Below are 576716 nucleotides of genomic sequence, written 5' to 3' on the forward strand. Positions count from 1 at the left end.
GAAACGGTTGTGGATGTAAAATTTTCCTACAAATTAACCTAATAATAATGTTTGTTTTAGTAAACAAGCATTTTGTCTTCCATGTCCCATTAAAGACAGATACTAGTAGAAAAGAATGTATAAAAAAGTTAAGAGAATAAACAGATTTTTTAATTAAATAACAAATAATCATGGCAGTGTTCTTTGTCCTATGATGCTATTGTCTACTTTTACTACATTTGTTTGTTACTTCAATAACATTTCTTCAAATTGCATGAAATGCTAGTGTCTCTTCTCCTTGTGAGAAAATAAATTCAGCCAAATGTTAATATTTTGATTTGCTGTTATATTTTTATCAAGGTCTCAGTAATTGGGCTTGTTGGTAGCAATGTTATGTGATAATTTCAAGTTAGAGAGTTTTCCATTAAAAATCCTTTAAAAATTAAAAGTTTGGGATTTTGCTTCGATCAGCAGTAAGTCAAGTTTACAAGAGTCATTTTCCATCTTGCAGAAATACCACTTCATATCACTTCATGCTCCTTAGGTAGGGCCTCTGTTTTCATCAGGTTCTTTTGTTTATCACATTTATGCCCATGTATACAGTGGCCCATTAGTTTTCAGAATCATGAAATATATTGGATAACATCATAATCCAAAGTGTTATACTTCAGTGAAACTAGTTTTGAAGTACCATTATAATTTGAAACGCTTCAGATTTTTTTACTGTATTTTACAAAAGTTATAAATTTAATGAGCAAGTTCAAACTCCAGTTTTACTTGGCTGGGTTTTTTGTTTGTTTGTTTGTTTTTGTTTTTTCTTTGTTTTTTTTTTGTAGGGATCTCTGTTTACCAACACTGTTGTTTCTGTTAGAAATAAGCATTTGCTAATTGAATTTTATTGTGACTTGAAGTAATGTCAAACATTCAGGTGCAATCAATTAATTTTTATAGCCACATCAAATCTGATCAAATAGCTTTGGAAAAATAGCATATAAAATTTGTTTCACTACAATATCTTTTCTTCATTTTCATTTTAATGCATTTGTATGTTCATATTTGAGAAGAATGTATTTCTTGTCCTATATTTTGAAAATAAAATTGTAATAACCCAATGATGTGTTTTATTTCATTAGATATGGTGATAACAGTTTTGTAGGCACACATTTATTTAACTTTGTATTATAATGTAACCTAGAAAGTAATTCTTCAAAATTAAAAAAAAAGACTAGGGAGTTGCTGAAATGCTCATCATGATATCATTAATATAACTAAAGATGAGCATAGCTTTATTTAACAGTGCAGGCTATAAAGTTTAAAGGATGTTTTATTACTTAAGAACCCTCCATTGAGAGCAAAATGCCAAGACTTGCATTTGTGCTCTCTATTGAAAATGCAGATGGATGAGGGCAGTCTAGCTTGTTTTAGTATAGAACACCAGCACGGTTTTATGTATTCTGCAGTTTTATTAAGATTTGCCTAACAACAGATGGCATAAAATTTAATTTTTTCCAATACAAAATACTCAGTAGCTTGGGAAACATGTTCACTGTTGCTATGCTGCTATTTTCTCTAATCCATTATAGAAGTATGGCCTTTCATGTCTGCGAGATCAAGTGTGCATTAGAAACTGTCAATGTATTTCACATCAAAATCCTTCTGTCTTTTCACCTCTCTTTCCAAGAAGCAGATGATGCAATGCTGCTTTACAAATATCCTTTAAACAATTAAGAAAAGAGCATAGTGTCCCTCATTTTTTTGGGTGGTATAACCAATTTAGGGAAACTAGCATTATTTATAACTGATGTGTGCTGAGAGACAGAACACACAACAAAACAAAAGAGCAACAGCAATAAACCTTTGCTTAGCTTATAAATATATTTTGTCTCATTTAGAGCTGTGGGATTAGCTATCCCTGTATACTTTCAAACTTATTTATGACTATTTATACTGTGGCTCATTCTAAATTCCTTTCCATGTAACTTTCAACATGCATTACCCTGAATACTTATCTCCTGAATCTACTTGCACGTTGTAATAGGGCTGCTAGTGAGTTTCTGGCCGCTTAGACCCAAAATAATCACACAGAAACCAAATTATTTAAATCACTGCTTGTTCTATTAACTCTAGCTTCTTATTGGATAACTCTTACATATTAACTTAACCTGTTTCTGTTAAAATGTGTATCGTCACGTGGCTGTGGCTTAACAGCTAAAGTTTCAATATTCTGTCTCCAGCAGCAGCTCCATGGCTTCTCTCTGACTCTGTCTCCTTTCTCCCAGCATTCAGTTTAGTTTTCCCCACCTAAGTTTTGCTCTGCTATAGGTCCAAAGCAGTTTATTTATTCATTAATGATAATCATAGCATACAGAGGGGAATCCCACATCAGTTGCATGTGATTTTTATTCTGCCTTTAAAATAATATAACTTATTGGCCTTCAATTATGGTCCTAATCTATATCAAGCTGACATTGTTACTTTAGTGAGTCTCATTTTCATAATCTAAAACTTTTCAAAAAGAGTCATAGTATTAAAGCATAATTTTATTATGAATATTATTGAGGTAAAAGCATGGTGTGTATATATTCAAATGAATAGTGTGTGCATGGCATGTGTGTATGCGTGTCTGTATATGTATTTGACTGAGTGTGTATGTTTCTATTAAATCAGTGCCAGGATTACAAATACACACAACCACCTCTGATTTATAAAAATTATTATTATTATTATTATTATTAATGCCATTTCTTGGAACCAAACTCAAATCTGCTTGCAAAAAAAAAACCACAGCTGCACACAATGTGTAGGTCAATGGATCTTAGAATTCTTGCTTCAATGGACACAATTAAAACATTGCTCCAGCATATATGAATAGTAGGCAATAGAAAAGAGGGGCCAAAAAGACTCTAAGAGTCAGAAAAATGTGAATTCTTTTAAGAAAACATTTTCTCATAGAAATGGCTATGTAAAGAAGGGTTGAGCAACGGCAATATTGATAGACATGCTAATGAAGAAGTAAAAAGCTCTCCAGGACTCATTTTTCTGGACAAAGAACTATAGTCTCCTTATTCAATATGTAGCTCTCAGCTTTAACTGCTTATACACACAAACAACAATAACAGACTTAGTGGGTTGTATTTGTATGTTATATACATACATACATTATAGATGTGACAATGATAATTTGGGAATAAAAATCTGTCAATTTTGGGGGAATATTAAAAGATTTAGAGGAAAAGAGACTTGGGAAGGGCTAGAGGAATAAAAAGAAAAAGGAAAGTGATCTAAATATATTTTAATTATAGAAAACATTACTAATAATAAATAGATAAGAATCAATAATTATATACATATAAGCATTCAACAAAACATGATGTGTGTAAGACAAATGGGGCCTGCTTGTTGAGGTTTCTGTCCTGCCTGGTACCCGACAGCCAGCAAGCCCCAAAGAAAATCACACAGAGATCTCTATAAGTTATAAAGCTGATTGGCCCATTAGCACAGGCTACTTATTAGCTCTTGTAGCTTATATTAACCCATTATTCTGATTTTTTTGTCACATGACTTGGTACGTTTTTCATCTGTCAGGTCACATCCTGCTTTCTCTGTGGTCTATTCAGGACTGGCAGGAATCAACTTCCTCTTTCCCAGAATTCTCTAACATGGTCTGCTTTTATTAGAGAAACACATTTCACAGAAAGAAAACAATTATGAGTAAGTTTATGTTGTGCAATAGTTTATGTCTCTTAATGAACTTATAAATATCAATATTAAGTTTTCAATGAAATCATTCAAACTATATAAGAATACTAATAATTTCTAGATCAGGGAATTGTCATAATATTCATAAAGGCAAAGTATTCATAAAAGAATATACACACACAACTTACTATGATATAAGAATAGATGATTTATTATATTCCCAACCCTGTTGTATGTACTTTGTTCAGCAGGAAATAAATGGAAATTGCTTCAGAAATCTTTCACTTCTAGTGTGAACCTTAGATACAGAACAGCCATTTCCTCTAGCAGAAGGTGGACAAAATACTGTTCAAATATATTTGATTTTGAATGTTCTAGTTTGACTTGTCTGGGCACAAACTGACAATCCAATATTGACTGTTTTGCTTCCTGAAAATATGTAATATTATTCCAAGGCTTTAATTTAGCTAAATACATTTGTTTTTCCTTCTGGATGAAAATATTATCTATTGAGATAAAGATAAACATTTTTTCCTAAACATTTTCATTATACAAAATTATATTAAAATGGAAGTAGAAATGTATTGTTTTGTAGATATATATCCTGAGATTGTTGCAATGCACAGAAAGCAGTAGATAAATACTAAAATATCTTTTAATTAATCAAAATGTCTGTATTATTAGTTGTACTGCTATTTTTAGATCAAAACAAAATAGAAAATAAACAAGCAAATACATTTGAAAATTGTTTAAGTGATTCATTGAAAGCCTAAGGAAAATATTTCTACAGAGTAAAATTATTTTGTATATAATGAAACCACTTCAAACAACATGGTAAAATATAGAGTAATAGAATCACTTAATTACATCTTTATCCACCCAAATAAGTGATAAATCAGAACTTGTAAAATTCTTGAAATAATCACCAACTAGCAGGCTAAACCAAAATTCTGAAAGTATACAGAATTCTGTTCATAAACAAAAGGCGGCCTATAGATATATTCATTTTTCTCAAAGTTACTACTATATACATGGTAACAAAATCACATAATTAAAATGTAATAATATTTACAAAGAACTAAAAATTTTATAAATTATCATCCAAAAAGAGCAAGCTATTTTACAAGAGAATTCCAAGCTTTCTTGCATGCTTTGTTGAAGTAAGAGTAATTTCAACCAAAATAATGTGTAAAAAAGAACAGGGCCAAACGATACTACAGATCAAAGAAAATAAGCTTCATAGAACCCGGTAACAGGAAGTTAATGCAATTTCCCTCATCTATCATATTAACCAGAGCACAAGATGGTATATACTCTGAAAGAAACATTCTACTTTACAGCTTCAAAGTAAAGAGATTGCAGAGATCCAGATTTCAGTACACTGTCAGTTGTGCACAGTTTACATGTCAAAGTTCACTATTCTTTAAAATATGATTATTTCTCCCCTGCCAAGTATCAACATAGCAGTGAATGCATGGATACATATAACTCACTTGAAATTCATATAAATACAAAGAAACACATTATAAAGAATGATTTATATGTGTTTTTTCTTTAAAATATTCTTTTAATTGACTTTTGCAGGCAGAAAGTACATCCTAGCATAAAAATAATAGCCTCTTTATTCTAAAAAGATAAGCATATCCAAGAAAATATTAATTGCACAAAGTGGTAATTATACAAGATATATGTATGCAACAACAAGATTTCAAGAAATTAGGTTCTTACCCATTACGCTGTTTCCAACATTTATTAGTTTATTAAATAACATTATGTCACAGTAAAATTTCTTTTATTAGCCTAAAGGAGGATTGAGGGTCTTAGCAATTTGTTATGAACTGATTCAATTTAAAAAAACTGTAGCTGTTAATGCAATTATGCAAAAGTAGCTATAAAATGAATCAAGTGTTTAAAATATAAATGTAAAAGACTCTTATCAATGGAAAGAAAGTTAGCATTCACAATTAACCTCCACTGAAAACACAGTAACACTCAGAAGGATGTGATTACTTCTCTAGAATAATAATGTTCTTTCACTTCATATTCTACAAATTCCAAAGATGACTTTTTTTCTATATTGCTTTCAAATACTCATGTTTACTTTATAGGCAAAAGCCCTAATCAGTGACTCCTCTATCTTTCCCATCAAGCTAAGTAAATAAAAGATATCTAAAGAATTTTTTCATTATTTTAGTACTTTAAAAAAATACCAATCTATGCCGGGTAGTGATGGCACATGCCTTTAATCCCAGCACTCGGGAGTCAAAGGCAGGCAGATCTCTGTGAGTTCGGGGCCAGCCTGGTCTACAAGTGCTAGTGCCAGAAGAGGCTCCAAAAGATACAGAGAAACCCTGTCTCGAAAATAAAAAAAAAAAAAAAAAATCCAAATTCCGACTCCCACACTACTCCCACCTACCCCACCCTCTCCAATCCCAAAAGAGGACAAGGAAGGCACCTTGTCCTGTGGAAAGCCCAATGTCCTTCCTACTACATCTAGGTTGAGCAAGTATTACATCTAAAGAAAATAGGATCCCAAAAAGCCAGTCCACGCAGTAGAGAAGAATCCCAGTGCCACTGTCATTGGCCCCTCAATCTGCCCCAAATGTCAACACATAAGAGGGACTAGCTTGATCCCATGCTCCTTCACTCCCATTCCAGTTGGAGTTGGTGAGCTATTAGCTCAGGCATACTGTCTCAGGCAACCCTCCCCCATGGTCTTGTCCTCCTTACTCATATTCTCACTCTTTCCAATCTTTAACTGGACCTTATGAGTTCAGCCCAGTGCTCTAATGATGTGCTCTGCCTCTGTATCCATCTGTTGTTGGACAAAGGTTCTATGATGATATTTAAGATATTCATCAGTCTGACTACAGGGCAAGGCAAATTCGGGCACCGTCTCCTATGTTGCTTAGGGTCTTAGTTGGGGTCATCCTTCTGGATTATTGGGGATTTTTCTAGTGCCAAGTTTCTTGCCAACCTCATAACGGCCCCCTCAATCAAGATATCTCTTTCCTTGCTCTCATCTCTGTCCTTCCTCCATATTGACTATCCCATTCCCTCAAGTTCTCCTCAGCTCTTCCCTTCTCCTCTTCCTTCTACCGCTTGCCCTCATGCTCGCAATTTTGTCAGGCAATCTTGTCTGTTTCCAATTTTCAGGTGGGTCTATATATGTTTTTCTTTGGGTTCACTTTATTACTTAGATAATCTAGGATCATGAACTATAGGCTCAATGTCTTTTTCTTATGGCTAGTATCCACTTATGAGTGAATACATACCATATTCACTTTTTTGGGTCTGGATTACCTCACTCAGGATACTGTTTTCAAATTCCAGCCATTTGCATGCAAAATTCAAGATGTCATTGTATTTTTACCATTGAGTATTACACTAGCATATAAATGTGTCACACTTTCTTTATCCATTCTTCAGTTGATTGAGCATCTAAGTTGTTTCCATGTTCTGGATATTACAAATAATGCTGCTATGACTATAGTTGAACAAATGCCTTTGTAATATGGTTGAGCAACTTTTGGGTATCATGAGTGTTATTGGTGGATCCTGAGGTAGGTTGATTCCCAATTTTCTGAGAAACTGCCACACTTATTTTCAAAGTGGTTGCCTAAGTTTGTATTCCCATCAACAATGGATGAGTCTTCCCCTATTCCACATCCTCTCCAGCATAAGATATCAATGGTGTTTTTCATCTTTTGATCTTAGCCATTCTGACAGGTGTAAGATGGTATCACAAAGTTGTTTTGATTTGCATTTCCCTGTTAGCTAAGGAAGTTGAACATATCCTTAAGTACCTTTTGGCCATTTGAAATTCTTCTGTGGGAAATTTTTTGTTTAGTTCAGTACACCATTTTTTAATTGGGTTATTTAAAATTTTAGTGTCTAATTTCCTGAGTTCTTTATATATTTTGGAGATCAATTCTTTGTCTGATGTGGGGTTGGGGAAGGTCTTTTCCCATTCAGGAATATGCCTTTTTGTCTTATTGACTGTGTCCTTTGCTTACAGAAGCTTCTCAGTTTCAGGAGGTCCCATTTATTTATTGTTGCTCTTAGTCTCTCTGCTACTGGGGTTATATTTAGGATGTGGTCTCCTGTACCCATTCATTGAAAGCTACTGGGGTTATATTTAGGAAGTGGTCTCCTATGCCCATTCACTTTCTCTTCTATCAGGTTCACTGTGGCTGGATTTTTATTGAGGTCTTTAATCCATTTGGACTTGAGTTTTGTCCATGGGGATAGATATGGATCTATTTTCATTCTTCTACTACATGTTGATATCCAGTTATGCCAGCACCACTTTTTGAAGATGCTTATTACTCATTGTATAATTTTAGCTTCTTTATCAAAATCCAGGTGTTCATAGGTGTGTGGATTAATAACTGGGTCTTCAATTTGATTCCATTGGTCAATGTCTCTATTTTTATGTCAATGCCAAGCTGTTTTGATTACTGTAGCTCTGTAATACAGCTTAATGTCAGGGATGGTAAAGCCTCCAGAACTTCCTTTATTGTATAGGATTGTTTTGTCTATCCTGAATTTTTTGTTTTTCCATATGCAGTTGATTATTCTTCTTTCAAGGTCTGTGAAGAATTGTTTTGGGGTTTTCATTGGGATTGCATTGAATCTATAGATTGCTTTTGGTAGAATTGCCATTTTTACTACGTTGATCTTTCCTATCCAAGAGCATGGGAGATCTTTCCATTTTCTGGTGTACACCCTTTCATGATAGAGGTCTTGGAGAGATTGGCGATACAAGGATCATACCAAAATATAATAAAAGCATTATACAGCAATCCAACAGCTAACATCAAATTAGATGGAAAGAAACTCAAAGCAATTCCACTAAAATCAGGAACAAGACAATGCTGTCTATTCTCTCTATATCTTTTCAACATAGTTCTTAAAGTTTAGCAATAGCAATAAGACAACATAAGAAGATCATTTTGATATTTTTCCTTTCACTTTTAAAATATCTAAAGATATTTTAGGGTTCTGATTCTGGTCTCTGCCTACCTACAGGCATTTTAAACATCTACTACCAGGTCATTTTCAACATTTCCTCATTTTCATACTAATCCTTTAATGACTTTCAGTTGCATATTCTCTGGGAAGACGTTTTTTTCTTTTCCCTCCACTCCTCCCATTATCTCATCCCACTTCTCCCCACCCTCTCCATCCACTCCTCCTCTGTTTCTGTTTAGAAAGGGGCAGGTCTCCCATAGGTGTCAACAAAGAATGTTATATAAAGTTGCTGTAGGACTAAGCTCATCCCCTTGTATTAAGGCTGGGTAAGGCAACCCAGTATAAGAAACAGGTTCACAAAAGTCAGCAAAAGCATTACAGATAGTCCCTACTTCCACTTGAGGAACAAGAGGAACAAGCTGCACACCTGTTCTATATATGCAGAGGGCCTGTGTCAGTCACATGCAGGCTCTCTAGTTATCAGTCAAGACACTGTAAACTTCTGTAATCCCATAATAGTTGTTTCTGTGGGTTCCCTTGTGATGTCCTGGACCCCTCTGGTTCCTATAATCCCTTCTCCCTCTCTTCATTCACAGAATTCCCCAAGCACTGCCCAATGCTTGGCTCAGAGTCTCTGGATCTGTTTCCAGCAGTTCTTAGATGAAGGCTCTCTGGTGACAATTATGGTATCCATCAATCTGTGAATATAGCAGAGTTATATTGACTTTTATTTTTCCTCCAGTCATATTTGGTTCCATCCTAACAATCCAGGTCATCTGCTTCTTACTCTTGGCACTCCAGGCAGTGTCAGGGGTGAGATCACTTTTATGTTATAAATCTGAGGTTGAAAAATACATTGCTTGGCCACTCCTAAAATCTCCACACCACCCTTACCTCATACCCCCTATATACATACATCCCAAATGCAGGAAAGATTATAGGTCAAACATTGTGTAGCAGACTGCTGTCCCAAGCCCTCCACTGGAGTCCTACATGGTCACAAAAGATGGCCAGTTTAGGCTATCTATCCAACAGAAATTTTAGGAGTACTAGCTGGGGTTATCATTACATATTTCTGGGAATTCTGTACCAGGTTTTCAAGCACACCCCTTTACAGTCATCTCTTTCAATAATCTCCCACTTCATTTATCCACCAATCTAATCCCTCATGTTCCCATCTCTACCTGCCCCCAGCCCAGCCACAAGTTCTCTTTTATTTCCTTCTCCCAGAAAAGTCATGGGCTTTGCTTGGACCATACTTGCTATCTAGCCTCTTTAGTTCTGTGGACTGTAGCATGGTTATTCTTTATTTTATTGCTAATATCTACTTATAAGTGAATGCATACCATGTTTGTCTATCTAAGTCTTGGTTATCTCACTGTGCATGAATTTTTTGTCAAGTTCCATCCATTTACATTGCAACTTCCTGACATCAGTGTTTTTTAACAACTGAGTAATACATAACTGTGGAAATATATCACATTTTCTTCATCCATTATTCATTTAAGGGATATCTAGGTTGTTTCCAGGTTCTAGCGCTTACAAATAAAACTTCTGTGAATATAGTTGAGCAAGAGTCCTTGTGGTATGACTGAGCATCCTTTGGGTATATTCACTGAAGTGGTAAAGCTAGGTTATGTGGTAGTTTGATTCCCAATTTTCTGAGGAACCAACATATTCATTTCTAAAATGGCTGTACAAATTTGTACTCCCACCAGCAGTGGAAGAGTATTCTTTCTTTACAGCCTCTCCAACATAAGCTGTCATTTGTGTTTTTGATCAGAATCATTCTGAGATGTGGAAGAATCTGAGTCATTTTGCTTGGCATTTCTCTGATGGTGAAGGATGTTGGACATATCTTTAAATGTATCTCAGCCATTTAAGATTTGTTTGCTGAGAATTCTGTTTAGGCCTGTGATGATTATTTTAGTTGAATTATTTTATTTTTTAATTTCTAGTTTCTTTATATATTTTAAAGATAAGCCTCCACTCAGATGTGGGGTTGTTGAAGATTTTTTCCATTATGCAGGATGCAATTTTGTTCTTTTTACAGTGTTCTTTGCCTAACAAAAGCTTTCAGTTTCATGGGGTGCCATTTATTAATTGCTGATCTGTGTCTGTGCTACTGGTACTCCATTTAGAACATTGTCTCCCATGTCAGTGCATTCAAGACTATGCCCACTTTCTCTTCTGTCATGTTCAGTGTAACTGTATTTATATTGAGGTCCTTGATCCATGTGGACTTGCATTTTGTGCAAGGAGACAGGTATCAGTCTATTAATACTCTACATGCAAATAGCCAGTTATTTCAACCCCACTTATTGAAGATGCTTTCTTTTATATTAAGATGGGAGGCAAGGCCAGGAGAATTAGCAGGGAACTCACTAGGGTATCTATGCATGGAATATGCAGTGTAACAGAAGAGACAACAAAATAGACTCCATCTCCAGTAGATGGAAGAAGGTATCATACTCTTGAAATTGATTCTCTGAATTGCATGCTACTTGATTATAGCTTACTTGAAATAGCTTTATCATTTGTTTTCTGACATTGTTGTTAAACTTACAAGGGAAATTAATTCCTCAGAATAAACAGTTTCATGATATTTAGGAAATTAGTTTCTTATGAGAAAATTAATGATATGACAAATGTCTTTTGAAGCAGTACTTAACAAAATAAAGTGGGCATGTCTGTATCTTATAGGACATATTTTAAGTGCTTTTCAACTTGCCTTTGAGATGAGTGTAATAGTACAAAGAAAGGAGGTGTTATGTTTTATTTTTCTTAACTCTAACCTTCAGAGATTTTTATGGGTCAGTGAAAAGATTGCACATTGACTGTTGGGAGGAGGAAGTTAACAGAGTCAGTGAGCTAACATGTCACTTTTTGAGGTTCTACTTGGGTGATCAGATATTCAGTCACTATATAGATCTCAGAGTCTGCAACACAGCAGCATTCATTTAAATCAACATTTTATTTGGATTATGGTAGGGTACAGTTGCTATGATAATTTTCTTTTTGTTATTTAAAAAATCCAATGTTTTTTTCTAAAATAAATATAAAATAATTATGCTAAATAATTTTTTAGAATTCTAAATAATTATTTTTAAATTGTGTAATCTTATTAAGCATAAGGAATTTAGCATTTGGTATTGAAAAATGTTTAACATTTGAGGCTTTTCCACTAACTTAGATTTTCATCTGACATGAATTCTCACATCCTGAAAATTTAGAAAAAACTAATAGTTCTTTCAAAGTAAAAGAGCAAACACTACGTTCATTATCTTTTTAAATATTTTATAAAGTATAAAGCCTTATGATATGATAATTTTGTAAGCAAATCTAGTTTAACTGTGACATTTAAAACAGAACTGTGAATTCCAAATGTGTGAGAAGACTCTTATCATGAGGAAGGCTTGTATTTAATGATTTGTGTGGAGACAAAATAAAGCAGAAAAATAGTATTTTGGCCTTTAGCCTTCTAGTACAAGCACTGCACACACTAATAGCTCAATACGTGTTTGTCTTTTTCAGATGTTAATATAAACAGAAACTGCATTTAAATGTGAACAAGGACATTAAAAGGCGTTTTAAAAGTGGAGTTGTTGAGAAATAAGCTTGTCAGCTGTCCCGGTGGCATCCTTGCTGAATGAAATTTCCACGCCCTGTAATAGAGTCTGTTTGCACATGGTTTTTATTTCTCAGGAATAAGTGATTCGTTCAAAGGGTGGCTGGAAGGAAGAAAAAAGCCTGCTAGCATTTTTTTTTTGCTTCATAGCCATGGGTAGTCTGTCATATTTTACATAAACATAAATCACTTTATAAATACAGAGCAGTTTATGACCTACAAATTTTATGGTATAAATTTTATCCTTTTCTGTCTTAGAGAAAAAGGGTTTTTTTGTTTTGTTTTGTTTTGTTTTAATGTTTTTATAGTATGCTACTTGGGGATACATAATTCTAGCTCATAATAGATTAGATCTTAATATATTATGTAATTATGACAGAAAATTAATTTTTTCTACAAATAAATTATTTTAAAGTTCACATCAATACTGATTTTTCTAAAATATTGGAGAATAATAACATATATTTTCTTGGAATGTAGTGATTAAACAATGCAAGTAAAAATTATCAGAACTTTTAAATTTGATTTGTTATAGCTCAATATTACATATTTTCTCTGAACCTTTAAATATGTATGAATTTGTAAACTCAAATTAATATAAATTAATTAATTGCAGTTTTTTTACCTTAGAAGCAAAAATGAAAACTGAGAAAATGAATTTATAATTAAATTTTAAATTTCATTTAATTGAGGAGTCACATGTTATTGTAAAGAATAAGAAGAAAACTCATGTCCTCTATCAACTTTCTATAATACTATCATTCCTGTAAAAGTTGATGTTCTTCCTCATACAGTGATAACCCAAGGTTAATCAGAAATAAATGAGAAGTTGTTTCAGCCAAAGACTCAGGAAAAATAATAGAAGAAAGGAAAGACAATAGTATGAGTCAGAGATCAGGATTCCTGCTGCTAGATAGTGTAATCTAGATATGACAGGAAAATTGTACCCATGACATCTCAACACGTTATAGAAAAGGACCCTCCATTTTGCTTCAAGAAAGCTCACTTTAGCTGTGAATTCTATCACCTATTTCAAAAGTATGCCTCAATAAAATCTAACTGTGCTAACTGTGTTGACTGCTGCTCAGCTGTACTTATCTCTGACCTGGGTAAATTCTTGTCAGCTAAAGAAGTAGATAGCACACATTCAAGCAGTGAGTACAAAAGCACTGCCAGGCCAGGATCATATTACAGTACATGAGTGCCACTGACAGTGCTGCAATCATTGCTGCTCATCACCTCTTGAGCAGGAAACAAACAGATCTCCATAGAAGTAAGCAATAGGCAGATTTGACATAGATTTAAATTGAGAAAGAGTCTTGCAGCTGGACTGAATCTAACATCTTTCTGCTTCCACTTCCCAGTGACATCCTGATCAAAGAAGTAATCTAAGTATAAAATTATCATGTGATATCAGGTGATATTGATATTGAAAACTTTGTTTTTGCCTTGTGGTATCCTTTTTTTTCTGCTGGGCATTTGGATAAAGTTTAATGTACTCAAAATTATGGTTGATTTTTGTTTATCATATAAGAGTAAAATTGAAAGGAGATTACTAAATATAGCAAGAGAATGTATTAAAGTCTGGTGTTAGAGCTCCTTCTGTATATATGTTGCTTTTATTGATTAATGGATAAAGAAGCTAATTAGGCCTATGACAGGACAGACTAGAGCAAGATGGGAGTACCAAGCAAACATAGAGGAGAAATGAAGGTGGAGCCAGGGAGACACCATGTAGCTGCCAAAGGAGAAAGAGCCAGATCCTTTCCAGTAAGCCACAGCCTTGTGGCAATACATAGAATAATAGACATGGATAATAGAGTTAGTTAATAAGAAGCCTAACCTATTGGCCAAGCAGAATTTTAATTAATATAGTTCATGTGTGATTATTTTGGGTCTGGGCATCCAGGAAACGAACAAGCAGTCTCCACCTACAGAGTCTGTCAATAGACTGGTCAGAAAAGCAGGTAGGCAGCCTACAAAGCTTCTCTTATCTCTGTATGTCCAGATCCAATCTCCCAGTCTTATCCACAGTTCTGAAGCAGAAAACCTCCTGCACCCTCCTTTTCCTCTCTGATCACATTATCAAGGGCTTACAAAGATCTTCTCAAACTTCCTCAATTTATTCTATAATCCCAGCCTCTGATACCACCAAAGGAAAAAGCTGGTGTATGTATTTTATTATCTAACAAAATAAGCTTCAACTAAAGTTAATTAGAAAAGATTGGGAAGAATATTACATGCTCATCAGAGAAAAAAATACAACAGGATGATGTTTCAATACTTAGCATCTTTGCCCCAAATACCAGTATATGAAAGTATTTAAAAGAAACACTACTACAAATTAAACACATGATGACTGTCACACACAGATAATGGAAATCTTCAACACCCTACTTGCACCAAAAGACAAATCACCTAGAAAAAGTTCTAAACAGAGAAATGCCAGAGCTAACAGCCATTGTAAATGAATTAGACCTAATAAAGAGTTACAGATTTCACCCAACACAGTGAATATACATTCTTCTCTGCACCTCATGGAGCTTTCTCCAAAACTGACCACATACTAGGAAACACAGCCAGTATCAACAGATAAAACAAAATTGAAATAGTTCCCTGAAATCTGTCAGAACACCATAGATAAAACCTGGATTTCAATGACAGCAAAAAGTTAACAAATTCAAGGAAATTGAACAACTCCTTACTGAAGAAAAATGAATCAAGACAGAAGCAAAGAAAGACTTTCTAGAATTCAATGAAAATTACTTGAATGGCATACTGACACTTGTTGGATGCAATGAAAGTGGTTCTCAGGGGCAAATTCACAGCACTAGTTCAGAAAACATGAAGCAAATAAGCAAAAAACAATAACAACAAAAATGGGGATATCTCATACTAACAACCTAGTAACACATCTGAAAGCTCTAGAACATAAAAGAATAAAACACTCCCCAAAGGAGCGGATGGCAGAAAATAAACAAATTTAGGGCTTAAATCAGTAAAATGGAAATAAACAGAACTCTAGAACAATACAAAGAATCAATGAAAAAAAAGTTTGTTCTTCCTGGGCCTCTGGACTGGGTCTGAAAAAGCATGGGATAAATCCGGACTCGCTGAACATAGTGGACAATGAGGACTAATGAGAACTCAAGAACAATGACAATGGGTTTTTGATCCTACTGCACGTACTGGCTTTGTGGGAGCCTAGGCAGTTTGGATGATCACCTTACTAGACCTGGATGGAGGTGGGTGGCCTTGGACTTCACACAGGGCAGGGAACCCTGATTGCTCTTAGGGCTGACGAGGGAGGGGGACTTGATCGAGGGAGGGGGAGGGAAATGGGAGGCGGTGGTGGGGAGGATGCAGAAATCTTTAATAAAGAAAGAAATAAATAAATTTTAAAAAAAGTTTGTTCTTTTAGAAAATCAGTAAGATTGACAAACAAATACAAATTAACAAAAAGGCAGATAGACAATATGAAATATTAAAATCAGAAATGAAAAGTAAGAAAAAACAATAGAAGAAAAAGATCCAGGTAACCATAAGAGCAAACTCTAAAAATTTGTACTATATCAATTGGAAAATCAAAAAGAAATGGGTAATTTTCTTCATAGGTACCACTTGCCAAAGTTAAATCAAGATCACATAAGTAATTTAAACAGATCTATAACCCTTAGTGAAATGGAAAGAGTAATTAAATTATCCCAAAAAGAGAACCCTAGGGCAAAAGGCTTTTAGTGCAAAATTTTACTAGATCTTCAAAGAAGAATAAATACTAATACTATTCAAATAATTCCACAAAATAGAAATAGAAGGAGCATTGTCCAATTTATTCCTTGAGGTAACAGTAACCCTGATTCTGAAATCATATAAATACCCAATAAAGAAACAAAAATAGAGAGTTATTTCTTTATGAACATAGATGCAAAAATACTAAATAAAATAATTGTAAATTGAATCTAAGAATCTATCAAAGATCACTCACTATGTTCAAGTAAGCTTTATCCCAGAAATGCAGAGGTAGGTAAAGATACAAACGTCAGTAAATGTAATCTACTACATAAACAAGTTGAAATATAGGAAATTTTATGATCATCCATTTAGATGCAGAAAAAGCCTTTGACAAAATCTGACTCCCCTTCATGATAAAAGGCCTGTAGAGATTAGGGATACATGGGACATACTAAAAATCATAAAGGCAATTTGCAACAAGTCTATAGCCAACATCTTAAATGGAGGCAAATTAAAAACAATTTCACTAAAGTCAGAACAAACAAGCATTCCCGCTCTTTCCATACTTATTTACTATAATACTTGAAGTGTTAGCTAGAGCAAAAAGGTAACTGAAGGAGAATAAGAGGATCCAAACTGGAAAGGAGAAAGTAAATGTATCTTTATTTGCAGATAATATGTTAGCATACATAAATGACCCTAAAAATTCCACCTGCGAACTCCTACAACTTTGACCATTTTCTACAATGTAGATGGATAAAAACGTCAAGTCTTTAAATAAAGAAATTGAAGAAAATATCAGAAGATGGATAGATCTCCCATGTTCAAAGATCTGTAGTATTAACATAGTAAAAATGGCCATTATACCAAGAGCAATGCAATTCCAATTAAAATTCCAAATCAATACTTTACAGACCTTGAAAAAAATTTCTCAACTTCATATGAAAACACACAAGCAAACAAAACAGCAAAAGATAACTAAGATATTCATGAAAAGAAAAAGAACTGAAAGAGTTCTGACCATTTTTGAATTCACATTATATATTATAAAGCTATAATAATAAAAGACAGCATAATATTGATATAAAAACAGACCAATGAAATTGAACTAAAGTCTCAGAAATAAACCCACACAACTACGGAAACTTGATGCACAATAAAGAATCCAGAAATATACACTGGAATACAAACAGTGTTGTCAACAACTGATGCTAGACAAGCTGGATGATTTCATGTAGATAAGTGTAAATATATCCATATTTATCATCCTTCATAAAACTCAACTCAAAAAGGATAGAAGACCTCAGTATAAAACCCTACACTGAACCTGATAGAAGAGAAAATATTAGCACAAGATAGATAAGACTTACTGAAAAGAGCACTATTATCACAGGCATTAAGGATCAACAATTAATAAATAGAATCTCATGAATTGAAAAGCTTCTCTAAAAAAAGTTTACCACTTTTTGAACAAAGACACAGTCTATAGACTGGGAAATGATTTTTATCAACTTCATATCATGTAGAAGGTTAATATCTAAAATATATAAAGAACTCAAGAAGCTTGAAATAAAAAAAACAAAGAACCCAATTAAAAATTGTGTATGAATCTAAATACCAGTATTCTCAATAAAGGAAATTCAAATGGCTGAGAAACATTTAAAGAAATGTTTAGCATTCTTAGCTAGCAGGGAAATGTAAAGTTCTCAGTACTATTATGAGATTTCATCTAATACCTGCAGAATGCCTACGGTCAATAATACAAATGACAGCTCATTCTGGTGAGGATGTGGAACAAAGAGAAAACTCCTCCATTGCTTGTGGGTATGTAAACTTATACTGTTGTAATATGAACGGCAGGGTTGCGTCCCCGGCACCCGGCTGCCCGCATGGCTAGCTTATGCCCCGAAATAATTACACGGAAACTGTATTCTTTTAATCACTGCCTGGCCCATTAGCTCCAGCCTCTTATTGGCTAGCTCTTACATATTGATCTAACCCATTTCTAATATTCTGTGTAGTACCACGAGCTGGCTTACCAGGAAAGATCTTAACCTGCGTCTGTCTGGAGTGGGACAATCATGGCGACTCAATGACTCGGCTTCTTTCTCCCATCATTCTGTCTGTTTACTCCACCCACCTAAGGGCTGGCCCATAAATGGGCCTAGGCAGTTTCTTTATTATTTAACCAATGACCTTCCTCCATCATTATACAGTCACTATGGCAACCAATATGGTGATTCCTCTTTACGACCAGCTATATAACTCTTGAGCATATAGGCAAAGACTAGATTCTATGGCAAAGACACTTGCTCAGCCATGTTCACTACTATTTTATTGTAAGAGGCAGATATTGAAAACAACCTAGATGCCCCTCGACTGAAAAATGGATAAAGAAAATGGAGTGTTACACAGCTGCTAAAAACAGCAACGTCATGAACTATGCAGGCAAATGGATAGGACTAGGAAAAAAAATTCTGAGTAAAATAACCCATATCAAGAAATATAAATATGATATATATTCTATTATACCTGGATATTAGTCATTGAATAAACTATAACCAAGCAACAATTCCTATATACAAAAAGGCTAGGCATAGAAAAAGGGACTATGAGTGAAACTTGAATCACCAGGAAGGGTGAAATAATAGGTTTTATGGGTAGACTGGAGACAAGTTGAAAAATTATCTAAAAAACAAAGTTGGAATCTGAACTATTTTTTCATGACCTCATGTGGTTCAGGTTTACTAGCTAATGGGATCTGGTAGAAATTAATGGATCTTGAAGATTTTGAATCTAACAGTAAATGAATAAGTTTCAACTTGATGATATTTTTGAAAGATAGTATAGGCTTAGGTGTTAAGAGATAGAAAAATTTGATTATTGGATGTGTGATTTTTGGTGTGTATGTTTCCCCTGACACCTTGTAGGGGTAGCCCCAGCCGATCACCTTGCTTGTAGGGCAGGGCCGCCTGAGGATATTTTTTACTAATAAATATTGCTGGTGTGCTCTCCCCTGCCCCTTCTGCTTTCCTGTTCTCTGATGGAACCACAGGTTCTGTGAGTCATTCCCTAATTAAAGTTGAATATATTCTTATAATTTCTGTCTGCCTTCATTTACACCATTATAACACCTTCTTGTCTGTCTCTCTATTTACTTGCATCCGTTAGATCAGATGAACTACACTGATGCATATCATTGCATTCACGGTGTTCTGCTTCAACACAGGCATATAATAATTAGACAAGTCAAACACTGAATAAACATTCTGAAACCATGAGTCAAAATATCTGTTTCTTTTTAAGTTCTTCTTCCAGATATTTGTCACAATGAACAAAATCTGATTAACCATAAAAATTATTTAAAATAATATTTACAAAGTGCCAGTAATTTGAATTTGAATGTATCTACTTAATTTCTGCTACCTTCTAGTTAAATACATCATGATACCTGTTAATAATCCCTAAAAGTAGAGATAGATATTCATAAACTATTGCCATTAATAAAGTAAGTCTCATCAAAATTATGATCGTTAAAGGGCAAAAGTTGAGCTGTTTATTTTAGATAGTTAAATTGGTAAGAAAAAGTCATCAGGCCTTGAAAACAGTAGCAAAAGTGGCAACTCAGACATCATGTTAGAAAGATTATTGGAAAATAAATACAAGTATAGTGAATTGGCTAATTTATACCACTTAATATCCTCTAGAGGGTAAATAACTGGTGAGTTGATCAATATTAAATGACAATAATCATTGCAATAAATAAGAGAAGCACAAAAGGCATTCTGCTGGAATCAAATGTTGGTAATTTTGTTGTTTTAACGTGCATCTTTTATAATAAACAACGTCCTACTGAGAAAATATGTTTATACTTTAGTTTCTATAAATAGGTTCTCAATTTTTTATCCTCCTATATTATTGATATGGCAAAGTATTTATTGAATATACATCCTGAAAAAATTGACCAGAATTAAAAAATCTTAGTATTGGTCAATATTTTGAGAGTAGAATCTTATGCAAGTAACAAATATTTTAACAATTATTAAAATAAATTTAAAAACATTTTTTGAGAGTTCTATCAATTTAGTGATCATCATGCATTTCAGAGAGTATACACAAATGATTGTACATTAGAAACAATGAATATCTCACTCTGAAATTTTCTTCTAAATTTGATTATCCCTTATGTCCTCAGATATTGTCATTTGTTGTGCATGCCTGAGCCATTTCATGGCTAAGGCCAGTTCTAGAGACAATCATCAGTCTTAGTATCCCTGTTCTTAGTTTTTGATATAACCATTCCCTGTGATTTGAAGTCCCAGTATATTTCCAATTCTAATCAAGACTGAAACTGGGAGATATATAGTGAGGACTGATAAGTGTTCATTTTCTCTAGATCAAAGCCTCTTTTAAGAAAAGATTCCTTCAGTTTCTTATTACTATTTATGGGTGTTTCTCTCCTCCTCATGTTCCTCCTACCCTTCTTCCTCCATTCCCTGATCCTTCTTCACCTTCTCCTCCACTTAATCTTTTTTCATCTTTAATCTTCTTCCCTGTATGCCATTTTCTCTCTTCTTTCTCTTTTTTGTCTCATTTGTTTTGTTTGAATTTTTGAAATTGTATCTAGCTTTGTAGCCCTCAGTGGTCTTCTCCTTTTGTATCAATTTCTTGAGCACTGAGGAATGTGTAACTACATATAATTTCTGTTTTCTTTTTTCCCATTGAGTAGCAGTTAGATGCTACTCAAAGGAAATGCTATGCTATCTTGATATCCTTGACACTGTATAATTATATAGTCATTAATGTAGCCTGAACAGAAACTGATACTTAAATTAAAGGAGTCCTTTATCTCACCTATTTACTCTATGATAATTATCAAGAGTAGTAAAGAAACAATTTTCAAAAGGTCTTGGCGAAGACAACTCTGTATCTCAAGTGATTACATGTTGCTTATATAAAACTGTGAATCAAGTCTTGTCCTTTTTACTTTTTATCTTCTTTCCTTTTATTTTTCTTCCTTCCTTCAATTCTTTGTTTCTTTCTTTATATCTATTTGTGGTTTATTTTATTTATTCATTTATTTTACATCTGGAATGCAGTTTTCCATCCTTCTTCTTCTCCCTTTACTTTCTTATACCTTTCCTACTTCCTGTCCCCTTCAATCTACTCCTCCTTTATTTCTGTTTAGAAAGGAGCAGGCCTGCCATGGGTATCAACAAAACAAAACATATCAAGGTACTAAGGGCTAAGCTTCTCCCCTTATATTTAGGCTGGGCAAAGCAATCCAATATGAGGACTAGGTTTTTAAGAGCCATACAAAGCAATAGGGACAGCCTGTGTTCCCACTGTTAGAATTTCCACAAATAGACCAAGCTATACAACTATCACATATATGTAGTTGACCTAGATTTGTCCCAAGCAAGCTCCCTGGTTGTTGTTTTAGGCTCTGTAAATTCTCATACTTCAGTCTAGTTGTTTCTGTGGGTTTTCTTGTGATGTCCTTGACTCCTCTGGATCCTACAATTCTTCCTCCCTCTCTTCAGCAGGATTTACTAAACGTGTCCTGGTATTTGTCTATGTGTCTCTGCATCTGTTTTCATCAGTTATTGAATAAAGACTCATAGATGACAATTGGGGCCATCATCAGTCCAATTACAGGAGAAGGCCAGTTCAGGTTACATATCCCCTATTTCTAAGAGTCTTAGATAAGGTCATCCCTGTAAATTTGTAAGTTTCCCTTGCATCCAGTTTCCACCTGACCTGAAAAATTCCATCCCCTTCCAAGTCAACTCTTTCAGTTCTCTCCCCTCCACTCACACCCCAACCCAACCCTAGTTTACTCACAGATTTTTTCTATCTCCCTTTCCCAGGGAGAACCATGCATTCTCCTGATGTGGGATTCCCCTCTGTATGTTGTGAATACCATTGGTTAAGAAAGAAGTTGCTTTGGGCCTATTGCAGTATAGAATAGGGTAAGGCAGGAATTCCAAGCAGATAGAGGGGGAGAGAGTAAGCAAAGGCAAAGGGAAATCATGTATTCACCACAAGAGACAGACATTGGGATGTTGGATAGAACCTTACCAGTAGGCCAAAACCATGTGGTGATACACAGATTAATGGGAATTGATTAGTTTAAGATACAAGAGTTAACCAGGAATATGCCTAAGTCAATAGGTCAAGCAGTATTTTAATTAACATAATTTCTTTGATTATTTTGGGTCTGAGCAGCTGGAAAATGAATAAGCAGCCTCCACCAACAAAATGATGCACTGATTTTGAGGTCTTTAATCCATTTGGACTTGAGTTTTGTGCATGGTGATAGATATGGCTCTAATTTCATTCTTCTACAGATTGACTTCCAGTTTTGCCAGCACAATTTGTTGAAGATGCTCTCTTTTTTCCATTGTATACTTTTAGCTCCTTTATCGAAAATCAGGTGTTCATAGGTTTGTGGGCTAAAGTCAGGGTCTTCTATTCGATTCCATTGGTCGACTTCTCTGTTTTTATGCCAGTACCAAGCCGTTTTCAGTACTGTAGCTCTGTAATAGAGTTTGAAGTCAGGGATGGTAATGCCTCCAGATGATCCTTTATTGTATAAGATTGTTTTGGCTATCCTGGGTTTTTTGTTTTTCCATATAAAGTTGATTATTGTCTTCTCCAGATCTGTGAAGAATTTTGATGGGATTTTGATGGGGATTGCGTTGAATCTATAGATTGCTTTTGGTAGAATTGCCATTTTTACTATGTTGATCCTCCCAATCCAAGAGCAAGGGAGGTCCTTCCATTTTCTGGTGTCCTCTTCAATTTCTTTCTTCAAAGACTTAAAGTTCTTGCCAAATAGATCTTTCACTTCCTTGGTCAGAGTTACCCCAAGGTATTTTATGCTATTTGTGGCTATCGTGAAAGGTGATGCTTCTCTGATTTCCGTCTCTGCTTCCTTATCCTTAGTGTATAGGAAGGCAACTGATTTTTTGGAGTTGATTTTGTAACCTGCCACATTACCAAAGGTGTTTATCAGCTGTAGGAGTTCTTTGGTAGAGTTTTTGGGGTCACTTATGTATACTATCATATCATCTGCAAATAATGAAAGCTTAACTTCTTCCTTTCCAATATGGATCCCCTTGATCCCCTTATGTTGTCTTATTGCTATTGCTAGAACTTCAAGCACTATATTGAAGAGGTATGGAGAGAGTGGACATCCTTGTCGTGTTCCTGATTTTAGTGGGATGGCTTTGAGTTTTTCTCCATTTAATTTAATGTTAGCTGTCAGCTTGCTGTAAATCGCTTTTATTATATTTAGGTATGACCCTTGTATCCCTACTCTACAACACATGGGCACAGGAGAACACTTCCTACGTATAACCCCAGCAGCACAAACACTAAGGACATCATTGAATAAATGGGACCTCCTGAGACTGAGAAGCTTCTGTAAAGCAAAGGACACTGTCACTAAGACAGAAAGGCAACCCACTGACTGGGAGAAGATCTTCACCAACCCCGCAACTGACAAAGGTCTGATATTCAAAATATACAAAGAACTCAAGAAATTAGACCGTAAAAGGTTAATCAATCCAATTATAAAATGGGGCACTGAGCTGAACAGAGACTTTTCAACAGAAGAAGTTCAAATGGCCAAAAGACACTTAAGATCATGCTCAACATCCTTAGCAATCAGGGAAATGCAAATCAAGACAACATTAAGATACCATCTTACACCGGTCAGAATGGCTAAAATCAAAAACACCAATGATAGCCTCTGCTGGAGAGGTTGTGGAGAAAGGGGCACTCTCATCCATTGCTGGTGGGAATGCAAACTTGTGCAACCACTTTGGAAAGCAGTGTGGCGGTTTCTCAGGAAAGTCGGATTCAACCTACCTCTCGACCCAGCAATACCACTATTGGGAATATACCCAAGAGATGCCCTATCATACAACAAAAGTTTATGCTCAACTATGTTCATAGCAGCATTGTTTGTAATAGCCAGAACCTGGAAACAACCTAGATGCCCTTCAATGGAAGAATGGATGAAGAAAGTATGGAATATATACATATTAGAGTACTACTCAGCAGTAAAAAACAATGACTTCTTGAATTTTGCATACAAATGGACGGAAATTGAAAACACTATCCTGAGTGAGTTAAGCCAGACCCAAAAAGAGGAACATGGGATGTACTCACTCATATTTGGTTTCTAGCCATAAATAAAGGACATTGAGACTATAATTCGTGATCCTAGAGAAGCTAAATAAGAAGGTGAACCCAAAAAAAAACATATAAGCATCCCCCTGAATATTAACCTTCATCAGGCGATGAAAGAAGACAGAGACAGAGACCAACATTGGAGCACTGGACTGAAGTCTCACTATCCAAAGGAGGAGCAGAAGGAGAGTGAGCACGAGCAAGGAACTCAGGACTGCGAGGGGTGCACCCACACACTGAGGCAATGGGGATGTTCTATCGGGAACTCACCAAGGCCAGCTGGCCGGGGTCTGAAAAAGCATGGGACAAAACCGGTCTTGCTGAAACATAATGGACAATGAGGACTACTGAGAACTGAAGAACAATGGCAATGGGTTCTTGATCCTATTGCACGTAATGGCTTTGTGGGAGCCCAGGTAGTTTGGATGCTCACCTTAATAGACCTGGATGGAGGTGGGTGGTCCTTGGACCTCCCACAGGGCAGAGAAACCTGCTTGCTCTTTGGGCTGAGGAGGAAGGAAGACTTGATTGGGGGAGGGGGAGGGAATGGGAGGTGGTGGCGGGGAAGAGGCAGAAATCTTTAATAATTAAATAAATTAATTAATTAAAAAAATGATGCACTGACATAGACTGATTACATCCACATAAACCTGAGAAAGTTTGAAAAGGAATTCTAGACACAAAAGAACAGGATTAAGCATGGCTTCTTGGTAGCTGTCATTACTTTGTTTTTATTTTTTGGATGGGCTCTGTTTGCTGGTGGCAAACAGGAGTGCCACATCTTCTTTAAGAGAAGATTTCTTAACATTAGCAGAAAAAAAAAACATGGTTTGGAAATGGTGGTTTCCTGGTTTGTGGTTCCTGCACAAACTATGGCTCTTTCAGGAGGCTAAATACTTGAATGGGGTTTGTGAGCAGAGTACTACAACTTGCTTAATGGCAACATACGCCTGCTGTGTGCCGGAAAATGGGACTGTGAGCATTTTTCACAGAGGCAATAAATAGACCTCTGCCATAGTGAACTGGGCAGAACAAAAAGGCAAAGCAGCCTTATTCTTAGCCACACTGTTTAGTATCTTAAGAAGCAGTACTGGGCAGAAAATGGTTACAGATAAAACAGATTTAGACAGAAATAAACCTTTGAAAGGAATACAGTGTGTTTTTAAAAAATGTATGTAGGCTTGGGAGAGAGAAGAAAAGGAGTATAGAAAGTTGTAAAAATACAACACAATCTTTAAAGAGACAGACAGTCATAGCTTAACAGAATAAGAAAATAAACCATGTAAAAATGAAAAATATACAAAGATTCTGGATTATATATATTATTGTGATTCGTTTGAATTTTTGTGTGTGAATTAGTTAAGTACAGAGAGACATTTCATTGTATAGGCTGGAAGCTAAACCATGATATATACTTTAAATTTATGTTGACTTCAAATTTTGGGTCTAAGGATATGTTGCTTTGGAAAAGAGGTTCTGTTTTTGTTTCCACAGAGGATGAGAACCTTCAGATTTCTTCCAGCCTAATGTGGTTTTATGGACCAAGATCCCCTGAATGGTCTCTTCCAACAAATTACTTCATCCAACAAAAATTAGGAAACAGTTTGGAGAAAACTATGGCCAAATTTCCATAAATGTTTGCTTATATTTAAAAGAGTCTATTCTATAGAAATGAATACTTTGCATTGGTATAGATCTTTGATTATTGATAGAAATTTCAGGTAAATTTCATTATTTGTATATTTCTGCTCTTGATTAAGGTATTCCATTTCTGCAGCTCAGCTCATTTAAAATGTAATGTAGAATTAAAAAATACAGGTTAATAGATAGTCATCTCTAATAGTCAAACTTGTAGTCATGTTAGATAGGTTTTTCTAGATGTACAGAGATATAGTTCGGATGAATAAGTATTCTTAAAACCTTTCAAAGACTTACATAATATGGCATTTAAAATGTTTAAGAACTTAGAACTTTTCATGACAATGAGATGCATCTGAACCTGGCAGCATAAATCTACTTTAAGTGAATGACAGGCATTGAAGTGGAGTTTGTTAGCCATTTGGGCAAGAAACTGCTCTTGTCTGGACTACTTATTTTTATGTTGTATAAACTGGACATGCAGGACCCATGGAAAAATGGGTACTTGTCTAAAGGTAAGATGATCCTTTAGAATTCCCGCTTCATGAAAGAGACTGCCAGACATTTTGCAGGACACATAAGAAAGCAACTGATGAACTTTGGCAGTACAAGACATAAGAAATCTTCAAATTTCCTGCTTCATGGGAAAGTCTGATGGATACTATGGGCCTGTAGGCTGAAGAAAGATGCCCCAATGTTACAGAACTTTGAGTGACTGTCCAGGCAATGAGATGTCTCTGTCAATTTTAGAGTTTTGGAAGTTGCTTACAATACATTTCCTGTTTACTTAGGTAATATTATATCCTTGAGTCTTGATGGAGTTGAAGAATAGATAGGTATAGTTTTTTGTTATGATAAAAGATAAATTATATATAAATATTGTAACTGTAATCCTTGTTTGATACCTGTTTTTTATGCGTAATTTTACTATGTTAAAGTTAAAACTTTTTTTTATTTAGACAGAAAATGAGAGGTAATATGTGATTCCCCTCTATATGCTGTGAATAACGTTGGTTAATAAAGAAGTTATTGGCTTTAGTTAATAAAGAATAATAAAGTAGACCTATTGCAGTATAGAGTAGGGCTAGGTGGGAATTCCAAGCAGATATAGGGGAAGAGAGTCAGTAGAGTAGCCACCATAGGGGACAGGTGGTGGATGTTACCAGCAGGCCACAGCCATGTGGCAATACACAGATTAATAGAAATTGTTTAATTTAAGATATAAGACTTAGTCAGTAATATGCCTAAACTAATAGGCCAAGCAGAGTTTTAATTAATAAAGTTTCTATGGTTATTTCAGGTCTGGGCAGCTGGAAAATGAACAAGAAGTCTCTACCACCATTCTGGCCTTAGGCCCTGATTCTTATCTAGCCTCTCTGATCTGTGGATCATAACATGGTTATCCTTTACAGTAACTATCCACTTAGGAGTTAGTCTATACCATGTCCTTCTTGCTGGGTCTTGATTACCTTACTCAGGATGATTTTTATCATCCATTTATCTTCAAATTTCCTGATGTCATTGTTCTTAAGAGCTGAACAGTTCTCCACTGTGTAAAGTATCACATTTTCTTTATTCACTCTTCTTTTGATGAGGCATATAGTTTGTTTCCAGATTCTGGAAGTTACAAATAAAGCTTCTATGAACATAGTTGAACGAATGTCCTCATGGTATTGTGGAGCATGCTTTGAAATATGTCCAAGAATAGTATTACTGGTATCACTAGGTCTTGAAGGAGATTGATTCCAAAGTTTCTGAGAGCCCCCATATTGATTTCCAAAGTGGCAGTACAAGTTTGCACTCCTAACATCAATAAAGGAGAATTTCCCTTCATTCACATCCTCTCTAACATGAGTTGTAACTCGTATTTTTGAATTTAGCTATTCTAATAGATATAAGATAGAATCTCAGAATTGTTTTTATTCACATTTCCTTGATGACTAAAGATGTTGAACATTATTTTAAGTGTATCTTTGCCATTTGATATTTTCCTGTTGAGAACTTGTTGGTTAGGAAGACAAAGTGTGTAATAGGATTTAACACATTGGCACAGGAGACAACTTCCTGAATAAAACATGAGTGGCACTAACACTAAGATCAACAATTAATAAATTTAACCTCATGAAACTGCAAAGTTTCTGTAAGGCAAAAGACAATGTCAATAGGACAAAAAAGGTCTATAGGATACAAGTAGATGTTTGTGTGATAACATATATGCTTCATAATCAATGTTATTAATAATGATTGTATAATTTTATTGTACAGGAATGTTAGGAAAAATATCACTTACCAGCTTAAAATATGACATGCAGAAGAACTTTGTATCTTTTAGAAGAAAAATATAAAATAAATTATTGACTCATAAAAAACATTGATTTTAATCAATATCTATGCTGCATCTTCTCAAATACAGGCTAATATATTAATTCAATGATTTCTTCATTCATTGAAATATATCCTAAAAAATTTTCATGGTCAAAAAGCATTCTAACTTTGACTTATAAATATTGATTGTTTCAAAATACAGAAACTTCAATTAACCTTTTCTATATATTTAGTATGTGTTTGTCTGTATGAAAAGACAAATGATAAACTTAGGTTTTTCTTTCCTCTGTGGATTTCAGGCACTGACCTCCAGATGATAGTCTTGCATAAGAAGTAGACTTGTAGTGGCATTTCATTTATATTTTAATAAATAAAACTTGGCTGAATATCATGAAAGAAAAACAACCACACTGACCAGTCTTACAGACAAGGAACAATGATAAACACCTTTAATCCTAGTAGCTATGATAACACTCAGCTTTAGGTCCAGTAGTCACACTAACTTAACAAAGAAACAAGGTGGTAGAGGTATATACCCTTCATCCTAGAATTAGGGAAAATTATAATATTGGAGGTGACCACTCTCAGGCCTAGTCTCAGTCTTATTCTGAGATTCCTTGAGGTAGAGGTAGGAGCTAGGGTGGCCACTTCAGACTGAAGTAGAGGTAAGAGCTAGTGGCTGGTTGTTTTGCTTTTCTGAACATCAGGTTGAACCCAAACTTCTATCTCTGAGCTTTTATTAATCATTCTTCATTTGATTGTCATTTTTGGGAGTGTAAATTCAGGAAAAAAACCATTTCTCTGAGGATGTTAAGCCACCAGCCCACAACAAAGTTGGACTCATACCTCATCACCTGGGTTCAGGAGAAAAGCAAGCACTCTGAACTCTCATCTACCCTTGCTTAGCTTCCATGTAAAGATGGAAAATGCACAGAGAATCTGAATATTGTATGTCATTGTGTTGTCGATTAATTGTTTGACTGCTGAGGAAACATCAGCAGCTGCTAAAAGATATTTGAATATAAATGCTGCTAGATTAATCCAACCTATAAATTTCTAAATGGCTTTATTTCAAAATTTAAGGAAAAAAAATATGATACTTTCCTTTTGTTTCCACAGGGAGTGAGAAACTGTGGATTTATTCTGGGTTGAGAAAAATAAGATTAGAACAAGAAAAATAACCTGAAAAATCTCCAAAGGGAATGGATAGCACAGATGATCAATATTTCAGAACACCTCTGTTGCAGTTTCCCCTGAATTCTGCATCCAGAACAGCTTCAAAACTGCTGGCTAAGATGATCCAGCCTTATGGAATACTTTAATCAGGACTTGACCATAATCTTAAATTTTCTTTAGGCGCCCATAGAATTTTCAGTGATGTCAGTCAGTTGGAAGCAGCTTAGAATACTACACCCACATTCCCCCAAAATTGATTATGGATATTTGTCATTGTTTAGGGGCCTCGGTAAGTTGCTATTGGTAATGGTCAGGAAAAAAACCTAACCAAATGAAATGAGATTCACAATTTTTGTTTTGAAAAGAAAAAAGGGAGCAAATAGATATAATAGTATAAAATTGTAGATTATTAAATCTACTCTGAAAGAAAAAGAACATAGATATAAGATAAAAAGGTAGATCATTGAATCTACTTTTTAAAAGTAACTACTAGTTTTAAATGTTTTACATTGTTTTGGACTTTTGTGTATTGTATACAAATTTTATATATTGATACAAATTTGAGAATAATTTTGTTAGAATATACTATACATACACTTTTACTATTGTTCAAGGTATTGTACCTATATAACCATTTAACAATGTAATGTAAATTTCTAGCCTCTGAAAATTATTATTTCCAAATGCTTAAGATAATAAGGAAATGCAGGTTAGTAATTAATTATCGATTACAATTAAACTTGTACTCACATTAGATATGGTTCCAAGGTCATACAATGCTATATTTTAGATAGACGGGTTATCTTCAAACATTTCATAGATCTACAGAATATGGCATTTAAGATGTCTTAATAACCTAGTTTCTTTTTTACGACAATGAGACATGTTTCCTCCTGACAGCACCAATCTACTTCAGAGATGAGAATGGGCATCAAAGAAACTCCACATGGAATTTACTTTCTTTGGATCCAAAGTAAGCCACTGGGCAATAAAATACCTCTGCCTCAACTTCTGACACTATGCTGTCCTAATTAGACAAGCAGGACACAAAAGAAAGTGACTGTCAAACATTGTCAAGACAAGGAGGTATAGCCCTTCACTATATCCGGCTTTACAGAAAAGTCTGCCAGATATAATAGGCCTGTATGCCAAAGATGGATACCACAATGTGGCAGAGAACTTTGGGTAACTATCCAGGCAGCCAGCTTTTTCTGTCATTACTCACATATATTAAAAGTCACTTGCTTATACTTCCTGCTTACTAAGTTAATATTATTTTCCTCTTGGGTCTCTGATAGAGATGAATACTAGGTAGTTTTAGTTTTCCTTTTCTGCCTGATGCAGAAAGCAAGTTATGATAGAAAGTAAATAAGGTACAAGGCTTTGAACTCGTCAAGGTAGGATAGATATGGAGTATTTCCTCTGAATTTGTCAAATGCAAATGGATTAGACATTGTTGATGTATTTTCACCAGTATATATTGCATATAGCTATTGTACATATTGTATACAGTTTTTCATAGTTAAAGACTTCTTTTTTTCTTTTAGACTAAAGGGGAAATATATGGGGCATTTCATTTGCATTTTAATAAGTAAAGCTTGCCTGAAGATCAGAAAAGTATAACAGCCACACTGGCCAGGCTTACAGAACAAGCAACAAAGGCACACATCTTTAATATCAGTAACCACAATGATACATACCTTTAATCACAGTAGTCATACATAGAAAAGAGGGAGTAGTGGTGCATGCCCTTAATCCTAGAATGAGAAAGAATTATAAGACAGGAAGAGACAACATTCAGTCTCATTCTGAGATTCCTGGAGGCAGGATTGCCATTTCAGCCCGATGTAGAGGTAAGAGTCAGTGGCTGGCTGTTTTGCTTTTCTGACCTTCAGGTTGAAACACAATTTCTGTTTCTGTTTTTTTTTTATTAATCATGTTTCATTGATTTAGCTATTGAATCATCTTATCACATAGTTTACGCTCTACAGTTTAATCTGTGGTATGCAAAGACATTGAATAGATAACAGCAGCTCACATGTTCTAAAGTGAGTTGGTAGGAAATGACAACTTTCTGTCTTCAAATGTTGCAGATACTTTTACCATTGAGGCTGATAATTTGAGTTACAGCATCTAAAACTCAGGTAGTTGAAAAATATCATATAAGCATTAAAGCTTAAATTGCTAAAAAATGGCAATCTTTGAAAATATATGCACATAATTAACATTTCACAGACTTAGTAAAGTGTATTAGGATATAATCAATCAATGAAAACAAGGTTATGCATTTGAAAGATAGCAAGGGAAATATGTGAGATGGTTTACAAAGAGGAAACTTGAGGGAAAATGATGTAACTTTAATCTCAGAAATAAAATAAATAAAAAACAATATTATATAAAATATCAATTCATTTGTGCTATAGGTACCTATCACCCTTAACAGATAAGTGATTAAAGAAACAATATGAAATTTTTATACACAAAACAAAAATTATATAATTAATTATTTTATTTTCAAGACAATGGGTTGACCTAAAGTGTTTCCTGAGCCTTCCACAAAAGACTAAGAAACACGTAAAGAAATGCCCAACATCCTTTGTCCTCAGGGAAATTCAAACAAAAATTTTGAGAATTTTTTACCTTACACTTGTCAGAATGATGAATATCAATAAAACAAGTGATGACTCATGTTGGTGAGAAAACTTATCCATTACTTGTAGGAGTATAACATAAGTTTACAGCCACTGTGGAAACAATGTGACGGTTACTGATAAAACTGGGAATTAATTTTCCCCAAGATCCAGCTGTACTACTCTGGCACATACCCAAAGGAGAGTGATCCCTGCCACAGAGACACTTGCTCAACCATGTTCATTCATTGCTGCTAAATTTATTTATTTATTTATTTATTTATTTATTTATTTATTTATTTATTTTGGATTTTTCGAGACAGGGTTTCTCTGTAGCTTTTGGTTCCTGTCGTGGAACTAGCTCTTATAGACCAGGCTGGCCTCGAACTCACAGAGATCTGCCTGCCTCTTCCTCCCAAGTTCTGGGATTAAAGGAGTGCACCACCACCGCCTGGCCTGCTAAATTTATAATACCCAGGAATTGTAAGAAAACTAGAAGTCACTCAACAGAAGAATGAATAATGAGATATAGTTTAGTCATAAAATAGAGTATTACTCAGCTGATGTAAAAAAGTGAAATCATACATATTTTCTGAGAGATGATCTTCATGGCTTCACTGTTCTGGAAGATACTAGGTAGTCCAGGCTGACCTTGAACTAACAGAAATTCACCTACCTTTAATCCCAGAATGCTGGGATTAAAATCAAGCACCATCACATCCAACCCACAGATATTTTTTTAAAAGATATTTTGGTGCAATAGTGCAGAAATAGCACACACAATTCAACAGTGAACATAAAATTCAAATAAAGAAGATGCAAAATTTTTATGCACTCTCTTTGTCATGCTTTGGTGCTCAGAAAGTGACAAATATCCTGAAGCCAGGTTTCTCTTTGACCTATTTTTCTACATTTCAATGAACCTTCAGTATATTCTATGTTATCTAAATAGGTTAAGGTTAGGATTAGACACCTTTGCTTCCAAAACAGTTCAGAAAATGACTAGAATGCCTTCCTCCCACAACCAAGCAAAAACTTTTAAATGGACTTAAACTTTCCCTCATGTTTCTATGTAAGTTGAAAATCAAGGAAGTCACTGACCAACCTTGTTTAATAGAATATGGGAGCAACTATACTAGAGCATCAGAAAAAGTGTTATGGCCCATACGTAGGATGAAGGTGTGATAAAACTAGAGTGCCAAGAGGCAAATGTAGAAGACTTTGGGGATTTCTCACACTGTCTACATTTATACTGTTTGTGTAATCAACTTTCTACTTGAATTCATATATAGCAGACATATATAGCAGCAGTTCTTAGCATGTGGGTTAAAACTCCTTTAGGGATCAATGCTGCATTCACAGAAGTTGACTAAGACCAACAGAAAGTACTAATATTTACATTATGACTCATAACAGTAGTAAAATTACAGCTAATAATTAGCAATGAAATAATTTTGTAATTTGGGGTCACTACAACATGAGTAACTGTATTAAAGGTATACAGCACAAGAAAAGCTGAGAATCACTAATACAAAGTATAGTTTATCCTGGATCTTAAGAAGTCTTCAGTTTGAAAGTTGCTTGCTATAATTTTCAAATAATTTTTCTATCTTATTTTCTGTTAGTACACCTTTTTCCTTTTTTAAAAAAGCAGAACCATACAGTACACTGTTGTATGGAAACATTAAAATTTTCACAGTCAGACAGTTAGAAAACAATTTATTCAGTTTCTTGGAATATATATGAATTTTGACTGACCTTTATTTTGGCAATGGTAAAATACTGATTTATATAAACCATTGATACTTTATTTAAGTTATCAACCTCAATTCCAAACATCACAAGTACTTGAGTTTGAGTAGCAACACCGATTTGAAATGCCAGGCATGAGGGGATGTGCTTATAATTCCCCAAGTACTAAGTAGGTAGAAGTAGGTGAATGCCTGAAGCATGCAGACCAGCCAGCTTACTTTAAAAAGGATCAACAATTCTAGTGAGAGGACTTCGCTCAAAAAATATGGTTGACAGCATCTGAAGAATGACACTTGGGGTTACCTTCTGCTCTTCAAAACTATGCATACATGCAGCACACACAAGAAAAAACACACAAAAGAATATTATACATGCCTACAATATCACACATGAACACACACTGGGAGAAATCTAATATTAGTAAGAGATATTACTGTATTGTAGAATTTTCAGTACTGTGAGTATTAATACATGTCTATATTGCTTTGTAAAATTTAACTACTGTGATTTTTCACTTAAAATACAACTCATTTCAATAAATGATGCTGCAAAACGAGTTGGATGATAGTTGCATTATCAGAATAGAAACATGAACACATATTAATATATTAAAAGAAAAGAGTGAAATTGAAAATAAAAGGATTAGATTTAGCAAATATAGTTTTTTTTAAACAAATGAATTTCCTCAAAAGTTATTAATGTATATTTTATACCTAATTCATGTCTTAAAGTTTTTCAAATATATGGTACAAAATATCTGGCATCTGTATGCCATTCATAGAAGTAGAATATATATATATATATATATATATATATATAAGTTTTAAATATAGCTTTTATTTTTCTCTTCATTTTACATTTTTGAAATATAGAATCTATTTTACAAAGTATTGTATTTACCAGAAATCCAGTGTGAGTCCTGAAGTGTTTGAATAGAAGCTACAGAAACTGATATTTTTCTACTCACAAGGTAATAACATCATACAGGAAGGAAGATTAGAGACAGTTACTACCGTAGACTGTCCCTAAGATTACACACATGAGCAAAATAGCTCATGGAATTTCCATCAGAACAGTGATTTCATTTCTTTTTTTAAATTCCTGCTCAATTACGAGAAAAAAGGGAATTAATATGGAAATGGTAGTAAAAATCCAACTGAACAGTTCAGTTTATAAAAAGTAATTTATGAAACCAAGTTCCATTTTCCAAAGCATTCCACAAAAATCTATGGAGACTTTTTGAAAGTATTTTTAAGACTGTTTATTTCTGTTTACATTGGAGCTTACTGTGATGGTTTCCAGTACATAACCAATTGTATAAAATACTAATATAATTCACAGCTGATTGATAAAATATATAATTTGTGTGATTTGTTTCTCTTCAACTATTTCATTTTGCAGAAGAGTATTCATATGCTCATGATGTAGTCTGAAGGGAATTCCATTTTTCTTAACAGAATTTACATATGTTCAAACTGTGAATGGCCAAACATCTCCAAAAATAGAGAGAAAATGGGTAAAGGAAAGGTCAATATGCCTTGTAGCATTTAACAAGTTTCTGTGGTGGGTCAGTTCTCAATTTTAAGTAAACTGCTTCAACAGTAAATCTCTGATTGTTTTTTGTCATAGTTTTTCCTAAAACTGTGATTCATCATGACAACTCCCACACTACATGCAGCTCTTTATAACTGAAATAATAATGAGTACACACCAAATTTAGCTTGACCTTTCAGACAGACTGCAAGATGATTATTGCTAAAGAAAACCGAATTATGCTAAGACTGCATTCTGTGAAGGTACTGGACCTCTTATGCTGAGGATACTCGTGTTTTACAAAAACAAAGAAAAGTTCTGTCCAGGCTTCTGCCAATGTTATAAAAGTAGAAGCAAAGTAGAGACATTAACCACTTAAAGGGAAGGCATCGTCTGTCCCACCCTTGAAGTCTCTTTTATTGGACCCAATGAAAGCTTTCATGATACCTTCTTGAGAAAAACCAGAGAAACTTAACTCTCTCTGCAGGTATTTGACTAAGGCTGAGGTATATTAAATATTAAATATCACCAAAAATGTTATTGTTGCAAGAATATGGAAGATTCAGGTCATTTCATCATTAAAAAGGTAGGTGGCAGATCTGTCTTTTAAAGTGGAAGCCATGAGCAGGAAACAGTCAAGCAGCAGATTCTCTGGATATTGGTCCTACTACAGTCATGACATTCCTACTACATTGGACCATAGCTACAGGGGACCTCTATTTCTGCAACTTCTGTCAAGAACAACTTGCTTCAGGCATAACTGCACTAGAATTTGCAGAAGTCTTAAAGACATCACTCTTAAAAACCACTCAGAGCACTGATTTTACTCCCTACAAAACTACTTGCATTCAAACCCATGCCTAAAGATTATTGCAGCCACAACCCTGATAGCTAAAGATGCTGACAAGTTAACTTTGGAACAAAAACTCCTCATCACCACCCCTCATACCATTGAGGAATTGCCCAGATAATCATCTGATTGATGGCTGAGGAATGCTTGCAAGTCTTACTATCAAAGCCTCCTTTTTAACCTCCTTCATATCTGGTTTGTTCTGAGTTTGGCCTTAAATCCAAAATCCCTGGTTCCTGATCTAGAACTGAATGCCTTACTAGATCACTATGTAGCAATCCTGAACTAGTTACATGGATGTAGAAAAGACCTACAAGGCCAGCGTTTGCCAGATTCTGTGTTCACCTGGTCCATACATGGGAGAAGTTTTATTCATAATGACAAAAGGTATGCAGGGACAGCTGTGGTGACAGATAAGGACACTCTTTGGGCAGCAGCCCTCCCATCTGGGATGTCTGTCCAGAGAGTTGAACTGATAGCTCTGACTAAGGCACTGGAGATGGCAAAGGGTAAGAGACTGCACCTGTACATGGACAACTGCTATGTCCTTGCCATGGCCCATGTCCATGGGATGATATACTAGGAGCACGGGCTCCTTACCAATGAAGCAAAGATTATCAGGAAACAAACAGGTGATTTTAGACCTGTTGGCAGGATAATGGTAACCAACCAATTTGGCTATTATCTGTTGTCCTGGTCATCAAAAAATTTACACACCAACGACTAGAGGGAACCAGAGGGCAGGCCAGAAGGCAAAGGAAACTACAGAGTAGACAGTGGATACTGGTCCTGACATTACTCTGTAGGACTGCCAGATCTCCCTGAGAATCCAGCCTATACCCCAGTTGACTTGTGCATGATACAGCACTGACCAAGGGTGTGACAGCTCCAATGATCAGAGATTGGTAGGGGATGAGCAATGGAAAACTCACCTTTACAGAGAAGCAGGCTGAAGCTCTCCTTTATCACATTCACTGCTCTATCTGTCTTGGCACCCAGAAACTGAAGACCTGATTAGGCAGTCCCATTTAAAAATCGTTGGCCTCTCCCTTGCTCTTGGATTGGGAGGATCAACATAGTAAAAATGGCAATTCTCCCAAAAGCAATCTATAGGTTCAATGCAATCCCCATTAAAATCCGATCAAAATTCTTCACAGACCTTGAGAGGACAATAATCAACTTTATATGGAAAAACAAAAAACCCAGGAAGCCAAAACAATCTTATGCAATAAAGGAACGTCTGGAGGCATTACCATCCCTGACTTCAAACTCTATTACAGAGCTACAGTATTAAAAACGGCTTGGTATTGCCATAAAAACAGAGAAGTCGATCAATGGAATTTAATAGAAGACCTGGATTTTAATCCTCAATCCTATGAACACCTGATTTTTGATAAAGGACCTAAAAGTATACAATGGAAGAAAGAAAGCATCTTCAACAAATGGTGCTGGTACAACTGGATGTCAACCTGTAGAAGAATGAAAATAGATCCATATCTATCACCATGCACAAAACTTAAGTCTAAATGGATCAAAGACCTCAATATCAGTCTGAACACACTGAACCTGACAGAAGAGAAAGTGGGAAGTACTCTACAACATATGGGCACAGGAGACCACTTCCTATGTATATCCCCACTAGCACAGACATTAAGGGCAACATTGAATAAATGGGACCTCCTGAAAATGAGAAGCTTCTGTAAAGCAAAGGACACTGTCACTAAGACAAAAAGGCACTGACTGGGAGAAGATCTTCATCAACCCCGCAACGGACAAAGGTCTGATCTCCAAAATATATAAAGAACTCAAGAAACTAGACTTTAAAATGCTAATTAACCCAATTTAAAAAAATGGGGCACTGAACTGAACAGAGAATTCTCAACCAAAGAAGTTCAAATGCCAAAAGACACTTAAGGTCATACTCAACATCCTTAGCGATCAGGGAAATGAAAATCAAAACAACTTTGAGATACCATCTTACACCTGTCACAATGGCTAAAATCAAAAACACCAATGATAGCCTTTTCTAGAGAGGATGTGGAGTAAGGGGTACACTCATTCATTGCTGGTGGGAACGCAAACTTGTGTAACCACTATGGAAATCAGTGTGGCGGTTTCTCAGGAAATTCGGGATGAACCTACCCCAGGACACAGCAATACCACTCTTGGGAATATACCCAAGAGATGCCCTAACATACTACAAAAACATTTGTTCAACTATGTTCATAGCAGCATTGTTTGTAATAGCCAGAACCTGGAAACAACCTAGATGCCCTTCCATGGAAGAATAGGTAAAGAAAGTGTGAAATATAAACATATTAGAGTACTACTCAGCAGTAAAAAAACAATGACTTCTTGAATTTTGCATGCAGATAGATGGAAATAGAAAACAGTATCCTGAGTGAGGTAACCCAGCCCCAAAAAGATGAACATGGGATGTACTCACTCATAATTGGTTTTTAGCCATAAATATAGGACATTGAGCCTATAATTCGCGATCCTACAGAAGCTAAATAAGAAGGTGAACCCAAAGAAAAACTTATAGTTATCCTCCTGGATATTGGAAGTAGACAAGATTGCTAGGGAAAAATTGGGAACTGGGGTGTGGGGTGGGATGGGGGAAAGTGGAGATGGGGAGAGACAAGTGAGAAGGGGAGGATGGGGAGAGCTTGGGGGAATGGGATGGTTGGGATAATGGAAGGATGGATATGGGAACAGGGAAGTATATATCTTAATTAAGGGAGTCATTTTAGGGTTGGCAAGAGCCTTGACTCTAGAGGGGTTCCCAGAGGTCCAGAGAGATGTCCCCAACTAGGTCCTTGGGCAGCTGAAGAGAGAGAGTCTGAAATGGCCTGATCCTATAGTCATACTAATGAATATCTTGCATATCACCATAGAAACTTCATCTGGCGATGGATGGAGATAGAGACAGAGACCCACATTGGAGCAATGGACTGAGCTCCCAAGGTCCAAATGAGGAACAGAAGGAGGGAGAACATGAGCAAGGAAGTCAAGACTGTGAGGGTGGCACCCACCCACTGAGACAGTGGGACTGATCTATTGGGAGCTCACCAAGGCCAGCTTGACTGGGACTGAAAAAACATGGGATAAAACTGGACTCTCTGAATATGGTGGACAATGAGGGCTGCTGAGAAGCCAAGGACAATGGCACTGAGTTTTGATCTTATTGCATGTACTGGCTTTGTGGGAGCCTAGCCTGTTTGGATGCTCACCTTCCTAGACCTGGATGGAGGCAGGAGGACCTTGGACTTCCCACAGGGCAGGGAACTCTGACTGCTCTTCGGACTCGGGAGGGAGGGGGAAGGGAGAGGGCCGTGGGGAGTGGGAGGAGGGTAGGGAAAAGGGAGGTGAGGAGGAGGTGGAAATTTTTAATAATAAAAATAAAAATAAAAAGAATCATTGGCCTCCAATACATTGAACAAATAGCTAAACATGCCCTGCCTGCCAAATAACCAATGCAGAATATCAACCTAAAAATCCTGGAAACAGAATTAAAGGTGCCAAACCCAATTCCCAGTTGGAGATGGACTTCACTGAGGTAAATAGGGTTACGATTTTAGTATTTATAGATACATTCTCTGGATGGATAGAGACCTTTCCCACAAGAAATGAGACTGCTAGGATGGTCAACAAAAAGCTACTTGAGGACATCATTCTAGGATATGGTATCCCTACCCTCTTAAGACTGGCTTTCATATCTCAGGTAATATAGCTCCTGGTAAGGGCATTGGGGGGGAAATTAGACTTTACATTGTGCTTGTTGTTCCCATAGTTTAGGTCAGGTCAAGCCATACAAACAGGACCCTAAAAGAGACCCTTACCAAATTAATCATGGAAATTGGTAGTGACTGAGTGACTCTCCTCTCCATTGTCCTTCATAGGGTTTACTTGGGATTAACCTTCTTTGAAACTCATGTTTGGGAGGCCCCCTCCTAATTTACCCAACTTGAAATACAAGGTTTTTTGCTGAGTTTGATGATGTTAATATGGCTGCTTCTCTTGAGGCTGTGGTTCTTGTGCATAAGGAGGAATATGTTCCTGCCCAAGTGTCATTTATGAGACAACTCTACCACCCACACCACATAAATTTCAGCCTGGAGACTAGGTCTTCATGAAGAGATATCAGAGGGAGACCCTTGAGCCATGCTGGAAGAGGCCACACACTGTGATCCTGACAACTCCAATAGCCCTGAAATTAGCTTTTCCACCTGGATTTCTTACAACAGGCTGGCAGATCCAGAGATATAGGACCCCACAGAATTGTTTCAGGAAAAAAGTTCCTCAAGCTGGGAGTCCAATAAAGGGAAAATCTGCTCAAGCTCAAACTTTGCTGCTAACCTCTGTCATGAATGGCCTATATTTCCTGGCAATGTTCATCCTGTGACACCTCACATTTCCTACAAATCCCCATCTGATGTAGGAAGTCCTACTGTCTATGTGTTTCTTTTATTGCTTAATGACTAAAGAAACTGCTGGCCTATAGCAAGGCAGAACTTAGCTAGGCAGGAAAAACTAAACTGAATGTTGAGAGAAAAAAGGTGGAGTCAGAGAGAAGCCATGTAGTTCTGCTGGAGAAAGATGCCAGAACTTTTCCTGGAAAGCCACAGCCTCTTGGTGATACACAGATTAATGGAGATGGGTTAATTTAATTTATAAGTTAGACAGAAATATGTTCAAGCTATTGGCCAAACAGTATTGCAAAAATACGGTTTCTGTGTGATTATTTCAGGGCTAAGCAGCCAGGAACAAACAAGGGACTTCTTACTACATACATCAACCTGAAGAATTCACTTAGACTTTCACCAATACATCCTCCAGAGAAATCCTCAATCAAGAATCAGCTATAGCTCCCCCTAGGACCTGGTATTCACCTTTAGAATTTGAGGTGTAAGATTAATTTCTGGCCAACTAAGAGCAATGCCAGCTAAGGGAGGGCAGTTTCTATGTTCGCCTAGGACACAAGATGGAAAAGTCCTATTGCCAACAATGTGGATGAGCTGAGTCCTACTTCTGTGCTTCTTGGAGTTGCATGATGGAGGTGGGTCTTTATCTATCTGTTGCTTTCATTGGTTAACTAATAAAGAAACTGCTTAGGCCCATTTGATAGGCCAACCCTTAGGTGGGTGGAGTAGACAAAAGAGAAGGCTGGGAAAAAGAAGCCGAGTCAGAGAGTCGCCATGATTCTCCCACTCCAGACAGACGCAAGTTAAGATCTTTCCTGGTAAGCCAGCTCGTTATACTACACAGAATATTAGAAATGGGTTAGATCAATATGTAAGAGCTAGCCAATAAGAGGCTGGAACTAATGGGCCAGGCAGTGATTAAAAAAATACAGTTTCCGTGTAATTATTTTAGGTAAAGCCATGAGGGTGGCTGGGTGCAGGGGACGCAGCCCCGCCGCTCTTATTACAACAGTTGCATGAGTACTGGACAAATTTGGTGGACTCTACCAGTAAAAGATGATCTGATCACTGTCTTACGAAGTCCAATGTGTCCTATGGGCCTTTCCAGGAGTGTCTGTGCTGTGGAAGTACCATGTAATCGCCTCTTGATTGAGTTCACTGATAGGGGAAAACAAGTTTAAACAGAGGGATGTGTTTGGGTGGAAAAGTTCCACCCCAAGCCCCCTACCCTGGAAGTTGCCACACTCCACGCTCCACCTCTGAGAAAGCCCACCAAATGATGACTCCTCCCCAGACAGTCTTGAGACCACTCCCACAAGGTATTTAAACCTCCCCTCCAGAGAACAAACATGTAGTTTTCCTGGTTCTCCCTTCCCCTTTCCAGGTTTTTCTGGTCTTTCTTCTCTGGGGACTAGAAGGTCACCTGAGATTGCTGGCACCAATTAAGCATGGGCTTTTTCTAAGTCGGTTTCATTTTGTCTGATTTATATTATTGCATCAGCAAAAAAGTTTATTGGACTGTAAAAGCTTTTCGGGATGGACCAGTGGTAAGGCCTGGGATATCCAAATCTATGATGGTCCTCAACCTTCTCTTTGGCTGATATTAGGGACCATGTCCACCATTTGATTAGAGGTTCAGACAACCCATCTAGGGACAATAGGACACAATTCAGTCCCGGTAACTCAGGAGGCTCCTGCCACCAAATCTCCCATTGGGGGCCAGACATTACTAGTCCAATTGGGAACCACTCATTAGGGTGAAGAATCTTCATAAAACCAACACCCTTTATGGGATTTGGTTTCTAAAATCTTCCACATGATACCTTCTTCTAAACACTACTTGACTAAAGAATGGTAGCTTTGTCTAAATGTACAACCCCTTTCTATATTGGTTTTGTAATAATTTGTGATTATGCCTTAATCTCCCCAAAATCCTGACCTTAGGGAAAACAGGGAAAGGTTTCCTTACAGCTGATGATGGGTATGGGAAACTGTGTGGTGCCCCCTGGATGGGAAGTCCTAGAAGGTTTATATAATCAGGCCATTACCATATAAAACAACACCCTCTATTCAGTCTCCACCGGGTGTTGAGGTTATACTTTGGGACTCACTCCCTGAATCTATGGAATGTTTCTTTACACAGGACAAGATTTTTGTATGATGGTCCCATTGTTCCCCAACATAAAATATTATAAAGAGGCCCAAATGGAACTGGTCTTATTCCCTGCTCCTGCCAGGGCAAAATTGGCTAAAGAGGCAACAGTTGCTTTGCTCTCTTCCCTGTTAGATCTTGGAATATCTGGGGCAATGGAGGTGGGCACCTCAGCCTTAGTCCTCCAGGATACAAAATAGCAGACCCCATATTCATCCATTAATTCAGATCTTGAAAACATAGAACAGCCAATACCCAAGTTAGAAACCTCCTTAAACATCTTGACTGAAGTTTCCTTGCAGAATCAAAGTGGTCTGGACCTCCTCCTCCTGCAACAAGGAGACCTATGCATTGCCCTGGGAGAAGAATGTTGTTTCTATGTCAATCATTCCAGGGTAATTAGAGATTCAATGGCCTTGATAAGAGAACAGATTAATGAAAGAGCAGAACATATGTGCAGAAGCTGGATGGTATAAGAATTTATTCAATTGTTCCCCTTGATTAGTCACTTTAATTTCAACTTTGGTAAGACCACTGACTATCCAGTTTCTACTGGTTACTTTTGTCCCTGCCTCATTAATAGGTTGATGGCATTTGTTTAAAGACAGGTCAACAAAGCCTGCACTGGAAACACAGTGACGTTCTGCGCTCCTGCCCTGTGACCTCAGTCAGCCTTTATGACAGGGTATGTGGTAAAAACCTAAACATTTTCACAAGATTTACCGGGAAAGTTGAATTTAGAGGAAATGAAAGTACAATGCCCATGACAGCCAGTACTGTATAACTGTGCTGTGTGAGGTTGTTTAGAAGGCTGGGGTTAAAAAGATAGACAAAAAATTTAAAAAATTACCCCCAATGTTGATGTGCTGATTTAAATTTAAGTACACCAGATACTACAGCAAGGGGGATACACTGCAAAAAGGTCATCTATTTACAGAAGAGTGATTTAAAGACATCATGGTTTCCTTTACAAACAGGAGTTGTCCACTTAAAAAAAAAAACTCTACACTTAACCCTCCACTGTTACAATCCATTGAACTGCCAGTATTAGAGGCAGGGTGGTTTTGTTTTTTTCCCAAATGAATTTCCATCATTTCTTCTTCATCTGTGGCCCTGGCTCTCCTGAGAAGTCTCTGGGCACAAATCATAGGAGGGCAGAATTTTTTTAATCTGCAAATAAAATCAGAGCCAGAGTTTCTTCCTATGCACAGGTCAGTCGTCACTGTCAGACAGTGTCTCATATTGCGCTGAGAGCAGCGGGGCAGGTTCCCGCTCCCAGATGCGGTTCTGTTGATGAGGAGCTGCTTGGTTGATGGCAGACGGGGCACACGCAATTGGTGTTGGTGGTGTGCTGCTGAGCATCCGCAGAGTCAGAGGGTTGTAGGGGAACTGAGTGGAACCTGTTGAAGAGGGCCTGTCTTCCCAGGCCCATCCTGGTGTCTGCCTGTGGTAATCACCTTCTGAATGTACAGAGGAGACTGAAGAAGGCCGCTCAGTTCCTAAGTAGCTTTGCCCAGGAATAGGAGATTTAGACTTCCGGCTATTTGATTTGTTGATCAGTTTTGGTTTGCATACTCCTGAATGAGGTGATGGGTCCCCTTCATCTCTCCGTGTCTCACTGCTGGTCACAACTGAGGTGCTGGCACTACCAGGCACAACTCCCACAGGCTGGGGCATGACCACACCATGGTCTTCTACTGTGTTTCCAGTGCAGGCTTTGCTGACATTAGTAGCACTGAAAACAAACTTACTGCATGGGTATGTTAGAGTTCAGTTTTAAAGTTTAAAGGCTTATTTGAGGCATACCTCAATGTTTATGCACACTGGTAATTTAACCATGCCCCTAAGTATTCTGCATTTGATGCAGCCCAACAAAGCTTTTGTTCTGAAATAAATTTGACTATCCTGTCCATAGCTACAGTACATTATTTGTGACTTAAGAGTCTTCGTGTCTCAGGTTTCAAACAAGAAATAGAAACTTTACTTTTCTTTGATACATATCTGGCTGAGTTAAAAAGATAATCTGTACAGAACCTTGGTCTTCCAGGCTTGTTTTATGCTGCATCCTGAACTAACCAATGAACACAGTCCTTTCCTATCTGCATCAGCGCCTACTCTGCTTCTACAGAACATGAGTAAAGTGTTTTCAAGGTGCAAGTAATTTAAAGACTGAATTTTAAATTATGGTACTGGAGGATCACGTTTTTATTAAAAATTACTTGGTGTGTTTTTAAAAAAAAAAATAAAATAAAAAATAAAGACAGGTCAATAATGTTTAACTGATGATACTGAGATCCCACTATCACCCCCTTGAACTCTTGGACAGACAGGACTCATGACTGAGTACCATCATCAGTATTGGAGAAGAGGTGAATATGGGGCTCAGGGCAGCCTGGCCACATATATGGAGACCAGGCCACACAGCTGCCATGGCAAGCTTGATAAAGAGCAGTCAAGAGAGTATTCCTGAGTTTCCCTGTACTGGCAGGAAGCACCTGGTTCCAGGAAAGGCCATAAACTGATACCACCCAGGGATGGGCCAGCATCGAGGGGGAAGTACCTGACATTCCAAATATCACAGCCATTAGATAAGATTAAATAAGATGACCAACACTGTACCTATTCCTTTTACCAAGACACTCTAGACAACAATCAGAGTCTTGAAAGCTGATATCCCACTACTCCCAACCTCTACTATGATAAAACCATATCCTGCCTGCTCACTTTCTGCTAACACCACTGCATTGGACACACAGAGCATCCAAGCCCAAGCTTGAATAAAGGCTCTCTACTTTTGGAAACAGATTGAACTCCTTGGTTGTCTTTGGGGAACTGTGATCTGGGCTTAATGATAAAACCAAGGAAATATATAAAACCCAATATTACCCCAAAAATCATCGTTGGCATTTTGGAATAAACTTTTCCACTTTTAATCCAAAAGATTGGCAATTTTAATTTCTTTTTATGCCCATTTCATTCATCATTGACCAGTGGACATTTTCAGAAAAATATATACACATATAAAGGCTGTCAGTCAAGTATCAGATTAGGTGCGGACAACTTTAAAAGCTACTCATATTAGAAAATAACTAGCAAGTGACGTATAAACATAAAAATATATCACACACATTCCATTTACATGTATGACATTTGTAAATACATATTGACATGCATTAATATACAAGCATGCACACACATAAAATGATAGTCATTTTCTATCACTTTGACAAACAATTGAAATAACAGAGAGGAACCATTGTATTTGGACTCATGGTTTCAGAGATTTCAGTTTACTTTCTCCAGATCATACTATTTTAGAGCTATGAGAGCTTCATGCTTACAAAGAGGATGTGACGAAGCAGAGCTTATCTCAAGGCAGTGGAGACTCAGAGAGGAATAGAAAGAGTAAAGCCTCAAGTCATATCATCAAGTTAGCCTTCAGGCAGCTTCTTCCTCCAAACAGCCCTAAGCTACAATCTATTCAAATCTGAACATATCTAAAGAGGAAACTATTGATCAATCTAGAGTCTTCATGGTCTAATTTTTTTGGGGAAAACCACTAGTTGATAATCTTTAATGTGTGTTTTACCAATCTTCACTATATCTTAATCGACTCAACTTGATCTAAAACAAGGCAACATGCCTTTCAGAGAAAATGTGGAGAAAACTCTGGAACAAGTGTGAAAAGGAAAATAACAAGTATCACCACTATTATGCCAACATGGAATTAAGAAGTGCTTCATTTCAATTTCATTTGTGTGTATATCCGTGTGTGTGTGTGTGTGTGTATGTGTTCATGTGTGTAATGCATTTAAATGTGCAGGTGCAAATGCCAATGTAAACACATGCTGAGATCACAACCTGACATCAAGCTCTCTCTCTATTGTTCCCCTTTATTCCCTTATGATAGGATTTCTCTGTGAATTGTAAACCCTCTGTTTAGGCAGCTACTGAGGGAACTTCTAAGGTTTGTATACATCTGCCCCCTATCATTAGGGTTATGAGCACTCATGAATCTTCCTGGCTTTTCACCTGGGGGGCGGGGATCCAAACCCAGATATTCATTTGTACAAAGCATCCTTTTACTCACTAAGACATTTTCCAGACCAGTGTGTGTGTGTGGGTGATTGTTTCTGTGTTTGTTTTTGAATAATGTAGACAAAAATGTAATATAATTAAGCATTAACACCTTTCTATAACTCATTTTACAGTTATATATTTATACATATTTACTTGTAGAGTTATAATGTATACATTTATGTGATTTAGATTGGATGAAGATTGTCATTAATATTGTTCAAGGTTTCTCATGTATTTATCTAATTTATATTTTTATAGAATAATAACATCTTAAACATATTTTTTATGTTTTTTAAAGTTTGTCTATTTGTAAGACTTATTAGTTTTGCTGCATATATTTATAGGAATTTTTCTGTTTAATGAACAAATATTTAGAATTGGAATAACCTTTTGACAAATGGCTCTTTTTTCATTGTTCCTTCTTAAATATACTTTCTTTAATAGGAACTGAAATACACATTTGCTTTCCTTGTCAGTAACTTTATAAATGATACATTATTTTAAAAATTACTTGGAATTTATTGAAAATAAATTTTTTTTTGTCAGAAGGATATATCTGTTTCCTGGGTTCTTTTTTTAAAGCAATTCAAAGGCTTTAATTTGAATTGGTATATTTATTATCTCATTTACTTTATTAGGATTTGTAATATATTGCTTAATTTCTGTCATGATTCTCCTTTCTTCTATTAATGTGAATGCTTTTTTTCCATGTTTCTTTATCTAGCTTCTTTCAACTACTTATTTTTATTATATCATCTGAATTGTTTACTTGTAATACATATTACTGTTATTACCATAATTCAATAGGTTAATACTTTAGTTGATATTTTTGCTTCATATTACACATTCACTTAGTGTAGCCTTGTTATTAGAGTGATGAAAAATCAAGACCAAAGTATCTTTGAGAGAAAAAGGTTTATTTCAACTCGTCATTCTAGTTAACATAACATCTCTGAATATTGTAAAATATTATTTTAAGATGTGTTATATTTGTTTATACTACATAAGATTTATTAAATGATGAAAATATGTGTTATATTCTTTTATATTGCATTTGTTTTACCCCTGATTGGCCTAGTAAAGAGCAAGAGAGGATAGGAGTGAGTTGGCAGGCAGACAGAATAAATAGAATAAAGCAAGAGAATTTAATGAACAATAAAAGAAGTGACCAGTCAACAGCTACACAGGCAGACACAGAATAGGAAAGAAAGAAAAGATATACAAAAATAGAGAAAATTAAAAGCCCAGAGGCAAAAGGTAGATAGGCTAATTTAATAAAAACTGGCCAAGCTAAGGTCAGAAATTTAGATGTAATAAAAAGTCCCCATATGTATTTATTTGGGAGTTAGGTAGCAGGCCCCTAAAAGAGCAAAAGAGTAATATCCAATCATCAATATCTAAGTACATTCAGGACAGGAACACAAATAGAGCAGGAAACTGCAGAGCCCACAGTGGAGTGGTGTTTACTGCCTTGTTCCTCATAACTTGCTTATCCCACTTTCTTATAGAACCTAGAGCTATGGGACAATGGTCTTTTACTTTTTAAAGATTTGTCAGTTGTATTGTTTTAATAAAATGCTGACTGGTCAGGAGCCAGGCAGGAAATATAAGCGGGGTGACCAGGCTAAAAGTATAGGTAGGGAGACCAGAACAGGACAATTCTGGGAAGAGAAAAGGTTCAGTGTGCAGTCATCACCCAGTCATAAAGGAAACAAGATGAGAAGGCATGTAATTCTTGCCTGTGTTAGCCACTTTCTTATAGAACCTAGTGCTGTGGGACAATGGTCTTTTACTTTTTAAAGATTTGTCAGTTGTAAAAAATTGTTAATAAGAAGCCTGAGCTAATAGGCCAACCAGTTTATAATTAATGTAGAACTCTCTGTGTTTCTTTTGGATTCAAAGGCTACAGGACCAGATGGGTGGGACAGAAACCTCTGTCAACAACTCAGGACCACCAGCTCAGTGATAGAACCACCCATAATGGGCTGAACACTCCCAAATCAATCACAGTTTAATGAAATGCCTTGGTTCCAGATCTTATGGAAGCATTTAAGGCAACTGAGGCTATCTCCTTTTGTCAAGTTTATATAAACCTATCTAGGACATATAGTGCCATTTCCAGTTACAATGCTTTCTTTACTAGCCTTAACACGCTTCCATTTAAGCTCTTTTGCTTCTGATGCATTTGTCAAATATTTCAAATCTATATTATAACTCTCCAACATTCTGTAAGGATCTCAATTATAATTATTATTAATTAGTGTATGATATTATAATAATTACAGGAAAAGACTTCCTGAACATAATCTTAATAGTACAGTCATTAAGACCAAACACTGATGAGTGGGACCTTATGAAGGTACAAAGCTTTTGTAAACTATAATGTTGTAGATTGCTTTTTATTTTTCCTGACTGCCCAGACCCCAAATAATCATTCAGAAACTGTATTATTTAAATCACTGCCTGGCCAATAGCTTAATTATATTTCTGGCAAACTCTTATATCCTAAATTAACCTATCTTCATTAATCTGTGTATTGTCATGTGGCAGTGGCTTACCCAGTAAAATTCTGGCATCTCTCTCTGGTGGGTTTACATGGCTTCTCTCTAACTCCACCTTCTTTTTTCCAGCATTCAGCTTAGGTTTTCCTGCATAGATTTCTCTATTCTTCCATGTACAGGCTTAAGACAGTTTCTTTATTAACCAATGATATTCACAGCTTACAGAGGGAAATCCCATGTCACCTTCCCTTTTCTATTTAAATAAAAAGGGTGGCTTTAACTTAAACAAGAAAAATTACTCATAACAAACCATGTATCAAGCAAGATTGACAGTTACAATATTACATTTACTTTACCTTTTTCATAACAGAGACAAACTATAATTATAATTATCTATCCTTCACCTCCATCAAAGACCCAGAAGAACACAATATTACCTAAATAAAGAGGAAGTATATTGTAAGCAACTTCCAAAGTCTAGAATTGACATAGTATTTTTGTTGCCCCAACAGTCACCCAAATTTCTTCTGTAATGTCAGGATCCATCTTAACCCTATAGTCCAGCAGACATTTCCCATGTAGCAGAAATTTTCAGGGAAAGTTCCACCTATATTGGCAGTTTGTCAGTAACCTCCCTATGTGTCCTGCAGAATGTCTAGCAGACTCTTTCATGAAGCAGGAACCCTGAAGGATCATCTTACCTTAAGGCAAGTTCAGCAGTCATTTCTTTGTGAGACCTGCCTGTCCAGTTCATACAACATAACATCAAGCAGTCCAGGCAAGAACAGTTTCTTGCCCAAATGGCTAACCAATGCCATAAGAAACCTCCTTAATGCCCATCATCCTCTTGAAGTAATTGGTGCTGCCAAGAGCAGATGTGTCTCATGTCATGAAAAGTCCTAAGTTCTTAAAACATCTTAAATGCTCTATTTGGAAGGTCTCTGAAAGATTTGAATAATACCTATCTAACTGAAATGTATCTCTATGTATTTATAAAACCTAACATTACTACACACTTGAATATTATACATGATTTATTAATCTTTATTTCTTAATTATATATTACTTTTTAAATGAGCTGTACACCCAATACTTTAATCAAGAGCAGAAATACAATATAACAAAATTGACTTTTAATTTGCATCAATAAAGCAAAATCCATACCAATGCAAATCTCTATATCATATCCCCCTTTAGATGCAAAGAAAAATTTATAAACAATCATTTAGAAAACTTGCTCATAGTTCTCTCCAAACTGCTTCCTACTTTTTGTTGAGTGAAGTAATCTTTGGGGGCATTGACAGTGACCTTTCAGGGAGTCTTAGCCCATCAAACCATATTAGTCTAGAAGGATTTCTCAGCTTCTCATCTTCTGTGGAAACAATAGAAAAACCACTTTTCCAGAGCAACATATCCTTAGATTCAAATTTTGAAGAAACCTTTAAAACATATATGTTGGTTTAGTTTAGCACTCCCCAGAATCAAATGTCTCCCTGCAGTCAAAAAATTCAAAGAAAACACAATAATATACATAATCTAGACTCTCTATGTATACTCCATCTTATTTTTCTTTATTCCTATTACTTTTTCTACAAGTTTACACTGTCTTTTTAAAGACTTTGTTTTATTCCTTTAAAACCTTTAAAACCATTTACTTCTCTTTATAACTCTATATACTCTTTTTCTTCTCTTTCTCAAGCCTGTGTACATTTATTCAATACTGTGAACCCATTCAGGGTCTTGTTTATCTGGATTTGTCTTTATTGCATATTTGTAATCCTTTTCTGAGAAGGACTGCTTCTTAAAATGCTACGTGCTTCTTAAAAACCTAAGTGATGGCATTGCTAGGGCAAATACAGCCCTGCTTGCATGTTTTGCCCAGTCCAAGATGGCAGAAGTTCGTTCACTGCCTCTGGGACTATCAGGTGGGTGTCGTCCTTACCACCTCAACTCTGATAACAAGTTTGCCCATGATGCCACCAAGTAACTTGCAGAATGCTGCCGACAAACTCAATTTAAATGCTTGGCCTCCTGAAAGAATCAGAGTCATGCTGGCAGCACAGCCCAGAAAACTGCCTCCATTTCAAAACTGATGAATTAGGAAAAGCTCCTTAAGGGAGCTGCCACACTCCAGAAGTTGGAAAGAAAAAATACAACAACAACAAAAAAAACCAAACAAACAAAAAAAAAACACCATTTTTTTTTTTTTGGCAGCCAAACTTTGTTTGTCTTTTAGTGTCTAGAATTTATTCAAAGCCCCCTCATGTTTTAAGTGGATTTAGCTAGCACCCGTTTGAGTACCAATTTTTTGTAGGAGGGTTTTTGTTCATTCCCAGCTGCCCAGACCCAAAATAATCATTCAGAAACCATATTATTTAAATCAATGCTTGGACAATAGCTTAAGCTTATTTCTGTTTAACTTTTATATCCTAAACTAACCCATCTCCATTAATCTATGTATCTGTCTCCATATGGCTGTGGCTTGCCAGGTAAAGTTTCAGCATATCTCTCTGGTGGAGCTACATGGCTTCTCTTTGGCTCTACTTTTTTCCTCCAGAATTCAGTTTAGTTTTCCCCACCTAGCTCTATTATGTTCTGTTCAGGCTTAAGACAGTTTCTTTATTAATCAATGGTATTTACAGCATACAGAGGGGAATCCCACATCACTATAGAATGGCACAATATTTTTGTCAATTACTCATACATGGAATGTTAGTATTTAGAACATAAAAAGAATTTAAAAACTGAACAATGAGAAAAAATATCCTAATTATAAAATGTGGTATGAAACTAAGCAGAGTGTTATCAAAATATAAAACATTTATTCCCTGAGAAACACATAAAATATTCAACATCCTTGGCCAACAAAAAGATGAAAATCAAATCTACTTTGAGATTTCATTTATCTCAGTTAGAATGGCCAAGATCGGGGAAACAAATGTCAGATCACAGTAGCAAATATGTGGGGAAAAGGGAATACTTATTCATTTCTTGCTGGCAGAATTGCAAACCAGTACATATAATATGGAAATCAGTGTGAATGTTCCTCCAGGAGCTTGAAAACAATCTGCCTCAAGATTTAGCTATATCACTCTTTAACATATGCCCCAGAACCTCTAAAACATACTGCAGAGAAACTTGCTATTCTGTGTTCATTGAGATCTATTCATAATAGTAAGAAAGGCAAAAAAGCCTAAATGTCTATCAACTGATGTATAGATAGTGAAAACATTATACATTTACCCAATAAAATAATTTTTGAATGTTAAGACAAAGGAAATTGGAAGGGAATACTCAAGATAGCAGTGGCAGCCAGCTCTTGGTGGGCTTTAGGGTTGTTGGGGAGCTTGAGGCTTTGCCAACTTCAATTGGTGAGGCTTTGCTGATGCAGCTGTGGTGGATGAGCCTGCAGAGAGTGCATTATCTCCAGAAGGACTGAATAAAGACAGGTCATATGGGAAAATTCCTTTAGAAAGTGGTTTCATGGAATTGAAAAATAGGATGACAGAACTGAGCAGCAGCTTGTGCAGAGGAGCAAGGTAGAGAAACAGAGCTACAGAGGGGGCTGCAATGGGTATACAAACTGAAAAGTTTCATCACCCTAATAAGTCTCTTCATTGACACAATAATCCAAATCAAACCAAATTAAACCAAAGTAGAAAAATCCCAGGTTTAATGGATACCAGCACCTCCAGCGGGACTTTTAGGCCCTCAGAGAGGAGATGGTGAAAGAAGCCCAGAAAACCACATGTTTGTTCTATGGGGGGGGCAGTTAAATAACCTGTGAGAATGGCCATAGCATCTCTGGGGGGGGGGGTCATCATTTGATTGGCTTTCTCAGAGATGGAGTCTGTATTGGGGAAATGTCCAGGGAGGTTGTAGTGAGGAGCTGCAGGCAGGCCTGCTTTTCATCCCGCCCAGCTCCCACATAGCTAGCTTTACCCCCAAAATAACAACACACAAATTGTATTCTTTTAAACACTGCCTGGCCCATTATATCTAGCCTCTTCTTGGCTAACTCTCATATCTTGATTAACCCATTTCTAATAATCTGTGTAGCAACACGTACCAGGAAAGATTCAGCATGTCTAACCTGGTGACTGGCTCCATGGCATCTGACCCAGGGAGGAGAGGCATGGTGATTGCCTCACTTCCTTCTTTTTCCCAGCATTCTGTTCTGTCTACTCCACCCACTTAAGGGCTGGCCTATCAAATGGCCAAGGCAGTTTCTTTATTAACCAATGAAATCAACATAAAACAGAAGACCCTCCCACATCAAGAGGGGACTTAAAAGGGGAATTTTCCACTCAAACATTCCAGACTCTTTGGATATAGAGGCATCAGGGACTGGGTGATGCTTTTACCCAAACATTTCAAACTCTTTGAGTATAGGGGTTCTGGCTCAAGTCTGGCTACTTCCTGCAGACATTGGGGTAACTTGGGATAGGGGAGAGTTGGGAGTTGGTGAGCTCCCACTCAGTGGGAGGTGTGACTGGAAAGGCATTCTGTTAACTGCAATTCTGGAGACCTCAGGCACCTGTTTTTTTTTTAATGGAGATAAGAAGGCAGATGTCTAGGAAAAAAATGAGATTGTCATCATCTGTTTTGGTTGTACTGACAAAGTTGAGTGTGCCAGGATGAGAAGCAGATTGGCCCTTCATTGTGGCATCTTAGAAAACCAAAGGGTAGAGGGTTCTAACTGCTGGACAGATCAATTATTTTGAATAGGTGCCTGCATGCACCTAGAAAGGTGTTACCAGAATGAGTATCCCATTGGCAGCCAAAGGAGTGGTGAGGATTACTGTGTGCGGTCCTGTTCATCAATGTTCAAAGACATAGAAACTATCTGTTTGAGGAGTACTCTGTCTTCTGAGGAGAGTGGGGCAGATTCAAGGGCATTTGGTTTCATTGTTGTGGTGGCAGAGAGAGAGCTGTCAGCATGTGAGTGAAGAAGGGACTTCAGAAAGGAGAGACAGGTTAGGTATCTAGCCAGTGGGGAGATTTGGCTGGCAGGTGTTGATTAAGGAGGAATGGCCTGCCATAAGAAGCTTTAAAGGGCATAGCGCTGTAGGAGAACATGGGTTGGCATGGAGATGGGTAAGAGCAATGGAGAGAAGGGCCAAGATAACCTGAGTTCAGTGGAGAGTTTGATTAGCTGTTCTTTGATGAGTACATTGGCCCTCTCCAAGTTAATTTGGAAGCTTTCTAGAAATAGTAAGTGAAAGACTTGGACTTATGAAGGCCCAAGGAGGGAGAGAGAGGAATGACTCAGAAGGCCTGAAAGGTGGTGGGTGGAATATACCATGATTGGGCTGGACAAAGTGATCTTGAGAGCATCCCAGATGAATTCAGCTGCTGCTGACATCTCTCAAGCATGACTGTCATTCACAGACAGTGAGATTCAGCTCTTTGGTCAAAAAGTCAGCAGTCTAATTTGAAGACCCAACTTGTTGTGTTAGAAATCCAGTGGCCTGATGAATATCTTGCATTATCACCTTAGAACCTTTATCTGGCGATGGATGGAGATAGAGACAGAGACCCACATTGGAGCACTTGACTGAGCTCCCAAGGTCCAAATGAGGAGCAGAAGGAGGGAGAACATGAGCAAGGAAGTCAGGACCATGAGGGATGCACCCACCCACTGTGACAGTGGGGCTGATCTATTGGGAGCTCACCAAGGCCAGTTGGACTGGGACTGAATAAGCATGGGATAAAACCAGACTCTCTGAACATGGTGGACAATGAAGGCTGATGAAAAGCCAAGGACAATGGCACTAGGTTTCGATCCTACTGCATGAACTGGCTTTGTGGGAGCCTAGCTTGTTTGGATGCTCAACTTCCTGGACCTGGATGGAGCGGGGAGGAACTTGGACTTCCCACAGGGCAGGGAATCTGGACTGCTCTTCAGACTCGAGAGGGAGGGGGAATGGAGTGGAGGGAGGAAGAGAGGAGTGGGGAGAGGGGGAGAGGAGTGGGAGGAGAGGGAGGGAAATGGGAGGCGGAGAGGAGGCGGAAATTTTTTCAACAAAAAAATAAAAAAATAAATGTCTACATGAAAAAAAAAAGAAAGAAATCTAGTGGCCACGCCTAACCTTTCATCTAAAGTAGGAAGTTCTCCTGAGGTCAGGAAGAGCAAGGGCAGGGGCTATGAGAAGAGCATCTTGCAGTAGAGAGAAGTGGTTGCAGATGATGGCCAGGTGGGTGAGAGGCCTCATGGGGGATCTCTCTGGCTGACTGGTGCAGAGGCTTGGATGTAATGTCAAAGTTAGGGATACAATGATGGAAGAATCCTATCAGGCCCTAAAATGAGAGAATCTGAGCCATTGTGGTTGGGGGCTGTACTTCCTGCAGTGCCCTCTCAGAAATGAGGGTTTTAGTCCCAGTCTGAGTTGAATACCCAAATACACCACTGTGGGAGAGTACAGCTGAACCTTAGCTTGTGAGACTCACTTCCCCTGGGATCCGAGAAAGTTCAGAAGTGAAGAGGTGGCCTGTTGAGATAGAAGAATTTGGTACTAAAGTGAAGGAGATCATCAACATACTGGAGAAGCATGCTGGAACCAGGGTCAAAGCTCAAGAGATCCTGAGTCAGGACTTGGCCAATAAAATAGGACTGTCACAAAACCCCAAATGAAAACAATCCATGTAAGCTGTCTGAAGAACGGATGTCAGGCTCCTCCCAGGATTTTCTCTGAATGCAAAGAGGAAGTATGAGTCAGGGTGTAAAGAGAGAGTAAGAAGGCTCTTTCAAGTCCAGAACAGTGAAGTAGGAGGTGGTAGGAGGGATATTAGATAAGAGATTGTATGGGTTGTTAAGCACTGGATGAATAGGAATAACTGCCTCGTTTAGGAGGCAGAGGTCCTGAACTAAATAGTAAGCACCAGAAGGCTTATGTACAGGAAGGATGGGGGTGTTACAGGGTGAGTTGATGGGAATTAAAAGTCCCCAAGATAGAAGGTGGGTGAAAATAGATCTCAGCAGTGGGTTTCAGGAATAGGAAATGAGTCTGGAAGGGAAGAAGGAAGGGTCTTTAAGGTAAACTAGGACTGCCTGGTGGTGAATAGCAACCATGGGAGTGGAACTCAGGAGAGGGTGTGGGGGCTGAGGTGAGTATGGCCCCAAAGAAACTGAGAATATTGTGACCAAGTAGGCCTGCAGGATAAGCAAGTATGACTAAGAAAGAATGAGAAAAGAATTATCCTCCAAGAATGCAGGGCAGTGATGAGGTCTTAAGTTGGAAGGAAAGGGTCCCATCTACACCCATGACAGAAATTGGTAAGGGAATTAGGACCTGAATGAGAAGTTCAAACAGAGTAGGTAGCTCCTGTGTCCAAAAGAAAAGTTATGGACTTACCCACTACCTGCAGCATTGCCCTAGGCTTGGAAAATATGATCTGAGTCACCAAGTCTAGGCCACATCATTCCTCTGCCAGGCTGATTAGTTCAAAGGCTGGCACAGTCTCACTTACTAGTGTTTGTGAGGCTGGACCTCCATGGCATGTCATAGGACATTGTGATTTCCAGTGTCCTGGCTGTAGGCAGCTGAGGCTCAGGGCAATATCATGCCAAATGACCATTATGGCTGCATTTGTAGGAGGCTCCTGGCAAAGTTGACTTTGACTGAGCTCCGGTGGGATTTAGCCTCCCTTGTCCCCCTTGTGGGGATCCTAGTGGCCTCGGGGCAGCTACTAGGGCTTAGCCTTGGAGCATAGCCACCTGTTGCAGACTTGTCTGTTAGGAGGACTCAGCTACCTCTCCTCAGATATTAAAACTTTAAAGGCCATTTTCACCAATTCCTGTATGGGAGTTTGGGGATCCTCCTCAAACATTTTAATTTTTTTCTAATATCTGGTGCTGACTGAGAAATAAAATTGGTAGCCAGGACCATGGCTTTCACTGAGGAGGTTGGGTCCAGTTTAGTGTATTGAACCATGGTCTCTTGTAATCAGTTTAAAAATATGGCTGGATTTTTATCAGCTAACTGTGTGATCTCTCAGAGTTTGTCAAAGTTAACAACTTTTTCCAAGACCATATCTATACCCTGAAGGAGGCAGCGGATCATGATGTCCCATCTTTGTTAGCTGTTTTGGCCTGGTTGATAATCCCAGTATAACAAGGTCACGTCTCTTAAAGGGACTGTATTGTCCACTAGGTGGGTCTGGTCTGTGTACTGCCTAGCTGCTGCCTGAACTCTACTTGGCTCTTCAGGAGTGAGAGTAGAGGCCTGGGTGACATAGAGATTATGCCAGGTTAAATCATAGGCCTGTGACAAATAGCAAAACTCCTTGATATAAACAGAAGGATTAGCAGAGAAGGAACACAAACTCTTTTTCTTGTGAGAGGTCCTGAAGAGAGAAGGAGGTATGGACTCTAACAATTCCATCTGCTCCTGCTACCTCTCAGAGAAGGCAAAGAAGGGCAGGGGTTTGGTGAGACCTGGTATGAGTAGAGAGAGGGGAGGATTTGGGTGCATGAGGCCAGTGTATAGAAGGGGTACAAGAGGTGGGTTGTCGCATGGTAGGGTAACGAGAGGCAGTAGGAGGAAGGAGAGGGGAGCAAGGTGGGTAAGGAGGAGGAAGTTGACCTTCAACCTTCTCTTTGGCTTGGGGGAAGTAGGAAGGGGGTCAATGGAGGAGGAATGTGAAGAATGTTGCTCCATAGGTGATGTGGGAGTGATTTCTTTATAATCTGTTGCTTTCATTGGTTAATTAATAAAGAAACTGCCTAGGCCCATTTGATAGGCCAACCCTTAGGTGGGTGGAGTAGACAGAACAGAATGCTGGGAGAAAGAAGCCGAGTCAGTGAGTTGCCATGATTCTCTCACTCTAGACAGACGCAGGTTAAGATCTTTCCTGGTAAGCCAGCTCATGGTACTACACAGAATATTAGAAATGGGTTAGATCAATATGTAAGAGCTAGCCAATAAGAGGCTGGAACTAATGGGTCAGGCAGTATTTAAAAGAATACAGTTTCCGTGTAATTATTTGGGGCATAAGCTAGCCATGTGGGTGGCTGGGTGCCGGGGACGCAGCCCCGCCGCTCTTATTACTACACATAGGAGGGGGTTGGGTAGACAGGGTTCGAAGGAGTGGGCGACTGGCCAGTGTCTCTGACAGCATGGTTAGGGCAGAACTTCCAGGGTCTCAATTCCCAGATAGTAGGGAATCTGGAGGCATCATGACCCTGGCAACCAAAACAAGTGCTGTAAGACATTGGCTACTGAGAGAGGGACAGGAGTGCAGTGCCAAGAAACCATGGACTTACAAGAGTTCTGTACACTTATCCCCACACCAGAAAAAATTTTCAAGGTAATAGAGGATGGAAAATTCAAGAATTCCCTTCGGTGGCTATTGTGCCCATTGTCAAGGTCATATTGAAGTCAGATCTTGATGCATAGAGAGTTTAGCCAATTGGGAATGATGGTATCAGATAGTTTCAATTTTAAAAGATTTTGTAGAAGGCAGCCCAAGTGCATTTAAGGATCTTGCCTCTAATTGCAGGGGCAAGTCTTGAGTATCACTGGAGGGGGTCATCATTTGGCAGGCTTTCTCTGAGGAGGTGAAGTATGGACTGAGGCAATTTCCAGTGGACATGACTTGAAATAGAACTTTCCACCCACACATTCTAGACTCATTGGATATAGGGGTACCAGGGGCTAGGGTGATTCTTTTCCACAAACACAAACCACACTTCAAGGCAGATTCCATGTCCAGGAGTAACTGACTGACATAAAACGTCCTCCATTGTGTTTGTGTATGTGTGAGTGTGTGTGTGTACTCTTCTGTTATACTTTGGTATTTTTCTTGTATTGATTTTGTTACTCTTTCTCTCTTCTTTACTTAATGTGTCTATTTGCATTTTCATTTTAAAGTTTTTGTTATTTCCATCACATCCAAAACCCCACCCCCTAGTTGTCAGCATTCAAGCAGAATGCTTAGTCACCTCAGGAGTTAGGATTTTTGGGTCCTAGGGCCATCATGCACATTAGCTTTCAGGCAAACATTCTAGACACCGTGGGACCTTATGCCCTGCATACTCTATGTGCAGCATGGTTACATAATCTATGTGTGTTGTAGCTATGTGAGCCCCTGTGTGAATGCTCTAGATGACCTTTAAAAAGCAGACACACCTGATCCACTCTCTCTCACCATGTTGCTTTCAGACAGGCCTGTACATTACCTTCTTTCCCCCTCCCCTTCCTCTGTTAATAAAACTCTTAAAGTGGGTTTTGGTGTGTATCTTGTGATTCATTCTCATTCCCAGTAGTATCATTGGTGCTGAGAACTGACAGCCTCTCTCGCTACCCCACACTCTGAGCCCGTGTTCTGGCAACCTGGACTGGGTTCATTCACAACTGCCCATATTCCATCTGGCTGGATGCTGGATCATTGTACACAATACTACCTACTACAGTTGGTGCATACTGCCCTCCCAGTTGCAAATATTTCCTTGAACCTGTGGGAATGACCATTGATTGGGGGAGTGACCATTGATTATGGGAGTGACTGTTGATCATACGGAACCCTTCTGGTTGTCCTAGGTATAAAATTGTACCCAGGCACTGCCTTTAATGCTACAACATGCCCCTTTCCCTAATAATCATCTCCAGCAATTCCCCATGACTGAGGAATTAGGTTTTGTTTATCATATTGGACTTTGTCCCTCGTTCCTTGTGACTCGGACTGTTGTCCCTCGGTATAATCAGCATGAGCCCCTGCTCCCTGCTCTGACTAGAATTGGAGTAGCTTGAACCAGTTCACTGGATCCCTGTGTTGTCTAAGGGACACCTGTGATTAATACTTTATTAATTGGATCTCATTTATTTTGTATTATTGTTTAGAGTTTTCTCTAACTCAGCTATGGAAAATAAGCTGTGAAATAATATAAGCCTGGCTTCTCCCCTGGGATGTCTTCCCTCAAACTGCTTAGCTTAATGTTCTTCTTAAAGACTCTAGAGCTTATCTGCCTATGCACTAAAAAATGGTCTAAGCACCCCTTAGATAACAAGCTAAAATGGCCACCTAGAGGCTCCTTAGACCCTGATATTTTATGGTAACTTTCTAACTTCTTCCAGTAAACAGGCAAATGGAAAGTGTTTCTATATATCCAAGTATATGTTTATCTTAGTTCTAATCCCTCTGTCCTTGCCTCCTGCTCACATGTCAATGTGCTCCTAGCTATGCCATCTAAACCAGAGGAACACCTCCTCTTCTGCTCTGGACTCTCCTAATGAACTCCCACCTTTCAAACCTCAGCAGAAAGCTACTCCTTCTGCTTCTCCAGCCTTCCCCCCTTCTCCAACAACTGTCCCTTCCGCCTCTCTGGCTCCTTCCTCCTTTCCAGTACAATGCCACTGCAACCACCCAGTTCGAGCATCTATTTTCACTCCTCCTCTCATGTGCCCGAATGCTACTAAGGACCTCCACCCTGGTCAAACCAATCCAGCCACAATTCTCTCTTTGTGAGAGGTAACCATAGGGGATGGACTGGTCAAGGTACATGTCCCCTTCTTACTATCAGAACTCTCTCCGATACAACAAAACTGGGTTCCTTATTATACCTCGCTCATAAAACAATTCCAATATATTATCCAAATCATTCAGTCATTTTTTTGTTTGTTTGTTTATTTGGCTTGGTTTGGTTCTGGTTTTTCGAGACAGGGTTTCTTTGTAGCTTTGAAGCTTGTCCTAGAATTAGTTCATGTAGACCAGTCTGACCTCAAACTCACATAGATCTACCTGCCTCTGCCTCCTGAGTGCTGGGATTAGAGGAGTGTGCCACCCCAACCTAACCACATTATCCCAGTTTTATAGGTTCACCTTTCGTGATATAAATTATCCTACCTAATAATTTACTTCCTTAGGAGCACAGGCAAGTTTGGGAGCAAGCTAGAATACTTGCAGATGGAACTGACAAGACTTATGCAGCCCATCCCTCCAGGGTAGAGGCAGTCCCTGATCCAGACCCAGGCTGGCATTACAACACCCCCGGTGGCAATCTAGCTACAGATCAGTTTACAAGTTGCCTCCTGGCAGATCTTCATAAGGCTGTCCTAAAGCCAGTGAATTATGATAAAGTCCTGGACATGATTTAGCACAAACAGGAAAATCTGTCTCAGTTCCTAGAAAACCTCTCAAAAGTTCTCTTCCAGTATATTAACCTAGATCCTGAAAGTCCAGAGGACAGACAGCTCCTTATGACCCATTTTTTCCCCAGAGCTTCCCTGACATTAAGCTAAGCTTAAGTATCTGGAGAAAGGCCCCCAACTCCACAGGCAGAAGTCTTAGTGCTGCCTTTTAAGCTGTATCATGCAAGAGATGATAAAGCCTGTAAACAAAAATACCAAATGCTGGCCAAGGTTATCCAGCTGCTGTCGGGACTGTCCATGTTCCCTTTCCTCTTGGGGCTAGAGGGCTACCAGGATTCTGTTTTAAATGTGGAGATAATGAGCATGGGCATGTCCTAATTTTTACCTTAGTTCCCCTAGACCTTGTCCAAAGTGCCATTAGGAGGGGCATTGAACAATGAATTTTTTTCCATACACCTTGAAACCTGGAGACATCAGATATAGACCTTCTTCCAACTGACCTTCTAGGCCTGGCCATAGACAATTAACAATGCCTGGGCTCCCTTGACCTTACTGTCACATCTACCAGGGAACCATGGGTTGTTATCAGAGTCTCAGGGCAGTTCACCTTCTTTCTCTTGGACACTAGAGCCACATCTTTTTACTGAGGGAGTTTTAGGAACCTACCTCTTCTCATTTCCCTATTGTTGAGGTAGGGGGACATGCTTACCTACCTAATCAGACCCCACCACTCAATTGCATATTCAGGGATATTCCTCTCACTCATTCATTTTTGGTTGTGCCAACCTGGCCTGTACCATGAATGGGAAGATTTTTTTTTTTTTTTTTTGCTAAGTAGTAGTTTTTATTTCAAATGCTCCCTCCATTCACCTGACCCCAGGATCACCAGATGCTACTCTCCTTCTAGCTTCCCACTCTACTGGTTCCAAGATGTCATTTGTAGAAGAGGCGAGTGGGCCTGTTTTTCATCCCACCCAGCTCCCACACAGCTAGCTTTACACCCGAAATAACAACACACAAATTGTATTCATTTAAACACTGCTTGGCCCATTAGCTCTAGTCTCTTACTGGCTAATTCTCATATCTTGCTTTAACCCATATTTAATAATCTGTGTAGCACCATGAGGTGGTGTCTTACCAAGAAGATTCTACAGTACGTCCATCTTGGGCTGGAACTTCATCGCGTCTGACTCAGAGAGGAGAGGCATGGCGATTGCCTCACTTCCTCCCAGCATTCTGTTCTGTCTACACCACCCACCTAAGGGCTGGCCTATCAAACGGGCCAAGGCAGTTTCTTTATTAACCAATGACCTTCCCACATCATTTCCCCTTTTTGTGTTTAAACAAAAAGGAAAGGCTTTCACTTTAACATAGTAAAATTACATATAACAAAACAGTTATCAAGTAAGAATTACAGTTACAATATTTATATCTACTTTATCTTTTATCATAACAATGGAAAACTATAATTATAACTATCTATTTATTCTTCAACTCCACCAAAAACTCCAGAAGGATATAATATTACCTAATTAAACAAGAAATAAGCAATGTCCAAACTCTAGAAATGACAGAGACATCTCGCTGCCTGAACAGTCACCCAAAGTTCCTATGTACAGTTGGGGCATCCATCTTCAGCCTACAGGCCTATAGTATCCAGAGACATTTTCATGAAGCAGGAAATTTCAAAGACAGTCAGTCACTATCTTCTATGTCCTGCAGAATGTCTCGCAGACTCTTTCATGAATCAGGAACCCCAAAAGATCATCTCACCTTTAGGCAAGTTTAGTAGTCATCTCTCTGAGGATTCTTCATGTCCGGTTCATGCATCAGTCCAGGCAAGAGCAGTTTCTTGCCCAAACGGCTATCAAACTCCATAAGGAGCCTCTTCAATGCCCATCTTCCTCTTGAAGTACCTGGTGCTGCCAGGAGCAGACGTGTCTCATTGTCATGAAAAGCCCTAAGTTATTAAAACATTAAAAATGCCATATTCTGTAGTCTTTTAAAGATATGATCCATTCTCATACCTGGTAATATTGTTTTTTATTGTTTTATTGGAAAGAAAGAAACAATATGAATTTGGGTAAGCAGGAAAGTATTTCGTACATGTTCTCAAGTTATTAGTTTTTCTTTATTTACAGTTATCTGGGTTGTTCCAAAGAGGCAGAGTAAGTGATTAAGTGTGCTTGCTGATCTTCCAGAGGACACAAATTCAGTTTCTAGCCAACATGGGTTATGTACATTACTGCTCAACAAAGAGTGGCACAAAGAAGACTCTAATAGACATACTAATGTTGATGAAGTTAGCGAAGCACAGGCGATCTCAAACCTACACAAAGACAAACCTGATCCTTAAGAATTCTGACAACAGTAGGACAGGGATTATTATTATTATTTTTTTTTTGAGTAGTGATTAACAGAGTGGAGCTCAAAATTGCAAAATGCCAGTTTTTATGGTGGATATTAGGGTTTTTTTGTTTGTTTGTTTTTAAAATATTGTTTCCAACCTATTAGGTGCTTTCAGCTGGTCAGGAGCATAGAACAATTAATAGTTTAAAATTAGCATTATTTAGTATAGTTCATGAAACTGGCCGGGTAACCCTGAAGCAGAGTAAGGTTGTTACATTGTTTTCTTAAAGGTAAGTTAAACTTCAAAAAAGAGGAATGCACAATAGGAAAATGTGATGAGTACATAGTTTTAAGTTGTCTGATAAGGTAATTACTTGGCTGCAAGATCTATCAAACTTTCAGGTTCTAAAGGCCAAAAGTATTTTCAGAAAAAAAGTATTTCTACATTTCTGCATTAACCTATTTAAATTCTTCTTCTGGGAATATTCTTCTTCAGGCAAAAACAACAAATCAGAACTATTGAGAATATGTCACTGTCGTACATTTTATAATTTAATAGTGAATCAATTATAAATATACCTTAAAATAAATTAAATTTCACAGCACAGTGAGCAGGTATGACTAGACTCAATGTCCTCCTTCCAAATGAGAACATGTTTGGAAAAAAGAGGGGGAGGAGGAAATGTAACTCCTATCTTTTTTGCTTCTCTCTCCTGAATCCCAAGTTTTCAATATGATCACTCACTGCTCCTTCTCTAGCTCTTTTAGAACAAGAGAGGGGGAGGTTGTTCACAATGAGATATTTTGCTTATGTTTTCTGTCAACATAAATTAACCTGCCAGGATAATTTTTTTTCCTTAAAGTAAAATACAAAGTTGGGATGTCTGAAGAGAAGTTGTAAGTGATGTGGGATACCTATTTTTAATGCTATGAATTTGTGTTTATTTTTAATCATTGGTTAATAAAGAAACTGTTTTGGCCTGTGGAAGGGCAGAATAAAGCCTGGTGGGAAATCTGAACAGACAGAGAGAGTAAACAGAGTCAGGAAGATACCATGTAGCTGCTGAGGGAGAAAGACACCAGCTGCCAGTCAGAACCTTACCAGTAGGTCACAGCCTCATGGTGAGTCACAGCTTATTAGAAATGGGTTAGGTCAAGATGTATGAGTTAGCTGAAAAAATATGTTTAATCTATTGTCTAAACACTATTGTAATTAATATAGTTTTTTTGTCTTGTTATTTAGGCTGGGCAGCCAGGAAATTAAAACTGTCTCTGCCTACAAAATGGAGCCAAAATGTGGGCCAGTTACATCCACATAAAACCCGAGAGAGCTTGGGAAGACACACACACACACACACACAAAAAAAAAAAAAAAAAAAAAAAAAAAAAAAACATGGCTTGCTTCATGGTATCAGCATGTTCTTAGGTGAGCTCTGCTTGATAGAAGCGAGTAGAGACATGATTCCTTTAAGAGAAAGCTTTCTGACTCAGCAGTAGCAGCAAAAAATTGCACAGCTCATTTAAGAAAGCTTTCTGGTTTGTGCTCCTTGCACAAACAGCTCTGGATCTTTCAGGAGGCTGAGCACATGAATGGGGTTTGTGGACAGCATGCTTGGTGGCAGCATGGGCCATCTGCCTCCCAGAGCTGAGGTGGGGAGGACAGCTCCCACCTGGTCATCAAAGAGCTAAAAGTAAATATACCTCCACCATATTAAAAGGCTGAGTGAGAGGCAGAGCCAGTGTTCAAGGCTACCACAATAACACTGCTTAACTTTTTAAAATGATCCTTTTCAGAAAAAGATTTCAGGTAAAGAATAGGACATATTCAGACATAAAAGTACTTATAAACGGGACACAGTGTGTTCAAAAAATGTACATAGGCTTGGGAGAGAGAAGAGAAAGAGTGCAGGCAGTTAAAAATAAAAACAAGTCTTTAAAGGGGCAGTGAAAAATATAAAGGAGTACAGACAGTCAAAGATTAAAGGAGTAAAGAAAAATAATCCATGTAAATATGAAAAATACAAAGAGAGTCTGGATTATATATATTATTGTGTTTTCTTTGAATTTTTTGACTGTGAATGAGCTAAGTACAGAGAGACATTTTATTATATGGGCTAACGAGTTAATTCAAGATAAAGGTATCTTGACTACAAAATTTGGGTTTAAGGATATGTTGCTTTGGAAAAGAGGTTCTGCTTTTATTTCCATGGTGAATAGAAAGCTGTGGATTTCTTACCAGCTAATAGGTTTGGTCAAACAAGAACTCCCTGAAGTAATGGCCAAAAACGGTCCAACATCCCAACAGCTTCAGGACTGCTGACTGAGAAGGACCTGCCACACAGGGTACTACATAAAAGACCTGATTAACAATGTAACCAACCAGCAGGAAGTAGTCTAGAGAACAATGCCAACATTCTCTAAATTATTCTTTAAAAATGTTTGTTTACATTTAAAGAGGGAATGTGCTATAGGGATGAATACTTTGCATTGGTATGTATCTTGGTTTATTGATACAAATTTAAGGTCAATTTTGTTATATGTATATTTCTGCTCTTGATTAAGGCATTGTGTTCTGCAGCTCATTTAAAAATGAAATGTATAATTAAGAAATATAGATTACTAGATAGTCATCTATAATAGTCAAGCTTGTAGTCATGATACTTAGGTTTTCTAGATGTACAGTGATATATTTCCCATAGATAGGTATTCTTCAAACCTTTCAAAGACTAACAGAAGATGGCATTTAAAATGTTTTTAAAACTTAGGACCTTTCATGACAATGAAACACGTCTGTTCCTGGCAGCACCAATTTATTTCAAGAGGATGATGGTCCAAGAGGCTCCTTATGGAGTTTGTTAGCCATTTGGACAAGAAACTGCTCTTGCCTGGACTGCTTGATAATATGCTGTATAAACTGGACATGCAGGACCCACAGAGAAATGACTGCTGAACTTGCCTAAAGGTGAAACAGTTCTTCAGATTTCCTGTGTCACACACACACACACACACACACACACACAAAAAAAAAAAAAACCTGCCAGACATTCTACAGGAAACAGAAGAAAGTGACTAACAAACTGCCAAGATAGGTAAAACAGTCTTTCAAATTTCTTGCTTCGTGGAAATGTCTACTGAATATTGTGGGTCTCTATGGTGAAGATGGATGCCTCAACAACACAGAAGAACTTTGGGTGACTATCCAGGCAGTGAGACGTCTTTGTCAATTCTAAAACTTTGGAAGTTGCTTAAAATGTACTTCCTGTTTATTTAGGAATATTGTATTCTGGAGTTTTTGATAGAGTTGAAGAATAGATCGTTATAATTATAGTTTTCCTTAGTTATAATAAAGGATAATGCAGATATAAATACTATAACTGTAATTCTTGCTTGATACCTGTTTTGCATATGTTATTTTACTATGAAAAGGTTAAAAGCTTCCTTTTTATTGAGACAGAAAAGTGGAGATGATCTGCACTTTCTTTCTGCAGATATATAAATAAATTTTATTACCATCAGTTACTAAAGAAACTGCTTTGGCTTATTGCAGGGAAGAATAAAGCCAGGCAGGAAATCCAAACAGAGATATATAGAGAGATTAGATGAAATCAGGGATATTTCATGTAGCTGCTGAAGGAGAAAGATGCCAGCTGCCAGCCAGAAATTTACTGATAGGCCACAACCTCGTGTGATAATCCATTATTAGAAATGGGTTTAGTTAAGATGTAAGAGTTAGCTAACTATATACCTATGCTACTGTCCAAACAGTATTGTAATTAATATACTTTTTTTGTTATTATTCAGGTTTTGGTGTCCGGGAAATGAATGAGCAAACTCTGCCTCCACATAAACAATCATAATATTATTTCTTTTAAAAAATACATATAATATATATAATTCTGTATATAAACATTTATATTAAGTGAAAATTTTCACTCCTGAGCAGAGAAAGCTCCCTCTAAGTGTCAAATACCACGTAACAAAAGCACCAATACCAAGAGGAAGAATTCCTCCTTAGAGTCTTTGGTAAGAATTTTCCAAAAAATATAAAGACCTATAGATTATTCCTACTATAATTAGTTGCCCCACATAGCTGGAAAATAAACCCCTATTTCTAAGGAGTTCATGTATCTCAGACATAGGACAGAGAGGTCTCTGAGATGGAACTAAGGTGAATGCCTTCTCCCTGAAGACTAGCTTTCAGAAAGTATCATTCAGTCCTCTAAAAGAGGAGTAAGACCAAATATTTCTACTCTGCTCTGAATCTATGAATTACAACAACCCAAATCATATAATAACCATAAGGACATAATAAAGTTAAACACACCTTAGTGGTAACCAACAGCATTCTAATAAAACTTAAAAGTTGCTAATCAAGATGGAAACCATCTCTGGTCCTGAAAACCTAGCCAGTTATTCAATGCTAGCAAATTCACGGGTCTTGGATGAGAGGCTCCAACTATGAACTTCCTAAATATTTAACTGATTATTAAACATTTGCTCGTATATTCGCAGGTAAGTTTAGTGCTCTCTCCTAATAAAGGATACCAGTCTTTACAATCACAAAAAGGCTGTCCACTCTCTCCATACTTCTTCAATATAGTGCTTGAAGTTCTAGCAATAGCAATAAGACAACATAAGGGGATGAAGGGGATTCGAATTGGAAAGGAAGAAGTTAAACTTTCGTTATTTGAAGATGATATGATAGTGTAAATAAACGACCCCAAAAACTCCACCAAAGAAATCCTAAAGCTGATAAACACCTTTAGTAACGTGGCAGGATACAAGATCAATTCCAAAAAAATCAGTTACCCTTCTATACACAAAGGAGAAGGATTTAGAGAGGGAAATCAGAAAAGCATCATCTTTCATGATAGACACAAGTAGCGTAAAATATCTTGGGGTAACTCTAACCAAGGAAGTGAAAGATTTATTTAACCAGAACTTTAACTCTTTAAAGAAAGAAATTGAAGAGGATACCAGAAAATGGAAGAATCTCCCTTGCTCTTGGATTGGGAGGATCAAAATAGTAAAAATGGCAATTCTACCAAAGGCAATTTATAGATTCAATGCAATCTCCATCAAGGTCCCATGAAAATTCTTCACAGATCTTGAGACGACAATAATCAACTTTATATGGAAAAACAAAATACCCAGGATAGCCAAAACAATCTTATACAATAAAGGAACTTCTGGAGGCATTACCATCCCTGACTTCAAACTCTATTACAGAGCTACAGTATTGAAAACAGCTTGGTATTGGCATAAAAACAGAGAAGTCAACCAATGGAATTGAATAGAAGACCCAGATTCTAATCCTCAATCCTATGAACACCTGATTTTCGATAAAGGACCTAAAAGTATACAATGGAAGAAAGAAAGCATCTTCAACAAATGGTGCTGGCACAACTGGATGTCAACCTGTAGAAGAATGAAAATAGATCCATATCTATCACCATGCAGAAAACTTAAGTCCAAATGGATCAAAACCTCAATATCAGTCTGAACACACTGAACCTGATAGAAGAGAAAATGGGAAGTATTCTACAACATATGGGCACAGGAGACCACTTCCTATGTATATCCCCAGCAGCACAGACATTAAGGGCAACATTGAATAAATGGGACCTCCTGAGACTGAGAAGCTTCTGTAAAACAAAGGACACTGTCACTAAGACAAAAAGGCAACCCACTGACTGGGAGAAGATTTTCACCAACCCCGCAACAAAGGTCTGATCTCCAAAATATATAAAGAACTCAAGAAACTAGACTTTAAAATGCTAATTAACACAATTAAAAAAATGGGGCACTGAACTGAACAGAGAATTCTCAACAGAAGAAGTTCAAATGGCCAAAAGACACTTAAGGTCATGTTAAACGTCCTTAGCGATCAGGGAAATGAAAATCAAAACAACTTTGAGATACCATCTTACACCTTTCACAATGGCTAAAATCAAAAACACCAATGATAGCCTTTGCTGGAAAGGTTGTGGAGTAAGGGGTACACTCATCCATTGCTGGTGGGAATGCAAACTTGTGCAACCACTTTGGAAATCAGTGTGGCGGTTTCTCAGGAAATTAGGGATCAACCTACCCCAGGACCCAGCAATATAACTCTTGGGAATATAACCAAGAGATGCCCTATCATATTACAAAAGTATTTGTTCAACTATGTTCATAGCAGCATTATTTGTAATAGCCAGAACCTGGAAACAACCTAGATGCCTTTCAATGGAAGAATGGATGAAGAAAGTGTGGAATATATACACATTAGAGCACTACTCAGCAGTAAAAAACAATGACTTCTTGAATTTTACATGCAAATGGATGGAAATAGAAAACCCTATCCTGAGTGAGGTAACCCAGATCCAAAAAGAGGAACATTAGTTGTACTCACTCATAATTGGTTTCTTTCCACATATAAAGGACATTGAGCCTATAATTTGTAATCCTAGGGAAGCTAAATAACAAGGTGAACCCAAAGAAAAACATGGTTTTCCTCCTGGATATTGGAAGTAGACAAGATTGCCGGGCAAAAATTGGGATTTTGGGGGTGGGGTGGGATGGAGGAAAGGGGAGATGGGGAGAGAAAAGTGAAAAGGGGAGGATGGAGGGAACTTGGGGAAATGGGATGGTTGGGATGAAGAAAGGGTGGATATGGAAGCAGGGAAGTATATATCTTAATTAAGGGAGCCATCTTAGGGTTGGCAAGAGACTTGACCCTAGAGGCGGCTCCCAGGTGTCCAGGGCGATGTCCCCAGTTAGTTCCTTGGGCAGCTGAGGGTAGGGAACCTGAAATGGCCCTATCCAATAGCCATACTGATGAATGTCTTGCATATCACCATAGAACCTTCATCTGGCAATAGATGGAGATAGAGACAGAAACCCACATTGAAGCACTGGACTGAGCTTCCAAGGCCCAAATGAGGAGCAGAAGGAGGGAGAACATGAGCACGGAAGTCAGGACCGCAAGGGGTGCACCCACCCACTGAGACAGAGGGACTGATCTATTGGGAGCTCACCAAGGCCAGTTTGACTGGGACTGAAAAAGCATGGGATAAAATTGGACTCTGAACATGGCGGACAATGAGGGCTTATGAGAAAGCAAGGACAATGCACTGGGTTTTGATCCTACTGCATGTACTGGCTTTGTGGATACCTAGCCTGTTCGGATGCTCACCTTCTTACACCTGGATGGATGGGGGAGGACCTTGGATTTCCCAAAGAGCAGGGGACCCTGACTGCTCTTTGGACTGGAGAGGGAGGGGGAGAGGAGTGGGAGGAGGTGGAGGGAAATGGAAGGCTGGGAGGAGGCTGAAATTATTTTCAATAAAAAAATAAAAAATAAAAAAATATTCCGAGCTAATTTAGTGGATTCATGAAGCAAAATATACTTCAAAGAAGTTGAATAAAATTATCAGATAAACCAAGAAATACTAATTTCAATACTCAAAAACTCTATATGTAAAATCTTAATACACCTAGTATATATGACCAGAAGGAAACGGCAGAATAGAGAAGCCAAAATTGTAAAATAATAGCAATAACAATTATTCAATTTCAAGAAAAATGATGAATACACTTAAAAAAGTAAAGATTAATTTAAACAATTTGGCTTGTTTTGACCTTGGAAGGTAAGGCAAAATGAGCTGTATTATCCACTGCAAAGATAATGCTGTGGGCTTAGCTACACGTTAGTCAGTTTTCCTGCTTCTATAACTCACTGAAATGTTGCTTATGAAGTAAAAGGACGCTTTCACACACAGTAGTAGGCAATCATAAGTGACATTAAAGTTAGAAAAACTGCAGATTTTTCTGACAGAGTTTGTCCTATTTTGGTCCAGAGAGAAAGAGGATTTCTATTTCAAGAGGTTATACTTTGCGAGAAAATAAAATAACTTGAAACAAAGGAATTGTGTACATCAATCACACAACACAGAGTAGCACAGGAAATCCACAAAGAATTGTCCTCTAAAACATAAAACAGTTAAACCATGCAAATATATAATAACAACAATAAAAAAATTAACTGGAGGTTAGAATAAGCAAATGCAAAATGAATGTAATCTTTTGCTGTCTTTATCTCCCTGGAAACCACATGCTCCTTGATCAGGACCATCTTTTACCAGGGTGCAGACTTTTGTCTGACAGGTAAAACATATTCTGTCTTCTAAGTCTTTAAATGTTTCTCAGTACAAATGGAACAAAGAACACCCATTAGACTCCTAAGTCTTTCTGTTTTAGTTAAAAAAAATACATATAGGTTCATATGCAATCCTATTTTATTATTTTCAGATTATATATTTCCTCAAATATCTAAATTATCAATAATTGAGTGAAATACACACAACAAACCAAAAATTTAACATCAGCTGTGAGAAAAGAATAGGTTAGTGACATGCTCATAATTTAAAAATTATTGATTTCATCTTTGAAGATGGTGCTGATGTACTAGAACTGTTTTCCACTGATCTTCTGATAATAATAGCAATGATTCTTGCTAGGGTATGGTTTTCACAATAATGAATTGGGTTTCTATATTAAATTCCAGCTAGAGATTCATAGTGAGATTAGTATATTAACCAAGAAACATAGTGTCAAATGATCTCTTGCACATTCCTGGGAATATTTCTGAAGATAAGGAATTTGTAACCCTTTTTTCATCTCATTTTGATTTTTAAATTTAAAACAATTATTTTTGTAAAATGGATTCTGATAATGGATTCCCCTCTATCATCTCTTCCTAGAACCTCCCATCTCCCCAAATTTTCAGCTCTACATCTTTATTCTTTCTTTCTCAAGAAAACAAATAAACAACTAAAAAATACAAACAAATAAGAATAAAACACCATAAGCAAACGAACCAACATAATAAAAAGGAAAAAGAGCAAGAGAACACACATACACAGAAAAAGACAAAGGGAGGGAGAGACACACACAATTACAGATATAAGCACGTACACACAAAATTATGGGCAGAAAACACACAGACATAGACACAGACACACATATAGATACACATACAATGATAGGTATAACCCCCCCCACACACACACACACAAAGCAAAACCAAAAAAGCTAAATCTAGAAACTATAATGTATAAGCCAAAAATCACAGAAAGGTATAAAGATGCTAAATCATGCTACAACAGTCTCTCTTGCTTTATATGTGTGTCAGTTCTTTTTTTTTTTAAAAAAAAACAAAAAACAAAAAAGCAAAAAAACTTTTTATTGATTCTTTGTGAATTTCACATCATGCGTCCTTATCCCATTCATATCCCCTTAGCATATTTCTCTGTACCCACCCTCTGCCCCTGCAACACCCCCCCAATAAAAAATTTAAAAAAAAAACTCTCATAGTTGAAGCCTCAGTGTGAGACAATGAGTCACACAGTGTACTCTTTGTTCCATGTATCTTTACTTGCAATTGTCGACTGAAAAAAGTTTTTGGTCTGATTTGAAGTCTTTGGCTTCTGTTGTTTCTATCACTGGGACTCCTCTTGGACATCCTATTGTTGTTCTTTGTCAAGGAGACCATGCAGCTTTGAATATACAAGATGAACTCCTTCGTGTGCTCCAGCAGATAATAGATAGGGTAGAAACTGAGATGGGCCAACTCAGCCCTAGTTCCAGGCCTTGGAGGTAGACTGTTGGTAAGACTGCCAGCTCTCCCTCATTCTCACTACCAGCGTAAGCTTTCCAGCACCACCCAGGCTTGTTCAACCTATGTAGCAAGCGGCAAGTGACAAGGGGCGGGGCCAGTTCTCTTGTTCTCACATGCTCTGGATAGACTCACCAGCACCTACACCACCAGAGCCAGTTCTACTGTGTTGCCCAGGTGAGGTGCAGGAGCCGCTGTCCCAAGTGCTGAAGCTGGTGAGGGACAGGGCCAGTTCTCCCACTCTTATGGCCCTGAAGCCAGCTCTTCCACCTGCCACAGGTGGTAAGGGGTGAGAGGCAAAGCATGTATGTAAGGTGGAGGAGGGAAGATCTCTTCTCTGACTGCACTGCCACATGACAGGTGAATAGTGGCACCACTCTCAGGCCTGGCACACCAACACCCCAGTCAACAGAGTCATCCTGTACTCTGCTGCCCAGGCAAGGAGCAAGGTCTGCTATTATGTCCAGTGAGTACTTCATCCAGTGAGGGGGAGGGCAGCTCTCCAGCTCACTCACTTCCCACAGGAGGTAAGGGATAGGGGAGGGGGCATCTCTCCCTAGCCCATGCCAGTTTATGTCAGATGAAGCTCTAGGCAAGATGCAGAAGCCACTCTCAGGACTGCTGCAGTTGATGAGGTGCACGGGCAAGTCTCTCCCTCCTTCTGCAGATGGCAAGAGGCAAAGAAAGAAGAGCATTTATATGTCGGCCACGGAACCACATGACAATCTAGAGAGGTTGGGGACAGCTCTCCCATGCTCATAGCCTCCGTGTCAGATTGGCTGTGCCTCTGCCAACAGGGTCAGTTCTATTGTGATGCTCAGTTGAGGTACAGGACCTGCTTTCCATAATGCTCCAGCCAATGAGAGGAAGGGCCTGTTCTCCTGCCCTCTTGATCTTGGGAACAACTTTTCTGCCTACATCAGGTGACAAGGACTGTGGGGAGAGGGATGAAGGAGGCATCTCTCCTTTGTCTATGTCACTACATGACAGACAAGTAGTGGGCTCACCTCAACTGTGCTCATATTCTTGGGTGACTCACCAGAGGACCCATCAACAGATCTCTTGGGCTGCCCAGGAAAAGTGCAAGGCCTGCTCTCTGGAGTGCTGCTGCCAGTGAGGGACTGGACCAAGTCTGTGCAGCTGTATCCTCTCAGCTTTTGGTGGTAGCAGGAGCAATGGACATCAACATGGTTGCATCAGGGAAATGGACCCAGATATTCCCTTGGCAGAAGCCCAGACCTGGATATCACCATGGCTCCAGGTGGCAAGCAGGTAACCTCCTTCTCACTACCTTCCCTGTTTCAGATCTATGAATCATTCTGCCTCTCTCTTCTATACTCCACCATATATATGCTCACCATGCCCACTTGCCTTGTGCTGTGTGGTTCCAGGTAGGCCCATGTTCTTTCCTCCATACACAGAAGAGCCAGTCACAGGTGCGCATGTGGACCTTATTCTCCTTTAAGGTCCTTATTGTATGTCAGTTCTTGTTGTGCCTGCAAGATCATGTGTTCTTGATATCATTTATCTCCACTGGCTCTTTCAATTTTTCTGTCTCTTCTTCTGAATAGTTCCCTATTTTGAGTGGAGAGGTTAGATGAGGAAATCTCACTTAAAACTCAGAGTATTGAGGTCTCTAACTGTGTATACTGTCCAGTTTGTCTCAGTATTAGTTCCCACTTACTGCAGAGAGAAACTTCTCTGATAATGGCTGAGTGAGAAACTGATCTATGGGTACAACAAGATATAGTTAGGAGTCATTAAATTGCTACATTTCTTTAGCCTGCAATAGCACTTGGTTTCCTCCCAAGTACATGGGCTATTCAGCCTGTTTCACTTACCCAATCAGTGTTAGGCATGGGTTCCATCAAATAGATGGGCCCTTAAATCCAATCAGGCCATGCTTGGATTGATTAATTCCATAATCATTGTACTCCCACTGCACCAGTTTATCATGTAAGCAGGTCACCACTGTAGATTACAGGGTTTGTAGCAATGTTACTTTTCACACTTCTCCTCTGATAGTGTGCAGAGTGCCTTCCAGTAGTGTGAACAATAGCCAGTAAGAGTGAAGGCTTTAGTCAGGCACTACCTTGAATTTTATGTGTCCAATGTGACATGCAAGTGTTGTCTTCTGTGATAGGGATACACTATCAATTTGGAGAGCATCCAATAGTCTTGGCAATAGCCTGGGTTATTTGGGGTTTCTGTTTGGCCTTTTGGACAACACCTTAATTAGCGGTAACCCATTCCTTCAATGGAGGTTTCACTTGGAGAAGAGAAATGTATATTACTCCAGCATTGCTTGGTTGTGGAGGCCCAAAAGTGTGAGCCTATTTTCACCTTGTCTGATGGTTAGAGAGTTTGGTGTAGTAAGAGGAGCAGAGGGCTGCTTCCCGCCACCTGGCTCCTTCACGGCTAGCTTTACCTGAAATAATTACACGGAAACTCTATTCTTTTAAAGACTGCTTGGCCCATTAGTTTTAGCCTCTTACTGGCTAATTCTCACATCTTGCCTTAACCCATTTCTAATAGTGTGTAGCATCACGAGGTGGCTTACCAGGGAAGATCTTAACATGTGTCTGTGTCGAGTGGGAGAATCATGGTGACTGACTGACTCGGCTTCTTTCTCCCAGCATTCTGTTCTGTCTACTTCGCCTATCTAAGCTGCTGTCCTATCAAAAGGGCCAAGGCAGTTTCTTTATTAACCAATAGACATATGACCCTCCTCCATCAGTTTGGAGGTTGCTCAAAATTGTTGACAACAAGAATTGTTACGCATCCTGACTCAGGATGTGGTTACTTGATTCTTTTGACATTCAGATGGCTCACACAAGTAGATCCATTCCATCCTGAGATGATCAGGATATTCAAATGTAGTTCTGCTCCATCTTTTGTATTATGAGGTTACCAGGGAGTGGCTGCCTTCAGGATACTTGGTCTAGAGTGACTTCACTCTCTAAACAACAGAAGAATGACTTTATGTCTCAAAGTGTTGAAGCAATTAACTGTTAGAGTTGTCCCTTATATCATCTTAAAGAAGTCTTTTATTACCTCTCCCCCCTTTTGTATTGGGGTGTAAAAACATATGGAAACTTAAACATAGGTGATTTCAGTATTTACTGGACCTCCTTTCCACTGCTATTCTATGGTTTCTGTTTCATTATTTTTCATGAGTCTTTGTATTCTTTACTTATATTTCTAATTCCCATGTTCCTACCCTGACAAGTATTAGTTTGTCAAGGGTGGTCCCTGACACTTGGTGAATATATTTAGATGCCTTTAATATATGTATATATTTAAATCAGCATCTCTACGGTAGGTTTATAATTGGGCCCTAAAATGGCACTCTATGTTAACCTTCTTTCCTCCCCATCTCCATTTAATCCACCTTTTTTAGTGATTTTTTGTTTCTCTCTGACTAAATATTCTATTTTTCCTTCCTTAGGAGATCTTTTTTTCACTTACTTATCCTATAGCTAAACCCTGTGATTATTCAGATAGTAGCATGCTTATCAAATGATTATAATAAACTCATAATAGAAAACATGCCCAAAGGAGCCAACCTAAAGTCTTGCCTGTTGCTGACAGAGGTCCTGAGGAGACATTCCATTTAAGGCTGAGTGTTTCAAGGTCTCTCACTCTCTGCACCTTGTTTGGTGATAGGTCTCTGTATTTCTTCCATTTACTGCAAGAGGAATCTTATTAAAACAGTAGTATTTGAATTTTAAATAGGTATATGACCTATATAGTCTCAGGTTCTTGAATACCCAATCAATATTGGGGATTGGTTCCATCTTAAGGATCAAGACTTATTGGACAGAGCTGCTTATTGGTTCTCACCTGCCCAGTTACCTTAGAAACAACAACAACAAAAAAAAATCACACAGACAATGCAATAAATCACTGCTTGGCCCATTAGCTCTAACTTTTTATTGGCTAACTCTTATATTGATTTAACATATTTTTGTTAATCTGTATATTGCCATGTGACTGTGGCTTACTGGGTAAAGTTTCCAGAGTCTGTATCCGGTGACTCCATGACTTCTCTCTGACTCCACCTTCTTTCTTCCAGCAGTCAGCCAGATCTTCCTGCCTACCTAAAGTCTGCCTTGCTATAGGTCCAAAGCAGTTTCTTTTTAATTATCATTGGTAATCACAGAACACAGAGGGGAATTCCATATCACTTCCTCTTTTCTGTTTAAATAAAAAGAAAGTTTTAACTTTAACATAGTAAAATTACATATAACCAAAAAGGTATAAAACAAAAATTACAGTTACAATATTTATATCTACTTCCTATCTATTCTTCAACACCAACAAAGATTCCAGAAGGATATAATATTATCTAAGTAACAGGAAGTGCATTGTAAGCTATTTCCAGATTTCTAAAATTGACAAAGACATCTCAGTGCCTGAACAATCACCAAAAGTTCTTAATGTACCATTGGGGCATCCAGCTTTAGCCTACTGGCCCATAGTATCCAGCAGACTTTTCCATGAAGCAGGATATTTCAAAGGCAGTTCAGCTATATTAGAAGTTTGTCAGCCACTTCTTCTGTGTCCAGCAGAATGTTTGGCAGACTCTTACATGAAGCAGGAACCCCGAAGACCATCTGACCTTTAGGCAAGTTCAGCAGACATTTCTCTGGGGGTCCTCCATGTCCAGTTCATACGGCATATCATCAAGCAGTCCAGGCAAAAGCAGTTTCTTACCTAAATGGCTGGCAAACTCCATAAGGAACCTCTTTGATGCCCATAATCCTATTGAAGTAACTTTGCTGCCAGGAACATATGTATCTCATTATCATAAAAAGTCCTAAGTTATTAAAACATTTCAAATGCCATATTCTGAAGGTCTCTGGGAGATTTGAAGAATACCTATCTAACTAAAATATATCTCTATACATGTAGAAAACCTAACTAACACGACTACAAGGTTGGCTATTATAGATGATTATCCATTAATATATATTTTTAAATTATACATTATATTTCTAAATGAGCTGCATGAACACAATACCTCAAGCAAGGTATATATATACAGTATAATGAAATTGACCTTAAATTTGTACCAAAAAACAAGATCCATACCCATACAAATCTCTATAGCATATCCCAATTTAAATATAAAGAAATATTGATATTCAATATTTGAGAATATGAGTGTAGTTTGTCCATACTTCTTCCTGCTGTTTACTGGGTGAAGTAATTTTTGAAGGGTGTTCAAGGCAACTTTTGAGGGGTTCTTGGTCCATCAAAGCACAGTTATACCCACAATGGCCATAACTTCTAATCAATGTGTGATTACTGAATCAGCCTTTTCTGAGCTAAAAGCAGTTGCCCATTGAAACCCCGAATAAGTGTCAATGGTGTGGTGTACCATATTTTAATTTTCCAAATACTGCAAAGTGGAACACATACATCTGCCAGATTTCATTCCTTTGAGTAGCCTTGGATTAGTCCCTGCAGGTAGTGGTGTTTAGTTATAGAAAGAGCAAGGAGGATATCTCATTATAATCTCTTTAGCCTGTTGCTATGTAATAGAAAACTCTTTCTTTAAACATTTGCTGTCGACATAATGTTTTTTATAGAATTCTCAGGCCTTCAACACACTTCCAATCAGTAATGAATCAATTTCTGCATTACCTTGTGCTAGACTACCTAGCAGACCCATATGAAATCAGAAGTTTGTTATGTGTATGGAACAAAGCCTATTCCTGATTATATCTTGAACTTGTATAAGTAATGAAGTCAATTCTGTATCTTTTGGTATAAATTCAGTGGTTTCACTATGCAAGAAAACAAATCAGTAACTATACTAAGAGGTTCTTTAAAATCACTTAGTACCAGGAAAATAGCATATAATTCTGCCTTTTGGACAGAATTATAAGGGCTTTGTTTCACATTACATAAATCTTCTGATTTGTAAACTGCCTTTCCTGATTTATTTGCATCAGCATAGAATGTACAGGCTCCAGTTATTGGTTTGTCCCATACAATGCAGGGAAGAACCCAAATAGTTCTCTTTATAAGGTTCATTCTATCACTTTTAGGATAATTGGTATTATTCTCTCCTAAAAAATTAGTGCAAGCTCTTTACCAAGGTTCATTGTCTTTCCATAATTTTTTAATTTCATCAGTAGTAAAAGGCACTATAATCTCTGCTTGGTCCTTACCTACTAGTTGATGAAGTCTCAATTTTCCTTTTATAATTAATTCAGAGACTTTTTCCATATATTTTTTAATTTTTTATTTGGTTGATGTGGTAAAAATATCCATTCTAAGAAAATATCTTCCCTTTGCATTAAAATTCCTGCATGAGAAATTCTGAAAGTCAATTTGACTAAAATGCAATTAAAATTTGGATTCACCCTATCCACATGTGCCTCTTTAATTTTTCTTCAATGAAAATCAATTCCTTATCCACTTCAGCTGTTATTTCTCTGGGACTATTTAAGTCTTTGTTACCATCTAAGGTTGTGTTTTAATCAACTATTATATCAGATGTTACCCCAACAGTTTCTCATAGATTGGAATGTCTCTTAACAATCTTTAAAAGTTATTCAAAGTCCACAATTGGTCTCTCCTAATTTGTGTCTTTTGTATTTAATTATCTGTAAATTATTTTATAAGCTAGGTAATTGACAGAATCTCCTCTCTATATTTTTTTCAGGAGCAATTTGTAATCCCCATTTTGACAAAACTTTCTTTACTTCTTCAACATTCTTTCTAAAGCATCTATATTTGAATCAGATAGTAAAATTTCATCCATTTAATGTAAATTATAGATTTAGGAACTATTTTAGGTATTATTTCCAATGCCTGAATTATAAAGTGTTGGCATTGGGTGGTGCTATTGAGCATTCCCTGTGGGAGGATGGTCCACTGGTATCTCCTTGTAAGTTGAGAATTATTATAAGTAGGCACTGCGAATATAAATTTTTCTCTGTCCTTTACTTGTGAAGGTATAGTAAAGAAACAACCTTTCAAATCAATAACTATGAGAGACCATCCTTTTGGTAATAGAGAAGTGTGAGGAACTACATACAGATTGTAGAGGGCCCATAGATTGAATTACCTTATTGACAGCTCTTAGATCTGTCACCATTCTTTATTTACCAGATTTCTTTTTTAACAACAAATATAGAATTCCAATGGCTGATTGATTCTTCAATATGGTGAGCATCTATTTGCTCTTTTATCGGGTATTCTAAAGCCTGCAGTTTGTCTTCTGTTAACAGCCACTGTTTAACCATTTTAAAGGTAGGGCTATTGGCACCTCTAAAAGTTTGCTAGTTGCTTTGTGTTCTTGTACAACTTGAATGACTGTTGAGCTTTCTGTATAGTACCTTATAATATCCTTCCCAGAATTATGAGTTTCTGGGACTGCAAGAATGTTAATCTGGGCATTACATTGCTGCAGCAGGTCATGGCTCCATAAATTCAGTGTAATATCAGCCACATATGATCTCAGCCTTCCTCTCTGTCCTTCTGGCCCTATGAATTCAACCCATCTCATGATCTGCTTCACTTGAGATATGGTTCCAATTCCTAGTAATTGAACCTCTGCCTATTCAAGAAGCTAGTTTGGATGCCAAGATTCTGGAGTAATGATACTCATATCTGCAATCCTGTCTATCAAACCCACAATTACAATGCCACTTATAAACATGCTTAACTTTGTCATTTATAGATGTCTGCCAGAATATAGGTTTCCTATTTTCTATTGGAATTTTTGATTTATCCTCCATGTTTATTTTATCATCCAGAACAGTATCTTCTTTTACAGAAGGCTCTGGATTTTTTTAATTTTCCTGGTGAGAAATATTCTCCATAGTGACTGGTAATGACTGAACCACTTTTGACTTGGAGGACTGCAAAAGGTCCCTCAAGGAGTTTCCAGATGGTATCAGGTCACCTTGCCTGTCTTTTGTTGATATGCATTCATTGGTCCAATGTCAGCCTTTGCCACCCTTCTATATATACCTGAAAGATGAATCTTCCTATTCTTGCCATTCCCAGAGGAGATATTATTCTTAGAACTTCCTTGTCTATAATCCCTTCTCAGATGTTCTATTCTACCACAATTAAAACATTTGACATTTTGATGTCTCCTCATTCCTTTGAAAATTGTTTATCTTACCCAAGATACAGTATGATAGCCAAATATCTCAATGTTCATTGTATGCAGGATCCATTCATCCATAGGCATTGATCTAACCTTTAAAGATCGAGGTATCTTTTTGCATTCTAAGTTGGCATTTTAAAAGCCAGAGATTCAGTAAGTACTCATCTATTATCTGGGTCTGTTACTCCAATTTGTACAGCCTTAGTTAATCTTTGTAAAAAGTCACTAAAGGATTCTCTCTGGACCTGTTTAACTCTGCTATGTGATTCACATCATTTTCCTGGTTCTTTAATCCTGTCCTAGTCATTTAAGGCTGCTTTGTGGCATAAGAATAAGATCTGTTTATCATAAAGAGCTTCAGCCTGTGAACAAACATAATTGCTCTCACCAAGAATTTGATCTTAGGAAGTCTCAAGTCCTTTTGATTTTTTCCTATTGTTCTAAAATTTTAGTCTTTCCCTGAAATAACATTTAAATATTAGTTGAGGCCCATCATCCAGTACTGCTGAAATTAACTGAAGCTAGTCAGGTATCCATCTACCTTTTTTGGATCCTTTTGGGCCTTTAGAACTTGATGTTTTGTCAGAGTAGATTGCAGGGTAGGAAGCTAAAGCCCTGGGTAAGTCATTTCTGAAAGCCATTAGTGATTTTAAATCCTGTCTTTGTGCTGTCTTTCCCTGCTTATCAGCTTTATAATTTCTTCAATTGTTTCAAATCTTTTAACTGTTGTCTTTTGTAAAGCACGAGTCTCCTGGCCTGTATATATTTCTAGTGATTTCATTGAGGCACCTAGCCTCTGGTCCTCATTCTGCACATATTATTGAAAGGTCTGATTTTTTTCTTTAAAGATATTAGCTCATTATTGGACATTATTTGTTTAGCACGCAGATTGCCTTCTTGGATAGATACTCTATCTGTTAACCTATCATAACTTTTTAACAAATTTTGATTGTCATATTCAAGAGTATGAACTCTTTCAGATAATTTCTTAGTATCCTTTGACATGGATTCAATTTTGTCTGTCAAATTAATGTTACCCTTTCCAATAGTATTAATATTTTTAGGAAACTTTTGATTTTCCATGGTATTAATCATGTCAGCTACCTGTTCATTATTAGTATGTAAAGACGGTATCATTTCTAAAAGTGCCACATTCTTGGATCTGTTATCAAACCATCTTCTTGCGCCCAGGGGTCTCCTTCACTCTCCCTCCCTTCTGTGGGGTCGCAGGATCACCTAGTTTAGCTTGTTTGGGCTCTGGGTCTGGAGCTCGGGACAGAGGGCAGCGGGAGTTTCTCTGTTTTGGTGGCTGGCCTGCAGAGTGGTAGACCTTTTGTTGGCGAGGTCACTGGCGAACGGGGAGCCTGGTCCTGTTCCTGAAGACCCTTCTGAGTGGTGAGAGGGATCTTGGCCCGTGGTGGGAGCCAGGAAACAGAGCTAGGGCATCTTATAAGTGAGGCCTCTGGCCAGCCGGAAAACCTGATTCTGCTTTAAAAGACCCATTAGATAGCATCTATAGGAGGAGATGGGCAGGTGCCAAGGCAAGAATTCACCCAACAATCTGAAAAACAACATAAAAACACCAGAACCCAATCATCTTCTTAAGGATATAATATGAAGAAAAAAACTGAGTCCCAATATCCAATAAATGGATGTAACAAAATAAACATATGTTGGAGGAGCTTCTTGTTGATTCCAAGCTGCTCAGTCCTGAAATAATCACACAGAAACCATATTTTTTAAAACACTGCTTGATCTGCTAGCTTTAGCTTCATATTGACTTACTCTTACATGTTAATTTAATCCATTTCCATTAATCTGTACATTACCATGAGGTTGTAGCCTACCAGCAAAGTTTCAGTGTGTCTGTCTCTGGCAGTGGCTCCACAGCTTCTCCCTGACTCCACATCCTTTCTCCCACCATTCAGTTTTGTTTTCCATGCCTAGCTCACAAAATACAGAGGGCAATCCCAAATCAACCATATAAGCCTTGCAGAATGCAATCCATAGTTTTAGCAAAAAAGTTACTAAAATTTACCATGGCAATATTGTCTGCAATTAAATTTTGATTTATTAATTACCTTTTATGAGGTCCAGTAAATTGTTTTAGGTGTAATAATCTTTATTGTCCAACAGGTATTGTGGTTGCAGAGTTATGACTAGCAGCACAACCTGGTGCCATGAACATTTCTGAACTGCCCTGTTCTTTTTTTCCCTTCTGGTGCTGCTTAAATCCTAAAAAGTATGCTTTTCTTGACAAATTCATAGCAATTAAATCAATTCCGTACAAGAGCAAAAATCCCAGAGCTGTCAGGGGTGAGACACTTTCTGGGTTGTGAACTGGTTAGGCCTTTAAGGTAGGTGTGGAGTGTGGATCCATGTGGGGTGCCAGATGAAGATGGATGCTTAAAAGAAATCCCATACTGGCTCAGAATTGAGTATAATAGAGTGTTATTTATTCAGAGGTAGATTCACAGATTACAGTCCTCTGGTAAAACAGAGAATAGCAACTGAATCCTGCAGCAGGAAGAGAGGCCAGACTCATGGTTTACATAGGCATAAATACCAAGTGGGCAGGTAACTTAAAGGCTTCAGGCTGTAGGAAATCCCACAGCAGTAAACCATGAACCTTGTGGTAAAATATAAAATAATAAAAATGACTTAATTTAAGATGTAAGAGTTAGTTAATAAGAAGCCTAAACTATTGGTCAAGGAGTCTTATAATTAATATACTTTCTGTGTGATCATTTTGGGTCTGGGTGGCTGGGAAATGAATGAGCAGTCTTGGCCTTCACTGTGTCATTATCTGAAGGAACCATTTCTATTTTGATTTTATAGGGAATTATAGTGAAGAGATTACATGACTCTAAGATGAGACTTAGAATTTTTAGACCTTTAAAATAGTTTGAGAGTATATTTCACTATGGAGAGTTTGGAAGTTCTACAGAATACATTTTTGTATTATGACATGGCTAATAACCTTTGGGAGCCAGGAATTTAAATGTATTGGTTTGAAGAAAAATTTACTTAGAAGTGTGACTTTGTTGGAGTAGGTGCGGTCTTTAGGTCTCATATATGCTAAAATAATGTCCACTGAGACAGGCCACATCCTGTTGCTTGTAAAATGTAGGACTCAGCTACTTCTCCAGCACCATGTCTGTCTACAAGCTGCTATGTCCCACCATGATGATAATGGACTGAAACTCTGAAATATAATCAAGGCACTCCAATTGAATGTTTTTCTTTATAAGAGTTGCTGTGGACAGGGTGTTTTTTCAAAGCAATAGAAACTTTATCTAAGACAATGAGCAATTAACATAACATCTCTCATGCCTAAAACTTTAATTTTAGCAATCACATCTATGATCAAAATTATCATTCTTATCATCTCCATCATCATTGCCCCCATTAAAAGGATTTTCAGATTTTCTTTGTAATTAAATCAGCTTTATTAGTATATGTCTACTTTGATTTGTTTCTTAAGATTATTTCTAATATAGCTCCTATTCCAGAAATCATGTAAGAATTTATTATTTTAGATAATATACTGAATTATGCTAAGAAAGAATAATTAAATTAATTTGGGGAACTGTTACCTATGTTATACTGCTATTAAAGAAAATAATGAGAGAAACATTTTCATTCCACTATTCCTGCACTCAATCTCACTTTGTATTTTTGATTACTGATTTCTATCTGAAAAAAAAATGTAATCTAACCATATTGTTCATTTATGAAGATGATCTACGATGTCAAAATGTTCTGTCAGTTGTTATTTCCACTGGTTGTTTCAATTTATTAAACTTCCACAAATTTATCAAGTGGGATATGAATAACTAAGAAACAAGAATCAACTTTCTCATCAGAATTGATACTCTAAAGATATTTTATTTTAATTATATTATTTTATGTTTTAGACTGTTATAATATAATTTTGTTTTAATCTTTAAAGCAATTTTTAGAATATTTTAATGATTTGTTTAACTTTATTTAACTTACATTGGTGTAAAGGTGTCAGATCCCCTGGAACTGGATATTCAGACAGTTGTGAACTGCCATGCGGGCTGGAAATTGAACCCAGGTCCTCTGGAAGAGAAGTCAGTGCTTTCAACCATTGAGCCAACTCTCTAGCCCCCAACTTTAAAGCATTTTCATGAAGTTTTTGATATAGTCTCTTAAATAATTGTGTTATTCAAATTTAAAGACTAATTGGATTATTAATGATAGTAATTACCCATTTGTCCAAATTTCCAAGGACAGATAACCAATATTTCTAGATAATACCCTAGTATGCTATAATCTTTGTAGGAAAAGGTAGAGATATATTTTCAACATCTAAGATTAACACCTAAATAATCACATTAAACATTCTTTTCCCCTAAAAATTGAGTTCTATTGTATTAGTGTGTTGATCTTCATGGTATTTATTTCTATAGTTTTAAATCATATATGTATATGGTTTAAAATATGTATTAAGCATAATATGTTACACAAGCTCAGAATATATTTTTATTGAACTCTAAACACTATTTTTATTCAGTATTCAGGAAAGTCGGGTTCAACCTACCTCTTGACCCAGCAATACCACTATTGGGAATATACCCAAGAGATGCCCAAACATACAACAAAAGTATATGCTCAACTATGTTCATAGCAGCATTGTTTGTAATTGCCAGAACCTGGAAACAACCTAGATGTCCTTCAATGGAAGAATGGATGAAGAAAGTATGGAATATATACATATTAGAGTACTACTCAGCAGTAAAAAACAATGACTTCTTGAATTTTGCATACAAATGGACGGAAATTGAAAACACTATCCTGAGTGAGGTAAGCCAGACCCAAAAAGAGGAACATGGGATGTACTCACTCATATTTGGTTTCTAGCCATAAATAAAGGACATTGAGACTATAATTCGTGACTCTAGAGAAGCTAAATAAGAAGGTGAACCCAAAGAAAAACATATAAGCATCCCCCTGAATATTAACCTTCATCAGGCGATGAAAGAAGACAGAGACAGAGACCAACATTGGAGCACTGGACTGAAGTCTCACGATCCAAAGGAGGAGCAGAAGGAGAGTGAGCACGAGCAAGGAACTCAGGACTGCGAGGGGTGCACCCACACACTGAGGCAATGGGGATGATCTATCGGGAACTCACCAAGGCCAGCTGGCCGGGGACTGAAAAAGCATGGGACAAAACCGGTCTCGCTGAACATAATGGACAATGAGGACTACTGAGAACTTAAGAACAATGGCAATGGGTTCTTGATCCTATTGCATGTAATGGCTTTGTGGGAGCCCAGGTAGTTTGGATGCTCACCTTAATAGACCTGGACGGAGGTGGGTGGTCCTTGGACCTCCCACAGGGCAGAGAAACCTGTTTGCTCTTTGGGCTGAGGAGGAAGGAAGACTTGATTGGGGGAGGGGGAGGGGATGGGAGGTGGTGGCGGGGAAGAGGCAGAAATCTTTAATAATTAAATTAATTAATTAATAAAAAAAATCAGCAAGAAAAAAACAAACAAACAAAAAAAAAACTCAAAACTTTTTATACACAAAATGGTTCTCCAAAACACAAACTCAAAATGTTTTTTTTTTTTTTTATTAGAAATTAATAGCCAGAACCTGGAAACAACCTAGATGCCCTTCAATGGAAGAATGGATGAAGAAAGTATGGAATATATACATATTAGAGGACTACTCAGCAGTAAAAAACAATGACTTCTTGAATTTTGCATGCAAATGGACGGAAATAGAAAACACTATCCTGAGTGAGTTAAGCCAGACCCAAAAAGAGGAACATGGGATGTACTCACCCATAATTGGTTTCTAGCCGTAAATAAAGGACATTGAGCCTATAATTCGTGATCCTAGAGAAGCTAAATAAGAAGATGAACCCAAAGAAAAACATATAGTTATCCTCCTGGATATTAACCTTCATCAGGCGATGAAAGGAGACAGAGACAGAGACCCACATTGGAGCACCGCCTGAAATCCCAAGCTTCAAATGAGGAGCAGAAGGAGAGAGAGCACGAGCAAGGAACTCAGGACCGTGAGGGGTGCGTCCACACACTGAGACAATGGGGATGTTCTATCGGGAACTCACCAAGGCCAGCTGGCCTGGGTCTGAAAAAGCATGGGACAAAACCGGACTCCCTGAACATAGGACAATGAGGGCTGCTGAGAAGTCAAGAACAATGGCACTGGGTTTCGATCCTAATACATGATCTGGCTTTGTGGGAGCTTAGCCTGTTTGGATGTTCACCTTCCTGGACCTAGATAGAAGTGGGAGGACCTTGGTCTTCCCGCAAGGCAGGAAATTTAGACTGCTCTTCAGTATGGAGAGGGAGGGGGAATGGAGTGGGGGGAGGAGAAGAGGAGTGGGGATAGGGAGGGGAGTGGGGGGAGGAGGCAATATGTGGGAGGGAAATGGGAAACGGGGAGCAGGTGGAAATTTTAATTAAAAAAGAATAAAAATAAATTGAAAAAAAAAAAAGGACAATGGCTCTGGGTTTTGATCCTACTGCACGTATTGGCTTTGTGGGAGCCTAGGCTGTTTGGATGCTCACCTTACTAGACCTGGAAGGAGGTGGGAGGTCCTTGGACCTTAAACAGGGTAGGGAACCCTGACTGCTCTTCGGGCTGCTGAGGGAGGGGGAGTTGATTGGGCGAGGGGGAGGGAAATGGGAGGCGGTGGCGGGGAGGAGGCAGAAATCTTTAATAAATAAATAAATTTTTTTAAAAAAAGAAATTTACAGGCATTTGTTTGGCTCTGATCCTAGAAGAAAAGACTTTTACACATATATAACAATCAGAGGAGTTTTCAGTAATCTTTTTTTTTTCCCTTGATAGTTGTCTTGTAAGAAATAACCTAAAGCTTATTGTCATAAAGTGTTTAGATGCAGAACAGATCAGGGACTATTTGTGGGAAGTTTATCGAAAGTGAACGAAATTCCTTTCTCTAGAGAGACGTTTCTGTTTCTACTTTTAAAATATGAAGTACTGTGGATGTTGATTTCCCTCCATTGATTAGTCATTGTGTAAAACTGTGTTGCAACTCAATGAGTGTTCAGTCTCTTTTTTTTTTATTTTGTTATTCCTCAAGAGGCATTTCATTCACATGCAACATTTTTATTTCTTACAGTCACACTGTGACCTGAGTAACTCTAGCATACAACAAGCTATCTTTGTTAAAATAATATCCTATTTGTCAAATTAAATTGGGAAAAATTTTTATTGGACTATCTTAACACAGATGGCACAGTTGACTGGGCATAATTAAATTATGTATACTCTTAATTTCTATTTCTGCTCTTGGATCTTTTTAAAAGTTCTATGTCCTTTGTTGTTCTAGTAATATTATAATCTGTGAGATAAAATTTTGATATATAGATCATATATATACCATAAAACATGTATATAATATATTATGAATAAAATATGATTATGTTATATATTTTAGTTAAATATACATCTAATACATATTATTTGTTATATATGTATTTAATCCATACCAAGGATAATTTTATTTAGTCATTTAATTTTACTTATTTTCATACATTTATCATTTCTAAGTGAATATAAAATTCTTTTCTGACCCTAATCTATGTGTTCTTCACAAATTATGTTCAACAAATAAATCACTATAAATAAAAGTATTATTAAGTGTCAAATATTGATAAGAGAGTTGCAACTGAGATTAAAGTATGATGATAGTAATGTAAAATGCTAAAAGTCATTTTCAAAAAATGTCTGGAAATTTATGATACACTAATAAAAGGATCTGATCATTATCATCCTAGATATTCATTAAACAGCACATATCTACTCAAATTTATGCATGAGTATCCAAACCAGTTTCATTTTTAGTATCTTAGATCTGGAAGCAATTAGATTGTCCTGTAATATGTGTATTTATAAATAATTTATGATATACTCATACTATGACATCCTTTACAGTTCCCAGAAAATCCTGAACAATTGATAATATCAAACTATGATACAATATTTGATATTATAGCAAGAAAATTTAAAGTCATAAATAATAGATGGCATACAATTCCATGTATACCTTTCTATTAACATACTATCGACAGGGCTTCAATGGAATTTAATCTCTAGTGAAATGTAACACATACAGATATGGAAATATTTTGGACCGATAAAATCATTCTGAATATTTATTTTGGCATTATTTATTTTGATTAGTGCAAGTATTAGAGAAACCTTATGCTATTCTTGTACACTAGACCATGGCTGTTATGAATTGCTATTGAAAATTAAAAATTTCATTGAAAATTATCTAAAAATTCTCATTAAAAATATTTATATTATACCATGTGGCATTTCATTACTATATTTCTGTATTCCTTTCCTTATAACATTTTCATTTTTTAATGTGATAGAAACCCCACATCTACATTTCTTCTTGAAAATAAAACTTGTAAATCATTAATTACAGTCTTAGTAAATTTATGTTGTTATAAGAAATATAATAGCTTAAATATCTAATACACAACATCCCTTCTTTCCTGCAAATTCTGTAACTCAACACTGAGACCCCGGAAGCTCTGTGGTCTGAAGAATGGCAACTTCATTGTTTATAGGCAGTCAACTTGTGATTGTGTAATGATATAACGAAAGCACAAAGAAAAACTTTCCTGTCCCTTAAAGAGTCTAATCTTATTTACAAGAAGATTACCTTGTGATGATACATCCAAAGGTGTATCAGCCCACACCATCACATCAATAATGGTATAAAAGAGAAATGAACTATTTGGGCTTATTTATTTGAATAGCTGTTCTCTAGCTGGAGACTTGGAAGGAACAGTATGAATCCTTTAAAAGTAGAAGCCTCCCTGTAGAAAGTATATCAGAATTTGTGAACTTTGAGGCCAAATAGTCTGGTCTCACTTCCTGTTATTTCCTCCCCTATACATCCAGATCCTCTGCCACTAACTATGTGTGGATAAAGTATGGACACCATGCATCCAGATTGCTCAGCTGATCTCACATTTGTGTCTATGTCTTCCATGCATGATAGACTTTATCCTTCTGAAACTGTAGACCAGGATAAACTCTCTCCAATACGTAGATTTTGTCATGGTATTCTAGCAGAGCAACAGAAATAGTTAATACATTTCTGTAACCATTTCTAACTGTTTGAGTTCATGCTTAGGTACTAAGCATTTTCAACTATACTATCTGAGTAGTTTTCAGATGTATTAAATCTTGTCGTTATTCCTTTTTTTCTACCCCAAGATTCTTCCTTTGTAAGAAACACCCACCATTTTTTCACTGATCAGATTTATATAATTCCTTTTGTAATATTTTACCAAGTTGGCTAAATAATTTGAGTTTATGTTAATAGGAAAATGCAAACATATTTGACACTTCTTTTCTTTTGGGTGGAATTATTTTAAGAAACCTTAAATTTAGTGAAATTAATGCAAAAACTTGTGATGCATGGTGACGATCAATATATAAAACATGATTTATTTCTTTGTATTTCAAAATTAAATGAGGACTACAAAAATACAGGAAATATTGAACCAAGAAGAATATCCCAAATTGAATTCAAATAGGCTTTAGAAATTCAAACAAATTTTAGAAAATGTGACTTTTGCACTGCAAGCAATAGGTCTTGCTTGTACAGTTCCATAACTAGACAGATTTGCTTGTCTAACATTGGTAACCAGTATGAATACATGGCAGGACTCCTGTAAAAGAGCAGAGACCAACATGTGATAGCTGCAAGACGGGAAAGCGAATGCCAGTGAACCTTTCCTTTGGCAGAAAGATATGAAAGAAAACGGTTATAGAATTGAGCATGCATGACTCCTTCCTGGGATATCTGTCAAATTAGTCCTTCTCCCAGGGGACCACTTATGAGGATGTGGAGATTTTCAGTAAGTATTGCTCCCATATGTCACTTCAGTGATAACTAAAAAAGATATTTCTTGCCCTATATGGAAATATAAAATATGAAGTAATAAATTTCCTGCCTTAACGGAGAAGTAGTTGACATCTGCAGTACAAAATTAGAGTAGCATTCCCATGGGAAATAAGACAGCAGAGAAAAAAAGGTTAGCAGAAACAGTGATAACACAGGTTCCTTGTGGCAGGGACAGAATCCTGACTAGAGAGATCTTTATGCCATGTTTTCTAATCACTTAAATCCTTCCATTTTTGTGAATGAGTGAGACAATTTGGCTAGCAGTTCTCTTTAGAGACGTGACATAGTACACTAAAATAATCTGTTGGTCAATACTGAAAGGAGAAAAATTGGAAATTTGTAAATGAAAAATTTAATGGCCACTTGGAAAGAATTTCATAATTTCTTTAACACAGAAGTTTTAATCTTAAACGATAAACTCAAATTTACATAAATGACACATGTATAGATTTTTATTATGGTACTGCTTATAATACTGAAAGAGTTGAGAAAGCGCTTTGAATATGTTTCAGTAAATCACTAAACAATGATATAATTAAATACTAATAGTTTGTAAAATGATTTTTAAAAATGAACAGTGTCTATAAATACCACAACAGAAAATTGTCAAATAGTGCAGAGTAGAACTAAAAGATGCAAAAGAATATTTACACAGAAAGTAATTATGTCGGTGTAATATAAATATATATATATATTTATGTATGAAAGTAGCAAATTAAATATATAATTGTACAGATAGAAAAAAATAATTTTAAACTCAAGCAGAATAGAGAAGTAGGATACAGAATTTAGTTAATTAATTATTTTACGTATTTTGATAAAATATTTTAAGGCAAAGTTTAAAAGGAAATAATAGCTTATTTCTTGGTGCTAGGAACATAAAATCCAGTACATATTAAAAAATAATAAACCCTTATATAATTCCAAGAAATAAGATATTTCCCTGAAGAACATCATATCCTGCCAAAACCTAGAAAGAAACTTCAAAAACTGTATGTTATTTTATATTTTCCATTTTATGTTTTTATTTTTTTCTTTATTTTATTCGTTTTAAATTAAAATTTCTGCCTCCTCCCCATTTCCCATTTCCCTCCCAGTCCTCCCACACATCTCCCCCTTCCCCCACTCTCCTCCCCCTCTCCTCACTCCTTTCCCCCTCCTCCCACTCCATTCCCCCTCCCTCTAGGTACTGAAGAGCAGTCCAAATTCCCTGCCCTGCGGGAAGTCCAAGGTCCTCCCAATTCTATCTAGGTCCAGGAAGGTGAGCATCCAAACAGGCTAGGCTCCCACAAAGCCAGATCATGTATTAGGATCGAAACCTAGTGCCATTGTCCTTGGCTTCTCATCAGCCTTCATTGTCTGCCATGTTCAGAGAGTCCGGTTTCATCCCATGCTTATTCAGTCCCAGTCCAGCTGGCCTTGGTGGGCTCCCAATAAATCAGTTCCACTGTCACAGTGGGTGGGTGCACGCCTCGTGGTCCTGACTTCCTTGCTCATGTTCTCCCTCCTTCTGCTCCTCATTTGGACCTTAAGAGCTCAGTCGGTTGCTCCAAATTGGGTCTCAGTCTCTATCTCGATCCATCGCCACATGAAGGTTCTAAGGTGATATGCAAGATATTCATCAGTATGGCTATAGGATAGGGTCATTTCAGGTTCCTTTTCCTCAGTTGCCCAAGGTACTAGCTGGGGACATCTCCCTGGACACCTGCGAGCCCCTCTAGAGTCAAGTCTCTTGCCAACCCTAAGATGGCTCCCGTAATTAGGATATATATTTCTCTGCTCCCGTATCCATCCTTCCTATATCCCAACCATCCTATTCCCAGAAATATAGTTTTAAAATATGCTAATTTTGAATATCATATAGCTTTCTGTGTATAGATTATTACACTGCCACGGCCACTGCCACACACACAGAAGCTATGAATTTTAAGGTTCTTCTGCTCCCAATTTCCTAAACTCACATATATAGAAAACTGAAATAAAGTTTAAGCTCTCATTTGGAGCATGTTGTTTTTAATTTTCTATATTTTATATGTGTCTTAGAAAATTTACATGACTCAATTATAATTTAGTTAATAAAAGTATTTCCATCACACTAGTATCCCTCCTCACATGCTATTCTAGCTATATTCATATTTCTATAAATTGTATATGTTCACTTGCATATGCTTATTTAAAATTAATCATGTTAAAATTATATAAGATCATTTCTATATTGTTAGTTAGAGATAAGTCATATTTTACTCTTATGGATAGTAAATAGACCACTCATGAGTGCTAAGATGATGGACAATTTTTTAATCTTCCAGTGACAGATTTTTAATATCTAAAAAAGAAAGCATTTAGAACCTATTCCTTAGTATTATCATTAGGTTAAATTAAATAATATAAAATGCTAAAACCTCTACCTAAAAATGAAAAGAAAAGTTCAATATAATGATGAAATGGCGATATTTAATGTACAGAGATACAAAATCAAAGCAATCTATGTCATATTTTAGAAAAATCTCTAGGAAAATATTATTATACTCTTCCTTTCTGTCTACCACCATGCTTCCAGAGCCTTGGAATATTAAGTATTTAAGTACCATGGGTGTACCATTTAAGACGGAGTGAAAAAAATATTACTTGTTCTTAGGACTTCCAATAATGAGTCAGTAATGACCACCTTAAAATTATTTGTTTTTTTCCTGAACCTAATGATCTCAGAATTTTGTCAGGAAAACTCCTTCTTACAGTGTATATGAGTAATGCAGAGACCTGAAAATGGTCATAGTTCTAAGGATTACGTGACTATTGAGTGTATAGCCTCATATGAATCATCTGTATCACCCCATCTAAGACTCAAGAAATATCACAGAAAAGGTGGTAGAAAAACAATGGTAATGCTTTTGGTGAAATGCTCTCTTCTGTTCTTGTTTTGACCAATGCACTCATGAAATCAAAAATTCTTGGAAATCTGAGTAATATTAAGCTTTTTAACATTTCATCATAGATAGGAGAGGAGTTGGGAGTTCTTGCCTCACCTTGAGGAAGATTTGGTATTTAATGGATGCCAAGGAAAAAGGAGAAATTTTCTTCAGAAATATAGACAGTTGGTAATAACACATTCTAGAGTAAATAGTTTAAACCCGTGTTTGCAAAAGCAATACTAATAAAATCCACTGGGATATAGAAAGAGACTAAAGAAGAACAAAAAAAGATATAAAAATAGGAAGAGAAATTTTGGTGAAGAAAAAGAGGTCCAACAGAAATTATAAAATGATTAAGGAGGGTAATGGATATATGCATTCAAAATACATTGTATATATCTATGATACTACCAAATAAAACATTTTTATTTTAATTCCCAAACAGATATTCCAGTGACACATACCAAGTCTTTTAAAATTATTTGTACTTACAGTATATTCAAATATGCAAATAGCATAGAAACCTGAAATTTCTGTTGTCATTCTAAAGTAGGCCTAAACTAGACAAAACAAGTAAGATTATGTTACAAATCTTTAACTTCTCTAAATTTAGGATGATTTTCAGACAATATTACTATGACAAAATAAAATTGAAAATATTTATAATTGAAATGGATAGTTGAAGAGAATTGGCACATTTACAGAGTGGGATATAAAGTGTCTAGAGTGGGAGATAAAATGTTCATTATTGCCTTGTAAATATAGCAATAAAACATTAGTAGGAATTGGAAAACTAGCAAATTTTAGGTGTCAGAATAGAAAATTAAACATTAACAAAAAAATACACAGAAAAACAAAAAAACAGCATAGCAAAGAGTAAAATGAAGAGATTACTGAGAGCTTTTTCCTATTTATTTATTTTTTTCCAAAAACATGTATTTTTTTCTCTAACAAATCATATTTAGGGCTTCTATTCTTAAACTATAACAGTCTGATTTATTCTCAAACTAGGAAAGTTTTACTTTGTTAGAAAGAGAAAGGAGAATTAGCAGAAAAATATTTTACTATTTGTTTTATTATTTTAATGTATGCTTATTTTAGTCTCCAATATTAACTTAAAATAAATTCCATTGTTCAAAATTATTAATCCTAACTTTCAAAGGCATGTCTGCGTGTATATTCATGACAATTATTATTGTTAACTTTTGTAGTTGGAAATTAAGATCGTTTTCCTTATGTCTTAACGGTCTTTGATTACTTTAACTTGCATCTTTATGACATGTCAAGAGTCAGTCATACCTCTTTTTCATATAGCACCCAGCAATTTCAATTATAATGACTTTTAAAGATCCTTGTTTTGGAATAATTTTATAATAATGTCAACTCTCAAGATCAAAAGAACACTGCAAGCTGTTCTTGAAAATGACCAAAGATAATTCTTCCCACTTGTAAAACATTTGATTTGTTAATCTGATTGATCAGAAATTTAGATTTGATTTAATACAAAATGCTCACGCCCCCCCAAAATTTACAGAATAACATTAACATTATATGAATTTAACAAGTTAATTATAGGAATATATACATACATTTATGTAATAACAATAAAAACTAGATGATGGATTTGAAGGATTGTGGGAATATGTATAAGTGAGGGCTTGAAGGGATGTAAGGGAAGGGAGAAATGCTGTAGTTAAAATATAATATCAATAAATTAAAAATAATTTATTTGGATTTCAAAATTATCAAACTTTATTTTATAACAATACTCAAAACAAACTAAATGACTGGAGCAAACAATTTACAATACAGGACACTCTTTTTCTCTGGCGCCAAGGTCTTAGAGATGGCTAATGAAATAAATGTTAGGAGAAATCAAATTAAACTGACTGTGATTATTGAGGAATACACTAAAAAATGTGAGAGTCAAGTAAGATATACCTATAAATATGTAAAATAAATATATGTTTAAGTTTAAAGCAAATCAGGGTCACAAAAGAACTTTGACTGTGTGTAGAATGGAAATTAGCCTCACATCAGCATATATGCACTTGGTATTCAGCTAAGAAGTAAAGTTACTAGAGAAGAAATGCAAGACTTGGCTAAATTTGAACGTCAAGCTTTCAGTAATGCTTAAAGAAAACAGGAAGTTTAAATTTCTGTTTTCGTTTAATCATACTATATACATATATATATCAAATGATGCCACTGAAGTCTATAAATTATCCAATTAAAGTATTTTGAATATTTTGGGCTATAAAAAGCAAATAATTTTAATATCAATATATCCTGTGAGTTATTTGGCATGAATATAACTCATGCAGTATTTATAATAAAGTGATATTTGTTGTTGGTCTGAAAACCTAATTCATGTAAACTTTCCTGAAACTGAGCCATAAAAATATTAAATGAAGAATTATAAAATATCTACCTATTTTGCTTATACTAAAGCCTCTGTAAATATTTGACTTACAGACAAAATTCCAGAAATAACCTTCATCTTTTCCTTTAATAGAAACCTCACAATCTTAACTGTGGACTTTAACTATAAAATAATATGTGATCTAACTGGTTTCTGTACACCTATTAATAATTTTAAAACATAGATTTTATTTACATGTAGTTTTTCATTCAAGAGAAAATAACCTGCTGTATGGGAATATTTAATGCATTCGAGTTTTCTTAAAATCATTTTATTATTTGAGCAAAATAAAACCCCAGTTTAAGGGAATATTGCATTGGATTAAAAGGCAAGAACACTACAGCAAACTGCACAACATCCAGATTTGAAGGAAAGGATGAGGCTGTCAGCATAGCTGGCTATCCAGTCAAACTGTGATGATGTATTTGGATATTGAAGAACACACAGTGGTGAATGCGTGGTCAAATCAGGGATCGAAATGAGGAAAGTCCCGGTTGTCATTTTTATTTCTCCAGTGAAGTCAAGTTTAAGCTTTTGAAAAGTGGAGCAAGGATCCTGGAAATGGAAATCCTTTCCTAAAGCTCAGGCAAGCTCAAGGCAATCAATGGCAATATCAGATTGAAGCTCAGGACTTTTAATCAATGTGACTTAACCCTGATTTGGGGAAAAATTATTTGGAGGACAAGAATATCAACTATGTGCATTCCTGTGTGTTTCTGCTGAGAATAACAATTATCTCTTATCACTGATGATAAGGAAGCTTCTAGAATGAAAGACCTGCTGGAATAATTGCTGTCAGTGCAGGGGAGAGGGTGGGAGCTCAGTGCTCAGTGTGAGCCAATTCTGCTGCATCTGACATGCTGTTTAAAACCACTAGGAGAGACAGTAGTTGTCATATAATCTTGATTCCTAATGCTGCATTGACAGCTTACTTGTGGAATTTAAGTAGGGAGTTTAACCAGTTACCTCTGTACTTATGAATTATAATAATTCTAAAGGCTTTCACTTTTTACCTGAACCAAAGATAACACCCTTAAGTGACAAGAATATAGTCCCTAAGAAACGCACATTAGATGAATTGATTTATCTTTCAGGCATGCATATATCAAAACTTTGTTTCCTAGAACGATACGTGTGAGGAAGAGAGTCATGCCATTCTCAGTTCTCATTCATCTATTTCACATGATTAATTTCCGTCATTTAAGGAACTTAGCTAAGTGAAGGCCACAGGTTTTGTAAAATAGTTTCTACTGGAAATGTTAATGGTTTTATCTGGCTTAGAAACAGGATGTTTGCAAGACACCTCTGCTACCCTGTATATACAGGAGCATGGGTTTCTACCAGATAAATTATCTTGTTTGATAATCAAGTATGAAAGGAATAAAAAAACCATCAAAACACATTCTATTGCCGGGCGATGGTGGCGCACGCCTTTAATCCCAGCACTTAGGAGGCAGAGACAGGCGGATCTCTGTGCGTTCGAGACCAGCCTGGTCTACAGAGCTAGTTCCAGGACAGACTCCAAAACCACAGAGAAACCCTGTCTCGAAAAACAAACAAACAAAAAAAAAAAAACAAAAAACAAACATTCTATTGAGTCTTTTGCTGAAGTTGTTTAACTAAATGTCCATTATGATAATAAGAATAGTGACTGACAAATAAAATTCACATTTTTTTGATTGTTAGTTGAAGCAAAGAGATACTGACCAGGTCCCTTATATAAACTAACAGAAATTTCTGGTATCTTTATGCCTAGATTTTATTTGTTTCTTGTTTGTTTGTTTCTTTGTTTGTTTGAGACAGGATTTTTCTGTGTATGATACCTAGCAGTTCTGGAACTAGCTCTGTATAATAGGCTGGTCTAGAACTAAGAGAGATCTGCCTGCCTTTGCCACCTGAGTGTTGGCATTAAAGGCAAGTGCTACTGCCACCTAGCATGCCTGGATTTTAAAGTAAGGACAATTTACCAATCTCATCAGCTTGCTGGAAATTTGTCAACACTTGATAGAATGTAGTTTCATACTGAGTGCTAAATAAACAACAACTTTTATTACTGTCATTACTGATATTATAATTATCAAAATAACTGTTTTTTAATTAAAACCCGGCATGGTTTTTAAAGAATTCAGTTTGCTTTTTTCTTTTGTTCTGTCAAATCCTCTAGCATTCCAACAGCGCAAGTAAAACTTCATTTTAGTGGGTTTGTAAAAAGAAATCATTTCACTTTGTGAATTTCCAGGAAATACTTATAACATAAAACAAATAGGGCAGTATGTGGCCTATGACTCAAAGACAAATATGGAAATTAAATTTAATTGCCTGTCCAGGAAATAGAGGGTACAGTTAATAGTTTGACAAATTTAAACTGTTTGTAGCATGCATCTATTAATTCTTTGTATAGAAAACAAATGCATATATATATATATTGTATTAGCCTAGATAGTTAAATATATAGTGTGGGAGGTCCTTCTGTCTGTGTGTTGCTTTTATTGGTAAATAAATAAATAAATAAATAAATAAATAAATAAATAAATGCTTTGAGACTATAGCAGGGAAGAACAAAACTAGGCAGGGAAAGCTAAGCTGTATGCTGGGAGAAAGAAGGGTAAAGTCAGAGAGATGCCATGGAGCTGCAGCCAGAGTCAGACATGCTGAAAATTTGCCGGAAAGCCACTGCCACATGGCGATTCACAGATGAATAGAAATGGGTTAAATTAATATGTAAGTGTTAGCCAATAAGAAGCTAGAGCTTTAGCTGGGCGGTGGTGGTGCATGACTTTAATCCCAGCACTTGGGAGGCAGAGGCAGGCGGATCTCTGTGAGTTCGAGACCAGCCTGGTCTACAAGAGCTAGTTCCAAAAAAAAAAAAAAAAAAAGAAGAAGAAGAAGAAGAATCTAGAGCTAATGGGCTAAGGGGTGATTTAATTAATACAGTTTCTGAGTGATAATTTCCAGTCTAAGCTAGCCAGGCAGCCAGGAACCAACAAGCAGCTCTCCTCCAATAAATCTGTAATGATAGCACTTGTTGAGTAAATATATAATATTCTTTTGATTTCCTTCATTCCATAATTTCTGGGCTCATAGGACTCATAACAAAAGAGCAAGACGATGACTAAACACAAGATGTTAAGAAGTAGATATATGAAAATTTTATTAATTTTTAACTAAAATGTGAAGGAAAGCATGACCATTTCCAAGAGCTTATATGTAGAAATTTCCTGTTTACTGAATTGCCTGTTGTTTGACATAATTATTTTCTATAAAATACAATTTCTGTAACAGTTAGCTTTTTGACTTGAAAGTCCTAAATAGCAATTGGCAGAAAAAGAAACGAGGAATTCATGTATATATAGCATAATAAAAAAGACAGACTCCAAATATCAGACTTGAAAGACAACTTCCTGATTTATACATATTATTTAAAGTGATTCTTTCAATGTTTTAATTATCTTTTAAAGGTCATTGGACATATTCATGATTGCCATTTTGAAGTCTTTATCTTGTGTTTTATCTACATTGCTTTACCCGGACCTATTACAACAAGGTTGCTGGCTACTGGAGGAAACATGTTGTCTTCATTGTTTGTAGTTATGCTTTTGTATAGGGATTTATGCAAATTCAGTTAAAGATTTGATTACTCTTGTCCCCAAACTGGACCTAATTATGTGTGGTGATTGTTGCAGTCCCTGCTAGGGATTTTTTCTGAGTTCTCCTGAGTATGGCAGCTGTACAGTGTTGGTAGAAGTGGTTCTGAAGGTCAACATGAATTCAGAGGACTGCAGATAGACTAGAAGGAAAGCCCAAAAAGGACAAGGAAAACCTAGGGTGGACTCTGTGTCTTAAACAAGAGGATGAATCCTAAGAGATGAAGATAGTCTTAGAGGAGGGGGTACAGTCATTGTTTCTGAATATACTGTTTTGATAAGAAAAGTATCCCTGAGGAATTAGATGGCGGTCAGGATACACAGCCTGAACATGAAGAGCACTAAGCTACCCAATTAGAGCTTTTCCATGCTAGAAGGAATGCCAAAGAATTGGGTCTTTATTTCATAGAAAGCAGGCAATACAGCTGCAAAATCACTATCTTCTCTATAAGATGGACAGTTCATTCTGAAAGAAAAATATATTTCTAAGAATGACAGTTACTATTCTCTTCTTTCCATGTAATATTTTTTTCCTATTAACTTTTAATAACTTTTCTGCTTTATGGTCTCTTTATTTTCCTTTCCCACAAGTTTCTTTATACTAGACTGAATAGACACTGTCATATAATAAAAGAAAAGACAGAAAAATGGAATTTATGGTGGCCCACTTCTTGATAAAATGCTACAGAGAATTAAAGACTCCTGATAGATGGAGAAATAATTTTCCCCAAGGATAATCCCCTTCAGCACTTCCTTATCCAATTCCAAGTGGTCAACTCATAAAACCAAACATATATGCCACAGTGCACAGACTCTGCAGTTTGCACTTATATATTTATTTGCATTTATATGTAATAATAATGATTATAGAATAGGAAGACATGTATTTAAGAGGAGGAATGAGAAGGTCTTAAAGAAGAAGGAGAGTAAGAAATAATTCAATAAAAATATTAATTATTTTCAAAAGCTATTTTAACCTGACTACCTCTGATATTCTTTGAGGTACAGGGACAAAAACAAAAATTTACTGGATTGATCTTGCTTTATGCATTCCCCATTATCTTTTTCAAGCAGGCTTACCCTTGATATTGTCAAAACCAAGGTCCTTCTTAGACACACCAGCATTTCACATAATATGTTTAATGTTGGTATTCAAATAGTTGAGGATTATTTTGCCTTCGCTACATTAAATTTTTGCATAGCTATTTGGTACTAGAAAATACAATTCAAAATGTTTCAGTTTTTTAAAAATAATGCATGAAATTAATTCTTGATTATATGATACTGAATTCATTCATGACTGAGAATGGATTTTAAATTACTTGTACAGAACTTGAAGTCATTCATCATTACAAATAACTCCATCTGGCAGGGATTCCTAACAACCACTTCACACCATGACTCTTGATGAGTTGACTACTCCTCACTGTGGCATTTCCTTTCATCTTAACTGGAAGCCTCAGGAGGTAGACAGTGTTCATAATTGAAAACATAATTGAAAACAAAATACCACCCAATGTCAGTTGGAAAGTCAAAATTATGATTTGCACATTTATTACACTGAAGTAAAATTAACCATGTACAGAAATATAGATGTCAAACTTAGCATTAGTGTTTTAATAAGCTGTGAGCAATGCTATCAAGAAAAAAAGTGTTTAAAATTAATTTCCCTTCTCAACATGTTACTTGGATTATTCATAAAAATGAAATATCTTACTTCTGAAAGTGATTCTGTATTTTCCCTTGATTTCCATTTAGCACAGTTGAGTCCTTTCTTTACGTTTACTAGTGTATTTGTTGAAAAATACAGACTATGAACAGAAGAAAAAAATTAGCTATGGTTGATTAATATTTTTGCTTCTTACAAATGTTTGACCTTGGATAGGAATCCTGACATTCTGTATCTCAGATTCCATATAAGAAAACAGGAATAATATAATTTATTACAGAATGACTGTGAATTGAAACCATTCATGTGCTTTTATTACTGATGTAAAGACACATAGTAAGTGGCCATAGCCACCAACAATGGAGGTCTTATTGCTAAGGAATCAGCAGGTATGATATCCTGTCAAATATCATTTTTTCCTTTCTTTTTAGTCATAGCCTCACCTTCAGTTAGGACTTGACTGTAACTTGAGATTCTTCTCCCTCTGCCTTTTGAGTGTGAAAATCATGTATCTGTACCACCATACTAGGCTTAGAACCTTGGTCTTCTTGTCCTACACCCATTCAGGTACTAAATGAAGAAAAAGAGTCTGAGCACAAAACCTTTGCTAGGGGACACTGTGAGTGAAACGAAAGCAGAAAGCGAAAGGCCAAGAACAGAACTTCATACTGGGACAGTGTTCAGGGCTTTAGAACATATTGAACTTGTCTCCTGTCAGACAAAAATGTCCTTCCCTTCATCCTACCCTGCCCTATGTCCAACCAGAATTGCATTATGAAAATAGGACAGGCACACACAGTGGCTGTGTACAGCCCAGGTAAACTTTGAAGATGGGTTCTGTAACAAATACATTCTTGAAATTAATTTAGATAGCACACCTTGTTTATCACATGTTACTCTTCAGTGTTTTTTTTTTTTTTTTTTTTTTTTTTGGTTTTTTGAGACAGGGTTTCTCTGTGGCTTTGAAGCCTGTCCTGGAACTAGCTCTGTAGACCAGGCTGGTCTCGAACTCACAGAGATCCACCTGCCTCTGCCTCCCGAGTGCTGGGATTAAAGGCGTGCGTCACCACCGTCCGGCTTCTCCAGTGTTTAAAATGATGGACATCTCATCTTTTGACTCACCTAATCTTTTATTAAAATCATGATCTCCTGCTTAGGCCTTTTGGCACTTATTTTAATATTTTCAGATATTTGTGAGTAGCATCTGACTAAATCATATTAGCTTTACATTTTATTTCCATTTACCACATTTCCATATTTTTATTCCCTCTTGTTTTATTATTTACTATCATTTGAACACACCAACCAACATATATTTATTATCTATCCTTTCCTATCTTACATATATATCCATGAGTACTTTTTAAACCAAAATAAAATTTTTCATTCATTGTATGCATAAAATATGTGTATACACACCCTTTACATAATGATACTCAGTTAATTTGATACTTTAAACATTTCTTCAAACATAATTATTTTACACAGACATATATGCAGATGTACACATACATGCTTACATACAGATAGACCACACACAGATAGATAGCTAGATAGCTAGCTAGCTAGCTAGCTAGCTAGATAGCTAGATAGCTAGATAGCTAGATAGCTAGATAGCTAGATAGATAGCTAGATAGATAGCTAGATAGATAGCTAGATAGATAGCTAGATAGATAGCTAGATAGATAGCTAGATAGATAGATAGATAGATAGATAGATAGATAGATAGATAGATAGATAGATAGATAGATAGATAGATAGATAGATAGGTAGGTAGAGAAAAGCAGGCCTTTAAGAGATGACAGCCAACTAGGATATTACAAGATACAACAAGACAAAGCAAAAGCCCTCATGCTGAGGCCGAACAAGGCCATCCAGTAATAGGAAAAGAGTCTCAACTGAAAGCAGAAAAGGCAGAGAAATACCCAGTACCCTTGCTATAGTCTCACAAAGCCACCACGCGCACAGCTGTCACATTTACAAAAAGGACTTATGCAGGCCCTGCGCTTGCTGTTTCAGTCTCTGAGAGTCCTGCTTAGTTGATTTGGTGAACTTCCAGTACAACAGAATGTGCCTCCACAAGGTCCAATGCAGCAATATTGTGATCACAGGTAAGCTGTTGTAACAATGAAGACCCCAGAATGACTCCATCAGCAGTGAGTCCCAGAATAAAGCAGTGGGAAGGACAAAACTTACTCAAAATCATCGAAGCAACTCAAATTGCCAGTTACGAAGTAAGATACCTGAAAAAGTTCAAGATCTGTGGGAAAAGACAGAAAAAACAAACACCTTCTATCTCCTGATATAGAGTCAAATTACAAGTACAACAATGAACACAGAGAAAAAAATTTTACATGTTAAATTTCCTTTGTTTATCATGAAAATCATACTTTTATATTCCTTAGCTTTGTGTGTGGAAAATAAGTATTATGATTACATTTTGCAAATGAAAGACTATAGATCTTTTATTTATCTTTATATTTTAATCAATTCTTTATTTGTGTATCATCTCATCTATATCATATTTGTCAGTCACTAAATAAGTGCCAAAATTGGGACAAACTATTAGTGCTAATAACAGGGAAAACAGTGATGAAGAATAGAACAATTTGTCTTAAATTTGGCAAAGAAAATTCATTATAATAATTATATCAGTATGTGTTTTGTTATAGTTTGTGAGTGAGAAAATAAAATACTAGTAAAGGGTTCTCTAAAAGTACATACTTGCTCTGATCTGTAGAGTGGAAGATAGATTTCTTGATAAAGTGACAGGTATTTCACCTAATGAGATACAGATTTGTATATTCTCTACAGATGGTGGCAAGTTGATGCTGAGGAATTGCAAAAACATATTTTGAAATTTCTGTAATAGAGGAAATAGGGAGTTTGGAAGGGCATACATATACATGATTCATGTAACAAAAAATAAACTCTAAATAACTTACTGATTGAAAACTTAGTATTATGAAAATGACATTGTGTTTGCATTTCATTGACAGTTGGAGAAATCTGAGTTAAAATAGAGTGTTCATGACAACACACCTTCTTGATGATCTGTCAGGGTAGTCCAACCAGTATAGATTATAGAAATAGCCTTTGATTGCCTTTCAGTGGTCAGGATAGGCTCCTATTACTAAAGATATACATTTAGGATATATGAGTCAGATGATATGAGTTGGTTCTGAGCTGAAAGTATCTTCCTTGTCCTCTAGTTTTTTTCATTGTTCCAGAAATGTTATGCAATATGTCAGCATAGCAAAGCAATTAAGGAGTCCTGTCCAGATGCAACGTGTATGAATCAGAACAATTATCAACGTAACAACATATGTATGAAGGTGCAATAGTGATAGTCACATGTCAGTGGTAAACAGCAGCTAATTAGACTTAAGACAACTCATAGGAAGACTATCAAGCCTGGTGTTGTAGCCTAGCTAGTTTCCTAAGGTAAATGAGGACATTAACCTTACAAAAAATTTAATGCTACGACTTTCCTACACCAGCATAATTTCCTACTACATTCTAAATCTTATCCTCTATCTATCCTTATTAAGTATCCCGAGCTAATGGGCCAATCAGCTTTATAATTTACAGCGATGTCCGTGTGATTTTCTTTGGGGTTTGCAGGCTGTGGGGTACCGGGCATGACAGAAACCCCAACAAGTAGGCCCCTTCATGTTACAAAGCCTCTTGAGGGTGGACCATGGAAGTAGATGGAAGGATGGTACCTGTTAATGACTAGAGGAGTCAAAGGAGTGGGTAAGTGATGCAATTCTATTTCAAGTAAATCATATGAAAATATAGTTGGAGAAGATACAGAACATATTGGCAGGAAAAAGAAAAGATATTGGGCATTAAAGGCTGAAATGCGGATGTGAGGGGAGATTGGAAGGAAAGGGGATATGGAGTGGATCAAGCATACCGAAGGATATATAAAAATGTAATTAATTAGTTAATTTCATAAGCAAATTAATTTGCTCATTAGTAAGAAAATTTCAAAATATAAATTAGAGAAAAAATTATTTGCAGACCAAGAGACTTCCTCTTTTTTAAAGTAGTCAGAAGACTATTCAGTATGTTTGGGGGAAAAAGGCATCAGTGACCTTAGGCATCATTGGACTCCACACTCTACAGTGCTGGCCTGCAGTCTGGAACATATGATAATAATATGGTAACCTTCTATTTTACCTGGATTAGTGGTTCGTTCCACAGTAGGAAGTTCATGTCTTGTGATGTAATGCCCATTGCTGAGGAAACCCAGAGACCTAATCATGAACATTGCTCTTGCTATTTTGCTAAATGATATCATTGTCAAACTGTTTTCTTAATATGCTTTGTACCCATAGACAAGGCTGTTCTCTGTCTTGATCAAGATGCTGCTTGTGTATTCTTGAGAACAATACAGTTTAAAGAAAACTAAAATGCTAATTAATTGACAAAAACATATCACGACATTTATATTTGGTCCAAAAGAAAGCATTCCATATTTATAAATTGTGTGGAATTTTGAAACTTTACAATTAGCTTTCTGCAACTCTTATAAACTACTTTTTTAAAATGATGACTTATGTCTAACAGTTTCAATTTAAATATAAAGAGGAAAATTCAGACTAGTGTTTCCCTGGTAAATATTCAATATATATATATGTATATATATATGTATATATGTATATATGTATATATATATATATATATATTCCTGACCCATGGGCAGAAAACCTTGGGCCATTTAGAAATTCTTACAGCCAGGAAGACTGAGGGATACGCTGCTGAAAATAACAGATGTAGCCTTTCTTGCTGTGACAGAATATTCACTTGAGAATAGCTTGTGCTTTCAATTTTTCAGGAAAGAAAGTAATGGAAAAGTGAAATGAAAAGTAAGTCACAGAAGGAAAAGAACATCTCTCATGCTAAAAGGGTGTTCTTAATAGCCCAGTGAAAGAAAGGGAAGTAAAATGAAATAGCAAGAATAAAGAACAGAGAGGCCTGGAGCAAGGACAGCCAGGTAAGAGAAACAAGAGGACATGAAGTATGCAGAAAGAAGGGTTGAGTCAGATAAAAATAAAATTTTGAAAAGTTAGTGAGTTTTAATTAATGGGTTAGTGAGTTATTGAGTTTTCATCTAATTATAAATCAAAATTTTGTCATCAATTTACAAATATAACATGTTACACTTATACATTCATAGGGCAAGAATAGTTTTAACCCATATTTGTATATCTTTGTAACTATAAAATTAATATTTCATAAGAATTACTGCTTGAAATAACTTGAGCACATTGTCTCATATAACTTTTGAATGAAGAGAAAATAATTTGGTTTAATGAAACGTTTGCTTAAGGAAAGATTTATTCATTAAAATGCATACAGTCTGTGATCAAACTGAAAAGTACAGAATTCAAGTTCAACCTAAGGTAAATGCTGGGCAATAGACAGTTCTATCATTGGCCTACCTCCTGTTTCACTCTTTAAAACACAGACACAGAAGGCATAGACATTGTGATGCAGGAAGTGTAATTCTAAAGGGTACGAAACAGGTGATAGAGCCTGATGTCTGAATGGAGATCACTTCCTACGTTTATCCCCAGCAGCACAGACATTAAGGGCAACATTGAATAAATGGGACCTCCTGAAACTGAGTAGCTTCTGTAAAGCAAAGGACACTGTCACTAAGACAAAAAGGCAACCCACTGACTGGGAGAAGATCTTCACCAACCCTGCAACAGACAAAGGTCTGATCACCAAAATATATAAAGAACTCAAGAAACTAAACTTTAAAATGCTAATGAACCCAATAAAAAAATGGGGCACTGATCTGAACAGAGAATTCTCAACAGAAGAAATTCAAATGGCCAAAAGACACCTAAGGTCATGCTCAACCTCCTTAGCGATAAGGGAAATGCAAATTAAAACAACTTTGAGATACCATCTTACACCTGTCAGAATGGCTAAAATCAAGAACACCAATGATAGCCTCTGCTGGAGAGGTTGTGGAGAAAGAGGCACACTCATTCATTGCTGGTGGGAATGCAAACTTGTGCAACCACTTTGGAAATCAGTGTGGCGATTTCTCAGGAAATTTGGGATCAACCTACCCCAAGATCCAGTAATACCACTATTGGGAATATACCCAAGAGATGCCACATCAAATGACAAAAGTATCTGTTCAACTATGTTCATAGCAGCATTGTTTGTAATAGCCAAAACCTGGAAACAACCTAGATGCCCTTCAATGGAGGAATGGATGAAGAAAGTGTGGAATATATACATATTAGAGTACTACTCAGCAGTAAAAAACAATGACTTCTCGAATTTTGTGTGCAAATGGATGGAAATAGAAAACACTATCCTGAGTGAGGTATCCCAGACTCAAAAAGAGGAACATGGGATGTACTCACTCATAATCGGTTTCTAGCCATAAAATAAAAGACATTAAGCATATAATGTGTGATCCTATAGAAGCTAAATAAGAAAGTGAACCCAAAGAAAATCATATAGTCATCCGCATGGAGAGGGGGAAGTAGACAAGATTCCAGGGCAAAAACTGGGAACTTGCGGGTGAGGTGGCATGGGGCAAAGGGGAAATGGGATGAGAAATATGAGAAGGGGAGGATGGGAGGAGCTCGGAGGATTGGGATGGTAGGGATATAGGAAGGATGGAAACGGGAGCAGCGAAGTATATATCCTATCTAAGGGAGCCATCTTAGGGTTGGCAAGAGACTTGACTCTTGAGGGGTTCGCAGGTGTCCAGGAATATGTCCCCAGCTGGTACCTTGGGCAACTAAGGAGAGGGAACCTGAAATGACCCTATTCTATACTGATGAATATCTTGCATATCACCTTAGAACCTTCATCTGGCGATGGATCGAGGTAGAGACAGAGTCTCAATTTGGAGCAACGGTCTGAGCTCTTAAGGTCCAAATGAGGAGCAGAAGGAGGGAGAACATGAGCAAAAAATCAGGACCACGAGGGATGCACCCACCCACTGTGACAGTGGAACTGATTTATTGGGAGCCCACCAAGGCCAGCTGGTCTGGGACTGAATAAGCATGGGTTGATTCCGGACTCTCTGAGCATGGCGGTCAATGAAGACTGATGAGAAGCCAAGGACAATGGCACTAGGTTTCGATCCTAATACATGAACTGGCTTTGTGGGAGCTTAGCCTGTTTGGACGCTCACCTTTCTGGACGTAGATAGAAGGACCTTGGTCTTCCCGCAGGGCAGGGAATTTGGACTGCTCTTCAGTATCGAGAGGGAGGGGGAATGGAGTGGGGGGAGGAGAAGAGGAGTGGGGATAGGGGGAGGGAAGTGGGGGGAGGGCAATATTTGGGAGGAGGGGAGGGAAATGGGAAATGGGGAGCAGGTGGAAATTTTAATTAAAAAAGAATAAAAATAAATAAATAAGTAAAAAAAAAAAGAAAAGTCTGGGGTTCCATTTGCCTGCAAAATTCAGGAAGTCATTGTTTTTTACTGCTGACATACTCTAATACGTATATATTCCATACTTTCTTCATCCATTCTTCCATTGAAGGGCATCTAGGTTGTTTCCAGGTTCTGGCTATTACAAACAATGCTGCTATGAACATAGTTGAGCATATACTTTTGTTGTATGATAGGGCATTTCTTGGGTATATTCCCAAGAGTGGTATTGCTGGGTCCAGGGGTAGGTGGATCCTGAAATTCCCGAGAAACCGCCATACTTTTTCCAAAGTGGTTGCACAAGTTTGCATTCCCACCAGCAATGGATGAGTGTACCCCTTTCTCCACAACCTCTCCAACAAAGGCTATCATTGGAGTTTTTTATTTTAGCCATTCTGACAGGTGTAAGATGGTATCTTAATGTTGTCTCGATTTGCATTTCCCTGATCGCTAAGGAAGTTGAGCATGACCTTAAATGTCTTTTGGCCATTCGAACTTCTTCTGTCGAGAATTCTCTGTTCAGCGCAGTGCCCCATTTTTTAATTGGGTTGATTAGCCCTTTACGGTCTACTTTCTTGAGTTCTCTATATATTTTGGAGATCAGACCTTTGTCTGTTGCGGAGTTGGTGAAGATCTTCTCCCAGTCAGCATGGGATAAAACCAGACTTGCTGAACATAATAGACAATGAGGACTACTGAGAACTCAAGAACAATGGCAATGGGTTTTTGATCCTACTGCACATACTGGCTTTGTGGGAGCCTAGGCAGTTTGGATGCTCACCTTACTAGACCTGGATGGAGCTGGGTGGTCCTTGGACTTCCCACAGGGCAGGGAACCCGGATTACTCTTAGGGATGATGAGGGAGGGGGACTTGATGGGGGAGGGGGAGGGAAATGGGAGGTGGTGGTGGGGAAAGGCAGAAATCTTTAATAAATAAATAAATTAATTTAAAAAAAGAAAAAAAAAGATGGGAATGATATAAAATAATATTAACCCCACTTTACCTCTCTACCACTTTGTTTTTAATTGTTTTTGTAATGATATACTTCATTTTTTTAATAAAATATGAAAAATTAAAAAAAAAAGAAAAGTCTGGGGTTCGAAGAAATAACAGAGGGAGACAAATAATTGAGGAATTAAGGGACAAAACTTGATTGTTAGAACTAGTTTATCAATAAAGTGTGTATGTGTGTCAGTGTGTGTGTGTGTCGGTGTGTCTTTGTGTGTGGTTGAGAGAGAGAACATGTGTGCATACATGTGTGTGTGTCTGTGTGTATGTATGGGGGGATGGAGATGCTGGTAGTTGGTATCTAAATGACTTAAAATGTCAGTATTTGCCAACAGAACACAAGAAATAAATAGCTCTATTGACAGAAAAAGATCATTGCTGTGATGTTTTTTCATTAAATTCTACAATGAAGGATGAAAGTACAAGCTACATTTCACAGCCCAATCAGAGACTACATGTGTGATTACAGAGACATTAAGCTTCAGACCTTTGATTTCTACATCAGGCAGTCAAGTAGATTTCAGAAAGTTTGTTGCAGATGGAGCAACCAAGGCTAGGAGTGGATCTCCCACTGAGTGATGTAACAATCATCAGGAGCAACATCATCATCAGGAGAGGATCTCCAGTTTGGTGCTGTAACAATTATCATCATCATCATCATCATCATCATCAGCAGCAGCAGCAGCAGCAGCAGCAGCAGCAGGAGTGGATCTCCAGTTGGATGATGTAACAATCAGCAGCAGCAACAACATCATCATCAGAGTGGATCTCCAGTTGGGTGTGTAATAATCAGCAGCAGCAGCAGCAACATCATCATCAGGAGAGGATCTCCAGTTGGGTGATGTAACAATTATCAGCAGCAACATCATCAGGAGAGGATCTCCAGTTGGGTGATGTAACAATCACCATTAGCAACTTCATCATCAGACAGAGACTAAAGCTGCACAGCAAAATAGTCCTTAAGCATTTCAAAACATAGAAATAGAAGGATAACTCCCAAATTCCTTCCATGAATATTGAATTATTCTGAAATACAAATTGTTGGAGACAGAACAACAACAAACTTCAACAACCCTGATGTATAAAGATGCAAAAAAAAAAACTAAATAAAATACTAGCAGATTAAATACAAGTATATATCAAGAAGATCACCCACCCAACAAGTTAGTTTTGTCCCAAAAATGCCAGGTTAATTATCTCTCTCTCTCTCTCTCTCTCTCTCTCACTAGATAGATAGATAGATAGATAGATAGATAGATAGATAGATAGATAGATAGATAGGTAGGTAGGTAGATAGATATATAGGTAGGTAGATAGATAGATATAGATATAGATATATGTGTGTATGTATGTATATATATATGTATGTATACGTATATATATATTATAGTAAATTATAAAAACTGACTCAAAGACAAAAACCATTGTTGTCTCCATAGATACAGAAATACAAAAAGGCTTTTGACAAAATTCATTGTGTTTTCATGGTAAAAGTCTTAGAGATAGTAGAACTGGCAGGAACACATCTCAGTATGAAATCCTATACATGACAAATCCACAAACAACATCATAGAATATGTAATAAATTCAAAACCATGCTGTTAAAATCAGGAACAGGAGAGTATTGTCTGCTATCACCACTCCTTTTAAATATGCCTTAACATCAAAGAAGGTGAATTACCTTGGAATAAAACTAACCAAGGAACAAAGATATCTATAGTGGAAACTTCTAATTTCTGAAGAATGAGAAAGACATGAGAAAATGGAAGAACATTCTTTGTCAATGGATTGGTATAATTAATAACATGAAAATGACCATCCCACCAAAAGCAATTTGTAAATTTAACAGAGCCCTAATCAAAACACCCAAAACATTTCTCATAGTTAGGTATAATGATGCACAGTCTATTCTTGTAACCATATCAAATTCTAGAGAACACTATGGCCATTGTGTTCTGATGGTCAAAGATTTTGAAATTTAGAATTTGGTTTATTCATGTTTTTTAAATAATAGACTGGTAATATGAAATTTTATCAAAACTATCTCACTAGACTGAAGAGTTTATTTTATATATGTTTTTATGTACATAGTGTATGTTTGCAATATCTATATCTATATATATGTTTACCCTGATACTCAAGTTGATTTCTTTAGTTCAGCAAATGCTGAGATTTCTTAAAATAAAAGTCTCACAATGACAGGCAAGCCATTTTTACTCTTTCAGTTTCAGAATATTATAAAAACAGAAACATGCAGATTACATAAAATGTAATTATGACTTTATAATTTAGGAAAAGTGAATGTTTGCCTCACCATACGTTAACTCTAAGCATGTCAATACCATTGTTATTGCAGTTCTAAAGAAACTCAATCAGATTACATGTACATTTTTCTTTATATATACTTTTACATTTTTTTATTAAAATAAGTTCTTCTTTTACACAATACATCCTGATAACAGTTTTCTTCCTTCAATTCCTCCTATCTCCCCCATATTTGGTAGAATCATATTTCTTTTTATTTTTTTATTAATTACTTTATTTAATTATTAAAGATTTCTGCCTCTTCCCCACCACCACCTCCCATTCCCCCCTCCCCCAATCAAGTCTTCCTCCCTCCTCAGCCCAAAGAGCAAGCAGGTTTCCCTGCCCTGTGGGAGGTCCAAGGACCACCCACCTCCATCCAGGTCTATTAAGGTGAGCATCCAAACTACCTGGGCTCCCACAAAGTCATTACGTGCAATAGGATCAAGAACCCATTGCCATTGTTCTTCAGTTCTCAGTAGTCCTCATTGTCCGTTATGTTCAGCGAGACCGGTTTTGTCCCATGCTTTTTCAGACCCCGGCCAGCTGGCCTTGGTGAGTTCCCGATAGAACATCCCCATTGCCTCAGTGTGTGGGTGCACCCCTCGCGGTCCTGAGTTCCTTGCTCGTGCTCACTCTCCTTCTGCTCCTCCTTTGGATCGTGAGACTTCAGCCCAGTGCTCCAATGTTGGTCTCTGTCTCTGTCTTCTTTCATCGCCTGATGAAGGTTAATATTCAGGAGGATGCTTATATGTTTTTCTTTGGGTTCACCTTCTTATTTAGCTTCTCTAGAATCACGAATTATAGTCTCAATGTCCTTTATTTATGGCTAGAAACCAAATATGAGTAAGTACATCCCATGTTCCTCTTTTTGGGTCCGGCTTAACTCACTCAGGATAGTGTTTTCAATTTCCGTCCATTTGTATGCAAAATTCAAGAAGTCATTGTTTTTTACTGCTGAGTAGTACTCTAATATGTATATATTCCATACTTTCTTTATCCATTCTTCCATTGAAGGGCATCTAGGTTGTTTCCAGGTTCTGGCTATTACAAACAATGCTGCTATGAACATAGTTGAGCATATACTTTTGTTGTATGTTAGGGCATCTCTTGGGTATATTCCCAATAGTGGTATTGCTGGGTCGAGAGGTAGGTTGAACCCGACTTTCCTGAGAAACCGCCACACTGCTTTCCAAAGTGGTTGCACAAGTTTGCATTCCCACCAGCAATGGATGAGTGTGCCCCTTTCTCCACAACCTCTCCAGCAGAGGCTATCATTGGTGTTTTTGATTTTAGCTATTCTGACAGGTGTAAGATGGTATCTTAATGTTGTCTTGATTTGCATTTCCCTGATTGCTAAGGAAGTTGAGCACGATCTTAAGTGTCTTTTGGCCATTTGAACTTCTTCTGTTGAAAAGTCTCTGTTCAGCAAGTGAAAGCTCTATTTGGCAAGAACTTTAAGTCTTTGAAGAAAGAAATTGAAGAAGACACCAGAAAATGGAAGGACCTCCCTTGCTCTTGGATTGGGAGGATCAACATAATAAAAATGGCAATTCTACCAAAAGCAATCTATAGATTCAATGCAATCCCCGTTAAAATCCCATCAAAATTCTTCACAGATCTGGAGAAGGCAATAATCAACTTTATATGGAAAAACAAAAAACCCAGGATAGCCAAAACAATCTTATACAATAAAGGATTGTCTGGAGGCATTACCATCCCTGACTTCAAACTCTATTACAGAGCTACAGTATTGAAAACAGCTTGGTACTGGCATAAAAACAGAGAAGTCGACCAATGGAATCGAATAGAAGACCCTGACTTTAGCCCACAAACCTACGAACAACTGATTTTCGATAAAGGAGCTAAAAGTATACAATGGAAAAAAGAGAGCATCTTCAACAAATTGTGCTGGCAAAACTGGATGTCAGTCTGTAGAAGAATGAAAATAGATCCATATCTATCACCATGCACAAAACTCAAGTCCAAATGGATTAAAGACCTCAATATCAGTCCAAACACACTGAACCTGATAGAAGAGAAAGTGGGAAGTACTCTACAACACATGGGCACAGGAGAACACTTCCTACGTATAACCCCAGCAGCACAAACACTAAGGACATCATTGAATAAATGGGACCTCCTGAGACTGAGAAGCTTCTGTAAAGCAAAGGACACTGTCACTAAGACAGAAAGGCAACCCACTGACTGGGAGAAGATCTTCACCAACCCCGCAACTGACAAAGGTCTGATATCCAAAATATATAAAGAACTCAAGAAATTAGACCGTAAAAGGTTAATCAATCCAATTATAAAATGGGGCACTGAGCTGAATAGAACCATATTTCTAACCTTTCAAAATAACATTAGGACAAAGAAGCAGCATATAATATTTTAGATTTATCCTTAAAGAAAGAGATTTTGTAGTGTTAGTTTTTAATTACCCACTGATTATGTTATGAAAAGCATTCCTCCATATTTCTATCTCAGTGAATATTTCCAATGTTTAATAATTGCAAACATTTCATCTTTAAATTCTTATTACTGAATACAGTATTGCACCATACACCACAGCTGTGTCATCTCTGATCACATATTGCTTTGGTTTTTCAAAGCTCATGGAGCGATAAAAAGATAGAGAAGACAGATGGATAAAGCAGAGTGGGGAGAGAGATAGGAAGCCCTGGATATGATGAGAAATGTAATTTCATCTATTACAAAGGTATGGTATAAAAGTTTTTGTTATGCAGTTTTTATCCCAAATTAGTTTTCCACAAAAGGGTAAAAACTGCTTCCAAAATTCTGCAAGAATAGACATTTTATGTTGAATTTTCTTTGTAATATATATATATATGTGTGTGTGTGTGTGTGTGTGTGTATGTATGTATATATATGTGTGTGTGTATGTATGTATAAGTGTATCTATATGCATATATATGACTTTAAATAGTGTATTTTATTTTACACCCGCAATATTCATTGTAGCCAGGTGTAGTGATGTGCAGTTTATTCTTGTACAATAGCAAACTTCAGAGGACACTGTATCTATTGTGCTCTGATGATCACAATTAAGATTTTGAAATTTAGAATTGGTCACACTCATGATTTTTTAAAATGTAAAACTGGCAGATTGTGAAATTTTATGAAAGACAATGAATGATATTATGTGTCATGTTTAGTATTCTAACAATTTATGAAACATGAGGACTAGTAAAATTCAAAAAAGAGCTAGAAGCTATTTTCAGCAGTGCAGAGTGGGTGAAGAAAAGATTAAACAAGAAATATTATCAGGAAACCTTGTACTGACCTCAAAACTTATTCTGAGTATGTTAATTCATACGGCAGCATCAAACAAGCAAATATAATAATAAAGGAAAGACAAATGATAAATATAGAATGCAGCGATATCTTGAACATGGAGACCATGGAAATGGAGAAGCATGGTTCCAAATCTAGAGGGGCTGCAAAAATAACTCACTAACTAAATTTTACAGTTAAGGTTGAATTATTTCCTAAACTTAAACATATATAGTTGTACAGTTTTACAAATTGGGTTGGCAATTATAAAGCTAGCATTTAACTTTCTCCAAGAATCTTCAGAGACCTGATTTTATCCAGATTATTTTTGCATTATATAAATACAAAACATGTAATATGTCCTTCTATGTCTGTGCAATGTATACTACTGTTTCATACATTGCATTAGCACACAGATGGATTCAATATGAGTGTTAGGAATAGAACAGACAGCTGTTTCTCTTATTATGACAGTATTACTCAAACTGTGCCCTTTTCTCTGGGACTTGCAGTAATTATTAACATCTATCATTATTTTCTTCCAATTTACAAAATGTATCCCTACCTGAAACTGCATGCTATTAATTTATCATCTTGCCCTACTTGCTTTCTATTTTCTCAGTAAAATAGTAATTAAATAAATACAACTTAAATCATAAGTAGTAATGCAAATCTGATATTGGTTTCTTCATCTTTCAATTACTACTTTCAAATAATAGATTCTTGAATCATACAAAAAGCAAAAGTCAAGACATCTCCTTGAACTGGTAAATAATACCTGCAAATAATTAGAAGAGGTCTAGTAATGTACATCAGTATCAGAAAAGATGGATTTGGAAAGATGTTAGACAAATATTAGAATTTTCCAGCCTTTTATCATGTGCTTTCTTTTTGTCCTATTTTTTAAATTATATATTCTCATATCCAAATTTTTGCTTGGATTTTATTTTACTAAACATATTTATTTTAACTTCTATAGTTGTACATATTGTCAGCCATTTTCAATGCAGAGAATAGTAGTTGTACACTGACTCCTAGCTAATCCTGACATATATATTTAATTTTTCTTCTTCCTACTATGTAGTCATAAATATTGTGAAGTATTTAAAAGTCTATATTTTCAGTAATTAATATAGTATTTCATTTGTGCTCCCAGAATTGGTGACAAGGTGTTAAATGAAACCATGTTGTGTTTACACAAATATTGTTGTCATAACTTCAAGGATACCCAGAGGTATCACCCCAGCCAGTAAGCCATTGGTAATTATAATCACTTAGGCATAGATTCTGCAAATAAACAGAACCATGCAGATCTGAAAGTTTATGCTATATAAATCTACTTTAAAAAGGGAAATTTCACCAGTTTTTATTCAATTTTTCCTATTATAGTCTGAAACAAATCAATGGTACTTTAAAGAGCAACTCTTTTTCTATATCTTATAGATAAAGTTACATATGTTTGGCAATCCAGAAAGTCAAACTCATTATTAACACCAGAACTTCATATTATAAAACTCAAAGAAGCAGAAAATGTGACATTAATTTTTCTGATCATGAGTGGGTACAAAGGCAAAATTTGCTACAGTCATGGAATACAGAGTTTATTAACATTCCCCTCCTACTAAACAATGAAGTTCTTAATTACCAAGTAAAGATAAAATTTTAAAGGAGAAGTTTGACTACAAGAAGCAAACAAATCTAAGCAAAAGACTATATTCTGAGATTAAATTTAGTGTAATCTATAATGTGTGAAAATAGATGTAATAGCATACAAGGAAGGAACATCTGAAATTCAACAATTTCCTCATAACATTATGGAAATGTGAAGATCAATAGTTTCAATATAAAGTTATCATGGGGATGAGAAAAATAAATTATCAGATTATTTATTGTAGTTCACAGTAAAATTCTCATTGATGGCTCATAAAATACATTTTAAATTCATACAGTCAAAGAACGAAAATGAAAGAATGGGATGGAAAAGGAATGAAGGAAAGAAGAAAAGGAAAACCAAATACACATGTATACATATATATGTATGTGTATATATGTGTTCCTATATGCATATGTACTTAATAGTAGAAGCATATGCTTGTATTTATTGCATATAATGTTTGCAAATGATAAATAGAAAGATTAACTTTTAGATTAGAGTAATAAATTTACTTAATAAATTTGTGGCTTCAATTGTCTCTGTTCAAATATATTCAATTGCTTATGAAGAAAATAAAGATGAAGACTTAATAAGTTAGTTATCATGTCACATTTATTATTTCTGCTACTAGATAAGAGGGAAAAGGTGAAATAAAGAGAAAGAAGAGTAGAAGGAGCTCCTTGTTTTCTGTCCTGAAGAACAGAGATTCCAGAGGGACAATAAACATTCCTTATAAAACCACAGCAGAAATTTAACGTTTTCTTTCTTATCCATTTTTTAATTTTTAAATTACAGATAAAATGAAAGTGTTTATTATGTACAACATTATGTTTTGGGATGTTCTTCCTTTATTAATTATGTAGATTAATGCTCTTGGTAATTAGCTATGTTTAATTAATTCACTGTGGCTAAATCTAACTAATTAGTAACTAAAATGTCTTGCATACGCAATGTAATCATTTATTTATTTATTTTAACTTCTTTTAAATTCTTTGTGGTTTTCCTATCATGCATTCCAAACCAACTTATCTTCCCAATCTCTTGTCTCTGCCCCAAACAAAACAAAATTTAAATACAAAGTCAAAAAGAAGATAAGAAAAGAAAAAAAAATATCGAGGCATGGGAACTGTAGTGTGGCCTAGTGAGTTACACAGTGTATCTTTACTTGTGTTCATTGCAATGGACCATTGGTCTGGTTTGAGTCCTTTGGCCTCTGTTACTTTATAATAAATACTATTCTCTTACTGGGACTCCTTCTAGATATCCTGTTGTCCTGTGTCATGGAGATCCTGTAGCTTTGGATCTGTGGGTCTGGTACCTTTACATATTCTAACAGTTCATAGATGAAGTGGATGTTGGTGTGGGCTAATTCATAGCCCTGGATCTAGGCGTGGGTGATAGTTGGGTTAGTCATCATTACCTGGGTGAGCTCTCCAGCACTGTCCCAGCTAGGTCACTCAATGCAGGAGGTAACAATGTAGGGGAGAAGTTCTTCTCTCATTTCCTTGGGTCTGCCTCTCTCACACTAATGCTGCCAGTTCCAGCTCTATTTTTTACAGGTAAGATATATGGCCTGCTTTCCCAATTGCTGCAGGTGAGGAGCAGGGACAGCCAGCATTTCTGTTCCCATGCCTCTGAGGCTGAATCTCCTACCTATCACAGTTGGCAGGGGGCAGAGGCTAGGTGTTTCCCCACCCATACCACCACATGTTATATGAGGGAGAGGCAGGTGACTCTCTCCTTCTCTCATAGCCAGAGAACTTGCTCACTTGTGTTTCTGCCAACAGGATCAACTTTAGTGCAGTCCCCAGTCTAGCTAGAGGGCTCCTCTCCCATCTGCTGGAGCCAGTGAGGGGAACGTTCAGCTTTCCAACTCTCATGACCCTGGGACTAGCTTTTCCTGCCTGTCATAGCTGATGAGGTGATGGAGGTGGGTCTTGTATTTATCTGTTGCTTTCATTGGTTAATTAATAAAGAAAACTGCTTGGCCCTGATATAACAGAAAATTAAGTAGGTGGAGTAGACAGAACAGAATGCTGGGAGAAAGAAGCCGAGTCAGTGAGTGATTCTCCCACCTGACACAGACGCAGGTTAAGATCTCCCTGGTAAGCTACCACCTCGTGGTAGTACACAGATTATTAGAAATGGGTTAATCTAGATGTGAGAGCTAGCCAGTAAGAGGCTAGAGCTAATGGGCAAAGCAGTGTTTAAAAGAATATAATTTGTGTGTTGTATTTCCGGTAAAGCTAGCCGTGCAGGAGTTGGGTGGTGGGAAGCAGCCCACCACTCCTATTACAACAATGAGGTATGAAGGGTTAGTGGTGAGGGGCAAGGGTATCTCTCCCTCACTAATGACACCACATGACAGAGAGTGATGCTTTCTTTCCTACTCCCACACTCTTGGGGCCAGCTCACCTACACACACATCATTAGGACCAGCTCTACTGTGCTGCTCAGGCGAATTATAGGCCTTATTCTTCCAAGTCCTGAAATCAGTGAGGGACAGGAGCAGCTCTGTTAAGCCCCATCCTGACAGCTTTTGGTGGAAACTGAGTCAGTGACCTTATCATAGACCAAAGCTGCAGTAGGACCATGGACCCAAACATGACCCTCAGTAGCAGCCAGCCTGTTGCCCAAGGATGGTAGCTTGTGGTGGGGCTGGTGGCACAGGTCACTCAGATCTGTATGGCTGAGCAGAGGCTCAGCCTTGGGTACTAAGATGGCCCTAGCTTTTATCTCAAGACATCACATGGCCTGGGTGGTGATAGGGGATGTGATGTGAATATCCACACAGACTCTAACTACAGTTGGACCATGGACCCAAACATGGTCCTTGGCAGCATTCCAGGCACAGATTGCTACCAAGGTCCCAGTTCATAATGCAGGTCATGCAGGCTGGCATGGATTCAGCCCTCAAATACCCATCTGACCCAAGTTGGCAGCTTAGACCTTAGAAATTCCCATGACCTCCAATGACAACAGGAACCCTGGCCACCTGGCTGTGGCAGAGCCATCGACCTAGACATGGGTCTGGTTTTAAACTGGGCCTGTACAATGCCATGGCCCCAGATGGCAGCAGATGTCACTTAGGTCTGTATAAGCTACACAGTGGATCATCCCTCTGATACCAACATGGCCACAGGCAACAGCCCAGAAGCTGGAACTCCATGTGTTGTTTGGTGGCAACATGGGTCCTGTACATTAGCATAGACTAGGGCTGAAGTAGGATCATGGACCCAGACATGACCCTTGGCCTCCATTTGTGTCTGCAAGACATCAAATCCAAACTCTGGGCATCTGTAGGGCCCTCAGTCATAACATGAAGCCACAGACATCAAACACCAACCCCTGTGACTGCATCAGAGCCACAGACAAAACCATGAACTTTGGCAGCAGTCCGGGCCCAGGTGTCACCATGGAACCAGGTGACAAGGAGTCCATCCATGACAGCTTGTTTCTTACCTTCTTCTTCTTTTCAGATGACCTGTCTCCCCAGCACATGAATCTTTACTCTCTCTCTCTCTCTCTCTCTCTCTCTCTCTCTCTCTCTCTCTCTCTCTCTCACACACACACACACACATTTCTTCATCCTATACTTACCATGATGGTTCCCAACTGTGTGGCTTGTGGTTGCTTGTGACCCAGATAGACCATGGGGCCCAGAGAGGAGCTGTCTCTGGCCCCACTCACTAAAGCCTAGAAGTGTCAAACACCCAGTGGTTGATTTTGTACCCTTTTTGTTTTGAGAACACTAATTTTCATTTTCTGTTGTGGTCTAGCTGCCCTCACTCCCCCTGACCTACAGCAAAACTTCCTTGTGGTCTGTAATTGACAAGGATGTTTGTGTTCTTTCTGGCCGATGGTTTTCCACAGAAGCAGTAGAGGTACAAAAGGTTTTAGCTCAGGTCAAAATAAAGGTTGTTATTCTTCCACCTTAAAAGAAGCCTCCATGTCTCAATCCCGGCACCCCCTGCCAGTCTCGGCATCCAGGCTGCATTGGCGTGGCAATTTTCCACATATTTTAGAATTAAATGCATCATCGTCAAACACCCTGTTGTAAACAGATCTATTAGATTAGTTCCTCTTAACTATAAACCTATTTTGTATGCTTTGCCCAGGATATTCAGCCTCAGTTATCTATGATTTATAGTACATTGTTTTTAAGATTTCCCTGTGAAGAGAGGTCATGAAGTCCTTGTTCTTTTATGCTTAGTTTATTTCCTGTATGTGTAAGGACATGGAAAAATTTAAAACTGCAGCATCAAGAGTTAGCTGGAAACATAAACCTTTGTAAAAGTGTAAACCAATTGTCTCTAGCTGCTAGCCACCTGTTGACACCCAGCTTTGTGTTCTAGACAAAAGCAGACATAGCTGCTTGGGGGAGGGCAGGGGGCATGCACATAAGTAGTGGTTTAAAGGAGGAAATGGGTAGGCAGAAATGGTCCATGCCCTGCATTTAGCAATACCAAACCTCCTTCATCCTAAATGAACCCTGTTTGCGGTTTTTGCCTACATATGTCAACCCCAAATGAGAAATGGGAGCTCTCCCGACAGCACTATGCCCTAAGGGGTGGCTTTGTGTTCCTAGGTACCTGGACTATATGAACAATGAATAAACCTTGCTTTTGCATTCTGGACTTGACTGGATTTCTATGGTGGTCTCTCTCGAAGTTTCAACTTGGGTCCAACATATGTAGAATTATCTATAGGTCCACCCAAGTTCTTAAAAACGCAGAATTTCACTCATTTTATGGTTTTAAAGTACTTTATGTATGCCCATTTATCTATTGATCACTAAAGTCTATTAGCTAATTTGGTATTAGTGTTGTAATAAACATGGGAAGGACTAACCATTTGTTAGAGTGATACTATTCATTTTATAATATTTATAACCTATAGTAAAAGGTTGTTTGTTTGTTACCAGCTGCACAGATCACAAAATAATCACTCAGAAACTATATTAATTAAATCACTGCTGGGTCTATTTCCTCTAGCTTCTTATTGACTAACTCTTGCATCTTAATTTAACTCATTTCTATTCATCTATATATGGCCACATGGCTGTGTTTTACTGGCAAGTTTCCATCTGTCTCTGGTGGATCACCATAGCTTCTCTTTGACTCCTCCTTCTTTCTCCCAGCATTCAGTTTATTTTTCCCATTCTAGCTCTGTTTTCCCCTAGCTCTGCTATAGGCCCCAGTTTTTTTTTTTTTTTTATTAATCAATGGTAATCACAGCATGAAGAGAGGAATCCCTCATCAATAACCTGAATTTTAGCAGTTTGATTTAAAGTCTTAATTTTCTGATGAAACATTCCATGGATATACAGAAGATAAAAACCTCTAAGAAACTCCCGTTGAAGTGCATAATCAGAGTTGACCCAATAATACTAAGTGGAAGCCTCAAAGTAGTTATTGTAAATAAGAAATGTAACATGAGGGCCAGGCTCGTTAGGGTTTCAGTCTTGCCCGGTCCCCCAGCTGTTTAGTCCCAGAGAAATCACATGTAGGTCTCCATAAGATTATAAACTGATTGGCCCATTAGCTCAGGCTTCATATTAGTTCTTGTAGCTTATATTAACCCATTTTCCTTATCTATGTTACCCACATGGCTCAGTAACTTTCTCAGCGAGGCAGGTCACATCTTGCTTCTTCCATAATCTGAGCAGGACTGGTGAGGAACTGGCTTCCTCCTTCCCAGCATTCTCCTGTTCTCATTGCCCTGCCTCAACTTCCTGTCTGGTTGACCCACCTATACTTCCTGCCTGGTTAATTAGTGTTTATATAAAACATGATTGACAGAATACAGACAATTCTCCCGCACCACAGCAAAATGTGTTTTCAAAAAAATAAAAATGAGTTGTCCCTCACTGTGAAAGTAAAGAGCTTTTTGTAGTTTCAGTGCTCATGTACTTAGCACACTGGACACTATATTTATACAGGGATATAGATTTTTACACAATCTACTCTTTTAGAAACACAAATAATTTTGAAAAGGCTTAAATATTGACTTTAGGCTTATCTTTCTGAAGTTATAAGCATTAATTGCCTCACTAGAAATGCAAGCTGTCATGGCAAGCAGTCCTGGTTATATTTATCATAACTTACCCCTCTGTGGTATTACAATTACCTCTGCGATTGAAACATTTCATTTTGCTGTCAGCTTCTGAAGGCATAAGGTAAACAACTAAAAATAACTTCAAGAAGTCCCTGAAATTGACCGGATTCTCTAGGACCCTTGTTTACAACAAAAAAACAAGCCAAGCCACTGAGAGTCAATCTCAGAAAAGTCAACCTATGAAGAAGACTCAGAGAAAGGAGAAGCAGAAACTAGCTGAACTGCTTGAAAGAGGTTTATGCCACTTTGAAGGAACACTCTCAGGACTTGCAGTGTGCTTCATGTTGCCAACTTTGTGAGCTGTCACATGTGTTTGGGTAGACTTTGGTGATGCAGCTGTCTTTGAGTCATGTCTGGTCTTGTAACTAACCCATCACTCATTCCTGTAAGTAAGCCCTCTACAACTAATTAGATGACCAAGTTAGACTTTGGTGATATCCACACTTTGATCTGTCATGAGCTCCCTATCTGGGATGAATATAAATGTGTTTTGCATTTTCCCAGGAGAAGTATTATCATACAACTCCTTCTGTCAAACACTCTCTTTCAGCTTTTAAAAGATGATATGAATGTTTAAGTAGTTCTTTTAACTAGGTACTTGACAAAAATAATCATGGTGATTGGGTATTTTGTTTATTAATCACATTACACAACTTAATTATGAACTTCCCACAGAAAATGATCTTTAAGTAAATCATGTTTTCAACATAGGGCCTGAAAAACTACAAGAATTTCAAAAGATTTGCCTTTCAAAATATCCATAAAGCTTTCTTTAATCAAGTTCTGGCTGGATTTCAAATGTCAAATAAGAGAGTATCTCACAAGTATTATGCAAATGGGTTGTGTTAGCCACATATTTGTCTAAATTTTATCATGAATAATCAATTCCTCATAAATGAAAAGAAAACCAGGCTTTGTGGCATAGATCTATAATTTCAGCTATATATGAGGCCAATACAATCGAATGATATACTTAAACCCAGCTGGGGAACTTAATGATACCCCATCTCAAAATGAAAAAATTAAAAGGGTTGGGAGTATAATTCAGTAACATGATGCTTTCTTGGTATGCACCCAATTTCTACTTCCAATATAAACAAACAAATAAATGTTTTTTAGAAAGGGTGAAAGAAATGAAAATGTATTAAAGAGGGATGATAGTTAATGTGTTGTCATAACAAAACAAGCATTAATGATCACACTTTAATCAAGTAGGGCTTATTTACAGATGTTTGAGACACTTTCAAATTTTTCAAATAAATAATTGTAAAGTAGGACCGTGTGAAACTATACTTATTCCATCAAACAGATTCTCCAGAGGAATACAACCAGAAGGACAGAGACAGATAGAAACAAGTGTAAAACAAAAACAACAACAACAAAATGACCAGAGATGATAAATGCTAAACTTGTGTTGTGAAGTTATGTCTGTAGTAAATCCATAGGATATGATCAGTAGAGTAAAAATGAAGCAGGATATTATGTGATAAATTTGAAAGTCAATCCCTTTTCTTTCTTGCTCTTCAACCCTCAGCAGATTGCAGGGCGTTATCTCACATTATTGATGGTCCATTCTCATACTTAGCGTTTCTTCATGATAAATACTAATCAATTTTACACATATCTTCACAGCATCTCGATCCATATTTGATGAATAGTGGGCACAATAGCATACTTTCATTGACACATAACATTCATTGTCATAACTATTTTATCCATTAATTATGTCACTATCAAAAGCAGTTTGACCAGTTACTGTCATCTTTTAATCATCATGTATTTTCAGAAAATTACTCAGAGTAGATTTTAAAAGATTGACTTCAAATGTATTGTTCCTTTAGATATTATAGATTAGTTAAACTACAGAAAAATAAGTATCAAGACATATTAAGTATAATGACATGTTTTTCAAAGTATAACTGTCAAAACAAAAAAGTACAGAATCTAGAATGTTTATAATTTTACCTATATTCAGTCAACATTTATGATGAGATAAAGAAATATTTTATTCAATCAGAAATAAGGTAAAGTTTAAAGAGGTATTTTTCTAAAGTTTTATTATGTTTAACATGTAAATAAATATTGATAATACTAACAAATAGATACCCAAATAGATTCTAAAACATGTTTCAGTGTTTGTGTACAGTCATTATTAGGAGGATAATAAGCAATAGTTAAAAATAGAACTGTGGTAAACAGTAATGCTGAATTTATTTCCCAAATATTATAAAATATGATTGAAATAATCATGACACTCTAATTCATTCTGGTGTTCCAAGCTATCTAGATGAGAAAATATGAGAAATTGGTAATGGATCATTTGGTAGCAAAATTAGACTTGTTTACCCCTAAGAATTTCCTCTACACATAGCATACATACCTTTCATCTCTCTGTCTCCGTGTAGGGAGTGATAACTTCTCCTTTTTTTCCTTAATCAGAATAAGGGGACAGTAAAAGATCAAGAGCATGTTAGGAACCTCATAATGCTGGTTAGAAAAGCTATATCTGATTACTAGATAAATTCTTATTAACTGGAACAACTTTCTAAAAATATTAGCATAAAGCAGACATCTGAAGCACAGACACAGTATACAGAATGATGATTAGCAAAGAAGCAACTGCAACTTTCCAAGAAATTGTGTGAGAATGAGGTTTGTCATATTCAAACTGTAGCAGTCAAGATAGCTGGTCTATTAGCAGCTTGAAATGATGGTTTGCAGAATAACCACTTCTTAGAGTACAAAAAGTGTTAAAAATGATGCTGGAGGAAAGAAACACCATGTCGTGAAGATGACAATAAAATACAATACATACATTCATTCCACAGGTATTCCACAGGTTGGAGTGGGGCACCCAGGTGTTTAGGGACCCCATACAAACACATTGAGAGAGAACAAAAGCAGTAAGTAGAATCCAGATTTGGCAGTGGAATATTGAGCATCCATATTTTGCGAAGGAGAAACTGCAAAAAACTGCTGATGAATACTGCCTTAAGTTTTGTACTTTATTTTGATATTTACCTCTCCCTGACTCTGAACTAAGGCAAAGTACTGCGTAATTAAATATAGATGTGTAAAGAACAAATGGGATGCAGGCTGTGCCTGCTTTCCCATTGTGAAAGCATACATCAGATCAGAGTACTGGAGGGAAACTTGTGTTGGAAAGGTGCTTACCTTGGTTTATTAATCCAAAAAGCTGACTGTGATGACAGTATGCCATCTATATATACACATTTCTTTGATATAAAGCACTCATTATGACTTCAACAAAACCATGAAATACCTCTGAGGAAATGTATTCAACGTAATGATGCAATTTGACTTGTTTACTTGGTGAGTTTTATTCCAATGGACATTGAAATATTTAAAATCTCATTATGCTAGCCTATAGCTCAACATGAGACAAATGTTTACTTTTTATTCTGACTGTGACATAATACCATAATTTTTTGGCAAGCTGTAAATTTGCATGTTGATCTATTCATGAGAAAACACCTTGCATTTGAATATTGTAATGTAGTTTGATAAATTTTAGATTTAATACAATGTACAATTCTTACGATTTAAATATGATAACTAATGTTCCTATCACAAAACCATGCTGCAAAACAAATATTGCCAGTGCTACTTCATGAACTATTTATTTATGATGTATATTTCATAACTTCACAAATATTGCATAATTATTCTATGGCATATGGGTAACATAGACATTCATTAAGCAATCCCTTATATTTAACATGAGGCTATCTGTCTATTCATCTTGTATTTAATATAAAATATTCAGTTTTACCATTGGGAAAAAAAAGAAATAAAACTTTACATTTATTCTACAGTATAGCTTCATCCTCAAATCTGGATACTCATTTTCATAAAAGTAAGAGGGTGTTTACAGTTCCAATAACCTTAGATACTTAGGCATAAAATACAGGTAACCTTAAATGTATGTTCATTTTGATGAGCAGTATACTGTGGAATTCCCTCAATATTTTTATGATTAGTTATTAATGTTTCTCATACTTTCATTACAGTTCTTCATGTACATTATATATGTTTCTTATAAGATTTGTAGAGTTTTCAATGTCAGTTATTTTGATTTAACTACCCAGATAATGATAATTGAAAATGACCAGTGGAAAGAGATATTCTAATAAAATAATGTTTTTGAATAGGAGAAAAATTATGAGTCATGTATAATCAAATACCTTAAAATGCTTAGCAGTCTGAAAATATTGTAATTATTTGGCAGAGATTTTTTTTGAGGAAGGTTATTTCCTGATTTTTTTGAGAAATAGCCATACTGATATCCAAAGGGGCTCTACCAGTTTCCACTCCCACCAGCAATGGAACAGGATTCCCTTTTTCCCACATCCTCTCCAGAATAAATTGTCATCAGTGTTTTTGATTTTGGTCTTTCTTGCAGGTGTAAGATGGAATCTCAGAGTTGTTTTGATTTGCATTTCTCTGATGGCTAAGGATGTTGAACATTTCCTTAAGTGTCTTTCAGCCATTTTAGATTCCTCTGTATAGAGGTCTTAGCTTAGGCTTCTACCTCATTTTCTTTTAAACTCCAAAAATCAAGAAACAACCTTCCTCAAGACCCAGCAATACCACTTTGGGGTATATATTCAAAGGATGCTCAATCATACCAGAAGGACATGTGTTCAGTTATGTTTATAGCAGCATTGTTTGTCATAGTATGAACCTGGAAACAACCTAAATGTCCCTCAATCAAATAATGGATAAGAAAATGTGGTACATTTACACAATGGAGTAATACACAGCAGAAAAAATTAATGACATCTTGAAATTTGCAGGTAAATTGATAGATCTAGAAAACATCATATTGAGTAAGGTAACCCAGACCCAGAAAGACAAATATCATGTGTACACACTCATAAGTGGCTTTTAGACATAAAGCAAAAAACAAACAGCCTATAATTCATTATCCAAGAGAACCTAGACAAAAAAGAGGACCCTAAGAGAGACACGTGTGGATATAATCTACATGGGAAGTAGAAAAAGACAAGATCTCCTAAGTAAATTAGGAGCATGGGAACCATGGGAGAAGGTAGAAGAGGAGGGGAGAGGAAAGGAGTGGAGCAGAAAAATTATATAGCTCAATAGAAACAAATAAGTAAAATGAATTATGTTGAAATTTTGATGGGGATTATACTATATCTATAGATGGCTTTTGGTGCTATGATCATTTTCACAATATTTAATTTTACTGATCCATCATCAGGGAAATCTTTCGATCTTTTGATGTCTTCTTTAACTTCTATTTTAATGTCTTAAAGGGTTTTTAGTTTGCTTGCTTTGTTTTTCAATTCATGTTTTCCTGTTGCTTGGCTTGAACTATTTCATGATTTTTTTAGGCTATTTAGAAAGGTGATATTTCCATGATTTCTTTTTTCTATTTAGTTATTTATTGAGACACAGTTTCTCTTTTCCATGATTTCTTTCTCAGTGTGCTCAACTTTTCTATCTGGGAATGTGCTGGTTTTTTTTAAGTTAATTATTTTATTCTGATACATTGCTGAAATGGCTTTTCAGCTTGAGAGGTGTCCTGATGAAGGCGTTAGAGTCTTATGTATAAAATTATACCATCAGCAAATAAGGATAGTATGGCATCATCATTTCTTATTTGAACATAAAAACACAATATAAAGAATCATTGCTGCTCTATTCACAGTAGCTAGAAAATGGAAACAACCTAAATGTCCCTCAACTGATGAATGGATAATGAAAATGTGGTACATATACAAGATGGACTACTTACTATTCAGCTATAAAAGTAATGAAATCATGAACATTGAAAGTAAATGGATGGGACTAGAAAAGATCATATTGAGTGAGGTAAGCCAGAGCCACAAAAAGAAATATCACATGTTCACTTTTATCTGAGACTTCTACCACCAAATCTTCAGATATGAATATATAAATTCTAGAGTAACTGCAGAAACCAAAAGAGTAAAAGTGACATATGGCCAGGTTAGGGGTGTAGCAGAGTAATAAAGAGGGGAATAACAGGATAAAATAATATGAATAAGGCACTTGGAAGATAGTCAGGGTTCTAATTAGGGATGTAAAGGAACACAAATAAAGAAAGAGGGACAAGGGTGAAATGAGAGTCAGAATGTCTAAAAAACATAAGAATTCATATTACTATTTACCAAAGTACCTATAATTTATTGTTTTGGTTTTTTTTTTTTTTTTTTTTTTTCGAGACAGGGTTTCTCTGTGGTTTTTGGAGCCTGTCCTGGAACTAGCTCTTGTAGACCAGGCTGGTCTCGAACTCACAGAGATCCGCCTGCCTCTGCCTCCCGAGTGCTGGGATTAAAGGCGTGTGCCACCACCGCCCGGCTAGTACCTATAATTTATGTAAGTCGGTTTCTAAATACACACAGTGTATTTTAAATTTAATTTTGTAGTCTGAGCTGACAGTACTCCTTTCCAGAGCCATAAACTATCGAATAAAAACCCTAACATGAGATTTGAAAAGCTTTCCTTTCTTTTGCTTCTCACAGTTCTGAGAGAAACCCCCCAAATATACTCTATTGCTATTACCCTTCGTTGTCTCAAGAGGTTGTAGTTGGGTTCCTATTACTGAAGTGAGCATGTACTTCAAACATAGGACTCAGAAGCTTCTGGAGTGGAATTGATAAGAAAATGTCCCCTCATGAATGTTTCAAAAGGAGGGGAGCAACTAATAGTCCTACAAAGCAATGACACCTTGAACCCCAACAATAATGACTGAGCACGGCACAATAAACCTAAAGATTCAGCAGTGACACTTATACCTTATTGTAAATAACAGCTGTCTTATTGAACTTAAGACCAGATCAACAAAAGGAAAACCATGCTTGTATTGGAAATCTAACAAACAGTTAGTGTAGTTATGGTTCTTGGAGAAGAACATACAACCATCACTTTACTAAGTCAGCATAATCACTATTTACATTCTAAATATTTTCTTTATGCCCACAGATAAGTGCAGTTCTCACCCATCCATTCACTTTGAACAGATGGAGACCACTACGGAAAATCACAACTAAGCAAAATGCAGAACTATGAGACCATCAACCAACAAGGACATCTAAAACACAATTTCTTCACCTAAGCTTTAATGATCACTATCAAACTGGGAATGGAAAGATTCGAATAGCCAGAGGAATAAAAAAATATTCCATGAGATTGTGTCACCTAGGAATGTCAGAAACCACACTCAGAAGTCTTACTGACCTGAATGCCTAAACATGAGTTGAACAACGATGACACCTAAAGACATGCTAGCTTGGACAGAGAAAAGTTCATGAGGCCTCTGTCCTGCACAGAGAACTGTAGGTAACTACAGAATGCTAAGAGCAAGAATGGGAGAAATAATCTTCTCTTGTGATGAACACACCAGTTGGTTACACAAAGCCCAATGGTCATTCCTAAAAACATGTACATGAAAGTAAAATTAAAAAGACTGAGCATATTGTGTTCCAATGTCAAGAATTTATATACACACTATATATATATGTATGTATATACATACATATATATATATATATCCATGATGTTGTACATAGACAATAAATATGTAGGTAAGAACAATAAATTAAAAAGAGGCCATGAATTTGAAAGAGAGCAAAAATGAGTGCATGTGAAGGTTTGTAAGGAGGAATGGGGAAATAAAAATAATGTAATTATATTTTTATCTAAAATATAAAAAATAATCCATAAGCATTGTATGTTCTTTTAAAAAACAGCAATATTGATAATCCTTTAGTCAAAATGATCAAAAAATACACAGAGAGAATACCAATTAATAAAATTAGGGTGAAAAGGGAGGCTTTATAATATGAAAGTCAGAGAATTATAAGCATATGTTTCAAAAATCGGTATTCTACCAAGCAAACAAACTTAATTGAATGCACTTCTTAATATATATGGTCTATAGAATTTAAATAAAAATGAAATAAAGAATTTGGACAGCCCAATAAACCCTAGTGAAATAGAAGTTGTAATAAAAAATCTTCCTACTAGAGACTCCACTATTGGAATCACTGGCCAGTCATCCAGATGACTGGGGTTGAATTCCCAGCACCCACATAGCAGTTCACATCTTCCTATAACTCTAGTTGCAAGGTATCCTGCTATGTCACACAGACATCTAGGCAAGCAAAACACCAATGCATGTAAAATAAAAATATATAAGTCACAAAAAAATCTCCCAACTAGAATATCCAAAACTTCATGAATTCAGTACAGAATTCTGCTAGGTCACAGAAACTGAAGGTGCATTGCCTAATTCATTTTACCGAACCACTGTGTATATATATATATATATATATATATATATATATATATATATTTATATATTTATATATTTATTTATTTATAAATGCATACATCCATACATATATATGCATGGATGTATGTATATATGTGTGTAAGTATATATACAAATTGGTGGTCAATATAGATGAATAGATATCCTCTATGAACATTGGTCCAAAATTTACCCATAAATGTTTTCAAAGTTAATTTTAAAAATAATCAAAAATGTTATGCACCGTAGAAAAATTTGTGAGTTCATCCTAGGAATGGTTCAACATATGAAAATCTAGCCTCATAAGTCAGAATCCCAGTCCTACACTGACATTTAAGATTACTGAAGCCAAATCCTTTGTCTCTAAGTGTTCCTGGAATGAAGATTTGATCCCTCACTGAACTCTGGGGCCACTAGGACTTGTGTTGTGTTGTTCACTGTCCCATTGTAGCTGGAGCTTGAGTACTGTCCAGAATTTTAAAACAACTCTTTTCTAGGCCCATACATTCCATGTCTAACGTTAATTAATGTATCTGAAAAAAATAATTGTACAATGTACTTTATTTGAACATTTCAAGTCCTATCTTAGGGACTAAAAATGAAAGAAGAGTGAAAATAAAATAATTTATTTTCCCTAGAAGTCTCTTTTTCTGAAAAATGTCATGTTTTTATCAACTAGCATAGTGTCATGATATACTGTTTTCTAACAAGTGAAAATGGCATTATTTTTTTCTCAGACATCCCATCTTATCATGGGTGAAGAAAAGATGCATATTTAAATGCCATTTTAATTTCTTTTTAGCCTTAAACAAACAAAGAAACCAGTGTAAAATTAGGTAACTCAGAACCAGGTGCTTATGCCCTGGAAAATTCTGACTTAGCCTTTTGGAAAAATTTGCATTATAATCTTTACTACTTGAAAATTTAAGCTTTTAAAAGTAAATCCTCAAAGTCTGCTTTAGAAAGAATATAATTCTAAGAGTCAGTACTTCATTTTTTTTTTGCTTGTTTAAATGGAATAAACTGAAATTTACTTCACTTTTTAATTTAGGAAACTCCATGTTAAAAATTTGACTTACCACTCCCAGTTTAATTCATTAATTCTTATAAATTAGGACACGAACATTAGATCAAAAGGTTAAATACTACTGTCAAGGTTAAAGAAGAGATTTGATTAAACATTCCTCTGGAGATATATTAATATATGTATATTGGGCATAGACAATTGTAAACAACAAATAGTTCACTAGAGTTACATGCCCGTGAAACTGATAGTGGCTAGTCAAGGGTCTTGTCCTCTCTACACAGTGAGAAGAAACACAACACTTGGTGCCATAACTTTTAGGAAAAGAAATAAGCCTTAACTATAATTTTATATGTTCTGATTGCCAGCAGACGGTAGTACAGATCTTACTTTGAAATCAACCATAAATTTGGATCATGTATACCCCAAAACCAATAAAAAGAACAATGGGCTTCTTTTAAAGGCCATAAGTTCTACATGCTGACATCTAGAAGTAAAAATTAAGATGCAATGAAAATCCAAGGCAAACATTTTTATGCTAATACATACTAAAACAAATTTTTAACAATTTAAAGAATTATTATTTAACAACTAAATATTTTAGTTGTTAGCAACAGTTGGCCAAAGGTAAGAGTTTCAAAAACTATTGTATTTTTCAAATGCCAAACTACTTCAGATAAGTTCATATTAACCCAGGAATACTACACATCAAAATTCATAACATCTGGTATTTTTATTCAGTATAATCTTATTAATTGCATAGGCAGCGAGATGACAGAATTAATCAGTAACGTGGTTAGAATACTGAAGAATTTGAATGAGAATTTTAGAATTAGATCATTAGCAGTCTGCTTTTGCCTAATGACAGGGTATGCACAGCAATTACTAAGAAAGAAAGGATAATAACATGTTCAGCCAAGGGCAGTGTTTAATTGCACATAGTATATGTGGTAGGAAACATTAAACAAAGAAGGCACATAAGCAGAGAAGGCTAGCAAAATTTATTTAGTGGGAGTTTATTGTTCCTGTAAGACAACTATTCTCTCCTAAACATTGTTATCGATTGCTGACCATTTCAAAACTTAGAATCTGGGATAGTTAAATGTTGACATTCTGAAACTCTGAAATAAGCTTAGCCAACAAACAGCTGACCAACCACACCATTGTAAATCATCAGCTGCCCCAAGAAAGCCTATTGAGTATTGCTTACAGTTTATTATAAACTATCAGCAGTTATTGTTATTATGTTGCTTTTTTCCTTTGTAAGTTCTTCTTGATTTAACCTCATCTCTTTTCCATACGTCATTGGGAGACATGATCTTCAAATGGCTGCACTGGGGCTCTCAGCTTTTGATTGCTACATGATTAGACAAGGGCATGCCCTGACGGGCTCTTTTCTTCTGAACTAGGCTTGGGTTGATATAGCTCTTTCCAGCAAAGCCCACCCCCCTTTATAGGATTTTTTTTAAGTACTTCAGTTTTCCATTTCACATGTAGGAGGAAGAGTTCTCCAGGAGTCTCTAGCCATGGATGCTCCCCCCTGCCTTTTTTTCTATCTTTTTACATCTTCCCTCACAACTTTGAAGATGGTAGCTCCCTGAACTCTACTCAGTAGACCAGCCTGAATACATGAATTCTATTTTCACCAATCTTTTTTATGAAAAATACTGTCTTGATGTCTGCACTACACAAAAAAATGTATTAGAGACTGGGCATGTTTGTCAATTTCAGTTTATAGTGTATAGCTTCTCTTTAACAAACTCTGTTTACAAATTTAGTTTTCTACATCTTGATAACCATTCTGCTTCTGATGGAACCATGCAACCTTGGCATGGAATGAGAAAGAGAGTCACAGTCTGTATTTCTCTCCACTCTAAACCATTGCTATGATCCATCACTACTGCAAACTCTAAAATACGTAATTGTACAGAATCTGTGGCTTCTTACTAGACTTCCCACAAATATTATATGTGATTCAAACTGCATTACTTTATTATACACTCCAGAAGCAAAAGCAAACAAAAAACTCTAAGCTCATGTTTATTATGTACAAAAGCTTAATTTTCATTTAATTTACATAATGTTCACATCATTTTACTTGGCTAAATATTATATATATTAAGATAATATAATATAATATTTGTTGCTTGTAATTTTTAGATTTTCTTTTTATTCCCATGTAAACCTTCACAATTATAAGGGTATTTATAAAGTACCATAAATAAATTACATTTCAAATATAATGTTTTGTTACACTAGGAATAAAAATTATTTTAAACACATTAAGGAATATTTTACTGCTATCTCTTTTTGTCAAAATGCATTTTTGTTTTATTAAGTATATGTACATGTTCCTATGTAAGTTCATGGAAATCATGTATGTGAAGATGTCTATGGAGGACAGACAGCGTTAGAAGACCTGAAACCGAACTTAGAGGCATCTATGAGTTGCCAGATAAGGGTACTAGAGGCTGAATCATTTTTTAAGAGCAGTCAGCTCTCTTAACTATTAATCTTCTTCCCAGCTCATTATTGACATTTCTTAAGTGGCACATTTTTAAAAGAAATATGTTACTTTATCCGAGTCCAGTGGCAATTACCTGCTTTGTAACTAGAGCTATTTGGATGACTAAGGCAGGAAAATCTGTTGAGTACAGAAGTTCTGGATCAGCTTTAGGAGATAACATGGTAAAACTCCATCTCAAGAAGGCAAAAATAAAAATTATATTAGTCATCAACTAGAGTTTTGTAAAATATCATGGGAACTAATTCATAAGCCATAGACATACATGTAAAGGTCCTTGACAAGTTTTCATTCAAGACTGGATTGAAGATTGTTTTTTAAGTTTTGTATGTTTGTATGTGTGTGTGCTTAAGCATAATAAGTTGTTGTTTTTAGTTAAGTCACGACTTCTAATTACATTAATTGAGCAAAGTTCATGGCTTCTCTAAATTCTTAACAATGTCTAGTTGACTCATGAGATTTTGTTGCTGTTTCTTGTCCCAAATTATATTCTCTATTTTCTAAATAAAATGTGGTATAGGTGCTACAGATATAGTTCAGTTGATAAAGTGCTTGTGGATCATGCAGAAAGTCCTGTGTTCAGTTCTTAACACCACAAAAACTGGGCATGGCGATGTATGAAGTAAGCAGGAAGTATCCAAAGTTCAAGGTCACTATTGTTAAGCAAAAAGTTCAAGGACAAACATGTATGCATAAAGCCTTAGCTCATAAAACAAAATCTAATATACACTTCTATGCAAGTTAGAACCATAAGCCTTATTGCTGCAAGTTACATAGCATTATTCCCACCACACTTTACAATCACACTGAACTAATGCTGACTGTCTTAGTTACTTTTCATTTTTTTGCATCTTATCATTATTATTATTATTATTATTACAAATTTTCACTTCCTTACCTCCTCCCATTTCCCTCCCCCTCCCCCACCCCTCCTCCCTCTTCAGTCCAAAGAGCTGTCAGGGTTCCCTGCCCTGTGGGAAGTCCAAGGTCCTTCCCCCTCCATCCAGGTCTAGGAAGGTGAGCATCCAAACAGACTAGGTTCCCACACAGCCAGTACATGCAGAAGAATCAAAACCCAGTGCCATTGTCCTTGGCTTCTCAGTCAGCACTCATTGTCAGCCACATTCAGAGAGTATGGTTTGATCACATGCTCCATCAGTCCCAGTCCAGCTGGCCCTGGTGAGTTCCCCTTAGATCAGTCCCTCCGTCACAGTGGGTGGGCACACCCCTTGTGGTCCTGACTTCCTTGCTCATGTTCTCTCTCCTTCTGCTCCTCATTTGGACCTTGGGAGCTCAGTTCAGTGCTCCAATGTGGTTCTCTGTCTCTATCTCCATCCATCGCCAGATGAAGGTTCTATGGTGATATGCAAGACATTCATCAGTGTGGCTATAGTATAGGGCCAGTTCAGGCGCCCTCTCCTCAGCTGCTCAAGGAACAAGCTGAGGACATCTCCTTGGACAAGGCACCATCAACAAAATAACTGGTAGAACGAAAATTTCATTGGTTCCTGTGAGACAATGGTCTTGTACCTTTAAAGATTTGTCACTTGTATTGGTTTAATAAAATGCTGTTTGGTCAGTAGCAAGGCAGAAAGTATATGCAGGGCAACCAGAACAGAAGAGGAAAGGCTCAGTCTGCAGTTGTAACCCAGACACAAAGGAATCAAGATGAGAATGCCTCACAGATAAAATGTACCAAGCTATGTGGCTAACATAGATAAGAATTATGGCTTAATGTAAGATATGAGTTAATAAGAAGCCTGAATTAATAGGGCAATCAGCTTATAATTAATGTAGGCCTCTGTGTTTTACTTTGGAACTGAATGGCTGTGGGATCGAGTGGGACAGAAATCTCTCTGTACAACTGGTGAATTATAGCTACAGAGGTTTAAAATCCGTGACCATTATGACAGGGAGTATTGTAGCAGCAGGCAGGTTGTCAGACATGCTGCTGGAGCAAGAGTTGAAAGCATAGATTTTTATCCCAAAGCTTGAGTCAGAGACACTGGGTGTTGCACCAGTCTTTCAAAACCACAAACTCCATCTCTAATACATACTAACTCCAACATGATCATATCTAATTCTTTCCAGATACTTCCACCAATTGGGAACTTAGCATTCACACATACCAGCTTATTAGAATCTTCTTTTTTAAAGCACATTTTACTTCCAGAGGCCTATGGCCATATAATAACATAAAATACAATCAATCCAACTCCAGAAGTCACCATAGTCTTTCATATTATCAACACAGTATAAAAGCCAAACGTTTTTAAGAATCAAGAAAATATCTCAATTGTAATACCCTATAAAATCTAAAAAGCAAAATATATACTTGCAACGTATAATGACACAGAATATGCATTACCATTCCAAAGTGGAGGATGGGGAACATGGTGATAAAATAGTAGATCAATACAAGATCAAAACCCATCAGAGTAAACATCAAATACTGTAATTCCCATGTTTAATTGCAAATTGATTAAATGGTTTTTTGCTTACAGGTTTACTGACTAACCACCTCTCTCTCTTGGGAGGGTTTCACTTCGTCCATAGCTTCTCCTTGGCAGACATCTCATGCCTCCAACAGCCTGGTGTCTCCAAGACAAAGAGACTTCAATTTCATAAGTTCACATTATGGTCTCTCATATAGGAGCTGCCATATGCCTGGCCTCAGTGACTCACCTTAACTCTGTGGAAGATTCCATACCCTTTCATTCTCATAGTCTATATTATTCTAAAGTCAGAACCAAATGACTAAGGCTGCCAAATTTGATTGCCTACTTAGGGTATAACCCAGTCCCCTATGGAATAATATTTACATAAACTTTTCATTGTCATTGCTTTTTAGGGAGAGAATATCCTTTGAGCATTTTCTTTCACAAGTTGTGGGATTAACTGGGTAGTCTCACATGCAGGCATCATTCCCTTTGTTTCATTTCATATCTGCTTTCTCCTTATGCCTTTCAGCATAATTCTGGACATAAACATTAAATTTCTTTTGCTCCTTTTCTTCTCAACATTTACATTTTGTATTTCTTTTAGCCCTACTTGCTATTTTACAGTGAAGATCTGCATGAGAGCGATTAGAAAGAACTGTAGACAGAGTCAATACTAGGCTGTCTTGAAATTTCTTTGGTCCAAGATTTTTTTTAATTTAACATTGCATAGATTCTTAGAACAAGGGAAAAAAATCTGTCAAAATTTTTGCCTATTTATCAGAGGGATTGTCGTTAGATCACTTGCAAATATTGTTCCCTCTGATACCTCTTTAGATGTCTATTTAGAGTTCACATTACTCTAAGCATTAAATATAATCTTCTAAGTGTATTTTCAAATATATTGTTATATTTGTGTGTGCATAGATATTTAAATATAACCTTTTGAGTACCTCTTATTCATTTTGTTCTTTTTTTATGATTTCAGAAACGATCACTTTAAATTGGACAAGAATTCATGATTCATCTCTGGGAGAGCCTAATTTACTTTCTTTCAACATTCATTAGCTACCGGTAGTTCTTTGTATAGGTGTGGACTGATTGTTTTTCTTAGTTATGATAAAAGATAAATTAGATATAAAACTTTAGACTCACTAAGTTAAGTAAGATATAACATTTTCTCTAATTTTGATGAATACAAATAGACTGGATATTGTAACTATAATTCTTAATGACTATTATTAGTGTGTATAATTTTATTCTGTTAAAGTTAGAACCTTACTTTTTAATTAGATAAAAAAAGAAATGATGTAGACTAACCCCTTTGTATACTGTGAAGATTTGTCACTGTGATTCGTTTAATAATACTGGCCAATAGAAGAACAGAACAGAATAAGTTAGGTGAGAAAACCAAAATGATAAGAGTAGGAGGGTGAAGGGCGAAGTCAGAGGAATTACCAGCCAGATGCAGAGGGAGCTGGAGATGAGTATGACTTGATAATAAAGATACTGCCATATGGCAGAGCATAAATAAGGAACATGGGTTAAATTTAAATGTAAGAGCTAGCTAATAACAAACCTGAGCTTGTCCAAGAAATTATAAATAATATTAAGTCTCAGTGTGTTTATTTGAGAATGGCTGTGTGATAGAAAATCTCCACCCACAGAACTCTTTTTAGATCTGTAATAATTTCAATTTTTCTCAGAAATTTTTATTTTAAGTTATATATGTATTTTGGATATTAGGCCTCTGTTGGATGTACAAGATGTTTCAGACACTTTTACCCTCTGTAAGTTGTCAAGTCCCTGAAGTAATTCCTTCTGTTGGTGTACAAAAGTATCTATTGTATGAGATTCCTTTTGTCAATTGTTGGCTATTTTTCTAAGTGATAAAGGAGCTATTTGGAAAGCCTTACCCATGATTACACCTTGCATTGAAATCCCTTTCAATCCCACAGCTTTAGAGGTTGGGTTTGCAATTGGCATATTAGATTTATTTTTAATTTTATTTTTGTGAAGTAAAAAAAAAATGTTTTTCTTATGTGTAGATATCCATTTTCCGCAAGAGTATTTGTTGAGGATGTTGTCTTTTCTCCAGTGTATATTTTAGAAAACTTTCTTAAACATCAATTAGTTGTAATTGCACGTAGTTAAATGTGAGGCTTATGTTCAGTCTCATTGATCTTTGTGTCTGCTGCCCTAGTAACATGCTGTTTTTCTTACAAATATTCTGTAGAACAACTTGAGATTTGCAATGGTCATCCATTCATCACTATTCATTTTGCTTAAGATTGATTTGGCTATATGTGGTCTTTTTAATTTCCATATGAATTTTATTTCATTTTTCTTTCTCTCTTTAAAATAGGTTGGGGATTAGTTTGCTATTGTGTTGAATTTATTAATTTCTTTCCTGTAGGATAGTTTTTTTCAAAATAGTAACCGTGCTAATATGTGAGCTTGGAAAGAATTTCCATATTATAATACCCGTATTAACTTATTTTTTCAGAGTTCTAAATTGTTCAATGCAGAGGTGCTTCCCCTTTCTTGCTAGATCAGTTACAGCGTATATTTTAATGCTGTTTTAAGGGTTTTCTATAAACTGATAATAAAAAATATTGTGCAGATATTCATTGGGATTTTTCACTTAAAAGATAAGTGAAACTGTAAGTGGACTTTCTAGGTAAATAAGTGGAACTGGGGGAAAATAATAAACTTTAAATGGAAACTCGGGCACAGGAATTCACACACCACACTTTCTCTTTCCTATGTGAATTTTACCTTTGAATCTTTAGGTTTGATGTTAAACTTGGTATCCTTATAGAAGCCAAAAGGCTAAGAAAGTGCTATGACTTAAGCAGATGCCTTAAGGGAAGGATGTAGAGCATTATTGATAACAAAAGTAATGTTGGAGAACTACTGTGAGTGGAAAATTTTAGACAATAACAGGAACTGGAGAATAGGGCAGGGGTTTGGGCAGGGGATAAATAAAGTAAATCTTTATGAAAAGGACATCTGGTAACTACTACTATGCAGACCAATTAAAATGTAAATTTAAAACCAGTAAGATATCTCAACAACTAAAGACATTTGCTATCAAATCTATGTGTCTGGAATAGATCACAAAAACCAACATGGTTGAAGGATACATGAACTCCCATAAATTATCCTCCAACTTCCACAGCAAAGCCATGAACCATGGCTCATGTGTGACACTGATTAATTATTTAATTAAAAACTAAGAAGACAATTGAAATTATTGTAAACATGATATTCTCCACTATGTCAATGTCATTCATAAATGCTGAAGATTTTTAAGTAAAGTTTCAGTAATTTCAAGAAAGGATGCTTTCTCGTGAGTTATTAGTGAGGTAAGTTCCAGGAGCCACCCAAATGACACAAACTCTTGACATTTCTCTTGCATTACTACCATAACCAATTGATGTAACTTTTTCTTGAGGACACCACACACTTTGGTTGGGAGGTATAATGAAACAAGCTGGAAATCAGCTGTTAGTAGTCTTTCTTTTGGCTAATTTTCATATGAGATCATACTAGTGGGCTAACCTATGAACTATAGTGCCAACTTGTTAGACAAGATGTGTCAAATAATGCAATAGGAAAAAAACCTGGTATTGTTGTAACCAAGAGTTTCCTGATTAAATTTATGACAACACCAAAGAATAATTTTCCTGTCTGTTACTATAAACAAACTTTATAAATGAATGAAGACTTACTACTACTCTGTAGTTAAACTGACATGGCCCCATGCTGTCTTCTAAATATGTGTGTGTATACTCAAATGCTACTCTTAGACATAAGTAGAGCACAGGTGAGTGCAGATACTAGCTACTGTACAAACATCTGAAATTGAGTCATATTTGGGTGTCATCCATTAAAAGAACATTTATACCACAATATCTAAAGCTTAGGGGATATTATAGAAGATGGGAAGAAAGAAAAAAAGAAAGAAGGAAGGAAGGAAAAAAGGAAGGAAAGAAGGAAGGAAGGAAAGAAGGAAGGAAGGAAAGGAGGAAGGAAAAGAGGAAGGAAGACCTATCTAAGTATCTCAATGCTCACAGTGATATGATTAATCATTAATCAAGCAAATGCCCCACACAGATGTGTCTCCAGGCCAATCTGATGGAGGCACTTTTCTGGTATGTGGGTCTGTTTTCCCATGTGGCTCTAGCTTGTTTCAAGATGAAAAAGAAGTAGCCTGAACAACACACATCTTAATTATATCTAACTGTTACTCTTCTTCTCCAACTACCCCATACTCCTTCCTATTATATCTCACTCCAAAATTCATGTTTCTTTCCATTATTTATTTAGCCCACTGAGTCCAATTAGTGCTGGCCATATGCAGATGGATATGGAATAACGTTTTAAAGTTTTAACATATAGCACGCAGAATATACTGAAAACTGCAAACATTTGGTTATTATAAATTACAAGATACCAATATACTTTAAAATGGTGGTGGGTTATTATAAGCCAGTTATTAAAAATTATTATGGGAATTAAGATCACAGTAAAATAAACCTCAGGTCTGAATCTCTTTCCATGATAATTTCATGGCAGATTAATGAATAGTTTCTGTACTATTATCTAAAAATATAGAAGGCAACATGAGTTGAGAATTTTAATGAATGAATTATTCATACACACAGTAGATACATTATTCTTCAGTTTTTAAATATTTACTTTTCTTAAGGAACTCAATAATATTTTTATTTGCTGAAGTTAAAAAGTATCTTTATGCCTTGTTCCCAATCTCTTAATCTTTGCTCTGGAATAATTGAATACCTATTAATCATCTTGTTCTGACTGAATTCCTACTGATATACAAATAGTGCCATTATCTTAGATTAAGGTTCCCTCCTACTGCTACTAATTTCTCTTGTTTACTTTATACAACATTGTGCATACTAAAGTAGTTATGTGAAAAGTGTACTAGAGCCAACTGAGCATTATAAAAGGTCAAACCATATAATCTGACTTCTCATTTCCTTGTCTTGAGTTTTGCAAATAATAAAGCTGAATGGAATAACCAACTACTCAATTAAACTATTGTTTAGAGTAAATTCATATTGATACTTTAAATTATAAATACTTTCCATGTAAAATAGAACATATATGTAAACTAAGCAACTTTGAAAGACATGAAAACATTCCCTTTTAATCCCAGCACTTGGGAGACAAAGAAGACATGTCTTTGTGAGATCAATGCTATCCTGCACTACAAAGCAAGTTGCTCCTGGCCAGCCTGAGTTACATAGTGAGATCTTGTGCTGCCTCTACCCTGAATAAAATATTTTGAAAAACAAGCTTCTTGATTTCACCATAATATCAAATCAGAGAACTCAAATTCAGTTACTGGCACTAATGTCAGGTGACTTTAAGTCTCTGAAATTCAAAGTCCTTGGCATCTAAAACCCTCTGTCAACCTCTGTGGGCTTGTACGCATATACACATGCACACGCACACACAAACACAAACACACACATACATACACACAATCTCACATACATGTAAATGTAACTAATAAATATAAAATATTTAAAGAAGGAATTTTTATTATAGTTAAATCAGTATGCCCCGAAAAACTCTACTACAGTGATAAATACCAACAGAGTACTAAAATGTTATTTTAGTAAATTCTATTTACTTATAATAATACACAATTGAACCAATATCTTTACTATACTCTGATGATTAAGAAACAATATAGGCAAAAGGCATTATGATATTCTTTTTTTTTTTTTTTTTTTTTTTTAGGTTTTTCGAGACAGGGTTTCTCTGTGGCTTTGGAGCCTGTCCTGGAACTAGCTCTTGTAGCCAGGCTGGTCTCGAACTCACAGAGATTCACCTGCCTCTGCCTCCCAAGTGCTGGGATTAAAGGCTTGCTCCACCACTGCCTGGCTTTTTTATGATATTCTTAATAACTATTTCTGTAGTTATTTAAAGAAAGACTATCATGGACTAGTCTTTAGGCTTACATATTCTCTTAAAAAACAAACTGTCTGGCGCAGGCAGGCCCGGGCGGCAGAGGCACCGGCACGCAGATAGCATCGATAAGAGGAGATGGGCAGACGCCAAGGCAAGAATTCACCCAACAATCTGAAAAACAACATGAAAACACCAGAACCCAATGATCTTACAACACAAGGACTTGAACACCCTAACACAGGAGAAGAGGAAAAAACTGACTTTTTGAAAGCAATAGAGTCCCTTAAACAACATGTAAAAAACGCCCTCATAGAAATGGATGAGAAGTATAACAAAAAGTTTGAAGAAATGAGTAAATACGTAAATGATACCCTGGGAAGCCAAGAAAAAACGATCAAACAGGTAATGGAAACAGTCCAAGAATTGAAAACTGAAATGGAAGCAAGGAAGAAAACACAAACTGAGGACCAGTTGGATATGGCAAGTATAGGTCAATAAGCAGAGACTACAGAAACAAGCATAATCAATAGAATACAAGAGATAGAAGAAAGAATCTCAGATTCTGAAGACACCATAGAGAAAATAAATGCACTGAGCAAAGAAAACAGCAAAACCAACAAATTCTCATCACAAAACATTCAGGAAATATGGGACACAATAAAAAGACCAAACCTAAGAATAATAAGGATAGAAGAAGGAGAAGAGGCACAGCTCAAAGGTCCAGAAAACATTTTTAACAAAATTATGGAAGAAAACTTCCCCAACATAAAGAAAGATATTCCTTTGAATATTCAAGAAGCATACAGAACAACAAACAGACTGGATCAAAAAAGTCCCCTCACCATATAATAATCAAAACACAAAATATACAGAATAAAGAAAGAATATTAAGAGCTGCAAAGGAAAAAGGCCAAGTAACTTATAAAGGTAAACCGATCAGACTTACACCTGACTTCTCTATGGAAACCATGAAAGCCAGAAGGTCCTGGATAGAGGTACTACAGAAACTAAGAGACCATGGATGCAAACCCAAACTACTATACCCAGCCAAGCTATCGTTCACTATCAATGGAGATAACAAGACATTCCAGGATAAGAACAAATTTAAACAATACATTGCCACAAATCCAGCCCTACAGAAAGTAATAGAAGGAAAATCACAACCCAAGGAATCCAACATTGCCAACACTGCCTACACTAACCCAGGCATCTAGCGACCCTTCAACAGCACAACTCAAAGAAGGGAGACACACAAACTCTTCTACCAAAAGCAATAAGAATAACCGGAGTTAACAACCACTGGTCATTAATATCACTTAATATTAATGGTCTCAATTCACCAATAAAAAGGCACAGGCAGCCGGGCGATGTGGTGGCGCACGCCTTTAATCCCAGCACTTGGGAGGCAGAGGCAGGTGGATCTCTGTGAGTTCGAGCCAGCCTGGTCTACAGAGCTAGTTCCAGGACAGGCTCCAAAGTCACAGAGAAACCCTGTCTCGAAAACACAAAAAAAAAAAAAAAAAAAAAAGGCACAGGCTAAGAGATTGGATACGAAAACAAGATCCAACAGTCTGCTGTTTTCAAGAAACTCATCTCAACCACAAAGACAGGCATCTACTGAGAGTAAAGGGTTGGGAAAAGGTTTTTCAAGCAAATGGTCCTAAGAAAAAAGCAGGTTTGGCCATACTAATTTCTAACAAAACTGACTTCAAACTAAAATCAATCAGAAGAGATCAAGAGGGACACTTTATACTCATAACAGGAACGATTCAGCAGGATGAAGTCTCAATCCTGAATATCTATGCCCCTAATATAAAAGCACCCACTTATGTAAAAGAAATATTGCTAAAACTCAAGGCAGACATCAAATCACACACACTAGTAGTAGGAGACTTCAACACACCTCTCTCACCAATGGACAGGTCAATCAGACAGAAAACTAATAGAGAATTAAGAGAATTGTTGGAGGTAATGAATCAAATGGACTTAACAGACATCTATAGAACACTCCACCCAAATAGGAAAGAATACACCTTCTTCTCTGCAGCTCATGGAACCTTCTCGAAAATTGACCACATACTTGGAAACAAAGGAAACCTCCACAGATACAAAAAAATATCAGTGTCCACCTGTGTCTTATCAGATCACCACGGATTAAAGTTAGAAGGCACCAACAATGCTACCTCCAGAAAGCTGACAAACTCATGGAAACTGAACACTCAACTACTGAACCACACCTGGGTCAAGGAAGAAATTAAGAAAGAAATTAAAGTCTTCCTTGAATTTAATGAAAACAAAGAGACAACATACTCAAACCTATGGGACACGATGAAAGCAGTGCTAAGAGGAAAGTTCATAGCACTAAGTGCCCACTTAAAGAAAACGGAGAAAACATACATTGGGGACTTAACAGCACACCTGAAAGCTCTAGAAAAAAAAGAAACAGATGCGCCCAGGAGGAGTAGAAGACTGGAAATAATCAAACTGAGGGCAGAAATCAACAAAATAGAAACACAGAAAACAGTCCAAAGAATCAATGAAACAAAAAGTTGGTTCTTGGAGAAAATCAACAAGATTGACAAACCCCTATCCAAACTAATTAAACGACAGAGAGAGAACATGCAAATAAATAAGATCAGAAATGAAAAGGGGTCATAACCACAGACACAGAGGAAATTCAGAGAATCATTAGATCTTACTACAAAAGCCTGTATGCCACAAAACTGGAAAATGCAAAAGAAATGGACACTTTTTTAGATAAGTACCATATACCAAACCTAAACCAAGACCAGGTGAACGATCTAAATAGACCTGTTAGTCGCGAAGAATTAGAAACAGTTATCAAAAATCTCCCTTCCAAAAAAAGCCCAGGACCAGATGGTTTCAATGCAGAATTCTACCAGAACTTCCAAGAAGAGCTAATACCTATACTCCTTAATGTATTTCACAATACAGAAACAGAAGAGTCATTGCCAAATTCCTTTTATGAAGCTACAGTTACCCTGATACCAAAACCACACAAAGACCCAACCAAGAAAGAGAATTACAGGCCTATCTCACTCATGAACATCGACGCAAAAATTCTCAATAAAATACTGGCAAACCAAATCCAAGAAAACATTAGAAAAGTTATCCATTATGATCAAGTAGGCTTCATTCCAGAGATGCACGGCTGGTTCAACATATGCAAATCTATCAATGTAATCAACCATATAAATAAACTGAAAGAAAAAAACCATATGATCATTTCATTAGATGCTGAAAAAGCATTCGACAAAATTCAACACCCCTTTATGATAAAGGTCTTGGAGAGATTAGGGATACAAGGGGCATACCTAAATATAATAAAAGCAATTTACAGCAAGCCGACAGCTAACATTAAATTAAACGGAGAAAAACTCAAAGCCATCCCACTAAAATCAGGAACACGACAAGGATGTCCACTCTCTCCAATATAGTGCTTGAAGTTCTAGCAATAGCAATAAGACAACGTAAGGGGATCAAGGGGATCCATATTGGAAAGGAAGAAGTTAAGCTTTCGTCATTTGCAGATGATATGATAGTATACATAAGCGACCCCAAAAACTCTACAAAGATCTCTTACAGCTGATAAACACCTTTGGTAATGTGGCAGGTTACAAAATCAACTCCAAAAAATCAGTTGCCTTCCTATACACTAAGGATAAGGAAGCAGAGAGGGAAATCAGAGAAGCATCACCTTTCATGATAGCCACAAATAGCATAAAATATCTTGGTGTAACTCTGACCAAGGAAGTGAAAGATCTATTTGGCAAGAACTTTAAGTCTTTGAAGAAAGAAATTGAAGAGGACACCATAAAATGGAAGGACCTCCCTTGCTCTTGGATTGGGAGGATCAACATAGTAAAAATGGCAATTCCACCAAAAGCAATCTATAGATTCAATGCAATCTCCATCAAAATCCCATCAAAATTCTTCACAGATCTGGAGAAGACAATAATCAACTTTATATGGAAAAACAAAACACCCAGGATAGCCAAAACAATCTTATACAATAAAGGATCGTCTGGAGGCATTACCATCCCTGACTTCAAACTCTATTACAGAGCTACAGTATTGAAAACAGCTTGGTACTGGTATAAAAACAGAGAAGTTGACCAATGGAATCGAATAGAAGACCCTGACTTTAGCCCACAAACCTACGAACAACTGATTTTCGATAAAGGAGCTAAAAGTATACAATGGATAAAAGAGAGCATCTTCAACAAATTGTGCTGGCAAAACTGGATGTCAATCTGTAGAAGAATGAAAATAGATCCATGTCTATCACCATGCACAAAACTCAAGTCCAAATGGATTAAAGACCTCAATATCAGTCCAAACACACTGAACCTGATAGAAGAGAAAGTGGGAAGTACTCTACAACACATGGGCACAGGAGAACACTTCCTACTTATAACCCCAGAAGCACAAACACTAAGGACATCATTGAATAAATGGGACCTCCTGAGACTGAGCAGCTTCTGTAAAGCAAAGGACACTGTCACTAAGACAGAAAGGCAACCCACTGACTGGGAGAAGATCTTCACCAACCCCGCAACTGACAAAGGTCTGATATCCAAAATATACAAAGAACTCAAGAAATTAGACCGTAAAAGGTTAATCAATCCAATTATAAAATGGGGCACTGAGCTGAACAGAGACTTTTCAACAGAAGAAGTTCAAATGGCCAAAAGACACTTAAGATCATGCTCAACTTCCTTAGCAACCAGGGAAATGCAAATCAAGACAACATCAAGATACCATCTTACACCTGTCAGAATGGCTAAAATCAAGAACACCAATGATAGCCTCTGCTGGAGAGGTAGTGGAGAAAGGGACACTCTCATCCATTGCTGGTGGGAATGCAAACTTGTGCAACCACTTTGGAAAGCAGTGTGGCGGTTTCTCAGGAAAGTCGGGTTCAACCTACCCATCGACCCAGCAATACCACTATTGGGAATATACCTAAGAGATGCCCTAACATACAACAAAAGTATATGCTCAACTATGTTCATAGCAGCATTGTTTGTAATAGCCAGAACCTGGAAACAACCTAGATGCTCTTCAATGGAAGAATGGATGAAGAAAGTATGGAATATATACATATTAGAGTACTACTCAGCAGTAAAAAACAATGACTTCTTGAATTTTGCATACAAATCGACGGAAATTGAAAACACTATCCTGAGTGAGTTAAGCCAGACCCAAAAAGAGGAACATGGGATGTACTCACTCATATTTGGTTTCTAGCCATAAATAAAGACATTGAGACTATAATTCGTGATTCTAGAGAAGCTAAATAAGAAGGTGAACCCAAAGAAAAACATATGAGCATCCTCCTGAATATTAACCTTCATCAGGCGATGAAAGAAGACAGAGACAGAGACCAACATTGGAGCACTGGACTGAAGTCTCACGATCCAAAGGAGGAGCAGAAGGAGAGAGAGCACGAGCAAGGAACTCAGGACCGCGAGGGGTGCACCCACACACTGAGGCAATGGGGATGTTCTATCGGGAACTCACCAAGGCCAGCTGGCCAGGGTCTGAAAAAGCAGGGGACAAAACCGGTCTCGCTGAACAAAGCGGACAATGAGGACTACTGAGAACTGAAGAACAATGGCAATGGGTTCTTGATCCTATTGCACGTAATGGCTTTGTGGGAGCCCAGGTAGTTTGGATGCTCACCTTAATAGACCTGGATGGAGGTGGGTGGTCCTTGGACCTCCCACAGGGCAGGAAACCGGCTTGCTCTTTGGGCTGAGGAGGGAGGAAGACTTGATTGGGGGGGGGGAATGGGAGGTGGTGGCGGGGAAGAGGCAGAAATCTTTAATAAATAAATTAATTAATTAATAAAAAAATTAAAAAAATAAAAAAACAAACTGTCTACCCTTAGAATTAGATATGAATACATTATGGAGAAATTAAAAGACAAAATATTAATTTAAAATGTCAAATTATTGAACATCATTATGATTAGAATACAAAACCATCTGGAGGAAATCTCTAGGTATTTTGAATAGTTAACTCTACATATATATAATCACAAAAATGCAAAAGCACAATGAACAAGAGAAAACTAATAATAACAATATTGATGATGATGATGAAATTTGAAATTGTCTTGGTTGTGATTCTTCAGTCCTTAAAGGTTAAGTAAATTTACAAGTAGACTTTTTCTCATAATGCCCTAGTTTTATCAAAAGCCTGAGAATTTGAAGTGGAATATTATCTGAATATTTTCTTCTTCTTCGGGAAAACTGATAAAATTTTGCCAATAACAAATCTATCATCAACTTGCTAAAATTTGTATGATAATTTCTATTCTATTTTTGTTTTCTTAATTAACCTTAATGTCGTGTGTTGCATTAGATAGTTTATTCTACAAAACCACATTTGATTATATTGCTAAAAATATAAAGGATTAATTCAGGAAAACACTTTTATATTTTAATTTTCCTTAGAGTTACCCTTTAATTTAGTTTAAGACTATACATTCAGATTTTGTAAGTAGATTTTAGAAATATTTAAATTTAAAAATAATGTTTATTTATTTATTTATTTATTTATTTATTTATTTTTTGAGACAGGGTTTCTTGTCTTGGAACTAGCTCTTGTAGACCAGGCTGGCCTTGAACTCACAGTGATCCACCTGCTTCTGCCTCCTGAGTGTTGGGATTAAAGATGTGTGCCACCACTGCCTAACTTCAAAATCATGTTATGAGAAAGAAAAAATGCATGTCAAACCCTCATAAATCTATTCATATATTTCTATATCATTTGTAAAGCTCACATTTGGTTATGATTAAAGCTAAACATTAAAAATAGTGGGTAATTTGTTTCCATAATTCAATTTGTATGTTTTTTTTTTTAAATTCTTTTTTAGTGTTTTACAATGAAAGAAAACTATGTGACCCAAAATGACAAAAACAAGGAAATTAATCAGGAGTGGGGAGAAAACTATTCTTCATATTTCTCTTTACAGGAAACACTATTTTCTTACAAAACATATTTTATATTTATGTAACACATGGGTATATTCTGACACATCACCCTTTTTTATTCACCCTAAAAATACTAATTTTATTGTTGAGATTCAAATAACCTGAGATGTTAAAATGATATGTAACCTGAATGTCAAATAATTGTTGGATTAAGTTAAAGAAGGTTTAAGTGAGAGCTAGATGTTGGCTTTAAGTCCAAATTATTTAAAATCAGTTTTATGGACCAATAAGCTGAAGCACTGTATCATTTGACAAAAGTGAAACATAAGATGATGACCTCCTTTTGAAAGAGCAGTCACTCCATAAGCCACAAAATGGATACAATTGATTATGGACTATGATTTCATCCCTCTGTGGAAATAGACTAAGGTTTATTACCCTATGTTAATGTGCCACGGTGAAGCAGGCTTAGGTAATTACACTTTGAGTATTTTATCTTTGAGTTATTAAACTTGTCGCTGCCTCCAAACACACAAATGTTAGAGGTTAATAGCAATGTTCTCTTTTATCCTGTGCTTTACTTCACTTAAAGCAATGATGCATGGTTTTCATTAAAGCATAAAGCAAGAAATAAGAAAAAATAGCATTTATATTCAGAGATTCTTACATTCATATGTATTAATTTTGGTTAGGTTTGTCTAAGTATACAATGTTGTTGCCATGGTAGTTTTGCTTGATAAAAGAAAACATTAAATCATTTTATTACCATAATTCATTTTCAAATCAGTGTTTTCAATATTTTTATAAGAAAATATAAAATAACATATATCAGGTGAAACTTTTTTTCTGTCATCTGCTACTCAGGAGTTAGGCCTTTATAATTTCAATGGGTGCATTGCTCAGTAAACTGACTACTGCCGATGACGCAGAAGCACAGCATAGCCTAACTGGCTGTATGTATTTTTCAACCTCATTTTAAAGTATTGGCTTTTATCTTAATTCTATTCTTTCATATGAAAAAGATGTAAAATCTATTATTTGTATTTTTCCTTTCTCTGAGCTTTAGTCAGTGTTCTATTGCTATGAAGAGACATTGTGACCATACCAACTCTTACAAAAGAATTTTATTGGGGATTGCTGTTTCAGAAGTTTTGCCTATTTTCTTCGTGGCATGGAATAGCATGCCATGCAGGCAAACATAGTGCTGGAAAAGTAGCAGCTGACAGTTCTAAATCTGGATCAATGGGCAGCATGACTTGAGAACCACTTGGCCTGGCTTGAGTTTTCAAAATCCCAAAACCAAGCCCTAGTGACACACTTCTACCAGCAAGGCTACATATACTCCAATAAAACCATACCTCCTAATATCTCTCAATTATTGCCCCACACAAATGACCCAGTCTTCAAATATATGAACATTTTTATTTAAACCACCACATTTGACTCAATGGCTCTCATAGACCCTCATAGCCATATCATAATGCAAAAATGCTTTCCTTCTACCTTCAGAACTCCCCATTGTCTATAATAGTCTCAACACTGTTTAAAAGTAAAAATCTTTAATGTCCAAAGTTCAAAGTGGTTTCTAAGGTTTATGGCAATCTCTTAACTATAAGCCCCTGTAAAATCAAAAATCAAAGAGCAAATTTTATACTTAGAGATGCAGTGGCTGAAATATACATTACCATTCCAAAAGGAGGGAGCATAGTGAGGAAATGTTTGCCCAAAGTAAGACTGAAAACCACCAGTGCAAACTCCAACTTCTATGTGTCCATGTCTAATTCAAAGTGCTATCCAAATTTCCAACTCCTCACAGCTTTGTTGCCTGAAACAGAGTTCTCTCTCTTGCTCTGTTGCTATACCTTGTCTGCAGTTCTCCTGAGTAGGTATTCCATGATTCTGGTGTTTGAAAAAGCTTAGAGTTTCCATCCCAATCCAAGATTCACCTTAAAAGCTTCACATAATGACCTTTCTGAGCCCCCCATGCAGGAACACCCCTGAAACATGCCTGGCTTCAAAAGTTGTCCGTACCTGTAGATGGAGATTCCCCAACCTCTTTTTTTGTATCCATGACTCTAAAACCAAATCCATATGGCCAAAACTGACAATTTCTTCTGCTTGCTAGGGCTTGAATTGACCCTTGTTCATGTGGATTTTCACAAATTTTGACTCTTCTTTTTTCCTAGTTAAGCTTTTCTTTAATTCCTTTTCATAAATTGGGAGTTTACCTGGGTGGGGTCTTGCACTGAGGCTTTCACTCACTTTACTTCTTTTAGCATCAGGATTTTCTTTAAACTTTTATCTTTTTGAGCATTGGACTCAGCTTCATTATATTTCCTCATGTTCCTTTTCTACACAAACTTAAAATTTGCATATTCTTGTATTTTTCAATGTATATCTGCACAACAGTGGTCACTAATAACCACAAAACACAGTCGAAACACTGCTGCCTTGAAATCTCCTCTGCCAGTGTCCTTAATTGCAAACTCTTCAATGTAATCTCATGCAGATGTTTTAGACAAGGGCAAAAAGCAGCTACGTTCTTTGCTAAAACATCACAAAAACAGTCTCTAGGCCACTTACTAATATTTTTCTCTTCTGAGACATCTTTAGCCATATCTCCACAGTTCAAATTGTGCTCCTCAGCACTGTCTCCCATGCTCCCACTTAGTATGATTCATTAAGCCCTGCTCAATGTGTTCACCTAGTTTCCTAATCCAAAATCCTGAGATCTACATTCAGACAACAAGTAGCATGGTCAAGCATCTTATAACAAAACCCTACTCTCTGGTACCTTCTATATTAATCAGTTTCATTTTGTTTTGATGAAACACCGTGACCACAGAAAGCATTTAATTGGGCCTGGCTTATAGTTTAGATGTCTAGTCCATTATCTTCATGATGGGATATTGGTGACATGTAGGCAGACATGGTGCTGAAGCAGTAGTTCAAAGTTCTATATCCAGATCTATATCCAGATCAATACAATAGGAAGAGAGAGATACTGGACCTGGCTTGAACATTTGAAATACCAAAGCCCATCACAAGTGACATACCTCCTCTAACAAGGGCACAACTACTCAACAAGGCCACACCTCCTAATCTCTTCTGACTAGCGCCCCTACCTAATGACCAAGTATTCAAATTTGTTAGCCTTCTGGATCCATGCTTATTCAAACCACAACATTTTGAGAGCCTATGGGAGTCATGCTTACTTGTGTTGCGAGCCTACAGGAGTCATTGTTAGGGGGCTGCAGACCCTCAGACCTTGAATTTTCTATGACCCTTTGCTTTTTGAATTAAACAACTGGTTTTCCTATACTTGCAGCTGTCCTGAGCACACGACCCTTAAGGGTTCCTGATAATAAGTAAGTGGTTTCTAGTGGGCTTGTAGTTGAAAAATCCTGAGAGTTAGGGAGTGGCCACTAATCAAGGAGAGCACTATATAAGCTGCCCTGGACCACAATAAAATTGACATTATTGCTTCAAGAGTGACCCATGCTTCTCAGACCCTTGCTAGACTGCAGTTCCAGATAGTGCAGGCACCACAAGTCATGCTGATTCAAGCCACTACACCTTGTGTTGCTCACTATCACATTTGTCCTTTTAGAATTAAACAGTTTATTTTTCTAGGTAGCAATGGTCCAGTTATTCTTGATATTGGGTGATTTCAATTTCCTTGGAGTTTCTGAGGTAAAATATGATTCCTATCTCTTTTTAGTCAGAATCTTTCTTTTCCAGACTGACCTCTTATATTAGGTTTCTGCTCACAATGTTTTACAACATGCTATGGTAGCCTTCAATATTTTATTAGGTGTGAAATGTTCTACTTAAGTGTAATTTGCTACAAATGTTGCATAAATGAAGCAGATAAAAGTGGTGTCCCTTGATGAAGGTAGTCTCCCTCCTGCTTCTGCCTTCAATTGCTCTACTCATATCATTGTAGTATGAGTCTTCTAGCATAGCTGCCTTAAAATGGGCATAGCCTTTCTTTAATTATCCTCTGCAAATGATATTTTGTAAATCAGTTTGTTCCTGTTGTCACTACCATACCCCAGCAACTGGCATAAATAAGTAAAACGTCAGGTGTACCAGTAAGATCATACACAACACAAATTTTCTGGTCTCCAAAGCTAATAATATGAGTTCAATCCCTGGGTCTCACACGGAGAAAAAGAAAACTGACTTCTGATAATTGTCCTATGATATCTACATATATAGCATAATAAATGGACACACAAGAACTCAAACAAACCATAGGTAAATTAATAAAAGTAAAAGAAGTTGAGATGACACAAGCAAAAGTAAAAATAATTAAGTGGCATGTTATGATTCCACTGTATATGAATGCTGAGAACTGAAAACTCAGTACCATTTTATTATTATGAAGGGAGTTTCTTTTTCTGTGCTTTACTGTTGTGATGTAGTTTATCTGATTATGACCTCATATATCTTTCAAAAACTTCTCTCAGATTCCAACAGCTTCTTGAACCACTTGACCAAAGTACTTCTCTAGTTGTAAATAGTGCATATTCATAATATTCTGAATATAGACTACTTTAATGAATTATTTTATCTTACAATTTATTACTGTAAAAGGTAATAGAGGGTTGGAGAATTGCTCAGTGTTTAAGAAAACTCATACAGTATCCTGGGTTTGGTTCCTAGGACTCACATAGAAGCTCACAAATGTGTGTAATATCAAATCCAGAATATCTTACACGTCTTACACCTTTCTAGAGCTCCTGAATGTATGTGATGTACAAATATTCACTTATATACTGTTTTGGTTAGGGTTTCTATTGCTGTGAAGACACCCTCCGGCCACAACAGTTCTCACAAAGGAAAGCAGTCAGTTGGGGTTGGCTTGCAGTTTCAGAGATTTAGTTTATTATTGCCATTGTGGGAAGCATGCAGCCTTCAGGAAGCCATGGTACAGGAGGAATTCCACAACTGAGAATTCCACATCTGGATGGGTGGCAAAAAGAGCAAGTGAGACATAGCAGGCCTGGCTTGTGCTTCTGAGGCCTCAAAGCCTACCCTCCAGTGACAGACTTCTTCCAACAAGGCCACGCCTCCTAACAGTGCCACTCCCTGTGAGCCTATAGGGGCTATTTTTATTCAAACCACCACATACACACAAATTACAGATACACACACACACACACACATAGAACAATTTTTAAGCAACTGAAAGGTTCAGGTTTGAAAATTAAAAGCAGAGAGACAGTTTTTGCAATGGTGAAGGAAAAACAATCTGGTGTCATATTTCAGTTTCCTCTTCCTGCCAAAAAATTAGCAGAGTACTTTTGATATAATTATCACTAGTCAAAATAATTGCCTAAACTTAAAAACTAATGAACTGTTAGTACTTTCTGCAACATCTCAGTTTTTAATATGAATTAATTTAAGGTTTATAGTTTGTTAATGAGTAGCCATACAATGTAAAATATGCAATATAAATGCAAAATAGAATTAATAGGAAATTTATTCAATTTACTAACTATAGAAAAGCAGGACTGACTAAATAAGTAAAATGACAAATGGAAGTTTAAGACTTTCATTAGAAAAAAACCAAATAATTTAAAAAAGCATAAATCTTCATACAAAATGCAGCTGAGAACACGCAAATGGTAAGAAATTTCAATGCCATGCCTTGCAGATGGTAACATTAGTAAAGAAAGCTCAGGTATGTTCTGCTAATACATTATTTTTTTACATAAACAATTCCAACATTAGAAAGCAATCAAAATTATTACCTAAATAAGATGAAAAACAACTTATTTTATTTTAAACACGGAGCATTCCCTATGTTATTTCATGTTTGTTAAGTTTACACATTCAAGATCAAATATTCAAATAATTTATGAGCACAAACAAAAATAGAGAAATGATCAACTGTGGTAAAACTATAGTTATAGTAACAATGCGTTTGTTAAGTCTTTCTTAATAAACATAGTCAAAAATACATATGAAACAATATATGATGCTCTGATTCATTATCTGGAAAGCCATTCTAATCTTTCATGTAGCCAAATAAGATTTTCATTTTATACAGAGAGTTTCATTAAAAAAAGATTCACCCCAGAAAGAGATTTACCGGTTTTTTGCTTCGATTATTTTCTACACATATATTTCTAATTTTTTTTTTTTTTTTTTTTTTTTTTTTTTTTGGATTTTCGAGACAGGGTTTCTCTGTAGTTTTTGGTTCCTGTCCTGGAAATAGCTCTTCTAGACCAGGCTGGCCTCGAACTCACAGAGATCCGCCTGCCTCTGCCTTCCTAGTGCTGGGATTAAAGGCGTGTGCCACCACCGCCCGGCTTCTAATATATTTTTTAAAGAGATAAGATTCACTCTTAAAAGTATTTACATATCTAGTATTAATTTTCTTTGTTGCAATGGAAACTACTTATAAAGTTTTGAATTCTAGAAACTTTGACCAGGTAACCTGTTTGTGAAAGAATCTTTGAAAGTCTGCTGTGAGAGCTGTGTTGATGTTTTAAGCCTGTTGGTCCTGTGCAAAAGGGATTTTATTTCTTTGTCTTCTTGGGTACTCATTCTCAGAGTGGCCAGCTACACTGGTACTGCTGCTGCTATACATAAGGAGTAGGAGTTTAAGTAAGAGTTGAGAGGAAAAAGAGGTTAAGGAAGAGAAGAATGAGCTATAGGAGCTTATATCACTGTTCCAGGAAAACGCAGTAGACTATTTGCCCTCTGCTGAAGATTCACAGGCTGATGGTGACTGCCTGAGCTACTAGACATAGTTATACTCTTAGACCTTTTCATCATGTTCACTGTACTTACATTAATTATTCTGATGCTTTGTTGCAATAATAGTCCATTTCTTTGTTGTTTTAGAACATTATTTAACTCTGTTTTCTTAGTCACTTATAATTAATATAGGCATTTAGCTTCTTCTATGCAATTTTGAATGCAATGTCTAAATTTTAAGCATTTCTGACACCTTTCATTTTCCTTATTTTCTCTGTGTGGTTTCCAGACTATGAACCCATACATGGTAGTCGTTACATTTTTTTTTAATCATCTTTTGCAGAGATAAATTATGAATGATTTGGTGTTGAAGAAAGAACAATGGAGACTAAGAAATAATTAGTTTAGAACGGTCATATCAGCCTGGGCAAAATTTTATGAATCTTTGTTGAAATTTCTTCGCCGCAGTAATTTCTACTACTACTCTTCCAATATGAAAAAGTCTGATAATCATCAGGATACAAAGCTCAGTGGATCATGGAGGGAAACTGCAGCTCCACCGTGTAAAGCCCTGAATCTAAAGATAAATAAATTATTCACCTAAAACAAAAATAAACTTAACAATACACTGAATAAGCTTCAATATGCCTTTATGATGTAAGTCAGAATCATAAAATATTTTCAAAAATAAAGTAATGGTTAAAGAGAGTTTGCAGTCAGTAAGATAAATAATTTGACTTAAATGAGTGACTAGCAGTTCTAAGTGGTCATCTCTGAATCAAATTCATTGAACTGAAAGATCATGGATGGTACATATTGACATCTGTGCCCTCTGTAAAACACACAGAGTAGCCCTGCTACAAATTGGAAAATCATGGTCAACAATCCAATGCCTATATGTAAGTTCAACACATTTATTTTACTATTTCCTAGTTGTTAAGATGGTTTGTGACATTAGCAAACATGAGAAAAAAAGAGAAAGAGTATTATTTAAATTAAAATAAATTCAAATTTTAGGGTCAAAGAATGTTATTACTGGAATGTTACCATGGCCCATGTGCATTAATTTAGTTTTCTCTTGGCCCAGAGACTTTGTGACAATGGCCAAATGGTTCGATAGCTAAATGTGTATGTACTCTGCTCTTTACTGAAAAATCTCACTAACTCCCATAAAAAAAAACAGAGATTTTATTATGGTTCATGACAGTGAATTTCATTACTAATCTGAAACAATACTCATAAATATTAATACTGATTTATCATCAGTGTACTTTATTTGGTTTGCAGTATTACAGCATATTTGAGAAATGATAATAAAAGGAATGTGTTCATATTACCTAAATTCATGTCTACTATTACCAAATACTTGATATTCACCTAAAGACAGTGAGTATCATGGTGGTCAGATGAAAATATTATTAACTCTATACTAATACCAAATTAATTCTGGATGAATTATGTCTATTTGCTTTCAAATATTATTTCACCTATTTTATCTCTTGTGAGTTCACTTTATCCCTGACAGTCTTACCTTTACTCTCACATCATGTATAAATTCATAACCCTAAATATCTTTATAAAATACTGTAACAACACCTAAAAGAAAACACAATAAAATCCTTCCAAGAGCAGCTTATATCACTTAATATGATTATATGCAGTTGAATCCATTTTGAGGGAAACTACATTTTTTTTCTTTTATGGCAGGAAAACTATATATATCCATTCTTCTGTCATTGGACACCAGGTTCACAAATAGTGCTTCAGGAAACACTGATATGTAAGTATCTCTCCACTATGTTGACAACTGCTGGAGAGAATTTGGAAGAAAGATAAGAAAATCCAATGATGTGGAATCATAGACTAGTACAACTACTGTGGATCATATGATCCAGCTATGCCACTTTTAAATATTTACCCAAGTGACTCCAAGTCCCATACTTGTTAGTTTGTGGAACCTGCCTAAACTCTCCATCTAACAAAATTCTTCAACTAGAAAAGAAACAGCTATAAGTGAGCTCTCTTGAATTGCTCTGGCTAGTTCGCCCTAAACAGCAATGAGCAAGGTGTGTGGTTAGTTCTCCTGCTTTCATGCCCTCAGCTACACCTATACCATCAGGGCTTGCTCTACTGCATTTCCAAGGCAAGTTGCAGGGACCGCTCTACCAACTGCTGCTGATGCTGATGGAGAGAGGCAGGAACAGTTCTCCTGCTCTTAAGGCCTCAAGGTCAACACTTCCACTCTCCACAGGCGGTTGGGGCAGACTGCTGCATCTCTTCCCTGCCCACACCACCATGCTTCAGACAAGGGAGCATGACCAGCTATCCCACTCTCATGCCACCTCTCTACTGTCAACAAGATCACCTCTTCTGTGCTGCCCATACAAGGAGCAGGACCCACTTTCCTGAATGTCACAACTGATAAAGGGGAGGGTCAGCTTCCTTGTCTGCTGCAGTTGGTGAGAGGTAAAGAGTAATGGAGGAGCATCTTTCCTTGCCCTTGTTATGCTGCTGCATAACAGATGAGTAGTAGAGTCAGCTCTCACACACTCACAACTTTGGGACTGGCTCACCCGAGACACGGCCAACAGGCTCAGCTCTACTGGGCTGTCCAGGCAAGGTGCGAGGCCTGTTCTCTCAAGTGCTGCAGCTGGCGAGAGTCAGTGGCACCTTTCCTGCTCTTATGATCTCAGGTTTAGTTCTCTCACTTGTTACAGACAGTAAGGGGTAGGCGATGGGGCATCTCTCCTCTCCTACCCATATCGCCATAAGGAATATGAAGGTGGCACTAGTTCTCCCATGCTCATTCTCTCAACCAACTCACCCACGCCCCTGTCAACAGGGTCATCTCCGCTTTGCTGTCCAGAAGAGATACAGGTGCCACTTTCCCAAGTGCTGCAGTTGGAAAAGAGGAGGGTGAGCTCTACCCCAGTTAGGGGTAGTAGGAGTGAAGGAGGAGGGTATCTTTCCCTTATCCCCATCAACACACTGCAGAAGAGGGAGACTATACCAGATTCAGTCCTATTGTGATGCACAAATAAGGTGTAGGACCCTATAGCACTCTGATCGCTTCAGCCTGTGAGGTTCAGGACCAGTTCTCCACAATGTAATTCCAAGTAGTGTTTTCATATTTATTTGTAAAACTCTACGCATGTATTTTAAGTTGTGAATTCATCTTTATTTTTGTTTTCATTGATTATTATAGCTAATTTTTAATCTAACTAATAATGAGCTAATGACGATGTTAAGAAATTATACATATGATGCCAATTATGTGAATTTGTTTTAATCTTTATTAAAGTGAATGATCTATTTTTATAAATATTCATGAAGGTTAATCGATTTATTCTAAGTTGTTCACATGTGATTTTTTAATTGTTATGACTGGATAAAATTCACTATGTAGACCAGGCTCGGTTGCAACTTTCAGTGTTCCTTATTTCTCACTCACCCAAACTGTAAGGATTATCAGTTTGAGCCACCACACTACATTTGACTATTAAACATGTTTTAATTGAAATAGTATTTTATAATTTTTCCTTCCATTTTCTCACCCTATCCTCTCCCAGTAACACTCCCTTGAACTCTACTAATACTTTAAGTTCTTAGCCTCTTTTTCTTGATGTGAATCTGTTACCATAGTTCTTATTCTGGAAGATGTAACACAGTAATGGGACATTTCTTTAGCATGAATGAGGCTCTAGGATCAAACACCAGAAAAAAATTAAAAATCCCTACCTAGACATATTGATACAAATCTATAATCCTAGAACTTCGAGAAATGGAGACAAGAAGATAGGAAAATCAAGCCTTAACTCAGTTATATGGGACACTTACACAGTAAATTTGAGAGTTCAATTCCATAGTGAATTGAGGCCAGTCAGAGATATAGTGTTCATATCTCATAGCAAAATTAATTTTCTGGTATTTTTGAATAATTAAAATTGTATGGTTTGCAGATCAAATAATCAAGTCTAAAGCCCATTTCGTTCTTATAGAACATTTTTTAGTCTTTTATTATTTTTTACCAGTAAAAATTTTGGAAAATGTTGTTAGAGATAATATATTATCATTGTACAAACAAGAAACCTTCAGGGAGCAATTGTTATATATACATTAAAAGAAATAAAGTCTATTGGCATGTATTTAGCATGTTCAAGTTTCTTACTTACTTGTCACGATAGCCAAGAAATAATCTAAGTGCCTACTAACTGAATAGTGAATACAGAAAAATGAACATACATGTAATACGAGGGCCAGGCTCCTTGTTTGTTGGGGTTTTTTTCCCACCTGGTACCTCACAACTCTTTAACCCCAAAGAAAATCACACATAGGTCTCTATAAGTTATAAAGCTGATTGGCCCATTAGGTCAGGCTTCTTATTGGCTAACTCTCATATCTTGATTAAACCATTTTTCTGATCTATGTTATCCATGTGGCTCAGTACTTTTTTCAATGGGGCAGAGCACATCCTGCTGCTTTGATGGTCTGGGCAGGAGTAGGAGGAATCAACTTCCTCCTTCCAGAATTCTCCTGTTCTCATTGCATCATTTCTACTTCCTGTCTGGTTTTCCTGCCTATACTTCCTGCCTGGCCAATTAGCATTTATTTAAAACATGATTGACAGATTACAAACAATTCTCCCACACCATATATATACTGTAGAAACTTATATATACTACTTAAATATAAAGCATGATAATCAAAGGCCTTTTACTCACTCATTGGAAATCATCTTCTACTTATATTTTTAAAAATACCTTTATCCATCCTTTAGATGTAGGGAGTTCAGATTTGGTATTTCTATGTTTCTGAATAATGTGAAATTTATTTCAGTAGCTACTAACCAACATATTGGTGGATATGTTAACTTAAAATTTCATACGTGGGTGCACTGGCCCAATATGTTGTTTATTTTAATTTTTCTGACTTATTTTGAACTTACTATCAAAAATCTGCATTGAAATCATTAGACTATAGATAACTCAATAATAAAAACATATTGGCTACATACTTGAATGTAGAAAAGTTTTTTTCTTTATTTTACTCTTTTTAAATTAAAATTTCTGCCTTCTCCCTGTTTCCCAATTCCCTCCCCCTCCTCCCACACATCTCCTCCTTCCCCCACTCCCCTCTCCTCACTCCTTTGCCCCTCCCCCCACTCCTCTCCTCCTCCCCCCACTCCATTCCCTGTCCCTCTAGGTACTGAAGAGCAGTCCAAATTCCCTGCCCTGCAGGAAGTCCAAGGTCCTCCCATTTCTATCTAGGTCCAGGAAGGTGAGCATTCAAACAGACTAGGCTCCCACAAAGCCAGTTGATGTATTAGGATCGAAACCTAGTGCCATTGTCCTTGGCTTCTCATCAGCGTTCATTGTTCGCCATGTTCAGAGAGTCCGGTTTCATCCCATGCTTATTCAGTCCCAGTCCAGCTGGCCTTGGTGAGCTCCCAATTGGTCAGTTCCACTGTCACAGTGGGTGGGTGCACCCCTCGTGGTGCTGACTTTCTTGTTCATGTTCTCCCTCCTTCTGCTCCTCATTTGGACTTTAAGAGCTCAGTTTGTGGGTACAGGTTTACCGCAGCATGTGTTGAGTTGCTGTTCTCCTTCTGGTGACCATGTGGGTTCCAGATGTTGTCAGGCTTGGTAGCAGGCACCTTTACTTAGCCATCTCACCCTCCCTAGGTATTTTTAAAATTGTAATGATTTCAGGCTTACAGATATCATGAGGTGAAGACGTTTTACTCCTAAAAATATTGATTTTACTCCATGTCTTAATAACTTGCTCTTGCCCTAGATGAGCACACAGCAAACACACTTAAATACACAAACATTTTAAAAAATCTAAGGAAGTACATTCTCTATGAATTTTCTCTTATAAACCTGTGACAGAGTAGTTGTCGTTGTCCATGAATTTAACATTGACAAATTTTAAATAATCCACGGTGTATTCCAGTTTTGCCAGTTGATCCAGTGAGACTCTTTATAAGAGGTTTTTTTGCCCTTGGTTCACAGTCCATTTTAGGTCAGGCATTGCGTTTGGTTCTCATGTCTCTTTAGCTTCCTTTATTTTGGAGTGTTTCCTGCCTTTTACCTTTTGTAACACTTAACATTTTAAAGTTTATTTTTTAAACTAGTATCATTGTCTATGAATATAATTGGATATTATATAGTGCTAATTTTTAGTTACCTAAAAACTATACATAATTTAAATCAGAACCATTTTCTCTAAAGAAAATGAGTGAGGCTCTGAGATTTACTAAGCAAATAATATTTCTAAAAGATTGTGGCTCCATTTTGATTTCTCTTTCCTTAGTGTGGTGACCTTAGTTACCTGGTTATCAACTTTTATTGGGTTAAGTCTTAAATTTATGTTCTATACCTTTCTTTAGTACGTATAGCCTGCAATTATGGATATTATTAAGATCTAATTCACTATGATAAATCCGAGTCCTTAGACTCTAAAACTTTGAACTTTTAATTTTACATTTTATTTCCATTATCTGACATCAGTATAAGAAAAACGACACCCTTAAAAGCATTTGTTACAAGTATCTCTTCCTGTTACAGCTCCTCCACTTAACTGTATCATCTACATCAGAGAATAAGGAAGAAGTATCATTTGTAGGATTTTGAAAACCATAAAATATATTCTGAGAAACTTGATCATTTTTTAGTAACTGAAGTAGAACTACCACAGACATTTAATATCCCCAATAAAAGAGCAGATAAAGTGGAAGCAGTACCACAGTGATATATAACAGGAGACTAACATCGCAACGACTTCTTCAAGTACTGAACCTAACATCAATCGCCGAAAAATGATCTTAACAGCTCATCAGGCAGCTAGAAAAGGGAAATTTCAAAAATAATCTTGTACATCATTCTCAGACAGTAAGCTATTAATAAAATGGCAAACTATTCTCAGGATAAGAGATTTAAAGAATGATTTATACAAAATTAAAAAAAAATAAAAATGAAAGAAAGAAAAGAAAGAAGTTGTTGCTTGGGTATCTACTTTAAAGTTGTTACTTTGGTGACCTACTGGCTACTTAAAAATGCAAGGTTTCGCTGTAGTTTTAGAGCCTGACCTGGAACTCTAGCTCTTATAGACCAGACTGGCCTCGAACTAACCCTGATCCCTCTGATTCCTCGGATCTTTCCTCCCCTCCTCTGCTGGATTCCCCATTTCTGCCTAATGTTTAGCAGTGGTACTCTACATATGCTCTTATCAGTTGCTAGTTAAAGTCTCTGGTCTCTGATGAAGATTCTTCTGAGCGTCATTTCCAGAAACCTCTGCAGTCAGGACACACTGTAAACTAAACATTTTGTAGCTGGGTTGGTGTCCCAACCCCTCTACTTCAGGCCTTGGCTGCTTACAGAATATGGCCAATTCAGACTCCTTGCCCCCCTTATTAAGAGTGTTTGCTAAGGTTACTTTTATAGATAACAGTTACTCTCATAAATAACTTAGAGTTTCTATTGCACTAGCTCACCCTCCCCACAATGGTCCCCAATTCTAGTCATTTCTTTCAGTAATTTCCTTCTTCCCTCTAGGTTTTGATCACTCTTGTGCCTCACCTACCCGCAGTCTACACATGACATCTTTACCTTTGCATGCAAATGGATGGAAATAGAAAACACTATCCTGAGTGAGGTAACCCAGACCCAAAAAGATGAATATGGTATGTACTCACTCATAACTGGATTCTAGCCGTAAATAAAGGACATTGAGTCTATAATTCATAATTCTAGAGAAGCTAAATAAAAAGGAGAACCCAAAGAAAAACATATAGTTCTCCTCCAGGATATTGAAAGGAAACAAGATTTCCAGGCAAAAATTGAGCTCTTGTGGGTGGGGGTGGAATAGAGGTAAGGGGAAATGGGGAGAAAAAAGTGAGAAAGGGAGGATGGGGAGAGCTTTGGGGAATGGGATGGTTGGGATGGAGGAAGGGTGGATATGGGAGCAGGGAAGTAGATATCTTAATTTAGAGAGCCATTTTAGGATTGGCAAGAGACTTGACTCTAGAAGGGTTCCCAGGTGTCCTTGGAGATGTCCCCAGCCAGATCCTTGGACAACTGAGGAGAAGGAGCTTGAAACGACTCTATCCTATAGCCATACTGATGAATATCTTGCATTTCACTATAGACCCTTCATCTGGCGATGGATGAAGCTAGAGACAGAGACCCACATTGGAGCACTGGACTGAGCTCCTAAGATGCAAATGAGGAGAATAAGGAGGGAGAACATGAGCAAGGAAGTCAGGACTATAAGGGGTGCACCCGCCCACTGAAACGGTGGGGCTGATCTAATGGGAGCTCACCAAAGCCAGCTGGACTGGGACTGATGAAGCATGTGATCAAACCGGACTCTGAACGTGGCGGACAAGGAGAGCTAACTGAGAAGCAAAGGACAATGGCATTGGGTTTTGATTCTACTCCATGTACTGGCTTTGTGGGAGCCTAGTCTGTTTGGATGCACACCTTCCTAGACCTGGATGGAGGAGGGGGAGGACCTTGGACTTCCCACAGGGCAGGGAACCCTGACTGCTCTTTGGACTGGAGAGGGAGAGAGATAGAGAATGGGGGGGGAATGGGAGGAGGTGGAAATATTTAATTAAAAATAAATAAATAAATGAAAAAAAAACGAAAATCTTGAAATCTGCTTTATTTCTCATTACCAGGGAAGTCCTTTTGTAACCCCCTTAACCTACTTCTAACTTAGCCTCTCTTGGTTTATGGAGCATATTATGATTATGTTGCATTTTACAATATCCACTTATAAGTGAAAACAAACCATATTTATCTTTCTGGCTCTGTGTTACCTTACTCAGGATGATTTTTTTCAGGTTCTATCCATTTCTCTGCATATGTCATGATTTCTTTGTTTTTATCATCTTAATAATACTCCACTGTGTAAAAGTATCACAATTACTTTATTCATTTGTGAGTTGATGGACTGTTTTCAGCTTATGTCTATAATGAATAAAACTGTCACAATTCTAGTTGAGCAAGTGTTCCTGTGATAGGACAGGTTTTGAGGTCCACTGATTCACAGTTTACTGAGAAAAGCTATACTGATTTCCAAAGTGGTTGTAAAAGTCTGTACTTCCACTACATGCTCACTACCATGAGCTGCTACTTCTGTTTTTGATCTTAGTTATTCTAACAGTAAAATGGAATCTCAAAGCCATTTTCCCTAATAGCTAAGAACTTTGAGCCTGTTTTTAAGTGAGTCTCAACCATTTGAGTTATCTCAATTGAGAATTCTCTGTTAAGATCTGTAGTCCAGTTTTTAATTGGATTATTCACTTTGTTGATGTCTAGTTTCTTGTGTTGTTTATATATTTTGGCCATCTGCCTTCTGTCAGATGTGGAAAATCTTTTCCCATTCTGTGGGTTGCCCTTTTATCCTAACAATGGTACCCTTTGCTTACAGAAGCATTTCAGCTTCATGAGGTAACACTGATTAAATGAGGATACTAGTGCCTGTGTTACTTATGTTCTGTTCAGAAAGTTGTCTCCTGTGCCAATGTTTACAAGGATCTTCCACATTTTCTCTTCTATCAGATTCAGTGTATCTGGTTTTATGTTGAGGTCTTTGATCTACTTGCATTTGTGGTTTTTTGCAGAGCGATAGATATGAATCAATTTGTATTTTCTACATACCTACATTCAGTTAGACCAGCATTATTTGTTGAAGAGTCTTTCTTCTTTTTACCGTATATTTTTAGCTTACCAAAATCTGGTCCCTGGGTATGTGGATTTACATCTCAGACTTCAATTCAGTTCCAATGATGAACCTGTCTGTTTTTAAGACAATACCATGTGGTTTTTAATACTTTAGTTTTGTAGTAAAGCTTGAAATCGGGGATGGAGATACCCCCTGAGGTTTTGCTTTGCTTTCTTTTGTTATTTTGCTTGTTTTTTGTATAAGATTATTTTGGATATCTTGGTTTTTGATTGTTTGTTATTTCTACATGAAGTTGAATATTGTTCTATCAACATCTGTAGAGAATTGTTTTGGATTTTTAATGGGGACTGCATGGAATCTGTAGATTGCTTTTGGTAGGATAACTATTTTTACTATGTTAAACCTACAGATCCATGATCATGGGAAATATTCACTTCTTCTGATATCCTCATAAATTTCGTTATTCTAAGATATGAGATTTTTGTTGTACATGTCTTTCACTTATGTCTTAGTTATGGTTTCTTTTGCTCTGAAGAGACACTATGATTATTGCAACACTTACATTGACAAAACATTTAATCAAGGTGGATTACATTATCAGAGGCTTAATTCTTTTTTTTATTTTTTATTTTATTTTTTTTTATTTATTTATTTATTTTTTTTTTTTTGGTTTTTCGAGACAGGGTTTCTCTGTGGTTTTGGAGCCTGTCCTGGAACTAGCTCTGTAGACCAGGCTGGTCTCGAACTCACAGAGATCCGCCTGCCTCTGCCTCCCGAGTGCTGGGATTAAAGGCGTGCGCCACCACCGCCCGGCTTTAATTCTTTTTTTTAAAAGAAACACCTTTTGTTTTACATACCAATTCCAGTTCCCCCTCTCTCTCCTCCTTCTAATCCCCCCAATCTTCTCACCTCAACAACTGTCCCCTCCTCAGCGTGGGTAAGGCCTCCCATGGGAAGTTAACAAAGTCTGTCACAACACTGAGGCAGGACCAAAGCATTTCCCCCTGTATCTAGGCTAAGCAAGTTATCATTCTAAAGAAAATGGACTCCAAAAAGCCAGTTGGTGCTGCTGTGAGAAGTCATTCAATCATTAGCCTTTAAGATACTGGCCCACTTTGGGCATGGTCTCATGTACTATAACTGCAGATGAAAAGCTTGTGTGGGTCTCTTGGCTACTGTGTTCAGTTCCAGTTCCTAGTGAAAGCAGAGGAGGACTGTAGATCATTATTTTTTTTTTCTATGAGTTGATTCTCAAATAAATAAACCTTTGTTATACTCCATTAAGTGCTATTGTGGAACTCTTTTGTATGCCAACATCATGTACTAGGGATAAATATTGATTCCACTGCCAGTGATCCCACAAACTGCCCAACACACAACAGTCACCCACATTTATAGGGTCATGCAGTTTCCTGCATGATTCAGTTCCATGTATGTTCGCCAGCAATCAGTCTTGAGAAGTGAGCTCAAATGAGCTTGGGTCAGGTATTTTTGTTTTCCCATTATGGTCTTGTCTCCTTTATTCATATTATTGCTTCTCGCTCTCTTTGAGAGAAGAGAAGAGGAGAGGGGAGGGAAGGGGAGAAGGAATGGGAGAAAAGAGGGGAGGGGGGAGGGAGAGGGGAGAGGGGAAGGGAGACGGGAGGGGAGAGGGGAGGGGAGGGTTGTCCCTCACATAACTCCCCATGTTTGTTTAGTATAAATCAATTCCATATACCTTTCCAGTTTCTCTGACCTGCAGGAGCTGAACTCCAACATCTGACAAACTATTGAAAAGAATGTATCTTGTACCTGGTATTTGGATTTTTGTTAGTCCATCATTCTTTTGGAGAACATTGTCAGTTCAAGTGACTTAATATATATTATATATTAATATGATACATTGATATAATTTATTATATTATATATATGTGTGTGTGTTTGTAATATAATTTTACTTACATGTGTTGTATATAAATTTAGATAAATATTAAATAATATGGTTTTGTGATCTTATGGAACAATACCCATGATATTCATCCTTTATCCCTTCTTCCCTTCTTTTTCTATATTGTCCACCCCCTCTCCTGTCCAGTTGGAAACCCTTCCCCATAGTTTTGTTTCCACTTTGTATTACCTATATAGTGCTATTCCACTTTCAATATTCACCTTGTCTCTGCACACTTTATTATTTTCTGTGGTTATTTAGTGCTATATAATCACTTCTAAGTATTTGTAGATAAAGTTTTATCTTCAGATAAAAAAGAACATGAGACATCTTTCTTTTTGAGTCTGGGCATGGTAAGCATTAATATCACTTAATCACAACACAGTGCTGAAACATAAATAGGCATATGTCCCTTTTGTGTGTGTGCATGTGTCTATGTGTGTGTGTGTGTGTGTGTGATAAGGCTGAGGCTAAAAAATGAAAACTTGAAATAGAATTTACCCTTTTCTATATTACTACTATTACCAAACAGTATTTTTCTCATAAATGACTCCCTAATTATCTAAACTTGCTGTCTTGTAAGTAGTAAGTTTTATAAAGCCTGGAGAATCAAAATGGTTTCTAGAATAAATAATTTTTGTCAATTGATGAAATCAATTCAAGTATCCTAGATTATTGTTGCTGTTTTACAGAATGACTTTATTGTAAGGAACTTCCAAATTAAAAAAAAAAACCAAGTTTTCCATGGTGTTCTTTAAGGAAGAGGGAAAATTATAGTATTCCAAAGGTATAGTGGCTGCTATTTAGAAATATTTACTCAAATGGGCTTGAGTGTAGATTTGTCTATAAAATAGACATTAGATTTTACTTCGATAGTACAAATGATTCCAAGGGGGAAAAGGTGACGTTGATGGAAACACTAGACACTGTTTATTTTATCTTTTTCTTTAATTTTGAACAGAAAGTACCACACATTAATGAGCAGTACAGGGTAGATGATAGACCTAGGGAATGTGATATGCAATGAGCAGTACAGGGTAGATGATAGACCCATGGAATATGATATGTACCACTGAGGAGAAACAGAATAAATAAACATTAAATAAAACGAACTCAAAATTGTTAGAAAATACTAATTTTAGCTACAGAAACACTAGGGGATGAATATCTAAGTATGCATACTCTGTCAAGACTATTTCAGCTAGGCAATTATACTGCACTTATTAAGGAAATTAAATTGATATAGAGTTATAAATTATAGGTTTTTAAGTCATTATTGTTTCCTATGTAAAATGCTTATGTTAGCCTTACTGTAATGTATGTTACAGATTTTATTTTTCTAAGGCACAGAATAAGATAAGCCAAATGCAAATCTTATATCTTATTCTGATATATCTTTGGTTTATCACTGTTTTCTCTCTGCATTTGAATGTTCTAAAGAGTGACAAAAAGAAAAAGTCTATGAATGTGAAACATCTCTACAAAAATACTTAATATCTGCATTACATATAAACATAACATTATTTTTAATATTTATTATATTATATAATGTAAATATACTGTTAATATATTTATATTATATATAATTTATGATATAAATATTATAAATGTATAATATTTATATTGTTTCTTAACATGTGCAGATGTAATACACACACACACACACATATATATGGGGTTTAGGGTAGATAGATATGTGGGCACATGTAAACTTTAGCATATATTGGTGAGAGTCAGAATATGTCTGGAGTTTTCTCTATCATTTGACTTCATGTTATTTTCAGAGAAATTATTTCACAGAACCTGGAGCTACGATGGTGACTAGTAATCCCCAGTGATGTTTCTATCTCCACCTGACATGATTCTGTGATTTGAGTGTGTAAGAACATGCCTGACATTTCATGTGTATGCTAATGTTGATTAAAAAGCACTCATACATTGGTCTACCTTTGCAATGCAAGATGTCTCCTTCTTTAGCACTCTCTTTCCTTAAGGACTTAAACAAGATAAGAAGTCGTTGTTACCTTTCGATGTGAAGGCAGAGTACAGTGGTTACTATAGCAACACACAAAGTTGGTCGCTTCCCTTCCTTTTCTTCATGTATTTTCTCCCCTACTCTCATTATCTGAGGATTAAAACCTGGTAAACTGAACAGTAAATATCTGGCCAACTTCAAGCTTCATGAGATTATTCATCAGAGAAAGCAAGCTAAGGCAACGTATTTATAAATAAACAATTATTTTATTTTGGGTACTTTGTTAAGCTGTAAAGATTCATGTAACAAAAAATGTAGCATTATAAATACTATGGACAGCTGATGTAAGCTTATAAAAAGTTTGTATCTGAGGATATGCTACATTTATTATATTTTTGTAATTCACCTTAACTGTTTATGTACCATCTGATACTCTTTAGAAGTTGTAAAGCAATGGTAAATAAATGAATAGTGTTATAATTAAGGTGTCTAACTTTTCACAAAATCTTTAACTATTCAGGCACATTTCTGTATATTCAACATAAAGTCATGTATTTGTAAAATTCATTGAATTAGCTGTCAATTGCTGTGCAAATATTTCTGTACTTTTGTAGTTTAAAGTTTAAAAAACAATACACATACACACACCAAAATCATTCATTCAACACTATATTACTATGCTCCATGAATTTGTTATAAAAATATAAATCAAGTTATGTGTTGACTGATGCTTCTGTCCCACCAGTTTCCACAGCTGTTTAGTCCCAAATAAACACACAGAGAACTACATTAATCATAAACTGGTTGGCCTAGTAGCTCAGGCTTCTTATTAACTCTTATATATTAGCTCATGATTCTTGTCTGTGTTAGCCACGTGGCTTGGTGCCTTTTTTGGCAAAGCAGTCACATCATGCTTGCACTGTGTCTGGCTTCCTATCTGTCTGGGTGGTGTGCAGATTGAAACTTCTCTCTTCACAGAATTCTCATTGCCCTGCCTCTACTTCCTGCCAGGTCACCCCACCTATACTTCTTGCCTGGCTACTGGCCAATCAGAATTTATTTAAAATACAATTGATAGGGTACAGACCATTGTCCCACAGCACCCCCCTCCCTTATTTTTAACAAGGACTCTGAATCAAATATCCTTTGTTTAGCTTTTTGTCCAGATCATTATTCATAACATCTTGTAACCAACACTCTAAGCAAAGATAAACATCCATAAACCATTTTGGGGGAATATGGGCATAGTTTTCCAGGATACTTCCTGTTGATTGGGGATGCTGATAATCTTATGGAAACAAAAAGAAAATTTAAGATTTTATCTTATTTTATTTATTTTCTGACTGGAAAATTCTGTAAGGCTTGATCATCTCAGCCAGCAGTCTTGAAGCTGCTTTTCTTTTTTTTTTTTTATTTTTTTTTAAATTTATTTAATTATTAAAGATTTCTGCCTCTTCCCCGCCACCACCTCCCATTCCCTCCCCCTCCCCCAATCAAGTCTTCCTTCCTCCTCAGCCCAAAGAGCAAGCAGGTTTCTCTGCCCTGTGGGAGGTCCAAGGACCACCCACCTCCATCCAGGTCTATTAAGGTGAGCATCCAAACTACCTGGGCTCCCACAAAGCCATTACGTGCAATAGGATCAAGAACCCATTGCCATTGTTCTTCAGTTCTCAGTAGTCCTCATTGTCCATTATGTTCAGCGAGACCGGTTTTGTCCCATGCTTTTTCAGTCCCCGGCCAGCTGGCCTTGGTGAGTTCCCGATAGAACATCCCCATTGCCTCAGTGTGTGGGTGCACCCCTCGCAGACCTGAGTTCCTTGCTCGTGCTCACTCTCCTTCTGCTCCTCCTTTGGATCGCCTTCATCAGGCGATGAAAGAAGACAGAGACAGAGACCAACATTGGAGCACTGGACTGAAGCTGCTTTTCTTAACCCAGAATGAATACACAGCTTCTCCTTTGCTGTGGAAACAAAAGAAAAACCTCCTCTCCAAAGTAACATAAATTTTGAGTTAAAATATGAAGTTAAGGTATTTTTAAAATATATATGTTGGATTAATCCATCAGCATTTATAGCCAAAAACCCTTTAGAGACTTTTGCTCCTTCCACAGCCATCAAACAATTTAAAGACAACAAAATAATATACAGTATCCAGACTTTCTGTGTATTTTTGATCTTTACATGACTTTATTTTAAACTCTATTTCTTTTATTTTTATATTTCATTTTTGGCTTCTTGAGATAGGGTTTCTCTGAGCATCTCTGGATATTCTGGACTTACTCTTTAGACCAGGTTGTCCTTGAAATCACAGTGATCTGCCTGTCTTTCCCTCCCAAGTGTTGGGATTATAGGTGTGTGCCAACACACCTAACTGCTCTCTTTCTTTTCTTTAAGGACTTTTTCCCTTTTCTTTTCTTTCCAAAGCCTACATATATTTTTAAAGACAATGTAAGCTATTTAGAGGTTTTCTTCATGTGAATCTATCTTTTTTGAATACCTCTCTTTTTCTGACCACAATGAATTTTTAATTTGCTAAGTGACATGGCTAGGATTAAAGCCCTGGCTTTGACAGCTGGATTCAAACCATTCCTTAGCTTTTCTCTGAGAGTCTAGCCTCATGACAAAGTTACTTACCAGAACAATGTTTATTGCCACAACTCTATGCATTTCAATGTCCCTGCCACCACCAAAAATTATGCAGTCAGATTTTCATCAGCACCATTTAAGTGTTTCGTATTAAGACCTCTTAAAAAAGCTGCATGGTTTTGCAGCTATAGCTGAGTCAGGAAGGCTCTCTTAAAGGAGAGTGCTTGCCCCTAGCAAGCAGAGCCTACCAAAGAAAGTGGTGTTATCAAGAAGCTGTGTTTAACTCTATTATTTTCTTTCTAGAATAACTTCCCAAACTCTCTCAGGCTTTTAGGTTCATTTGGTTAGCTCCACAATGGCACACCATTCTGTTTTAAAATTTATTAATACTATCTCTGATTTCACAAGAAAAAAAATCATAGATAGCATAAAATTACCGTTGGGCAGAAGAAAGCTAACCGTAAATATAGATGTGATCAATTGCATGCAAATTATACAAGAGCAGCATTAGGCTACCTCTTTCCACACTATTTCTAATTTTTTCCTGAACATTTCTAGGTGAGGTAAATCTGTCAATAATCAGCACTGATTCTTCCTCACAGTGGTCAATATATAGAATAACAATGTTCTGTAAATCATATATAGGATATGATTAAAAAGAGATAAACTTAAGCCCAATTATGCCTTGTAGAGGAAAAGATGGCTGAAATAAAACATCAGCAACAGAGAAGTATTATAAAGATAATTTTTTAAAAGAAAAGTAGTAGAAATCTCTCTTGAAACTTCTTGCATATGTACAATTAATACTCTTGTATGTGTTATCCATGTTAGACTACCGATAGTTCATGTTAGTTTATACTATATTCACTTTTTGTATGAGTATTATAAAAGAATAGACAAGAGAAAATATCTATAAGCACAATGATAGAATGCCTGAGGAGTGGCAAAATTTCTTTATAAAATCTGAATAAGTAATTGGCAATATATTCTAACATGGAGAGTTTTAAAACCTGTTTTAATTGTCGCTCTATTCACAAAGCAAGGGAATTGAAATTGTCTAGACGTTCATTAACATAAAAGTAGATAGGATAATTGTGGCATGTAGATAATAGAATTTTAACCAGCTATAAAACAAGATGAAATAAAATCATGAGCTTCAGAAGGAAGTTGGATAGACCTAAAAACTGTAATAGGAGGCCAATAGAGGCAAAAGATATTTAAGAATGGAAGAAAGAACAATATAATTGAGCATATTTGACAGGGAAACATGCAAGGGCCCAAATATGGAAGAGAAAGGCAGAAGGTTGACATAAAGGCGTAGAATATGAGAATCCACAGGAGTCAAAGTGTGTAAGAAAATAACATAAAGAAGACCACTGCTTTGTATGTTACTTTACAAACACATTTTAGAAAGTGGAAAAAGATCTCAAATGAAGTCAAATGAATTTTCAACAAGTTATGTGAATGAAATGCAAATCAAAGTCACAATGCATTACAGCACTCCAGGAATGATTTCTATTATTGAACAAACAACATAAAAATGATGTGGGATTCCCCTCTGCATAATGTGAATACCAGTGGTTAGGAACAAATCTGGTTTGACCAGCTGGGTAGGACAGGTTGGTGCGAAAAACTAAACATAATGCTGGGAGAAAGAAGGTAGAGTCATAGAGAAGCCATGGAGCCTCTGCCAGAGACAGACCTGCTGTTAGGCCATGGCCTCATGGTGATGCACAAATTAATGGAGATGGGTTAAATTAAGATGTAGGAGTTAGCCAATAAAAAGCTAGAACTAATGGTCCAAGCAGTGATTTAAATAATATAGTTTCTATGTGATTATTTCTGGAGCCTGGGTGAGCAGGAAACAAACAAGTGGCCTCTCCTTCAACATAGATCTGGAAGAAATATAATCCATAGATATTGTGAGAATATATACTAGTAGAACTGCTATAGCAAAGTATAGGAAGAATTCTTACATAATTGAAAAACATATATAACCCACCAATACCATTATAAATACAAGCATCAATATATATTAAATAGATGACATATAGACATGGTCCTCATATATTTGTTGTAATATTATTTGAAATAGCTGAAGAGTCTAAAAACTACTACATGGATAGAGATAATAAAACTCATGTAGAATATCTTATTCAGCCATATAAAGGAAGGAAATGTCTCATTTCCACAACATACATGGACCTGGTAATCATTATGTTAAAAAAAGTATAAGAGCAAGGCCAAAGTAGACAAATATATACCATCTCATTTATAAGTGAAGTTAGAAAAGTTGAAGTTGAGAAGTCATAAATCATGGTGACTATAAAATGGAAAAACTAGGGTAAAGGAATAATCACAATTAGATAACAATAAGTCTTTATATGCTATTGTCCAGTGTGATAGCTAAAAGTTTAATGTTTAATGTTCTCCTATGAAATATTAATATCTGAGTAGATAAGTATGTTCATTTTGTTTTAACATATAATTTTGGTTTATTGAAAAAGTATATATTAGTATGATCTCACATCCCTAACCAAGAACCTATCTCCAAATGACAACAACTTGGAAGGGAAAAGCTAGTTTTTGCCAATGGAGTCTCTCACTGGATATACAAATTACACTTACAGACTGACCTTTCCCAGCAGTACAACACAGAATGAACTCACTGGCATTTTTGGAGATAATCTTTATCTCTTATTGCTTTGTTTGGGCATTTTTTTAACTTAATAATCTGTTCCTTCTATATTATGATTTCTGGTTATGTGTTTTATTGGGGTGTGTTGGGGGTTATGCTTTTTCTATCTATTTTAAATTTTGGCTATTTTTCTTTAAAGTTACCTTGGCTGTTTGTTTTTATAAAGGATAGATAGAAAAGAGGAATAGAGTTGTATGGCTGGGGAGCTGGGAAGTATGTGGCTGAGAGTATAAATCATAATCAGAATATGTTATAAGAAAAACTTATTTAATAAGAAAAAATATGTCAATTAAAAATAATTACATGGTGATTCTTCTCCACCTTCTCCTCCTTCTGTTCAAAAACACCACTAAGAAATTTTAGTTTTGATTTATTTAGATTTTATGAACTATTTAACATTTTCAAAGTTAATTTTAGTATAAAACAGTCTCTTATAAGAGAATATTGTGTTTTCCTATAAATAAAATATTGTACATTCTTGACTAAATTATTATTTGAAAAAAGTCATTTTCTGTTATTTATATAATAAAAGTTATCATAATTTCCATTTGCTTACTTGGGCAGTAAAGATAATTGTGTGACTGGTGTAACAGCTCCCCTTAATTGTTGACTGAGGTTTATGTCCCACCCAATCCTGCAGCTGTTCAGTACAAAGAAACACACAGAGGTATACATTAATCATGAATTGGTTGGCCTATTAGCTCAGGCTTCTTATTAATTCTTATAACTTGTATTAACCCACAATTCCTGTCTGTGTTAGCCACATGTCTTGGTACCTTTTATCAGCTAGGCATTCTAATCTTGTTTCCTTCTTTACTTGATGATGACTGAAAACTCAGCCTTTCCTCTTCCCAGAATTCTCCTGTTCTGGTTGTCTTCTATACTTCCTGTATGGCTACTGGCCAACAGCATTTTATTAAACAAGTACAAGAGACAAATCTTTACAAGGTACAAGATTATTGTCCCACCGCATTTAATATCACAATATACATCATCACACACACACACACATACATACACAGAGAAAGAGAGAGATACACACACAAACTTTGAGCCACATAAAAAATAAATTTACAGAGGTTATTTCCATTTCTACAAAATCTGTCCTGAATATTATTTCACAAATCACCCAATGAAAGAATAAATCCCAAACTATCAAGAAGACAAAGTTTTAAACAATCAGTAACATTTAAATAAAAATCTCAAGCATAAATTTGAACATGAACATAAAAATATGTAAAATTCTAAATAATTAAAATTTAAGGGAACACTAAGATCATTATAAAGATATAAGCCATGATTTGTATTCAATAAAATCAACCATAATAAAAATTTATAAAGTGTACCAAACAAATGTACAATACATCAAAAAAGAAAAATTTTATAAATCCAATCAATTGTGATTGAACCTAAGCAAATAGCAATAATTTCAGTTTTGCACTTCAAAAACATAAATTGCATTTTTATGTAAGAAGAAACTTTAAATTATGTCAGCCATGAAATTCATAGGATCATTCAGAAAAATTTTGGTAGCTGTTCTGTTAAAAAAAAAAAAAGGTCAGCAACTTAAAAATATACCAAAAATGTTTCAGGGCATAATTTTTCAATAATGAAATTCTGATAAGAAAACATTCAAATTTTTACTTCGCATGTCTTCTCCATTATTTATTATAGCTATATTCTGTAGCTATTCATATAAATCTTTCATGTCATTGGCCAACTGTAGAAGCAAGGAGTTGGTTAATACAAAAATAAACACGTAATAAATACAAAATTAATATAGCTGTAAAATTAAAATGAGAAACTTTACACACACACACATACATACATACAAACACATAAATAAACACACAATTAGTAAAAGCAGACTATATATGTGTGTATATATATACATATATACACACACAAGTATGTGATCACAACAATTCTCATGTAAATCATGTCTTTTTATTTTCCTACTTCTAGGCAATGACTTCTTCAGTTTTGATCATCTGTCCCATATTCTCACTTGGTAGTAGCCAATATATATTGATGTGTTTACCAGAATTTCACCGAAATAATCAAATATCATTAAAACGTATTTTAATTTTATTTCCATTTTAAAAGAAGCTGTTTTTCTTAATTCAATAAGTAGCACATAATTATTGAAGAAGATACAAAAATATGAAAAAGTGAATAAAAACATAAAAGGTCATATAATCTTTCTGTGAAATATCCATTACAAAAATTTTGGATCACTGTATACTAATCAATTTCATTGATGTTCCAATATATGTCAAAATTTTAAGAGACTAGAAAGGCTTACAATTCAATTCAGTTTCATAATCCAGATACATAATATCACCTCTAATTTTAACATGCATATAAAATTAATTGAGCCTTTTACAGAATCTTTTTATAAAGTTGATAAGGACTATAAGGGAAGTTTGATTCACTGTGTTTTTTGTAGAAACTTAGTATATGGACTACTTACTGTATTTCTATCTAAACATGTGTGTACCATGCTTGCTCCATAAGCATAATACTTGAGTTTGATATCTCCATATCCACATAAATACATCTGTCATTAGCCTGAAACAGTGATGTAGTGAGTAGAGGTGCTTCTTGCCAAGCCTGAGTCCCATCTCCAAAACTTCTGACATAGGAAAATTTATTTGAATACGGTCACTAGCGAGAGGTACTACAGTTCCTAAAAACTCAGTTCAATCTCTAGAGCTTCAGTATGAAAGGAGATGACACTCTCTGACCACGACCTGTGCTTCATGCATCTAAATTTGTGAATTGACTTGAACATTGAAATGACCAGATAGATCACGATTATTACTTGCTGTGACTCAAGACATCCATTCTTTTTTTAAAAAAAAAATTATTTATTTATTATGTATACAATATTCTGTCTGCATGTAAGCCTGCAGGCCAGAAGAGGGCACCAGAACTCATTACAGATGGTTGTGAGCCACCATGTGGTTGCTGGGAATTGAACTCAGGACCTTTGGAAGAGTAGGCAATGTTCTTAACCACTGAGCTGAAAGACCCCCGGTAGGGACCTTCCCTCAGGTGGAGACCCCGGACCCACAGACCAGGCTGAGACCACGAGTCGGATGCAAACTGCAAGAGGTTTATTAGGTAGACACAGGTACCTGCGGGCGGCAAAGTCTTTTGGAGGACTTGCGCGCCTGCAGACTGGGAGGAGGACTTTTTATAGGAAAGAGGGCAGCAAAAAGCAATTTACAGAAGCAGAAGCGTGGTTATCAGAATGAGGCGGGGGGCATGAATGGTTTTCCTCTCCCAGCATGGATGTCTGGCAGCAGACATCCTGCTCTTATCTTATAGATATCCTACTTTGCAGTCAACCTGCTTTGTAGATGTCCTATCTTATAGATATCCTGTTTTCCTCTCACGAGAGCAGGCTAGCTGCTGATCCTGAGAATCTTTCAAGCAAACAGGACGTTCTCCCGGGGAGCCTGCTAGCTGCGGGTTCTGAGGAGGGGGTCTGTAGGGTCTTTCAGAGCCATCTCTCCAGCCCAAAACACCCGTTCTTTTACTTCTTCTATAATTTGCCTAATGTTACAATGTAGATGGAAAAGAAAAACTAACATTTAAAAATTTTGAAATTGTTGTTTTTCAAAAGCTATATGTGACTATGCAGTTGTGTCAACAATACATGAGTATGCTGGTCCCGTGTTACTTCAACAGTGCAGCTATGATATTAGGACCCAATTACTAATTTTAAAGGAAAGGCAGTATGTGTTTTTAAGCTTGAATTTTATGTAGCATTCTGCTTTGTAATACTGCAGCGCTTTGAATAAGAATGACCCCATAAGCTTATTTGTTTGATTATTTTTTCATTAGGGAAGGAAACTACTTAAGAGGGATTGTGATTGCGGCCTCATTCAACTGAATGTAGCCTTGTTAGAAGAAGTGTGTCACTTTCAAAAGCCCAAGTTAGCCCCAGTTTCACTCTACTTGTTGCCTGTTCATAGAACTCTCAGCTACTTCTCCAGCATTATGCCTAGCTGCATGCTTCCATGTTACCTGACATCAAAATAATGGAGAAAGTCTCTGAAACTGTAAACAAACATCAATTAAATGATAATTTAAAGTAAGTATTCCTATAGTTATGGTGTCACAGAAAAAAATTCTGATTATGATAAACTCAGGTGTTAAGCAGCTTTTCTGTTTGTTTTTTATACACATCACTCGCTCACTGCCAATATCTGTTTTTCCATATTCATTTATATTACTTCACCCACCAGTTAGTTCATTGATATATATTAAAAATAGTTCATTTCATGGCTTGTTAGCCCCCAAACCTTTAATCTTGATAATTATTCTTAAATTAGAATATTTGAACCTCTAACAGCCCTGAAAATTTTGTGTTTTTATTGCTCTACATTCAGGCAGGCATAGAGGACATTGCATGAAAAAATTGTTGTTGCCATAATAAATCATTCATAGCAAATTGCATATGGATTTTAAGGTAGAATAATTTAAAGGTTAGTTTGACTATTTCAATTGGATTTTAAATGTACAATGACCCATTAGATAGACTTCTTTAATGTTCTCATGTATTAATGTGACTATAATTGTCAGATTATATAAATGAATAAATAATATATACATTATATATATGTGTGTGTGTGTATTTTTATTCTTTCTTTTGAAAGTCTGACTTACACACATATCCAAATATCTACATAGAATTTATATTTAAAGAAGTCTCAAAATTTGTATAGACAGAGGAATATTCTCAGAAAATATATGCATATCCACACAAAACAGCCACAATTACCCCAAAATGTCATGTCCAATCAATTTTGTTGATATTTAGGCAATGGTCAGTAGTTTTAAAATTATTCTTAATTTTGGGGAGAAAGTAAAAAAATTTAAAGACAGACTGAATATCAATGATCTCTAAATTTCTCTCAAATCTCTCTTCTCTAATTATCTATGAACACAAAACAGGCAGCTCAGGGAGACTACTACAGAACAGCACAACTAAAAAAATGCAGATTTGTGGGTCCCAGTCTTAATGGGTATATGTGACAAAACACCTAAGGCTCAGGGACCATTACAGAAGAGTAGCAGAAGGATTATACTCTGCTAGTAATATAAAAAGCTATACCCATATGGTTTCAGTAACATCTACCATAATATTAGCTAAACAAGGATCACAACAGTGAACATACCTAAATGGATGGGAAAGTCTATGAGGCCTCATGCCTACATGAAGGACTAGACACAACTGAGGAATCTGGGAACTGAACAGGTAGTCTTCCCCACAAAAGAGTACACTAATTGAATGTCCAGTGTCAAAAGTCAGTCCTGTAAACATACAAGTAGTATTTTATGAAATATATATACTAAATTTAGGAATATTTATTTATATACATATCTGTACATACATAATAGCAATTACTGCAAAAGGAGGCCATGAATTTGAAAGAGAGTAGGAAAATATATATGGGAGAGTTTGAAGGAAGGAATGGAAAGGGGGAATTCCATAATTACATTATAGTATCAAATATAAAATAAAATAAAACATTTTGGAGGTAGATGAGTATCTGTCTTATCTTGGTGTGCAGAAAGTCTTGTGTTAAATGTATAGGACACATCTACATGCACATACATGAAATCCACTACTCCTAAAATACATAATTTATAGGATAAAATGTAGAGGAGAATATTTATAGCATTATATTTGAGTATTGATTTTAGAAATTATTTCTTGACTATGACATAAAAACATGGACATAAAATTAGAAATAGACAATATGTAATATATATAAATTTTTAGAAAGAGATATAAACATTATTTTGAAAAGACTCTATAATGGAAAATATGTGCTAATTTTATATTCATACACACACACACACACACACATATATAGTGATGAGTTAACATTCAGGGTTCATTGCTGCTCTCAGTGTCTATGCTACTGGTGTTATGTTAAGGAAGTGATCTTCTGTGACCATGCATTCAAGGCTACCTTCCCCTTTTTCTTCTATCAGGTTCTGTGTGGCTGATTTATCTTGAGGTCTTTGATCCTTTTAGACTTAAGTTCTCTACATGGGGATACATATGGATCTATTTGCATTTTTTTACATGTTGACATACAGTTATGCCAGCACTATTTGTTAAAGATGCATTCTTTTTTCCATTGTATAATTTTAGCTTCTTTGTCAAATATTAAGTGTTCAAAGATGGGTGGATCAATACCAGGGTCTTTGATTCTATTCCATTGGTCCACTTGTCTGTTTTTATGCCAATAACAAACTATTTTCATTACTGTACCTTTATAATAGAACTTGATTCAGTGATGGTGATGCCTCTGGGAGTTCCTTTATTGTACAGAACTGTATTTATCTATCCTTGGTTTTTTGTTTTTCCATATGAAGTTGAGCATTGTTCTTTCAAGGTCTGTAAAAAAATGTGTTGCTATTTTGATGGGGAATGCATTGAATCTGTAGATTGCTTTCAGTAGGATTGCCATTTTTAATGTATTGATCCTACCTATCTAAGAGCATAGGAGATCCTGGAACTGAGAATCTTCTGTAAGAGCAAAGGACATAGTCAAAGATAAAATGACAGCATGCTGTATAGGAAAAAATCTTTACTAACTCCACATCAGACAGAGGACTGATCTCTAAAATATATAAAGAACTCAAGAAGCTAGACATCAAATGACCAAATAATCTGATCAGAAAATGGGGTACAAATATCAACAGAAAATTCTCAAAAGAAAAATTGCAAATTTCTTAAAAGACAGTAAGGAATTACTTAAGATCATTAACCATCAGGAAAATCCAAATTAAAATGACTCTGAGATATCATCTTACACCAGTCAGGATGGATAAGATCAGAAACATCAATGAGAGTTTATGCTGAAGAGGATGTGGAGTGAGGGGAACACTCCTCCATTGCTGGTGGGAGTGTAAACCTGTGTAGCCATTTTGGAAATCTGTGCAGTAGTTTCTCAGAAAATTGGGAATTAATCTACCTCAAGACCCAGAAATAATGATCTTAGGCATATACCCAAAGGATGCATACTCATATCGCAAAGACATTTGCTCAACTGTGTTTATAGCAGCATCATTTGTAATATCCAGAACCTAGAAACAACCTAAATGGCCCTCAACTAAAGAAATGATAAAGAAAATGTGGTACATTTACACAAGGGAGTATTACTTGGTGAAAAAACAATGACATCTTGAAATTTGCATTCAAATGGATAAAATTAGAAAAAAAACATCCTGAGTGAGGTAACTAAAACCCAGATAGATAAACATAGTATGTACTCAATGATAAGTGGATATTAGATATAAAGCAATGGATAACAGCCTATGTATAGTTCATAATACCAGAAAAGATAGTTAACAAGGAGAACCCTAAGAGAGACATACATGGATCTTCCTGGGAAGGGGAAGCAGACAAGAACTCCTAAGAAAATTAGAAAGGGGTGAAAACAAAGGGTGAAAGTGGAGGGGGAGGGAAGAAAAGGAGAGAATAGGAGAACATTAGGAAATGGGATGCTCAAAAAGGGGAAGTACAGTGAGGGAGAAAAAGAAAATAGATACATTGGTTGAGGGAGCCATTAAAGAGCTATCCAGAAACACAGCAGTAAGGTAATTTCTAGGATTACTCAAGGATGACCCCAGTTAAGACTCTAAGCAACAGTGAAGAGGACATCTAACTTGGCTGTCTCCTGTAATCATATTGATGACTACCTTAATTGTTATTATAAAGGCTTTAGCCAGTCACTGATGGAAGCAGATACAGAGATCTACACTGAAACACTGCACCAAACTATCTGAGACCAGTTCAAGAAAGTGAGAAGTGATAATATAGGCAAAGGGGTAAAGACCATGATAGTGATATCCTCAGAAATAGCTTAGATGAGCTAATAAGAGCTCACTGGTGCTGGACTGATAGCAGGAGAATCTAAATTAGGCCTACTAAATGTGGGGGACAGTTGTGAGGCTTGGGAAGTCTGTGGGGACAGGATTTATCCCTAGTTCTTGAATTGGCATCCAGGAGCCCCTTCTTTTTGGAGGAATACCTTGCAAAGGCTAGATAAAAGTGTGGGGGGATGGTATGGTCTTTCCTGGAAGTAAAGTGTCAGACTTTGTTGACTCCTCATGGAAAGTCTTACCCTTTCTGAAAAGTGTATGGGGGGTGAAGTGGAGGGAAGGTAGGGTAAGCAGGAGGAGGGGAGGGAGGAGGAATGTGGATAGCTATGTAAAATGAGAAAAGATTGCATTAAAATATCTTAATTAAAAACATTTAGAGTTCAAGCAATCCACTTTGAATTTGAATGGGTATTTTTGTAAAAACAATTTGTAATAGTTAAAAGTTTTGTAAAATAATTATTAATATCTTCTAATTATTATTTTATAAAATGAATCAAAGTGAAGGAGATATCATCTTTGTTATAGACTAGAATGATAAACAAAGCAAAGCAAAATGTAGATAAGAAATTTGACAAAGTGAAAACCTTATACACAGCTAGTCATAGTATGATAAATGGTACAGAAATGTAGGAAACATGCAATAAATATTCAGAAATTCCTACCATAGAAACCAGCAATACCACATTTCTGCACAGATCAAAAAAATGAGAACAAGGATTACCAACAGATGTATGAGTACACTGTTGAAACAGTACCAGTTATGATGACCCAAAAGTAGAAGAAAATTCTTTATTTGAATATGACTGACCCTCACAGGACATACTTCACTGGGTATGGGGTTTTGGGCTTTCAAAAGCCCAAGCCAGTCTCTCTCTCTCTCTCTCTCTCTCTCTCTCTCTCTCTCTCTCCCTCTCCCTCTCCCTCTCCCTCTCCCTCTCCCTCTCCCTCTCCCTCTTTCTCTCTCTATTTCTGCCTACTGCCTGCAGATTTGGATGTAGAACTCTCGATTTCTTCTCAGCACCATGTTTGTCTGCTTGTCACAATGATTCATACTACGAGTGGCAATGACAGAGGAACAAGAGGTGGCAATTGACTTCAGGGCTTTGGCCCACCGGAATGCAAGGCACTGATCATGCAAGTAGGATAGGAAGAGTCCTTAGGGCTGTGGCTATGGAATGTCTCTTGTTACTGCTATGCCTTCTTAAGCTTATCGTTGTCATTTTTCTCTCATCTCTGTTATGAATGGGTGGGGTGGGATCCCTACTGTCTTTACTGTAGTGCGATTATCTCATGTAAATATCCTGTTCTACTGGACATTTTTACCGTGAATTATTATGAAGATGATTTCCTCTTAAACTGTGGCTTGGTACTTTTTCTGGTCAGGCAGTCACATTTTGCTTGCTCTGTGTCTCACTTTCTCTGTGTCTGGGTGACCACTGCATGGTGTGGGACCTTGGTCTGTATTCTGTCAATTATATTTTAAATAAATGCTAGTTGGCCAGTAGCCAGGCAGGAAATATAGGTGGGACAACCAGGCAGGAAGTAGAAGTGGTGAAAGACCCCCAGTGCAGGGGAGACTCTCACTCAAGTCTCGGGATAACACGACCCAAACAGTAACTCACAAGAGACCATCCTTGCTGCAATCACATGAGGCTTTAATGATGAGATGAGACGGGAACCAGTGCACTGGGGCCGAGACTCATAACCCATGCTGGGGAAGAGTTCGACCCCGAGTGACCTGGAGAAGAGATTTTTATAGGAAGAAACCACAGCCCAATAATCCGAAATGGGCAGAGAGGGTGTTACAGAAAGTCACAAGGGGACAACTCCCTGCCTCTCAAGATCACTCAAGGTCATAACCAGCTAGTTCAAGATTATTCTCAAGATTACAATCTAACTTTATCTTCAGCTAGTTTTTGAAACACAATCACTGAAAGGGCTAATCCTAGATTTTTGATTCTTCTCTTCCTGCTTGGATTTTTGGCTATTTTCTTCCTGCTGGGGAGGTCTGGATTTATCCAGGTCTTTCAGTGGGTCAATGAGAGCAACAGAATTCTGGGAAGAGGAAAGCCCATTCTTCAGCAATCCTGACCTGATCACAGAGGAAGCAAGATGTGACTGCCTCGCTTAAAAAGGTACAAAGCCATGTGGCTAGCATAGACAAAAATAATGGGCTAATATAAGTTATAAAAGTTAATAAGAAGCCTGAGCTAATGGGCCAATGAGTTTATAGCTAATATAGACCTCTGTGTGATTTCTTTGGGACTTAACAACTGCAAGAACCGGGCAGGAGAGAAAACCCCAACAACAACTACAGACAGACTTTTCCTTTTCCCAGCATTCTCCTGTTCTTGTCATCCTACCTTTACTTCCTGTCTGGTCACCCTGCCTATACTTCCCACCTGGCTTCTGGCCAATCAGTATTTTATTAAAAAATAATACAGTGGCAGGATAAAAGACCATTGCTCCACAGCATATGTACACTGAAGATTTAAAGTAGAGCTGACTGATTGTCATATATAAAAGTTCAGATTTGCGATTATTTTAATATTTTTTTTATAAAATTCCCTTTTGAGATAAATATGAAAATGATTGATCCTTAGTTTGTAACCTCAAATATAGCCAGTAAATAAACGAATTGGCTTATAAAAATGTCTTGCCTGCTTACACTTTGTTAACCTGTAACAAATTGCTTGAATATGTATGTATGTGGCTTCTTGCAGATATTTTTTTACCCGTAATACATAAAATATTTAATCATATGAGGGATATGGAAAACATGTTTTTTCTTATATTCATTGTAATCATTTGTTTGAAAAATAGAATGTAACCATTATTAGAGAAAATAGGGGAGAGAAGGAAGATTCCTGAAAGCAGTGAAAAAGAAGTCTTCAGGAAAGAGACATAAAGAAAACATTAGGGTAGAAGAGCAGAACAAAGAATAAAATAGGACAAGCAACAGAAAAAAAATGAATAAATGACTCAGAAATGTCCTCATGTGTCTGTCTGCCCAGTAGTTTGCCTATTCTCCATCTCCTCTTCAGTTCAGTGTCTCTGTCCTGCTGGAGGCTTGTCATTCATTAGCATACTAGGTGAGATTCTGATATGTTGGTGTGTGTGTTTCTCTTTTTTGACAGCCCCAGAGAATTTTTATTCCCTCAGATAGAAAAGTCAATTGAGAGATTAGTCCACAATTTCATGGTTCCCCTTCAAACCCTAAGCTGCTGGGGGATGGTTCTTACAGCAGCATCATACCATGCTGATAATGGAATAAGCCTCTGAAACTAAAAACAAGGAAGGATTTTGAGACATTTAGTCACAGTGAATCCACATCCAGAACACAGCAAGAAGTTAATGAACACTTGTGTTTAGCTGTCTTTTTCTTCATATTTACTCTTGAACCAGAGCCAATATTTGTTTGAGGTCTTCTTTATTCCATTCTTACGATCTAGTTCATACTTTACAGATTTATCCAGAAGTTTCGCTCATCAGTTTTTCTTGATCCTGTAACCCTGCCAATATTAACTATCATGGATATACAATCTCATATACTGCAAATCATCTCAAAGTAATTTCTAGGAAATTAGTCATTTCATTATATTGGGGAATGATGACAAAACTAGAAGAATTTGTGCAGATTGTAAAGAATAATTTTTAACAGCTTAAAGCATTTTATTAAGTATTTTCCATTAAATATTTCATATTAAATTTATGTAAGTCAACACAGAATTGTGCAATGAGTAAAAAATTTCAGTTTTGTGAAATTAAATTTATCTGAAAATCTGTCACTCAGCACCACATGCAAATATACTTAATACTAATAACTTTACTCTTAAAGTGGTTAAGATGGTAAGTTTCATATTACAATATTAACACAGTTTTTTTTCAAAAGAAACACTAAGCCTTTTTATTAGAAAAAATTTGGTTCTCTGTATTCTCTCTTTTTTTTTTTCTAACCTTCCCATAGCATTTACCTACTGACTATTGCCTCCTTCGGCCAAAGATCTCTCTTATACTCAGAACAAGGTATCCTTTCCTCATCATGTTTCACTATAACCTCCTTAATTTATTTTTCTACTGGATATTATCATTATCTGAGGGTTTTTTTTTTTTTGGTGTGTCTGTGTTTTTTAATACTTTCTGGCCTTATCCCTAAAAATAAAATGAATTTGTATTTTTATGTATTATGAGATGATGAGCACATAGAACTTTGGTTGGATGATATAATGTTATCAATGACTATTTGTAAATAAATGAATAGAAAGTTTTAAGAATATTTGTGCAATAAATTGATCGCAATCTAAATAAATGCATTATACCTATTTGATAAAGATGTGAAAGCTTAGTATGTTAGTAAGTGGGTTTTTGTAAACAAATGGATTAAATGATTGAATAATGTAGCCAAAGAAGAGTAAAACATATTAAGTAAAAAGAGAATAGCAGATAATGCTTCTGATGTACACACATAAATGATCCAGTAAAATGAAAACAAAACCACTAGAAAATTAGCTGAGATAGCTTGAAATTGCATTTAAATTGACGAATTTGTCATGACTGTGAAAAACAGTAGGGAGCAAAGCAAACTAGCCAAGAAACAGAACAAATCTTGAGAGGGAAGGACAGAATATAGCATCAAATGGAAAAGGCTTAAGTCTCAAGTGGTGAGATGATAAAAAAAAAGAAGCATGCTTTCGATGTATGTCAACCTGAACTACAGTGATCACAGGAATCAAGGTGTGTCTTTCTTTAACTATGTGCAGTATTCAAAACTTACATGCTTTGGGTAATTAGAAACTAATGCAAGAAATTTTCAGCCATATTTTTGTTTCTAAAGCTGACTCAGCAATTTCAGTACTTACTATACAAGTATAAAGACAAGACTGTAAATCTCCAGATTTCCACCCAAAGTTAAGAATAGAAAAAGAAAATAATGATTTACTACCCTATAAGCTAGTGTGTGTGTGTGTTAAAAAAAAAAAGGGGGAGAGTTTAAGTGGAGATACCATGCATGTGTTGAAAAGATCTATACCAGAAAGCATGGATGATCAAATAAAAATACTAATGTTAGATGTGAGCTACCTCATCTAAGTTGTGAGTCTCCTGGGCTTCCAGCACCCCACAGCCACTTAAGCAATTACCACTTATTTTGATTGCTTTCCAAAGTATATAATAAGATCCTACAAATAAGGCTAAAGAGATGGCTCAGTGGTTACTAGTTCATACTGGTCTTGCAAAAGATTGAAGTTCTATTCCCAGTACCTATTTTGTGCCATAATTAACCACAAAGATTCAACATATCCATATAATTCATCTGGAGAGGTGTCTCAGCAGTTAAGACAACTAACTGTTCTAGCAGGGGACTCAAATTTCATTTACCCTGCACACAGTTCCAGGGTTCTTATGCCAGAACCTCTGCAGACACTAGCACACACATAATGCACATATATAAATTCAGACAAATTCACATGCACATAAAAAGTTTTAAAGGACTCTATAAAGAAGACATCATACACCTTGATTGGAAGACAAAGAAATCAAGCTGGAACTAAATTGGAAGGCCCATTCCTGACTGTTAGTACATAAAATGAAAAAGAAGCTGGGACAGAAAAAGTCATAATGAGTTTGGTAAACTGTAAAACCTACAAGCTACAGTAGAATTCTAGCAGGCAATAAAAGTTTATGAGTACAATCACAGATGACTCTTATGCGGTAGAAATAGTTGTCTAATGGTATGTGAGCCTAGTCTGTTTGGATGCTCACCTTCCTAGACCCGGATGCAGGGGAGAGAGCCTTGGGCTTCCCACAGGGCAGGGCACCCTGTCTTCTCTTAGGACTGGAGAGGAAGGGGGAGGGAGAGTGGGGGGAGTAGGAGGGAAATGGGAGGATGGGAGGAGGTGGAAATTTTTAATAAATAAATAAGTTTTAAATAAAAGATTTTATTAAAAAGTGGAAAAACATTTCTGATACTGGGAGCCTAGCTAATTACCCAGTGATAATGAAAGCATTATTACTGGAGGAGAATCTACAGCCATTAACTTACTAAAGCAGCATAATCCCCCAAAACAATGTATAGAAAATTATTTTTATACCTACAGATAAATGTAGTCTTCACCCACTATCATGAAAACTTCCCTCTGCAATAGATAACATTACAGAAAACCTCCACCCATTAGAATGCTGAGTTGTGGAGCCCAGTCCTAATGGACACAACTCAAAACATTCAGGCCCCTAAGGCTCTGTAAACATCATTAAAAGGTGGGGGCAGGGGCAGAAAAATTATAAAAGTCTTAGGATCAGTGAGCTTTCTGTGAGATTATGTTTCCTAGAAACATCAGAAACTACACCTATAAAGCACCACCAATATGCAAGCAAATGAGCAAGTCCCACAGCATTTACTTGCTGAACTCAATGGTAAAAGGCCCAAGAAAGCTTCAGTCTGTACAAAGACCTATAAATATCTGAAGAAAACCAGGAACAGGAGAGGTGGTTTTTCTGCAGGTAAGAACACATCAATTGGCTGTCCAGTACCAAGGAGTAATCCTGAAAACATAAATTCTGGTATCAAAATACAAACTCAAAAGGCTATATTTAACAATATCTGTATATATGCATATACATACATACATGCAATAACAATTAGAAAAAAAGATGCAATGAATTTTAAAGAGAGTGTTTGGAGGCAGGAAAAGGAAGGGAGAAATGATCTGATTAAATTATAATCACATATACCTATAAAATATAAGTCAAGTCCAAAAAAACCTGGTAATATCCATGAGAATGATATATATCTAAGTTAATTATAAATTAACCAACCAAGAATAAAATGAAAAAAATAATTTCTAAAAATTATAAAACATATGTTCAACATATCATTATTGTATGTGATGAAGAGATGATTAAACTTTCATTATCTCATTATATTTTAGATATGATATTACTAGAACACACTAAGAAAATCATGTGTGTTATAAAGGTTAATTCTACTATTTTCCAAGACTACACTCTGATTTTATAATCAAGAAAGGAAAGATGATAGGGTCTGAATTTAATTATTCCCATACCATTTTGCTTTGCAGGAAAAATTAAGTGCATCAGCCTTGTATTATCTTACAAGTACAAGATGTAACACCTCACATGCTACATTATAAGGCAAATGTTTTATATTCTGTTGCAAGAGGCTGCTAGTTTGTTCCTGCCTACTCAGTCCTGAAATAAAATTATCTTTAGCTTCTTATTGCCTAACTCTTACATATTAATTTAGCCCATTTGTAGTATGATATATTTTAGCACTAGGTTCACAGCCTACCGGTAAGGTTTCGTCCAACATCTGTCTCTGCTTGGGTTACATGGCTTCTATTTGATTCTGCCTCCCTTCTCCCAGCATTCAGTTTAGTTTTCCCCACCTACCTAAGTTCTGTCCTATCAACAGGCCAAGGGAGTTTCTTTGTTCAGCAATGGCATTCACAGCACACGGAGGGGAATCCCACATCAATATTCAGTTCTCATTATTTTGTGAATTTGAAGTTTGATTTTAAAACATGTACAAAGAGAAGAACGAGAAATGCATTTTAAAGGGCATGATCAGCATGCAGTGTCTTAAGATGATTATGTTACTGGAATTTCATATCACTGCTCAAATCAACACAGATAACAGGATCAGTTTCTTTTTGTGTATTTAGGAGAGATGTTTAAATGAAAATAGTGACCCATAGTAAATAAAAATATTTTTCATAACATTTAAGTAAGAGATTATAGGAATAAGAGACTGGAGAGATTGCAAGTAGGTAAGAACTGTGCAAGCATGACTGCTTGAGAATAGTCCCAGTACCCATATAAATTACTGGGCATAGCAGCAAGCACTAATGACCCCAGTACTTAATGGGATGGAGAAAAGGGGATCACTGGGGATTGATGACTGCTAGCTTTACTCCAGGGAAAGATTAAAAACTATCTGGTGCAAATATCCATCTCCCCCCCCCCCACACACACACACACAAAACCACTCATACATGTATAGAAATGTATATGCAAATACACACAGTCATATACCCAGCAATAAAATGTGTGTCAACAATCAGGTAACCTTTCATTAAGAGAAATTAAGAAAATACTTTGCTGTGTTACCAACTAAGAACTTCATAAAAATCAGTGCCTCACCTTGCTTTTTATTGCTGTGATAATACTGACCGAAAGCAACTTGGGGAGGGAAGGATTAATTTGGCTTACATATCAAAGCCCATAAAGAAAGGAGGCCAATAATCTTGGAGGTAGAGATAAAAGATTGAGCTGGCCAGAAGAACATTCCAAAGAATCTCTGGCCTCCCTCATCTGCTAAGGCCCAGGTCAAATGCTGTCACCACGCCTGTGCCTAAATAAGACCGCCTCTGACCATATCAGCAGAAAGTGAACTTTCCTACTGTGATGGTTTAACTGCTGCTGTGACAGGGATGGTGACAATGGCACTTCACATGCTAAAACGATGTTGAGAGAAAGGAAGAGTGACAAATGGGACCAGAAGACATTGTGTCTGCGGAAGCATTCATATATCACTAGCGAACCCAGTGAAGAATTTAAATCCAGGACTTAGGATTGGAAACTAAGTACAGACAAGGAAGTGAATGTGTGTATGTACTGTGCACACAAAATGAAAAACAAGAAGAGTTTCTGTGTTGCTGATACGGCATTGTACATCAGGGCTGTTCTTGTCCTTAAAGGTTCATCTTAATTTAAACAAAATTACATTATTCCCCCTACTTCCTCCAGTACCTCCATGCTCCAAGATTGCTCTTAAGTTCATGGCCTCTTTTATTTAGTTATTATTTCTACACACACACACACACACATTAAAATAAAAAAATAAGTATAAAAAGGAAAGAAAATGAGGTCAGGGAGAAAACTTGAGGCAGGAACCTATAATCAAGAACTGAAACAAAGGCAGAATGGTGCTTATTGAAAACACTTCCCATCACTCTGCACACACACACACAAGCACAGTTAGAAATAAAAATAAATAATTTTAAATTATTAGGTGATGAATGATTCAATTAGAGGAAAAACTTAAGACTTACATCCATGAAATAGCTATTGTAATTATTGTCTAAGACATTGTAACTATAAAACTTAGTCACATACTTTGTCAGAAAGCATAATTAATAGACAAATGTTGGCATAATTATATGAATTGGCAGTATCAGTTATGTAATACTCAAATGATCAAGTTGGTATTTAAGTTCTTTTCTATTTGATGTCATTTGTTTATGTTATACCAGTATTATAAGAGAATTTTATGCATATAACATCAGGCTAGTGACACAATTTCAGAGAATTTTATGTTAATAGAATAATGTTATTTTGAAGACGAAATATGATTTTCCAAGGATAACTTCAAATCATATCCATTTTATTTGTTTACCTTTTTTGAGGAATAATTTTCTTACTTGCTTTTTCCATCTTCTAATAGCTCGTTGTGACTCTTGAAAACCAGTTACAACTGAGGAATGCCAGATAAAATTATATAGAAGACCATAAGTAGAACAGTTGTTTAAGAGGGTATAACTCATCTAATAGTCTGAGAAATATAAAAACCTCGCATAAACAATATACACAAATTATTCCATACATTTCTGATCCAAGTGATTCAATACAAACAATGAACACTAAAAATTGAGTACATTCTTTTGATTGAGTGTCACCAATCATCTACTTACACATTTTCAATATTTAACTATTAATTATATTTAATAGACTGAAATTGGTCCCTAAAAATTTGAATACCATTATTATAATGTTTTCATAAAACATAATAAAAATATTTCAAAAGACTGAAGGCCAATGAGACTTCATAGTTTTCCAATTTTTTGAGTTCTTTTTATGCTTTACAAATGTGCCTGGTATTTTAATAATAATTAATTACATATATTATAATTTTTGCCTGCAAGCCCTGCCTATGCTAGTTCCTGTCTCACTTTTGGTCATTCAGCTCCTTATTAGACCATCAGGTGTTTTAGGCAGGCAAAGAATCACAGTTTTACAAAGTTAAACAAATGCAGCATAAACAAAAGTCACACACATTAAAATAATATTCAACAACACTCAAAGGTAATGGAGGTCAAACCTATGCAAACGGATTTTTAAGTCTGTTCATCTCAAGAGACCGGAAGTGTGTCTCAGTGGTAGAGTACTTGGACAGCAAGTAAGACTTCAGATTATTGTGTCCTGTGTGTGGAAACCTGTAGGAGCCTGCTGCTACAAGGTCGGCTAGAGATTCTGGATTGGGGATCATTGAGGTCAAAGAAAAGTCAGAAGAAACAGAAGACAGGATTGAATCATAAGGTCTATCTGGTTATGCCAAAGCAGCAAAAACAGCCCCAAGCTTATTTCAAAACTTGATACAAAAGCAAAACAAAGCACAGCATAGAGGGTCCTTCAGTATCTAACCACAAGACCATTCCTGTCCTTGCGAGAGCAGCCTCCTCCCCAAATGTACTTGCTGCTCGGAAGAAGCCTTACTTTCTACCTTAATGTTTCTGAAGTTTGTCATCAACAGTATACTTTTTATATAGATATACACTAGATAGAGTGTTCTTTTCTCACCGGCTAAATTAGAAGTCTCTCATAGCCCTCAAGGTTATAGGAAAAAGCAGAGCAGGCAAGCTTGAACTCAAATGACTTCTTAAAGTCAGAAGTGACTTCAGAAGGAAACTGAGTCACACGTGGGCTACCACAGAAACCCCTTTGGGGTATTGGACTCTTTCACAGGGGTCACCTAAGACCATCAGAGAACAAATATATTTATATTATGATTCATAACAGTAGTAAAATTACAATTATGAAGTAGCAATAAAAATAATTTTATGGTTGGGTGTTTATCAAAACATGAGGGACTGTATTAAAGGACTGCAGTATTTCTGAAGCAGTGGTTCTCAGACTGCCTAATCTCCACATACTGCATGCTTGGGGAGTTTTTAGTGTTTGTACAATTTAGGGATATTGGATTGATGTGAAATTTCTTAAGAATTATTTATGTCTTCTCCCAGGATTACTGCATCTAAGCTTTCCCAGGTAGTCCTGAGCTACCCTGTCCCACTTTTAGGGACATATCCTTATGTACTTGAAAGTCTTCCTTATACTTTGGAGGTCATGATGCATGCAAAGAAGCCAGAGATCCCTTTATTACGCTCTGAAATATTGTTTTCTGTCCCTGTACTTACACAGAAACAAGATAATCAGAACAAAGTAAATGTAAACACAGCTCGGGCTAGATGAGTTGGTCACAGGTCAGATGACAAGTCTCATCCTACTATTATACACTTAGGCAATTACACAGCGTGGACAGCCACAGAGTTAGAATGACTGGAGTTACATTGCCCAGTTACTTATGTGAATGGGCAAAGAATGTTGTAGGAAAATGATAAAAATAGGAGGTATCAAGACCTCTTTTTTTTTAAGAAAATTTAATTTATGCAGAGCCACAGGGGTGTCATATGACCAACCAAGAAAAGAATGTCAGCATAATATATTTATAATATAATATTATAATATAATAATATATATAAATAAATTCTATAAAGATGTAAACTGTAAACATCGTATTATTCCAGAAATAGAGTAATAACTGCAGCAGTTTTGGCTTGAGGAGTTTTCTTGTGTACTCTGACCATTAAGCGTCAATCATATACTGCTAGGGACATGGCAAACTGCCTGGGCTGGCATGAAGATTTTCTGTCTAGTGTCCTCGAAACAGAAGGAGTTATGTAAAAGTTGGGCTATGGGGTTGAGGAGTAATAATTATTGTAAAAAATAACTGTTTAGTCAGTTTTCAATGATGACTAAATGATACGCAAGGGGAAGTAAAACGTGTCCAAAAACAAAAATAATTTTATCTATGTTTTGGAACAACATGAATCGATCCCTGCGTACTGAATTCTAGATAAATAAGAAGCATTCTATATGCTAATCAACCAAGCTGCAAAACTTTTCTAACCACCATGGCCTGGCTTAGTACTTACCTTATAGAATCCTTACCTCCTCTCTGGGTCCTGGCTATTATTGGTGCTGGCCCTAGGGAAGCTCACTTGTGAACACACAGAAATTGAGATTAAAATAGTGATTATCGGGAGGTGGGTGGGAAGATAACACAAACAAAATTAGATTATGGGAATGAGTTCAAAAGAGCAATTACACAACATAGTGACTATGCTTAAAAATATTTAAATGTTTAAAATCATTAGCAGAGTAATTTTTAAATATATTCAGCACAAAATATGAAAAAAATAGTTAATTAAAATCTGTGAGGATAATTGGGTTATATTAGTAAATGAATGTACATTTCGGAATTTGTGATATATTGTATATTTATACAATCTGTCAATGAAAATCAAAATAAAATTGATATTATTTTGTTATCTTGTTATTCATATTAATGTCACACAACTAAATTAGTAACGTCATTTTCCTAAATATGTAAAATCATTCTTATGAGGTAAAAGTGTGTATTTTCTGATTTTTTAATCAAATACAACGTTTTTGCTTTAACACAAATAAAAATAAGGCTGTATAATTATCATAAGTATTAAAATATTTATTTTGATTTTATGTCACAAAGAAATGGAAAAGTGAAGTCATTTCATATTTTATAATGACCTTATTTTTAAAAAGTTATTTGGCATTTGTTTTCAGTTTCTGTTCCAGGTGTATTTTTGCTACATGAAATCTGTGAATTTGTTTAATATTTGCTTGTTAGCAAATGCAGAAATTGTTGAGTTCTATTATGTAATATGGTAATTCCGAAACCGATCAATACTCTCTCAGACATCTTACTGCTGAAAGTTGCAGCTGAGTTCAAATGTGCTTAAAGAAAATTTTTTTTTAATTATCAATCAGGAAGAGCATAGCTCAAGTTATTGCTTGTCAGTTTTATACATTTCTAAAACCTGAGCAAGCATTATTTCTTTCCTTCTTTAATGTCATGAACTATAAATTTTAAAGAATATGCAATGTGCATTACTATTTATTTCTCAAATTCATGAAGTCAACCAGAGGGAAAACACATTAAACAAATCATTGATTTCACTGTGGGGTAGGAATTGTTCCTGTGTCTCATTAACCACTGTTAAGTGAATGATGACAAGACATACATACATAACATACATACATACATACGTGTGTGTGTGTGTGTGTGTGTATTTATATAATTGATTTGCAAGGCAGAGACTAGTGGGATCAAAACCTTAAATTCTACCAAGCAGTTTTTCCTCTGTTCTTTTAAATTTGTAATCAACAGGATGATAAGTAACTTATTATGAATCAGAACTTCTTAACATTTTTCTTTTTCTTACATTTGTTACATACATTTTACAATTTGTTTCACTCCATACTAGGAATTCAAAGTTTAAATTCAAACTTCAGAATTTGAGTTATGCATAATTCTCTTTTATTCAGAATCCTTTACTTTTAATTTTACTACAAAGAATACAGACTCAACAGAATATCAAAAGAAAAATGGGAGGCTCTGAGTCGCTCACATATGTCCTTATATATAAATGCAATAAGAGGGGCTGGAGAAATGGGTTGGTGGTTAAGAGCACTGACTTTTCTTTCAGAGGACCTGGGTTCAATTCCTAGCAGCCACATGGCAGCACACAACTGTCTGTAAATCCAGTTCCAGGGGATCTGACACCTTCATGCCAATACACATAAAATGAAGTTAAATAAGTCATAAAAATACCTTTAAGAAAAACAACAAGAATTACTTTTACCCTTATTTTAAGAGCAGTGAGTGTGTGTGTGTGTAAACGAATTAACAGTATCCACAAGGAGGTTCCACACACACACACACACACACACACACACACCAAGGCTGTGAAATGATTTTGAGTTCTAAGAATGACCTTTTATCCTTTTATGTTCAAGTTATCTTTTTTTTTCCTGAAATCCCTAAACCATGGCATAGTATAACAGTACCACATGTCAAAGTCTTGCCTCTTGGAGTTTCTTATATGCTTGTAAGTAACTGGAGCCTAAAGGGCAGTTATGTAGGTAACCAGGTATATCTACATGACTGAATTTCAACAAATTTCTAAACACCAAGACAACAAACACTTAACAAATGCTGCTGTACTTGATAGTCAGAAATGTGAGCACTCTTCTCACCACCACTGGCAGGCAACAACCAGGAGAGGATTCTTTGAGAAATAATGTTTCTCAGGCATCTTTTGATTTTTGTTGGATTTAATCCATGTCTTTTAACTACAATATGTGGAAACTGTGCTTGTAATCATTCCTAAGGAGTCCTATGAGTCTTCCTGAGAATTAAAGCTGAAGGTGTTCATGGGCACCCTTTTACCTGTACTTGATATCAGGAGTGAATAAATTCTTATATATTGCTTATTAACAGTAGAATAGGACTAAATATATGTATATGCCATTCAATAATGTCATGGTTTATTTCACCAAGAAGGATCTTACTTTGTTTATCAGTTCATACTGTCTCCTGATGGAGAACCTCCGCCTTTCACCAGGGGTGAAACTCCAGTCAATGTAAATGATCAACAGTTACTCTGTTCTAAAAGTACATACTCAAATCAGAAGAACTTTTACTTCTGAGTTTATTTATTTTTAATATTGACACATATTTTGAATTATAAGACGTGAAGACTATCTTCTAAGCATGTATGCTTCTTACTGCTGAGAAGTGCATCCTAGCTGGTTTTCTAGATATGATATTGTAGAATGCTTATGAAAATAATGAAAGTCAAGTATTTGGTTCAGATAATTTCAAAAGAATGTAAACTTTGCTTTAGGCTGAGATAACAGTGGGCATAGACAGATATTATATTTCAGGCAGAAACATTTTTATGTTCAATTGATTTCAGATTTCAGGTGAAGTGATTATTAATTCAAAGAATACCAATTTATTTTAGAAAAATATTTGTAGAAAGCAAAGTGCCGTAAATGAAACTTTTAACAATCATTGAAGGCAAAGGTCTGAACATCCTGCTATTCTTACATGTAACATGCTTTCCAAACATGACCATGCCTTCTATACAGGACAAAATGACATATTAGGATCCAAAAGTCACTAAAGTATACTCCTACTTGTGTCTTTCTGCTGACTTGATCTTGTTACTTGGTTATTCTCCTGATTAACCTGCACAATGGCCAGAATCACTAGGGAAACGAGTACTAAGAACTCATGACTCATATTTTCTGCTTGACTGCTTCACCATCATTCAAACTATCTCAAAGTTTCGGATACATCACCATGTGGTATCTGCTTGTCTGCTGTCCTCCACCTGTGTTACCTCTCCAGTCCCAGCTACAATGTCTTACTTGGGGATGTTGTATTAACATTTAAAATTTATATGCTCAAAAATACAAATTTGTAGTTGAACAATATTGAAATTTTTTTCCTCTATTGTTTTATGTTGTATTTTAAATAAATTAAAAAAAAATTAAATAAAATATAAAAATGAGTATGATTGAGAATTTTTCCCACCTTCACCCCTTCCACTTCTGCCTAAAGGCTGTTGGAGCTGGTAGGATGATACTCAGTAGCCACCTAGAAAATCAGGCAGTTTTTATATAGAAAACTTGAGTCCTGGATATTTTAATCAGAAACATAGATCAAAGAGTTGTTCATGATAGTTTGTAGATCCACTGTGATTGTACAGATTTATATTGTCTAATAATGTCCTTTTATGCAAAGAACTTGCCATCCATATTTTTATTAAACATAATTTTCATATTATCTCATTTATTCTACTTATTTATATGGGCAACTAATTTATAGGAATATTCATCTCCCCATAATCCTGAATTAATCAAGGAATAAATATAATAAAAACATATACAAAAATATTAGTATTAAATTATATGTTTTGGTCTTCATTATTCCTAAAATGTTCTATTAAAATTTAATGTTAATAATGGAAATTTTGAGACTATATAATTTAGTAATCTATATGAACCACACAAGTAATTTATTAACATAGTAAGTTTCTTAATGTATAGCTATATAATTATTCATTTATCTTCTCAATGAATTTTAATTAAAATATTATTCTGTAGAAATTATTTACTGAAATAATATTACCTCTATGTTTTATTAGTCATCCAGTTTCTGAAAGTCATGACAAGTTGTAGCATGCAAAGCATGCCTTAGCATTATTTCCATCAAAGCATACTTCTGCTTAGGGACAATGAAGTACGATATTTTACTACACCTTGCTATTTCCCAACTCACAACTCCTATGGCCTTGAATCTTGACTACTCAGTCGACATGGAAATCAAATTCACTTCTTTTGAACTCAGCAGGTTAGGGATTATGCCAGTCCTGAGTATATTAAAACTATGGAGTGGAGGATTGCTGTTAATTTAAACTGAAGTTTGAATCAAAACCTAACAGAAGTAGTTCAAACTGAAAACTCTATTCCCCCAAATGTCCTTTTTAGGTGCAGATAAAAAAATGACTGTGTCATTCAGTGACCTCGTATCCAATAGACATTCACCATATGATAACTGTGAAAAAGGATAATAATTTTGCTTCAAATACATTTATAAATTATAAAAAAGATTTGGTTTTGTGTCAGATTTCATTATTTTCTAGGTTGCATAAGAAGACATCACCTGCTCAATTACGAGTGATCACAGGACCTCTGAGTTGGAGCTATTGTCTTAATAAGCTAAGCACATTAACATAATCTGTATTTTTTTTTATTTAACACATGTAGATCCTTATTTCTTTAATATAAGCTATATTTACATCAGTATGCTTAAATGTGTTTTGCATTAGATTTTAAATTTACATCTCATTAAAGGTCAATTTAAATTTAAAGGTACACAAAATGTGAAAACATTCATATTTCATATCTGAAATTAAAGCAAACTTTTCAATGAACTAAAATAATCTGCATTTTCACCTGCTATTTTCTTAGCTCCTGTAATTGTTATAATTGGCACATAACTGGCTTATAATTTGTGTATATTTTGTGAAATTATGGATGTGGATCTTTTTATTTCCTTTAAAAGTGACAATTTTAGTTTATTACCTAAGTAAGAATAGACTTTATTGTGAAGCTGTCAGCTTCATAAGTGAGAGCTGCCCATGAGGTGATCAAAAAAACCCACATTTATTGAACTAGAGTTGAGACCTAAAGTTTTCTTTGTTAATACTAAAGGCACACTATTGAAAATTATCATTTATAAGAAAAACATAATTCAGAACTTTGTCAAAAGTGGATAATAATTTTCTTGTAATGCTAATAACCTTGGTCACAAAATTTTATTTTCAAGGTTTTCAGACCCACCCAAAACCAATGCTTATTGTTTTGACTTTACTTAAGAAGTTTGCATTTACAAACTAGTGATTAGCTTAAAAAAGTATTCTGAAATCAGTGAGAAAAATTTCCATGAATTTTATAGAAGCAAGTGCTTTCTTTGTCCTCCTTTTGTGTATACTGCCACAAAGAGAAAATAAGCATTTCATTTAGTTTAAAATAGCAAAGTACATTGCACCCAAATTACACACAATCTCTTTAACGAAGCATCTCAATACTTCAGAATAGAACTAATAAAAATACATCTGGTAAACTTTCAGTCTTCCTGCGTCCATGGTAATTATCTGATTTTACTGTTTTCCTATAGTATGGAATAAAATTAATTACAAATATGAATTTTAAATTTTGATAACAATATTTGGTTGAACTCAGAAGATTGTTTCACATATATTATTTGATTAAGAAATATTTTTAAGTATCTCAATAAAAATGTATCATTATTTGGTGTTTTCAAAGCAGTATCATCATTTCAAGTGAAGTAGCTGTCAATCTGTTTCAAGATATACAGCAGTGCTAGTTTGCTCATGATTTAAACTTCTCACAACTTAGTAGCATGGCATCACTATTCCAGGAACACAGTTTACATTATTCAAGAAGGACAATTATATTCTGAAATAATTTTGGAGTCCTACCTTAAAAAGTGATGCCCACAGCTCGTTATCATGATATATTTTATTGTTGAAAACCTGTGCATTTGCTAATGCATAGGTTTTTCCTCTAGAACTTGATAGACTATTTTTATCTTCTCTAACAAGTACATTTACAATTGCAATTACATCCTGTATAGTTTTGGAAGACATTTTGAAATTCTGAGTGTACTATGTTTCTATTCCATTGCATTTTAGCTTTCTAAACTAAACTTAAACATTGTTTAAGCAAAATAGTTGTAGAAAGTTTTAATGAGCACAAAACTCAAGGATTAAAAAAACTCCCTTCATAAATTTGTCTTTTTCTTACATATACATTCAATGTCAACAAAAACTGTTTATTGATATAGAACATTGCCAAAGCTTATATACTTGTTGTTATAATTATGGTTTTGTTAATTTTAATAACAATTGTATATTTATTTAGGAAATGTTAAATAAAAATGTTCAATCCATTTTCTCTTGTGTAGAGAAAGTAAATACGTTATGAGTGACTTTTTTTTATAAATAACTGCATTCTAAAGTAAAGCTAAGAACATAAGTAATATTACATTACTAAGCTGATTTGGGGAGTGAAAAAGGATGAAAATAACCACAGTTGTTGGTATGTTATGGTAGACCTTACTAGCTTAGCTTTTCTAAAACCCATGATATCATTAATATGAATTTTTACAGAAGTATATACAGAGGAACATAATATATGAAATAATGCAGATTTAAAGAAAATTATAAAAATATAAAAATATACTATATATATATGTGCACACTATACATATATATATATATACACACACACAGCTAGTGCTTCTTGAAGTAAGTTTTATTGTACAAGAACTGAAGGAGTTCAAAATATTATTTCTAAAATGAAAATATAATTATATCAGTTCCCCATTCCCTTTTTTACATCTAATCCATCACATGCATCCTTGCTCTTCTCAAATATATGACGCATTTTTCTTAATTTTTGATATATAATTATTGACTTAATCCATATAACGTTATCTATATGTTAATTATCTCAAGGCTGAACATTTGGCATTGTATATAACAAGTTAGGGGTCCTCTTTCCTGAGGGGGAGAATTTCTCCTGCTCTCAACATTCTCCAGTTGCCCATATTTCATTGTCTAAGATTGAGATCTCCCTATCCTCATTCTATATTATGTTCTACATTGGTGTAGCTGTTCTTCAGTACATTTTTAGGCACCCATGTTGATGAGATTTGATGTAGCTTCTTTTACATTTATAGATTATCAAATCTCATAACAAGTTTTCTGCTTTCCTTGCCTTTATAATCTCCTTTCCCCCTCATTCACAATGATTCCTGAGTTTGAGGTGTTGAAGTTGGGTTGTAGATCCATTAGCTGGAACTGAACACACAAAGTTTCTCTGTATTTTGATTTGTTGTAGTTTTCTCTAACACTTTCTGTTGGGGAGTGAAGCTTCTTTGGATGGAATATACACTAACATGTGGCTATAGGGACAAATAGTTACTATTCAGTTAGAAATTAGGTTGGTTTAGAAAAGTGAAAGCTGTAGACTCTCCTCCAAGACCCATACTCACTAGGCACTGGAAGTCGTCTAGATTTCCATTACTATCCATGATTTCTCTATTGAGGAGCAACCCTTAAAAGCAATTAGAGAGCTATTGGTTACTGTTCTGGCTAATTTTATGTCAACTTGATATAAGCTAAAATCATCTGAGAGAAGGGAGTGAAAAATTAAGAAAATACCTGAATACTAGATCTATAAGTAAGCCTGTAGGACATTTTCTCAATTAGTAATTGATGAAGGAGTGGCCAAACCATTGTGGGTGGGTGGTGCTACCCCTGAACTGGTGGTTCTGAGTTCTATGTGATATGGAAAATTACAAGCCAAATAAGCCCATTCTTCTTCAATTCGATTTTGGTCATGGTGCTTCACTATACTATAGTAACCCTAACTAGGACAACTTTCCCCAAGGTAGGTATGCCACTGTTGCATCCTTATATACTTATATACATTGTGGCCATTGTGATTCACGGGCATCATGCTATCAATTATTGTTTGCTTTCTATAGGTGAACACGAATAGAATATTCCCACACTACTTCAAAATCGAGTATAATAAAGGGTTCTTTATTTATTGGGCAGACACATAGATCACAGTCCTCTGCATGAGCCGAGGACTGGAACCTAATCCAGCAGCTAAAAGAGAAAGAGAGTGAGCAAGTGCTTACGTTTTTGGTACCCAAGGCTGAAGGAGTTTCCCAACAGCTTTCTTACCTTTGAAGCTTTCATGGCACCTTCTGGTACCATGAAAATTATCCCCTAGGGAGGAAGGTTGCAGTTCAGATCTAGCTTTTGGACCCATTTTAAAAAGGCCAGGTGTTTTCACTTTAAGAGCACACCTTCAGCTCTAGGTAAAACAAAATCAATATCAATAGTTCATATTCTTGTAGTGGTCTCTCTGGAAACCCTGATCTGCAACTCAAAAGAGGTGGAATATGCTCAAATGAACTCTTTATATATATAAAACTTGCAAGTATTGTATATTATTGTAGGTATATAAAATATGATGCCTTATGGCTATATTTAAGACCCCATTATTGAGATTTTTTTCTCCTCCTTCCTTCTATGCTTGTATACCTTTCCTCTCCTTATTTAATAACACTCTACCTTCAAGACATATATACTCAGCTATTTCTCTATTACTCTTTCTGCCTATGGTCTCCTTTTATTTTCCTGGTTCTTTTGTTATTCCTTGTTATACATCCACACCTGAAAATTAAAGCCAGGAACAAAGAGCAGAGAAAACATCCTATGTTTTTTCTTCTATGTCTGGGTTATGTCAAACAATATGATCTTTCCTACATCCATCCATTTAATATCTTCAAAGTTTACAATTTCAATTTCCTTATGGCTGAGTAATATTATATAGTGTATATGTACTAAATTTACATTATCTACTCACAAGTTAAAGGACACTTATGCTGTTACTACAATCTAGCTACCATGGCAATGACATGGCTGAGCAAGTATCTGTGGATGTTTAGTCCTTTGGTCTTGTGACAAGGAATGGCAAAGCTAGGTCATATAGATTTTTTAACATTTGGATTGTTCCCCACACTGATTTCAAAAGTGACTGTACTAGTTGATATATCATCAACACTGAAAAAGAGCTACTTTCTGCTCATATCTTCTCCAGCATTGTTTCCAGTTGTTTTATTGATATTTGTCATTCTGAAAGTATTAAGATAAAATCACAAGGTCATTTGGATTTTCATTTTCCTAATTGTGGACAATGATCATTTTTTAAAAAATAAATGCTTTGGCCTGTTTTATTTCTTTATTGAGAGCTCTTTTTTGAGATAACAAGTTTCCTTTTTGAATTGATAATTTTTTGTGCATTTCTCTTGATTTTAGTCTTTGTTTTTGAGTTTTGTATGTATTCTAGATGATAATCATCTGTCAAATGTAGAGTGGATAAAGATTCTCCGTTAATCTGTAGACTTCTTCAACTGTTTGATTATTTCTTCATCTCTGCAGAAGCTCTTTAGTTATGAGGTCCAAACTATCAATTATTCGCCAAAATACCTAGCCAATTGTGCTTGCAATCATAAAGTCCTTTCATACACATATAACATAATGGAAACTGCCTATGTTTTCTTCTAACACTTTCAGTGGTTCAGGTCCTAGTCCAGTTCTATAGTTAGTCATTGGACAAGATGATAGATATGTGCCTAATTTCATTTTTTTCTTTACATGGTTATCCAAATTCCCCAGAGCCATTTGTTGAACATGCTTTTGTTTCTCAGGCACATATATTGGCATCTAGGTGCAATATTAGATAAATTTATTAATGAATACTTATGTCTAACTCTTTGATTTTGTGCCATTTGATCTATATATCAGTTTTTGCTCCAGTATTATACTGTTTTTATTAATAAGGCTCTGTAGTTTTTCTTGAGGTTTGGGATGGTAATTCCTCCAAAATTTTTCTTTCTGAAGAGAGTTTTTTTTTAGGTCTTTTTGTTTTGTTGTAGTTTCATATAATTGTAACATTATTTTTTGTTCTATTTATTTTACGGATGGAGTAAGGGTGGTGAGAGTTGATGGCTCTGCTCATTCCTGAATGCAGTGTAATTGTAATAAGATTTACTTCATTTAGAATAATTTTCACTGTTGGTTTCTCATGTATAGACTTAATTTTGTTAAGGTATCTTTTCTTTAGTCCTACATTCTCTAGGATCTTTGTAGCAGGAAGGTATGGTAAACACATGTTAGATTATTTATCAAAGATTTTTCCTGTAGGTATTATGATAACCTTGTGATTTTTGTCTTCATATTCGTTTTGTGGTGTATTACATTTATTGACTTGTGTATATTGAACCATCCATACAGGATAAGGCCAATTTGGTCATTATGGATAATGTTTTGATGTATGTCAATATTTAATTTAAAATTATTTTATTGAGCATATTTAATCTCTGTTCAATAGAAATATTTATCTGTGGTTTTGTGTTATTGTTGTGGTAACAATTTGAGAGTACTCTGCTATGTCTGTATTTCTGACTAGTTTAAGGATTGTTTCAGGATCTTTGAAAGTCCTATAGAATATTGCTGTGAATTCATCTCTACCTGGACAGTGTTTAGTCAAAAGACCTTTGATGCTATTTCAATCTCAATTGTGGGTTATCCACCATATAAAAACTTTGAAGAAAACCCGACACTATCATCTCTTTAGATGCTGAAAATACCGTCGACAAGATTCAACACCTGTCATGATACTGCATTTGTATTTTAATAAATAAAACATGCCTGAAGATCAGGGAGTAAAATTGCCACATTGGTCAACCATGCAGACCAGGCCGTGGTGACATATACTCCATAAAACATCACTTGTAGAAGGGCCATATTATCTTCCTATAATAGTACTATTCATAAATATTCAAATTAGAAATAATTCATAAAAGGCAGGTATATGAGACCACCTTCCATGAGAAATTCATGGTAAAATTAAAAGAATGTGTACATATGTAAAATGAATTAAGGCTTGTTGTACAACTACTTTAGAAGGTAACACTCTAAAACAAGGTAGAGCTATTCATATATAAACTGATAAATTGCACACAAGCAATTATGACCTATTTAAATGAAAACAATAGATAGGAATCTGAGAATCAACTGCATTTTCAAACACTAAAGGACATAGTTGCAACATAACTAACCTAAACTTCATGAGATTTTCATATTTCATTTTCAGAAAGTGAAAAAAATCATCTCATGAAATCAAACACTACAGTGTAGTGGTGTTTCAGCATTTTTCTGTGGAATATCCAACACCCTCTGTAAAGTACTCATGACCTGACATTCAGTGGATAGATATATAAGAGGCCAGAGGAAAGGGCACTTCAATCAGTATTCATAGCACAAAGGATCATTTGGTGACAGACTGGAGCTCTTTAATGCAAAATGCAATGAACCTTGTCTTTGGAAACTAAAGATGTAATATTCTCCCTGATACTTTTCAGGGAACTATCTCACTAGTATCCAATATCTCTTCAGTTGAATGACATGAGATGAAATTTTGGAAAAGAAATTCATTCTCAAGAACTTACTTGAAATTCTTGACCAGAATGGACATGGATTTTTCTTCCTCAGTTTTATTATAGTTGTAAAGTATCATAAGTAAACTACAGAGAAATAGTAAACAAACATCTCTACTTTCTGAGATTTCTGTGTTTAATTAGTTGAATTTAATAAATATGGTAAATTTGAAGTATTATCAAACTCAACTTTATGTTGATTCCTTTGTTATATACTTTCTGAAATTATAGCTATGAACAAAACAAAAACAAAAATGTATATTATTAGGACTTGCTTTGTGATAAGAAAAACTTTAATTTACACTACTGGTTGAGCAGACTTTATTTTTACATCAAGATTATGTTCACTAAAAATTGAAATTAAGCATGATCCTTCCCATATAACATATATCTCTACATATTTGCTAAGCACCCCTATTGTTAATCTCCAGACCACACAAGTAATTTTTTACAAGTAGTGAAGTCATCCTGATGCATCATTATTACCTATAGTCTGTGATCTGCACTGGTTAACTCTGGGTGCTCTACATTTCTGTGAGCTTAGACGCAACTGTTATTGTTTCCAGTATTACAGTAGCACAGGGCAGTTATAGTTCCTCAGGAATACTCCATGTGTGTTGGTGACATGGTTCAGCAGATAAGAAACCTGACTGTTAGCTATACAGCTCGAATTCCATCCCTAAGAAAAACAAAAGAAAAGAACCTTTGACTTTCATTCACGTGCCCATAGCTCATTTACTATTAGCATGATTTAGTTGTTTAAATATATGAGTTTGAGGGCATTTAGATTTCTTCCAAATTGGAAACAATGAATAAAGTTTTTTGGCACATACACAGTTCCTAGATGAATGAAAGGTTTTGTTCTATTTTATTTTGTTTTTATTCCACGAATGGATATCACAGATGGTATTTTCTGCACTGTATGTAGAGTGAAAATATATTTAGTTATCTAAGAACTGCTCTAGGTTCTGTAAAATGAATGTACCATTTTTCATTTCAACCATGGAAATGACATTACCGATTGCTCTGAATTCTTGTCAAAAACGATGCCATCAGTGTTATGAATTTAAGCCATTATTATAGGCATGTAGGATTATCATATTATTATGTCAATTTCAAGGCTCTTCTGGGCATTATGATGACAATTCTTGGTTATCAAATTTACTATATTTAAAAGTAATTAAAAAGGAAATGGATGAACACTTGTAGAGTTTTTAATTCTTAATTAAATTATTTGAAGTACAAAGAGTCACTTCTACACTTGATCATCCTTAATTCAGATCTTTTGAGGTGGGAAGATTCACTTTTAATCTGTGCCACCCCTTCTTCTGAGGACAGCCTATATAAAGGAAATGGAAGAAGAAAGTTTGTTTTCATTGCTTGCTTTAGCTCTTACTAGCAAGTCCATTCCTAAACTTGCTTTAAAGTATATTTCTTGGGAATTCTGACATATATTGAAACATAGGAACTTTTGGACTGAGCTACTGGATTCTTGGATTTTTCCACTGGTAGACAATCATTTTTGAAGTAGTTGGACTAGAGCCTGTATGCCAGTCTAATAAATCACACACACACACACACAACACCTGTATGTCTCTGTGTATGTATGTATGTTCTCTGTGTATGTATGTATGTACATGAATATGTATTTTCATTCTAAAAGTTTTGTTCTTCAAGAGAATACTGACTAATAAAGGTAACTTCTCATGCATATAAATACAAGTAAATAAAAATCTCAAACAAAACCTCATGAAGCCATTTGAGATTGTATAATAGTTATTTAAATTTATGGTTTTTCTTCTGCACCTGAATATAAAATGATTAACTTAAAATTGGTTTTTTGAAACTATGCTAGAATTTTTAGTAGAATCTATTTCCCTAGGGACCTAATTCTTGGAAACAACAAGAAAAATATATTTTAAGACAAAACCTAACATGTTCATTTAAATATAAAATTCATTTTAGTGGTTGAAATAAGAAAAAGCACTTTATTCCTGAAAAATATTTTTTATCAGTGAATGCAAAGTAATAATGTCTTTAAAGACTATATGTGGTAATATATACAAAATTAATGAATATTTATTTATGTGTCCTATAGGAAAGAACACTTTTCTTTTGCAAGTGTTCTGAATTAGTATACAGAATTTAGCTTTTCAACATAGTTCTTTCAAGCTCATGTATTTATTATTTTTATTTCAAAATCAAATAAAACTTTCTTCCAAAACTAAATCAAGTTAATTGTTCTTTAGTTATGTTGAATACACTCATGCATGCATATAGGATGAAAACAGGAAACCATATAAACAACATCATCTGGAATTTTCAACTTACAACATCAACCTAAAATCTCCTACAACACATAAGTAACTATGAAATGACTTTTATTTTTCATAAACTGGTCTTTGAAATTGGTCACATAATTTTATACCATAAACTTTATGAATCAATTACCTTTATAAAAGTATATGAGAGCTGTGAATTATATTAGTGTTGTAGAAAAACAATCCATTCTGACTCAGATCACTATGTAGTTCCTGAGTATTTACAAGATTTCCATATGCAGAATTCCCTCCAGTTTGTGTTTTCTTTATTGCTCCTATTTCCATTTTCAGATCTTGAATAGCTTTCTTCACACATGTGTTAGTTTTTTCTTGTTTTTCTTGACATTCTTTGAGGGATTTATTCATTTTCTCTACTTTTTGTTTGTCTTTCCTCAATTTCTTTATGGGATTTATAAAATTTGCTCTTTAAGCAACTATGTCATCTTCATAAAGTTGGTTTAAAAAATGTTTTCTTGTGCTTCAAATTTGTTGGAATATTCAGATTCAGGCTCAACTACTCTGAAGCTGCCAGGAGGAACAATAGAAAAAGTCCTTTAACATATAGGCACTGCAAGATATTCATCAGTATAGGATAGGGTCATTTCAGGTTCCCTCTCCTTAGTTGCCCAAGGTACCAGCTGGGGACATATTCCTGGACACCTGCGAACCCCTCAAGAGTCAAGTCTCTTGCCAACCCTAAGATGGCTCCCTTAGATAGGATATATACTTCGCTGCTCCCGTATCCATCCTTCCTATATCCCAACCATCCCAATCCTCCGAGCTCCTCCCATCCTCCTCTTCTCATATTTCTCATCCCATTTCCCCTTTGCCCATCTGGCGATGGATCGAGGTAGAGACAGAGTCTCAATTTGGAGCAACGGTCTGAGCTCTTAAGGTCCAAATGAGGAGCAGAAGGAGGGAGAACATGAGCAAAAAATCAGGACCACGAGGGATGCACCCACCCACTGTGACAGTGGAACTGATTTATTGGGAGCCCACCAAGGCCAGCTGGTCTGGGACTGAATAAGCATGGGTTGATTCCGGACTCTCTGAGCATGGCGGTCAATGAAGACTGATGAGAAGCCAAGGACAATGGCACTAGGTTTCGATCCTAATACATGAACTGGCTTTGTGGGAGCTTAGCCTGTTTGGACGCTCACCTTTCTGGACGTAGATAGAAGGACCTTGGTCTTCCCGCAGGGCAGGGAATTTGGACTGCTCTTCAGTATCGAGAGGGAGGGGGAATGGAGTGGGGGGAGGAGAAGAGGAGTGGGGATAGGGGGAGGGAAGTGGGGGGAGGGCAATATTTGGGAGGAGGGGAGGGAAATGGGATATGGGGAGCAGGTGGAAATTTTAATTAAAAAAGAATAAAAATAAATAAATAAGTAAAAAAAAAAAAAAAAAAAAACATATAGGCACTGTTAGGGACTTTTGAAATAAGGCTTCAGCAGTACAGGAAACAAGGCCAACAATCTATAGATCATATTTTATAAAATTAAAACTTCTATACAATATGAAATTGTGTTAAGAGTAAATGGGCAGTCTATAATATGAGAAAAAATCTGTGCCATGTACACATTTAGCAGAGTGTTACTGCCTAGAATATGCAAGGAATAACACAGAAATGAAAAATAACAATAAAAAACCACCTCCCCTAAACATCCCAATAAATGTTAAGAAAATAAACCAATGCGTAAACCGAGACTGTGCTCTATTAATTACAACACTGGATTTCCAAACTATGTGGACAGGGTCCTGTCTGTTCACACAAATGTTCAGTCCCAAAACAACACACAAAGGCCTACATTAAATATAAACTGTTCGGCCTATTATCTTTTTAATTAACTCTTACATCTTACATTAACCCACAATTCTTGGCTGTCTTAACCATGTGGCTTAGTACCTTTTATAAATGAGGCATTCTCATCTTGCTTCCTTTGCATCTGGGGGATGACTACAGACTGAACCTTTCCTCTTCCCAGAATTCTTCTATTCTGGTCTCCCTGCCTATACTTCCTGCCTGGCTACTGGCCAATCAGCATTTTACTAAACTAATACATGTGCCAAATCTTTACAGGGTACAAAACCATTGTCCCACAGCAACTTTGAGACACCATCCCACCCTAGTCAGGATGGCTATCTACAACAAAACTGCAGTACGTTACTCCATTGGAAAAAAAATTATAATTATTCAGTCCTTCTTATCAAGAGTCTATTTGAGCTAAACATGATGTCTTATGCCTGTAATTCTAACATTCAGGCTGCTGAGTCAGTGCAATTAGGGGAAGGAAGGGTTTATTTCACATTATAAATCCTGAGATACAGTAGATCGCTGAGGAAAAGCAGAACAGGACTTGTAGGAACCTAGAAGAATAAAATGAAGCAGAGGCCTCAGAGGAGTGCTGCTTACTGGATTCCTCCCACTGGATTGTGCAGCTACTCTTCTTATAGAGCTTCAGCCTGCCCACCCAGATTTGCATGACTCATAGTTGTCTGGACCTTCTTATGTCAATTATCAATTTAAATATTGCCTCATAGACATGACCACAGGACATTGGGTATGTTGTGTATTCATTATCATTGAATTCTAGAAAGTTTTCAATTTCTTTGTTTCTGTCTGGATCCATTTTTTATTTAGTAGATATTGCTTAATTCCTATGTACTTGTATGTTTTCTGTTGTTTTTGTTGTTGGTGGTATCCAGTTTTAATCCATGCTGGTCAGATAGGATGCAGGCAGTTTTTTAGTTCTCATATATCTGTGGATACCTGCCCTGTGTCCTAGCATATGATCAGTTTTAGAAAAAGTTCCATGAGTTTGATGGGGCTACTACCCTCTCCCATGTTCAGGGTACCCCTCTCCCTGGGCCACCACCCCTCCATGTGTGATACCTCAGACCTCCAAGTCCTGTCTAGTCATTGTCTCTCTTGGTGTCTGGCCCAGGCAGAGGTGCAGATCACAAGGTGGCAGATTCCCCGCCCCATTATGGGATGGAAATGGGAACCTGTGCCCCCTTCAGGGTGTGGACACCCAGGGGGACCAGGGGCAGCTGCTGTTTGTAATAGCCAGCAATCAGAAATAACCAAGTAACAACCAAGATACTATTCTTAGAATCATAGCGGGTAGGTATAGAGTGAGGGACTAGAGGGAGCAAATGGAAAAGGCAGCCTACTGACTGGGAGAAGATCTTCACCAACCCCACAACAGACAAAGGTCTGATTTCCAAAATATATAAAGAACTCAAGAAACTAGACGTTAAAATGCTAAATAACCCAATTAAAAAATGGGGCACTGATTTGAACAGAGAATTCTCAACAGAAGAAGTTCAAATGGCCAAAAGACACTTAAGGTCTTGCTCAACCTCCTTAGCGATCAGAGAAATGCAAATCAAAACAACTTTGAGATATCATCTTACAACTGTCAGAATGGCTAAAATCAAAAACACCAAGGATAGCCTTTGCTGGAGAGGTTGTGGAGAAAGGGGTACTCTCATCCATTGCTGGTGGGAATGCAAACTTGTGCAACCACTTTGGAAATCAGTGTGGCGGTTTCTCAGGAAATTTGGGATCAACCTACCCCTGGACTCAGCAATACCACTCTTGGGAATATACCCAAGAGATACCCTATCATATGACAAAAGCATTTGTTCAACTATGTTCATAGCAGCATTATTTGTAATAGCCAGAACCTGGAAGCAACCTAGATGTCCTTCAATGGAAGAATGGTTGAAGAAAGTGTGGAATATATATACATTAGAGTACTATTCTGCGGTAAAAAAACAATGACTTCTCGAATTTTGCATGCAAATGGATGGAAATAGAAAATACTATCCTGAGTGAGGTAACCCAGACCCAAAAAGAAGATCATGGGATGTACTCACTCATAATTGGTTTCTAGCCGTGGATAGGGGCCACTGAGTCTATAATTTGTGATCCTAAAGAAGCTAAATAAGAGGGTGAGTCCAAGGAAAAACATATAGTTATCCTCCTGGCTATGGGAAGTAGACAAGATTGTCGGGCAAAAAGTTGGAATTTTGGGGGTGGGGTGGGATAGGGGTAAGGGGAGATGGGGAGAGAAAAGTGTGAAGGAGAGGATGGGGGGAACTTGGGGAAACGGGATGACTGGAGATAAAGGAAGGTTGGATAGGTGAGCAGGGAAGCACATATCTTAGTTAAGGGAGCCACCTAAGGGTTGGCAAGAGACTTGAACCTGGAGTGGCTACCAGATGCCCAGGGCAATGTCCCCAGTTAGTTCCTTGGGCACCTGAGGATAGGGAACCTGAAATGACCCTATCCTATAGCCATACTGATGAATATCTTGCATATCACCATAGAACCTTCATCTAGCGATGGATGGAGATAGAGACAGGCCCACACTGGAGCACCGGACACAGAAAAAATTTAAGACAGACTTTTGCTGTTTGTGGGTTGCGTGCGGCAAAGAAATTGTCCTGACTCAGCAACAGAAAAAAACTGGCTGTTTTAAAATGCCGGCTTTCTGGGCTGTGCCGCCATCGCGATCTCTGTCTGGCTCCTGCTGGAGACAGAGCTTTTGAATGGATCATTTGGAGTAAAGTGCTACGGCTTGCTTGATGGCAATGTGGACTGCTGTGTGCCTGGAAGTGTGCTGTGGCTCAGGGGCACCAAATGACTCTGAGGCAGGAGCGGCTCAGCTCCGCCTTGCTGAACTATGCTGGTCTCAGGCAGGAACTACTGTAATTACTGTAATAACAGCACAGTTAAGGTTTAGACTGGACAGGACACAGGCGGTACCATATTACCCCTATATGGTACAACTTAAGTTTTTAAAAAGTGCCTAACATTTTAAAAAATGCTCCTGGATAGTAAAAAAAAAAATTACAGATTCACAATAGAACTGATTCAGACACTGTTAAATAAATGTACGTAGGCTTGAGAGAAAAAAAAATATATATATATATAATAAAGTTAATGTTATAAAAAAGGGTAAAGTCTTTAAAGAGACAGAGTACAGATAGTTATAAATTAAAAAAAAATAAGCCACATAAAAATATAAAATTCACAGAGAGTCTGGATTCTTTGTATTATTCTGTTTTCTTTAAAATTTTTGACATTAAAGGAGCTAAAGGGAAAAAACCATTTCATTACATGGGCTGCCAAGCTAAACCAAAATGGATATAAGGGTATTATAATTTCAAAATATAGGTCTAAGGATATGATGCTTTGGAGAGGGTCTTCTTTTGTTTTCACAGAGGATGAGACTCTGTGGATTGCGTCTATCCCAAATATGGTATGATAGACCACGCACTCCTGAAAGGTTGCTGTAAACACCTTCAGAAAATTACTTCATTCAACTGCCGACTGAGATGACCCTGACACACAGGTTACACCATGAAAGATCTGAATACAGCGCCCCCATTCAGCAAAAAGCAGTTTGGAGAGAAAATAACAGCGCCCATATTCCCAAATATTGTTTATGAATATTCTTTTACATTTAAAGGGGGATATGATATAGATATGAATAATTTGCATTGGTATAGATTTTAAGGTCAATTTTGTTATATGTATTTCTGATCTTGATTAAGGTATTGTGATTGTGTAGTTCATTTAAAAATGTAATGTAAAATAGAAAATATAGGTTGTTACTGGATAATCATCAATAATAGTCAAGCTTGTAGTCATGTTAGTTAGATTTTCTAGATATATAGAGATATATTTCAATTAGATAGACATTCTTCATATCTTTCAAAGACTACAGAACATGGCATTTAAAATATTTTAATAACTTAGGGCTTTTCATGACAATGAGACACGTCTGCTCCTGGCAGCACCAATCTACTTCAAGAAGATGATGGGCATTGAAGAGGCTCCTTATGGAGTTTGATAGCCATTTGGGCAAGAAACTACTCTTGCCTGGACTGTTGCATAAACTGGACACAGATAACCCACAGAGAGAGGACTGCTGAACTTGCCTAAAGATGAGATGATCTTTTGGGGTTCCTGATTCATGAAAGAGTCTGTGAGACATTCTGCAGGACACAGCAAAAAGTGACTGAACTGTCTTTGGAATTTCCTGCTTGATGAAAATGTCTGCCGGATACTATGGGCCTGAAGGCTGAAGATGGATGCCCCAACAGTACAAAAGAACTTTGGGTGACTGTCCAGGCAGTGAGATGTCTCTGTCATTTCTAGAGTTTTGGATTTCTTGTTTACTTAGGTAATATTATATCCTTCTGGAGTCTTTGATGGAGTTGAAAAATGGTTAGTTATAATTATAGTTTTCCTTAGTTATGATAAAAGATAAAATAGATATAAATATTATAACTGTAATTCTTGCTTGATAACTGTTTTGCTATATGTAATCTTACTATGTTAAAGTGAAAGCCTTTCTTTTTTGTTTAAACAAAAAAAGGGGAAATGATGGAGGTGGGTCTTGTATTAATCTGTTGCTTTCATTGGTTAATTAATAAAGAAACTGCCTAGGCCCATTTGATAGGTCAACCCTTAGGTGGGTGGAGTAAACAGAACAGAATGCTGGGAGAAAGAAGCTGAGTCAGTGAGTCGCCATGATTCTCCCACTCCAGAGAGACGCAGGTTAAGATCTTCCCTGGTAAGCCAGCTCATGGTGCTACACAGAATATTTGAAATGGGTTAGATCAATATGTAAGAGCTAGCCAATAAGAGGCTGGAACTAATGAGCCAGGCAGTTATTAAAAGAATACAGTTTCCATGTAATTATTTTGGGTAAAGCTAGCCGGGTGATGGGACGCAGCCCTGCCGCCGCTCCTATTCCAACCCATCGTGAGTAGTGGCTTTGAGCTCCAAGCTAGGTTGACTATATGCGTGCAGAATAAACCTTGCTTTTGCATTCTGGACTTGACTAGATTCCCGTGGTGGTCTCTGGGGGTTTTAACTGGGCCAAAACATTTGGTGCATTGGCAGGGAACCCCAAAAACTCCCACCGGGATCCCCCAAAAGTCTATAGGTTTATTCTAATACCAGTAAGATATATGTATATATGTATTGTTTGTCTGAGAGTAATACGTGTTATTCTAATTTGTCTGGCCAGAAAGTTGTAATTTGCAGGCTCTCACTGGGACAAGCATGTCCAGACAGTGATCCTGGAAAGACAGAGAGATGTCTCAATCCCCTTTGAGACAGAGGTTGCAAGCCTCGAGTCGTTTGAAAGGGCCATGGAAGTGGTCATTTTGTATCAACTTCCTCAAACAAGGAGCGACCAGGAATCTCTTGTTGGAGGTCGGGTTTCCAATTAGGAGTGCCTTTGAATTTCTTCCCCCGACTAAAGGAAGAGAAACCACTTTGTTACTGGTCCCAGGACATTGTTAGAGTTTGGATTTGTCTTTTTTTTTGTTCTAGTTGTCACCTGTATCTTTGTCTCTTCATTTGTCTTAAGTCATTCCACCTCTCCCTCTGTCATCATTGGAAAAATTCCCTCTACCCACCTGGAATTCCGGGAAGCCTGGTTGTCTGATTGCTGTATAAATGGGAAAGAGCTTAAATATGGGGAGAGAAAAGGGAGTGCACATCAGGAGATCCAAGTGATGAGACTGCCCGAAGTGCAATGTGGCAGAGGACTTGGGGCCAGGCATTGACAAACTCCGTGCATGATGAATGCACAGCCCTGGGATCACTCTGGAGATAGCTACTCGGGCAAGGCATTAAAGTGGGGCCCACGGGGCTCCAAGGCCATGGAGCAGAGGTGCTTGGGATGAATTGGGTGGCAAAGTTAGCATGCATTCAGCTGAGAGCAGAAGGTAGAGGCAAGGCATGGGGATTGGAACAGTTCTGCCAGGAGGAGAAAACAGCAGTGACCCAAGAAGCACCACAGTCCAGGGACACAGCTTTGCCTTACAGCCAGGGAGCTGCCCAGGAACAGTCAGGGATATGAACATTTTCCTCCATGCCCCCTCTGCAAGCCCTGTCTTGGCATCTTGAGGGTCTCTGCAGACCTCTTTGGGCAGGACGGAGGGACCTGCATGCCTGTGAATAAGGAATTGACTGCTTACAATTTAAAAAAAAAAAAAAAAAAAAAAAAAAAAAAAAAAAAGACTGCATGAATGTAAAACAGAGAATCTGAGATTACGGCCAGAGAAAAGTTAACAATTTTTTTTTTTTTTTTAAGAAATGTTGGCAGCCAAGGACACTCTATTGTGCTCACCACTGCTGCCCCCCTCTTTTCTTCCTAAGCTAAGTTTTTCTTTACTGTGATAACATTCAAGGTCTCTTTCACTGCCCCGCAGTTTCCAATCTTCACCCTTTTTTGTCCTGATACTGCATTATGTTTAGGAAAAGATATGAATTTTAGCCATTTATATAGCCATTTATATATCCTTACAAATACTTAGCACTTTTGCACTTTTGATTAAGATATATATATATATATATATATATATATATATATATATATATGCTTTGGTTTTAAATATTTTATCTATGCATTGCTGTTGCTATGCTGGACAAAATCACAGAAAAAATACTTTGGTAGGAATTTGTATATTGTCTGTGAAATGAGAGGAAAGACAAGAAAGTTTTTGATAAAAGTTTTTATGTTGTCTGAAAAGCAAAAAAAATTTTCAAAAGTATATAAAAAGTCATAGAAAATATATAAAACATTGTAAAAGGCCAGAGGATGTAAGCTATGTTTGCTATGATTTCTCATAGTTTGTTGTACCTGCAAATACTAAGTTTAAAAAGAAAACATAAAAATAAGCTAAATATTTAACATACTAGGTTAATTCCGGTTTTAAAAAGTCTTGTTTGCCTTATGGGTCATGTCTGCTTCTTGAAAAAAAATAATGTAAGCTTGTTTTGTTAAAAGGTTTTGTTACTTGTTTTAAGGATGACTGATTATTAACTTGTATTCCTAATAGTCTACAATAAGTTTGCATCTTTAATAAGACCAGGACTTTATATCATCATATGTTATCAAATTTAACTTATGGTAATTGAAAATTTTGGACTTTCTCTCTGAGCTCTGATGACTAGATTCTGGTTTGCAGGAATTTGGATGTCTTTTTGATATAGATAATGTTAAAATTGTTTTATGCTGTTTTTTATTGAAAAGCTACACATCAATGCTTTTATACACAAGAATATACCTTGCTCTGTCAATTAAACCTTTTAATTAGAGAGTCACCCAGATAAAAGACTAAAAAGGATTTACAAGAACAGCTGAGACTAGAGTCCCAAGAATAGAACAGTTGCAAGGATGGACCTTAACAATTTTAGAAACACGATGCTAGGTGATAGTCAACAGAAGCGCCAGCTAAAAGTTAAATCTGATAACATATGATAATATAAAGTCCTGGTCTTATTAAAGATGCAAACTTATTGTAGACTATTAGAAATACAAGTTAATAATCACTCATCCCTAAACCAAGTAATTAATAGTAAACTTTGTTTAATCAGTTATACCTGGGCAGCCCTAAATACTTTAGAGATCTATGGATTGTGGCCTTTGAAATAATGATTAAAAAGCTTATATCAGACAGATTCCCAGAACCTAGCAGTGACCCAAAGTCTCCAAAGAAGATTATGAGATACCACAATGTCTCCACCAGGATTATGATGACACTGACCACTGGGCAAGATGCCCCAATGCACCACTTGCTGCCTGGACCCAGTTCAGACTATGAACACTGGAGAATTGAATGCACCACTTTTGCCTAGACAAACTAAGGTCAGTCTTTTCCATGTCCCTCTTCCACAAGAACCTCTCATCTTATGGGCCTGGTAAAGCCTGCTGTTCTGATACATATGCCTCCAATGCTATGGAGACCTGGGTATGACTGTACATGGACTGGTCTGGGTCATTTTTTAATAGTTTCAAAAGCTGTTTGGTCTGTACTTAAATATAATTTATTTATCCTTCTGAGATCTCTGACAGTACTGCTGGCTGGGCTAACTATAGCATAGTTAATTTGACAGCATCAAATTTTAAGATATAAATATAAATTAACTAAAATATGACTACTTATTGTTTGGTCACAAGCTCAGGATTTTAAATTTCTTTTAGTTGTCTACACACTTTTAACCCAAATCTGTGTTTATGCTAGGACTCAAAGATATGAGTCTATTTTTGCTGTTTTATAGATATCTGCTGTTTGCTTTTTTTATAATATGGGATTTTAATATGGGCCTAAAAGTTTCAAATATATTAAACATTTGCTCCTAGTTTGAATTTGTCTCGACAGGTTTCCCCTTGGCTGGTAGATACAACCAAGCATTAATTGCTGACTATAATCTGTTCAAAATATCTATGGACCCTAGACTTTCTGAAAAATGATGTGGACCAGTTTGACTAATCTGAATGCTCCCTGGCTCTTCAACAGAGTCCACAAACCAGATGCTCCTGATAAATACCCCATTGCCTAAATTTTCTCTTTGTTTTTGACTAGCATTTCACCTTTGTTAACTCTTGACAATGATGCCCCAAGTCAGCAAGAAATAGTTAAACGAATACATTGTCCTGTAATCCCTGGTTGAGATGCTACATCAAAAGGGAACACATTGGAAGACCCTGTAGTTTTAGGAGAGAAATTCTATTTTTACATTAACTATTCAAGAAGTATAAGAGAAAATTTGGCTAAAATTAGGGAAGGATTAGAAAAGTGTAAAAAGGAGCATGAGGCTTCCCAAGGATGGTTTGAGTTCTGTTTTTCATCATCCCCTTGACTAACTACATTAGTAACTGGATTAGTGGGACCCATAATAATTCTCTTGTTTCTGTTAACATTCAGACACTTCATCATGAATAGATTAGTATAGTTCATAAAGCAGAGATTGGGTGCAATACAGCTAATGGTCCAACAAGATTATGTCCCTCTCAATATAATAGAGAAAAAAATGTTACCCCCAACTGGCATTAAAGGAGCCAGGATTGGCTCCCCAAGGTACTTGAGAAAGAGGAAATGTAAGGACATAAAAAAATTAAAAAGCTTTGCTTGATCAGGAGCTGGTTAAAACACTGACTTTGAGATCTTTGCAACATCACAAGAGTTAGCTGGAAAAACCAACTGTTCCTGACAGCTAGCCACCTATCTTTGTGGTCTAGACAGGAGCTGAAAAAACTTCTTGGGGGGAGGGTGGAGACGGGGCATGCACAGAAGCAGAAGTAGCCTCTTAATGGAAGAAGAGGGTGTGCAGAAGTGGTCCATACCCTGTATCTAGCAAACCAACCCCCTTGACCCTGAGTAAAATGGCTTCTGGTTTTTGCCTATATATGTCAACCCTAATGAAGAATGGGAGCTCTCCCCACTGCTCTACATTGTGAGTGGTGGCTTTGATTATATGCGCACTGAATAAACCTGGCTTTTGCATTCTGTACTTGACTGGATTCTGGTGATGGTCTCTCTGTAGGTCTCAACTTGGGCACAACAATAGGGGCTTGCAGAGAGAACTGACAACCAGTAAGCCTTCATGGAACTTACATATGCACCTTGCATATTTGTTAACAGTTCTGTACCTGTTCCTTTTATGGTGCTCCTAACAGGGAATAGTGGCTGTCTCTGACTTTTTTTTTTTACTGGTTTTTAGTGCTCATATACCTCATACTGGATCACCTTGCCCAGTGTTAATACATGGCAAGGTACTTAGTCTTAAAAAAATATTAAAATATGAATAATGGATGTGTAGAGATGGCTCAGCTAAAATAAATGCTTGTTGAAATCATGAACTGAGGTCAATTTAAGCATTTTCTAAAGAATTAACAAACAAAAACAAAAAATAGCAATCCAGCTCTGCAATCCAGCTCTGGAGAAGCTGAGCCAAGCAGAATCCTAGAGCTTTCTAGATGCCCAGATTGCCCAATCCATGACTTCAAAGTTCTGTAGTAGACCATGTCTCAAAAAAGAAAAGATAGTTAGTGAGAAAGACACTTGATGTCAATATCTAGCCTCAACATGCATGTGCACACACATGTATACTCACTTGCATATGTACAAACATGTATACACATATACCACACACACTCATACATACATACACCACATACATACCATACCACATGCATACACACATACATACACCACAACAAAATAAACCACATGCTCACACACACATATACACCACACACAACATGCAAACATGCACACAGATATACACCATACACACATACACCACACACACATTACACATCATATGCACACACACATATACCACACAAACAGAACACACATGTAATATCTAAATAATGATCTTTTGAGAAAAACTTAAGGGATCTATACTTTTACTATATGGCTTCCATTTTAAGATTATTAGTAAATCTATGACACAGTAATTCAAAAGAAAGGAATATATTTAAAGTTATGACTTTTAGTTAACATGACTAAACTTTCATTTCTTCAAAGAATGGGCCTTTTATAAGGACTGTCTACAGACTCTCCTGCTATTCTCATAACAATTTATGAAATTAAAAAGAAATCTTTCCTTACATAGAGAAGCATGTGGTATTTTGCCATAGCTGGCACTACAAAGCAAATATGATAATATTAAAAGCATTACTGAATACAGTTAAAGTACAAATCAGATTTCTATTTCAAAAGTTAATGAGAAACTATACCAATAAATTACAAAAGTATATTCAAGAGAAAACTAATCAGTTTAATGGGTTAGGTGGCTGTTGGATTTGAATTAGGGAAATAAATAAAATGTCAAAAGAGAGCTTTCACACCCACATTAAGAAATTCTCAGTTTAATATCGGCCTAGATATCCTGCTAGTATCTTGACTTTGTGAGTAATCCTTCTATGCAAGGGATTGAATTTCAGACATGAATTTTGGCTTCTTTTTCTTAAGTGATGATGCATTGTTTGCTGCTTTCCAGTGACTTAAAGAGGAAAAAGAAAAGATTATACTCATTTATCTTCCTAATGATATCTGCCTTCCAGACCAGACCCTGCATCTCTAAGTTGATTTTTTCAAATAACAAACAATTCAATATGGAGTGACCTTTCTAAATGGATATTCCTATGGCTAGATAATTTGAGAGATATTAATTTCGATATCTCACCATATATTAACAATTTCTTTTCTAGCAGTCTCTGCTTGCCTTGTGAAAGATTTCTCAAGCATCTCAAGACTTTTGTTTTTATACAAAATTTTCTCATATCAATTGGAGAAAAGATTTTTTTGAAGGAAAGGAAAGCCATTGAAAACAAGAAATGTGATAATAATGATGCATGGGAAAGATGTTTTTCATCACATTAAGCATTACTATTGATGATAAACATACTTCAACCCTTAAATAATAAAGAAAATATAAAAGTTTGGATCATATAAAAGGTCAAGCATAAATGTAATATTGTGTGTGGATGGTATAAAAGTATAAAATGTTACCAAAGTCTTCCAGGTGTTTCATCACTACAGTACCCTGTAGTCATACACAAGATAAAATATACATTGTAAATCAAAAGGTCAGTCTGATATTGACTAAGTTATTGTGTATGTGTATGTGTTTGTGCATAAAGGTGAAAATACCATCATAAGTAGACATCAATTCACTGATCCTTCAGCATTCTAAAAGGAATTAACTTACATTATTACTTTTCTAATTCTTAAGTCATATTCATAGAATCTTCCAGCAAACATCCCTAAAAGTGTAATTAGAAAAACTTTTGAGCAGTAAATAGAAGAATTTTGAAATGTTGTCTAAGATGTACAGTGGTTCAGTTATCAACATAGGAAAGTTCTGTATGTTACTGTGTTTTCTAATAAATTCTAAAACCATAAATATAGTAAAAAGGATAAGAAATGTCAATATAATGAAACTGGAAGTATACAAATGAAAGCTTTGTGGGTGAGTGGAGGATAGAACAAAAACTGCATTGATTGTTTTAGGAAAAGAATTGCTAAGGAATGATAGATTCAGGGAAAAAAGTAAGCAGTTAAATATTACTCAGGAAATGTACAAAGGAAGCTTGGGGAAATATACACCTGGGGAAAACAAAGAAGAGGACACAGGCTTAAAATCAGGGGTGAGATCTGACATGCAAAGAGATATTTCCTTGATATGAAGGGAATAGTGTAGGTTTGATAAAGCTTACAAGTTCCATGCTGGATATGGCAATAAATGCATAATCTAGTAAATTTAATTTTAAGAGATAATTAAAGAATTATAACCCGATATAGTGATGTGTGAGAAATATTTATTGTCTATACAATTATGGAAGTATAAATGATCATAATTAGCATAGAATATCTTGTGACTACTGTTTAATGAATTCTGTCACAGAAACAAAGTAATTTAATACTATTCTGCCTGAGAACAGCAGAAGAATGTGCATTAAAATATTTTGTTGTGATGATATATGTTTTACTTTCCAAACAATATTTAACTTTGACAAATATAGCCCATTTCAATGCTGAAACCAATTTATTTGGAGTAATATGAATGTACCATCTTTATTGGAAACATACAGACTGTTCCACTCACTGGTAATAAAGTGTGTTTTTACAGATAACATGTAGAACAAATGTGGCTAACACAAATTTGGCTTTCTAAGTCTCAGGTTAACCCTCCAGTCATTATGCCTAATTATTCCTATTAGAAAACTGTAGAAAAGGTGCTGGTCATTACTATTTTTTTACTAAGCTTTACTAAATAATAATTAAACATCAGGATCAACCATATGATCTAGGTTCATGAATTGATACTTATATCTAACCATTACAAAGTACAGGAGTGTGCCTCATCACAACAAAATATATTATATATTATCACACAATTCTAAAGACTGCAGATCCGAAACCTGCATCTTAAGAGGCATATAATAGCTAACTACCTTTGGAATCCCAAGGAAAAATTCCAATACTGTTCTAGTTTCTGGCTCTGACCTGTCAATTGCTGATGACTTTGTCTCAGGCCTAGAACTCTAATTTGGCCCTTGATACACGTGTCTTTTCTCTCTGTTTCATTCTTTATCAGCCATTTCTAAATGAACATCAGAGCCACTGTATGAGGAGTACACTTTAATCCAGTCTCACGCCATTTTGCACTTCTGTAGACACCCATTTCTAATAAGGTTACTTTCTGGAGTATGTGAAGTTAGGCCTGTAAAACTGTGACAATTTCTTCTTTGTAAGCATATTTTCTTAGTTATAATGCTACTGTAGCAATGGAAATAGGGTTGGCATAAGTGGGGAGGTCTCGATTTAAAGAAATAAATGTATATATGAGGTTAAAAATAAAATAGAAAACATAAAAGAAATACTTTGGAGAATCAAATTGAAATATGTCTTTAACTGATAAACATGTGTAACAGGGAGCGTGAGCTGCTTGTTGTCTCAGATGCCCTGCTAGCTTACACCCGAAATAATCACACAGAAACTTTATTTATTTAAACACTGCTTGGGCCATTAGCTTTAGCCTCTTATCGGCTAACTCTCACATCTTGATTTAACCCATTTCTATTAATCTATACGTCACTATGAGGTCGTGGCTTACCAGGAAAGATTCAGCATGTCTGACCTGGCAGCTCCATGGTGGCTCTCTCACTCTGACCCTGCTTTCTTCCTCCAAGAATTCAGTTCTGTCTCCCTGCCTACCTAAGTTCTGCCATATCACCAGGCCCAAAGCAGTTTCTTTATTAACCAACAAAAGCAACACAAATACAGAAGGACCCCCTACACCAGTTATGCTAGACATTTTATGATTTATTCCTGTCTTGATTTTCATTATAAACAAGTCTATTTCAGACTGCCTTACTAACAGAATTCTTGGTACTATACATTGCCTTTCCTGATTCACGGAGGCCAATATTTTGGTTCTGGATACCCTATTCCTAGCAAGCCTGAGTTTAATTGTTGATTGTATTTCACTTGGTGCAGGAGAATTGTCTGTATTCTGTCAATCATATTTTAAATAAATGCTGATTGGCCAGGCAGGAAGTATATGTGGGAAGTAGAGACAGGGACAATGAGAACAGGAGAATTCTGGGAAAGAGGAAGCCCATTCCTCCCAGTTCTGCCCAGACCACTGAAAAAGCAAGATGTGAGCTGCCCCGCTGAGAAAGGTACTGAGCCATGTGGCTAACATAGGTAAGAATAATGTGCTGATATAAGTTATAAGAGATAGCAAGAAGCCTGAGCTAATGGGCCAATCATTTTATATCTAATGCATACTCTCTGTGTGATTATTTGGGGCTTGCCGGCTGTGGGAACTGGACAGGACAGAAATCCCAACAAGCCGGCCTTCATGTTACCCTCACTGAAAGACTTCTTGGTGCAATCAGTCATTTTGCATATCTCAATGCAGCTTTGATTCTTCCATTCAAATGCGCTCATCCCCTTCAGTCCAGGTCATACTACTATCTGTCCATATCCATTTTCCCCTCACTTGTCCTCTTCCAGGATCCACTCCCTCTCCAATTTCCATCAGAAAAGAGGAAGCCTCCAAAAGAGAAAACAAACACACACACAACAAAGCAAAATACAACAACACAAGGCAAAAGTCCTCACACCAAAGTTGGACAAGGCAACCCAACATGATGGCAGAAGAGTAGACAAAAGAATCATACGCATAGTTATAGACACACCTGCTCCCACTGTTAAGAGTCCCACAATATTATCAATTAACAAGTGACAATATATATGCAGATTATCTGTTGCAGGCTTATGTAAGCCCTGAGCTTGTAGTTTCAGTCTCTCTGGGTTGGTGAACCATGTCCTCTTGGTGTCCTCTATTACCTCTGCATAAAATCTGGCTAAGGGTCTCTGCATCCACTTTTAACTGCTGTCGGAGGAACCTATCTATGAGTCTAGAGTATTATTAGGAATCATTTTATATTTCATTGATTTTTTTCAGATGCTGAAAATGGAAGAAGGAGAAATGTCTTCAGGAAACATAGAGAAAATCACAGGTAAGAGAAAAAGGAGGTTTAGATTTTGGGCCAGTATCCAGAACTGTGGCAAAAAATGAAAAAGGAAAGTTATGCTTTTGAAGTAATAATTTAAAGATGGCCATGGTAAATTATTACTTCTTTAATTGAAATAGTATAAGAAACTCTATGAAGGAGAGGTTTTGTGGAAGTCTTACTGAATTTATACTTATTCCTCTCATTGCCTTAGTATGCATTCATATAAATCATCGTTTCTAAGGAGTGGTCTCCCTGCCATTGATAGGTCCAGTATTTAATGGTTAAAAAAGAAGACAATAGTATGTTATGCTCTAATCCTTAGAACATCAGAATGTTTTGTCTCCACTCAAGAACAAAGGGAATTTTAAATCCCAGAACTGCGATCTGTTTTTAACTACCTAATGTTTCTTCCTCTGAAACCTCATAAGCCTAAATTCAGCATTTATTTCAGTATTCTGGTTTTTCGTACTTTATTATGAATTGCTGATTATTTCTTTTTATAGTAGTCTTGGAATTATGTAGCCTGTCCATTTCTACAAACTATTTCTAAAGACTTAAGAACTAGGCAGTCACCAGGTTAGCCTAGTCTAGATTAGCACCAGCAATCTAGACAGTAAGCAGCAGCAATATTCTTGGTTCCAACTGTAATAGTGATTTTTCTCACTACAGTGCCAAAATATCTGAAAAGAACTTTATTAGCTCAAATTTAAAGGCAATAGAAGCAAAAGGAGGTTCTTTAAAAATTAAAATAGAATTAACATACAATCCAGCTATCTCATTACTTGGTATTATGCAAAGGAAGTAAACCTAGAACAGTAGATATATGCAAACTTTCATGTCTGTTGTGTACTTTATGAGTTACTTTTTATGTTATTATGCCCTAACTATCACAGAATGACTTAAAGGGAGGAATTATTTGTCTGGGTTCATGGCTTCATTGGTGTCACTGCATCGTACCAAAAAGACACAATAGACATAGAGCATTTACATTATATAGGACAGTAAGTGGATGAATAAGGAAATAAATTAAGGAGCGAAGCCGATATAATACACCCAAGGACATACCTTCAAACTACATACTTCTTTCATTGAGGTCTCATCTTCTATTTTTCCTTACTTATCAATGACATTGTATTTTCAATGCAAATATAAATCCACTTAGTAAAACAGTTTATATGTCTGTGATGTTAAGCAAAGAAGCGTGGAAAGGAAAACGTGAATCACTTACACATTCAAGGGAGTCTGGAAATTTTCTCACCGAGTTCATATTTGGGCTGAGCCTTTAAGGATGTTGAAGTGTTTTGCTACATGAGATTCAATAGGAAGGAATCCATGTCTGGTATGGTAGTCAACCAACTATCTATGAATGGTGAAATCATGGTATCTAGAAAAGAACCCACTGTTGATACTTTAATTAAGCGATTATAATTCTTAATGGTAATTTAGATACTTAGAAGCACCATTAAAATCAACTCTTGCTCCATATCAAAGCTTCTTTCTTCTGTAGACAAAGACCTTTTAAAAAGTAGACAATTGGTCAAAATTTAGATTCACTCTTCTTCTGTTTCCCTTCAGAAAAGAAAAGGATTTCCAATGATATCAACCTAGCTTGGCATAATAAGATACAATAAGAAGACTAGGCAGAAATCCTCATATCAAGGCTGGGTGAGGCAACCCAGTAGAAGGAAAAGGGTCCCACAGGTCGGCAAAATCGTCAAAGGCATCCCCCACTCCCAATATTGGGAGTCCCACAAAAGCAGCAAGGTAACAAAAACATATATGCAGAGGACCTAACATAGACTCATTCAGGCTTTGTGTTTGTCCCTTCAGTCTATGTGAACCCTGCTTTGTTGACGTGCGCGGATAGTGTTTTCCTGTGTCTTTGACTCATCTGACTCATACAATTCTTTCTTGCCCTCTTCTATTGGGTTCCCTGCGATCCAATAGAGAGGACAAAATGAAAATCCGTAATTTGGGCTCTCTCGCTCTATGGCCAATATTTGGTCGTGAGTCTCTGTGTTTGCTCCCATCAACTGCTAGCAGAAGCCCCTCCGATGACGATTGTACCAAGCAGTTATCTAAGAGTACCGAAAAATATCATAAGGAATCATTTTCTTGATTATTTTTCTGTACTACGTCTTGCACTACTCACCGTCCAATTCGTGGTCATCCAGGTCGTGTCCCCCTCTGTGGCATGGACCTCAAATCAGACCCATCATTGTTTGTCCTCTCCCACGAGTTTTGCGCCTCATTATCTTCGGCATATTTGCACCTCATTATCTTCGGTATATTTGCAAGAGGGACATACTATAGACTGAAGGTTTTATGACTGGATTGATGTCCCATTCCCACCACTGGACACCTTGCCTGACTACAGAGAATGACTGGTTCAGGCTCTGAATCTTCCACTATTAGGAGTTATCACTGGGGTCACCATTTCTGAATTCTGGGTGTCTCTTCACCTCTAAGTTGCCACAAAATCACCCCACAAATAATAGCCAGAAACTGGAAACAACCTAGATGTCCCTCAACTAAAGAATGGATAAAACAAATTTTGTATTTACACAGTGGACTGTTACTCAGGTGTTTAATGGAAATCATGAAGTTTGTAAGCAAATGGATGGAACAAGAAAAAAATCGTACTGATTGAGGTTACCCAGTTCCAGAAAGACACACATGTTATGCACTCACTTATAAGTGGATATTAGCTAATAGATGGCAATCATGCTATAGTACAGAGACCCAGAGAGGCTAAATAAAACGAATGCCCTAAAGAGGATGGACGGATAACATCTCCTTCATTATTCTCCCCCTCCATCTCCTTCCCAAACCAATCCATCATGCCCTATTCCTCACCAGCCCCCAGTTTACCAAGGAGATCTCTTTTATTTATCTGTCCCAGGGAAATATAAGCATCCCTGTCACCATTTGGGACTTAGTCCTACCTTAACTTGCTATACCATGCTTTGTTGACATCCTTGGGTTGTCCGTCCCTTTCTGAACAAAAACAGATGACTAATGGATGGAGAAGGGGAAGGTAGGGAGAATGGGAGGAAGGAAAGTCGAGAAAGCAGTCTGGATATAAAATAAACAAATTTAACAATAATATTAAGAGGACACCTATATCTTGTTGGGAAGGAGAAATAAAATGAATTTTGTGGGTGGACTGGAGCAGGTGGGAATGGGAACAGGAAGGATGGAGGAAAATGGAGGGATACAGTATGAGGAGAGTCATCATGAATTTAAGAGAGAGTGTGGATATGAGAGGAGTTGGAAGATGAGCAGGAATAAATATGATTTAAATACAGCACTCAGGTATGAAGTTCTCAAAAATATAAATAAATAAATTTACAAAAATTACTACAACCATCCCACACATCCACCAGAATTTTTCCTAGTAGCTTGTATTTTACTATCATGTCATTTTACAGAGTTTTGTATATTCTCTATTTCAATTGCTCCTTTTTTCTTCATCACAGATAACATAGGTTGTTGGAAGGTTAAAGGATATTGTGCTAAATTTTAGGGCTTAATTATTTTCTTCTGGCCAAGTAGTTTACATAACCTTGGCAACAATTGTGGCTTGAAATCATGCTCCCAAAATGTTCTGATTCTGGATCACTTTCACACATTTTATTCACACAGATTTTCACTTAATTCCTTCAATAAACTAAGAAAATATTAGTTACACCAAAAGGGAGTGGGAAAGAAATTGATGGTGAATGGCATTAAAATTATATAATAGTGGTCCATTTCTACTAATAAACATAATTTTACCACTTACAACACTTTTCCAATTACTATAATCGTAAACAGATGCTATCAATTAATAAAATGTTTACATCTTATTTGTATGATGAGCTACGTTCCAGACATCATGAAGGTACATTTTTATTGTCATTTATTCCATTTATGCTTATGGTTGGTTAAATAACAGTCTACATCATTGGACCTGTTGCTGTGAAGAATTTATCAGCTACTAACATTTAAATAAGAGAACTTTGAATATAGTAAATCATTCTCCATAACATAAATGGGTCTCATTCTATAAGATAAATATTTATTCCATTTATTTACATTGCTTAGATTTGACTCAGACAAAAGTGTGATAGACAGATATATAGATGATTGATAGATCAATACATAAATAGATATATAAATTGGAAAATGGATGGATGGATGATAGGTAGATAATAGAGATATATAATAGCTATATAGATAAACATGAAGTCATACAGACAGTTACACATACATACACACAAACCACATCTTGTAATATTGCCACTCCATTTGAGCCTGTAGGCACCAAATTTATTTAAGTGTGTTTGTGTGTAGTGTGTGTGTGTGTGTGTGTGTGTGTGTGTGTGTTCCAGAACAAGCCACTGAGAATCCAATGAGAAAATTTAGAAGACTTCGAAGCATTATTTCTTGGAATGTAGGTTGAATGCCATTCCAGTAATTGATGATATCTGTCCATATGGAATTACTGAAGTGTTTTCTATTACAGAAACAAAGACTGAGACTATTATTTTGAAGAGTTTAAAAAAAAACACTAATTGACAATGTAGTTTTCAGTGCAGAAACAGTCTACAGTCATAAATCTATATTTTTCAAAATACCCTAATCTTTTCTCTTAAAATCTGTTCCTTATAGAATGAAGACCATTTAAGTTGTAGAGAAGAATTTACTGTATTTAAATTTGTCTTATTTAAATGTTAGTATCTGATAAATGCTTTGCAGAAACATGCACAGTGATGCATGCTGGTATTTAGCCAAGAATTTGAGCACCATATGTCAGCCTAGCTGAAAAATAAATTTAACCTCAAAGTACTAACCATTCATGATGGAAATCCAGCTAATTTGTTCATTATATATTCTATTTCTTAAATGTTATCAGACTGTCTTAGTTAGGATTTCTATTGCTGGGAAGAGACAACATGACCATGGCAACTCCTATAAAGGGAAAGCATTTGATTGAGGTGGCATCTTATAGTTTCAGAGGTTTAATGCATTGTCATCATGACAGAGAGCTTTGTGGCTGGGAGTACAGCTGTTTGCAGACAGACTTTGTACTGAATCAGAAACAACAGGAAGTGGACTGCATCACCGTGTAGTACCTTGAACACAGGAAACCTCAAAGCCTGCCTGCATAGTAACACACTTCCTCCAACAAGACCATAGCTACTCTAAGAAAACCACATTTTGTAATGCCACTCAATTTAAACTTGTGGGTGTCAAATACATTCAAGTTACCACATAGATGATCTCTACCATCCTGACTTTTAGTTTTTTTCTTTGTTTCCAATAGTTCATTTTCCACTTGGTAATAGTTCTTTAATTTTCTATAACAGAAATGCATTTTCCTAATTAAATTTCATGATTCAGGCATGGCAGGAATTTCTGAGGTACACAAGAAGGTCTGTATGAGGTACAAGATGAGTCTCTATCTACAAATGATAATTACAGTAACTCCAATGTATAATAAATAAGGTGGAAAATCATTCATTACTTTCTAACTATTCTTTTGACTTTCTACATCAAGGCTAAATAAATCTTTAAGTAGTATCAAACTAGGTTATGTTAGATGAAAAGGCCCTCCAAATCTTTGATTAAATAACTATGAAAGTCTGTTGGCATTTAGTCACAGCACTGTTCCTTAATAATTTCATACCCAAACTCAGGTACTCTATGAGGCACAGCAGTTCTTGAAACAGAAGGAATATGAATGCAAATGTACACAGTGGTGATATAATTTCATCATCATAAATTAGACATCACAGCAACAAGTTCTGTTTAGCAAGTTACTTCTTTCTGAACATTGTTCCCACTTTGTTTTTGAATCCTTAAAACAAACACAGAAACATATCTATGTACTAATAAAATAATTGGGAAAACTGAGAGTTGGATAGCCAATAACGAATGTACCAGGATTGAAATTTATCCTCATATCTTCTTACATTCTTTCCATTATATATTTCTTCTCTAATTATTTATGGCAGGATATATAAAATATCACTAGAAACTATGCTGAAAGTAAAATAGTTATTTAAAGTAAATAATCTCCACAGAAATTAATTAAATAAGTCAGGGCCACTAAACATTAGCAATTCAAGAACTTCCAGAGACTTCCAAAAATTATTTTTATTCAACATTTCCTAAAGAATATCTTGCATATCACCTTAGAACCTTCATCTGGCGAGAGATGGAGATAGAGACAGAGACCCACATTGGAGCACCGGAATGAGCTCCCAAGGTCCAAATGAGGAGCAGAAGGAAGGAGAACATGAGCAAAGAAGTCAGGACCATGAGGGGCGCACCCACCCACTGAGACAGTGGGGCTGATCTATTGGGAGCTCACCAAGGCCAGCTGGACTGGGACTGAAAAAGCATGGGATGAAACCGGACTCTCTGAACATGGCGGACAATGAGGACTGATGAGAAGCCAAGGAAATAGCAGTAGATTTTGATCCTACTGCATGAACTGGCTTTGTGGGAGCCTAGCCTGTTTGGATGCTCACCTTCCTAAACCTGGAAGGGGGGGGACAACGGGGACGGACCTTGGGGGGGGACCTTGGACTTCCCACAGGGCAGGGAACCCTGACTGCTCTTCAGACTCGAGAGCGAGGGGAAAAGGAGTAGGGGGAGGGGGAGAGGGATGGGGAGAGGAGAGGGGAAATGGGAGGCGGGGAGGAGGCAGAAATTTTTTCAATAAAAAAAAATTTAGAGCTGAAAAAAAAGAATACTTTAGGTTTACCAAATTTTTTATATTCATTTTTCAGTCGAAGGACATTTAGATCGTTTCCAGGTTCTGGCTATGACAAACAATGCTGCTATGAACATAGTTGAGCACATGTTCTTGTGGTATGATTGAGACTTTGGTTATGTACCCAAAAGTGGTATTGCTGGGAATGTATCAGTTTGCACTCCCACCAGCAATGTAGGAGTGTTCCCTTTACCCCACATCTTCCCCAGCATAAGTTGTCATCAGAATGGATAAGGAAACTTAGTACATTTACACAATGAAGTACTACACAACAGAAAAAAAATAATGAAATCTTGAAATTTTCAGGCAAATGAATGGATCTGGAAAACATCATGTTGAGTGAGGTAACCCAGACCCATAAAGACAAATATCATATGTACTCACTCATAAGTGGCTTTTAGACATAAAACAAAGAAAACCAGCCTACAATTCAGTTCCAGGACAGGAACCAAAAGCTACAGAGAAACCCTGTCTCGAAAAATCAAAAATAAATAAATAAATTAGATACTTGATATTTGGGAAAAGAATTTGAGGAAAACATGATGAACCATTATTCTATTTGAATTCTTTATATTTTATTCTCAGATGAAGATGAATCAGTATAATACAACATTATAAAATTATTCAATTTAGGGCACACTGGAAAGACAGTGACATTTGTAGTTTAAAGGTTTGAGTAAATTGAATATAACATTATAACAGGAATCTACATAAAGAATGATTCGATTACATAGAAAGTAAACTAATTTTAGAATTCATTTTGCTGTTGACACACATTTTATAAAAGATAAGCTTATAGATATAAATTTTAAAACATCTTTCCAACCCTGTTCATGTAGAAAATCTGGACTATTTTTGAGTGTCTCAAATTCAAGCTAAATAAATAGAAGATTCAATGTTCAGGTAATGTGATGACCTTTTCAATTTTTTATAATAGGAGACAACTTCAATAGATCTATGACATACTTTGATAAATAAATTTCTAGACAACTATTTTCCACAGTATTCAGAATATAAAAATTTAAGGAACACATTTTATATACTAGAGGAGATTGAATTATAATAATAATTTACTTTAAAAATCTTATTTAAAAAATATAGGCCCTGTTATAAAGAACTTTGTTATATTTTCTAATTCTGTCAAATATATCAACATTTAAAAGTAAATATTCAAGCCAAGTAGTGGTGGTACACACTTTCAATCCCAGCAATCCAGAGACAGAAAAAAGCAGATCTCTGAGTTCAAGGCCATTTTGGTCTACAAAGTGAATTTCAGTACGAATAGGTGGACACAACAAAATCATGTCATGAAGAAACAACAATAACAATATATAAATAAATATTCAAATCAATGACAGAAAAAATTCTTTTAAAGAGATACTGTTAATAATTTAGCAATATCTCCTGATATTTTATAAGAAAATACTAAATTTTAAAGAATTTTATGACTTCTATAAATAGTTTTCTAATAAATTAGGAGTTTCTTGAGACTTTTGTATTAAATAAATGTCCACATTATTTTGTTAGTGGTAAGTTTTATCATGTGATTTCAATGCAATCTATTTAAGTGTTCATCATGACAGTATAAATAAAACAGCTATGTAAATAAATTATTACCTATGTAGTATATTTCTGTTTCAGTTCTTAATTAATAATCTCTAGACTTGATGTGGGATTCACCTCTATATGCTGTGAATATCATTGGTTAATGAAGAAACTGTCTTGGGCCTGTGCAGAACAGAATAGAGGTAGGCAGGGAAACTAAACTGAATGCTGGGAGAAAGAAGGCAGAGTCATAGGGAAGCCACGTAGCTGCCAGAGGGGAAAGATGTGAGCTGCCAGCTAGAACCTTGCTGGTAGGCCATGAAACTCTTAGTAAAATATAAAATAATGAAAATGGGTTAATTCTAGATGTAAGACCTAGCTAACAATATGTTTAAGCTATTGGCCAAACGCTATTGCAAATAATATATTTCTGTGTGGTTATTTCAGGAGTATGGGCTGCTGGGAAATGAACAAGCAGCCTCCTACAACACAAAGGCACAGTTAATAATACAAAATGACAGTCTAATGAATGGGAAAAGATCATCACCAACCCCAAATCAGGCAGAGGACTGATTTCCAAAATATATAAAGAACTCAAAAAAATAGACATCAAAATATAAAATAATTCCAATTTAAAAATGGGGTAAAGATGTATAAAGAAAATTTTCAACAGAAGAATTTCAAATGGCTGAAAGACACTTAAGAAAATGTTTAACATCCTTTGCCATCAAGGAAATGTAAATCAAAATATGATACCATCTTACACCTGTCAGAATGGCTAAGATCAAAATCACCAATGATATCTTTTTTTTTTTTTTTTTTTTTTTTTTTTTTTTTTTTTTGGTTTTTCGAGACAGGGTTTCTCTGTGGCTTTGGAGCCTGTCCTGGAACTAGCTCTTGTAGACCAGGCTGGTCTCGAACTCACAGAGATCCGCCTGCCTCTGCCTCCCGAGTGCTGGGATTAAAGGCGTGCGCCACCCACCAATGATATCTTATGCTGGAGAGGATGTGGAGTAAGTGGAGCTCATCCATTGCTGGTGGAAATGCAAACTTGTACAAACACTTTGGAAATCAGTGTGGTGGTTTCTAAGAAAATTATTAATCACCCTCCCACAAGACACAACAATATCATTCTTGGGCATATACCTAAAGGAGGCTCAACCATACTACAAGGACATTTGTTCAACTATAATCATAGCAACATTATTAATAATAGCTATAACCAATAAATAGCCTAGATGTCCCTCAATTGAAGAATGGATAAAGAAAATGTGGAACATTTACACAAAGTACTGCTACTCAGTTTTTTTTTTAAAATGACATCTTGAAATTTGTATGAAAATGTATGAAAAGACCATCCTAAGTGAGGTAACTCAGACACACAAAGATTAGCAGAGTGTGTACACACTCATGAGTGAATACTACTTGTAAAGCAAAGGTTAAAGAGCCTATCATCTACAACCCCAGAGAAGCTAAGTAACAAGTAGAACCCTAAGAGAAACACATTTAGGTCTCCCTGGGAAGGGGAAATAAACAAGATTTCCTGAGATAATTGGAAGCTTGAGAGTGGGAGAAAAGGAAATGTGGAAGGGAAGCAGGAGGAAAGAAGAGGAGGGAGGAATATAACTAAAAGCAATGGGATGGGATTAATGAGATTGGGGAAGGTCAGAGACAGGAAAAAAAAGAGATGACTTGTTTGAGGGAGCCATTAGCAGGCTAGCAAGAAATCTATCACTAGTGAAATTTCCAGGAATCCACAGTGATGGCCCATGCTAAGTCCTTAAGCAGTAGTGAATTGGCCTTGCCTTGTAGTCAGATTTATGACTATCTTAAATGTTATCATAGAACCTACATCCAGCAACTGATGGAAGCAGATGCAGAGAACCAAAGTGGAGCACTAGACTGAGCTTACAAAGTTCAGTCGAAGAGAAGGAGGAGTGAGAATATGAGCAAAGAGTTCAAGACAATGATGTGGATACCCACTGAAACAGCTTATCTGAGCTAATAGAAGCTCTCCAACTCCAGCCAGACAGGGAAGGAACTATCATAGAACAAAACTAGGCCCTCTGACTGTGTGTGACCATTGTATGACTAGGGCATACTGTGAGGCCACAGACAGTGAGACCAAGATTTTTCCCTGCTTCTTATTCTGCCTTTTGGGAACCCATTCTTCCTAAATGGATACCTTGCTCAAACTAGATATAGTGTGGAGGATCTTGGTCCTGCCTTAAAGCAAAGTGTTGGAGTTTGTTGACTTCCCATGAAAAGCCACACCCTCTCTAATGAGTGTATGGGGGGTTGTGATGTGGGGGGAGAGGAGAAAGGTGGACGGAGAGAATGTGAAATGGATTTGACATGTAAAATAAGAAAATATGATTGTTTTTTTTTAAAAAAATAAATTTAAAAATAATAGAAAAGAGCCTAGGCTGTTTGGATGCTCACCTTGCTAGACCTGGAAGGAGGTGGGAGATTCTTGGACTTCCACAAGACAGGGAACCCTGACTGCTCTTCGGGCTGTTGAGGGAGGGGGAGTTGATTGGGGGAGGGGAAGGGAAATGGGAGGTGGTGGTGGGGAGGAGGCAGAAATCTATAATAAATAAATAAATAAATAGGTTAAAAATAATAGAAAAGAAAGCCAGAGCAGATAAATAGATTTTATGTTAGTCAAGAATTTGCTTGTCCTAAGCAAAAAATCATGGACAAAACCTTTTACATTCATTGAAAGAAGAGAAATGTCAACCACCCATTTTCATACTGGAGATTGATCTACTCCATTTTATTGAAAGCTATTTTTTTCCAGTTAATTTCATGATGACCTCCAGTTTTCTTTCTTCTTTCTTTCTTCTTCTTTTTTTCAAAAAGGATATGAATTAAGCCTAGAATGTTGCTACTTAAATAGAAATTTTCAGGAGTAACAACCAAATAGAAAATTTAATGAGAAATTAAGAAAAGGAAAGTAATACCTTTGCTGCAATAATATCTGGATTGAGGTTATCTTTTTATTGATTTTAGTGAGCAAAACATTTTTGTCTACTCCCCTTTCTTTATCTTTCCTCCCCTTCTACCCTCTCCCATGGTCCCCGTACATTCAATTTACTTAGCAGATTTTGTCTTTTTTCTATTTCCCATGTAGATTAGATCCATGTATGTCTCTATTAGGGTCCTTATTGTTGTCTATGTTTTCTGGGATTATGAATTGTAGGCTGATTTTCTTTTCTTTATGTCTAAATGCCACTTATAGGTGAGTACATATGATATTTGTCTTTATGGATCTGGGTTACCTCACAGATGATAAATGGGATGAGAAATAAATCAGAGAAATATCATCCTTCACAATAACCACAAATAGCATAAAATATCTCAGAGTAACTATAATTCAACAAGTGGACGACCTGTATGAGAAAAGCTTTAAATATTTGAAGAAAGAAATTGAAGAAGACACCAGAAAAATTGAAAGAACTCGCCTGCTCTTGAGTAGGTAGAATTAAAATAGTAAATGGTAATAGTAATACCATAGAGTAAAAATGGCAATCTTAACAAAAGTGATCTACAGATTCAATGCAATGGCCAGCAAAATTCTTCACAGACCTCAAAAGAACAGTACTCAACTTCATATAGAAAAGCAAAAGTCCCAGGATAGCCAAAATAATCATGTAAAATAAAAGGAACTTCTGAAGGCATCACAATCCCTGACTCTATTACACAGCTATAATACTGAAAACAGCCTAGTATTGAAATAAAAACAGACAGAAGGACTAATGGAACCAAACTGAAGACCCAGATATTAATCCACATACCCACAAACAACTGCTTATTGACAAAGAAGCAAAAAGTATAAAGTGGGGAAAAAATGATATTGAACAAATGGTGTTGGCATAACTGGATATCAACATGTAAAAGAATGAAAATAGATTCATATCTATCACCATGTACAAAATTCAAATCCAAAAGGAACAAAGAACTCAACATAAAACCAACCACACTAAACCTCATAGAAGAGTTGAAGTTACCTTTGTCAGAGGCTATCGTCCATATGGTATCATCCATATTATGGCTTTCTTAGGAAATCTTCCTCTATTCAGAACATTATCACATTTGAGCTACTGTAATTATCAGTTGCCTTTGTCAGATTCAGGTTTAGATTGCCTTTCTATGTGTAAAGTCAACACTTTTAGACTTTGTAATAGAATAATGAGAGAGACTACTTATTCAAACTGAACTGACTACCAGTTACCAATTACAAATAATTTCATTCATGCTTTGGAGATTGTGTATAGAAACATTGTCATTCCAATTGACAGGTGAAATTTTCATATATTTTCCTTAAAAAATCTTTAAAAGAAAAAAAGTAGGACAAATACTATGTATCTACTCATTTCAATAGAAAATACAGGATGAAAAGAAAAATACTTGGTCTGGAAAGTACCATGGTGATTATTTAGATTTTTTCATTTCTAACATGGTAAAGTCTAGATTTAATGAGAACTCTGGTAGGTTAGTCTGCTGTGGGATAATCTGTCTGTATTCTGTGAATGTGTGTTGATCTCATTGGTAAATAGAGAAACTACTTTGGGCCCATGTGAGACAGAATGAAGCCAGGAGGAAAAGCCCATTATAGGTAGAGTGGGATGCTTATTTGTCTCGGCCACCCAAAACTGAAATAATCACACAAAAACTATATTAATTAAAACACTGCTTGTCCCATTAGCTCTAACTTCTTATTAACTAACTCTTACATCTTAGTTTAACCCATTTCTATTAATCTGTGTATCGCCATGTGGCAGTGGCTTACTGGCTAAGTTTAGGCAGCATGTCTTACTCTGGCAGTGAATCCATGGCATCTGACTCATTCCTTCTCCCAGTGTTCAGTTCTCTCTTCCCTGCCTATCTACGTTCTGCCCTATAAACAGACTAACACAGTTTCTTTATTCATAAACAAAGAAAAGCAACATACAGAGGGGTCTCCCACATCACCTCCCCTCTTCTGTTTAAATAAAAAGGAAGGTTTAAACTTTAACGTAGTAAACTTATGTATAACCAAACAGGTTTCCAACAAGAATTACAGTTACAACATTTATATCAACTTTATCTTTTACCATAACTAAAGAAAACTATAACTAACTATAACTATCTATCTATTCTTCAACTCCATCAAAGACTCCAGAAAGATATACTATTACTAAGTAAATAGGAAGTGTATTGTAAGCAACTGCCAAAACTCTGGAATTGACAGAGACAATTCACTGCCTGTACAGTCACCCAAAGTTCTTCTGTATCATTGGGGCATCCATCTTCAGCCTACAGGCCCATAGTATCTGGCAGACTGTTCCATGAAAAAGAAAATTTCAAAGAGAGTTCAGTCACTTTCTTCTGTATCCTGCAGAATGTCTCACAGACTCTTTCATGAAGTAGAAACCCTGAAGGTTAGTCTTATCTTTGGGCAAGTTCAGCAGTCAATTCTCTGAGGGTCCCACATATCCAGTTAAGCAGTTCAGGCAAAAGCAGTTTCTTGTCCAAATGGCTAGCAAACTCTATAAGGAGCCTCTTCAATGCCCATCTTCCTGTTGGAGTAGCTGCTGCTGCCAGAAGGAGATGTATTTCACTGCCATAAAAAGTCTTAAGTTGTTAAACATTGTAAATGCCATATTCTGTAGTCTTTGAAAGGTTTGAAGAATACCTATCCATTTGAAACATATCACTATACATCTAGAAAATCTAACATGACTACAAGCTTGACTATTATAGATGATTATTTATTAACTTATATTTCTTAATTATATATTATATTTTTAAATGAACTACACAATCACAATACCTTAATCAAGAGCAGAAATCTACATATAACAAGATTGACCTTAAATTTGTATCAATAAACCAAGATCCATACCAATGCAAATCTCTATAGCATATCTATATCCTATCCCTATTAAATGTAAACAAACAATTATAGACAATATTTAGGAATATGGGCATAGTTTTGTATATAATATGTCCTGCTGATTGGGGGCACTGTTAATCAGGTCTTTCATGGTGTATCCTGTGTGCTAGGTTCATCTCAGTGAACAAGACATTTTTTGAGGGTGTTTACAGTGACCTTTCAGAGGTCTTGGTTTATGAAACCATATTTGCCTGAAAGCAATCCACAGGTTTTCATCTTCTGTGAAAACAAAAGAAGAACCTCTTTTCCAAAGCACCATATCTTTAGACCCAAATTCTGAAGTCAAGATACCTTTACAATATCGATGCTGGTTTAGCTTAGCAACCCATACAATGAAATGTCCCTCTGTACTTCACAGTCAAAATATTCAAAGAAGACACAATAATATACCTCTCTGTAAATTTTCCATCTTTATGTGGCTTATTTTTCTTTACTCCCTTTAACCTATGATTATCTGTACTCTGTCTCTTTAAAGACTTTACCTTTTTAAAAAATATTAACTTTATTTTATGACTCTCTATACTATTTTTCTTCTCTCTTCCAAGCCTATGTACATTTATCCAACACTGTGGCCCATTAAGAGATCTTTTATGTCTGAGTCTGTTCTGTTGTGAATCTGTAATTCTTTACTGTTGAATATTTCTTAAAATGCTAAGCACTTCTTAAAATCTTCAGCTGCATTATTGCTAGGGATAATATGGCAGTGCCTGCTTGCCCTGCCCAGTCCAGCATGGTAGAGCTACTTGTGCATCTGAGCAATGTGTACTGCCCCACTTTTAAGCACACAGCTGGTCCATGCCACCATCAAGCAAGCTGTAGCAGTCTGTTCATAAAACTCCACTCAAATGCTCCATCTCCCAAAAGAGCCAGAGGTTGCACTGGCAGCATAGCCCAGAAAGCCTCCATGGCAAAATGGCATGGCATTTTCTCTGCCGCCGCTGCTGCTCAGTCAAGAAAATCTCTCCTAAAAAAACTGCGGCATGTTGCCAGAAAACATCATAAAGCTGTGCTAAACTCTGTACTTTTTTTCCCCTAGAATTCCTTTTCAAGCTTCATCAGGTTTTACATGGATTTAGCTAGCACATGTTGGAGTGTCAATTGTATTGGAAGTGGACTGCTTATTCATCCCAGCCACCCAGAACTGAAATAATCACACAGAAACTATATTAGTTAAAACACTGCTTGACCCATTAACTCTAACTTCTTATTGGCTATCTTACATCTTAGTTTAACCCATTTCTATTAATCTTGTGGCATGTGGCAGTGGCTTACTGGCTAAGTTTTGGCAGCATGTCTTACTCTGGCTGTGGATCCATGGAGTCTGGCTCTTTCCTTCTCCCAGCATTCAATTTTCTCTCTTCCCTGCCTATCTAAGTTCTGCTTTATAAACAGACCAAGGCAGTTTCTTTATTGATTAACCAAGAAAAACAACACACAGAGGGGACTGCCACATCCCAAACCAAATGGAGATACAGGAAAATAAGAAGTGTGGAGGAAGGAGAAACACAAGCCAGGTGCCCAGTAAGAAAAATGCCTGCCATGGGCATGTAGAAATACATAAATTAATAGAAAAGGGTTAATTTAAATATAATGACTAGTTAATACTAAACTTGAGTATATGCCCAAGATTCTGTAATTAATATTAAAACTCTGAGTGATTATTTTGAAATAGCTGCAGGATGTGGCCAGACAGAGAAACCTCCAATTTCATTAGTCTAAGGGGGTTGAAAGAAATGTCAGTAAAAGGGAGGGGAGCAAAGAAAATTGTATAGCTCAATAAAATCAATAAAAGAAGAGAAAAAAAAAGAATCTCCAATCTAAGCTATAAAACTGATTACCCAACATATCTGTTGGGCTTGTCACTTCCCACATCCCTTCATCAGGCCTGGTAAGCCTGATAATTATGTCATGAGGCAAAACGATTTTAGATAACCATGACTAGAATCTTCTTTACTCTTTCTGTTTTTTGCAAAACAACAATCATTATCTTGATTCTTTGCTATGAACCTATGCTGTATTTGACTTTTAGCTCAATCTACAATGTATAGTTTTTCTTGACTTGATGCTACTGTATATAATCTAGCTTATTATTCTGTATTTTGGACACATCAGCACCATTACAAACAGCAAATATACAGAACTAAAAATGCACACTGTACCTGCGATTTGTAATCACTGTTTTATTCCTGTATCTCATGAAAAATACACTACTGTGAGCCATGTTTGGAAAATGTTTATACATTGCTTATCCAAATTAGGAAAACAGGTTATATGACTAAATAAAAATGGAAAGAAAGTTGAGAATGAAATGTGTACACCTGTCTACTTGATATCGATGTGATTTGAGCAGCTGCTTTAAAGTCCTGTCATCATGACTTTCAAGCCATGATATTTGTACCCTCAAAGTGTGAGATATATAGCCTGTAATCCAAGCCATAGGAAGGTGGGGTACAGTGAGGTTAATGCTAGTGTGAGCTAAGTACAGAAGTTCTTTCTCAAGAGAGAGAAAATGCTACTGATACCAAAAAGAGTAAGGACAAATTTTAAAAGAACAATATGAAATGAAAAGGCCTGGTAGAAAATGCCACACAATGTAGGAATCTTTCTAAATTAATATGCAGGAAAAGATAAGCCAAAAAAAAGAGAAGTAGGAAAGTGGGTGGCAGAAAAAGGAGGGAAGGATTGAGGGGAAATGGGTCATGGTTGCTAATGAACATAGATTTCTTTCTGGGTGCTGAAATTTTTTAAAGATGTTATGGTTGTAAAACTATGAATGTATTTTTTTAAAACCAAACTCTGCCTAAAGCCTACCTTGCTTACATTATCATATATTTTGTTACAGCAGTGAGACAAGTAATACGAAAGTTTTGAAAGGAATCATTTGTTGTTCTGTTGTCTTATTAATGAACCATACCTCCAGTATGCATAATGTTTGTGTGTGTGTATATATATATATATACATATATATATGTATATATATTATACATAGAGAAATATATCATATCATATCATAGACTATAGATCTACTACTGGAAATTTAGACCATAATAAGAAAGCTCATTCAAATGCCTGAAAAATCAATACTATTATCAAAATATTAGCCAGCAATTAACAGGAACTTTCTAAAAGCTTTGCATTCTTATCTTTCAAATCCAAAGCCATAGCTATTGGAACTTTTCCAGAAACTAAAAACATCATTGAAAACTAATTAGTTTTAAATTAAATCTTAATAGAAAATACCATTAAGATATTCTGACTCCACTGAAAATGAAATTTCATGGATGATGAAATTATCTTCCACACAGCAATCCCTAGAAAATATATCTAGCTATTGCTTTTATGTGCTGACACATATGCTTTTATTTTGATATTAAAATATTTAAAATAATTTTTCCACGTAAGATATTCAAATCCATAATAAATCAATTGTCAAAATTTTCTAAATTATGGACATCTCATTTAAAATGTATTTTGTAATCTATATAATTTTCTAATGCAAGTTATTCTATTTTGATTCATGGTATATATTAAATAATACCAATTTACATAAATAAAGTATATAGGTGTTATTGTGGTATACATTTTCTCATTAAAGGCCTTTTAATTTTGCTTTTGAGTTTTTGGTATCAACTCTAAATATATCTATATAATTTTATTTATCTGTACTTTTAAATTATTTCATATATTTTTGAGATTATGATTACATTACTTTCTCCTTATGTTTCCTTGCTGGAAACCCATCCATAAAATACTTACTGCTTTTTTTCAAATTCAACACCTGAGTGTGGCTTCTGACATCACTAGGAGACACAATTTGACAGCAAACTCCCTAACCTCCTGGCTCTGACAATATTTCTGCTTCTTCTAATGCAAATGATCTCTGAGACTTATGTTCAGGGGTTTTTATAGATGTATCCATTGGGTTGGGTTCTACAACTCTGCATCTTGATTGGTTGTGATTTTCTTTAGTGGCTTCAATTTTTTTTTATGAATGTTATGTTCGGCTTAAATAAACTGTCATCATTATTTAATCTTTCCTAAAAGTTCAGATTTCAATCATCAAACCAATGATAAAAGAAATGTTTCTTCCATGCATGTTTCTTGCTCCTCAGAGTCTGATTTTTTCATACTGTAATCAGAACTTGGCACATAGTTTCTGCATGACAGAATGGCTAATAAGCTTATATTTTAGAAATTGATTTTAAAGGTTTATATTCATAGTTCACACATCCTGCTTAGTTTATTAGCAGATGGAAACTACATTGCTCCTTATAATTTATGTCATTATAAAAATAATAACTATAATTTTTGTTAAATTTCATCCAAGCTATAATCCTATTAATGTTTCAAATTTGGTACTATTAATGGAAAGTGTGCATCCCTATTTTTAACATAAAGAAATTTTAGTATGTAAAGAGATTAATACATTTACTCAAAATAACACATCTTAAGTAATTTAAGAATAAAAATGTGTGTCTATGTACTCATATTTGCATATTTATAAATTATTTTCATTAGAATGTACAATTATAAGAATTACTTGCATTTTTAGTTCATTTAAAGTATATTTATGGAACCAAGAGCCAGTTAATTGGAAGAGTACTTACCTGATTTTCACAAAGCCTTGTACATGATCATTACCAGGTCTAAATTAATTAGTTTATTAGTTAGTAAGTATGATGGCAGAAATGCAGGTGCCTAGCATATTTTAAGCCACGGACTAAAATGTTCACACCATCCTCAAAATACTTTGAAACAGCAATTTCATGATTTTGATTATTAAATCTGAGAAAGATCTCTTAAGACATATTTGCTTTGAGTGATTATAAGTGAAAATACACCTATATTTTTAGTTTGGAAGTATTTTTAAATATTTGTGCCAAATATTTCAACTAAAACCACAACCGTATTTCTTTGAAAGAATTTTATAATTTCTATTTTTTGTTGAAAATAACATTTTTGAGATGATTTCTCTATATAGCATTTGTTGACCTTTACCCCACAGAAATCCCCATTCCTCTTCATTAGCTGGAAGCAAAGGTATATGTCAGCATGCCTGTCTTTGAAAACAGCAGCTTTCATAGATAAAATTTTAGGCATCTGTTGAGAAATGATTCACACATCACATAAAGGTTGCATCTTCAATTAAAGGTATTCTAACCTCAGGATTAATGTAGTTAACAAAAATAAAAATTAGGAAGTGTGTCATTAGGAAACATAAAGATTTGCAGTATAGTAACTTTTATATAGGTGATATTTAAAAGCTCAAGGTTATTGAAAGATGGTAATAAAAATGTATGAACCAAATTTTTCCACATATGGTATTTTATTATACTAGAGGGAAAAGTTCACTGGAAGAACAATTGAGCAAAGGTGTTAACACTCCATTAAAACGCATGTAATCATAAGTGAACAACTTTTTATTGAATGCTCTGTGACATTTTTAATGTAAATGCTGCTCAAAAAGAACTACTTTGAAAAAATAAATTTGAGAATTATGTAAATAATTTCCCACATTTATCTGAATATGTACTTTTAAATATGGGAATGAAAAGCAATAGTCTCTTCAGTGACTATGTAATTTTAGCAATTAGCTCTCGGTCTTTAAATTTTATTATGATTTTTGTAAATTTATCACTGAAGTGGTAGACCATTATTTAATAATTTTCATTTAAAACTTCCTGCTAATATTTATCTCCACATTTCCATGACACCACCCAGAAGTTACTTAATAATTATCCACAAAATTTCTTCTGTAGCACTTTATTCCTCAGCATTAGGTTTCTGTGTATCTTTCCTGATTACTTTTACCCACACACTGTTGCTCACTCATGTCATCAAGAACAATTTCTTAGTGATATCATATACTGCTGACACAGATTCCTTTCTAATTCTACTATTTAATATAAACTTCACCTACTTTTTGACTCCCTTCCCCCCTCCCATTTTCCTTTCCTTCACCCCCATATTTATCATTCTTTTTTTTTTTTTTTTTTTTTTTTTTGGTTTTTCGAGACAGGGTTTCTCTGTGGTTTCGAACCTGTCCTGGAATTAGCTCCTGTAGACCAGGCTGGTCTCGAACTCACAGAGATCCGCCTGCCTCTGCCTCCCAAGTACTGGGATTAAAGGCGTGCGCCACCACCGCCCGGCCATATTTATCATTCTTTATCACTTCTCCCCCTCATCTCCCTCATCTCTTATTGTTCCACCCTTTACATTCCTTCCCGTCCTCCTACTTTATATCATCTTTTCTGTTCTTCCTTTATCTTTTCAGAGTATGCAAGTACAAAACAAGTCTCAATAATAAAAGTAAGCCCAGAGAGGTTACGGAGCTAAAAGTACCCAACTGGAACCCATTCAGTGAAAGGAGAAGTTTAAATCATGCAATTGCTCCCTGACCTCCATGTGTATGCATACACACACAAAAAAAATAAATAAAAAAATAAACATAAATTTATACATATAATGAAAATGAAACAAAATATTTTCTGTTTTTGTTCTTATTCTGTGCATGATATCATCCTACTGACAATAACACACTACTAAAAATAAGTTGATCTACTTTCAATGCTATTTTAATATTAGAATATATTATTCTAATTATATATATATTCTAATAAATATATATATATATTATTCTAATTATATATATTCTAATAAATATATATATTCAAAAATATTAGAATTTTGTTAGAAATGCAAAAAACTCAAACACTTAAATAAAGAATTAATATCAAAATCAAAGATAATTTCACATTCTTCCTAAAGATGTGATTATTTTAAATGCATAGGAATAGACCTTAATTTACTTCTTTTTATTTGTATGGAAAGTTTCTACTTTCTAGTCTTTATCCAAAATGATGCAAAAATGTGCTAGAAAAGTTCCTATTCTGTTCCCAGGCTTAGAACAAAGACAGATATGTACATGGACAGAAATTTATGCATGCTCACATGAGACATCCTGTTCCTTGAGATTTTCCATGTGATTTGACGTGAGAAAAGCACTCTTCAGCCTTTAACCTCTGAGAAAAGTAGAAAGACAAACCAGGAAAATCACTTTGAACTGATATGGAGATGTTCTGCTCTCTATTTAAGATGGGAATCATTATTATCTGCAAATAACAGTCTCTTCTCTTTGTCTGTGTATAACGATATTTATCAATTTTTGTCACCATGGCAACAGACAACCCACAAATTAAATATTCAAAAAAGGAATTATAAATTTATTAAAAAATTGTTGAGAATTTTTCAAGGAGCTAATGTATGTTTTAATTTTATGCTTTGTTTGCAAATAAGAGAGAAAATAATGGATTCCATTGTTCACTTAAAATCTGTGATGCTGTTCTTGATTCTAAATATTTAGAGAATATTTGTGTTTATGAAGTAAATTATTAGTAGATTACACACCTTTCAAATTTGAGATTCAGACACGGTCATAGATATTCAAGTCCTGACACATATATTCTATGTCATTTTGGAGTTCAGTTTTCTAGAAACCAGGTTCTTCATCCTCAAATAACAGCAATACCTAATTTATGTATTGAAATGAAGTTTAAATGGCACACAGTAAGTGTGCAATTAATGTGAAGTACAAAATCTGTAAATATTATTGTTTCAATAACAAAAGATAAGGAACATTCATATCAATTGTTTGACTAATCATTTGGCTTCATTTCAAAGCCTTCAGGAACATTTACATCTTTTACATTTACATAGAAACATTCACTAATTAGCTTTATTTTTTATTTGGGAAGTTTTTATTTTTTAGAAAAATTATTTGATTAACATAAATACTTAAGTTAGGATAATGTGCATCACATACAAATAATAACAATGCTTGATTGTTGCCAAGTCTACATATTCTCAAGATATATTATGAAAGTAACTCAAACATTGAACAAATAAACCAAACACTGGAAATATCCCCAGGGATTTTATGTTATCTGTAGAAAATATGCAAACCTAGTTATTTTTTCATTTCTTATTCTCATGACCAACCTTTAGAATGTCAGATATAGAATTGTAATATACATCAAGATCAGAACATAGAGCAAATCAGAATGCACAAAAATTATATTAATTAAATTTGTTTTTGATGGTCTGAATTATATGTTTAAGTATTAGAAGTCTTAAAGTAGAAACATATATAATGCATATAATTCAGCAATATTAAATAATTGAAATTCCAAATATATTTGATTTGGCCTGAAATACGTTAAAGAGTGACATTTTTAGAAGACAAAGAGGACAAAAAATATTTTATTAAATGAACACAATAAAAAGTTACAACTATGTGTGAATAATGCCAAATATGTTAAAATGACATGTACAGGAGCCTGGATTGCAAACACTCACATGATTGTCAATGCACTTACTCTCAGTATCCATTTCCAAGAGAGGAATCAGGCATCTAAAATCAAAATCAAAATCTACTACTAATGCTTGGTGACCTGTATTTTTACTTTTTTATACTTTCTTTAAAAATAATTGCAATATTTTTTCTTTTCTAATTTTTTATTTGTATTTTTGGGATAATAATATAATTGAATTTTTGCCTTTCCTTTCCTCCCTCCAAATACTGCTCCCATATACCCCTTACCATTCTCCTTCAAATTCATGGCCTCTTTTTTCACTGTTATTATATACATAAATATATGTAAATTTATATATGCTAAACATAACATTCTTAGTCTTTATAGTGTTACTTTATGCATGTGTTTATTGTCAACCATTTCTGTAATTGAAAATCAATTAGTGTGCTCTTCTTTGGGGAAGGCCACAACTTCCATTCCCATTTTTGGTCTGTTACCTATAAATCTTTGGTTACGGTTGAGAACTCATTAACTTTTCCCCATCCCTATCATCCATGTTCAAGGCACATTTGAATAATCATATATTGAGATATTTATTGGTGTAGCTTCTAATATTTTTAGGAGACATAATCTCACAGCAACTCCCTGATCTTCTGGCTTTTACAAATCTTTGCACTTTCTCTTCCACAATATTCTCTGAACCTTAGGTGAAGATGTTTTGTAGATGTATTCACTGAGACTGAGATTCATAGTTCTATATTTTGATTGCTTGCTTGTGCTTTTCATTATTGGTCTTTGTCTCTTGCAAAGACAAGATTCTTTGAAGAAGGGTAAAGACTACTCAAAACTGTGGCAGTATTTTTTCTCATGGCCTCATTTTCTTTAATTGTTGTTAAACACACACACACACACATATATATATCCTACACTGTATAGAATATATACATTCTATGCAGTTTATATATTTTCAATATTATATATGTTTTCAAGGCTGAGCATTTGATCTTGGAAAACTAATTGCTGTGATCTTCCCTAGGTAAGACTATTTGTCCTCTCAGAATTCCAGTTACCTCTGGCTCTTTATATAAGTTGAGGTCTCACAAGGGTATTTTTATGAAGGGATGTGAGTAACTTTTAAATGATATTTTTATTTATTTCCTAAAAATGCACATGTTTGTAAGATATTTTGATCACATCCATATTCTATTTATATTTTCCAACTTCTCTCTGACCACATTTTCTGATATATTCCCTTCATGCTTTCACATAATCTTCTTGTTAATTATTTATTATAATTGAATGGGTCCAATTAGTGCTGTCTCTATTTACTTAGGAGTTGCAATGTCCACTAGAACAAAATCAGCCTACCTAAGTGGCTTCAACCCTCAAAAATCATTCTCCCCCAGTAGTCATGTTAACCTAGGGACAGACCTTTAGACATCTCTCTATCATCCATGCTGGAATTCTAACTGAATTGATCTTATGAAATTCTTGTGCAGCTATGCATCACTACTTCAAATACAGAAGTGCAAGAGACATGCCATATACACAAGGCAATAATTCAAACCATTCTTCCATATCATAAAAGATTACATTCTTTCCACACACAATGCTACCCGATCATTACTAGTGGTAGGTGTAGCTGTGGTATAATGAGAAATTATCTTGGGATGAATAGTCACAGTCACTTGTTCTCAGTACTCGGACAACTTTATGGGCCTCTACAGTGACTATATCCCATTGACAAAAGAAGCTTCTTGGATAAAGACTGTGGACAACTCAAAACCGTGATTATAAATATCAATATTTAAAAACACTTTAATAATTTGACTATTTAGTGAAATATTAATACTTAGCCCTCTAATCTCCCTAGACAAGGACTTTTGATCAGGTTTAAATCACCAAGTGTTAGCTACATTAAACCAGTCAGATGTTTAATGATTACCCCATAACTACCATGCAATTTTGGCATAGTGGTTGTATTTTGGCTGGCAGATGATACCACATTTGTTAATCATTTGTCTTATTTCCTATGACTGGAATCTTATTCTGAATGTACTGCTTCTTCCTATAAGTTCCTACTTTTTCTTATGTCAGTTTTAGGGAATGAGATTTGAAATTTGAAACATTTGATAACAGTGATTCATGTTTAATTTTATTTTTAGGTATATGCACAACCAGAATTCCCAGCACCGTTTGTATTTCTACTATATATTTGTCATAGTTAAGGTTTCTATTGCTGTGATAAAACACCATGGTTAATGCAGCTTATTTTAAAAAGATGTTTATTTGGGGCTGTGGTAGGGAACATGGCAGCAAGCAGTCAGACATTTTGCTGGAGTAGTACCTGAGAGCTCACAGTTGATTTGATTGATAAGTAGGAGTCAAAGAGAGGTAACAGGGAATGGCATGCGTTTTTAAAACAACAAAGCCCTTTCCTAGTGACACACCTCCTCTAGCAAGGCAAGATATCTTGATTATTTTCAAAGTGTCCCACCAACTAGGGACCATGCATTCAAATACATGAGACTCTGTATTTGCCTATCTATCTATCTATCTATCTATCTATCTATCTATCTATCTATCTATCTATCTATCTATCGATCTACCTAATCTACCTACCATCTATCTCTCATCTATCTACCTTTCCTTTATTTCTTATTGAAATATTTCTTCATATAATAGATTTTTATTATAATTTCCCTTTCTTCATCTCCTCTCAAATCCTATCCTCCTTCTCTAGCAAAAGACCTAAGACAGTCTTCATGGTTCAAAATTTGATGCTACAACAAGCAAAAAGTATTTTTTCTTGCTATGCTTTTACAAATCAGTCTTTTTATTGTTATGCTTCTATTTTAATTTTCTTATTTTCATTCTAATTTCTTCTAGTTTCTTCTCTGAGCTTCTTCTCCTCTTGCCACAAAACTCTTTCTCACAGAAGCCTTGAAGTGACAAAAAAATAATAACAGGAGGTATCTCTCTTTAGTCAAAAAGTTCCTATGGTAAATGATAGGGACATGAACCATTTACCATGGCAACACAAGGGTCTACGGTTATAGGATTGAGACCACGACCAAAGGACAGAGATACAATACCCAGTGAGATAAGCTTTGGAACATAGGTGTGTTGTTAGCAGAATGACAAGCAAAGAAAGAATTGGAATGCTTTTCTTAATAACCTTGGTTGATCATCTATGTCTCTATCCTTGTGCATAATTGTTGGGTTTTAAACTGATGATCTATTTCCACAAACTCTTGTTTGTACATGCTTTGAGGTGAAAGTGAGCTAATTGTGTACAGTTAGTCTGAGCAAAAGAAAAAGGCAGGCTTTTAAGAGTCCATGGTCCTTGTGGAACAAATAGATCCAGTTATGAAGCATGTCCCAGTATATATTCTATGTATCAAAACTGTATAACTAAATGAAGTCTTATATTCCTGACCACCCACAGATACATGTTTTTATAAGACTGAAATGCAAGCATTAGATTACATATATACAACACATGAGATTATATACTACAGTATAGGTGTTGGGGAGACACCAAGCTGCCATAGCAAAAGTAAACAACAGTTTCCAGAGTTGATGGTTCTGTAGACTTTGTCTGGATAGGATTAGCCTTCATCATATCAGAAATAGTTGTCAACTGTTGTAACTCTTATGGCCATTGACACTCCTGATCTTTTAATCCCATCTTCTCTCTCTCTCTCTCTCTCTCTCTCTCTCTCTCTCTCTCTCTCTCTCTCTCTCAAACAAAACATGGAGGCAAAAAAAACCGGAATAAAACAAAACATACAAAAACAAATGAAAAGGACAAGATACATATGCATATGCAAAGACATACACAAAAACATACAGAGGCACATATATACATACACACACACACAAACCAAAGCCATAAAATTACAAAATTAGAAATAATAGTATACAAGCAAAAGGTCATAAGGGTTAAAAGTGCCAAAAGAAAGCAATATTAGACAAAAAAATAATACCTCCCCAAATACCGCTATGTTCTATGTTTACTGTCCACTGATAGCCATAAGGCCTAGCTTAGTTTTGGTTTGAATATTCAGTAAGACTTGATTGAATAAAACTAATTTTTCCTTTGCAAGTGGATGTCAAGTGGAGATAGTTATTGATTAAGATGGGAGTCTGTCCAATTGGTCTTCTCTGCAATGGGACCCTATCTGGCTTGGACCTCTGCAGTCCTGTACAAGCTGGCATGGTCTGTGAGTTCATGTTTGCACCAGTCCTGTTTCTTTCAGTATCTGGAAGAAACCATTTTTTGTTTGTGTGTGTCACCCAGCCCCTCCAGTTCTTTTAGTTTTCTACTTCCTTTGTTGCATAGTTTCATGAAGCCTGAGAAGAGGAATTTGATGAAACGGTCCCAGTTAGGACTGAGTGTTACAAGGACACTCACTCTCCACACTCTCTAACTGTGGGTTTTGGTATAAGTTCTATGTAAGTCATTCCCAGCTTTGCTGCCTGTAAACCTCCCAACCCTCCCTACCTCTAAGGCTAGTTCTACTCCCTGTATATAACTCTTCTATGCAGGTATCATATGGCTCCAAAATCTTTGGGTCTTCATTGAAAGCCAGGCTTCAATTTCTCACTTTCATGTAATTGCCTCTTAAGGGTTCCTAACCTCTCAAAACTTTGTGCAGGAAATACCTGCACCATGTGATTTGGTCTCTGTAATCTCTGAACTGGAGTGAAAGACACCAAGGCTCTTTTATTCTTGTATGATCATGACTCTAAAGCCAACACCATGTGGACAATACTTCCAAGTTCAGCTGCCAATTTGAGGTAGACTCTTAATTACCTTAGCTACATTAGCACCAACTTTTGATGACAGTTGCCTTCTAAACACAAGGAGAAATCTTTGCCTTTTTTCATAAGTTTGAAACTTAGATGTGTGAGGACATTTCCTGAAATTAGTGTTCTTTTCATGTCCAGTCACTGAAAGCCTCTTCATGATTGTGCTAAACTCCTTAATGCTTACTGCTTTTCTTCTAGCATATTCTTGGCTTATAGTGCTCATGTTGTCACCTAACTATGTATTTTTCAAACATTTGGGATGCTTTATTTATTTTTATATTTTTACAATTCTTCTCACATACATTACATTTGCCTGCAATTTTCCCTCTCTTCCTCAAGTCTCGAGCTCCCACCACCTTCCATCCCCCCCCCATCCACCCTGCTCTGCCTTTTTTAGTAACAGTAACCAACATGGTGTAATATGCTACAATAGTACCAGGCACATGTCATCATAACAAGGATAGATGAAGTAACCAGTAGGAGTAAAAGGATCCCACAAAAAGTTATAAGTGTCAGAGATAACCCTCACTCCCACTGTTAGGAGTCCCACAAGAACTGTAAGCTTACTCAATTATAACATATGTGCAGAGTATCTAGGTTAGACCCTTACAGGTTCCATGTTCATTTGAAATCCTCATGAGTCCTGGTCAATTGATTGTTTATTTATTTATTTATGAAAAATTTCCACCTCCTCTCCTCCTCCCATTTCTCTCCGCCTCCCTCCCCCTCCCACTCCCCTCTCCAGTCCTAAGAGAAGTCAGGGTACTCTGCCTTATGGGAAATCCGAGGCCCTCCCCCATCCATCCAATCTAAGAAGGTGGGCATCCAAACAGACTAGGCTCCCCAAAAGCCAGTACATGCAGTAGAATCAAAACCCAGTGCCATTAAAATTGGCTTCTCAGTCAGCCCTCATTGTCAGCCACATTCGGAGAGTCTGATCTGATCACATGCTCATTCAGTCCCAGTCCAGCTAGCCTTGGTGAGCTCCCATTAGATCAGTCACACCATCTCAGTGCATGGACGCACCCCTAGTGGTCCTGACTTCCTTGCTCATATTCTCCTTCCTTATGCTCTTCATCTGGACCTTGGAAGCTCAGTCCAGTACTCCAATGTGAGTCTCTGTCTCTGTCTCCATCCATCGCCAGATGAAGGTTCTATGGTGTTATGCAAGATATTCATCAGTGTGGCTATGGGATAAGGCCAGTTCAGGCACCCTCTCCTCTGTTGCCCATGGACCTAGCTGGGATATCCCCTTGGACACCTGAGAACCCTTCTAGAGCCAAGTCTCTTGCCAACCCTAAAATGACTCCTTTAATTAAGATATCTTCTTCCCTGCTCCCAGGACACCTGAGAACCCCTCTAGAGCCAAGTCTCTTGCCAACCCTAAAATGGCTCCCTTAATTAAGATATCTTCTTCCCTGCTTCCATATACACCCTTCCTCCATCTCAACCATCCCATTCCCCCAAGTTCTCCCCAAACCTCCAATGATAATCTATGCTGGAGAAGATGTAGATTAAGGGGAACACTCATCCATTGTTGCTAGGAATGCAAACTTCTGCAACCACTTTGGAAATCAGTGTGGAGGTTTCTCAGGAAACTGGGAGTCAAACTACCTCAGGATCCAGCAATTCTACTCTTGGGAATAGACCCAAGAGATGCCCAATCATCCTACAAAAGCATTTGTTCAACTATGTTCATAGCAGCACTGTTTGTAATAGCCAGAACCTGGAAACAACCTAGGTGCCCCTCAGTGGAAGAATGGATAAAGAAAGTGTGACACATATACACATTAGAGTTCTACTCAGCAGCAAAAAAAAAAAAGACATCTTGAATTTTGCATGAAAATGGATGGAAATAGAAAACACTTTACTGAGTGAGATAACCCAGACCCCAAAAGATGAATATGATATGTACTCATTCATTAGTGGATTCTAGGCATAAACAAAGGACATTGATCCTATGGTTTGTGATCCTAGAGAAGCTAAATAAGAAGGCAAACCCAAAGAAAAACATATTTTTATCCTCCTGGATATTGGAAGTAGACAAGATTGCTGGACAAAGTTGGGAGCATGGGAGTGAGAGGGAGAAGGGGAGAAGGGGAGAGAAGTCAATTGATTTTGGGGGGCATGTTCTCATGATGTCCATGTCCACTCTGGTTCCTGCTATCCTCACTCCCTCTCATCTGCAGGACTCCTTGAGAAACTCTGCCTAATGTTTGCCTGTAGGACTCTGCGTGTGCCCCATCAGTTGAGAAATGACTGAAAATTGGAAGCATTTCAAGACTGAGGTAGAAACCTAGTGCAATGGAAACTCCATGGAACTTACCAGAGTAACCCAAGAAAAGACTTCTAATACAGAGATCATGGAGCATGAACTGGCCATCTTCTGCAACTAGGCAAGGCCTCAAGATGAGGGATTGGGATGCCAACCCAGTCACAAAACCTTCAGCCTACAGTTGGTTCTCCCTGTAAAGTGTTCTTGTACCAGAGTCTAGCAGAATCTTCTTCAAAGATAATCAAAGACACTTCATCATACTGTGCATTTATTATTTCTTTCTACCCTACTTAATTGTTTCAATGTAGAACTGTATTAACAATAATTTTTAAAAGCCACAAACTCAGCATTATGCTCCCTCAAAAGTTCATAATTACTTTTAAGTTTAGCTTCAGGTAATTTCTCTTGATATAAAAGAAAAAAACAAATTCTTTGCCAAAATATCACAGGAATGATTACTAGGCTAGTTGCTAATACTGCTGCCATCTCACACGAGACTTCCAGGTCGCTATTGCTCTAAACATAAATATCTTATACGATCAAACTAAGATTAAGCCCATTAATCTCTGCTTAAATCATTCAACAACTTTTGTAGTCCAAATCTCCAAGATATTTCACATTCCTCTCAAAAATCCCCACACCATGGTCAGCTTCTTCTAAGGAACATCTCATTCTCTGTACTGACTCACACTATACTGACTTTTCTGCTGCTATGAAAACACAAGTGTTTGAAAGTTACTTAAGGGAAATCAATTCATTTTAGCTTGTAGTTACAACAGATAAGACTTTACCATGGCAAAGAAGCAAGGTAATTCCAAGCAGGCATTTTGACTGGAGCAAAAAGCTGAGAGCTCACATTCTCAACTAAAACCACAAAGCAGAGAAACTTAAATGGAAGTAGTTTAAGGCTTTTTTTTATTCTCAAGCCCTGTCTCCAGTAATTTACTTCATCTAGCAAGGATAACTGCTGAGCTTCACCAAACAGCTCCAGACTGAACCTTGACCTATTGCTTCCTCATTCATATCATTGTAGACTCTAAAGACTCCACTAAAATCTCAATTTCAGTAATATGCACATACAAAAGCAGTCTTCCTATATGCCAATTATAAGCCTACTGAAGTAGAAACCAGTGAAATAAACCTATTCACAATAGCTATAAAAAGGTAACAAATTGAACACCTGGGAATCAACCTACCAAGAAAATGGATGGCTTGTAATTGAATACTCTAATTTCCTAGGAAATTGAGTTTAAATTACTACACTTATTTGTACTTAAATATTTTGAAAAACTAATCACATGAAGAAGAATCAAAAGCAATTTCATGAAAATTCTAAGTGTGGTATGTATGATTTGTCCCTCTTCAAATGTTTTAGTATAGTACATAGTATATTATTCTGTTATATGTGCTTAATATGCAATTTACTATCTTAGTTGCTTTTCTATTGCTGTGAAGATAAATCATGAATAAGGCAATTTTACAAGAAAGAATGTAATTGGAATCTTGCTTTAAAGTTTGAGAGGGTGAACAAATGGTTACCGTGGTAGTGATCATGGCAGCACATAGGCGGGCTTGGTGCTAGAGCAATTACCAAAAGTTTACATTTTATTCACAAGCAGTAGACAGACAGAGAGAAAGAAATAGTTATAGAGCTGACAGGGCACTAGGGCAGGAATTAGCTTTTGTAACCTCAGTAACCACTCTCAGGGACTTATCTCTACCAATAGCACCACACATCCTAATCCTTCACAAAACTTTTCAACAAACTATGATGAAGCATTTAAATATGTTTGTGGGATTATTTTCATTTAAACCACTTCACTAATTCTGATGTATTGTGTGATAATGCTTAAGATTATTGTTTTATCTTTACTTCACCACTCTATATTAAATTTTATTATTCCTATTCTTCAGATGAGTAAAAAAGAGAGCAGTGAGTTTAACAATATACAACAACTATGATTAGCAAATGATAGAAAGTAGATTTTCCCTTATGTCTACATCCAAAACTTATATTTTTTCACTATATAATTATATTCAGTTCATCATTATAAAAGTCAATAATGCTTTTATAAAAATATTAGTAAATCTATTTTAACTTTTATATATGTACTACCTTATGTCAAAATTTAGGCCAGCCAATCTTCTATCACTGTGATGAAATATCAGATAAATGGTATAGAAGTTCTTTCTGTTTTTTTTTTTTTTTTTTTTTTTTTGGTTTTCGAGACAGGGTTTCTCTGTGGTTTTGGAGCCTATCCTGGAACTAGCTCTGTAGACCAGGCTGGTCTCGAACTCACAGAGATCCGCCTGCCTCTGCCTCCCAAGTGCTGGGATTAAAGGGGTGCGCCACCACCGCCCGGCTGAAGTTCTTTCTGTTTATGCATTGCTTTCATTGGTTAAAAATAAATAAACTGCCTTGACCTAGTTGATAGGGTGGAACTTAAGTAGATGGAGAAGACAGACTTGAATTCTGGGAGGAAGAAAATGGAGTCAGAGAGAGCCACCATGGAGCCACCAGAGTCAGACATGCTAAATCTTTCCTGGTAACCCACTGCCACGTGGCGATATGCAAATTAATAGAAATGGGTTAAATCAAGATGTAAGAGTTAGTCAATAAGAGGCTAGAGATAATGGGCCAAGCAGTAATATACAAAACAATCTCACACCAGTTTAGTTTCAAAGTGGTATTTATTTCAGGGGAAAAACTTACAGAACACCGACAGCCAGGAAAGGAGTCTAATCTCTGGAGCAAGAGCCAGAAGCAAAAGAGAGAGCAGAGGGCTGCTGTTCTTTTTGAAAAAGAAATAGACCATGCCCAGTGGGCTGGTATTTTTGCAGCTATTGGTTGAAGGAGCGGAAGGTGCTCCTGCAGCACCTTCCCCTTTTGTTTCAGTAAGAGAGTTCTAAAGCTACTACAAAATTATATACAATAAGAACAAATATCCATCCTAACTACCTTAAGTCTTGCATAATAAATAACTTGGCCAACTCATGAGAGGAAAGTAGCTATATTTATCTAGTCTTCAACCCCATCGAAGATCTGAGAAGGGAAATAATGTTACCTGAGTAATTAGGAAGTGCAATCAAACAACTTCCAAAACATGCAACAAATCACAGAGACAACTGGCTATCTGAGCAATCATCCAAAGTCACATTTGCAGCATTGAGGCAACCAACTTTGGCTAAGGCCTAGAATAACTGACAGATTATTTTTAAAGGCAAGAGATTTTTCAAAACTGTCAACCTGAATGGAGAAAATCCTTAGTAGTTATGTTAAGAGGTTTGTTTCTATGGTGATTCTAAGTTACATCAAGCTGACAATCAAGATGAACTATCACAGAGACACATATGATCACAGTGCCTAAAAAAAATGAATTTGGAAGACCACAGAGTTGAGCTTCTGTTTCATAAGGAGACTGCCTCAAATGAGAAAGAAAACTAAATAAACAAAAAGGAAAAGTTTGTCTTCAGCTTTTTTTATTCTTTTTTTTTTCTATTTTCTTCAAATTGGTGAAAAGGGGTGTGGAAAGCTATTGTCGCTACTAAGTATAATTACTTTTATATTTTATGGGCAGAGGTTAGTTTGTACATATATGTTCAACTATCTTCTTTAGAATCTTAAATCTTTTAATATTCCATTTTAACGAAGGGTAGTAAAATTCTAGCTACATAGATTATTCCACTCATCTAATCAATATTATATTAATGGGTGCCAAAATGTATAAGAACCTGTGCTAAGTGTTTAAATTTCATAGATGAACAATCCATTAAACTGACTGGTGGTTGCCTTTTTCTTTTAAAATTCCTTACTGGCTTTGTGGAAGCCTAGGCAGTTTGGATGCTCACCTTACTAGACCTGTATGGAGGTGGGGGGTCCTTGGACTTCCCACAGGGCAGGGAACCCTGATTGCTCTTTGGGCTGATGAGGGAAGGGGACTTTATGGGGGGGGGAATGGGAGGCAGTGGCGGGGAGGAGGCAGAAATCTTTAATTAATAAATAATTAAATAAATAAATAATTAAAGAAAGAAAGAAAGAAAGAAAGAAAGAAAGAAAGAAAGAAAGAAAGAAAGAAAGAAAGAAAAAAATTCCTTTGGTTCCCATATTAAAATTAAAGTGGAGTACTTTTCAAGTTGATGTGTATTTTGAAGCACATCCTAGTCTTCTTTGAATTCATATACCATTTACACCAAAATTTAAATTGCCTAGGAATGAGAACTTGTCAGGAACATTTATATGTAAGCTTATTTATTTCAGTGTAAGTATAAAACTGATTTAGTACCTGCTACTAAATAAGACTATTTTTTGGTGATTTGCATTCATTTCCTTGCCTGAGTCACCTATACTAATTAAATGATTTTCAGGGTTCTATTACTTTTTAAAAATGGATTATACTTTTAAAATATTTATTTTTATGTGTATAGCATTTTGATGCATGTATGTATGTGCACTCTCTTGAGGCCTGGTTCACACACAGACCAGAACTAGAACTACAAAATGTTGTGATCTGTTACATTGATGTTGAAATCAAAGCTGGGTCCTCTGGAAGAGCAGCAAATACTCTTAAATGTGGAGTCATCTTTCCATCCGCAGTGCCATGCTTTTTATACAACCTCACAGTTATTGTGTGGAAATGGCATTGCAAATAAGCATTCCACTCGGTTTGTTTCTGGAACACACCTCTATAGCTATCCGGGATTTATTTTATATAGAGATACCATTTCTTTGATACTGAAGAAATTCACATCTTAAAGAGGACAGACAGAATACATAATATTTGCCAGGCAGTGCATCTTGGTCTTAGAAACCTAAATGAAAGCACCAGGAAATTAAGAATACCGACACAAGTATTAGAACCATTGATTCAAGTGGGTACTGTATTCAGATAACAACAGTACAGAAATTCCACACATTTGTCTTATAAGAAAATAATAGAAAGGGAGTTAGTTAATCTTCATAGGGGTTTATTGTGGGAGGGGTACTCTCAAGGAGTTGTTATCTCACAGTTACCTAAGACAAGGAATTGTTATTGGTATCTGTAACACATACTGTATTTAGTCAAAAATCAATCATTCATTAACATTCATGCTCAGACCAGGGGAAAGCTGCATCATTCTCCTAAGTGTGATCCAGTGAAGACCTTTTTATTCCAATGAGCCTGGGACATTGACATGGCCAAGTTTTGTCACCAATATGCAATTACCTCAGCCACTCTCTGCAAATATTGTCACTAATTAGATTGGTGAAGACTCAGAAATCCATATTCCAAATTAAATCATAATTCTGCCCAGCTTATTGTAATAGCACAAAACATAGTAATACCTTCTATATTTAACCAAGATCTTTTTGTTTTTTGTTTTTTGTTTTTCAAGACAGGGTTTCTCTCTAGCTTTGGTGCCTGTACCGGAACTAGCTCTTGTAGACCAGGCTGGCCTCAAACCAAGATCTTAATTCACAGGCATTTTCCTTGTTTCTTTTAACATCCAAATACAAGAAAATATGTGATTACAGAGAATATCTTTTCTCTCTTCTCATTTATATGTTATCAAGAACAATCTGATATCCACCTGCCATACTCCACAAAACCAGCTTAACAATTGCGAAATTGCTAGACTCATCAGTAACTCAGTACTAGTCAATGATCTCTAATTGAACATTGTCTTGTCACCTCAGATATATTACCCTGATTTTTCTCCTAACTTCCCCTTTCCTTCACTAAAGTTGAATGATTATGATAATGTTTCAATAAATTATTAAATTTAGTTATACTAACCTGATTCTATTATTATTTTCCCAAGCTTTAACTAGGTTTTTTTTTTTTTGTTTTTTTTTTTGGTTAACACTTCACTTTTCCAAAAAAAGTGTTTGATACCAAACCTTGATTGAAGTTGGATTTCCAGACCCCATGGTGTAGAGAGAGAGAGAACTAACTATAGAAAGTTTAGTTTTAACATCCACATGCATGTCTTAAAGTTCAGAAATAGCCAATCCATTGACAAATGTGCACTGCACCATAGCTTCCTCAAACACTAGGATTTATGTTTGGAGTTATGAACTACCATAACTTTGATTTCAATATGGTTAACAAGCTCAAGGTTTTTTCTCTTAGAAATTGCATATCAAAAATGAAATTAAAACATGACAAAATTATAGACTAAAATTTTAAGATAAAAAAACTGGGCCTTCCTTTATCCCAACCATCCCATTTCCCCAAGTTCCGCCCATCCTCCCCTTCTCACTTTTCTTTCCCCATCTCCCCTTACCCCCATCCCACCCCACCCCCAAGATTCCATTTTTTTTTTGCCCGGCAATCTTGTCTACTTCCCATATCCAGGAGGATAACTATATGTTTTTCTTTGGGTTCACCTTCTTATTTAGCTTCTTTAGGATCACAAATTATAGACTCAATGTCTTTTATTAATGGCAAGAAACCGACTAAGAGTGAGTACATCCCATGTTCATCTTTTTGAGTCGGGGTTACCTCACTCAGTAAAGTGTTTTCTATTTCCATCCATTTGCATGCAAAATTCAAGATGTCATTGTTTTTTTTCCGCTGAGTATTACTCTAATATGTATATGGTTGGGATAAAGGAAGGGTATATATGGGAGCAGGGAATTATATATCTTAATTAAGGGAGCCATCTTAGGGTTGGCAAGAGACTTGAACCTAGAGGGGCTCCCAGGTGCCCAGGGTGATGTCCCCAGTTAGTTTATTGGGCAGCTGAGGATAGGGAACCTGAAATGACCCTATCCTTTAGCCATACTGATGAATATCTTGCATATCACCATAGAACCTTCATCTGGCGATGGATGGAGATAGAGACAGAGACCTACATTGGAGCACCGGAATGAGCTCCCAAGATCCAAATGAGGAGCAGAATGAGGAAGAACATGAGCAAGGAAGTCAGGACCGCGAGGGGTGCACCCACCCACTGAGACAGTGGGGCTGATCTATTGGGAGCTCACCAAGGCCAGCTGGACTGTGACTGAAAAAGCATGGGATAAAACTGGACTCTCTGAACATGGCGGACAATGAGGGCTGATGAGAAGCCAAGGACGATGGCACTGAGTTTTGATCCTACTTTATGTTCTGACTTTGTGGGAGCCTAGGCTGTTTGGATGCTCACCTTCCTAGACCTGGATGGAGGAGGGAGGACCTTGCACTTCCCACAGGACAGGGAACCCTGACTGCTCTTTGGACTGGAGAGGGAGGGGGAGAAAAGTGGGGGGAAGGGGAGAGGAGGGGGAGGAGGGGGAGGGAAATGGGAGGCTGGGAGGAGGCGGAATTTTTTTTCAATAAAAAAAGAGAAAGAAAAAAATTTAAAAAAAACTGGCCATTTTCTCATCCTACTCTACATATAAATGAAGAGATTCAAATATATTGTTTAAAGTAAGGTTTATAGACATGGTTTCTTTGAAAATTATTGGTTAGAAAATTGTAATCTTAATAAATTTATAAGGGAAGAACTTGCAGGGCTTGAAGGGGACATATGCAAGCAAAGATAAAATTACGTTAAGAATGGTTTACCTTCAACAGGAACTTAGAGGACACTTCGGAACAGGAATTATTCAGCAACAGGCATTCTGCCTACAAGTAAGGAAGATAGACTTTGATTCTGCTGTAGTCGGTTTTTGGACGCTTGACAGTCAGGAGACTTAATTTACAATTAATTTTGACTCTATGTCTAGGTAAAACATATCAACTGTTCAAGGGTGCTCCTCTGAGAAGAACTATTGATATAAGCAGCTAGAAATTAGCCAGAGGAGATATGCACTGAACCAGTTCATACAATAGGTTGAAAAAACAAATTAATGTAATTTACATACAGAAAATAGAACACAATAAAACCATGGACCAATATGCATATATAGAAAACAGTAATCTCAAACTGAAATGTCATTCCCCAATTTGCTTGTAATACAAATAAACTAAATTCAACTAAAATAGAAGCAAAGGAATACTATTAAAATAAGGTACTCAAACATTTAATCTAAATACTTAGATTCACAGGAAAAACTAATTTACCACAGTAGAAAAACAGAATGAAGAATATTGGCACAACTAAATAATATTTTTAAAATAGATATTATAAATAATATCATCCTGAAGAATTGCTGGTGACATATTATCTTTTAGGAAACAAATATGATCAATTCTGTATAGATTCTATTAAAAAAAATCTTAATCCCTGTGGCTAGTGAGATGGTTCAGCAGCTAAGAGCACTGGCTGCTCTTTTGGAGATTTCGAGTTCAATTACAAACAACCAGAAGGTGTTTCACAACAATGTGTAATGAGATCTGGTGCCCTTTTCTGACCTGTAGGCATACATGCAGACAAAATACTGTATACATAATAAATAAATTTTTAAAAAGTAAAGCAAAGGACACTGTCACTAAGACAAAAAGGCAGCCTACTGACTGGGAGAAGATCTTCACCAACCCTGCAACAGACAAAGATCTGATCTCCAAAATATATAAAGAACTCAAGAAACTAGACGTTAAAATGATAATTAACCCAATTAAAAAATGGGGCACTGATTTGAACAGAGAATTCTCAACAGAAGAAATTCAAATGGCCAAAAGATACTTAAGGTCATGCTCAACCTCCTTAGCGATCAGAGAAATGCAAATCAAAACAACTTTGAGATATCATCTTACACCTGTCAGAATGGCTAAAATCAAAAACACCAAAGATAGCCTTTGCTGGAGAGGTTGTGGAGAAAGGGGTACCCTCATCCATTGCTGGTGGGACTGCAAACTTGTGCAATCACTTTGGAAATCAGTGTGGCGGTTTCTCAGAAAAATTGGGATCAACCTACCCCTGGACCCAACAATACCACTCTTGGGAATATACCCAAGAGATGCCCTATCATATGACAAAAGCATTTGTTCAACTATGTTCATAGCAGCATTATTTGTAATAGGCAGAATCTGGAAGCAACCTAGATGTCCTTCAATGGAAGAATGGTTGAAGAAAGTGTGGAATATATATACATTAGAGTACTACTCTGCGCTAAAAAACAATGACTTTTCGAATTTTACATGCAAATGGATGGAAATAGAAAATACTATCCTGAGTGAGGTAACCCAGACCCAAAAAGAAGATCATGGGATGTACTCACTCATAATTGGTTTCTAGCCATAGATAGCGGGCCACTGAGTCTATAATTTGTGGTCCTAAAGAAGCTAAACAAGAGGGTAAACCCAAGGAAAAACATATAGTTATCCTCCTGGCTATGGGAAATAGACAAGATTGCCAGGCAAAAAGTTGGAATTTTGGGGGTGGGGTGGGATGGGGGTAAGGGGAGATGGAGAGAGAAAAGTGTGAAGGAGAGGATGAGGGGAACTTGGGGAAACGGGATGATAGGGGATAAAGGAAGGTTGGATAGGGGAGCAGGGAAACTCATATCCTAGTTAAGGGAGCCACATAAGGGTTGGCAAGAGACTTGAACTTGGAGTGGCTACCAGATGCCCAGGGCAATGTCCCCAGTTAGTTCCTTGGGCACCTGACGATAGGGAACCTGAAATGAACCTATCCTATAGCCATACTGATGAATATCTTGCATATCACCATAGAACCTTCATCTAGCGATGGATGGAGATAGAGACAGAGACCCACACTGGAGCACCGGACTGAGCTCCCAAGGTCCAAATGAGGAGCAGAAGGAGGGAGAACATGTACAACGAAGTCAGGACCATGAGGGGTGCACCCACCCACTGAGACAGTGGGGCTGATCTATTGGGAGCTCACCAAGGCCAGCTGGACTGTGACTGAAAAAGCATGGGATAAAACCGGACTCTTTGAACATGGCGGACAATGAGAGCTGACGAGAGGCCAATGACCATGGTACCGGGTTTTGATCCTACTTCATGTTCTGGTTTTGTGGGAGCCTAGACAGTTTGGATGTTCACCTTCCTAGACCTGGATGGAGGGGGGAGGACCTTGGACTTTCCACAGGGCAGGGAACCCTGACTGCTCCTGGGACTGGAGAGGGAGGAGAAGATGAGTGGGGGGGGAGGGGGAGAGGAGCAGGAGGAGGGGGAGGGAAATGGGAGGCGGGGAGGAGGCAGAATTTTTTTTTTCAATTAAAAAAAGTGTGATAAATGCATATATATATATAAAATATAAAAAGCATATATATGGTAGATAGAGATGTAGATATAGATATATTTTGATGTAGGTAGTTTTTTCTTCATTAAGATTCTTTAGATGCTGATATGTATGTAAAGAACTGTTAACCCAAAAGACCGCTTTGAAGGACATAGTAATATAATTTTCTAGAAAATATATCAAGACATTTTAAAGCTGTAGTCTAAAAATAAAATATTATTCAATAAAAGATAACTATAAACCTTGAAGCAAAAAATACAAAATACAGAACAACACATTCTGTATATTTAACAGTATAAATGGACATTTTTCATATTGTATAAAGTGGATTTTCATGAAATCAAGCCACATCAATGGATTAACTGGATGTCAACTAATATCTTAAACAAATGTGAATGTTAAGTTGTTTGTAGATCTTGTCACATATGAAGATGATATGACAAGAATTTGTAAAATAATCTGAAAGTGTATGTTTTTGACAGTGTTATAAAATACAAATAAATGATAACTTATCAAAATAATAACAGAAAATGAAAAATATAAACACATAAAACTACAAGTATATTTAAAGGAAAAAAATTTATGCTGACAATAGAAAACAATTCAAACCATGGATCTTATTCTTTAAATATGTATCTTCTGAAACTTAAATATTTAAACTTCTGAAATTTAACATTTTATGTATGGGAATTTATTAAAGTCATAAAGTATTTGGATGGAATGTGTAGGAACCATATTCAGTCTCTGATGGGAAAGCCAGAACCCAATTTATAGAACATATGCAGAAGTTTTAGCTGAGAACTTAACAAATAAATGTCTATCCAAATAGCAAATGGGTTTGCAAAAGAAGACAAATTTATTTAAAGTCAGGCCTATGGTAACTGAAAATGGACTGATTCATGTTACATGTTCGATACAAAAGACTATTGACCAATGTAAGCAACTGTCTTCAGATCTATATAACACCATGCAAAATAACTGATGGTTTATGAAATACTCTAAGAATATTGCAACATTTTATAATCACCATCCATTGTTGAAAATGCACAGCATGAATTTTAAATGTGCATCTATTATCAATAGTTATATGTACACATCAAATATGAAGATGAAACTGAGGCAGCCAGACACAAAGTTTTGTATATAAACATAAGCAATTGATATCTTCTGGGAGAAGAGTCAATCTTAAATTTCTTAATAACGTAATCATGGATAGGTTCACCACATGGCAGAGCTGGATCTATGGCAAAATTACCTGGGCCCACATGAACTAGACTCAAGGGGGAAGGAGAAAAAAATAAGTCTCAAATTTTAGATGTAAGGAATGAGAGGAGTTGGGTGAATATATTCAAAATACATTGTATGAAATTCTAAAGTATTAGTTAAAATATTTTTTAAAAATGTAAATATATAATATCATATTAGGCAAGTTATAGCCATATCAGAACTGTAGTTAGTAAAAATCTACATAAGGACAGAAACAGAAGTTACTTCAAGAGTACCATCTTCAACTCTTAAATCTTAGTTGTAATTGTGCATATGTTTATCATAACTGTATATGGTAAGTATACAGTATTATATATGAATTGGATTCAACATAAATCTTTAAAATAGAAGTATATATGCATTTATGAAACTGTTAATTTTGAATTTGAAAAAAAAAATGAATTTGAATTAATAATTAAAATTTGTGCATGAACCTCACTCAGAAAATTGGAACAAATGGGATGAGAAAGATAAGAAAGGGATTAATTTTATATTTAACTAATGAGATTTTGGTAGAAAGTAAGTTTGGAATCCACAGTGCTTGTCTGAAGGCACTGAACTTTGATGACCAGGAAGAAGCCTCCACTTCAGTTCAAATGCCAATATTACATACTAGCAGAGTTCTCCACTGCTTAGCAAAGGTCAATCATTTGTCATAGTCATGTCTTCAATTGACTGGATAAGGTCCATACATATTAAGAACAACCTGATTTATGTATGACCTACTGATTTAAATATAAACATTATTGAGATGTAAATCACATTCAAAAAACCTCATAAAAGCTTCTAGAAGTGCTTAAACATGTATCACAGCCCTGTACCCAAGCAAATTATTGTCCTAATTCAATTTGATAGTATTCAATTTGGTAACAGATTGACTAATTTGATGCTTTTCCTTGTATGTTTTTGATATGTTCGCCTCTAACTTGGCAACAAAGAGTTGAGAAAAGAAAATCAAAGTGGCTTAAAATCAACATGGTCATTTTATCATTCAACTAAATATTTAGTAGAGTACTTTGCATGTAGTTAATGTTTAATATGTAAATATATTACTCTAATATAAGGATGATTTAAATTAGATCCCATCTTAACTCTAACTTGGAATTTTGAAACACAGTTTCACAGTTATTAATAGTAAACACAGTAATATATTAATGTTTAAGAATAAATGAATACATGTCACTTTTTGTTTTCAATAACTAATTAAACTGTTGTTCTTTTTGTTGTTTTCTTTTGTTTAATCATATCTGTTCAGACTTAAATTTATATACATATATATATAATAAATTCTAATTTTTTTCCTGTATCCATCACCACTAGGTTAGTCCTGGCAGATCCTATAAGATCAAATTACTCATGTTCATTGTCTTAGAAAGCAGCATCTGAATATAATGGAAAGTAACCTCTTTACTTAATTATCAATAAGTAATAGAAGATATTGCTATTTCTCAGCTTTAAAATTTGAGTAAAAGAAAATGATGACTATTAGTTAAGTGTTAATATTTTAATCAAAATTTGTCTAACATAAAAATAAACTGTGGAATTTAAGCACACATCTCTAATATACATATATGTACTTGTATATGTGTATACTTTTCTTACTATATTTTAAACTAAAATATAGCAATATTTCATCAGATCTTCCCCTTCTGTGTTCTCTCCCCCAAACAATCCCACTCTCTTGCAAATTGATGGCCTTTTTTGGTTTTACTATTGTATATAGATATTACATACACAACGTGCATACACACACATATACATATACATATATACATCCTTCTGAGTACATTCAATGTGGTCTGTGTGTCAATATGGTTTTAGAGATGACCACTTTTTTTTTTTGGATACGAATTATACAGCTCATTCCTGGGAGAGGCATTTGCTGTCTATAATTCCTTGTCTATGGATGCTAACCTTGAATTTTTCTCCCTCAATTTCTAAAGTTTTTAAGGACTTTAATTTTTTAATCATTTCTTTTTTATGTGTATGGATATTTTGCCTGAATGTATGCCTGGGCATCACATAAGCGTCTGGTAACTGCGAAAGCTAAATGAGGGCACCAACTCCTCTGAAAATAGTTTTACACAGTTGTGAGTTGTGTACAGGTATTGGGAACTGAACCCAGATCCTCTAAGAGAACGGCCAGTGTTCTTAGCTACCACCTCAACAGCCCATCTATGAAATTTTAGAAAAAGTATTAAATTCACCAATGCATGTGCTCCATTTCAGTACAGCAGTACATTCACTATTGAACAGAAAAGTTGCTCTCTGAGGGTCATATTAACTTTTCCTGGATAAGTAAATGAGTTAACATCCAATCATGGATGAATATCGTATATTTGTATATAATCATTCTTTTCAAAATGGAACCATTACATTTTCTCAAGCATGAAAAATAACTATGATCTTAATTCACTAAGGTTTATTCCATTTGAGTTTTCTATTTTTACAACTCATGTCATTAGATTGTGGGTTCATGGCTTTATATACTTTATAAATAGATAAAATTGTCACAATTTTTCTATTATTTAAAAAATAATTACCACAAAAGTTATTAAGTGATAATTTCCATGTAGTGATCTAATCATTAGAAATGTGTTGCAGATGAGAAGGCATATCCATAATTCTGTTAAAATTTCAAGTATTTATGACTTACAGGTGTTCTACATATTATAATTTCCTTATTGAAAAATACACTTAGCTGTATCTAAGATTTAGTGTAAAATAGATTATGAAACTGGAAAAGACAAGAATACCAGGAAATGTAAAGAATTAGCTTTTTTCCACTCTAACTTAAATTTCAATTTTAAAATCACCTTTTGATGTTAATATATATTTTCTCTGGAGAGTGTAGTTTCTCAAATCCTGATGTCTGACTCAGCTCTGGATCATATTTCAACATTCTAATACCAACCCGAACATATCAAGATTACAGATAGAGTAACTTCTGTGTATTTTTGTTATCTATAGTAAGAGAGATAACATGCAAGTAAATATTTAGTAGAGTACTTTACATGCAGTTAATGTTTAATATGTAAATATAATACTCTAATGTAAGGATGATTAATATTAGAGCCCATCTTAACTCTAACTTGAAATCTTGAAACAAGTTTTGTATTTATTAATAGGAAACACAGTAATACATTAATGTCTAAGAATAAATAAATGCATGTCACTTTTGGTTTTCAGTAGCTGATTAAACTATTGTTCTTTTGGTTCATTTTTGTTTAAATCATATCTGTTCATATTTGAAAAATATATATTTAATAAATCCCAGTTTTTGTATTTGTATTCAGTCTAAGATATTTTACATGAAAGAGATCAATAAGACAAAAGAGATATATAAGAACTAGATCATAGAAAACTTAATTTGTATAATTTTTATTTCTAAAGTATGGGTATTAAAAGTCTCAAAAACTAATATCCTGGAGATCAACCAAAATTCTCCTTCAAAACCTCTCAGATAATGAATTTGGAGGTTCTCCTGAAGAAGATAATTTCTTACTCTGTCAACATTTCTGAGTTTCCCATTTTTGTGTATGGACATCTGAGAACTACCTGAACTGAACTCAAGCCCTGTGTGTTAGCGTGCTCATTGGTATCATCATTATTTAGGTCTTTTTTACTCAACCATGTTGATAACACTTAAAAGCTGTAGGTAGCCTCTTAGATTTTTATAAAAAGCACAATCTTACAGCACACTTCCTGTTTCACTGCTCTTACAAATTTTATGTAAATTAAGTAGGTTGTATTTATGGAGTGTTTTATATATATATATACACATATATGTGTATGTGTGTATTGTTATTACACAATCACATATAAATATGTGTGGTATATATATAATAATGACAACTAAATGAAATATTTTGTTTGATTTGAGAGAGAAGCAGTGTCCATGGGAGGGAATAGAGGGAAGAAAGGAGAGAAAGAAGTGATGTTATTATACTTTCAAAGATAAAAAACTGCCAGACAAATACCACAAGAGCAACTTCCTACACTTCATGGTCTCACTATCAAAGGTAAAGAAACATACAAGTGAGGTAGGATAATGATTATAAGGTAGTTTCATAAAAGAAAACATATTTATAATCAGTGAAATCATAGGACAAGGATTCCTAACAAGACATTTTTCCATATGAACTTCTAATTGCCGTCTCTCTTCATAAAATTAAAATTCAAATGTTTATTTAAATTTATTCTTTATATAATTATTCTAGAATTACCTACTTTGAAAGTAATACTTGTTGTAATTGGAGGTAATCAGTTTTCCATGATAATTTAATACTCTTTTCACTCCATTATTTGATATGTGAAGTTAGCAACTTTCACAACATTATCTGACTCCTATATGTGGTTCATTATAAATCTTATTTCATTTATCATTCTAAAATAAATTTTCATAAAACAAAATGGTATCTTGTGTGATTTTCCCTTTAATGAACCTGAAATTAACAGCACTACAGACTGTTTACCAGATACAAAATGTCCATGAATGCTATAAAAAGATAAATCTATGAGTAGTAGAAAAAATGAGGAAAGGTCAAAGACAAAGAAAATAATTTCAACAAAATTATACAAATTTTCCATAATCTAAAATGGGAAATGTCTATGAAGGTTACTGGAGGCATTCCAACAACAAATAGAAAAGAAATTCCTGAAGGGCATGGTGGTATATTATGGTATCTAATCCAGGCACTCAGGAGAAAGAGGCAGGCAGATCTCAAGTTTGAGGCCAGAATGAGTTCCAAGACAGCCAGGGCTGCAAAGAAAAGCTGTGTCTCAAACAAAAAAAAAAAGAAAAGAAAAGAAATGAAAGGAATGAAGGAAGGAAGGAGGGAAGAAAAAGGAAAGAGAGAGAGAGAGAGAGAGAGAGAGAGAGAGAGAGAGAGAGAGGGGAGTCCATGACACATAATAATCAAAAACTAAATGCATGAAACAAAGGAAAAATATTAAAAAGCTTCCAGGGAAAATGACCAAGGAACATATACAGGTAAACCCAGAAGAAGAATGCCTGATTTCTTAATTGAGAATCTCAAGTCCAGAAGGCACTGGGCAGATGTTCTACAATTTTAAAGAAGCCACAGATACTAGTCCATACTACATCTCCAAAAATCTGATAATTACAATAGATTGAGGAAGAAATGCATAGCATAATTAAACCAAATTTAAGTCATATCTAACGACAAATACAGCTAACTAAAGGCACAAGATGTTGATATCTAGTTATGCCAGCACCATTTTATAAATATGCTTTTTTTCCATTTTATATTTTTACCTTCTTTGTCAAAAATCAGCTGTTCAAAGGTGTGTGGATTAATATATGGGTCTTCTATTTGGTTCCATTCGCCCTACTGTCTGTTCTTATGACAATACCAGGAACTGAAAAGCTGTAAAGCAAAGGACAGGGTCAACAAGACAAAATGAAAGCCTACAAAATGGGAAAAGATCTTCACTAACCTCACATCAGACAGAGGTTTGATCTCCAAAATATACAAAGAACTTATGAAATTGGTTATCAAAAGAACACATAATCCAAAAAAAAATGGAGTACAGAGCTAAACAGAGAAGTCTCAACAGAGGAATCTAAAATGACTGAAAGACATCCTTAGTCATCTGAGAAATGCAAATCAAAACGACTCTGAGATTCCATCGTACACCTGTAAGAATGGCCAAGATCAAAAACACTGATGACAATTTATGCTGGAGAGGTTGTGGTGGAAAGGGAATACTTCTTCATTGCTGATGGGAATGAAAGCTGCTTCAGCACCTTTGGATGTCAGTGTGGTGATGTCTTAGAAAATTAGGAAACAGCCTTCCTCAAGACTCAGCAATAACCCTTTTGGGTATATATCCAAAGGATGCTCAATCATGCCACAAGGACATGTGCTCAGCTATGTTCATAGCAGCATTGTTTGTCATAGATAGAACCTAGAAACCCCCTAAATGCCCCTCAACTGAAGAATGAATAAGGAAAATGTGATAAATTTACACAATGGAGTACTATTCAGCAGAAAAAAAAATGACACCTTGAATTTTGCACAAAAATAGACAAAGATAGAAAACATCATTTTGAGTGAGGTAACCCAGAAACAGAAAGACAATTACCACATGTACTCGCTCATAAGTGGTTTTTAAACATAAAGCAAAGAAAACAAGCCCACAAAGCACAATCCCAGAGAACTTAGACAACAATAAGAACCCTAAAAGAGACATACATAGATCTAATCTACATGGGAATTTTAAAAAGACAAGATCTTCAGCTGGGCAGTGGTGGCACATGCCTTTAATCCCAGCGCTTGGGAAGCAGATGCAGGTGGATATCTGTGAGTTCGAGGCCAGCCTTGTCTACAAGAGCTAGTTCTAGGACTGGCTCCAAAGCAACACAGAGAAACCCTGTCTCAACCCTCCCCCCCAAAAATGACAAGATCTTCTGAGTAAATTGGGAACACAGAGACTTTGGGGGATGGCTGAAGGGAAGGGGAGAGGGAGAGAGGGGATCAGAGAAAAATGTAAAACTCAATAAAAATCAATTTTAAAAAGGCAAAGTGAAGAGCTTAATGGCATCGAGAAAATTCAGGAAATAAATACTCCTAGACCACAAAATAAAAAGGAGGAGGATAGGGTAACACACATGTGTTGATGTACATACACACGTACACAAGACAGAGCATGCCCTCAAAGTACAACAAAGTAGCTGGAATCAACAAACCCTGCTCATTAATAACTCTCAACATTAGTGGCATCAGTTCTCCCAATAAAAAGACACAGATTAACAGAATGGGTCCAAAATCTAAATACACCATCTACTACATCCAAGAAATATACTCCAACATCAAAGGTAGACATCACCTCAAGGTAAAATGATGGAAAAAGAAGTTTCAAGAAAATGGATCTAAGAAGCAAGCTGGTATAGTCATTTTGATACTTTACAATATAGACTTAATAAACATTAGTCAGAAAAGATTGAGAAGAGCACTCCATACTCATCAAAGGAGAAATCCACCAAGATGACATTTCAGTTATTAATATCTTAACATTTGATGCCTGAAATGCAAAAGGACCCAAGTTCATAAAGAAATACTGCTACAGCTGAAATCACACGCTGACCCAAATACCCTGATTTCTTATGAGTTCAATACCACATTCTCTCAAATAGATAGGGCATCTAAATAAAAAGTAAGCAAAAAATTGCTGGAACTAACTTAAATCATAATCGAAATAGATTTAACAGATATTATAGAACATTTCATTTCACCCAAACACAAAAGAATATATCTGCTTCTTAGCACCACACAGAACTTTGTCAAAATTTAACCACATACTCAAACACAAACTAAGTCTCACCAGATACAAAAGAAATTGTCTTCATCCCATGTGACCAACAGAAATTAAAGCTTGAATATCAACAACAAAAACAAAAGAAAAATTGCAAAATCATAAAAAGTCAACAATCAGTGGTTAATAAAAAATTTAACAAATATACAAATTTTAAAAAGAAATTAAGTCATCATTAGAGAGGCTGCCTCTGGAGCTGATTGGAATGGATGCTGAGACCTACACTAAAAGTGTAGACTGAGAAAAAGCCTAATTTGGAGTACTCCCCCCCCACATACACACACACCTAGAGTTCCAGGAACCTGTGGAAGAAAAGAAGAAATTATGGGAGTCAGAGAGGTCAAGGAAACCAGGAGAGCATGGGTTGTGGAATCAACTAAGCAGGGCCCATGGAGGTTCACAGAGATGAAAGTGGCAACCACAGAGTCTGCATGTGTTTGTGCTAGTTCCTCTACAGGAGTGTTGTATTTGTTGGATTGGTAGTGTAGGTGTCTCTGACTCTTTTGCCTACTCTTGGAACCCTTTTTATCCTATTGGGTTGCCTTGTCCATCCCTCAGGTGAGGGTCTGTATCTGGTATTATTGTATCATGCTATGCTGTATTTGACTGATGTCCCTCGGAGGCCCTTTCTTTTCGGAGGTAGGGAAGATATGGTGGGAAGTGGATCTGGTGGAGAGGAGAGGTGTGAGGGAACTGGAAGGAGTTGAGTGAAGAGAAACTATAGTTTGTAACAGAAAAGAATAAATAAATATTTAAAAAAAAATAAAAAAATAAGTTAAGAAATTAAGACTTTCTAGAATTGAATGAAAATGAATATACACTGTGCCAAAACTTATGGGACACAGTGGAGGTAGTTCTTAGAAGTAAGTTCATAGTACTAAGTGCCTAGATAAAAAGTTGTAGTCATCTCAAACTAGCAGCTTAAATCACACATGAAAGCTCTAGAACAAAAAACAGGAATTACATACAGTAAGAGTATATGATAATAAATAATCAAACTCAGAACTAAAATCAATAAAAAAGAAATAAAAAATCAATACAGTGAATCAATAACACAAAGAGTGAGTTTTTTTAGATTAGCAATTGTGACAAACCCTAATGCAAAATAAATAAAAAATGGAAAGATATTATCCAAATTAATAAACCCAATGATGAAAGAGGAAATGACAGCAATCACTGAATAAATCTATAAAATCATAAGTGCATACATTAAAAACTCACATTACATCATATTAGAAAATCTAAAATAAGTGGATAATTTTCTAGATATCACCACCTGTCAAAGTTAAGTCAAGATCTGATAATGAATTTATACAAACCTATAATCACTAGTGAAATAGAAGCAATAAATTAAAAATCATTCAACAAATGCCAGGATTAGATGTCTTTAATGTAGAATTCTACCAGATTTTCAATGAACAGTCAATGCCAATGTTCCTCAAATTATTCCACAAAATAGAAACAGAAACCACATTGCCATAATTGTTTTATAAGTCTATAGTTATGCTTATAATAAAACTACATAAAAATTCAACCAAAACAGAAATTGAAGACAAAATTATATCATGAACATAAGTGTAAAAATTTTTGATAAAAATACATTCAAGCATATTCTAGGAAAATATCAAAGAGAACCTTCTTTATATTTAGGTAGGCTTTATCCAAGAAATGAAGGGATAGTTCAATATATGAAAATCAATAAATATAATATGTTATATAAATAAAAATCAAAATTGATCCATATTTGATACCCTGATCCAAGTGTTTCAAAGGCTTCAACAAAATACCAGATACACTGAATGCACTAGAAGAGAAAGTGGGTATAAATCTTGAAATCATTGGCACAGGAAAGTCTTTCTGAAGAGAACATTAATAGCACAGATACTAAGACCAGTAACTATTAAATAAGACATCATTAAACTGAAAAGTTTCTTCATTTGAATCTAACATTTGAACAAATCAGCAGCCTACTAAATGGGAGCAGATTTTTACCAACTACACATCCAATAGAGAACTGGAGATATAATATTCAAAATATATGAAGAACTCAAAAAAATAGATATAAAGAAAATAAACACATAGCAAATTAATACTTTGGCTACAGAACTAAACAGTGAATTCTCAAAAGAGGACATTCAAAAGGCTGCAGAACACTTACAGAACTACTTGAGATTACGTACTCATCATGAAAATGCTAATTAAACCTACTTTGAGATTTTTATCTTACACCAATAAGAAAGACCATGATCATTAAAACAAATGACAGATTATGTTGCCACTGATGTGTTATAAGGGAAACACTCATCCATTGCTGAAGGGAAAGTAAATTTGGACAGTCATTATGGAAATCCATAAATCCATGTGGCCAGAGCTCAGGAAACTTGGATTCAATCTACCACAATATTCAGCTATACTAGTCTTAGTCAAATACCCAAGTATGCTTTTTGTAAACTACAGAGACCCTTCATCAACCTTATTCACTGTTGTACTATTCATAATAGTCAGTAATTGGAGATAATCTAGACATCTATCAATAGATAGAAAAATAAGATGTTTTACATTTATAGAATGCTACTGAACTTTTTAAAAAATGAAATATTTAAGTACTCAGGAAAATGAATGCAACTAGAGAATAATCATGATGACCTTGGTAATCCAGATGAAAAACAACAAATATGGCATGCATTTGCCTATATGTTGATGCTATTAAGTCAATGATAAACATGCTAAAATCCATAGAACCAAAGAGATTAGGCATAGAGTAAAAGACTAAGTAGAAGGAATGTATCTCCCTAGGAAAGAAAAATTGAATAGACAGTTATGGATGGATGATCATAAAGTGGAACAGTGGAATGGGAGGATAAACCAAGAAGGACAGAAGGGGAAAGGAAGAATATACAGGGAGAGGCAACTATAATTAAGGGTCATTTGAGAGGCTATTTGGAAACATAAATACAATAGGATATATATATATATATATATATATATATATATATATATATATATGAGGTTATCTAATTAATATAGTCAAATAATGGGAGAGGCAGGTCCCCTATTGGTTTTCTCTTGTCACCAAAAGAAATTTCCAGTGCTAAGATTGAGTTGTATCTAATTAACTTGCTAGTCAAAGGTGTCCCTTAAAAACTCCCATTCAACCCAGGCTGATTCTATGAATATAAGTTGCTCTCCACAAACTAATGGCAAAGCCCTATTGCTTAAGACAATGCCTACACAACTAATTAAACATAATGAATGTGTACCCACCAAGTGTGTTCTTGGCACTAGAAGGTACTCTGCATTCAACCAAAAGATAAAGTGATAGCACAAACCTTGTCCGAGTAACCAAACAATCTGATTTGACTTAAGGTCCACTTCACAAGAAGGAATCCTTACTCAACATTGCTTGTGTGACTAACAACCTGACAAAAAAAAGAGAAACATTGTTCTACTAAAGAAATATAGCAATAAAATGACTCCTGATAATATTATATTTACAAATCGATGCCTTGCCCAGTCATCATCAGGGAAGCTTCCTCCTGCTGAAAAATACAATAAAAACAGTGACCCATAGCAAGACAAAATGCAGAGAACACTCAGAAAAAAAAAAAAAAAAACCCAGGATATCTCCACCAAATCCTTCCTCTCAGGTCTCAGGAAATTCTGAGCAATAGGTGACAAAGTGTAAAAGATAGAAGGGGTGGAAGATCCCAGGGGAGCAAAACTTTCTAAACACAGCAGGAGTGACACATAACTAAACTCAAAGAGTCTATATGGATGCCCAGGGCCCACACAGGTCCAACACAGTGGCTGGATGGGGTCCTAGACACAAAAAAAGCAGTAGATACAAGCCCCACCCACAACTTAGAAATTATTTCCAATTTAAAACCACTTGCGAATGAAAGAAATTAGTTTCCTCCAAGATAGTTTCATTGAGGAAACAAACTGCTCTTAGTGGTAGTCCCTATGCCCAGCAAGAGATGGACAACAGAAAATGAACTCATAGACATCTTTGTCTCATAATGCTGTGCCAAGGCAAATTTTTTATACCTTGCAGGTCGTTTGTGTATATATTTAAAAAAATAATCTTTTTTCATTATGCATACCAATCCAAGTTCCCACTCCCTCCCCTACTCCCATTCCCTCCACATACCCTTCCACCACACCCCTATCCAGTCCTCAGAGAGGATAAGACACATTGCTTTGGGGAAGGTCCAAGGCTCTCTTTACTATATATAGGCTGAGCAAGGTATCATCCAAAGAAAACAGGTTCCCAAAAAGCCAGTACATGCGGTAACTAAAAATACTGGTGCCACTGCCAGTGGCCTCCCAGTCTGCCCCAGCCATGCAACTGTCCACCACATTCAGTGGGTCTAGTTTGGTCCTATGCTTGTTTCTTTCCAGTCCAGCTGGACTTGGTGAACTCCTATTAGCTCAGGTAAACTGTTTCAGTGGGTGAACCCATCATGGTCTTGACCCCTTTGCTCATGTTCTCATTCTTTCCACTCTTCAACCGGACTTTGGGAACTCAGTCCAGTGCTCTAATGCGGGACTCTGCCGCTGTTTCCATCAGTTGCTGGATCAAGGTTCTATGATGATATTTAATATATTCATCAATGTGACTAAAGACAAGTCAATATCAGGCCCTCTCTCTTCTATTGCTTATGGTCTTAGTTGGAGTCATCCTTGTGAATTCCTGGGAATTTTTCTAGAGTCAGGTTTCTTGCTAATCCTGTAATTGCTCCATCAATCAAGATATCTCTTTCCTTGTTCTCATCTCTGTCCTTCCTCCTTCTTGACTATCCCATTCCCTCAAGTTCTCACTTCTTCCTTTCTCTGCTCCTCTTAACCTTCCACCCTCCTTTTTCCCCCACCTCCATATTCCCAATTTTGTCTAGCTATAAACAAAGAATGTTAGGCTTATAGTTTATGATCCTAGAGAAGCTAATAAGGTGAACCCTAAGAAAAACATATAGATCACTTGGAAACTGGAAACAGATAAGATAACCTTTGTGTATATATTATGCTTCTGGTTTTCTTTTTACCGAATTCCTTTAGGTTTGAACATTCTACGTCTCTTTACCTATATGTATTTATTATAATTTTTCTTTGTCCCCTTTTCTTCTGCTTGTTTGTTCTGCCCTATTCTGACTTGTTTTTATTCTATATATAATTATCCCTTATGTGCCTGTTTATTTTCTAAGAAGAGACAAAAAAGAGGGGAGGTGCAGAAAAAGTTGGATGTGGGATGAGCCAGGGGAGTGAAATCATAATGTGAACAAAAGTCCATTTTCAGTAAAATTAAGTTAATAAAATAAGTTTATTTAAGTTTATTGCTTATTTTTAATGGGGATTATTTTGGATTTATTTCATTTCATTTTAGTTTTTTCTTTTGACTTTTTTATTACTTTTGGAAACAAAGTTCTATCTACTACATACTTCCACTATCTTTCAAACTTGGAAATTTGATTTTACTCAAATCCAAAGTACTAATATATGTCCATGGCTTTGCACATGTATATGAAGGCTAGAGGTAGAGATGGGTCTTCTTTAGTTGCTCTGCACCTTATGTTTTTGGGATAAGATTGCACTCTGAACCTGAAGTGCACCAGTTTGATGATGCTTGCTACCAGTTATATGCAAACTCTTCATGACTTAGCATTTCTCCTACTGGGATTACAGATGCACACTGCAGCATCTAGTTTTTATTTAATGTGTGTGTGTTTATTTATATTTAATAATATTATCTAGGATCCTCATGCAATAAGGCATCCACTTTACTGAGTGAGTCATCTCTCCAGTCTTTACCGTAAATGTCAAGAAATTTAATCACAAACCTATGCAGGAATTTTGGTCTTTGAGCTTCAAATAAACTTCTTTGGTTTCTAATTGGATATTATTTATTCTTTTTTAATTTTATTTTTAAGCAATCGTTTTTATTTTACATCACAATCCCAGTTTCCTCTCCCTCCCCTCCTTCAATTCCCATCAACTGCCCCTCACCCCAATTCCCATCCACTCCTCAGAGAAAACTAGGCCCCACCATTAGGAGTCAACAAAGTCTGTCACATCAGTTTGCAGCAGGATAAAGACCATAGCCCCATACCAAGGTTGAGCAAGGTATTGCTCAATAGAGAAAGGCCAGTTCAGGAACTAGGAGAAACACTGGTCCCATGACCAGTGGCACAATAAACTGCCCAAGCCACCCAACAGTCACCTATATTCAGAGTGCATAGTTTGGTCCTATGTAGGTTCCCCAGCTGTCAATCTGGATTAAGGTAGTTCCTGCTAGCTCTGGGTAGCTGTTTCTGTGGGTTTCCCTATCCTGGTCTTGATCCCTTTGTTCATACAATCACTCCTCCTTCTCTTCGAATGGACTGCTGGAGGTTGACCCACTGCTTAGCTGTGAATCTCTGCATCTTCTTCTCTCACAGCTCTAAGATGACAATTAAGATAGTCGTCAGTCTAATTAGAGGAGAAAGCCAGTTCAGGTACCCTCTCCACTATTACTTACATTCTTAGATGGGATCATCCTTGTGGATTCCTGGGAATTTCCTTAGTGCCAGGATTCCCCCAACCCAATAAGGACTCCCTTTGAAAAGTATTTACCTGTGTTTCGGGTTTTCTCTCTCTCTCTCTCTCTCTCTCTCTCTCTCTCTCTCTCTCTCTCTCTCTCTCCCCAAATCTTTTTTTTTCCTTAAAAATTTCCACCTCCTCCCCTCCTCCCATTTTCCTCCCCCTCCCCCTCCCTCTTCAGTTCTTAGAGACTATGCTATATGAAAGGAAAATTGACAAAAGATGATGGATTCCTATACTCTTGTCTTATAACATTATATGATCCTTTTAAAATACATTCAAACACAATTTGATAAGATATCACATGAAGTAAAATTTAAACATATTAGTCAGTTTTTCTAACCTCAGTGTTATTAAAGATATTGTACCCAAATGGGCCATATGTTAACAAGGCCGTCATAAATATAAGAAGTTACTCTTCCAAATAGCTGCAGAAAAGAAATTTTAAAATAATTTTAAATTTTAAATCCCCCTTTGCAAATTATTTGTATTTATCTGGTAAATTAACTTGTTATTTTAAATAGTACAGATTTTTCTTCAATCTGTGTCTTAACCTGTTATCTTACTAAATAAACTATAAATGTATGTTTATAGATACAGACATTTATTTTCTATATGTTAAGAGACAAGATTTCCAGGCAAAAATTGGAAACTTGGGGGTGGGGTGGGGTGGGGTTAAGGGGAGAAGGGGAGAAAAAAGTGAGAAGGGGGGATGGGAAGAGCTTGGAGGAATGGGACGGTTGGGATGGAGGAAGGGTGGATATAGGAGCAAGGAAGTACATATCTTAATTAAGGAAGCCATTTTAGGTTCGGCAAGAGACTTGACTCTAGAGGTGTATAGCCACACTGATGAATATCTTGCATATCACCATAGAACCTTCATCTGGTGATGGATGAAGCTGGAAACAGAGACCCACATTGGAGCACTTGACTGAGCTCCCAAGGTCCAAATGAGCAGAAGGAGGGAGAACATGAACAAGGAAGTCAGGACTGTGAGGGTGCGCCCACCCACTGAGGTGGCGGGGCTGATCTAATGGGAGCTCACCAAAGTAAGCTGGACTGGGACTGATGGAGCATATGATCAAACCAGACTCTCTGAACGAGGCGGACAAGGATGACTGACTGAGAAACCAAAGACAATGACACTGGGGTTTGATCTTACTGCATGTACTGACTTTGTGGGAGCCTAGTCTGTTTGGATGCTCACCTTCCTAGACCTGGATGGAGGGGGGAGGACCTTGGACTGCCCACAGGACAGGGAACCCTGACTGCTCTTTGGACTGGAGAGGAAGAAAGAAGGGGATGGGGGAGGGGAGGGAAATGGGAGGAGGGGAGGAGGTGGAAATTTTTAAGTAAAAATGAATAAAAACAATAAAAAAAAGCAAAAAATGCAAAAAGCAGAGAATAGAGTATCCATTTTATTCAATTCAGTGGCTCGAAATAAGCTCCACATAATAAACACTGATGAGAAGATGGTTTATGCATTTTAATTTTGGCAATTTTAATTCTGTAGGCTTTGAGTGTCCAGTTTTTGCAGTTTTCAAATATATAATTTTAACAGGAGAAGTGTTCTTTTTATTTATATTGGGCTCTACATTTTTCTCTGCTTCCCTCACTACCACTACGCTCATCTTCAACCCTCTCCAAAGGTCCCCATATTCCCAGTTTACCTAGGAGATCTAGTCTTTTTCTATTTACCATGTAGATTAGATACATGTATGTCTTTCTTAGGGTCTTCATTGTTGTTTAGTTTCTATGGGATTGAGATTTCTGAGCTGTTTTTTTTTTAGCTTTATGTTTAAAAACCACTTATGAGTGAGTACATATGATAATTGTCAGAAAGACAATTATCACTCAAAATGATGTTTTCTAGCTCCATCTATTTGCCTGCAAAATTCAAGATGCCGTTATTTTTTCTGCTGTGTAGTACTCCACATTATGTAAATGTGTGCCACATTTTCCTTATCCATTCTTCACTTGAGGGACATTTAGGTTTTTTTTAGTATCTGGCTATGACAAACAATGATGCTATGAACATAGTTGAGCATATGCCTTTGTAGCACAATTGAGCATCCTTTGGATAAATACCCAAAAGTGGTATTACTGGGTCTTGAGGAAAGTTGTTTCCTAATTTTCTAAGAAATTGCCACACTGACATCCAAAAGGGCTATACCAGCTTGCATTCCCACCAGCAATGCAGAAGTGTTCCCTTGACCCCACAACCTCTCCAGCATTAAGTTGTCATCAGTGTTTTTAAATGGAATCTCAGAGTTGTTTTGATTTGCTTTTCTCTGATGACTAATGATGTTGAACACTTCCTTAATTAATGATATCTTTTCCCATTCTGTAGGTTGTCATTTGTCTTGTTGAATGTGTCCTTGCTTTACAGAAGCTTTTCAGTTTAAAGAGGTCCCATTTATTAATTGTTTCAGTGTCTGTGCTACTGGGGTTATATTAAGGAAGTGGTTTCTTATGCCAAATGTGTTCAAGTGTACTTCCCACTTTCTCTTCTATAAGGTTCAGTGTGGCTAGATTTATGTTGAGTTCTTTGATACATTTGGAATTGAGTTTTGTGCATTGTGATAGATATTGTTCTAATTTTATTCTCTTACATGTTGATATCCAGTTATGCCAGCACCATTTGTTAAATATGCTTCCTTTTTTCTATTTGATATTTTTTGCTTCTTTATCAAAAATCATTGTTTGAAGGTGTGTGATTCGGTTCCATTGGTTCTCTTGTCTGTTTTTAGGCAAATACCAGGCTACTTTCAGTAGTGTGCCTCTGTAGTAGAGTTTGAAGTCAAGGATTGTGATGCCTCCAGAAGTTCTCTTATTGCACAGTATTGTTTTGGCTCTCCTTGTTTTGGTTTTTTTTTTTTCTTTTCTTTTTCATATGAAGTTTAGTACCGTACTTTCAGGGTCTATGGAGAATGTTGCTGGGATTTTAAAGAGCATTGCATTGAATCTATAGATTGTTTTTAATAAGATTGTTATTTTTTCTATGTTAATTCTGCCTACCCAAGAGCATTGGGAGATCTTTCTACTTTCTGATGTCTTCTTCAATTTCTTTCTTCAAAGATTTAAAGTTCTTGTCATACAAGTCTTCCACTTGTGTTTGATTAGAGTTACTCTGAGCCATTTTATGCTATTTCTGGCATTGTGTAGGGGGATGTTTCTCTGCTTTCTTCCTCAGCCTTTTTTATTATCTGAGTACAAGGAGGGCTACTGATTTTTTTTTTGAGTTAATCTTGTATCCTGCTACATTACTGAAAGTGCTTATGAGTTGTAGAAGTTCATGGTAGAATTCTGGGGATTGTTTATGTAAACTATCATATCATCAGCAAATAGTGAGAGTTTGACTTCTTTTCCAATTTGTATCCCCTTGATCTCCTTTTGGTGTCTTATTGCTCTAGCTAAGTCCTCAAAAACTGTATTGAATAGATTTGGAGAGAGTGGACAACCTTGTCATGTTCATGATATCAGTGGGATCACTGTGAGTTTCTCTCCATTTAGTTTGATCTTGGCTGTTGTCTTGCTGTATATTGACTTTATTATGTTTAGGTATGTTCCTTGTATTCTTGCTCTCCAAGATCTTTATCATGAAGGGATGTTGTATTTTTTAAAAAAAGATTTCGGCATCTATAGAGATGATCATATGGTTTTTATTTTGTAGTTTGCTTATATGGTGAATTACGTTGACATATTTTCTTATGTTGAACCATTCCTTCATCTTTGGGATGAAGCCTACTTGATCATGGTGGATGATGGTTCTTATATGTTCTTGGATTCAATTTGCCAGTATTTTATTTAGTATTTTTGCATCAATATTCATGAGTGAGATTAGTCTATAATTCTCTTTCTTAGTAAGGTCTTTCTATGGTTTGTGTATCAAGGTAATTGTAGCTTCATAAAAAGAGTTTGGCATTGTTCCTTCTGTTTCTATTGTGTGTAATAATTTAAGGAGTATTGGTATTAATTCTTCTTTGAAAATCTTGTAGAATTCTGAGCTGAATCAATATGGTCCTGGGATATTTTTGGCTGGGAGACTTTTGATGACTTTTTATTTCTTCAGCAGTTATAGGTCTGTTTAATTTGCTTATCTGGTCTTGATATAATTTTGGTAAGTGATATTTATCCAGAAAATTGTCCATTTCCTTTAAGTTTTCCAATTTTTTGGAGTACAGGTTTTTGAAATATGACCTGATGATTCTCTATATTTCCTCCATGTCTGTTGTTATGTCCCCATTTTCATTTCTGATTTTGTTAATTTGGATATATTTTTTCTGCCTTTTGGTTAGTTTTAATAAGGGTTTGTCTATTTTGTTGATTTTCTTAAAGAACCGACTCTTTGTCTCATTGATTTGTATTGTTTTCTTTGTTTCTATTTTGTTGATTTCAGCTCTCCATTTGATTATTTCCTGCCATCTAGTTCTCTTGAGTGAGTTCGCTTCTTTTGGTTCCAGAGTTTTCAAATACTTTGTTAATTCACTATTGTGGGGTTTTTCCACCTTCTTTATGTAGGCATTTAGTGCTATGTATTTTCCTCTTAACACTGCTGTCATTGTGTCCCATAAATTTGAGTATGATATGTGGTCATTTTCAATAAATTTTTAGGAAGTCTTCAATTTCTCTCTTTATTTCTTCCTTGACCCATTGATGATTCAGGTAAGCATTGTTTAATTTCCATGTGTTTGTGGGCTTTTTGGAATTAGTATTGCTGTTGACTTCTAGTTTTAAACCATGGGGATCTGATAAGATACATGGGGTTATTCCATTTTTTGTATTTATTGAGGTTTATTTTGTTACTGAGTATGTGGTCAATTTTTGAGAAGGTTCTATGAGGTGCTGAGAAGGTATATTTTTTTGTGTTTGGATGGAATATTCTATCGAAGTCTGTTAAGTCCATTTGAGTCATAACATCTGTTAGTTCCCTTATTTCTCTGTTCATTTTTTGTCTGACTGACCTGTCCAGTAATAAGTGTGTAGTGTTGAAGTCTCCCACTATTATTTTGTGGGGTATACTGTATGATTTAAGTTTTAGTACTGTTTCTTCTACATATGAGGGTGTCCTTGTATTTGGGGCACAGTTGTTCAGTATTGAGATTTTCTCTTGATGGATGTTTCCTGTGACTAATATAAAATTTCCTTCTTTGTCTCTTTGGGTTGATTTTAATTTAAAATCTATTTTGTTATATATCAGGATAGCTACACCTGGTTGTTTCTTAGGTCCATTTGATTGGAATATTTTTTCCTAACCCTTTACTCTGAGATGACATCTGTCTTTGAGGTTGAGATGTGTTTCTTGTATGCAGAAGAAGGATGGATTCTGTTTTTGTATCCAATCTGTTAGCCTGTGCCTTTTTATAGATGAGTTGTGTCCATTTTTATTAAGGGATATTAATGACCAGTGATTGTTGTCTTCTGTTAATTTAGTTTTAATTATTGGTGATGTTAATTTTGTTTTTAAATGTGTTCTTATGATTTCACCTACTCAAATACTAAACTAAAGCCAGGATGCAAACTTTACTGTTTTTTCTTTCTTTCTGCATCACTGTTTAGTACATTTTATAAAAGAATTTCTAAACTTAGTTTTCTTTAAAGCCTTCTTGTTCATTGATCATCCATTCAACATTTTACCCTTTGCTCTCAAAGTAGGAAACTCAATTTCTATGATGGTTAATGTAACTTTTGACAATTTAATGAAGAAACTTCTCAAGAGTCAGAGGGTAAGAAAAGAGATGGTTTTCCCCTCATATCAGAAAGTAGCACTGAAGTGCTAAGTATGTGGTTTTATTTACGTTCTTAGTATTGTAGCCTTGCCTGCCTGCCCTTAGTTTTAAATTAGTAAACATCTTAGAAACCTCCCTATTCAATACCTACTTTTTACATTTTTTTGTGATTTGCTACTTTTATTAGACAGGAGTGGGAGGCACTCACAGCTACACTGAAGCAGAGTCTACGCTTTCTAACATCCAGCTCTACATCTCCCCAACTTCACCTCTATTTGTCAACAAAATTCAAGATAAACAATTGACTAACAAAAGAATTTCAAGCTGCTTTCCACTATACTATGAAAACATGCTCAGAGATATGTTCTGGGATAAATAAGGGTGGTGATCCAGCTTACTCCCTGCCTTCTTTATGATTCTATTTTCATATAGCTTAAAGAATCTATTTTTTAAATTAGGAAAAGGTATTCTATTACACTCTACAATATATCCCAGCCAGGCTCAATTGCCTAAGCAAATCCTCCTATAATGGAAAAAAAATTCAAGTTTCAGAACAATGTTCTATTCGTGTCCTTCAGGCACAGATTAATAACAATAACAATAACTACATGATACAGGTGATTATGAGAATAAAATATGAAACTATGTTAAAAGTCATACTTCTCACTAATCCAGAATTTTGTTACAGAGATAAGCTTAATATAACCACAAGCCTCCCACCCAAAAAGAGGTGACATTTATCAAGGGACCTAAGCAAAAGACAGTTTGGAACTATGATCCTGGGCTAGAGTTCCATGTCTTTTCCCAGATGGTTGAGGGAAAAGTTTGGCATCAGTTTTGGAGTGACTTTCAGAAATTTTTTCAGATATTTCAGGTATATTATAGAATTTTGTGAGCAAGAATTTTAATTAATTCTGTTGTTTTTTCTCTTTCTGACAAAATGCATTCCCCCTGAGAGTATTCTCAGAGAGCAATGTGAAGATTCCACATGATAAATTGCAAGTACACATATAAATTCATCTGGATGAGCAAAATTGTCTGCTTTCTAGATTCGTGGGTAAATGGTGCATTGCCAATCTAGGAATGTACACCATCACAGCACATTCACCTTCCTCAGTACTAACAAAATGCATGATTACATTAACCTTGGTCTAGATCTTGGTCTTAGTTGCATACTTTATATGATTTTTATAAGAAGCAAAAATATATTCTCTTTTAAGTTCCAATGCAACGTCCAACACTCGTGTGAATTAAGAAGATTCTAGATGTGAGCTTAGGTTTGTGTTTGCATGTGATGTTTTCTTCATAATCACAACTGAAAATCAATTGTCAATAGACATTAGCAAAAATTATTGATGTCTGAAAATTAATGTTTATTATTTTGAAAAATATATTTTTTCATGTTATGTTTTCTTCTACCCCAATTCGTCAAAGATCCTCCCCACATCCCATTCCATCCTAATTCACATCTTCCTTTTCTGTCTCAACTTAAAAAACAAGCAGGCATCTAAAGAATAATAATAAAATAAAATAAGTAAAATGAAAAACACACCAAAATAGAGCAAAAAAAAAAAACAGAAGAAAGTAAAAATAAAAGCATAAGAAACACACATAGACAGGGACACACACTTTGATACACACATTAATCCAATGAAAAACCTGGAACTATAATATATATGCAAAGGACCTCTAAGATTAAAAATAAAAGGAAAAAGGGTACCTTACAAATCATGAGACAAAGAATCTCCAAAAAAACCATTGGGTGTTGGGGACTGCGGACCCCCAGACCCTGAGTTTCTTGTAAACAACTTGTTTTCCTCTGCTCTGAGCATCCTGCAGCTGCTCTGAGCGTGAGATCCTGATGGCAGGCTGGTGAGGCCTGCAACTGAAAGATCCCAAGAACTGGGGTGTGGCCACAGCCTATATAAGCTGCCCCTGAGGACAATAAAGTGGACATCCTTGACATTCTTGTATTAAGGATGTCCCCCGTGACCCCGTAAGTCTATTTGTCTCTGTCTCTGTGTGTATGATTTTAAATTTTCAACCTAGTTTCCGTAGCACATAGTGTGAAGAGCACAGAATGGAACTGGTGGGTGTAGTTTCACAATTGAGTTCTTTTTTCTGTTGACCATCTATTAAGCATGGTATCTGCCACTGAGAATGGTTTGTGTCACCAGTGAGACTCCACTGGAAAGAATAATTTTTATTTTCAAATAATTATCAGTTGGAGATAGCTTCTGAGTTAGGGACGATAGCTTGAATTTACTTTTCTCTCAGCACTGTGCTGAGAGATAGTATGCAAACCCTGTGCATACTATCACAGACTCTTACCATTTCTTACTTTACCTGAAGGGTGTATTTCTATCATATTAAACACATTAGTAATAAGAGTTTGGGATACCTGCCTTCTCCTAAATAGAAATTGAGGAGGAGTGGATTGGGTAGTGGGAACACAGAGGTGAGGGTGGGGTGAAAGATGGGGTGTAGAAGAGGGAGAGGAAACTGTGGCTGGGATGCAAAATAAATAAATAAATAAGTCTACTTATTCATTTATTTTTAATAGGACTATTCTACATTCTACTTAATTATATTTAATATACATAACAATAATATAAGCTTTAGACTTTTAAGACTTCTTTCCCCCCCTCTCACTTCCTCCTCTTTCTTTTTTCTTTCTTGCACACACACACACACACACAGCATTATAGGGCAAAAGTTTTTCAAATGCAGTCAAATGCACAATTCTCTAAACAAAGCATCACATTTTCATGATTGAATTCCTCCCCAAATGACACTGGTCTTCTCTTTTGAATTTCTTTATCTCCTCATTCCTTTCTCTCCATATAACAACTCTACACAATGTTTAAGTTACTTGAAATTCAGCAATGATTTAAAGGTACAACCTGCTTTTGCTTTACATATAAAGGGAAAATAATTTTTTCTCATAGAATATGAAAAGAAAAAGGATATGGATATGTCTGAGTGAGGAAGTAGGGGGAAGGAATTGGGAGGAGTTCTGTAAGAGAAAACATTGCATGAAAAAATTCATTGTCAATAAGAAGAATAAGATTTTTAAAAAATAATTAATTTTTAAAATATAATTTAGAGGCTAGTGATACAACTGCTTGGGTAAAACTTCTTGCTATAAAGGCTGAGGACCTGAGTTCATTTCAAGGACTACTTTGATGGAAGAAGAGAAACAACTTGACTCCCTAAGGTTAATCATTGAACTCTACACAGGACTACCACACTCTCAGAATAAATAAATTAATATAAAATAATTTACCACTTACATAAATTATTAAATAATTATATTAAAGTTCTGTTTGGAATTTTTATGATTGATGATTGAAAGCAATTGCATTTTTACACTTTGAAAACCAGAAAAATTAAAACTACTGTTTGGCTAATATCCAAAATAAGCAAAAATCAAACAGTTAATGTTATAGTTAGATTCATTCTTGAGTACAATAGAGAATATTTTTATAAGCCAAGAGTGAAACAACTTCTTAAAAAAAAAACAAAATAAAAGTAATGGTGGTGGAGTATGGCATAAAGGGGAAAGGGTGTCTGAACACATTTAGAAACATTCCAGAAGTCTATCAGAGAACAGGATGACATAATGAGATCCAACAGAGCATTTGAAAAGCAACACCGACAGAAGCTGACCAATCCACACTAGACTCCATGATTTGTTCATGAGTTTTTTTGTTTTCTTTACATATTACTCTCATTGATTTTCTTTCATTTTTTTTCTTTGATGGATTCTTTTCTCAAATGATATATCCTGATTATAGTTTATTTCCTTTTACTTCTTCTAGTTTGTCCTTATCTCCTCTATTTCTGAATCTTCTCTCTCTCTCTCTCTCTCTCTCTCTCTCTCTCTCTCTCTCTCTCTCTCTCCATTATAAGAGAAAATAACCAAATATAGCAAAATAAAATCTAATAAAGTGAAGAAAAAATATTATATCAAAATTGGATGCAGCAGCCCAACAAGAGCAAAAGATTTGCAATAGCAAGCACAAGAGTCAGATACTTGACTGTTCTTACAGTCAGAAGTCTCATAAAAATAAGCTAATAACTAAGATAAATGCAGAGGATCTGGGACAGACTAATGTAAGCCCTCTGCATTATTGGTTCATTCTCTGTGAGCTCATATTTGCCTTGCTTACTTGATTCATAGTGCCTTGTTCTCTATATCTTCTGTTCTTATACTCTTCATGCCTCCTCTCTTTAAGGATTCCCCGAGCTGAGAGGAAAAAGATTTGAAGGAGACCTCCAATTTAGACTCGCTCCCTCCACATAATGTCTGGTTGTAGGTCTCTATCTTGTCCCATCTGCTACCAGAATAAGCCTCTCTGATGATGACTGAATAAGGCATTGATTTGTGAGTGTAGCAGAGTATCATTAAGAATCATTTTTCTGATTTTTTATTCTTCTCTCATATATGATATCCCAACCACAATTTTCTCTCCCTCCACTCTTCCTAGCACCGCCAAACCTCCCCTCTCCCTCATATCCACTCGTCCTCTGTCTAGAGAAAAGAGCAGACCTCCCAGGAACATCAACACAACTTGCCATTACAAGTTAAAATAAGACTAGGTGCAAACACTCATATTAAAACTGGATGAGGCAACTCAATAGTAAGCAAAGGGTCCCAAGAGCAGGCAAAAGAGGTAAAGAAACCCCCACTCCCACTGTTAGGTGGTCCAGAATATTACCCAGTAACATATATGAAGAGGATCTAAAGTGAAACACATCAGATGGGGGGAAATCACAAATCAAATAATTCCACACTAACTCTGAACAGGGTATACTAAGGTTTTTCTTTATTAAAAGAAACTCTTTGATCAATAATTCAAAAAGAAATAAGGCACACCTGTCCCTCAAGGCTTTACTTGGAGCCATGTCTTATTGATCCATTGCCTCTCCCATTATATACTCTGTTTAAATTCCTTTTATATCTATATACATCAGGAAGTGCCTGCAGTAGTAATTCCATGTGGATAAAAGATTTTCAGTATTAGTTGCCCCTCCCCACATTATATCCTTTACACTACAATCCCCTTCCCTAGTTAATCCTCCTATTCCAGCTTCCCCTCTTCTCACTATAATACTATACTGTGTTTCCCATTCCTTGGAAGATATTCTCCTCCATTAGTAGTAACTTGTGGCTATTTGGATTGAAACACACACACAAACACACACACAGAGACATAATATATATATATATTAAAGGTGACAATCACATAGATCACATATAAGAGAGGATATGCATTATTTGTATTTTGTGATTTGAGTTACCTCACTTGGGGTGATTGTTTCATTCTCCATCTATTTACCTTCAAATTTCAGTTTTCTTGCACTGAATAATATCCCAATGTGTATATGTACCACATTTTCATTATTTATTAATCATTTGAGGAACATCTACACTATTTCCGATTTCCAGATATTATGACTAGAATATCAATGAACCAAGATGAGAAAGAATATATAGCATGTGTTTTTAGTTGATTTACTAAAGTTATTCTTTTGAGAACTGAAAATAAATCATACTACATAAATGAAGAAAAGACAAACACTTAAAATAGTGAAAAGGTGAATTTGTATACAAATGAGCTACTGCTGTTGTTTGATGAGGAGCTACTTATGTAAATTCTATTGCATTAGTTATTTTACTGTGGTAGATTTTTAATACATTTGCTTTTTAAGTGAGATAAATAGTTGAAGTAATTTTTAACGCCTTTATATTGGATGTTATCCTACACAGTCAAAAACTCTGCATATGCCGCTATGGCTAAGCTATAGAATCTGCTACTTAAGGTTAGCCTTCAAATTTCCCATTTCCATAATGCATTCCCTAAATCATTTTATACTGGTCTATGCTCAAGAAACACATGATAAATATTGACTTGCTATATGGATCAGTACTCTCTACCCATGTGAAGACAGGGAGTTATTTCTTTAAATAACTTTCTATTAAGTTGTCGCTCAGTTTTATAGAAGATTTCTTGTCTACCTAGAGGTACACTCACCCTTGTGATTTCAGAAGCAGCTTCTCAGTGCTAAGAGCAGCAAGACATACTGTACACAGAAACCGTGCCCTGCACAGATGAAGACATAATGAGAGCAGGGTAATGAGCAGAATAACAGTGTGCCAACACAAGACAAATTTCCTTCCCTTGGAAGCAATGTCTACAGAGAATTCCAATGAGAAAACACAATACTTCAAACTGTTCGGCTGGGATATATTTTCTTATCAAGCAATGCATTTCTTATCATGATGAAAAAGAAAATGGATCCCTAGCTAATGCTGATAAGTTAAGCGAGATAATGTGGTGCAGTAAACATTAATACATCATCCTCCGCTAAGTTTCAAATGAAAATAAGATAACAAAGAAGTAAAGTGTAAAAGCAAAACTGTATGCCATTCACATGAAAGAGACCAAGTAGAACTGATATTGGCCTTCGATTCAAAGTAAGAGATTCCAAATCAACTTCGCTAATTTTTAAACAAAGTCTGAAAACTTTATTTCTTCCCTAAAACAGCATGCTACTTAATTAAGCTAATGAACAACACTGCAATCATTCTAAGAAGGAAAGGGGTATCTCATAACAAACTGAAAACTGAAGTAGAAATTTGTATTACCATATTTTTAATGATGAAATTATTTATTAAAATAATGATATTCTAGTTATAAATATCATTGTTGGCATTAAAATGTTCTATTATGGAGAGTTTAGCATCTATTTATTAAAATAATGATATTCTAGTTATAAATATCAATGTAGGCATTAAAATGTTCTATTATGGAGAGTTTAGAGATATTTTTGGGTGGTGTTTCAAACAGAAAACAGTGTGCAGTTACCTAGAAAGCATTAGCATGTCAGCATTTTTTTGGACTTGTATAGTGAGATCTTCACTTGAATCAAGAACACTGGAGCAGACATTAGATACCCATTCTGAATACCCATTCTGAAAAAGCCATTGTTCAGATTCTGCCTCGTCATTTTAGCTCTTCTGTTATGAACCAGTTCATATCCAGATTCTTTTATCTCCTTTGCCATTATTGAAAACAGATTCTTTTTGGTGATGCAACATGCCTTTAATCCCAGAACTCAGGAGAAAGAGGCAGGGCAGATGTTTGAGTTTGAGTCCAGCCTGGTCTACAGAGTGAGTTCCAGGACAGCCTGGACTATACAGAAAAAACAGTTTAGAAAAAAAATGTTTTATTATACATATATCTTGATTGGTTTTCCCTCCCTCTACTCATCCTAGTCCCTCCCCACATCCTTCCCACTGCAGATCCACTTCTTTCTGTCATTAGAAAAGACAAGGCTTCTAGGAGAAAAAAACAAACATGACAAAATAGAATATAAAAAGATAAAGCAAAAACCATTACAAAGAGACTGGACAGGGCAATTCAGTAGAAGGAAAAGTGTGATACAATCAGGATCCGTAGCAACCTTTAGGTGCAATGTCCAACACCACACCAACCAGTCCACATGGAGACTGGAAAGACAGTGAATTAAGGAGCTTTCTATAGAAACCCACACCCATGCTCTCAGGTATGCCTTGCTCTTTCCCTATCCCTCTTTCTTCCTATAAAACTCTATTCCTAAAACCTATATTAAAATGTGTTTCAATAAATTCCAACTCTGATTTATACTGGCTTTCCCAGAAATTCTTTATTTGAGGAGGATTCAAGGTTATGGCTTTATCTGAGTGGAGGTCCACCAAAAACAAAAGTACTTGAGGCTGCTTGCCTCAATCTGAAACACATGGAAATTAAAGAAGCTCACAGAGATCACATTTTAAGGAACCTTTCTTTACCATCATTTTACTTACTTTGTCAAATCCATTCCAGTAATATACCAACTTTTATATGTATTCCAGTATTTTTAGCATTTATATATCTTTCATTTATACTCCTTGAGATTTGATTATCTAGGAGTTAATTAATTCTATGAACCATTTGCAAATCTCTAGGCCATTCAATTTAACTACTTTAAAATGTAACATTTATATTACAAAATTCATTAAGAATCATACCCTATGTTAATGTAAGCATGTTTATTCAATTATTAATTGCATGATTATGTTTTATTCATATGTACAAACTTCAATTTTTGAAATTGATATTAAATGTATATTTATTTAGTTTTGTGCTTATTCAATTTGTCTTGCATAAGTAATGATACATTGAGTCAGATAAATCAGTATCATGACATTCCTGAAAATTAACTTCTACTCCAAAATGAACTCATAACTACAAGAAACAACAACTCTTATTTATCTGAATGCATAAGAGATTATTGAACACATTCTCAAAGTCTTCCTAATACCTTTAGGAAAAACTGTGCTGCCTGACATAAATTAGTTAATTGTAAATTTGTTAATAATTGAGAATTATTAGTAATATATAACATTTCTCCATTTCAAGGATATTTGTGTCTTTGATCTTCTCTATTTATAGTTCTTTCAAACTTCTAAGACCTTAACATCCTTACATCATGCTAATCCTTGGAAGTCAATGCCACTGAAACTCATCAAGAAAGGCTTCGGTTGCACTCAGATCCACAAGTAAAAGCTGTCTTTCATCCAAGTCATCATTGTTTGCTTGACGTACTTTGCTTGCTGCTTCACTTCCCGTGAATAACCTTCCATGAGGTCTATAAGATCGTCAAACATGAGTATTTTTGTTCTGATACTATGTAAATGCTTCACAAAAAAATTTCTTACTTAAACACATTCTATTTAAATCCAAACTCTGGAAAAAATAAATCATACTGAAGTTTATTCTAGACTGAGTTCATTCTTGAGCAACAAGTTAAAGTCTTAATGTGAAATAATGAAAATATGTATTCCAAGGAGACACCTGGCCCAGGACTGAGAACTGCATTCCAAGTTACAGCACAACACAGAATCAGTGCCTTTTTTCTGTGAAACATTTCTGTTTCTGATGTCACCTCTACCACATGAAAGATGTCAGCAATCTTCTTTCTAATAGTTTAATCACTGATTATGTAAAACATTTCATTTTCATTCAGACAAGGTAAAAGCATTAATATTCTTCACACTGTCTTCTCCTTCTCCTGCTGCCTATTTAATTTAATTCTTTAGATACAGCAACAAAAAGTGATTTAAGTTTTCTTTTTTGAAGTCATGATGAATAATCATAAGAAAGAGTCAATATGTTTTAAGGATAATAACTCTTTTGTGCTTATTTATCAAAACAGATGCCCCCTAGAAAACACATTTCATTTTGGAAACTTTGAAAATATTACCCACATGGTTCTGGATGGATATAAAATTTATAAATCATGATTTCTATGAAAGCTACAGAAAACCCAAAATTTAAAATTTTAGAATAAACTGTTAATAATTATATAGTGCAATTATGCCTTTAGCTTAAATTGATACACCCTGAAAAACCATTCTTTTCTGAGACTGAAAGACTATTTATTTTATAAAGAACTGAGAACAAACAATAGTAATGCCAAAACAATGAAGGAACACTGTGATTCCTTTGGATGTTTCAATAAGAATAAACATATATTAATTCTATTAATACTGAGCATGGTAAACTATATTAGAATTACTTGCACAGAAATAAAATGAAGCCTTATAAAGAGATGGAAATTTGACTCTGATTTTTTTTATTACTGAGTAAATAAAGCTTCATGACTAAATAGGGTTTGCTACAGTTTGATTTGTGTTTAACTTGTTGACTAGCACAGCATGTCAGTCTTGAAAGTTTAACCATATCTACATACTTCTGAAAGTGGTGAATTTTTCACTTAGAATCTTACACTCTTTTGATAAAGTTCTATATCAAGTACCATTCTACTTCTCCTTCAAATGTTTGTTTACATCCTCTTCTTTCAGGAAAGTCAATCTGGCAGTAAAATAATTCACAGAATGAAAAATATTAATGAGCTATAAATTAAGAATGTGAACATCCAAAGTTGCTAGCAGATCCCACCCTTCTCTCTGTCAACATCTATTTCACTTAGAAACCTAGAAAAGTTTATTAATCTAGGAAACCAAGCTACTTTCTCCAAAGGCAGTTTATGTGAAGAATATATATATGTTCACATTTGTTTATGTAATACGTGGAGAACAGTAATAAGTTTATACAGTAAGCTTCTACCATGCTTAATTAGGATATTCCTCTGTTTCTTTCTTTAGAAACACTAGTATCAATGTACTCCTGTCTGGCCTAAAACTCACTACTCTTCTGTGAATTACATTTAGTCGTAGATTCTTTTGCTTCTATTTCTGGTAGAAATAGGGAGAACAGTACTGCCCCACCATACCTAATTTATACATGTAAGGCCAACTGAGTATCATGTACAGCCCATTGGGTCCAATTTTCTCATCATATGTTCACTCCATGTTGACATTATTTTGCATTAAAGCAATAACCAAAAGAAGTTCTAGAAAGAAGTTCAAAGACTGACATATTTTATATTATATTGAATTAAGTATTTTTTGTTTAGCTATAAGGCAAAAGAAAGGTAAACTTCATAGTGAAAAGTCAAGCTGTCAGGTAATTCATGGTTTTACTAATAGTTCTTTATTGTGAGAAATAAGAAAATTATAAAATACTAGGCAAGTGAACTACATCAGTGACTATGCCTCATGAATTCTAGATCTGAAACCAAAATAAATTAATATTGCTATTTATTAAATATTAAATACTGCTTTTGAAAATCTTAAATTTGATGACCTTATTACCTAAATCACATGGTAAAATAATAGAGTGTAAATTTTTGTTTTAGAAAAGAATATAGATGTGAAGTAATCAAGACAGGAGAATGAAGGTCAACTTATTTCTCTGTAGTAGGGAACTGCGGGCCACTTCCTGCCACCCAGCTCCCAGCCACCTGGCTAGCTTATGCCCCAAAATAACGACACACAAACTGTATTCATATAAACACTGTTTGGCCCATTTCTATTAATGTGTGTAGTACCACAAGGTGTGCTTACCAGGAAGATTCTAGCCTACATCCATCCTGGGTCGGAGCTTCATCGTGTCTGCCCTGGAGAGGTGAGGCATGGCATCTGAGTTCACTTCCTCTTCCTCCCAGCATTCTGTTCTGTTTACTCCACCCACCTATGTTCTAACCTATCAGGCCAAGCAGTTTCTTTATTAATTAACCAATGAAAGCAACAGATTGATATGACACTCCCACATCATTTCTCCTATATCAGAAATGGTAAATCCAATATTTAAAAAGTTTAAGACAACATATATCCACAAGAAACTAAATGTAATTATTAGAACAATGGAGATAAGTTGTAGTACATAATGAACACATATGCTAGCTACTATAGCAAATCTTTGTAAATAAGAATTCATTAACTCTTCAGTAGAGTACTTTTAATATGGCTGAGCAAGTAAACACGCTTGCTCTAAAAGCCTAAAAGCTCAAGTTGGATCCCCAGAAGCTTAGTCAAAAAAAAAAAAAAAAAAAAAAAAGAATTGACTCCAGAAGTTTATCACATAGCCTTCACATAAGAACCATGGCATGTAATGCAATACTTGTAGACATACATAATGCGCACACACACACACACACGTGAAGAAGGGATAAATAAATGAAACAAACAAATAAGCCAGTTGGTGGTGACCAGTACCATTAATCCCAACACACAGGGAGCAGAGGCAGGAGAATTTGTGAGGAAGAGTTATACTACACTCACCATACAAATTTATCCATAAGATTTGAGGTGATTAGTGGGCACTTTATGACAATAGCAAGATAAGACCCAGCTAGAACGTGACTTTTCTGAGATTGAGTTGTCTATTGGACAAACACATGTAGTTTTCACAAAAAAAAAAATTGTGTGTTTCTGTACCATTGGCTAGAGCTCTAAGTGAAAGATGATGAGATAGGTACTATATGTTGAGAACTGGGAGTTGAGTCTCTGATAAATGGAGACAAACATGAGAGGTCTGACTTTGACTAGTAGGAATGAAGAAATTTTCTAAATAAAACTTTTTCTAGTAAATTGAATCCTCCACCATACTATTTTCTAATTCAAACACATGAACAATATTTAAAACTCTCTCATTTAAACATCAGCATAATTTTGTTTTTCAAATAAAGATGGCAATGAATCACAAAATGAATTAAAATGAAAAAATTCCAGAGAAGTAATAGAATTCAGAAGAGTAGATAATTTACAAATGAGACAAACCAAGCCCAAAAGTTTACTTTTAAAACAATAATCAAAGATGCATGTCCCACTGCCCCTCTGAATAAAACTACCCTTTCCTTCTCCCATACCACCAAGCAGTAATACATGATGTTTCAACTTTTGACTTATCAAAAAAGAAGAAAGAAAGAAAAAAGGAAAGAAAGCAAGAAAGAAAAAAAGAAAGAAAGAAAGAGAGAAAGAGAGAAAGAAAGAAAAAAGAAAGAAAGAAAGAAAGAAAGAAAGAAAGAAAGAAAGAAAGAAAGAAAGAAAGAAAGAAAAGGCTAAACGAAGTACAGCAAAGTAGGTTGCATAGCCATTTTTCATATATAATGATAATAGAGCACCTGCCATGGGCAAAAAAAGAAATCTGTGAATAAACCCATGTTAAGGAGATAAAAAAGAACCCATGAACATCGATCTACTGATGCTTTGCATCCTTTCTGAGTGAGGAAGCTGTTTTCTATGTGCCTTGTGAATTTTTCATTAATTTGGGAGAGATGAAGATAAATCACTCTATTTTCTTATAGCATATTAGCAGAGAAGGTGGAGTCTGCTTTAATTACTGCCAAACTACTTTCCCTGTTGAAGAACAGCATACTTCCAAGGTTCATGTAAAATGCAGTTTAGATTATCAAAAAGGGGAAAAGTTAAAAAGAAATAATTTTTAAATCAATTACTTTTAACTCTCCAGTAAAAACTATTATTGCACTTATTATTTCCTTTTTGAAAGCCTTCATTAAAGGTGAAATGTTATAATGTATTTTATTCACAGTAGAAGCATTGTAGGTGATATTGAATGCACATTCTTTGATGCTTAAATATATGAAAATATTTTTACTTTAAGATTTAAAAGCATATTCACTACTAGCGTTTTCACCAAAAATTACAAAGTTAGCTTTCTTACTTTCTTTATCATTTTACTTTTGATGCTTTGCTGAGACAGGATCTTATATTCCAAGATTGGCCTCAAAAGTTTTGTGTAGTAGACAATGGCTTTGAAGTTCTTATTCTCCCACCTCTACCTCCTGAAGGCTGCTGGAATTATAGCCATGTGGCAGCATGCCTGACTTATGCAGGTTAGTGATTGAGCCTTGCGCTTTAAGCTGCCCAAGACCTCTACAGTCTGAGTTATACCCTTAGCCCCAAAAGGTTGGTTTTCTTAATGCATGCAAACCATGAGTTTTCATTTGGTTACAGCTATTGTTCCACATTCCTAAAACTCCCTTCTCAGTTACAAGATGAGCTATAGAAAATGAGAGCATTAACTCCTTGAAGATCATTTCTTAGGGCCTTATTTTTCTCTCTACCCATCAATTTGTGATAATCTAACAAACACCACTTGCTTGTGACTCTAAAATGACAAAAGTCACTAAATGTGTGGAGGATATTTTATGCAGATGAATTCTAAGTATAACAAAGACATTCGACTGTGAACTAACTGCAACTGTGTTTCCCAAGACCAACAAGAGAATCTGTCATGAAGTTTTCACTACTAGTGAAGAAAGAGCCCATGAGGAGATTATTGGCAGTTAATGGATATTGGAACAGGAGTTGATGTTTTCCTCAACAGTGTAACCACTAGTAAGTTGATGTGGTGGTTGTGAAATTGCCCATGTTCTAGTTAATAACTTTTTACTTGTGCTTCTATAAGAAATTCTCATTTAATCCACTGGATCACATACTGTTGGTAGAGATTTCTGTTCTGTCTGGTCATGCAGCCATTCAGCCCCAAAGAAACACAGACAGGTCTACATTAATTAAAAAATGGTTGGCCTAGTAGCTCAGGCTTCTTACTAACTCTTATAATTTATATTAGCCCATAATTCTTGTCTGTGTTAGCCACATGGCTTGATACCTTTTTCAGTCACATCTTGCTTGCTCTGTATCTGGCTTCCTCTGTGTCTGAGTGATGACTGCAGACTGACTTTTTCCTCTTCTCTGAATTCTCCTATTCTGGCCCTGCCTATAATTCCTACCTGGTTGTCCCACATATACTTTCTTCCTGGCTACTGACCAATCAGCATTTTATTAAAATACAATTGACAGGGTGCAGACCATTGTCCCACAAGACTTCCCCCACCTTTTAAAAAAAAAAAAAAAAAACAAGAACTCTGAATCGAATCTCCTTTGTTTAGCTTTTCTCCTGATCATTATCCATAACAACTTGTAACCAACATTCTGAACAAAGATAAATATCCATAATCCATTTTTTGAAATATGATCATAGTTTTCCAGGCTACTTCCTGCTGATTGGGGGTGTTGATAATCTTATGGGGACCTAAAGAAAATTTTGAATTATAGTCAAGTCCTGAAAGGAATATTCTGTGAGGCTTGATCATCACAGCCAGCAGTCTAGAAACTGTTCTGAACGCAGAACATTGGGCCATCTGTTCCTATCGGAGATTTTTCCAGGAATCTTCCTTGATAAAACCTGATTTTTCTTAAATCAGAGTGAATCCTTAGCCTCTCATTTCCTGTGGAAACAAATCAAAACCTCTTCTACAAAGTAACATATATTTTGACTTATATTTTAAAATAAAAACATTCAAAATATTGAATGTTGAAAAATCTGAGCTGGATTAACTCAGAAGCATTTATAATCAAATATCTTTTACAGCTTTTGCTCCTTCCTCAGCCACCAAACAATTTGAAGACAACACAATAATATATAGTACCCAGACTCTCTGTGTATTTTCCATCTTTATGTGGTTTTATTTTAAACTCTATTTCTTTTAACTTTCTTTTTAATTTTTGACACAGTGTTTTTCTGTGTCTTTGGATGTTCTGAAACTCATTCTGTCCACCAGGCTGTCCCTGAACTCACAGAGATCTGCCTGCCTCTGCCTCCCAAGTGCTAGGATTAAAGGTGTGTGCCATCACACCCAACTTCTTTCTTTCTTTCTTTCTTTCTTTCTTTCTTTCTTTCTTTCTTTCTTTCTTTCTTTCTTTTTGAGGACTTTATCCTTTTTTCCTTTCTCTCACAAGCCTACATATATTTTTAAACACACTGTAAAACTATTAGAGGTTTTCCTCATTTGAATCTATCTTTACTGTATATCTCTTTTTTTCTGAACACATGAATCTTTAATTTGCTAAGCAATATGGCTAGGATTATAACTATAGCTTTGACAGCTACATCCACCCCATTCCTTATCTTTTTGAGAATCGAGTTTCATAGTGAGGTATTGGCCAGAGCCATGGTTATTGCCACAACTCTATGGCATTTCAAGGGCCATGCCACCACCAAGAAGCATGCGGTAGGCTATTCATAAACGCTATTCAAATATTTTGTGGCAGAGCCTCTTAAAAGCACTGCAAAGTTTTTGCAGCTATAGCTGAGTCAGGAAGCCTCTCTTAAATGAGACTCATTTGCCTCTAGCAAACAGAGCCCACCTGAGAAAACACTGCTATCAATAAGCCATACTTAACTCTATTCTTTTCTGTATAGAATTACTTTCCAAGCTATCTCAGGCTTTATGTGGATGCAGTTGTCCACATGGGCACCATTGGTTGACCAAGGGTTTCTGTCCTGCCTAGTCCTGCAGCTGTCCAGCCCTAAAGAAACACACAGAGTTCTACATTAATTATAAACTGGTTGGCCTAGTGGCTCAGACTTCTTATTAACTCTTATAACTTATATTAGCCCACAATTCATGTCTGTGTTAGCCATGTGGCTTAGTACCTTTTTCGGTGAGGCAGTAATATCTTGCTTGCTCTGTGTCTGGTTTCCTCTGTGTCTGGGTGGTTACTGCAGACTGACTATTTTCTCTTTCCTGAATTCTCCTGTTCTTAGCCCACCTATACTTCCTTACAGGCTACCGGCCAATCAGCATTTTATTAAAATACAATTGACAGGGTACAGACCATTGTCCCACAGCAATATACAATATATATATATATACATATATATACATATATATATATAATATATACAGCAATATACAAAAAGACTTCTTTAATGAAAGTTTCTATAGGAGAAGAGGTAATTAATAAAGCAGATGAGAAGATAAACTAAACTGTCAAAGAACAACCACAAAATTAATCAATGAGTATTCATATCATTAGTACTACAAAATGACAAAAGTATATGGAGGAATTTCTTTGGTTTTGCATGATAAGTACAATCTGTATAGTGAATATATCTATAGAATAAAATCAAACCATGTGTGCCTTTAAGTTACAAAAGTAACACACACTACACACAAAAAAAAAGTCATGTCCCTGATTGACTCTGTAGAGATATCATGGTGGAGTTTCCATACTCTTAAGGATTAAGACAAAATATTTTAGCATTTCTCTCCTAATAGTAAGTGCCATCTTTTCCTGTATTCCCAATTTGGATATCAAGCAGAATCATGTATATGATCAGAATCTGAAGACAAAATATTCCTTATAGCAAAAAGAATCTATGAAATTTGGAAGATTGTAAGTTAGTTTGGCTTTATTTATGGTTTCAATACATTTTTCACACCTATTTCCTCACAGTGATGCCTAGGACATTTTGCTTGTTTTTTTTATGTGTTAAGCAAGTGTTTTACCACTGAACTACTGGCATACCAAAAACAAGTCAGTAAGCATAATTCAGTTGGTTATCTCACATGTGTAAATTAATTAACTGTCTGAGCACTTGACAGGTTGACTGATAGCCACTTTCTCCAAGAATATGTAGGTCTATATTTATATTATCATGTCACAGATTGCTACATGCAATGGACTCATTAGACCCAGCTGCAAATTGGTATATGATTGAATATAATTGTGAAAGTGAGAGAAAATAAATGAAAAAAAAAAAACATAGTGACTGACAGTATTAATACTGTGAGTACAAGTGAAAGTGTTGGAGAATAGAGAGAAATGGAACTGGAAAAATTCAGGCCTAAAAAGATCATTTGGTGAGATCTGATTGAAGGTATGTCATCTGACATGTGACTCCTTTCATCTGGGTTAAATTTCAGCTCAAAATAGACATTTGTAATTTACAAATGTATTAGAAACATTGTTTCTAACTAAAATTCATAAGTGCTCTTTAATATACAAATATGGGACAAAAGTCTCCCATTTGCATATAAGGCTGTTTATTTCTTAAAGTTTCACATTAGCTTTCCTATAAAACATTTCTCACAATTTATAATTTTGAACATTCTCAGGAAAAATTAAAATTAAAACATAAGATAATATTATAAATGTATTCATATTCTTTATTATCTTTTTCTCAGCATTTACAGGATTCTCACCAATAATTTTTCATAAGTCTATGATTTTAGCTGCTAATTTTATCAATTTCAAAATATTCCTTGTATTTCTTATCTCTAAAATTTTGTAACAATGTTTTAGATATTTGTATGTTGAAATAATAGAACTATAAAAGCAGATATTATAGGCATAATAAACAAAGTATTATTGATTCTTTATGAAGCTGGTTGTAGATACACATGTATGTTCTTTGCTGCTAGTACTAATGTTATATCTGTTATATTTATTTTAAAAAAACTAAGCTCAACTGCAAAAACAAAACAGAAAAATATGCATTTTCATTAATAAGTGTGCAAGACTATTACCAACAATGTAAGAATAAAATATCCCCATCTTATCTTTTAGTCTTCAATGGGCACGCACCAACTGCAAATTTAATCTGGAAAGGATAGTGTTAGGCAATGTGCTACAAGTGAAGCTAGAAGAGTTACTATAAGGAAGTTTCTACTACATTTGTAGGCAGATAATGTTCTCCTCTGTTCATTTTGAAGTTTCCTCTGTGAATGTAGATCCCCACTTTCACCAGAGAGTCAAAGTAGGGGTTGAGACCAACTTCTCTCAGAATTTTTCAAGTCCACTTCTAATTCTCATTTACTTGGGTTATTGACAGAATCCACCATGAATACTTCTCAGCTCTCAACTGAGAATTACTCTCAGCTCGTATAGACTACCCCCAGGCCCTGTCCAAAAGTTTGCTTATTCTTAAAACACAGAAGAATTTTTCTTCTGGAAGGTTTTTCTGTTGTTATTGTCTCTCAAAGGGTTTTTATGTCTCCCTGCTAAAAATCTACCTGTTCAGGTTCTATTCATAAAGAAGATTAAGCACTTTAATTAATTTGAAGTCAACTGATTAGGTATTTTCACTATATCTGCAAAGTATTTTTAACTTCCTAAGCCCTACTGATTGGAAGTTGGCCACAGACCTAAGTGCACCTAATGGGCAGAGAGTTTAAAGGTCACTGATGAGACTGGGATTCTGCCTGTTGCAAGCAGGGTGCAATGCGAAAAATGTAGAGGTCACAAAATTTGTTTTGTAAGATGTTAAATGATGGTTCTCAACTTTTATGTATGGATCTTTCATTTCCAAGACTTAGCATAGTGCCTCACATAGGAAACACCAAGAACTACTTAAGTATTCATAGAGGGAGGCTATATTCAAATGTTACACATGCGTGCAGAGTCCAGAACAGTGTGTCAGATTCCTTCAAACTGGATTTACAGTTATAGCCATGTCATGTGGATGCTGGAATTGAACTTTGGTTCTCTACAAGAGCAGCATATTCAAATTCTGAAGCAACTCTCCATACCCTGAAAAAGAATTTTTTGTTATAGGTAATTATCCCAATATAATCACAGCACATTGGGCACTCTGTCAAAAAAGCATATTGAATTAATATGTAAGATTACTACATATCTTTTTTTGAAGTTTACTCATTTAATTATTGCAAACTCTCATTCTCAGGATAAGGATCTGCAGCAGAGGAAAATTAAGCAGTGTGTCTAAAATCACACACCTAATAAGGAAAGGAACTAGAAAATGAGCCAAGGGAGTCTACATCTAAAACTTATTTGTGCAAGTAGCATACTATGCCAACTTTTTAAGTGTAGTGATCTAAAGTATTTTTCAATTTCTTTAAAGTGAAAGTAAAAATCAAAGCTAATTATTTCAAATCCTTAGACTAATCTGCACAGCACAGATACCTCTATGGGTAGTCAACAGCTCAATCTTTTGTTTTCTTTACTGAAATGTGTCCTAGAACATTAGTTCTAAGGAATACAGAAAATTATAATGTAAAACTGATTGTTGTGCCCAATGTGTTAGAAATCACATCAAAACTAAAATTGGTCTATTTCATGCAATACTTCTTAGAATACAAAATTTGATAATATTTGAGCAAATCATGATATTTTTTCTAATTTTCAAATTATTGAGTTACAAAATCATTCCTTTTCAGATCTCCACTCTGTGAGTACGAGCTCTTCACAAAGCATATCTTCCAAATGTTTCTTTCAAATTCTCATCAGTATTTTTATATTTTTGAACATATCAATTTTCAGAAAAAATAAGTAATTTCATTTTGCAATTTGGGTACCTAGTTATTTGTCCTACAAAAAAATTTATCACAAACTCACAGAAAATGTTCACTATCTATTCCTAACCTTTTGTTTGCTTCAAGGAGAGATTGTAGTGGTAAGACATGAAAGCAAATTTGTGTTGAAGTCAGTACAAATGGATATATTAAAAATGCAGTGGCATGTCAGAGAATCAAGACATGATTTAATAACAGTCTACGTTGAAACTTAAGATAATCTCCAGTACTGCTGCTAACCAGTCAGTTCCCACAAATGCACAAAGCATTGGAGCTGCCTGGGTGGTGCGGGAGTGAGCGGGTATGGGGAAATGGGGATGTGTAATCAGTACTATTGTTGCTCTTGCCCCACAAACTCTCCTCTCCTTAACTGTCTCTCAGATGCAATTTCTAGGTTCTTCTTCTCTTATTTGAACTGTGGGAAGGTTCATTTTGTCAGTGAATTCAAGGTCTGTGTCCCTGCTGAAGGGAAGCAAGCAGCATTCTTGAATGTCAGGGTAGGCTTCCCATCAAGATGTATAAGATGATAAATTCCTCAGACCAAGGACAGAGATTATTTTGTAAACAGGCAAAAAGTGATTATGAATTCACTACATAGAAACACTCCTGTTTAGAATACCATTAACTAGACACTAAGATCAACAATTAATAAATGGGACCTCATAAGACTAAGAAGCTTCTGTACACCAAACACACTGTAATTTGGACAAAGGGCAACCTACAAAAGGGGGAAGAAAACTTACTAACTACAGAACTTTTGGTGGGAGTGGGGAGGGGTGGTTACCGTCAATCAGAAGTCATCATATAAAGTGCCACCCCAGGTCTCTGGGCCTGCACATGGGAGAGAGGAAAAACAACAGCTCTATGCCATTCCTTGTAGCTGGGGCAAGTAAGACTTAGCCACTTGCCACCTATGACCTAACCAAGAGTTCCCACAATGGGTAGTCAGGCACCATTGTGGTGAGAGATTACAGGGTGGGAAAGTGGAAGAGAGGGAGAGGCAGAATGATTCATGGGCTGGGGAGAAGGGCATATCTGGAGAGATGAGGGTGGTGAGGAATGGACTGCAGAGACTACCCACACACCCAGTACAAGGATATGTATAGGACTGGGCTATGATGAAAGGCTAAGTCTTGGTTCAGGATCATGGAGCAGCCAAGGGGACCTATGTCGATGATTATAGCTCTGTTACCACTGGTGACCTTGTAAGGACCTGTGGTCTGGGTCACCAGCTGGGCCACATTGATGTAGGAGGGCTGCACTGTGCGAGCTGCACTGCCGCTTGGAACCATTGTGACAACCTAGCCTGGGTACTGCCAAGGACCATGTCTGAGTCTTTGGTCCTGCCATGACCAGGGTCTGTGTTGATGTCCCTGGCTCATATTACTTCCAGGGGCCACATGGATGCTTGAGATCTGGTCCACAAACTGACCATTTTGCTACCCAAGGGCTGTTCCACTGCTCAGGCCAGCTGGATTTGGGTGGCTAGGGCTGTCAACTGGGACCATGGTAGTGTCTGGACCAGGGGTACAGCCACGGGCCTTGTGTGGGTTCATGGCACTGCTGCTGCCAGGGTCTGTAAAGCTATCTGTGTCTCCTGAGACCATTGAAAACTATTGATGACAGGGGTCTAGGCCATCTGTGTCCATGCAGGTGTCCAAGAACTACAGCGGTGTGGTGGGCATGCTGGTCTGGATGACCTATGCTGCCACCTGGGATTGTGGTGACATCCAGGCCTAGACTGGAGCCTAGGACCATGTCTATACCACAGCCAAGGTCTATACTGATTTCTGTGGCCAATGCTGCCTCCAAAGACCACATAGATACCCAGGGTCTGGGTCACAATTTGAGGACATGAGGACATTGGGGGCCAGTGCTGTCACCAAGAACATCCTGATCTGAGTGGCCTGCACTATCACCCAGGGACATGGCATCATGCAGGCCAGGGCTACTGCAGAGGGCCATGTTTGCCATGGCCCTCTATAACAGCCAGGCTCTAAGTTGATGTCTGAAGTTCCTGTTGTCACAGAGAGCCATGAGGAAGACCATGGTCTGGTTGGTCAGTTCGGAACATGTCAGTGTCCTAGGACTGTGCCATGCCTGGGGCATTGCTGATCTGGGTGCCCTGTGCTGCTACCAGTGCTGTAGTGGTACCCAGGCAAGGACCACTGCCTAGTGCCATATCTGGGTTAATGGTCTTACTGTAGCTGAGGTCTGTGTTGATATCCTTTACCTGTGTTAGGGATCATTGGAATCATGCCATGCTGAGCTGGCACTGTCCTTTGCTGGTCATGGGATTACTGTCCCCGCCCCTTGCTAGATACTGAAGCAGGCAAGCTGGCCCAAATTTAGATATCATCAGAAAAGCTTACTCCTACAGAAGATGGGAACAAAACTAGAGACCCACAGTCAGACATAACACAGGGAGCAAGAGATCGTGGAACACTCAGTCCTAAATGATATGTCTTCTGCAAATTCCTCACTGCAGGACTCAGGGAACCCTGCAGAATAGGAGGCAGAGAGAAGCTAAGAGCCACAGGGGATGGAGAACACTAAAAAAACAAAGGGCTCTGAGATAGCACAAGAAATTCTCATATATATTCACCCAGACTAAAGCAGCATGCAAAGGGCCTGTACAGGTCTGCACCAGGATCTTTGTGGTTACATTATGGCCTTCTGTTTAGTGTTTTGATGGAATTCCTCAATATGAAAACCAGTGGGTCCGGATCTCTGATTCTTGTGCCCTCTCCTGAACTCTTTTCCTTCTGTTGGTCTGTCTTATCCAACTTCAATGTGATACTTTTTGCTTTATGTCATATTTCATTTTAGTTCATTTAAAATTGAATTAATGAACAAATGCAAGCTAAAGTTTAACAGCAGAACTACCTGGTGAGAGAAGCAAAATCAGTTTTCTCCAATGGAATAACACAGGTATATCATGCTCAAAAGTTGACCAACATATGATTAAGTCCACAGGTTTTGATTTTGTTTTATTTTGTTTTATTTTTATTTGTTGTTTTGTGTGTGCATGTGTGTTTATTTGTTTACAGTTTGGTGGGAGGGTTTTGCTTTTACTTAGTTGTATTATGTTTTTCTTTTTGCATGATGTATTTTTCTTTCTAGGATTTGTGTATTTTTATTGCATTGGGTGTTTGTTTCTCTGTTTATTTTGAGAAAGAGCTGAAAGTTGAGTAGGTAGGAAGGAGAAGAGGATCTGGATGAATTAGAGAGGGAGGAATGATTTGATCAAAGTATAAGTAAATATCAAAAATTGTTTTAAATAATAAAATTTGAAAGAAAAAATACACAAAATTTAAAATTTTTAATAATTAAAAATCTATAATTGTGTCTATTATATAAATTTCATAAAATAAATGGATTTTTACAATAAGAATTTTAAAAAGGAAGAAAGAAATACTCCTGTTTAATGAAACTCTGAATATTTACAGCAAGTAAGGACATTGCAGGACAAGAGTCAACAAAATGTTAACACTTACAAAGAAACCATAGTGAAATCTTATATATAGTAGGTGTGATAAAATATATTATAAACTAAAGTAAGATAAAAGTCCCTTCCTACTGAACACATATAGAGAGTCCAGACTGTCCCATAAAATATCCATGGTACATGATTGTGCATGCTTTGTGCTACAGTTGTGTTTACCCACCTGCTATGTAAGACTGAGTCTGGAGAGTCAACTGAGACATGAATGCTGATAACAACTTCCATCCCAATGTGCTTATAGCTTCTCTTCATCTCTAGCCTGATACCTGCTATTGGAAGAAATTCCGCAAATCTCTCTCTCTTTTATTAGAAAAAAAGACAACATTGTACATTTATCAAGAAAACTAACACCGAAAACAAGAGTTTGATGCTAAGAGCATTGTATACACACTGATATCTCCATTTCCTTAATCTAAACATGCTATCGGAAACTCCAACTTTAATCAAATGATAAACCTCTGGAAATGTAGCATCTTTCTTATCGGCATTGAGAAAAGGTATTTACATTTTCTATCTGCCTGATACTCCAATGCAGATATCATGATTAACTGAAGGTTTTGCCCAAGCATCTAAATTAATGAAAGGGTAATCCATAGTCCTGTGAGATACTAATTGCACATGCTGATATACTTCCCCGTTTACTCTGGACTCAATAATTATGTCTTCTTCTCATCTTGGTGAAGCTTTCTCACTGAAAACCCAATGAGAGACCAAGTAAGATAACTTATACTTGTAATTACAGCACTCAGGAGGAAAAGGTAAAAAGGCTTCCGTGAGTTCAAAACAAACCTTTGTCTACATAGCATATATTGGGCCAGATATGCCTAGAGAGTGAGACAAAATATATACATACATACACAAATACATACATACATACATACACACACACATAAACACACACTCAAAGGGAATAGCAATCATAGAATCATCACAATATACCATCGAAATCTGTTTCATGATAAGAGTTGATTAGGAAGCCATCAGTGAATATTGACTATTATTCTTGTTCTGGTATTTATATAGTGTCTTTTATAAATTAGATAGTCGCTAAGTGGTCATGTTAAAAACAAAACAAATATAATGCTGGGGAATGATGGTGCTCACTTTTAAACCTATCCTTTACATTATGAAAGCAGAAGGCTTGGAAATCCCAGAATATTCTCAACTTCATGGCCACTTTGCAGATAGTCTGACTCCTGTGAGTTCCTCCTGTTGTTTTTTGTTTGTTTTGCTGTTGTTGTTGTTGTTGTTTCTATTTTAAGTCTTTTGCCCAAAGGACGAGGAACTGATGACTGGTGATTTTTGCTAATGGGAGAGATAGGAAACTTTCACCACAAAAAAAAAAAAAAAAAAATGTAGCCAAGAACTAACTTAGTCGTCTAAATTCAACCTTTCAGGGTACTACTGAACCATCTTGAGTACTTTCAAAAGAAATGCTGCTCAAGGATAGAATGGTTGGCGAATACACTGCCTGCAGCAACTGGATAGAGTCCTCAATATTGTCTTTAGTCTCAGACGCCAGGAATGGATTTAGAAAAATAACGTAATACTTCAGTTATCTTGACAATATGTTCACAATACACACACATGTCTAATAATCTACTAATCTTTACCCTTTTGGGCCATGCTTATGCCAAAGAAAAATTTTCTTTTTCTTTTTTTTTCCTTTTTTTTCTTTCTTTTTATTTATTTATTTATTAAAGATTTCTGCCTCCTCCCTACCACCACATCCCATTTCCCTCCCCCTCCCCCAATCAAGTCCCCCTTCCTCCTCAGCCCTAAGAGCAATCAGGATTCCCTGCCCTGTGGGAAATCCAAGGACCTCCCACCTCCATCCAGGTCTAGTAAGGTGAGCATCTAAACTGTCTAGGCTCCCACAAAGCCAGTAAGTGCAGTAGGAACAGAAACCCATTGCCATTATTCTTGAGTTCTCAGTAATCCTCATTGTCTGCTTTGTTCAGCGAGTCCGGTTTTATCCCATGCTTTTTCAGACCCAGGCCAGCTGGCCTTGGTGTGTTCCCGATAGATCATCCCCATTGTCTCAGCGTGTGGGTGCACCCCTCGTGGTCCTGAGTTCCTTGCTCCTGCTCTCTCTCCTTCTGCTCCTGATTTGGACCTTGAGATTTCAGTCCGGTGCTCCAATGTGGGTCTCTGTCTCCTTTCATCGCCTATAACATAGTCTGAAATATCCATGCTCATGCTATTTGTGTTTTATGCAAATAAAAACTTTCTTTCTTTTACTCCTCTCTTTTTCTCCAGTCTTCATGACTACCTTCCTCGTTATCATTTTACAGAATGAGTATTACCAATTACTTTATTATGAAACCTTCTTCATAATCTCCTTTATTCCACAGCAAATCATGGCTAGGAATTTTATTGCCCCTTCCCAGAGTCAAAACTACGATAGCAATTGGGTATTCTCAGTCTGTGTATTCATCCCTTCATCATGTTAGGAACCAAAACAGGGAATCTCATCTAGCCCAGTGAGAAATAGAAATGCAAGTTTGGGAAATCTATCTTTGCAGTTAAACTACCTTCCTTTAGTCTTTATGACAGTAATGCTTTCAATATTTACAGTTACAGAGAAATTTATAAACACATGAATTATTTTAAATTATGAAAGTTTAATAGAGAAAATTATTTACATTTAAGGAATTTATTTATTTCAAAGTCACTCAGGAAATTAAGTGCTTTGCAAATTTCCCCTATAGCTCTCTCCTCTCCTGCTCATAATCACTCCTACTTAGGTCTCCTCCACAGGCTGTTGCAACCTGAAAAGGAGAGCTTTTGTAAACTTCTCCCCTGTGAAACATTCATCTGGGACCACAGGAAATGGCTGTGCTGCCAGCATTCTAATATAGCTTCAGCTCATTTTCTCACAAACTCTCCTCATAAGAAGATAAATGCTAGAAAGAACAAGATCCTGGGTAGCTGCTGGAGATTAGATTGTGTATCTTTTCTCCAGTTTTAGCTACAAATCATAAGAAGATAAATTGCTAGAAAGAACAAGATCCCGGGTAGCTGCTGGAGATTAGATTGTGTATCTTTTCTCCAGTTTTAGCTACAAGTATGATTTTTTCTCATATATTTAACAATTCCTCATCCTATAAAGAAAAGTAAGTGACTAGAACAGACAATGATATAAAATGATAAAAATCATTTCTAACACTAAAGGGCTTTGGAATGCCCTTTATATCCCAGGATAAAATTGGCAGCATTATTAGAATCAACTGTATTTCACCCTAATCTGTGGATCTGATAGGAAGAAAAACTTTATAGACCATTTAGTTCCTTAGACCATTTAGTTTACTTTGAAGAAAGTAAGAATTTGAGGTTATTTTCTCTGTTTTGTTTGGTGAAAATATTGCCAGTTTTGTTTTTAATGAACTGATTTGAAATTTGTTCACATAATACCAAGACCAGTATACAGATAGTAAATAGTCAGTTGAGTTTAAAACAAGAATTCCTTTTTAAATTGAGGGAAATGGCTGTGTTTCTCTGTAAAGATTTAATGAGTTCATAAATATTTTCTATTAACTGGATGTCAGAGAAATTGTTACACATGTATTATCTCTGTTCTCAGAAACCATTAAAATGTCTCAAAGACTATTTCTCAAATAGTTTCATCATTTGACCATTAAGTATTGACTAAATAATTAGCTAAATGCACCGATTCTAGTTTTCTTTCACATCTTGTTTATATAAGATTTATTTCTCTTTTTATATCTCATTGAAAAGCTATTAACTAATGAATATAGGTAAAATGTGTGAAAATTTACAGACTATTCCAAAATTAGAAAAGGAGATGATACAAATGTTAAACTCAATATGTGCATGTACATGTGTATTTTCAAATAATGATTCAATATTTTAATCACAAAAAGCATATTAGTCATAAGAAAATATATATATCAAAAATTAATTTATTGATTTTATTGAGCTATACATTTTTTCTGCTCCTCTCCCATGCAACCTTCTCCCATGCTCCCCATGTTTCCAATATTCTCAGAAAATCTTGTCTTTTTCACTTCCATGTTGATTGGAGCCTTGTATGTCTCTCTTAGGGTCTTCAATGTTGTTTAGGTTCTCTGAGATTATGGATTTGCAGGCTGGTTTTATTTTCTTTCGATTTATGTCTAAAAGCCACTTATGAGTAAGTACATATTATACTTGTCTTTCTGGGTCTGGTTTACCTCACTCTATATGATCCATTTGCTTGCAAATTTCAAGATGTCATTATTTTTTCAGCTATGTAGTACTCCATTGTATAAATGTATCACATTTTCCTTATCCATTCTTTGGTCAAGGGGTATTTAGGTTCTTTCCAGGTTCTCACTATGACAAATAATGCTGCTATGAACATAGTGGAGCACATGTTCTTGTGGTATAATTGAACATTCCCTTGGGTATAGACGCAAAAGTGATATTGCTGGGTCTTGATGAAGGGTGTTTCTTAATTTTCTGAGAAATCACTATACTGATATCCAAAGGGGCTGTACCAGTTTGCAGTCCCACCAGCAATGCAAGTGTTCCCTTTACCACATATCCTGTCTAGCATAAGCTGTCATCAGTGTTTTTGATATTGGCCATCTTACATGTATAAGATGGAATCTGGCTATTACAAACAATGCTGCTATGAACATAGTTGAGCATATACTTTAGTTGTATGTTTGGGCATCTCTTGGGTATATTCCCAATAGTGGTATTGCTGGGTCGAGAGGTAGGTTGAACCCGACTTTCCTGAGAAACCGCCACACTGCTTTCCAAAGTGGTTGCACAAGTTTGCATTCCCACCAGCAATGGATGAGAGTGCCCCTTTCTCCACAACCTCTCCAGCAGAGGCTATCATTGGTGTTTTTGATTTTAGCCATTCTGACCGGTGTAAGATGGTACCTTAATGTTGTCTTGATTTGCATTTCCCTGATTGCTAAGGAAGTTGAGCACGATCTTAAGTGTCTTTTGGCCATTTGAACTTCTTCTGTTGAAAAGTCTCTGTTCAGCTCAGTGCCCCATTTTATAATTGGATTGATTAACCTTTTACGGTCTAATTTCTTGAGTTCTTTGTATATTTTGGATATCAGACCTTTGTCAGTTGCGGGGTTGGTGAAGATCTTCTCCCAGTCAGTGGGTTGCCTTTCTGTCTTAGTGACAGTGTCCTTTGCTTTACAGAAGCTTCTCAGTCTCAGGAGGTCCCATTTATTCAATGATGTCCTTAGTGTTTGTGCTGCTGGGGTTGTACGTAGGAAGTGTTCTCCTGTGCCCATGTGTTGTAGAGTACTTCCCACTTCCTCTTCTAACAGATTCAGTGTGTTTGGACTGATATTGAGGTCTTTAATCCATTTGGACTTGAGTTTTGTGCATGGTGATATATATGGATCTATTTTCATTCTTCTACAGATTGACTTCCAGTTTTGCCAGCACAATTTGTTGAAGATGCTCTCTTTTTTCCATTGTATACTTTTAGCTCCTTTATCGAAAATCAGGTGTTCATAGGTTTGTGGGCTAAAGTCAGGGTCTTCTATTCTATTCCATTGGTCGACTTCTCTGTTTGTAATAGCCAGAACCTGGAAACAACCTAGATGTCCTTCAATGGAAGAATGGATGAAGAAAGTATGGAATATATACATATTAGAGTACTACTCAGCAGTAAAAAACAATGACTTCTTGAATTTTGCATACAAATGGACGGAAATAGAAAACACTATCCTGAGTGAGGTAAGCCAGACCCAAAAAGAGGAACATGGGATGTACTCAATCATATTTGGTTTCTAGCCATAAATAAAGGACATTGAGACTATAATTCGTGATTCTAGAGAAGCTAAATAAGAAGATGAACCCAAAGAAAAACATATAAGCATCCCCCTGAATATTACCTTCATCAGGCGATGAAAGAAGACAGAGACAGAGACCAACATTGGAGCACTGGACTGAAGTCTCACGATCCAAAGGAGGAGCAGAAGGAGAGTGAGCACGAGCAAGGAACTCAGGACTGCGAGGGGTGCACCCACACACTGAGGCAATGGGGATGTTCTATCGGGAACTCACCAAGGCCAGCTGGCCGGGGACTGAAAAAGCATGGGACAAAACCGGTCTCGCTGAACATAATGGACAATGAGGACTACTGAGAACTGAAGAACAATGGCAATGGGTTCTTGATCCTATTGCACATAATGGCTTTGTGGGAGCCCAGGTAGTTTGGATGCTCACCTTAATAGACCTGGATGGAGGTGGATGGTCCTTGGACCTCCCACAGGGCAGAGAAACCTGCTTGCTCTTTGGGCTGAGGAGGAAGGAAGACTTGATTGGGGGAGGGGGAGGGAATTGGAGGTGGTGGCGGGGAACAGGTAGAAATCTTTAATAATTAAATAAATAAATTAATAAAAAAAACTGAAAAAAAAAGATGGAATCTGAGAGTTGTTTTTATTTGCATTTCTCTGATGACTAAGGATGTTGAGCATTTACTTAAGTGTCTTTCAGCCATTTTAGATTCCTCTGTTGAGAGTTCTCTGTTTAGGTCTGTACTCCATTTTTTATTAAATCATTTGTTGTTTTGATGATCAAATTATTGAGGTTTTTTTTTGTATATTTTGGAGATCAGTTCTCTGTCTAATGTGGGGTTGGTGAAGATCTTTTCCTATTCTGAAGGCTGCTGCTTTTCTTGTTGACCTGGTCATTTGCTTTACATAAGTTTTTCAGTTTTGGAAGGTCCAATTTATTAATTGTTTTTCTCAGTGTCTGTGTCAATGTATTCAAGTATACTTCCCACTTTTTCTTCTATGAGGTTCAGTGTGGTTAGCTTTATGTTGAGATCTGTGATCCATTTGGACTTGAGTTTTGTGCATGGTGATAGATATGGATCTATTTTCATTTTTCTACATTTGATATCCAGTCATGCCAGCTCCGTTTGTAAATATGCTTCCTTTTTTCTATTTTATAATTTTTGTTTCTTTGTCAAAAATCAGGTGTTCATAGGTGTGTGGATTAATATCTGGGTCTTCGATTTGGTTCCATTGGTCCTCCTGTCTGTTTTTATGTCAATATCCAGGCTATTTTCAGTACTGTACCTTTGTAGTAGAGTTTGAAGTCAGGAATTGTGATACCTCCAGAAGTCCCTTTATTGTACAGGATTGTTTGGGCTATCCTGGGTTTTTTGCTTTTTCATATGAAGTTGAGTACTGTTCTTCTGAGGTCTGTGAAGAATTTTTCTGGGATTTTGATGGGAATTACATTAAGTCTATAGATTGTTTTTAGTAAGATTGCCATTTTTACTACCCAAGAGCATGGGAGATCTTTCCATTTTCTGGTATCATCTTCAATTTCTTTCCTCAAAGATTTAAAGTTTGACTTCTTCTTTTCTTATTATATTCTATTGATCTTCTTTTGTTGTCTTATTGCTATAGCTAGAATCTCAAGAAATATATTGAAAAGATATGGAGAGAGTGGACGACCTTATCTTGTTCCTGATTTCAATGGGATCGCTGTGAGTTTCTCTCCATTTAGTTTGATGTTGGTTGTTGGCTTGCCATATATTGCCTTTATTATGTTTAGGTATGTTCCTTGTATCCCTGCTCTCTCCCAGACTTTCATCATTAAGGGATATTTTATTTTGTCAGAGGCTTGTCAGCATCAAATTAGATGATCTTGTGGTTTTTACTTTTCAGTTTGTTTATATGGTGAATTACACTGATATAGTTTCATATGTTGAACTAATCTTGCAACTCTGAGATGAAGCCATTATTTTATTAAGTATTTTTCAATCAATGTTCATGAGTGAGATTGGATTGTAATTCTATTTTTCAGTAATGTCTTTCTGGGGTTTGGGTATCAGGGTAATTATAGCCACATAAAAAGAGGTTGGCAATGTTCCTTCTGTTTCTTTTGTGTGGAACAATTTGAGGAGTATTGGTATTAGTTCTTCCAAAAAGAAATTTTTAATTCAAGTTGACAGAACTAATCACATTTTTTAAAACATAACATTATGTAATAAGTAAAAACTGTTTAATAGCTAAGCTTCATGACATTTTCATATGTTTGGGCACACATGTGCTAGGTACAGACAGGTTGAGCTTAGCTCCAGTCCTGGCATTTTCTACCTGATAGGCTTGGTAATTTGATTTCAGTGTGTAAATTGTCTCATCTGAGAAATAAGTTATTTAATTACTAAAGAAGGCACTGAAAAAGTACCTGCCGAATGGGAAGCACTCTTTAAGTGTTTATTGTGTATGGTTGTGTTTCCAGATACATTTGTAATACTGCACTAAAATGGAACAGAATATTGAACACATTTTTGAGGAAAATGTTCATGGTCAACTTACTTTAAATTATTGACAGTATATTTGGTAACAAAAATGCATTGAAAGAAATGGAAGCTGAGTTGTACCCCATTATGTAAATGTACCACGTTTTCTTTATCCATTCTTCAGTTGAAGGCAATTTAGGTCATTTCCAGGTTCTGGCAATTATGAATAATGCTGCTATGAACACAGTTGATCAAATGTCCTTGTGGTATGAGCGAGCATTCTTTGTTTCTATGCCCATGAGTTGTATTGCAGGGTCCTGAGGTAGATTGACTTCCAATTTTCTGAGAAACCAACATGCTAAGTGACTGTACAAGTTTGCATTTCCACCAGCAATGGAGGAGAATTTCCTGACTCAGCATCCTCTTCAGCATACGCTATAATTTGTGGGGTTTTTTTTATATTTTTTAAGATTTTTTATGTTTTTATTATTATTATTATTATTAAAAATTTCCACCTCCCCCTCCTCCCATTTTCCTCTCTCCACTTTCCTTCCCCTTCCCTCTCCAGTCTAAAGAGCAGTCATGGTCCCCTTCTCTGTGGGAAGTCCAAGGTCCTCCCCCCTCCATCCAGGTCAAGGAAGGTGAGCATCCAAACAGACTAGGCTCCCACAAAGCCAGTGCATGCAGTAGAATCAAAACCCAGTGCCATTGTCCTTGGCTTCTCAGTCAGCCCTCATTTTCAGCCACGTTCAGAGAGTCCGGTTTGATCATATGCTCCATCAGTTCCAGTCCAGCTGGCCTTGGTGAGCTCCCATTAGATCAGCCCCACCGTCTCAGTGGGTGGGTGCACCCCTCGCGGTCCTGACTTCCTTGCTCATGTTCTCCCTCCTTCTGCTCCTCATTTGGACCTTGAGAGCTCAGTCCGGTGCTCCAATGTGGGTCTCTGTCTTTATCTCCATTCATTTCCAGATGAAGGTTCTATGGTGATATGTAAGATATTCATCAGTATGGCAATAGGATAGGGCGATTCTGACAGATATAAGATGGTATCTCAGAGTTGTTTTGAGTTGCATTTCATTGATGGCTAAAGATGTCAAGCAGCTCCTTAAGCGTCTTCTGGCCATTGGTAATTCTTCTTTTGCAAATTTTCTGTTTAGATCTATATCACAATTTTTAATTGGATTATTTGGTAATTTGATGTCTAGATACTTGAGTTTATTATACATTTTGGGAATAAGTCCTCTGTTTGATGCTATTTCCCACTTTCTCTTCAATGCAGTTTAGTGTGGCTGGATTTATGTTGAGGCCTTTGATCCATTTAGACTTAAGCTTTCTGTATGGGGATAGATATGAATCTGTTTGAGTTATTTTACATGTTGACATCTAGTTATGCCAGCATCATTTATTGAAGATACTTTCTTTATTCCATAGTATAATTTTAGCTTCTTTGTCAAAAATCAGGTGTTCATAGGTGTGTGGATCAATGTCAGGGTCTTCAATTTGATTCCATTGTTGCTCATGTCTATTTTTATGGCCATGTCAAGCTGTTTTCATTACTGTGCCTCTATAATAGAGTTTAATGTCGGGATGGTGATGCCTCTGGATGTTCCTTTATTGTAGAAGATTGCTTTGGTTCTTCTGGGTTTTTTTTTTTTTTTCATATGAAGTTGAGTATTTTCTTTCAATGTCTGGGAAAAATTATGATGGAATTTTAAAAAAGATTGCATTGAATCTGTAGATTGATTTTGGTAGGATTGCTATTTTTCATGTTGATCCTGCATAACCAAGAGCATGGGAGATTTTTCCATTTCCTGATATCTTCTCCAATTTCTTTCTTCAAAGACTTACAGTTCTTTTTGAATGGTCTTTCATTTGTTTGGTTAGTGTTACCCCAAGATATTTTATGTTATTTGTGGCTATTGTAATTGGTGATGTTTCTCTGATTTCTTTCTCAGCACTTTTATCAATTGGATATAGAAGTGCTACTGTTTATTTTAGTTGATCTTGTATCCTGAATGACATTATAAAATTTGCATGAAAATGGATGGAACTAGAAAAAAAATATCCTGAGTGAAGTAACTCCTACCCAGATAGACAAACATGGTAAGTACTCACTCATAAGTATATATTAGACCTAAGGCAAAGGATAACCAGCCTATAGTCCATGATACCAGAGAAGCTAGGTAACACGGAGAACCCTAAGAGAGACATATATGGATCCCCCTGGGAAGGGTAAACAGAAAAGAACTCCTGAGGAAATTAGTTGAGGGGGGAGAAAGGAGGATTAGAGGGAAGAGGGAGAGGAGAAGAGAGGGGAGTAGAAGAACATGAGGGAATGGGATGCTCAAGAAGGGGAAAGGACAGTGAGGAAAAGCATAGAAAAAGATATCTTGATTGAGGGAGCCATTAAAGGGCTATCTAAAAACATAACACTAGGGAAATTCCCAGAAATCTACAAGGATTACCCCATGTAGCTAAGACTCTAAGCAACAGAGGAGAGAAGACATAAATTGGCCTTCCCCTGTAATCAGACTAATGACAACCTTAGTTATCATCACGGAATCTTCAGCCAGCAACTGATGAAAGCAGATACAGAGTTCTATAGCAAAGCACTGGGCTGAGCTAACTGAGATCAGCCCAAGTGGGAGGAGTGGATAATATGAGCAAAGAGGTCAAGAGCATGATGGTGATACCCACAGAAACAGCTGACCTGCACAAGTGAGAGCTCACTGACTCTGGACTAACAGTGGGCAAACCTGCATAGGACCAAATCAGGCCCCTTGAATGTGGGGGACTATTGTGAGGCTGGGACAGTCTGTGAAGCCACTGGCAGTAGGACTGGAATTTATCCCTAGTGCTTGAACAGCCATCTAGGAGCACATTCTTTTTAGAGGGATACCTTGCTCAGCCTAGATATAGAGCGGAAGGCCTTGGTCTTGTCTCAAAGTGAAGTGTCAAGCTTTGTTGACTCTATATGGGAAGCCTTACTCTTAGGAGTGGATGGTGGTGCCTCTGGATGTTCCTTTATTGTAGAGGATTGTATTGGCTCTTCTGGATTTTTGTTTTTTTCATATGGAGTTGAGTATTGTTCTTTCAATGTCTGGGAAAAAATATGCTGGGATTTTCATAGGGATTGCATTGAATCTGTAGATTGACTTTGGTAGGATTGCTAATTTTTTATGTTGATTCTATATATCCAAGAGCATGGGCTATGGGCAAAGGTGGAGAGAGCAGGAAGAGAGGAGGGAGTAAGAATAGGGATGGTTATGTAAAATGAGAAAAGATTGTATTAATAAAATTCTTAAGAAAAAAAGAAAGCTACTTAGACTTTCTTTCTGAAATTATCTTTTAATTCAGACAGAATAGGACTCATGCTTATGAACTCAGACTGTGACACCATGTACAAGATCTGCACAGTTTCCAACTAGAAAGTATCTTGGTACTGAGAGAAAAAAGTGAACACCAAATCTCACCCACAACACAGAAGCTAAATAACAAATGATACCTTTTGGGAAGGCAAAAATCAGTTTTCTCCCATGAAATGACACTGAATAAACCACACTCCAGGACAGGTACCATGCCTAGGAGTAGCTGGTCTGTGCTAAATGGATTCTATGATTTTGTGCACTTTTTGGTTTGCTTGAATATAGCCTTTTGCATTTTATTTTCATTTGGTATACTTCATACAGGTTTTCTTTATTTAACTTTCATTTTCTGTGCAGGTAGTTAAATGAGGAAGAGAGAGAGAGAGGTTGAAAGAGAGAAAGAGAGAGAGAGAGAGAGAGAGAGAGAGAGAGAGAGAAGGCATCAAGTTGGAAGGATAGGGAAGAGAGAAGACCAAGGAGAAATAGTGTGAGGGGAAGAGCATGTCCAAAATAGGTTCTGTATTTTAATTATTTCTTTTATTTTTTGAGTTTATAAATATGTTATTTTAATCTTTCCTTTCTGTCCTCTGAATGCTTCCATATAACCATGCTTGTCATCTTTCAAATTCATGGCATATTTTTACTTTATTCGTGTAATATACATACATACTTACCTACATATGCACACACATACACACATACATACATACTTATAAACACACACATTCACACATGCATGTATACATGTGTGTTTACTGATACACATACACAGCATTCCTAAATATATAAATACAGTCTGCACAGTCTACATATTGTTACTTGTGTGTATGTATTCATGACAACCATTTGGTATTTGATAACTAGTCTTCCCTGGGGAAGACTATTTTTCTCACTCAGAGTTCCTTAGTTTCCTATAGTTCTGTGAGTAGGGCTGCAGGACTTTCATTGTTCATTTTAATATGTTTATTATTGTCCTTGTTACACTTATGTGTTTATTTTTAATAAAAATTAAAAATATTGTAAATAAATTTTCAAGAAGACAATTATATAAAAATATAAAAGATCTTATGTGGAGGCTCTAAAATGTGGGTCCAGTTCCACCTTGTCTGGCAGTCAGAAAGTTGAAAGTTGCTCTAAGTGACTGACAAGCATATTGCACATCCCAAATCAGGATGTGATTGCTTGATGCTTTTGACATTAAGATAGCTCCATTCAATCCTGAAAGATGATCAGGATATGCAAACGTACTTCTATTTCTTCTGTTCTTTCTTTTGTAACTATGAGGTCACTTAGGGAGTGACTGCCTTCAGGATATGTGATTTAGAGCAGCTTCACTACCTAGACAATACAATGCTAATGATTTGATGTCTCAGAGTGATAAAGTGATTGACTGAGTTATCCTTCCTATCATCTTAGTAAAGTCTTTTGTTGCCTTCTTCCTCCCTGCCCCAGTTTACATTAGTTATAAAAATTATAAAAAATAAACACGGGCAATTTCAATAATCACTGGAATGCCCTCATAGTATTATTCTATGTTTTTTGTTTTGTTATTTTTCATGCATCTTTGTATTCATTACTTATATTTTTAAATTCACACTCCTCTGCCCTGGTAAGAGGTGTTTTTGTAGAGACAAGTCCTTGACAATTTTATATGAAGAGTTAAAAATATAGTTCACTTAGAGTACATCCAAGACACATGGATCCAAATAGAAGACTATTGCCTCATGAGACAATAATGTAGCATAATAACAAGAAAGTCCACAAACACTGAAAAGGAAGTTCACACTCAGAATACTACATCATTTTTGAAAGGGAATTTAAAAATGCATCAGAATTTGGCTGAAATGTACAAATGCTTCCTCAAGTAGCACCATGGCTACAAAGAACAATTTACATTATGATCAAGAGTCTTGATATACTAAGTCATTACATTAGGTTGGTATTTATCTCCTAGCTAACTAAATACTTCAACCCTTTCTGCTTCCCTCCTCTCTCACTTACTAAGCAACTGCTATTGAACCATTCTGTCGGTATTTTCCTGTCCCAATTACCTGTTCCAAAACAGTTTCTCCAATGTGTTATGTAATTGCTACTCCTCTTTCCTTTCTATAGAAAATGGCATTCCTTGTTGGTGCTTATAATGCAGCTAGGTCCTCTAATATGTTTTCCATATCCTAGGCAATCTTTTGCTTTTAGAAACTTTCATATGCCTGATTTCACTGTAAGCAGATGAAATCATACACCTAAATGTCAAAGTTGCTTTGAATAAGTTAGATTCCAATATTCTAGAATACCAACTTGAAAACACTCTTATTGCCAATGCATGTTTCTGGATGAAAATAAGAAAAATAAGAGGTTTATCCATTCTTTTTATAATTGTAAGGCCTATCGTTGTTACTATTAAATCGCAATATTATTGAAACTTCCTTAATATTTTCACCAAATCAGTGACGTACTTGAGATAAAAAATTGTCCTCCAAGCCGGGCGGTGGTGGTGCACGCCTTTAATCCCAGCACTTGGGAGGCAGAGGCAGGCGGATCTCTGTGAGTTCGAGACCAGCCTGGTCTACAAGAGCTAGTTCCAGGACAGGCTCCAAAACCGCAGAGAAACCCTGTCTCGAAAAAACCAAAAAAAAAAAAAAAAAAATTGTCCTCCAAAATCATAGTGAAATCTAAGATAAAAGTGGAAGAAAATATTCTTACTTTAATACTTGTTTTCAAAGAAAGGAATGCCTTTTACTCTCAAAATATCTTATAAATTATAGTTAACTTTTCTGAAGATATTTTTGCTTCTTTAACTTATAGATAGGTAGCAACTTGCAAGTATACTTGCCTTTTAGTAACATTCTGTCATTCAACACTTAATTTTGTATAGCCAAACAGTGTTATATCAAAATCTGTCATTCTCCTTGCCAAGGGCCTGAATATAAAAGGTGTCTGATTCCCAGCAAGCTACTGAAATTCATTCAAAATATAAAGTGTATATTGGGAGACTGGAGGCTGTAAGGATCAGATGATGAGGAAGGTAGAGTTGGATAATTGCTGAAAATGCTCAGGATGAGATTTGGTTCTACAAAAATAGTTCTTTTTTAATCAGATACAAAAGCAATAATTTGTAATCACTGTAATCTCATACATATGTGTGTATATGTACATCTATACACACACATGTATATATCTTACACTGAGATATATGTACACACACACACACACACACACACACACACACAAATATATATATATATATATATATATATATTCACTACTCAAAACAATTTAGGTTCACAGTGGAAGAGTTTGCCATGAATGCTCACAGAGACAAACAGAATCCTGGAATTGCTTAGAAAGTTCAAGGTAGAAACACTGAAAAATTCCAAAACAATAAAAGGTAACATTCTAAAGAAATAGAGATAAGATTTTTCTTTTTCTTTTTTAATGTTTAAAAAATTAATAATGAATCCTACAACTAAAACTAAAATGCCACCTATGAACCAGAATTATAATAAGATACACTAAAAATAGTACTTAAATATAAAAAGAAACTGTGAGAGGTTAAGAATAAACATGTTAAAACTAATTTTAATTATGATAGTTTGATTTTCTGCTACTGTGATAATACAACTAAAAGCAACTGCAGGAGTAATGGTTTGTTTTAGCTTACAGCTCACAGTCAACATTGAGGGAAGAGAAGGTGGGAGCTGCAAGTATACCCTAGAGATAGGAACCAAAGCAGAAACCACTACAGAGAGATATTGTCTACTAACTTGCTTTCTGTGACTTGTGCACCTCCCTTTCTGATATAGCCCATGCTCACTTGCCCAGGGATGACATTACCTACAATGGGTGGGCCTGACCATCACACATCAGATAGTAACAACAACAATATCAACAACACAACAATAATATAATAAAGATGCATATGAATGGCCATAAGCCAATCTGCCATCTGAGACAATTCAACAATTCAGGTTCCCTCCAAGTGGAACCTCCATTGTGTCAAGCTGATAACCTTGTTTATCAGCAAGTTTAAGAAAAAACTCATTACCAAAAATCAGACTACAAATATGGATAATTACACTAATGAAAAGCTTGAGTAGCAGAGAAGAGGGATAGATGTAAAAGCAAAGGGAAATAAAAAAAATAAAGATGTATTTAACAGTTATATAAATAAGTAAATATTTCAGAAATCATGAAAAATATTTTAAAGTAAGTTTTAAAATACTTGGTCATATTGAAGGAACAGAAAACCTACACAAAACAGTTAAAAATAGATTCAAATAAAAATTGTTGAAAATTTCTTTTAATTATAACCTGAACAGTACTGTCTTTTATAATCATTTTGACTGACATATTTTCTAGGCTTCTGAATTATGAAAAAAAAAAAAGAGGTGCAGAAAGGAAGGATCCAATTCACTCAAACACACATGGTTTATTTAAACAGTTTTCATAGGATATAGAGAAGAAAGGTGATAAAATCAAGTCCCATGGTTCAAATTCTGTTCTGGTAGGGTGTTTTTGTTTATAAATGTTTGTATGAGAACATGCATACAGAATTGATGTAGGAGGGTCGCCTATCTACCTGTTGTTTCATTGGTTAATTAATAAAGAAAACTGCTTGGCCTGATAGGTCAGAACATAGGTAGGTGAGGAAGACAGAAGAGAATTCTGGGCCGAAGGCAATGAGGCAGACGCCATAGCTCTTTTCTTCGAGATGGCTGCAGGTTGGAATCTTCCCAGCAAGCCACCACCTCGTGGTGCTACACAAATTACTAGATATGGGTTAAAGCAAGATATGAGAGTTAGCCAAGATGAAGCTAGATATAATGGGCCAGGCAGTGTTTAAATGAATACAGTTTTTGTGTTGTTATTTCCGGTGTAAAGCTAGCCATGCAAGAGCCATGTGGGATGAAAAGCAGGCCTGCCTGCCCCATCACTACACAGAATGTTATAAAGAATATGTATACATAATTATACAATGCACATGTAAATAAATGTAAACACAAATGACTCATTTATTGTTTACTAGATACTCTAGTAAATTATTCAGGTTCATAATGAAATAACAAAACACATTACATATACTTCTTTGACCATTTTTTTCCACTTTAACTTTTATTGTGAGGGGTTAAGATGGAGTTTTTATAAGCTGATGTACATCTGAGAGAAAAAGATGTATATTTGTGAGAAAACTAATAAAAATAGCAAGTTTGTCACTAGTACACTGAATGGAGATTTGACTTTCAAGATTTCTCATATACTTATATTCAACTCTTGTTAGACCATTCTGCTTTATTAGTAGTACTTTTAAGACAAAAGATGAAACATTCTGCTTGAGGAAAAAGAGTTTACTTATTCAATATACTATCATTATTATTCATTATTCCATTAGTGTAACAGAGGCTAGAGATTTAAAGAAGAAAGAGTAGTTTACAATAATAGGTGACTTCCCTTCCAATGCCTTTTAAGTTGGCCTTGTCTCAATTCTTTCTGACTATAGTCATTGCTCTCAATGATGATTGGAAATAACAAACAATTCAAACAAGAATAATTGTGCTTAAAATAAGTATCCCTAATGGCATTTTATTTATAATGTCAGAGATCTTACTTTTAAATCTTTATATACTCTGATTTTTAAAAAACATAATTTATGTTTTAAATATTTTTTATTCAGTCCTTTCAAATTGTAAAACAAAGCATGGGTCAGGCATACATGTAGTGTGCATATCTATTCTGCCATTGTTGAGATTTGTAAAGAGCTCATTTCATTTGAACCACATCATCTTGATAGAAATCACTAAATGTGATTTTTTTAAAGCAGTTAATAATTTTGTACTCACTGAAATAACAGAGGATTCAATTTTTAGTAGACTATATAAAGACAAGTGGTTCTTTAGAGAGTGAATAGACAATGACTCAAAGAAAGCATTCACAAATCTGATACAAGAAGATAATGATTTTGAATGCAAAATTCTAATGAAAATTTAAATGTAAAATTCTAATGAAAATTATAGGGGAAATTACAAAAATCGATTCACATATATATATGTACATAAAATTATTTATATATGCACATATATAGGATCAGTATCCTTTCTTTTTTTTCCCCTGCCACTTTGTCATTTGTTTAACTTTTCTGTTTGCTCCGGACTTTTCATATTGAATTTAAATTTTCAGTAAGTCATATAACTATTCATTGGATTTAAAGCTAGAAACTCTGAAATTGATTGTAAGACACTCTTCATTCAGCATACATTCAGATAGTCAATATGTCTCTTAACAAGTTACTTGAAATACCCCTTGAACATTATTCACCTACTTCTTTTGTCATCACTTAGTTCATTCTGGATGTAGTCCAATTTTATTTCTGCTAGTACAGGTGCTGAAGTCAACTTGTAAAAGTGTAATTTTTGTTATATAACTTCCAAATTCAGAATTATGCTCTTCGTTTATGAACAAACAACAGCTCCTGTCATCCATATAATATACCACATTTTCCAAATGTAACATATATCATTTTACACTTCACTTTATCTTTACTTGTGACTACACTTTGTGAACTATTCTTTTGAAAAAACAGAGTTAGTTATAATGATGTTAAATAATTTCACCAAGGACGGCAAGAAAACCGTCAAAATACCCTAATTAGAGAAGAGGTTTCTTGCCTCCTGTACTGTTTCCGTAACCACACGAAGTTCACCTTTGAGGAGCAAGGGTTACATGCCTCATTTTGTCTACTTAAAACTCACCTATGATTATTCTTAAGTATCAACTCATGAGCAAATATTGAGGCTCACAAATGGTGCACTAAATGAGACAAAGAGTAATAAACCCAATAAGTATACATTTGTATTTGTTTCTTGTCACTAAGTATATCAAACCATAAAACTATAATTAGAGCTAGATTTACAAGTTTAAATACCTGAAATTGTAGCCTTTCTGCAGGGTTCTCGGGGACATCTGCCTGAATAATCTCAGCCTATAGCCCTACACTATAGAGTCCCAAGATGACATAAGAATGTATCAACACTGACGGAAGATATTCTCAAAGTCATGACTGCTTTTAGTAGTTAAATTTACATCTGGATACTTAGTAAACTTGAACTGAAGAAGCAAAGATCTATCAAGCCCTAGCAAGAGGCTTAACCATAAAGATATGGCATGAGTTGTTCGCATTTTCTCTCTTTCTTACAGAGTGCTTCTCCTGAGCTGGTAAGATGATAATATTACTGAGTTATAAATAATATTTTGCATGACCCCAGCTAAGACCCTAAGCAATAGTGAAGAGGATACCTAAACTGGCCTTGCCCTGTAGTCAGATTGATAACTACCTTAAATGTCACCATAGAACCTTCATCCAGCAACTGATGGCGACAGGGGCAGAGACCTGCAATGAAGCACTGGGCTGAGCTCCAAAAGCCCAGTTGAAGAGTGGGAGGAGTCAGGCTATTAGTAAAGAGGTCTACTCATGATAGGGACACCCACTGAAATAGCTTATCTGAGCTAATGGGAGCTCATCTACTCCAACTGGACAGGAAAAGAACAGCATAGGACCAAGCTAGACCCTCTGAATATGAGTGACAGTTATATGGGCTGGGGCAAACTGCAGAGCCACTGGCAGTGGCACCAGGATTTGTATCTGCTGCTTGTACTGGCTTTTTTGGAATCCATTTTCTTTGGATGAATACCTTGTTCAGTCTGGATATAGTGATAAGGACCTTGGTGCTTTCTCCAAGGATTGTGCTTTGCCCTCTCTGAGGATCTGATGGTGAGTGTGGTTGGGGAGAGGTGGAGGAAATGGGAGGAGAGGAGGAAGTGGAAACTGATATTGGTCTGTAAAATGACAAAAGATAGCTTGTTTTCTTTTTAAAAAATAAAATAAAAAGAGAAAAATAATAATATTTGAAGTAATAGCAGAAAAGGAATAAATACAGAGAAGATTTAAACTGTTTACAGTGGAAAAATCCAGTTTGAATTAAAACTTTGTTCAGATAACTACTGAAAATATATTAGATTTGTGCCGATGTACAAATACTGCACAGTCCAGGCTAATTAAAATGTTGTAGGCTGCAATTTCCCAGACTTACTTCACTTTCAGTTCACCAAATTTCAAGATCTATCACACCACATGAATTTTCAGAATATCTCTAAAATAATCACAGAAATTTCTGAAAGCTAATATAATTACAGGTACAGTTAATTACATAATATAATTTAACATGAATCAACAGAATAAGGAGATGAGATAAAATAGAAAAAAATTCTTAACACAAAGCTTCCATTTTCTTCTTTCAGAGTTTTAAGGAATATTATTCTCTAAGAATTCCTGTGTGTAAGTACATATGGAGAGGGGCTATATGGGAGATTCACTTTGGTAGTGTAGGAAGTTTCTACTGGGGCTTCATAATGTTGGCATGGTTCAGGAAGTGAGTGATTAATGGCCCATAATTATGATCTTGTTCAAAAGTCAACTATACCACCTGATAAAAAGTCTATGCATTATACCACATGGTTACTCTTCCTACTCTAAGATTTTATAGGCAAGGCTGGGTCTAGTCCTTAAGTTGTTAGGTCTCTGGAGATGAGGAAAGACTAGAATTCTATGAGACTAGAAATTACCTCCCTTAAACTGAGGATAAAATGCAGACTTTCTCTGGTGACCTATTCAAATTAGATTTTAGTCATAGAGATTATAGTAGCATAAGGAACAGCATAGCACCAAAAAAGTAGGTAAAAGAATAAATAAAAAGTGCATTTCCCAGAAAGAAAATATCTGGCAAATACATCAAAATCTCTCATTAAATAAAATAATAAATAGGAAAATTCAAAATACCAATATCAAGAAATTTAAAAGCAGTTAAAAGAAAGAAAATTCTATAGTAAAATGTATAACATTAATAGAAATGTGTATGGATGGGTTTAGAATAAAAGGATTACATAATAAAGAGTTATTAGGCATGAATTCATAGGAAATGGAAAAAAGGAAAATGAAAAAAATCCAAGTCCACTTAAAAAATTATTCCATGTCTTACTATTTTATTTTAAGACAAAATATTAAAGTTTGGGGAATTCAAATACTTATTTTTAAGTTATGTTCCATTGAAGAATATCAATGAAAAACATCCTATATAAATGAAGATTCAACTACAGAACCACAGACCTTTCAAGAAATAATAAAAACTTGGCATAGATGCAGTGAACCTAAACCTAGAAAAAATTTAATAGCTTTTACAATGTAATAGTTAATGTAAATTTTATTTTTAAAATAAATAAAAACTTAATTTAATTTTAAAATAAAATTAAGAAAAAAGTAAAATAAAAAACATTTATTATTAAATATCAATTTAATAAAGTGATTGAATGTCTACCATATACCAAGATTATCATACATTTTCTTCATTATTGATGTAGCAATTCTATAATAAATTATATTATCATCATTTCTATTTATTCCCCAGGGATGACATAACAAAATTATAAATCAGTTGTGGTGCAGGAGTGTAAAAGGAGCTGCGGGCCTGCTTTTTGTCCTGCCTGGCTCCCGGCCACTGGCTAGCTTTACACCCAAAATAACAACATACAAATTGTATTCTTTTAAACACTGCCTGGCCCATTAGTTCCAGCCTCTTGATTAACCCATTTCTAATAATCTGTGTAGCACCATGAGGTGGTGGCTTACCAGGAAAGATTCAGTATGTCAGACCTGGCGGCTAGCCCCATGGCGTTTGACCTCACTGCCTTCTTCCCAGCATTCTGTTCTGTCTACACCTATCTAAATCCTGCCCAATCAAAAAGCCAAGGTAGTTTCTTTATTAACCAATGCAATTAACACATAGACAGAAGACCCACCTACATCACAGGAGGTCCTTCTGTCTATGTGTTGCTTTCATTGGTTAATAAAGGAACTGCTTTGGGCCTATAGCAGAGCTGTAGGAGAAAAAAAGCTAGGTGGGGTAGATGGAACTGAATTCTGGGAGGAAGAAAGCACAGTCAGTGAGATGCCATGGAGCTATCAGAAATAGATGTGGGAATTTTACCCAGTAAGCCACTGCCACATGGTGATACACAGATTAATGGAGATGGGTTAAATTAAGACTTAAGCATTAGCCAATAAGAAACTAGAGCTAATGGTCCAAACAGCAATTTAATTAATACAGTTTCTGTGTGGTTATTTCAGGGCTAAGCTAGCTGGGTGGCCGGGAAGACCAAATGGGCCCTCCTTCTACACAGTTGTCCTGAATTCACAGAATAAAGCAAGCACTTAGCTGTGTTGACATATTTATATTCCCCCTTAGTGTTCTTAGGGAAAGCTTTTCAGTGTCCTTCCCCTTTTGTGTTTGATCACATATTCCTTGGCCTCTGTAGCTTGTGATCTCCTTACTTCAACCTTTACATCTGGTTACACACGGCTTTTTTATGTGCCATTCCCTTCTGATTTGCATTTTATTTTCACACATATCTTCACACATAAGGTCCAATCAGGTAATTCAGAACAATCACATTCAATATCCTCATCCTAATTAACTTATATGCAAATAATAGTCACTTGTTCTGGCCTTTAAGACAATGACATAAAATTTAAGAGGTTGAATTTAAACTATTCAAATATTACAGACAACCAACCACTTCATGTGCTTAAGAAGTTACACAAAATCAGAGCTATAGATATATTAGAATAGAAACACACCATGCACTGTTGACTTCAACCAACTTCATGCACTGTTGACTTCAACCAACTTCAAAAATTTAAGTAACCAAGATTATTTTCTTAACATTACATTTAAAACATATAGAGTTTAATTCTCTTTAGTTAAAAGTCTAATCAATATAAAGATATCCGTTTTCAGTTCTTTATGATATTGCAAAACAACTTTGGTCCAAGACAAAAAATGAAAAACAGTATTTAGCATTAATAAAATTGGCTATTATGTCGTATAACTTGAGCAATATGTTTGTTTGTATGATAATATAATGAATACAGTGTCCTTGATCAATAAAAATAATTCTATAGAAAAAATGTTTACAGTTTTCAGCTAACTCTAGAATAGTGGTTCTCAACGTATGGGTCATGATTCCTTTGCAGATCAAACAACCCTTTTAAGGAAGTTGCCTAAGTTCAGTGGACAACACAAATATTTACATTACAATTCATAACATATCAAAATTTCAAATAGCATTGAAAATAATTTTATGATTGTGGGTCACTACAACATGAGGAATTGTGTTAAAGAGTTGCAGCATTAGGAAGGTTGAGAACCTTTAGGAAGTCTAGAACAATATTTATTATAAATAAATTAATAGGTCTCCTATAGAGGAGGGCTGAAAAAAATTTGTCTGCAACCTGTTTGTCACTAATCTGTAGTGAGGATCATTCTAGACAGCATGCTATAACCAAATATACTCCTTCTTTGATCAAGACTGTCTAGTTATTAATCAATCAAGCCAAACTAAGCAGTTTTTGCAGTAAGCTTGCATTCTTTCACAAGTTCTTTATTTCACAATATTGTGTAGCTATTTCTCCCTTATAGTAATAATAGTATCACAAGGCTCCAGAAGCCAACCAAACTATGAGTTTCAGGAGACTTTGAAAATTACAAGATTCATGGAATCCCTTTCCAGACTGTAAAAAGAGGAAGAGAGGGAGGGAGGGAGGGAGGGAGGGAGGGAGGGAGGGAGGGAAGTGTTTTCAGAGAGGCAACAATTCAGTTGAGCTGCCTACAAGTTTTAGGGAACTCCAAGGACCCTATTACAATTCAGCACCTATTCTGGGGCTCAATTTCCAGTATCCCAGTCTCCACTGAGGCAACTTCAGTGTTTTGTAACTATTATTGACTACTAACATTAAAATCAACACTTAACCAAGATGCATTTAGATAGAATAATTTTGAGCTCATCATTGTGCACTATCTGGGGTAAATAAGCATTCTTACATGACTCCCCAGCAAAAGTAATGTAACACAATTGGTACCTGAACAGAAACTAACAAAACCAAAGATAAATTAGAGGAACAGTTGAACAGACTCAGTGAGTAAATCACCTATATAAGCATTGATAGCATGTCTACCTTTACGCCATGTGATGTGGGATTGGTTCCCACCTTACTGCAGTACTGGCGGTATGCCTGAAACAGGTGATCATGGCTGAGCTGTCTAAGGATGGAAAATCGTCAGGTGTCTATGTTTTTCTGTTTGTGATAAGGTAGAGTGTGCCTCTATAAAGAATGCAGTCTGACCTATGACTACAGTGATGGCTTCAACATGGCTTAAGAACAGAAAATATAGCTCAGTCTTCAAAGTATCATGTATAGAATGAGAATATGAGCAGGCTTGGTAGCAACTGTATAGTCTTTAGTGTGGTGACAAGACATGAAACTGAGGCTCTGCTATCTTTCTGGTAGAACTTCCTCATGCAATAAATGAAATAAAACCCGAATAAGCCATGAAACTGTTATTTGGTATCTCAACCTGTGATTTGTTATGGAAAATAAAAGGAAAAAACAGGAAAATGATATAATGGTGTTAACCTACTGTTTATTACAGCTGGCAGAATCTAAGAGAGTACAAAGAAGACATGTGCTAAAGAACCTTTCTAGAAAAACTGGGAAATTATGAGAAGAATTAGAGTATGAGTAGGAAGAGAATGATGTAAAAGTAATAGAACATACACCTTGGGTTTGATCTTTAATATTGAAGAAGGGAAAAGAAACACATGATTCCATGTGTAGATATAGGACTTAATGATGCCCCAGTATAGGAAATTATATCACGGAGTACTCAGCATCAAAACTGACTAATATGGGGATGGTGTTGATAAATGAAATAAAAACCTCCCTCACATAGGAATGCAAGGCAGAGGGGCACAGGATCAGTCTGAGTGCAATGGAAGCAGAAAAATGACAAGTGTAACTAAGAAGTTTTAACCAACTTGGCACAATCTATGGATTTATGTGAGCAATCTGAGACACTTGGCTATCATTGCTGAAGTTCTCATGGATAGATATCAAACCCAGGAAGGCAACAGGAAAATTACAGGTCAACCATGGAGAAGTGGGATTGCAAAACATGGTGTTTGGTGACAAAGAAACTAGGCTTGTAAGTACAGCATTCACAGGAATGTTAAGAAAGAAGTATGAGTAACAGGACCACAGGTCTTGTGTAGGATGTTAGTGACTATGCCCAACCCTATTGTGAAATGTGATCTTCAATTTTAGATGAGGCTCGTAGATCTTAATAATTTATATCAGCATATAATTAGGTCCTAAAGGATTCAAGAAAAGATGAGAGCAAAAAAGAAAAGTAAATGATGAGGTACATCTGGCTTACTTGAAAGTAAAGAGTAGAATTTATGTCAAGTCTATATACCTAGGAAAATGGTTGACAATAATATAACTACTGCGATAAAGAGACTCCAGAAAGCTATAAAACATAAATGGTATTTCAGAAAATGGATTTTAAAAAGGTGGTGACAAAACAACACAATTCAAAAAAATTAAATTTCTTCCAAGGTTGAACATATGCCCCTGACCCCAGTAGGTTCTGTACATCTCTCTTCTGCAATAAATTATCTTGGATGTAGAAAATGCCAATGCAGTTCACTTTCAGTAGCCAAGTGAGTCTGAAAATGAGGAACCAGATAGAACTAGGAAGATGTTTTAAGAAGATGTCTTAGAGTATCCATTGGAGTAAAGAGACACTATGATCATACCAACTCTTAGAAAGGAAAATATTTGTTGCGGGAGTTCGATCCATTTGCCAAAGTCATTTGGAGGTGACCTGTCATGGGTTTTGTTTTCCCTGATATGTGAAGAGCTAAGAATGGAGGTCTGGAGTCACATGCTCTCTTGATTGGATATAGAAGGCATCTCACATAACATTCAGTGACCTAGTTCAGAGTGTTCTCCATTTTGCTATGGTAGACAAAGAGGCAATGCTGTGGCTTCACACTGTATCCATGACTGTGTGTGTTCCCTACTTTATCCCTTAATAAATAAATTTTCTTCTCAAGCATATAAGGATTTCTCACAATACGTATTTGACTGGGGAGTGGTTTGTAGTTCAGAAGCTTAGTTCATTGTCATGACAAGAAACATGGTGTCAAGCAGGCAGATATGTTGCTAGGGAGGTAGCGGAGAGTTCTACATCGGGATTGGTAGGCATCAGGAAAACAGTGAGATACTGGGTCTAGTTTGAGCATCTGAGACCTCAAAGCTCACCCACAGGGACACACTTTATGCAACAAAGCCATACCTGATGTGGGATTCCTCTCTGTAAGCTGTGAATATGTTTTATTTCCATTTGTTAATAAAGAAGCTTTCTTGGCCTATGGCAGGGCAAAACAGAGTTAGGTGGGGTAAACAAAACTGAATGCAGGGAGAAAGAAGGAAGAGTAAAGCAGACACCATGTAGCTGCCAAAGGAGACAGACGCTGAAAACTTACTGTTACACCATAGCCTTGTATCCACACATTGATTAAAAGAAATGGTTTAATTTAAGATGTTAAACTTAAGATTTTAAGCTAGTTAAAAATACACCTTATCCATTGGCCAAATAGTGTTGCAGTTAATATAGTTTTGTGTGATTATTTCAGTCTGGGCAGCTGGGAAATTAAGGAGCAGTCTCTGTCTACACGTACCCATTCCAACAAGGTCAAACCTTTTTCTTGTGTCACTCCCTATGAGCTAAATAAACAACTGAACCCATCACTGCTCTTTTGAGGAAAGAATTGATAGAATTCATGTTGTGGTGTGTAGTGGGGAGCTGCGGGCTGTGTTCCTGCCGCCCCAGCTCCTGGTCGCCTAGCTAGCTTATGCCCCGAAATAACAGCACACAAATTGTATTCTTTTAAACACTGCTTGGCCCATTAGCTCTAGCCCTTACTGGCTAATTCTCATATCCCGATCAACCCTTCTCTAATAATCTGTGCAGCACTAGTCTTACCGGGAAAGATTCAGCATGTCTGACCTGGCGGCTGGCTGCATCGCGTCTGCCCTGGAGCACAGCGGCATGGCGTCTGCCCCGAAGAGGAAAGGAAATGGCATCTGAGCTCACTTCCTCTTCCTCCCAGCATTCTGTTCTGTTTACTCCACCCACCTATGTTCTAACCTATGAGGGCCAAGCAGTTTCTTTATTATTTAACCAATGACCTACCTCCATCAGTGGTGGAGTTTTCTGGTACTTTCAGTCATTGTTTAGATTTTTCTGATTTTGTTTTATCCTCTCAAAAACTTTTGCCATGTGTTTGAAACATGATGGATCTTCAGAAAGCCTACATCGACTCCTGTACATAATACATACCCCAAAACACACACATACACACACACACACACACACACACACACACACAGAGATAGATAGATAGATGATAGATAGATAGATAGATAGATAGATAGATAGATAGATAGATAGAGAGATATATGTGTATATATATATATATATATATAAAACAATGTTAAACTTTGAAAATTTTACAGATCCCAAAAAAGCATTTTGAAAGTAATTAGAAATGATGAAAAAGACATTCCCAGGAGCCTTAAAACATTTAGATAAAAAAATCTCAATGCAAAGGCAGGCTATTTCCAGTGAGTTGCTGACCAATAAGGTCCCTTAGGTCCCAATAACAATATAAGTTATTACTGCTGCTATTGTTCTCTGCATGAAAGAGCTGAATGGATAAATGATATGATCTTACCATAAATGATATGAGAGTACCATGTGCTTTGCTTACATTCCACAGAGATATCAAACTGGAATTTAGCAGAAATTCCCTCTATGTGGTGTCATAAGTCATTATCAATGAAGAGAAGCACCACTAAGCAATACTTAGATGTGGACCCTGTGTGCAGCACTGTCAACACGTCAGTCAAAATGTATCAGAATTTTACCATGGTAACTGACTACTTCATAATTGGATTTTAGGTCTACTCCACTAGAAGGAAATCATATTTGATACTGTAACTCAGGGCAAGATTCTGTGGCAGAGAAGAACACTGACTATAGTGGGAAATCTAACTTCTGGGTTCTTGTTTTGTTTTTACTTTTGCAAAATAGCCACTCTATCTATCAAATTGTCTTCCAGCCACTGTGTTTATTCTCATAGAAGACTGCTGCTATTAGCCTTAGGGGTAAGAAATTTTATTTTATTTTTCATATTTTTGTAGCAAATCGTGTTGTTACTGTGGGGCTGCACAACTGGCCAAACTTCTGAGAATAAGTGGCTGTTGTTGTGGCATAGTACCCCATACTCTGCATCACTGGAAAAGAAAATAATCACTCCAGAACATCACTTCTTCAAAGGCTCAGTTCATAAAAAATAAAGAACAAAAAGTATCCAAAAGCCAGAGAAAGAGGTAATAATGTAGCTATTTGTTAATAATTAAAATATCATCTCCCCAGGGGCTGAAGTAGGCCCATCAGGCATAGAAAGAGAAAAAAACTTAAGACATTCAGCAGCAAGCTCATTTTATAAGAAACAGTGAGGTCAGAGTGATTCATAATCCTCTCACTAAAATGTCACATAAGCAGCAGTAACAACCACAGGCAGATAGAACAAACAACTCTTCAGTGGACCTGCCTGCAACTGTCTGGGACCTCCTTGGGTGCTGTTGCTTTAAAACAGCTTTGTGAGCTCTGTGAAGGTAGGCGTGAACATGCCAGTGATTCGGTTGCTTTGGAGTTATTCCTGCCCCTGAGAGTAATCACTCATCCATGCTCCTGCTAAGTATTCCAGTTAGATAATTCACCAAGTTAGATAGTTAATGTTATTTAATTTGTCTATCATTGATGCTCTCTCTGGTATAAATAGACATTGTTCATATCATCTCAGCAAAATTCATATAAAGAATAATAACAAATGTCTTCCACCTGCACAGCTTTGTGACTCATAACTGAAAAATACTGTTGAATACTAACTACAAATATACAAAAAAACTACCATGAAAAAAATTCTTTCAAGCTCAGACACATTACATTCCATATCAAGAAACAAAATTAGCTGAGATATGAAAGACATATGGTAAAAACTTTTCACAATGTCACTAAGACATGAATCAGTTTGTTGTGTGTAAGTTGAGGATCCAAACCCAGGCCTTCATACTTTAACATCAAGCACTGTAGCAACTGAGTCATCTCACCAGCCCAAGAAAAACAGACACATTTCCCCTGGAGATTGCTGCTTTTTTGGCTTACATACAGAAGAAATTCAGCAGCAACACACACACACAAAGAAAAACTTGACAAAAATGAAAATTCCTAGAAACTTTATTTACAAAAGTAAGTATTAATATACTTATGGTTTTCAGGTTCTTCAATCTTACTTGAAGAAAAAAGATATACTTTTCTGGAAGGGTGGTAGCGGCGCACACCTTTAATCCTAGCACTCAGGAGGCAGAGGCAGAGAGATCTCTGTGAGTTCAAGGCCAGCCTGGTCTACAAGACCTCGTTCTAGGACAGTTAGGCATTTACACAGAAAAATCCTGTCTCAGAAAAGAAACAAAAAAGATATACTTTTCTTCATTTTTTCCTGTTAATGAATTCCACTGAATATTCCAAGTGAAACTCACCTCAGAGCAGCAAAATAATTCTGCATTATTCTTTTTTCTCTTTATATTTTATTGAAACCTGATATTTAATCCATTGATCCTAACACTTAAATCCAGAAGTTACCATAACCAAAGAGTAAGATCTTCAATTATCTTCATTTTAAAGAATTTTTATTTAAATCTATGTATATATCAGAATAGTTGTCTGGAACCATTAGTTCCACAGTTGATATAAATGAACATGCCAAGCATATATATGAGCTTAAACTTTGTCATGTTTCTTTAAATCATGGTCTCATTCAATAGGTACCAGTAATATAACTTCTGATACTGAATAATATACATTAAAATAATGATCAATATTAAGCATTTCATTATAAGTATATATAAAACTCTGTTCTGCTCAAACTATTAGTGTCTGCCTTGTTTTCTAGAAGCCTCCCTTGTATCATCTCTATATATTGCATAGCTTATACCTGTGAATCTTTGAAAATATGTCCTTCAACTTTTTAGTAAGGTGGCTTTCATTCACAGACTGCTAGAGAGGCCTACACCTGAGTTTATATTGATCCCTCAGGGTAAAGAGTGTGAATTTTTAACTAGCACAGGATATTGGAAACCTAAGAAACTTGCCTGAATTTAAAACAAGAAGTGTCACTCCAAAGTTCCAACATGAGTTAGAATTACAGATTCACTTGGCATACCAGCACTTAAAATGATGAACAGGGCATATTTTGAGTTTCAGGCCAGTTTGGACTACCTAATGTGTTCCAAGCCAGGTAAGGTCTCTAAGTGGGAGGATAAATTTAACAAAACTGTTAATGTGAAGCTGATATTCAAGATGTTTCAGTACAGAGCCCAAGATGCTGGAGCTGTCAGAGCCATTAGATACCTACCATATACAGGAAGTATCAAAGCCCTTTGAGATCTACATCCCATTTTATGTTTTTATTTATATTTTTAGAATTTTATAAAATATATTTTGATATGTTTTCCTGTTCCCAAACTTCTTGAATATTCTTCTCATCTCTCTACTCACTCAACTCCATGTTCTTCCCTCTTTCTTAAAACTAAAGAAAGAACACACACACACACACGTCCAAGTAAAATAGAATGGAGCTAAAAAATTTGATGTGTTCCATATGAGCTTTTAGTATTATTTGTGGTCTGGAATTTTCCCTCTCTTTCTATACTCTTCCTTTTCAGAGTGGGGATGCATATTCTGTGCCATTGTATATTGTAAATATATATTTCACTTTTTTCAATTTAGAAGGTTTGCATCTAAGATATATCATTGAATATCAAAAATAACTTAGGACTTTTAAGAAATGCTTATGTTATGAATGACTACAAGTACTTTAAAAGTTGTACCAGATAAAATTTGCATTATGATACATCCTATGGAGGCCAAAGAATGAAACATGTTTAGATAATAAGTATCTCCCCTATTCTCAACTAACTATTTCAGCATCTCCAGTTTGTGGTTGTGATTGTTTGAAAGAAAATGGTCCCCTAAAGGAAGTGGCACTATTAGGAGGTGTGGCTTTGTTGGAGGAAGTATGTCACAGTAGGGGAGGGTTTTGATGCCTCCTAGGCTCAATCTATGCCAATATCATAGTACACATCCTGTTGCCTGCCAAACAAGGTGTAGGAGTCAGCTCCTTTTCCAGCACCGTGTCTGCTTGCATGGCATCACGTCCTGCCATGATGATAATGGACTAAACCTTGGAACTATAACCATTCCAATTAAATATTTTTCTTTACAAGAGATACTGTGGAGGGGCTAGAGAAATGATTCAGTGGTAAGAAGTGCTGGCCACTCTAGCCACTCTTCTAAAGGACCAGCGTTCAATTCCCAGCACCCATATGACAATTCACAACTGTCTGTAACTCCAGTTTCAGGGAATATGACACTCTCACACATACATACATGAAGGCAAAACACCAATGTACATTTTTACTTCAGAGCAGTAAAAACCCTAATTAAGGCAGTGATGGTGTTTGGATTGCCCTACCCTGCTGGAGAAAATTGTCTGGGGAGTAGAGGGGATCGAGAATTCATAGTCTGGCCCTCAGTTCCATTTTGCTCTTCTGTCTGCTGTTTGCAGTTGAAGATGGGATCTCTCAGCTTCCTGCTCCAGCTGCCTACTGCTGTACCCCTCTCTCAACTTGCACACACATGCACACATACACACACTACTCAGAAACTCTCCTTCTGGAACCCCAAACCTGAATATACTCTTTCTTCTATAAATTAACTTAGTATTACTGTTTCATCACAACAACAGAAAAATAACTTATACATCAGACAAATTGATGGAACTAGAAATTATCCACAGTATCGTAACACATATTTAGAAAGATAAATGTAGTACACTCTGTTTTTCATATGTATCTTTGAATCTGTAGATTTGTATATTTCAATTAGATTAATCATATTTGCTAGTGAATTTAAAGTGAACATGACTAACAGTTAAGAGAGTTCAACCCTAAAATGGCTCCCTTAGTTAGGATATATACTTCGCCGCTCCCGTATCCACCCTTCCTATATCCCAACCATCCCAATCCCCCAAGCTCCTCCCATACTCCCCTTCTTACGTTTCTCATCCCATTTCCCCTTTGCCCCATGCCACCTCACCCGCAAGTTCCCAGTTTTTTCCCGACAATCTTGTCTACTTCCCCTATCCAGGCGGATGACTATACGATTTTCTTTGGGTTCACTTTCTTATTTAGCTTCTCTAGGATCACAAGTTATATGCTCAATGTCCTTTATTTATGGCTAGAAACCGATTATGAGTGAGTACATCCCATGTTCCTCTTTTTGGGTCTGGGATACCTCACTCAGGATAGTGTTTTCCATTTCCACCCATTTGCACGCAAAATTCGAGAAGTCATTGTTTTTTACCGCTGAGTAGGGGGAAGGGACATGGAATGCAGGTGGTATGCAGGGATAATGACACTAAAGACCTCTGAAAAGGCCAAGGAAAAATTATCACAGTAGAAACCTGGGAAAATGTATACACATATATGTATAAAAACCCTTTAAATGGAATTATCATGTAACACAGAAAAATGCATCTCCCTGACAACAAAGGCTATGAAATAAAAAGCACAGCACTGGGAATGCCATCTAGAAAAATGTCTTTTCAGATATTGGTCAGTGGGTTCCCTTAGACTCTGCACATACTATAGGCCTTTGTCATTATGCTTTGACAGCCTCCAGAACTTGATGATAGGCCTTATAAGTAAACACAAGATGTACTTGAGTAATACAGCCCTAAAGAACCATTCTGCTACTAGCCCAGAAACTTCATCCTGCTGTTTAGCTTTCATAATCTTAGAAGTTTCAGTATACACTATTGAGGTAGAAAGTAGTAATTAGTCTTACCCAGCTGTGCACTCTAGAAGCTAACCTTATAACTAACCTTGCAAGATGCTTAAGTAGTAGACTGTGGAGTGATAAGATATAATGGAGCATCTACATCACAAACCCTCTTCATGAGGCTCAGAGATCACCATGGAAAAAAAGGTGGCATGATTCTAAGATCTGTATGGTTAAAAAAATGATAAGAGCCAGAGGAAGAACATGTCTATAGTAACATAGTATATGCTGAACACAACAGTACAGTTGAAGCCACAGAAGCTGGAAGTGCATACAAAAGACTTAAGATCAAGTAAGTATGAAAACAGAGGAGTCTGTGAAATCCCATCCTTATCTTAGGAACTATTGATGGTTGTTTTTATATTTTTTTTAAGAGGGGCAGTTTTATATGGGGATATAGCCCTAAGAAGCTACCCATGTTGCAACAGAAAATCTCACCCTAATTCAGGTACAAACGTTAGTAAATGCACTAATTAGTTACTGAGGAATTTAGGAGGATGAAAGTGGTGGTATGGATAAGGAAGGAATTGAAACGGGGGAAATGAAGGGGAATCTTATCCAAATATATAACACACATGTGTTGCTTTTAAACAAAGTGAATATTAAATTATTAATATATTGGATAATTCTTTCACTGCCATTATACATGTAGATTGAAGAGTTCACTCCAACCTGCCTAATGTTTTATTCTATCAAAGAACAGTAATTGTTTAACCATTTATTCATAGCCAAAATTATTTCTGGTATTGGTCACATATTAATCATTTTACCTGTGTTGCTATGTACTAGATGCAAAACATATTAATAGTTACATTTCTATAAAATTTACATTTATAAAATATTTATAGAGAGGATTATAAATTATTAATCTATATATGTATAAATGTTGTTCATAATCATGAGCATGTACACATATATATCTAACCTTTATTAAAATATCTTTGGAGTACTACAGAAAACTTGCATGTCATCAATAAAAATTTATTGCTTTCCATAATTATGCAATTCTTAAAATCTGTAAAAATAAAACACTGCTATTCATACATATACATCATTACACTTAAAGCAAAGGAGATGATTTCTAAAGAGCCTGTTCAAGGAGAGTAACAACAGATTTTCGGCATGATCCTAATCTTCTAAATATGTTTATTTCAGTAAGTATCATGATTCACATATCTCTTGGGTAGTGCACTTACTGATAATGAAGAATAAATCAGGTTGAAATTACTGTAAATCAAGTTTCTGCAGATGAATTCCTCTGCTTTAGAAATGCTAATCTGAGCACCTGCTTCATTTTGTCAAGGTGTTTTGAGTTAATTTACAGATGTTATTTTTCTACTACATATGATTCGGGAATTGGTTGTGATTGGGTGACTGTCACCTTGACATAAAACAAGTCAAACCACCTGTTTGCTAAAGGAATGTGTTAAGGAGGACGTTCTTTAGAAAAAATAGCATAGAGTAAATTAAAACCTAATAATGTAAAAGAAATGAGTCACCCTTTATTTTAAATGAAAGCATAAAAAGAGGCTATTGAAGTTATAATTTATTTTTATTTTCGATGAATTAAAATCAAAGAAACTATGTCAATGATATTGAAAATAATAGAAAGCCAATCATTGAGGAAAAAATATATGTATGGTCACTTTGAATAGTTTTTATAAAGACTCTTTATAGGGAAAATACATCTTTTATTTATTTTTATTTATTTTTTATTGCTTGATAAATAATACCATTCAAAATTTCCACTTCTCTTTCTCCATCTCTCTCCCACTCCCCCACTGATCTTCCCCCCTCCTCCTCCAGTCCTAAGAGAGGGCAGGGTACCCTGCCCTGTGGGAAGTCCAAGGCCTTCCCCCCTCCATCCAGCCTTAGGAAGGTATGCATCCAAATAGACAAGGATCCCAAAAAGCCAGTACATGCAGTAGAGACAAATCCCAGTGCCATTATCATTGGCTTCTCAGTCTACCCCAATTGTCAGCCACATTCAGAGAGTCCAGTTTGATCACATGCTCAATCAGTTCCAGTTCAGCTGGCCTTGGTGATCTCCCATTAGATCAGGCACACTGTCTCGAGGTCCATACTTCCTTGCTCATATTCTCCCCCCTTCTGCTCTTCAACTGAACCTTGGGAGCTCAGTCCAGTGCTCCAATGTGGGTCTCTGTCTCTATCTCCCTGTGTCTCCTCACAAAAGCAAAACTAGGTTTAGAATGAAGTTTGGCGATATACCAACTTGCATTAAATTATTAATTTAGTATTAAATTAAATTCCACCTTTGGACCCACAATCTCTTCTGCCATAGATTTTTTTTAATTTTTACTTAAAAATTTCCACCTCCTCCCATTTCCCTCCCCTTCCCCCATCCCCCTCCCTCTCCCTCTCCAGTTCAAAGAGCAGTCAGGGTTCCCTGCCCTGTGGGAAGTCCAAGGTCCTCCCCTCTCCATCCAGACCTAGGAAGGTGAGCATCCAAACAGACTAGGCTCCCACAAAGCCAGTATATACAGTAGGATCAAAACCCAGTGTCATTGCCCTTGGCTTCTCAGTCAGCCCTCCTTGTTTTAAAATCAGGGTTGGGTCTTATCTTGTAAAATAGTTCTCACACTCAAATCAGGAAGAAGTTTGTTAGCCCTATAGTGATTCTATTTACACAAGTTGCCATATGTCACCTGGCAGAGTGTTCTCACTAATGGTGAGATTTATAGTGGAAAAGTCTATTGAAGAATTTTCTGTCCAAGAAACCTTGATAGAATTTCACAGCACTATAAATGCTAGTTAGTAGGAAGGAAACTTCTAATGATCCAGTTCCAGCTTGATTTTTCTTTATCCTGTGTCTAAGGTAAATGGTATCTTCAGAGATAGGATTTTATCTGATTCTGATGGGCAGACAAAAGGAATATCAAAAGTTTGTTTTGCTTGGGGAATCTTAGGGATCCCCCTAAACAAAAATTTATAAGGAAGCATCACAATCCAGGAACTGAATGCCTTTAAAATAAATATTTTTACTTTTTGTTACAAGACAGTAGATTTCCATATGGTGCTTTCAGATACCTCGTGACTTACCTCAAACTCACTCTGTTTCATTTGGGTTACCCTTGAGTTTTTCTCATCTCCCATATTCTCCAAAAGCTCCTTGCTTAAACCTTTTCATATCTAGTATTCTCTCTCTCCATTATCTTATTTCCTGTGTTATTCTATTATCACCCTAGAGGCATCCCCTTTTCTAGTTCCCCTTACTTCTACAGGCACTTTAAGTTAAACATACAAATATAGATACAAAGTTAGAATCTTCATATGAGGAAAAATATAAAATTTGTGTTTCTATGCCTAGGTTACTTCACTCAGTACATCTTTCAAGTTTCATCTGGTTATCTGCAAATGTCATAATTAAATTTTATTTAAAGAAGAATTAAATTCTATTTTATTTGTCTCATGCATCCATCAGTTGGTGGACATCTAGACTGATTCCATTTTCTGCCTATTGCTCATAGAGTGGCATTGAATATGGTATGTCTACAGTAAATAACACTCTTTAGGGTATACCTTCAAAAGTGAAATAGCTGGATCATATAGTAGTTCTAGCTTCTGTTTTTTGTTTGTTTGCTTGATCTCCATCCTAGTTTCCATAGTGACTGCATCATGTCACCAGCAACAGATGAGATTCCTTCTCTCTTTGCTTTCTCCCCAGAATTTATTGTCATTTGATGGCTTCAAAGCTCTGGTGGGGATGCGATAGAAGATCAGGACAGTTTTGATTTGCATTTTCATGAATACTGATGGTGCTGAACACATTTTAAATTGTATAGAGTTCAATTATATTTATTCTTCAAGAATTTTCTGTTCATATCTATAGCTTATATTGATAAAGCTGTTTATTTGTCTTGATGTTTTGTTTTATCTCTTTATATATTCTAGAAATTAATCCTTTATTGGGTTTTGGTAAAGATAATCTCCAACTTTGTAGGGTGTTTTCCCACTCAATTGACTGTCTTCTTTGATTATGTTGATGCCTTATAGTTTTATAAGATCCCAAATGTTCCTAGTTGGCTTTATTTCCTAATGAACCACAATCCTAATATTAAGTCCTTATCTACATCTACATACTATAGCATGCTCTAAACCCTTTCTTATACCAGGTTCAGAGTTTTGGAATTATAATAAACTCATTGACTCATATGGTGTTGGTTTTGTGTAGGATAAAAATTAAAGTTTAGATTTCATTTTCTACATATAAACATCCAGTTTTCCCAATATTGTTTGTTGAAGATGCCTTTCATCCAATGTGTGATTTTTTTTGGTGTGTGTTAACAGTAAATTGCTGTAATGCTGTAATTGTCAGGACTTCTAGCTGAGTGTTCTATTTCTTTCCATCTATCTTACTATTTTCTTTCATGCTGGCACCATTCTGTTTTAATTACTATAGTTTTATAGATTATTTCAGATCAAGTATGGTGCTAATTTCAAAGATATAAAGAGAAAGATCAACTGATTCAAATCATCATGGCCAAATTAATTAAAAAAAAAAACATTATTATTTCTGTACATGGGTTGCCTCCAAGTAAGACAGGATTCAAGAAATCCACACTGGACATGGAGAAGAGGAGAATTTTTATACTCTAGGAGTAGGGGGTAGGGCTTTTTCAGGCAAAATAAGTGGAGTTACAGAAGAAGAACATAATGAGATGGTCATAACAACCTTTAGAAACAAAAGTAAAGTTGTAACATGGGTATAATAACTTTCTGAAACAGAGACATGGTTGACATTTCCTGGAGCAGGTAGCACAGAAACATTTGTTGCTAAAATGACAGGTGGAGCATAGCCCAGTTCTTGAGAATCAGAGATTTAACTATAAACATGAACAAGCTTAGTTTTTCTGTACTATAAGATGGTTTTTAAGTCTAAGACAAATGCAGGCTTGTTCATCAATGGTAGTGACTCTGAGAGGGACAGACAAATATCATGACAGATGCCTAATAATTCAGTTAGGAATAGGCCTCAGTTCCAATCTCCTGAAATTAGGCAAGTCAGTTTCTGAGGAAGATATAAATAAAGGGAATTCAATTACCAACACCCCTGACAATGAAGACAAGGGGAATTGCAAGTACTAGATCAGGGCCAATTCCCTTTCCTTACTCCCTAGGTTCCTCCTGGCAATAACTAAATAAGGACAAAGCCTGGGACTTGTCCACATTTGTCCAAGAAAGTAAAAGCTATAGATTTAGTCCACCTCTGCTAGCCTTAACCAATTAGAAATGTACTAATATGATTGTCATTTGCATAAACCAATCCTAGATAGAAGAATCACAGTGACTTTTTTTTAGAATTAATTCAGATGTATATAAAAGAACCTGAAAACTTTTCTTGGGTTTCACCATTAGTCATTTTTGCCTTTGTATCAAATGTGTGGCCCAGCATGCTGGTTGTAATGGATTATTAAAAATTGTTGTGGGAATCCTTGTGGCAGCAGGTAGTGGGCAGGGGATCCTGAGAGCAGCCAGTCCTAGGCAGAGCCTGTGCATGAGACCATGCCACAGGTCTCTGAAGGTGGCTGGTCCCCGGCGGCAAGCCATATGGTGGCAGCAGGCAAGAGACAGACAGATAGGCACACCATGCAGAGTGAAATTGGATATTTATTAGGTGGGTTATGGAGGGGAAGGAAAAGGGGGAGAAGAACAGAGAGAGAGGGAGGAGAGGCAGAAGCTCTCTCTTTGATAAGGAGATAGAAAAGAGAAAGAACTCAGACTTGAATCTGAAGATCAGCCTGTCTCAGCAGACTGGGAGGGAGTGGGTGTAGCTTGTCTCTTAAAGAGACTGAACAGATAATTACATTCCTATCTCCTTTTTTATAAAATGCAGGAGGTTAGGCACCACAGGTTAAAGAAATTGAGGCAGCAGATTCTAAAGACTTTTTCCTACTTATTTGTTGGCATCATCTTTGGGGGGAACCTGAGAAGGTTGGGTGCTGGCCACATCCTGACATAGCTGGTCTCTTTGCTCCTGTCTGGTGTTTGTGGTATGGAAATGTCTGGTGTCTCTTACAACTATTTAATGTATTGGCAGAACAAAGTACAAAGTTAAATTAAGGGGAAAAAAATTAGGACCAGGGAATTGGGGAGATGTATCTGACCTGTTTAAGGTGGATCCTTCAATTCGAGTCCCTTAAACTCACAAGAATTCTTTGGGTTTGTGAAAACAGAAGTTTTAGACATATACATTGTACAAACATTAGCATATTTATGTCAAAATGATTGTGACAGATATTTTTGTACAATTAAAAGTATTTTCAAGACTATGGAAGGCAGCATGAGAGAGAAATTTGATCTGAAATTTGTTTGGTGAGGTTGTCCTTTAAAACTGACAAAACCTCTCAGCTGTCAAAGTGCACCAGAGATCTTTGAGAAGGACAAAATTTTACTTGAGTTACTAATTAGTAGATGACAGAGAACTTACTTGGTTGGCACCCAGAGCTACTCTTCAGAGTCCTCCATAGTTGCTGAAGGTTGTATTTGCTTTTTGCTACTTAGTGCAGGGCTTGGCAGCCTCCAGAAGATCCTGTGAGCTAAGAAATCACTAGGAAGACAGACCTACCTTGACCTGAGCAGCTAGGCTGTCGATTCCAGTGCTTCTGTTTATGTCTGGAGATCTTTAGTTTAGATGAAAGGCAGTTTTACCAAGTGGTCAGCACTTGACAATGGAGCAAATTGCAGATGGATGTTATTGTGTGCCCATTTGTCTTCTGTCCTCTTTGCGGGAAATAGAGTGCTGCTGCTAAGGGGCAACATTTCTCTTTTTATTATTAAAAGGTTTTTTAATAATTATATATAGATAAAGTAGATGGAATATTTTCTTTAATTTTGCCAAATACAAATAGAATAAATACAGTAACTTTAATTCTTTTTTGATAAATTTTGTTATATGTAATTTTACTATGTTAATGTTAAGGCCTTCCTTTTATTTAGACAGAAATATGAAGATGATGTGGGATGTCCTTCAATATATGTGTTGCTTTTATTAAATAATGAATAAAACTATTCTGGTCAATAGATTAGCAGAGTACAGCAAGGCAGAAAATTTGAAGAGAGATATATAGAAATTGTAGGCAAGTTGGAGAGATGCCATGTAGCTGCTGAAGTAGAAGGATACTGGAAACTTACTGGTAGGCCACAGCCTCATGGTGATGCATAGATTAATAGAAATGGGTTAATTTAATATGTAAGAGCAGTCAGAAAACCAACACATAATCCCTGTTTACATTTCCCTACCAGGAAGTCACATCCTTAAAGAGACTGACTCTCCCTCTTTCAGCAGGTATCAAATGCTAGTATTTCCCCAATATTTCCTCAGCTGTGGGTAAAATTTCATGCCACATTTCTAAGACTATGTTGGCATCTTGTGTGTCTTGACTTGTGTGTGTCTTATACCATTCTGTCACAATCACTGTAAATTCATTTTTCAACTGCCTTATTTCTTGTAACTGTCCATTGTATCTGGCTCCTAAAATTGTTCTGTCCACTCTTGTGTAAAGATATCTGAGCTCTTGGGGAAAGAGTGTGTGTTTTTGTCTGTACAACATTTAACATGAAAGGATGTTAGATTTTGTCAAAGATTTTTGTGCATCTGTTGCAATGATCTTATGAATTTTGTCCTTAAGTCATTTTATGTGATTCATTACATTTAATCAGTTGAGCATGTTATACCATTTCTGGAATAAACTGGCATTTATTTCAGTAAATGTTCTTTTTGATTCCCATACTAGGATTCCAAGTATTTTATTAGAATTTTTTCATCCTTCTTTTTCAGATACAACAGGGTAGTCTCATGCTTTATTCATTTGTCAAAAAGAATGAATAGCGAAATTTCAAATGTCTTAAATATTTTAAAACTCACTTTCTGGTCCAATATGTGGTCTGTTTTAGAGAATCTTATATGGATTGCAACACTACTAAGAAGGGATATTCTGTAGTGATAGGATGGAATATTCTGTAGGTGTCTATTTGGTTCATTTGGTGAATGATGTTATTAAGTTTCAATGTTTCTTTATCTTTTTTGATGAGATTACATGTCTATTTGATAAAACCGAGTCAACTTTTATTACTGTGTTTTTGTTAATTTATGACTAATATTTTTTATGATAATGAGAACACTAGAGTTGATCTATATATGGTTACAATTATGGTAATGTTTGGGGATTTCTGACCTTATCAAAATTAAAGGGATCTTCTTTATCTTCCTGATTAGTAAGGCTTGGAGTCAATTTGGTCAGATTAAAATAGAAATGCTTTTTTGTTTTCCATTTTCTTAGGAAACTTTTTTCTGCACTATTTCATACCAGGGCTGTTTGCATCCTTGAATACCAAGTATGTTTCTGCAGACAGAAAGGTAGATACTGTTCTCTGATTAAGCAAGCCTGAACTATTTGACTAGAGAACTGAGCTCACTAATTTTCAAAGCTACTCTTGAAAGATGTGAATTAATTGCTGTCATTTTGTTAATTTTGCAATATTTTGTTTTGTTACTTTTATTTAGCATCATTTATTTTTATCTTGTAAGCTCTTGGGTGAGTTTATTCTTCCCTTGAGTTGAAGTATCCAGCATTCTCTATAGTGTTGCTTAGTGGTCATAAATTCAGTTAGAATCTTTTTGTCATGGGAAGACTTTGTCTGTTATGATGGATACTTCATGCTGGCTAAAGTAGTCTGGGGTAGCCTCTGTGTTCTCTCAAAACTTAAAAGATATTTCTCTGAGACCTTCTGGCTTTTAAAGTTTCCATTGAGAAACTGGCAGTTATTCTGTCTGGTCTGCTTTTATATGTTATTTGCTCCAGTCTCTTGCATCTTTTGGTCAATGCCTATTCATCATACTGTATGATTAATACTTTCATTGTAATACGGGATAGACAGGGTTTTCTGTGTTGCTTTTTGTTGGCTTTTGTTTGTTTGTTGTTTGTTGGCTTTCAGGTCTATTTAATGTTCTGTGGCCCTCTTGTATGTTAATAGAAATCACTTGTCCAAAATTTGTAAGGTATTTTCCCTCATAGTTTGAACATATTCCACATCTTTGGTCTCTAATTTCCTTCATTATTTTATGCCCATCATTTATGGATTTGACTTCTCATGAGGATCCAAAATTCCTGAGGCAAACTGACTTGGGTTTCTTAACAGGAACAAAATGACTTCTAAACATATATATATGTAAATCATGCTTGCAAATTGAACACACATTCTAGTACTTTTTCTGTAACTGTGAAGATGTTTCATTTCTATGTACACAAATAAATTTTCTTCCTTCCCTACATTTTATATTTATTTACATTGTTTTCTGCTTTAACAAGTATTTTTTCACAATATTGGATATTATTGTCAAGAAATAATACTACCTCTTTAAAATCTCCTGAGGTATCTTTTAATATTTTATTAGAGTAGATTTGCTGTAGGATTTTGTATATGTGTTTTAATTTTAAAAATCTGTTATTATGTCAAAGTTAGTAAGAGTCTTTCAACATTGGGCAGTGAATTATATCCAAAGCTATTGCATGTTTTAAGACAAATGTAAATGTGTGACTTTTCTCTTTCATCCTGTTAATGTAACTTGAATTGAATTGAATTTGACTTTGTTAAAATTGTATGCACCATAAAACCAGAAAAGGTAGTTACTAAAATATATAATTATTTTAGTAACTGATTCTTCAGTTTCTAAGTATACACAAACTTATTTATTTGTTTATTCTAAGAACATTTGTTTAGAATGTGCTGTAAATTGGGCACTGAATGAAATTGTCACACTTGACAGCACCTTTCTATCTCAGAATAAAGCCATGCGGTACTGGTGATCTTAAAAGCTTTGGAAGAGTGGAAAACTTAAGTATAATGACTGTTCAACTTCACAGCAATTACATAAGCAGCACCTCTCTTGGCTAAATTTACATAAATTAATTTATACATAAAAATATATATCCCCAAAGTGTTCCTTCATGTCCTTGTCCTTATTTATATTTCATCTTTTTATAGTAAACTTTGTTGCTAGAGTGCAACTTAAACTATTCTGAAGATAAGATGCTTTATGCATTTTCCCGACATCTGTTGTTGACTTGTATATAGTTTTTGAGAAATGTTTATTTTGTTTATTCTCATTTTTAACAGTGATTTTTTATTTTACTGAGTTTGTTACTGAATTTTTGTAGTTCCTTACATATTTTATATCAGCTGTTTTTCAGATGTGTTTATATAAATACTTTTTCTCATTACGTGAGGTTTTGCTTCACTCTATTGATTCCTTTTCTATGTAGAACATTCTAAATTTCCTATAATCCAACTTTGTTTTGCTTTTCTGTACTTTCAATGGCCTGACAAAGGTATTATTTGCTATTTTAGTGTCTAGAGAGACCCCAGAGACTTTCTCAGTGTTGTAATATCTGCGGCAGGGCTGCGTCCCCGGCACCCGGCCGCCCACATGGCTTATGCCCCAAAATAATTACACGGAAACTGTATTCTTTTAATCACTGCCTGGCCCATTAGTTCTAGTCTCTAATTGGCTAGCTCTTACATATTGATCTAACCCATTTCTAATATTCTGTGTAGCACAACGAGTTGGCTTACCAGGGAAGATCTTAACCTGTGTCTGTCTGGAGTGGGAGAATCATGGCGACTCCCGACTTGGCTTCTTTCTCCCAACATTCTGTTCTGTTTACTCCACCCACCTAAGGGCTGGCCTATAAATGGGCCAAGGCAGTTTCTTTATTAAATGAAAGTAATTCCTCCATCATTTCCCCTTTTTTTGTTTAAACAAAAAAGAAAGGCTTTAACTTTAACATAGTAAAATTACATATAACAAAACGGTTATCAAGCAAGAATTACAGTTATAATATTTATATCTATTTTATCTTTTATCATAAGTAAGGAAAACTATAACTATAACTAACCATTCTTCAACTCCATCAAAGACTCCAGAAGGATATAATATTACCTAAGTAAACAAGAAATAAGAAACTTCAAACTTTAGAAATGACAGAGACATCTCGCTGCCTGGACAGTCACCCAAAGTTTTTTGTACCGTTGGGGCATCCATCTTCGGCCTACAGGCCCATAGTATCCAGCAGACATTTTCATCAAGCAGGAAATTCCAAAGACAGTTCAGTCACTTTTTGCTGTGTCCTGCAGAATGTCTCTCAGACTCTTTCATGAGTCAGGAACCCCGAAAGACCATCTCACCTTTAGGCAAGTTCAGCAGTCCTCTTTCTGCGGGTTCTCTGTGTCCAGTTTATGCAATAGTCCAGGCAAGAACAGTTTCTTGCCCAAATGGCTATCAAACTCCTTAAGGAGCCTCTTCGGTGCCCATCTTCCACTTGAAGTAGATTGGTGCTGCCAGGAGTAGATGTGTCTCATTATCATGAAAAGCCCTAAGTTATTAAAACATTAAATGCCATATTCTGCAGTCTTTGAAAGATATGAAGAATGCCTATCTAGGTGAAATATATCTATGCATATCTAGAAAATCTAACTAACATGACTAAAAGCTTGACAATTATTAATGATTATCCATTAACAACCTATATTCATTACATTTTTAAATGAACTATACAATCACAATACCTTAATCAAGATTAGAAATACATATACATATAACAAAATTGACCTTAAAATCTATACCAATGCAAATTATTCATATCTATATCATTTCCCCCTTTAAATGTAAAAGAACATTTATAAACCATATTTGGGAACATGGGCGCAGTTTTTCTCTCCAAACTGCTTCCTGCTGAATGGGGGCACTGTATTCAGATCTTTCATGGTGTAACCTGTGTGTCAGGGTCATCTCAGTCGGCAGTTGAGTGAAGTAATTTTCTGAAGGTGTTCACAGCAACCTTTCAGGAGGGCGTGGTCTATCATACCATATTGGGATACAAGAAATCCACAGGGTCGCATCCTCTGTGAAAACAAAAGAAGACCCTCTCCAAAGCATCATATCCTTAGACCCATATTCTGAAATCATAATACCCTTATATCCATTCTGGTTTAGCTTGGCAGCCCATATAATGAAATGTCTCTCTGCACTTAGCTCCTTTACAGTCAAAAATTTTAAAGAAAACACAATAATACAAAGTATCCACACTCTCTGTGAATTTTCCATTTTTACGTGGCTTATTTTTCTTTATTTCTTTTAATCTATAACTATCTGTACTCTGTTTCTTTAAAGACTTTACCCTTTTTTTAAGACATTAACTTTATTCTTTATATATATTTTTCTCTCTCTAGCCTACGTACATTTATCCAACAGTGTCTGAATCAGTTCTATTGTGAATCTGTAATTTTTTTACTATCCAGGAGCACTTTGTTTTGTGCTTTTAAATCGCTAAGCGCTTAAGAATCTAAGCTGTGACATTCCTAGGTCAAAAACAGGTACTGCCTGTTTGCCCCGCCCAGTCCAACATGGCGGAGCCGCTCGTGCTGCTGATTCTTGCACATTGCACCAGTAGCATGGTGGAGCTGCTTGTGCCTCTGAGCGGCAGCACAAAATGACTTCCTTTTAGGCACACAGTGAGTCTAGTTGCCATCAAACAAATCGTAGCACTTTACTCCAAATGCTCCGTTTAAAAGCTCTGTCTCCCGCAGGAGCCAGACAGAGATCGCAATGGCGGCACAGCCCAGAAAGCCGGCATTTTAAAACAGCCAGTTTTTTCCTGTTGCTGAGTCAGGACAATTTCTTTGCCGCACGCAACCCACAAACAACAAAAAGCTGTCTTAAATTCTCTCTGTGTCCTTTTTAAGCCCTCTCAGGTTTTACGTGGAGTTCATTAGCACACTGGGCGCCACTCTGTTGTAATAAGAGCAGCGGGGCTGCTTCTCCGGCACCCGGCCGCCCACGTGGCTAGCTTATGCCCTGAAATAATTACACGGAAACTGTATTCTTTTAAACACTGCCTGGCCCATTAGTTCCGGCCTCTTATTGGCTAGCTCTTACATATTGATCTAACCCATTTCTAATATTCTGTGTAGTACCACGAGCTGGCTTACCAGGAAAGATCTTAACCTGCATCTGTCTGGAGTGGGAGAATCATGGCGACTCCCGACTCGGCTTCTTTCTCCCAGCATCCTGTCTGTTTACTCCACCCACCTAAGGGCTGGCCTATAAATGGGCCTAGGCAGTTTCTTTATTATTTAACCAATGACCTTCCTCCATCACTCAGCTGTCATCTTGCTTTACTTCCATAGAGTAGACCCTTGAAGAATCAATAGCAAGTTTAACACCTAAAATATATAGTAAAACTCTTGACATAAACAAATAACAAAGAACAACAATGTTTTTAAAATATTGATTAATATTGTCCTAGAAAATATTATAATGAAAATAAATTGACAATTTCATCATATATTTTCTGTGTGTTTCCAATTTTATACTCCAATTATTTCCACATGTTTACCCCACATCACTAAACAGAAAGCTTTCCTAGTTTATGGATGAGAACTTGAGATTACTTAATACTACCCCCCATTTTCCTCATTCATAGCAGTTTCTTTTAAAAGAAAAAATTTACTGATTTCTCATGAAAGTTAAATCAGAGGTTATTGTATTGAGCACTTAATAGTTTTAATATTGCATTTGTCTCTATATCTGCCTATACAATATTTGGTATTGATGATTACCAAAACCACAAAACTCTAGAATGGAGTTTGTGTGGTATGTGGTGTGTGTGTGTGTGTGTGTGTGTGTCTGTATGTGTGTGTGTGTGCATGCATATATGTCTGTGTGTGCATATGACTGTGTGATTGCATGTATGTGGAGATCAGATGAAGATACTTGGTATCTTCTTATATTCCCTCTGGTTTATTTCCTTGAAACAGGGTCTCACTGAACTGGAAGCTCACCATTTTAGATAAATTATCTGGCCATCCAGTTCTGGGAATTAACCTGACCATGTCTCCCCAGGAACCAGGGTTACAGATATGTACAAACATGCCAAGCTTGTTTAGACCGGTGCTGGAAATTCTATCTAAGATCTTCAGATTTACAAATCAAAAGTGTGTTTTTACTCACTGAATCATCTCAGCAGCCCCAGAATAAAATGTTTTAAAGATGCGAATTCTGCAAAGGTTTCTACTAAAATGATACCAAAAGATAAAATTTCAACAGTTTAGTTAAATGTTATGGATTTTGTTTTGATGAATCATGATGCATAAAGTATTTCTACTGTGGATCAGTAGTTATTTTAAAAGAAAAACCTGTATACAGACAGCTAGTTAATTTAGAATATATTTCTCAGAAAATATCATGCTCGCTGAAGCTTTGCTGTTTGCAAGGCCAGCTAGCAGCTCTCATGGCTTCTCAGAAGGCCAGATAAACAATCCAGATTGAGTTTAGTGATGTAGAAGCACTGCATGAGTGACTCTATTTTGATTTGGTGTGTTGAGGCTTAAAGCCTTAGCTCACACCAAAGAATCCCTATAATTTCTTTTTAACATTGTCTTGCCTTATTGTGTATGTAAGGGAAAATCAATATAGTTCTGACGTCTATTGAAAAAAAGCAATGCTGTAATGTTCTGTTCACACTTCCAGTATGTTTTACAAGGAAATAACCAATTTAGTCAGTGATTTATGTGAGTTATAAATACTGTAGATAAGCTCCCAGTACATTTTCTTACTGTTTCATTAATCAAGTATAATTGGAGAGGACTCAAAGCTGATGTTTACTTTGGCCCTTTAATTATTCAGTTATAAATTTATATTTGCCATTTATTGTATTCTCTTACCAATTGCCATATACATAATCTGAGGCAGATAAGGTGTCTAATCCTAGTCCTTATTATTTACTAAAAGTGACACTTTGAGCAACTTACTGAGTGCAAGTTTGTTTTGTTGATCATTCCTCTGTTAATTAACAAATAACTACATACAAGCAAAGCCTAGAAGAATTAATTTTCTACTAGTTTATTATATATTATATCCCTGAGATCATATGTAATGAATAAAAATTGTTTACAAGAATATTTAACAAATTTCAAGTTTTTATTCAAATAGAATATAAAAAATTATATAACAAATAAAATGTAGTAGAATACTAATTCAGCATGTAAAGTGTTTTAATATAGAATTTTATATAAATTCTGTATTTGGATTGTATTTAGCTCAACACCTGCTACAACCTCCTCATTTGGACTCTGCACAGGTCCATCCCTCCCACACCTACTTCCAAATTTTGAGCTCTTCTGTTTAACATATTCATATGAAATATATTTTATATTCATATAAATATAATTTATAAATTATTTGAAACTGCATATAATTAATTTTGATCATTTTCATCCATGATTTCTTCACACAGTTTCTCCCAGACTCACCATATTTTCCCACTTGCCCTTAATTTGGGACATTTTTATACATATGACTCATTGACTCAAATTGGTATTGTCCATATATATTCCACAGTGATTCACAATTAAACATAACTGACCCTCCCTCTCTCCAGAAGCCACCAATTTCACATTGCTCCTCAGTTAAGTGAGTCTCTTCCCATTCTATGCTAGAGTGTTGACTGGCTTGAAGCTGTAAAGGTGTTGAGATGGCAAATGTAACTGCTGCGAGTTCATGAGTAAAACAGTTCTGTAAAGTCAAGAGGAAAGATGTGTTTCTCCAGTTTTACCAACAATTGGCTATTAAAATCTTTCTGCTTCTTTTTCCATGATAGTTCCTAACCATGGGAATGGGGTATGACAGAGATGTCACATTTGTGACTGAGCACTCCATTGACACGTATTCTTTGTACTTTGACCCATTGTAACTTTCTATGTTTACTACTATTCACTATACAAAGAAGCTTATCTGATGAGCCCTCAGAGCCACACCAAACTAAAGACAAATTCAGAGATCAAGATAATAGTTATGTTTATATAGCATAATATTAGTAGTTGGTTCACCTCTGGTATTTCCCAACTCCTCAACTCTAGGTTCTTAGTCACATTTACAGTACCAGAAATAGATTCATTCCATGGAGCAGGCCTTTAATCCAACCAGAAGTATGTTTGTTTCTCAAACATTTATGCCACTATTTCACACATGGACTTGAGGTAAATGACAAGAACAGAAGTACCCATGGGATAGAACCAGCCTGGGCCTATGAGATGAGCTATATGTGTTGTGAATGGCAACACCTAAATATTGTATCTTCAGAAGCCTTTGGAGATAATGAGGTATAGAGAAAAATCCCAAGCATGGAATATTGAGGCACAGGATTTAATTTGCACTATTGGTGTTTGGCTTGTTTTTGTTTTGTTCATGTTATGTAACTACACCCTAGATATTCTCTGTTAGAATGAGATATATGTAACTTACTTTAGAATTTACAGAATACCATGGGTAAGAGATTGGATTTTTAGAGAGAGATCTTGAATTTTTAGAGTAATTGAACTTTTAATAACCATGGGTTTTTAAAGTTATATTCTTTGATATACATTGTTGTTAATATTAATACTGACATGGCATCTTGGAAATAAACAAAAAGGGTAATTCTATGGTTTAAGAATAATAGCAAGGTGACAAAGGTCAATAGTCCTGGTTAGCTTTTTGTCAACTTGTTCCAGGCTAATGTTATCTGGGAAGAGGAACCTCAAGTCTATTGGTCATTTTCTTCATTAATGATTGACAGAGAAGACCCAGCCCACTGGCAAAAATGCCATCCCTGGGTAAGTAATTTTGGCTTATATAAGAAAACAGGCTTACCAGGCCACAAAAAGCAATCCAGTGTTTCTCCATGGTCTGCACTTCAGTACCTGCCTCCAGGTTTCTGCCTTGAGTTTATTCCCTGCCTACCTTCATGTTGGAATGGAATTACATGACTGTAATATGAAATAAGTCCTTTCTGCCTTTAGTCATGTCATGTGTTTATCACATCAATAGAAACAAAACTTTAAAAATCCCTTTATTTAACTTTCTGCCATAAAATACATCCTCTTAGAGTACATGTGTAGGACAAATGAACAGTTTTAAAATATTGGCTTATAGGCATCATGTTATTTTTTATTTAATTTTATTAGTAGTATTATTTTGTGTTTGTAGCCCGGCCACAGTTTCCCCTCCCTCTTCTCCCAGTCCTTCTCCTACCCCTTTTTTGCCTGCCCATCAACATCCTCCATTTCTGTTCTGAAAAGAGCAGTCCTCACGTGGGTATCAATCAAACATGGTATATTATGCTTTAGTAAGACTAGTCACCTCCTTTAAGATTGAGGCTGAAAAAGGAAACCCAGTATGAAAACATAGGTCCCAAAATCCAGCAAAAGAGGCAGATATAGCCCCTACTCCTCCTGTTAGTTTCCTCACAAGAAGATGAAGCTACACAACTGTAACATATGCAGAGGGGCGAGGTCAGTCCCACGAAGGCTCCCCAGTTGACTGTTCAGACTCTGTGCACTTCTATGACCCTAGGTTAGTTGATTCTGTGGGTTTTCGATTTAGTTAAAATATGCCTTTCTACCTCTTGCTCTTCTTCCTCAGAATTTAGAAATTCCTCAATCTTTTCAATTCTATTCACCATTGCCTTCTTTAATGTCTGAATCTCCTGTCCAGAATTATGTTCTAAAGCCTTCATTGAGGATTCTAAAGTATGAAGTTTGTCCATTAGAGATAATGTCTCATCTTTGGACATAAGTTTTATAGCATATACCGTGCCTTCTTGTATAGATAATCTTTCTGTCAATCTGTCATAAGCTTTAGAAAAAATCCGATTGTCACATTCAGCAGTTTTGATTCTCTCAGTTAATGTTTCTGTTCCTACTGAAAGGGACTGAAGCTTACGATCCAAATCAGCTGTTCCTTCTTCCACAGTAATGAATTTCTCCTTAATATCAGCCGTTAATGTTTCAGAAAGGGACTGAAGCTTACGATCCAAATCAGCTGTTCCCTCTTCCATAGTAATGAATTTCTCCTTAACATCAGCCTGTACCTCTTCTAAATTTTTTTCAGTTTGTCGAGTTGTGTTAAACAAAGATCTGTTCTCTGCCTGGAGAACTTCAAACTGATTTTTGAGAAGATTGTTGTCATTCTCAATTGTTTTTAAGCGTTCAACCTCGTCTCGTAAAGACTTTATCATATTTCTATTATCAAACCATACAGTACCAAGGAAAACTACGAATCCCAGAAAGATCCATATCTGTGGGCTGACAGACACTTCTTGTAAAATCTCCCACATGGTACAACTGAAAAGGCTGTTAAAGTCTTGAATGGTAATGTTTTCAGACATTTTTCTTATTTATAAAAGAAAATTATGTACCTGTAATGAAGTTTTCCTGCCAGTGGTGGCTAAAGAAATGCACCTGAGTCCACGTGGTCTAAGCCAGATCCGGTCTGAAACAATTAACTCAAAACAAAAATTATTGTACTGCCTGTTAAGGGAAGGGGTTGGTGGCTTTTACTTCAAAACCGCGGGTGCTTCACTTAAATCAGGCAGTGAGGGTTTGGAAGAAGCAGGGAGCTATTAACTGCTCTGTGGGGGGTCACTGCTCTGCGACTGTAGTGGCCTGGAGTGGGGGAAGGGAAAGCGAGCAGGGAGCGCACTGTAAATCGCCTTCCTGAATTCCCACAAAGCTCTACCTACAGTTCTACCTGCCTTTCCAGTTGTAACAACTGAGAAAGTAGTTGGTTCCAGAAACCCTAGGGTCATCAAGGAAGATACATGGGAACCTGTCCGTATGAATGATCTCAAAGAAATTAAACAGGCTGTAATGACTTTTGGAATGAATGCCTCTTTTGTTAAAGAGATGCTAAGATCTTGGGCCACGACGAATAGGGTCACGCCCAATGACTGGTTTCAACTGAGCTCTGCTGTCCTTGAGAGTGGAACGCAATTGAAATGGAAATGCTTATTCAGGCAAGAGGCTAGACTTTTAGAACAGCAGGAAAGAGCAAAGGGAATTGAGATTTCCATAGATCAAATTTTGGGAGAGGGGCTATTTTCTGAGCCTCAGGAACAAGCTAATTTGGATGAAAACATACTCTCCGTGTGTACTACAGCAGCCTTAAGGGCTTGGGACAGGGTGCAAGACCCAGGACAGAGGATGGAATCATTTGTCAGAGTTAAACAGGGTCAGAGAGAACCCTTTAGTGACTTTTTACAAAGAATAACTAAAGCTGTACAAATAGGGATATCTGACCCAGAAGCAAGACGTATAATGATCGAGACTTTGGCTTATGAAAATGCAAATGTGGAATGCAAAAGGATTTTGGGACCTTTAAAGCTCAGATCAGCGCCATTAGAAGAATGGGTCTTGCATACACTAGATGTTGATACATTTGACTATGGCACTGAAGCATGGGTAGAAGAAGCAATTTCCAATGGTAAAAGGAGACATCAGAATACCAAATGTTTTAATTGTGGCAAAATGGGTCATATGAAAAGGAATTGTAGACAACGGATTTTCAGAAATAATAATAATGCATCTTCTAGAAATAACAGAAATAGGAGGACTCAGCCTTCAGGTTTATGTAGAAGATGTGGAAAGGGCAGACACTGGACGAATGAGTGCAGGTCTACAAGAGATAGACAAGGCAACCTGATACAGACGGGAAACGTGAGAGGGGGGGCCTCACAGGCCCCCATGGCAAACATGGTTCAGTCATTTCCAGTTACTACAGAGAACATGACTCGTCAGGACAATTAGAAAGCCCCATGCCTACTGTTACAAGCAATAATGATCAGAAAGATGAGTTCCGTGTATTTTGGCAAACTTCTATAAATGACCAAAGACCAAAGCTGAGAGTGTGTGTAAATGGCATTGTTATTACTGGCCTGCTGGACACAGGTGCGGATGTAAGTATCATTACCCCAGAATCGTGGCATCCATATTGGCCTCTTCAAAACGTAAATGTTCAGCTCCTGGGAATTGGAACCCTATCTCGAGTAAGGCAGAGCACGAGATGGGTTGAATGTATAGGACCAGAGGGACAAATAGGAAAATTAAGGCCATATGTAGCCAATATTGCAATGAATTTATGGGGTCGTGACCTATTGCAACAATGGAATACCCAAATTAACATTCCTGCTACTTCTAGAGCCTATATTTCTGGGGATAATATTAAAAGATATTACAAACGGAGAAAACCGGCCATTCGGGCTGTACAAGAACAAGCAATTGATGTCCCTTCAGAGATACCAACAGCATTGCCTTTAAAATGGTTGACTCAACATTGCAAACGAGACTTTGGGTGATTGCCCAGGTAGTCAGTTGTCTCTGTCAATTGTTGCACATTTTTGGATATCTCTCGATTGTTAAGTAATATTTATTCCCTTCTCAGATCTTTGACGGAGTTGAAGATTATATAATTGTAGTTACTCTCTATGTTATTTAGACTCCTTGAGATAGAATGTTTAGCAAAAGTTTTGTTCTCAATATTGTTTGTTATATTTATTATTTGTTATTATTGTATATAGTTGTATTTGGTTTGGTTCTATCTTATTTAGACAAAAGGGGGAGATGTAGGGACATAGCCCCACCCATTGGGGGCGTGTTCGCCTCGGGCTAATGTTTACGGATAAATCTGCCGGGCGTGAGCCCAGCAGCCCTTTTTCTTTTGCTCCGCTTTTCCGGTACACCGCGGGAACCTGTGGTCCTGTAAGTTTATTTCCTTATTAAAGCTGTATATATCTATATAATCTGTCTACATTCATTTGCGCCACCACACTGTTAGTTTCCTCACAAGAAGATGAAGCTACACAACTGTAACATATGCAGAGGGGCGAGGTCAGTCCCACGTAGGCTCCCCAGTTGACTGTTCAGACTCTGTGCACTTCTATGACCCTAGGTTAGTTGATTCTGTGGGTTTTCCTGTGGTGTCCTTGACCCCTCTAACTCCTACAATCCTCCTTCCTTCTCTTTTTCAAGATACCCCAAGCTTGCCCTGATGTTTTCCTATGGGTCTCTGCATCTATTTCCATAAGTTGTTGGATGAAGCCTCGTGATGACATTATGAGCTAAGCACCAATCTCTGAGTACAGCAGAATATCATTAGAAATCATTTTATTGACTTTCTTAATCCTAGTCATATTTGGATCTATCCTGTCTCTGGGCTTTCCAGCCTCTGTGTCCTAGCACAGCAGGCACTGGCAGGGATTGGCTCTTTATCATGGTATGTGTCTTGAGCTGTACCATCTATTGGTTGGCCACTCGCACAAGTACTTCAGATCCCTTGACCAGCACATCTTGTAAGCATGACAATTTGTAGATCAAAAGTTATTTGGCAGGGTTATGTCCCAATATCTCCACTGTCAGTCTTGTATTGTTATAGGAAATAAGTAGTTCAGACTCCATATCTCACATTATTAGGAGTCTAAACTAGGGGTCACCTTCATAGGTTTCTGGGAGTTTCCATTACATTAGCTTTCTAGCTTGTCCCAAATTGCTCCCCAATTCCAGTTGTCTTCCAATTTTGTGGAGTATGACTTTTTACAGTATGACCTAATCATCCTGTGGATCTTATCTGTGTCTGTAGTAATGCCCCCCCCTTTTGTTTCTGATTTTGTTCATTTGGGTATTCTTCATCCACCTTTCAGTTAGCTTGAAAAAAAGTTTGCCTTTCTTGGTGTTCTCAAAGATTTAATTCTTTTTTTTCATTGATTCATTGTGTTATTCTCTTTGTTTCTACTATATTGATTTCAGCACTCAATTAGACTATTTCCAAGAGTCAGCTCCTCTCAGATGTGTTTGCTTCTTTTTGTTCTAGAGCTTTCAGGTGTGCTGTTATCAGTAGGAGATCAAATTTCTTTATGAAAGAGTTTAGTGCTAAGAACTTTCCTTTTAACACCACTTTCATTGTGTACCATAAGTTTGTTTATGTTGTGCATTCCTTTTCCTTGAATCTAGGAAGTCTTTAATTTCATTCTTTATTTCTTTCTTGATCCAGTGGTCATTCAGCAGAGAGTTGTTGAGTCTCTGCAAGTTTGTAGGCTTTCTTTTATTTCTGTTGTTGTTAAAATCCAGTTTCAATTCATGGTGGTCTGATAAAATACAGAGAGTTATTTCTACTTTTTTGTATTTGTTGAGACCAGCTTTGTGACCGAGTAGGTGGTTAGTTTTGAAGAAGGTTCCTTGAGGTGCTGTGGCGAAGGGATATTCTAGTGTGGAGGGTGGGTGAAATGTTTTGTAGATATCTGTTAGGTTCAATTGAGTCATTATTTCTATTTAGTTTTTGTCCAAATGGCCTATGCATTTCTGAAAGTAGGATGTTAAAGTCTCTCACTCTTAATGTGAGGGGTTTCATGTGATTTAAGCTCTAATGAATTTTTTTACAAATGAAATATGGCATTTGCCGTAGAGATGTTCAGAACTGGGTTTTTCTTTGATAAGTTGAAGTGTACTCCCCATCTCCTTTGACTAATTTTTTGAAGTCTGTTTTGTTAGCTGTTAGAATGGCTACATCAGCCAGTTTCTTGTGTCTGCTTGCTTAGAAAAACTTTTTCCATCCCTTTACACTGAGGTAATGTCAATCTTTGATGTTGAGGTGAGTTTATTGTATGCAGTAGAAGGGTTGATACTATTTTCACACCAATCTTGTTATTCTGTCTCTTTTTATGGGGAAATGGAGTCCACTGATATTGAGATATGTTAATAATAAATGATTGTTAATTACTGTTATTTTTGTTGGTGGTGATGTTGTTAAATGTGTATGTGTGTGTGTGTGTACATGTATGTGAAGTGTGTTTCCTTTCCTTTGATTTTACCGTGATGAAAATATTAATTTCTTTGTTTTCTTGAGTAGAGTTAACCTCATTTGGTTGGAGTTTTCCTTATAGTACCTTCTGTGCAGCTGAATTTGTGAATAGATAACATTTAAATTTGACTTTGACATGGACTATCTTGTTTTTTCCATGTACGGTAATATAACGTTTTGCTAGGAATAGTAGTTTGGGCTGACATCTGTAGTCTCTTAGAGTCTGCAAGAAATCTATCTTTTAGAGTCTCTGTTGAGAAGTCACGTGTAACTCTAATAGATCTGCCTTTATACGTTAATTGGTCTTTTCCCCCTGCAGCCTTAAATATTCTTTCTTTGTTCTGTACATTTGGTGTTTTGATTACTAATTATATGGTGACAAAAATGTCTTTTTTGTCCAATCTATTTGGCATTCTTTAAACTTCTTGTACCTTTATAAGCATCTCCTTTTTTAGGTTACACAATTTTCTTCTTTTATTTTATTGAAAATATTTTCTTGGCCTTTGAGCTGAAAATCTTTTCCTTCTTTTAATTCTCTTATTCTTAGGTTTTGTCATTTTATAATGAACCATATTTCCTTATTCTTTTTCAGAAAATTTTTAGATTCAGCATTTATTGGCCTATGCATCAAATACTTCCATTTTATCTTCAACACATGAGATTCCCTCTTCTATCTATATTATTCTGTTGATGATGCTTGTATCTGTAGTTCCTGTTTGCTTCTCTAGATTTTTCCTCCCCAGGAATCCCTCTTTATTACTTCTATTTCCATTTTCAGGTCTTGAACAGTTTTATTTCCTTTACCTGTTTGTGTTTTCCTGGATTTATTTAAAGGATTTGTTCATTTGATCTTTAAGGGCCTTCTTGATCTTCATAAGATTGGACTTATGGCCTTTTCTTGTGCTTCAGCTGTATTGGATTATCCAGGGCTTGCTGTAGTGGGATAGCTGTGTTCTGGTAGTACCATATTGTTGTGAGCATTGATGATTGCTTTCTTATGCTGTCCTCTAGTTATCTTAGTTTGAAGTTACTGTAGGTTTATGTGCTTATTTCTGAGTTTATCTTTGTTGGATGTATGGGTTTTTTTTTCTGAGTTCTATTTCCTCTCTGCTCTTCTGACCTGAGGGGCCTAGACTTCTGGTGACAGGGAGTCTTCAGTTCCAGTAGTGTATCTCTGCTGGACTTTGTTAGCCTGAATGACCTCTGGGATTTTTGAGTGCTCATGTTGCCTCCAGGGTTGTAGAGTTCAGGGAACGTGGGTGGCCTCTGGAGTTCCAGATACCTGGGGTTCCTAGGGTTCCTGAGGTTCCTAGTACAAGCATGCTCTCCTGTCAAGCAGAAGTATTCTTCCAAAGTTGTAGTGGTAGGATATGGCCAGCATTATGTCCTATAAGAGTATTTTCAATTTCTTAATATGGGAAACCAATACAATCTATATATTTACATATTGTTTTATTTCCTTTTAATAAAATAAACATAAAATTAAACATGTTTTACCATCTTTCAGTAGGAGTTTCCATTAGAAGGTAACTTTGGAGTAGGAAGTGTGATTCTGGAGTACCTGGAGAAAGGACATCAGCAGGTTGATGTAGAACACAAAAACACCCTCAACCACTGAGGAAGTATAAATTAAAACATCTTTAAGTATTCATTTTACCCTAGTCAGTTCACCTAAGAGAAAACTAAAACAAATAACAGCAAGTGCTAGTGTGGATATGGAGCAAAAAGGAACACCAATTAACTTGCTGGTTGGAGTCCAAACTGATAAAACCATTATGCAAACAAGTGCAGAGGTTTCTCAGAAAGGTTGAAGAAAATATGTCACAAAATCCAGCCACACAGATCTTTGGCGCATTCCTCAAACACTCTATATGTGACTACAAAGATACTTGATCATAATTATTCCTGCTATATTAAAAATAATCACAAATGGAAATAACCTAGATATCCAAGTACAGATGAATAAGTAATAAAATAGTAATTAATTTACACAATGGAATATCCATTCATATATTATTCAGAATCAAATTATGAACATTGCAGAAAATCATATAGGACTTTAAACAAGCATTTTAAGTAAGATGGCCCCAACACAGAATGAAGCAAATCATGTTTTCTTTCATTTGTGGATGTTAGTTTTGACTTTTGACTTTTCATATGTGTATGTTTCATTTGGAATACCTGACAAGGTCAGGGAATTAGTACAGTTACATAAGAGAGCTTTCCATGGAGAAGGCCTTCAAAAGAAGGAAGATAGAACAAAGTGATAGAAGGAGAAATATGGAACAATTGAACAAGAAGGGTCAAATGGGATATAAGATGGGCATGAAATTTAGAGGAAGGATTATGGGAAAGAATAACTAACAATAAAAAACTTCTTTAAAATATGTGTGAAAATTTACAACTGGAGAAGCATCTTAAAACAAATATATACAAATATATAAAATACTCTTATTCTATAATGGGAGGAACAAACATCAATTAGACACTAAAAGATGAAACTCATACCTGGTGCTATTATTAGAGCCAAAAATCTGTACATAGAGAGATTATAGGCCCTAAATGAGTACTTACTATTATTATTATGATTGATATTTCTATTATTTGTGGATATATTATTAAAACAAACTGTAGAAATTCATATTCTAAAACCTCCTCAGTGTAATAAGATGGTGATTAGCAGAGTTCTGTAACTGTCTCAGTTTGCAGAATAAGCTATAGAATGCTCAGTTTTGAGAAGCACATCCCTACTGTACCTCCTTTTCCTAAGGCTCAGAGATCATTGCAGAAGAAGAACCAGAAAGACTGTAAGAGTCAGAGGCAGTGAAACAGTGTTTCTGCAGACACAGCCGGAAAAATAAACATATGAACTCACAACAGTTGTGACAGCATGCACAGGCCTTGTGAAAGCACAAGCTAGAGAGAATCCTAGCAGGGTTGTGGGTGTAACTATGAAGTTCCACTCCTACTTGAGGTAATGTTGGTAACTAATAGATGCTGAGAGAAGATTTTGCTTTCTTTAGGGATTCTGTCAATCCTAGGTGGAACATGAGGCAGTGGCCACATACCTATAAGTGGCCACATACCTATGAGCCAGCACTAATTGGATTGGATAATTAATAAAAATATGAGTACATAAAGTTTGGTAAGTATGGGATGGGGAGGTGGGCCAAGTAGTAGTAGTTTGGAACATGATCAAATATAATAGAAACACAATATGTTAAATTCTTAAAGAATATACACTTATGTATGTATAGATGCACATATCTAGATATTCTCTATAAAGACGTAACCTCTCAATACATTATGTATAATACGGAACTCTTCATATAATATAGAATAATACTTTATTTAGGAATATTAGGCTGCTCATTAAAATATTTTCCATGCTAAGGGTCTAATGGCCAGGGCTTATTTAATTTGACAATTTGAATGTATTTAATTTTTCCAGCATGACTCACTATTGTGTAAACATATATTTTTTTAAGATTTACATGTCGAAAAATCTTATGCCTATTTATCCAGATGGTTTGGTGAATAAAAGTACTTTCCATGTAAGACTGACAACTTGAATTAAATCCCTGAAACCCATAATGGCAAGTGACACACAATTCACCTGATCGCTCACACATGCCATAGCATGTGCACATCCTCATTCATATATACACTTTACACAATAAATAAATAAATAAATAAATAATACAATTTTAAAATACATTTTCAGGTTTTTAATCATCAAATCATATTTTCCTGCAATTTAACATTTCAAAAAATAAAATGCATATTACTTTACCTTTTTATATGATACATACCATGAAAATTTTATTTGGAAAGAATACATAGTTGCTTTTCCCATAAAATAACCTGTATCTCCAGCCTTCAGATCTTAGTCATTTTTTTTAATCTCCTAGTTTTTAGTATCTGTCAGTCACTGTTTTGTTGCTGTGAGGAAACACCATGACCTAGGCAACTCTAACATAGGAAACATTTAACTGAGGACTTGCTTATAATTTCAGGGCCTTAGTATGCTATGATTATGACATGGAAAATAACCACAGGGTGGGCATGTCAGCAGGTAACAGGTGTGATGTTGCAGTATTAGCTAAGAGCTGCACCCTCATCATGGATCCATAGGTAGAGAGAGAGAGAGAGAGTTTGGGCTTTGGGCTTGGCATGAGGTTTTGAAACCTTAAAGGCCATCACGAGTGACAAACTTCCTCCAAAATGGCCACATCTACCTAATCCTTCTAGTCATTTCCAGTAGGGTCAATTCCTAATGAGTAAACATTCAAATATATGAGCCTATGGAGCCCATTATTATTCCAATCATCACAGATTCCTAAAGTCATTTGCTGGAAGGAGTGGGATACTTCTGATGGGTAAGTATATATTTTCATTTCATATCATTCTTTAATAAAAATTCAAAACACACATGTCATACAACACTGATAAAACTTTTAAGCTCAGTCCAGTAATCTATTGTTTATCCATTTAGAATGTAAGAGTAAATGTTCTAAACTACTAGTTTGTCTTTGCTCCTCATTCATTCAAAATTGTAGAAGTTTTCTTACTCATAGTACCTGTCATCTTATTTACAAATGATATGATGGTAGCCATTATGATTGATAAGTATATTTTCATAATCTACACAAAAGCATTTAAGCCACATTAATAAAAGAAAATGAGGTGATAAATTGTGCTCTGTACTGTACAGGATAATTTACTTCCTAAGTACTGCTAAAATCAGTCATGACTATTTAACAATCTTTGTTCAAGGAAATATGAAGGAAAGTGACATGTGTTACTTCTTGATAGAAACTTTAAGCCCAAAGGAGAAAGCAATTTATCACATTTCATTTTCTTTTTTTTTTTTTTAAATATGTGTTGTTTCAGGTACGACCTTTTGGATTTATTTTTTTGAGACTGGGTTTCTCTGTAGCTTTTGGAGCCTGTCCAGGAACTAGGTCTTGTAGATCAGGCTGGCCTGAAACTCACAGATATCCACCTGACTCTGCCTCCCAAGTGCTGGGATTAAAGGCATGTGCCATCAGTGCCCAGATTTGTTTTATTACTTAAAAAAAATCAATCCAAATTCCCACTCCCTCCACTCCTCCCACTTGCTACACACACCCTCTCACCCCTCCCTCCAATCCTAAGAGAGGGTAAGGCACCTTGCACTGTGAAAAGTCCAAGGCCCTCTCTACTACATCTAGGCTGAGCAAGGTATGCATCCAAAAAGAAGAGTGTTTGAGGTAGGGGACTGCTTGTTTGTCCTGGCCATTCAGATAGCTTAGCCTCAAAATAAACACACAGAAAATACATTAATTAAAAGATTACTTGGCCCATTAGCTCTAGATTCTTATTGGCTAACTTTTATATTAATTTAACCCATTTCTATTAATGTCTATATATTGCCATGTAGCAGTGGCTTACTAGGTAAAATTCCCAGCATCTGTCTCAGGTGGATCCATGCTCTCTCTCTGACTCTGCCTTTTTCCTCCCAGCATTCCTTTTTTTTTTTTTTTTTTTTTTTTTTTTTTTTTTTTTTTTTGGTTTTTCGAGACAGGGTTTCTCTGTGGTTTTGGAGCCTGTCCTGGAACTAGCTCTTGTAGACCAGGCTGGTCTCGAACTCACAGAGATCCGCCTGCCTCTACCTCCCAAGTGCTGGGATTAACCGCCCAGCTCCAGCATTCCATTTAATTTTCCTTGCCTACCTAAGTTCTGCCCTATCAACAGGCCCAAAGCAGTTTCTTTATTAACCAATGAAAGCAACACATAGACAGAAGGACCTCCTACAGTAGAATAGGATTCCAAAAAGCTAGTACATGCAGTAGAGACAAATCCCAGTACCACTGTCAACCACATTCAGAGGGACTAGTTTGATCGCATGCTTGTTCACCTCCAGTCCAGATGGAGTTGATAGCTCTCATTAGTTCATGGAAACTGTCTTAGTGGATAAACCCCTCATGGTCTTGACCTCCTTGCTCATACTCTTACTCCTTCTACTCTTTAACTGGACCTTGGGAGCTCAGTCCAGTACTCCAATGTGGATCTCTGACCCTTCCAGAAGGTCCAGTTATTTCAGTGTCTGAAGAGGCACTACCTGAAAGAACATGGGCGGGAGAGAGAAACAAGACCAAGCAAATTCATTTGTCAAGGCCTCTCTTTATTAGCATGATGGTTGCAGCTTACATAGCCCTTGAATGAGGAATTTGTCTTGGGGTAGGGGGTAGAAGGGATTTTGCCAGGGTAGCAAAGGTCACTAGTAAGCACACCTGGTAAGCGGAAACATTCTTTTTGTGGCTCCATTAACAAACAGCTCTCAAGATAGTTGGGATGTGGGGGCTCTCTGCAAACATTCTTAGGACAATGGTCCCTGCTATCGAGATAGTTGGAATGTGAGGCAGGTTCCCTTAGCAAACAGCTCTCAAGGTAGTGGGGCTTTCTACAAACATCCTTAGAACAATGGTCCCTGACAGATCTCTGCCTCTGTTTCCATCTATTGTTGGATGAAGGTTCTATGATGATATTTAAGGTAATCACCAGTCTGACAACAGGAAAGGCCAGTTCAGGCACCCTCTCCTCTGTTGTTTAGGCTCTTAGCTGGGGTCATCCTTGTATATTCCGGAGAATTTTTCTAGAGCCAGGTTTCTTGTTAACCCCATAATGGCTCCCTCAATCTTTTTCCTTGTTCTCATATCTGTCCTTCCTCCATCTCGACCCTCCCATTCCTTCAAGTTCTCCTCAACCCTCCCCTTCTCCCATTCCTTCTATCCCCTGCCCCCATGCTTCCAATTTTGTTAGGTGATCTTCTCTATTTCCAATTCCCAGGTGGGTCTATATACGTTTTTATTTGGGCTCACTTTATTACTTAGATACCCTAGGATCATAAACTATAGGTGCAATGTCTTTTGCTTATGACTAGTATCCACTTATGAGTGAATACAAACTATATTCAATTTTTTGGGTCTGTGTTACCTCACTCAGGATACTGTTTTCAAATTCCAACCATTTGCATGCAAAATTCAAGATGTCATTGTTTTTGACCATTGAGTAGTACACTAGAGTATAAATGTGCCACACTTTATCCATTATTCAGTTGATGGGCACCTAGGTTGTTTCCAGGTTCTGGGTATTACAAATAATGCTACTATAAACATAGTTGAATAAATGCCTTTGTAATATGGTTGAGCATCTTTTGGGTATCATGAGTGGTATTGCTGGAACCTGAGGCAGGTTGAGTCAAAATTTTCTGAGAAACTGCCATACTAATTTCCAAAGTGCTTGCACAAGATGCATTCTCACCAGCAGTGGATGAGTATTACCCTTACTCCACATCCTCTCCAATTAAGCTATCATTAGTGTTTTTGATGTTAGCCATTCTGACAGGTATAAGAGGGTATCTCAGAGTTGTTTTCATTTGCATTTCATTAATAGCTAAGGAAGTTGAACATGTCCATAAGTATCTTTTCTGCATTTGAAATTCTTCTGTTGAAAATACTCTGTTTAGTTCAGTACCCCATTTTTTTTTAAATTGGGTTATTTAGAATTTTAATTTCTAATTTCGTGAATTCTTTATATATTTTGGAGATCAGTTCTTTGTCTAATGAGGGATTGATAATGGTATTTTCCCATTCAGTAGGCTGCCTTTTTGTCTTATTGACTGTGTCCTTTCCTTTCTAGAAGCTTCTCTGTTTCAAGGTCCCATTTATTTATTGTTGCTCTTATTGTCTGTGCTACTGGGGTTATATTTAGGAAGTGGTCTCCTTTGCCCATGCATTACAGGCTACTTCCCACTTTCTCTTCTATCAGGTTCAGTGTGGTCAGATTTATATTGAGATCTTTAATCCATTTGGACGTGAGTTTCATTCATGGAGATAGATATGGATCTATTTTCATTCTTCTACATGTGGACATCCAGTTATGCCAACAATATTTGTTGAAGATGCTCTTTTTTTTTCATTGTAGAATTTTAGTTTCTTCATCAAAAATCAGGTGTTCATAGGTGTGTGGATTAATATCTGGGTCTTCAGTTTGATTGCATTGGTCAATGTCTCTGTTTTTATGCCATTACCAAGCTGTTTTCATTACTGTAATAGAACTTGAAGTCATGGATGGTAATGCCTCCAGAAGTTCCTTTATTGTGTGGGATAGTTTTTGCTATCCTGGGCTTTTTGTTTTTCCATATGAAGTTGATTATTGTTATTTCAAGGTCTGTGAAGAATTGTATTGGAATTTTGATGGAGATTGCATTGAACCTATAGATTGTTTTTGGTAGGATTGCCATTTTTACTATGTTGATCCTTCCTATTCAAGAGCATGGAAAATGTTTTCATTTTCTGGTATCCTCTTCAATTTCTTTTTTCAAAGACTTAAAGTTCTTGTCAAATAGGTCATTCACTTTCTTGATTAGTGTTACCCAAAGATATTTTATGTTTTTGTGGCTATTGTGAAAGGTGATGCTTCTCTGATTTCCCTCTCAGGTTCCTTATCCCTTGTGTATAGGAGGGCTACCGATTTTTTTTTTTTTTTTTGAGTTGATCTTGTAGTCTGCCACTTTACTGAAGGTATTTATCAGCTGTAGGAGTTCTCTGGTAGAGTCTCTGGGGTCACTTATGTAGACTATAATATCATATGCAAATAACAAAATTTGACCCTTTCCTTTCCAATTTGAATCCCCTTGATCTCCTTATGTTGTCTTATTGCTTTTGCCAAAACTTCAAAAACTATGTTAAAGGGATATGGAGAGAGTGGACAATCTTGTTTTTTCCTGATTTTAGTGGAATCGCTTTGAGTTTCTCTCCATTTAAATTGATGTTAATTGTTGGCTTGCTGTATTTTGTTTCTATTATATTTAGATATGACCCTTGTATCCCTAATCTCTCCAAGACTTTTATCATGAAGGGATGTTGAATTTTGTCAAATGCTTTTTCAGCATCTAATGATCATATGGCTTTTTTTCTTTCAGTTTATTTATATGATGGATTACATTGATAGATTTTTGTATGGTGAACCATCCCTGCACCTCTGGGATGAAGCCTACTTGATCATGATGGATGAATTTTTAATGTGTTCTTGGATTCAGTTTGCCAGTATTTATTGAGAACTTTTGCATCCATGTTCATGAGTAAGATTGGTCTTTAATTCTCTTTCTTGGTGGTTTTGGTATCAGGGTAATTGTAGCCTCATAAAAAGTGTTTGGCAATGACTCTACGTTTCTATTGTGTGGAACACTTTGAGGAGTATAGGTATTAGCTCTTCTTGCAAGTTCTGGTAGAAGTCTGCACTAAAACTGTCTGGCCCTGAGATTTTTTTGGTTGGTAAGTTTTTAATGACAGCTTCTATTTCCTCATGGCTTATAGGTCTATTTAAATTGCTCATCTGGTCTTAATTTAATTTGGGTATATCTATGTAAAAATTATTTATATCTTTTACATTTTCCAATTTTGTGGCATACAGGTTTTTGTAGTAAGACCTAATAATTCTCAGAAATTCTTCAGTGTCTGTTGTTATGTCCCCATTTTTATTGTTATTTCTTACTACAACTTAACTTTATCAACTCTATTAATCATATCTATCTTATCTGACCCCAAGGATTACCCAATTGAAAGGACAGGCCTCATGATTAGAGAGCTTCTAGTACATTAGAAGTTATTTAATAGTGAGGGAAAATAAATCCTTGACCAGGAAAGTGTTTTAATACTAAAGGAAGAAAGGAATCCTGAAGAAAGCTGGTTAGAGAATTCAATATAGTTAACCAATTAATGAGCTATCAGAACTTGGGTTATGCCATAATTTCCCAACAGAAGTGTTAGAGTTTGTTTTGAGTTTACAAGGAGATAAAGTGTTGTACCTACTGGCTAAATAGCAACATTGTTTAACCTTTTTCTCCCCATTAAATCTTTCAAATCCAAGGTTTAATTGTACATGCCATTTTTCAAGTCAGAACCTTCCCAGAGTTCAGAGCCATTCTTATTTAGCCTCAAAGTATATAAATAATATTAATATTAGGTTTTATGACAAGAGTGCTATTCCACCTGGGCTATGAGAAGAATTACTTCTAATATCGCTGAGAAAACCCAGGTGCAGAAAGTGTGTTAATCCAAAATGTCTATTTACCTGCTCAGCCGTACAGGCTAGGAGGAAACTTGTCATATTGATATTGCTGTCAGGCTCTGTTCTTCACCTTGCTGTCAGGGAGAGCACTGTCTGCAAAGCAGAAACACAGAAAGAGAGCACACTTAAGCAAGACTTCTCTTCCTCTGGCTTATTTGAGCTGGGTTTGAAAAAGTTTTAGAATAAATATATAATCATTTTTGATGTAATGAAGTAAAGAGAAAATTCATCTTGTGAGTTTGCTAAGTCTCATTCAAAAGAATGAAAATGGGATTTTATTTTTAAATTACAAGATTAACACTTAAAACTATATATTTTCCACAATTTTTATTGGTACTTATCTCTATCATCTTAGAAAAACTGTTATACTGTTAGGTTTCTCAGCAGAAAAGAATTATAGGAAATCTTGATTTTTATCATATATAATTGGTGGTTCATAAATAGAAAATGACATTAAAGATGAAAAATATCACACATTTTAAAACGCCTTATTAATTATTTGACAGCATCATACAACACACATTAATCATATTCCTCCCCTTCCCAGCTCCTTCCAGGTCCTCCCATCTCCTTATTTGAATTCACCTGCCATTAACTCCTGTTGTGTTGGCAGATTGCTATGGGATAATGCCCTGCTTCAGAGTGAGGAAGTTAAACAAGGTGTCATATTTTAAAGAAAACTGACTTTCCTTTATCTAGCAGTAACCAAATGACAATAACTTCTTAGCAAGGGATAGGACTTTGTGCCACCTCCCCTTCTCCATGCTGGGATTTTGTTTGGCTTAACAAGAAAAAAAATCCAAACTAAATACATTTATCATTGGGGTATACTTATGAAAAACAAGTATAGGTTTTTGTGTATGGTGCTACTATTAAAAAGAAGAGAGACATGCCGGGTGGTGGTGGCGTACGCCTTTAATCCCAGCACTTGGGAGGCAGAGGCAGGCGGATCTCTGTGAGTTCGAGACCAGCCTGGTCTACAAGAGCTAGTTCCAGGACAGGCTCCAAAACCACAGAGAAACCCTGTCTCAAAAAAACCAAAAAAAAAAAAAAAAAAAGAAGAGAGACACCAAAATAATTGCAAAAACTCCCTATTGTTTCTTGTTTGAATAATTAATCTCTAATACATACTCTTCTGTATGCATGGGGGAAAACCATATTGGCTAATATATTGATTTTTTATTTGTTTATTTGCTTATTTGTTTTGGTTTTCAAGACCATGTTTCTCTGTGTAGCCTTGACTGTCCTGGAACTCGCTCTGGAAACCATACTGACCTGGAACTCAATATGATCTGCCTGTCTATGTTTCTTGTGTGCTGTGATAAAAGATGGGAACCACCAAATCCCAACATATTTTGATTTTATAAAGATGAAATCTGGAAAAATTTAAAAGGCTATATCAATGCAATTATTTCCCAGTAATCACATATTCTTGAATATAAATAATAATGTAAACATAAGCCAACAAAATGTCATCTTGGTCATTGAAACAATCTAATTGTTGATAAACTTATCAGTATTTTTTTAGTGTTACTTTGTTTTATAAAGTTTATTATTCCGTGTCATTTTAATATGCTTATTTAAATATAATACCAAAAATAAACTGCCAGAGGAAGTTTGGTAAGTGGTCATTTCTTCCCTTCATTCATCCCATGTGTTTTTCTAAGCTGGCATTGGCACAGGGACTAGTAAAGAAAAATAATAAACCCTCTGCTCTTTTGAAGCTTTCAACATTTAGGGGAGAGGACAGAAAATAAATCACCAAGCTCATGGTCAAGATGACTCCAGATATCCATGAGGGCAATGAATGAGGTGACTTTGCAGACACTGATTACTGATGGAAGCCGACTGAAACAAAATTGAAAAAGAAAAAGCCCGTTCAGAAATCAGTGCATTAGAAGGTTGTTTAAGTTGAAACCTATAGGATAAAACACAGAGATAACTGAAAAAGATCTGTGAACATTTCTTTGTTATACAACAGTGACTTATCACAAACTCTGGGTGGAATAAATGGAGGCCACTGGAAGAACAGAAAGGTCAGAATGACTAGAACACATAGATGAGGACGTGATACAGAAAAGTGTAATACTCACCTTTGCGTAGAGAGCCCGAGGCGAGTCAGTGCTTAAGAAGGCAAAGGCAGAAGACCAGAATTTTGGTCCCTGCAGCCATGAGAGTCAGTCCACAACTGCCTGTATCTCCAGCTCAAGTGCAGTCTACAAAATATCATTATCTCTGTGATTTACACTGTCTACTGATTACACTGTAGGTAAGATTATCTTTGTTTGAATTCCAGGTCCATAAGACATGAATTAATATCAATTAACAGGTAAGGGTGTTTGTTGCAAAAGCACTTTTCCAGGCTGATCTACAAAGTGAGTTCCAAGACAGCCATAGCTGTTGCACAAAGAATCCTTGACTCAAAAAGGCAGTAGTAGTAGCAGCAGCAGCAGCAGCAGTAATAATGAGACTCTGTTCCTTGGTCAAGGTGCTAGTTTCACCGATGTACTCACTCTGAATACCCTTAAGCTAACATTCCTATAAACCTCTTGTAATTACAGTATACCATGTTGGAATATTGTAAAACAATGAAAAGAAATAGATCCAGTTAAAATACTTAAATTTTTAAAATATACTCAGAACAAAACCCTGCCAGTCAACTATTCTGACATGGAAACTCAATGGAAGACTCTTAATGAGCCATACCCATGCATGCACACATTAATAAAACTAATAAAATCTTTTAAAACTTACAGTGTTTAGCTTTGGAAACTAAGGTGAGAGGTAAAGAAAGTTATGTGGGCTGCTGTTACTTTTGTTTTATTTGTTGTGTTGTACTTAATATAAGAAAGAACATAATGTGTGTGCTCTCCAGCCATTTAGATAATGGTAGTTAGTTACTTAATAAGTTAAGGGCAAAAAAATCAGTTTTGAAAGAAATTTTTTAAAAAAAAATTAGCTCAATTACTATTTATTGAAATATTGTGCACCAAATGTTATTTGATTCCCATGTCAAACAATGTTATTTCCTGTTGTTGTATAATTGCATGATGTTCACAGCAAGCATGTGAAGACATGAATGCAGTTGCCAAAGGACAATGCTACAGACTCCTTGCATCTTAGGTATGTTTTAGGATTGAATTCACGCAGGTCATCAGACCTGTGCAATACCTTTACTGCTGAGCCATCATATTGACTTTTACTCTTATCTTATGAAACAGGAGATTGAACCAGAAAGTGTGTGATCCAAGTAGGTTTTGTGAGAGAAACAGACAATTACGATGTTGTGGACTGCAAAGTCCTTTCATTGTAAGCTATGCTATTAGGCCATGAACATTTTTCTGCAAAGACATGGACTTTGCATAGCAGCAAGATGAGTAGTAACTTAAAATGGAAAACCACTTAGAAAGGTAATGAATCAGTTACAGTGCATTTTTTAAGGAGAAGACTATTTAACAACAGCAATGAAAGGAAGTATTGAGCAATAGACTTTACCCAGAAGTGACTAGCCTGTGCTTCTCCCCTGTATGAGAGAATGACAACAGCAGAAAACAGGAATGGCTCTGAATTTCTAAGAATTCTCTATTTCTTGTTTCACATTCTAGTTACACAGGGATACTCAGAATGAATACACTCAAGCTAGAACTCCTATAAATTTCATATATCTACAGTATACCAATTAAAATGCTGTAATATTATAAAATGAAATAAATTCAATTTATTTAGAAATTATGAAAATTAGAAATCATGCTCAGCACTAAACTCTGGGATTCCACAATTCAGAGTTATAACTGTAACAGAAAATTCTAGAGAATGGGTGATGATGGTGTAGCAGTTTCACATGAGATCTGAAGACATCTGGGCTGGAATGAGTGCCCTGCTGTTGTATGAGGCTGCTCATTCATTTCCCGACTGCCCGGCAGCTCAGACACAAAATAACCACAGAGAAACTGTATTAATTAAATCACTGTTTGGCCCATTAGCTCTAGCTTCTTATTGGCTAACTCTTCTTAATTTAACCCATTTCTATCGCTAAAAAGAAATCCCACACTAGCTCAGAATTGAGTATTATTAACGGTTGTTTTTTAGGGGAATACTCACAGATCACAGTCCTCTGCTCTAATGGAGAACAGCAACCGAATCCAGAAGAGAGAGAGGGTACACTTTACATCTGCATTTATAGTATAAAAGGTCAAGCCCAAGTGGGCAGGTAACTTAAAGGCTACTGGCTGATGGATTTCCTACAGCACCCTGCTGTGTAAGTGCTACCTGGAGGTAGGGAATATGAGCACAAAGGTGATCATTACATGATACTTAATTCCAATCTTCTTCCCTCTTCTAAATAAAATGCCTTCAATTACTGTTATTTGGAGCCTAATAGAGTTTACTCTGTGTAATAATGTTCAAATGTTTTTTGACTCTTAATAGAGGTGTGTTCAAATAAGACAATAACTAAAAGTGATATCAGAAAAGCTTTTAGTGCACTTACCCTACTGAATAGTGCATCTTAGCAATGCAGCGCATGGTGAATTGTCACGGATTTGCTTCTGGTTGTGTGAATGCCTGGCTCCTTCTTTTTGTTCAGCACTGTGAGAGAGTGTCACAACACATATCACTAACTCAGAAGAAGATCAAAATCAAAGTAGCATTCCTTCGCCATGGTCATAAATATAAAATTCCATACATTGAATCATCTTAAATTGAAGGCTGCATTGAAAATTTTGGTATAAATAGAAAATAAAATAAATTTTAATTTAACCTTTATACTTTAACATCTGAAGATCATTACTGAATATGCTCATTCCCATTTTACTAATGAAGCTTGCTCCAAAATCAGAATAGTGATTTAAATAATGCCAAGAAATGAATTATTTTTTGTTTATAATATCTTTCAATATAATAGATGATTTCAGCTTCTGAGTTGCAAGACCCTGAAACAGAAGATTCAGTTATGTGATACTCCAGATCTAGAGGCAAAATGCCTGCAAGATAATAAACTTGGAGATGGATTCTATGGCAATGTGCAAAGTCTTTTTCAAACTTTAGAATTATAAATATATAAGACTTATTTCACAAAAAAACAATGTCATTGTTTAAATTATAAATCAGATTACTAAAGGAAATCAACACAAGAAAAGATGTCAAATATTAAGGTAGCATACAGTACAATCACATTCCTTTGGAGATAGATGTTTACACAACTGTGTAACTTATTGTTGACCTATACCCTCGAAATCAGTATTTGTACACTGTTTTCAACATGACACAGTGAAGTGTTTGTAGCAGTTTCTAATGACCTATCTTCTTGATTGTGGCAGCAAATTTGTATTTAAGCAATGTCATCTCTCTGGGAAAGAATAGTATACATCTATAAAGAGAAAGCACAATATGTTAAATGTGTTTGGGTGGGATGTGGATGGATAGTGATGGATAATACAAATACTGAAGGTATAAGCCATATACTCGGAGACATGAGTACACTTTTTCTAAATGATGCTTCTTAAAATTTGGATGACTCAGTAATATATCTGAAAATTTGCTGTTGTATTTAACTGAGTGCTGAGATAAAATAATTTTCTTGGATTAACATGATGAAAAAGAAAGCATTTTATCCTTTGTAGCATGGCATATCTTGATCTTCTGAGGAAAGACGTTAAGCCCTTTAGCTCCAAATCCAATTTCCTATCTTGAAAAGGAGAGGCAACTTCTAAGGACACAAATCTACTCATGCCTTGAAATCTAGACATTGCAGTTTCTAAAATCCCTGGAACAAGTATATCGCTAGTGGAAACTGTTAAATTCATTTAAAGTGACATTTAAAGAAAGGACACACTCAGAATAACATTTTGATTTTTACTTTCCCCTACATATTTATTTGTGGTAACTTCACAAAAATAAATGTTTTAATATAAAATTAGCTGTGCAGTGCATATATTACAAATTTTTGCAAATATATTAATTTTAATATATCACTATCAGTTTTAATTATATTCCTTTTTATAAAATTCTCTGAAACTAATGAGTTGTTGATAAAACCATATCTTTGCATAGCTAGACTTTCCTGTCTCTTCATTTGTTAGGCTAATAGAGGTGTGCTACCTGCTTGCAAATTTGTGCTAGACAGAGCACCACTTTGTGAGAAAGAGAAGAGATAGGGTCTATCGGAGGATAGTGTTAGAGGGGTATCTCTTGGTGTGTCTGAATTTAAAATATATATTTAAAAAAAAGAAAGAAAGAAAAGGAAAAGAAATGAATACCTGCTTCTCGATGTGGTGAAAGAGACATTTATCTTATCAGAGATCTGAGAAGGATAATTTTCACCAGAGTATGCAGGAAGTATAAACCAAATATCTCCCAAAATTGTTCAAAATGACAGTGACTACCTGGTCCCTGGACAATCACCCTAGGTTCCTTGGTGATCCTTAGGGCCAGAGGTCCCAGGGTAATGTCAGCCTTTAGCTGTCAGGTCCAGAAGGCAGACTTTCTTGTAGCAACTTGGGAGGGGGAGGGGCGGCTGATCCACATTGTCTAGGCAAAAAAGGGCAACTTCCCAGTGTACTGTTTGTCTACGTTTGGACTGGGTCCATGCAACTGGTAAAGTAAAAGGTAGAACAACCAATGGCTGACTTTCATCAGGTGGAGTTCTGTGCTGTATCATCTTTGGAAACTATGGGATCACCACTAGAAGGTGGGGTCTCTGTTATAGAATATTTCCATTAAAAATTTTAAATGATATATTTAGCATATCTCTGAAAAGTTTCCAGGACCATTATCTATTAAGCTTAGGAGCAGACCTTAGTAATTTACAAGTCTTATTTATTAAATACACCTTATTTATCAAACATATGCTGTTACTTATGTAAATTTTCTAGAAGATTGCTATTGAACAATTATCAAAGACATAAGTACTAAGTCATGTGAGTTGTGCCTCAATTATTTCCTACACCTCCACTCTGGTTTGAGAAATAGCTTATGGCGGGACAAAGTAGTTAGAAACACATATTTAAAAAGGTTTTGTTAAACTGGTCAGTGGTGGCATATGCCTTTAATCACAGCACTCAGGAGGCAGAGGCAGACAGATCTCTGTGAGTTTGAGGCCAGCCTGGTCTGCAAGAGCTAGTTCCAGGGCAGGCTCCAATGTTACAGAGAAACTCTGTCTCAAAAAAACAAAACACAAAATAGAACACAAAAAGCCTTTGTTAATCTGAGTAGACTTTTATAACCTTAAATTTTTCAGCATCATATAAAAATCCATACTAATTCAAAATATTTTGGAGATTTGTTACTGTTTTCTTCATCTAAAAAGAGATAAAATGACAAATTAAGTGTTCGAGAAGACTTTCACATATAGGTAAATTCTATTTTCTCAAAAGTGTAGGTTAATTAGATATGATAAACCGAGTGTTTGTGACCTACATATAAATATGGTCACCCACACATGTGCATGTGGATGCTAAAAGTGGGTATCTAGGATCTCCTTTCTCACTCACCGATTAACGTATTGAGACAAATTTCTTTTGCTGGACCTCATCCTTTGGGATAGACTGACAAGCCATAAAGTCCCTGAGATCTGCCTGTCTCTGGGCCTAGCACTAAGGCTAAAGATGCAACCACCAACCCTGGGTTTTATAGGCGTAATGAGGAACTTAAGCATGGGTGACAACCACTTTGCACTCTGAGCCATCCTCCCACCCTTAAGTATGATAGATTTTAAGAAACTGCCTGTCATTCCAATAAATGATGCACCATATGGATTCATTTCTGGATTGTACATAATAAATCTTGAAACAGGATCCATAGGAAAAAGAAATTTGAACAGAAAAGAAAGGAAAAGTTATATATATTTTCACTTTTTGCTATGGTCTATTTTTCTTATTAGAATTTCTTTGCTACACATACCGACTTCGAATTCCTGGTACCATTTTTTTAAGCCTCCACATTATCATAAATTATAAACCTATGCTACTACAGCCAGGTTTATTGGGAGGATTTAATGATCAAAGATTTACATGACCACAGAGGGTCGAATTTGGAGAAGACAAAAGCACAAAGATTCTTGGTTTTGGCAGGATTTAGTTTAGGATCATGCTGTAGAATCATTGGCTGGAATTGAAACAACAAACTTTTCATGCTCACGACACTCAGGAAACCAGTTGGACATTGTACTGGGCACATCAAATGATGGAACTTCTATCACCTATCAACACCTGGCTGCCAAATAGAGAAAAAAAAAGAATGTAGAGAGAGTATCTCACTCTTCAGCTTTTTATGTGAGGAAGCCTCTTCATCTTAAGGAGTCCTCCAGTATTGAAATATTAACCAGTGTGTGTGAGACGCATGTAAGCAAAATAAACAAATTAAGGATTAGCATGTATTTTCTCATGACATTCAAATGACCAAATGGCTCTTTTTAAGTATTTCTTGGTAATTGTTCCGTTTCGTAGAAGAATTTTGCTAGAGAACTCATATGTGATGATCAATCTCATTAGCAATCCCACCCACAGACAGTGCTGTTTTTATTTATAACAGTATTTTCTATTGACAATGTAACCAAATGTTTCAAAGAGCCTGATTCTCATGAGATAACTGTATGTTCTCTGGGTTCAATGGTGTCTTTGACATCTGTTGCCTGATGTTTTATTTTCTTTATGTGTTTGTTACCTTGACATTAATTTATACTTTAATATTTTAATGAGATTCCTCCTATTTTCATTTATGCTCCTCTTCTACTAATTTTCCTCTCTCCATTTGTAGACTTCATGTTTTCCCCCTTTTGTTTACTGGCAATAAAATTTTAAACAGTTTGGTACTGTAGCAATTCTGCCCTGTGTTACCCAGCATTTTGATCTATCTGTACCCATGAGAGTACTGTCAAAGAGAAACGAACAACCCTGTAAGGATGGACAGAAGACTCTCAGTGGGAATGGTGAGCAATATGGGAGATTTAAAGGAAAAAAATTGTAGCCACTTCTTTATTCTGCTCTCATATTGAGCTTATTATATGCTAGTTCCACCTCAGGATAACTATATTTCACAGGAAATTACGGTCTGCCATAAGACATGTCAGAGTTACACCAAAAAATTGCAGTAACCTATTGATCAATGGAGAGCAAATATTTAACTTCAGAAAAAAAATCAAAACTAAATTAAAGTCTAAGCAACTTTATTTCATCTGCAAAGCTTTAGCAGCCTAGAAATTGAAGTCAGGATTCACAGTGCATTCAAATAACACAGACCGTTTCCTCAGAGGCAATCTTCTCTCAGGATTCTGAAATTTTCCAGCAAATTCATGGAATTTCAGATGCCTGTTGGAGTTTCATTCTTTGTGCTAGAGGAAGAAAATTCTCCCAACTCCTGAGTAAAGTTAACACACAAATGTCAGTATTGCTTTAGCAGAAACAATAAAGGGGTTGCAATTTAATATCATGTCTATGTACAAAACGAGTAAGTTAAATTGTAGCATTTGAAGTTTTGCTGTTGAACTTTTTTCAATCTTTCTTTCCAGTACTAGTGAAAGTTGGTAGCTCACAGCCCACAGGGAGTATATATTGTATATAGTACTGGTAAAATTTGTGAAATCTCATCCTATTTCCTAAAAAGGGAAAGTACACAGTTAGAATAAGTCAGTTAAGAATCATCTAGAAGTGGTAGTGAAGAAAAGCATATGTACCATGGAAGAGATAAATAGCTGTGATGCATTATGAGAAAAGAAAGCTGTAATAAAGTTGATGATACATAATTCTCTAAAGTCAAAATAATATCTCTTTATGCAAAGACTGGAAACAAAGGAACTCTGTCCTGTGTTCAGGCTGCATAATCTGTATTATCATGAAAAAAATCTGTCTGTAGAACTGGCTTGATTGTCATGAATGCAAATACTCTGTTGTTTCTCTTGGGAAGCAATCAGTTCCTAATAACTTGGTATTTTCCTAATCATAGCAGGAGATAAAACACACAAGCAAAGTCAAGTAGTTTTTTTATAAAATATGTCAGTACAAAGGTGTAATTTCAGTCTCCATAAAGATCCTGCCCTTATATAACAAGGGTAAAAAAAGAAATTATCTTTCATTCCAAGAAGATCGCTCTGGAAAACTATATGAATGACAATGAAGCAAGATTTTTAGTCATCCTTTGAGAGGCAGTGTCTGATTAATAAGAACAAAAGTTGCTAATAGGAGAGCACTGGCTGCGAGGGTAGAGGTATTGTGTTTTACTACCTGTCCACAGCAAGGCTCACAAAAAGCATTTATTTTACCTCAAATCCAAAGACAGATATCTATCTTAATGGTAAAAACACTGACCTGTTACATCTCAGCATTCACATACAAACCATCGAGAATTCAAACAACACTCACAATATTGACCTAGAAGTCTTCAGAGAGCAATGGATTTTCTGGGTCTGTGTTACTTTATATACAAGATAACACCAGTGTCTCTTCTGTGAGTACTGGTAGTTACATTCTTCTTCTGCTTCTGTAAAACTTTAGAGTCAAACCAAATCTAATTTCAGGGATACGATTCTTTAGAAAGTAATAATGCTCAAACTAGACTCAGTTACGTAAGCCAATGAGAGAATTTTCATCCCACATTTCCGTAAATACATCAGCTGATTGTCTTTTAGTTACAGGGATGTTTCTGGAAACATTCATGGTGCTTTAATTTTCTCTCTTTTTTTTTTTTTTTTTTTCTGGTTTTTCAAGACAGGGTTTCTCTGTGGTTTTGGAGCCTCTCCTGGAACTAGCTCTTGTAAACCAGGCTGGTCTCGAACTCACAGAGATTCTCCTGCCTCTGCCTCCCAAGTGCTGGGATTAAAGGCGTGCGCCACCACCGCCCGGCTTTAATTTTCTCAAGAACACAAAAAGACAGTCTTTCTAAAATAAATTTGACTAAGTTGCCAAAGAGTAAAATTGGCTTTTCTGTCACACAATTCCATAAATCTTAACACATGCATAGACCTAAGTCTACCACTACCACCAGGATCCCAAAGCTCTTATTTAATATCAAAACTCCTCTAGAGTCCTTTATAGCCACTTTTGTCTTTACCCTTGACAATAATTGACTTGTTCTTCCTCATAGAGTTTCATGCCATGCTCATTTCCTGTTTGGTAAGACATGTATTCAATCTTTTCCCATTTATAGATGGTAATTTTATATTTTTTATTGAATTTTGATGGTTCTTTGCATATTCTAGATATGCCCTTTTGGTGAGAATGACAAACTTTTAGCCCAAGTTCTAGTTCCTATTTCATCCTCTTATAACTATGGTGTCAAAATTAAAAGACATGTTTTGTTTATTTTACTCCTTGTTTAACATATTGCCATTTCCTTAAAATGCTATTTTAAGTTTCATTCTAGGATATTTCTTTTTTTGTCTTAAGAACGTCCTTTCAAAGATTTTTAAATCATAATTACTGACTAAATTTCTTTTAGTTTGCTTTCCCCTTGGGATATACTTATTCCTTTTTCATTCCTTGGAAGAATAATTCAGTCTGAGGAGAAAGATAAACACAACAATTTATTCATATGAATAATAAACATTTCTAAGATAGTTAATAAAAAGAAATTTGAGAAAATACCACAAAACAACAAAAGGTCAGCAATTAACATACACCATTTGATAATAACTTAGTAGTAATCATCTTAATTTTCAGAAAGGAGACACTGACTAGTAGACTGGACTAGAAAACAGGATTATTCTTTATGATCCCTCTGAGAAACATATCTCACTCTCAGTGGTTGACATCACCTTAGGATGAAAGGTGAGGAAGAGTTATCCCAAGTATATTGTACCAAGGAAGTCAGTTTTGTGCCTACAATAGCACATTTTTGTATTGGGAGAAAACTTTTGCCTTGAAGAAAGAAATTGTTGTTTTCTCAGAATTCTGTGAATATTCGGTAATTTTAGGAGTTTTTCCTTCTTCAAAAGATCATGTTGTACAGCTAACCCCACGAATTTGTGCTTACTGTTAGTTATTTAAACTGGAGAAAGAAAACAGCACAGGCTGGGCATGGTGGATTATGCCTGTTATTCTGGCACTCAAAAGGCAGAGGCAGGAGGATTGTACATGACCAATATGACCTTGCTTGAACAATAATACATAAATAATAAATAGAAAGCAATATACTTTTCAGTCCAGTGGTGCAGTATTCTTGTTCACTCCTCTAAGATGAACAGCTACCGTAGTACTGCCTTAATATTCACTGGCTGGGAAATCAGACAGTCTCTTTATTTTCTTTTCCATGCGGCACATGTGGGTTTTCCTGTTAGAAAGATACAATGCACCTGAAGTGTAACCTGCCTTCAACTTTGGATATAAAAGAATACAGGAAAACAAAACAAAGCGAAACAAGAAAACTTTCTGGGTAACTTCTGTCTCCTAATATCAAGGTTTCTTCCCCCCCCCCCAAAGTGTTATAAGTACTAAGTAACTTCTCAGGGTCTTGCCCTACTTATTTGTCTGTACTTGGAGGGTGGGGTGAGGATTAAGAAAGAAATAGATTAGAGACAATAGACAGATTCCGGAGGGGCATCCAGTGAATACTGTGATCTGCCAGAAGTTCTTATATACGCCAATCCAAAAGGGCAGGGTGAAGGGGGGGAAGCAAGAGACTTCTTCACCCTCATACAAAGAACAAACAAACTAAGTTCCTCCTCACAACTAAAAACATCAAGTAACCACACTGTAGGTCAAAACATTCTTTTGTCTAGACAAAACAACCTGTAGGCACATCTTGGGTCAAGCGTCCTGTCATCATATGAACTTGAAGGAGCAAGAATAGGTCTGAACTCTCTGACCTTTATACATAAATCAGTCTCTCTCTCTCTCTCTCTCTCTCTCTCTCTCTCTCTCTCTCTCTCTCTCTCTCTCTCTCTCTTTCTTTCTGTGTGTTTTTGTCAGAGAATTTGTATATGCAATGAAAACTCAAGAAGAGGCCAGAATTACTATGTTCAGCTCTTTGTTTACTGTAGGTGAAAGAGTGTATGTTAGAGATAACTATTAAGTTGGTCTCAATTTTTTAAACTGATTTTAATTGGAAAATATTTTTCCATACTATATATTCACAGTTTACCCTTTCTCATCTCCTGTCCAATTCATCCACCTCCCTACCTATCATCCATCATGTTTTCTTTCTTCTCTCTCTGTCTGTCACTCTCTTCATATCCAACTAACAACAAAAAAATTAAATTTTAAAACAGGAAAATTGCATGACACACATACAGACACAGACATACATACACCAAAAACATACAGAAACATGAAATCAGAAACTATAATATACAGTAAAAGACCAGTAACATTTTAAAAAATGAACAAACAAGGCAATATAAGGCAAAAAGAAATCTATAAAATTACCATTGAGTTCATTTTGGGCTGTCCATCTATTGCTGTGCACAGGGCCTGCTGTTAAATGTGCTTTTTGTACCCAGGGATACTTCAGATGGAAGGATTTATTTATTTATTTTTTTGTACTTGTCAATTGGAGATAACTTCTTGTTTAGGAATGGAGATCCTGTCTATTTCCTCTTCTCAGAGCTAAATACCTTCTGGCTTGGACCCTGTGCAGGCTGCCACAGTTCCACCTGAATTTTTCTGGAGTTCACTGGTTGGATAATGAGCTCAAGGGATTTGCCTGCCTTCAAACTTCAGCACTGGATTAGAGACCTGTGCCACACTCAGATTTTCACCTGGGTGCTGGTGTCCAAACTCAAATTCCATTCTTTACAGTGTAATCATCTTACCCACTACATCTGTCATCTCCCTAATCTTCTACAATTCTGTTTTTATATTCAAAAAATTAAACATACTTCTACATGTTGACAACCAGTTCTATGAAAATAGATCCATATCTATCACCATGCACAAAACTCAAGTCCAAATGGATTAAAGACCTCAATATTAGTCTGAACACACTGAACCTTATAGAAGAAAAAGTGGGAAGTACTCTACAACATATGGGTACAGGAGATCACTTCCTACGTTTATCCCCAGCAGCACAGACATTAAGGACAACATTGAATAAATGGGACCTCCTGAAACTGAGTAGCTTCTGTAAAGCAATGGACACTGTCACTAAGACAAAAAGGCAACCCACTGACTGGGAGAAGATCTTCACCAACCCTGCAACAGACAAAGGTCTGATATCCAAAATATATAAAGAACTCAAGAAACTAGACTTTAAAATGCTAATTAACCCAATAAAAAATGGGGCACTGAACTGAACAGAGAATTCTCACCAGAAGAAATTCAAATGGCCAAAAGACACTTAAGGTCATGCTCAACCTCCTTAGCGATAAGGGAAATGCAAATTAAAACAACTTTGAGATACCATCTTACACCTGTCAGAATGGCTAAAATCAAAAACAGCAATGATAGCCTTTGCTGGAGAGGTTGTGGAGAAAGGGGCACACTCATTCATTGCTGGTGGGAATGCAAACTTGTGCAACCACTTTGGAAATCAGTGTGGCGATTTCTCAGGAAATTCAGGATCAACCTACCCCAAGATCCAGTAATACCACTATTGGGAATATACCCAAGAGATGACCCATCAAATGACAAAAGTATCTGTTCAACTATGTTCATAGCAGCATTGTTTGTAATAGCCAAAACCTGGAAACAACCTAGATGCCTTTCAATGGAGGAATGGATGAAGAAAGTGTGGAATATATACACATTAGAGTACTACTCAGCGGTAAAAAGCAATGACTTCTCGAATTTTGCGTGCAAATGGATGGAAATAGAAAACACTATCCTGAGTGAGGTATCCCAGACCCAAAAAGAGGAACATGGGATGTACTCACTCATAATCAGTTTCTAGCCATAAACAAAGGACATTGAGCATATAATTTGTGATCCTAGAGAAGCTAAATAAGAAAGTGAACCCAAAGAAAATCGTATAGTCATCCGCCTGGAGAGGGGAAGTAGACAAGATTGCAGGGCAAAAACTGGGAACTTGCGGGTGAGGTGGCATGGGGCTAAGGGGAAATGGGATGAGAAACATGAGAAGGGAGGATGGGAGGAGCTCGGGGGATTGGGATGGCTGGGATATAGGAAGGGTGGATACGGGAGCAGCGAAGTATATATCCTAACTAAGGGAGCCATCTTAGGGTTGGCAAGAGACTTGACTCTAGAGGGGTTCGCAGGTGTCCAGGGAGATGTCCCCAGCTGGTACCTTGGGCAACTAAGGAGAGGGAACCTGAAATGACCCTATCCTATACTGATGAATGTCTTACGTATCACCTTAGAACCTTCATCTGGCGATGGATCGAGGTAGAGACAGAGACTCAATTTGGAGCAACGGTCTGAGCTCTTAAGGTCCAAATGAGGAGCAGAAGGAGGGAGAACATGAACAAGGAAATCAGGACCACGAGGGATGCACCCACCCACTGTGACAGTGGATCTGATTTATTGGGAGCCCACCAAGGCCAGCTGGTCTGGGACTGAATAAGCATGGGTTGAAGCTGGACTCTCTGAGCATGGCGGACAATGAAGGCTGATGAGAAGCCAAGGACAATGGCACTAGGTTTCGATCTTAATACATGAACTGGCTTTGTGGGAGCTTAGCCTGTTTAGACGCTCACCTTCCTGGACGTAGATAGAAGACCTTCGTCTTCCTGCAGGACAGAGAATTTGGACTGCTCTTCAGTATCGAAAGGGAGGGGGAATGGTGTGGGGGGTGGAGAAGAGGAGTGGGGATAGGGGGAGGGAAGTGGGGGGAGGGAGCAATATTTGGGAGGAGGGGAGGGAAATAGGAAACGGGGAGCAGGTGGAAATATTAATTTAAAAAGAATAATAAAAAAAATAAAAAAAATTAAACATATACCCACTCATATGTTGTAGGAGGGTCTTCTGTTTGTGTATTGCTTTCATTGGTTGAATAAACAGACTGCCTTGGCCTTTTGATAGAACAGCAGCTTAGATAGGCAGAGTAGACAGAACAGAAAGCTGGGAGAAAGGAGGAAGAGGCAGAGAGCAGCCCGCCATGAAGCTGCCAGGTCAGACATGCTGAATCTTTCTTTCCCAGTAAGCCACGGCCTTGTGATGACATAAAGATTATTAGAAATAGATTGGATCAAGATGTGAGAGTTAGCCAATAAGAGACTAGAGCTAATGACCAGGCAGTAATTTAATTAATACAGATTTCAGTGTGATTATTTCCAGCATAAGCTAGCAGGGTCGCTGGGATGACAAGCAGCCAGTCAGCCCAGGTGTAAGCAAGTTGGGGGGCGGGACACAGCCCGCCGATTCATCTACAACACCCATAAGCTTTTCTTCCATCATTAATTTTTATCATTAATGTTTTGTGTGTATTTCTCCCTAATTTCAACAAGTTCACATTTATATTCTAGCCTATTTGGTGCTTAGAGCATTTGTCAGATAATGGTAAATATCTTCATCTTCCAAGGATAGGCATTTGCCAGTCATCCTAAGTGAGTTGGACTGTTTCTAGTTCTTGTGCGATGAAAGTTGAGATTATATTATGACTGTTTTTACTTTATGGTCGGTGTGTTTGGTGATTCACATGCTCATGTGCACCTGTGTGGAGAACAGGAGCTAAGATTATCTATCATCCTCTGACATTTTCCACCTTAGTTTTATAAACAGCGTATCTCACCACATGTCTGCAACTTACTTCTCGCTAGACCAGGTGGTCAGCAAGCCCCAGGGAAGGGAGATGCCACCTCCACATAGATCTTTTTCTTTTGTTTGGTGTCAGGGCAAGATGGCATTGCAACCTGGAAATAAGAAAATACAGTATATAGAACTCTGAAATTATTAACTTTTATTCTTTTCAGGGTTGCTTTTGAAAGTAGCATGAAATGAAATTCTAGAGAAGTGAGTAACTCTATAAAATCACCTTGCACAAATCTCAAATTAATCATGCTATGGAATACAAGCCTGCTTATTCATGTGGTTTGACTTAAACCTCTTCTGTCACATGAGAATATTCTGAAAAGAGCTCAATTGCTAAGTGACCTGCTTTTGTCTAACTACCACCTGTCACAGGAACAATCATCTAGTCACCAACATCTATATTTAGAAAGGGGGTATCCTTAACCCCTTCTTGAACATAGTACTGACAATAGGTTTGATATTTTGTTCAAGAAAATGAGACCAGTATTGTACAGTAAAACATGTCAGTAATATTCCATTTTCCAGCAGTAAAGAGTTGAATCTAAGTTAAAAAAAAACACACAAAATAAATTAATAATAAATGTGACGATGACTAAATAAAAAGAAACACAAAAGACGAACTTTAAAAAAACATGCTTGATACTAGACTTATGAAGGACTAAGCTAATGTTGCAAACAATGGCTTCTCGGTTTCCAAGGTCTCTTATGATGCTGTGCAGAAGTCTCTAAAACACAAAATTGATGTATTAAAAGCAGCTAGAATTGTGGAAATTTATCTAGTCACAAGTAACAACAACTGCTGAAATGTAAAATAACTTTTGAAAACTGTCTTCATTGAAGTACAGTCTACATATATTCCTAGTAAAAAGACTAAAAACACTTAAATGTTCATATTCATTAAGTTATATTATATTCACATTATGGAATACTACTTGGATATAAATAAAATCAAAAACTGCTATGAAATACTTCTAATTCTTGGTATTTATGACATTTTCAAGAATACTTCTACACGTAGAAAATAAAGAACTAAAACATGTTTATGTTTTCTTGTACATGTAATTCTTGAGGTGATGTAGAAAGATAAAAAAAGGCTGTCTATTGGGACATAGACTAGGTGAGAAGACTTTACAAGTGGATAGGCCATTTTTCTATACACATGTTTGGAGCACAATTAATAAAACCTCAGAGTTTTGGGTTCAACCTGAGACCAGAAAAGCAAAGCATCCAGTCACTGACTCTTACCTCTATCTCAGTCTGAAAATAGTGATCCTGCCTCTAGGAAACCTCAGAATGAGACTGAGATTGAGAGATGTTTCCTCCCGTTTTATAATTCTCTCTAATTCTGGGATTAAGGGAGCACACTGCTACCTCCTGATTGCTATAGCAGGTTAGTGTGTCTACTGGGGTTAAAAGTGTGTGCCATTTTGGCTACTGGGATTAAAGGTGCTTGTCACTACCACTTGGTCTGTAAGGTAGGTCAGTGAGGCTGTTTTACTTTTCTAATCTTTAGGCAAGTTTAGGGTTGGCAAGAGACTTGGCTCTAGAGGGGATCCCGGGTGTCCACGGGGATGTCCCCAGCTAGGTCCTTGGACAGCAGAGGAGAGGGTACCTGAACGGCCCTTGCCCCACTATCACGCTGATGATTACCTCTAATATCACCATAGAATCTTTGTCCGGCGACAGATGGAGATAGAGACGGAGACCCCTATCAGAGGAATGGACTGAGCTCCAAGGGCCAGTTGAAAGGCAGAAGGAGGGAGAAGATTAGCAAAGAAGTCAGAACCGCGAGGAGTTGGTCCACCAACTGAGGCCGTGTGCCTGTTCAAATAGGAGCTCACCAAATCCAGCTGGACAGGGTCTGAATGAGCATGTGATCAAACCGGACTCTTTGATTGTGGCTGACAATGGGGCTGACTGAGAAGCCATTTATAAAGGCACTGGGACTTGTTTTTATGGCATGTTCTGACTTTTGGGGACCCTAGTCCATATGGATGCACAGCTCCCTAGGCCTGGATGTAAGGGGGAGGGCCTTGGATTTCCCACAGGGCAGGGTTCCGTGCCCTCTCTCAAGCAAGGTGGGAGAGGGAGGAGGGGTTGTGGGGAGCGGGAGGGGATTGGAAGGAGGGAAGGAAGTGTAGATAATTGAATGGAAAAATTAATAAAAGGTATAATAATGAAAAAATACAAATGAAATTCCACTACAAACGTTAATGGATTTTAGCCATGTAAAATATTGCTTTCCTAAAGTATTGTCATATGGATGGATGAAGAGATAGAGAGACAAGCAGAGAAAAAAATGGGAAGAGAGCTACATGCTTTTAATCTCAGAATTTGAGATCTTGAGGAAGAAGAATGGCATTGAGTTCAAGAATGTGCTGAGCTAAGATCATGAGTTTCAGCCCAGTTGAAGTTATGTGCTGAGACACTGTCTTATGAAATTACCTAAAATACAAATAACTATTTCTATATTTATGTTCAAAGTTCTTCTGTACTACATAGTGTTTCCTTTCATACAAATGCTTGTTTAATGGAGTTGGTCACCATCGAGGAGAAATCATTTCCTAAAGAAAGAAACAAGGCCCAAAAAGAGGAACATGGGATGTACTCACTCATATTTGGTTTCTAGCCATAAATAAAGGACATTGAGACTATAATTCGTGATTCTAGAGAAGCTAAATAAGAAGGTGAACCCAAAGAAAAACATATAAGCATCCCCCTGAATATTAACCTTCATCAGGCGATGAAAGAAGACAGAGACAGAGACCAACATTGGAGCACTGGACTGAAGTCTCACGATCCAAAGGAGGAGCAGAAGGAGAGTGAGCACGAGCAAGGAACTCAGGACTGCGAGGGGTGCACCCACACACTGAGGCAATGGGGATGTTCTATCGGGAACTCACCAAGGCCAGCTGGCCGGGGACTGAAAAAGCATGGGACAAAACCGGTCTCGCTGAACATAATGGACAATGAGGACTACTGAGAACTGAAGAACAATGGCAATGGGTTCTTGATCCTATTGCACGTAATGGCTTTGTGGGAGCCCAGGTAGTTTGGATGCTCACCTTAATAGTCCTGGATGGAGGTGGGTGGTCCTTGGACCTCCCACAGGGCAGAGAAACCTGCTTGCTCTTTGGGCTGAGGAGGAAGGAAGACTTGATTGGGGGAGGGGGAGGGAATGGGAGGTGGTGGCAGGGAAGAGGCAGAAATCTTTAATAATTAAATAAATTAATTAATAATAAAAAAGAAAGAAACAAGGAAAAAAATTAGACAAAGAAAAGTACATTTTATTCTGTCGTTAATACTAGATAATCATTTATGGGAGAATGAAAGTTTTTGTTTCTCCTAGTTTCCATGGAGTTTCAATACAACTTTGCTTTGAAAGAGTAGCAATGTATCCTGAATGTCTCATAGGACTAGATGTGGCACATAGCGATTCAGAACCCATACATTCATTATCAGAGGATAAGCTGTATTGGAAAAGAAACAGTGCTGAGATAACAGAATTAATATTGCTAACTTTTAGTTGGGGCCCTTTAAAAGTTATTCAGAAAAGAATAGCAGGATATGTGATGTGGATGGATGGGGAAAATGGGAGGCCAAAAGTGTGTAGGCATGACCATAAGAGAAGTCATTTTTGGATTTGAAATCTATTTCAGCTCTCTAAAAGTGAGCAGAACTGTTTGGCAGTGGCATTGCTGACTGCTAAATCTGATTAAATCCCCGAATCATTTTTAAACTACAGATTAAAGGAAGTGAAGGGAAAGTGGGGACCAAATGAAAGTATCTACAATTTTTTCAAAAAAATCATTTCAAAAAGGCCATCTAGTTAATTTAAGAGGCACTCTGATGCAGCCATGGCTAAAACTCTGATATTTCTTATAAGAAGTGTCATTCCTAAAGTGTAATTGCATAACACATTGCTAAAACAGTAATGAAAGAATTTTAGTGCATCCATCAGAGGGCATGGAATGTGAAAATAAACAGTATTAGTTTACAAACCTGGAGATTGCCTAGAGGAAAGCACCATGGTGCTGCAGACAGCACTGCACCCTGCAGGTCAATCTGTCTTACTGCCTGAGCTCAGGGAAACAGGTATTTATTATTTCCTCTAAGCAACGAAGTGTTCAGGCCAGAACACAGAAGAAATTAGTGTTTATCGCTATGGGAGGCAGCATTAGTAAGACTGAAAGACATGAGTCTGTTTCATTTGATGTCTATTAACTTCCATGTTTTGTTTCTGGTAAACGTGGTGAGTAGTATTGCTGAATTCCTGGTGTTTCTACTTTGTAGAAGGGTGAGGTCAGTCAGTAAGAAAATAATCACACAATTTAAAATAAAATAGCCATGAGCTCTTATAAATTCCAAAAGTTTAACAACAAGGAGAAGACAGTTAAGATAATCACAGTTAGAGTTTTAGCAAAGGTACTGATATATAAATGGAAACCTAAAGTAAAGAGGTCTCTCTATGTGATCATTGGGTGAAAGTAGACATAAAGACACATGCAAATGTCCAGGAACAGAAAGAGAAGGTGGGGTCTGTGAAGGAAGAAAAAGCAATCTGGACAGAAAATACTGACCAAATAGGACAGAGATCACCTGAAAATGGAAAACTACACAGGAAAATGGTTTTAAGATCCTACTTATCTTTAGGTTCTAGTAATAAAGTCAAATTTTATTATAAATTCAGCAACATCCTCTCCAAGGGCATTCTGCAAAAGGCAATATTCTCATGACTATGTTGTCCTAAGATCAAGCTGTACCATGTGAAAGTACTGGAGAAGGCAGGTCCAGACATTTTTACATAAGTGATATACAACACAGCAAGCAGAAACTGAAGTAGGAACCATGGAGGAATATTACTTCCTAGCTCACTTACTGGCTCGTACTGCCTAACAGTGACAGTGTCCACAGGGGTTGGAACATATATCATATAGAAATCAGAACATCAAATAAAATCAGGACAATGCCCCACAGACAGGCTCACAGATGATACCAATCTGGAAATTCTCTCAGATGAAGGTCACTTTTCCCAAGTGACTCTATGTTGTGTCAAACTGACAATGAAAACTAACAGGGAAACAAGTGTGAATGGCAGGTACATTTGTCTAGACTAGCAACAGAATGGAAATAGAATTAGTGATTTCTATAAAGCAATAACATAGTTCACTAATTTTTGAACATTCCGTCATCTTTCTCTTTTAATTGCATGTGGGGGTGGCTGTTGAGAGAGACAGATGACATGAGGATTTTGCCTGCCATTACCTCTTCAGAATGTTATTGCAGATCAGAACAATTCAGCAGTATTATCCCTGATAGATTTCCACAGAGACAAATTTATTTTCCATAAAATGTGAACATTAAACATTTCTGTTTCTGCTTGCAGCATTAATGAGCATATTAAGGACTTCTAGAATTGAATTAGCTGCCCCAGTTCTTTGAAATTATTTAAATTTCTTAGTCAGTCCAGGCTTTCCAACTTTCCAAGTGTCTGAGTCAAAATAGAGACATAAAAGGATTATTAGCAGACAGCTTATGAGCCTTCCAGTTCGTGACCAAACCCATGGTAAAAGTAACTAAATGAGCTTAATACTATTGGTAATACGTTCAACATTTGGTGCATACCATTATCTGTTTCAATCTTTAACACATCTGTTGTGCTTTATTTACTTTTATTCTTAAGTTAATATAAATAACAGAGGGTTGGCACTGATGCAATATTAATACCTGTTATGCAGCAGTAAGCAAAAAAATTTGCTGCATGAATATTATGTCATTTATCAAATGTCAGTGTGTGTGTGTGTGTGTGTGTGTGATTATGTTCACAAACTCAGGTTCTATCTAATATTCAAAATACGAGAAATGCTAGTAGCTAGTGGTCTAAGCCTATGATCGAGATATTCTAGAGACTTAAGCAGCAAGATTGCGAACTCAGGGCCATCTTGGATATAGAGTAAGTTAAAGATTAAATAGACAATTTACTTGGCAAAATCTTGTCTCAAAAGTCAATATGAACAACACGCTCAGGGATATATTTCAGTGATGATGGAGTGTTTGCATTCCAAGCACAAAGTAACAAGGGCTTTTTCAGTACTCACAGATACACACACATACAGACCTACAATTTTTAAAAAATTAAGGCATGTGATAGGCTGTTTAAGTTTTAACAAACTTGTCGACACTCATATTGTGTTACCATTTTCCAGAAATAAAAATGTAAATATTATTTATTACTAGTTTTTAATTGAGAGCATTAATTTTTACTATAAAGAGATGTATTAATGTCTCTACTAAATTACTGCATTTCTCCCTCGTTCTATACCAAGTCATTCATGATTTTACAAAAGTACTCCTGTTTTCTCTTCTGGACAGAAATTAAGAAATGTACCTTCGGAGAGTCAACAGATATGACAGATTTTGTTGACTTCCCATGACAGTCCTTACCCTCTCTGAGAAGTGGATGGGGTGTGGGATGATGAGAAAGTGGGTGGGGCAGGAGGGGGAGGGAGGGGGAACTTTGATTGATATGTAAAATAGGAGATAACTATTTAAAAAAATAAAAATAAAATATAAACTGTCTTAAACTTACTATCACCCTTTATCTAAAAATATTTCTTCCACAGACTATTATTTCCCTATAACAATTGAAGTTTTACTCTTATTAGTTTCCTTCCATGTATAGGAAAACTAGGACACAGGGTAAAAAGAAATAATATGTTTAAAATTACACAAAGATCACTTGTAACTCAAAAATACTAAGCTAATATTTCACATCTCCTTAAATTCAACATTAGGAGCCACAGCAATAGTCCAACAAATAAAAGCACAAACTGTATAAAGCTAATGACCTGACCTTGACCATTCGAACCCAGGCAAAAATCCAGATGTGCTGGTGTGCACCTGCCGTCTCTACACTCCCACATCCAGGTGGGAGGTGGAGACAGATGTGCTGGTGTGCACCTGCAGTCTCTACACTCCCACATCCAGGTGGGAGGTGGAGACAGATGTGCTGGTGTGCACTGCAGTCTCTACACTCCCACATCCAGGTGGATAGCAGGGACAGATGTGCTGGTGTGCACCTGCAGTCTCTACACTCCCACATCCAGGTGGGAGGCAGAGACAGGAGAAGCTCTGGGATATATTCAGGCCAGCTGGTTGTGACAAATCATGCTTGCCCTTACAGACACACACAAACACACACACACAAGAATCAGTATTTAAATCAAACACTACAGTAGTTTATGTTAAGTAGACTTTTTCTATAATTATAGTTTCTACAGTGGGAAAATTTTAATATAAAATCTTCAGTAGCAATCACTCACGCAATACTTTCCTTTATGAATAAATCAAAGTATTAGTTATTCCAGGAGAAGGGATGGATAGCTTTTGAAAACCAGGATTAGTTTTTCGTTAATATAACAAGAAAAGAAGAAATCTAACTTTTTCCTGTGTGGGAATGGGAACTACATTGAAAGCTCTGCTCCTCAGCCTCAATTTTACTGTAAGCTCAAACCTGGTTATAGAATCCTCAGCGATTGACAGTTGAATGCAAATTATTGGTCTGACTTCATATCATCAATTGTTCTGGCATTACTGAAAATGGAAAACTATCTGCATTCTAAAAGCATTTGTAAACATGAAATTGCCTCTGGCTTCTGACTAGTATCATCCATTGTTCTCAGTGGAAAAGAGTGTGCTATCCATACACTATTGCTTCTAGCAGTATCATCCCCTACAGTTAAGCTCATTCATTATCCCCATAACTTTAGAGAAATTAAGACTTAGAAAATCATGGTACATTATGATTCCGTTTGGGATCGATAAAAATAAAACTAGATCAAGTCCATTTTGAAAAGGTCTTATGTTACAACAGAGTACAGAGCACGATCATAGAAATTTAAGCTGGAAAAGAAGAAAAGTTCAACTCTAGTGGTCACAACATGGCTTATGAGGCAGAGCAGGAGGGAACTGTGGACAGGGATTACCTTACAAAATACAAAAAGCAACTTCATTTTCCTTTATTGTTCCTCAAAGGCTTTTCTAAGAAAATTTCTAAGTTAAGTTTTCTGTACCTTAAAAAATAAATTAGATTAAATTTTGTTATGTGGCCTGAGCTTTCCCCTGGTCTCCATTTTACTGGTATCACAAGCTAGCAATATTTTTCCATGGGGACCCAGCTCTGCAATGATTGGATATAGCAGATAGGTGAGTACAATAAGAACCCTTCACTGTTGACTCTAAATTTCTATTTTTTTGAAGGATCAACAGTCTTATTTCTGATTAATGAAGACATTAGCAATTAATGCTCTGCCATTAACAGAGCCTGAAGCAGTTGACTAGCAACCACTCCATTTCCCAAATCCTTTGTCTTGGCAGAAATGTCTATTTACTTAGGTCAATAGAGACTAAGGATTAGCAGTATGGAATTTTAACCAGCTCTACATTGTTGCAAAGACAGCTTTGTCACTAGCTATGTGATGCCTCCAGAGGCATAATGTAATTAATATATGCAAAAACTATAAGATAATCTCTGAACCATAGACAGGATGTCAATCTGTTTGTGGTTTGTTTACTGTAGCACTCTCTGGGGTGATTCTTTGTTCTCAGCCTGAAGCAACTATCTCTATCACTTTTTACAATGTATAAGAAATTAATTTATTTTCTTCTTCAAACTAATAAAGTAACCATGGTAGTTTGAATGAAAATGGCCCATAGGTGCTCATGTGTTTGCATACATGATCCCCAGTTGCTATAGATATTTGGGGAGGATTACGTGTTGAGGTTTGGAGTAGGTGTGTTACAGGCAGATTTGAGGCTTCAAATGCCTTCTGCCATCCACAGTGAGCTTTTTACCTCGGGATTGCAGTTTAGACCTGTGAGCTCTCAGTTGTTCCTATTGCCATATCTTAGGTCTACCACCACAGACTCTAACCTTCTGAAACTAACCCATTTATATGTCTTCCTTTATATGCTTTAGTTGTGGTGTTTAAACACGGCAATAGAAAAGTAACAGAAAAGACAGAAGTCGGTACCGGGGATTGGATTATTACTGTTAAACTGCCCTGACCGTGCCGATTTGGGAAGGAATGTGTTAAGACTTTGGTACTTTGGGGTAGAAAAGTATGGGGATGCTCTATGCAGTGCTTAACAGGCCACCCTAGAAGGATCTCAAAAGTCAGTAGTTTTGAGGACTATGGAGGACAAGCTCACAAGGCTTGAGAGGGAAACAAGAATGTTAATAGAAACTGTTCTGGAATCCATCCTGTGACATTTGAAAGAGTTTGGCTACATTCTGCCCTGACCTTGAGGCAGAACTGAAAAGAAATGGGCTAACTCCTTTGGAAGAATGGATTTCAGGACCTCATATTGACGCTGGTACATGGTTATTGCTAATCCCTCATATGCAAGTCTACAGTGAAAAGAAGCAAGGAGGGCAAAAGGAAAAAGAAAACATACAGTTTAAAGAGGAGCAGAATGAGGCTTGAGCTGAAAGTAAGGAAGAGAGACCAAATTTCACCTGAGTAAAGACAGCATCCCCTCAGGGTAAGACCCCACCCAGCAAAACTTACAACTGTGAAAGGAAAAAGCCTAAGGACTTTTCTGCTCCTGAAAATCAACAGCAAAACAAGTCACACAAATGTGTTTCAAGGAGTCCAGCACTCTCCCAAGTGGGAAGCCAAACATGTCAGAAGTAGCCACATAATTCCTGATTTTGAGTCATGATATACAAGTAAAGTGGTGATAGAATCTCATTTCATACTTTATAACAGGCACTAAGGCCAGGAAACCTGTCTCAGGGCATTCCCTGCATGAAGGCCCTGAAAAGGCAAGATGCCCTGAAAGTTCATTGTGTAAAATTGTGAAAGCAAAGCCTGAATTTCATTGAAATTACAAGATATTGGACATGATAGAGATTTGCACATAAAGCATGGAACCAAAGCAAGCATATTGCAGCCAGAAGAATTAGAGGGTTAGAACAATCTAAGCCTTTTGATATCAGACATGGATTTGAAATTTGCCATGCTGGGTTAATATTTTCCTTTGATACAATATTTCCTCATTATGCCTGGAACCTTCCTTTTTGTAAAGATAATTTAAAATTCTTATTTTTATGTTGGAACTATGTGATTTGTTTTTGTTGTTGTTGTTGTTGTTGTTGTTGTTTTGATTTTGCAGGGGATTGCAACTAAGAAGGGACTTTGGACATTGGAATTTAAAGCAATGTTGATACTATGAAAGATTACAGGGTCTGTTCAAGATGTAAAAAAATGCATGTTGCATGGTGTTATGAACATAAGCCTATGAAGATCAGGGAGTAACATGTGGTAATTTGAATGAGAATGACCCCATAGGCTCACCTGCTTGAATACTTGGCCTGCAGTTGGTGCAGATGCTTGTGTAGAATTAGGAAATGGGCTTTGTTGAAAGAGGTGGACCACAGAGGTAGTCTTTAGTGTTTCTAAAGCCCCCTGCCATTCGTGGTGTGTTCTCTGCCTCCTCCTGACAGTTTTGAGTCTTGAACTCTCAGGTGTTGCTGCTGCCCTGCCTTTGCTCCACCATCACAGATTTAAAGCTTTGGAACTACAACCGCCGTTATAAGCTTTCTTTCATACCTTGATTTGGCCTTGTGTTCTGTCACAGCAAAAGAAAAGCAGCTAATGTGGTACATTTTTTCTCTTCAATTGAGTCATTACTGATGCTGACCATGACGTTCTATCTTGCCTACTAGTTACCAAATGATTCAGAAAATTTCAAGAAATTTAGGGCATGTGGCAGTTTAAAACTAAAAAGAATGCAGATGCTGTGTTATGATGGATGTTGATTCACATCAGTCTGAGCTCCTAATGGGTTGGACAATGCAAAGTGGTCAGTTCTGAAACACAAGCAGAAACAGACTCAGGTGACTGTATTTATATATTTGTGCATACACATAAAATATAAAAAATAATAATAGAAGGAAAAGCGGTCATCAATTTGAGAGTGGGTAGTACATACGTGAGGGGCTTGAGGGAGGAATCATAGGGGAAATAATGTAGTTTTATTTTAATTGAAATGACTAAAATATATTTTCACCGAAAGAGAATTATAGCCTTTTCTTCCCTACAGTCCCTCTCAGATAACCTCTACTCTCCAACCTGTGACCAACGTAACCACTTAATACATTCTAAACATATATTTAAAAAAAATAAAGTAAAAATTTTAATTTTACATTTTTTATTATTCATTTATTTGTGTGTGTGTGTGTGTGTGTGAGTGAGTGTGTGTACACGTGCCGTACCATGTGTGTTGAGGTCAGAGGACAGTTTATAGTGTTTGGCTCTATCCCTCCTCAATGAAGTTCTGGATATTGAACTTTGTTTGTAAAGCTTGACAGTGCTCATCCCATCTTTTCTAAACCATGTATTTAACTTCCTAAATGAGTTTCTAAAATTTTAACAGAAGCTTCATACAGTCACTATTATCTAGAAAATGTTGCTATTATTCACTCAGCTGCTGGGACCAAAATCCCATGTGTCATTCCTGCTGCTATCTTTTCCCTTTCTCTTAATGTATTTCCCATGGTCATGACACTTAAAATACAACTCAAACAATATTTCGTTTTAGATACAGAAGGCTGGGATAGGATCGTGTTATGTGGCTTTTATTATCACCCTCTTACTCAAGAACTCATGTTCAGTGCAAGAAGCAGATATACAATTTATTTAAGAAACCTCAAAAAAAATCAGACTAGAGAAATGTCTCAGCAAATGAAATTACCTCATGCACAAGCATAAGGTTTCCAGTTCAAATCCCCCAAACCCATGTCAAAAACTAACTGTGCTGATTGGCAGTCTAGCTCCATATTCAGTAAGGATTCCTGTCTCATGTGAATATGGATTGATAATGCAGAGCATTTGACATCCTCCCTGCATCTACTAACACATGTGTACATAGACACACACACAAAGAAAGGAAATAAGGTAAAGTTGTTTATATGTAGTAAGTACTTAGATATCGTTTCTGCAATGTTGAAGTAACACTTAAGGACCTTCACATTTCTTACTCTGTTCCTTTGATGTTCTTTCCCAGTTCTTGCAGCCTGCTCCCTTCACCTCACTTTGAATGGCTTCCAAATGTCACTTTCAAGTGTCCATCCCTACATATGCCATCTAAAAATCATCCCAAATTCTTGTCCTAACCATTTTCTAACTGTTCTCCCAGGATTTTTATCAGGAACATTTAGTATTACATATTGTTATAACGTATTATTTATTTACTTTGCTTTTTCACATAGGCTTTCATGCATAGCTGATCTCAAACTCACTGTGTATACCATGATGGCCTTAAGCACACAGAGATCCACCTGCATCTGTCTCCCAAATGCTGGGATTAAAGTTACATGCCACCTGTCCAGCATATGGTACATATTTATTGATTCAAGTGCTTATTTTATACCCCCTCATTTAGAAAAATAGTACCCTGTGCATAAGAACTGTGAGGGGTAACTACAGAATTCCTAGCCCCCAAAATATTTGTAAAAATAAAGAAGAGCTTAAGAATATTTATATAAAGGTAGAATATCCATGTTGTTTTCTATTTACTTATCTTAAACATATTTATCCTAATGAAATATACTAAAATTTTAGACTTATGTACCTTCCACAACACAGTATACATCAGGGCTTTAACTAAAGTCATACTTGATATTCTTTATGGCTGCTTCACATGTTCTATGTAGCAGCCACCAGTGGCTTTAAAACAAAGGCTCAGGAAAGGTCAGTAAGGAATACTTAAAGTGAGACATTTATCACTTCTGAAAAGCTCCTTACCACAGACTTACAGTTATAGAGAAGTGTTTCAAAGGGAAGGCATCAATCGCTCCACTGAAGAAGGAAAGTTTCAAGAGGCTTCACTCCTCACTCTGGAAAAGCTGGTATTTATTGTTACTGTTTTCAAATTTCAAAATTAGTTACCATTATCTTTTAAATGAATACTTTGCACCAGCTACCATGTTATATTTTTTGAGAGATTAAGGGTCAAGTTTGATATTGTTATTAGTTTGTTGCTAAAGTTGCAATAAAAGCTTAAATGTAGGTCTCTTACTCTTATTTAACATTCTTAAAATATTTAGGATTTATGTTTATTAACCACTGAAACATTAGTAAAACAATCTTTTAAATTTTATATTGTTTTATATAAATTCAAAATATTATATATTATAGAGTATGTGGTTATAAGCCTATTTATAAATAAAACATTTAATTTTAATAAGTTATAATACATATATTGCTTCCAATTTAAGGATGAAAACTAACTGAAAATATTAGTTGTGAACATAAAACCATAAGGAAACATAATACTGCCAAGAACCTCATTAGAGCTTAAGATAATGTCATTATTTTTGAGATTGAGCAAAGGAATAAATTAAGAAAGAAAAAATGATTAACTGTTACAAAAATAATCTTTTTTACTTATTTTATTCATAATTATTAATAATGAAAACACCCAATCAATTAAATATTTTTATTAAATTGGGGAAGAAAAGAAAACTTATTTGAAGATGAGGTATTTTAAAATGACAACTTTTATTGACTATTTAACAAATATTGATTTAACACCAATTTTACTGGTACTTGTAGAATACTATTTTAACTAGGCAAAGATGTGTTATATTTGTTTATGCTGCAGAATATCACTTTAACTATGTGAATGTGTGTTACATTTGTTTTTGCTCCCTTTCTGAACAATATAAAGATGTATTATGTTTGTTTCACCATGCCTGCCTAAGGCACCTGATTTGTCTATTAAAAAACTGAATGGCTGGCCAATAGCTAGGATAAGTAGGACTGGAAGGCAGAGAGAATAAGTAGGAGGAGGAATCTAGACTCAAGAAAGAAAAAAAAGAGAAAATGAAGGAAAAAGAGAGGGACATATCTGATGTCAAAAGCCAGGCAGTTGCCAGACAGACAGACACTAGAAGCAGCAAAGTAAGACATATAGAAAGAAAGGCAAAAAAAAAAAAAAAAAAAAAAGCCCTGTCATAAAATGTAGATGAAATAAAACTGGATAATTTAAAATATAAGAGCTGGCAAAAAATAAAAGTTAGCATCAGGCTGAGCACTCAAAATTAGTAATAAGTTTCCATGATTTGGGAGCAGGTTGTTGGTTCAAAAGAAAACCTGGTACAAGTACTGGAAACATTACTAGGAATATAAATGAATCAAGTCACAGAAGTAACCATAACTTTTATAAAGGTACATTGTAGCATAAATGATAAAAAACCCAGAGACAGATATTGGAGTGCAACCTGAAGGTCAGAGAAGCAAAGCAGCAAAGCCAATAATGAGTTTTACCTCTATGAAATTTTCAGCCAGAAACAGCAAGTTCTTGTCTCATCCCACCTTATATTCTTCTCTAGTGCTGGAAATAAAGGAGTGCACCACCAGCGCTCCACCGCTAGCTAGTGTGACTGCTGGGATTAAAGGAGTGCACCACCAGCGCCCCACCTCTATAGCTAACTGATGTGACTGCTGGGATTAAAAGTGTGTGTCACCACTGCCTGGACTGTATGATTGACTAGTGTGACTGCATTGCACTGACCATATATAAAACTTTATTTATTAATACAAAAATAATATATCACTGCATTTCCCATTTTTGTCTAAAATAAATTGATAGCTATAAGTAATATAAGAAAAACTGTATATAATATAGTTTATATATATACACAATAACTACATATAGTATATATAGGGCAATAAATATACCAACAATGTCTAGTTTCTTTTATTTGCATTTGACAAATTCAGAAAAAGATGCTCCATATCTATCCTATCTTGATGAGTCCAAAATTTGTAACCTAATTTACTTTTTATTGTAATTTGCTATATCAAATTAACTTTTACACTTTATACCACTTTAGTGGGTTTCTTTTCTGAGTCTGTTAAATAAAGAAAACTATCTAGTCTTCAGCTCCCTCAAAGACCCAAGAGGGAAATAGTATTAACTGAGTAAGCAGGAAGTGCAAGCAAGTGATTTCCAAAAAATGAGAGAAATGACAAAAACAGGTGGCTGCTTGAACAGTCACCCAAAGTTCTTCTGCAACATGGGGGCATCCATCTTTTGCCTAACAAGATATTCTGAAAGGCTATGAATATACCTGACTTGACAATGTTTGGCAGTCACTTTCTTTTGTGCTCTGCTTGTTCAATTAGGGCAGTATACTGTCAGCAGTTGAGACAAGGGCATTTTCTTGCCTAGTGACTTAGGTTGTGACAAAGAAAGTAAACTCGATTTGGAGTTCTTTGATGTCCTTTCTTCTCTGAAGTAAATTGATGCTGCCAGGAGCAGATGTGTCATTGTCATATAAAAACTATGTTATTAAAGCATCTTAAATATCATATTCTGTAGATCCCTGAAGTGCCTGAGATGTTTTATATTAAGTTATTAACTACTAGCCTGAATTTATTTTTCTTTTTTTTTATTAATTAATTTATTTAATTATTAAAGATTTCTGCCTCTTCCCTGCCATCACCTCCCATTCCCTCCCCCTCCCCCAATCAAGTCTTCCTTCCTCCTCAGCCCAAAGAGCAAGCAGGTTTCTCTGCCCTGTGGGAGGTCCAAGGACCACCCACCTCCATCCAGGTCTATTAAGGTGAGCATCCAAACTACCTGGGCTCCCACAAAGCCATTACATGCAATAGGATCAAGAACCCATTGCCATTGTTCTTCAGTTCTCAGTAGTCCTCATTGTCCATTATGTTCAGCGAGACCAGTTTTGTCCCATGCTTTTTCAGTCCCCGGCCAGCTGGCCTTGGTGAGTTCCCGATAGAACATCCCCTTTGCCTCAGTGTGTGGGTGCACCCCTTGCAGTCCTGAGATCCTTGCTGGTGCTCACTCTCCTTCTGTTCCTCCTTTGGATCGTGAGACTTCAGTCCAGTGCTCCAATGTTGGTCTCTGTCTCTGTCTTCTTTCATCGCCTGATGAAGGTTAATATTCAGGGGGATGCTTATATGTTTTTATCCAAAATATACAAAGAACTCAAGAAATTAGACCGTAAAAGGTTAATCAATCCAATTATAAAATGGGGCACTGAGCTGAACAGAGACTTTTCAACAGAAGAAGTTCAAATGGCCAAAAGACACTTAAGATCATGCTCAACTTCCTTAGCAATCAGGGAAATGCAAATCAAGACAACATTAAGATACCATCTTACACCGGTCAGAATGGCTAAAATCAAAAACACCAATGATAGCCTCTGCTGGAGAGGTTGTGGAGAAAGGGGCACTCTCATCCATTGCTGGTGGGAATGCAAACTTGTGCAACCACTTTGGAAAGCAGTGTGGCGGTTTCTCAGGAAAGTCGGGTTCAACCTACCTCTCGACCCAGCAATACCACTATTGGGAATATACCCAAGAGATGCCCAAACATACGACAAAAGTATATGCTCAACTATGTTCATAGCAGCATTGTTTGTAATAGCCAGAACCTGGAAACAACCTAGATGTCCTTCAATGGAAGAATGGATGAAGAAAGTATGGAATATATACATATTAGAGTACTACTCAGCAGTAAAAAACAATGACTTCTTGAATTTTGCATACAAATGGACGGAAATTGAAAACACTATCCTGAGTGAGGTAAGCCAGACCCAAAAAGAGAAACATGGGATGTACTCACACATATTTGGTTTCTAGCCATAAATAAAGGACATTGAGACTATAATTCGTGATTCTAGAGAAGCTAAATTTATTTATTATTCTAAGCAGTTGGTGCTAATCATTTTCAAGGAGTAGAAATTTGAATTGCATTGCTAAATGATCTATATAGGTACAATATCTTGAACAAGATTAGAAACATATGTACATTATGTCTTAGCAAAATTAATCTCAAATTTGTACCATTATACAAAATTTTTATACAATATGCAAAGGTTCAATCCAACGTAACATATTTAAAACTAGTATCTGCTTTCTAAAAGTTGATTCAATGATGTACCCTTTTATCATATCATATCTATACCCTCCCTTTTTCTTTTCAAAGTAGATTCTACCCTTTTATCTTATTCATATCTGTATTGCCCTTTTTTCTTTTCAAAACAAGAACTCTTGAATCTAATTTCCTTTGTTCAACTCTCCTCCTTTGTTATTTCCAACCAATAACAACTTATAACCAAAATCCATAAACAATGACAAATATCTATAACCCACTGAACTACCAAAAACCACCCAGCCTTCTTCTTGGGAATGTGGGCATCATATTCATAAACTTACTTCTTGCTGTCTTGTGCAATGGCATCTTTAGGGTATCCTGAGAAGAAAATTTTTGGTTAAATTTCAAGTCCTGAGAAAGGTAACTTTATCATTTGTTGTCCAGGTTCTGCATAATGGGTAGGCTCAGGGCTTGTCTCAAGTTCTGTCTAGAGTAGTCTGTGAGACTGAATCATCTTTCAATATTTGTTTTCTTCTGTTTCATATATGGTGGCTTTTCCAACATGATACAGAGATTTTGGATTTCACTTAATTAACATGCCTGGGTTTCAAGAAAGAGAGAATCACACTCCAACTCCAAAGTCAGCTTTAATCTTTAATTGGACTGGGGGACTACACAAAGACAATTTGCATTATATGTCTGCAGAGAAGAGAAGAAACAAACATTTTGGAAGATTTATGAATTTTGTCCTGTTGGAAATGTGATAAACCAATAGGGCAATTTACTCTTTTTCTTGAGACTTTTTTTCCTCTGGATGATTTGTACTTCTTCTTCAGATGTTTTATTTGTCAAGTAGTCTTTAGATTCCTTAGCTGGATACCTTTATTTGCCTGAAAAGACAGAAACAGAACCCTTCCCAACCTTATCTCTGGGGAGATTCTCCTTTGGCAAGTTACATCTGCTCAAATGAAAAGCATTTTTAGTTTCATTGGTTAGTTTAAACTAAACAACCATGTTGCATAATGAACTATCATCTCTTCTGATTACGAGGTACCTCTTGTTCAAACTGAACCTTTATCAATTTTGATGGTGTTCATAGCTTTTAGTCTCCTGTATAAACAAAAACAAAATGCCCTCCCAAACATAATACATGCCATAATTTTCATTCTTAGATCAGTATATCTTTAAAGTACATCTATTGATTTAATTATTGAGTTTTTTTTTACCTTCTAATGTCTCTTCATAGCTTTTGTTCATTTTCCAAACATAGGGAAGGGAGCACAGTGAGGAAATACTGGAATAAAGTAAGACAGAAAATGAGCTGGGAATATTTCAAATTTTGTATCTCCATGTCTGATATGAAAATGTTCTTCAGATCTCTAAATCTATTCAGCTCTGTTGACTGCAGGGCATTTTTTTTCTAGAACTGTTTCCACTATCTGCTAGGACCTTTCCTCAACAGGAATCCCATGACTCTGGCATCTCTAACATCTTGGTTTCTCCAAGACAATCCATATTTAAACTTTATAGCTTCTTGTAATGGCCTTTCTAGGCCTACATTCAGACACATGTCTGGCCTCATTATTCTATTACTCCTTCCTGATGTGGGAGAGTCTTCTGTTTTGTGTTGATTTCATTGGTTAATAAAGAAACTGCCTTGGCCCTTTAATAGAACAGAAAATTAGGTAGGCGAAGTAGACAGACAGAATGCTGGGAGAAAGAAGCCAAGTCAGGCAGTCGCCATGATTCTCCCACCCGACACAGACGCAGGTTAAGATATTCCCTGATAAGCCACCTCGTGAGGCTACATAGATTATCGAGATGTGAGAATTAGCTAATAAGAGGCTAGAAGTAATGGGCCAAGCAGTGTTTAAAAGAATACAGTTTTCATATAATTATTTCAGGGCATAAGCTAGCCATGCGGGAGCCGGGGTGGCTGGAACGCAGCCCACCGCAGCTCCTTACAACAGAGTGGCACCCTTCCACAGAGTGGCGCCCAACGTGGTAAACTGGATCCATGTAAAACCTGAGAGAGCTTAACACAGCTTTTTGCTGTTTGTGGGTGGCGTGACACAGAGAGAATTTCCTGACTTGGCAGAAAAAAAAAAAAAAAAGCTGCTCACTTTAAAAACGCAGCTTTCTGGGCTATGCCACCAGTGCAAACTCTGGCTTTAAAGCAATCTAATGGCTTTTATGGGACTGGATGTTTGTGTTCCCGCTTGGGATCGGGAGGAAATTAGCTGAGACCATGCCTTTGGCTCAGGTCTTCCTGCCTGACAGACAGCAGAATAAGACTTAGGTAGGCAGGAGAGCATAGCGGACTCCCGTACAGAGAGATGTTTTCAGACTGCGCAGTGCTCTGTGTGTCAGATTTGGCTGTAACTTGGATGAAAAGAGTTTCTGTGCTGCACGCTCAGTCTCAGAATTAAACTGCTGAGTGTGGCTCCAACGTGGACTTGCTGTGTGCCTGGAACTGTGCACAGCTCAGGGCCACCAAATGGATCTGAGGCAGGAATGGCTGCTCCATGCTGAACTGTGCTGACCTCAGGCAGGAATGATTTTAATTACCATAACAACAGCGCAGTTGAGGTTTAGACTGGCAGTAAACAGGCAGTACTATATTACTGATGAGGAAGGTCATTTGTCAATAAACAAATTGCCTTGGCCCATTTGATTGGCCAGCCTTTAGGTGGGTGGAATAAACAGAATAGAATGCTGGGAAGAAGGGAGGTGAGCTCAGATGCCATGCAGCTGCTCCCCAGGGCAGATGCGATGAAGCTCCAACCCAGGATGGACGTAGGCTAGAATCTTCCCGGTAAGTACACCTTGGGGTGCTACACACATAATTAGAAATGGGCTAGTCCAGGTGCAAGAGTTAGCTGAGAAGAAGCTAGATATAATGGGCCAAGCAGTACTTAAAAGAATACTGTTTGTATGTTGTTATTTCGGGGCATAAGCTAGCCAGGCAACCAGGAGCTGGGGCAGCAGGAACACAGCCCACAGTTCCCATTACATATTACCTCTATCTACATTGTGCAATTTAAGTTTTTAAGAAATGCTTAATATTTTAAGAAATGCTCCTAGATAGTAAAAAAATTACAGATTCACAATAGGATGGATTCAGACATAAAAGTCTTAAATGGGTCACAGTGTTGGATGAGTGTACGTAGGCTTGGGAAAGAGAAGAAAATATATATAGAGAGAGAGAGAGAGAAAGAAGTTAATGTCTTAAAAATTAAAGTCTTTAAAGAGACAGAGTACAGTTAGTTATAGATTAAAAGAAATAAAGAAAATAAGCCATGCAAAAATGGAAAATTCACAGAGAGTCTGGATTATGTGCATTGTGTTTTCTTTAAAATTTTTGACTGTAAAAGAGCTAAATACAGAGAGATATTTCATTATATGGGCTGCCAAGAATGGATATCATAAGAGTATTATGATTTCAGAATATGGGTCTAAGGATATGATGCTTTGGAAAGGGTCTTCTTTTGTTTTCACAGAGGATGAGACCCTGTGGATTGCTTCTGTCCCAGTTTGGTATGATAGACCACACCCTCCTGAAAGGTTGCTGTGAACACCTTCAAAAAATTACTTTGCTCAACTGCCAACTGAGATGAAACTAGCACACAGGTTACACCATGAAAGACCTGATTAACAGCGTCCCCATTCAGCACAAAGCAGTTTGGAGAGAAATAACTACCTCTATATTCCCAAATATGTTTATAAATGTTCTTTTACATTTAAAGGTGAATATGATATAGATATGAATAATTTGCATTGGTGTGGATTTTAAGGTCAATTTTGTTATATGTATATGTATTTCTGATCTTGATTAAGGTATTGTGATTATGTAGTTCATTTAAAAATGTAATGTGTAATTAGGAAATATAGGTTGTTGATGGATAATCATAAATAATAGTCAAGCTTGTAGTCATGTTAGTTAGATTTTCTAGATATATAGAGATATATTTCAATTAGATAGACATTCTTCATATCTTTCAAAGACTACAGAACATGACATTTAATGTTTTAATAACTTAGGGCTTTTCATGACAATGAGACACGTCTGCTCCTGGCAACACCAATCTACTTTGAGAGGAAGATGGGCATCGAAGAGGATCCTTATGAAGTTGATTAGCCATTTGGGCAAGAAACTGCTCTTGCCTGGACTAATGCATAAACTAGACACAGAGAACCCTCAGAGAGAGGACTGCTGAACTTGCCTAAAGGTGAGATGGTCTTTCAGGGTTCTTGCTTCATAAAAGAATTCGTGAGACATTCTGCAGGACACAGCAGAATGTCTTTAAAATTTCCTGCTTCGTGGAAGAGTCTGCTAGATACTATGGGCCTGTAGGCTGAAGATGGATGCCCCAATAGTACAAAAGAACTTTGGGTGACTGTCTAGACAGTGAGATGTCTCTGTCATTTCTAGAGCTTTGGACTTCTTGTTTGTTTAGGTAATATTATATCCTTCTGGAGTCTTTGATGGAGTTGAAGAATGGTTAGTTATAGTTATGGTTTTTCTTAGTTATGATAAAGGATAAAATAGATATAAATATTGTAACTGTAATTCTTGCTTGATAACTGTTTTGTTATATGTAATCTTACTATGTTAAACTGAAAGCCTTTCTTTTTTGTTTAAACAGAAAAAGGGGAAATGATGTGGGAGAGTCTTCTGTTTTGTGTTGATTTCATTGGTTAATAAAGAAACTGCCTTGGTCCTTTAATAGAACAGAAAATTAAGTAGGCGAAGTAGACAGACAGAATGCTGGGAGAAAGAAGCTGAGTCAGGCAGTTGCCATAGCTCTTCTCTCCGAGATGGATGCAGGTTAGAATCTTTCTGGTAAGCTACCACCTCATGGTGCTACACACATTAATAGAAATGGGTTAATCGAGATGTGAGAATTAGCCAATAAGAGGCTACAGATAACAGGCCAGACAGTGTTTAAAAGAATACAGTTTCCATGTAATTTTTTGGGTAAAGCTAGCTGTGCAGGAGCCGGGTGGTGGAACGCAGCCTGCCACTCTTCTTACTACACCTTCCTTCTCTCCTTAACACTAAATCCAAAACCATGTAGCCAAACCTGCCAATTTGTGCTTTCTGTCTTTCACCATATAAGCTTGGCTGCCCTAACATTTGCTCTACGTACCAGGCTAGCTCAGACGCAGAGATGTGCCAGCCTCTGCCTCACAAGACCTGGGATTAGAATACACCACCAACCATGATATAAGATGTTCTTTAATTCACTTTCACAAAACGGAAACTTATTTGGGTTGTATCTTGCCCCAACATAGCCACTCTCTTTAGTCAATTTCTTAATTTGGTTTTCTCCTTGAATACAAGACTTCCTTCCTTTCCACTTCTTTATGCACTTTTTCCTCCTCAAAATTTAAACTTTTTAATTTGCCCTACTCAACTTGCTCCTTTCATTATAAATCTTCATTAGAATTACCACTAATAACCATAGGACAGAATCTATACTAGGCTGTTTGGGGAATTCTTCTGCCAATGGAGTTAATTAAAAACTCTACTTTAGCTTCAGGCAGTATCCAAAATTCTTCACTGTAGCCTGAGGCCGACTTCTTGGAGACAAGGGCATAGGACACCCACATTCTTCCATAAGGAGCCTCTTTCATGCCAATCTTTCTCTTGAAGTTGATTGGTGTTGCCAGGAATATATGTGTCTCACTGTCATGAAAAGTCTAAGTTATTAAAGCATTTTAAATTTTATATTCGGTAGGTCTTTCAAAGTTTTGAAGAACACCTACCTAATTGAAATATATATATATATATATATATATATATATATATATATATATATATATATAATCTAAGTAACTTGACTACAAGTTTGACTATTATAGATGATTATCTATTAACCTATATTTCTTAATTATAAATGAGCGGCACAATCACAATACTTTAACCAAGAGCAGAAATATATATACACATTATAACAAAATTGACCATAAATTTGTATCAATAAGCAAAACTCAAACCAATTCAAAGTATTCATCTCAATAGTACATTCCCCTTTACATGTAAAGAAACATTCACAAATAATAAATATTTGGGAATATGGGTATAGTTGCTCTCCAAACTACATCTTGCTATTTATTAGGTGAAGTAATTTTGAGGGCTGTTCAAGGCAACCTTTCAGAGGGTCTTGGTCTATCAAACAACATTAGTCTGGAATGAATCCACAGTTTCTCATCCTCTTTGGAAACAAGAGAAGATCCTCTTTACCAAAGCAACGGATCCTTAGACTCAAAGTTTGAAGTCAAGAAACCTTTAGAATAAATATGCCAAGCCATGTGGCTAACATATACTAGAATAATAGGATAATATATGTTATGAGTTAATAAGAAGCCTAAGCTAATGGGCCAATCAGTTAATAACTAATATAGACTCTCTACGACTGGGCAGGACAGAAACCTCAGTCAACATGATGGCACCCACGTGGACAACTGCATCCACACAAAACCTGAGAGAGCTTGGGAAGTAATTCTAGACGGAAAAGAAGAGAGTAATACATGGCTTATTGATAGCAGCATTTTCTCAAATGGACTCTGCTGGTTAGAGTCAGGCACTCTCATTTAAGAGAGACTTCCTGAATCAGTATTAGCTGCAAAACCTTACAGCTCTTTTAAGAGGTCCTGACAAAAAACACGTAAAAGATGTTGATGAAAAGCTGACTGCATGCTTTCTTGTTTTCAGCATAGCAGGAAAAAAGCCATGCCTTTTTAAAATGCTGGCTTTCTGGGCCATCCTGAAAGTGCAAACTCTGACTCTTTGAGGCAGGAGGTCCAGTTACAGAAAGAGAATTTGAATGTTATTTGTGGACACACTATTTTAAATTATTTTTTTATTGAAAAAATTTCTGCCTCATCCCCGCCTCCCATTTCCCTCCCCCTCCTCCCACTCATCACCCCTCCCCCCTCTTCTCCCCCTCCCCCCACTCCTTTCTCCCTCCCCCCACTCCATTCCCCCTCCTTCTCCAGTATTCAGAGCAGTCCAGATTCCCTGCCTTTGGGAAGTCCAAGGTCCTCCCCACTCCATCCAGGTCCAGGAAGGTGAGCATCCAAACAGGCTAAGCTCCCACAAAGCCAGTACATGCAGTAGGATCAAAACCCAGTGCCATTGTCCTTGGCTTCTCATCAGCCCTCATTGTCCACCATGTTCAGAGAGTCTGGTTTATCCCACGCTTATTCAGTCCCAGTCCAGCTGGCCTTGGTGAGCTCCCAATAGATCAGCCCCACTGTCTCAGTGGGTGGGTGCACCCCTCGCAGTCCGGACTTCCTTGCTCATGTCCTCCCTCCTTCTACTCCTCAGTGGACCTTGGGAGCTCAGTCTGGTGCTCTAATGTGGGTCTCTGTCTCTATCTCCATCCAACGCCAGAAGAAGATTCTATGTTGAGCAAGATATTCATCAGTATGGCTATAGGAAGGGCCATTTCACATTCCCTCTCCTCAATTGCCCAATGAACTAACTGAGGATATCTCCCTGGACACCTGGGAGCCCCTCTAGAGTCAAGTATCTTGCCAACCCTAAAATGGCTCCCTTAATTAGGATATATACTTCCCTGTGCCCACATCCACCCTTCCTCCATCCCAAACATCCCATTCCCCCAAGCTCCCCCCATCCTCCTCTTCTCACTTTTCTTTCACCATTTCCTCTTACCACCATCACATCCTACCCCCAAGTTCCCAGTTATTGCCTGGCAATCTTGTCTACTTCCCATATCCAGAAGGATGACTATATGTTTTTCTTTCAGTTAACCTTCTTATTTAGCTTCTCTAGGATCACAAATTATAGGCTCAATGTCCTTTAATTATGGATAGAAACGAATTATGAGTGAGTACAGCCCATGATCATCTTTTTGGGTCTGGGTAACCTCACTCAGGATAGTGTTTTCTATTTCCATCCATTTGCATGCAAAATTCAAGAAGACATTGGTTTTTACCACTGAGTAGTACTCTAATATGTATATATTCCATACTTTCTTCATCCATTCTTCCATTGTAGTGCATCTAGGTTGTTTCCAGGTTCTGGCTATTTCAAATAATGCTGCTATGAACATAGTCGAACAAATGCTTTTGTCATATGATAGGGCATCTCTTGGGTATATTCCCAAGAATGGTATTGCTGGGTCTTGGAGTAGGTTGATCCCAAATTTCCTGAGAAATTGCCACACTGATTTCCAAAATGGTTGCACAAGTTTGCATTCCCACCAGCAATTGATGAGTATACCCGTTACTCCACAACATCTCCAGCAGAGGCTATCATTGGTGTTTTTTATTTTAGCCATTCTGACAGGTGTAAGATGATATCTCAAAGTTGTTTTAATTTGCATATCCCTGATCACTAAGGAGGTTGAGCATGACCTTAAGTGTCTTTTGGCCATTTGAATTTCTTCTGTTGAGAATTCTCTGTTCAGTTCAGTGCACCATTTTTTAATTGGGTTAATTAGTATTTTAAAGTCTAGTTTCTTGAGTTCTTTATATATTTTGGAGATCAGACCTTTGTCTGTTGCAGGTTTGGTGAAGATCTTCTCCCAGTCAGTGGGTTGCCTTTTTGTCTTAATGACAGTGTCCTTTGCTTTCCAGAAGCTTCTTAGTTTCAGTAAGTCCCATTTATTCAATGTTGCCCTTAATGTTTGTGCTGCTGGGTTTATAAGTACGAAGTGGTCTCCTGTGCCCATATGTTGTAAAGTACTTCCCACTTTCTCTTCTATCAGGTTGAGTGTGTTCAGATCGATATTGAGGTCTTTGATCCATTTGGACTTGAGTTTTGTGCATGGTGATAGATATGGATCTATTTTCATTCTTCTACAGGTTAACATCCAATTATGCCAGCACCATTTGTTGAAGATGCTTTCTTTCTTCCATTGTAAACTTTTAGCTCCTTTATCGAAAATCAGGTGTTCATAGGTTTGTGGGTTAAAGCAAGGGTCTTCTATTCGATTCCATTGATCAACTTCTCTGTTTTTATGCCAATACCAAGCTGTTTTCAATACAGTAGCTCTGTAATAGAGTTTGAAGTCAGAGATGGTAATGCCTCCAGAAGTTCCTTTGTTGTATAAGATTGTTTTGGCTATCCTGGGTTTTTTGCTTTTCCATATAAAGTTGATTATTGTCCTCTCAAGATCTGTGAAGAATTTTGATGTGATCTTGATGGGGATTGCATTGAATCTATAAATTGCCTTTGGTAGAATTGCCATTTTTACTATGTTGATCCTCCCAATCTAAGAGCAAGGGAGATCTTCCCATTTTCTGGTATCTTCCTCAATTTCTTTCTTCAAAGACTTAAAGTTCTTGTCAAATAGATCTTTCACTTTCTTGGTTAGAGTTAACCCAAGATATTTTATGCTATTTGTGGCTGTCATGAAAGGGGATGCTTCTCTGATTTCCTTTTCTGCTTCCTTATACTTTGTGTATAGGAAGGCAACTAATTTTTTAGATTGATCTTGTATCCTGCCACATTACTATAGGTGTTTATCAGCTGTAGTAGTTCTTTGGTGGAGTTTTTGGGGTCGCTTATGTACACCAACATATCATCTGCAAATAACGGAAGTTTAACTTCTTCCTTTCCAATTTGAATCCCCTTGATCCTCTTATGTTGTCTTATTGCTATTGCTAGAACTTCAAACACTATATTGAAGAGGTATGGAGAGAGTGGACAACCTTGTCGTATTCCTGATTTTAGTGGGATGGGTTTGAGTTTCTCTCCATTTATTTTGATGTTAGTTATGGGCTTGCTGTAAATAGCTTTTATTATATTTAGGTATGACCCTTATATCCCTAATCTCTCCAAGACCTTTATCATAAAGGGATGTTGAATTTTGTCAAATGCTTTTAAGGCATCTAATGAAATGATCATATGGTTTTTTTCTTTCAGTTTATTTATATGATGGATTACATTGATAGAATTTTGTATGTTGAACCAGCCCTACATCTCTGGGATGAAGCCTACTTGATCATATTGGATAATTTTTCTAATGTGTTCTTGGATTCGGTTTGCCAGTATTTTATTGAGAATTTTTCCATCAATGTTCTTGAGTGAGATTGGCCTGTAATTCTCTTTCTTGGTTGAGTCTTTGTGTGGTTTTGGTATCAGGGTAACTGTAGTTTCGTAAGAGGAATTTGGCAATGACTCTTCTGTTTCTATATTGTGAAATACATTGAGGAGTATAGGTATTAGGTCTTCTTGGAAGTTCTGGTAGAAATCTGTATTGAAACCATCTGGTCCTGGGGGGCTTTTTTTTTTTTTTTGTAGGGAGGTTTTTGATAACATCTTCTAATTCTTCGAGACTAACAGGTCTATTTAGATTGTTCACCTGGTCTTGGTTTAACTTTTGTATATAGTACTTATCTAAAAGGTGTCCATTTCTTTTACATTTTCCAATTTTGTGGCATACAGGCTTTTGTAGTAAGATCGAATGATTCTCTGAATTTTCTCTGTTTCTGTGATTATGTCCCCCTTTTCATTTCTGATCTTGTTAATTTGCGTATTCTCTCTTCACCGTTTGATTAGTTTGGATAGGGGTTTATCAATCTTGTTGATTTTCTCCAAGAACCAGCTTTTTGTTTCATGGATTCTTTGGATTGTTTTCTGTGTTTCTCTTTTGTTGATTTCAGCCCTCTGTTTGATTATTTCCAGTCTTCTACTCCTCCTAGGTGAGTCTGCTTCTTTTTTTTTTCTAGAGTTTTCAGGTGGGCTTTTAAGTCTCCAATGTGTGCTTTCTCCGTGTTCTTTAATTGGGCACTTAGTGCTATGAACTTTCCTCTTAGCACTGCTTGCATAGTGTCCCATAGGTTTGAGAATGTTGAGTCTTTATTTTCATTGAATTCAAGGGACACTTTAATTTCTTTCTTTATTTCTTCCTTGATCCAGGTGTGGTTCAGTAGTTGACTGTCCAGTTTCCATGAGTTTCTAGGCTTTCTGGGAATAGCATTGCTGTTGAATTTTAAATTTAATTCATGGTGATCTGATAAGACACTGGTGGTTACTAATGTTTTTTTTTTTTTTTTAAACTGTGGAAGTTTGTTTTGTTATGGAGTATGTGGTCAATTTTCGAGACGGTTCCATGAGCTGCAGATAAGAAGGTATATTCTTTCCTGTTTGGGTGGAATGTTCTATAGATGTCTGTTAAGTCCATTTGATTCATTACCTCCATTAATTGTCTTATTTCTCTGTTAGGTTTCTGTCTGATTGACCTGTTCATTGGTGAGATAGGAGTGTTGAAGTCTCCTACTATTAGTGTGTGTGGTTTATGACTGCCTTGAGTTCTAGTAATGTTTCTTTTACATAAGTGGGTGCTTTTATATTAGGGGCATAGATATTTAGGACTGAGACTTCATCCTGATGAATTGTTCCTGTTATGAGTATAAAATGTCCTCTCTATCTCTTCTGATTGATTTTAGTTTGACATCAACTTTGTTAGAAATTAGTATGGACACACCTGCTTGTTTCTTAGGTCCATTTGCTTGATAAACCTTTCCCAGCCCTTTAGTCTGAGTAGATGTCTGTCTTTTTGGTTGAGGTGTGTTTCTTGTAAACAACAGAATGTTGGATCCTGTTTTCATATCCAATCTCTTAGCCTGTGCCTTTTTATATGTGAGTTGAGTCCATTGATAATAAGTGATATTAATGACCAGCGGTTGTTAACTCCAGTCATTTTTTTTTTTGGTAGTAGAGTTTGTGTTTTTCCCTTCTTCGAGTTGTGCTGGTGAAGGGTCATTAGATGTCTGAGTTATTGTGGGCATTGTTGGACTCCTTGGTTTGTGATTTTCCCTATTGCTTTCTGTAAGGATGGATTTGTGGCTATATATTGTTTAAATTTGTTTTTATCCTGAAAAATTTTGTTTTCTCCATTTATAGTGAATGAAAGCTTGGCTGGGTATAGTAGTCTGGGCTTGCATCTATGGTCTCTTAGTTCCTGCAGTACATCTATCCAGGACCTTCTGGCTTTCATGGTTTCCATAGAGAAGTCAGGTGTAAGTTTGATAGGCTTACTTTTATAGGTAACTTGACCTTTTTTCTTTGCCACTCTTAATAGTCTTTCTTTATTCTGTATGTTTTTTGTTTTGATTATTATGTGGCGAAAAGATTTTTTTTGATCCAGTCTATTCTTTGCTCTGTATGCTTCTTGAACCTTCATAAGTATATCTTTCTTTAGGTTGGGAAAGTTTTCTTCTATAATTTTATTAAATATATTTTCTGGACCATTGAGCTGTACTTCTTCTTCTTCTACCCCTATTATTCTTAGGTTTGGTCTTTTTATTGTGTCCCAGATTTCCTGAATGTTTTGTGATAAGAATTTGTTGGATTTGCTGTTTACTTTGATTAATGCGTTTTTTTTTCCCTATGCTATCTTCAGTGTCTGAGATTCTTTCTTCTATCTCTTGTATTCTGTTGGTAACACTTGTATCTGTAGTTCCTGTTCATTTACCCAGATTTTCTATCTCCAGCCTTCCCTTGGTTTGTGTTTCTTCATTTCATTCTTCAAGTCTTGAACCATTTCCCTTACCTGTTTGATTGCTTTTTCTTGTTTCTCTTAGTTTTCCAAGGTATCTTTGAGAGATTTATTCATTTCCTCTACCATTTTGTTTGTCATCTCTATTTCTTTATGGCAGTTTTTTATCTCCTGTTTGAGGTCCTGTATTATTTTCATATAGTTTCATTTAAAGTCGATTTCTTCTATTTCTTCTGGAGTAGGGTGTTCAATTCTTCTTGTTTCGGGATCCCTGGATTCTGGTGATGTCATGTTGCCTTTCAGGTTGTTGGAGGAATTCTTGCATTGACGCCTGCCCATCTCTTCCTTCAAATGGAGCCAGGAGAGGCCTGGTGTCTTATTCCAGTCTTTGCTGTGACTGACTCTCTGGGTGGATCTCCTCAGTGTAGAAGCAGGAACTGTTCGTATCTGGATGGAACTCCTCAGCATTGAAACAGGGATGCCTGGTATCACCCTCTGGTGGATAGCCCGTCAGGATAAAACTCCTCAGCACTGAAACAAGGATGCCTGGTAGCTCAAAGACACCGAGGACAAAAGAGTGAATGTGAGGGGCAGGGCAGCCTTGAGTAGAACACAGGAGACCCTGCAGCACAAGCTGGAAGTGCTCTTCCTACCTTGCGGGGGACCTTCAGGCCTGCTGGTAGGCAGGCACTCACCCCTCTGGGTGGGTAGCCTTAGTGTAGGAGTGGGAAACTGTTCCTGAGCAAATGACCTTGCAGACAACAGGGCAGGCTTGGGGGGTGGGGGAGCTGGGTCCTGTCCAGATGAAACTCCTCAGCACTGAAACAGGGACGCCTGGTAGCCCAAGGACCCCGGACAAAAGGGCTAACTTGGAGAGCAGAGCGTGGTCTAGTAGAACACAGGAGACCCTGCAGCACAAGCTGAAGGTGCCCTTGCTTCCTTGCGGGGGACCTTCAGGCCTGCCCAGTAGGCAGGCACTCACCCCTCTGGGTGGGTAGCCTTAGTGTAGGAGCGGGAAATTATTCCTGAGCAAATGACCTTACGAGTAACAGGGTATTCTTGCGGTGGTGGGGAGTAAGACTGGGTCATGTGTAAGAAAGACAGCCCTGCAGCAGGAGCTGGGGGAGGGGGTTGTGCTCTCTTCAGGGACAGGCCACCCTAGGATAGCACACACTCACCTGTTCAGATGAAACTCCTCAGCACTGAAACAGGGACGCCTGGTAGCTAGCGCAAGGACCCCGGACAAAAGGGCTAACTTGGAGAGCAGGGCAGGGTCGAGTAGAACACAGGAGACTCTGCAGCATAAGCTGGAGGTGCTCGCTTTCCCTTGCGGGGTACCTTCAAGCCTGCCCAGTAATCAGGCATTCACCCCTCTTGGTGGGTAGCCTTAGTGTAAGAGCGGGAAACTGTTCCTGAGCCACGGGCCTTGCTGACAACAGGGCAGGCTTGGGGGGGGGGGGCTGGGTCGTGTGTAAGAAAGACAGCCCTTCAGGCTTGGGGGGGTGCTCTCTTCAGGGACAGGCTGCCCTGGGATAGCACATACTCACTTGTCCAGATGGAACTCCTCAGCACTGAAACAGGGACGCCTGGTAGCCCAAGGACCCTGGACAAAAGGGCTAATGTGGGGGGCAGGGCGGGGTTGAGTAGAACACAGGAGACCCTGCAGCCAAGGGCCTTGCAGACAACAGGTCAGGCTTGGGTGGGGGGGGGGGCTGGGTCGTGTGTAAGAAAGCTTCTGGACATACTTTTACAGCTTGCTTGCTAGCAAGGACCTTGAAAGACCATAGAGTTGTGGAAATAAACATGACTCCAGCCATGAGCCTGGAATTTTAGAAAACTAAGGAATGGACTGGATACAGCCGTCAAAGCCACGGCTTTATTCCTCTCCATACTGCTTAGCAAATTAAAGACTCATGTGGTCAGAAAAAAAGAGAACTATACAGTAAAGAGAGAGTCAAAGATGAAGAAAACCTCTAAGTGGTTTACAGTGTGTTAAAAATATATGCAGGCTAAAGGTTAAAGTCCTTGAAATAAAAAAGAAAGAAAGAGAATAGTTGGGTGTGGTGGTATACACCTTTAATCCAAACACTTGGTAGTTAGAGGCAGGCAGAACTCTGTGAGTTCAAGGTGTGGTGGTGAATACCTTTAATCCCAGCACTTGGAAGACAGAGGCAGGTGGATCTCTATGACTTCAAAGACAGCCTGGTCCAAAGAGGGAGTTCCAGGACAGCCAAAGATATACAGAGAACCTGTCTCAAAAAATAAAAGTAATAGAGGTTAAAGTAAAGCCTCATAAAGATGGAAAATACACAGAGAATCTGGATACTGTATGTTATTATGCTCTATTTGAATTGTTTAAATGCTGAGGTAGAAGAAACCACTGCTAAAAGATATTTGCTTATAAATTCTGCTGAATTAATACAAGATAGGTATTTTTTTAATGAAATAACTGTTTAGCCCAGTAGCTCTAGCTTCTTATTGGGTAACTATTTTTTATTTTTTTTTATTATTATTATTATTAAAAATTTCCACCTCCTCCCCTCCTCCCATTTCTCTCCCCCTCCCCCACCCCCCTCCCTTCCTCTCCAGTTCAAAAAGCAGTCAGGGATCCCTGCCCTGTGGGAAGTCCAAGGTCCTCCCCACTCCACCCAGGTCTAGGAAGGTGAGCCTCCAAACAGACTAGGTTCCCACAAAGTCAGTACATGCAGTAGGATCAAAATCCAGTGCCATTGTCCTTGGCTTCTCAGTCAGCCCTCATTAACAGTGACGTTTAGAGAGTCCAGTTTGATCACATGCTCTATCAGACCCAGTTCAGCTGGCCTTGGTGAGCTCCCATTAGATCAGCCCCACTGTCTCAGTGGGTGGGTGCACCCCTCGCGGTCCTGACTTCCTTGCTCATGTTCTCCCTCCTTCTGCTCCTCATTTGGACCTTGGGAGCTCAGTCCAGTCCTCCAATGTGGGTCTCTGTCTCTATCTCCATCCATCGCCAGATGAAGGTTTTATGGTGATATGCAAGATATCAGTATGGCTATAGGATAAGGCCATTTCAGGCTCCCTCTTGTCAGCTGCCCAAGGAACTAGCTGGGGACATCTCCCTGGACTCCTGGGAACCCTTCTAGAGTCAAGGCTCTTGCCAACCCTAAAATGGCTCCCTTAAGATATATACTTCCGTGCTCCCATATCCACCCTTCCTCCATCCCAACCTTCCCATTTCCCCAAGCTCTCCCCATCCTCCCCTTTTCACTTTTCTCTCCCCATCACCCCTTACCCCCACACCCATCACTAAGTTCCCAAAATTTTGCCTGGCAATCTTGTCTACTTTCAATATCCAGGAGGATAACTATATGTTTTTCTTTGGGTTCACCTACTTATTTAGCTTCTCTAGGATTATGAAATATAAGCTAAATGTCCTTTATTTATGGCTAGAATCCACTTATGTGTGAGTACATACCATATTCATATTTTTGTGTTGTAATATGAGCAGCAGGGCTGCTTCCCACCGCCACCCGGCTAGCTTTACCCGAAATAATTACACGGAAACTGTATTCTTTTAATCACTGCCTGGCCCATTAGTTCCGGCCTCTTATTGGCTAGCTCTTACATATTGATCTAACCCATTTCTAATATTCTGTGTAGTACCACGAGCTGGCTTACCAGGAAAGATCTTAACCTGCGTCTGTCTGGAGTGGGAGAATCATGGCGACTCACTCACTCGGCTTCTTTCTCCCAAAATTCTGTTTTGTTTACTCCACCCACCTAAAGGCTGGCCAATCAAATGGGCCAAGGCAGTTTCTTATTAGCCAATGACCTTCCTCCATCATTTCCCCTTTTTCTGTTTAAACAAAAAAGAAAGGCTTTCACTTTAACATAGTAAGATTACATATAGCAAAACAGTTATCAAGCAAGAATTACAGTTATAATATTTATATCTATTTTATCATAACTAAGGAAAACTATAACTATAACTAACCATTCTTCAACTCCATCAAAGACTCCAGAAGGATATAATATTACCTAAGTAAACAAGAAGTAAGAAACTTCAAACTCTAGAAATGACAGAGACATCTCGCTGCCTGGACAGTCACCCAAAGTTTCTCTGTACCGTTGGGGCATCTGTCTTCAGCCTACAGGCCCATAGTATCCAGCAGACATTTTCATCAAGCAGGAAATTCCAAAGACAGTTTAGTCACTTTTTGCTGTGTCCTGCAGAATGTCTTGCAGACTCTTTCATGAGTCAGGAACTCCGAAAGACCATCTCACTTTTAAGCAAGTTCAGCAGTCCTCTCTCTGCGGGTTCTTTGCATCCAGTTTATGCATCAGTCCATGCAAGAGCAGTTTCTTGCCCAAATGGCTATCAAACTCCATAAGGAGCCTCTTCGATGCCCATCTTCCTCTTGAAGTAGATTGGTGCTGCCAGGAGCAGATGTGTCTCATTATCATGAAAAGCCCTAAGTTATTAAAACATTAAATGCCATATTCTGCAGTCTTTGAAAGATATGAAGAATGCCTATCTAACTGAAATGTATATCTCTATATATCTAGAAAATCTAACATGACTACAAGCTTGACTATTGATGATTATCCATTAACCTATATTTCTTAATTATACATTATATTTTTAAATGAACTACACAATCACAATACCTTAATCAAGATCAGAAATACGTATACACATAACAAAATTGACCTTATAATCCATACCAATGCAAATTATTCATATCTATATCATATCCCCCTTTAAATGTAAAAGAACATTTATAAACCATATTTGGGAACATGGGCGCAGTTTTTCTCTCCAAACTGCTTCCTGCTGAATGGGGGCGCTGTATTCAGATCTTTCATGGTGTAACCCGTGTGTCAGGGTCATCTCAGTCGGCAGTTGAGTGAAGTAATTTTCTGAAGGTGTTCACAGCAACCTTTCAGGAGGGCGTGGTCTATCATACCATATTGGGATAGATGCATTCCATAGGGTCGCATCCTCTGTGAAAACAAAAGAAGACCCTCTCCAAAGCATCATATCCTTAGACCCATATTCTGAAATCATAATACCCTTGTATCCATTCTGGTTTAGCTTGGCAGCCCATATAATGAAATGTCTCTCTGCACTTAGCTCCTTTACAGTCAAAAATTTTAAAGAAAACACAATAATACAAAGAATCCAGACTCTCTGTGAATTTTCCATTTTTACGTGGCTTATTTTTCTTTATTTCTTTTAATCTATAACTATCTGTACTCTGTCTCTTTAAAGACTTTACCCTTTTTTTAAAACATTAACTTTATTCTTTATATATATTTTTTTCTCTCTCTCAAGCCTACGTATATTCATCCAACAGTGTCTGAATCAGTTCTATTGTGAATCTGTAATTTTTTTAGTATCCAGGAGTACTTTGTTTTGTGCTTTTAAATTGCTAAGCGCTTAAGAATCTAAGCTGTGACATTCCTAGGTCAAAAACAGGTACTGCCTGCTTGCCCCGCCCAGTCCAACATGGCGGAGCCGCTCGTGCCTCTGATCCTTGCACATTGCACCAGTAGCGTGGTGGAGCTGCTTGTACCTCTGAGCCACAGCACAAAATGACTTCCTTTTAGGCACACAGTGAGTCTAGTTGCCATCAAACAAATCGTAGCACTTTACTCCAAATGCTCCATTCAAAAGCTCTGTCTCCTGCAGGAGCCAGACAGAGATCGCAATGGCGGCACAACCCAGAAAGCCGGCATTTTAAAACAGCCAGTTTTTTCCTGTTGCTGAGTCAGGACAATTTCTTTGCCGCACGCAACCCACAAACAACAAAAAGCTGTCTTAAATTCTCTCTGTGTCCTTTTTAAGCCCTCTCAGGTTTTACGTGGAGTTCATTAGCATGTTGGGTGCCACTCTGTTGTAATAAGAGCGGTGGGGCTGCGTCCCCAGCACCCGGCCGCCCGCATGGCTAGCTTATTCCCCGAAATAATTACACGGAAACTGTATTCTTTTAATCACTGCCTGGCCCATTAGTTCCGGCCTCTTATTGGCTAGCTCTTACATATTGATCTAACCCATTTCTAATATTCTGTGTAGTACCACGAGCTGGCTTACCAGGAAAGATCTTAACCTGCGTCTGTCTGGAGTGGGAGAATCATGGCGACTCACTCACTCGGCTTCTTTCTCCCAGAATTCTGTTTTGTTTACTCCACCCACCTAAAGGCTGGCCAATCAAATGGGCCAAGGCAGTTTCTTTATTAGCCAATGACCTTCCTCCATCATTTTTGGGTCTTGGTTACCTCACACAGGATAGTGCTTTCTATTTCCATCCATTTGCATGCAAAATTCAAGATATCATTGCTTTTTACCGCTGAGTAGTACTCTGTTGAATATATATTCCACACTTTCTTTATCCATTCTTCCATTGAGGGGCATCTAGGTTGTTTCCAGGTTCTGGCTATTATAAATAGTGCTGCTATGAACATAGTTAAACAAATGTTTTTGTTGTATGATAGGGCATCTCTTGGGTATATTCCCAAGAATGGTATTTCTGGATCCTGGGGTAGGTTGATCCTGAATTTTCTCAGTGTTCCCCAAAGATTACTAGTACACCTAGTTCTCAAAGAGTAGTCTAGAGAACTATTCCCACATTAACTATTCCCTATTAAATGCACTGTCATTCATTTAGAGTTTTTTGCCTGAATCTGTCCTTATTGTGTGTCTGTAAACTTTTCTATCTGCATGAGAAAAACAACAACAAAAACAAACAAAAAAGAAGAGAATGCAGTCTAACTTAGATCATGAAATGCTGATGCTGGTTCCTCCTCTAGTTTCCATGAAAATCTAATCTCATGGCAGAGACACATTTATTACCAGCTTTAAAAGTATTGTTTACTGCCCAATCTAGGAAGTTTCTAATTACATAACACCAAAGAATAGCATGTCACCTGTTGCTCATAAACACCATATAAGTGTCTGATAGTATAAATAATAATTTACTCTATTATTTTCAGGGCAGAAAGCATAATGGCATGCAGTAACATATAGTGCTGGAGAAGGAGTCAAAAGTTCTATTTCTATAACCACAGGGACTAGGCAGAAAGATGACCTGCACAGACACAAATCTGCTTAACAAGTTCAAACTTCTCCAACAAGGCCATTCCTTCTCAAGTAGGTTCACCCTCTAATGATCAAGCATCCAAACATATAAACCTATAGAGGTCTTTTCAAACCACCACAATGTGTGTATTTGAAATCTAAAAGTAGTTATCTAGAAAATTATTTTTGCATGTATATTAGCAGAGACTGCTCTTTCCCCATCATTCAGATGTTAATAATCATACAGAAACTACATTAATAACAACATTGGGCCAATATGCTGGGCATATTTCTAGATAACCCTTACATCTTAAATAAACACATTTCTATTAATCTGTGTATCACCACAAAGCTGTGGCTTATCAGTAAGTTTCTCACATCTGTCCCATTTTGGCAGCTCTATGGCATCTCTTTGACTCTGCCTACTTTCTCTGTATATTTCTGTTTATATTTCCTGACTGGCTTTACTCTATACCATTGGTCAAAACAGATTCTTCATTAAACAATGGTAATAAAACCTATTCATAGCCTACAGAGGGGGAATCCAACATCATCTCCCCTTTTCTGTTGAAATAAAAAGGATGATTTTAACTTTAACATAGTAAAACAAAGCATGTTTCAAGCAAGAATTACAATTACCATATTTAAATCTACTTTATCTCTTATCATAACTAAAGAAAACTATAACTACTATTTTTCAATTTCATCTAAGATCCCAGAAGTATATACTATCTCCTAAGTAAATAGGAAGTGCACTGTAGCAAGTTCCAATGTTCTAGAATTGACATAAATGTCTCACTGCCTAGATAGTCATCCAAATTTCTTCTGTAACAGTGGTTCATCCATCTTCAGCCTACAGAACCATAGTATCAGGCCCAGGTGGCGGAGGCACCGGCAGGCAGGCCTAGGCGGCGGAAGCACCGGCGCGCAGGCAGGCCCAGGTGGCAGAGGCACCGTCAGGCGGGCCTGGGCGGCGGAAGCACCGGCGCACAGACAGTTCCGGCCGGCGGAGGCACCGGCAGGCAGGCCTAGGCGGCGGAAGCAACGGCGCGCAGGCAGGCCCGGGCGGCGGAGACACCAGCACACAGGCAAGTCCTGGCGGCGGAGGCACCGGCGTGCGGGCGGGCCCGGGTGGTGGAGGCACCGGCAGTCAGGCCCGGCAGGCAGGCCTAGGCGGCGGAGGCACCGGCGCACAGACAGGCCCGGGCGGCGGAGGCACCAGCACGCAGGCAAGTCCGGGCGGCGGAGGCACCGGCGTGCAGGGGGGCCCGGGTGGCGGAGGCACCGACAGTCAGGCCCGGCAGGCAGGCCTAGGCTGCGGAAGCACCGGCGCGCAGGCAGGCCCCGGAGGCGGAGGCACCGGCAGGCAGGCCCGGGCGGCGGAGGCACTGGATACAGGATAGTGCGGGCAAGAAACAGTGAAGCCTGCACTGAGAACACATTGCCCCGCTACAATTAAATCAAACCCAATAGATAGCATCGGTAAGAGGAGATGGGCAGACGCCAAGGCAAGAATTCACCCAACAATCTGAAAAACAACATGAAAACACCAGAACCCAATGATCTTACAACACAAGGACTTGAACACCCTATCGCAGGAGAAGAGGAAAAAACTGACTTTTTGAAAGCAATAGAGTCCCTTAAACAACATGTAAAAAACGCCCTCATAGAAATGGATGAGAAGTATAACAAAAAGTTTGAAGAAATGAGTAAATACGTAAATGATACCCTGGGAAGCCAAGAAAAAACGATCAAACAGGTAATGGAAACAGTCCAAGAATTGAAAACTGAAATGGAAGCAAGGAAGAAAACACAAACTGAGGACCAGCTGGATATGGCAAATATAGGTCAACGAGCAGAGACTACAGAAACAAGCATAATCAATAGAATACAAGAGATAGAAGAAAGAATCTCAGATTCTGAAGACAACATAGAGAAAATAAACGGACTGATCAAAGAAAACACCAAAACCAACAAATTCTCATCACAAAACATTCAGGAAATATGGGACACAATAAAAAGACCAAACCTAAGAATAATAGGGATAGAAGAAGGAGAAGAGGCACAGCTCAAAGGTCCAGAAAACATTTTTAACAAAATTATGGAAGAAAACTTCCCCAACATAAAGAAAGATATTCCTTTGAATATTCAAGAAGCATACAGAACACCAAACAGACTGGATCAAAAAAAAACGTCCCCTCGCCATATAATAATCAAAACACAAAATATACAGATTAAAGAAACAATATTAAGAGCTGCAAATAAAAAAAGGCCAAGTAACTTATAAGGGTAAACCGATCAGACTTACACCTGACTTCTCTATGGAAACAATGAAAGCCAGAAGGTCCTGGATAGAGGTACTACAGAAACTAAGAGACCATGGATGCAAACCCAAACTACTATACCCAGCCAAGCTATCGTTCACTATCAATGGAGCAAACAAGACATTCCAGGATAAGAACAAATTTAAACAATACGTTGCCACAAATCCAGCCCTACAGAAAGTAATAGAAGGAAAATCACAACCCAAGGAATTCAACATTGCCAACACTGCCTACAATAACCCAGGCATCTAGCGACCCTTCAACAGCACAACTCAAAGAAGGGAGACACACAAACTCTTCTACCAAAAGCAGTAAGAATAACCGGAGTTAACAACCACTGGTCATTAATATCACTTAATATTAATGGTCTCAATTCACCAATAAAAAGGCACAGGCTAAAAGATTGGATACGAAAACAAGATCCAACAGTCTGCTGTTTGCAAAAAACTCATCTCAACCACAAAGACAGGCATCTACTCAGAGTAAAGGGTTGGGAAAAGGTTTTTCAAGCAAATGGTCCTAAGAAAAAAGCAGGTGTGGCCATACTAATTTCTAACAAAACTGACTTCAAACTAAAATCAATCAGAAGAGATCAACAGGGACACTTTATACTCATAACAGGAATGATTCAGCAGGATGAAGTCTCAATCCTGAATATCTATGCCCCTAATATAAAAGCACCCACTTATGTAAAAGAAATATTGCTAAAACTCAAGGCAGACATCAAATCACACACACTAGTAGTAGGAGACTTCAACACACCTCTCTCACCAATGGACAGGTCAATCAGACAGAAAACTAATAGAGAATTAAGAGAATTGTTGGAGGTAATAAATCAAATGGACTTAACAGACATCTATAGAACACTCCACCCAAATAGGAAAGAATACACCTTCTTCTCTGCAGCTCATAAAACCTTCTCAAAAATTGACCACATACTTGGAAACAAAGGAAACCTCCACAGATACAAAAAAATATCAGTGTCCACCTGTGTCTTATCAGATCACCACGGATTAAAGTTAGAAGCCACCAACAAAGCTACCCCCAGAAAGCTGACAAACTCATGGAAACTGAACAGTCAACTACTGAACCACACCTGGGTCAAGGAAGAAATTAAGAAAGAAATTAAAGTCTTCCTTGAATTTAATGAAAACAAAGAGACAACATACTCAAACCTATGGGACATGATGAAAGCAGTGCTAAGAGGAAAGTTCATAGCACTAAGTGCCCACTTAAAGAAAACGGAGAAAGCATACATTGGGGACTTAACAGCACACCTGAAAGCTCTAGAAAAAAAAGAAGCAGACGCGCCCAGGAGGAGTAGAAGACTGGAAATAATCAAACTGAGGGCAGAAATCAACAAAATAGAAACACAGAAAACAGTCAAAGAATCAATGAAACAAAAAGTTGGTTCTTGGAGAAAATCAACAAGATTGACAAACCCCTATCCAAACTAATTAAACGTCAGAGAGAGAACACGCAAATAAATAAGATCAGAAATGAAAAGGGGGACATAACCACAGACACAGAGGAAATTCGGAGAATCATTAGATCTTACTACAAAAGCCTGTATGCCACAAAACTGGAAAATGCAAAAGAAATGGACACTTTTTTAGATAAGTACCATATACCAAACCTAAACCAAGACCAGGTGAACGATCTAAATAGACCTGTTAGTCGCGAAGAATTAGAAACAGTTATCAAAAATCTCCCTTCCAAAAAAAGCCCAGGGCCAGATGGTTTCAATGCAGAATTCTACCAGAACTTCCAAGAAGAGCTAATACCTATACTTCTTAATGTATTTCACAATATAGAAACAGAAGAGTCATTGCCAAATTCCTTCTATGAAGCTACAGTTACCCTGATACCAAAACCACACAAAGACCCAACCAAGAAAGAGAATTACAGGCCTATCTCACTCATGAACATCGACGCAAAAATTCTCAATAAAATACTGGCAAACCGAATCCAAGAACACATTAGAAAAGTTATCCATTATGATCAAGTAGGCTTCATTCCAGAGATGCAGGGCTGGTTCAACATACGCAAATCTATCAATGTAATCAACCATATAAATAAACTGAAAGAAAAAAACCATATGATCATTTCATTAGATGCTGAAAAAGCATTCGACAAAATACAACACTCCTTTATGATAAAGGTCTTGGAGAGATTAGGGATACAAGGGGCATACCTAAATATAATAAAAGCTATTTACAGCAAGCCGACAGCTAACATTAAATTAAATGGAGAAAAACTCAAAGCCATCCCACTAAAATCAGGAACACGACAAGGATGTCCACTCTCTCCATACCTCTTCAATATAGTGCTTGAAGTTCTAGCAATAGCAATAAGACAACATAAGGGGATCAAGGGGATCCGTATTGGAAAGGAAGAAGTTAAGCTTTCATTATTTGCAGATGATATGATAGTATACATAACCGACCCCAAAAACTCTACCAAAGAACTCCTACAGCTGATAAACACCTTTGGTAATGTGGCAGGATACAAAATCAACTCCAAAAAATCAGTTGCCTTCATATACACTAAGGATAAGGAAGCAGAGAGGGAAATCAGAGAAGCATCACCTTTCACGATAGCCACAAATAGCATAAAATACCTTGGGGTAACTCTGACCAAGGAAGTGAAAGATCTATTTGGCAAGAACTTTAAGTCTTTGAAGAAAGAAATTGAAGAGGACACCAGAAAATGGAAGGACCTCCCTTGCTCTTGGATTGGGAGGATCAACATAGTAAAAATGGCAATTCTACCAAAAGCAATCTATAGATTCAACGCAATCCCCATCAAAATCCCATCAAAATTCTTCACAGATCTGGAGAAGACAATAATCAACTTTATATGGAAAAACAAAAAACCCAGGATAGCCAAAACAATCTTATACAATAAAGGATTGTCTGGAGGCATTACCATGCCTGACTTCAAACTCTATTACAGAGCTACAGTACTGAAAACGGCTTGGTACTGGCATAAAAACAGAGAAGTCGACCAATGGAATAGAATAGAAGACCCTGACTTTAGCCCACAAACCTATGAACACCTGATTTTCGATAAAGGAGCTAAAAGTATACAATGGAAAAAAGAGAGCATCTTCAACAAATTGTGCTGGCAAAACTGGAAGTCAATCTGTAGAAGAATGAAAATAGATCCATATATATCACCATGCACAAAACTCAAGTCCAAATGGATTAAAGACCTCAATATCAGTCCAAACACACTGAATCTGTTAGAAGAGGAAGTGGGAAGTACTCTACAACACATGGGCACAGGAGAACACTTCCTACGTACAACCCCAGCAGCACAAACACTAAGGACATCATTGAATAAATGGGACCTCCTGAGACTGAGAAGCTTCTGTAAAGCAAAGGACACTGTCACTAAGACAGAAAGGCAACCCACTGACTGGGAGAAGATCTTCACCAACCCCGCAACTGACAAAGGTCTGATATCCAAAATATACAAAGAACTCAAGAAATTAGACCGTAAAAGGTTAATCAATCCAATTATAAAATGGGGCACTGAGCTGAACAGAGACTTTTCAACAGAAGAAGTTCAAATGGCCAAAAGTCACTTAAGATCATGCTCAACTTCCTTAGCAATCAGGGAAATGCAAATCAAGACAACATTAAGATACCATCTTACACCGGTCAGAATGGCTAAAATCAAAAACACCAATGATAGCCTCTGCTGGAGAGGTTGTGGAGAAAGGGGCACTCTCATCCATTGCTGGTGGGAATGCAAACTTGTGCAACCACTTTGGAAAGCAGTGTGGCGGTTTCTCAGGAAAGTCGGGTTCAACCTACCTCTTGACCCAGCAATACCACTATTGGGAATATACCCAAGAGATGCCCAAACATACAACAAAAGTATATGCTCAACTATGTTCATAGCAGCATTGTTTGTAATTGCCAGAACCTGGAAACAACCTAGATGTCCTTCAATGGAAGAATGGATGAAGAAAGTATGGAATATATACATATTAGAGTACTACTCAGCAGTAAAAAACAATGACTTCTTGAATTTTGCATACAAATGGACGGAAATTGAAAACACTATCCTGAGTGAGGTAAGCCAGACCCAAAAAGAGGAACATGGGATGTACTCACTCATATTTGGTTTCTAGCCATAAATAAAGGACATTGAGACTATAATTCGTGACTCTAGAGAAGCTAAATAAGAAGGTGAACACAAAGAAAAACATATAAGCATCCCCCTGAATATTAACCTTCATCAGGCGATGAAAGAAGACAGAGACAGAGACCAACATTGGAGCACTGGACTGAAGTCTCACGATCCAAAGGAGGAGCAGAAGGAGAGTGAGCACGAGCAAGGAACTCAGGACGGCGAGGGGTGCACCCACACACTGAGGCAATGGGGATGATCTATCGGGAACTCACCAAGGCCAGCTGGCCGGGGACTGAAAAAGCATGGGACAAAACCGGTCTCGCTGAACATAATGGACAATGAGGACTACTGAGAACTGAAGAACAATGGCAATGGGTTCTTGATCCTATTGCATGTAATGGCTTTGTGGGAGCCCAGGTAGTTTGGATGCTCACCTTAATAGACCTGGATGGAGGTGGGTGGTCCTTGGACCTCCCACAGGGCAGAGAAACCTGCTTGCTCTTTGGGCTGAGGAGGAAGGAAGACTTGATTGGGGGAGGGGGAGGGAATGGGAGGTGGTGGCGGGGAAGAGGCAGAAATCTTTAATAATTAAATTAATTAATTAATAAAAAAACAGCAAGAAAAAAAAAAAAGAACCATAGTATCGGGCAGACTTATCCATGAAGCAGGAACTTTGAAAGACTGTTTTGCCTATATAGGCAGTTTGTCAATCACTTTCTTCTGAGTCCTGCATAACATCTGGCAGACACTTTTATTAAGCAGGAACCCTAAAGGACCATCCCATCATTTGGAAAATTCAGCAGTCATTTTTAAATGTGTCCTGAGTGTCTAGTTTACATAGGATACTCTCAAGCAGTCCAGGCAAGAACAGTTTCTTACCCAAATGACTAACCTTGTCACATTGACAGCAAATTCTATAAGGAGTTTTTTCAATGCCCATCAACCTCTCTTAAGAAACTGATGCTGCCAGAAACAGGCATTTCTCACTGTTGAGAAAGTCTAAGTTTTTAAAATATTTGAAGTTTTGAAGACTGCCTATTCATCTGAAATATATCTCTGTACATCTAGAGAACCTAACATGACTTCATGTTTGACTATTATAGATGAATATCTGTTAACTCATAATTTTAATTACACATTGCATTATTAAATTAGCTGTATAAATGTTGTAATGTGGAGCAGCAGGCTGTGTCTTGCCGTCCAGCTAGCTTATGCCCCCAAATAATTACACAGAAACAGTATTCATTTAAAACACTGGCTGGCCCATTATATCTAGCCTCTTCTTGACTAATTCTTTCATATTTGTTTAACCCATCTCCATTAATGTGTATCCCCACTTGACTGTGGCTTACCCACATGAGTCTAATCAGCGTCCATCTCGGAGAGGAGAGCCATGGCGTCTACCACACTGCCTAATTCCTCCCAGAATTCTGTTCTGTCTACCATGCCCATCTAAGGGCTGCTCTATCAAAAGGCCAAGGAAGTTTTCTTTATTCAATCAATGAAAGCAACACATAGAAAGAAGATCCTCCGACACCATTTCCCCTTTTTCTGTTTAAACAAAAAAGAAAGGCTTTCACTTTAACATCATAAAATTACATATAACAAAACAGTTAGTAAGCAAGAATTACAGTCACAATATTTATATCTACTTTATCTTTTATCATAACTAAGGAAAACTATAACTCTAAAACTTCAACTCCATCAAAGACTCCAAAAGGATATAATATTACCTAAGTAAACAAGAAACAAGCAACTTCCAAACTCTGTAAATAACAGAAACATCTCACTCTCTGGCCAGTCTCCCAAAGTTCCTCTGTACCATTGGGGCATCCATCTTCAGCCTACAGGCCCAGAGTATCTAGCAGACATTTCCAAAGCAGGAAATTTCAAAGACAGTTCAGTCACTTTTTTCTGTGTCCTACAGAATGTCTCACAGACACTTTTATGAAACAGGAACCCTGAAGGATCATCTCACTTTTAGGCAAGTTCAACAGTCCTCTCTCTGTGGGTTCTTTATGTCCAGTTTATGCAACAGTCCAGGCAAGAGCAATTTCTTGCCCAAAAGGCTAACCAACTCCATAAGGAGCCTCTTCGATGCCCATCTTCCTCTTGAAGTAGCTGGTGCTGCCAGGAACAGGTGTGTCTCATTGTCATGAAAAGCTCTGTTATTAAAACATTAAATGCCATATTTTGTAGTCTTTGAAAGATATGAAGAATGCCTATCTAACTGAAATGTATCTCTACATATCTAAAAAATCTAACATGACTACAAGGTTGACTATTATCAATGATTATCCATTAACCTATATTTCTAATTATACATTACATTTTTAAATGAGCTACACAATCACAATACCTTAATCAAGATCAGAAATACATATACATATAACAAAATTGACCTTAAATTTATGTCAACAAAGCAAAATTTATATCAATGTAATTATTCATATCTATATCATATCCCCCTTTAAATGTAAAATAACATTTATAAACAATATTTGGGAATATGGGCATAGTTTTTTCTCTCCAAACTGCTTAATCCTGTATGGGGGTGCTATTAATCAGGTCTTTCAGGTGTATCCTGTATGCTAGGTTGCTACCCAGATATGAATAATCACATGGAACTATATTAATTACAACACTGTTTGGCCAGTAGCTTCTACATCTAGCTAGCTCTTATACTTTAAATTAACCCTTTTCTATTAATCTGCTTATTATCACAATGTTGTGGAATATCAGTACGGTTCTGGTGTCTGTCTCCTTCATCAGCTTCATGGTGCCTCTTTGATTCCATCTACTCTATATATCTCTGTTCAGATTTCCCACCTGCCTTTATTCTGCTAAGTCACTGGCCAAAGCAGCTTCTTTATTAACTCATGGTAATAAAACATATTCACAACATATAGTGGGGAATCTCACCTCCCCCTCTCTCTCTCATACACACACACACACACACATATGTACAAATTGTGCATGTTCACATTCATGTGTATACATGTGTATATGGGTATGCACTTAAGTATGGGGTTAGCAGTTAACACCAATTATGCTCTTTGATTCTTTACTCTTGTCCAGGTAGGGTCTTTTGCTGAAACCATGCTTTACTGTCATGTTAGTTGGGAGATTAGATTTAAATAGAAAATATGTATTAACTCCAGGATATGGGATACAGACTGAAAGGAACAGAAGAGAAATGTGCATAATCAGAACATCAATATTAGAAAAATTAGTGTGTTACTAGAGGAACAAACAGTAGTTATGAGTCATGTGTGTGTATGAGAGAGAGAGAGACTATTAAGTTTTTACATGGGATCAGATAAAATTTTCAGCACTGCCAGTTGCAGAGTATTAAAAAAATAACAAAGAAAAGAACTATAAAGTTTTATCCTGGCAATGTAACATTGTGATCATCTGTTGTCTATTCAGACTTAATTACCATGTAGCACCACAGCAATTATACATATCATTAAGTAGATACAGAATTAACCTCTGTATAATTCACTTGATCAAAGTAGTAATATGCCATTTGAAGTATGCTCAGGCTTTACAGATTGTAGCTCTTATACCATGGTCTTCACAAAGTGGAAACTATTAGATGCACTGATTATGAACCTTTATGATATTGTATTCATTAACCTAGTTAGGACATAATGTTGTGAGTATTTTGGTGTGAGTGTGTGGGTTCATGTATGTCCAAGAAATGAAGACCCAGAGACATGAGAATGAACTTAGCCTCCCTGGCTACAGGGGGCTCAGTCTTGGTAAACTGAAGTGCCTTCCCTTCACCTCCCAGCATTCTTATTTTTTCCTATGTTTACACTTTAGCTAGTAGATTTCCATATCTCAAAACAAGGACAAAATCTTCTAACAATACAATGCCAGGTGTAAATACATGACCCACAAGGTACCATGGTTTCCTGGGTTTCCACGAAACCAAGTTTTGCATAGGGTTTGTCTGCACATAAAACTCCATCAAGATTCACATAGGGCAGGAAAAGCTATTTGAAACACAAAGGAAAGAGTAGGGTCTGTGAGAAAAATCCAGAATCAGGCCAGGTATTGATGTGGGATTTCCCTCTGTATGCTGTGATTATCATTGGTTAATAAAGGAACTGCTTTGGGGCCTATAGCAGAGCTATAGGGGAACAGAACTAGGTAGATAAAATTAAGCTGTCTCCTAGGAGAGAGAAGATATAGTCAGAGAGAAGCCAGATAGGCCCACAGAGCCAGACGGAACTTTAGCCAGTAAGCCACAGCCATGAGGCAATACACAGATTAATAGAAATGGGTTGAATTAATATGCAAGAGTTAGCCAATAAGAATCTAGAACTAATGGGACAAGCAGTGATTTAATTATTACAGTTTCTGTGTGATTATTTCAGGGCTAAGAGGCCAGGAACAAATAAGTGGCATCTTTCCTACAACAAAATATAACCCAGTAGGGTTTTATAACCACTGTAGGTTACTTGCTTTCCCTCTGGCATTGGGTCAGTGGGACATTGTACTATAACATTATATAAACAATGTAAAAGAAGCTGTTAACATTACTTACTCTGCAAAAATGCTTTGCTAAAGAAAAGTATCTCCCTTTATAACAAAAATAAATTCTGACAATTACCTTTAAAATTCCAATTTAGCACAATGCTATTTTAATACTTTCCAAAATTTATAATTGATATTATCTAGGGAGCCATCTGAAAAGAAATAACCAAGTTAATTTGGACTAATGCTAGATAACAAGTTGAGCTACTTTTCATAGACATCTATTTTTTTAAATATCTTTCAGTTTTTAATTGATTCTACTTTATAATTAAGTTTTTGCAGACCGACTTATACATATCTATTAAAGGAAGCATTTACCAGGGAATTGCTCAAAATTACTTAAAGAATATTATGAGATAAATTCTGTGTTTCATACTTCAAGCTATGGGGACTTAACATGCCTGGAGCTTAGTTTTTCATATCTATACAATGTGTTTAATAATATTTCCAAATGATGCCTACTGTGTAATGTTGCTGGAAAGACTGTGCAAAAGAGTTCATTTGATGCACTCAATTCTATTCCTGACAAACTGTAAAATTTAATAAATGTGATCAACTGTCATTAAGTGACTGTATTTTTCTACTTTTTTGCTCACTCTTATAAGAGATTTGTTTTTTTATCCATATACAACTTATCAATTGGCATATTTGAAGAATTTTAGAAAATATTTCTTTTATTTTGTGCCACTATGAAATAATTGCATCATTTTCCTCTTCCTTTTTTTCCCACAAATTCCTCCTACACACCAGTTCTTAGTCTTTTCAACGTCATGCCCTACTTTTTCTTAATTATTGTTACATGAATGGATATATATGAATGCGTGTATATATTCCTAAATACATAAATATAATCAATACAAACAATACAACCTTGTACATGTGTTTCCAGGGCTGACCATGTGATACTGGATAAGAAATTGGCATGATCTTTCCTGGGGAAGACTGTTTTCCCTCTCAAGCTTTCTTAGTTACAAGTAGTAGTTCTTTGTGTAGGGCTGAACTTTTGTGACTTCTTTTGATGCACAATAGTGTGTCTAGTGTTATTGTCCTTGTTATAAAGTGTAATCATTTCAAATGTAGAATGAGATTGGCATGGTGTTTAATGACTGTATCTTACTATTTCAGAGGTTGGAGCCAGAGGATAAACATGAGATTGAAATTCACTTGGACTACAAGTGAATCTTTGTCAGAAAAAGAAAGAAAAAGAGAAAGAGAGAGAGAGAGAGAGAGAGAGAGAGAGAGAGAGGGAGGAAAGGAGGGGAAAGAAAAAAGGAAGGAAGGAAGGAAGGAAGAAAGGAAGGAAGGAAGGAAGGAAAGGAAGGAAGGAAAAAAGGAAGGAAGAAAGAGGAAAAAAAGAAAAAAGGGGAAGGGAAGGAGAAAGGAAGAAAAGAAGGAATGAAAGAAAATGGAAAAACTAAAAAGAACAGGGGTAGGAGAAGAGGAGAGACAGGAATGACTGCAGAAGCTAGAACTAATTCTCCCTACTACTGCAGCTTGTCTTTACAACCTGGTGATAGATTCCCTATGTTCCATTCATTAAGAACTTGATGAAAACAACTGTGAAGAGACATTAATAAAACATCATTCTTTTTTAAAAAAAAAATATAATATTAATTATTTTAGAATTTCATTCAATATATTTTGATCATATTACCCTTCTCTCAACTCCTTCCTGGTTTGCTCCCATCTTATAATTCACCCAATTTCATGCCCTTTTGTTGTTGCTGCTATTTAAGCCGTCGAGTCCTATTTTGGTTGCCTAACCCCTGAAACATGATGAACCTTTCAGGAACCACAACCTTAAAAAATCTGCCTCTTCCTTTCCCAGTGACTATCAATCATCACTAGTTTCTCAGAAAGTGGAGAGACTTAGAGTTTATCCTCTTCTACTTCTATGCTGGGATTTTGTCTGACTTGCACAGGTGTTGTCAGAGGGGCTGCTTCTTCATTTCCTGGCTGCTCAGACACAGAAACTACATTATTTAAATCACTGCTTGGCTAATTACTTAAACATATTACTAGCTAGCTATTATATCTTAGGTTAATTCATTTCTATTATTTTACATTTTACCATGAGGCTCATGGTACCAGGAAAGTTCCAACTGGCAGCTCATGTCTTTCTTCTCTGGGAGCTTCATGGCTTCTCACTAACTCTGCCTACTCTCCCCTCCTCTATCTTCTTGGAACTCCCACCTTGCCTTATTCTGCTAACCCACTGGACAAAACAGATTTATTCATTAACCAAAAAAAGCAACCCATAGACAGAAGGACTTCTCACACAATTTTTCCCTTTTCTGTCTAAATGAAAAGGAGGGTTTTAACGTTAACACTGTAAAATTCATAAAACAAACCAGGTATCCAGGAAGAATTACAGTTATAATATTTATATATACTTTAACTTTTGTCACAACTAAGGAAAACTATAACTATCTATTCTTTAGATCCATCAAAGACTCCAGTAGTATATAATATTACCTAAGTAAGTAGGAAGTGCATTTTAAGCAACTTCCAAAACTCTAGAATTGACAGAGACATCCTGCTGCCTGGACAGTCACCCAAAGTTCTGCTGTAGCATTGGGGCATCTATCTTCAGCCTACTAAAGTCCTGCTGTGTAGTACTCCATATGTACATGTACCACTTTTTTTTTTACCCATTCTTTGATCGAGGGGCATTTAGGTTGTTTCCATGTTCTGGCTATGACAAACAGTGTTGCTATGAACATAGTTGGACACATGTCCTTGTGGCACAATTGAGCATCCTTTGGATATATACCCAAAAGTGATATTATTGGGTCTTGAGGAAGGTTGTTTCCTAATTTTCTGAGAAATTGCCACACTGACATCCAAAGGGGTTGTACCAGCTTGCACTCCCACCAGCAGTGTAGAAATGTTCCCTTTTCCCCACAACCTCTCCAGCAAAGTTGTCATCAGTGTTTTTGATCTTGACCATTCTTACAGGTGTTAGATGGAATCTCAGAGTTGTTTTGATTTGCATTTCTCTGATGAGTAAGGATGTTGAACATTTCCTTAAGTGTCTTTTAGCCATTTTAGATTCCTCTGTTGAGAGTTCTCTATTTAGGTCTGTACTCCATTTTTTTAGTTGGATTATGTGATCTTTTGGTGTCCAATTTATTGAGTTCTTTGTATATTTTGAAGATCAGACCTCTGTCTGATGTGGGGTTAGTGAAGGTCTTTTCCAATTCTGTAGGCTGTCGTTTTGTCTTGTTGACCATGTCATTTGCTTTACGGAAGCTTTTCAGTTTCAGGAGGTCCCATTTATTAATTGTTTCTCTCAGTGTCTGTGCTGCTGGGGTTATATTTAGGAAGTGGTTCCCTGTGCCAATGTGTTCAAGTGTACTGCCCACTTTGTCTTCTATAAGGTTCAGTGTGGCTGGCTTTATTTTGAAGTCTTTGATCCATTTGGATTTGAGTTTTGTGTTTGGTGACAGATATGGGTCTATTTTCATTTTTCTACATGTTGATATCTAGTTTATGCCAGCACAATTTGTTAAATATGCTTTCTTTTTTTCATTTAATTTTTTTTGCTTCTTCATCAAAGAGAAAACCTTTCTTAAAGGAGCTGTGACATGCCACCAGCAAACAAAGCAAGAAGCTGTGATAAACTCTGCCTTTTGTTTCTAGAATTCCTTCCTAAATCCCTCAGGTTTTATGTGGATTTAGCTAGCACACATTGGCGTGCCAATCTGTTGTCAAAGGAGGCTGCTTGTTTGTTTCTTGGCCACCTCAAACTCACAAAATAATCACACAGAAACTATATTATTTAAATCATTGCTTGGCCAATCACTTAAGTTTATTGCTAGCTAGCTCTTATATTTTTGGTTATCCCATTTCTATTATTTTATATTTTACTATGAGGCTTGTGGTTTACCAGCAAGGTTCTTACTGGCAGCTCTCATCTTTCTTCTCTGGCAACTCCATGGCTTCTCACTAACTCTGCCTACTCTCTCCTCCTCTATGTACTTGAATCTCTAGCTTTGCCCTATTCTGGTAAGCCATTGGCCAAAACAGATTTATTCATTAACCAATAAAAGCAACACATAGACAGAAGGACTTCCCACACCACATAGGTCTTGTGAATGCTGTCACGACTGCTATAAGTTCATCACCTGTTATAAAATTTCTGTTAAATGTTTGGAGTTGGAAACAATCATCCTGAATGAGGTAACCCAGGCCAATAAAACAAATATCATATACTTTCTCTCATATATGGATGCTAGTTTAGCCTTAATTTTATCATATGTAAGCTGAAAGATTTAATCTAAAAGTATTTATAATGTTATATTTTTTTCTTTAATATTCTAAGTGTCTGAAAAAACTTAAAAGTCATGTAATGAAGAGTGAAAGATTTCTTCTGGATTACTCAAAATGGAAGAATCAGAAATAATTAATGGAAGTTGGAGAAAGACAAACTGTATCATTTTTAAAAAGTGGGGCATTTGGACAGTCAACAAAAAGAGAAAGTTAGATGACTTACAATTTGAGGATTTGTAGACACATCATCAATAATTTAATTATAATTATGTAATTGTCATTGCACACTCCCTCTTTCCATCCATCTTTGTAGATATTTATTCCTGTTTGTAAAGACTTCATGTGTTGCCTGTGCATCTAACAGAAATTATGGCACATTTGCTTATGATTCACATGCTCTGAATATAATTGCAAAGGATAGATATCTAAATATTACATAGGAACTTCTATCCATATTTCAAAAATTTACCTAGTTCCCAAGAAAGTTTAATGAAGTTCAATCATCCCTGAGTGAAATAACAATCCTTCAGGGAATGAATTTACTAGGAGTAAAACCAATGCATTTTTTTTTTTTTTTTTTTGTATAAGGGTACATGGAAAAATTCTCACTCTGAACTAACATTTGCAAAGGGAAGCAAAATGCCATTATGGCAATATTCTATCTCATAGCATATGATTGTATGTGAGCAAAATATCCTAAATAGAAATGCCCAATCTATTTTTTAATTACCTGAGAACATGTAATCATCTGCCTATTCAAAACACTACAAATATGCTTGGAGGAATTTTTGCACAGAGGTCAACCTCCAGGAATTCCATTTGATCTGAATAACATCACTGGCAATGCAAAATAAAGACAGTTCTGCCAAAGTCATTATCTGAGATCTCATGTCTACACAACAGCTTTCCCTGTGCTAATAGTGTTTGTGCCATCTGTCTGTTTCCAATTAAAGTCCATTCTTGATTCAATGACCAGATGTTTCATAATGCAGGGGCTGTTTTGTTACCCTCTCTCTACCTCAAAAGAAATGCATTAACCTCAGTGTTAATGGTTTTTTTTCTACTTTTTCTTTCTTTTTGTATTTCTTAAGTAGATTTTTTATTTTTTCCTTTGATATCTAATGTCTCTTAATGTCATATTTTTTATGTTTATATATTTAATTTCAGCTCATGGTTGTTCATGAATTCTATATATTTAACTGAGATTTTATAAAACTCAGAAAATTTCTAAATATTAACAACATGCATATATATTCAATTTTAAATCAAGACATACATGTTTGGTCAGGAAAGGGTATACTGTTGTCAATCATTTATTTCTGTAATATATTACCTTATTTTGTAAATTCTTTCTATAAACTTCATACACTTCTCATTCTAACTCCATGAAAAAGTAATGTTTATTTTTAAATTAAAAAGTTATTAAATTTTGAGATTAGGTTAAATTTTTATGTAATAAACTATTCGGATTTTATTGATATCTGAGAAGACAATATTCAGACAGATTTTTGATGTTTCTGATGTATCATATCTTTTATGACATCAGTCTCTAGCTGTATTAAGCCTATATTAAGTTCAGGACTAACAACTGTAATTTTTAATTCTCTACTTTGACCATGGAGAGCAGGTCAGAAAAATTTTCAAAGAGGTCCTGATGCTTCTATACTATCACAGATAAATTTGTTATTCTTCTGGGCATAAGTACCAGGTTCCAATATTTTATCATATCTATAGAGATCAGACACCAGACATCAGGTTTATTTTAGAAAGGAAGCAAAAATTGTGACATTCAGAACCTGAAGTAAGAAATCAATACCGATTTTTAATTGCTCACACATAGCACCTGCTGTGGTGGAAAGTTTAGTCACTATATGGTAAAACCTTTGGTTATATCAGGACTATGAGTTTTTATAATTTCTTCATGAACTTAACTTTTTGTTCTAGGAAAAAATATTTTGTTAGATTTGATAAACAATTGCAATATTTATATCTATATACTTTATCATATGCAAAATAATTGATATAATATAAAAGAGAGAAAAAGAAGTTTGCATCTGTAACCAGTGTAAATACTGTTCTGGTCTGTCTTTTGTTCTCAACAGTGGAATCTCTATCATGTATACAGTGGTCTCAGGTTCTCTGCATCTTTCAAATATAAAAATTCAGTCTATACTGAAGCAAGAATGCTAGATCCTCAATAAAACATTGTGTACTTTCTTCTATATTAGGGATTTAGGTATCTGGTATAATTTTTCTTTACCTGTCTTCCTATCTCAGATATTTTATTTTAGCTACATCAAAGAAACAAAAAAAAAAATAAATAAGGACCATGGTCACTCAGTGGCATGTATAATCAGAGGCATTCTCGATTTTCAGTCCAGCATAAAAGACAGTGCAACTGAAATTCTTCTCACCTGTGTTCCTGGCTCCTGTCAAATATTACAATATGAACATTGGCTCAGTGTGATATTTGTAGAGGGATTTCCAGCTTGTTGCCTTCCTTTCACGTTGTGGAAGTTGAAAAGGCTTCAGAATCTTCTGGGCAGGACAACTGGCAGAAACTATCCCAGATACCTCATTTGAAAATCCTTAACAGAATTACATCTGTAGTTTGACTTTTGCAGTTTAGAGGTTTAATTCAGACATATCGTATCCATATCTACAAGGAATCTCCTGCTACAGAAGATTTTGCTCAAAAGAAAAAAATTACTACATCCCCTCTTCTTACACAGGAACTATAAAAAAACCTAATAAAATTCTGTGCAGTCTCCCTAAATAACAATGACAAGCTGAGAACATAACCCAGGGTTTACCAGATTTTTGTCACTCAGAAACTACCTCTCTTTCTCTGGGAATACAGCCACCTGAAATCATCTCTTCTTTCTGATATTTAGTAGCTGCGAGACCTAGGAATGTCCTTAAACACTTATACTCTGTTTTTCTCACATTCAAGTTTAAGGGAAGTTGCACTTCTAAAGTACGGACACAGAGAGAGTTAAATGAGTTCATATTACAAATTCATGCATTTTGTGACATTCTCCACACATTTTTAGAGCAATTTATACATGGAAGCTTTGTGAATACATTTACATTTCTATATATTTTTAAATCTCATCATGAGAAATAAATTACTACATTTGCTTCCCTATAATAAACTGATCTGATCTGTCCATCTATAATAAAGTGATCTGTTAATCAAATTTCAGCAAACCAGCCTTACTACAGGGGCAATTATCCCTGGCTACTGCCTCTCTCTTCCTACCCCACCCAGCTTGCATCCAGAAATCCCCTACCTTCTGCCTCCCCTCTTTGGGCCCATAACATCCCCCAGCTCAGCCTTTTTGGGCTCTGGGACCCAGTTGTGAGGGAGCCAGGTGGGCGGGAGTGTCACTGTTTAAATAGCCTGCCTGCAGCAAGGTAGGCCTTTTGTTTACCAGCTCCCTGGCCAGCAAAGAGACAGGATCCTATAAAAGAAAACCCATAGGAGAGCATTTGGAGGAAGAGATGGGCAGGCACCAATGCAAGAATTTGTCCAACAATCTGAAAAACAACATGAAATCACCAGAACCCAGCGAACTTACAGCAGGAGGACTTGAACACTTTAATCAAGAAAAAGTAGAAAAAAAATGACTTTATAAAAGTTATAGAGGCCCTTAAACAGGGGGTGAAAAACTCCCTTAAAGAAATGGATGAGAAGAATAATAAAACGTTTGAAGAACTGAGTAAATACATAAATGATATCCTAGGAAACCAAGGAAAAACAATCAAACAGATAATGGAAACAGTTCAAGACTTGAAAACTGAAATGGAGGCAAGGAAGAAAACACAAAACGAGGGATGGCTGGATATGGAAAATCTAGTAAACTAATAGAGACTACCAACTGAATACAAGAGATAGAAGAATCTCAGATTCTGAAGATACCATAGAGAAAATCAACACACTGATCAGAGAATACAGCAAATCCAACAAGTTATCATAACAAAACATTCAGGAAATATGGGACACAATAAAAAGACTAAACCTAAATATAATAGAGGTAGAAGAAGGAGAAGAAGTACAGCCAACGGTCCAGAAAATATATTTAATAAAATTATAGAAGAAAACTTTACAAGCCCAAAGAAAGATATTTCTATGAAGGTTCAAGAAGAATACAGAATACCAAGTAGACTGAATAAAAAAAAAAAGAAACATCCCCTTTCCATATAATAATCAAAACATAAAATATACAGAATAAAGAAAAAATATTAACAGCTGCAAAAGAAAAAGGTCAAGTAACTTATAAAGGAAAACCTATCAGACTTACACATGACTTCTTTATGGAAACCATGAAAGCCAGAAGGTCATGGATAGATATACTGCAGAAACTAAGAGACCATGGATGCAAGCCCAGACTACTATACCCAGCCAAGCATTCATTCACTATAAATGTAGAAAACAAAATTTTTCAGGATAAAAACAAATTTAAACAATATATAGCCACAAATCGAGCCTTACAGAAAGTAATTGAAGGAAAATCACAAACAAAGGAGTCCAACAATGCCCACAATAACTCAGACATCTAGTGACCCTTCACTAGCACAACTTGAAGAAGGGAAACACACAAATTCTACTACCAAAAAAAAAAAATGACTGGAGTTAACAACCACTGGTCATTAATATCACTTAATATCAATTGACTCAACTCACATATAAAAAGGCACAGGCTAAGAGATTAGATACGAAAACAGGATCCAACATTCTGCTGTTTACAAGAAACACACCTCAACCACAAAGATAGACATCTACTGAGAGTAAAGGGTTGGGAAAAGGTTTATCAAGCAAATGGACCTAAGAAACAAGCAGGTGTGTCCATACTAATTTCTAACAAAGTTGATGTCAAACTAAAATCAATCAGAAGAGATGGAGAGGACATTTTATACTCATAACAGGAACAATTTATCAGGATGAAGTCTCAGTTCTGAATATCTATGCCCCTAATATAAAAGCACCCACTTATGTAAAAGAAACATTACTAGAACTCAAGGCAGTCATAAACCACACACACTAATAGTAGGAGACTTCAACACTCCTATCTCACCAATGGACAGGTCAATCAGACAGAAACCTTACAGATAAATAAGAGAATTAATGAAGGTAATGAATCAAATGGACTTAACAGACATCTATAGAACATTCCACCCAAACAGGAAAGAATATACCTTCTTATCTGCAGCTCATGGTACCTTCTCGAAAATTGACCACATACTCAGTAACAAAGCAAACTTCCACAGTTACAAAAAAATATTAGTAACCACCTGTGTCTTATAGGATCACAATGGATTAAAATTAGAATTCAACAACAATGCTATTCCCAGAGAACCTACAAACTCATGGAAACTGAATAGTCAACTACTGAACCACACCTGGGTCAAGGAAGAAATAAAGAAAGAAATTAAAGTCTTCCTTGAATTCAATGAAAATAAAGACTCAACATTCTCAAACCTATGGGACACTATGAAAGCAGTGCTAAGAGGAAAGTTCATATCACTTAGTACCCACTTAAAGAAAACGGAGAAAGCACACATTGGAGACTTAAAAGCCCACTTGAAAGCTCTAGAAAAAAAAAAGAAGCAGACTCACCTAGGAGGATTAGAAGACTGGAAATAATCAAACTGAGGGCTGAAATCAACAAAATAGAAACACAGAAAACAATCCAAAGAATCCATAAAACAAAAATTGGTTCTTGGAAAAAAATCAAAAAGATTGATAAACCCCTATCCAAACTAATCAAAAGGCAGAGAGAGAACATGCAAATTAATAATATCAGAAATGAAAAGGGGAACATAAACACAGACACAGAGGAAATTCAGAGAACCATTAGATCTTACTACAAAAGCCTGTATGCCACAAAATTGGAAAATGTAAAAGAAATGGACACTTTTTTAGATAAGTACCATATACTAAAGTTAAACCAGGACCAGGTGAACATTCAAAATAGACCTGTTATTTGCAAAGAATTAGAAGCTATTATCAAAGACCTCCCTACCAAAAAAAGCCCAGGGCCAATTGGTTTCAATACACAATTCTACCAGAACTTCCAAGAAGACCTAATACCTATACTTCTTAATGTATTTCACAAGGTAGACACAGAAGAGTCATTGCCAAATTCCTCTTATGAAGCTACAGTTACCCTGATACCAAAACCACACAAAGACTCAACCAAGAAAGAGAATTACAGGCCAATCTCACTCATGAACATCAACGCGAAAATTCTCAATAAAATACTAACAAACCAAATCCAAGAACACATTAGAAAAATTATCCATTATGATCAAGTAGGCTTCATCCCAGAGATGCAGTGCTGGTACAACATACGAAAATCTACCAATGTAATTCATCCTATAAATAAACTGAAGGAAAAAAATATGATCATTTTACTAAATGCTGAAAGAGCATTTGACAAAATTTAACATCCCTTTATGATAAAGGTCTTGGAGAGAGTAGGGATACAAGGATCATACCTAAATATAATAAAAGCTATTTACAGCAAGTCGACAACTAACATCAAATTAAACGGAGGAAAACTCAAAACCATCCCACTAAAATCAGGAACACGACAAGGCTGTCCACTCTCTCCATACCTCTTCAATATAGTGCTTGAAGTTCTAGCAATAGCAATAAGACAACATAAGAGGATCAAGGGGATTCAAATTGGAAAGGAAGAAGTTAAACTTTCGTTATTTGCAGATGATATGATAGTGTACATAAGCGACCCCAAAAACTCCACCAAAGAACTCCTACAGCTGATAAACACCTTTAGTAATATGGCAGGATACAAGATCAACTCCAAAAAATCAGTTTTCCCTCTATACACAAAGGATAAGGAAGCAGAGAGGGAAATCAGAGAAGCATCCACCTTTCACGATAGCCACAAACAGCATAAAATATCTTGGGGTAATTCTAACCAAGAAAGTGAAAGATCTATTTGACAAGAACTTTAAGTCTTTGAAGAAAGAAACTGAAGAGGATACCAGAAAATGGAAGGATCTCCCTTGCTTTTGGATTGGGAGGATCAACATAGTAAAAATGGCAATTCTACCAAAGGCAATTTATAGATTCAATGCAATCCCCATCAAGGTCCCATCAAAATTCTTCACAGATCTTGAGAAGACAATAATCAACTTTATATGGAAAATCAAAAAACCCAGGATAGCCAAAACAATCTTATACAACAAAGGAACTTCTGGAGGCATTACCATCCCTGACTTCAAACTCTATTACAGAGCTACTGTATTGAAAACAGCTTGGTATTGGCATAAAAACAGAGAAGTCGACCAATGGAATCGAATAGATGACCCGGATTTTAACCCACAATCCTATGAACACCTGATTTTTGACAAAGGAGCTAAAAGTATACAATGGAAGAAAGAAAGCATCTTCAACAAATGGTGCTGGCATAACTGGATGTCAGCCAGTAGAAGAATGAAAATAGACCCATATCAATCACCATGCACAAAACTCAAGTCCAAATGGATCAAAGACCTCAATATCAATCTGAGCACACTGAACCTGATAGAAGAGAAAGTGGGTACTCTACAACATATGGGCACAGGAAATGGCTTCCTATGTACAACCCCAGCAGCACAGACATTAAGGGCAACACTGAATAAATGGGACCTCCTGAAACTAAGAAGCTTCTGTAAAGCAAAGGACACTGTCACTAAGACAAAAAGGCAACCTACTGACTGGGAGAAGATCTTCACCAACCCTGCAACACACAAAGGTCTGATCTCCAAAATATATAAAGGACTCAAGAAACTAGACTTTAAAATGATAATTAACCCAATTAAAAAATGGGGCACTGAACTGAACAGAGAATTCTCAACAGAAGAAATTCAAATGGCCAAAAGACACTTAAGGTCATGCTCAACCTCCTTGGTGATCAGGAAAATGCAAATCAAAACAATTTTGAGATGCCATCTTACACCTGTGAGAATGGCTAAAATCATAAACACCAATGATAGCCTCTGCTGGAGATGTTGTGGAGTAAGGGGTACACTCATCCATTGCTGGTGGGAATGCAAACTTGTGCAACCACTTTGGAAATCAGTGTGGCGATTTCTCAGGAAATTCGGGATCAACCTACTACAGGATCCAGCAATACCACTATTGCAAATATACCCAAGAGGTGCCCTATCAAATTACAAAAGCATTTGTTCGACTGTGTTCATAGCAGCATTATTTGTAATAGCCAGAACCTGGAAAAAAGTGTGGAATATATACATATTAGAGTACTACTCTGCGGTAAAAAACAATGACTTCTCGAATTTTGCATGCAAATGGATGTAAATGAAAAATACTATCCTGAGTGAGGTATCCCAGACCCAAAAAGATGAACATTGGATGCATTCACTCATAATTTGTTTCTAGCCATAAATAAAGGACATTGAGTCTCTAATATGTGATCCTAGAGAAGCTAAGTAAGAAGGTGAACTCAAGGAAAAACATAATTATCCTCCTGGATATTGGAAGTAGACAAGATTGCCAGGCAAAAATTGAGAACTTGGGGTGGTGTGGGAGGGGGGTATGGGAAAATGGGGGGAGAAAAGTGAGAAGGGGTGAATGGGGAGAGTTTGGGGGAATGGGATGGTTGGGATAATTGAAGGGTGGATATGGTATCTAGGAAGTATATTTCTTAATTATAGAGCCATCTTAGGGTTGGCAAGAGACCTGACTCTAAAGGGTCTTCCAGGTGTCGAGAGAGATATCCCCAGCTAGTTCCTTGGGCAGCTGAAAAGAGGGAACCTGAAATGGCCCTATCCTATAGCCATACTGTTGAATATTTTGGCTATCACGATAGAACCTTCATCTGAAGATGGATGGAGATAAAGAAGTCAGGACCGCGATTGATGCACCCACTCACTGTGACAGTGAAGCTGATCTATTTTGATCTCACCAAGGCCAGCTCGACTGGGACTGAAAAAGCATGGGATAAAACCGAACTCTCTTAACATGGTGGACAATGTCAAGTCCAAATGGATTAAAGACCTCAATATCAGTCCAAACACACTGAATCTGATAGAAGAGAAAGTGGGAAGTACTCTACAACACATGGGCACAGGAGAACACTTCCTACGTACAACCCCAGCAGCACAAACACTAAGGACATCATTGAATAAATGGGACCTCCTGAGACTGAGAAGCTTCTGTAAAGCAAAGGACACTGTCACTAAGACAGAAAGGCAACCCACTGACTGGGAGAAGATCTTCACCAACCCCGCAACTGACAAAGGTCTGATATCCAAAATATACAAAGAACTCAAGAAATTAGACCGTAAAAGGTTAATCAATCCAATTATAAAATGGGGCACTGAGCTGAACAGAGACTTTTCAACAGAAGAAGTTCAAATGGCCAAAAGTCACTTAAGATCATGCTCAACTTCCTTAGCAATCAGGGAAATGCAAATCAAGACAACATTAAGATACCATCTTACACTGGTCAGAATGGCTAAAATCAAAAACACCAATGATAGCCTCTGCTGGAGAGGTTGTGGAGAAAGGGGCACTCTCATCCATTGCTGGTGGGAATGCAAACTTGTGCAACCACTTTGGAAAGCAGTGTGGCGGTTTCTCAGGAAAGTCGGGTTCAACCTACCTCTTGACCCAGCAATACCACTATTGGGAATATACCCAAGAGATGCCCAAACATACAACAAAAGTATATGCTCAACTATGTTCATAGCAGCATTGTTTGTAATTGCCAGAACCTGGAAACAACCTAGATGTCCTTCAATGGAAGAATGGATGAAGAAAGTATGGAATATATACATATTAGAGTACTACTCAGCAGTAAAAAACAATGACTTCTTGAATTTTGCATACAAATGGACGGAAATTGAAAACACTATCCTGAGTGAGGTAAGCCAGACCCAAAAAGAGGAACATGGGATGTACTCACTCATATTTGGTTTCTAGCCATAAATAAAGGACATTGAGACTATAATTCGTGATTCTAGAGAAGCTAAATAAGAAGGTGAACCCAAAGAAAAACATATAAGCATCCCCCTGAATATTAACCTTCATCAGGCGATGAAAGAAGACAGAGACAGAGACCAACATTGGAGCACTGGACTGAAGTCTCACGATCCAAAGGAGGAGCAGAAGGAGAGTGAGCACGAGCAAGGAACTCAGGACTGCGAGGGGTGCACCCACACACTGAGGCAATGGGGATGTTCTATCGGGAACTCACCAAGGCCAGCTGGCCGGGGACTGAAAAAGCATGGGACAAAACCGGTCTCGCTGAACATAATGGACAATGAGGACTACTGAGAACTGAAGAACAATGGCAATGGGTTCTTGATCCTATTGCATGTAATGGCTTTGTGGGAGCCCAGGTAGTTTGGATGCTCACCTTAATAGACCTGGACGGAGGTGGGTGGTCCTTGGACCTCCCACAGGGCAGAGAAACCTGCTTGCTCTTTGGGCTGAGGAGGAAGGAAGACTTGATTGGGGGAGGGGGAGGGAATGGGAGGTGGTGGCGGGGAAGAGGCAGAAATCTTTAATAATTAAATTAATTAATTAATAAAAAAAATCAGCAAGAAAAAAAAAAACATGGTGGACAATGAGGGCTGATGAGAAGCCAAGGACAATGGCACTGGGTTTTGATCCTACTGCATGTACTAGCTTTGCGGGAACCTAGCCTGTTTGGATGCTCACCTTCCTAGATCTGGATGGAGGTAAGAGGACCTTGGACTTCCCACAGGGCAGGGAACCCTGACTGCTCTTTGGACTGGAGGGGGAGAGAAGTGGGGGGGGAGGGGGAGAGGATTGGGGGGAGGGTAAGGGAAATCGGAGACTGGGAGGAGGCAGAAATTTTTTCAATAATGAAAAATATATATTATATATATAATATATACTTTATATATATATATTATATATATATATATAATGCTGTGGAATAATCCTTCTGTACACTGGGAATATGTATTACTCTCATTGTTTAATAAAAAGCTTACAAGTCAATAGCCAGGCTGGAATTATAGGAGGGACAATCGGACATAGGCAATTCTCGAAGGAAGGAGGGCAGAGTCAGGAAATGCCAGCCAGAGGCAGAGGGAACAGGATATGAATGTGCCATGCTAATAAAGGCTAATAAATATACTCCCACATGGCACAGCGTAAATAAGAAACATGGGTTAACCTAAAATGTAAGACCTAGTTAGTAATAAGCCTGAACTATTGGCTGAGAATTTTTAAGTCTCTGTGTGATAATTTGGAAGGGGCCCAGGACAAAAACACTTAAAATGAAACTCTTATAAAAAGAGAGAGTATGGATTCCCAGACCTAACATTTTCCCACACACTTCTACCAAGTTTATGGAGGAGATACACCAAAAAAACGTTGGCAATAGTACTGGAGAGCAGGAAATGTTCCCCATCTGTGACGGCTGCTGCCCACTTCTCCCAAACTGGCAATTGGGATAAGAAGCACAGATTAAAAAAAAAAAAATCAGTAAACCAAGCTTCCTTGTGGTCAAACTCACTACACAGATAAAATTAAATTCTCTGTGTTTTATAATTCACATTCTGCTTTATTCTAGAAGACTATCTACTAAAATAATTTGTGGTAATTCTTAATACCTGTAACTGACTCATTTTTAAAATAAACATTTTAATTTAACACAGTATAAGTTTTCATTAAATCTGAAGGTAAAATATTTTACTTCGGAGGTGCATAAATAAGCCTTTGCATAGAGAGATGGCAGAACAGTGTATAATATATTGTCCTGTCCTTCAGGCATGCTTGAACATTTTGAGTTTTAAACAAACTATACTTTAAATAACATAGTTAATTACTATGAACACTGATAATGTCTATTTTGAATGATGTCATTTGTAAACAATAATTTTAATTCTCATGTTTGTTTTATTTTGGTTTAATGTGCATTTCTCACTCACATTTCAGGAGACTCAATTATCTACTGTTTAGTTGGAACTTTGAATAGAAATAAAGAGGTGAACAAATTGTACAACACAATTTTAATAAAAATTAATTCTTGTTAGAAGAATGGAGAAATAAATACATAATAATAACATAATAATGTTAATAAGAAAGACTACACAAATGACTAAAATGAGTTGCATGTATTTAGAAATGAGTCCAGAAATGACATCACACGTTTAGTTAGGAGAAGTACTTTTACCTGGAGATACCAAAGTTCAAACAGAGCTAACAATGACATATGATAAAAGCAAATATCTCATATAAATAAAGTAATTTAATAAAATTGCCTAAAATATAATGAGTTAGATATGCTTTGTTAGAAAGTAAAAGAAGAAATGAAATGGTGGTGGAAGCAGAGAGTTTGACAACAGACACATGAAATGAGTGCTGTGATCAGACAGCAACCAACTCACACTGAACTCACAAACCAGGACAAAATTTTGAACTTTGAATTATAAGCAGTGGGAAATCATATAGGATTTTTGCTTAAAAGAGGCAAAATGCTAAATTTATAATTTTGGTAGATTCTGATAGCTGGTATGCAAATAAATAGCTTCCAGACTACAAACAGAAAGATAAGTCAGACTTCTTCATCCCAGTTGATGCTTTGCAAAACCAGGGAAAAAACAGTATATTTTTAATCAAGTTAATATTCTTTTATTTCTCAAATTAAGTGCAGATGTTTTACTATGGTAAATAAGTCCAGAGATTGAGAGAGAATAAGCAGTAAAGATGGGGACAAAGCAAAATTGTGGCTTTAGATTTTTTATGTTAAAATGTTGAATAATAGTGATTAACAAGTCATATGTAGCTATTGAGCATTTAAAATTTGCTAGAACAAACCAAAGATTGTATTTTCAACTTTAATTTTAATTCATTTAAGCTTAAATAAACACATTCAGCTGGATACCTATTGAATAACACAGCTCTAATTTGATTGAGCAAATAGATGAATAGTCGCCAATCACTGATTTCTGTAGATAAGATAAAAGCAAAGGAAAAATTATGATGAAAATCTAAATATATATGAAGTTCTATATCAGTTGGAGAGCTTTTGATTTGAGAATTAACAATTAAATCATATGTATACTCCATGATGCTCAGTACATGGAGTATACATAAAGATAACAGAGCCCATTGTATTGGAAGATATTTTAGTTGGTTAGTGTCTGTTGCACAAGGAGGAAAATGTAATTCGGGTTTCCTAGTAGCCACATTAAAAAAAAAAGTCAGGAACACCTGTAAGCTCAGGACTGCTAAGAGGTGCCACATTCCTGGAGGTGGACAGCCAGCCAAGAAGAACTAAGTTCATTGAGAGACTCTGTCTAAAATTAATAAAGAGAAGACTGCAATTTTTACTATGTTGATCTTACCTATCCATAAGCATGGGAGATTTTGCATTTTCTGATTTCTTCTTCAATTTCTTTCTTTAAATACTTAAAGTTACTGTCATACAGCTGTTTTATTTGTTTGGTTAGTTACCTCAAGATATTTTATATTATTTGTGGATATTGTAAAGGGTGATGTTTCTCTGATCTCTTTTTCAGTCCATTTATCATTGTATATAGGAGGGCTACTCAATTTTTAATTAATCCTGTATCCTGCAATGTTGCTGAAGGTGTTTATCAGTAGGAGTACCCTGGTAGAATAGGAAGGAAAACAAAGTCAAAATCTCCTGAGTAAATTGGGAACATGGGGGTCACAGAAAATGATACAGGAGAGGGGAGGAAGAGAGGGGAGCAGAGAAAAATGTTTATAGTTCAATAAAAACAAGAAAAAAGGAGTTCCCTTTTAGATTTTTTCAGGCTCATTTATGTATACTATCATATCATCTGCAAATAGAGAAAGTTTGAATTCTTTCTTTCCAATTTGGATCCTTTTGTGGTCTTATTGCTCTAGCAAAGTTTGATTTTTTTCCATTCCAATTTGAATCCCTTTTGTGGTTTTATTGCTATAGCTAGAACTTCTATTATTATATTGAATAGATATGGAAAGAGAGGGCAAGTTACTCATTTCAGTGAAATCAATTTGAGTTTCTCTTTATTTAGTTTGATATTGGTTGTTGGCTTGCTGTATATTGCCTTTATTATGTTTAGGTATGTTCCTTGTAATGCTGTTCTCTCCAGAACCTTTATCATGAAAGAGGTGTTGGATTTTGTCAAACTCTTTTTAGCATCTAATGAGATGATCATGCAGTTTGTTTTCTTTCAGTTTGTTTATATGTTGGATTACATTGACAGAATTTTGTATGTTGAACCAGCCCTGCATCTATGGAATGAAGTCTACTTGGTCATGATGGGTGATTGTTTGTGTGTGTATTCATGGATTCAGTTTGCCTTTTATTGACTATTTTTGTATCAATGTTCACAAGGGAGATAGGCTTGAAATTTTCTTTTTTGTTGCATCTTTGTGTGGTTTGGGCATCAGAAATTATAGCCTCATAAAAAGAGTTTATTAATGTTCCTTTTGTTTCTTTAGTGTGGAAAAAATTGAGGATTATTTGTATTAACTTTTCTCTGAAATTCTAATAGAATTTTGTGCTGAAATTATCTAGTACTGTGCTTGTTTTGGCAGGAAGTGGGGAGAAGACTTTTAATGGCTGCTTCTATATCACTGGGGGTTATAAGTTTATTTAAATTGTTTTTCTGGTCTTGATTTAGTTTTGGTATGTGGTACCTATCCAGAAAATTATCCATTTCTTCTAGAATTTCCAATTTTGTGGAATTCATGTTTTTGAAGTATGTCCTGATGATTCTTTGGATTTCCCCAGTGTCTGTTATGCTCCCTTTGTCATTTCTGATAATTTGGATATTCTCTCTCCGTCTTTTGGTTACTTTGCATAAGGGTTTATCAATCTTGTTGATTTCCTCAAAGAACCAACTTTTTGTTTCATTGATTCTTTGTACAGTTTTTTTTATTTCTATTTTATAGATTTTAGCACTGAGTTTGATCATTTCCTTCCTGGGTGAGTTTGCTTTTTTTGTTCTAGAGCTTTGAGGTGTGCTCTTAAGTAACTACTGTGAGTGAAATATCTCCAAATTCTTTATGTGGGCACTTAGTGCTATGAACTTTCCTCTTACCACTGCTTTCACAGTGTCTGATAAGTTTGGATATGTTGTGCATTCATTTTTATTAAAATCTAGAAACTCCTTAATTTCTTTCTTTATTTCTTCCTTGACCCAGTGGCACTTCAGAGGAGAATTGTTCAGTTTCCATGAATTTGTAGGCTATTAGTAGAGGATATAGAGTAAGGGGGATACTCTTTCACTGATGGTGGGAGTGCAAATTTGTATAGCCTCTTTGGAAATTAGTATGGTCATTTCTTAGAAAATGGGGAATCAGTCTTCCTCAAGACCCAGCTATCTCAGTTTGGGGCATATATCCAAAGGATGAACAATCATACAACAATGACACTTGCTCAACTATGTTTATAATGCCATTATTCATAATAGCCAGAATCTGGAAACAACATACATGCCACTTAAACAAAGAATGGACCAGAAAATGTGATACATTTATACAATGGAATACTACTTAGTTTTTTTAAAAAAAAATGACCTCATGAAATTTGCAAGCAAATGGATCGAACTAGAAAAGAAAAAAGTCATTCTGAGTGAAGTTACCCAGACCCAGAAAGAAAAACATGATAAGTATTTACTCATAGATGGTTATTAGAAGCATAGAATAACCAACCTACCTACAATCCATAGCCCCAGAGAGTCTAAAAAACAAAGAAGGCTCAAAGAGGGAATGCATGGATTTCCCTGGGAAGGAGAAGTTGATAAGCAAGATATTCTGGGTAAACTGGGAGTAGGGTTTGTGGGAGAATGAAGAGATGGTTCAGAGGAGGGTGGGTTGGACTGGGTGAGGGAGGTGAGTTGGAGGCATGGTAGAGGGGAAGATTAAAAAAAGAGACATATTTGTGGGGTGCCATTATGGGATTAGGAAGAAATCAGGTGCCAGGGAAACCCCCAGGAATCCACAAAGGATGACCCCAACTAATTCTCCTTCCTAACAATAGTAGAGAAGGTACCTGAATTGGCCATCTACTCTATGCAGATTTGTGACTTCCCTAATTGCCATCAGAGCTACTCTATTCATAAAGTGATAGAAGCAGAGGTAGAGATCCACAGACAAACACTGAACTGAATTCTGAGAGTATTGCTAAAGAAAGGGAGGAGGGATTGGATGAGTCAGGAGGGTCCTGATGAGGTAACCCACAGAGACAGCTGACTTGACAGCAGGAGTTCATGAACATTGCAAAACAGTTAGGGAGCCTTTATGGGACCAACCTAGACCTTCAGCAATGTGTGACCCTTGTGTAGCTTGGTCTCTTAGTAAGGCCTCTAACAGTGACCTCTCCCTAGTGCTTATCTGGGCTTAGTAACCTGCTCCCCATGCTGGATTACCTTGACATAAGTCAAGGAACTCAGTCCTGTCCTAACATAATGTGTCATACTTTGTGCAAGTCCATGGGAAGCCTGTTCCTTTCTGGATAGAGATGGAGAAGTGGAGAGGGAAGTGGATAAATGGGAAAAGGGAAAGGACAGGAAGAGAGAAGGGATAAATAAAAGAAATGAAAAAACTGTTATTTAAATAAAGAATGAAAGTAAAGAAAGACCAAGTAAAATACTTAGTAATGACAATGCATACACACAAAAGACCTGTTGAGTTTTAATATCTGCTAATTAACTCAAATTGAATCCAGAAAAAAAGAATACAAACAATTATTGTCAAGGTATTCATACTAAAATGCAGGGTGTCACAGAAAATTGGACTTGAGAAAAGGACTCATTAGTATTAGACAGTGATTCTGTCTTTGGAATGGCAAGCAGGACTGGAACAGGGTCAGTTAAAAGAAATCTTAGCTGGAAATCCATTAAGACAGACCAGTAAGGAATAGATTTAGGTAAGGATTTGTGTATAAAGCTGAAGATAATGCTAAAATATATAATATTGTTTATTTTTCATATGTGATTTTAGATTCATTATAGAGATGTGACTATGGTTTAAAAGCTAAGCAGTTCTGATACTGACATTATTTATTATTGTATATAAATGTCTCTCACAAGCTCTTTTTGAACTATTGGTTCTCAGCTAGAAAACTATTTTGCTAAGTTGTAGCATTTTTTAAAATGTTATACTTGATTAACAGGAGTTGGCCACTGGAAATGGGCCTAATCTTTACAGTTTTCACTCAAAATCTCTGCTCCCTGTTCTGCTGAAATTTGATAAACTATTCCTTGCTGAAAAATCCCACCTCTGTGGATGGCCACTACCATGCCCTGAACACTATTATGGACTGTTTTTCCTTAAAGCTATAAACCAAAATAAACCCATAAATCAAAATAAACCCATGCTCCCATAAGTTGCTTCAATTAGTGCATGTATGATGTGGGATTCCTCTATGTGTGGTGCCATTGGTTGATAAAGAAGTTGCTTTGGGCTTATTGCAGTGCTAATTAGGGCAAGGTCGTAGTTCCAAGCAAATAGAGGAGGAGAGAGTAGGTGGAATCAAGGAGAAGCCATGTAGCTACTGCAGTAGACAGATGCCAGACATCAAATGAAACTTTACTGGTAGGCACAACCACGTGGTGATACACAGATTAATAAAATTTGGTTAATTTAAGGTGTAAGAGACAGCTATAAATATGTGTAAGATAATAGGCCAAGCAGTGCTTTAAATAATATAGTTTCTCTGTCATTATTTTGGGTATGGGCAACCAAGGAATTAACGAGCAGCCTTCCAACAACAGATTGGTGCACCAACATGGGGCTGATTACATCTACGTAAAACCTTAGAATTCCTTGGAAAGAAATTCTAGACACAAAAGAACAGAATTAAGCCCAGATTCCTGGTAGTCAGCAATTTTTGGGGAGTGGGGAGTGGAGATGAGCTCTGTTTGCTGGCAGCAAGCATGGGCACCCCATCTCCTTTAAGAGAGGTTTTCCTGATTCAACATTAGTAGCAACAAACAATATAAATTTATCATATTCATTTCCCTACACCAACTCATCTCAGATAATCCCTAATTTCCCTACACTCTCCTCTCATTTTCTTATTCTCACCCATCAATTCCAATTTGTGCTGGCCTATTAATCTTGGCACTCAGGACCCACAGAAAAATGACTGCTGTACTTTACTAAAGGTGAGATGGTCCTTCAGTGTTCCTGCTTCATCAAAGAGTCTGCCAGACATTATGCAGGAAACAGAAGAAAGTGAATGACAAACTGCTAATATAGGTGGAAGTGTCTTTGAAATGTCCTGCTTCATGGAAAAGTCTGCTGGAAACTATAGGCCTGTGGGATGAAGATAGGTGCCATAAAGTTACAAAAGAACTTTGGGTGACTGTCCAGGTAGTGAGATGTCTCCATCATTTATAGAGTTTTGGAGGTTGCTTACAATCTACTTTCTGTTTACTTAGGTAATCCTTTTGGGGTCTTTGATGGTGTTGAAGAATAGATAGTCATAGTTTTTCTTAGTTATGATAAAAGATAAAGTAGATATAAATAATTAGTAAAACCACACACAAAATATATAAAATCAGAAACAAAGAAACACAAGTCAAAATTGACCACCATAGGTTAATGAGCTATAAAAATTGATTTTATTATAGTTGGTTTATTATAGTGAACTATCATTTACATATACACAGAACTTTTGCTATACTACAATGAGAATTCATACTGCATTCCAAAGCTGTAGCTCATTTCGGTACCTCTGCAGAACAAGTAAAAAATTTTGATCATGTTCAGAAGGAAAATGCATATTATCATCCTTTGCTTGTCAAACTGTTAATTTTGTATTCTGTGGGCAGTACTCAATTAGTCACACTCTTCTGTGCTCCATACACATAGGAGATGCTTTGTAAATGATGCCTACACAACACAACATTTACATTTTGGCACACTGAACAGTTTCAGGGAGAGAGAGAAAAGAAGCAGGCTGAGTTATCTTTTTATCTTTCTTTTCTCCATTCCCTCTCATCCCCACTTAAACTTCAAAAAAAAAGTCTTTTTCAAAGGTCTCTTAAATAACTAAAGATTTAAAAAATTATGCTGGTTCCTTTTCTAAAATAAAAATGCATGTTCCACAAGAATAAAAATTAAATTATAAGTACACAGCTGGGCAAATTTCTTTCACATACTTGTTTTCTGATTTGTTGTCAGACAGAATCATTTACAGATCATTATCTTTTTGGGACCTAGAGAATTGTGTATATACCTGTGCGTGTACTCATACAACGATCATATTTTATAGTTATGTATATGGACAGGAAGATAGATAGATAGATAGAGAGATAGAGAGATAGAGAGATAGAGAGATAGAGAGATAGAGAGATAGAGAGATAGAGAGATAGAGAGATAGAGAGATAGATAGATAGATAGATAGATAGATAGATAGATAGATAGATAGATAATAGAGACAGAAACTCTTTAAAATCCAAGATATCTAAGCTTCCTAGTGAAATTGGGAAAAGGAGTGTTCTTTTGGTCTCCACAACAGTAAGCTTGAAAAGATTAAACAGTAAAACTCTGTGACTACTGCATGAAGTGTTGTTTAATTTTGCACTACAGAAAAGCTTCTCTACAACCCTGTCTAACTGAATCAATTTATACATCTGATTCAAATTAGAACTATTTCCCTACCTGCAAACTCAATGTAATGAAAAACTCATTATTTTAGAACAACAGAACCAATTAATAGGAAATGAACAAACAAATCATAAGTGATCCATGTAAGACAAAAACTACAAAAGGCTTTTACCAAGATGCAGAAAGGCAGAACAGAGAACAACCAAGAGACAGAGAAAATCCATAGATACAAGTGCAGAAGAGTCATGACCAAAAATCGCAAAGAAGCATAATAACCACATAGAAGTTTTGGGCAGTTTTAGAATATGCAAAACTCTATAAAAGTGAACTGGTCTGTGTATAAATCCAAACAAAAAATCCAATCTAGCATTTTAGTATAATAATGTTAATATAATACAAAATTTATAATAAATATAATATATTTATTATAATACATTATAATAAACATGGTATAGAAAAAATAATCAATGAGGCTAGTGTTCTAAAGTGCTCAGAATAAAAAACTAGATTTCTAAATTTAGGAGATTCCCTAAAAATATGAAGAAAGGACAAACCTTTTGTCCTTCACATCTTAGGAATCTTTCCATCTCTGCAATGGTAAATAAAGGACACTTTGAAATTAAAATTTAAGGCATTTTATTTTGAGTTAGTTATTTTGTAGTATTAATATTATAACCTAAATATGCTTCATTATGAGGTATGATGTCATAACTGTTCATACTCTGATAATGACCTTTATCACTCATTTTCAATTACATGAAGAAGAAGAAACCTAGGGAATTGTCAGATACCTTTGGTCTGTTAATACCAGAGTCAGAAAGAGTAGTGTTGGCTAAACAAGTAACAGTGAGTTCTGAGACGATTACCAATACATTTATTATGTACACAAAAGTAAATAAAATATCATGAATGTCTATTTTGACTTAAAGTATATACATTCCTTTAACAATTTGAATGTTGTCCAAGAATGAATTAGAGCAGTGATAAACAAGTTCAATATTGTGTAAGCCAATATGTCATCTCCAATTTGTAGTCAGCTACTTTAAGATAATAACATAGCATAGAGACATTTATAAACCAATGAAAATGCAAAACATCTCATGTTTTTGTTGTTTCCCAATGACCACACAATTCTTTGAAACTTTCATGCATCATCTTACCAAAGAAAGAAATTTAGTTCCCACCACATTACTGTCTCTTTTGTATGCAATAATAAATATTCAACATGCACATATTTCATCAATTTGTGCTATGCATATTTAAACTTTTGAGTTTGCATGAGTAGGTAGTTCTGCAAAACAATCTTCAGACAACACTTCAATATAGCAGGTAGTGACAAATATTCTTAGGTATGCATAACATAACCTGTGAGCAATAAACTTACAGCAAGTCCCAATTTTTACATTACATAGTATATTTTATAAGAAATATGAAATACATCTGTTCAATTCATGCAGAAGAGAAATATTAGAAAAATATGTTATAGATAATTAATAAAAAGATTATGGGTAAATAATTTGAATATATTCATTCATATTAATAAGCAACTGACTTAATAAATGAGTACAAAGGAGAAAAATATCATACAAGTTATAAAGTTGTCAAAGGGTTTTAACTTAGGAAACAAGAATATAATTATAATTTACATTTTTGATATTTATTTTATTAAGAAATCAAAAAATATATTGGATGTGCAATTGTTTGTAAACCATAAAATTATGTGAAAGAAAGACACTGAACAGAAGAAAAAAGTTTCTATTTCAATAAATATATCCAAATTTATCTCATTTTAAAGTATTGCTTTGTTACACTAAAATGCCACACAAAGAGTAAATTATAAAGATGGAGACTGGAAAATCCACTAACATAAAACCTGAATCTCTTTGATATCTGGTGTGACTCTTGTTGCATCATAACAGGACAGTGGTCATCACATTGAGAAGCAAATTTCATCCTTATTTTTATTTATAATTGTTGTTTTTTGGTGTGGAGAATTGTCTGTGTTCTGTCAATCATGTTTTAAATAAATGCTGAATGGCTGGTAGCCAGGCAGAAAGTATAGGTGGGAAAACCAGACAGCAAGTAGAGGTGGAGCAATGAGAACAGGAGTATTCTGGGAAGAAGGAAGAAGCTCTTTCCCCAGTCCTGCCTGCCCAGCTCACAGAAGAAGCAGGATGTAACCTGCCCCACTGAAAAAGATACTGAGCCATGTGGCTAATATATATAAGAATAATGGGTTAATGTAAGCTATAAGAGCTAATAAGAAGCCTGAGCTAATGGGCCAATCAGTTTATAATCTTATGGAGACCTCTGTGTGATTTTCTTTGGGAGCTTATCAGCTCTGGGAACTGGGCAGGACATAAACCCCAACAAGCTGGCCTTCATGCTACAGTTGTTTTCTAAAACTAAGAATCCCTACCTAAGATCCCTTGTCTAAATAATTAATCCCAAAGTTTTCCCAGAAAATGCCATTAACATGTTTTTTTTTGTTGTTGTTGTTGTTTTGTTTTGTTGTTGTTTTTTTTTTGTGTGTGTGTGTGTGTCCACATTTCCTGGAACCTAGTTGAAATTTTACCTTAAATCTATAGCTTATAGATAGGTTTACAAAAATTTTAAAACAATTTCTGTTTCTTAGATTTTTATGTACCAAAATTTTGCTGATGTACAGAACTATTTGATGGCCTTACTAATGAAATACTTGAAAACCTGCTCTTGAATGTAACCTCATTTTATGCTGTCTTAATTTACACATATATCCTCATTTTATATTTATGTTTTTATATCTTCTTGTATGAACCTCAGACTGTTACATATTTCGGCCAAAGCTTAGCTGTGAGTTGTTTATTGTTTTTTTAGGATTTGCTATCACTGTGCATTTGCATATATTTTTAAGTTTCCCAGTATGTTGATTTCAGTTTGAGTGAAGGAATTTTAGTTAAAATATATTTTAAAATCAGATTCCCACAAATCATTATCAAGATGATTCAAAAATATCCTTCTTATCAGAACTTTGAAAAAGCCTAATTTAGCCTAATTGTTATTTTAAAATTACATTTATGGTTAGTTCCTTTTTAAAAAAAGATGAGCAAAAAATACTAAAAATCTGCATGTAATATAATTTGCATATATATTTAATATAAGAGGAAACAGAAATAATTTTATTTATGCCAAAATATTGAAGGTATTGCATATTAAGAAATAAGAAACAAATTCTGAAGCTACCAAATCAACATCTAGTATCACCTAGACTAGAAGCCAAACTCCCCATTGATATGCAGGATTAACTTGGTTGTCACTTATTAAAATTACCACAAGTAAACTTTATGTCATAGCATTCTGTTTTTGAAAGCTTTGCTGAGCTATTTGTTATTCCTACTTATACTTAAGCAGATGTCCATTCAGGCAGTAATAATCTCCTGTTAATTACAAAGCATATGACTTAATGCCCTTGTTGACCTGATTGCTATCATTGTCTATACATTCTTTATAAACAGCACTACTATCAATCTTCCTTAATGAGAAAACATTCTGCGGAAGACAGAGCTTGTTAACCATTGATGATAAGACCACCCTACTAATAGTGCACACATCCCTCAATTTGCTCACATGTTTTCCTATCAATGGCAGAAAGTTCCATTTCATAAAATAATTCTATAGCTCTGTAAACATGGAGACAATAATATAAATCAGTTCAGGAGTATGTGTATATGATATATATCACATATATCTACCGCAGACTGACCAAAAGCAAAGAAGAAATTGATAACTGGCATGAGAACTATATAAACTCTTAAAGTGTGCCAAATGATTCTTCTAAATATCGAGGGATGGAGGAGTAAACATAACATTATTCTCTACAATAATGAAAACATTCAGTATATTTCATATCCAGAGAAAAACAACATGTTAATGTCTGTGCTCATGTAATTTTTGCTAATATGACATCGAAGGAAGCACCCCCTCTGGAACCATAAACTGATTAAGAACAAAACTGCTTATCCCCTGCCTTTTCTGGTGGTTGTAACTGAAGCCCTGTTTTAGAATGGCCATCATAACTGAAAGCGACAGCCTCACCATCACAATTGCGTTGTAATCTTATCGTTTTCTCTCGTGAGGACTAACAAAACTACAGCCTATACTTGAGGTGCAGCATCCTAAGATGTAAAAGAAAATTGGCACCTCTGTAGACATTTCATTCCTACATGTTCTTCAGAACTTAACTACAATATCATAGTTTCCTGAAACCCTTTCTATTTACAACAAGAGCAGGACACAGGGCACTAGAAACCCTGCTAGACGTGGGACAAGCTAGAGGTAAGTGAATTATAGAAAATATTTGAATGGATTTGAAGGAACAGACATTAAAATGGAGAAATAAAAATTGTCGTTCTAACATCACAAGTGTGGAAATGATGATTACTTAGGTTAAATATGAATGTAAAAGAGATAGTAAATTTCATTTTATAGCACAGAGGAGGGCAGCACTGCGGCTGTAATCCTCAGCATAGCCAGCTACAGCAATACCAAGAAAAACTAATTTAAACATTTTTCTGTACTCAGAGCATGGCATTTCTTGAAAAGTTCTTGGAAGAGCCTACCTTTAGAGTTCTAAGTGATATTTGGTGTACTCTCTCATGACTTATACTCTGTGTGTTGTCTATGGATATTTAAATTTTAAGTCAAAGAGAATGCATCTCTTTTTGCTATGCACTGATGAACATTTGATAGTGCTGTGGGACAATGGTCTTGTACTTTGTAAAGATTTATCTCTTGTACTTGTTTAATAAAATGCTGATTGGCCAGTAGTTAGGCAGGGTATATAGGCAGGATAACCAGAACAGGAGGATTATGGGAAGAGGAAAGGGGCAGTCTACAGTTGTCATCCAAACACAGAGGAAGCAAGATGAGAATGCCTCGCTGGTAAAAGGTACCAAGCCACATGGCTAATGCTGACAAGAATTCTGGGTTAATGTAAGTTATAAGAGTTAATAAGAAGCCTGAGCTAACAGACCAACCAGTTTATAATTAATGTAGACCTCTGTGTGTTTCTTTGGGACTGAACAACTGTGGGACTGGGAGGGGAGGGGGGACAGAAACCTCTGCCAACAAATGGCACCAATGTGAAAAACTGCATCCACATAGAACCTGAGAGAGCTTGGGAAGTAATTCTAGACACAAAAGAACAGAGTTAAGCATGGCTTCTTGGTAGCAGCATTTTCTCAGATAAGCTTTGTTTGCTAGAGACAAGTGCATCTCATTTAAAAGAGGCTTCCTGACTCATCTTTAGCTGCAAAAACCTTGCAGTTATTTTAAGAGGCTCTGACACAAAGCACTTAAGTGATGTTTATGAATAGCTGAAACATGCTTCTTGTTGGTGGCATGGACCTTGAAACTCCATAGAGTTCTGGCAATAAACAAGGCTCTGTCCAGTACCTCTGCCATGAGACTAGACTCTCAGAAAGCTAAGGAATGGGGTGGATCCAGTTGTCAAAAACAGGGCTTTAATCCTAGCCATATTACTTAGCAAATTAAAGATTCATGTGTTTAGAAAAAAGAGAGAGATACACTAAGGAGAAAAAAACTTCTAAATGGTTTACAATGTGTTTATAAATATATGTTGGCTTGGAAGAGAAAAGAAAAGGATAAAGTCCAAAAAAGAGAGAGAGTAGTTGGGTGTGGTGACATAAACCTTTAATCCCAGCACAGGGAGGCAGAGGCTGGAAGATCTCTGTAAGTTCAAGGACAACCTGGTTTATGGAGTGAGTTTCCAGACAACCAAAAATACACAGAGAACCCTTTCTCAAAAAAAAAATAAAATAAAAATAAAAGAAATAAGGTTTAAAATAAAGCTATATAAATATGGAAAACACAGAGAGAATCTGGATTTTCTATATGTACAGAGAAACCTCTGCCAAAATTATAGTACTGACTTGAACTTCCTAAACACTCTCAGAAGTAAAATTATTACCCTTATAACATTAAAGGCACTGAGACTCAACACAGTTAAGTAGTATGCCCAAGCTAGTAATAAAATGAGTCAGCCTCACAAAGAAAACAATTTTATAATAAAACTTGTTTTACCAATATGAATGCAGCCATGTACTTCACTTGTCAAAACCAGATATCTCTCAGGTGTCTGATAGCTTTTTCCACTAGGAAAGAGTGTGCTATTCTCACCTGGAGGTAAGCCAGACCATAAGAAGGTGTATATGCTAGTGTATGTGTGTGTAAAACTGAATATGTACCACTGCAACTTTCAAAAGGACAGGGAACTCAGTTTTAGACTATAGTGAAAATTTTAACCTCATTGAACTACTTTTCCAATCCTATTTCTTTTAATAAGTTTTTACTTGTAAAAACATCTTATTTTTGAATTTAAGTAATTGATGTTAAACATATTACAACAAATGCAGGGTTTTTCTAGGAATGATAAATTTAGTCATTAAACAAAGAACTTAGTGAGAGACCTGAGACTCAGCCCTATATGAGATGTCTCCATCAACTCCTTCCTCTCAGTGACCAGGGAAACCCATAGAAGAGGAGGCAGAAGGAGTATAAGAACCAGCAGGGATGGAAGACACCTAGAAAACAAGACCCTCTCATATGAATTCAAAGGGCCTGGGAAGCACGCACAGGGCCTGCACAGGTTGGCACTAAGTCCTCTGTGTGTGTGTGTGTGTGTATATATATATATAATGGCATCCAGTTTAGCGTTTTTTATGGAGTTTCTGAGTGTGAAAAAGAGTGGGTCTCCAATTCTTATGCCTTCTTTTGCTCTTTTCCTTCTTTCTGTTTGTTTTGTCCAATGTATTAGTTTCTCTTTTATTGTATTTTATTATTGTTCCTTAGAAGCCTGTTTGATGAGAGCCAAAAAGTGAGTGGATCTGGATGAGAGGAGATGGGAGGACAAGTTGGGAAGGCGGGACACATGTAATCAGATACATTATATAAGGAAATAAATGTATTCTCAATAAAAGGAAAAAGTTCTACTAAATACTTTAATCCAAAAATTTTCATAAAGAGATACAACCATTATGAAAAAAAATCTCAATGTTATCAGTATCAGTCACAAAATAGAGAAAATGACAGTAGAGAATAAATCATTCATTAAGAATATGAAGCAAACTACTGATAAATGATAAATAAAATCACATATATTCAAAGTCTTTAGCTGTTTTGTAGCTCTACTAACCATCCCACATTAGTGTTTCTCCTCAGAAGAAGTTCTTTGTAAATAGATCCCCCCCCCCCCACACACACACACCAATTGTTGCCTTTACGTCAATATTGTCCTTAGGAGAAATGTGATAGGAATTCTCCCATTGGTCAGTATAGGCAGTGAAGACTGAAGATAAATGCCATTCCTTTATTTTTCAGTTAGGATGCTAGGTATTGATGATTCCAAATTCAAAGAGCTCACAGACAGATGTTGAAAGGGTACTTGCCAGACAAAAATCAAAGGCTTTAAGATCAAGCTGATTAATTCTGAAACTCTGGGACATTTTACCTCCAGTAACCTATGGGGTTAGGGGATCATTGTACAAATTCACATGTGACTCAGTTTCCATCTGGAGTCAATTCTGACTTGAAAAAGTCATTTGAGTTCAAGCTTGCCTGCTCTGCCTACATCCTTGAGGGCTGTAAGAAGGTTCTGATTAAGCTCATGGGAAAGAACATTTTGCCCATGAGAAAAGAACACACTCACTAGTAGAAAGAACACTGCTGATGCCAAACCTCAGGAACATCGAGATAGAAATTGAAACTGCTTACTCAAGAACAGGAATAGTCCTGTGATTAGACACTGGCAGTCTGTACTGTGCTTTATTCTACATTTGTATAAAAGCAGACTCTAAAATAAACTTAGGGTGGTTGGTATTCACCTTCAGTTCTCCCAGATCTATCCCGTGTTGTAGGTCTCTATTTCTTACAATCTACCATGTCCTCAACCTCGTGCCTCCTTCAAGACACTCTACCTGGCTTTTTTGGAGCAGATTGAGATCATATTGAGATCATATTGAGAAATTTTGTAATTTTTACATGGTAAAAATATCTCAAGTGAGACTTCTTCACGAAATATTCATTATTAAGGTCAATGTGAGGTAAGGGACTGCTTGTCTCTCCTTAGCTGTTCTTCTGCACAAAGTAAAAATATATAAGAGGTCAGGATAGTCTTTATTTGGTTTCAATACACTCCAAAGGTGACAGTTACAAAGGGGGGATGATTAATTTTCTTTCATAAAGCAGAATTACTTTCTGTAATATCACAAACAAAATGGATGCATAAATATATATTCCATAGAGTTGATGAGAAAAGCAGGTAAACGATATGATATGCATAGCTTGGTGAAGAACCCAGAAAAAACACTCAGTAAATTTTAAACCATCATCATGTTAGGAATTTTGTGGTTATACAGATGTCGAAGGCAAAAACCTTGTATTTCCCTGGTGCTTGTAAAAAAGTGATACAGATTCTTAAAGAGATCTAGCAATAGTTAAAATTTCATCATGGTTCCTGACTTGCCAGAACTGTTCTTGTATATAATCTGGTAAAATTCACCTAATCATTACTAAATTCAGTTTATATAACAGTGATATATGGAGCTGTGCTGAACAGCTCAACAGTTCTGTCTTCTTTACCCCCTGGGATCATTTAAGTCCTGTGAACAAAAATAGGCTTAATTGTTTATGAAGCCATAACGTAAGCTGAGCAAATGTATCCATCATGCTGGCATTGCAGATAATAGCATTTTAAGTAAGTATTTTCTCTGTCCAGATACAAGTTTTAAAAAAATATGGATGATGGTATTCTGCTATACTCATAGAGCATTGTCTTGTCCAGTTATCATCAGAGAGATTTCCTCTAGTTGCAGATGGGAATCAGTGCAGAGATCCACAGCCAGACATTAGCACAAGAGAGGAAGAGAGACTACATTGAAGGTCTCCATTGTCTCCCTCCCATCTCAGATGGGAAAATCTGCAGAAGAGGGGAAGAAAGACTCTAGGAGTCAAAGGGGATGGAGAACACCAGGAGAACATGGTTCACTGAATCAACTAGGCAGGCCACACATGGGTTCAAAGGGACTTAAGTGGCAAGCACAGAGCCTGAATGGATCTACACTAGGTCTCTATATCTTCTGAATATATGGTATGGCTGTTAGCATAGTGGGGTTTGGGGGTGGATGGGGACTCTTAACAGTGGGAACGGGTGTGTGTCTGACTATTTTGCCTGTTCTTGGGATTCTTTCCCTCCAACTGGATTTTCTTGTCCAAAATCAGTATGAATTTTGCCTTGTCTTTTTTTGTTTGTTTGTTTTGTTTTTATTTTTGGAAGTTTTTGTTTTGTTTTGTTTGTTCGTTTTTATTAATTTTTTTTAAAAAAAGTATCAATCCAAATTTCCACTCCCTCCCCTACTCTCATTCTCACCACATACCCTTCAACTTCCCCCCCTCTAATCCTAAGAGAGGGTAAGGCACTTTGCTTTGTTGAAGGTCCAAGGCCCTCCCTACTAAATCTAGGTTGTGCAAGATATACATTAAAAGAGAATTGGATCCCAAAAAGCCAGTACATACAGTACATACAGTAGAGATGAATCCCAGTGTCACTGCCAGTGGCCCTTCAGTCTGCCCCAGCCATATAATTGTAAACCACATTCAGAGGGCCTACTTTGTTCCTATGCTTGTTCCTGCCCAGTCTAGCTGGAGTTGGTAGTTCCCATTAGCTCGGGTAAAGTGTTTCAGTGGATGAACCCTTCATGTTCTTGACCTCTTCGCTTATATTCTCATTCCTTATACTCTTCAACTGGACCTTGGGAACTCAGTTCAGTGCTCTGATGTGGAACCCTGTTTCCATTGGTTGTTGGACAAAGTGTCTATGGTGACATTTAAGATAATCATCAGTCTAAATACAGGACAAGGTCAGTTTGGACATCCTCTCCTCTATTGCTTAGGGTCTTAGCTGGGGTCATTCTTGTGGATTTCTGGGAATTTTTTTAGAGCCAGATGTTCAGTCATACTACAAAAGCATTTGTTCAACTTTGTTCATAGCAGCATTATTTGTTAAAGGCAGAACCTGGAACCAACCTAGATGTTCCTCAACTGAATAATGGATAAAGAAAGTGTGGCACATTTAAACATTAGAGTATAGTCAGTGGTAAAAAAACAATGACATCCTGAATTTTGCATGCAAATGGATGGAATTAGAAAACACTATCCTGAATGAGGAAACCCAGACTCCCCAAAAATGAATATGGTATGTGCTCACTCATATATGGATACTAGCTATAAACAAAGAACATTGACCCTATAATTCATGATCCTAGAGAAGCTAAGTAATAAGGTGACCCCCCCGAACAAAAAGTATATAGACCGACCTGGAAATTGGAAACAGACAAGATTTCCTGAACAAAATTGGGAACATTGGGGTAGAGTTAGAAGGATCGGGAGAAGGGGAAGAGGAGGGAAGAAGGGGAGGGTTAAGGAAAGATATATTTTGATTGAGGGAGCCATTATGGGGTTAGCAAGAAGCCTTGTCTTGTTGTATCTTGTTTTGTCTTTTCTGGCTGTCCTCTCTTGGTGACCTCTTGTCAAAAAAGCAGGGTGGGGCCTGTAGGACAATGGTCTTGTACCCTGTAAAGATTTGTCATTTGTACTGGTTTAATTAAATGCTGATTGGCCAGTTCCAAGTAGGAAGTACAGGTGGGGTGACCAGAACAAGAGGATTCTGAAAGGAGGAAAGGCTTAGTCTGCAGTTGTCACCCAGATGCAGAGGAAGCAAAATGAGAATGCCTCACTGAAAAAGGTACCAAGCCACATGACTAACACAGAAAAGAATTATGGGTTAATACAAGATGTAAGAATTAATTAATAAGAAGCCTGAGCTATTAGGCTAATCAGTTTATAATAAATGTAGGCCTCTTTGGGACTGAAAAACTGCGGACCAGGTGGGACAGAAGCATTTGTCAAGAGAAAAGGAGGGGGAGTGGTTCTGCAGGAGGGGAAAGTGTGGAGATCATAACGAAGAGTGGAGGGAGCAGACACTGCGGTTGGGCTGTGTTGAGAGAAAAATCTATTTTCAATTAAAAAAAAACATGATCATGCTATCACCATGCAAATGATAAAACATCTTAGCAATGGTATCCACATCAATAGTCCCCCCTCCAAGTAAATGAAGACTTCAATAGTACATACATTGAATATCTCTTCATAGTGGATAAATAAACTGTCTTGTTTTCCAATCCTGTGTGTTAATCCATAAACTTCCCTTCAGCTGGTACATTATTAAATAATCTACATTAGTAAAATGAATAGAACTGTTCCTTGATTTTGATGCTAATAGACTATAAATTATATATATATATATGTATTGCTTGAACTCTATTTCTTTAATAAATAATCGTAACCCTGTCAATATTTAATCAAGAAATGTGGATAGCATGAGTCTACACTCATAGGTTAGTAGCTAGTGACAGTTAATGCCTGCTGATGTAGAAGGAGTCATTTCATTCAGTGGTAAGTTGCCCATCCTCTAGTAAATAGCCACACAATGATTATACAAAAATTGCAATTAATTCAAGCAGCCATCTAAGTAAATAAATTTAAATAAATAGTAGTGTAAATGACATGAAAAAAGTAGGGAGAGTGTTGTGGAAGAAGGGGAATGACAATGGGATAAATGATCAAATAAGTACATACATGAGTAAAATTATAAAAGAAAAAATATTGCTTAAATCTCTAAGAAAATAATTTCCTAAGCCAGACAATTGTTTCATAGGTCCAAATAATCTCGGTCAATTTATTTGGTAATTTTGTTAATAAAATATCAATGTTTCTTCCATTAAAAAGTTTAATAACTGGTATAGAATCCTCTTCAACAGTTTTAAATCTATATTTCTCCCCACAATTTCAACTTATTGTAGAATAAAGTGAAAAAGCCACTTCCCTCAGCACATCCTGATGCAACACAGTTTCCCATGCTAGTATCTGTCAGTTTCATTGGGAGCTGCTAAGTTTTAGGAGATGTCCCAACCGTTCTATAGCAGCAGTTTGCCGTCACCTTACATTTCACCTGGACAAAATACTTTGAGTCAGGCTCCGATTTACAAGCTGTTTATCAGTTGTATCCTTTCCTTTGCAAGAACCATACAGTCACAAACACCACCACCCTAGGCATGATCCCCTGATATGGGTGGAGTAGGAATTGCTTTAGCCCTGGTCTTAAAGCCCCCCCCCACTTTCACCTTTAATATGTTTGTATATTTCTTTGCTTTGCTATCAACAATAAACATAATGAGCAATTACTGAATATATTGTCAATATTTCTCTTAGAGATCTCTCTTCATCTTGTTCTCCCCTCCCCCACCTCTGTGTGTGTGTGTGTGTGTGTGTGTGTGTGTGTGTGAGAGAGAGAGAGAGAGAGAGAGAGAGAGAGAGAGAGAGAGAGAGAAAGAGAGAGAAAGAGAGAGAGAGAGAGAGAGAGAGAGAGAGAGAGAGAGAGAGAATGTGTGTGTGATTCTGTATGTGTTCAGATATTCTCCGTGATCTCATTTTGCATAGTTTATTTCAGAAATATAATTGCCAGTGCATCAGAGCAGATCATAGATCAGTCACAAACATGATGCAGGTCTCAGTAGTCAATTTATAATACTTATGGGAGAAACAAAACTGAATAAGACAACAGTGAGCCGCTAAGGAAAGCTTTCTCATGTCTGGTAGGTGACAGAGAAAGTGAAGCAAGACCAATCCCATTACCAGTAGTTATGCTTCAGCCACCCCAATTCCATTCATTTTGCTTTTGTTTCTGATGTTCAGAGACTGTTTGATGAATTCCCTTCTGGGGACAGACAAGTCCTGAGAGAATATGCATTAAAAAGTTATGAAGACTGCATAATTTATTAAACCTGACTCATTATCAAAGCTTTTAGCATACAATTCATTTAATAAGAACCATTGGGGAAACGACTGTTGTGTTGATCTGATCACATAAGCTGTGGCATAATTTTCCTTGCCTGGAGTGGTTTATGTCATCTTGAACAACTCGGATACTCACACTTGTCTTGCTGCTAGGAAAGAGATGCATGGGTTTTGTCATTTGTTAATGGGTTTACATTTTCATTATCTTCTGGAAAGAAAGCTACAGTGTTTCTGTGAAATGATTGAACAATTAAATAGAGAAGTTATAGTATGTATACATACACACACACACACACACACACATATATATATATATATATATATATATATATATATATATATATATATATATATATAACAGGTTTACAAAAAGGTTTACAAAAAGGCATCTACTTATTAGGTTTGCTCAAGATAAAAGTTGGCGGCCAGAGCTACATGAGACCCTGTCTAGAAAAAAAAAATAAAAATGAAAATAATCAGAATGATCAGCCGGCCTGACTGTTCTTCACAAAGAATAAACCAACATTGTGAGCAAAGAGACAGGGAGAACAAGTGACATACATGACCCCAGCTCACAGCAGATAACAGGCAGCCTATCATCAAATAATAAAAGCTACAAACACTAGATGAGGTGAGATGTCAGTGGTATGAGATGCTCCAGAGATGCTTTTTGTCCAGAAACCTTTCTCCAACCCTGGGCAGGCTTTGTTTCATTTAATATCTAGCTCCTTTTCAAGACAAATGTTATCAACCTCTTTCAATGACTAAATAAATTCAAATAATATCTTGAAATTCATTAGCCATTATCCAGTTTGGCCAATGGGAACATTTGTTTTATGTGTACTTTTACTCATTGCAAACATGCTGCAATCTTATAGCAACATTTTTTATCTCTAAAATATAAAGCCCCGGACACAGAAGAGCTGCTCCAAAAGGTCTGTGTGGTTTTGTTTTAAATACATTGTCATATAACATTATAAAAAGGATTCATTTTGCCTCTCTGGAGAGAAGATGTGAGCACATTTTCCCCCATAACACTACTGCAGTTCCTTTCTATTTTTCCCACTGAATGAATAGGAAACAATATCATATTGTGAATTTTTTGTTTTTATTACACATATAATGACTTACCATTCTCAATGCCCAATTGCAGATTTCTATCTTAAGTCAAAATATACATAGGCATATTGCAAAATAAATATGAATTCAGTGCTGTGGTTGAGCAAATGTTGTGTATCATTAAGTATGGACAATAAGGCATATATGCATCTTACAAAAGAACTAAGGTATATAGGAAATAGACACAAATGGAATAGCTAGTAGATGCCACAGAATAAAAGGTACCACAAAAAAGTGAAGGAAGGAAATTTCTTTCTCTCCAACATAGTAAAGAGCATTTTTTAAAGGAAAATGACATGACCCTGGATTTCACTGAGTGATATGATTTTGATGACTATTATGTGAGAAATAGCTAATACATGCAGAAGTAATAAACCAAGAGGAGTTGAATTCAGAACTATGAACTTAGAAATTTTCAGTAAAATTTCTTGTTATAATAGCATAATAAATATTTTTTTCTTTTCTAAAATTAGTTTATAAGAATAAAATATCATGCATTACAACTTTTAAAAAATTATACTTGGTAAGAAATGCAAAAGTATTAATTCTCTCTATATATTAAATTTTAAACAATTACTGGTAAAGCATATTATTATTATTATAAAACTCAATTACTGTGAAAAATCTGAAAGTAAATTTAAATCTTCACTTCCTTCATAACACAGAACTACTAAAAGTAAAAAGGTGTTATGAAAATAGATGTGACTTTCTAAATTTTAATTTGAAATAAAGTAGAATTACTGACTCAAGCTGAGCTATATTTTGATTTGATTTTTTAACATATTGATATTTACTCTCTATGCTATCCACATATCAGTGAGGCCCACATTTGATTCATGTTTATGAAAAGGATTTTAAATACATGGAGCCAGATACGTAGCACCAATAATTTACCTATAGAGTGATTTTTTATCTTAATTCTAAAAATCTGAGTGTATAGCTGTTTGACATCTTTCAAAATCAACACAGCAACACAGACATGTAGGGAACCTTTTCTCAAATCAAATGTACTCTCCATGACGTTTTGTTTCAGTTGGTCATAACAGCTCCTTCCTTACTGAGGCATCACTGCCACTGGATTTCTATGGATTCTTTTCATAATCACAGCTGGGTGCTATTGGTCCCGTGAATAGTCCATTTGACATCAAAACTATCACTGTCTCCTTTCTGTTAAAGTTCAGTAAGCATGGTGGGAATCCATAATTCTTACTGTTTGAAAGGAACGAACTTATCAGAGACAGAGCTTAAATATACATATAATTAGCAATCTGTCATGTTAGTTATTAAAAATTAAGCAAAGCATCCCAAAAAGAGGTTCTACTGGGATGCCCCAAGGTGGGAACAGCAATGGGTTCTACATTGTGGATTTTAAATAAGTTTTTATAAATATTTAAAAAGTGAGTAAGATATTCTTGAAGAAAGATGATTATGATTTTTTTCTACTTTAAATCATGGGTAGTTTGTTTTAGACTACTTCCTCTACAATGTCCACAAAAGAGGAGGCATGGTGAAATTGCAATGCCACTGATATACTATCAGGTCTTCTGAGGAACAGTTCTTCAGAAAAAGTTCACATAAACATGTGAGCTGCTATAGCACAAATAACCTGTCACTATAAGGGTATCTTGCCACAAAAGGGTATCATAACTGTCATGAGACACAGACAGGCTACTGAAATGTAACCATTGATGAGATGTGACCACTAATATGATATGAGACAGGCTACTAAGATGTAACCAAAATTTTCTTTTCATATCTAACTCCTTGTTTATGTGTGTTTAGAATTGTCTTCTACCTGAAATAGATTTATCTTCCTAGATATTTTCTTAGAAGCTATTCCTATTATTTGGGTCTCAAAGTTCAAGTGTTATAAGAGTATATGAAAGAGTAACAGTGCCTTGATTGTGCTCCTCAGAGCTTCATGGGAACCAGTGAGAGCCTTGGATTTCATGTGTACTTGTTTTTCCTATATCACGTTCTTCCTTTTCTTTAGCCGGCTTGCGTGTCTTATATCCAGTTAAAAGCCCTTTTATTTTTCTTTCCTAGTATTCACAACCTTGTTATTTTAAACCTAGCATCCCTTTAACCCTATCATTTGTGTACACTGCAAAAAAGAACGTTTGACTTTATACTTATTACCAGAATTTTCATCATCTTGTGTCTGTATTGCTTCCTGTAATGCACTAGTGCCAAAGCACTGGCGGTCAAGAGTTACCAAGCCTGTCCAAGAGCCCACTGTAAGAATGAAAGCATGCCTTGCACTATGCTGGGAGCCTGTTATGAGTCTCTAAACATCTGCTGTCTGTCAGAGTAAATCTGCCTATTAGTGATTTAAATCCCCTTCCTTCCAGGGATTCATACAGGATAAGAGATACAAAATGGAGACATGTTGTTATAACGCCCTCAGTATTGATTCTAAATCACATCAGTCTGCTATGGTTTAAGAAGATCAGGAGCTTCTAGAATCCTCCACAAGATCCAATAGGGCTCTGTTAAAGAAGAACTGAGTTAATTGTTCTGAACTGACATAGTAGAGTCACTTTACTAAGCTTCTGCCTCTCAGGCGGGTTGGAAAAAATAAGGAGGTAGGTGTACTGCAGAATTTGGTCTATTGACGCAGAGAAACACCATTACCAAAAATAAAGCGGGGGTGGAAGGGATTTATTTGGCATATGCTTCCATATCACTGTTCATAATTGAAGGAAATCAGGCCAAGAACTCAAACAGGGCAGGAACCTGGAGGCAGGATCTGATACAGAGGCCATGGATGGGTGTTGCCTACCAGCTTGCTCCTATGGCTTGCTCAGTCTGCTTTCTTAAAGAGCCCAGAACCATCAGGAAAGGCAGCACCCACAATGGGCTGGGACCTTTCTATTAGTCACTGAATTGAAAAATACCTTACAGCTGGATCTTATGGAGACGTTTTCTTATTGAAGCTCTCTGCTCTGATGAGCACAACGGTCCTGGCAGGCCACTTCTACAAACCTCCACAAATGGTCAACAGAAAATGCAATCACATCTAAACATCTGCATGGCTAGAAATATCCAACCCCAAGTAATACAGAATCGCCTAGTTAAGACATTGCTTCCTGGTTAGTTCTGTTCAATCATCCTCCATATTTCAAGACTTTAAAATCTGAACTAGAGAGCAAGGGGAACAATGGAGTGTTCTGAAAATGAAAGAAATGCTAACCATAATAGATATTCCATTATAAACTTCAAGCCTGCATTTGACTAGAACTGAAAAAGGGACAAACTATATCACTATGTATTTATTAAACATTCACTGGGTTTTGATCCTGCTGCACGTACTGGCTTTGTGGGAGCCTAGCCTGTTTGGATGCTCACCTTCCTAGACCTGGATGGAGAGGGGGGAGGACCTTGGACTTCCCACAGGGCAGGGAACCCTGACTGCTCTTCAGACTGGAGAGGGAGGGGGAGGAGAGTGGGGGATGGGGAGTGGGGGGAGAGGGAAGGAAAACGGAGGCGGGGAGGAGGGAGAAATTTTTAATTAAAAAAAAAAGTAATTCTGGGTTTTCTTTTAAATAAACATATACTTTCAGAAAAAAAATTCAAGTTCTCAAAAGGAGATTCTTTGGCTAAAATTTCTGAAGAATTGTTTGATAAATCAATCACAAAAACAACTGATAGAAAAGCTCCAGTTTAACAGAACTAATTAAAATTATTTTTTTTCCTGGAAACCAATATATTTTGTTGGCTGTTCAATGAAATGTTTATTGAGTTTTCACTACATGCTAGGCATTATTCCTAGCTACAATGATGAAGAAAACTGTATAGCCTATAACTTACAAGGCTAGGAGATGAATGCTGTTATTATCCATGTCATTTTAGAGATAAACAAAGAAAGTAGAATTAATTTTTCAAAGTCACTCAAATGGGTAATGATCCATTCAGTTATTCCCTTTTGAAATATACTAAAGTAAATTGGAAACATAAATATTGTCTTACTTTTTATAAATTTACTACATATATACATATGATTAAATTATCAGCAAAATGGCTAATTAAAACAAATAATAAAAATAAAAATAAATATATATATTTCTAAACTATGGTCTCTAAACTTTAATTCTAACAAAGTGGAAATCATATTGAAAAAATCCAATTAGCAATTCAGAAAAACATGTGAGATATTTATAAAACATAAAGAGAAGCAGTAAAATAATTTAAAATAAGAAAAATAAAACACATAAAGAATAGATTCCTGAATCTTAATTTAACTATAAAAATAGTGAAGCATTACTAATAATTTAATAATTAAAATTTTTCTAGATAATAAAATCTTATTCTGAAATATGAAAATATGGTATACAAAAACATCCATAAAATTAGACCAATATCTCCATCTAGATGACCTGGAGAGATGAATTAGGGGGAAAAGGCACTTGCCTTCAAATTTGAAGAGCTGACTTCAGTTCATGAGACCATATGGACTAAACTAGAAAACAGGCCCCAAGAAGTTGTCATCTGCTGAACTGTAAAAACATAAAAATATATAATTTAATTTTAAGATTAAAAATAAAGACACGGTGATTAAGTCAATGCTACATGAGAGTTCTTCCTGGATAAATATGCAGAAGAAAGAAGTTCCTCACAGCATGAAACTTCAAAACCACTGGTAAAATATATCTATAGAGAAAGATTTAAATGAGGAAATTCCAGGAAGAGAGGAATCAAAGAACTTGTTTAGTCGATGCTCAGCATTACAGGTGCAATCACTGGGTCTAGGAATTCAAAGGTCAATAATACTTCAGATCTAAATTTAAGATTCTGATTGATCAGTCATCAGCAGAAATGGAGTAGATTTTTCAGCATATGCAAAGCAGGCAATCTCTAAGTAGCTAAAATCTCATATAGGTAATTCTGAAAATAATTCAATGAGTCAAACTTTGAGATAATTATCAGTGAACTTCTTAAACAGTACAGTCCAGGTTACAATGAAAGACTAGTCTAGCAATCAGTCCACGGGATCAGTTTTGGTCTTTCATACAACAGTTGCATCAGACTTAGTATGTGTGTGGATACACTCAAATATTCTTTCTGTATATATACCACACTGTTTCATGCTGATATTGTAATATTTAGCAATGAAACTACCCAAATACAATTGCTATATATCACCATTAAAGTGGAATTTGAATATTAATTTCTCCTCAGAGAGATAATTAGAGTGAACAAAAGCAGTATCTAGAGAAGTTGTAAGCTAAGCATTTTACCAGCTACAAACATGCTTTTTACTGTGGGTGATTAGACATAAGTTATTTTAGCTTACAGCAAATGAACAAAAGAACAGACTACTGACACTACTTTCAGAGAAAATTCTAATCACTTTCTCTCTCCCATTCTTATTTTTATTCTTGTTTCCTTAGAATTACCATGGCACAGCTTCTGGGGAAAAAATCTACTGACGTACATATCATTGATATTACTTCAACTGACTTGAGACTAACAATATGAGCCATGAATATAACCACATAAAATACAAATAGCCTTAATATCCTGGGCGCGAGGGAGAAAATAACAAATAGCAGCTTTAAAGTTATGGGAAATGGAGCTAAAATATCATTCTGATAAATTAACCAATAAGACCCATTAGACTTATTTTTTTTAAAAAAGCAAAATGCCAGGCACTTTGAATGAAGTTAATAAATCCAGATAGCCGGGTGATGGTGGCGCATGCCTTTAATCCCAGCAGTCGGGAGGCAGAGGCAGGCAATCTCTGTGAGTTCGAGACCAGCCTGGTCTACAGAGCTAATTCCAGGACAGGCTCCAAAGCCACAGAGAAACCCTGTCTCGAAAAACAAAAACAAAAAAAAAAAAAAAAAAAAAAAAAAAATCCAGATAGGAAATATTTTATTAAGAAGCTGTTAAAAGGGAAAAGAACTTGAACTTTAGAAAACTGTGGATTGAAAACATGATTGAAGACTAAAATAATAGTAATTGGAAGACTAATAAAGAAGCAAAAACTGTGTATCACAGTTCAAAATATCAAGGTCAAATTTTAAAAAATATTTCTTGAATGATGCACACATGCAATGTTCTTATTTTTAAAGAAGTTCAAAGCACAGAAGCAAGAAATAAAAGAAAGTCCCATGTAATGTACCCTTGCTTTATCTCATTGCAATTACACCAGGTCTGTCATACTCAGAGACTGCAAGCATTTCAGTAAGAACGACATAGATTTCATGCATGAAATCGTACTGTCATGAATAAAAATAATTTCACTTATTCCTTTTCTGTTTTCATCATCTAGCTTTAAGTCGGTTGGTTGTCTTATTGCTCTATGACTTCAGGTACAGTAATAAATAGGTATAGAGTAAATGTGCATCTTGGTCTGATTTCTGACGTTAGTGGAAATGTTTTAAGTTTCTCAATATTTGGAATGATTTTGGTTGTGAATTATCATAAACTGCCTTTATTATGTTGAGATATATCCCTTGTATCACTACTGTCTCCAGGACTTTTATCATGAAGGCATGTTGGATTTTGCTAAAGGCTTTTTCTGCATCTAATGAAGTGATAACGTGGTTTTCATCTTTTATTTATCAGTGGATTACATTTATTGCTTCATATGTGTCAAACCATCCTATTCTTGAATCTCAAAAATAAAATAAACTTGACCACCATGCATATGATTTTATATGTTTTTAAAGTTGATATTCAAGTACTTTTTTGAAAAAATTGCATTTATGTTCATAAGGGATATTGGTCTTTATTTTCTTTTTGTTGAATCTTTGTGTGGTGTTGGTATCAAGGGAATAACTCAGTGGCACAACAAAAGACCTTCTAAATAAGACCCTGATAGTACATGCTTTGAAACTAACTATTAATAAAAGGGATTTTATAAAGATAAGAAGATACTGTATAGCAAAGGAAAACATGATTTCAACAAAGTAGCAGCATATGGAATGGAAAATATATACAGAAATTGTACATCTGACAAAAGGTTAGTATTTAGAATATACAAATAACTAAAAACATGGTACATCAAAAAATAAACCAATTTTATAATAACACAGAAGTAAAAATAGAGTTCTCAAAAGACGGGACTAATGGCTGAGACAATCCTTAAAAAGAAATGTCCAGCTGTTAAGAAAAATGAAAAATTTCAGGTAAATGGACAAAGCTAGAAACAATCAACCTGTGAGATGTAACCAATACCCAGATAGACAAAGATTTCATGTTCTCTCTTATATGTTCATGTTAGTTGTTAATCTTTAGAAGTGTGGGTTTCATCTAAATTATCCACATGGGTTATATAGCTGATAAGGGATCAGGGGAAGAGGAGGAATTCTTGCAATCAAAGGGAAAGAGAGCACAGTGTTGTTAATGGATAAAGATGAAACTGGAAATAGGAAGAACGGGGAGGGGAATGGGCGAGAGAGGTAAAAGATGGACCATAGGGAAGGATAACTATCACTAAAGACCTTTTGGCAAGGTGTGTGGAAACCTACTACGGTACTTTGAATGTAATTGACCACCATAAGCTCATACAAAGTATTATTGTTAGGAGATATGTCCTTGATGGAGGAAGTGTATCACTATGCGGGCCAGGTTTGAGGTCTCCTATGATCAAGCGACACACAGTGTCTCAGATCACTTGACCCTGTGGATCAAGATGTAGAACTCTCCACTCCCTCTCCAGCACCATGTCTGTCTGCACACCACCATGCCATACCATGATGATAATGAACTTAACCTCTGAAAATATGTTACCCTAAATAAATGTATTTCCTTTGTAAGAGTTGCCATGGTCATGGTGTCTTTTCACAATAGAAGCCCTAAATAAGACAACTACTACTCAGGAAAGTCATGAAATATGTAAAAAGGGAATGTAAATGAAGTTATTATATATGAGGGATGACAATCTCCTAATTAAACATAAGACACCAAATATAACACGTGATAGCATGAGTAGGCTACATGGTGTTATACTAAAAGGGTCCTGTAGTACCCCACCCCAAACATTAAAGACTATTTCCAGGGCTATTGGATACCCTTCACAACCTGATGGCAAGGATCTATTCTGGGGTGGGGGGGGGGGGTTAAAAACCTTACTTTATGTTATTTAACATGAAAAAAAAAATCTAACAGATACCCAACTAGAAGCTTCACTCCTACTGATCAGCATACTAGTGACAGGACATATTATACAAGTGACAAGTGACCAGAGAAGAAAAGTAACCATCAATGTCACTCATCTATGAATCCTGTGACCTACCTACTATGAATTGCCTGCAATATATAATGGTACAATAGTAGCACAAATAACATGGGTGTAACTGATCAGTTTAGGGGTGGTTTTTTTTTGTTTTTTTTTTTGTTTTTTTTTTTTTTGGTTTTTTGAGACAGGGTTTCTCTGTGGTTTTGGAGCCTGTCCTGGAACTAGCTCTTAAGGCCCATCCCATGAGACAGAGTCCACATCTGATGCTGTTAATGAGGCCAAATGCCTGAGACTGGATAGGTCACGCTCCTTAGAGAAAAACTCCTGCTAATATTCTGCTAAATGGACATAGTGACAAAACTGCTCTTGATGATATATTGCTATGTTCAATGAATTGTTCAGCCCTCACCAGAGAAGCCATTCCTTGCAGTAGGTGGCAATTAACACAGAGACCCACAATTGGACAATGGTCAGGGAGTAAAAGAATTAGGAGCACACAATCCTAAATAGAATGTATTTATCACCCTTATCTCCTTATAGCTCAGAGAACTATGTGGAAGAAGAAGTTAAAGGATTGTGATGGTCAGAGGTGGTAGATAATTCCAAGGAAACGGTGTCTTCTAGACATAACAGCGCTGGTGCAGATATGAACCCACAGAGACTCTTAGCATTCACAAGAATATTGGGGGAGGCTGCTTGTTTGTCCTGGCCACCCAGAACCAAAATAATCACACAGAAACTGTATTAGTTAAATCAATGCTTGACTCATTAGCTCTAGCTTCTTATTGGCTAACTCTTACATATTAATTTAACCCATCTCAAGTAATCTCTGTATCACGTGGCTGTGGCTTATCAGCTAAAGTTCCAGCATCTATCTCCAGCGGGGCTACATGGCTTTTCTCTGACTCTGCATTCTCTCTCCAGCATTCAGCTTATTTTTTTTCCACCTAGCTCTCTTCCCCTATAGCTCTGCTATAAGCCCAAAGCATTTCCTTTATTCATCAATTGTAATCATAGCATACAGAGAGAAATCCCATATCACAAGACTGCACAAATTCAGGTCAGACAAAAATCTTAGCAAGGTGAAGAGAAAGTGAGCACAAAGATAAATTCCTAACCAAGAAGTTTTTTTCTAATTATCTCCAGTGGAGAGAAAGAAAATCAGCTTTCTCCAACAGAATGACACTTGGTATGACAACCACACGTTCTTAGCTTCACTCAACACAAAACATACTCCATGTGTTTTAGTTTGCTGCTGTTGTTGTTATGGCTTAGTAATTTTTCTGTTTTAACTTTTTGAGAGAAAGAGAGAGAAAAAGAGCATGAAGTTGACTGTGTATGAAGGTAGGGAGGATCTGAGGAAAAAGGAAAGAATATGATCAAAATGTATTGTATAAAATTTTAATAACTTTTTTAAAGTATTAATAATAACAAAATAAAAAATTCCACAAAGAAACATTACTTTAGAGTCATTCTCTTCTACAAGCATAAAACCAGGTCTCAGCAAATACTAGTGGAGCTCTCACCTGACTTCTTATTCTGCCTCAAACATAAATTCAGGCTTAGCCAAATGACCCTTCTATGTAAAGATTCCTTCCCCCTTTCTCAACTCTCTCTCTCTGAATTAGTTTGCCAATGCCAAATTTTCTCATATTTTCTTTTTCTCCAAATATAAATGCTTCCTTATGTAGGAACTGGATGAATGTTATATAGTTTTCTCTCTAACACAAAGCAAGCAAGGACCTGGCTAAAACATCAAGATGAAGCACAAACTCCAATGATCATATCCCAAACCAAGTCAGAAACAGTAATTAGAAAATGGTAGTTATCTCAGTTAGGCTTTCCATTTCTATGAGATAATGAGGCTGGCTTGATGGTCCAGAAATTTAGTCCATAATCATCATGGATAGAAGCAAGGAGGTACAAAGGCAAACATTTTCTGTAGTAGGAACTGGGAGTTCTCCAACTGAACCTGCAGGCCAGGAAGAGAGAATGGCAATGGACCTGGCTTGAGCCTCTGGAATCTCAAAGCCCACCTCCAGTAACACACTTCCTAAATAAGGCCACACTTATTCTACAATGCCACATCACTATAAGTCTTAGGGGGGTCATTTTAATTCAACCCACCACAATAGTCTATTTCCAATTTTACATTTTCAATGCTCTTTCCAAGATACTTTGTTATTTATGAAAGATACTATTGATGCATATCACCTACCTAGTTGACCTTGGGTTGGAGTATTGCAATGGGAGCCACTGCCCTGAGATTTGGAGAGTGGAGACTCCTTTGCTTTAGACAGTTGAGGTAGGTAATGTTAGTTGAATGGAAGTTTCATAATACATTCCTCATATTTTTTTTTCAAACTAACTTTTCACGATTGAAGACTTAGAGAGTTTTTGTGAATTATCCATAGATTCAAGAAAATTAAAGTAGAATCCTGGCAAATGATTACGAAGTACCTGATATTTGAATCTTTAATAGTTTAGACTGGGACCATTAGGGAAAATCTTCTAGGTATTTACTCTCTTGTCTCTTTCTTTTAACAGTTGTTTCTAAAGTAAACTCTGTCTCCAAATCTCAGAGTGGATGAATAATTAAGTGAATAAATTCAGATCTTGCCACTGCGTCTGCCACCTCCAGTGTTGAGAACAGATGGGAGCAAGAGTAGAAATCTCATGTGCTTGCATTTATTTCTAAAGTAACAGTTAATTCAAAGCTAGTTATATGAGCAATAAAGAATTCCGTATCTGTTTCATGGGTTTCTAAGTATTTTCTAAGAACAGAATCTAATAATAGTAACAGGATGTAAGTTCATATAAAGTAAATGCACTTGATACTCCTCAGTCCTATAGAAAAAAAAGAGTTTGTAACTGACTTCTTTCTTATCATTTCTGTTATTTCAAGTGTATATAATTCTGATGCATATAATATTTTTTCACGTATAACTGTTATTTCGTGAGCTCTAAGACACCTTTTTTGATCAGTATTATTATTACACACTACACTCTGAATTGAACCAAATTCCAAGCAATTTTTAGGCTTTTCTCTTTGCTTTCGTTATCTCCTGAGGTTAATAGAGATATAAATAGTTTATAAACACTTACATACTAACACAAAGAATGGCTATGCTAGAGGTTTTGAAATTGTGGTGTTTCTGAATTACAGATACAAAAACTTGAAAATACTATTGATAGAAATGTAAATTGGGAAATTCTGTTTGGAACTAAAGTATTTTCTTATATAATCCCCTCACCTCCAGTTTCTGCCCCATTCCAGGTTTTCTTCCAGATCATATTTTCTGTATTCTCTAGAGAACTGGGATATCCCCAGATTTGATCAGAACATTTAGTTCAGATCTGAGACAATGTAGACAAAAGATAATATTCTTTCAGGCCCAACCTCTCACAGACTCTCAATGTTTTATGTTAAATGCAGAGGACACAATGGGATCCAGGAGATACCAGAAGTTGGTAGAATGACTGTATGAAATGAAGCCTCCACCTAAACCCACATTGAATAATTACAAAAACAGGCAGAAATGCATCTTTTGTTAAGGCACTGAGAATTAAGGAATTAATGATTAAGAAGATATTGAACTAATTTGACTGAATATGCCAACTAAATCTATCTCATACCCAATATTTTTCTATGCAATATAATATTCTAAAATGAGTATTTCAGAATGATTTTCAAAAATGTCTCTCTGTGTGTCTGTCTGTCTGTGTGTCTTATTTACTAGTCAGGATGAGTGTGCACTGTTTTTGTGAATGTCTGTGTGTATGCACACAAAATTACATGCTTTTAAAAAATTGTTATTGGTGCTGGCAATATGCCACCATGAGTAAAGGCTTTGCTACCAAGCCTGGAAAAGTGAGTCCATTCCCCCAAAAACCACATGGTAGAAGAACTGTCTTCCTGAAACTCATTCTCCAACTTGCACACTTGCAGCACAGCTTATTTCCTTCCCCTTGTCTCAAAAATATATTAAAAAAAATAAATGCTAAAACTTTAAGCTGTCATAACAAAATAGTATCTGGTCAAAAAAAACAACCTCAGGAAGAAATAAAATTGTCATCTGTGTAACAGAGTTGGCAGTGTTCTGACATTTGAACAATATGTAGATAAGTTTTCTTTCCCTGTAAATGAATATCCAAGAGTTATATTCTATCCAGTATTCAGTATCACAATAAAATGCATTACTCAAAAAATTTGTTTGTCAATCCAAATTTTTTAAACTGCCTCTTGTTTTCCACTGGGATACGGGAAGAACATTATGTCAACTACATTATTCTATACTGTGATTTGCAATGCAAAAATAGGATCCATTACCAAAATCAAAGACACTCCAGTGAAATATGGGATACTGTTATTGCTATGTGCGTATAGAAATTGTATGTATATATCGTTACATTGCCTAATTCAGACTCATGCATAATCATCCTAAGATGCTCAGAAACATGTGTATTTACTGTTCAGTAGGCATTACAAAGTATTTTCGTACGCTGTGGTATGTCAGATTTGGCTTCATGCATAGGAAAATATGGACCCTTAAAGCTCTATTGACATTTGGAAAAAACAATCTGTCTTCATAGAGTACCATCTGTTTACCATATTGTCTATCAAAAAGATACAGAATCCATTGTGTTGTGAACATTCACATAAGAAGTTATTGCACTTTGTTTTATCTTTTTGAGTAACTGAATAGCATAAAATATCACTTTGCTAGAAAGGAGGCTCAATTTCTACTTTGAAAATAAGTATGGAAACATGGTTTCCAGTTTTTAAAATCTAAATTACTTCCCTTTTTTTAAACATTTTTATATTCACATTTTCCTTGTCAAAATCTACCATGTATATGATAACCAATAACCAGAATTAGTTCATATCATATTTTTTGAGCATTTAAAGTTATGAAAAATGCCCAAAATAATTTTACATTAGTGTTGTACGTTAAAACCCAAGAAATAACAGAGAGATGACTTAAAGTTTAAGAGCACTTTCTCTTCTTGCAGAGAAACAGATGGTCGAAATGCCCACCTGGTGGCTTAATACTGTGTGTACCAGGGAGTCTGGTACCTTCTTCTGGTCTCTACAGGCACCAGGCATGCATATGGTGCACATACATGCATTTAGGTGGAACACTCATGTACATAAAAGAATAAATTAATTTTAAAAACTCCATTCAATGTTCTTCAATGTTTTTATATAAAATAGGCAAATATTTACTGAACATAACTGAAGAAGAAAAACCGATGACACATCACAACACAAATTGGGATTCTGAAGAAAACATAAAGATATTGAGACTAAGTGGGTTGCTGGCTTCCTATCTTGTTTTGGCATAAACAAAGCCCAATTTAAAACACTATGAAAATCTAATCTGCTATTTTAGAGAAGAACAAAAGCAATATAAGTCCTGCTGGGTGTGAACGTAAAAGAAAATTGCTTCTCTGACTCAGTAAGGAGTTGAATTAACTCTAGAAATATCATTACTTTTAAATAAGGTTTTTCTTTTCAGCCAACCCTGAGTTTTTAAAGCTGAGATCACCTATTTACAGGCTTGACTATATGTTTAAACAGGAACAAGACCTAATGAAGCTTTACATACAGTAAGGATGGCCAAGATACATAACCTAGAATTCCCATTAGGTCTACATTCCTCTGGCTACTGCCTACCCTTTTTTTCTTTAATAATTGTATAGCAAATTCATAGATATATAAAACAATATATTTTATAAATTGTGTATTTGGAAAATTTAAAAATTAGTCACAAGTATATAGAAGGCAATCTAATCCTTTAAATTAATATTTTCTATCAAAATATTACTTGAGAAAACTAAATTTATATTTATGAGTTATTTCTGCTAAGATTTAATTTCATTTTGCAGCCAGGAAGTGAAGGCACATGCCTTTTATCCAAGCACTTGTGAGACAGAGGAAGGAGGATTCTTTGAGTTTGAGGCCAGCCTGGCCTAAGTGGGTTCCAGGATAATCATGGCTGTTACACAGAGTAACTCTGTCTTGAAAAACAAACAAATAAGCAAACAAACAACAACATCAAAAAGATTCCAGTTTGCTTAGGTTTACAAATTAATATTTAAATGTATCTATAAAGAATACTTAAATATATCTATAAAGATACGTTTACTCTAATATGTATATATTCCATACATTCTTCCATTGAAGGGCATCTAGGTTGTTTCCAGGTTCTGGCTATTACAAACAATGCTGCTATGAACATAGTTGAGCATATACTTTTGTTGTATGATAGGGCATCTCTTGGGTATATTCCCAAGAGTGGTATTGTTGGGTCCAAGGGTAGGTTGATCCTGAATTTCCGGAGAAACCGCCACACTGCTTTCCAAAGTAGTTGGACAAGTTTGCATTCCCACCAGCAATGGATGAGTGTACCCCTTACTCCACAACCTCTCCAGCAAAGGCTATCATTGGTGCTTTTGATTTTAGCCATTCTGACAGGTGTAAGATGGTGTCTTAAAGTTGTCTTGATTTGCACAATGACTTCTTAAATTTTGCATGCAAATGGACGGAAATAGAAAACACTATCCTGAGTGAGGTAAGCCAGACCCAAAAAGAGGAACACGGGATGTACTCACTCAAAATTTGTTTCTAGCCATAAATAAAAGACATTGAGCCTATTATACGTGATCCTAGAGAAGCTAAATAAGAAGGTGAACCCAAAGAAAAACATCTCCTTCATCAGGCGATGAAAGGAGACAGAGACAGAGACCCACATTGGAGCACCGGACTGAAATCCCAAGGTCCAAATCAGGAGCAGAAGGAGAGAGAGCATGAGCAAGGAACTCAGGAGCGCGAGGGGTGCACCCACACACTGAGACAATAGGGTGATCTATCGGGAACTCACCAAGGCCAGCTGGACTGGGTCTGAAAAAGCATGGGATAAAACCGGACTCGCTGAACATAGCAGACAATGAGGACTGCTGAGAAGTCAAGAACAATGGCACTGGGTTTTGATCCTACTGCACGTACTGGCTTTGTGGGAGCCTAGGCAGTTTGGATGCTCACCTTACCAGACCTGAATGGAGGTGGGTGGTCCTTGGACTTCCCACAGGGCAGGGAACCCTGACTGCTCTTCTGGCTGATGAGGGAGGGGGAGTTGGTTGGGGGAGGGGGAGGGAAATGGGAGGCGGTGGTGGCGAGGAGGCAGAAATCTTTAATAAATAAATAATAAATAAAATAAAATACCTAGAAACAAAAAAATGATACATTTAAATGCTATAGTAAACAGTGACACTTGAATAGAAACATAGCCTTTAATCATGAAGAAATAAGGATTATAAGAAATCCATGAAGAAACAGGATTGTAACACAATAAACTAAGGAAACATAAAAATCTATTTAACAACCTCATTATATTTAGCTAATGATATTCTGTGATTATCATTACTCTTGTATTCTGTAGCTTTCATGTTAAAATTTACAAAAATAATTAAAGTTTTTGCTAAAAAAAAAAGAAAAAAGGAATAGTCAGTTCCTTCAAAAGAACATATTGCAAAATGACTGTTCTGTAAAATTAGACATAAAAATTAAACAATGTACAATTTAGTTTCTGTTTGCAATTGAACATCTAAGAGTGGAGATTAAGGGGCTAGAGAGATGGCTCAGTGGTTTGGAGAAGCTGCTGTTCTTCCAGAGGACCTAATTTGGTTCCCAGAACATAGACAGGCAGTTCAGGGTGTCTGTCTGTTGCCTTCTGGCGTCACAAGTGCTGTACGTACTTGACAAACATTCATAGACACACCTTGTACACATAAATAAATTAAAATGGAGTAACTATAAAAGAACCTAAATGACATCTATATAGTTTAAGATGAAAGGCATGGTAAATATTTTTTTTAAGGAGTAGGAACAAAATAGAAACAGAAAGGAAAAATATGAGAGTGACCTGCAACTTGTCCTCAGGGACAAGTTCTCCTGAAGCGGGGTAGGGAATCAGAAAATAAAAAAAGAGGGGAAAGTTTGAAGTTAGGAATTCTTGCACAAGCTACATCTCATGCTTAGCAAGGTTATTAAAAAGAACAGCATTTTTTTTATACAGCTGTCAGGGAAATGGGACAAAACACAAAGTTGTCATACAATGGAACAAAATCAGCAGAATGCTAATCAAGTAATGTTGCACAAAGAGAACACAGGATATCTCACGTACATCACAGACTGTGCACAAAGGTCTTGGGGTTGACTCCAGTTTCTATGGGGGGAAAGCCAGTTCCAGGAACAAAAACTTAACTCTTTTGAGGCTCTAGTCCCTATCCCAGACAGGACCTTTCCAAGTTTGCTTCTGTGCAAGGACAGAGAACTAGCATTCTCTTTGCTCATTCACTGGACCTTTTGGGAAAGCCTTGAATTAGTCTGGCTCCAAGATATGAAGATTAGAAATCAAACTAGAGTGGCAGGAATATATCCAACTGTCAAAGAAATTACAGAAAGAAATGTGAAAACGTTGATAGTTTTACAAGTATAATATTTAACTGAAAGAAGGCTAATAAACTAGGTGCATATGACATGGTTGTACTAACATAAAAAGAGAAACAAATGCATCACTAAGCACTAGTGGTATGCTAATGAGCTGAATATTCAACATAACAAATATGTCAAAAATGTATAACAAATATAAATATGTATAATATTTAGAATTTTATTACAAAAAATCTAGAATATTCAAGCAAATTTGGACAAGAACAAAGAAGGAATAAGTTGTCCATATATTTACCATTTCTAATCAAAATTTGTTTTCTGGTTATATTATAATGTAATTTGTAAATGGGAAAGAGAGATACAAACAGATTAATTCAACCTAATGAGTCAGTCTAAAGGAAAAGATATAGAGAATAAATATTGCATCCTGTGCTTGAGAGCAAGGGATGGATTACAATCACACAAAAATGAAACTTAGATAACTGATTGTCTATATAAAAAATAACTTGAAGTGTATTCTTACCACAAAGAAAAGAATTCAAGTTCCTATTATTTAAACACTTTACATTAAGAACTTTAATTTTAAAAGCTTTAAAAGAATATTATTCCCTGTGTTTATAGCAGAATTTCCCAACACATGAAATTCACAAATACTTGATGAAAGTATTAAGACACTAGAAGAGATGGTACAGAATTTAAAGTGCTTATCCCCAAGCACAAGTGCATATGCCAGAATTCAGTAGCAGAAATACCAAGTGGATATGGTGTCATGTCTGTAAATCCAACCTGGGTACTCAGAGACAGGGAATCTCCAGAGTGAACTTCCTGGTAAGATTAGTCATTTCAGAGAGCCCCAGGGATTCCCTATCTCTGCTTTCTCAGGCAAGTACCTTAATTATTATTCCGGCCAGACTTCCCAGACTGATGCAAGTGAAACTTACAATCCAAAATGCCAATGGGCACAGACCAAACATAAAAATAAAATTCTGGACTTCAATAACCAAGAGGTATAGTAAAAAAAAAAAATTACATAATAGGTATTATAGGAAAATTAAAATATTACATAAGTAAATGTCATTTCCAATATGCTAAATAGAAAATCCAAATTTTAAGTTCTACTCTACTATGCTGAGGTACCACAAGCCCTCTCTGGAATAGTTTAAAAGAAATAATATGAAAGAAGAACTTTTATCAATGCCCTTCTGCTCCTTGTAGTGTAGCATAAAGGAAGCCAAGGGAGAGTTAAACTTCAACACTGCTAAAATCTACATCTCTTGAACACAATGTCTCAGAAGACCACTTGGGGAATATAAGGAATCTTCCATACCCTGGGTGATGTCAGCAGAGGACTATTGCGGAGTCTGACTATCCATGCCAGTGTAACAACGTTAAGGACTTACCCTTCATAACTAGGCATTCCGCCAACAAGCTGAGAAATACCATCTTTAGGAGAAAACAAGAAATCTGCTGTTTTAATGATGCTAGAATCTTTTCATCTTCTCAGGAAAAGACTCAGGTAGTAGCTTGTGTCACACACACACACACACAAAGCAACAACAAAAAACATGAAAAATTTGCAGTCCTTACCCAAATAGCACAGATAGAACAATGTCTACCTGAACAGGAAAGGACCACTAACAGACACCAACACAGACTACACAAATGTCGCACTCTGTCACCAGGATTTTATCACACAAACAGAACATTCAAAGATGATCTCAATTGATATTCTAGAACTAACATTGATAAAAATAGATACATTAAATTGATGTCAATAGATGCACTAAAAGTTAGTCAGAGCGGACAGTAGAAAGATGTATAGCACTTAAACAGAGAAAGCAGATAGTTCAATCTGCAGAACAGAAGAAATTTGTAAATGAAAACGAGTAAGCCTTAGGAACCTGAGTAGCTGTAGAAAAGGATTTAATAGTCATATGAACGAAGTGCCAAGGGTGACTTTGAACAATTATTCAATATGACTGAAAATATTCAAAATGTAATAGAAGATGTTACAGATTCAAAATACTGAGGATGCGCTAATAAATGATATTGCCAAATTGAAAGGACCTAGAATCACCCCTAAGAAAAGATGTGGGGCACATTTGCATAGAAGTTTTTAGATTAGATTAATTTAAGGGGGAGAATGTCAGTAACAACATCTTGAGGATCCAAGTGTCATAATGAATAAGAGGGAAAAAAATACCTTGAGAGCCAGATCTTAACAGAATTTGTTTCCTGACTTCAGACACGGTGTGACTAGATCCAGCATGCTCCTGCTTGCTATGATGAACTGTACCTTCCAGGAATAAAAATAAAACCATCTTTTCTTAAGTTGCTACTTTCGGGTATTTTGTCACAGAAATAGAGGCAGTAAGTAGTGCAACTCCAAACATGACAAGCAACCAAGAAAGTCCATGCAGAGATGTATCGCTAATTAAGTCCATGGGAAAATAATTCCATGATGATACATCTCAAAGAAAATTTTATGCAAATTAAATGCATGATAAATAAAGACAATGAAACAAAGAATCTTGTAAGAATTCAGCAAAAAACAATTCTTCCATAGAAACAAATTTAGTGTCACTTATAGTATCTTACTCCACAGTTAAGCAAAGCAACTGAGCCAGATATTTCATAGGAAGTCTCTGCATGAAGGCCCAGAGAGGCCACTGTGTGAAGGTGAAGTCTGGAATGCTCTGAAGATGCCAAGATACAGGACATGACAGAGTAGAATACCTGGCTAGGAAAGCTATAAGCAGGATGTAGAATCAATTCAAGGAAGAGACGTGTGCTGCAGTCTGCAAAGCTAATAGCAAAAAGTCATCTAAAAAACCCTTTGAAGCCAAACATGGAGTTGCAAAATTTGAAATTTGCCCTGATTATTTTCAATCTTGCTTTGGTCCAGTATTTTCTCACTATGGCCCCTTTCTTCCCATTTGGAATGGTAATGTATAGTTTGTGCCACTGGAAGTCCAAAATATGGATCTGACTTTTATTTTTATTTTTATTTTACAGGGGATTAAAATAAGATAGTGCCTTGAGTCTCAAAAGCGATGGAACTTTTTGACATTTAAGCAGTTTTGAGACTATAAAAGATCATGTGGACTTTTGAAGTTGACTGAACATATATGGCATTATGATATTTCTATAAGCCTATGGGAATAAAGGAGTTGGAATATGGTGATTTGAATGAGACTTGCCCTCAGAATCTCATAGACTTTGAATGTTTAGTCACTAGTAGTGGAACTGTTTAGAAAGGATTAGGAAGCATGGGTTTGCTGAAGTTAATGTCAAGTGGCTGGGATGGGCATTGAAGTTTCAAACTCATACTAGGCCCAGGCTCTCTCTCTCTCTCTCTCTCTCTCTCTCTCTCTCTCTCTCTCTCTCTCTCTTTCTCTCTCTCTCTCTCCCTCTTTCATTGATATGTATATATATATATGTATATATACATATATAGGTATATATTTATGTATGCATATATGTGTGTATATGAGATTTATTAGAACAACTTACAAGCTGAAGTCCAGCTAATCAGACATTGACTATTGGCTTGTCAACAGAAATTACAAGAATCCAATACTTTGTTCAGTCCATGAGGCTGGATTCCTCAGCTGGTCTTCAGTGTATGATTTCAAAGAAACGTGCTTTAATGCCAGTGAAGAAACAAACTTGATAGCAATGCAAAGGCAAGCAGGCAATGTAGTGAGGAGCGGCAAGCCACTTCCCGCCGTCTGGCTCCTGCACAGCTAGCTTTACCCAAAATAATTACATGGAAACTGTATTCTTTTAAACACTGCTTGGCCCATTAGTTCCAGCCTCTTATTGGCTAACTCTCACATCTTGACTAACCCATTTCTAATAATCTGTGTAGCACCACCAGATGGTGTCTTACCAGGAAGGATTCTAGCCTGCTTCCATCTTGGAGAGGAGAGCTATGGCAACTTTGCCTCACTTCCCTTCTTCCCAGCGTTCTGTTCTGTCTACTCTGCCTACCTAATTTGCTGTCCTATCAAAGGCCAAACAGTTTCTTTATTAATTAACCAATGAAAGCAACAGATAGACAAATGACCCACCTCCATCAAGGCAAAGAACAAAGCTTCCTTTTCCCATGTCCTTACAAAGGATTCAAGCAGAATGTATCCCAGATTAAAGGTCTTCCCACACCAAATTCTGAATTAAAGATGTGTATATTTGTACCTCAGAGGTCTAGATGAGAAGTGCATCTCTCTACTATGACAAGTTAAGTATAAAAAAATACTTCACAGAAATCCTCAGGGCAAGTAGGCAGACGAGACTTCCTCTGTCTCTCCAGCCTGCCTGCATCAAGAAAGGTAAGGCCTTTGTTTACAAACTACCCAGCCTGCATGGAGATCTGATCTAGGCACCAGGAGAGACAGCAGCAGGGTGAGTTTGTGACCTGACTGGCGGCGGCAGAAGCAGCCCTGGACAGGGAACTCTGAAGTTCCTCATCCCCCACCCTATACTCCCTTGCCTCCCTGCAGGGGCTCTACACCCTGCATACTGCCTCTCTCTTCTTGTCCCACCCAGTTTGCATCCAGAACCCTTCTTCCTTCTGCCCCCTTTCCTCTTTGGGCACATAACACCATCCAGCTCAGTCTGTCTGGCGCTGGGGGCAAATCCTCAGGGCAAGTAGGCAGACGAGACTTCCTTTGTCTCTCCAGCCTGCCTGCATCAAGCAAGGTAAGGCCTTTGTTTACAAACTACCCAACCTGCATGGAGATCTGATCTAGGCACCAGGAGAGACAGCAGCGGGGTGAGTTTGTGACCTGACCGGCGGCGGCAGAAGCAGCCCTGGACAGGGAACTCTGAAGTTCCTCATCCCCCACCCTATACTCCCTTGCCTCCCTGCAGGGGCTCTACACCCTGCATACTGCCTCTCTCTTCTTGTCCCACCCAGCTTGCATCCAGAACCCTTCTTCCTTCTGCCCCCTTTCCTCTTTGGGCACATAACACCATCCAGCTCAGTCTGTTTGGCGCTGGGGGCAAATCCTCAGAGCAAGTAGGCAGGCGAGACTTCCTTTGGTTCACTGGCCTGCCTGCACCAAACAAGGTAAGGCCTTTGTTTACGAACTACCCAACCTGCACGGAGATCTGATCTTGGCACCAGGAGAGCCATCAATGGTAGAGCTAATCTGGGTACCAGGATTGCCGTCTTTGGGCACGGAGATCTGATATTGGTAACAGGAGAGAAATCACTGGAGCACCAGGAGAGCTATCACTGCAGGGTGCCATCACTGGGAAAGTACATCAGTAGGCAAGGAGACCTGATCCGGTAAAAGAAGATCCATAGGGGAGCATTTGGAGAAAGAGATGGGCAGGCGCCAATGCAAGAATTCACCCAACAATCTGGAAAACTATATGAAACCACCAGAACCCAGCGACCTCACAACAGGAGGACATGAACACCTTAATCATGAAGAAGTAGATAAAATTGACTTTATGAAAGTGATTGACGCCCTTAAACAGCATGTAAAAAATGCCCTTATAGAAATGGATGAGAAGTATAACAGAAAGTTTGAAGAATTGAGTAAATCAGTGAATGATACCCTAGGAAACCAAGGAAAAACAATCAAACAAATAATGGAAACAGTTCAAGACTTAAAAACTGAAATGGAGGCAAAGAAGAAAACACAAACAGAAGGCCAGCTGGACAGGGAAAATCTAGGTAAACGAATAGAGACTACAGAAACAAGCATAACCAACAGAATACAAGAGATAGAAGAAAGAATCTCAGATTCTGAAGATACCATAGAGAAAATAAACACGCTGATCAAAGAAAACAGCAAGGCCAACAAATTCTCATCACAAAACATTCAGGAAATATGGGACACAATAAAAAGACCAAACCTAAGAATAATAGGAATAGAAGAAGGAGAAGAAGCGCAGCTCAACGGTCCAGAAAATATATTTAATAAAATTATAGAAGAAAACTTTCCCAACCTAAAGAAAGATATGCCTATGAAGGTTCAAGAAGCATACAGAACACCGAATAGGCTGGATCAAAAAAAAACATCCTCTCGCCATATAATAATCAAAACACAAAGCATACAGAATAAAGAAAGAATACTAAGAGCAGCAAAGGAAAAAGGCCAAGTTACTTATAAAGGTAAACCTATCAGACTTACACCTGACTTCTCTATGGAAACCATGAAAGCCAGAAGGTCCTGGATAGATGTACTGCAGAAACTAAGAGACCATGGATGCAAGCCCAGACTACTATACCCAGCCAAGCTTTCGTTCACTATAAATGGAGAAAACAAAATTTTCCAGGATAAAAACAAATTTAAACAATACGTAGCCACAAATCCAGCCTTACAGAAAGTAATAGAAGGAAAATCACTAATCAAGGAGTCCAACAATGACCACAGTAACTCAGACATCTAGAAACCCTTTACCAGCACATCTCAAAGAAGGGAAACACACAAAATCTACTACTAAAAAAAAAATGACCGGAGTTAACAACCACTGGTCATTAATATCACTTAATGTCAATGGACTCAACTCACCTATAAAAAGGCACAAACTAAGAGATTGGATACGAAAACAGGATCCAACATTCTGCTGTTTACAAGAAACACACCTCAACCACAAAGACAGGCACCTACTCAGAGTAAAGGGCTGGGATAAGGCTTATCAAGTAAATGGACCTAGGAAACAAGCAGGTGTGGCCATACTAATTTCTAACAAAGTTGACTTCAAACTTAAATCAATCAGAAGAGATGGAGAGGGACATTTTCTACTCATAACAGGAACAATTCATCAGGATGAAATCTCAATCCTGAATATCTATGCCCCTAATATAAAAGCACCCACGTACGTAAAAGAAACATTGTTAAAACTCAAGGCAGCCATCAAACCGCACACATTAATAGTAGGAGACTTTAATACTCCTCTCTCACCAATGGACAGGTCAATCAGACAGAAACCTAACAGAGAAATAAGAGAATTAATGGAGGTAATGAATCAAATGGACTTAACAGACATCTATAAAATATTCCACCCAAATAGGAAAGAATATACCTTCTTCTCTGCAGCTCATGGAACCTTCTCGAAAATCGACCACATACTCGGTAACAAAGCAAACATTCACAGTTACAAAAAAATATTCATAACCACCTGTATCTTATCAGATCACCATGGATTAAAGCTAGAATTCAGCAACAATGCTACCCCCAGAAAGCCTACAAACTCATGGAAACTGAATAGTCAACTACTGAACCATACCTGGATTAAGGAAGAAATAAAGAAAGAAATTAAAGTCTTCCTTGAAGACAATGAAAATAAAGAAACAACATACTCAAACCTATGGGACACTATGAAAGCAGTCCTGAGAGGAAAGTTCATAGCACTAACTGCCCACTTAAAGAAAACAGAGAAAGCACACATTGGAGACTTAACAGCCCACCTGAAAGCTCTAGAAAAAAAAGAAGCAGACTCACCTAGAAGGGGTAGAAGACTGGAAATAATCAAACTGAGGGCTGAAATCAACAAAATAGAGACACAGAAAACAATTGAAAGAATCAATAAATCAAAAAGCTGGTTCCTGGAGAAAATCAACAAGATTGATAAACCCCTATCCAAACTAATCAAACGGCAGAGAGAGAATTTGCAAATTAATAAGATCAGAAATGAAAAGGGAGACATAACCACAGACACAGAGGAAATTCAGAGAATCATTAGATCTTACTACAAAAGCCTGTATGCCACAAAACTGGAAAATGTAAAAGAAATGGACACTTTTTTAGATAAATACCATATACCAAAGTTAAACCAGGACCAGGTGAACAACCTAAATAGACCTGTTAGTCGTGAAGAATTAGAAGCAGTTATCAAAAACCTCCCTTCCAAAAAAAGTCCAGGACCAGATGGTTTCAATGCGGAATTCTACCAGAACTTCCAAGAAGACCTAATACCTATACTCCTTAAGGTATTTCACAATATAGAAACAGAAGAGTCATTGCCAAATTCCTTTTATGAAGCTACAGTAACTCTGATACCAAAACCACACAAAGACCCAACCAAGAAAGAAAATTACAGGCCAATCTCACTCATGAACATCGATGCAAAAATCCTCAACAAAATTCTGGCAAACCGAATCCAAGAACACATTAGAAAAATTATCCATTATGATCAAGTAGGCTTCATACCAGAGATGCAGGGCTGGTTTAACATACGCAAGTCTATCAATGTAATCCATCATATAAATAAACTGAAAGAAAAAAACCATATGATCGTTTCATTAGATGCTGAAAAAGCTTTTGACAAAATTCAACATCCCTTTATGATAAAAGTCTTGGAGAGATTAGGGATACAAGGGTCATACCTAAATTTAATTAAAGCTATATACAGCAAGCCGACAGCTAATATCAAATTAAATGGAGAGAAACTTAAAGCCATCCCACTAAAATCAGGAACACGCCAAGGCTGTCCACTCTCTCCATACCTCTTCAATATAGTTCTTGAAGTTTTAGCAATAGCAATAAGACAACATAAGGGGATAAAGGGGATTCAAATTGGAAAGGAAGAAGTTAAACTTGCATTATTTGCAGATGATATGATAGTGTACATGAGCGACCCCAAAAACTCCACCAAAGAACTCCTACAGCTGATAAACGCCTTTAGTAATGTGGCAGGATACAAGATCAACTCCAAAAAATCAGTCGCCCTCTTATACACAAAGGATATGGAAGCAGAGAGGGAAATAAGAGAATCATCACCTTTCACGATAGCCACAAAAAGCATAAACTATCTTGGGGTAACTCTAACCAAGGAAGTGAAAGATCTATTTGACAAGAACTTTAAGGCATTGAAGAAAGAAATTGAAGAGGATACCAGAAAATGGAAGGATCTCCCTTGCTCCTGGATTGGGAGGATCAACATAGTAAAAATGGCAATTCTACCAAGGGCAATCTATAGATTCAATGCAATCCCCATTAAAATCCCATCAAAATTCTTCACAGATCTTGAAAGGACAATAATCAACTTTATATGGAGAAACAAAAAACCCAGGATAGCCAAAACAATCTTATATAATAAAGGAACTTCTGGAGGCATTACCATCCCTGACTTCAAACTCTATTACAGAGCTACAGTAATGAAAACAGCGTGGTACTGGCATAAAAACAGAGCAGTCGACCAATGGAATCATATAGAAGACCCGGATTTTAACCCACAAACCTATGAACAACTAATTTTCGATAAAGGAGCTAAAAGTATACAATGGAAGAAAGAAAGCATCTTCAACAAATGGTGCTGGCACAATTGGATGTCAACCTGTAGAAGAATGAAAATAGATCCATATCTATCACCATGCACAAAACTCAAGTCCAAATGGATCAAAGACCTCAATATCAATCTGAACACACTGAACCTGATAGAAGAGAAAATGGGAAGTACCCTACAACATATGGGCACAGGAGATCGCTTCCTATGTATAACCCCAGCAGCACAGACATTAAGGGCAACATTGAATAAATGGGATCTCCTGAAACTGAGAAGCTTCTGTAAAGCAAAGGACACTGTCATTAAGACAAAAAGGCAGCCAACTGACTGGGAGAAGATCTTCACCAACCCCGCTACAGACAAAGGTCTGATCTCCAAAATATATAAAGAACTCAAGAAACTAGACTTTAAAATGATAATTAACCCAATTAAAAAATGGGGCACTGAACTGAACAGAGAATTCTCATCAGAAGAAGTTAAAATGGCCAAAAGATACTTAAGGTCATGCTCAACCTCCTTAGCGATCAGAGAAATGCATATCAAAACAACTTTGAGATATCATTTTACACCTGTCAGAATGGCTAAAATCAAAAACACCAAGGATAGCCTTTGCTGGAGAGGTTGTGGAGAAAGGGGTACCCTCATCCATTGCTGGTGGGACTGCAAACTTGTGCAACCACTTTGGAAATCAGTGTGGCGGTTTCTCAGAAAAATTGGGATCAACCTACCCCTGGACCCAGCAATAGCACTCTTGGGAATATACCCAAGAGATGCCCTAGCATATGACAAAAGCATTTGTCCAACTATGTTCATAGCAGCATTATTTGTAATAGCCAGAACCTGGAAGCAACCTAGATGCCCTTCAATAGAAGAATGGATGAAGAAAGTGTGGAATATATATACATTAGAGTACTACTCTGCGGTAAAAAACAATGACTTCTCGAACTTTGCATGCAAATCGATGGAAATAGAAAATACGATCCTGAGTGAGGTAACCCAGACCCAAAAAGAAGATCATGGGATGTACTCACTCATAATTGGTTTCTAGCCATGGATAGGGGCCACTGAGTATATAATTTGTGATCCTAAAGAAGCTAAACAAGAGGGTAAACCCAAGGAAAAACATATAGATATCCTCCCAGCTATGGGAAATAGACAAGATTGATGGGCAAAAAATGGGAATCTTGGGGGGTGGGGTGGGATGGGGATGAGGGGAGATGGGGAGAGAAAAGTGTGAAGGAGAGGATGAGGGGAACTGGGGGAATCGGGGTGATTGGGGGTAAAGGAAGGTTGGATGGGGGAGCAGGGAAACTCATACCTTAGTTAAGGGACCCACCTAAGGGTTGGCAAGAGACTTGAACCTGGAATGGCTACCAGAAGCCCAGGGCAATGTCCCCAGTTAGTTCATTGGGGCACCTGAGGATAGGGAACCTGAAATGAACCTATCCTATAATCATACTGATGAATATCTTGCATATCGCCATAGAACCTTCATCTAGCGATGGATGGAGATAGAGACAGAGACCCACACTGGAGCACCGGACTGAGCTCCCAAGGTTATAATGAGGAGCAGAAGGAGAGAGAACATGAACAAGGAAGTCAGGACCATGAGGGGTGCACCCAACCACTGAGACAGGGGGGCCGATCTATTGGGAGCTCACCAGGGCCAGTTGGACTGCTACTGAAAAAAACATGGGATAAAACCGGACTCTCTTAATGTGGTGGACAATGAGAGCTGAGGCCAAGGAGAATGGCACAGGAACTTTCATCTGGCGATGGATCGAGAGAGAGACAGAGACCCAATTTGGATCAACTGTCTGAGCTCTTAAGGTCCAAATGAGGAGCAGAAGGAGGGAGAACATGAGCAAGGAAATCAGGACCACGAGGTGTGCACCCACCCACTGTGACAGTGGAACTGATCTATTGGGAGCTCTCCAAGGCCAGCTGGACTGGGACTGAATAAGCATGGGTTGAAACTGGACTCTCTGAACAAGGCGGACAATGAAGGCTGATGAGAAGCCAAGGACAATGGCACTAGGTTTCGATCCTAATACATGAACTGGCTTTGTGGGAGCGTAGCCTGTTTGGATGCTCACCTTCCTGGACCTAGATAGAAGTGGGAGGACCTTGGTCTTCATGTAGAGCAGGGAATTTGGACTGCTCTTCAGTATCGAGAGGGAGGGGGAGTGGACTAGGGGGAGGAGAAGTGGAGTGGGGATAGGGGGAGGGGAGCGGGGGGAGGGGGCAATATGTGGGAGGAGGGGGAGGGAAATGGGAAACGGGGAGCAGTTGGAAATTTTAAGTAAAAAAGAATAAAAAAAAAAGAAAAAAAAATACTTCACAGGCATTCTCTCCATGTTTGAATATCAGTTAATTCTAGCTGTGGCCAACGTGACAGCCAAAAATAGCCATCACAGGTACTAATGCAATTCAAAAGACTGTTAGGGAATGTTTTAAAAAATTATATTCTATTGTTGTTAAATATCAGGACAATGGATCAATTGCTGATTACAAATAATCATTCAAAATTAAACAGAGAAGACAGAAAAACACATATACACATAAGTTATAAGCAATAATTTTAAGTCATAATAATGAGTCTCATAATATCAAAATTCTCAAGAATAGGAGTCACTAATGAGTTCCAACAGAAAAAATCTGAAAGGTTTTAGCAAACCAAAGAAAAAAATAGCAGTTCTGGAGGTCCCACAATAATCAATTCCACATTATATTACACAGCCATGGTAACAAAAACAGTGGGGTACTGGAACAAAAACTACATAGTAGATCAACTAAAAAAAAGTAAAAATTCAGAGATAAGTGTACACTTTGGAAGATACCTGATATTTAACAAAATAATCAAAAGTATCATTTGAAAAAAAGTCCACATTTTTAATAAAAGGCACTGATAAAACTGGATCTATGCTTGTAGAATATTGACAATACATACACATCTCTCATTCTTTATAAAAGTTAACTCCAAGGGAATTAATGACTAAAGCAAAGAATACCTTGAAAAGCCCAGGAAGCATTAGCAAGATATATTAAATGGAATAGCCATCAAATTAAAAGGCTACTTCCAGAGCAAAAAAAAGGGGGGGGGGATGAGAGAGAGAATGAAAAGGAAAGAGGAAAGGATGAGAATGCTTACAGAATGGAAGACAGTCTGGCAGCTCTTTACCTTGCAATATAGTAGTATTCAGTAAAAAACTTATAAAATAAAATATCAAAGGCAAATGTCTCAAGCAATGAACTGTCAAATGAACTACACAATACTGAGAAAAAGAATAACCAACAAACCCAGGAAGAAAATGATCAACCTATTTAGCCCTCAGGGAAATATAATGTAAAACTATATTAATCTGTCATTTCACCAAGTTAAAATATCTACCCTCAAAAGACAAAAAACAAACTTGGTGAAAAGCACACTCACACACTTGAAATATTGGTTTGGAAGTTTCTCAAAAATTAGAATATAGAGAAACTTAACAGAAAAATAAGAGAACTATCATGATGTAGGAGGGTTTTTTTTGTATATGTGTTGCTTTATTGGTTAATGAATAAAGAATCTGCATTGGCCTGTGATAGGGCAGAGTGGAGCTAGGTGGGGAAAACTAAAATGAAAGCTAGGAAAAAGAAGCCAGAGTCAAGGGATGCCAAGTAGCTGCCAGAGGGGAAAGATACGAGCTGCCAGTTGAAACCTTGCCGGTAGGACACAAACCTCATGTTAAAATTTAAAATAATGGAAATGGGTTTATGGTAGATGTAATATCTAGTTAGCAATATGCTGAAGTTAGTTGCCAAGCAGGAATTTAAATAATAAAGTTTCTGTGTGATTATTTCAAGTCTGGGTAACCAGGAAATGAACAGGAAGTCTTCTATTATACTAACAGATGTCATGACTCAAATGGACTTAACAAACATCTACAGAACATTCCACCCAAACACAAAAAAATATACCTTCTTCTCAGCACCTCATGGAATCTTCTCTAAAATTGACCACATAATCGGTGACAAAGCAAACCTCAACAGATACAAAACAATTGGAGTAACCCTGTGTATCTTATCGGATAACCATGGTTTAAAGTTAGAATTTAACAGCAACACTATTCTACAAACTCAAGGAAATTACAGAGTGAACTATTGAACCACTCCTGGGTCAAGGAAGAAATAAAGAAAGAAATTAAAGACTTCCTAGAATTCAATGTCTTTAAATGTCTTTAAAAAGAAGTGGCTCTATGAAGTAGACTTCAGAGGAAGAAAATTGCAAAACATAAAGATATTAAATAATTATTAAATGACTACTTCACTCGAGGCCAGCCTGGTCTACAAGAGCAGTTTCAGAACAGGCTCCAAAGCAGCACAGAGAAACCCTGTCTCAGAGGCCGGGTGGTGGTGGCGCACGCCTTTAATCCCAGCACTTGGGAGGCAGAGGCAGGTGGATCTCTGTGAGTTCGAGACCAGCCTGGTCTACAAGAGCTAGTTCCAGGACAGGCTCCAAAGCCACAGAGAAACCCTGTCTCGAAAAACCAAAAAAAAGAAAAAAAGAAAAAAGAAACCCTGTCTCAGAAAACCAAAAAAGAAAAAAATGATCACTTCACAAAGAATTGAAAACCCTCCTAAACATGTTAATGTGAACTGAAAAAAAAAGGAAAAATATATGAAACATAAATGGAGAAGATATGAAAAGAGAGGTAGAAAAATTCCCAGTTCTAATGAAATGATTTAATGCTACTTTAAAATTAAGTTAATATAACAACTAAGCAATATGTCAGTAAGGACATAGTAGAACTTAAACATCAACCAACAGGCTTCTACTGAAATGGTTAGAACATTCATATGCCTACTGGATTTTATTCTATTATAGTGTATATAGAACACAAACTAACATGAAATATTTCATAGTTTATAAAACTGAGACAAAATTTAAACATTCGAAATTACATAAAGATTCATGTGGGATAATATTGTGGACCACAGTGAATCTAAGATACAATTTAATTGAAAATTTATAAAAAGAAAACCCTCAAATACATGAAATTAAAGAAAGCATTTCTAAATAAGTCACAGTTCAAAGGGAAAAATATCAAAGAAAATAAAAATTCACTGAGCAATAAGAAACTGGAGAAGTAAACATATCATTTGTGGCATGGTCAAATAACGCTCAGAAAGTTCTTTTATATTTTTAATGGAGGGAAGCTTATTTGTGCTAACATTTTCAGAGATACAGAAATCCATCATGATAGTGGAGTGTGACAGTAAGTAGAACATGCTGGTGGAAACAGGAAGGTGAGAGACCACATCTTCAACTGTAAAAATAAAGGATAAAGAGAAAACTGAAAGTAAACTAGGCCTTGAACTCTCAAAGCCAACTTTCAGCAGGACTGCACCAACTCTGTTAGAACAATCTAGGCCATGGAGTGAACTTCAAACCAATAAGACATCCAGAATAAGGCCTTGTCAAGATAACAGGCAAAAATCAATGAAAAATGCATAAAAAAATTTAAAATACATACCACACAATGGAAGAAAATCTTCATAAATATATGAAAACAATGCATTTATAAAATATAAATATTTGTATCACTCACTTCTATATTCATGACAATGTTTACTTAAAGTCATTAATACACAGATATTTATTGATACATTCATTATTTTTCAAATATTTATTGTTAATATAAATACAATCAAGGGTTGTGCGATAACATTTGAATCAATGACATAGTATACATGGTATACCAGGTATGCTTGTATGTAATAGACTATGCCTTCTAGGTTTGTATAATTATACCATCTAACAATGCATTTCAGAGGAATTATCCTCACTGAATCACTTATAAATTTATATATGAATGTGTATAAAATAGTTTTACATATATGTGCATATATATAAAACAATGCAATGATAGTTACAGTATATGTTATGTACAAATAGTATATGCTGTAGTTTACTGTTTGAAGTTATTCACTAAGGTTCTACTTTTTCTAAGCACAGTATTAGACATTGTCTTAGAAATGCCTTGGATCCTGTCCACATAATGCATATACTTTATTTATTTTCTATTGCACACTTTCCTTACATATAGTACTTGTATTTTTCAACTCATTATCCAATTACTAGATTTAAAAGATCTTTATATGACACTATACATTTTAGGTTTCAGAATTTTTCTATAAAGAATATATTTTCAGGCTGGAGAGATGGCTCAGTGGTTAAGAGCATTGCGTGATCTTCCAAAGGTCCTGAGTTCAATTCCCAGCAATCACATGGTGGCTCACAACCATCTGTAAAGAGGTCTGGCGCCCTCTTCTGGCCTTCAGGCATACACAAACAGCATATTGTATACACAATAAATAAATAAATAATTTTAAAAAAAGAACATATTTTCTTTTGACAAATTATAACATCCCATAAACAGAGTATGACTTCTCAATTATTGTTATTAATAAAAATTTATTTGGATCATTTTGTAGGAATTACCTATGGCTACTTTCCCACTATAGTAGTAGAGTTGAATAAGTGAAAAGACAAGTGATCCATAAAACTAAAATATTCATTATATCTGACTTTTCTCTAGAACACAGGAAAACCCTGTTCTAGATTTCTTTGGAAAGAAAGAAGTGAATATTCCTCCTTGTAATCAGATATTCCTGTTTGGTCATTATTGCATTCGACAAAGTTTGACTGTAATAAAAGGAGTCAACTAAAATGATTATCTTATCATCTTACTATTTTAGACATAAGAAACAGGATGATTTGGTACAATAATACCCATTAATATCATTAATACAAACCTCAAACTAACAAGTAGCAAACATGTTGCCATCTCAAAATCATTACTTTAAGGTTGATATTAAAACAAAACTCGAACTTTCTTGTGGACATTTAAATTTGGAAGCTTCTGTGTCAGCTTTCTAAGTTGATATTTCTCTTCATAGTTTTCTACACTCTTAGTAGCAAATATTTTATCAGGTTCTGAAGTAAAGGTGGTATTATAAACAGGATTAGTAGGTGACATACTTTTTTAAATATAATGATCTGCTTATTGCTATTAAGACAAGGAAATTACTGTTGAACACAAGTATAATTGCAGACATCCTGAATTATCTGTTTACGAAAATTACCTTTAGGATATTTATAGACTGCTTTGAGATACACAAATTACAGACAGATAGCTTTTTCTTTCCTAGGGAACTAATCAATTGTAGATAAATATGTCTTGATCAACAATTCAAAATAAGAGTTTGCTACATTTACTTTGAAGACAAGCATGTCTCATTCTTAATGTTTGTTTCATAACAGTTCAGGCATATGTCTGGCAGAACTTCTCTGAGCATGCAACTGTAGAAGAAGTACTTGCTGACTTTCATGAATAAATGATTTAATTAGTGAATTAAGAAATACACAAGTAACTAGGGATAAAATATATAAAATCAAAAACTGGGAGCTTTATAAAAATAAATGGTTTGAAACACTTTTCTATTTTAAATTTTAGCCTTTAGTACATGAACATCTTCATGAGTAGTGGCATACCTGTCATGCCATGACTTATATAATACTCTGTCTTTGTTGATACACCATGTAGTAACTATCTTTTACTAGACATTATTTAAAATATATTTAGTCTTTCCCATTAATCTGTAATTAATTGTATAGCTTTCTTTCTAAAAAACAAAAACAAATGTCTCTCTTTTTCAGATAGGATGTCAACTATTGACTAAAGAAAATGTCAATGAAGCTTAACTTGAGAAACTGGGTAACCAAAAGGCAGTATCAATACTGAAAAGCCTACTTTACAATGGGTAATGACACAAAAACTGTATGCCTACAGGCTATGTACAGCTTGACCAGTTAGAACATTTCATTTCCTTAGCAGTTACAGTTTATATGACTTTGGGGATGCTATGTGAAGCTTCTAAGTTTCAGAAGTTCTATATACCCTGTATGGTTCATTTAAATCTTAAGTCTTACCAGCCTCCCTCCCTTCTCCAGGATGAAAGTTTTGATTGGAGGAAATGACTACACAATAATAATTATCTCAAGATTAGGTCTATATTTTTAACAGCCTACCATAATATCTAACATCTAACTTTGTATCACATAATAGTCATTAATTTTTAATAAATTAAAGAATCTAATCTAGGATGAAGTGCCATGGTTTAGAGAGGGTGACAAGGTCAGAGAAGGTTACCTCCACGCTGCATCTTAGTAAGGAGCTGGTAGAAGAATGAAAAACATGTCTCAAACAGCACATGTGTGAGTTTATTCCATAACCCCTCAGATAAGAAAGTTTCTAAGTTTCCTTCACTAAGCTATAGCATCTGATCTAAACCATGGGAGATAGTTTTGTGAGCTGGACTCACAAGCTATGGATACAAGACTTCACAAATCGAATGTTACAATAGGCTCAGGTAAGAGAATATTCTTTTACATAAATCAAATATTGGTGTAGATGAATCTCCTTGGGATCAGGATAACTTCACTGAAAACCCATGAACTGAATTAATTATCTACTATATACACTGTTATACATGTGTCCATTGAAAGGAGGAAAATAACAAAGAAATCATTCCTCCATGCAGGGCCATATTAGAAGGACCATGTACTTCACATGGTGGTCAGAATTTCAGGTCAGTTTGCACCTGCCACACAGGAAGTGGTCACTTAGCCTTCCACACTGATGTCATCCTAAACAGAGGGTCAGGATATGCTAATGTTGTGTTCCTTCTTTGTAATTTGTAGGATGCCTGGAAAAGAGATGTTAATTCAGCCTGTGTGACAGAGTTGGCATGACAGAGCTGTCATACAGAGCAGGAAGATGGGAAGACGTGACAGAGCAGGCATAGGTGGGTGGGTGTGGACGTGACCTCAGCCATTTGCCTGGTTACCTAGGAAACAGAATGCTAATGAATTTCCCCCTTACTTTACGTTTGGTTTAAAAGTTGTCTGGAGAATAAACGAAGGAAAAACTTTCAGGATATGAACTCCAAATTTCATGAGGAATCACTAAAAATCTCCCTCCCGATAAAGCCATGTACATTTTGTCTTTATTCCCATGCCTCTCTCCTGGTCCAAGAGATAATTTATGGTTCAGGCTGTCACTGGACTCCAACACCTTCACAATAATTTTGAAATTGTACATATTCCTGGCCAGTTTCTGGATTAAGATCCAGTTCTACCTCCTGTGAATAACATATTCAATGCTCTTGATTTGGACTTTTGAGGCAGTTTTTATATTTTAATAGGAAATGCCCTACATCTGCAACTCACTCATTTTCTTATTCAGCATTTTATCCATAGAAAATTGGTGAGTCAATGACCTATTTTCATTGTGTGCTCAGTCTATACTCATCCTAGGTAGTGCAATACCTTCAGAACCAGTATGGATTGACCTGTATCAGGGCTATGTACACAACTATTTTTAGTGAAGGTGTTTTCCAACTTAGATTTCCTCATACAATTTGGAAAGTGGTTTTTTGTTTGTTGTTTGTTTGTTTTTTACTTTCTCAGAAGACTCAGTGTTTAGTAAGACAGTAAGTTAAATATTTTTTTAAAGTTATTTTGTATAATCTAAAAAAATATGAGATGCTTGAAGGAGGAAGGTCATTGGTTAAATAATAAAGAAACTGCTTGGCCCTCATAGGTTAGAACATAGGTGGGTGGAGTAAACAGAACAGAATGCTGGGAGGAAGAGGAAGTGAGCTCAGACTCAATAGCTCTCCTCTCTGGGGCAGATGCAATGAAGCTCCGACCCAGGATGGACGTAGGCTAGAATCTTCCAGGTAAGCGCACCTTGGGGTGCTACACACATTATTAGAAATGGGCTAGTCCAGGTGTGAGAGTTAGCCGAGAAGAGGCTAGATATAATGGGCCAAGCAGTGTTTAAAAGAATACAGTTTGTGTGTTGTTATTTCAGGGCATAAGCTAGCCAGGCGACCAGGAGCTGGGGCGGCAGGAACACAGCCCGCAGCTCCTACTACAGATGCTTTCTTAAATCTTCTTGAGGTTAAATAAGACTTTTATCACATTTTCCATAAACTTTATATTCTTAGAAACTTCTTGGATTTGATATATATTTTAATGCCATATCTTATATTGGAAATTATTACTAACTAAAGAAAAAAGAGTTGTTATTCTTCTAAATTTTTCTTTGAAATCTGAAGAGTAGATTCACTTTCCCTTTTTCGTTTTTTGGAAGGAAGAAGAGTAGTTTAAATTATTTTCCCTGCATTGTTCTTTTTTTTTTATTTTTTATTGAAAAAAAAATTCTGCCTTCTCCCAGCCTCCCATTTCCCTCCCCCTCCTCCCACTCCTCTCCCCCTCTCCCCACTCCTTTCCCCCTCCCTCTTCCAAAGAGCAGTCAGGGTTCCCTGTACTGTGGAAAGTCCAAGGTCCTCCTCCCTCCATCTAGATCTAGGAAGGTGAACATCCAAACTGGCTAGGTTCCCACAAAGCCAGAACATGAAGTAGGATCAAAACCCAGTACCATTGTCCTTGGCTTCTCATCTTACACCTGTCAGAATGGCTAAAATCAAAAACAACAATGATAGCCTTTGCTGGAGAGGTTGTGGAGGAAGGGGTACACTCATCCATTGCTGGTGGGAATGCAAACTTGTGCAACCACTTTGGAAAGCAGTGTGGCGGTTTCTCAGGAAATTTGGGATCAACCTACCCCTGGACTCAGCAATACCACTCTTGGGAATATACCCAAGAGATGCCCTATCATATGACAAAAGCATTTGTTCATCTATGTTCATAGCAGCATTATTTGTAATAGCCAGAACCTGGAAACAACCTAGATGCCCTTCCATGGAAGAATGGGTGAAGAAAGTGTGGAATATATACACATTAGAGTACTACTCAGCGGTAAAAAACAATGACTTCTTGAATTTTGCATGCAAATGGATGGAAATAGAAAACACTATCCTGAGTGAGGTAACCCAGACCCCAAAAGATGAACATGAGATATCCTCACTCATAATTGGTTTCTAGCCATAAATAAATGACATTGAGTCTATAATTTGTGATCCTAAAGAAGCTAAATAAGAAGGTGATCCCTGCACTGTTCTTAATGAGCCAATTTTATGATTTCACATTTTCCTAAGTTAAAACATGAAAAAACTTAATGTAACTAATACATACATCTGATTGTCCTGTACAAAGGAACAATCTTTGTACACTATAAATATGTGTTACTCTCATTGTTAATAAAAAGCTGATTGTGTGATATTGGGCAGGAAGAGATTGGGTGAGACAGCCTGACACAGGAAGAATGCCAAGAAGAGTAAGTGCAGAGTCAGAGGAGTTTCCAGACAAACATGGAACGAGTCAGACACACAACATGCAACACATGTAAAAGCCACGAGCCTCAGGGAAATACATAGATTAACTGATATGGGTTAAGTTGTAAGAGCTAGTTAGGAATAATCCTGAGCTATCAACTGAGCATTTATAATTAATATTAAGCCTCGGTGTGGTTATTTTGGAGCAGGCAATCAGGACAGGAAAACCCCATTTGCATTCACTACCTCCTTCTTGGCAAGGTCACTGTGCTGGTCCACTGTTTGATCTCTAGCTGTGGTACAATCTCCCTTTCTGTTAATACATTTTGTTTCTATTAGTTATTGATGTACAAAGGCTATTACAAATTTAATGGTTTTTGAAACTCTTTTATTATATACATGGGAATTTGTCTAGAATAAATTCAATTAGGAAATTGATGAAAACTCTGATCTTCCAGATTTTATTCATGTGTTTGCACAATATGACTGGATGTCATTGTCAGAAAGAGACTACCTAGTGGCTGGATCAGTGATTTCACAGGTTTGACAATCCCCTTGGTGTAGTTTGAATCTTTGCTCCTATGTTATTATTCTTAAAGACAGAACTTAAGAATCAGAAAAGATATTGAAACATGAGTTGCTAACAGGAGAACATGGTCCTCTTACAAAGTTCTACCGCCTTACTCTGCTTCACTTTCCGCTTCATGTTTCCCAATGACTTTATAGTTCAAAGCTATACAGAGTAGTAATTAAAATCCAATAAAATCACCCATAATTCTTTATGATTTCTGGTACCATTTGTGCATAAGTATGCAAGAATATTTACTAACATAACCGATGAGGCATTTTTAATTTGGTAGTAAAAAAAGATGCAATACTAAAAATTATTGAACATTTTCTTTCTCCCATTTACATTTTTATTAGTTCTCATATGTTATGTGTACTGTGTATAAAACAAAAGTTTTTATTCAAATGATTAAAAATTATTGGCATTCATTTGGAAAACTTCAGAATTAAGGTAATTAAGTGTGGAACACTTTCCAAAGCATTCTCTTCTACCCTCTGGCTGCAGAAGGACAGACTCAAAAGCATTGCAATTAGCACTCAGATCACACTGTACTGCCACATACACACACCTTTAGTCAGCAAAAGAAAGTGTCCTCTTAAAATGTACAGCTTAGGAGGAAATTCCCTGAGTCACTTCATAATTTAATTATATAGTCCATTCACTTTTTAATTTAAAAGATAAACATATATTTAAAAGAAAACATAATATATAATAAAAAGCCATGATTCATTATTTCTGGTTCTGTAGTGAAATGTACCTAATTTTTGAGTACACAAAAGATACTGTAAATATTACTAATAAATGTGTAGATGGTGTAAATATCATCTTTCTGTATTGTTAACTGAAAATCAATTAAGTTAGTATCTGTTACTTTAATATTTAAGCAATTTGTTATTCACAGAGTATGCACCCCTGAAAGCTTTTAAATATGCAGAAGACAACATTCTCTCATTTGAAAATGACTGGTTACTAATCAATATTTAAAATACATCTCATTCAAGAAAAAAATAACTTTTTGAACGATTAAACTTGAAGATATTTGTATTTAGTTTTGTCGGCTATTTTAAGTAGTGAGTTTTTGAAATGTACTATGTGAATATAACGATGGCCAAAGGAAAGTAAAATGGATCCTTAAGATTGGTGCCAACATCTGCTCTTCAACTGGACCTTGGGAGAAGATGAGCAAGGAACTGCCAGGGTTTAGTCCACCCACTGAGACAGTGTACCTTTTCTAATGGGAGTTCACCAAAGCCAGCTGGACCGGGACTGAATGAACATGCGATCAAACCTCTCTGAATGTGGCTGACAATGGGGGCTGACTGAGAAGCCATTGATAAAGGCACTGGGACTTGTTTCTACTGCATGTACTGGCTTTTTGGGACCCTAGTCTATTTGGATGCAAAGCTTCCTAGGCCTGGATGTAGGGGAAAGGGCCTTGGACTTCCCACAGGGCAGGATTCCCTGCCCTCTTTTAAGAAGGGAAGGGGGAGGGAAGAGGGTGAGTGGAGGAATGGGAGGGTAATGGGAGGAGGGGAGGAAGTGTACATTTTTGAATCGAACAATAAATAAATTTAAAACAAAAAAGATTGGTGACAAAATCTATATTGTTGTTTCAGTTATCTGTACATCATACAAGGAAACTATTTTACCTAAGACTTACATTTCACTTTTGTCATGTTTTTATCTTAGCACATCATTTTACTCATTGCTTAGTCTTCATGCACAAAAAAAACTAATACTTAGTGCTCCACATAGATACTTTAAATTTCTCTTTGAATTACATTTTACAGTGGTTTGTTTGAAAGGAATGGGAATAGTTCAATGTAACCAGCAAAGGTAAGTGTATTAAAGTTTTAAATGACATGATTGCTTTTATTTTCAAGTTCAGTATACCTTTTTATTTACTACAAAGAAACTGAAAAGTCTTTCAGAATTACTATAGAAGATGCAATTTAAATGTTTAATGCACATGTAAAACATGGAGTGAAAATTATATAGTTAGACTAATGCCTAGGAAACCTAGTGCATAAAATTCTCCAAAACTTTTTAACACCTGCAAAGTATAGAATAACTGCTAAACTTTATCTAAACAATGATTGTCTCCTGGTTCAGTAAAATGGCATTGAAAGAAACCTTGTCCTCTTCATATTTTCTGAAATTATCTGTAAATACTTCAGCCCTTTTGCTTAGGCATTTAATAATTACTAACCTGGAAATTTTTCAGAGAACATCAGCACTCCAATAAAATGGCAATAATTTATACAATTATGCATTCATTTTTGATCTCAAACAAGTGTACTGCCTACTTCTCCCCAAGTAGTAAAGTGTGTGTCTTGAAGCCCTGGTATATGATGTACCAGCATAGAGCTCAAAGCATTATTTTCTTACAGTTTTGTTTAAATAGATATTGCCTTCATACACCACAGGGTATGATCCTGATCGTAGACTATAGAAAATCGAGCCTCTAAGATTCCTGAGTTTCTTACAGCAATTCAGGAAGTGGATTTTATTTTCATCCTTCTACTAGGGGAAGAAAATTTAGTCAGCAAATGTGTGTCCTCAGACTAACATGTAAAACTGTCACCACTATTGGATGAAGCTTGGGATGTAGTTCAGCTGATAATGCCTAGCATTAAGGAATCTTGACCCAAAGTACTGAATAAACCATGCTTTTATAGAAAATACTCATAATCCCAGCACTCAGTAGGTGGAGATAAGAAAATCAGAAATGCAAGGTCATCCTTCTTTATAAAATGAGTCTGAGGCCCACTTGTTAGTTTACGTCTTGTCTCAAAATTCAAAAGACAAGGCTATTTTCAACTTCCACTTCTATCAGGCTCAGTGTACCTGACTTTACCTCAGTGGGGTCCCGTTGCAGGGGTCAACACCCACACAACTCACTGAACATGGAGAAGTCTAGTTGGTATCTATATGGAGCCCTCACCCCTAATTCCTAGTGTCTTTGGATAGGAAGATACTCTGCAGGCTACCAAAGGAGAAATGTAAACACCAACCAACCCAGCAGCAAAATCTTTAACCTGCAATCTACCCTTCCTTCAAGGTATGCTGGAGCAATGCTAGCACAGAGCATGTGGGAGGAAGCCAACCAATGTCTGATTCTACTTAAGACCCACTCCATGAGATTGAACCCAAGGATACTGCTTAGGTGACCAAGATCCAGGCAGTAGATAGTCCAGAGACTTAGGGTAAAACCAAACATAACTGGTCAAAAAAAGGTATAAATAAAATGACTCCAAATGATATTCTATATGGGAACAGATGGGGAGACCCACAACCAGACATTACACAGACGGGAGTCCTTGAAACTCACAGTTCTAAATGGGATGGCTCCATCAAATCCCTACCCTAAGAACTCAGGGAACCCTGGAGAGCAGAAAGAGTATATGACCCAGAGAGGATGGAGGGCAGCAAAGAGGGAGGTTCTCTGAATTAACTGAGCAAAGTTCACACGAATTAGCATAGATTGAAACACAAGCACAGGACCTACACTGGTCTACACCACCAACTCCTCTGTGTATATATTATTGTTATAAGCTTAGTATTATTATGGGACTCTGAGGTTACGGGTCACTGATTCTTGTGAATGTTCTTAGGGTTCTTTTCCTTCTGTTGTGGATTATGTTTTATCTTACCATATTTTTATTTTGTCCTGTTTGATTGCTAACTCTTTGAAGCTTACTCTTCACCTTTTCTTCATTTTTTAAACATATATTATTCTTCTCTTATTTATTACATACTGATTGCAGCCTCCCCTCCCTCCACACCTCCCATTCAACTCTCCACACCTCATCTTTCCGTGTCCCTAAGATAAATTCCTCCTCCATTTCCCTTCAAAAATAAATAAATAAAACAATCAGGGCTCTCAGGGATATCAACTAAACATAACCTAACAAGATACAATAAGACTGGGCACAAACCCTCATGTTAAGGCTAGACAAGGCAACCCAGTAAAAGAAAAGGGTCCCAAGCACAGGCAAATGAGTCAGAGACACCCCCCTGTCTCATTATTCAGAGTTCCACAAGAATACCAAGCTACACAACCCCATGGATATGTAGGGAACCTAGGTCAGACCCACTCAGGGTTCATATTTGTCTTGTTGTTTCAGTCTCTGTGAGCCCAGATGGGCCCTGCTTAGTTGATTCTGTGGTTCATGTTCTTGTGGTGTTGTTGACATCTCTGGCTTCTACAATACTCTGTCCCTTTCTTCTCTGGGGTTCCACTGGTTAAGCCTGAAGTTTGGCTGTAGGTCTCTGCATCTGCTCCATCTATTTATATATAATGTCCCTCTGATGACAGTTGAGCTAGGTACCATTCTATGAGTACTATGCATATAGTATAATATCTTTAGAAGTCATTTCATTGTCATGTTTTGTTCTTCCTGGATCTCTGTGCATTTCTGCCTCTAGTATCTGGCCAACTAAGCAAGGTCAGCCATGGGCTCCCTCTTCTAGCATGAGCCTCAAGTTGGACCAGTCACTGATGGACATTCCCACAAGCTCTGTGCCATCATTGCCCCCAGCAAATCTTCAAGGCAGAACAGATTGTAGATTGAAGATTTTGTGGCTGGGTTGATGTCTCAGTCCCACTGCTAAATGCCTTGCCTGGTTATAGAAGATGGCTAGTTCAGCCTCCGTATTCTCCATTACTAGAATTCTTTAGGGTCTCTCTCATAGATTTCAAGGAGTCTCCAGCTCTAGGTTTCTATATCACTCCCAAATGTCCCTCAGTTCCAATACTACATCCCAGTACTATCTCATTGCAGCCCTCCCACCCCTGCCTTATCCCTCCTGTTTCCATCCCCACCTAACTACAGTCCATATGGAAAAAAAATCTATTCTACTTCCCCTTCCCAGGTAAATCCATGTGCCCTCCCCCTTAAATCCTCCTTGTACTTAGCTTCTCTGAGTCTGTAGATTTTAGCATGATGATACTTTACTTAATGTCCATGTATAAGTGAGTACATCCCATGCTTTTCTTTTGGGATCTGCATTCTCTCACTTACAATGATCTTTTCTACTTCATTCTGTTTGCCTCCAAATTTCATGATGTTATTGTTTTTAATAGCTGAGTAGTACATCATTGTGCAAATGTATCACATTTTCCTTATCCATTCTTCTGTTGGGGGACATCTAGGTTGTTTCCAGTTTCTGGCTATTGTGAATAAAACTACAATGAACATGCTTGAGAAAATGTTCTTGTGGTAGGATGGGATATCCCTTTTGGATAAATGTCCAAAAGAGGTATAGCTGGGTCTTGACACATATTGTACCCAATACCACTATATGGATTTCCATAGCAGTTATACAAGTTTACACTCCAATCAGCAGTGGAGTAGTGTTACCCTTACTCCATATCTTCACAGCATTAGCTGTCACTTGTGGTTTTGTTCTCAGTCATTTTGACAGGAGAGAAGTGGAATTTCAAAGTCATTTTGATTTGCAGTTCTTTAATGGCTAAGGATGTTGAGCATTTCTTTAAGTGTTTCTTGACCATTTGAGATTCCTCTGTTTGCATCTGAGTTCCATTTTTAAATGGATTATTTGGTTTGTTGAGGTCGACATCTACTGTCTTGAATTTTTTATATATTTTAGGTATTAGCACTATGTGGCATATAGAGTTGGTGAAGATCTTCTCCCAGTCTGCTGCCAATTTGTCTTATTGACAGTGTCCTTTGCCATACAGAAAATTCTCAGTTTCATGAAGTCCTATTTATTGGTTCCTGTTCTTAATACCTGTGCCTTTGGTTTTCTGTTCAGGAAGTTGTCTCCTGCACCAGTGAGTTTAAGGCTTTACGCTAATTTCTTTTCTATCAGATGTAGTGTATCTGGTTTTATGTTGAGGTCTTTGGTCCACTTGGACTTGAGTTCTGTGAGAGGTGGTAGATATGGGCCTATTTACATTCTTCTACATGCTGACATTCAGTTAGACCAGCACTATTTGTTGACTGTTTTCCTTTTTACGTTGTGTATTTTCTTTATCAAAACCAGGTGTCAATAAATGTGTAGATTTATGTTTGATCTTTGAATTCCATTGATCAAATTGTCTGGTTTTTATGCCAATACCATGCAATTTTCATTACTGTAACTCTGTGGAAGGGCTTTAAAAATTAATAATTGAATGTTTTGAATAAAACTCTAGGGTCTTTGAAAAGGTAGAAGAGAAAGTATCAGAGAAACTCATGTTCTAGGATGAATTGACCAGCAAATAGCAATGTATGCAAGAATTGGTTGGAAAATGGATAAGTGTATGATGAGGGTAGAGTTTAATAGAAGTGGGCTGAGATGGCAGGGAAAAGATTACTTCTAAAAGGCAGAGAAGTCAGGTTAAGTTCAGAAAGAATGGTTGCTTCTGTAAGAAATAAAAATATGTCTAGTTTATGGGAAAACTTTTCCTATGACATAATTATAATTATCTACTCATCTTGTTATATTTATTTTATATTTATACTTTCAGACATCTAAATTTCCCACATTATTGTCCAGATGTATCTAGCCTTGGAATCCTTAGCCTTTAGCACTTATTTTTTATATTTTCCTCTTTGCTTTTCATGTTTTTTTTAAAGTTTTAAAGTGGTTTTTACTTTAGATGTTTATAATTTTTTACCAAATCCCCAGTGTTCAAGTAGAAAGAACAAGGAACAGAAAGAAGAGGAAAGGGGAGGATAAGGGGGTAGAGGAGAAACAGGGAAGGGGAGAAGGAGGATAAAGAAAGGGAGTGAAGAATCAGAGTTAAACAGAGCAATACAGGTAAGGAACTGTTACCTGTACATTCCACCCCGAATTGGCTCCAACCCCTATATCCCAAATCCTGTGGTTCTCAGGCTTCAATCATGGCTACTTTCCTCAGGTAATTAGGCCTCCAAGAAAGTTCTTAAAGCAAAAATTAAAGACAAATCCCTCTTCAGTTTTAAAATATGTTTCCAAACTTTTGTTTTTAATTTAAAAAACAAAAGGTTTTACTTTTCTCTTGTGAATTATAGCAAAAACAAATGAAATTTTTGTTCTCCTAATGTCCTGTCTGTCTTCTTCCAAAATATATACTCAGGGATGCTTAGATGTGAGGATAAAGTTAATCAGCTATTTCTACAGAAAAATCTAAAAGAATGAAGATAAAATAATATTTGTTTTGAATTTCTGAAAAATTGGAAAATCCCTGGTGATAAATAGCTTGGGGAAGGAACTGCAATTGAAAAGTAGATTAAATAGCAAAAGCCAACTTTACGATGATAGCTGAGCTATATAAATAAAACTATGCTTTTCTCAACAACACTTCAAATTCATAACCTGTACATTCTTAACTAGTGTATAACGGAATAATGCAATGTGAATTGTAAAGATTTAGAACATATAACAAATAATATAGACTTTAATGAGGTAGATTTCTATCTTTAATACTCTTCTATGAAGTTCCCTGTATGAAAAGCATCTCTCACAATATTTATTAGTCTGATTTCCTCATTTGATGATAGGGGTATTCTTTTATATCTAAATGTAAAATTTTAATTAAATTTTATTTTATTTATGTGTATTTATGTGCATCTGTGAGTGTGTATCAGATACATGAATATTCCCCAGGAGGCCAGAAGAGGGTGTTAGACCCTTTGGAGCTGGATTTTCAGGCAATTGTGATCAGCCCAAAATGTGGGTATTGGGAGCTGTCCTGACACTTCTCCAAAAGCAGTAAGCATTTTTAACTACTGTGCAGAGGGCTGTGGGCAGGCCTGTTTTTCATCCTGCCTGGCTCCCTCATGGTTAGCTTTACACCCAAAATAACAACATACAAATAGTATTCTTTTAAAGACTGCCTGGCCTATTAGCTCTAGCCTCTTACTGGCTAACTCTCATATCTTGCTTTAACCCATATCTAGTAATCTGTATAACACCACGAGGTGGTGGCTTACCAGAAACATTCTAGCTTATGTCCATCTTGGGTCGGAGCTTCTTCGTGTCCATCCTGGAGAGGAGAGGCATAGCGATTGCCTTACTTCCTCCCAGCATTCTGTTTTGTTTACTCCGCCTACCTAATTTTCTGTCCTATCAAAGAGCCAAGGCAGTTTCTTTATTAACCAATGAAATCAACACAAAACAGAAGACCCTCCCACATCATTACTGAGCCATCTTTCCATCTGTTCACATCTTTAATTTTGATATTTTAATTACATTTTATGAACTGATTTTTTAAATTACATTTAAAGAAACAGATTCTTTCAATACTTTCAAGATACATGAGATTAACTAGACAAAGTCAGTGAAAAAACCTAGAAAACTATAAAAGACAGAAAATTGTTATTATTTTTACTCTGTATATTTTTTTCTTAATGATATTTAGGAAATCAGTTTATTCCCAATTAAGTGATGATGGGGCCTCCTGGAGAGGACAGGAACACACACACATACACACAAAGTAAACGAGAAATTTAAATCAAAAGCTGAGAAATTCATGATTGGAAACCCAATAGACAAGGAAAGCAAAGCTGAGGATGTCTTGATACAACACTATATTTTAAAAGTTTCTTTCCAAGGAGCTTAATATAAAACGAGATGATACAAACAAAGAGAGTATAGTATGAAGAAGCCAGGACTACCTTAGCACATGATCTCAGGATAGGAAAAAAGTGGAAGAGCAGCTTATAAAAGCAGTGGTGTGCAATGACATATTCTTGGAGGTTCTGTGCTGAGCATAACTGTCACTGCTTTCCTGGCACAATGATAGGCATAAAAGCTCACTGAGTTAAAAGCTAATTTCTGATTGAACTGCTTAGGACATGTTTACTGCTTTATTTTTTCTTAAAACATTTACCCTGTACCCCAATCTGGCATGGAGTTTACTATGTAGCCCAAGCTGGCCACAAACAATAATCTTCTTGTATCTGTCTCCAAAGTGCTAAGATTGGAAACATTAATCACTTTACCTGGCTGTTCATTATCTTCTAAATGAACAGGTCTTAGAGAACACAAATTTATAAAGTAGCCATAATGCACAAACAAGAACCAGAAGGAAGGGGGATCAAGAGATGATACTGACTCTTTGGATGTGTGCTACACCTGTTAGTAAGGGTTGGCATTGTGGTCTACATGACCAATCCCAAAGTAACTGTGTCTAAAACAGAAAGGCAAAGCCTCGTACATTAAATACCTGCTATTGTAGCAGCACTGTTAAGAAAAAGTGCACACTTTGTTGAGACAGAGTGACCTCAAATAAGTGACTATAGAGTGATGGATTTCTAGACAAAACATTTTTCTATGAGGGATCTGAAAATATTGGAAGGCGCATTCAGTTGGCATGAGCTGTTAGTGAAGGCAAGTGGGGTTTGATAAGTATTATTACTGGCATCTAGTAAATAGATTCTGGTAATTGAGCTAAATATTCTATAACATAGAGAACACTTTCCTGTGCAAACAATTATCAGGCCCATAGTATTGATAGTTCAGTGTGAACAAACCTGACTTTATAACCTCCTTTATATGATATTAAGTAAGGTTCTTCTCCCCTGAGAGAAGTCAGACACGAGAACTATGGCACTCAGAGGCAATTAATACATAATTCAAAACTACACTGGTAAAAATAGAACATGGCTTGGAAAATTCAGATTATATATGCATATCAAATTATCATACCAAAATCCATGAAGACATACAATTAAAATTATAACTAAAATATAGGTAATTTACTGGTCTGTCTTAATTATGTCTCTGTTCAGTAGGTATATACAATGGTAAAACTCACCATATTTTTATGCCCTGTAAATTATACTTCATTGAAACTGATTTTATGAACAAATGTATAAGCTCACACACTCAGGGTAGGTATTTGATTAAATTCAAATGAACATCTTATTAAGTCACTATTCCCAGTAAATATTCATTGAGTGTGTTTGTGCAGGATAGTTAGGATATTAGTAACCAAAGACGAGAAGCTCCCTTCCTTCCAAGAGTTTGTATTCTAGTTACAAGGGAGCCTTTTATAATTGTGTATGCATGAATTAATTAATAGACTGGTTCTTCTGTACCACATACTGACCTGAAACATGCTGTAGCACAGAGTGACTTGAACTTCTGTGTCCACCAAGCTAGAGCTGGGCTCTCTGGAGTGCACCACCATGCCGAAGGCCTGCGCTGCTGATGGTTGAAATCAGTGTTTTAAGTTAGCACTCTCTATCAACTGAAATACAACCTCTAGCCTTTATGTTTCTGTTTTAGATCCATAGTACATGTTTGAATAGGAGCCCTGCTGGACAAAGAAAACGTTAATAAAAGTGTCATATGTGAAAAGACACAAAAAAATGGGTTGTCATGGAAATACTATCTAGTAGAACATTTTAAATTAGAAAGTATTCTCATTAATCCTTCTGTCAAATATTACCAATAAAGTAAGAAATAGTATTATTCTCATTGCAGCCCAGGAAGCCCTTCCATCAGCACTTCAGGAAGAATACCGAGCAAATAAAGGACCCACAGTAAATTTGGACTTGAGGTCTGTTCATTCTCATCTGAGGCTATAGCAGGGGACTTGCAGTGTGCAACCTCTGCCAGAAAACCAACCAGAAAAATGATGAAGCTTTACAACTTTTGTATCAAGACCTACCAGTTTTCTTTGTGTCACTCTAGAAAGAAAATATACGATCTTGTTTCAGGGGATGGTGTGTTCAGCCAACACTTTTCGGATTTGATTTCAGATATACAGAAATCCCCTTTTCCTGAGACTTCATGCTTAACAGAGCTAGCATTATATAGGTTTGGGCTAATGAAACCTGGACATGAGAGCAGTGTGTGCCACCTATAGACCTGCCCTGAACCCTTCTGCTTAGCCTCTATTTTTTCATGTCTGGCACATTGGTATTTAGTCCAGAGGACTGAATAGAAAATTCTAGGCAAGTAGAATGTTTTCTGAGAATATGATCCAGACTGTGACATCATCATGAATTCAAACTCTGAAAATTTAGTTCTAAGCTACTAAATTTGGAGGTCCTTTGTTGCATCAGCTAATCTATAATTATCTTGCCTCACCCGGGTCCATAAAGCAAAAAGAAAATTTGATAAATAAGGCTGGTACAATTTTTTATGAGAGGAAAATATGTGATTTATTATTTTATTTGCATGCTAATATGGCTCCAGGAAATATCTGAAGTACAAAACAAAGACAAAGACTATAAAATAAGATAAAAACACATTTAAAATTCATGACAAAAGTAAAGCAAAGATAAGCAGATTAAGAAAGAAAGTAGAGTCAAGAGTAAAGTACACAAAATATTTCCATCTCCCACTGGAGGTGGCTCACATGCTTGGCTGTATGCTTTCTAGGAAGCATCTAAATAGGGAAACATGGAAGAGTTTGTTATTCACAGGACCCATAAGGCAAAAGTAAATCAGACACTCAGGCAAAGCCCGTTTGTCTTACTATGAAAGCCAGAGAGATATATTTCCTATGGGTCTTTATAAAAATGACACCATGAGATATATTAAAGCACATCCTTAAAAGAAAAAAATACAATAAACACAACAATGAGTTTTATAAGTCTGTCATTTATAAAATCCCTTAGTACAAGGTAGTAGGAATATGGTTGAGTACAATTCAGGGACATTGATACAGCTTAAAGTGTTGTTCAAAGAAGTATGTAAAAGAACTGGTAATTAAACCTAATCCGATTTGTGCAATAATTTTGTAATTAATTGGCATGTTTAAAACATCTCTAGTGAATGCAGTAAAAATTTCCTCCAAGAGCATAAATGTTTCCCTCAAGCAAATCCTGTTTTCCCTAATCTTATAATTACAAACTGAAAAAACAAAGTACAAAAGCCATTCTCATATAAATGGGTATATTTTGATGAACTCTGACCTTTATACCTCATAGCAGAGTGGCTCCATTTGGGTTCTTGATATCTTGTCTACACAATACAAATATTGTATCCACTTAATTAAGGTCAAAAGTTCAAAAATTTATTTGCAGAAATGTTTATTTTCGTCATTCTGGAAGCAAAATTTGGTTAATCTCTCAAATTAGTCCCCTCTCATCTATAATGCATGCATTAATTCAATCCCAGGGAATTCTGAAAATACAGGCAGTACCAACCCATATATGTTGTTTACATGTATGTACCTATGAAAAAGTTTAGTATGTAAATTGGATATATATCTTAGTTTCTTTTGCTTTCATAAAATACTTTGACAAAAATTGCTTTTAGCTCCATGGTCTCTGCATCTGCTCTGGTCTTGAGATCCTGCCCTGACTTCCATTGGTGTTGTAGAACTCTATTGTGGGAGTGTAAGCAAAACAAAACCTTTGGTCCCCAAGGTCATGGTGTTTTATCACAGTAATAGAAACTCTAACTAACACAGTCATTGTGTTTTACATGTAAATAATGCAACCAGATAAATAATTAAGAAGCACTTCTACACTTTCTGGCTTTGGATAAAAAAATAAATGTGGAAGACATCAAACTTTACAATGTTCTTCATCCTTGTTTGCTCTTATAGTTTCCGTCTTTCCTTCTATAGCAAATGTTGAACATTGTCTCTATCTTCTTAGATACCGCTTAGGCAGGAAAGAGACACACACTAACCAAAGAGGTTTCATGTGGTATGAGAAGACGTGAGATGAAAAAGTCCTTCTGTCTCTTTGAGTCTTTGATTTAAAACTTAAGCTAGAGACCCATCTCAATGAGTAACATGGAGACTTAGAGATCTATGTGTAATGTAAAAGGCACAAAAAGGAAAAAACAAAACTCAAGAAAATAAATAGATATTTAGGAAATTATTGGAAGAGTAACTACAATAAGCATTAATATAAAATCATGGAAATAAAAGAGAAACAGAGAGGAGAATTAATCACAGGAACACAAAGAGGGCTGGGACATAGGAATCAAGAGGGAGACATCAAAGTCACTGTATTACGTTGGTGAGTAGGTGATATCCATAGGAGATAGACAGATAGGAAGGAAAGAATGAAGGAAGGGGGAGATGGAGGTACTGAGGGACAGAGGGAAAAAAGCAGGCAGGCAGGCAGACAAAATAAGAGACAGGGGAAAAAAGTGTGGTGAGGTAAAAGATAGGGTCAAAAGTGACAGAAGAATGAATGGAAGAGAAGGAAGAATTCCACCACAGTCATTTAACTGGAGAACGTGTGGAGTATGAGGTAGAAATTGCAGAAATCAAGCACATTTGAATTCAAGTCATAGACAAAATTCTGAAACCATGCTAGATATAATGCATGAATGAGCTTGTTTAAGATATTGAATTCTGTGTCCTCACTGTGAAAGAAGGTACATAAAAGTTTAAACATGGAATAAATAAAAAGGTGTTTGTATGTGAATTTAAAGTGGTGGGTATTTATAAAGAAGACATGATTTCTCAACTGTAGATCTTCATCTGGATTTTCATGTCTATGTGAATGTATGTTCACTACAAAGCAAGTGCATCCTAGCCTCAGTAAACACACCTGATGTCCAGACCTCATCTCTATGAGTACTTCCTACTTAAAGAAAGAGTTTTTCATCTGTAAAATACTGCTTGATTCCAAGGATTGGAATAATATAAATTTGAAGAGGTTAGGAACATTTCTTGTTAAGAGAAGGAAACACTAAGAAACACAAAATGATGAGAGCATGTAAGTGTTACACAGGTGCCAGTTAGAAGTTGCTGCCATTGACCAAATGCAAAATAATGAAACGCTGTACTATTTCAGGGAAGTCAGGAATTATAAACATTCATTTATTTATTTATTTTTGGTTTTTCGAGACAGGTTTCTCTGTGTAAACAGTCCTGGCTATCCTAAAGCTTCTAGAACTCACTCTGTAGACTCACCAGGCTCACTATGATCCACCTGCTTTTGTCTCTTGAATGCTGGGATTAAAAGCATGTGCAACCACTGCCCAGTATAAACCATTTTTAAAAGTAGCCATTAAACTACACCAAGAGCAACTAGATAAATCAAAGACAACAGGAGAAGAAATTTTTTCATTTCTAGTTGATTGCTAAAGGGAAGCTAGTAAATTGGAGAGGAAGTGTTGGAGATGGAAGCTCATTTTACAACCATTATGGCAAGAGTTAATCAAGAATCATCAATGAATAATACATGTAGGAGAAATTTTCTCTGAGGAATGGGATAGTTCCATGATTTTAAGGTGATTTTTCCACACTTAGATAAGAAAGTAAGAAGTCTTGCAGTGGGGTATGGGATAGCCAAATGATTTAGTTAGAGGAAGAACAGAACTCTCGGGAATAAAATGAGTAAGTCAGTTTGGCAGGTTTCAACTGGCTCCTAGGAGTACCCTTCTCCTCCCGAAACACAAGAGGACAGGCATTGTCAATCTTTTGCACATTTTTTGCATCTAACTGGAATGACTGTATTGTGGGCAAAGTGGCTTCTAATGAGCCTCCGTTTATTCCAGGAAGGAGATCATGTTGGACTGCACCTACACAAGAAGCTAGATGTGAAGAAACCTAAAAACAACAAGCAAATCAAAACACTTCAGTTACATCTTAGTTGGTAAAATAAGGGTTTACCCAGCATGGCTTGAGGCCCATGTTAAATTATCAGCTGTTTACATTATTGGATATATTTATTGACTTGAAAGTCAATCCTTTCTAGTCCCCCAGAGGTCAATGGAGGTATGGTAGAAACAATTTGGGTGATACAGTTGTTGTTAGTGATTATGTACCCTTACTACGTGACCTGCTCTCACAAGGTACAGCTCTACAGCTGGCTCCTGAAGCTGGAGAATTACCACCAGCTTCATTGAGTTCCAATTGATCTGAAAGATCTACTCAACCTTCTCTCTCTCTCTCTCTCTCTCTCTCTCTCTCTCTCTCTCTCTCTCTCTCTCTCTCACACACACACACACACACACACACACAAATACAGCAGGGGGGAATTAATACATAGCAAATATGAACTAACTTTTATCCCTTTCTCTTAGACTATGAGTTCCTTATCTCATATGTAACTCTCTTGGACCACTGGGAACAATAAGTTTGAAATCAGAATTTTGGTTTTAGCCTTATTTCTGCTATGTAGTATCTGATGAGGACAAAGTCAAGTTAGTTAAATTATTCAGTATCAATTGTTTGCCTCATATATTAAATAAATGTGACTTTAGTGACCTCTGCTATAAAAGATTACTTTGAGGACAAAATGATAACCATGTAAAGCCGATGTTAAAAAATGGGATAATGTTACCTTTTATTAAAGCATGTAAAGACTATAAATAGAAACAATCCTACAACTCACTGAAAATATCTAATTTGCACTAAGGAATGCCTTTTCTAAAAACCCTGGATCACTTTTTACTGAATGCATCATTCCTTATCAACTTCCTTCTGCTGCATAAGGTTAAGTGCCCACTTTGAGGTCGAATACAAAGCTAATTTAAAAACCAATTTTTCTTCTAAAGTGTCATGTGGTATAGTAATGAGATAAGATGTGATGCATGTCCTTACTGTCATGGAGTCTTATAAATTTAATTTTGTGTGAGGTGAGTAACAGTCAATTTGGCTATTTTGGGTGGTAGAAAATCTTCTGTGGAAATATCTGAATATATGAAGTGAAATTTGAAGATTATAACAGGGGTTAAAGAAAGGAACTGAGGAGACTTCCAACCAAAGAGAACCTGGAAAGTCAAGTTTGATCGTTAGAGACTCATGTTTCTTTCTTCTCAGACTTTTGACTCCCAGTGGCACCACTCATCCATTCAGAAACTTCGCAACATATTTGCAAATCTTAATGAACGCAGCCTGTCATGTTTTCTCCTTTTAATAATACCAGGTTTTCCTCTTACATATCTGAAATTACAAGCAGGTGTTACAGAGTCCTGATTTTCATATCACAGTGTCAGGTTATATAAATTCAAAACCAAAAGAAATGTGTTAATTTGAATTTTTCAATTTAAGTTGGAAAGTTTCTTCACTAAACCGTTCATTTTTAAATAAAGTTGAACCTACTTCTTAAAAATGTAACCTAATAAATACTGTTGAGAGAAATAACATTGTATTTTAATTTTTACTTTCACTGTTCTGTATAATGTATTTTAGCCTCCAAAGAATTCTGTAGGTCTAAAGAAAAGGTTCACTATGCTCTTCACTGATCAGTAAGAAATTAGGAAGAATCTGTGGTTAGACATTTTATCATATTTTCATTACTTTACTCACTTTATAAACATTTTTCAGTACTTAAAATACTTGGATTTTATTTTTAAAATTTGACTTTAGAGTGAATCTTCTGTGCCTAAGGTTGATTCTTTATTTTATACTAATCAATTCATGAAATGCCATGTTTCTCTTACAATGAACTTTAAAGTAAAAATATATTATATTCATTCCAAAGTTTTTCCAAGGAAATGGCATTTTCTGGCTAGTTACTGTGATAGGAATACAGAATGCTAAACTTCCTCTAAAAGAAACAGTGCATCAACTCTGCTGCAGGGTTCCACATTCTTCACCAACCACTCCATAGCTTGGTGACTCGAGTCGTCAATGTGTGCTGTTCTCTGTTTCTGGGCATGAAAGGCTTCTGTGGGAAATTTTTGTTTGGCTTGCTTTGTAAATGCGTGAGTGGGTAAAAGAGTGGGGAGAATCACCTAGGGCCCTGTGCTCATGCCCCTGAGTGTGTGTGAGTGAAGGAACATCTGTGGGTTGGGCAGAAAGGCCTTCCATCTTCTGTCTCTTCTTTTCACCATTTGTCTCTTGACTTTCTCCATTGCTCCATCCAAACTCACCTTCTTCCTCTCTGCTCCCCACTTCATGAACAAGCTGTGTTTTCTCCATATTATTAGCTTGAACTTCTCAGCACTCAAAGGCTCAGGCCTGATTTCTTATAAGGAGATGGACTAAGAAACCTTTCTGAATGGATCTGCAAGCTCCAGAAATACCTGACTGTCCATCTATTGGATTCTGCTGGTTGAGCTCATAATAAAGGCCAAGAAAAGGTTCAGTACACTCTTCACTGATCAGTAAGAAATTAGGAAGAATCTATGGCTAGACATTTTATCATATTTTCATATTGTTGGTTAAGGAATGGAATGCAGCCAGATCTATTTTAGCTTTTTCTCTTCCCTTTATAGAGGGAATTTAAAAGAGACTAATTAAGCATAAACTCCATTCTCAAAGTATGTTATTAGGTACTTAACTAATTGATGGTCTCTAATTAGTAATGAAAAAGAACAATCCAAAATCAATGTAAAAAATAAATTTGTGATTAGTTTGTTTGGTGATGGAGGAGTTAATTTCATTGGTTAATAAAGAAACTGTCTTGGCCCATTTGATAGACCAGCCCTTAGGTGGGTGGAGTAGACAGAACAGAATGCTGGGGGAAAGAAGCTGAGTCAGTGAGTTACCATGATTCTCCCACCCGACACAGAGGCAGGTTAAGTTCTTCCCTGGTAAGCCACCTCGTGGTGCTACACATATTATTAAAAATGGGTTAAAGCAAGATGTGAGAGTTAGCCAATAAGAGGCTAAAACTAATGGGCCAAGCAGTGTTTAAAAGAATACAGTTTCCGTGTAATTGTTTCGGGGCATAAGCTAGCTGGCAGCGAGGAGCCGGGTGGCAGGAACACAGCCCGCAGCTCCTTCTACAGTTTGGGTAGGTGGGTGATATGTGTGTTTGTGGTGATATTTATTTAAATAAAAGCATGGGTGTAATGGTAAAAGTAAAAGTGCTGAGAACCCCTGAGTGGCTGCAGCGGGCAATGGGTCATGAGACCACACCTCAGGTCCCTGAGCTGGGGCAGGCAGTGACTCCCAAGAGCAGCCAGTCCTAGGAAGGGATGACACCATTCCTTAAGTGGCTTCAGCAGACCATGATGTGAGACAGACAGATGGCATGCCATGCAGAGTGAGATTGGATGCTTATTTAGTGGGTTATGGAGGGGAAAGGGGAGACGGAGAGAAAGGAAGAAAGATACAGAAAGAGAAACAGAGAGAGAGGGGGGGATGGAGAGAGAGAGAGAGAGAGAAGAGAGGAAAGGGGAAGTTGGGAGAGACAGAAGCTGCCTCTTGGGAAAGGAAGGGACTCAGGCTGGAAGCTGAAGATCAGCTTGCCTTGGCAGATGGGGAGGGAGTGAGCGTGGCTTGCCTCTTAAAAGAACAGGACAGATCTTTACAATGGGGAGATGGCATAGTGAGTAATAATACTCGCACAACCCCACAGACCTGAGTTCAGATCCTCGGAATCCAAATAAAAGTTAGAAACAGAAGGATGAATGTCAGTAATCCAGCAAGTAGTAATGGAGAAATGGAAACAGAAAAATCTAAAGGAGCTCAAAGGACAACTGGCATGGCTTACACAGGAGAGAAGAAATACTTTCTCAAAACAAGGTCTAAATGCAAGAACTGATCCCAAAGGTTGTCCTCTGACATATTCATGTGTGCTGTGGTTGCTGTGGCACTTATATAGCACACACATACACAGAAGCAATAGAACACAAGCGATAGAACACACATACAGATAAGCACATATATATATACATATATATATATATACACACACACAGAGAGAGAGAGAGAGAGACAGACAGACAGAGAGACAGACAGACAGACACACATGCATAAAAAGAAAAGAAGGAAGGAAAAAGAAAGAAAAAATGAAAAGAATAGCATTTTTTTTTTAACCAAATGTTTTGATAAAATTGTCATGAGGGTCCTCTAAGGGCAATAGTAGCTATGAACAAAAGGTCAAAAGTTGTTTCAATATTATGTGATCTTGGCCACTTTTATTGACACTCCAATTTCCCTCAACTCACTGAGAGCATCAGAAATCTAGAGCATGCATTTCTGAACATGTCTAGTGCTCTCCAATGTCAAAGCTGCTGGAAGATAACCAAACAGCAGGGCTTTATGTTCCATCGTAGGAACAGCCCAGCTTAAGAGCTGGAGAATCATCACTGCAGTACAGTGGAAACAGATTGGCATTAAGCTAGGACAAACATTTTAAATGATACAGCCAAGCTGCCATCCAGACTTATGATGATAAAGGATGTCCTAACGGAAGTCTGTAAAAAAAGCTAATTTCTTTAAATAAAGAAATTTTTAGGGTAGGTTGTGTGGGAGGTCCTTCAGTCTATGTTTGCTTTTATTGGTTAATGAATAAAGAACTGGCTTCGCCTATAGCATGGGAGGAGGAAGATGGAGTTAGAGAGACACTATGGAGATACCACCAAAGATAGATATGCTGAAATTTTGCTGGTAGGCAATGATCTTGTGGTGATATACAGATTAATAGAAATGGATTGAATTAATATGAGTTAGCCAATGAGAAGCTAGAGCTAATGGGCCAAGCACTGGATTTAATTAATACAGTATCTGTGTGGTTATTTCGGTTCTGGGCAGCTGGAACGAACAAGCAGCTAACCCCAACAAGTAGGTGGTTAATTTATAGACTTATAACCATCTCCCTTAATCTTAATTGCTTGCAAGAAGCACCATATAATTATGGATTATAAATTTATACCTAAACATTTTTGGAAAGGTTCTACTGGGCAACTCTACATAGTGCTGAATGCAGTCAGGTAGTGATATTCAAGCTCATGGTGGAACTAGGCTCTAGGAACATGATGATGTCATTCACATGCTTAGTTCTCGAATACTCTCCTCTTTGGTGGAATCTAGGGAACTTTCTCAGAGGCCTTTGAGTAGAGGAAACATCTCTCCTGAGAGCTCATTGTTCCAAAAGGCAAGAAAGACAGCTGTGAGTGCTCAGACCTAAATGAAACATCTATACCAACTTCTCCCCCAAGCCTCAGGAAACACTAAGGAAGAAGGGTTGAAAAGAATGTAAGAGTGAGAGGATGAGGAGGAGTGCTTTGAAATGCCATCTTCTGGACATAACATGCTCATTGCACTTACATATTCACAGCGGATATGGTTGTTTTCACAAGACCCGAAAAAGATTAAGCTTGTCAAAATTATAGCATGGGCATGGTGGTCTGATCATCCTTAATTGAGGAGAAATTGACAATTGCTGGCTACTAGGGGCAGAAGAGTCAATTTGTCTTAAGCATGTGGCCATGGATAGGTTTTCCCTACTTATCATGTCCATATGAGCAACATAAAATGTACTTGGTGGGAGTACACAAAGTTGGGAAGAGAACATGTTGGTGGAAGTCCAAAGAGAATAGGACAAAGGATATAGTGAATATATATCATCAAAATACATCAATTCATGTATAGAATGCTTACAATATTCTTACAAATCTTTTAATGTAAAAAAGTACAGAGTGAAACTCTTAAATATAAAGAGGCATCTGAAGAGAAGGTCTAATATTTAAGAGTACTTTTTGCTCTTGAAGAAGTCAAGTCCAGGGAATCCAATACCATCTTCTAACCTTCATGAGGAACAGACTACCTACATGGTGCACATACTTACACATAGGCACACATTAATACATGAAATAAATAATTATTATGTTGAAAAGTAGAGGTCTTATTACCTCACAAATGTTGTCGGAACACATTGAGTGGCTAAGTGTAAAGGATTTCTTGAAGTCAAAGCCAGCCTGAGCTACACAGTGATTTTAAAACTGGCATAGACTATACAATAAGACACTGTCCCAAAAATATTTTAAAAATTAAGGTCATATACCTTTTAAATGAGGAAGACATCAATTGTAGTAGCTGCCTATTGTTACCATTTGTAGAAATAAAACATAAGAACCTCTGAAGGAGAAAGCATTTTTTCTCTTTGAAAGTCTGTAAAATAAAAAAAAATTAAAAATCAAGCCAACATTATATATCGAGCTTTTAGAAAATTTTAGGACTCTTCTGGGCCGCTTACTGTTGTGAAAAACTATCCATTTGTGGCATTATAAATTCTCCAGTATATGAATAACATGAAATTCAGGTGAAAACAAGCCTTTACAACCTAATTTAATCTAATCTGCCCAGGCTCCTTTATCACTAGCTTCTTCCAAATGGTCTCTACTCACGGGTATTATACACACACCTATAACGAATCTATTGTGTTTATTATTCACTGCGGGAATGGACATATATGCCATGAGGAATAGTGCTCCCCCCATAGCTCTCAGTAAAATGTTAGAAAGTGTTTGGAAGATTTGAGCTTTCTCTTAGGAATTCTATTGCTGTGAAAGAGGCACCATGACCACAGAAACTCTTATAAAGGAAAACATTTAGTTGGGGTGGTTTACTTGCAGTTCGGAGGTTCAATCCATTATCATCACGGTGGGACATGGTCACAAGCAGGCAGACATGGTGCTAGAGAAGTGCTTGAGAGTCCTGTATCTGAGACACTGGGCCACAGCTTTAATCCTACCCATATTGCTCAGTAATTTAAAGGATCATGTGGTCAGAAAAAGAGAGAGATACAGTAAGAGAGATTCAAAAACAAAGAAAACCTTTAAATGATTTACAGTGTACTTAAAAATATATGCAGGCTAAATGTTAAAGTTCTTAAAAGTAAAAAAAAAAAACAAAAATAAGGAAGAAAGAAAGTAGTTGGGTGTGGTAGTACACACCTTTAATCCCAACACTTTGGAGGCAGAGGGAGATTGACCTCTGTGACTTCAAGGGGTGGTAGCACAGGCCTTTAATCCCAATGCCTGGGAGGCAGAGACGGGTGGATCACTGAGAGTTCAAGGACAGCCTGGTCTAAAGAGTTATTCCAGGATGAAGATATACAGAAAATATAAAATAAAAGTAAAAGTAAACAAAATAGAGGTTAAAATAAAGCGCACAAAGATGGAAAATACACAGAGAATCTTGATACTATATGCTATTATGCTCTGTTTGAATTGTTTGAATGCTGAGGAAGGAGCAACAGCTGCTAAAAGATATTTGTTTATAAATGTTGCTGAACTAATCCAAGATAGATATTTTTAAAATATCTTGACTTCAGAATTTGGATCTAAGGATATGATACTTTGGAAAAGAGATTCTTCTTTTGTTTTCACAGAGAATGAGACTCTATGGATTGCTTCTTCGATCCCAATATGGTATGATAGACCACGCCCTCCTGAAGGGTTGCTGTGAACACCCTTAAAAAATTGCTTTGCTCAACTGCCAACTGAGATGAACCTAGCAGACAGGTTATCCCATAAAAGACCCGAATAACAGCGCCCCCATTCAGCAGGAAGCAGTTTGGAGAGAAAAAACTGTGCCCATGTTCCCATATATTGTTTATAAATGTTCTTTTACATTTAAAGGGGGAGATGATATAGATGTGAATAATTTGCATTGATATGAATCTTGGTTTACTGATATTAATTTAAGGTCAATTTTATTATATGTATATGTATTTCTGATATTGATTAAGGTATTGTGATTGTGTAGTTCACTTAAAAATCTAATGTATATAGGTTGTTAATAGATAATTATCAATAATAGTCAAGTTTGTAGTCATGCTAGTTAGATTTTCTAGATGTACAAAGATATATTTTAGATAGACATTCTTCATATCTTTCAAAGACTACAGAATATGCTATTTAATGTTTTTATAACTTAGAACTTTTCATGACAATGAGACACGTCTGCTCCTGGCAGCACCAATCTACTTCAAGAAGAAGATGGGCATTGAAGAGGATCCTTAAGGAGTTTGATAGCCATTTGGGCAAGAAACTGCTCTTGCCTGGACTATTGCATAAACTGGACATAGAGAACCCGCAGAGAGAGGACTGCTGAACTTGCCTAAAGGTGAGATGATCTTTTGGGGTTCCTGATTCATGAAAGAGTCTGCGAGACATTCTGCAGGACACAGCAGATAGTGACTGAACTGCCTTTGAAATTTCCTGCTTCATGGGAATGTCTGCTGGAAACTATGGACCTGTAGGCCCAAGATGGTTGCCCCAATGGTACCGAGGAACTTTGGGTGACTGTCCAGGCAGCGAGATGTCTCTGTGATTTCTAGAGTTTTGTAAGTTGCTTACATCTCATTTACTTAGGTAATATTATATCCTTCTGGAGTCTTTGATGCAGTTGAAGAATAGATAATTATAGCTGTTTTCCTTAGTTATGATAAAGATAAAAAAGATGTAAATATTGTAATTTTTACTTGATAACTGTTTAGTTATATGTAATTTTGCTATGTTATAGTTAAAGCCTTCCTTTTTTTTGTTTAAACAGAAAAAAGGGAAATGATGGAGGAAGGTCATTGGTTAAAAAATAAAGAAACTGCTTGGCCCTCATAGGTTAGAACATAAGTGGGTGGAGTAAACAGAACAGAATGCTGGGAGGAAGAAGAAGTGAGCTCAGACTCGATAGCTCTCCTCTCTGGGGCAGATGTGATGAAGCTCTGACCCAGGATGGACATAGGCTAGAATCTTCTCAGTAAGCGCACCTTGGGGTGCTACACACATGAATAGAAATGGGCCAAGCAGTGTTTAAAAGAATACAGTTTGTGTGTTGTTATTTCGGGTATAAAGCTAACCAGGCGGGACCCGGGCTGTGGGAAGAGGCCCGCAGCTCCCACTACAGATTACAAATGAAAATGTCATAGAATTAGGAGCATTTCCGACTAAGAGAAATTCAGAATGACTCACTCCTCCAGAGGTTCCTGTTATATGCATTATCAGAGAAAATGAAGTGGCATACCACACACTGAAGCAATGAATTGGGTTTGCCTAGCCACACATGTGCAACCACACACGTGCACGGGTTTGCATATAGACACATGTTCCAAAATAGTAGAAAAGGAATCTCTCTGTGTGTGTGTGTGTGTATGTGAGCATATGTTCATGTGTGCGTGTGTGTGTGTTATATGGACAAAACAGTGGTACACTGGTACTTCTTCCATGCTCTTTTAGTGACAATACTCACAGAGAGTCCATCTAGATTTTGCAAGAATAGCTTCCATCTCTTGGCAGAACTTTCAGCTATGTTTAACAGATATATCCATAGATATGTAGATGACAGAGAGACAGACAGATTAGATAGATAGATAGATAGATAGATAGATAGATAGATAGATAGATAGAGACAGACTGACTGAATGACTGACAGACTGCTAGATGACAGAATTTGACCCAAAGATTTGCTTAACTCCTGTTACTGGCTGAGACTTCATTGCTTGAATGCAGTATTTTTACACACCCCTTATGTTATAGTTCACTATGTACAAGAGGGTACTTCCAGCCAAATTTTATCATCAAATATGAAGCATATTTAGGCTAAACTTCATTTAACAAGTACATACAATGCACTTTTAAAACGTATCTTTTTGAGATTATAATTATATCCCTTTCCTCTTTCTTTCTTTCCTTCCAAACCCTATTATGTATCCTGCCTTGAACTCTTTCAAATTCATGGCTTCTTTTTTCATTTTCTATTGTTACATACATAAGTAACATTATATAGACTGGGAAACTTATACTCCTGTATTTAGGAATATATATAATGCCCCCGCCTCGATTTTCAAAAATCTATCATTGTCTAATGGCTTTGTCTAATGTTGATGCTCCACGAAACTGTTATGTTCAGCAGGAACACACCAATTTCTAATCCAGGCTAGTTGCAGAGATCCGAGGGCATTTATCTCTTCCATAACCTACGCAAGCTGCATCTAGGAGTTTTATCTGTGCTCTGTGTGTCCTTTTATATTCAATATCTGTATCTTCATGAATCCATCTCAGCACTTCAATTTAGTTTTATCTATGACATTCTTTGTGCTACACGCCATTTGTTCACTTGCTTGTGTACCCTCTGATAGGACCACACTGCCCATATTTCAGTGGTGACAAAACAGTACAATGAAAAACGTGTGAAGAAGTCACAGAAAAAAAGTTTATTTTCTTGTTCCAAAAACTTAGACCCACACGGTTAAACAGCTTCAGTTATCTCAATAAATTGCTTCTGGAAACAAACCCCAAGAATCCCACATCTGAACTCAGAAAATAGTTCAGGACCTGAATCACTAGCAATATCCTTTGGTTCCTGGGCTCGCTCGCGCATCCCAGAGTCAAACTACATTTCCCACAATCCAGCGGAGTCTATAGGGCGTCCGGTATGACCTGAACTACAAAGCCCACAATCCTCAGAGCTCAGCCGTGCGTTGCGTTTCCGGAAGTTCCTGCGGTAGTTCCCGTCTTCCCTTTCGGTCTTCGGAGCGGTAGAGCAAGGTCGTGAAGGAAGAGGATTGTGGTGGTGCGGCCATTATCTCCGCCGTCCACCCCTGCGCCCCTCGCTGAGCTTCCCGCCGCACCATGTTGGGCCAAAGTGTCCGGAGGTTCACCACCTCCGTGGTCCGTCGCAGCCACTACGAGGAGGGCCCGGGAAAGGTGAGTGGGGCCCAGCAGCGTAGGGCAAGGGAGGCCCGGCGCCTCCCGCTTACCGCAGGCCCGGGTTGGAGAGTGTGGGGAGGAAATGGCAGGCAGGTCCGGCGCTCGGAAGCCCGCAGCCCCTCAGCCCACCTCCCCGACGAAGGGAGGGTCCCCGGGGCCCAGCCGCGGCCTCAGCCTGCCGGCCGCCTCCGCCGCAGAGCCGCGAGGCCCGGATGACTCCAGGGCGTCTCGTTAGTGAGGTTGGACGACGGGTGAAGGTCATTGGGAACAAAGGAGAAGGTGGCGCGTGGCTGTGGATTAGCCTCGGAAACCAGCGGTCTCCGTTAGGACAAGCCTCGCTTGAAGGCAGGTGTAGCCCTAGGTGTAAGGAAACCCAGTAGTTAATGGTAACAGCCGCGCAACTGTTAGGCGAGGCCCCGTTGAGGGATGTGGAAGGATGTGCGGGGCATGGCTACCTGTGGAAAGGAAAGGGCAACCCTTGTACTGCGGTTGATACTGTACTCGGTGGGGAATTTCTGATAACAGTGAACTAGAGTGATATGTTTGTTTCTCAACTGGCTACTGTGCACGGTACTATCTTTTTAATTATCAAAAATAGTTAACTTGTTTCTTACACTTAACGACTGATATTCCCAAAACACAGGTGTTTATTTCATGTTCTGACGTGTACATGATTGTTATGTACACATGTGTATACATGATTCCCCCCCCGCGCGCCTCTTTTATTGGATGAAATCAAATTCTTTGAAGGACTGTTGCGAGGCTTTTTCTCTTTCCCAACAGAATTTGCCATTTTCGGTGGAAAACAAGTGGCGGCTACTGGCGATGATGACTGTGTACTTTGGATCTGGATTTGCTGCTCCTTTCTTCATAGTGAGGCACCAGCTTCTTAAGAAATGAGAATATTTAATTCATCCCTTTAACAGGTAATTAGTAGACTTCAATTTTCCTAAAGCAATAGTTTCTGTTGTGTACTGTATACACTTGCTCATGACACAATAAATAGATGTGTGCTGATTACTGAAGACACTGATAGTCTGAACACATTCTTCAACAAACTTGGAAGATGAGTGATATTAAAACTCCATTGAAGACACAAAGATAAGTTTACTGGGATTCCATCGCTAGTAACAGTGTATAAGATTTCCACACAGGGTAATCTTGCTCTGAATTTCACACTTTGTAAATCAGTCTTGTGTCTTTTACTGAAATAAATGACTCTTAGGAAATAAAAATACACTAGGGTCATCCAACCTTAACATTAAAAAAAAAAAAGGTATCATCATCTATAGAGTTCACGGGGAAGAACCCCAAAATCGGGTTCCTAAACTTCACAAAACAAAACTCAGACTGAGTGAGCTTAGATTTTTGTTGTTGTTGAGCTACATTTATATCAGCAGTCTCAACCTGTGGGTTGTGACCCCTTTTGGGGTCAGACAACCCTTTCAAGGGGGTCATCTAAGACCATCAGAAAATACATTTACATTATGATTCAGAGCTGTAGCAAAATTCCAGTTTTGAAGTGGCAGTGAAAATAATTTTGTGGTTGGGGGTCACCATAACATGAGGAACTGTATTAAAGGGTTGTAGCATTAGGAAGGTGGAGAACCACTGGTTTAAACTATCCTGGAGTACATATGGTCTGTAAGCCGCAAGCCTGCAAAAATCTTTAGGTTCCTTTTAGGGGAAGGGTAATGAGAAATGAGATGGTTTCTCTGTGTAGCCCTATCTGTCCTGGAACTCACTCTGTAGACCAGTCTGACTTCGAATGCACAGAGCTACACCTGCATGCACGTCTCCAGGTATGTGCCACCATCGCCAGGCTACTTTTTTCAGTCTTAACGTCTAGGTATGTAATAGATTCTGTGAAACCCCCAAGAAAGAAAATACTCTGGTGTTTGTTTTCTCTCAGTCGAAGATATCCGCTATGGTATTAGTAAATTAACCTGCTGAAGTTGAGAAATACTGCATTGAGGAAACATATTACTACATCTCCATAGATGTTGCATCTACGCATAAGGGTTTATTTATGCAATGTTTGGTACATGTGATGAAGCAAATCAGTATGAAAAACTCATGATACTGTAAACGCTTTCTGATGTATCAAATTGGTAGAAGATAAGAAACTGCTGTGACGTCTCTCTAGTTAGATGGATTTCTAATGCCATTAATTTTGATTTTATTTTTCAGAATGAAGATTGTTTAGGAGATTGATCTGAAAATTGGATTAAACTCTTGAACTCTTATTACTAAATAAAATTGTAAATAAATATGTGACATAAATATTTAATGCCTCTTCTCTGAAATAAGGAATGTGACAGGGATAAGCAATTGCTGACCATTATTTCACATGGGCTTATGTTTAGTATAATTTTCACTGAAAAATTTAATTGAAAAACTTTAAGTTGACATTAGGAAATGAAAATGTATTTCCCTAGATACAGGTTAACAGACATTTTGCAGGTATTCCTCAGACTCCAGAATGTAGGTATTTGGTCAAAACCCAGGATTTGTTTTCAGGACACACGCTTCTGTTGCTTCCATATAATGGTCACTCTAAAGCTGGGCTGGGGTGATAGCCTGAAGTTAGAGTACACAACAGAAGAAATTTGTCTTCGCACAAAGCCATGAATGACCCCAAATCCAGGCCAAATGTAATGTTAGCACTGGGCTCTTCTTCCCTCTTCTTAAATCTTAATATAAGTATCAAAACCACTTCCTTGTGATGATCAAGAAAAGAATGTATGGGCTGGTATAAGATCAAGGACTAGTGCGTAGCATGCAACATTCACTGAGGGTATTAAGATACCCCAGAATCCACTTGTCAGCTGTCTTTAAGCACAGCTGCAAGAGGCATGGTGAACAGAGCAGTAGATCCCTTAGGCTCCTGGGACAGCCAACCTACCTGTATCTTTGAATTCAAGTTCATTTGAAGACCTGTCCCAACCCCACACCTGTATTCAGCCACACAAGAATGAGGCAGATCTTAAACATGTTTGTAGGTTTTACTATAGAATGTGATAAACTAAATGAATGTATTGTTGAAGATCCTAAAACGGTTCTGTGAGAGATGACTATTTCATCAACTACCCTGAGCTACAGTTCTGCCTGGATTTCAGCTTTACCATATCTAAAGGTAATGTGTAGTTTCATATACGCTATCCTTTTCTGGGGAAGAGTCTGGAAGAACCATGGTATTTAGTCACTTTCCCATCATTTCAGCCTCATGCTGGCACTTTAATTTTTCTGTAAAGTTTGACACTGTTAAGGCTATACAATATTTTGTCATTTTGAAAGACTTCTTAGTTCATATATTTCATCTATAATGAGTGGTAAATAAACAAAAGAATTATAAGAGCCCAAGGCGCTATTTCTTAAAAAGACAAACTTGAAGCTTGTGTGTTTCTATGTGCCATTAAATAAAACTAAACTGAACTGAAACTAAAACTGAACTGGGCCTCCCAAGTGTGAATGTATTGAGATAATTTAACTATGCCAAAGTGTAATTCGGGCATGTATGTTTTACTCTGTCTCACTTTGCCCAAATGTCACACTGATGGAGACAAAGGGTAGGAAATTGTTATTTTAAGAAGAGATCAATTAAGGCTGAAGAGACAGGAGTGTTGTGGGCTCACTGACTAGCCAACCCAACCCGAATGCAATAGAGGACGACTGTCCTTTGACTATATTTACCACTATACACGTGTATACAGACCCCACAAAATTTTAAAAATGAATCCCCTAGGTATTTCCATAAATATGAGATATTTTAGCCTACATCAGAATCTTAAATTTTTAACTTAACCATAGTCGTACATTTTGATTCCAGCAAAGAAGGCACACAAAGCTTATCCTAAAGTATACAAAACCCTGTAAAAACTTTGAATAATTGATACTCATCTCTTGTTAGATCCGAGAAAATTTGAAATGGACAGTGATTTTTGTAGGAATAGTAAAAAAAAATTTCAAAGATAACATAAGTACTACGGAAAACAAAATATACATTGCTTGCTAATCTATGAAGACACAGGATTCAGAAACTAGGTTAATTTTACAAATGATCCAATAGTGATTAAGTCCCATCAAAAAGAGAGTATAGCAATTCCTAACAACTGCACCTGAAAAAAACACTTTGAAAACCAAAAAATATTTACCCTCCATTATTTTGGATCCAATTCACACAGATAGTGAGTGTTCAAGAAAATTTTCCTTGAAAATAAAAAATTTCCTTACTATCTTGTCATCTTCCATTGTTGTGATTGGAGATACACTTATTTCAAATTGAAAATGGCCTTGGGGATCTATTTGTCACATTCTGTGTTGCAGAATTGGATGTCGATTTGATCTTTTTAATGGAAACACCACAGGCTTAACACAATGAACGTTTCCTGAGCCTTCCACTCATTTAATAGAGCTCCTACTCACCATTGTCTCTCAGGGACCTAGTAGGAAGGGGGTACGTTAACTGGAGCAGGAGGTTGGATAGTGCATTGCCTTTCAACAGCATCAGTGTTCAACATTTTTGTTCTCAATTTTCCTTTGTCAAAACAGAAGGGTTTGCTTCTTACATATTCATGAAAACTCCAAAGGACGTAAGTCAGGTAACAATCAGGTTGTTTGAACCCATATTCAAATATGGACTTGAGAAGTCTATCCAAAATCAGCTTTGAGTTATTCTAAAATCCTTCATTTAATTAACATATAATACACAATTAGGAAGAAACCATATTGTCAGGAGCCATTGTCCTGGGGATGTTTGTGGAAAGCCCCACACCCCAACTGTACTGAGAACTATTTGTTGGTGGAGCCCACCCCACACCCAACTATCTTGAGAGCTATCTGTTAGCGGAACCCACCCCACATCCCAACTATCTAGAGAATTGTTTGTTGTTGAAATTATAAAAGGAACGATTTCGCTTGCATAGAGAACACTAGGTGTGTCGACTCCTGACCGACTTGTGACCAACTCATGACCAAGTGTCGACTCATGACCATTGTTGTAAGATCCCTTTTTGCCCTTGTCATGCCCCTGTCCCCATCCCAAGCCAAATTTCTCATCCAAGGGCTATATAAGCTGCTGTCATTACGCTAATAAACGGAGACCTTGACAAAAACTCTGTTTGGTCTCCCTCTTTCCCGCCCGCCCATGTCTTTTTTTAGATAGCGCCTCTTCAGGACCCTGGAATAACTGACCCGCTAGGCAGATTACAGTCGCTAGGCGGGTTACACCATATTGACAGTTTTGTCAGGTTAACATCTTAACCCTAATATTAAGTGTTCCACTTATAATTAGGAAATTTTCCTATATATCATGCTAAGAGCCTTTTCCAGTTTAAATCCATCCAGTTTTAATTGCTAGTGTGAGATCTATATCCAATCTCAAGACTGCCTCCAACCAAAGCAATTTCTGTGTGTGAGCACACCTACAACCTGTTTGGGAAGCAATGGATTTTACCATCACCAGAAACTGATTATGTGGCTAGTAAACATTCACAGAAATAGAGCCAATTAGTTTAATATGAGAATCATTGTGTCAGTACCAATTACAGAGTAGAGTATTTTAAAATTCCTATGTAGTACTGTCTCTCTAACCCCCTGCCCTTTGTAAACACAGCTCTCAATTACAGTACCAAAGATACTTTCTGAGAATAAGATGGGCTTGGAGCAATGGTCAGTTTTGCAGGGTGTGTCACTGTGGGATTTAGTGTTGTTTCCTGTATCTTAAAAAGGATGTTGGACAAAATGGACAGTTCTATAACCAGGTGAGATTTACCATGGTGGAACTGGGACACCAACCCAGCCACAAAACCTTTGACCTACAATTTGTACTGCCTGCAAACAGTATTTGGGTAATGATGCAGAACTTGTGGGAATGGCCAACCAATAACTGGTCTAACTTGAGGCAAATGTCACAAGAGGTCATGCTAGACACTGCCTGGATGGTCACCAACCAAAGGCTGGAGAGCCCAAAGACCTAGGATAGAGCCAAACATGATTGGTGATAGATAGATGATAGATAGATGATAGATAGATAGATAGATAGATGATAGATAGATAGATAGATAGATAGATAGATAGATAGATAGATAGATGATAGATAGATAGAATTTTAAAAGTCAAAGAAATGATTCCTAATAATATTCTGCTTTGAACTAAGACATTTAATTTACCTCCTCTAACTCTCAAATATAGTTTAAAGATGTATGAGTATTATAGGAGAATATTAAAGAAAATATCAAATAACAGGTGAAATTAATATAAATATGAAAATAGAATTTAGACTAGCATTCATTTCAGATGAGAAACTTTCCCCCAAAAATACCATCTGTAAACAGCAAAAATAATCTGCAATACAATCTATTCTCTATTACAGACCCATGTCCTCAAAGAATGCCTGAATTTGATTAAAAAAAAGTGGGGAATAGGCTTGAACTCATGGCACAGGAATAGAATTTCTAAATAGGCCACCACCAGTAGCATAGGCATTAGTACCAACAATTAATAAATAGGACTTCATGAAGCTGAAAAGCTTCTGTACATCAAAGGACACTGTCACTTGATCAAGTATGGGGACAATCTTTACCAATTATACATCTGACAGAGGATTGGTATCTACAATATACACAGAAGTTAAAAGACTGGACATCATGAAAATGAATAGCCCAGTTATAAAGGCAGGATACAGAACTAAACAGATAATTCTCAAAAGATGAAACATATGACTGAAAAACACTTAACAATCAGGAAAATGTGAATTAAAACTACTTTAAAGTTTTGTTCCATCAAAAGTTAATTTAAAAAAAACAGTCAAAATTAATTAAAAGCAAATGGCAGCAGATGCTGGGGAGGATGCAGGGAAAGGGGAATACTCACTTATTGCTGTGGGAGTGGAAACCAGTACAACCAGCATGGAAATCAGTGTGGAGATTCCTCAAAAAGTTGAAAATCAATCTACCACAACATTCAACTATTCCACCCTTAGGCATATACCTAAAGTAGTCTACATCTTACTATTTTTTCATTTTTACTCATAGCTGCTCTATTCATAATAGCCATAAATTGTCAAAAGCCTAGATGTTCATCACTAGATGAGTAGATGAAGATAATATGGAATATTTATACAATGGAATATTTTTGACTATTAGAAAAAAACAAAATTATCACTAGAAAGTGGTGGTGAGCACTTTTAATTCCACCACTCAGGATGCAGAAGCTGGTGTATCTGTGAGTTCGAGGCCAGCCTGGTCTACAGAGCTAGTTTCAAGACAGCCAAGGAAATTCAGAGAAACATTGCCTCAGGGGAAAAAAAGGAAGGAGGGAAGGAAAGAAGAGAATATGTATGTAATTCACAAGCAAATGGATAGCGTTTGAAACAATAATCCCTAAAAAGACAAATATTAAATATTTTCTTTTATGTGTAAATGTTAGCTTTTAAAGTTCTAGATATGTGTGTTTCAATCCTAGTAACCACAATACCAGAAGGAAGGTGGGTAACTTCTGTTGTAATATGTGCTGCGGGGCTGCGTCTCCGGCACCCGGCCGCCCGCATGGCTAGCTTATGCCCCGAAATAATTGCACGGAAACTGTATTCTTTTAAACACTGCCTGGCCCATTAGCTCCAGCCTCTTATTGGCTAGCTCTTATATATTGATCTAACCCATTTCTAATATTCTGTGTAGTACCATGAGCTGGCTTACCAGGAAAGACCTTAACCTGCGTCTGTTTGGAGTGGGAGAATCATGGCGACTCCCTTACTCGGCTTCTTTCTCCCAGCATTCTGTCTGTTTACTCCACCCACCTAAGGGCTGGCCTATAAATGGGCCAAGGCAGTTTCTTTATTAAATGAAAGTAATTCCTCCATCATTTCCCCTTTTTTTGTTTAAACAAAAAAGAAAGGCTTTAACTTTAACATAGTAAAATTACATATAACAAAACGGTTATCAAGCAAGAATTACAGTTACAATATTTATATCTATTTTATCTTTTATCATAAGTAAGGAAAACTATAACTATAACTAACCATTCTTCAACTCCATCAAAGACTCCAGAAGGATATAATATTACCTAAGTAAACAAGAAATAAGAAACTTCAAACTTTAGAAATGACAGAGACATCTCGCTGCCTGGACAGTCACCCAAAGTTCTTTTGTACCGTTGGGGCATCCATCTTCGGCCTACAGGCCCATAGTATCCAGCAGACACATTTTCATGAAGCAGGAAATTCCAAAGACAGTTCAGTCATTATCTGCTGTGTCCTGCAGAATGTCTCGCAGACTCTTTCATGAGTCAGGAACCCCAAAAGACCATCTCACCTTCAGGCAAGTTCAGCAGTCCTCTCTCTGTGGGTTCTTTGCATCCAGTTTATGCATCAGTCCAGGCAAGAGCAGTTTCTTGCCCAAATGGCTATCAAACTCCTTAAGGAGCCTCTTCGATGCCCATCTTCCTCTTGAAGTAGATTGGTGCTGTCAGGAGCAGATGTGTCTCATTTTCATAAAAAGCCCTAAGTTATTAAAACATTAAATGCCATATTCTGCAGTCTTTGAAAGATATGAAGAATGCCTATCTAGCTGAAATATATTTATGCACATCTAGAAAATCTAACTAAATGACTACAAGCTTGACAATTATTGATGATTATCCATTAACAACCTATATACATTACATTTTTAAATGAACTATACAATCACAATACCTTAATCAAGATTAGAAATATGCATATACATATAACAAAATTGACCTTAAAATCCATACCAATGCAAATTATTCATATCTATATCATATCCCCCTTTAAATGTAAAAGAACATTTATAAACCATATTTGGGAATATGGGCGCAGTTTTTTTCTCCAAACTGCTTCCTGCTGAATGGGGGCGCTGTATTCAGATATTTTATGGTGTAACCTGTGTGCCAGGGTCATCTCAGTTGGCAGTTGAGTGAAGTAATTTTCTGAAGGTGTTCACAGCAACCTTTCAGGAGGGCGTGGTCTATCATACCATATTGGGGTAGACACAATCCACAGAGTCTCATCCTCTGTGAAAACAAAAGAAGACCCTCTCCAAAGCATCATATCCTTAGACCCATATTCTGAAATCATAATACCCTTGTATCCATTTTGGTTTAGCTTGGCAGCCCATATAATGAAATGTCTCTCTGCACTTAGCTCCTTTACAGTCAAAAATTTTAAAGAAAACACAATAATACAAAGAATCCAGACTCTCTGTGAATTTTCCATTTTTACGTGGCTTATTTTTCTTTATTTCTTTTAATCTATAACTATCTGTACTCTGTCTCTTTAAAGACTTTATCCCCCTTTTTTAAGGGCATTAACTTTATTCTCTCTCTCTCTCTATTTTTTTTTTCTCTCTCTCAAGCCTACGTACATTCATCCAACACTGTGACCCATAGAGGTCTTTTATGTCTGAATCTGTTTTATTGTGAATCTGTAATTTTTTTACTATCCAGGAGCACTTTGTTTTGCGCTTTTAAATCGCTAAGCGCTTAAGAATCTAAGCTGTGACATTCCTAGGTCAAAAACAGGTACTGCCTGCTTGCCCCGCCCAGTCCAACATGGCGGAGCCGCTCGTGCCTCTGATCTTTGCACATTGTTTCAGGCACACAGCAGTCCACACTGCCATCAAGCAAGCCATAGCACTTTACTCCAAATGCTCCATTCAAAAGCTCTGTCTCCTGCCGGAGCCAGACAGAGATCGCGATGGCGGCACAGCCCAGAAAGCCGGCATTTTAAAACAGCCAGTTTTTTCCTGCTGCTGAGTCAGGACAATTTCTTTGCGGCACGCAACCCACAAACAGCAAAAAGCTTTCTTAAATTCTCTCTCTCTCCTTTTTAAGCCCTCTCAGGTTTTACGTGGAGTTCATTAGCACGCTGGGCGCCACTCTGTTGTAATAGGAGCGGCAGGTCTGCGTCCCCGGCACCCAGCCGCCCACATGGCTATCTAACTTCCAAGGAAGGGGAAATAGAACATCATTGTAAAGAAATATAGAGAAAACTAGAGAAGGGTTAAATTAGGAGGAAGTAGGAGACAGAGTAAAGGGGAGAACAGAAGGAACAACTAAAGGCCTTTTGAAAATTCACATGGAAGCCCACTACTGTAGAAACTCCCTTGACTATATATAACTATGAAAGGAATTCAAATGTTCATATAATGGGGAGATGTGCACCAACTACACATCCTATGTCACCAAGCATAATATCTAGTGCCAGAAATAGGTTCTATTGTGTTAAGTTGTTGAACAACGGGATCCCCCCCCCCCCCCCATACTATTGCTAAGCTTCTACAACATGATGGTAAGGCTGAATTGTTGCAGAAAAAAAAAAAAAAAAAAACTTGCTCATGCTTTCAAACAAGAGGTAGTTGACTAGGTGCCCAACTAGAAGCTTCACCCCTACTGACAGTTTTATGGTGCTGGAAGGCACTTTGCATGCTATCAGAAAAGGGTAAGTATCAATTTTACCTGTCTGCGAACCCTGGAACCTACAACAGTGACATGCCTGCAAGATATACTGGTGCAGTTCTAGCACAAATGTTATGGAAGTTGATAACAACTTTTTAACTCCATTAAATGGAACTCATATCTAATACCGTGAACATGGCCAAGAATTAAAATTAAATGAGACATTTGCAAATAGAGCAGAAGAAAATTCACCTTGAGTTAGAAATTCAACAACTAAGAGTGAGAAGTGATTTTCATTTTTCCAAACAGAAAAAGAATACAAGAAGAAAACACAATAATCCATGAAATTGCAAGATATATAAGGGGGGATTTTGCTGAAGATATAAAAAGGGAACTGAAGAATGGAGCAGGCAAGAAAAAAAAGTAAAGTAAAACCTGCAGCCAGTAACATGTATATCTATTCCATGAGTTTAAACACAAGCACATACCCATATAATAGAAAGTCTTATACAGATGCAGAACATTGCCTTAATCCAGAAAGTGCCTTTTGCCTATTCCTAGAGAAGTCCTTGTCCGTCCTCACAGTAGCTAGTATACTTTTTTCAACATGGATTAATTTAATCTATTCTAGAAACTAATAGACATGTTTTTATATAGAGAAGTTTCATCATATAGGGGCTAGGGAAATGGTCTACTGAGAAAAATGTTAGCCATGCAAGTTTAAGTAGTTACTGGAGTCCAGAACCCAAAAATATATGTGAAAACCAGGCAGGTAATCTCAGTACTCAGGAGGCAGAGACTTAGTATCCTTTCGGCCTTCTAGCTAACAAGACTAGCTCAAATCAGAAACCCCTGTGTTCAGTGGGAGACTCTGCCTAAATAAATAAGGTGCAAAGCAGTTGAGAAAGACACCCTATTTTAATTCTGGGCTTACACAATCATCTGAATATACACATACAAATGTGGACCCATGTATACTCAAATAACATGCAAAAACCCCTCAGAGCATAAAGATGTTTTGTTGTGTATAATAAACATTACTTTAGGAAATTTGAACATTTGTATCAGATCTATTATTTTCAAAGCAGTTCACAAAGATAATCTGACCTAAGAGGCTACAATTGATACACAAATCAAGAACTGTGGAATGTGGGCCTTCAGATGGGTGAAAAAAGAAAATCTCTAAAATATTTTAGGTAATATGTAGGAAAATGCAAAAGGAGTATTTTATTATTAAAACAACTATCTCAAGCACCTAATATTTTCTGCCAATAGTAAGAGCTTAATAAATGTTTTTAAAGTAATTTGAAATGAAAAACCCTCAAGTATAGAGGATAAACACGGAAGATATCTAATAGACGGGACTTGGGAAGCATGAAGAGGCTACTGTCTTAAGTGAGTACCCTATGAGACTAATAAATATGTGGCATTGTGAGGAGGAAATTGTTGATGTGACATCTTAAGGTCTAAGGTCCGAGAAACAACAGACAGGAAAAAGTTATCCCAGAATTATGATATGAGTTGTCTTAGTTTGGGTTTCTATTGTTGTGTTTCTATTGCAAGTCCAAAAGCAAGGGCAGAGGTGGGGTTATATTTGGCTTACACTTCCATATAGCTCTTCATAATAGTAGGACGTTAGGACAGGAACTCAAGGAGAGCAAGAACCTGAACTCAGGGGCTGTTGCAGAGGTCATGGAGGATGGTACTTACTGATTTGCTCTTCATAGCTTGCTCAGCCTGCTTTCTTTTTTTTTTTTCTGTAGTTTTTTTTTTAATTGAAAAAATTTCTGCCTCCTCCCAGCCTTCCATTTCCCTCCCCTTCCTCCCACTCCTCTCCCCCTCCCCCCACCCCTTTCCCCCTTCCTCTCCATTCTGAAGAGCAGTCAGGGTTCCCTGCCCTGTGGGAAGTACAAGGTCCTCCCCCTTCCATCCAGGTCCAGGAAGGTGAGCATCCAAACAGGCTAGGCTCCCACAAAGCCAGTTCATGTAGTAGGATTAAAACCCAGTGCCATTGTCCTTGGCTTCTCATCCGCCCTCATTGTCCGCCATGTCCGGTTTTATCCCATGCTTTTTCAGTCCCAGTCCAGCTGGCCTTGGTGAGCTTCCAATAGATCAGCCCCACTGTCTCAGTGGGTGGGTGCACCCCTCGCGGTCCTGACTTCCTTGCTCATGTTCTCGCTCCTTCTGCTCCTCATTTGGACCTTGGGAGCTCAGTCCGGTGCTTTCTTTTCCCAGGACCACCAGCCTAGGAATGACACCACAATCAATGGGTTGGGCCCTCTTCCGTCAATCACTAATTAAGAAATGCTTTACAGGCCTGCCTACAGTCTTATGGATGCATTTTCTTGAGATTCCCTCCTCCCAGATGATTTTAGCTTGTTTCAAGTTGACACAAAACTATCTAGAACATGATGGTTCAATAGGGATAACGTACTGAAAAATAAAAGGTTGAATATTCAATATAAAAGTTATTTGGAAAACAAGTAACAGGTAAATCATATTTCTGTTGCTCTTAATTAGCCTGTTTCAGAAATAAATTCAGTGGATGTGTAGAACTTATTAGGTTCTCTAAAAATTCTATTGTGTTGAGAACATGCGCAAAATACAAACAAACAAAAACCAAAAAACTGTATCTTTATTTTTCAACTCAGATAAATAAGTGAGAGTAGAAAACTCTGTCAGAGGCTGTTGTGTGGCTTCCCTATCTCCATAGTTAATTTCCTTCTAGCTTTAAAACCAAAGTGCCTCTACACACTAAAACCCATAATAAAGTCTTTTGATGCCTTGAATACTTAGCACTTTCTCTGGCATTATAAAATAACTTTATAGGGCAGTTAATCAAGTGACAGCAAGAGGCAGTGCTCTACAGAGAGCTCATTTTAATATTTAATACAGTGAATGCTGAACTCCAAAGTTGAAAGCAGTCCCATTTGCATACGTACATAGGATGCCAGTATTCCATCAAAGCAGTAACTATCAGTCCAAAACGTGACATGCCCTGCTGCATCAGAAAGTGACAAATGACAGATCCATTCCCTTCGATATCTGTTCAACACTCATGTTTATAGTTCTGTGGCAGTATCTGGGAGAAAACACTGAGGGAAGCAAGATGATATTCCCTATCTCTCAGGAGTGCATAAACTTCAGGTAAACACAGATGCTTCCACACACCAAATGAATACAAATTAAAATACTGTAAATGCTGGGAAAGAGGCTTAAGAATCAAAGAGAACCTGATTAAAAGTGCATTCTAGTACATATGACACAATGTTTGGGATTTTTAGATTTTGAGCTTCTAGATATTTGGGGAGAAAGGTGTATACCACATATACTTAAATTATGTTAAATATATATAAATATATATATAACATATATTATATATAAATATATATAACATAATATATAACATAATATATTATGTTAAATACATATAAATAAATGTAGAAGCATACAGATATGAATTGCACAGCTGTATTTACATGAACTTTTTTGAATTTGCCTCATTAATACTCAAACATTTTATTTATATCTAGGTAGTTTAAAGCAATATAGACACATGCTATTATCTAGGCATATAACTAAATTTAGCTGTTAAGTACTGGTTCTTATGATGACAACTTCTTTCATCTAGTTTTAAAGTAATGATAACTAAATATATATTAGGTTGTTGGGTCTCTTAATTGTAATAAAATTTTGAATCTCCATGCCCTGGAATCAAATCAACCAACTATTTGCAAACAAGAAATACTTTCTAAGCAATAAGCTAAAAAATTTTTTAAAGACTAATACTTAGTAGATTAAATGTAATTTATGAAAAAAACACATTATTAGAATGTAATGAAAGCAAGATCAAATGACATAGAGATCATTGTAGTCACATTTATTACAGACTTAATTTGGTTATAGAACTATAAATATTTACACATGCCTTCAATGGACACCTTGAAAGAGAGTTAAGCATATATATATATATATATATATATATATATATATATATAAACTCAAGCATATTCATAAACACATGTACAGCACAAATATTTCTTTTTATTCTTGGAAATAGAACCTCACAGTCTTGCTATATAGAACAGGGTGACCTCAAGTTCTCAATTGTCCTGTCTCTTCCTTCTAATTGTGATTATGGGTATACATGTTCTGTCCCACCATCCTTATCATAACCAAATGAATGAGTGAGAGATTCAATGGAACTGTGATTGAGACTTTTGTAGAGAAGGGAGACCATGATATGAATTTTTGAGATTATTTTTATGTACCTAGGATGTGGTCGAAGCAGACCAAAGGACCATTTCAAAATTTCGGGTAGTGTTTAATGAGTCAAGAGCAACAGGATTCAAATTTGGAATATAAAACTATAATTAACTACAAATTAAAAACTCTCAGTTTGTCATTTATGTTGGATAATAGGTTGACACAAAATCACGACTCTCCATGGGCTCAGGAAGTTTTTATAGTAACAAAACAAAGGAAGTCATATGTGAAGACACTTAAAGACACTTCTCTAATACACAGGAAACATCAGGTAGGTGGGTAATTGAAAATGCAGGAGTTTCTGTCTTCAGATATTTCCTGATGACATTTTTGACCTGGGGATGATGGAAGCTAGGGGTCAGTTAAACAACTTTGTGGAATGTTTAATGTTGATGTGACACCTCCTGCCCCAGGAACTGCAGATGAAATATTAAAGTCCCCAAAGACTCTTTATAAATGAAGACAACAAGATGTTGGTATTTATAGAACATCATAGAATAACAGAATGACAACTTTCTGGAGAGGTTAACTGAATGCAATAACTCAGAAAACAAAACTAAACTACAGAGAAGAATTTTGATATTAATTTCAATATGTATGGTTTTGTATACAAAATCAACTAAAATTTATTAAGAAATAAATCTTTCTTAGGATTTGGGGAGTTTAATCCTTTTGATATATCCTTCACCAGAGTATAGGATATTAATATTGTTTAGATAGTTCAATTAACTAAATTGTTCTTGTGTTAACTAAGATAGTTATTGTAGTCCATTAATGTTTATTTTGTCACTGATTTTTGTCTCTGAGCTTCCTTCACTCATTTCATCTGTGTGTCTTAGTGTACCTGTGAGTATGTGCACACCCTTGCTCAGATGTGTGAGTGTATATGCTCAAGGTTAATGTCTTTAGAATTTTCCATAGCAAAAGGTCCTACAAAAGATTAGATAAGATATATTTATTTGAATTTTAAATATGTTTGTGTCCCAGACCCCTAGGTGGCAAGGAAAGCAAAGTGTTAGTGAATTCTAAAAAGTATAACTCATTTTAACCTTAAACAAAAAATACTGTTGTATTTTATCCCTTCATATCTCATTCCCTTGTCAGTTAAGAACGTGTGAAGATAAATGGCATTTTATAAAAACCAAAGTTTAGGTGGAGCAGTGTTCTCCCAACTGCATTTTGATGGGTTGTATTTTTCTGTAACAGTATTCATCTGTTGTAAAGAGAAGTTTTATTGATAAGGGGCAAAGATTATATTTATCTGTGGGAAGAAAAGCAAATGTGTTTATGGTAAGATGATATCCATTCATCCTTGGAAAGGAATTTACTTCAGTGTCTGGATTCCAATATTAATGTCATTACTGTGTACCTATTTTGTTCAAATTGAATCATCCTTTCTAGAGCAGGGAAGAAGACTTGTAGTGCACTAAGATCAGGAAGCTCATGAGACTTCAAAAATTCGTGCAGTTCCTTGCTAAGATAATAAAAGCATCAAACAATTACTGGAAAGAGGAGTCCCATTCTCTGAGCCCTGCAGTTTAGTGAGAATTCTAGGGACATGACTTTTGTCAGAATCGTCTACAGTAGGATTAGTTTTTTAGTGATTCAGTTGTTTTTCAGTCACTGGTACTGTAGGCAACCCTAATAAAATTGTTGGTTCATCAAACTAGATACTGGAAGAATCATATTTGGTCTCTTGTTGGTACCCTCTTGTTTCCTTTTTAGTCAGCATGAGCAGATCTTGTCTGCTGGACGTGGGATCTGAGGAGCTGAAAGCATAGGGTGAACTACAATCTAATGGGTGGACAGCTTTACTTCAGTTTCAGCATACTTTGTACACAAATGAAACAAAGAAAACAATGATCTAAAGAAGGTTGCTTGAGTTCAGAAAAACACGATCTTAAAAATCTATAACTAGACATCAGTAAGCACATGCTAAATACTAACAGAGCAGGACTTTCCCAGGACTTTCTTGGAACAGACCAATTTAAACACAATTACCTGGCAAATACTATAGATTGTATCTGGGAAAGCATGAAAGCAAGGCAGAAGGCCATATCCAGATTCAAGGTACACTGACTGCAGCTTTGCAAGCCCACTCAAACGTGTGGCTCTGGCAGGCCTTGCTCCTCTCTGCAATTCCTTCTGCTTTCCTGCTAGATTATGTTCCTGAAGCTAGCTCCTAAGGTGCATTCCCATCCCTCTTGCTGAGTCTTGACTACCAAGGTCCAAAGTATTAATCCAGCAATAAAAAGTCCCCTTTGGCTCACTTAATTATCATGCACAATTAAAATTAAATACCTCATACTAACTTGGGATTTTCCATTTTATCTTTACAAGCCATCATTTTTCTATGTGCCATGTCTGTCTCTTTAATCCAGAGGCAGTCTTTGTCCCTCAGGGACAAATACCACTTCTCCTTTCCCTTGTTCTCTTCCCCTTCTCCCTCTTCCTCTATCCCCTGTCTTTGTTCCTTATCCCTGCCCTGTGTTTCTCTGGGGCAAATAAATCTTTGTGTTGAGAACTTGGTCTGAGAACTTGATCTTCAAGGGCATGAGCAGATACCTTTCCTTTTACTGACCAGATTGCTTTCTATAGCTATGTTTTGACATCCAACAAGGATGAAGATGTCTTATCATTGAATGTAAATGTCAATCGGGAATCTAGAATCAAGTCGACGAACAATCTAGGGAACGAAATGCACCTAATATGAAGGGCACTCTGCCTTTTTCCCCGGAGCCTCTCTCAGAGTTCCCCAAGGCATTGTTCACCACATGCTAATTCTTTTGACCATGTTCTGACACCCTATGTTCTGGTTTAAACCAGAACGGTGTCCATAGGCTCATATATTTGAATGTTTGGTTGCCAATTCTGGAACTCTTTGGGAAGAACTGAAAAAAGTGTGGCCTTGTGAAAGGAAGTGTGTCACTGGTACAGAGTTTGAGATTTCAAAAGGTTCATGCCATTGTCAGTGTATTTTTGCCTTTCATGTGTGTTAATATGTGATCTCTAATATGTTCCTTTTTCTACCGTCAGAGACTCTAACCCTCTAATACCATAAGCCAAATCATATGCATTCTCCTATAAGTTGCTGGTTCAAAGTATTTTATCATAGCAAAAGTAACTAGTTCAACACTATACGGGTTGATTCAGTTTATGTATTACAGGAACACAACAGTCATCAATGTTACCACAAAATGCCCTTTCTGAGAAATGATATTTATGTATCTAGGCAATATGTAGCTTAAACAAGACAATCCTTAGAATTAACCATTAGAATCATTAGGTGTTTCGAATGTTTTGGTAATAAGATTTCCTGACAAGAATTTTCCAACAAATTAGGTATTAAGCTATAAGAGAAAGATAAATTAGGTATTTTCACTTCCATTTTGCTTTTATAGAACCAAAGAAAAAGAAGACAACAATATGGCCAAAAAGGGTTCAGGCCTAGCTAAGGATGTCAACCTTCTAAACACATAGGATATTTCAATTCCTACCTTGCTCCAGACATGAAAGTTCTCAGTCACTACACTAGTGGGGAAGGATTACTGGAGCTTCAACATTCCCTCCAGAAAAAAGGTATTTATTTTCAAATAACTTTTCTATTTCTGCAAACATCCAACTCTTTCTTATTTGCTTGATTTTACTTCTAAATTATATAAATTGGCTTTCTATTCATGTTTCTACATATCACTTTAACATTTGAATGTTTACCAGAAACAAAATAAATATTCTTATTTTAAGCCAAACCTACACTGATAATATAATCATAAGAAAAAAATAAGCCATCAAGAAGGCTCAGTCAAAAGACTTAAGAAAAATAAAGCTCCTTATTTATGTTTGATTTTTGATATGTAAATTAGCCTGTGCTTATCATCCGCAAGCATATTGTTTACATGTCAATTAAGTCTACAATGCCTATGAATCCCTTAATTATATCACTATTAGAAGCTAGAAAATTGCAACTAGTCATGCTTCAGATAATCTTTCACAGGTGAAGAAAACAACTTGTGAAGTAGCACAAGGATACATGAAATCTATGTAACATATACAGTCATTTATTTACCTCACCTTTTGAGGTTATGGATTTCATAGAAAAGAAGATTTCTTTCTGTTATTTCCATTGGCAAATTTATCCTCAAGACTGAAAGCTGGGGTAAGGCACACCCCTGCAGTTCTCTGTTGAGCTGAATTCAAGAAGAAAAGAAAAAAGCATAGATGGAGGTCATGTTGCTTTATATTATGTTGTGAGACTTCCTATTGACTGAAAGAAACTCTGTATGCACCACACACTGGAGATTTATATTCATAAAACCTGGGTTCCTTAAGAGAGCTCCAGTTCCCCTATAAAGCTGAGATTAGTCTTTGCACCTACAAAGATTTCACAGCTCATGTTTAGATTTCCTTTTAATTTCACTTAAAAAATAAAACATCTTCACAGTTTGATAGCTTTAGTTCCTAAAAGGGAATAATGTCGAATTTATTTTGTTGTTTTTGATATCAATTCCAATTTACCAAGTGAGTCTGAGTAACGACAGTCGGAATTTATTCCTAAAGAAACACCCCCATGAAACTCTCAGCACAAGGAAGCCCTGAGGAGGAGTTTGTTACATTAGTGCACATTCAGGCCAGGTCTAAAATCGCTAGAATCTTTGAAAGTCAAGAGAATCAGCTCTTTCTTCAGACTATGTTTTGTCTGAAATTGGAGGAAATTCCTTTTCTTTACCACAAGAACACCTGCTTTAAGCCTCACATCTGAACATATCACAAGCTCATTAGGTATATTTAGATTGACACATTTCCTTTGGATAATAAAACCTCTAAGTTATTATCATGACCTAAACAATACAACCACCAAACCTTAATACCATACTGCTTTTTTCTTAACATTAAGGTCCAAAATACTCATTTTAGAAAAGTGTGAACATTCAAACCCCAGCACCCAGCTATCCTGGAGCATCCATGCCAAGAAGGTCATGTGGATCATCAGAGTTAAAAGAAGATATTCAAAGAGCCCCTTTACTTTGCTTTACTTCTCACATATTAGAATCTTTTGAGATCAGATTCTCACAGTGAAAGCAAATATGACTGCCTTCATCTAAGTGCAATCTCTTTTCATTTAAAAGGTTAGTATTTTGAGAATTTCATAAAGTATATTTTGTCAAATTCTTTCTCATTTCCAAAACTGACCAGATCCTACATTCCATCCCACCACTCACCAAACAATGTTCTTTTTCTCAAAGCAAAAATGTTACAAAGGGAAAAGGGCAATAAAATACAGAGTCTGGTTTGTGTTAGACAACTACTGATCAAGGGGCATGTCTTAGCGTGTGGTAGACATCACCTGTGCTACTGCACTGAAAAGAGTTGACTTTTACCTCTGATTCTGGTTACATTTGAGAAGAGCCTCTTGTCTAGGGGTGAGATTCTGCACCCACTTTCCCTCACTCATGCTGGGATTACTTTCTTGTGCCGCTCTGTTTGTCGCTGCTGAGCTTGTGCTCAGGTCTTAGAATGTTGTCAAAGTCTCTTAGAGTTCATACTTGCATTTGTTGCCATCTGTAAGTTTGAGGCCAACCTGCTCTACAAAGTGAGTTCCAAGCTAAGGCTACATAGTGATATTCTATCCAAAATGAAACAAAACAAGCAAAAAGCAATATGGACATAATTTTGAATGCTGCCAATGTGACTAAGTCTGTGTACAAGAACAAACGGGACACTGCCAAAGCTCTAAGACTAAGCACACCCAATAAAGTGCTGTATATTTTACTGACTGAAGGAGGGTGAATTTACAATTCAGGTTTTGTTTCTCTTGTAATTCAATTTCAAATGGGATCTCATGTTTGGTTTATAATTTGAACATTTAAGTAGTCTGAGTCTCTATGTATACATTTGTAAGAAAGTTACATTGTATACCTAATTATAAATTTTAGTGTACAGAAATGCACAATATCCATTTCAAAATTTTTTATAAATTTTTAAAGTAAAACTTGCCTCTAATTCTTCAGTTATATATATGCATATTTGCATTATGACAGTAGAAAATATTATGAAAAAATTAGATTTTGATTTAAAAATATTGACTTATTTGCTTCTTGGCCTTTTATCTAAGATCCAACATAAAAAAATCAAGTTAAAATTATTACTATTTTGCACTAGATAGATACATTTTGTTTTCTACTAAAGGTTTCCCAGCCCACATGCTTCACCAATGTTCCTCTTCATTATTTTTAAAGCTATTTCTGAGGACTATTATTATAGAGCAGGTTGGTAAAGTTTTGATTTAATGTGTTTTTGTAACTATGAAAATTATTTTTTTTCAAAATAAAAGTGTTGTTTCTGTTACTTTTAATTTGTTGCAGAAAAATACTCCTCATGCCTTTCTTATTTCTCAAATTCTATGGGATCATCTACTTTTATAACTGTCAACAATGTACCTAATTCTGCTACCAATTTCCTTTTTAAAACATTTATTTCATTATTTTAAGTTACATGTATGTATTGCCTGTATGTGGGATAAACAAGAAAATGAAGGTGCCCCAAGAGGCTAGAAGAAGGTGTTATATTCCCTGTAGTGGAAGAGGCAATCATAACTGCTAAGACATTTCTCCAGCCTTGTCACTAATGTTTTTTATGATATCAGAGGGAAAAACAAAGTGTTTAAGGAGTAGGAAACAGAGAGAGAGAGAGAGAGAGAGAGAGAGAGAGAGAGAGAGAGAGAGAGAGAGAGAGAGACTGTTTAATAGAAATTTCATCTGCCAGAAATGAAAAGGAATTCATCACTAGGTGTTTGTTTTGTTTTGATAATGTCTTCAACAATTGCACAATTGCAGACTAGTTAACAGTGTCTAGGCTTGGGAAGTGGGTAAATTGTGGGCTGACAGGAAGGTAGTTTCTGCATCTCTGAAAGAATGCCCACTAAAGACTTACACCAACTGCCTCTGTTCCATGCATGAGATAGCTAGGATGACAAAGCCAGTCAGAGATGTGCTATACCATTTTATTATCTACTCAGATATAATAGAAAATCAATATATCACATCAAATGTTTTCATGCCATAGCATAGCTGAAGACCATACTTGATATTGTAGTTATTAGCAAAGCCTAACGTTGTCATTGGGCCCTATGTTCACTGTGTGTTATACTGTGTGAGTTTAAAATCCTGTTGGCAATCCAGTGATGAGACACTATGTCAGCAAAGGAGGAACTAGCCCAAAGATGATCTGATGTCATGATAAAGTAGGACAGCATCAAAGGAGAATTTTAGCTTAAAAAATAATAAAAGGTCTTTGTAAAGAGAAGGGAGGAAGAAGGATCTTGTTGAACTCCCACTTCAAACCAGACTTCTGTTTGATAACCAGACCCATGCTGGTCTTTTGCTTTTGACAGAAACTAATTTAGTTCCTGGCTTTCACGATTGAGCACAGAACTTCTCAAAACTGAAGGGCAACTTGGAAAGGATACTTTATTGTTAAATGCAAATTTCTAGCTTTCTGTTATAATTGAAATCTATATAAGATGCTGTGGTATTTGAATGGAATAACCCTCTTATGCTCAAATATTGAGTGTGCGGGTCCAGTTAATGAAACTGTTTAGTAAGGACTGGTTTGTCCTATTGGCAGAGGTGTGTCACCGGAGGATGGGCTTTAAGGTTTTAAAAGCCCACACCACGTCCAGTCTCTTTCTACCTGCAACTTGTAGATCAGACGTGAGCGCTCTGCTATTGCTCCAACACCATGCCTGTTTGATTGCCACCACACTCCCACCTTGAGGATCATGACTAACCACCCAAAACTGTAATCAAGCTCCCCAATGCCTTATTATAAGTTTATGTAGAAGTTGCCTTGGTCACGGTGTTTTATCATGGCACTAGAACAGTAACTATGGTACATGCAATTCCTGGCTTTCAACTCTAAGGTGATAACTAGTGACTCTTTTACATGGTATAAGTTCTCAGGAACATTTCTCTCCTACCTTTCAAGGAAAAGATTTTTATATTCATTAGTGTTCACATGATAATATGAATTTAGTTAGGAAATCTTATTTAAATTTTGTGACCTTTATTTTAATGAATGTGCAAATAAAAATACAACACACACCAAAAGAGATCCAAAGGGTATATTTCTTAGTGGACTTGTGTAACTTAGAACAGCAATTGAGAATGGAAGCCATGGAGTGCTACGCTAGATATTCTACTTACACGATGAAGAGATTTATACTTAAGGAGAATTTTCAAGAAAACCTTAGATATTCTGGTATATAAAAAGAGGCAAATGGTCAGTGAAGTCAAAGACTGAATTTAGAAAGTTGATCATTTAGAAACTGGAACAACAAAAATGATCTAAAAGGGAACTTACAGGAAGGAGTAATGGGGAGTGAAGACCTTATAATACATGAATGAAAATGTCATTAAGAACCCATCAGCTGCTATAGAGAGCATTGCTAAGAGTTCATGAATGCTCACATTCTCAGTAGCACCTGTACCTTATCTTATCCATAGCCCCAAGATCCTAGAGCAGTGCCCAGGGTCATGGGGGGGGGGTTCTAGAAGTCTGTAATCAGGATAACACAAAGGTCCCGTTTCTTCTAGTGTTTTTGCTCATGCTATGCAACAAAGTCGTAAGACTTTAAATAGTAAATAAAGGCATAACATTAATGAGATTTTCGAACTTAAGGTGGGGAAGGGAACTCAGAAGTGATTACAGTGCAAAATAGTGCTACTATCTCTATTTCCTCAATTTCCTTCCGCTTAAGTCCAAAGTGGTTCTCCTCTGGAAGATTAAAGTTAAGAGATAAAGTAGGGGACAGACAGAGTGTGAGAAATAAGAGAAAAATAAAGCGCTAGAACAGTAATGTGCAGACGGCAGAATTTTCAAATCAGTTCTTATTATTCCAAAAATTAAAAACATAAATGCAAGTCAGATCATAATGTTTATCTCAATGTTTATCAAAAAGATATGAACATGTAATTTTTAAAATATTAGTGAAATGGAACATAAAAATGAAACATTGCATTCCGTTTAAAAAAAACCTATGGACAATAGGTTTTCTGTATTTGTTATCTTATGTTTCCTTTAGCTAAGAATAAACTTTAAATGAAGCTCCTCCTGCAACTCTGTTAAGTTTGTAATTAAAGCAATTAATTAGATGGATTTAAAAATTAAAGAAAACTTTGTTCTTCAATGGAAATCAATTGGCTTTGGATAGATCAGAGACCAAATGGTAATGAAACACAATCAAAGTAAATTAAAATGATAAAACTTGTGTCTTCCTTCTCAAGCTGATAAAGAACATTAGGTGAAGCTACACATAGAAAATATGCACAATTGTAAAGTATTACTAGTGAAGATTAAAATCAACCCACGACTAAAAGCATACATTTTCTGACGCATGTTTGGCAGCTTTTCTTCCCAGGTATATCATGTCAATAAAGTGACACAGATAGCTTCAAACTATCATGGAATGTAATTTAGTAAGAGTTACTCAATGTACCTGATCCACTTTTACTGCAGCTAGGTAATAAAAAGGCAAATGTGAAAGCATCAGCTATTTTATCCAGTCCAGTGGTTTTAAGTGTCCTATATAATCTAAGGTCTCCCCTATCTGTGTTTTCAACTCCCACATCTTCACCGACCGAGATCTATTCACAAATGGAACTGAACAAGATTAAGCAAATTAATAACAGCAAAAGTCTTAGATTAATCTCTGTTAGGTCTTTGCAACAGCTTGTTCAATCCTGTGCTTCATGGAGACTTTGAAAGGAGAGTAATGGGAGAAAGAGGCACAAGACTCTGGGTTCACCTTCTGCATGAACAATGTTTATTTTTCCCACTGCTGTCTATATATTGTTTCCCTAGCTACTAGAAATGGTATTGCAAGCAGAACGTGGGGAAAAAGTCTCCTTGCCTGCCTTATCTGAGTTGCTCCTTTCCACATACCCTTCCTTTGTTGTCTTTTTTTTTTCCCTTGAAGTCATTCTTCCTAGGCTGTAAGTGATGGCTTCAATTTTTCTGTTACCTGGCCATATCTGTACCAGGGATTGTACCGAGAAAGGAGCTGCAAACCACCTGGACCCCAACAGACTTTTATTGCTAAGACAAATACATAAAATGATTAATCAAAAAAGAGAAGGGCTTTTATTAGATTTTAAAAAATGCCAATCCAAGTTCCCACTTCTTCTCCTCCTTCCATTCCCTCCACACATATTCCCACCCCATCCCCTCTAATCCTAAGAAATGGTAAGGCACTTTGAAGTGTTTTATTTTGGCTCACAATTTAAAGCTTGTGTTATTGTTTGGCTTGCTTGTTTTAGTTTGAGCCTGTACACATTGGTAGGAGCATGTCTCTGGAGACAGGGTTCAAGCATGCTTGTAAAGCAAGCATTCTAGCCGGGCGATGGTGGCGCACGCCTTTAATCCCAGCACTCGGGAGGCAGAGGCAGGCGGATCTCTGTGAGTTCGAGACCAGCCTGGTCTACAGAGCTAGTTCCAGGACAGGCTCCAAAGCCACAGAGAAACCCTGTCTCGAAAAACCAAAAAAAAAAAAAGCAAGCATTCTACCTTTGGATCATATCCTCTCCCCTTGTAGGAGTATAGTGGTGTGAAAAAGAATCTTACTGCAGTTTGGAAACAAACAAAACATAGGAGAAGATAGGATCTCACTATCCTTTTCAATGTAATAATCTATATGTTAGGTTCAAAAAAGACTCTAATTGCCCAAACTACAAAATGCAGTCTAAATATCCAGAAATGGTCTGGACCTGGATTATAGGAGGATTTCTGGCAGTTAGACAAAAGCCAGCATTCCTCAGGAACTTGCGAAACTGGTTCCCATCTACCCAAAAGAGTCATCTCTATTACCTCTGACAGAAGCAACAAAGGGCTACCTATGGTACCTATTAGCACCTAAAAGTTCATGTTGGCCTCTGGGCTGCCTCATAATCATAAATACCTGTTACATATTTCAAAGTCTTTGCTACCACGATAGCACCTCTTACCTCCTCCCTTACCCTACATTCCCTCCATCTCATGGGCTTCTCTCAACAGCTAGTGATTATCCTTATAACTCTGCTGTTTGGGCTATACTCTCTCCCTTTCTCTTCCCTCCTTCTCCCCCGCCCCCCTTACTATCCTGTGCTATTCTCTTCTCCTACAGATAGCCCTGGTCAGGTACAATCTCTCTGCTGGCCCTGTCTATGTTGTCTCTCTGCTCTGATGTCTTCCAGATGCCTCTGGCTGTTCTTTCATATTTACAATAACCACCCCAACCCCCAAAACCGTATCATGGGCTTGTTGTCATGTTTATACACTTTAATCTGTCTTTCTTGCGTTGTATAAGAAGGGCTTGTGGCTCACAAAAGCTCCATGTTCTATCAAGAAGCAACTGACTCATTGGGGTGAAGAGAGTAAGGAAAAGCCATTCTTTTGAATCGAGTGGAATTTTCCCTGCTGTGCTTTGTATCATCCTTTCATTATTAAGCTTTGATAAATGACCTTAATTCTTCTTTCCAAAATATCCAGTGGATGAGGAAGATCTCAGCCTTCTCGTCATAGACCTGAATGGGATTGTTAATTTTTAGCCCATCAAGAGTCTATCTACTCCAAGATCTGTGCAAATATCTAAGATATTTTGTAAAGTAATTTTTCTATATTTGTACATTTTTGCTACAGTTGTAGCATAGCTGCAGAGATTTTCATTTTCAGAGTTCTTTTGTTATATAAACTCCATGATGCACTGGGAAGTGGCAAAGCAGTATAACTTGAACTCCAGGGGATCGTGGTGCACTGACATCTCCTTAACTCTATTATGGGAGAACTATAGCAGACTCTTGCTGTTGAAAATCTAAACTGTCTAAAGCATGTATTTGTTTGGGGGGGGATAGAATATACAGAACACAATCTGTCTAGAAAGGATCTATAGAATACTAGGCCCATAATTTTGATCAAGAGTCAGTAGGAGAGTAGCAGACAATGTGGTAGAAAAAAAATACCAGTGATGAGGCCTTGCATATACGTTCCACAAAAGAATTGCTTGTAAGATTACCATATCTGAAAACATTTTGTTTGACTGAATACATCCTTCATTATCTGTTGAATTTTCAAGATCAATAACGTAGATTATGTACATCATTATTGAGTAAGAATTCATTAATGAAAGCTTAATTATAATTGTATATGGTTCCTCTCCTTTATGATCCTCTTGCAATCAACATTGTCATATATTCATTTAACTGCCTTATAAAAATGAGTGCCTGATATGCTCAATTAAAAACAGCTATATTAACATGATTATTTCAGTCAGCATAAAATCATAGCTTATTTTTGTCTGAATTACCACAACTTGGTAAATACAATTGCACAAAGTACTGTGCCATATTTTATGTGGAAGAGATAAAAAATATTTAAAAATCTAAAAGTCTGGTGTTTTTCTTAAGAAGATACACAATAAAAACTGCAGTCTTCCATTGTGTGCAGTTTCTGTTCCCATGATCTCAATTACTGTAGAAAAATAATATGTTCTGATTAGCATGCTAACAAATGTATTGTCCCATTCTGCCTGCTTATAAGGTGACTCTTTCTTTTGTCCCAAATGTTCATACTGAATTTTAGGCCTGGCTATCATCATATTAACTGACATAATACTGCAGGCCTTGTTTTCAAGTAGACATTATTTTATTTAATAATGACCCCAAATCACAAGAACTTTGGTAGAAAAGAGGCATGAGAGAATGAACTAGAAATACAAATCAATATGTATAAAGTCTGTAACCCAGATAGGAAGAAATTGCTCTGTTTAGGCCTCAGTACTGTACTGTATGCTTTCAGGCATTCACTGAACATTACTGGCCACACACACCTTTCTGTGATAAAATAACACTCTTAAAATAGATGTAACAATATAAGCTCATATATCATAATATTTTTTGGAAAGTATGAAAGCTGTTGAAATTCAGAAGATAAGAATAGTTCAATGTGAGGGAGGAGTGAAGAAGATGGGTTCCTGAAACAATGTGGCATTTGTGCACCTAGAGAGATAAGAAATGTGTGGACATAGATTCTACGAAAAGAGTTGTGTGGAAAGGAACCATTGCAATTGTAGAGAATCACAGCCAAGGAAATGGAGACAGAAATTCCTGGAGTATATTTGTGAAGTGGAAAGTAACTCATTTAGAACCATAAAGTCATATGTTACAAAAACTCAGGAGTAAAGGCCAAGAAAAGTAGTTAGAGGTATATCCAGTAATAATTATTGAGTTCTGTGAACAGGAAACTTATAATATCCAGTAATAACTACTGAGTTCTGTCAACAGGAAACTTATAAACTTCAGTTTGCATTAGGAAAATTGATCTGGCATTAATAGATAGGATTGATTGGAATAGGAAAAGCTAAAGAACAGTAAAAAGGTTATAATGATCAGTCATCAGAAAAGCATGCAAGAAGGAACCATTGTGATGTAACTGAAAAGATCATTCCAAGAGACTGGGGAAGTCAAGTCAAAGTGATTAATCAAAGGTAATTGCAAATAGATAGAGGATGTAAAGTGACAATTTATTGTTAAGCGTGAGAGATAAAAATGTGATATTACTATCAGAAATAAATTTTATGGGATCTACTGTACCTTTTTTGGAATTCTGTTAAGAACTTGACTTCAGATATATGGAAGGCAGACCCCAGGATATGTGGTAAAAGTTAGAATAGTGGTCTTTTGTGATGATGGTTTGTATGTGTGAATGAGTGTGTGTGTGTATGCAAGGGGGTGAAGGAATTGGGAAATATATAACTGTTGACATTGCACTTCTGTGAATTCACTGAAGGAGAAACAATGAACACTGTCTGTTACATAATAGTCCCAGAAGAGAAAAAGCAGTTATGGCAAATGTTAGAGTAGATAAACATACCTAAATCTGGGTATGTTTTCTTAACAAAAAACAAATACAGTATTGCAAGATCTTTAAGACTCTGCTTTCAACTTTTAGATATGTTTATTAATAATATAATTAATAAAAATAGTGAGTGATATTCACTATAGACCAGAAATATTAAAATATCAAGGGTGTTTACTTCTATTCCATAGAGATCACAACTTGGTATACATTTTATCAGAAAACTCATTAAATTTTGCATTTAGCAGGTGTTTGCAAATATGGAGGCACCCAATATGAGGTTGTTACCCACTGTAAGTTGTTTATAGGGGAAATAAAAACCTTGTCACTGATTGTTAGATGAAGAAATGTATTTGTTTTTTGGCAAGAATAGCAAGCAAATAACTTGAAGCTACCAAACTTCATATATGGTAGGTCACATATATTCCTAATGAGTCAAAGTGTTGGGCTATTTATTGCTCCAGATGAGTAGATTGTCTTTATCATTCTCTTTTCTCTTGATATGCTTGCTTTTAACTAAACCACTTTTGAAATTATCTCACTCAAAATTCAGAATTTATACAAGAGCTATTGACCTAGAAGACATAGTATGCCAAACATAATTCTAGATTACGCAAGTCAAATAGATTTTTTAAAAAATTCTGTCTTTATATATTTTATAATTTAGTAAGTATTTATACTGAGGGTTGGTCAAAATTTTAACAGAAAAATTCTGTCTAATATTATATTTATTTCAATATTTCCATACTACTAATATCACAGATTCGTATTTTAAATCTAAACAATGGGTTTCCTTTTCACAAGACTGTCATGTGTTCTTCATAATTGAATTGAATCATGGTTATAATTGTTTTCCAAAAGGAAAAATTGAAAACATGATTGTCTACTTCTTTTTCTTTCCACCCCTTCCTCTTCCATGTGTCTCTCTACTTTTTCCACTTTCCTTTCTCTCTTCTGTCTCTCCCTGTCTCTATCTCCTCTTTCATCCCCCTCCCTCCCACTACCCAGTCTTCTTTCTGCCCCATCTCTCTGACCTCTTGTAGTGCCTGCACTATGGGACAGTAGGCAAGCCGGGAAATAGGCTGGAGATTTAAAAACACACGTGCACACACAGACAGAGACAGGAGGATACAGATCATCTTTGAAACAAGAGCCAACATTATTGTGCTCCAGGGAAGCTTATATAAGGATCCTTAACTGATAGCCATGCCCCAGCTCGTAGATTTGCAGCTGTAAAATCCACCAGGAACCACTACTCTGCCATTAGGAACTCATGAGGGTCTTGTGTCAGAGCAGCTTCAGGCACAGGAAAACAAGTTGTTTACTCTGCTTACTCCAGCAGGCAAAGGTTCTGAAGCAGGCAAAAAAAAAAAAAAAAAGCCAAGGGGGCAGGGGTCTGTAGCCCCCAACAGCCTCTTTTCAATCATGACATTGTCCCTCATAAGGATCACTCTGGTAGATTGTCTATTTCTTGCTTTGTGTTATAAAATCATTCCATTATTTTGACTGACAGCTATTTGCTTTTGCTTATGGCATTATATATATATTTGATATATATATACATATATATATATATATATATATTTGAAATTTAATTAAGAAGTAGAGAAAGTATAATAGAGTTAGAAAGTGTACCTATTCTCATACTCCAGTACAATGTGGCCAACAATCAAGAATGGCTGCTAAAACTGGTAGTATAATAATAGCAGCACTATAGGAGATAGATTAAACTGAATTTCCTGATCAATCTTAATATCATGAAAAGTGAAAAAAATCAGGCAGTATGTGTCTTGTGTTGTGATATAGAACCACAGGCCAAATAAGAAGCTTCCATCCCTGAATCCAATCAAGCTTTTGGAACAAGTCACTATGTACAGCAAATAAGTCCATACCAGTATGTTAATGAACTCACAAAATATCAATCAGCCAGATTTACAAAGTTATTAATGACAAATAACCAACAGTAGAATTAAGTGGTATTTAAAGAAACAGAGTAGAAAGATAGAAAGTGTTTAAAATTAGAAGAGGATTAAGACAGATATCCATCAAATGTGACATGTGTAATTTGTTTTCAAATTTATGTCAACTATAAAGAGGTTTCTTTTAAATTGGAATGTCTAAGCATGCACTAACTATTAGTCCATATAAAATTAATAATCTGTTAGGTATTATCATGGCACTGTCAATGACTTTAAAATTCTTATGTTAAAGAAATACATCAGTTCTGAAAGAATTGACATGATGTTTGAACATTTACTTAAAAGTCCAGTAGAGTTCATCAGCAAATGATGCAAAAATAAGTAGGAGTGGCAAACTGAAGAAAGATCTTTAGAATATGTAATTGTTCAATGTGAGATTTCTTTCTTCTTCTTTAGCTTTAAAACTTTCTATAATAAAATGATTTTGTAAGGGAAATAGTGCTTGTACTTTGTAATTCAAATGTTATTTAATCTTCTTGTTTTTTTTTTCATGTTGATCTTAGGAAACTCTCTTCAGTGCTATTCTGAAATAGGAACAGAGTGTCAAACAGCTTCAGCAACATGTGCCTTTCATTCTGGTGATTGACAGCTGGAGAAAAAGAAGACAAAAATACTTCAAAATGAAAAAGCTTATGATGACTGGATTTGAAAGAAACTGAAGAGATGAAATACCCTGCACCTTGCCCATATGACAGGATACATATAGACTTCTGTAAAACCATCTATTCCTTTGACTCCTCAGTTGTCTAAACTTCCTTGACTACTTTTGCTGAAATTGGCAGTAGGCTTGGTAATTGTGGCCACCACAAATCATCTTCACCATGTTGGGACACTGTTAGTCTTCATGAGGTGACCTTTCCCAAGAACAAAAACTCCTGCGTGTATGTCAAAAATATTGACAAAAGCCTGTGAGAACAAGAGTGTCATCAGGATTTATCACACCAAGGCTCTGGGTAATAGAAATTCTCCTGCAAATTAACAGCCATAGTTGAAACTATTTGTGCATTTCTACAAATGCCAGCATAGTGTAACATCTGTCCTAGCAGATAAAATGCAAGTCATTTGATGCAGTTAGTGTACTGTTCTTTCGTGCAAAGGTCACTTACTCTTTAGCTTGTCACAATTTAGGTAGCTTTAAGCAGATACCAGAGACCCACTATTATCGCACAGTTCAGATGCTGACATCACACAGCAGACAACCTGTTTGTCTCCATTTAATAGCTTCAGGATACAAACACTAATTTTCCCCTATCATTACCATTTCTGTATGTTAATTAAATTATATAACGTTTCATACACACACACAAATCAAGAAGAATCTCACTTTAACATCCAATGATATTTTATTTTAATTTAATTTTTTATTGCTTTATAAATAATACCATTCAAAATTTCATCTTCCTTCTCTCCTCCCATTTCCCTCCTGTTCCCCCTCCCCTCCCCCATCCCCCCAGTTTTAAGAGAGGGCAGGGTACCCTGCCTTGTGGGAAGTCCAAGGCCTTCCCCACTCCATCCAGGCTTAGGAAGGTGTGCATCCAAATAGACTAGGATTCCCAAAAGCCAGTACATGCAGTAGAGATAAATCCCAGTGCCATTACCATTGGCTTCTCAGTCAGCCCCACTGTCAGCCAAATTCATGGAGTGCAGTTTGATCACATGCTCGTTCATTCCCAGTCCAGCTGGCTTTGGTGAGCTCCCATTAGACCAGGCACACTGTCTCAGTGAGTGAGCCAACCACTCACAGTCCTGACTTCCTTGTTCATATTCTCCCTCCTTCTGCTCTTCAACTGGACCTTAGAAGCTCAGTCCAGTGCTCCAATGTGGGTCTCTGTCTCTATCTCCATCTGTCACCAGGTGAAGGTTCTAAGGTGATATTCAAGATAGTCATTAGTCTGACTACAGGACAAGGCCAGTTCAGGTACCCTCTCCTCTACTGCCCAAAGACCTAGCTGGGTACATCCCTGTGGGCACCTGGGAATCCAATAATCTTTTAATATAGATTCAAGAATAGATTCACATTTACTTGAAAATATTACATAACGTTAACTAATTCACACGAGTTTCTTTCAGCAAGCTATTTTATTGCCTTTTGCAGAAGGCTTGTGTGTGAACATGCTTGCTTTGCTATCTGCTCTTGCAATATGGATGAAATATTCTGATACAACATTTGATGCTATCTTTATTTTGTGCATATCTATTTGCATTCTTCTAAAAATAAAAGGGGGACACAATTTCTTCTTCTTTTCATCCAGCCTACCAACATGTGTTTTCCTCTAAGCAAGCAAACAAACAAGGATGATAACAAGAATGGGGTTTTAAACTCACACATTCTTCATATCTTGATTGTCTTTTCTGATCATGACTTTGGGCTGAGAACTTTGAAGATATAGAGTACATTAGGTGTTAGAGGCCACATTCATTCTATGTTTAGTAACAGAATTGGGACAAATATGTTAAGTGTCTTATACATATTAGAAAGTGAGTTTTTCAAAGCCACAAAGGTTAGCACTTGAATAGAGCAGAACAGATCAAACCAAAGCACATATACATGGTAAATTATTTTCAACAATGTTATAAAACTTTCACTATGTTATGTATATCAAATATAACTCAAGATAATATGGACTGATTCCAGTTATACAACATTATCAATGGATGAAAGTATAGGTACAGGAAAAAGCATCATCCAGGCTTCAGAATTAGGAAAGAGAGGCTTATTATAAAATATTATAAAGAAATTTCTGAGGTACAAGCCATCCATATCTAGCCACTTCACTGTAATTATATCAAAAGACCTAGAACTAACACAAAGAAGGGTATGATGGAACCAGAGGAATAAGAAAACAGAACCTGTTCATGAAGTCTTACAAAGCATTAGGCAACCAGAGTAGTGGCATATTTAGACTTGACACAAAAATCCACTCAAAAGCAGTAGTACATCAAATAGGGAGTCTTTCTGAGGACAGTGCTGTGGAAAATCCTTGAACAGTTTGACAAAGAGGCAATACCCTATGAATTCATACTAGAAGCAGAAGCACTTTGGGATCTTAATGGCAGACATATATACTAAAAAGGAATAGCTACAGATTCCTACCAAATCTTGTGCATTAGAGTCTCTGCCTCTCATTTAGTAGAGAGGTAGTTGTCCAGGAATCTTAGTTTTTCAGTAGAATCTTTATCCCCATCTCTGCATTCACCTTTGTATCTTGAACACCACAGCACACCAGCATCTACTAGGCACATCAATGTTTAGGTCATGTTCATACATATAGCTGACATCTATTTCTTGAAATGTCAGTTATGGCAACTAGGAAGCTGAAATTGGAGTCAGTAGTCCTTATTCTACATTTATTTTGTGCTCCTGGAACAGTTAATGACCTTAGAACCTAAATGTAGCAACTGCATACATGTACATTAAAATGACTGTCATCCTGGCCATAGCATGAATTTGCGTTTCATGGGATATCTTGTTTGTGAACACCCTTTGAAGTAATCCATCACATGCTATACAAACACCTTAGGCTAAATCATTAAACCTCCAGAGAAGTCTATTTTAATGTGAATATGTTGTATTTAAAAGTGCGATCTTAGCATATTTATCAGAACATTAATTATATATTATGTTCACATATTTTTCACTACTAAATAAAGTTGATACTGAAAAAGTGAAAAGAATGGTAAGGCTGTTAACGTCTTGATGGGAAAAGGAAGAGTCAGAAGGAAGCAAAAGAAAAGAGTTGGGAAAAATTCAGTGCATGATTCTGACGTTCATGAGCAGGAAACAGAAAATACAGAAGATGAATACAGGCATGAAAGAATTTAAAAACTAAAAGTCTTTCTTTGATGTACTGCCTACATCCTTCGACTCCTTGTATACTGAAGGAAAATTAATTATAATTTTGTTTTACTCAGTTTACCCCTTAGCTCCTTGAGAATTAAGAAGAAGAGGAAAACCCTGAGTTTATAGCTTTAGCACAGTCCTAATTTATTCTTTCTTCTGCTGCTACTGCCAGTGATAGTTCTTATGTAAGCCTTCAGAACTCAGGACTTTAGAAGTGTCTGAATAAACTAGTAAAATAGTACTACCATCAAAAGGAGGCTTCTCTGATGAAGACACAGTTCTAATTTCCTGGATACAGGACCATCACGTGGATTAAAGGCAATCGTGCATCAAACTCTGTAGATTTGGGATTCTTGATTGCAGCAATGCACTTTTCCATTTAGAATTCCAATGATAAAAACAGCTATAGGCTTCTAGTCCCTTGTGCAGGGAACAGCTGAGAACTTTAAAGACTTTCCTGGGCATCCTGCCCTCCATCTCAAGGCTTCTAAACAAAAACCAGCTCTGAGAAAAATATGAGAGAATCACAGAAAAAAAATATGAGTCTTTCAAACCAAGTCCCAGTATAGATCCGTATTCAATCACCATTTCCCAGAGGGCCCCAAACGTTGAGTTAGCATGCACAAAGCCTTGGCACTTGTCTTTATGCTCGCACCTGACATTTGGTTGTAATACACAAACATCTCCCTAGAACTCATTTTCTTTCTCTTAAACATTGTGTTAATTTTTTTCTGAAAGTCAGATAACTCCCATGACAACAAAGTTGAAATGTAAAGCAAAAACAGACCTCTATTGATTGTAGCCCACAGCAACCTGTTCTTTGCACAAAAGTAATTCTGGCTGCTTTTTTCAGAGATAATCTTCATATAAAAAACAAAACAGGTATGTAGTGTGCAAATGTAACTTTTTTCTTTTCTTTCCCCTTTCAAATGAATAAAATAAATACCCTCTTCCCTCCCCTTTAACCCTCCCTCAAAGTCTCCATG

The 576716-nt window shown here is 36.5% G+C and overlaps 1 protein-coding gene and 1 non-coding gene across 2 annotated transcripts; both read left to right on the top strand.

The window, feature by feature from the left end:
* Positions 1 to 541144: 541144 nt before the first annotated feature.
* LOC130887367 (cytochrome c oxidase subunit 7C, mitochondrial) lies at positions 541145 to 543677 on the top strand. Its single transcript, XM_057789777.1, has 3 exons — positions 541145 to 541344; positions 542131 to 542273; positions 543538 to 543677. Exons 1-2 carry the CDS (start codon positions 541270 to 541272, stop codon positions 542245 to 542247), a joined length of 192 nt encoding a protein of 63 aa, XP_057645760.1. The 5' UTR covers positions 541145 to 541269; the 3' UTR covers positions 542248 to 542273; positions 543538 to 543677.
* LOC130887703 (small nucleolar RNA Z39) lies at positions 543389 to 543450 on the top strand. Its single transcript, XR_009058397.1, has one exon. It is a non-coding gene; the product is annotated as a small nucleolar RNA Z39 (small nucleolar RNA).
* Positions 543678 to 576716: the final 33039 nt, after the last annotated feature.

Source organism: Chionomys nivalis, chromosome 15, assembly GCF_950005125.1.
Source record: "Chionomys nivalis chromosome 15, mChiNiv1.1, whole genome shotgun sequence".
Classification (NCBI taxonomy): Eukaryota; Metazoa; Chordata; class Mammalia; order Rodentia; family Cricetidae; genus Chionomys; species Chionomys nivalis.

Bases quoted from the DNA above. Each gene is read 5' to 3' on its own strand.
- LOC130887367 (XM_057789777.1), top strand. From the start codon at position 541,270: ATGTTGGGCCAAAGTGTCCGGAGGTTCACCACCTCCGTGGTCCGTCGC. The intron at 541,345-542,130 runs GTGAGTGGGGCC...CTTTCCCAACAG, and splicing joins ACGAGGAGGGCCCGGGAAAG to AATTTGCCATTTTCGGTGGA.